General features: G+C 36.0%; 2 protein-coding genes, 1 long non-coding RNA gene and 1 pseudogene across 5 annotated transcripts, besides 9 other annotated features; 2 read left to right on the forward strand and 2 right to left on the reverse strand.

Annotated features, from left to right (window-relative positions):
• Positions 1 to 37,861: 37,861 nt before the first annotated feature.
• Positions 37,862 to 40,352, reverse strand: LOC124900844 (uncharacterized). The gene has a single exon (XM_047416545.1). It carries the CDS (start codon positions 39,136 to 39,138, stop codon positions 38,572 to 38,574), a length of 567 nt encoding a protein of 188 aa, XP_047272501.1. The 5' UTR covers positions 39,139 to 40,352; the 3' UTR covers positions 37,862 to 38,571.
• Positions 40,353 to 41,599: 1,247 nt separating this feature from the next.
• On the forward strand, positions 41,600 to 468,031 carry PCDH7 (protocadherin 7). 3 transcript variants are annotated; one of them, NM_001173523.2, is made up of 3 exons: positions 41,600 to 45,827; positions 241,384 to 241,600; positions 463,704 to 468,031. In NM_001173523.2, exons 1-3 carry the CDS (start codon positions 42,654 to 42,656, stop codon positions 464,078 to 464,080), a joined length of 3,768 nt encoding a protein of 1,255 aa, NP_001166994.1. In that variant the 5' UTR covers positions 41,600 to 42,653; the 3' UTR covers positions 464,081 to 468,031. The 3 variants fall into 3 exon arrangements, with proteins under 3 accessions (NP_001166994.1, NP_115833.2, NP_002580.2); NM_032457.4 differs by having other exon boundaries at positions 241,384 to 241,576; NM_002589.4 differs by lacking the exons at positions 241,384 to 241,600; positions 463,704 to 468,031 and adding an exon at positions 51,984 to 54,204.
• Positions 42,409 to 43,119: an enhancer, noted in NCBI's record as "H3K4me1 hESC enhancer chr4:30722800-30723510 (GRCh37/hg19 assembly coordinates)". NCBI's record gives its function as "activates a minimal SCP1, AML or CMV promoter by ChIP-STARR-seq in naive H9 embryonic stem cells {active_cell/tissue: H9 hESC(naive)}" and the evidence as "EXISTENCE:reporter gene assay evidence [ECO:0000049][PMID:30033119]".
• Positions 78,168 to 79,367: an enhancer, noted in NCBI's record as "P300/CBP strongly-dependent group 1 enhancer chr4:30758559-30759758 (GRCh37/hg19 assembly coordinates)". NCBI's record gives its function as "activates an origin of replication core promoter dependent on BRD2, BRD4, P300/CBP, MED14 and CDK7 cofactors, with strong dependence on P300/CBP, by STARR-seq in HCT116 cells {active_cell/tissue: HCT116}" and the evidence as "EXISTENCE:reporter gene assay evidence [ECO:0000049][PMID:35650434]".
• Positions 158,323 to 158,883: an enhancer, noted in NCBI's record as "NANOG hESC enhancer chr4:30838714-30839274 (GRCh37/hg19 assembly coordinates)". NCBI's record gives its function as "activates a minimal SCP1, AML or CMV promoter by ChIP-STARR-seq in primed H9 embryonic stem cells {active_cell/tissue: H9 hESC(primed)}" and the evidence as "EXISTENCE:reporter gene assay evidence [ECO:0000049][PMID:30033119]".
• MTCYBP43 (MT-CYB pseudogene 43) lies at positions 205,674 to 206,413 on the reverse strand (annotated as a pseudogene).
• Positions 346,933 to 347,102: an enhancer, noted in NCBI's record as "experimental_78350 CRE fragment used in MPRA reporter constructs". NCBI's record gives its function as "activates a minimal promoter by MPRAs in K562 erythroleukemia cells, with activity observed for the introgressed 4:31027409 variant allele {active_cell/tissue: K562}" and the evidence as "EXISTENCE:reporter gene assay evidence [ECO:0000049][PMID:34662402]".
• Positions 347,326 to 347,495: an enhancer, noted in NCBI's record as "experimental_78356 CRE fragment used in MPRA reporter constructs". NCBI's record gives its function as "activates a minimal promoter by MPRAs in K562 erythroleukemia cells, with activity observed for the non-introgressed 4:31027802 variant allele {active_cell/tissue: K562}" and the evidence as "EXISTENCE:reporter gene assay evidence [ECO:0000049][PMID:34662402]".
• Positions 364,860 to 365,429: an enhancer, noted in NCBI's record as "NANOG hESC enhancer chr4:31045251-31045820 (GRCh37/hg19 assembly coordinates)". NCBI's record gives its function as "activates a minimal SCP1, AML or CMV promoter by ChIP-STARR-seq in primed H9 embryonic stem cells {active_cell/tissue: H9 hESC(primed)}" and the evidence as "EXISTENCE:reporter gene assay evidence [ECO:0000049][PMID:30033119]".
• A 24,343-nt stretch (positions 468,032 to 492,374) lies between the features above and the next one.
• LINC02497 (long intergenic non-protein coding RNA 2497) lies at positions 492,375 to 532,906 on the forward strand. The gene is made up of 5 exons (NR_125935.1): positions 492,375 to 492,530; positions 497,852 to 497,937; positions 515,680 to 515,711; positions 517,585 to 517,692; positions 532,782 to 532,906. It is a non-coding gene; the product is annotated as a long intergenic non-protein coding RNA 2497 (long non-coding RNA).
• Positions 555,235 to 556,434: an enhancer, noted in NCBI's record as "MED14-independent group 3 enhancer chr4:31235626-31236825 (GRCh37/hg19 assembly coordinates)". NCBI's record gives its function as "activates an origin of replication core promoter dependent on BRD2, BRD4, P300/CBP and CDK7 cofactors, and independent of MED14, by STARR-seq in HCT116 cells {active_cell/tissue: HCT116}" and the evidence as "EXISTENCE:reporter gene assay evidence [ECO:0000049][PMID:35650434]".
• Positions 555,843 to 556,022: an enhancer, noted in NCBI's record as "active region_21405". NCBI's record gives its function as "activates an Ori minimal core promoter by ATAC-STARR-seq in GM12878 lymphoblastoid cells {active_cell/tissue: GM12878}" and the evidence as "EXISTENCE:reporter gene assay evidence [ECO:0000049][PMID:35858748]".
• Positions 557,791 to 558,990: an enhancer, noted in NCBI's record as "CDK7 strongly-dependent group 2 enhancer chr4:31238182-31239381 (GRCh37/hg19 assembly coordinates)". NCBI's record gives its function as "activates an origin of replication core promoter dependent on BRD2, BRD4, P300/CBP, MED14 and CDK7 cofactors, with strong dependence on CDK7, by STARR-seq in HCT116 cells {active_cell/tissue: HCT116}" and the evidence as "EXISTENCE:reporter gene assay evidence [ECO:0000049][PMID:35650434]".

The raw sequence follows: 576,716 nt of genomic DNA on the forward strand, positions 1-576,716 counted from the left end.
TCATTTTGGAGCTTTAAGATTTGACTGCCCCACTGGATTTCAGACTTGCATGAGGCCTGTGGCCCCTTTGTTTTGGCCAGTTTCTCTCATTTGGAACAGCAGTATTTACCCAATGCCTGTATCCTCATTGCATCTAGGAAGTAACTAACTTACTTTTGATTTTACAGACTCATAGGTGGAAGGGACTTGCTTTGTCTTGGATGAGACATAGGACTGTGGGCTTTTTAGTTAATGCTGAAATGAGTTAAGACTTTGGGAGACTGTTGGGAAGGAATGACTTGTTTTGAAATGTGAGGACATGAGATTTTGGAGGGGGCTGAGGTGGAATGATATGGCTTGGCTGCGTCTTCACCCAAATCTCATCTTTAATTCCCAAGTGTTCTGGGAGGGACTTGGTGGGAGGTAATCGAATCATGGGGACAGGTCTTTCCCATGCTGTTCTCATGATAGTGAATACATCTCACAAGATCTGATGGTTATTATAAATGGGAGTTTCCCTCCACAAGCTCTCTCTCTTTGTGTGCTGCCATCCATGCAAGACGTGACTTGCTTCTCCTTACCTTCCACCATTATGAGACCTCCCCAGCCATGTGAAATTGTAAGTCCATTAAATCTCTTTCATTCATAAATTGCTCAGTCTCAGGTATGTCATTGTCAGCAGTGTGAAAGTGGACTAATTCAGATAGGCCAGGAAATATAGGGAAGAAAGTATTTGTTATCAGTTTAGTTACCATGATGGGTAACTGCAGTTTAATCCCAATGAACAATTCTGAGAGTACATGAGGTTAATGTGTTGCAGAGTTATTCCACACAAGGAGCAAGAGAGCTAGAGTATTTATATACCAACCTAGCCAGCCATGGACTGGGGGCTCCTAGGGATGATGGCTGGCTTATCGATTTCTCAGCACTTCCAACTTGCCCTCCACAAGCAGAACAGTTTCAGATCAAAGAAAGCCCTCTGGAAGTTGGCCAGCACCATTATAATTATGGAGTTCTAGGAGATAGTGGCAGAGAAGGGAGAGTCTCCCAGGCAACCAACAGTACAGTAGATATGTATTCGTATATCTATTTCTAAGTCTCTATCTAGGTATCTGCCCTGTGCATAGGTAATTAGCAAAGAGGTTGAGCATCCGTGATGTCAGACAGACAGAGGTGCAACTCTTAACTCCAAAGCACTCTTCCTCATATACCTGGTGTATCTCAAGCACTCTCTAGGTAATCACTGTTAGGGAAGCAAATTCCCAAGCTAGAAAGAGTTAGCACAGATTATCTTGTGATTCTTCCACCTCATTCTCCGTTTACTCTGGCCAAATTAAGTTTCCCCTTGATTGAAATTGCTTCATGTTCTTTACCCCATTTCATTTTCTCAATTCCTAGGGTAGGAATTGTTAATGTACTAATTTTACAGATGGGGAAATTAAAGCCCAAAGTGACTTGTCAAAGACCACAAAGTGGGCGAGCCTAGGTATTCTGAACCCAGGAGACATGTGCTCTTTATGATTATGCTACTCTGCCTTCATATAAAATAAAGGATGGAAAATATAGTGAATTGTGCTATTTCTTATGAGTAAATGACATCTGAGGAAATTTTGTAGCACTATACATCAGGGGCAAGACAGAAAAGACCCACAGGGAACTTTTAGGTTCAACATAGAAAAGAAGGACTTAGTTTCTGTCTTTGGAGAGAGCTATATGTAGGATTAAGATAGTATAATGCTCTCAAAATCAAGAAAATGGAAATGACAAAACATAAGTCAGAGGCTTGAAGAGCAAAGCCAAAGGAGATTTAAAGGCAAAATAATTTTATAAATATTTTAAAGTATCTAACTAGTGTCAATCTTAAGGCTTTCTGTCCAGGAAGCTCCAGAACCCTCAAGATGTGAGAAAGAAAATGCCCTACATTCACAGATTTAAGGTATAGAGAGATTGAAGATTTCAAAGTGGAGGACAGATTATCAAGTTAAAATCAATGATCCAGGAAGGAAGGCAGAAAGTCAGACCAAGGGGAACCATCACATTAGGACTGGAGAAACACAGAAAAAATAAAGATGACTATGATTCACCAGCCCTCCTCAGGGGCTACTCCTCAACTCCTCCTTTTATGGAAAAGTGCAAACTTTCTTGTGTAGAGAACACAGCAACCCTAGGTTGGGCTGTATTCTTTCTCTTGTCCTCTAATGTATCTCAGGTACACATCAACCTCCAGTAACAGCTACAAAATCCATAATTGCCCAAATTAATGCTTATTAACAACCCTCTACAGAATATTTAAATGGCTTTCAAATATGTAAACCGTCAGCTAAGAAACAGCAAGGCAGGTCTTTAATTTCTCAAAAAATAATCAGGCTTCAAATGTCTGTTTGAGCCACAATACTTTGACAAAATGTCAAAAGGAGTCAAATTACACATAAGCATCCCCTGCCCCCTAACCCCCAGCCCCACAGGCGTCCACTTGACTGCCTTTGCTTTTCCCGCTGGCATTTTGCCAGGGTTTTTGATCCTAGTTTTGTGACACTCAGGAGTCTCCAAGTACCTTAAGGACCATCAGATTCCCATAATGAGATTAATTTTAGTTCACTTCAATTTAAAAAGCAACTATATGTCAGGCTGTACTTTTAGGGGGAGAAAATGACACCATGAAATTAAAGGTCTTTGCCTCCTGGCAGGCTGACAGGGTTGACCTTGAACAGAAGTCGACAGTATTTTCTCTGGGGCATTTTTTTCTCACCTCTCTCTACTCAGCATCTGTTCCTCAGGAGTCTACTGCTATCCACTATCTTGCTCTCAACTGCAGTGACTAGGACAGCCTGTATTTATGAAGCACCTACTACATGCTAGGCACTACCATAGGAAAGTGGGGCATCTGCAATCCTCTTGGCAACCCTGCAAGGCAGGAAATAAACTCCCATTTCACAGATCAGGAAAATCTTTCAGAGACGTTAACCATCTTGCCTAAAGACCCTTCAATAATCAATGAATTGGCTAAGAATCAAAGATTACTCTGGCTTCAAATCCCTTTGTACATGCCAAAGAGAGAGAAAAAAAATGTTTGTTGTTGTTCTTCTCTTTCTAATCTTTGCCCAACAAGACATTTGATTAAGCATTAGAATCTACCTCCAAAGTATTGCAAGACAGGCTAGTCTTTCAGGAAACACCAAACAGAAGAGATGAGAAATTAAAGGTTTGAAATCACAAAGTCAAGAAAAGTAAAGGCTGACTGGTCAGGGTTGTGGTGGGGTGGGGTGGGTCCTTTATGGCAACAGGCACACAGGACTGATGCAGAACCTGAAACTGAGTATTCAATAAGCTAAAGGGCTATTAACGTAATGTTCTTAACAAATAAATCTCAAAGTGGGGTAGAAGCAGCAGAATAAAGGAGCTCTATCTAACCAAATGAGGGGCAGGTGTAATCAGAAAAAGTAACATTAAGCAGGTTTACAACAAGAGAAAAGTCAGGGAAACAAAAGCAGACATAACAACACCAACTCTCATTTAGTGAGTACTTATAAGTACTTACAATGCATCAGAAACTGTGGACATTCATCATCTCATATAACCATCAGAAATATTATCAAATCAGGCTGGGCACTGTGGCTCACACCTGTAATCCCAGTACCTTTGGAGGCATGTGGATCACTTGAGCCTAGGAGTTTGAGATCCACCAGGGCAACAAAGTGAAATCCCATCTCTACCAAAATAATACAAAAATTTTGTCCAGCATGGTGGCGCTTGCCTGTAGTCCCAGTGATTGGGGGAACCCCCCCCCAATATTTCAATGTAGGTTCTTTCTATTTTCCATAAGTGTTGGCTGGCTGAGAAATACAGAGAAAGAGTACAAAGAGAGGAATTTTACAGCTGGGCCTCCCGGGGTGACATCACATATCGGCAGGACTGTGATGCCCACTTAAGCTGCAAAACCAGCAAGTTTTTATTAAGGATTTCAAAAGGGGAGGGGGTGTAAGAACAGGGAGTAGGTCACAAAGATCACACGCTTCAAAGGGCAAAAACGAGAACAAAGATCACAAGGCAAAGGGCAAAAGCAAAGATCACAAGGCAAAGGGCAAAAGCAGAATTACTGATAAGGGTCTATGTTCAGCAGTGCATATATTGTCTTGATAAACATCTTAACAGAAAACAGGGTTCAAGAGCAGAGAACCAGTCTGAACAAAAATTTACCAGTCTGGAATTTCCCAATCCTAGTAAGCCTGAGGGTACTGCAGGAGACCAGGGCATATCTCAGTCCTTATCTCAACCACATAGGACAGACATTCCCAGAGTGGCCATTTATAGACCTGCCCCCAGGAATGCAATTCTTTTCCCAGAGTATTAATATCAATATTCCTTGCTAGGGAAAGAATTCAGCAATATCTTCCCTACTTGCACATCTGTTTATAGGTTCTCTGCAAGAAGAAAAATATGGCTTTTTTTGCCCTACCCCGCAGGCAGTCAGACCTTATGGTTGTCTTCCCTTGTTCCCTAAAATCGCATTATTCTGTTCTTTTTCAAGGTGCACTGATTTCATATTGTTCAAACACACATGTTTTACAATCAGTTTGTACAGTTAACACATTTATCACAGGGTCCTGAGGTGACATACATCCTCAGCTTACAAAAATAACAGGATTAAGAGATTAAGACAGGTGTAAGAAATTATAAGAGTATTATTTGGTAAGTGATAAATGTCCATGAAATCACAATTTATGTTCCTGTGCCGCAGCTCCAGCCGGTCCCTCTGTTCGGGGTCCCTGATTTCCTGCAACAGTTTAGCTCTGTGTCCCCACCCACATTTCATGTTGAATCGTGATCCTGAGTGTTGGAGGTGTGGTCTGGTGGGAGGTGACTGGATCATGAGGGAGTTTTTAATGGCCAGGCACCATCCCCCTAGTGCTGTCTCATGATAAAATTCTCACAAGATCTGGTTATTTAAAAGCATGTAGTACTTCTCCTTTCACTCTCTCTATTTCTCTCTTTCCACCATATGAAGGTGCATGCTTCCCCTTCACCCTTCCACCATGAGTGTAAGTTTCCTGAGGCCTCCCTGCCATGCTTCCTGTACAGCCTCTGGAACTGTGAATCAATTAAAAGTCTTTTATTCATAAACTACCCAGTCTCAGGTAGCTCTTTATAGCAGTGTGAGAATGAACTAATACACCCAGCTACTCCAGAGACTGAGGTAGGAGGATCCTGTGAGAGACTGAGGTAGTAGGATCCTGTGAGCCCTAGAGATTGATTCTGCAGTGAGCCATGATTGCACCAATGCACTCCAGCCCTGTCTCAAAAAAGAAAGAAGAAAGAAAGATTACCAAATCCCCCAAGTTTCCTCTGCTAGGATTTAAACCTAGGTAAGACTGATTCCAGGATATATTGTAACTTATGTGATAATTGGAAATGGAAGAATGCCTATTAAATAAAATCAGTTTCATTAGTCGTAAGTTCTTTTATGACTGGTCACTTCAAGGATTCAGACAACAAGCAATCAGTTCCCTCATGCCATGTAACATGTTCATGGTATTGTATGTTTGTATTAAAAATCTATGTCATTGGCTAGGCATAGTGGCTCAGGCCTGTAATAACAGCACTTTGGGAGGCCAAGGTAGGCGGATGACCTGAGGTCAGGAGTTTGAGACCAGCCTGGCCAACATAGTGAAACTGTCTCTACTAAAAATACAAAAATTAGCCAGGCATGGTGCCAGGCACCTGTAATCCCAGCTACTTGGGAGGCTGAGACAGGAGAATCACTTGAACCCAGGAGGTGGAGGTTGTAGTGAGCCAAGATAGCGCCACTGAACTCCAGCCTGGGCAACAGAGCAAGACTCCATCTCGAAAAAAAAAAAAAAAAATCAATGTCCTCAAAAAAAGATTAAACTATTTATCCCATCTTCTTTTTAAAAGGCGAAGGTTTATATAATGTGTCTTTGAAAGATTTCCATTTATTACTGTATACTTAATAATGATGAAATGGCTTCATTGTCTGGGGTAAATACCCAGGATTTGTTTCTTGCATCAAGAAAATCTAGGACATGGACACACACACAAGGAGTTTAGAAGTAGAGGTTTAATAGGCACAAAAGGAAAAAGGAGAATAGCTCACCTTCTCTCTAGTTAGAGGAGAGGGGCTTCCAAGAGAAAAAGGCTGGCCAGCAGTGGAGTTTGCCAGATTTTATAGATAGGTTTGAGAGGTGATGTCTGATTTACATAGGGCCCACAGAATGGCTCAATCAGGTGTGATGTGATGTTTACACAGGTGTGGGGAAGGCTGGCCACCCCACCCCAATCCTTTTATGCAAATGGGCATTCCCCTTGGCCACGGCCATCTTGTCTGCTCCCTACTGTACATGGTAGCTGACAAAGAGAAGTGAGGATGAAGCCGCCATTTTGAACATGATTGGCACAATTGCTGGCATCTATGTCTACTGCTCGATTTTACAAGCTGATTTTGTTAGAAAGGAAAATGATTTGAGGTTGCTTTTCATTAAAAGGAAAACCTTATCGAGGACTTCTATACCCTCCCTATCTGCCTAAGTAATTTCTTTTTAACTCCTATATCAATGACACTTTATAAAAATAAACCTTAGTCTGGAAGATAAACTCAGGGGCATCATTTTATTTGCAGCCATAAAGGCCAGTCCTCAACTGTGGCTGAACAGCATCTCTTATAGCTTGCTCACTTTTAGCACATTTTATCTTCATATTAAGAATCTGTGACGTTGCAGGATAGAATTCAAAGAGCTCACATTTTCTGTCTCCTTTGCAGCTGGGTGCAGACAGGGGACCTAGCTTCTGACAGTAGAAGCACTCATGGAGACACGGATTTGGAAGTGAGCAACATGAGGAAAGTGCCACATAGCGAAGGCAGTGGCAGGGTGGAAGTGCCAGTGTCCCACCTGACCTCAAATTTTAAGTGCCCAGCAGCAACAGCTGGAGATATTTTTCCTAAAGAAGTCCTTGCCCCATCCCCCCAAGCCCCTCTTTATTCCTACCTACTTCCACCAAGCCTCTCTTCTGTGGTTTGCCACCAGGCATGGTGGAGTAACTTCCTGGTCTGGCTCTAGTCCTTCAGGAAATTCTAACCTGATATACTTGTCTGCTTGAATCTAATATACTTGTCTGCTTGATCTAGCCAGCATAGGTTTTGCCGTTTACAACAAAGGGCCCTGACTGACACCCAAACACATCCTCATAAAAGAAGTGCTGTTGAACTAGCTTTTGAAGTAGTGGTATATTGAAGAAGGATGCTGGTTTAGTGAAAATTTTACTTCTAAGGATATGTTGAGGGTGCATTTTATCTTAAGATTTTAAACTCATAGAAAGTTAGAGTTTTAAAGACTTAAATAATCATCCTGGTTCTTACATCCTTGTTTTATAGATTAAAAAAAAAAAAACTTGCAACTCAAAGAGGTGAAAAATGACTTAGCCAGAGGCAATACCACTGATAAAATACAAAGCACAGACTAAAATCCAGTTTCTCTGACTTGAGTTCAGTGTGTTGTTTTTTTTTTTTTTTTGTTCCCTGTAGGTTCTCTGCTCTCGGCTTTGCCCAGACACAAGGCAGGGCAAGAATCATGTCTCAGCTAGCTCAATTTGGAATGTCCCCTTCTGGGGTCCGGTTGCCCAGTGGCACGGAAATCAGAAAATGGATTCAAATGTCCCTGGATGCTGATTCTTGCTCCTTTGGTCAAGTTCCAATTAGGGCCTCATAAAGTTGCAACATTAGGAAACTTATCCCTTCTCCTCCAGCTGCCTTTATATTCACTGTAAAAATAATTTTTAAAAAGGGGGAATGTGAAGAGCATTTAGCTTAGATACAAGTTAGATTTGTAGTGAACTGCAGTGCACACTGTTTTCATATGTCAGTAGGTCTCCATAACCCCAGAAAGATGAAGGCACCACCTTTCATCTTGATTGATAGGGAGAATTCTATTCTGTATCAGAAAGGCCACATTGCATTGTGCTTAACAAATGGCTCAGGACCTCTACCAAATAGTGAATTATCTTCCGTTGAGCAAGCTATCACTTAGTCTTTTCCAAAACATTGGTTTCTTTATTTGTATATTGGGGTTAAAACATCATATATCTCATAAAGCTATATATAAGAAACAATTCATATAAAGTCCCACAATTATAGTAAGCACTTTAAAAATGCTACATAAGCTGCACAAATACATATTTGTTAACAGTCATTTACCTTCTTATGCAGTTCTAATCTTACGTTGTTTTTAGAAAACTGCTGATTCTAAGATCTGCTGCCACAGTATCCAGCTAAGTTCAGGCTAGATATGATAGACAGTCTCCATTTTAGAATGTATCTAGAATAGTATAAGTTCTTTACAGCTGCCCTATTTCCAAGTAGAGGTTGCACTGTCAGCTGTGTACCAGAGACTAGAGTTGGGGCAGCGGGGCAGGCTTAGATAGAAGGAAAAGAGCAGAAGCTATTTCAAACATTTCTCATAAAAAACAAATTCAAAGCTCTTAGATCCATTATATGGAAGATATACAGTTGGATATAAATCTTTAATGTGAGAGCAATAATAAATATTACTTTACACAACTGTTTGGCACTATGTTGAGTTAGGACAAGGCCAGAATTGCCTAACTTCAAGTAAAAATTTCCGCCCACATCTGACATAGCTCGAGCACAATGTTAAATGCACTCTAGTTTTTCCTTCCAGTCTACAGACTTCAATTTAGAGACCTGATGACTCTGCCTTCTTACTCCTTATGGCTTTATTTTTACCCTCCTCACTAAAGTAAACTTTCTTTTGGGCTGTAGAAAAGAGTAGGTCAGGAGGTTTATCAAAGGCAAGATGACCTTCTCTTCATCATGTTTTAAACCCCCTACTATTAGAGTGGAACTGCTCTGAATGTTTCAGAGGTTTGTACTAACAGATTCCAATCAGATGGACACACATCTCTTTTTTTATAAGATTCATAGAGAATAAGATGATGCAGCTTCTCTTATTAAGATACTGTCTATGTTTAACAATCTGCATCATTAGGACACAGCTAGTTTAAATCCCATAGGCAATTTATTATCAATGCTAATGAACCATACTGGATGTCAAAAAGTTAGTGTGAATATATTTCAGTATGGGCAAATTTCTTTGTGAATATATTGCTATTCACATTGAAATCTGCATGCAAATTACAATTCTACTTCCCTACCTTAACCTTTGATTGTTTCTGATTAATTCTTAGGTTCTTCTGGCATCACCAGTTACACTAATGAAGCAATAATTTGGTTTGTAAAAGTATTCCTTGCTGGCTGAACTTGAACTTCAATTTACCATCAACTTTTCCATTCCATATTGTTTTTCCTTGTTATACAAAGTCTATATCTGAACAATTCATTGTGGTAGGCACTAGCCATGTGTAACTATTTATATTTAAATTAATTAAAATGAAATGAAAAATTCAATGCCTCAGTGGCACTAGCCACTTCCTTGGTCCTCAATGGACACATGTGGCCAGTGACTACTTATTGGACAATGCAGGGAACATTCCTGTCTAGAGAACATTCAATGATCTAGATTATATGTCAACAAACGGTAAAAGCAAAGTGATAGTAATATCATTAATTAAAAATGTTTATTATTTGCTAGGCAGTGAAGAGATTTCTTACAGCAATTCTGTGGATTGGATGCCATTATTATTCTTGTTTTAGAATCTGCAGTGATACGTCTAGTGGGATATAATTATAAACAATCTAAATTTTTTCCCATTGTCTTTTAAATATACTTGGTGGGGTTAGTGGTGTTCCCTTACACTTATGTGAAAACTTAGGCAGTCTGATTTTGTGATCATTTTAATAAAGTCCTACAATAATTTTAAGTCATCAAACACAATATCAGTTCAATAATGAACATGTCTGGCCTCATGTAATATCAAAGCTCTGAAGCTGATTTAAAGTTGAGGCTTCTCCCTGCAGCTCTGCCTGTGGCTGGCAGGAAGACATCATGGAATAAAGGAGGTTTGGTTGCCTTCTTCCCTTTATCTCTGAGTAGTATTAATATTTCTTTCATCCTCCATCAGCTTGAATACAACAGCTAGTTTTAAACTAACAGTTTGATAGGCATTTCTGTAGGTTCTCCAATGATTTCCCGTCGCCGAGGATGTCCCTGCATTTCCTTTGCCAAGGTCCAATACATGTCTATTCTGTTGGATGAGGAGTTGAGATGTGACTACTTTCACTTTCAGTCCTAATAATTTGACTAGGGTTCTGTTTTCCCAGCTGAGGTCTGTTTGCCCCCTTGGACAAACAGACACTAGGACAGATCAGTGATTATTCTATATTGGATCTTCATGATTAACCTCTGATTCATGGGAAACACTCCTACATCCTTTGCCATGAACAAACTCTAAAAATTTAGATTCGTTTCCACCATTGGAGTGGATAGCCAGCTAGTCATTCATCCTTTAAATCAATCAGACTTGTTGCATGTACCAGCCCACTGTATCTCCCAAAATTCAGGAGATAAATATTAATAAGACCTCAGAATGGTCACCTTAAAGCTACTGTCTTGTAATTGAGCAGGCTGGTACTCATAGTCTAATTCTCTGCAAAGATAATTTCCCAACCTCCAACTCTGAAACTTTTTATACACGTGGATATGCCACGCAATAGAGTGTTTTTAGTACCTCCTCTTTTTTAAGTACATACTTCAATAGGTTTTAGTAGATACATAGAGTTGTGCAACCATCACTATACTCAATTTTAAAATAGGTCTTCACCCCAGAAGAAATCCTATAATATGTTAGCAACCTCTCCCCACTCCTCCTCATAGCCCCAGTCCTAGGCAACAACTAATCTATATCTGCCTCTGTCTATTTGCTTATTCTAAATGTTTCCCATAAATGGAATCACACAATATGTAGTCTTATGTAACTGGATTCTTTCATTTAGTGTAATATTTTCAAGGTTCATCCATTTTGTCATATTACATTATATTACATAATTGTATTTAGATTTTATTACTTCATTCCTTTTATTGTCAAATAATATTACATTGTTTGGATATGCCACAGTTATCTATCTATTCATCAGTTAATGGACATTGGGTTGTTTCTACTTTTTGTCTGTACTAATGCCACTAAGAACATTCATGTAGAAGTGTTTGTGTGAACTATTTATTTATTTATTTATTTGAGATGGAGTCTCGCTCTCTCACCAGGCTGGTGCAATGGCGCGATCTCGGCTCACCCTCTGCCTCCTGGGTTCAAGTGATTCTCCTGCCTCAGTCTTCTGAATAGCTGGGATTACAGGCATGCACCAGCACGTCCAGCTAATTTTTGTATTTTTAGTAGAGATGAGGTTTCACTGTGTTGGTCAGGCTGGTCTCGAACTCCTGACATCGTGATCCTCCCGCCTCGGCCTCCCAAAGTGCTGGGATTACAGGCGTGAGCCACCACGCCCGACCTGTGTGAACTATTTTACACTTCTCTGAGAAAATACATAGAAGTAGAATTGCTGGGTCTTATGGTAACTCTGTGTTTAATGTTTTGAAGAGCTGCCAAATTATTTTCTAAAAAAGAAGATATCATTTTCTATCCCAAACAGCCATGCATAAAGATTTCAATTTCTCTCTGTTCTTGTCAACACTTGTTACTATCCGCCTTTAATAAAAAGGGCTATAATAAAATATTTACCCTAGTCCTAGTAGGTATGTAGTGGTATCCCATGGTGGTTTTGATTTGAATTTCCCTATTGGCTAATGATATTGAGCACCTTTTCTTTTGCTTTTTGAACAACTGTGTATCTTCACTGAAGAATTATCTTGTCAGATCCTTTGCCTTCTTAAAAATTTGGTTATCTTCTTATCCTTTCCTTGTAGAGTTTCTTCAGTATTTTTTAAAAAAATCTATTATCAGGCCCCACATGTTCACTCACACCTGTAATCCCAGCATTTTTAGAAGGCTGAGGCAGGAGGATTGCTTGAGATCAGGAATTTGAGAACAGCCTGGGCAATATAGGGAGACCCTGTCTCTACAAAGAATTAGCTGGTGGCACATGCCTATAGTCCCAGCTACTCAGGAAGCTGAAGCAGGAGGATAGTTTGAGCCTGGGAGGTTGAGGCTGCAGCGAGCCATGATCACGCCACTGCACTCCAGCCTGGGTAGTAAAGTGAGACACTGTCTCAAAAAAAAAAAAAAGAAAGAAAGAAAGAAAAACCATTATCAGATACATAATTTGCAAGTATTTTATTCAAATATATGTTCCATTATATTTTTGATTGAATGTTTACAGCACTAAAGTTTTTAATTTTGTTAAAGCCCAATATACGTATTTTTTCTTCTGTCATTTGTGCTTTGGTATCATATATAAGGTTTTTTTTTACCCCAAGTTCGCCAACAATCCAAGTTTACTTATAATGAAACTTGTAAGAATTGTATACTTTTAGCTTATAGTTAGGTCTATGATTCACCTTGAGGTACTTTTGTGCATGATCTGAGGTAAAGGTCCAGCTTCATTCTTTTGCATATGGGTATCTAGTTGTTCTGCTACCATTTGTTGAAAAGATCACTCTTTACTATACTGAATTGTTGTGGTACCGATGTAGGACATTTGACTATAAATAAAAGAGACTATTTTGGGCCCCTCAGTTCTGTTTCATTGATCTATAAGTTTGTATTCATGCCAATATCACACTGTCTTGATTGCTATAACTCTGTAGTAAGTTTTCAAATCAGGAAGTATGAGTCTTCCAACTTTGTTCTTTTTAAAAGATTGTTTTGGCTATTCATTTCCACATGAATTTTAGGAATGGCTTGCCAATTTCTGCAAGAAGAAAAGGTGGAATTATGATAGGAATACATTGAATCTATATGTAGATCAATTTGGGGAATACTGCCATCTTAATAATGTTAATTCTTCTGATCCGGGAATATGGAATGTTTTTCCATTTATTTAGGTCTTCTCTTACTCCTGTCAGCAATATTTTGTAGTTTTCAGGGTACAAATTTTGTGCTTTTGGGATTAAATTTATTCCTTAGTATTTTAATTGTTCAATGCTATTGTGTAGGAAATTTTTGTGTGTGTGTTTTGTTTTGTTTTTTTGAGAGGAAGTCTCATTCTGTTGCCCAGGCTGGAGTGTAGTGGCATGATCTCAGCTCACTCTGCAACCTCCGCCTCCCTGGCATGAGCGATTCTCATGCCTCAGCCTACTGAAGTAGCTGGGATTACAGGCATGCGCCACCACAGCTAATTTTGTATTTTTAGTAGAGACTGAGTTTCACCATTTTGGCCAGGCTGATTTCAAACTCCTGACCTCATGTGATCTGCCTCCTCAGCTTCCCAAAGTGCTGGGTTACAGGCGTGAGCCACCATGCTTGGCCTGGGAATTGTTTTCTTAATTACATATTCTAGTTTTTCATTTCTAGTGTACAGAAATACAAATGATCTTTGTGTACTGATCTTACATTCTTCAAACTTTCATAACTCTTTCATGTTTCTAATAGGTTTGGGGCATTCTTAAGAATTTTCTATATTCAGGATCATGCCATTGGCAAATAGAGTTTTCCTTCCTTTTTTCCCATCTGAATGCATTTAATTTTAATTTTTATTTATTTATTTAGTTATTTATGTAGTTAGTTAATTAGTTAGTTAGTTTTTGCCTAATTGCCCTGACTAGAACTAGAACCTTCAGCGCAATATTGAATAGAAGTGATGAGAACATACATCCTTGCTTTGTTCCTGATCTTAGGGAGAAAGCGTACAAACTTTTATCAGTAATATGTTAGCTGTGGGTTTGTGATAGAAGCCTTTTCTTTGATTGAGAAAGTCCCCTTCTATTCCAAGTTTGTTGAGTGTTTTAATTATAAAAATATGTTGGGTTTTTTCAAACGCTTTTTCTGTTTCTATAATGATATATTTCTTTTTCTTTATTCTGTTAATATGGAATTACATTAATTGATTTTCAAATGTTAAGTAACCTTGCATTCCTGGGATAAGTCCAACTTCATTATGGGGTATAATTATTTTTATATGTTGCTGGATTCAGTTTGCTTGTATTTTGTTCAGGATTCTGGCATGTATATTCATAAGAATACTGCTTGGAGGTTTTCTTTTTTATTACCTTTTTGCTAGGTTTGGATCAGGGTAATACTGATCTCATAGAAAGTGTCCCCCCCTCCTCCTCCTCCTCCTCATCTTCCTCCTCCTCCTCCTCCTCCTCCTCCTTCTCCTCCTCCTCCTCCTTCTTCTTCTTTTTAAAAATTCATATTAATTGTTCTTTAAATGTTTGGTAGAATTCACTAGTAAAGCCATCTGGGCCTGGGATTTTTTTAATTAAAATTTTTGTTTAAATTACTAATTCAATCTTTTTTTCTTGGTATAGATCTATTCACATTTTCTATTTCCTCATGAGTTGGTTTTGGTAGCTAATGTCTTTACAGAAATTTGTCGATTAAATTACCTCATGGGTTGGCATGAAGTTTTTTTATGTGTTAATAATGCTTTTTATTTTTATAAACCTGGTGGTAATGTTCTTCTTTCATGTATGATTTTAGTATTTTGAGTCTTCTCTCTTTTCTTGATCAGTCTATCTAAAAGTTTGTCAATTGTGTTGATCTTTTCAAAGAAACAACTATTGCTCTTATTGATTTTCTCTGTTGTTTCTTTATTCTCTATTTTATTAATTTCTATTCTAATTTGTATTACTTCATTCTTCCCACTTTAGATTTATTTGTTCTCCTTTTTTCAGTGCCATATGGTGGAAGTATAGGTTATGATTTAAGATATTTCTCTTTTTAATATAGATATTTACAGCTATCAATTTTTCTCTGAGCAGTACTTTCACCACATTTCAAGTTTTGTTATATTGCATTTGTATTTTCATTCATCTCAGCATTTTCTGATTTCTCCAGTGATGTCTTATTTGCTGCATTGGTTATTTAGAACAATGTTATGCAATTTACACATATTTGTAATTCTCCCATCTTTTCTTCTCTTATCAGTTTGTAGCATACTTGATATAGTTTCGATCTTTTTACACTTATTAAGGCTTTTCTTAATGGCCTAACATATGGATCTACCCTGAAGAATGTTCCATGTGCCCTTAAGAAGTACATTTTGCTGTTTGTGGGTATAGTGTTCTGCAGATGTTTGTTTAGTATAGTTGGTTTATAGTCCTGTTCAAGTCTTCTATTTGCTTGTTGATCTTCTCCATAGTGAACTATTATGAGTTGTCTATTTCTTTCTTTAGTTCTGCCATTTTTGCTTCGAGTCCTTTGGGCCCTGTTAGTTGCATACCTGTTTTTAAGTGTTACATTGTCTTAATGGATTAATCCTTTTATCACTCTACAACCTTCTTCATTGAGTACCTCCTTTGAAAATGTGCACCCTGGTCTGAAACTTCATTTTGGCATATGATATTTTGATGGCTTTCATTTTAACATTCTGTTCTATAGAGGTTTAGTTACTTGTCCAGTGTTGGACACCCAGTAAGGGACAGGCCCTGGGAGGTAATTCTTTATCAGACTTTAAAGTTGGGCTGGGCATGGTGGCTCACGCCTGTAATCCCTGCACTTTGGGAGGCTGAGGCAGGTGGATGACCTGAGGTCAGGAGTTCGAGACCAGCCTGGCCAACATGGCGAAACCCCGTCTCTACTAAAAATACAAAACAAAATCAGCTGGGTGTGGTGGCAGGCACCTGTAATCCCAGCTACTGAGGAGGCTGAGGCAGAAGAATTGCTTGAGTGGGAGGGGGAGGTTGCAGTGAGTGGAGATCGCACCATTGTATTCCAGCCTGGGCAACAGAGGCACACCCCATCTCAAAAAAAAAAAAAAAAATTAAAAGAAAAAGAAAAAAAAAGTTGGTACGTACTCTTATGCTAATTTTTAAAGTAGTTCCTGCTTTTTCTCTTGCCCTAAATCATTAGGTGAGAACCTAAATATCTGATAATTCAATGCCCTTGGGAAAAACAGGAGCTGAAATGCATGAGCTTTAGAATCACATGGACTTGACTGACCATACCAGTCCCTCTAATTACTGACGATTTCATCCCTCTGAGCTGTAGCTCCCTCATCTTCCTTTTTAAAATTCTTATAAAAAGCACATGAAATATTCTATGTAAGATATATAAATTATCAAGGTAACTTGTATATCATAGCTTAATAACTATTAATGTCATTGAAATTGTCTCTTTTCCTGGTTAAGCAATTCTAATTTACTTAAATTCACTTCAAATTTAAAAAAAGATATAATCAAGATAAAAAATTCACAACCCATTGGCAAATACATCAAGATTTAATCAGATATATATTAATCTAGGATCATAAGTAATATAAATAAAATTAAAAGACAAGGAATTTCTGGGGAAAATATGGCTTTTAGCACATTTCCTCACTCTGTAAAAATTAGTAGTGTACACTTAATATAAAAGAAATCCTAAAATCAATAACAAAATACAAAAAATACAAAATGAAAATTGGAGAAAAATATAAGCAAGAAATTTATAGAAAGGAAAATTCAATAATGTTGTAAATGAGAAAATACACTGGTTTTAAAAATGAAAAATAATATTCATATATTTGACCATCAAACAATTGAAGATATCAATAATATCCAATAAATGTACGAAAATGGAGACTCAGACTCCTGTGGAGTGAAGTATACATTTTTAAATTCTTTTTGAAAACTAACCTGGGCCCAGTGCAGTGGGTCATGCCTGTAAACCCAGCACTTTGGGAGGCCGAAATGGGTGGATCACCTGAGGTCAGGAGTTCAAGACCAGCCTGGCCAACATGGTGAAACCCAGCCTCTACTAAAAATGCAAAAAAAATTAGCTGGGCATGGTGACAAGCACCTGTAGTCCCAGCTACTTGGGAGGCTGAGGCAGGAGAATCGCTTGAACCTGGGAGGTGGATGTTGCAGTGAGCCAAGATCATGCCATTGCACTCCAGCCTGGGCAACAAGAGCAAAATTTCGTCTAAAAAAAAAAAAAAGAAAAAAAGAAAACTAATCTGGCATATCTATTAAAATTTAAATTGAGAATATATTTTAGACAGTCCTACTTTAGGAATCTATCCTATAGAAGTCAAAACATCAACATGGTTTGTAGTGAAATCTTACCAAAAGTTGAATTCTGTTCATGTGGGAAATTAATTGAATAAAATATAATATTTTCAGACTCTATTACATTACACAGCTATGAAAAAGCATAAGTTATTCTACTCATGTTCACCTGGAGAAAGTTTATTAGTAAGTGAACAAGAAGGTTATAGAGCAAAGTATATGGTACTATACTAATACCTTTTTTTGTTAAGGGACAAAAATAAAACCATCCATTTATACAAGTGAAATAAGGAAAATTACATCATCAGTGTGTTAGCATTTGTAATTAATTCAAGAAATAACACTGGAAAGTGAAGGGAACACTATTTACTTTTTCACTTTATACATCTGTATTGTTTGACTTGGTATAAGAAGCAGACATTTTAAAATTCTGATTTTTTTATTAAAGGAGATAAAGAAGAGAAAAAAATTGGTAAGGACAAAGGACAAATAGAACAGTAATGGAAGAAGGTAGGAGAAATACCCCTGGGTATTTTCAAAAGAGAATAGAAATGAAGTCAGAAGAATTCAGCACTAGAGCATGTCTTCTCTGTGAGTCATTAGGTTTGTCAGATAAAGGAAAAGGAACACCCAGCAGTATTGCTTGTCTCCTTTGGGAAGGATGCTTCTGCAACTGTGGACACCTTACTATGTCTGTAATCTTTCATTTCTATTCTGCTTTTATGTGCCAAATAGTATTCACTTTTTCTATGGCAAGTATCACTCTGCATTTTCACTGCCCTGGAAGAAAGGCATTAACAGTGTCAGAGACATCAGATTCCAATCAAGCTTACTCTTGAAAATTAAATACCTGAGCATTTGGTTTAAAAATTGGTCAATTGGTTGCCACCAGAGTAAACCATCACAAAAGCTAATTTGGTAGATGGTCATAAATCTCCATCCCATTAGACATGTTCATTCCTAGATGATATTTAATAAACATGAAAGATCATTCTATCTTCTGGACTTAAAAATGACTGTAATCCCAGGTTTGCAGGAGGCAGAGGCAAGAGGGGCTTGAGCCCAGGAGTTGGAGACCATCCTGGGCAACACAGTGAAACGATGTCTCTACAGAAAAAAAAAAAAAAAAAAAAAAAAAAAAAAAAAAAAAAAGACAATGGAGGTAAAGAAAAACAAATGAGAAATAGGCCTACTATGTATTCATTGTGTGTGATGCATCCCTTCTCTACCAATTGGCATATGATTTATCAAAGGATAAACTGCACAGCAACACACACAAAGCATAGAAGAAACAAACTATAAAATATACTCTTGTAGATGTTGTGTATTGTATTAGTCTGTTCTCGACTGCTATAAAGAAATACCTGAGACTAAATAATTTATAAAGAAAAGAGGTTTAATTGGCTTATGGTTCCACAGGCTGTACAGAAAGCATGGCAGCATCTGCTTCTAGGGAGGCCTCAGGGAGCTTACAATCCTGGTGGAAGGTGAAAGAGAAGCATGCACATCTTACATGGCCAGAACGGGGGGAAGAGAGAGAGGGGCAGAGGTGCTGCACACTTTTAAACAACCACATCTTAAGAGAATTCACTCACCATCACAAAAACCCCACTGAGGGGACGGCACTAAACCGTTCACGAAGGATCCGCCCCAATGATCTAATTACCTCCCACCAGGCTCCACATCTAACATTAGGGGTACAATTTAACACGAGATTTGGATGGGGACACAGATCCAAGCCATCTCAGGTATTAACCATGCTGTGTTATTATAATGTTTAGATGTAAAAGAGTCTTATCGAGAAAGTGATTTTAGATAATATACACAGGAAAAAATACATTTTATTTACTATAAATACAAATACCATCCCTTACACATATTAACGTACCACATTAATTAATACATTTGATAGAAGTAATTTACGTATTTAGCTTTTCCAAAAAAGCTTCCTAGAAATTTGTCCCTTAATAATTTTTTCAAAATTCATGTTGTTCTTATTGAAGATCTTTAAATTTATCACATTGTGTTAGAATAAAAGATCTGATGCAGACTAGGAAAGACTGAAAAACAATTTCAGCAAATGCTATTTGTTTATTGTATGGTTCTTCGTTGTTTTACTTTACATATTTGTACAAAGTCTTTACTACTTCTATTCACCTTAAAAAATGCCCTGAAAAATAAAAACAGCAATGTTGCAGTTTAGTGTTCCACTACATTTTTTTAAATGTTATGTAGAGTCTAAATCCAATCATCCTTATATATTTTATGTCCTATCTTGTCTCTCAATCTTCTACTCCTATCATTCTCTATTTGTCCTTCTTGGCATTTTGGTGTTATAACTAAGGGTTATTTCTGCTCATGGTGGCATTTTTCAGATGATGTCCAGGTGCATATCGACTGTTGTCACTTTATTCCTTGTTTAGGAAAGAATAAATCACCACTACTTCTAAACATATTTTTCTCTAAATATATCATGTTTGATTTTTGGAAACTTTTTCATTTATACTTAAATATATTGATAAATAAATGTATATGAATATATAAGAATAACATTGAACAAAACCTTCACAAAAATGTTAACATTTATATAATTAGATGGCATCAAAGTACTGTAAACTGCCATGCAAAGAGGCTTCTAAATTTAGATAGCTGGCAAATAATACAATTAAATAGAAAAAATACCATTCTCTCAAAGAGAAAGCAACACACACTGAAATATGCCAGAATCTCCCTGCCTTGTAACTTCTCATTTATGATTGGCCATTTTGCTTGCCACATTATCTTGTACCATTATTCTCATATTTGTATATCTTGTTAATGTCAAAGATTCATATTTACAATCACAGTTTTGAATAGTTAAGTTTTTTATCTCCATTTATTTGTGATATCACTTGTGCTTCCTACCTCAAGGAAGAAATGATAATAATAACATGCACTGACCACTATATATGGGCCAGCACAATTCTAAGCACTTTCTATGGACTTTCCTTTTCTTTCTCCCCATAGTTTCTATTTCTTTTATTTCTGTGTCATATAAATAAATCTGAGTCACAGAGAGGTTGAGCAAATAGCCAAAAGTTGCAGAATTATTAAGGATCAGAAAACTCCAAACTGGAAGCTTCAACAATCAATTAATAAGTAAGCTATACTGTATAGAGTAGATGCTTCAACTGTAGAAAATTGGGCATCATGTGTATTAGTTATCTATTTTTGCATAATATGATACTCCAAAACGTCGTGGCTTAAAACAACAAAATTTATTACCTCTGAGTCAAGAATGTTGGAATGGTTTAGCTCTGCGGTCCCCAACCTTTTTGGCACAAGAAACCAGTTTCATGGAAGACAATTTTTCCATGATGGGGAGCGGGGATATGGTTTCTGAATGAAACCGTTCACCTCATTAGATTCTCATAAGGAGCGCACAACCTAGATCCCTCGCATGCACAGTTCACAATAGGGTTCACACTTCTGTGAGAATCTGATGCTAATGCTGATCTGGCAAGAGGTGGCGCTCAGGTGATAATGCTTGCTCACCCACTGCTCCCCTCCTGCTGTATGGCCCGGTTCCTAACAGGCCACAAACTGGTATTGGTCCATGGTGAGGGGGTTGGGGACCCCTGGTTTAGAGGGATGCTCTGACTCAGAATTTATCACAACCTTGAAATCCAGGTGTCTGCTTGGTCTGTTGTCTTTATTAAAGGTTCAGCTGGAAGAAAATCCTCTCATAAGCTCCCTCACATGGCTGTTGGCAGGCCTCAGAAGATTCAAGCTCATTCATGTTACTGTTGACAGGCTTGGGGTCTTTCTTGGATGCTGAGCAGAGATAATAGTTTGCCACTGGGGCACATACGGCTACTCCCAACATGGTAGCTGGTTTCTTTAGACAGAGGAAATGAGAGAGCAAGAAGGGAGACCAAGATGGAAGCCACAGTCTCTTTTAACCTAATGTTGGAAGTAACACTTATCACTTTTACCATAATCTGTTTATTAGAAGTGAGTCACCAGGTCCAGCCCACATAAGAGGAGGAGGTTACACAAGAGGTGAGAATCACTGAGGTCCATCGTTGAGTCTGACCAATAATGGAACCTCTATTTTGATTTACACTCTGGTACAAAATAGTTATATGATTGAGCAAGTCACAACCACTAATTTTCTCATTAAGTACATCATAATAACCTGCCTAACCAAATCTTGGGGCTACTGAAAGGATAAAAGAAAAATCATAGATATGAAAAGTTAAGATCTTGATATAAATATGACTTAACTCTATTAGTATTTTTCAAAGACTGGGGATTATGACTAACTCATTTTGATTAGATCAAATCTCTTCTCCATTTTCTTCTTCCTCATACTGCACATCAATGCTAAATTATTCATTCTCATCTTATATCCATACATATGCAAATAACACCAAGAGCATGAAATAGCCAGAGGGAAGAAGACTAAAATTTACGCAGCGTAAGTCATATGTTTGTTTCTGTGTTGGGCACTTCATATACTTGAGTTCATTAAATCCTCACAATCACTTCCTTGGCAGGTAGCCCCACTATTCTTTCTGTACCATACCGACTCCTAAGGAAAGAGTATAGCTAATGATCACAGAGAAATTCTGTTTTTCCCTTCACTTGCCCTCCAAGGCAAGCCCGTAATAGTGTTTTTCATTTTGCCCCATTCAGAAAACTTTAGAGATGCATAAAAGACCTCTTACTAATCTTGTCCATTTTTGTACCTCGTGGCAATACTATAGTAAAACAAACAAACAAACAAAACAAAAAACCTGTAAATATCCTTCTATCTTTTTTTTCTAATTTCCAGAGAAAGAAAACTTCTTGTTTAACATGTACATTAGTTCAGTGAATGCAGCTCAGTGTCTCAGGCTCACCTCTAGGTTGCTTTCTATATATTTATGTCTTGGCTCAAGTTAAATCAAAATGCTTCCAAAATGGAAATAACACCTTTTATAACTTTTCGCAAATTATAAAACAATGAATGAAGCTCTCTCATATACACACATATATGCACACAACATATATAATATATTCACTCATATGCCTACACACAATTAAATCAAACATTGGGTGAAGGGCCTCATTATACTATAGTCTGTTCTGGAGCTGTGAGCTAATTCCAATGATTCTGATATATTTTGAAATGGCTGTGGGCCACCGTTTTTATAACTGCAGTGGAAGTCACTTTTACCAACCACAAAAGCCTCAAAATAAAATTTATCAACTTACTATTTGAATAAATGCGATACTATCTATCTTTATCACATATTTAATTCTCATAAACAGTCTCTGAATACTAATTGGCCATTTCAAGTAATCAATAGTACATTCAAGAGATGAAAGGAATTGTCACAAAAATTCTGCAAGTACTCTGAAATGGAAATCCAAGAAAGTTCAGAGCAATAGCAGTGCCATAGAAATAATTACACAGCTTTTTAAAGATGACAAATTTGGAGGTAGTTGTACTCATTATATGGTGCACTCTGATTTTCTAGCTTTCAAAAATAAGTCTTTAATAATTTTGCACCACAGTAAGCCCTACCTTAGAGAAGCGTGTTTCTCCATGAGAAGACAAGGCATGAACACTTTTATATTAAATAAATGTGTGGTTTATATGTGATTATATCCCATGCTGGTTAAGATAAAATTAATGGAATTACTTAGGACACTTTATATACTTCTGTATTTCCCATAGTTCCTTGTTAATTTCTAGGTATTAAGTAGGTAAATAATATGAGTTTAAACTGAATTTTATGCATGAAACTGGCTGATGAGCTACTCTGATATTTTCAGATGACACACACTAAATATTGCCATAACAATAAATTTAGATAAAAATAAAACCACTTCCAAATTAGTTATATATTTTTAATGCTTCTTTTGAACAATTACTGAGTTTAGAAGAGCATGAACCAGTGCAATGAAACAGATTACAATGTAGATAGAAAACCACAATTCCAGTCCCATCATTTCATCTAATGGGCTGAGTGGCCTTGAGTACCATTGATTTGCTTTCATGTGAACTAGTTTCCCTATCTGAAACTGGGAAACCTAAAATTACTGAACGTGTGTTCTCTAAGGGACCTGAAAGACATCTCATTAAAATCCCACATTTTACAGGGCACATATATTAAATAATGTAATAGGGCTCCAACTAGTTTGGTACCACCAAATAGAGACTGGTGTATGTGTTTCTTCAGCCTTTTCACTCCTAATCCCCATGATCAATTATTGAATTCAACATTTACTACATGCCTCAAAGACATACAATGCAAGTGCTGTAACATGACATAAAATAGATCTTACCGAGGACCATCAGTGAACTTCCTGGTAGTCTATATCTAAGCTAAACACTCCAGGCTGTTTCCATTTTATGATACGTATGTTAATATGTCATAATGGTTAACTTTTTGTGTCAAAATGACTGAGCCACAAGATGCCTGATATTTGGTCCAACATTATTCTGAGTGTGTCCTGAGGGTGTTTGGGCATGAGATTAACATTTTAAATCAGTAAACTGAGTCAAGCAGATTGTCCTCCCTAATGTTGGTGGCCCTCAAACACTTAGTTGAAGGTCTGAAGAGAACAAAAGGGAATCTTTTTGTAAATGGGAATGGGAACTCCTCCAACCTAACTGCTTGAGCTGAAACATTGGTTTTGCCTGGCCTTCAGATTCAGACTAAAACCTCAACTTTTCTTGAGTCTCGAGCCCAAAAACTTTTGAACTGAAACTTATACTATCAGCTCCTGGTTCTCAAGCCTCAAGCCTTTAGAGTTGGGCTGGTACTATGCATTGGTCCTCCAAGGTATCCAGCTTGCCAACTGCAGACTTTGGGACTTCTTAACCTCCAAAAGCACGTGGGCCAATTCTTTATAAACTCTCTCCCTCTCTCTCTTTGTCTCTATATATGTGTTTTGTACATATATGTATATATACATAAATGTATATATACTTGTATATACTATAAATATATATTAAATGTATATTATATCTATTTATCTATGATAAATATAAATTACGTAGGTTCAGTTTCTCTGCAGAACCCTAACTAATACAGATATTAGGAAGAAAAGATGGCAAATTATGTGCTGGCCCTTAAATGCCTCCACTAGGAAGCGACTTGCATCATTTCTGCTCATATGTCTTTGGCCTGAGCAATTCATATGGCCACCCTGACTTCTACATTTCATGGAAGTACATTTCTTCCTATGCTTGACTATAGTCAGTGCACTTTAGTGAATAATGAATATTGAGTTACACAGAAATTCAGGCCCCTTATGAATAAGATACTCCTAGTTTCCAGCAGAGGGTAGTTCTTGTCATATTACTTGTTTATCTCTTAGGCATATAATATAGGTCAAAGCCATAGTGGATGATGTAGGATCAAAAGGATGCCAAAAAGTACAAAGGTATATACCAATCCGAGATCTTATGAATATTAATCCACAGGACTCTTTATTGAATAATTTAATATATGTGAAGAGCTTAGAATGTCTCCTGATGTTTATAAGTGCCTAATAAAAATATTTGCTATTGGAATTGCAATTTCTATTAACCTTATTATTTATTATTATCATTATTATTTTATGTGCAATTGCTATTATTACAAAATGGTGCTCTATAGACAAAAATTAGAATCAATGACCCTGTTAAAAAGAGCCTTTTTCTGAAAATACCGAGAGAACTCATTGTAACACTATAGCTATGGCATAGATCACAAAGATGAAACATAATGAAGCTAAAATGAAATATCAATGAATGGGATTTTTTCATAAATACTGACTGTGTGTCACCTTTGGAAATAAAGCTCCTTTAATTGAATGTGTCCTTCAAAACATTTTGAATTATATGTAGTGCCCTTAAAAGTTAGAAACAAATGGCATGCTTGCTTTTATCTGACATAAAGGAGATAGGTACATTTAAATATAGCTCTACTCTGTTTTAGTCTAGACAATTCTGAACACAGACTGTCAGTTAAAAAGAGCTGCACTGAAGACAGATTTTTTACAATGAAAAACCACATAAGATTAATTAAATAAAGTAGTATAAACAAGAAAGATGTTTAGTGTATCTACCTACTTATGGGTGAAGCTTTATACACTAATTAGATCAGTTTCCCATTATAATATGAGGCGGTATTTCTAATAGGTCAGAGCAAGGTATTCCAATATGAAAAAACTGAGTTATATCCCCTAGCCCTAGTCACTTAGTAGCTGTGACACCTCTTTATTCCTTAAGCTCCTTAAATCTCAGTGTCCTTATCTGTACTATGTAGAAAATAATCTTCATAACCTAGTAACTTCATGGGGTTATTATATTAAATGATAATCTTCCAAATGAATGGTGTAGAGAATGGTGTCTGGCACATAAATGAGCCACAATATGGCAACCATTATCATTATTAAATCTAGTACTGACATTCAGCATCCATTAAGTTACCAATCAGAATACCCATGTTCCAGCTATTTATTGCTGAGTAGCAAACCACTCTGAAATGTAGTACATAGTGTCTATAATAATGAATATATTCTCACCCATATTATGTGGGTCAAGAATTTGGGCAGGGATCAGGTGGTGATTCATTGGCTTCATATGGTGTCAACTGAGATAACTCAGTGATATTCAGTTATCAGATGGACTGATCTAGAGGGTCCAAAATGGCTTGATTCCTGCATCTGGTGCCTTGGAAGGAATGACTGAAAGGCAGGGTTCAGCTGAGACTGTCACTTGCAGTTCCTACATAACATGAGGTCTCTCCAGCATAGCAAGCACCAGGTAATTGTATTCCCTATGTGTCAGTTCAGGGCTTCCAGAAAGAGTGCTCTAAGGTACAGAAACTGGTACAGTGTTACATCCACTGTGTTCTACTGGTAAAACCAATCAATCACAGAGTCTTTCCTGTTTCAAGGGGAGGGGACAGAGAATCAGCCTCTCAATGGGAGAAATGATCATTTTTAATACATCACCGAAATACTATAGGTACTCTTTGTTACAATGAAAGCAACATATCACTATGTATAAGGATTATGTAATGTGACATGGGATATACTTGAGGCACAGCTTTATGGATATGGAGATTTACATATGGACCTAATCAATATATGTTCCATCTATATGTTTACTTGTTGCAGAAATTCCTGTATCACGTACCTTGAAATAGTATACTTTTCAGTATTATCACCATATTCACCAAGTCAATATTCTAACAAGATGTCAGAAAACTTCCTGTTAAGAGCCAGATAGTAAATATTTTAGGCTTTTTGGCCACATACCGTATCTGGACCATATTCTTTTTTGTTTGTTTTTTACAACCCTTTTAAAGTGTAGAAAAACATTTCTGGCTAAGGGGCCATACAAAGCAAGCCAAGAACCAGATCTGGCCTGAAGGCTGTAATTTGCCTACCTTTGAACAAATTAAGAGTAATACGCATGTAAATGACTCCAATTCTAAACTCCGAAAATAAATTAAAAAAGAAATGAAAATCCCTGCAAAGTCTATAACATTTAACCCCAAATCCTTAGAAGAGCATTAGAATGAGTAGGAGAAAAATAACTTTTAGAAAGAGCTTAACTTTTCAAGGCATCGTTAATTGTTTTTATAGAATTATCTTATTTACTGCTTGCAACAACCTAAAAGGCGGCTTATTATTTCCATGTTATTAGGTAGAATTAAAATATGAGCTTTATGACAGCAAGGATTTTAGTTTTATTCATACCCAAAATTTCACATACGACCTGATACAATATAGAATTTAAATACATGGTGGATGAATTGAATTAAATGGTAAAAACCAAGACTCAGGAAGATTAATCAACATCCCAGAGAAACACAGTGGAAGTCCTGGAATTCAAAGCCAGTGCCTTTTATTCCAAATTTTCCTCACCAAAGCAACAACTAACACCAACAATCTGGTCCAATAATTATTTGTTATATCAATATGATTATTGTTTTTAGGAAAATATCATTATGCCTTATTTACTTATAAATTAGGTTATGTAAAGCATAAACATTTTAGTTTTCAGAATTGAATTTGTGGTTTGAGGAAATGTTTATGTCCACACTTTGCTTATAATCATTGTCTATATTCTATACTATTTTAAATTAGTCAGTTAATTAAAGGACTGACACACTTCTATAATACTTCTTTTTTTGCATTTTAGTATGATCAACACTTCCAAAATAAGAAAATATAGAGAGAGAATTAATTTGAAATTAAGACACAAAGAGGAACAATTGAAAAAGATTTTTAAAATGTTATTGCACCATGTTGAGATTCATAATTGTACAGATAAAGCATACTTAACTTATTGATTAATAGTTGTAAAAGTTTTGTCGCTGAAACATTTGTTCCTTTGGGCTCTCTTTATTGCATTGTTGGATGTTGGGTGTGATAATAATTTGGACCTCTGTCCCTGCCAAATCTCATGTTAAAATCCCCAGTGTTAGAGATGGAGCCTGGTGGGAGGTCGTTGGATCATGCGGGCATATCCCTCATGAATGGCTTAGCCCTGTCCCCTTTGTGATGAGTGATATCTGGTTGTTTAAAAGCATGTAGCACCATAACATCTCCCACTCACATACTCTCTGTCTCTCTCTCTTTCTCCCTATCTCTCTCTCTCTCTTGCTCCTTCTCTCACTATGTGAGACATGTGCTCCTCCCTCACCTTCCATCATGATGGTAAACGTTTTGAGGTCTGGAAGCCAAACAGATACCATCACCATGCTTTCTGTATAACCTGCCAAACTATGAGCCAATTAAACATCTTTTATTTATAAATTACCCAGCCTCAGGTATTTTTTTATAGTAACACAAGAATAGCCTAACACAGGGTGTGTCATTTCATCCAAAGTACCAGACTTCTCAGGAAAAGTTGCATCATATTTGATAACAATTAGCTTGACTCCATATCTTGGATATCATAAATAGAGCAGTAATAAACATGAAGATGCTGTTATCTCTTCAATATACTGATTTACTTTCCTTTGAATAAATACCTACGAGTGGGATTGCTGAGACTGCATGGATTTTCTATTTTTAGTTTTTTGAGAAACCTCCATACTATTATCCATAATAGCTGTACTAGCTTACATTCCCACCGACAGTGTATAAGAGTTCCTTTGTCTCTGCATCCTAGCTGGTATTGCGGTTTTTTGTCTTTTTGATAATAGCCATTCTAATTGGGATAAGAAGATAGCTCATTGATTTTTTATTTGCATTTCCCTGGTGATTCATGATGTTAAGCATTCTTTCATATATTTCTTGGCCATTTGTATGTCATGTTTGCAGAAATGTCTATTCAGGTCCTTTGCCCACTTTTAAATGGATTATTTGCAGTTTTCTTTGTTTGTGTGTTTGTTTGTTTTGCTGTTGGCTTATTTGAATTCCTTTTATATTCTGGATACTAGTCCATTTTCAGATGAATAGTTTGCAAATATTTTCTCCTATTCCACATGTTGTCTCTCCCGTTTGTTGTTTCTTTTGCTGTGCAGAGCTTTTTAGTTTGATATAGTCCCATTTGTCTATTTTTGTTTCTTGTTGCTTGTGGTTTGAAGTTTTGCCTATAAAATCCTTGCCTAGACCAATGCCCTGATGTATTTTATCTATGTTTTCATCTAGTAATTATGTAGCTTTGGGGCTTGTGTTTAAATCTTTAATCCATTTTTTGTTTATTTTTGTATATTGTGAGAGGGATCTAGTTTCATTTCTCTGCATATGGATATATAGTTTTCCCAGCAGCATCTATTGAAGAGTTTTGTTCTTGGCAACTTTGTCCAAAGTCAACTGTTGTAAATGAATGGATTTATTTCTGGTTTCTTTATTCTGTTCCTATTCCTGTTCTCTATTCTCTATTGGTCTATGTGTCTATTTTTACATAAAGGTCAGGCTGTTTGGGTTACAATAGTTTTGTAGCATATTTTAAAGTCTGGTAACGTGATGTCTCCAGTTTGTTCTTTCTGCTCAGTATTGCTTTGGCTATTTGCAGTCTTTTGTGGTTCCATATGAATTTGGAATTGTTTCTATTTCTGTGAAGAATATCACTGATGCTTTGATAGGGATTGCTTTGAATCTGTAGATTGCTTTGGGTAGTGTGGTCACTTTAAACAATATTAACTTATTCAATCCATGAGCATGGGATATCTTTCCATTTTGGGGGAGTCTTCTTCAGTTTTTTTCATCAGTGGTTTGTAATTTTTATTGCAGAAATCCTTCATCTTATTGGTTTAATTTATTCTGAGGTATTTTTATAGCTATTTTAAGTAGGATTGTTTTCTTGATTTCTTTTTCAGCTAGTTTATTATTCATATACAGAAACCATAATTTTTTACTGCTGATTTTGTATCCTATGACTTCACTGAACCTATTTATCAGTTCTGAGAGTTTTTTGGTGGAGTTTTTAGGTTTTTCTATGAATATAATCATGTTCCCTGCAAAGAGCAATAATTTGACTTCCTTTTTTTTCAGTTTAGGTGTCCTTTATTTCTTTCTCTTGCTTAATTGCTCTGGCTAGGAATTCCAGTGCTATGTTGATTAAAAGTGGTAAAAGTGAGCATCCCTGTCTTCTTCCAGTTTTTAGAGGAAAGGCTTTCAACTTTTCCTCATTCAGTATGGTGTTAGCTATTGATTTGTCATATGTTGCCTTTATTGTGTTGAGGTACAAACCTTTTACACCTAACTTACTGAGAGTTTTTGTCATAAAAAGATAACGAATTTCATTGAATGCTTTTTCTACATCTATTAAGATGATTATATGGATTTTGCCCTTCATCTTGTTTAGGTAATGTGTCACATTTATTGATTTGCATATATTAAACAATCTTTAAATTCCTGGTACAAATTCCACTTGACCATAATGTGTTGTCTTTTTGATATGTTGTTGGATTTGGTTTGCTAATATTTTGTTGAGAATTTTTACATCTATGTTTACCAGGCCTATAGTTTTCTCTTCTTGTTGTATCCTTGTCTGCTTTTGATATCAGGGTAATGTGGGCCTTATAGAATGAGTACGGAAGAAATTCCTCCTCTCTAATTATTTGAAATCGTTTAAAAAAGTATGATGGCTTTTCCTTAAATTTTGGTAGAATTAGCAGTAAATACAACCTGTTCTGAGATTTCCTTTCTTGGAGGCTTTTTCTTACTGATTCAATCTCATTTGTTATTGGTCTATTCAGATTTTTAATTTTTTTTCTCATTCAATCTTGGTAGGTTATATGTGTACAGGAATTTATCATTTCCACTAAGTTTCCTAGTTTTTTGGCCTATAGTGTTAATAACAGTCTCTAATGATCCTTTGTATTTCTGTGATTTCATTTGTAACTATATAGTTGGGTCTTTTTTTAAATCCAATTAGCCAGTCTATTTTTTTTAATTATAGAATTTAAACTATTTACATTAAAGGTTGTTATTAATGGGTGAAAAATGACTCCCATCATTTTGTTCCTGATTAGTTGGTTCCTGATTACTTTATGTATCCTTTGTTTCTGTCTTCCTTTCTTATTATCTCTCTGTTTCAGTGGGGTTTTTTTGTTGTGTTTTATTTGCAGTGATAACATCTGATCCCTTTCTCATTTATGTATCTGTTCTATCAGTGAGTTTGATGCCTTCATGTATTTTCATGATGGTTCTTATTATCCTTTTACTTCCAGATGTACAACTTCCTTATGCATTTATTGTAGAACTGGTCTAGTGGTGATGAATTCTGTTTTTCCTTCTCTAGGAAATTCTTTCTCCATCATTTGTGAAGGATAGTATTAATGGGTATAGTATTCTTGGCTTGCAGTTTTCTTTTTCTTTCAGCGTTATGAATATATCTTTCAATTCTCTCCCAGCAAGTAAGGTTTCTGTTAAAAATCTCCACTGGGAGCGGTGGTTCATCCCTGTAATTCTAGCACTTTGGGAGGCCAAGGTGGATGGATTACCTGAGGTCAGGAGTTTAAGACGAGCCTGGCCAACAAGGTGAAACCCCATCTGTACTAAAAACACAAAAAAATTTGCCAGGTACAGTGGTGTGTGCCTGTGATCCCAGCTACTCAGGAGCCTGAGGCAGGAGAACTGCTTGAACCCAAGAGTTGAAGGTTGTGGTGAGCCAAGATCATGCCACTGCACTCCAGCCTGGGCTACAGAGAGAGACTTCATCTTAAAAAAAAAAAAAGTCTTCTATTAGTCTTCGCTTATATGTTAGATGCCCTTATATGTAACTAGATGCTCCTCTTTTGCTGTTTTAAAAATGCTCACTTTGTCTTTTACTTTTGACAGTTTGACTATAATGTGTCTAGGTGAGGACTTTTTAAGTTGAATCTATTTAGGAATGTTTGAGCTCCTTGTATCTGTTTGTCTACGTATCTCCCAATACATGGGAACTTTTCAGCTTTCCACATATTAGAAGGAAAATCTATTCAATGTATTTCATGGAATAGGTTTTCTATGCCTTTTTAAATCTCTTCTCCTTCTGGAATTCCCAAAATTTAAATATTTATTTGTTTTTAGTGTCCCATATGTCATGTAGACTTTCTTCATTCATCTTTATACTTTTTTTTTTTACTCTCTCTCTCTTTACATGACTGAGTTATTTGAAAAGACTTGTTTTCAAGTTCAGAAATTCTTTTTCCTGCCTGATATAGTCTGTTGTGGAAGCTCTTGATTGTATTTTTATTTCATTAATTACATTCTTCAGTTCTAGTATTTCTATTTGGCTCTTTTTTTTTTTTTTTTACAATATCTATCTTTCTTTGCTGAATTTCTCATTCAGATCACTGTTTTCTTGATTTCTTTGTATTGTCTATTTGTGTTATCTCTTATCACACTGAATTACCTTTAGATCATTATTTTGAATTCCTTGTCAAGACACTTCATAGATTTTTATGGGGTCTTTTGCTGTAGAATTAATGCATTCCTTCGGTGGTGTAGTGCTTCCTTGCTTTTTTAGTGTCTTGTGTCCTCATGCTGCTATCTGCGCATTTAGTGTAAAAATCATTTCTTTCAACTTTGTGGAGTAGCTTTTGAAGGGAAAGACATTTTTCTATAGATCTGTCTATAGTATTACTTTGGTAGGGTACTTTGGCTTTTGTTCTGGGTGGGTTCTCTGGTATACTCTTCGTTTGATTTCTTCAGCCTATGAGTTCTTCAGGCTTCAATAACAGAGTTGCCTGTGAATTCTTCAGTGGATTGGGCTGTGGTTATTTGTGGAGGCTGTGGTGAGGCTTCACTGGGGACTGGGGCTCTGCATGGGCTGGTTCTCAGGCTTTTTGTGGTATGTGCAGGTACTAGTAGCGATAACAGTGGGCTGGACAAGCCCATCTTCAAGCCCCTAGATGGTATGTGTGGGGTTGCTGTCAGTGGCAGTTGCCCTGGGCATGCAGTTCTCAGCCTTTGGGGAATGCATGTTTTGCCTCTCTGTGTCCTGGAGGCAGTCCCCCTGATGTGCTGGACCTTTTATTGCCCAGGGTGTAGGGTACTTCATGGGTTTGTGTGCCAGGGTTATGGCTGCACTGCTGGGTCCAGATGGTGTGACAACACTGCAGCATTCTGAGTGAATGTGAAGGGATGTTGGAAGTGCATCAGAAATGTAAAAATGCATCGCTTATTAAACAGGATGTAGCCTGAGATCAGCCCCATTCTCAAAATAGTGGCATGCTGCAACAGCTTGGGTCTCAGGGCATGGGTGGGACCTGGCATGATTTCCCTCTCTGAAGCAATGTAGTTGTGTTTATTCCAGGCAGTTCCCTATACTATGCTCAGGGACTCTGGGTCCCGAGAAGGTCTTCTGTAGCTAGGATTGCAGGTGTCTATAGAGGGAATGTGGATTGTTGGGGATCTTTCACTTACCTTTATCCTGCAATGGGAAGTCTTTCCTGGCTCTGAGCTGATTTCAGTCAGCTGCTTCGCTTCCCTGTTTGTGCTGCCATCTTGAATTTCCCTGCCTCAGAGGGTCCCTGTTACTTCCTTGTTAAAATCTAGTGTTCTCCCTTAGATGCTCTATTTTGACATGTGGTTATCTACTCACTGTTTTTGTTCTTTTTTGGTTTTTGTGTGTGTGTGTGTGGAGGGAACATGATGTGCTGAGTGCCTCTAGTAAGCCGTCTTGATGACCTATGCCCACTCATGCAAATGCTGTTTGCAATACTGCTACTACATAATTGTACCATCAAACATGGATTCCAATAAATTTTGTATTTGTGTTTAAAAGACATACACACTCAAAAGAATAGCATGTTTTTAGTATATCTGCTGTCTTATTGAGTAATTCCTGACAAAAGAGGATTTTTGCTTTGATTAGACATTGTCAGAGAGGAAAAGCTTTTTCTCTACCAGTTTAGGTTATGTTCTTGAGGGGTATGCACATTAAGCTTGCAAAAGTCAGATTATTAAAAGAGAAAAACAGATTTAATTATGTATGTGTACATGGGCGTTGACAAAGAAATGTGATTCAAGGAGGTAGTTAGAATTGGGCACTTATATATCATCTTAATAGAGTACAGGGGAGGGCAGAGGGCACTTCTGGAAACAAATGACTTTTAGGGAAGATCAATGGACCCTTAAGAGAATAAATGTTAGATATAATAGTTTTATGCCAGTATCTGTTTCTCTTTCCAGGTGCTACCTTGTGCTGACTTCTTCAGGTCGATGCTAAGATTTGCTCCTCTGTGGTTGTGAGACTCACAGGGAAGGGATTTATAACAATGGAATTATTTGCAGGAGGCATTGCTTTTAAAAAGACAGAGTTTAGAAAAAGCTTCTTTCTGCAGCTGTTGATTCTCAAATGTCTTCAACTCAAAATAGTCCTTTATGCCACTGTCGCATATTCTGAACCCTTCAACATCAATAAGAAAGCACCTTCTTAGCTTGGAATTTCATGTCTAATAATTGAAAGAGCTTTCTACAGACTAGTTTCTGGCTCCATACATTTAAGCCTTGATTGCACTCTATCACCCACATAGGCCTGGGAACCTATCACATCACAACCTGTGACGCTGCACCTTTGCACGACCATACTGATGAGCTGGCAAAGTGGATTTTGCGAAAATTCTTGGAAGCCATTCTACACTATGATGGCTAGCAACAACTGAACTGTGAGAGAACAGGAGTGTGAATTCATAAAAATACATTTTAACACATCCAAATTAAATGTATCCCCATCTCAACTTTCCCTTAGCTGGATCCTCAAAATGCCTGTGATCTCTCTAACACAATTTAAACAAGTAGTGTGGCAAAGAGGAAACTGGAATGAGATAAAGACGTGCTCTTAACCTATCGTAGTTAAAATTCTTACTCTTGCAAATATCAAACTCATAACTGTGCAAACACTCCCTCACTGCACCACAACTTCAAGGTCTTGGAAGAAGCTGGTACAAGTAAGAGACCCTGAAAGCTCGAGCCTCATTGGCATCACAATCAGTCTGGCCAGGAGGGTAATTCTGGAACTGGGAAACAATTGCCAGGATGCCTGCAGAGAAGAACTTTTGTTAGTTCAAAGCAATTTTCATTTATAGACCTTTAGAAAATACCGTTTCATAGGAGAAAATAAAATAGAAACAAGGGCATGGCTTTAGTTTCAGTGATACCTTTTTCAGTTCGGCATATTTTGCTCTTAACCTCTCTCTTATATTTTAAATATATTTTATTTAAAAAAATGTGGCCAGGTGCAGTGTTGGCTCACGCCCGTAATCCCAGCACTTTGGGAGGCCGATGCAGGTGGATCATGAGGTCAAGAGCTCAAGACCATCCTGTCCAACATGGTGAAACCCCATCTCTACTAAAAATACAAAAATTAGCTGGGTGTGGTGGTGCGCCCCTGTAGTCCCAGCTACTCAGAAGGCTGAGGCAGGAGAATCGCTTGAACCCAGGAGGCAGAAGTTGCAGTGAGCCACTGTATCCCAGCTAGGGTGACAGAAAAAGACTCCATCTAAAAAAAAAAAAAAAAGCACAATGCTGCCTAGGTATTAGATGAAAAAGAGAAGCTTTATATTAGATATCACTGAAAAGGCAGGGTTAAGGACTATTCCTTCCTTCCAAATTGGCAGACATGATCAGGCAGACATAATCTAACATCTGGAAAGAGAGGTAAAGAATCACTAAGGAACAGAAAGATCTGGATAACATATACTGTTAGTAATCAGTGCTGTTAGTTTAATAATGTGTCAAAACACTTACTATTTTATACCTATGTTACTCAAATTCCAAGCTTGTATTTATATTTTTGCAATTTTTTTATCCAATCATTTGCAGACAATATTGAGAATCAGTTACACAACCAAACCAAGAAATAAAAAGAACTGAAAGAAAAAAAAAAACATACATACAAAGAATCATGCTTATCTTTCCATCCCACTGTGAGTCAACAATACTTTATAAAGAGTCCTGTTCAGAGTGTCAAATTCTGTACCAGTTACTAGAAAAAATATTAACTAAACAGTTTGATAGTGTTAAAAATCACCAGATACAAATGTGTGTAGCTTTATGAAGAACTTGTCTTGTGAATGGAATTGTATTTCTCTCTGTGACTGGATAGCACACCACACCTGCTGATTTATAGGGATGTATTGTTGAACCCATATTATCTACTTTGATATGCTTCTTAATTCAGCTTTACATGGATGATTTATTTTAAAAGCACTGAAATGGGTATCGAAAAGGTACTACCACTTTCCCAAATCAATGTCAGCCTGAAGTTTACTGAATTCTTCAAGTATTGGTCCTAAGTCAAATTCACAACCAGTCTGACTTATACAGAGTTGAACAATGACTACATACCAGCACCCGTATTTCCCAGGGAAGTGAAATTCCTCTTCCACTTAGGGCTGCCCGGAACTGGTTAATGGCCTCATCTAGCCACAAGGGGGCCAAGAGGTACAATTCCATGTTAGGCCCAGAAGCCACAGTCAGAAATACTTGGGGAAAGTTCTCAATGACTGCCCTATAAGTATCAGCATCTGTCGTTAGAAAATTCATTGCTGCTGAAATAGTCAAATTTCTTATATTTCTCATTCTAGAAACATCCCACATTATGTATTTCCTAATTACAATCAATCAAATTTGTTTGAATAAAGTTTTCTACCGCCTGTTATTCAGAATGAACATAAGAAGTGGCCTAGCTAGGTCGACACAGCCAGGTGCTAAAACTTCTAAAGCTAATACATAATTTTCAACCATTCTTGTTATAAGCAAGGTCATTTGTTTGGGAATTAAATTTGTCCAAGCAATTATAATGAAATTTCTCCCCCAAATCCTTAACATGTTATCTAGCTTAGAGGTCATTATCCACAGCAGTATTTGATATATCCTGCCACGATAGTAAAAATATGCAAATCTCCCAAGTTCGTACTGCAAAGGGCATTGGTAGGTCTAATTTTACCATCAATAGTGAAAGGAGATAGCTTCAGATGACCCTAAATAATAGGATGTACTGCTTTTAACCTATCAAGGGTCTTTTTCCCAGAAGTAATCCAGATTTTATAAAATACTGTGTGCCCCCAACTTACATTTTTGTAAATGTATGAAAATTAATGTAAAGTTGAAAAAATTCATAAACTAATGATCTTGTAAGTAAAAGACAAATGCCAGTTATAGTCACTGACTGGATCTTTTTATGTGTGTCATGACTTGTAAATCTCTGCTATATTGCACATATTTTGGCATGTAAACCTTTAGAAAATGAATAAAAAATCAACTGTCAATATGTGCTAAACTTAAGGTAAAAATCATTTATTCTGTGTTATTTTAAAACCTAAAACACTCTATTGAAATCTGAAAACCAGACAGCGTGTGAGCTAATAAACACTTAAAATTTTATTTTTCAAAGCTTCTTCTTTTTTTTTTTTTTTTTGTAAATGAGATTTTCATATCGGCCTTGTGGAAATGTTTATAGTTATCCAGTAGATAGTATGAATCAACTTAGTTTAGTTTCTGTGTGCTTCTTTTATAGATACACTGTAAAATATAGCTTTGCATATGATTTCTTGATTTAAACAGCACAACTTATTCTATGTCTTGGCTAGAAACCAATTAAATAACCACTGATGCAAGCAGTTATTACCTGCTTAAAAGGAAATCTGTGGTTTCCTTATTTAAACTGATGAGTTTTAATGTCTATCAAAAAGGCTGTTATTGCAATGAATAATTTAGTCATTTCAGTCTACTAAACATGTTAATACTACAAGCATGGATTTAAGGCTGTAAAATATATCTAAAGTTTCTCAGAGTCTCAAGGATCAGAATCATACTTGGAATAGTTATGCACAGATATGTTTACTCTTTCAAGTAATATATGTTTAAAGGACAATCGTTTGTAGTAATTATTTAGAAAAGGAAGACTGAAGTATCAAATTTAGCGAAAGGGGTTAGAGAAATGGTTGATCATAAAGGCCTAGAAAACACGTCTACAGATAGAAGACCCTTTTTAAAAAGATGAAAGGTCAATGGATTTAGAGATATCCGAGTGTCATTTCCTCTGTTTGTCCCTTGGTGGAGTTCTTGAGTTACTTTCTCCTTTTCTGTCAAACTGTTTTTATCTTTCCAGAACTGGCTATCGTGTTTACTGTATTTAACCTTTTTCTCATATTATTGTGAATACAGCGTCTATTATAAATGAAAGGCCCCCTGAGATCACATCTCCAGCATCTACTTTGTATTCTTAACCATAAACTTTTGTTGTAGTTACTTCTCTTACTGTCTTTTCTTGAGGCTTGAACTACATCAGGGACCCTGAATGCTATTTTTCAGTTCAGCCACTGAAATTTCTTAACGGCAAAACAGGTTTAAGCAAGCGAGGTTAGTAGGTAAATTAAAAAAAAAAAATCTACTGAATATTTTAAGTTTAGGGTAAGATTTCTGGCACAGAAAATGAATCGTTTGTCAAGGTTTTATTAAATGCATATTAGCACGGGATGATATTTATATTTTAATCAATTTCATTTTTTACATCTTGATTTCAAAGGGGTATTTCCTTTTATTGTTCTTTTTTAAAAAGCCACTAAAGAAAAAACAGAAATCTCCATTTCAACATTCCCTCAAACATTTTGCTTCCTACATGCGATGACGTCTAATCACTCTGATCGATGCAAGCTTTAGGGCACTGATCTCATTTTCTCTCTCCAGTTCTGGCCGCCAAAGCAGCAGCAGCAGCAGCAGCAGCAGCAGCAGCAGCAGGCTCTTTAATTTATTGCAGGCGGTTACACTTTCGATCCCATTTCCTTCTGAACCCTTTCCTCTCAGGTTGAGTAGATAAATGCAGCCTCGGGTCTGAGAAGCCGGGGGGGGGGGGGGGGGGGGGTTGGTGGGTGGGAGCGAAGCCGGATATCACATTCCCTCGGTGAGGTCTGGTACCGGGGGGGATTAAGTCTCCCGGTTCCATTTAATGAAATTGCTGAGCACTTGTGACACTGGCTCTAAGACTGCGGAAATGGGGCGGGGGTGGGAGAAACTGCTTCTCTCTTCATTCATCCTCTGCGCCGGCGAGAGGAGAGAGTGTCAGCCCCTAGAGAGGGGGCGGAAGAGGACTGGGAGCTCCAGCCGCCGCAAGGGCGCCCCGAGGGCTCCTCTCACCTCCCCCGTACCCCTACCCCGCCCATTTCCTTTGCTTGCCCAGAACGGCGCTGCAGGGCAAAGCCGCCGCCACTTCTTTGCTGCTCTGGCAGAAAGGTCGGAGCCTGGGACTGATGGGGGTGGGAGCAAAGCCAGCAGGCTTCTTGGCCCCCGCAGTCTGTCCTCGCTGTTCTCCATGCAGCACACGTCGGACCCATTTCCCACGCTGGCTTGGCTCCGCCGCGAAGTTGGTAGGAATGAGAGTGAGGAGGGCGGGCTGGAGACTTCCTCCCGCTCGCAAAGAGGAAACCACTCCACTGTGAAGGACGCGCTGCAACTCCCTAGTCATCCGGGAAGAAATGTGCAGCGCGCTGAGGAAAAGCCGCCCACTCCTTCGCGCCCCGCTCAAGTGTGCGCCTGGAGAGTGCGCGCCAGAGCCGCGAGCAAATGCTTTGAAGATGCGGAGAGGCTTATTCAAGTTTATGGTCTGGAGAGGGAAGAGGGAGTGCACAACGTTTCTGCCCAAGCGGCTGCCTGAAGTTTGCAAAATCTTAGTAAGGCGATGAGGGGAGTGAGTGCACTGCACCATATTGCCGCGCATCGGAATGCACGGCGCAAGGCCGCGGAGTGGAGACGGCTTCTCCCATTTGCCTCCAACCTGGGAAAAAGGGGAACCAGGGTCGGAGGTTTGGAGAGAGGCAGGCGTTCCGATAAACCCGGGTTCTTGCCAAATGTAAGAGGGATTTGGCTTTACTGCCACTTAGCCGGCCGCGAAGGCGCTGCGGAGCCCACCCCCGCCCCCGGCTCGAGACTGCGGCGGTGCGCACTGAGCCTGCGCGCGGGGCTTTTCTCGCTGATGCTGCAGATACAGAGCTGAGAGGTTCGGGTGCCAGCAGCGGGAGGGTTAGCGGGAAGGCCGGGTTCCCTGCCCTGGCCTCGGAGGAGGAGCCACCACCCCTGGGGTGATGCTACTTTCACAGACTGGAAAATACTCGCCAGCTCCCTGACACACACTTAGACACACTTCCATCCAACGGGCATCTACGATCCCCTGTAGGGAGAGCTTGGAAATCTCTGCCGCCTCTCCCTCCTCATTCCTGTTCCTGCGCCCGCCCAAACAACCGCGCGCTACATCTGCTCGTTGACTTTATTGGTGTTTGTCTTGTTTAAATCATTCTGCCTCGTCACCCAGGTCTCGTAAAGAATACCCACACTGGACAGATTTTATTTTTTCGGCTTTAAATTTTTCTTTGAGGGGAGGCCCTTAAATGTGTATGGATACGTCAGGCGAGCTGAAGACTAAGCAAATCCCAGCAGCGGCCCTTTCTCTCTTTCGAGATGGTAAAAATTCTCCCCAAATACCTACAGTCCGTCTCAGTCGTCTTAATCCTAGCCGGGCCTCTTCGTTTACAGCCACTGAAATAAATGAGTAAATGGCTCAGTTCAAAAACACAACCAGACCTGAGATCTGATGAGGCCGGCTGCGGTGGTCGTGAATGAAAATTGGAGAAGCCTTGCTTCAGGAAATAGGGACAGTCAAGGGACACAAAGTCAAAAGGAGAGATGGGAAAGCTGGGGACACTTTGGTACACAAAGTTGCCATTAAAGTTTATTTCCCTTTTATCCAGATAGGTGACGCTACACTTTGCCAGTTACTAAAGGCTGCAGGTTTCTGCTCAGAAAATAATATCGAGGTTTCCAACATGTGTTTATTCCCCAGGCGCGCACACACGGTCTACCCCCGCAAGCAAGCACGACGACAGGAATGTCAAGCATTTAAACAAAGACAGACATCCTTCACCCTCCACCCACCGCCGCCCCTGCCCCCCGCAACCATCCAAAGTCTGAGCTCCCAAAAAAGGATCTTTCTCCAGCTCTCTGGAGTTTGATGTTCTCTCTTCACTACTGCAGCCCGTCATGGTTTTTCAGAACAGAGTGGCTTTCTGGGCGCTCGTAGGTTCCCCAGGACCCCGATAACCATGTCCTAACCAAGATCCTAAATCGCGAACCGGAGACACTTTCCGGGGGGAGGAGGACGTCGTCTGAGAGGGAGGGAGAAGGAGAAACCTATCCTGACACCAGCTCCGAAAGCTCTCACGCGTGAACTGGGCATTAGTCAAGGGAGGAGGAAATTTACCAGCCCGAGGGAGGGAAAACAAGTCCCCCAGAGAAGACGGCGGTACTCGCTAGGGAGGGGGACTGGGCTTTGGCTTAAAGAGGACTGGCTGGGATTGGGCACACTTTGAGCGGCCCCTGGAGCTGAGGCTGGGCTTTCCCGAGCGCGGCGGCTGGCTGACGCTCCCTCCCGCCTCCTTATCCCGGGCCCTCCTCCCTCGCTCTCTCCTAGTGTGTAGTTTCGGCGGCTCGGCTGCTACTGCCGCCGCCGCTGCAGCAGCAGCGTCAGGGACAAGCCTGATCCGTGAGCGAGCGAGCACCCAGCAGCAACCACCACTTTGGGCAACTTGCGGGTTTCCTGCTCGCGGGTAGCGAACGGGAGATTCCCACTAGCGGTTCAGTGTCTCCGAGCCGCTGCAGCCCGAGGGGCGGCGGGAGCGCCCGCACCAGACTCTCCCAGACGCGAAAAGGGACGAGACAACTGCGGAATTCACCAGCCGTGCCAGGGCACTTCCGAGGCCACAACCGACTGACACTTTTTCTCCCCTTGGCAAACTGGATTTTTTTTTTTAAGCTACTTGGCAGCTGTCTCTGACTCCACCTCCCCCTCCACCCCCGCCCGAAAGCCTTTGGCTTTTCTTCGGAAATCCAGACAGAATTGGGCATCTTTGTTAATTGCCGTTGGGGACGCCCGGCCGTGCGCTTTCGCCGGCTAACGTCGCCTGTGCTCCGAGCCTGGTTTGCTCACCTTTGAACTGCAAAGGGATCAAGTTCAGCTTGAGTTCCCTGCATTGGGAAGGAGAGAGAGCGTGCAAGAGAGCGAGTGGGAGAGGGGGAAAGGGGAAAGGAGAGGAGGGAGGAGAGAGAGGAGGGAGGAGAGAGAAAGGGAGGGAGGGAGGGGAGGGATCGAGAGAGAGCGGGGAGAGAGAGGCTGCAATCTCCTCCCTGAATCGCGCACAGCGCTGCAGATCCCACTGCTCCGACATGCGGGCCGAATGCAGGTGAGAAAAGGCACGGACTCTGCGGCTGCGAACCCAAACTTGGGCACCGCACGGTGCGCACTGCTCAGCCTTCGCCCCCGTGGGCGAAAGGCTGCTGCGGTTTCAGGCGGCTGCTTCGTGACTAATGACCTTGCGCAGAGTTGTTAAGAAAAAAGAGAAACCCGCGCTCTCCGGGGTGAGAAGGGACTGACTCTGGGCGTCTCTGAAGATGGCTCGGGCTTCTCTTTGGCGCGCCGGGGGGACCCTGACACTGACCGCTCTGTGACGCGAGTAGTCTCCCCTGCACCGTGCCCGAAGCGACGTGCCGGGGGATTTTTCATTCTCGATCTGTTGACTGGCTCCCCCGCTGCATGAGCAGAGTCGGAGTTGAGACTGGCTTGTTGCTGGCCCCAGCGCCTGGTGCAGGAAGCGACTCACGTTTGTCTGGGTGGCCGGAGCCGGAGCAGAGCCTGGGTTTGGAGTGAGTGCCTGGAACGTGAATTGGACTCAACTCGAGTAGCAGCAAAGACCAGCGGGCTGGCAGGCGGGGGAGGCTGCAGGCTCATTCCCCACCTCTTCCCAGCCCCACTGCCCGTCTGCCGGAGCGGTTCTGGCCCCTTCCGACAGAGCGGGGACTAGAGCCGGGGATTCTCCGCCCGCTGAGGGGATGACTCTGGGTTGGGGGAGCGCCGAACCCGCGGCGCGCAGTGTCCCGTGAACTGTGAGTACTGCGACTGAACGGCGGCAGGCGAGCGGGCGATTAGCACCCATTGCATGAATTATGAAACAATAACTTTCGGAAGAAGCAGGAGGAAAAAAAGAAGCATCTATCGCTGCCCTCCCACCCCCATTCCCGGCCAACTCTCCACGCCGCTTTTGCCCCCTCCCTCCCCTCCCTCTCGCTCCTTCCTTTCCGGGAGAGGGGAGAGGACTCGGGGGAGGGCAGGCGGCCGGCCCCGGAGGAGGGGGGCGCCGAGGGGGCTGTGGTTAGAAGGAGCAGTAGCAGCAGCAGCAGGAGAAGATGCTGAGGATGCGGACCGCGGGATGGGCGCGCGGCTGGTGCTTGGGCTGCTGCCTCCTCCTGCCGCTCTCGCTCAGCCTGGCGGCCGCCAAGCAGCTCCTCCGGTACCGGCTGGCCGAGGAGGGCCCCGCCGACGTCCGCATCGGCAACGTGGCTTCAGACCTGGGCATCGTGACCGGATCGGGTGAGGTGACTTTCAGCCTGGAGTCCGGTTCCGAGTACCTGAAGATCGACAACCTCACTGGCGAGCTGAGCACGAGCGAGCGGCGCATCGACCGCGAGAAGCTGCCCCAGTGTCAGATGATCTTCGACGAGAACGAGTGCTTCCTGGACTTCGAGGTGTCGGTGATCGGGCCCTCGCAGAGCTGGGTGGACCTGTTTGAGGGTCAGGTCATCGTGCTTGACATCAACGACAACACGCCCACCTTCCCGTCGCCCGTGCTCACGCTCACGGTGGAGGAGAATCGGCCGGTGGGCACACTTTACCTGCTGCCCACAGCCACCGACCGCGACTTCGGCCGCAACGGCATCGAGCGCTACGAGCTGCTCCAGGAGCCCGGAGGCGGCGGCAGCGGCGGCGAGAGCCGGCGCGCCGGGGCGGCCGACAGCGCCCCCTACCCCGGGGGCGGCGGGAACGGCGCGAGCGGCGGCGGCTCGGGAGGCTCCAAGCGGCGGCTGGACGCATCAGAGGGCGGCGGCGGCACCAACCCCGGCGGCCGCAGCAGCGTGTTCGAGCTGCAGGTGGCGGACACCCCGGACGGCGAGAAGCAGCCGCAGCTGATCGTGAAGGGGGCGCTGGACCGCGAGCAGCGCGACTCCTACGAGCTGACCCTGCGAGTGCGCGACGGCGGCGACCCGCCTCGCTCCTCGCAGGCCATCCTACGGGTCCTCATCACCGACGTGAACGACAACAGCCCCCGCTTCGAGAAGAGCGTGTACGAGGCCGACTTGGCTGAGAACAGCGCCCCGGGGACCCCCATCCTGCAACTGCGCGCAGCCGACTTGGACGTGGGGGTCAACGGGCAGATCGAATACGTGTTCGGGGCGGCCACCGAGTCGGTGAGGCGGCTGCTGCGCCTTGACGAGACGTCCGGCTGGCTCAGCGTCCTGCACCGGATCGACCGCGAGGAGGTGAACCAGCTGCGCTTCACGGTCATGGCCCGCGACCGCGGGCAGCCCCCCAAGACCGACAAGGCCACCGTGGTCCTTAACATCAAAGACGAGAACGACAACGTGCCGTCCATTGAAATCCGCAAGATTGGGCGCATCCCCCTCAAGGACGGGGTGGCCAACGTGGCCGAGGACGTTCTGGTCGACACCCCCATCGCTCTGGTGCAGGTGTCCGACCGAGACCAAGGCGAGAACGGGGTGGTCACCTGCACCGTGGTGGGCGACGTGCCCTTCCAGCTCAAGCCAGCCAGCGACACCGAGGGCGACCAGAACAAGAAAAAGTACTTCTTGCACACCTCGACCCCTCTGGACTATGAGGCCACCCGGGAGTTCAACGTGGTCATCGTGGCGGTGGACTCAGGCAGCCCCAGCCTCTCGAGCAACAACTCCCTGATTGTCAAGGTGGGAGACACCAACGACAACCCGCCCATGTTCGGCCAGTCGGTGGTGGAGGTTTACTTCCCTGAGAACAACATCCCGGGCGAGAGGGTGGCCACGGTGCTGGCGACAGACGCAGACAGCGGTAAGAACGCCGAGATCGCCTACTCGCTGGACTCCTCTGTGATGGGGATCTTTGCCATCGATCCCGATTCTGGGGACATCCTGGTCAATACCGTGCTGGACCGCGAGCAGACTGACAGGTATGAGTTTAAAGTTAACGCCAAAGACAAAGGCATCCCCGTGCTGCAGGGCAGCACTACGGTGATTGTGCAGGTGGCTGATAAAAATGACAATGACCCTAAGTTTATGCAGGACGTCTTCACCTTTTATGTGAAAGAAAACTTGCAGCCCAACAGCCCTGTGGGGATGGTCACCGTGATGGATGCTGACAAGGGGCGGAATGCAGAGATGAGCCTGTACATAGAGGAGAACAATAACATTTTTTCTATTGAAAATGACACGGGGACCATTTACTCCACAATGTCTTTTGACCGGGAACATCAGACCACATACACTTTCAGAGTCAAGGCTGTGGATGGGGGAGATCCTCCCAGATCTGCCACAGCTACAGTCTCGCTTTTTGTGATGGATGAAAATGACAATGCTCCCACAGTTACCCTTCCCAAAAACATTTCCTACACTTTACTGCCACCTTCGAGTAATGTCAGGACAGTAGTAGCTACAGTGTTGGCAACAGACAGTGATGATGGCATCAATGCAGACCTGAACTACAGCATTGTGGGAGGAAATCCCTTCAAGCTGTTTGAAATTGATCCCACTAGTGGTGTGGTTTCCTTAGTGGGAAAACTCACCCAAAAGCATTATGGCTTGCACAGGTTGGTGGTGCAAGTGAATGACAGTGGGCAGCCTTCCCAGTCCACCACGACTCTGGTGCACGTGTTTGTCAATGAAAGTGTTTCTAATGCAACTGCGATTGACTCCCAGATAGCTAGAAGTTTGCACATCCCACTCACCCAGGATATAGCTGGTGACCCAAGCTATGAAATTAGCAAACAGAGACTCAGTATTGTCATTGGCGTGGTTGCTGGCATTATGACGGTGATTCTAATCATCTTAATTGTAGTGATGGCAAGGTACTGCAGGTCCAAAAATAAAAATGGCTATGAAGCCGGCAAAAAAGATCACGAAGACTTTTTTACACCCCAACAGCATGACAAATCTAAAAAGCCTAAAAAGGACAAGAAAAACAAAAAATCTAAGCAGCCTCTCTACAGCAGCATTGTCACTGTGGAGGCTTCTAAGCCAAATGGACAGAGGTATGATAGTGTCAATGAGAAGCTGTCAGACAGCCCAAGCATGGGGCGATACAGGTCCGTTAATGGTGGGCCCGGCAGTCCTGACCTGGCAAGGCATTACAAATCTAGTTCCCCATTGCCTACTGTTCAGCTTCATCCCCAGTCACCAACTGCAGGAAAAAAACACCAGGCCGTACAAGATCTACCACCAGCCAACACATTTGTGGGAGCAGGAGACAACATTTCAATTGGATCAGATCACTGCTCTGAGTACAGCTGTCAAACCAATAACAAGTACAGCAAACAGGTAAGATGTATCCCAAATATATTTAAATATCCCAGGGAGGGCTAATAACTCTGAGACAGATTATCTTCTGTAAAGTTTTGTCTTCTCGTTTTTAAAGTTATTAAAATTTTAACAGTAGGAATTTAATGTTAATTTTTGCACCATTAATTTAGCAAAGGCCATCTACAAGAGGTATACCACTGTATTTTGCAAATTAGAATTAAGGTTCACTAAACTACTGAAAGAAGTATTCAGAGTAGGCAGTGTTTGGCAGTTCTCTTTGCACTTGACATCCCTAATTCATACTACATTTTTTTGTTTCCAGAATAAATATGTGTGTATTACTTAGATGGTTAGTTTTCACCTGAAATTATTTTCTTCTGTGGCAACTAAGTGGATAATTACATCCAGAGAAAAAGTTTCTAAAGTTACTACTGGTGTCTATGCAAATTGGATTCCATAGAAGTTTTAGCTATGTTATTTACAATGCAGGATTTTACAGATAAATAGATGCTGATTCATGCAGATGTAGTACTAAGTCTGAGATATTGAAATACTGACTACTTTGATGAAACTGCTGGTTTAAAAATATTTACTGATATGCAAATGTCATGCAAAACTCCACTTTCAATCTTTTATATCTATAATAATCGATACCTATAACAATTAGTGTTCTATAATGATATGCAATTACCATTTGCATTCTTTCTGTTTGGTATTAAAAGTTTGCAAACAAAAATACATTGCATGAGCCATTTATTATTTAAGCCAAGTAATGAAAATATTCATGATTGATGTACTGTGTGCAAGACTATTTTGGTATGCATTATGATATATTGAGAATGTAAAGATTATGTGGAATATTTGACATAATAGTTTCTCAGTGAAATGTGGAAACAGTAAAAAATACATATATTCTGAGGCGGAACTTAAGCAAATCTGAAATTTATTTTTGAAAGTTTTCCTCGTGTAATATAGCATCCTCAGAAAGTTTACTTTGTATATCTACCAAAGTTTGCCACACAGCAAACAAGACCTTTTGGAAAGGACTGTGTCTCATGGTACAGCAACCTCAGCTAATAAAACATTACGTATTTCTTACTGTCAGAACCCATCTCAAGAAACACAGTTATGATTGTCAATCTAATTTCTATTAAACATGCTTTGCATGTGGAATGTGGAATCCGAGAAGAATTGAGGCAAAGGAAAAAGTTATTTTATAGCCTCATTGAAGATTATAGTTATAGAAAGAGATATGAATTCTTAATTGCTTTCATGATTATTGAAATTAGTATTTTAAATAAATATTTTCTGTATATAGTACTTTACTGTAGCTATTCAGATAAGGAGAAACAGTCTGAATATACTTTTATATCTAATAACAAATGCAATCCAAGAAAACACCAGTTCAAACTACATTTGCATTAAATGGCTTTTGAAAATATGTCCTTTGGTGTATGTGAATTTGAATTATTTATTTATTTTAAACCAACATTTGACATAGTGGAGTGTTTATATCTGTTGTATTATTGTGTTACATGGAGTGAGAAGCTGATTTTTGTGTTGTTTTGGTGCTTTTATTGGTGTTGTAAACAAGGAAGATTCTAGCTAAAATGGTAGCACTTTTTACAGATTAAACACTCAAAAATAAATTGAGATTTGTAGACATTTCTCTAGAAAATAGTAACACCTAATGCAAAGGAGTGTGAAGAGATCTGTCTGCAGAATATTTACACCTCGGTTCTTATCCTAATGGTACTTCTGTCCTGTGTCTGGATAGCATTTGCGTTCTAAATTGTGTAATCTTATGCTTTTGAATGGACATATCAAGTGACACTTTTATGGATATTTTATGCAAACACTTCATATGTTCTGTGCTGTTACTTAAGCTTCATTTGGCTCATCAGATGAGGTTAGCTCTATATGCTTGAATATTTAAAACAGCTAATATCAAGACTGTTGGCATCCTGTTTAAAAGGCAAAGTGATATGCTTATAAATAAACTAATATATGGTGTTAGCCTTTTAACTGAGTAAAGAAGTCCACATTCCAAAAGAGAAAACCCTCAAAGCAATTGGAATGAATCACACAGTTTGCCAAAAGTGACTTTGGAAAACTTTTCTGTCATTACATATTCAAAAGAAGTATACACTTTTAACCCCAAGTAAATAGCTGACCTAAAATGAAATAAAGGCAGATGAAACACATTCCCCTTAATGTAATTAGTAATAGTAATTGATATGTTTCATCTCCTCAATATTGCTGTCAGGGGACAAGGGATCCATTTACAAAGTTACATTCCGTTTTGACATCTGACATAAATGGGATCCTTTTTGTTCTGCTTTTTGTTTGTGCCATAAGTAGACAATTTCCTATTTTTATTTTTAAAATATATGACCTTTAATTTTTACAGAACTGCCAAAATATATTTTCTTTGATTAAACCTGATGTTATAAAAGAAAAAAAGAGAATTCAGGGTTTCGCGGGAATTTCCTTCTTTTGATAAATGGATTTATCTAAGGTAAAACTAGACTGTTGTATTCTTTCAATTCCATACAGCAGGGTCTAATTTAAAAATTGAGATTTCATTTTACATTCATTTTATTTATAGTTTTCCTGAATTGCCTTATTGCAGTTATTTATTTGTGAAAAAATTAAAGTGATGTTTCTTAAGAGTGTTCTTATCTTCATGAAAATTAGACATTTTAAAGTGTTGAACCTAAGTCCTGTTGTTTTCATTATAATAGGTTAAACAGCTTTGTAGAAATGAAAGTTTGTAAATAATACTCTCCCTTAACTGCTTACTTTTTGTTTTGTTTACATAGACTTGAGAGCCATTCAAATCAAGCTTCTATGGCAGACTCTAGGAAATGTGTGTGGTAGAGTTGCTGGAATTATTTCCGAAATTCACACTTTAGAAAAACTCACTGATGATGTAGCCCAAATTTTCATAGTTCATACCTTTGCATTTCAAACAAAAGCCTTTGCTCTCAGCTAAATAATGTGTTTAGCTGAGCAAAATGTGGATCATTGACAGCATGATTGAGATTAAGTATCCACCTTTCTGTTTCATTCTTCCTTGGTAAACCTGGTCTTGGTAGTTGTTAAACTTTTGTGAACTAGAAGTACAACTGTGTTTTTCATTCATAACATAAAGGCATACGCATTCTATTTTTCTGTTTATTTTTAAGTCTCTGGTATTTTACTATGTGCTAAGCATTTTTCAATTTTCTTTTAAAATAATGTAATCCCCCCAAAGAGTGATAGTATGAAAAGTACAGTTACTATTTTGCTTATTATTCTTGAATTCTATTGAGCTTATCCTTGATAGGCTGTTATTTAGATAATGCACTTACAAGTAAAAATTTTATTGTATTTAGTAAATGGAAAGTAAGGTAATTTATTTTTGGCAAGAGCTTAGTTTGAATAAACATCCATTTTAAAATCCACTTGCAGCTGATCCTGAAATACAAAAAATTTACATTAACTTCAGTGACAGTTTCAGTTTGTCTTCATAATGTTCTCTTTAGTGATCGAATTATGTTCAATATATTCATTGTATACCTAGTGAAAAAATTTGGGAGAATTTTTTAATTGCTTCAATTTTGGAAGCAAATGGTTGACTTGCTGTCATCTATTAAGCAATAAGAAAACTAAATGTCAATTCATTTGTGTGTGTGTGTGTGTGTATACATACATATGTATATATATATATATATATAGAGAGAGAGAGAGAGAGAGAGAGAGCATATATATATATTCTTTAGTGGAAATGCATCTACATAGTGATGCCAACCATAGCTTCCAGTGCTCATTCTGTAAGCATAATTTTTACAATGTTTTTCTCCTGTCTATAACCAAGGATGTTTTCATAAGGCACAATGAATCTGCATATGTTGTAATTTCCGTTACATTTGGCCTGATACCATAGGCAAAACACTAATAGCTGATGGAAGTTAGGCTGTGTCTTTAGTCATCTAGTAAAGCAACACTATCTGGATCTCTGGATGTCTATGAAATAAGGAAAAGGTCATCCATTGATTTGATCCGCAATGAATTTGCAAATTTATATGGAAGTCCACATGATTATTTGAATCTTATCCAAAACTTATCCTAAACCAATTAATGACTTAGATGTAAGACCACAAAGTCAGTTTAAATATTTTAATGAGCCATCTAGTACAATAAATATGGCAAAATCATTTTTTCTTATCCTTCTATCTTTGAGTAATTACATATCTCGTATGTGAAAAAGTGTGAACATGGTTTATATCACAAACTCTGTACACACAGAGACATATACACACATATTAGTGTATACCATTTATAGCTGTATTAGTCTTTTATTTAGTCATGATGTTTATAGATTAATATGTGAAAAATATCTAAGCTTAAACATACACAATGTTGAAATAAAATATACTATAATCAACAGCTTAATGACTGTACATGAAATCACTAGCATCATCACATTTTAGAATTACAAGGTGTCAAACAGTCCCCTCATTTTAATAGAAGAGGAGACTGAGGCCCAGCATGAAACAGTGACTTGATTGGGATTACAAAATTGTCAGGGATATAATGTGGACTAGAGTCCAAGTTATGGAATGTAGTGTCCAGTATTCTTATTTATCTGATCATACTACCTTTGGGGGAAAAAAACTGAATTTCTGTAACTTTCTGTGTGTGTATTTCAATTGCAGTAGAAATCTGTTGAAATTTACTTACTTATTTATGACTATATATTTGGCTATGAAGATTGACATCTTTACAATAGACTATAATTCTGCTTTAGGCTCCAGTTCTTCTGTGTAAAATTATCTGGGAAAATATAATTCAAAATTTACAGAATTTTAAAGAAGTTAATAATTCTTTTCCCTCATGTAGGATTGTAATTGATAACATAGAGTAAAGCATCTTAACATGGTTAAGAACATATATTCTGTTGACAGAATTTTTAATATTAGCAGAACAATGATAACAGACATAAGTTCCTTCCTAGCAATTAGTATATTTCAATAAAAATTCATTTAAATAGAAAAGAATTAAAACATTCTACACATTATGTATGAAACTTTTTATGCATTCTAATTGTGATAATCTTTTACCTTTTTCATCAATATTGATAATTACTTTTGACTTCTGGGCTTGTGTGCATTTTATCAACTTTGCACATACATTTTATTTTAGTAGCATCCTTAACACACAGTCATGCACGAATGTTTTCTCTTAATTTGTTTTCTAGCAAGTTTTTAGAAGAATATGACATTTTGTTAACTTTCAATTGGATTGCTTCCTTGTTAGGCAGTTAACCAATCTAGTGTACTAGATTCTAAATTTGCACAGTGATAAAATATAAATTATTGAATCTATTAATTTTAAAAATAAAATCTGAACTATTTTAAAAACTAAATATAGTGTGACAAAGCCATTACTTCAACACAGCAATCTACTCTATTAAACATTTTAACATCTTTTCTTTCCTGGGAGGATGTGGTGGTGGAGATTATGTAGGAGATTTAGTATAATTATATACAGTATTTTAAATATATATATAACTTTAAATATATAACATGACTTTGTTTAGAATAGTCATGTATAAAGAGTGTATAATCGATTTCTAGACTATGGCAAGGTTTCCCATTCATTTATTTACTATGACTCTATAGAAATAGTAAGAGCTGTTCCCATATATCTAGAGTAAGCTTTGCTTTTCTTAGTTTTTTTAAAAAAACCCATAGAATCTTTTCTAAAGCAGTGACTCTTTTGCGGTACATTACACTGTGCTTTATTTAGCATTAGTGTTGTGGGAAAAATCACATTCTAAGAAGAATTGAGCTGAAACCACTAAAACTAATCTTAATTATCACTTCTGGTGAATTAATGTTTTAAAGGCGGAATCAAGGTTTATTTTCAGGAATGTAGTGATGTTTGTATTGAACTCTAATGCTGTGTACAAACAAAAAGCTATTAAAGCTCCCAGGTAGGATTCCTCTGACAAGTTAACTTCCCCCACCCCCCAAGTGTATTTATTATTTACAAACACAAAGTTGGCATTAAAATTTTTCTTAGCTCCGAAATCTCTACTAAAGCTTTCCAATTGGGCATAAGACACTGGGGAAAATTTCTTTATCGATTTTTTTTTACCTGCATAAATCTTTATTTTCCTTCTTTCAGATGCGTCTACATCCATACATTACTGTGTTTGGCTGAATTCCACTCTAATATGATGCTCCATTATGCACCATACTGTGATGACCTTTCTACTCCGAAACCTGCTGGAGCCTGCCCTTGGCCGTGGGGTGTCAGCCAATCACTGCTTGTTCCACTTGTTGTACATTTTATTTTTGAGTCTTTTTCTTTCTCATATACAGAAAAATAGTATGAAAATAAAATAAATGTATGAAACAGTATTAATGCAGAAATGTGCTACTAATGGATGTCTGAGTCACCAGAAATTCCATTCTTAAAGAGGCGGTTAGCACCTATTAGACGTAACAGTGATGTCTTTTAAAAAATCCAAAAGCATATTGCAACAATAAGTTTGAGACTTTGTGTGAACAAAGGGAAATTCAGCCTCTTATGTCTTTGTCTTTAATACATTAAATACTGATTTTGAATAAAAATCTAAATTGATCAATATTTTTAAGTGCCATGTAATCACAGGCCTGTCAGATAGTTTTGTTAGAGTGAAGGATAATATCTTTTGCTCATTCTGTGTGTGTATTTTTAAATGCTGTTTTGTGTGTTTGTGTGTGTTTCCATATATGTGTGTGTGTGTGTGTGTATATATATATATATGCTGGAACTTTGAGCAATATTTATAAAAATATTGTCTGTAAAACAAGTTTGAGAAATTAATTTTTTATATTTATAATGGGCACTGTAATGGATTGATTTTTTTCTTAATCTTGAAATAGTGACCAAGATATTTATATCATTTTTGAATTTATTTTTTAATTCTTTAAGAAAATTTAGAACTTTTCACTTTCATTTGCTAAAGTCACTGTAGTCACATTCGGAAGGAATATGTGGCTTTCTGTTCTTTATGGACTACGTTTATCAGAAGTCCATATTTATTAAACATCCTATTTGATGTCAGATAACGTAAACTCAAGCAGCTTCAAAGAGTTCAGCATGTTACATATTATTGAGAGAGCAAGTGACTGAATTTTAGTTGTATAAGCAATATTATAGGTAGGTCAGGGAGTCCTCTGGATGGCCCCTCTACCTCTTTATGTTTGTATGTTTATGTCTTTATTTGTTATGTCGTATGTGTTTATGAGCCTAGAAAATAGCCTAGAAAATAAGTGTTCCATATGTAAAGTTTAATAATTTTGTAATACATTTACCACGCTGTCTGCCCTATTAAAATTTTCCACAAATTTGGGAACTAAGAATGCCAAATTCTCAAGATTTTTTGGTGAATCACTCTCAATATAATAGCCACTTAAGAAAAATAAATAAATAAATATTGGAAGGCCATTGGAAGTGATAGGAAATGCACTGTAACCCCTGTGAATCTCTAATGTATACCTGAGGATTTTCATTTTATAAGCTGTGTATTTAATCTTGCAAAAGGGAAATTTTCAGAAACATCACTGCAAGTACAGTAAGATTTCTGTATAAAACTTAATTATCCTCAACCTCTCATTTTGTTTTGAACACAAGGACTAGTGTAAGAAACTGGTGAAAGGAACCTTACCAATCTCTGCTTCTTGAAAATGCTGTTTTCCTCATTCCAAATAGTAAACGTCACTAGATATTCTTCAAATGTAAATCCCGTAACAAGTCATATCAACTCAAAAACAAATTACAGAAAAATCAAAGTCTAGAATTTTGGGTTAATTTAATGTGCAATCACATAGAAGTGATATTTATGAATACCTTCACAAAGAAGAACATTGTAAGTTAGCATTTTCTAAACAGGTTGCAACACACTCTTGAGGTATGAATCAATTTATTGAGTCTCTACCACAATTAGAAAAGTACAAAATAAAATAGAAAAATTCAGAGTACATCACCCATAGTAAGAGTAAATATTGACTTGTGCAATTTTTGTTTCAGTTGTGTTTGTGTGGAGGTGTGTGTTTCTGTTCTCGGTTGCTATGTTAAAAATATATCTTATTGTGGAAGCAGTTGAAAAGGTTTGAGAACCAGCACTCTAGACTGGGGTAGGAAGTTATGGCTATTTACTATTATGACTGGAAAAACATAGTAAATCAAAGCAAGAAAAAAAAATGCTGACACTCTCAAGGATTTTAGTGTACTATTAAGCTGAATCAGAATGATCAACAGCATACTGATTACAGCAACATTTATCAACAGTAAAAAGCTTTTGAGAAGTCTATTACCATTCCTCTACTATTCTTGTGATTAAAAACAAAAAATCTTTGAACACGTGCCATTGGTTTATTGACCAGATACAGATTCCCAGTCCCCCTTCCCCAGTCCCTTACCATGCCCAGCGCCTCCCCAGCTATTCCTCACCCAGCTGTTGCTATCAAACTCAGGTCTCTAGGTCAGTGAGTCTCCTTTGTAATTACTGGAACTTACCATTTATGGAGGTGCCTGTGGACAACGGACAGGTTTAGACAGAGCAAACCACATATTACCCTGTATAGTTTAGCATGTGGATATTTTATTTTAAACTAGAAGACAATAATTAATTCTCCATTTCAAAATCTGAGAAGGAATATGAGATGCTAGAGACTGGTCTATTTTAGAGTAGTTCATCCTTTGGATAAAGTTTTTTCCTTTATCTATCAGTACCGGTCCTGGTACTAAAAGAATAATAAGATAGAGTCTTTGCCCTCATGGAATTAATATATTATAAAGATGATAACAGGGCAGAAAAATGTTACTTCGTTTCATTTAAAAATTTTATTTTATTTTTTTAAGAGACAAGTGTCTCATTATGTTGCCCAGGTTGGATTCGAACCCCTGACCTCAGGGGATCCTTCTCCCTCAGCCTCTGAGTAGCTGGGATTACAGGTGTCCACCACCACATTGGACAGAAAAATGATAGTTTATATTTGTATCATGCTTCTTAAACTTCAAAGCATTGAATACATGTTTGCTTATTTGTACCACAGAACAAACTGTGAGGAAAAGCACCAGTTTACCAAGGTGAGGATACTGAAATAATGAACAGGTTTTTCACGACTCTAATGTAACTAACTTAAAAACCTTATAACGTCTGTGAAAAAAAATATTCAGTCATAATTCAAGAGTACTGAAAACATTTGAGGGAAGTTTTGAAATGTATGTTTTGGAATATAGAAGAATTCCTTAAAACAGGTCCAGTTTTTCAAACATTTTGAGTCACAAACTGCACTTCATACTACTAAAAAATCATGCTTGTGGGATTAATTTGGAGATCCAATTATTCGACTGGACTTATGAACTACAGCCACATATGTGATTAAAAAACAAAACCCTCAAGAATTAGGCAAATCACTTTATAACCCTAACTTTATTTTTTAGGTTATCTTAAAAAAAAACACACAAAAAACCTACCAAAGTCTTTTGGGAGCAATTCCACAGTTGGAAATATCTCTCTGGGAATAATTTTCTATCTGCAACTTTGCAAAACACTTTCTTTGATGTGCGTGACTTTTTTAATCCATTCATTTTTTAGAAAATGTATTAATTTTCTATCTTTTTTTTTTTTTTGAGACATAGTCTGGCTCCATTGCCCAGGCTGGAGTGCAGCAGCACAGTCACGGCTCACTGCAACCTCTGCCTCCCACGTTCAAGCGATTCTTCTGCCTCAGCCTCCCAAGTAGCTGTGATTACAGGTGCCTGCCACCATGCCTGGCTAATTTTTTGTATTTTTAGTAGAAATGCAGTTTCACCATTTCGGTCAGGCTGGTCTTGAACTCCTGACCTCAAGTGATCCACTCACCTTGGCCTCCCAAAGTGCTGGGATTACAGGCTTGTGCCACTGCGCCTGGCCATAATTTTCTGTATCTTTAATACACACTGAAAGGCTTTGGAGTGAAGATACAACAACAACTAGAATAAGTTCCCTGTCTTCATACATAGGACAATGAAAAATAATATATATGAGGCAAGGGAGACATGAAGCTCAGAGGGACTGCTGTCAAGTTTTTTTTGCCATCACAGTATTTCCAGTGCCCAGTAGAGTGCTGGGCTTAGAGGAGGCACTCATAAATGCTTGTTGAACAAATAAACAAAGGGCCTAGGCTTTGTTGCTAGGTAGCCTGCAGATCCATCCACATTGGATTGTTGGAATATGGGGTGGCTATTTTATATTAGGCTCTGAGAATCTCATAGTTGCTATTTTCTGCCCCTGCTGGGTGGGTGTCTCCAAGATGAAAGTCTACCTGCTGTGTTGGCCGGAGTCCCTGCCTTCCTTGTGTGGTGTGTGACCCTTGTTTCGGTAGCACATGGGCAATTCTCTGATCTCCCCGCTTCCCTTCTTCTCCTTGGTGGTGTAAGCACGGAAGCCTTAGACAAGCTAAACTCAAGCAAATGTTTGAGGCAAGTAAGAGACGCACTGGTCGTACAGTACACTTTGACATTTTGAGGGGGTATGAAGAACAATCACAAAAACGTACAGGTTTTTAGCATTTTTCTGAATATCATTATCTGGAGAAGATGTAGATACATGTGCACACAAACACACCCACAAACCTCTGTTTTCGTCAACTGATATATTCCTGCAGATATTATTCCTTCGTTGTGCTAATCCATGCTCACCGATAAACTTTCCATCTTTGTTCAGTCAAATGTCAAGCAGCCATGTTTAAAGGTGAGGCGGGGCATATCTTGGTTTACTAAGCAAGGACGTATATGCCGTATCTTGAGAGCAACGGGCAGTGATTTGAGAGCAGAGCGATGCCTTGCAACTGAAAGTCACTTCTGAGCAGCCCAGAATTTTCGAAGGACTCCTCCTTTAAAGTGTAACTGACCGTAAGTGACCCCTGAAGCAGTTTGGTTCAGACTTTAGCTCGCCAGGGTGTAAACTGCTCTAAGTGGATAACTAGGTCAGCAACTCACAGAGATCAATAGTCCTTAAGAAACGGGAATTTTGATTAGGGCCTTGAGGAAAGATGGGGTAACCTTGGGTAGCTTAGAAGACTGAGACTTGTGTTAACGTATCTTGAATTCTAGCGAGGAGTTGGGGAGGTAGGGTGAGATTCTATCAGCGAAGGATGTTCAAGCCTGACAAAAGCAAATGTTTGTGGCCTGGAATTTTGGGCCAGGGCCTTGGTGACCATAAGGATGCCAGTAAACATCATGCTATATGATTGCAAGATTCGTGTGAAAAAGTAGGAAACCACTTCTTCCTATTTAGACCAAGTGGCTTGTTTGGGTTTGGTTTTTGTTTTCAGGCTAGAAAATTCAGTCTAACTGCTTCATCTCCATTCATTTTCTGCTCTCATACTTATGGGAGATAGAGGAGTACAAAGAAGAAAAAGGGGAAAAAGAAAGCAGAAAAACTGCGTGGCACCATACCCGACTCCTCTCTACTGCTGTTAGACAAGTATAGTAAAAATAGTTGCCACTTTTGACACATTATTGCCACACAGTGGTTTCTTACCCTAACTTAACTGGAGGAAGCTGAGACTTAAAGAGGATAACAAAGGCCTGTTTTTCACTGTTGGAAGAAACTTGAAAAAATACAAATAACAAAAATCTGTGGAATATTTAGAGCAGACCAAATGTAAAGAGCTCTCCTACCCCATACTGGTTGGATGGACTAAATATTTCAATAATTTGAGAGATAATATATTTCATTTATTTACCTGTAATCTTTTAGCAAAACAATAAAGATTAAATGGAATTAAAACTGTTTTTAATTTAAAAAATCGGGGTGATCTCATAATGTGGTGTGCGACTGTGTTAACCAAGTGTAATAGGCCTGTGATTTTTATCTGGCACAAATGTCATTTTAGTTTTTTTAATTTATTTTATTTATTTATTTTCATTTATTTTTTTTTTTTTTTTTTGAGACGGGGTCTCGCTCTGCCGCCGGGGCTGGAGTGTAGTTCCGCGATCTCGGCTCACTGCAAGCTCCGCCTCCCGGATTCGCGCCATTCTCCTGCCTCAGCCTCCCGAGTAGCTGGGACTACAGGGGCCCGCCATTGCTCCCGGCTAATTTTTTTGAGTTTTTAGTAGAGACGGGGTATCACCGTGTCAGCCAGGATGGTCTCGATATCTTGACCTCGTGATCCGCCCGCCTCGGCCTCCCAAAGTGCTGGGATTACAGGCGTGAGCCACCGCGCCCGGCCACAAATGTCATTTTAAATGCAGGTTTTGCATGCCGCATTCTCAGAAAATCAGTTCTAGGAAGTCTGTTCTATCGCCTAGAAACCTGAGTTTTTAACACTAACCCCTATTCTCCATTCTGATTGCAAAATGTAAGCTACGCTAGTGAAATTGGGAGTTACAGCTTTTGAAATTCTTACCACCTTCTTACTGGTTTACTCCTCAAAGGTCTCTGGAAAAATAGAAAACTAAAGCTGGATGAGGGAATCTAAATCTGCCTTCTAGCCCCAGCTCTGTCACTGATTGGCTGGTGTGACCTTGTGAAGTCCCGTTCAAGTCTTGAAGTCTCTGGAAACTCCTCTTCTGTCACTTTAGATTATAACTCCTGCTCTGATTACATGACAGGGTTTATGGGAGTCATATAAAACATTTGCAACTTTTTGAAGCACTAAAGCAACTGAAGAGAATATTTCTAATTATCTATGAATTTCTCTAACCTCTTTTTCAGTTGCATTTACACTTTTGGGGGCGTTTTCAATATATTATATTTAAAATATAGGCTGGGTGCAGTGGCTCACACCTGTAATGTCAACACTTTGAGAGGCAAATGTGGGAGGATCGCTTGAGCCCAGGAGGTTGAGGCTGCAGTCACCTGTGTTCACGCTGCACTCCAGCCTGGGTGACAGAGGGAGATCCTGTCTCAAAAAATACGTATGTATACATATGTGTGTGTGTGTGTGTGTATGTATTTGTTACACTTATCACTTGTTTGATCTTGTGATAGCTTCTTATCCTAGTCACTGTCTTCAAAGTTACAATAATTTCAGATCAAGGTGCATCAACCGAGTGTGGCCTTCCACATATACCAGTAGGCACTGGGTATTGTGAGAATGACTTTCAGTGCTGTTGACATGTCCCTGGTAAAGGTGGAGAGGTAAAGCTTGTTGTCATAAACTAGGTAGTATAGGAAAAACTCACAATAGTTTGATAACATTCTTTTTTACATTTGAAAAAATCCAGGTTAGTAGAGAGAATCTATGTGAGTCTACTCAGGATGTTATGACAAAATACCCCAGACCGGGTGTCTTAAACAACAGAAGTTAATTTTCTCTTGGTTTGGGAGGTTAGAAGTCTCATGTCAAGGTGCTGGCAAATTCAGTTTCTGATGAGGTCTCTCTTACTGGCTGTAGGTCTCTGCCTTCTCTTTGCATCCTCAGGTGACTCTTCCTCTGTGCCTGAGTGGAGAGAGAAAGCTCTGGTGTCTCTTCCTCTTTTTATAAGAACACTGGTCCTATCAGATTAGAGCCCTAACTTTAGTACCCCATTTAACCTTAATTTTCTCCATAAAGGCCCTATCTCCAAGTACAGTCACATTGGAGAATACAGGGCATGATTTAGTCCATGACAGAATCTATTATTTTCTGAGCAAAAACACATTGGACTGGACCATTGTTTCTTCATGAGCTTGTCTTTATTACACACAGCCCGTCCATTCCTGGGAAAGTACGCTTCCCATTTTAAAGGAAACTTTCCTTCCCTTGATGAGCTCCAAAAAACCAACCTTATGGATCTGTTCTTAAATTGAAAAAAAAAAAAGGTACAATTACTATCGTTTTTGTGAAAAATATATGAATCTATACTACGTTTGCATGGGCATCAAATTTAAAATACATTGTTTAGCTTACTATATCTAACTTATTAGGCACATCACTGACTGCTGTCTGCAATGTTAAGCTTTCATGGAGATTTCTGACATTAAATAACATCTTAGTTTTTTCTTAATTCTGCTAACCAATAAGTGCATGAGGGTATATTAATTAATGTAAAATCAACATTTACATGAAACAGTCTAAAAACTGTTTCACAAATTTAACAGTTCTTTTTAATGGCAATATTCATATTTAGTCTTAAAATTTTAGTGCATTTTCAGCATTAAAATGAAAAGCAATAGGAGTTAAGTGGAGAGGGAGTCAGTTGAAACAGAAATGTAGTCTTAATATTCTTCTTATGAAAGCACAGTCTCAGTGGATTTTCATGCACAGTGGCATAATTGGTCTGACATAGATCCAGTGGGTCTGATTTCTCATGGCATATGGAAACTGCCAGGCATGTAACCAAGGCTGGTACCACGCTCTGAGTGACTCTTCACGATTATTATGTACGCATGCAATACACGTTTTATCATGAGACCAATCCATGGACAAATTAAAAATTATGCTTTTGTTCCCTTTGTGCTTTTCAATGTTTAAAATAAAATAAAAATTTCCCATGATAAAATTAATAATGAGCAACCTGGAACTATATATATATATTTTATATATAAAAATATATATATTTTATATATATATTATATATATATATCTGTGTTCCAGTGTGCTGTAGGAGTGATGACTTTGTGAGGGTAATACAGGATAAACTCATCAAAGTCCAGAAGGGGAAATTCCTCCTTCTTTTCCTTTGGTCAGCATTTCTAGGCAACAAAATGTAACAGCGAATAGACTTTTTCTAAGAAGTACCTTTCTAAGCTTCTAGAGCTAATTTTACATTTGACCCTCTACAATTAATATTATAAACTTTAACAGTTCCCTTGTTGAGGGAAATGGCAATAATGATGGTATAAACAAATATATATTTTTTAAATTGCATCTAAATCTGTTTTTCAGTGTATTTAACTGTTGAACACAAGGATCAATTTCATATACAGAGATGGTATTTCTGTTGGATTTAGGAACAATAGATGGTAATGTCTGGATTTTTCCCAAACTAATGCTTATACTGTTAGGTCAAGGATATTAAAATTTACTCTGTTACTAAAACTTGATGTTTTCTTTAATGTTTTACCTTTAATAAGAAATGTATGTGTGTATGTATTTATGTGTAGTGGACGTATTCATATGCATATATACATATACATACATGAAACACACAGAAAGAGGTAATGCGGTTGACATTTCAGAAAGAAAATAGTGAATCACTACTATATGCCAATTATGCTTAAGGTCTATTCCAGGCACCAGAGAAAAAGTAGTAAATGAAACAGAAAAAAGTTTCTTCCTTCGTGGAGTTTCAGTTTTAGTGTTGTAATATGTAAATAGTATATCAATGATAATATGTAAATACATAAATAGCTAAACTTGCATTGCACACTATATTTTAGGCACTGGTCAACATATTTCACATATATTAACTCATTAAATAGTGATAATAATGATAAAGCAACACCTATAATTATCTTCATTTTTAGTTTTCGAAGCAATGTGCAGCAGCGTTAAGTAACTTGCTCATGGTCACACAATTTGTAAAGTGATAGAACTGAAGTTTAGGTAAGGACAGTTGGGCTGCAGAGGCCACTCTCTCTGCCACTGTGCATATATGAAGTAGAGGGAACACATCTATTTTACAGCCAACTAGTTCTGTGAGAATGGAATTGGATTCCCTTGCTTCTCTTCCCTTCAGTGATATTTCAACCTTGCTATTTTAGTATCTTGTACTATGTTCTTGAAATTAGGTCACTCTGTCCAATTTTTTAAAAAATAGTTTCACCTTAAATCTTACCTTATGCAAAACAAAAGATGGGAAGATGCATATTAGACCAGTTTTATCCTGTGCTTTTGGGAAACACTTCATAAAATATTTTTTCTTTTTCATTATTTTATTTCAATATTCTTCAATTCACTCATTATGTATATAGTTTGTTATTTATATCATTAGTACAGGTAGGAAAAAATAATTTCATTATTTTTGTTGATTGCCAATTGATTCAGGATAGGAAAATGCCTTTTCATAGAGAATAACATTTTGACTAGGATTTTTTTAAAAGTACATTTTGTTTACCTTTTACAAAAAAAAGATACATGTTTTTCTCTTGAGGTTTTTTTTTAATCTTTCACAATGTTTGAAAGAAAATAAAGTGAAAGTGAATTACTTATACAAGATTCTAGTTTTACCTAAATTAGTTGTTCGTTATTAAATAGTCAATTAAAATATGACCTATGTCATCTAACAGTTTTTTAAAAAATATCATTTTACTTCTTATTAAAAGCATTTATATAAATTTTTATGATACATGCTTTTTTTTCAAAGAATATGAAACATTTTTAATCAGCTAAAGTGTACATAAGCAATACCAAAGCCCATCTGAAGTTAATTCTTTATGAAAGCAATGGTGCAGTGATTTTTTTGCTGTGACATTGTGTTCTTCATGTGTGGATGATGCTTTTCATTGTAGGATTTTTTTTCAACTGAGATATCTCAAAATATGATCTTTGTAATATAACTTTGATATCGGTTATATAATGTTTTTAATACATATGATCTGAGTTGATATATCATTAGAATGATTTAAAATTTTAGACTTCAAAAACTAGTGAATTAACTATGCGAGGCTGTTTCCTTAGTCCACTTATGCATTTATAGAGTTTTGTTTACTCAACAGTAGATGGTTTTTTTTTTAGAGCCGAGTGTGTCACTCGGGCTCAGGTGATTCTCCCACCTCAGCCTCCCAAATAACTGGTGCTACAAGTGTGTGCCACCATATATGGCTAGTTAAAAAAAAAAAAATTATAGAGACAGGGTTTCGCCACGTTACCCAGGTTGGTCTGGAACTCCTGATGTTAAGCCATCTGCCCGCCTTGGCCTCCCATAGTGCTGGTGTTACAGGCGTGAGCCACTTCACCTGGCCAACAATAAATATTAAAACATTGCCACCATTGCATTTTTTCCTAGGAATGGAAATAAAGTATGCTAAAATTGTAAGGAACCCAGTCAATCCCCTGCAGGTCCCAATGCCCAACATATAACCTCCTTATCATTCTTTTGAAAGTTTAACTCCCAGTTGGAAACAACCAACTTAGAGGCAAGTAACTCTGGAAGTTGAATAGTGTTTGTTATTTGCTGACTGACTGTGGGCACCACAAATATAATCTGCAATTACTATATGAGTAGAGTATAAGCAAATTAGGGGATGGAACAATCTGGCTCGATTTGGAAAGCTGTTTCAAATTTAGTGTCTGAAAGTGGACAATTAATTTTGAATCTATAAACGTCAATGAAAATATTTGTATGCTTTCAAGGAGGGTTCAAGAGAAGAAGAAAAGATTGAGGATGCAGCGTGTTTTGCATGATCTCATTGTAAGAACTTCATGAAATTTATGATTTGCTCTGTGTCTATTATTATCATTCTTGCAAGATGTTTCCTGGATACACCAGGAATACGCTTGTGAGTCTTTGTATTCATTCAGACAAGTGGCAGTTGTTTTCAGTCCTCAGTAAAAAATAGTGTAAACACTCACCTCACACAGTTAATAATAAAATTGTATGTTTATCAGTTCTTGAGAATTCATGGCTATTAATTTTGATTTTTGATTTTTTTTTGTAAAATTAGAACAGTTATTGTCAGAGCACAAGTCAGGGCTTCCTAGTGGCAAATAATCATGTAACTGCACTGCTTAGCCAGACAAATAGTTTAATGAAGAATTTATGCTTACCATTTCAAATATTATCTAGAATATTGCTTGCTAATCATTAGATGAAGGCACACCCTGGAGGGATATGAAGTGTCTGATGTCTCCACTGTGTCGTATTGCTGTTAATAGGATAGCATATGCACATCGTGAAGGAAGAACAGACATGGCTTCGAAAAAACAAATTGATCCATATAATATAGTACTTTTACAACCTACATGTATATATGGCTATATGCATTTCTCTTTAGAAATGCTGGGTTCTACATTTTAAGCTACAGAGATGCTGTGCAAAGAAAATGAGAGTGATTTGTGTGAAGCCTAAACAAAGGAAATTCAGAAACATTTCTAGTCCTAATTATTATATCATGCATATTTGTGAAACTTGCCTGGAGTTCAGAGTTGACAGGTGTGATGCCCTTTTGATCTTTGTCATTAGTATACTAAAAGAGTGCTGCCACTTGAGCTGTGAATTTTGTTTTAATTCGGCTTCATATGAGAAAGAAAAAGAATATTCATCACATACTGCTTCATATCAAAAGAAATTGAAATGCAGAAAGATCCTCACATCTAAAAGCCACATAACTTACCATACAATATGCCATCATATTAGTGGTTACAATCCTGGCTAGGACGCAGATACAGATTTTACAAGATTTATTTTAGTCTTGATCTCTGATGTTGAGCAAATCACTCAACTTCTCTTTATCTCTGTTCTTTAATTAATTCATCTAATACTCTCTGGGAAATGTAAGACACTATAAAAATCCAAGTGACACTTTGGTTATTGATTAATATAATATCGATTACATGTTATTGTAAATAAACTAGCTTTGGGGAAGATGGTGGGAAATATAAACAAAAATAAAATAATGATGCCAAAAACTGAAGCTAAGTATTTTCCTAAGGAAAAAAATAGATTTTTCGAAAAGAATATCTTGTAACCAAAAATAGCAGAGTTACATTGTCACATTTTATTCCTAGCATTCATCTGTGGAGGAGAATTGAAGACATATTATTTTATCACTCTGCGCAAAAGCTGAAATGTCTTATTGAAGAAAGGAGAGAAAATATGCTTCAGAGCTAGAGAGGAAAGTCTTAATTTACAAAAGGAAAAAAATCAAGGATTTTGCTCAGGGGTTCAAAAAATGGCTTATTTCTTTTTTATCACTTAAGCTGGTTTCTTGCTGGGCCTTTTTACTGAATAATTGAAAAAAAAACTGGGTGGGGGAGGGACTTTTTCATCAAAGGAAAAAGATAGAAATAAAGGTACTAAGGGAATATAGATAGGAAGTTGTATCTTTCTGTACTTTTATGATTGACTACATTTTCTCCTAAACTTATAGTTGAAAAAACCTGAAAAAATATCGGCCTCTGAGGAAAATCCTACAGAATAAAACATAGCATTCTCTGCTCCTTCAATCCTTCTTCTCAATCTTTCTCTCTCATACATACACACACACACACACACACGTATACCTCAACAAGCTCAAACTACTTTATGTTTTAAATCAGTCATAATTTATCTTTGCAAACTAAAAAAAATCAGTTTGGTGAACATTGAAACTTTGGGGGAATATTGGCGTTTTTGAAAGCTGCTTTCAGAATAAGTATTATTAACTATCTCACTAGATTTCAAGTTGTGGAGGAAAATTACTAGAATAATGACGTGGGCAAAGTAGAAATTCTGTACTTGGCAATCTTCCTGAAAGACATGGGATTGTAGGCAATCTATCTCCGTTGATTCTTTAGAATGCTCTACAACAGTCAGTTTATGATAGTCTGAGGTGTTGCTCTTTTCTTTCCTCAGTGGCATCCTGTAAGCTTTTGCTATCTTCATTTTTCCCGCCAAGCTGTTTTCTCACTGTCTCAGAGGAAGTCAGAAGTCAGTATCTACCAAGCAGCCAAGTGGTAGGATTTTAAACACTGAATGTTTTTTCAACTTCAGTGTCCCAGCTGCATTGAAAAAACCATAAAGGACTAACAGACTAACAAATTTACATTTTTAAAAAAATCAGCAAGTTTCCAACATTCCTTGATTCATATAACTAAAGGTCAGTAAAAGCAAAAGAGTTTCCTTAGGCTGTGTCTCCATTAACCTATATGATTCGAAATAAGGTGGGACCATAAGTAAGACTGTAATAATAATGTAACCATGATTTACATGTCCAATGGGTGTTGTTCATTCATTTATTTAACTCCCAATTATTAATGTTCCATTACACTAGTAGTATGAAGCAGGAGCTGACAGTCTTGTAGGGGAGACAGACTTGTTCAGGAATAATTATAATGTAGTATGATAAGGGTTATAATGGGAACCATATGTACCCTGAGGAAGGACTGACTGATTCCTAGAAAGGATGACACTTGGCACTTGGCTCACAAGAGTTAGAATATGGCTTTGATTTCCTTCTCCTTTATCAGTCCTGCATCAGTCTTGCAACCTTGGCCATAGGGCATCAACTATTCTCACTGGAGCTGAGTTGGGATGTATTTTTCTTCACATTCCTCCTTTACATTTCAACAAGTTTTTGCTTTTAACAGATTGCTAATGGATTAATTCTTTAATTGTCAATCCTAGAACCAGTTAATGAGCAATTCCCATTAGCTTCACTGTATTTTAGTCATTCTATGATTTTGACCAAAACTGAACTTATTCACTGTAACTGTTCACCCTGAATTCTTCACTCTTGGCTCTAAATGACTTTTAGTTATTTTTAGATGTCAAATCACCTTCAGATGGAACTTTTGCCATCATCGAGGAGATTGAAAATAGAGGGACAGATGCTGTGAAGCGATTTCCAAAAAAACAAGGAGTTTATATAAAGAAGATATATAGACACTTTTAATCATGGAAACATTTCTGGAATGTTTACACCCTCCCATGGCAACTTCTTTGAAGAGTACAATTCATCTGAGTCATAAATTATATTTTCCTAAAAACAGTCACGTAATCTCATATTTTTACATCTTGTTTTTTTTTTTTATGAATTGGTTGTAGAGGGTGTTCTAGCCCTGGGATATCTGGAGAACAATTATAATGACTTTTTTTCTTTTACAATTTCTAATTATTTTTAGGTGGCTTTCATTTATCTAGTGCTCTCCTTTTCACTGGAGCACTTATCATGTGTCCTATTAACACTGGTACTTGTTATCAGCTGGCTTTCAGATAATCCTGCTTAAGTGACTGGTTGATGACAGCTTTTAAGATACTGCCTCTCCAAGTTATATTTCTATTCATGGAGGATTCTAGAAGAACAAAAAGCCTTGACATGAGGCTTTCTAATAAAGGCACTCATGTGGGGCATCATGCAGTATGGAAAACAGTGGAGGCAAAACAATCCTGGTCGACTTTTCTCCTGTCACTCTTGGTCCCTGCATGAAGTCTTTTAAAGCTGTAACTAACAACAGATCCCTGGTTTTGTGTCTTGGTGGAAATTAGGTACTTCTTATTTAGTGCTGATATCATCCAGGATCAAATTACTCAGTTTATTTGTGTGTGTGTATGTGTGTGTGTGTGCGTGCATGCACATATAATTTTTCTTCTAAAGAGATATTATTATTATTACTGTTAATTTTTTTTGATACAGATTCTCACTCTGTCACCTAGGCTGGAGTGCAGTGGCGTGATCTCAGCTCACTGCAACCTCTGCCTCCCAGGTTCAAGTGATTCTCCTGCCTCAGCCTCCCCAGTAGCTGGGATTACAGGCATGCACCACCACATCTGGCTAATTTTTGTAGACGGGGTTTCAGCATGTTGGCCAGGCTGGTCTTGAACTCCTGACCTCAAGTGATCCGCCTGCCTCAGCCTCCAAAAGTGCTGGGATTACAGGTGTGATCCACTGTGCCTGGCTAAAGAGATATTATTTTTACAAATCCTGAAGCAATTCAAGGTTTGAAAGACTCTCACCTCGAGGAAATAATAGTGGCTGAATACTTTAAAATTATATTTCTATCTTTTATGAAAATGATTAAAAAGAAGCCACAGGCAGAAAGACCACAACATTTAAAAAGTGTCCTGGCCCACCCTCAGTGTAAAAGATAGTAAACAAAAATCCTAATTCAATCTGGTTTTTGCAAGAACCAGATTGATTTTCTGGGAATTAGCTTTGGTTGTAAGGCCCTGCAGCGTGAAGGGAGAGCAGGGGGTAGATGTTCTGGAATGGGCACCACAGTGCAATTCGCCTTAGTTACAGTCCTTGCCTTAATATTTTGGCATCTAATCTTCCTAGTGTTTTATGCTGCCAACTTTTCCATTTTCTTGAGTCTTTATTTTTGGTGGCTATTCCTGAAATTTGCCCCATTTGCTTTCCACAAAGTCTTGCAGAATCTCTGTGTAATTCTCTCAGGGCCATAGTTTGAGCTAATGCATTGGTTGGCATAGCCTATTGAGAGGATATTTCCACTGGTAAATATTAGTGGTCTAATATGTTAACATTACTAATGACAAAATTGAAAATTGACTTGATGCCAAAAAAATTTCCTCTCACAATGGTTATTTTAACTAAGTCTGCTTGATGGAAAGAAGATTTTTTTCCTTTTCAATCATTTCACTTCTTTTATTCCTCTCCTTTCTTTCTGTTTGTGTAGAATCTAGAAAACCATAAATAGGTTTTCCTTGCACTGGCCTATCCCCATGTGAGGATTTCGAAATATAGGTCATTTGTGTCACTGGGTCATTTATACCACTGGTATAGTAGTGAATTCTTTAGTGAATCAGAATACAGCAGTATAATGAATCATTTGAACAAGATATATGAAGTCTCTTAATACTTTAAGTATTTCAATGCATTTTTTGAATTATTTTTTCCATCATGGCAATTTATATTATGATTTTCTAAAGGCATTAGCTGAAACAACCTGTATGTTGTTAAAATGTTTTAGTATGGTTTATATAGTTAATACTGAACTGGATCTAAGAAAATAGAAGCATGTTTGTACTAGACAACCAGGATCCTCTAATTCATGTCCTACATGATGTTGGCTAATGCGTCTAATTATAATTTTCCAAGTGCCTTCCAAATCTTAATTTTATTCATTTATTAGCTTCCCATTGCCCCTGTAACAAATTATAATGAATGCAGTGTCCGAAAACAACAAACTTTTTTATTTTAAATGGCTCTTACGGTCAAAAGTCAGAAATGGGTCTCACTAGGTTAAAATCAATGTGGAGGCAAGGTCATGTTTCTTTCTGTAGTGTCAAGAGGAGAATCTGTTTTCTTGTCTTCTCTAGCTTCTAGGGCTGCCTGCATTCTTTGACTCTTGATCCCCTTCCATCTTCAAAGCCAGGAATGGCTAGTAGAATTTTTCTCCTATCTCTTCATTCTGACTCTCTTCTGCCTCTCTCACATTTAAGGACACTGTGGTTACATTGGGTCCATCTGGATAATCCAAGACAATTTTATTTTCAGTTTATTTGTTTAGAAACTTTAATTCCATTTGCAATCTTAATTCTCCTTTGCCATGTAAGGTAACATATTCACAGGTTTCCTGGATTAGGATGTGGACATCTTAGGGATCGATTGTTTTGCATACTACAGGTCTGATTGGCAGACATTCCCAAAATTTGATAACCACCTGTTATAAGCCACAAAATATTATTTGGGTAGACTCCAGTCAGGCTTTCTTTTTTTCTGTGCAATCTCAACATTTTATTACTGAATAGATACTTTATTATTACTTGCACTGTATCTTGCTTTTCCCTCAGAATAATTTATTAGTGTTTTAAACAAATTCAGAGATAGCAAAAGTTTAAGCAATCAGTTATTTTTCTGTAAAATGAAAGGTTTATTCTCATATACAAGGCTGTCAAATATTTTGAAATGTGAAAAAATGTTTCACACTTTAATAGGAGCACAAGACTGGAGAAACTTTTACAAACTATTTATTCAACTTATCAAGTGCTTGTTACATACAAATACTCTGCTTGTTGGATGTGATCTAACTGACCTGCTACAATCAGAGGCCGAGAAGGGGTGGTGAGGCCAGGCTTGAGATACAGTAGGTCTCATCCTACTTCTTTGAGCTTCAGTATCCATCTGAGTTTGTTTTCTGTGCTGTAACAGAATGCCACAGACTGGGCAATTTATAAAGAAAAAAGATTTATTTGGCTCACAGTTCTGGTGGCCGAGAAGTCCAAGAGCATGATACAGGCATTTAGAGAGAGTCCTCTCATGTTGGAAGGCAACACATCGTGAGTGAGCACATTAGACAGAGAACAAATGGGGCCAGCCTCATTCTTTTTATCAGGGTCTCACTCCTGAGATAACTAATCCACTTGAAACACAGCATTAATCTCTTTGTGAGATGAATATCCTTATCACCTAATCACTTCTAAAAGGCCCTACTACCTAATACTATTACAATGGCAATTAAGTTTTTGATATACGAATTTTGGGGCGACACATTCAAACCATAGCAGTACCATCTGAACACTGGGAATAGCAATATCATTAATTGACATCCTATGTGATATTGGCCATTCAGGGGTGTTGTGAGGGTTAAATTTGATAATGATGCACCCGTCTTGGGATGTACAGGAACTCAACAGAAGATAATGTCTTTACTCTCTAAGGAGTGGCCTGACAATGATGCCACTGAATGGACAGCCTGATGGGTGTTCTCTGGGACAACTTAAAGGAAATAAGATGTAGTTATATCTGGCACTAGTCATAATTCTTTCCTCTCTTACAACTATGTCATATGACCTTTTTTCTTGCAAGAGTCCATATTAACCATTATTATACTAGTACTTATCAACAGGGGAAGGGATATGTTATGAATTGGAGAAGGGCATTTAGTCGTAGCTTCCTCAAATGCATTCGATTTATTCCTATATGCATTTTCTTTGGAGATAATGAATCCAAGATAATGTCTCCTTCTAAAACAAAAGAAAGAAAAAGTAAAAGAGAAATATTGACTATGAAGAAAAGGTGTGGTTTCACCACTCTCATCAATTAATGCCCCCTCAGATACTAATGGAAATATTACCTGTTACTGCTTTGAATTCATAACTTTTTTCATGGCACACATGGCTGACATCATTTCTTAAAGTCCGATAGCAGTCTGTGTCTTGTATGAATGAGAAAATTTCAATCGGTGCAAGTTTTTTTCTTCGTCATGGTAGTGGGAAGAGAGGAGGAAAGATAGAACAGTCTCTGGAACTCTGAAACGCATTAAGCATCCTTCTTGATTTAACATAAAATCATCAAATACATGAGTATGCCTGGAGTTATTCTATTTTTTTCTATTGCCTGGTGGTCTTTTTTCTGTAGAAGAGGTTCAGAATACATAATCTTTGAAAAGGATTCCAATTGTCAATACAATATGCCTGCAACACTGCTCTTCTAAGGGGAAGAAAAAGAGATAATAGATGATTGACTGTATCACTTACATTTCATGTTATGCCCAGAGAACTCCACTATGACTTTTGTATTTTATCCGAAACCAGTGAATCCTGATGATAAAACACGGGCATTTAGGAAAATAGTAATAAAAGGAAGTTTAGTTTAATAATGTTTATAAGGCCAGTGCAGTACAATGAAAATTAGATTATGATTTTGGTTTTAAAAATTCCATATGTACCATTTCTTTGTAGAATTTTTAGGTGCAGGATTATTAGGTGCTGTAACTGTTTCATTTTCTAATCTGTAAAAATGATTATAATAACATCTATTTACACAGTTCTGGAGCTTAAATGGGAGTAAATAACTGAAAGTAATCTGCAAGTTTCTATACAAAAGGTATTTATATCTAGTGGGTAGATGGCAGGGATGTTGCTAAACCTCCTATAAGGCACTGGGCAGCTCCTTGCAACATATACTTATTCTGCATAGAATGTAGATAATGCCATGTTAGGGAATTTCTGATCTATAATGAGTAGTACCCACTCTCTTCCACCTTTAGGCTAAAGCACTAGAGAGAGGGAGAAGTTAATAGATTATGAAAACAGAGAAATTTGGAGAAGGCTGTCCAAAGTGGCCCTGAAGGCTGGAAATCCTGTTTCTTTTCTCTCTTTTTAGTATGGGCTAGCAATTTCTCATTGGCTTAACCTTGCTATAAGTCAGAGGTCAAGGGACCTTGTGATTGCAGTTCATATTGGTCAACCTCCTGGGCATAGAACATGATCACAATAAATGAGAGTGAGAGTGGAAAGAATAGGTGTATATGAGTCTAGATACCTAGACTCAACCATTAATCCCTCTCTCAAACTAACATTCAACTCTGTGAATCTGTGAGGAAATGATGTCTGTGGCGAGGTTCATCTATACGCAGAGGGAAAAGTTAACCCTGGGTGCAAATTTGGAGAGGAGGAAAATTAGTTCCTAGAGATATTTTGTGTTTGCTCACCATAATAAAACAGTGCATTTGTTTTTGCCACTTTCTACTGTATGCCCTTATCCATTATGTGCATTCATTAACTTACCAAGTTACTGAGAACATGCTGCATTCTAGGTACTGGCCCATGTACCGAGAATACAAAAAATGGTTATGAATGGTGCCCACCCCGAAGCAGCTTTAAGTGTAACGCGAAAGACAGTCATATGAACAAACTATTATAACACTTGGAGCATTTATATATAAAGTACTATGATAGAGAATGGAAATACTATTTTTTTTTCCAGGATGTAGAAAGTTCTTGCAGAATAGGTGATATTTACAGAGTTGTTAAGGAAAGGCAGGTACTTTTTGGTGCAGGGAAGGAAAAAAACGCAAGACTAAAAATTGTCCTGTGTTATGGTGCAGAAGCAGTGGACAATGAGGCCATAAAATGAGTTAGGTTTTTATTTCAAAGACTTTTTGTGGCCATGTTAAGATATTGAAACTGTTACCTCAAAGTGCTGGAGAATCGTGCACAGGTGATTTTGTACCTGTGCAAACTCATTTAATTAAAAACTACTTCCAACTTCTATAACCTTGTATGATATGAGCTTTTTGGAATTTTGTCTTTAAATTAAAATCTTTCAAAGTAACGTGGTAAAATTAATGCTGTGCATATTTATTTGAGTGAGCTTAACTCAGTGAAAATTTTACTGAGGCATTTTGATGTTTAAAAGTGATTACACTTAATACATATCCTTTGCTAGGCTATTTTGATTGGAGTGATATAGGATCAAAGATCTCAGAAATATTTCGAGCAAAAGAGTTCTTCTGTTTCCCAAGTATAAGCATTCCTTAAATCCTAAAACACATTGGAAAATATTTCTTATATCATTATCTTTTAGAAAACTGTGAAATAGCCATAGTTGGGGAATAGATTTAAGGAAAGTTTATAGGTTATATAATTGGATCCAAATATTATATTATGTGGATGTTCCTAAATTTGACAGTATTAAAATATGAGTATATATATATATTTTGCATGGTCTCTGAAAAGTTTATTAATCTTTGTGACCTCCACAGAGCTAGGTACTGTGCTTTGTAGGTGCTTAATAATGCTTTGGAACTGATATTGTAGATTTCACCTTTGGCTAGACAATTTTATTTTGAAGGAATTTCAACTTAATAAATATATTTTAATAGGGCTATACATTTTTTCCAGTAATATTTACTTGTATATTTCCCCTTAGTCCTAACAAATATTTTGAGAATGAAAGTAAGGAAAATATTTTCACCATGGAATGTCCTTCCTATTCGCTGTCATTTTTAAAATGGAATTTTCTCCTGTTTCAAAATAGTAAACTTGTTGCCATGATGGTTTTTAGGGTAGAATAAGATTTTTTCTCTAAATAATCTTAGACATAAAAAACTAAAAGAGCATGATTGTCATTGAAAAAGAATATGTCTAGGTAGTTCCTATCTTTCCACTCTTCCACGCTTCTTTACTTTGCTTTTCTTTATTACTTTTTTTCTTTCTTTCCCTTTTTTTTTCCTTCAAGATGGAGTCTCACTCTGTCGCACCCAGGCTGGAGTGCAGTGGCGTGATCCCGGCTCACTGCAACTTCCGCCTGCGGGTTCAAGCGATTCTCCTGCCTCAGCCTCCGGAGTAGCTGAGATTACAGGTGCCTGCCACCATGCCCAGCTAATTTTTCGTATTTTTAGTAGAGACGGGGTTTCACCATGTTGGTCAGGCTGGTCCTTCTTGGCTTCTTTGGCATGATGGAGCAGGTTCATGGATGATTTTTCCAACACATCTCACACCCAAGTAGGTGATACCAGGAGTGAGGAAGTAGTGACAGCTACCTGGTGTCTCCTCTTTTTATCCCTGAACCTGAAACTTGAAAGAATTTCATTATAATTCAGTAGTTTAGCCTTAATATTTCTACTTCTCAAAATAATAAAATTTCAAAGCTATCTTTTGATCTAAATGTGAGGAATGTTAACAGTGCACGTATGTATTAGAAGATATGGACTCTTACTTTTTTTTTTTTTTGCAAACTTTATAAATTGTTTTCTTTCATTGCTGAAGGTCAGAATCTCAGTGATTAATGGTGACTAAAGAAGTTTGTGACAGAAATTTAACCCAGATACTCACACATCCAGTCCTATCTTCCTCTTACCTGTAGGGGCAAAAAAAAAAAAAAAAAAAGAAAGAAAAAGAAAAAAAAGAAAAAAAGAACTCTGGAAAATGGGACAGATTTTATAACTAAAGATCAGCCCCACATATACTGTAGATATTTAAATAAGTGGTAATTCATTCTGCAAGGAATAAGTAAATGGCATATTACTGTAACCCAGTTAAAAATATTAGACTTCAACACGGAAGCATTTGAACTTGGTGTCATGGATTTTGGGAAGACCTGAAAGGAATAAGAAGTGTTGAGATTCCAGGAATCTTTGATTAAAATATATTAATGAAAGTGAAAGAGTTCTCAGTGGCTGGTATGGGAGATAAAATACCATAAATGTCAGCATCATGCCTGGGAGACCCTTTAAGTCGTTATAAACAATAATGGGCCTATGAAAGACAAGGTCAGAGTATTTCTCTTAACTTCTCCATACAGAGTCTTTTTATTTCTGGTACATATCTCATTTCCCTTCAAGTATCTCTAACTGTAAAAAGAGAGATAACCTTTACTACTTTCTCTGTTCTTGATAAGGAACCAGAATGAAAATGCCTCAGTTTATATACATGGTCGTGGTAAGCTGGGAACAGCATATTTTCTTGAGTGACAATATGGTTAAATTAGCAAGAAACATAGAAGTGTATTTTCACATAACTTGCACATATTGCTTAGTTGATGTATGAAGGTGCATTATAGGCAAAAATGAGTCATTTCTTAGGCAGGCACTTAGTACGTGCAAAGGCTAGCAGTAGCACGCCATATAAGGTAGCATTTCAGGGGCTATACACCCTTTGGATTTTTGACACAGGGCTCAAGGTAGATTTGGGCTAAGCTTCCATGGCAAAGACATGTTTTTGGCTCTGGTTGTCATTCAGTAAATATTTATTAAACCCCTTGACTGTTTTTAGCTCTGTTCTTATTCTTGTGAAGCTTACCTTCTAATTTTGAATGAAGAAGACATAAACATTTATTACATATGCAGTGCATTTTAAGAATTGTGATAGAGCCTTTTTTTAAGAATTCCTCCCAAAAAAATAATTACCAGTACTTTCTGATTTCATTGCACATATAAATATGGAATGATATTGGAAGAGAAAAACATTACATTTGTAACTTCAAATAAAGCATGAATTAGATTTGAATATTATGAAATTTACCAACAAAACCTTGATTTTATAGATAAGTGTTACTGATCATAGAAACTACCAGACATAACAGCACTGTATACTTTTAAAATATATTTTTATAAGTTACATTGAAACCCTATACACACGCTTCTCCAATTGTAGTCAGGTTGGGCGGTATGTGATAACTAAATTTTTATGAAGCAGGTAGCTTCTTCTTATCTATTCAAAACTGTCAAGATTTGCTGCAAACACTAGGTGTGTGTGTGTGTGTGTGTGTGTGTGTTTTTTCTGGAGGGAGGAGGAAGTAGTAGAAGAGGTTACTATTAGCCTCCACCATGACTCATTAGAAAATGTCCTGAAAAAAGTTTAGCTCTGTATCAGACAATATACAGATAATTCCCAAGTCATTTGTCAAGTGAAAAAGAAAAGAGGTTGTTATAATCAAGCAGCTCCAGGGACATGAGCAGAAGTGTATCACTTTATTATTTTCCCTTCTACCGAAAGCATGATATATTAATTTATTTTAGATTGTTTAGGGTCCAAGGTTTTCTATGCTTACAAAAGTTATGAATTAAAGGTCCTAAATTGTAAGTCCTTAATGTGAATTAAATTCACACCCAATACAGGAAATATTAGTTGGAAACAATAAATCTTGTCAGGCTCAAGGTACTTTTATTGCTGTAAAAAAAATGAAGGTCACACAATAATACTATTCAGGGAAATAGGTAAGACATTCAAAGAGATTCATCATTTTCTATATGACACACAGATACCCTTCTAAAGGATTTCAATATTTTATCTTCAATTCAGTTTGGTATTTAAATATTTTAAGTCAATCCTTTAGAAACTTATATGTACTTTTTTTTTGACATTATCTAATTACATAGCTTAACAAGTAGATGGGCAGTGAAGATTTTTGATGGGTGTACCTAATTGTTTGGCAATATTCAGATGGCTTAAACAATTTTATTTATAATAGAGCTTAAGGAAGTCCACATTGATGGGGAATCTATTATACGCCAGACTCCAGGCAAGGTGTGTGTAGGCTGATTATGCCATTTCATCCTTATGCTGCTGATGGATAATATTTTTATGGTTGTATTCACAGATGGAGAAACTGAGGTTTGGGGTTTAACAACTTTTCAAAGATCATACAGTGGCTAAGATGTAGAGCTGGGTTGGAACCTAGGGCTAGCTGACTCCAGAGCTTCTTATGTCCGTTTAAGATTAGTCACAGACCTCACCGAGTATCTCATCATATGCGTGCCATCCTATAATATTAATAGGGGCATAAAACTTACATGTGCTTGATCTTAGAAATTTAAACAACTCAAGTGTTTGAAAAATTACAGATGTTTCTCTGTTTATGAATAAGTATGGTGCTCTCCCTTTCTTCCTCACAATTTTGACTTGCCTTATAATTGCTTTTATTGAGAGAAATTTACAGGGAAAACCCTGTTATAAACAAACTTCTTTTTGGATCCTGAAAGTTGCATAGATTTCAACTCCTTGTAGTCCTTCCTATCTGCTCTTGACAGAAAAAAAAGAGAGGCCTCTAGCCTTGAGGCCTGAGTCCACAAAACATTTTTGTCTTCCTGTTTTCTCAACAAATACTTCTATAGCCACAAAGTAGTCCCAGACACTGTCCTGAGAGCTTTACAAGGGGGAGATTGACTCCTGTAGTTATCATAACAAGCCTGTGCAGAAAAAATGGTTACCATCCCCCACTGTCTTAGTCTGTTTTTTGTTGCTCAGGAATACCTGAGGCTGGGTAATTGATGAAGAAAAGAGGTGTATTTGGCTCACAGTTCCACAGTCTGTACAGGAAGCATGGAACTGTTATCTCCTTGGCTTCTCATGAGGGCTTTTGTACTGCATTAAAACATGGTGGAGGCCAGGTGCGGTGGCTCACACCTGTAATCCCAGCACTTTGGGAGGCTGAGGAAGGAGGATCAGGAGGTCAAGAGATCAAGACCATCCTGAACAAGATGGTGAAACCCCGTTTCTACTACCAATACAAAAATTAGCTGGGTGTGGTGGCGTGCACCTGTAGTCCCATCTACTCAGGAGGCTGAGGCAGGAGAATCACTTGAACCCAGGAGGTGGAGGTTGCAGTGAGCCGATATCGCACCACTGCACTCCAGCCTGGTGACAGAGTGAGACTCAGTCTCAAAAACCAACCAACCAACCAACAAACAAAATATATGGCGGAGGTCAAAGTGGAAACATGCACCTGTGAGGAGGGACTAAACCTAAGAAAGCTTTATAACAACCCACTCTAGATGGAATTAATTCATTCCCTTGGGAACCAGTCTGGTTTTGGGAGTGTAAGAACTCACTACCTCAAGAATGGCACCCCGCTGTTCATGAGGGATCTTCCCTCATGACCCAGACACCTCCCACTAGTCCTTACCTCCCAACAGCACCACACGGGGGATCAAATTTCAACATGAGATTTGGTGGGGACAAACCAACTATGTCCAAATGATAGCACCCACCCGGAAGATGAGGAAACTGAGACAAATACAGATTCAGTAACTTCAGGTCATATACTTAGTAAACGGTAATAATGGAACTTGAATCCTTAATGTCTGATGCTAGAGACCTTGGTCTCAACCATTACATTGTGCTGACACCCCGAATACGGTACAACCTCTTCTTATCTTTCATGTTTCTGTGCATGTTAAGAAAATTTTGCTTGTGTCAACTTAAAAAATGCTCAGGCTGTTTGTTATCCCTGTATGTTACGCCACTACCTATATTTCTCCTAAAACATTGTTTCATTACTCATTCTCTTCCTGTCTTTTGTTCAGTCTCTCTCCCCATTAGTTCTTGCTTAGATGTCTAACATCTTAAACATGTACCAACTTCTTCACAGCTCTCTCCCACCATAAAATGGAGTCTTCCTTTGTACGTATTTATTTCTTCATCTCCCTTTTGGCTGTGAGCTCACTACTCTCTGGCCTACGCCTTAATCTCCTTTTCCAACTGTTTTTTGCTAAGTCTCCTCTGACTGAGAGGCTTGGATCTTTCAGCCTTACTGTGCCACTGTTTGTAGGAAGCTCTGCTCCCAGAGCTTACAGTAACAGCTGTCACTATATCCAGGGGGTACTTCTACCTCCAAACAGTTCTACATCTTTTTCATCCTTTCAATGTCACATTCCCAAAGCTTCCATTGAGTTACACTCCTTATTATAGCAGTCACCACCTATCAAAAGAGCTTCTATTTTCAAATGACAGTTGGTTTCTGTATTTGTGCACAAGACTCAATGTGTAATGTGTGCAAAGTCAAACTCACTATCTCCCTGTAGCTGCACACCCATTCTGCTCCTTTTTCTAGGCTTCATCCTCAAATGTTCTACCTTTCATGATGCCCTAAGAGTTATTCCAAAAAAATAGATCTTGCTTTCTGGATTGTCCAAGTTGCTCCTGTGTGTAAAAGCCTTCAGTAGCACCAATAGGATAAAGCGAACACCGTGAGCAGGGCAGAAAGGCCCTTAGCAAATGATTATCAATCTGCATTTTCTGACTTTCCTCGCAGGCACTCTGCCTAGCCCTGCTCAGGTATGCTAGCCATACCTAGCCTATTTACTATTTGCCCAACAGGATTTCCCCTGTATCAGCTGTGTGCCTTTGTACATTCCTTTTTGCCTGTATGAAACATCCTTTGATCCTTCTCCATTTCTCAGAAACACACTCATATTTCATGACTCAGCTCAAATGTCACTTCCTATGCAATGCTTTCCCTGCCTCCCACGCCAAATGAGTTGTTCTCCTTCCTTTAGTCTTCATTCGACATACACTAATCACTTTGCATTCCAATTAAATTTTTATATGCCTATTCCCGCAATTATGTGACCTTTTCAAGAAAAAGGACTGTCTAATTTATCACTGAATACCCAACGTTGCATACATAGTAGGCTCTCAATAAAAGCTTGTAGAATGATTGGAGTGATCAGATTAGTGACTGAAAGCAACAAACATTCATATAATGCATATGTACATGCTCTGTGCCAGGCAGTGCTCAAGGTGTTAGGACGGGAAAGAACAGCCTTGCTAAAAATCACTGCTATCACGGGGAGCTTACATTCTAGTAGAGAAATGTGCATGATTAATAAGACATTGATAAGCAAAGTGTACACTTAGATGGTGGCAAATGTTATGAAAAAAAATGCAGAGACAATGTAGGGAGTTCTGAGGACCGTGAGGGCTGCAATTAGCTATCAAGAAAGGCCTTGATAAGAAGGTGATGTTTGAGAAAGACCTAAACTGTAGGAGGGAGGAAACCATGTGAATATTGAGCATCTCACCACACAGAGAGAACAGGAAGATCCAGGTAGAAACCTGTATGGGATACTTGAAGCCTGGTCCTGGAGACCAGCATGGTGGGAGAGGGGTTGGGGAGTATGGGAGTATTAGAAAGGAAGTGTTAGGAAGAAAGTTCAGAGAAGAGGTTATGTTGTGCATGGTTTTACCCTAAGTGTCATGAGATGCCATTGGAAGACTGGCAGACAAATGGAATACTTCATAGAATTTAAAACATTTATCTTACAGTTCCAGTATGAGCAGTTACTGCCCGTAAGTTTGTAACAATAGCTTTGAAAAGAGCATCGAAGGCTCTTGATATTGTGGTTCATTTTGCCATACATATATATTTGAGGACAGCCAACATTCACAAAGATAAAAACCACATCTCCATCTGCAATAGCATGACAGTTGTGTGAGCACTAAAGGGCAGATAGGACAAATGACCCTGCCTGCATCGGTGGACAGGAAGGGAGAAAAGCATGGCTGGGAATGCAGGTATTGCACTAAGTATTGCACTAAATTAACTACATAACTGTGGATTGCTCATTGCTTTTTTATATACTGCTTAATTTGGAAGGAAGAGAGTATTTCATATAATAAATTATTGATGCAGTTATTCTAATTGAGTAGGGTATTTCTTAGAAACTCTAGCACATTAAGATAGATAATTTTTTTGTTGATATGTGGCTTACCTGTTTTAATTTTTTGTATTTATTTGAAGAAGTGTTTTTTTTTTTTTTTTTTTGTGATACAGTCTCACTCTGTCACCCAGGCTGGAGTGCAGTGACGTGATCGCGGCTCACTGCAACCTCCGCCTCCCAGGTTCAAGTGATTCTTCTGCCTCAGCCTCCCGAGTAGTTGGGATTACAGGTGCCCGCCATGACGCCCAGCTAATTTTTGTCCTTTTAGTAAAGATGGGGTTTCACCATGTTGGCCAGGCTGGTCTTGAACTCCTGACCTCAGGCCATCCGCCCGCCCTGGCCTCCCAAAGTGCTGGGATTACAGGTGTGAGCCACTGCGCCTGGCCTCTTTGGGGAAGCTTTTTAAGTGGTCATGTCAAAGATGTCAGCATTCTTCTTTATGGATAAGAACAGAAATCATTCTGTTCATCCTCTGTCCGAATTTCTTGTTGCAATTTCATAGTTACTTTGAGCTCTACACTTTTCTGGTGAAATAGAATGAGTTTCTTAGAATTCGGTGAATCGGCTTTCAGGAAATTCTGGGAGTAAAGGATCTTTGAAAGACGAAGAAACTCAATTAAGCAGTCAACTTTATTCCAATCTGTGCTCTCAAGAGAAAGATAAAGTTCATATTTTCTAGGAAGAGTGAAAAGATAGAAGTTGAATATTAAGTTATTGGATGTCAGGGGTTTATCTTTGTGTGAAAAGAAAAAAATCTGTTTAGAATTTTTCTTCATCTTAGCCACAATTTCATTACATTATAAATAAATATATTGAAATGTATAAAATACAGCATATATATACACATACATATATAACAAAATCTTTCATTAAATGAAAGATTCATATAAATGAAATCTTTATTAAATGAATTAACAGTGGTTAAGTGCTAGATTATTTAAGAAAGTGCCACCATTGTATTTGTAATACCGGAATCTGTTTTGTAAGATTAGATACATCTTACATATTACTTTTTGATCATAACTCATGTGGCTCAAAACCCTAGGGTGATGTTTCTCTTGGTTTGGGCTCTACTCCCCAATTCCCTCATAATGAAACCCAGGACAATCTTTTCATGAAACCCTCCTTTCAAAATAGTGGCACCTCCTCTCTACATTGGAAATAGGTGGGCATGAAACATAAACACATATGAAAGCTACTGATAAGAAAAAAAAAAACTTAAGAAGTACGGTAGTTAAGCTTCAAGTGCCATTGTTCCTCTGCTTCTCAAGGTTAGTATCCCCCAGTGTTTCTACATGTTTCTCAGCCTTCTATCACAAAAATTTCTCCTACAATGCCTTGTCACAGCTCTTGCTGAAGGAATGGAACATTAAGGAGGAAGAAGTAGAGAGGAGCAGGGGAAGGCAGTCTTGTGCTGCTCAAAACACTTATCAAGGTCCACTTCCTACCCACTATCCCTAGCCCTTCAAGAGGTCACTCTTCCGGCACAGGGCACTTAGGCAAGAGAAAGAAATAAAGGTATTCCAATAGGAAGAGAGGGAGCCAAATTGTCTTTGTTTACTGATGACATGATCCTATATCTAGAAAACCCCATGATTTCAGCTCCAAAGCTTCTTAAGCTGATAAGCAACTTTAGCAAAGTCTCAAGATACAAAATCAATGTGCAGAAATCACATGCATTCCTATACACCAACAACAGACAAGCAGAAACCCAAATCATGAGTGAACTCCCATTCACAATTGCCACAAAGAGAATAAAATACCTAGGAATACAGCTAACTAGGGAAGTGAAGGAACTCTTCAAGGGGAACTACAAACCACTGCTCAAGGAAACCAAATATTTCATTATGCCATGTCATTTCCTAAAGGGCACCAAGACACTGATAAGGTCTCCCAACCAAGGGCATCTGAGCATGGCTATACAGTGAGATTTCCTTGAGTTTTGACTTCTCTCCCCTCCTTTGACAGCTCAGCTGTGTGCCTTACACAGACACATCTCCAAGAGTGAATCAGAAAGGGTCTTACAGAGTGGGGTGCCTTCTTCCCAATCATTCTCTTTGGAGTTCTGTTTACACCCTGCATTAAGAAAGACCCACAAGCTTCCATTCAACTTGAAAAATGAGACGTCTGTAAATTCTCCTTAATCTTGATGTTCACCATTTGGTTGAGTGCTTGCCTAAAGGAACTGCTCTCTGTTTAATAGGCACCCCTTTCTTGTATTGTATTCTAGTCTCATTAGGCACTAAGTAGGAATAGCCAAATCTCTCAGGACTTTTAGCTGGAACATCCAGATGAGGATGGGTTCTTGGCAGTACCTAATGTATGCAGCCTTAGGGAAATAGTTTTTAAATTCTTACCTGCAAAAGATTCACTAACAGAGCTTTTAGGAAGCGCAGCTCTCCTCTGCTTATCTCAGTCATGGGCCAGGAGCTTTCACTTTTACAAAGTACACTGGGCTCTTCTTATGAAAATACTCTAGAGTAGCAGTGTCCAGTGAAAATATAATGCAAGTCACATATGTAATTTTTAATTTTCTAGTTGCCTTATTTATGATTATTTTTAAAAGATGAAATTAATTTTAATTATACATATCATTTAACCTCATATATCCAGTATACTATCATTCAATATTTAATCAATGTAAAATTATTAATGAGATATTTTATATCCTTTTAAAAATTTAATCTTCAAAATCTGATATATATTTTATAATTACAGCACCTCATATCAATTCTTACTAGCCTTGTTGTAAGTACTCAATAATCATATAAAGCTAGGGACTGCCATATGAGACAGCATAACTTGGGATAATTACATTCAAATCCAGTAAATAAACCTGCAAAGTGGAAAGGTCCAAATTCAATCACTTGACTGTCTAAATAAGAATATGCTTTATTTTGTGTTGTCATGTGCTAAGTTCTTAAAATGAATAATATAAAATCTTACAACAGTAATATGAATTAGATATGCTATTTAATCTATTTGGTAGAGAAAAAAATTCTCGCTTTAGATGTCGATTTGCTCAAACTCACAGAGAAGTGAGAGACAGAATTAGTTTGATGTGACCTCAGAGCATACCTGCCAACCACCCTTGAGTACCCTCTTCAACACTATGCTTGTTTCTTGTATAATTGAGTGAAATTCAGGCTTTTCTCCAATGTTAAAGTCTTATACATGATCAAGGCCATGTTTGATATAAATATATAATAAAATAGAATTCAGAGATAATGTGACTGCATTTATATATTAATCCTGTATGCCACTTGACTTCCTAGAATTGAAATAAGCACCCTTGGAATGGAATGCTTGGGAGAATCGGCTATAAAAGCTGTGTGTTATTAAAATGCTGAAACTTTACACCAGTAGTTTTTTTCTTAGCAATTTTGTATTTCTTAAAATTCGCATTTTTTCCCCTGAGGCAATAGGAAACATTATAACAAATAATATAAAAGATCATTTAAGGATGATTATTCATTGTTTTAAATATATGAATGATTAGATAAATAACTAAACTGATCCAATATGCAATAAAACTATAAGAGCTTCAGTTTTTCAAGAGCAAGACTCTTAACATATTATCATTCGTTCAAAGAAGGTTATTTGTCGGAAGTTATTTACTCTTCTTTTCCCTTGCTTCCTGAACTCATGATATGAAATCTTCATTTATTTTAGTTCTAACTTGGCTGATTAAAAAAAAGGATTCCCTTTGCTTTTAATATTGCTGAATATTTGAAGATCGATTGAAGCTATTAAATTAAAATAGTTTACCCCTTGAGGATTTTCAAAGACCAAAGAAAATATTAGTTTAAATGGAAAGCATTAGTCTTCTATTATTACTGTCTTGGACTGGATTGCATTAGATCTTCAGAGTAAGGCAGCAAGTGCTTTATAACTGTAAAGCCAGTTGTAAAATGTGGAATTAAAGCAAACACAAAATCAAACAAACATGGTATTTCTCCCAATAATTATAAGTTTACTGGATGCTTATTTATCTGTCATTAGAATGGACATACAATCAGAACATCCCAAACTTGTTTACTCACTCCAATGAGATGGGCAGAGGTAAATGGCAAACAGCAATTTAAATATAAATATATTTAGCCTAGGCCAGGCATGGTGGCTCATGCCTGCAATACCAGCACTTTGGGAGGCCTAGGCGGGCGGATCACCTGAGGCCAGGAGTTCAAGACCAGCCTGGCCAACATGGTGAAACCCCGTCTCTACTAAAAATACAAAATTAGCCTGTAATCCCAGCTACTCAGGAGGCTGAGGCAGGAGAATCGCTTGAACCTGGGAGGCAGAGGTTGCAGTGAGCTGCCATTGCACATTGCACTCCGGCCTGGGGACAAGAGTGAAACTCCGTCTCAAAAAAATAAAAGCATAAATAAATATATTTAGCCTAAAATGGCTGTATTATTTTTAAATCTTTATTTTCTAATTCTGACTGTATATTGATTAGTCAATGAGTAAGATTTCTCAGAAACATATTGCTATAAAGTCTAACTACAGTTACAATTTTTCATAGATGATTCACCACAGTGATCTTTATCTAAACAATGCAGGGGAAATTATTTCGAATGTCAACAGCTCTCTTAAATTGGCCATATAAAATCATCTACTTATATGTAAGATAAACACGGAGGCTTAGAAACTTCTCAACATTGAGGTACATTCATTACAAGTCAGTAAATCAGTGTTTCACTAGCTTCAGCTGTTACCTCATGGGTATAGCTGTCTAGTCAGAAGTAGGAAATATAATCCCACAGTGCTCTGTTAGCCTGGGATTTCAGGATCCGTTTTGTTTTTGATCTCAGTATTTCTCAAATCCCTTTTCATTAATGATGAAATAGGGTCTCAATATCTTAAGCTACCATTTGGAAAGAGAAAAAGGAAGATTACACTGTTCACATCCTAGTCGTTTGTGTATCGTCTTCCGTTTCTTCTTACTTTACTATAAATACTTACTTGCATTTTGATATATTTACACATTTTGAACATTAATTCACTGTGTAACCTTTACTATTTGGAATGAAAATGAAACTGAGAAACAAGCTAAAAAGAGCACTGAGCAACTGAAAGAGGTGCTACCAAATGTATGTAGGAAATCTCACATAATTCACTGATGTCTAAATCCTCACTCGGAGCTTGTTTCTTTTCATTTAATCTATGACTGTACTAAATATACTTACTTTCCTACTCTTAACTTTGTTAAAGCAGCCAATTAGGATTTGAAAGATCCTAATCTTTCAGGCATTAGTAAGACATACATATTTCAATTTCAGTAGTAAATGATACCCATATGTAAGGAAAATATGTGTCCAGGAGAGAATCCTTACCTGGATTCGTAAAGTTACACACACTTCATTGACATCAGATGGCCCTGACCCAGCATATGTAGTATTTGTAATGATAATGAGTCTTCATGTATTCTGCAAGAATTCAGATCAAGGTGCAATGCGTTTAACCACACAAATGGTTAAACGTATGCTTAATGGGTACTTTACCATATAGTTTTAATTTCCATTAGCATCAACGAGCCATCCTTGTATCTAACTTTAAGTAGTGGTTCAGGAATATAGTTTTATAAACTGTTTATCATTTATCATTTATCCCAAGATATTTATTTATGCAACAGTGCCTAGTCAATTCTTGACTGAAGATTACCCAAACATGTGAAAATAAATGTTACTGTTAAATCTTTATATGACATTGAAAGAAACGAAGTTTGTAAATGCACTGTGTTAACTTTGAAATACCAGCCTTAGGTTTCACTAGATCTTTATTGGTATATGAGATGAAGACCTAAGTCTAATTCTACCTAATGCACACAATTGACCTGATTATATGTTTGGTGTTTGTTTGTTTGTTTGTTTGTTTGTTTGTTTTGACAGAGACTTGCTCTGTCACCAGGCTGGAGCACAGTGGCGCGATCTCAGCTCACTACAACCTCCCCCTCCCTGGTTCAAGCTATTCTCCTACCTCAGCCTCCAGAGTAGCTTGGATTATAGGCACACACCACCACACCCAGCTAATTTTTGTGTTTTTACTAGAGACGAGGTTTCACCACGTTGGTCAGGATGGTCTCTATCTCCTGACGTCGTGATCTGCCCACCTTGGCCTCCCAAAGTGCTGGGATTACAGACGTGAGCCACCGCGCCCTGCCTGGTCTTTTTTGTTTTATCTGTATTCTTGCACATATGATCTGCTTGGGAAATGTCCTTTGCAATTAACAAGGTTACTTAAGGGAAAGAGAGATAGGACTTCAGATGCTTTTTTTTTTTTTTTTTTTTTTTTTTAAGAAGGAAAGGAAAGTAGCACTTATGAGTTAGGGTGTCTCATTTCCTGCACATTGTTCCTGAAAACGACCTCGAAAGATTAAGTTATGATATAAGATAACTAACTTAAAAATGCCCTCAAATTCCACTTTGCCACCTAAAATCCAAGGGCAAAAAAGACATCAATGGCATCTGGTGACTTTATGCATAATGTTCATGGCCTTGCCGCCTGGAATAGAGGCTGTTAATTGTCCTCACAAGGATTTTTCTTTAACATTCTGGAATGCGTGTTTTAGTATTTTGGTGTGTTGTTTGTTTGTTTAGTCCCTGGTACCTTTAGTAGCATTAGAACCTGCTGTGCAAAGGTCTGCTCTGACTGATTTTGCACTTTCATGGGGTTCTAACTGCACTTCTTTTAGCAGAGACATTGGAGTAGACAGATAATCTATGGGCCAAGGGAATAAGTTCTTTTTAAGATTTATTTTCAAAATGGTATTTTCTAGGCTTACATTTCAGTGTCTAATTGTAAATCCTATGGTGTAAAAAGAAATGCAAGTTTTAAGTATGCAATGTGCCTCTGTATTTACTGTGTTCTCTGATGAGAGTGTGAGCTGTGCAGGTGGGAAGAAGGGAGAGCTGTTTTAATAGCTGAGAGAATTGAAGAAGGCACCAAAGGATTTGAGGCAATAATGACTTTGGATATTCAGGTTGATTAACTGGTACTTCCTCCCCCACCTGTCATTAGAGGTTTACTAGAAGGCAGTCGGTTCTGTTTAGGCAATGCATCAGTCAAAGGGTGGGTCAATTATCTAACCTGCATATTTATAATTGGGAGGGAGCAGGGAAGAGCCAAATTCCCTTAAGACGGAGAAGGGAACCAAATGTGACGCCTGGTAAGAGACACTAGTGGGCTTAGATAAGACGTCACAGGAAAAGTGGCTGGGGACACTGTGCCAGACAGATCTCTCCCATTAAATGTAGGGAAAAAAAAAAGGAACTGATTCTGATGAAAAGCCCCCTCTAATTGCAAAATGTCACTGTGTTATAAGTGAGATCTAGTATTATGACGATTCTAAATTTAAGAGAATATTTGTATACAGTTTTAAGATATGCAACCCATCCAAGAAGGGTGGTGCATGCCAGAAATCCATCTATTTGGGAGGCTGAGGCAGGGGGATCCCTTGAGCCCAGGAGTTTGAGACCAACCTGGGCAACACAAGAAGGCTCCATCTAAAAAAATTTTCTTTGAATAAGACATACAACCAAAATTCAAATTTCTATTACTATTATTTTTTCTTTTGTAAGAATTCACTTGAAAAGTGATTTGATCTAACAAGACTTGTGGTGTGCTAAATGACAATGACACATAATCTGGAATTTAATCTTAAGACAACTGCATTAGGGGGTAGAAGGAAACACAGATTTTTAAATCCATTCAACTGAGATACTGGTGTATTTATAGGCATCATATAATAATGTGTTCTTTGTAGAAGTACTGTATTATATCAAATCTCAAACATATATATATATATATATGTTTATAGTGTGTATATGTGTCAGTAAGACAGTGTCCCATTTATATTTTTAAAAAGCAAGAACAAAGTATTTTCTATACTTTAGACATTATTTTGATAGAAAATTACCAAAAAGGATTTTCTTAAATGTTACATCTGATTTATTTGTATTATAGTTACTGTCATTTTTATCACAGTCTCTTCAAATTGCAATATTTTAGAATTAATCACTGTATTTTTTCAAGTTGCAAACAGATTCATAAAATGTACCATCCATCAAAAAATTTTAAAAGATGGGCTTACAGTTGTGAAAGATATGTATAATATCAAAATTATTACTCATCTCAAATATTTGTTGAAAGAGTTTGACCCGTTGGTATAAACCTATATCTGATACTTTTTTTTTTCTTAATGTCACATCAAGTTCTTAAATCACTAGTGGGCTGTAAATAACAGCCATTACAAATTCTCATAGTAATAACCTGTGGCCACTGAAGTCTTAGTATCTTTTCTCTGAATAGCTAAACTCAGCGTGGTTGCACATTTAATGATTCAATAGCAGGGTATGGATTTGTGAAAAGGAAATATAAAATGTATTTCCTGAATATGGAGTCTTTGTTCAGTATGTTGTCAGGTAAGAATTAGCGGTCTACAGTCATCCACTTTAATCTATGATCTAATCGGAACTCAAGAGCTAAATAAGAACACGGGTGATTAGACCTTAGTTAGTAGGGACCCCTAGGGAAAATTTCAGTGCCACAGGAAGTGATGCTAACGATTCATCAAGTGGTAAACTTGCCTCTGAGAAATTAATGAAGGGGCAACTTCACAGCCCGGGTATGTCTGTTGGATATTTCAACCAATCTGAGTTTTGCTAGCAGAAGTTCAAGGTACATTTTTAAGACAGGACAGAGATGGTAACAAGAACTGTGACGGTTTGTTCATAAAAACCTGGACTCTGATGAAAATCTTCCTTTCATTTGGGCTAGGAATCTTTAGTAGCTCTGCCAACAGTCAGGAAACTCTTAGTCTCCCAGAGGTACTGAGTGGAAAAGCGTTTTAGAATTTAAGTAAAATAGCAAAATCAGATCTTACTAGTAAGGCAGAATGTAGTGCCTACCTTGCAATTTAGAACACTGAATTAGAAATTTGAGAGAATTAAACTTTTCAGAATAATAAAAAATTCTTTGTACTGCTTATCTTCTGAAACAAACATCAATAGAAAGGAAAATTCAAGCCCTGTTCCATTAAAACCATTAAAGGAGCTGGCAAGATTGCAGTTTGCAATTTGTGTAACTTACCTCCTATCCTTCATTATTACAGTTTTATCAGTTGAACATGATATTTATGTCTCCTTTGTCTGAAAACATTGTTTAATAATTTTAATAGTCATTTTACCTTAAAAATGTGATACTCAGAATCAGAAAAATTCAACAGATTAATTTTAATAATTTACTTTTTTAGATAAAATGTTCTCACTCTATGTAAATGTATAGCTGCCATTACAATAAATTTAATGTCATGCATCAATCAATTGATGAGCCTTTAAAGATCTAGCAGTTGTATCTTATTTGATCTCTTAATTTATTGTTTAATTCAATAACTAAATGTACCTTTACTAAGCATATTGGCTAATCCAAGTAGTATGCATACATCTTCCAAGTAGTATGCATACATCTTCCAAGTAGTATGCTTTCACTTGCTTATTACTGGAAATGTCAGAACTTTTAAGAGCGGCTGAAATTATGTCACCAGTAGAAAGAAGGTCGAGTGGATAGCCTCAGCTGTGAAGCATTTGGTTCCTTTTCAGCTTCCCTAGTAAGCTCCATTTGCAAAGGAGATATGAACAGGAAGACCTCAGTTGGCCTGAATCTGAGATTAACCCCCTGTGATTCAGTCCTGCTAAAGCAGGAAATTGGACTTAATAAATATTGTAACTTAGTGAAAGTTTTAGAGCAGGAGATTTTCAAGTAAGAGAAGATACTTTTAAGACAATATCTTGCTGTTTTTATCACCAGTGAACTTATTTAGCCAGATGACAGTGTACATGTACATTTTCTGTCTTATCCATGACTCGGTTTTAAAATTTCAATTATTATCTTGCTATTTCCTACGTATCTTTAAAATCAGCTGGAAACCTTTCTTAGAATTGTGTTCAGCTACACAAAAAGTAAGGACCAACAGATGATGCTATTTGTAGTGAAAACAATTTGAAATAAAGCATAATTTTAAGCTAAATTTCTTCATGGAGTTATTGAGGATGAAATCAAGTCGAGGAGATGATACTTTCAGGTGGCTTTAAAACTGTATAATTTTTACAGCTGAATCAATCTAATATAGATTAGCAATGATTGTGTTTCCACTTCCATACACTATTTAAAATAATTGAATCTAGTGAGGAACATGGATCAGGGTCAAATAAATGTTTTCATAGCAATTATTGGCAGACATTTCCTTTCTGATAAGTTTCTCCAACATAGAAGTAGAGTTTGGATCTAGTTAAGTGTAGATGAGTTGAGTCGTGAGTTTTTCTGATTTTGAGAAACCACTTGCAGAGTTGCAGGACTGTAGGCACCAGGACTTCCTGCACGCAGCTAGTGTAGAGCCACATCTGCCTCCAGCTCCTGCTGACTTGGCTGCACCGCAGCCCCCTTAGGCCCTGCTGCCAGATCAGGTGTGGAGACACTGCAGAGCTGTCACTCCGCATGGTTTCCTGCAAGTCAGCTATCTCGTTCCCATCTGTGTTGGTATTCTTTCCTAGCTTTTTTCACTGCTTGCCTGGCATGCATATATTTATCCGATAAGCCTCAATTTGGCTTTAAGACTTGCCTTCCCAGGTAGAGACTAAAGATGAAATTTCTCCATGCATGTATCTTCCTTTTAATTGTGCTTGTAGTTAATACTTAATTCTTAAATTTGAGATGTTACTGTTTTAAGATACACTCTATCATGCATGTTAGCATCCGTTTACATGTTGTCTATACTATTTTGAGGATCTTAATGCATTAAGATCCACCCTGTTGTGAGTTTTGTTTGCTTTATGGTGTAAATAAGAGAAAATGAGATTACTTCAGTATATAAGGACTTTTTTCACTTTATGTTTATCTTACATAATTCTTTAAGCTAAGAGTTTACACTGTTCATCAGTTTTTACTTTTTAGAAGGAACTTATTCAGATAGCTTTATTATTAATATTCAGATGTGCCATCCTGCAAAGTCAGGGATGGATTACAAGGTGTGATACTTTTAGTCCATAAATGGTTTTTCTATAGCTAGAGCTTGATCCTTTGTGCTTTGCACCATTAATTGGCATTTTCAGCTATATTCTTGATTATGCAGCTAAAATTTAGCCTGAAGTGGCCAATCCCGCAGGCTTTGTACTTGAAAAACACCCATTGAATTTATTAAGAGTGGTGTACTCGTAATGGCCATTGGAACAGGCTTGGTGGGTATCCTGAGTTCAAAAATGAAAGGGCAGATGACTCAGGTACACCATGCTGTGATTAGAGAGCTATGAACAGCTTTCTCCACTTGCAGATTAACATCATTTCATGCTCTATTTTCAAACAAGTAATATCTGTTCTAAAAGTAGATTCCACCAGTGCTACTAACGTACCAAGTTCCAGTTGTCCTCACATGAAATAGTCCATCAGGTTTTCTTTTCCTTCAAGGAATAAATCATTATTGCTTTCATGTATTTTGGCAGATTTCCTTAGTTATGGGAATGTGGTTTGAAATGGTTTATGACTTCCTGCTTCTAAACAATAAGAAATAGCTTGAGTGTCTTGGCCCTATTACCCAATATGTTTGTTATGGAAACTGTTTGGGGTGAAGTAAATGGAAAGAGAAATATGAAACTCAGGTGGGAATTGAGTGCTAGCTGGATGATAGCTTGTACATTTCTGCCTTATAGATTCATTCACTGCAGTAACAGTAACTGAATGCCTACATCATGCTAACTACTCTTCTAGCTTAGAAGTTATAATTAAAGTTATAATATGTGCTTCCAGATGATTATAAGCTGGAAGCCTGCCAAAATTCCTATTAAGTACATAGGAATGAAATGCAACTTCCCCATTAAAAAACTGGAAAATTGAACAAAAAAGTCATTAAATAATTTTCACCGTGTTCCATTTGTTATAACTGAAGTTACACAAGAACCACATTTTGAAGGGGAAAACAAGATTGTCTTTCATTTGTCTTTTAAAAAAACAACCATATACACTATATGATTTATTATGAAAGAAATTTTGCAAAATATAAGCAACCTTACTTTCTGTAACTATTTTTTTCCCACCACAGAACACCACGAGTAAGCAGGCAGTTTATGTTTGAGCTGTGACAATTTCAAATGTGAACACTAGATTAGGTCTTCTTAGTTCTGGGAAGGTCACACCCTAAAACTTATTTCTATTGGGAGCTAACATTTCCTTGATAAAATAAGTTACCTAAGTGTTCTAAACAGGAAATAAGTGCTATTTGATCTATTTATTTTCACCAGATGGAAATATTCCTCCACATTTCTTGTTTTTAATTTGTGTTTCTTATTTTGAACGAATTCATAATTTTGCCCTAGCTACATAAAAATGACCATATTTGAACCAGTTCTAGATCTGACAAATGACTGTTGTTAAATTAGGATTATAGGGAAACTCAGAAGTTGTACTTCATTGTCAACAAAACAAAATAAGACTGTAAACATAAGCCCTTGCATTCTGGGACTCTATCCAAACGCATTCAGCAATTTGGCTGTGCCCACCTTCAGAAAAGCCATAATTTGATTCTAGGATCTGGGTACCATAATGCAGTCAGAGGATCTTAGCATTCAATAGGCACTCGTGGGGGCTGGGGGTTAGAAGTTGGTCAGTTCTGTTTCCTTGGCACCTAAAATCTATTCTCCTCCTGGAGCTCTTTGCTGCTCACAGAAAAGAAAAGTACACAATTTTATACATAAATGTGATTTTTAAATTTTGTTTTGCAAGAAGACTCTCAGATTAATCATTCCAGAAAATATTTTGTAACTTTAAGATTTTAACAAATCTGAAATTTTCTTTAATGATTGCAGACACCGGGAATCATAAATAAATAGGAAATTATCCTCGGTTATTAACTGTGAATGCCTTTTTATTTCATAAAATGCTTTATGAAATTTTATCATAAAATCATAAAGGTAACGTAAAGTGATAGAAGAAGAAGGGAATATAGGAATATAGATAGCCTTTTCTTTCTTTCTTTTTTTTCTTTGAGATGGAGTTTTGCTCTGTCGCCCAGGCTGGAGTGCATTGGTGTGATCTCGGCTCATTGGAACCTTCGCCTCCAGGGTTCAAGCGATTCTCGTGCCTCAGCCTCTTGAGTAGCTACAATCACAGATGCCTGCCACCACGCCGGGTAATTTTTGTATTTTTAGTAGAGATGGGGTCTCACCATGTTGGCCAGGGTGGTCTCAAACTCCTGACCTCAGGTGATCCGCCCGCCTAAGACTCCAAAAGTGCTGGGATTACAGGCGTGAGCCACCGCTCTCAGCTATGGGTCACCTTTTCTTGTACACTTCCATAGGTTCTGATTTTGTATAACCAACCTGAAACATGTTTCAATGCCAACACTAAAATGAATGTATTTAGTTAAAACTCTTTGGTTTCCAATATGAGAAATCAGCGGAAGACATTTTATGCTAAAGTTGGGAATACATGGGACCTAATCTTCAGAAATGGATTGGAAATTCAAGGCCATCATGTGTATTCTGTCTCCCTCCCTCTCTTTCTCTATCTCTTTCTTTGTTATCTTTTTCTTTTCTAGAGGTAAAGCATGGCTGACAACTTCATAGTTCCTGAATTAGCCTGTTATATGCCTGTTTACCTACAAAACTGCTACTGTGTTTGGGTGGCTATTTCAAATGCCAGGGAGAGAAACTCTGGCTCAGCTTGGTTAAGAGTTGACTCTTCATTCCATCTGCCATGCCTAGAAGAGAAGAGTCATGAGGCAGGAATATGCCTTCTGAAGGACTGTGACTCTAGCAAGGCAGGGATTTTCTCAAGGAGCTATGGATAGGTATCTTTGAATAATAACAGTGGTAATGATAAATAAACACTTACTGTGTGCCCAAAATTGTGCTCAGTATTTTACTTATGTCATCCCATATACACAGCTATTAGTAAAGTGCTGTAAGTTTTTAGAAAGTGTTTTTACATGTATTATCTTGTTAATCCTAACAATTCCTTTATCAAATAAATGCTATACTTTCTATTTTATTTATTTATCTAATCCCTTTTTTTTGTGAGATAAAGTCTCATTCTGTCACCCAGGCTGCAGTGCAGTAGCACAATCTCGGCTCACTGCAACCTCTGTCTCCCAGGTTCAAGTGATTCTCACACCTCAATCTTCCAAGTAGCTGGGACTACAGGCATGTGCCACCACACAACCAGCTAATTTTTGAATGTTTGTAGAGACGGGATTTTACTATCTTGGCCAGCCTGGTCTCAACCTCCTGACTTCAAGTAAGCCACCCACCTTGGCCTCCCAAAATGTTGGGATTACAGTCATGAGCTACCACACCCAGCCTACTTTCTATTTTATAGTGAAGAATTTCTTGCTAAAAGTTGAGTGTGTTTTTAAGTGAAAGAGCCAGAAGGGAAACCCATGATTTCTGATTCCTGGTTCAAAGATTTTACACTTGAAAGTGGTCTCCTTTCTGCAAGGTGTCAGCAATATAAAAGTATGTGAAACATGGTAGTTGATCAGACGAAAACACCTACAGCCCTGTATTTAGTGTCTGTTAGTAGCATCATGGACCTCTCATAATCATACATTGTGTTTTTCTTCTCTTTTTTTGGATAAACCTTCTATTTTTTTTTTCTTTTTCTTTTTTGGGAATGTATTGCTTAGGAATGCACTCAGCTGCAAGAAATAGATTCAACAGAGTGGAATGAGGGGTTTATGTTTTCCTTATACAAGACTCTAGAAGTCATCCGCAACTTCCACTGAAGAATCATGGTGCTGCTTTCCTCTTGCCCACCATCATAAATATTTTATTTTCATTACCATATTCCCCAGAGGGTTGCTGTCTCTCCAGCCACTAAGTTCCTATTTCAGGTGGGGAGAAAGTTGAGGGAAAACTTCACTTCATCCCATTTCCTTTCTATTCTGGGAGGGATTCCCTTCCCAAAGATTTTTCTGTATATCTTCTGACCACATAATTCTGTGGTCAGAATTATGTCACACAGCTTCCCCTAGGGACAAGCTAGATGGGAGTGTGAAGGTTTTTCTTTTTAATTTTTATGACATTGGAAGACAAAGGAATGGGCCATCCCATATTCCATTTAGTGGGACTGGAAGTAGCACCTGAGATCTTGGTACCACATGCTTCTAAGTTCTCCCATGTAGTTTTGCTTCAGTTACGCTTTTTCAGCATTTTCTTTGCTCAGTTGAGTGATTTCAATTTCTTTTATGTCTCTTAATAGGATTGCTTTCTGACTTTTCTCTGACCTCTAGAGTCCCTTTCATTGATTTCTTCTGAATCCCTGTCTCCACCCATACCCAGGAGGGTGTATATACCTACATATTCCCAAGAGGATACTTGAGAACTGTCTTGTTCTCTCTGTACCCTTCCTTTGCATCTCATAGATGAAACTGGAGAGACATGGAGAGGCAAAGTTACACAGCAAGTTAGTGAACCAAAACCACACTCCATGCCTCTTAACTCTTAGGCCTAGCTTTTTAAAGTATTACTAAATAATAAGTTTTTATGTTTATGTATGTCAAAATTTTGGAGCAAAATAAAACCACTGGTGTATAAAGTGTTTATTACAGAAAAAAATTCTTGAAGTCTGTCATTTAAATTCCGCAGAATCCTCTGTTTATTCAAATCAGCAGATGTTCATTGAGTGCCTGCTAATGTGCTAGGCACAACAGAAGCCGGGGTATTGCAGTGAACAAGAAAGAGTGACCCTTGGCCCTCATAGAGTTTATGTGCCAGATATATTTAAAGTATGCAATACTTTTCATAGAGTAATTAGATATTTATTAAGGGCTTACTCTGCATCAGGGACTGTTCTACGTACAATATACAGTTTATGACAAGAAATAGAAGATTTCTGCTCTTATGTTCTAGGGATATATAGTATAGAACTCAGAGGCCGTCATTCTCCTGTTGTTTATTACCAAATGTAATGAAGACATACCTAACTGATAGTATTTCTTAATCTATAGATTGGAGTAATTCATATGCTTTTTACAAGTTATAATACATACCTTATGACTGTGTGTGCAATTTAGTTGGCTTAAAAATTGATTTAGATTTAAGTGTAAATTTGTTGGACTGAATTCTAACAGCTTTGACTCCTTCTTTATTCTTTTGTTTTATAGAATTTAACTTGAATGGAATCTTTTATTTGTCTAAGTCTATTTCTGTCTAGTAAGGGAGTTGAAATTGATCATGTCTTGACTTTGTGGGCCATCAGAGAACCATGACATTCCAGGGTATTGATTTTGTGGTGTTAAAGGGTGACAGATCTACTGTTAAAGTGCCGAGAGAGAATTGGGTTTCAGATTGTACACCATAAGCAGTCTTGGCTTTTGCTGAGACATGACTAGCTTTTTAAAGTAATGGAAGGAATTGTAAGTCTTAGGTAATTTTTAGTGCATAATTTTGAAAAGATTAATTTCAGCAAGCATTATGTAATCATGCATAGAGGGGAATAAGTTCCATCTATGATAAATATTGTATATCTAAATATATACAACTTGGAGTGTGTGTGTGAGTGTGTGTGTGTATATTCAGAAAGTATACTCTATACTAAGGGTATTGAGTAATGTTTCAAGACAGCATCACTGAACCTTTCAAACATATTTATTCTTACATTTGGAAGTTGCTTAAGAATGACAAATTTTGTTTCCTTTCATACAATTGATTCTTGTAATCATTATTTCGAATTTTGCTTCTGTTGTGCTTTCTCTCATTCAGCTATTATAAGATATGAGTTATAGGACGGGCATGGTGGCTTACGCTTGTAATCCCAGCACTTTGGGAGGCCAAGGCGGGAGGATCACGAGGTCAGGAGTTTGAGGCCAACGTGGTGAAACCCCATCTCTACTAAAAATATAAAAATTAGCCAGGCATGGTGACGCGTATCTGTAATCCCAGCTACTCGGGAGGCTGAGGCAGGTGAATCGCTTGAACCCAGGAGACAGAGGTTGCAGTGAGCCAAGATTGCACCACTGCACTGCAGCCTGGGTGACAGAGTGAAACTCCATTGCAAAAAAAAAAGATATGAGTTATGATGCCCACATTTCAGAAAGGCCAGAGGTCTACAAGTGTAACGCTTGGCGATTTTTCATTTCCCTCTAAGACATAGAATGTTGGCAAGTACATTATAATAGCTGCTATAGACATGAACTAAGGAAGAGTAACCATGGTCGTCTTTCATTGTCCCATTTTCCTCTGGATTTGTTCTTTTAAATTTTATGACCTTTGGTGAATGCATTGAAGATAACATTTTGATTATATGATTATTGTATGGAAAACTATACTGAACTAAGTCCAAGTGTATCTTTGGAAACTAATCAGAGGTGTACCACATTCATTGACTTAAACCAATCCATCATAGTCATCTTCTAATTTATTTCCACATGTTCTTCCAAGTTCCCATTCTTGAATAAGACTCTGACCTGCAAAGAAGAATGGAATGTAGTCTATAAGTATGTTTGTTCTGTTTTCTAACAACATAAATATTTTGCTTAAGCAGATTTGCTAGGAAGTGACAACTTTGAAAAATTGGACATAGGATCTGCTGGAAGCATTTCAGTTCGAAGCAATCTAAATAGTGCAGAAGGGGAAAATGAAATATCACCATGTTTTAGAGATGACAGTTTTGTCAAAGATTCCCTTTCACTCTTTGGCTTGAAACAAATGAAGTAAATCAAGTATATCTGTTCAAAGTATGCATGTGCACTCACTGAGGAACATTCCTTCCTGAGACCGTTTCTTCAGAGACAACCAATGAGAGAATTATCATTGAAAAAAATGTATCACGAGTTGGGGAGACTATCATTTTCTTGGCTTAATTTTTAGTTTGGCTTTTGAGGTCATAAGATTTCACAAGAACAAAGTGGTGCCTTTAAGAAATGAGGAAAACCTACAGGCTTAACACCATTTGAGTATATCATTAGGTACACGTACTGGTTGTTCTTCAGAAATATGATTATAATTTTGATATGTGGTGTGTGTGTGTGTGTGTGTGTGTGTGTAAGTGGGAGAGAGAGTTTCAGTTAAGAACTTAAGGTTAGCTAGATACTAATTTTTATGGATATATTAAAAATCCCAGTAATATTCCCTACCTGAAAAGTGTTGTTGAGGTACATTTGAAAAGGTATAACAAGTTTGACAAAACTTGCTTTTAAGAACAATGTAATCACTCATTGGAAAGGCAGTGGAGTGTAGTCTACTTAAGAGAACAAAGACCAGGGTGAGACTTCCTGTGCTTAAAACTCCAATACTGCCGTTTTAGATCTGTGATTTGGGGAAAGTTAATTTCTCAGTTCCTGAGTTCCTTCTTTGTGAAATGTGGTCACTGGATAGTATCTACTTTCTAGTGACCTGGCATGTCAGCCTGAAACCTTACAAACTTTCAGTAGAATGTTAGTATCACTAATTGAAACTCTTAACATGTTTTGACGCCAAGAATAACAGCAGAAAATTTTTAAAAAGTAATTCAGAGGATGAATTAAAAGCTCAAACATTTCAGGAATCCTGTAATACATACATTATGCTTCTTTCAAGGTAGTAGTAAATGAGTGGTGATCACATAATTTTAACAAAAGAAGCATTGCTGATTATCATTTACGTCCTATGAATATTATGTAAAGTGCTTTAGAATCACACTGTATGGGAGTCACTGGTAGTTTCTGATTTTCAGATTCTATAATCAGTGGGTTGATTTCAAGTTCAGAGGTTATTCTCAGTTTTTATTATATTACTGTTAGAAATAGCAGTGCCATGTAAATGCTTGTATATTTTAATTATAATTTGTTCCCACTCACCTTTAGTAAGAGTGGTTATGTTAGTACTGTTACTTTGTGAAACAACTTTCATTTACTACGTTACATTTATTAATTCTATGTTCACTTGTGTGCTATATTTGCCTATTATTAAAGAGGTATCTGGTAGTATAACTCTATCTGAATAACAACCTAAATCTTTCACATAAAACGATTGATTCATTCTAGTATACATTTAAAAAATCTTATCTGCTTGTACATTTTACTAAATTTTAGAGCCTATCATCTTTTCATATTAATAGGATTGCCATTTTTATATATGGTAGGATTCTAGGTGTAGTTTGGCTTTGAGCCATAATATGATCTATCCTTTTAACCCTTTGGAAACATTGACTTTTTCATTGCATTAGTGCAGTCTTCATTTTATTTCCAGTCCAAGATGCCAAAGGTCACTTCATTAGACACCTCATTTGCCTTTCTTCCCTGTAGTGTTCTGTTGTCTTATATACTAAGTATCATTAAAAAAAATTCTGCTTCCATTAACAAAAAGTGAGCAGAGAACAAAAAGCCAATTATTTGTAGCACATAAAATCCTTATGATAATTTGGTAGACTTTAATTAAACTAATACATCACGCTGCACTTATAATACAAAAGAGCAAAAGAGAAGCAAATAATCTTTTTTTTGTTCTGTTGAGAAAACCATATTGCCTTGTAATCAAGCATTTTAAGACTTATGATCTATTTTGAAGTATAAGATTTTCAATGCTTTTCATACAATGTGCATGTTAAAATTATATGCTATATTGATTGGAAACATACCCCCAAAATTTAAAATGAAAATATGACAAAGCTTGACTTAAAGTAACTTTGATTATATTTTATGATTTTTTTCAAACTCTTCAAAAATAAAAGGAGATTCTCCAAATTCATCTCACATCACACAGAAACTTTACTACAAAGAATTTTTTTTTGTATTTAACACATTTTTGCTGGGATTTTTGCATTGCTGTTTATTCTTTTTGATGAACCAACTGATATTATTAATGCAAAATTTGCTATAAATTAAAAGGATACCGGTGTAACTTATTTATCTTTCCTGCATTTCACAACTGGGTTGTACTGGAATTAGAGATACTTAGTCTTTGTTTAAATAATCTCATCCCCAAATCTTCAACGTCTTTGTGATATAATTCTCATAATTTAAGTGGAAATAAAGAGCCGAATTGAGAGTGAATACATTTGCTTTCAATCTAAGGTCTGCAATGTTATATTGAACATGTCCTGTCACATCTCTGGGTTTCAGCATTATCACTAGTAAAGTAAATAATCTGGTAAAGAATGATTCCAAATGGCCTCCTTACTCCGTTTTTTTTTTTTTTTTTTTTTTTTTTTTAAATGGAGACGGAGTCTCACTCTGTGTCGTTCAGGCTGGAGTGCAGTGGTGCAATCTCAGCTCACTGCAACCTTTGCCTCCCGGGTTGAAGCGATTCTCCTGCCTCAGCCTCCTGAGTAGCTGGGATTATTACAGGTGCTCACCACCACACCCGGCTGTTTTTTTGTGTTTTTAGTAGAGACGGGGTTTTGCCATGTTGCCCAGGCTGGTCTCAAACTTCTACACTCAGGCAATCTGCCCGCCTCCGCCTCCTAAAGTGCTGGGATTACAGGCATGAGCCACTAGGCCCAGCCCCTGGTCTCATTTCTGAAATTATATTTCTACATTAGATAGTAATGTAATGTCTTTCTTGTACCAAAATCAATATTTAAATATGTTCATATCAATCTTTAAATCAATGTCTTAGTGTTTACAAAAAGTCTTTCTGAAAACATTTCTAGAACTTTCTAATGGTCAGAAAGCATAGGTTTTTGAAGCTGGTAAACCACAAATCATATTAAAAGATAGTTATATTCAACTTAGAAATTCACGTATTATCAACCAAAGGGATCATATAGAATCACTGTGCCAGTTCTTAGATTATTAACATATTTTTCATAAAGAGGAAACTGTTTGTAATTTCTAATTTTGTCCTATCTCACATTTACAAATTCAAGTCTCAATTAATTCCTTGGACATTTAATTAATTTGCTTTTTAGTAGATCAAACTGTTAGTGGGTTTATCAATCACCTGGAAATACTTTGTATTTTTCTACTCTTCTCTGTGGGTGTTCAAGGCTCCCCAAGTAGCTCTCAATTTTTTAGGCACATGATTGCAATTTTAGTGTCATTTAAGGACAGCCAAACTTGCTATTCACTTCATCTTCTCATTAGCATCTAGTCTCTGTTTCTCTCAGGCAGCCTTGGCACATGAATACCAGCCAATACTGCTTTTGTTTCCAAAGGTGGCCGGTATTATGGCCTGAAGAGGATAATAATGATAGTTTAAGTTTGTATCATTTTACGTTTTTATTATGAGCCTTCAGAATGGAAATGAATTAACTCTTAACTTTGGCCAAATGTAATTAGAACTCTAAAGCTGGGATCCATTCTAATGTTTTACTTATATAGTGCATAGTGGTATGGTCTATTTGTAGTAATCTGTATCCTTCCCTGATTCAGAAAGGGTGTTTCTTTAAAATAGTTGTTTTCTGGCCAGGCGGGGTGGCTGACGCCTGTAATCCTAGCACTTTGGGAGGTCGAGGCAGGTAGATCATCTGAGGTCAGGAGTTCAAGACCAGCCTGGTCAACATGGAGAAACCCCCATCTCTACTAAAAATACAAAAATTAGCTGGACGTGGTGGCACATGCCTGTAGTCCCAACTACTCAGGAGACTGAGGCAGGAGAATCGCTTGAACCCAGAAGACAGAAGTTGCAGTTAGCTGAGACTGTGCCACTGCACTCCAGCTTGGGTGACAGAGCAAGACTCCGTCGAAAAGAAAAAAAAAAAAAAGCAAGAAACAAATAAAATAGTTGTTTTTATAAAAACAATAAAATAAAAGTATGGACCAAGAGAAAGATGATTTAACATTGAAGAACAGGCTCTTCTAGAGCACCAATCTTTACATACTTAATTACATTAGCATTCTCTTGACAAATAGTTGTTTTATTTGAATACTCTGTCTTTTGATAGTTATTGAATTAATTTGTCTGTGTACGTCTAATTGAGGATGTTCAGAACAGCCTTGTTATGTTTGTTTGTTTTTTCTTAGTATACTCGATTCTATTTTATGTAGGCTTCAGCTAAGTAGAGACAATAGGAAAAACAGCTCATGACGGAGCTGAGTGGAATTAAGAAAATCTCTGGTTTAGGCAGGGAAACTAAATCCTCTCACTGTTTTCTGACCTCACCTTGTATCTTCCTGTCAACTTTGTACATATAAGCAGATTGTAACCTTGGAGAGAAAAATGTAAGAGCCAAGTAAGTAAAACTATAAGAAATAGTTTTACCATTTCAAAAGATAAATAAAAGTTTCCTCAGAACCAGGACTGTGTTTTATGGTGCTTTGTATTTCCTTCCATGCCTCTTACATGACTGGGCTGATACATACATATGGTATTCTTTCTAATGAATCCTGGGATTCCATGATTTTAACAGCCAGTGAGGAAACACTGATTGCTTGGCTATCCAACCCAAGGCGTTCTTCTTTTTTTTTTTTTTTGAGTTCAGGCCATTCTTCTGCCTCAGCCTTCCGAGTAGCTGGGACTACAGGTGCCCACCACCACGCCTGGCTAATTTTTTGTATTTTTAGCACAGACAGAATTTCACCGTGTTAGCCAGGATGTTCTCGATCTCCTGACCTCGTGAACCGCCGGCCTCGGCCTCCCAAAGTGCTGGGATTACAGGCATGAGCCACCGCACCCGGCCCCAAGGCATTCTTTTGTAAGTTCCCAAATCATTTATACTCTGAAGTCAGGGCCAAGTATCTATGATGAGGAATTCGTATAATATTTTCTATCTCTCTATTTTTTTTTTTTTTTTGAGACGAAGTTTCCCTCTTGTTGCCCAGGCTGGAGTGCAATGGTGTGATCTTGGCTGATTGCAACCTCCACCTCCTGGGTTCAAGCGATTCTCCTGCCTCAGCCTCCCAAGTAGCTGGGTTTACAGGCATGCGCCACCATGCCCGGCTAATTTTGTATTTTCAGTAGAAACGGTGTTTCTCCATGTTGGGCAGACTTGTCTTGAACTCCCGACCTCAGGTGATCCGCCCGCCTCATCCTCCCAAAGTGCTGGGATTACAAGCGTGAGCCACCACGCCTGGCCTCTATCTCCTTTTCTTATGTAGCTAATCAGTGGTTGACTCGCTGACTAAAATACTTATTTTTAAGAGTATAGTTCAAACGGCGCTAATGGCCTTTGTGTGTGTGTATACTCTAACTTATGTAAATGGGTATAGACTTCCCTTTCTTTGATTGGATAGAATGAGTCTTTTAATTAATTCTTTTTCATGTTGCAATTTAGACAACTTTCAGGTATGTAGAAGTTGCTTCATGTGTATGCATCTATTTAAATAATTATGATAGAATATATATTTGTGAATTTAAATAATCATGATAGAGTATGATATATATGGAAGTTTCTAGAACTGAGCTTCTTAACACTTTTTTTATATTAGTTTAGGAAACTTGTATAAGTTTGCTTATTTTTTCTTAAACATGCCAAAAATGGAGATATCTACAATGATAACTTTGCTGTCTATTTTAAAAAGATTTGAACTTGGATTTAAAAAAATAAATGTGAGGAAACATAATGTAAGGGGAACCTATTTGATTTGAGCCCTAATTCTACCACTTACCTGTGTGATTTTACATAAGCAGATTAAACACTCTGAGCTTCTGTTTCAAGTGTAAAATGAGAAAAATATTATTCCTACTTTACAAGGACTTTTTGAGGTTAAATTAGATAGTTAAATGCAATCTTGTAATAAACATTGTAGGAGAGAAAAGATTTCTTTTTCTTAACCATTGCTAGATTGATAGCTGAGGCACCCATAACAAAAGATAGAATAATAACAGCAAAGCATGCAAATTTATTTAATATAAGTTTTCCATGACATGGGAGCCCTCATTAAAAAATGAAGACCCAAAGAAATAAGTAAACATATGTTTTTATGCTTGGGTTTGATGAAGATGTGGGTAGTCATAGAAAAGTATGATTGGACAAAAGAGATGTGGTTTAATGTCTATAAACTGAGGGGAACTTAGCAAGGCCTACTTGTTCAGATTCTTCTGTGTGGCACTGTGTCTTCAAAGATAAGGATGTTCCTTTCCTTCGAGTATATGGAGGGCACCTCTCGAATGAGGGTCTTATGACCTGCTTCAAGGGAGAAGGGCAAGGGGAAGGTGAGAGTTGGCTTTCCTGCTCCTGCTGTTTTCTCAAATGCCAAGGTACCATATTTTGGGGTGGTGTTTCTTGAGCCCCATCAACATCTATACAACTGTCACAGTAATTAATAATTATTGTCATTTATGGTTTTTGATATATCATTTGTATAAATGAGAAGAAAGTGAAATACCAAAATACCAACCAAAATTGTCTTTCTCATAGTCCTCCACTTTCCTAAATCCCATGTTCACTCTATGTCCTGTCTTTCATTTCAAATGGTTTCCTAGTATTAAAAAAGAAAAAAAACCAATAAACTTTTCAATGTTAATAATAACACTGGTTATTCTTAACCAATGGTTCAACTCCTCTATTATGCATTTATGCTCTAAAAATTAACATCAACTTCCTGTTGTTAGACTATGGAAACTTAACATCAATTTGATTTTCTGGGTCATGGACCATACTCTGCGTTTTATGTCATACTTTTTATTTTTCCCTAGATTTGAACATTAGACAAGGAAAAAGATAATGAATATTCATGGAATCATTTTACGTATTGCCAATTATATGCAAACACATTCAACAGATACTTGTACTTAATCTACACCAATTACATAGTGCATGATTTAGTATTGAAGCATACCTAATAAAAATAAGAAGAAAAACAGACATCTGTTTCTTTTAAAATATATATATTTCCCTGTCTGTGGTTTTGAAGTTTTTCAGGGTCACAGATAAAGGACAGGTTTATTCCTATGTGTGGGTGTGCAGTGTGTTCTTGTACTGAGGTCTGAGTTCTTTTCCAATTCTCTGCATAATTCAGTTTTCTTCTCCTAGCACTAGTTACCTATTGTTGGCCAAGAAGGTCTAGAGAAGGTAAACAATATAGCTTTTATATAAGTGAACATTTTACTGATTTTTTTAAGTAAAGTTCTCAGCTTAATTTAGCCTCTGGGGTATGAAATGGAAGCTGAGTGAGACACAGAGATAACCTGGTAGAAGCTGCTCAAGGAATGATGTGGCTTCATCTGCATTTGTTTGTGTATGTGTGTGTGTGTGTGTATGTGTGAGAGACTTGTTGCCTGAGTGATAGAACAAATCCAGGAGAAAGGTTGAAAGGCAAAGACAAAGGCCATGTCTATACAACTTCAGCTGAATTGGACTTGACTGAAAGATTGGTTTGGTCTGATTTACTAGAGCATATCTCCTCAGTGTCTGTGATCTGAAAATTGCTTCCAGGGCCATTTTAATTAGCTGATTCAAATCAAAACCAACACATTCTGGTAACATCCAGTTCTACTCTGACCCTTACCAAAGACAATTTTCAGAATGGTGATTCCTAAGTAGTTGTGTATAAACTCAATAAGTGATTCAAGATAGGCACTTTTTGTTTCTAAACATTTAATCTTTAATGGTGAGAAAAGTACCTATTTCTTTTGGCTTTAGTGACAGGTGAGTATTAGTACACCATTGCATTTGTTGAGCACATCACAGCTTAAACCACAAAAATAGAAGCCTGTTCTTATGTAGTTAACATATGAAATGAGAGAGTTTCTGTTCCTCGATAACATTTTAATACGTGGACTTCATTATGCTGCATAGCAATATGATTAATGTAACATTTAAATGCATTATATTCCTGGGGATGCTTTTAAGTTAAAAGTGTAAATCAGGTCCTGAAAATAAAAATTAAAACATTTGACACCTATAATTTCCTATTTTTTTAAAAAAATGTTTTTCCTATCTATTCATTTATTAAAAACCTTGCAGAAAATTTTACATAGTATCTTTCGCTTAAGAAAAGAAGAGAAATACTATTATAGGAGAAGAATTAACAAGAGAAGCTTAATGAAATTTTAGGTTGTTAGACTAAATTTAAGAGAGAGATGGGGAAAAAAAGGGGCAAAATGGGGATGTTAGCAAAATAAAGAGCATTTACTATAGTTTGAAAGAGGTGTATTCCACAATCTAAAATATGATAAACAATAGAAAGTCAAAGATAACCTTGTGATTTCAAAATATTAAAATTACATATGTGATACTATGATATAACAAGTAATATGATTTCCCTAATTGGTTATTTCCAAATATGCATGTATTCATTAATCCAATTTTCAGGGCAACCAAACATGTACCAAAAACACTGAAAAGAAACAGAAAGTACATGATATTTGCCTTCATAGACCACATGGTAGCCTTGTATAGAATGTGATAATTAAATGAATAACTTCACAAAAATAGTTAAATAGTTGATAACTGCTATGGAATCATACCATATATAAGAAAAGTGCATAATAGGAAAATCTAATGTGGTCCTGGTATACATTACTTTAAGGTAGTTTTAGTTGGTTAGTAAATAACGCACGATATCAGAAACTTTGAAATATTTAGCTTTCATCTGTGTATAAGGAATTTTAGAATTAAATGTGCAGTGATATGGTTTGTGTAAATTAACATGAACTTTCTGAAACTTACAATTTAAATCATAAAGATTCACTTATAGATGCCTTGGTAAATGTGTTTTGCTTTATGTAAGTAGCCCAAATATTCCCATATATATTAATTTTTAAAGCTATTGCTAGAGAAACAAAAAGATATTGTTTTTATTTCTAGAAGAAGACACCATTTACATTTTAAAATTAAGACATATTTTAATGCTGCTTAACTTTATACAGCTAATATTGATAATATACTGTCAGAGCATTTTAATGCATTTTCTGTTCTCTAAACGATTAATTTTAAAGTTAGTCATTACTTGTTTTATTACACCATTTACTTTCACAAATAAGTTGGTCCAACATTCAGTGAAATAAGTCATTAATTTCTTTTCTAACTTTGACTCTAGTGTGCTGATGCATTGTTACATTGGAAATTAAGTGGAATATTTCTCTTCTCTGATCCTAATTCTTAAAAATAAGCACTTTGGGCAGTGAAATGTACCATGTTTACTCTATGAAAGTGATTTATTATTATTTTTTGGCAATATTCAGACTTACTAAGATTTTACTAACATCAATTGTACCACCATCGAATTGGAAAAAGACACTTTGTGTACTTTCTGGCACCGAAAGTAGAAATTGACCTGTTGGTCAGGCTCAAGTTCAGAGAAATATTTAACACTATTTAAAACTGACATTAGCACCAAAATATTTTGAAGGAGTTTTTATCATAACTTTTATTTTTCCAAACTAGAAACAAAGTTAGGAAACATTGTGCTTTTACAGTCATGACTTTGAAAAGGGGCGTAATTCATCCTTGACCAGAGATTAGCAGGCCATTTGTTGATAGCATATAACTTGCCCCAATTTCTATAGAGAAAGTGAGCTATCTAATGATTGCATTAAGAGACTAGAGCTACTTGGAAGGGTGTGAACATTCAGATCAAGCTCACATCTCTGAGATCTTAGGGATGTGCAAGTTGTAAAAGCACTGACAACAAAGTTACCATTTCATTCTTATTTGTATTTGTAATATAAAGAAAGCAAACAACACTCCCCCAGCCCTCTTTTGACATTTCATAGCCTTGAAAAGCTTAAACTCTGAAACACACTAAATGCAGTGTTTCTTATACCATGCAAACATCTCTTGTCAGAGATAGCATCCCTGAGATTAGCCAGCTGTATTGATTTAGATGCCTCAGGGTTGTTAATTGTAGTGAGGACTGTTATGTCTCTATGGCTTCTGAAAGAGGTTATGGCTACTGCAAATACATCTTAAAGAAGGAAAGAATACTATCAGCCAAGATGTGCAGTCCAAGCTTTGGAACTAGGCTGGCAAAACCCTACTCACATCCCTGTAAAGCAGACATATATTTTTGTATTTTTTATAGGTGGATACAGTGCAGACCATGAACCCCTCTGGCCACATTGAGGAATCGTGTAAAATGAATGTATGTGCTCGTAAGTGAAATATATGCAGTGTTCCAACTCAATATGTTGGATCCTAATAGACCTGGATTTGTCTTGTGTAAAAAGAAATCGATTCCCAAGGGGCAGGATCACTAACTGATTAAAATGAAGCTTTGAGTTTGAAGAAAACAAAAAAGGCTTTAAAATAAGATCTCTGCAAAAAGGAATCAAACTGTGCTTTTTAAACAAGTGAAAAAAATCAAGCTCTCAATATGGAATAAAGGAGGGATGTGAGAGAGGTTTTGCAATCTTATCAATTACTGTGGGGAAACAGAATCAGATATCGCCATACTCAGGAGTATGAAAAGAAGAACAGGAAATTCTTTTTCTTCAGTTTGCACTTGAATGGACTCAAGCAAAGAGTGTGGATATGTATCTTGTTACTGTTTATAGTTAATAATGTGGAGATTAGTATATATGGGATTTCATTTGCCTTGTTTGAACTAATTGGATGCATTATATAGAAATCACCTGAGCCTGTGCTAGATCAACAAAGAAAATGGAAATGTATACCTCAGGATTGAAATCCGAGAAAATTAGACAATTCAATGCTATTTAATAACGCATTAAGAAGAAATACTATTGCCAATCAGGGAAAGTGAGAATCTAGTGAACGTGAGAGGAAGTAAAATTTAGGCAATTATTACACTTGTTGAAACATAACTTATGACGGTGTAAAAGCAGAAGATAGATCACAGTATATGTCACAGACATTTTACACAGTTTCCAACTGAATTTGGGGTTAACTATGTAAGTGTTCTAGGAATGTATGGCCATTATATCAATAAGAAACTGTCCTTTTAAATTTGTGATCCTACACATTTATATATGCAGAAGAGGGCCTTTTTAAATTTATTGAGGATGAATTGCATGCTGGAAGTACCTCTTTGCATTACAGTTACTTGCTCAATTGAAGATACTGTATAAAGTCTAATTTTTGTATGGGTGTGAAGGTATGTGTATGCACTTATGTGTGCGTGTACAAGTGGAAGGAGGTAAAATTTAATGATTAGCATTTGCACTTTGGTTTGTTACCTAGAATGTAAAGAGGTAGAGTAAACTGTCTTAAGCCATTCTGTTATCATTATTAAAGATTATTATTCACAAAGGAAGCAATTTTAAAATAGAATGACTACTTCAACAATTTGCCAATTAAATATAATATTTAATGCAATTGAGCCGTTTAAATTAAGATGATACCAACGCCTGAAAATAATGAGAGTAGGCTCATGTGAAATTAGTCTGCAGACACTTGGAAACTCATAGTGTCCTCCTTCAGGCTGTCTCACATAGCGGCAGGATGTGAATCATGGGTGCTATTATAGAAAAAAATAGGGAAATATCTGTGTTCTAACTATAACTTTTTAATTCTACCAATAAGTTACATGTGCTTTCCCCCACTTTTCTTCAACCTAAATTATATAACCAGTAATGATATATCAACATGAACAAGATAGTGAATATTTAAAGCAGACTGACATGTTTTTGTGTAGTCACCATGTGCCATAATAATTTTGAAACTGTTCTTCTCCGCTATTTGTACTCGTTTCTTTTTATCTTGCCGATTGACTTTATAGTTAAAATTTTTACCTCTTCTTTCTATGTGACAATCAACTGCAGTTAGTACCCTATCTGTAATATTACAGGGATTTTTGTCCTTATTTATGATACTATAATAAATTATAAGCCAACAAACTGTATAATTCTGTTGTATTGAATATTTTTTGTGACCAAAATAATAAAAAAAACTACTTTATAAAATGCCTATATTTCCTATTTTAACAGTCTCTTAAAAGATAATGGGACATAAAATAGGTTCATATTGCTGGCTTTTAGAATACACTCTCTACAGCTTTACGAATGGAGAGAAAAGAGTTTATCTTAGACACTTAAGATAAACAGATTTGACTGAGTTAATTATGAGAGTGTGTGGAGAGAAACACTCTGAACAAGTTAGAAGTCTAGATGTCAAATTTTGCTGTGCCACTAAACAGCCAGACATGAGGGACACATTTTTTGAGTTCATGGGTATTCAGACTTTTCAACTGGGTTTTGGAATACACTATCATTTTTAAGACAATTTTAAGTCTTAACTTCAAAGGTTTTGGTAACTTAGAAATGTTTCAAACAGATACTTAATATTCATCATCTTAATAATCAATATTGATCATTCATATTAAGAGAATCACATGCTGGTTTCCACTTAAATTGACCTCAAGCGCAAGACCAAGGGACAGTATGAATTGACAGTTGTTGCTACCTCACCATTAGTTTAACCTAATGGAAATATGTACTGAGGTATAAGTTATCGTGTTCTGGGATCAATAGGTCCCCCCCTAAGTTAATTGAAGCAAGCAGTACCCAAGTACAAAATCACTCAATTTGTAACAGAGGAAACCTTTTTGTTCTGCATCGAGTTGAATGCATTGCCTGGCAGAATATTAAAGTGCAAGAACCAGTTTTTCTTGCTCTTTACCCCTGCAAGGATTGATCAGCACATGAAGGTCTCCTTGACTTCAAAGGCATTTCTGGACTTGGATCAGCCTGATTGAGTTCAGAAGAGAAGGAAACACTAGCCCCTGATGTTTATTGCTGTAGGCTCTTTCATCTAATAGTAACTCTCTGCTTTAGAAGAAGCAACAGGCAGAAAGTCTTGTGACTTTTAATTTCACGATTAATGTTTACTTGCAAAGTGCCTCACACAGAAAATAGTGCTTTTATTTTAGTTTCCTGCTACTACTCCAACTGTGAAAGGTCAGGGAACCAGTAGGAAGCAAAATGAAAGCATGTATAGAGGGTTTTTTTTTCCTTCTCTGAAGCATGCTGACTTGCAAAATAGTGTCACTTTCAGAATCCCAAAGGTGTGGTGGATAATCTTCAGAAAGCCTTATTTAGAGCACTGGTCACACTGAATTTTTTATTTAGGTGAATTTCTGGCCATTGATGAAACCGAGATAAGGAAATCTAATTTTGTCCCATTAATTCCTTATTTTCCTTAGAAGATTAGACGAGAGAGTTGCAGACTTCCACCTACCAAATCTCTCTTATGTCCCCCTGTTTCTAAATAAACCTTCTACCCTTTCCTCTTGCCTCTATTTTGGGGGAAAAGAAAAGGAAGACTAAACTTGGCTCAAGGAAAATGGCTATCTACAGCAGAAGAACAGCTGTGAATGAGAATCACCAACTGAAAACTTATGTGCAGAATCCATCATTAGATTTGGACTCGCATGAATAAAAATGTCACTAAAATATAAAACAAAATCCAAAATGTGCTATTAAGGATCAAAACCTTGCTTTTGGTTTTAGTTCTTGTTATTTTTTTGAATGCTATTATTTCACTTCCCTGTTTGGTAAATACACTTTAGTTGAACTGATTCTAATATTTCTCTGATGACTTTTGAAACTTAAGTTACTGAGTCAATTCTGTAGAGGCGATATATTCATTGCTCTCTTAATATTCTTGTTAACCTCCTGAAGAAGATACTATTATGTTCATGATACCCATCTTGCAGATGAGGAAAATGAGATACACAGAGTTTCAGTAACTAGTAAAGCTACAGAACTAGCAGGAAGTGGAACTGGACTTTGAGTCCAGAGGTCACACTCAACAGGAGGGCCTCAGAGCTTTGATGCCAAATAGTAATTAATAAATTGAGAACTATCTAGGGATGCAGAGAGGAATTTTATGGTTCCTTAAATCACATAACCAGTAGCTTGATGGATTCAACTTGCATTACTTAAGATGGGAAAGGTACTCATTAGTTCTAGCATACAGAAATATTGGATGAAGATGAAATCTGATATAGAAGATCTGCTTTAAATATTGTAGACAGGGCTGGCCATGGTGGCTTATGCATGTCATCTCAGACTTTGGGAGGCCAAGGTGAGAGGATCAATTCAGGTTAAGAGTTCAAGACCAGCCTGGGTAACATAGTGAGACCTCATCTCTACAAAAAGTAAAAAACAAAATTAGCCGGGTGTGGTGGCAGGTGCCTGTAGTCCCAGCTCTCAGGAGGCTGAGGTGGGAGGATTGCTTGAGCCTGGGAGGTCAAGGCTGCAGTGACCCGTGTTCACAGCACTGCACTCCAGCAAGAATGACAGAGAGAGACCTTGTCTCAAAAAAAACAAAACAAAACAAACAAACAAAAAACAATAAATAAATAAATACATGCTGTAGACAGAAAAAAAGGGAAATTCTTTTCCAATTTACCTGCTTTGTGGGCTTAACGTATGTTCCTGTATATATGTATAATTTGTGTCAAAAAACATTTTGAAAATGAGTATCTTGCCACTGGAACCTAGATGGAATGAGGAAAATGGCAACTGCATTCTTTGAACAGGGAGCGTTCACAGCCTAATGGGGTCACAGCCAACCATGCAGGCTAGTTGTTACAATGTCGTGTGCTAAATGGCAGAATATCATAGTGATTAAGAGTGCAGTGTCTGGAATTCAGCCTGCTTGGGTTTGAAACGTGGTTCATACATTTACAAGTTGAGTGAACTTTGGACAAATTACATCTTACTGCCTCCATTTCTTCATATTTTATATGTTATTAACAATATTTACTATTTACCTTATAAATTATTTATGACTGTTGATTAGATTAACCCAGCCTATGTGTGGCCGGTATAAGAAGAATTCAATAAATGCCAGCAATTATTAATTTTCTTATTGTTGTTTCTATACTTGACATATGACTAGAGTGTAGTAGTTGCAGACTTAGATGTTCATGGGCCAAAATAAACCCAATGTCATTGTCAAAAGGTGAAATGCCTTTGGAAAAGATAACCCTGATCCTTCAATATTCTCTATATGCTATTGTGTGAAACTCAGCAAAATTCAGCAGATACAAGTTCTCCAGTTTCTGGTCTGCTATAATTCAAATATAATTCAAATCTTATAGCTCTGTGAGCTGTAATTTTTTCAGGCATAGACAAGTGAAAGGAAACTGTGAAAGCCAAAATCAAATCTCTGTCACAAACCGATGATGAAAGTTTCCAAAAAGGTTGAAGAATAATTTTTGAAAATCACTTTATCCACAGTCATAAGGGTATATACAAGTTCCTCCGACTACTAGTAGCATAAGAATCATGAAACCTAAGAATTATAAATTGTCATATTATCATAAAAAGATAACACTGATTATGATAACCATTTCACAAATAGTTGTTACTTTGCAAATATTTAATGTGTCTATTATATTTGATGAGGATTTTATTTCAAAAGTTTTTCATTAAATAGCAAATGTGCTGTGTTTATTAAGTGATAAGATTTCAGTGTATGAACAGAAACAAAAATTCTTGCTTAATTGAACTGGACAACATTTAATATCTGAAAAGTCAGTGGCTTTCATTGGAAATAGTTAACTAAGAGTATTTTGGAGAAGATAAAATGAGCAACCATTGAGAATGTTCAGTTTTGCTTGTTTGAAACTACTTTTTGAAAGAAATATATTAATTAATAATCGTGACTGGAAAATGTTGCTCTCAGAAATGGCCCTCTGGTCTTGGAGTACATAGTATCATGTGTGAAAATATAAGAAAGTTATATTTTGACTTCATATCATAGTTTAGCAACTGAACATCAGAAAAAAACAAAGCCAATTTCAGATTTGCATTAGATGACAAATCTCAATAATTTTTACAGATTTTATGGAAGGGCTGGCTACTCTATTTTTATGGATGTTAATATCACCATAATAACCTATCTTAAGCTGCTTTTTTTGAAGTTCTAATGAAGAGTTAAAATTAGGGTGATTCAAAATGAACGTCTTAGCCTATATGGTTCGATGTTAGGGGAAAAATTAACATTTCCAATTTTAAGAGATTGGAGCTCTGAGATCAGGTACAGCTCAGTCTGTTTTCTAATTGCTACTGCTCAATTGTGTCAGTGAAAATTCTATCTCAGTAGGAGCTGAGGGGGATCCAGGTCTCTAATCTTTCTTTTCTGTGTGTCTAGCTGTTAAAGGCGGGTCAGCATGAGTTTTTTCTCCCCTATGTGTCAGACTTATGAAAGAAGCAGACATTTGGTATGTGCATTCCAAAAAGATCAGAAACTGGCTGCCTCCCGATAATACATTTCGAGTGGGTACAGTATTCTAACATTCTGCTGGTTAACTTTTAAAAAACCCTGCATACTTATTACATAAAAAAGTATGCCATTTTTTCAACCCCAAATTGAAACCTGATTGTTAAAGTTATGTAATTGATAAAAATTACATGTTAAGAAAGACACTGGTAATATTAAGGAAATAATCAAATTTATCATGTGGGCCTTTTAAATAAAAATCCTTTGATGAACAGTCACATAAACGCCTTGCTATTTTGATTGAGAAGTTTGTGAAAATGTTTATGAGGCTTACTTCCAATTAGTCCTACCTTAAGAGTGATTGTATTCAAATTAACACCAAGGAGAAGGCAAACACAGAATCTTTTTATCTTTCAATAGCCCACTTTAATACTAGGAAGAAATACAATATGTATCTTGCACTACTGCTTAGTAACTGTGCTCTTGTCATTTGAGATTAACATTTGGATTAAAGAGCATGATTAGAAGATTCTAAATTAGTAGTTACCAAGCTGAAATGACACAAAAGTTAAAACAAAGTAATACAACAGTCTATTTCATGCAATTTATTTCTTATACCAGTTAATTAGCACTTTAATTAGCATGATGTTTCATGTTGTGACCTAAGCCATTGTATTCCCAACGGGTTTAGTGAAGACAATTAAAAAAAGAAAAAGAAAGAAAAAGCTGCAGAATTGTTGATGGCTGTGTCACATACCAGCAGAATTAAATATAATTCTTGACTTTAAAACATGAGAATACACATATACTTTGTTCCTGAATTCAGAACAGATTTTTTTAAAAGGCATTTTGATGGTATGAAAGACTTCCACAAACTCGAAGCATATGTAACTATGTGTGCAATAGCGTTAAAGGAACTACATTTTTAATTCCAAATGACCACAAATCAATGCCCAAAGGATTCACTTGGATAAAGAAGTACCTTTCACTATTTTGGGAACAAACATAGAAGATAAGTATAAAGGTAATCATGGTTTTGAATAATAATGTGATTCATAGGAGTCTATTAAGGCCATTGAAATTACTTACAAAGGACAGCATTCTGGAGTGTCACAATGGAACTCTGCCTTTGGACAGACCTGAGGAAAAGAAATATGCACCTTAGAAGTCATTTGTTGCTTGCAGGACATAAAAGAATTCTCTCATCTCTCCTCTCCTCCCCTCCCCAGTGAGAACACATTCAGATTCTGTGTGCTTGTCTTTATCATGTGAGATAGAAGTTTCTGCAGAGCCAAAGACAGTCATCTGCCAGAAGATTGGTTCTGCCATTTTGCAACAGCATAAAAAATGGCCACAACGGTTGTGAATATTGGACTATAAAAAACAGCAAACCTCCTGAAGGTGTTTTTCTCTTCATTTTATGCTGCTTACTATTCAAAACATGCAAAAAATAAAACATTTTAAAGATCTAATATCCAAAGATTCTGTCAAGCTTGCTTTGTTAATTGCTGGAAGCTGTTGGCCTCCTGTTTTAGGACTGTATAATTAAACTATTAGTTTCCTTTGAATTTGTATAATACAGTAGGTCTGCAGAGGACTCTTATTTCCCCTCTTAAAAATTGTTCCATAGCCTCTTTTGGCAGTTAATCTATAGATATCATTTGGAATTTCTTTAGAATTGTTACATAATTCACAGATAATTCATTGCACACAGAACTGTGTATTTATGGAAATCTAATTTCATTGTTATGCAAAACCTTATAAGAAGGGAGACATTTAAGTTTAATTTTTTTTTCCTTGTCTCTTTTCTTTGTTGAACACATAAATTCAAAGGCTCACTTTTTTTTTAGTAGGGATTTTTGGCAAATGACATACAAAGTATCTAAAAATTATACATTTTAAATTTTTAATACAATCGATTGAAAGTTCTATTTTGTAAAATAAGAATAAATTTGTAATTTGTGATAAAAAAATCCAATAGACATTTTTGTTGAGACAAACACAAAGATGTGTTACCTACATTTCTCTGTAGTTTGATGGCATGAATATCATTAGACAATCAGAAAGTTCCAGTTTTATTTTTGGTATGATAGTTAAGTGATAATGATTTGATCTGAGAGTGATCTTTCAATTTAAATCCATTTATTGAGTATTTAAATTACTATTTTTCCTCCCTCTTGGATTTTCTATGAAAATATATAATTTAAACCTATATATAATTTATAAATTAAAAGGCGAATTATTTAGAGCACCGATATGGATCAGTCTTTGAGACTTTGGGGAAGTTACTTAATCTTTCCTGTGTTTGTTTATTTATTTGTATACATTTTGAGATGGAGGTCTCACTATGTTGCCCAGGCTGGACTCGAACTCCTGGGCTCAAGCAATATTCCTGCCTCAGCCTCCGGAGTAGCTGGAATTACAGTCAAATCCCACCTTACCCAGCTCTCTTATGTGTTTAAATGAAGATAATAGCACACTCTGATGGCATTATTTGGAAATGTGGGTAAGTGAACATTTTACGTATGACATACACAATATAATATATAACACTTACAGCACTTCCTGGCATAAAGTAAGAAACTGTAAGTAATAGCTGTTGTTAAAGAAGGCTTGGAAATGTGACACAAGTCACAAAGCTACTCACTTACTGGTTGAGCTAAGATTCTAGAATTGGTCTCAGTGCAAAGCGAACATTGCCTGGCATACAGTAAATGCATCTAGGTGCAATCTGCTATTAAAAGCAAACACATATTTTCCAAAGGTCTTACACCAGTCACTAACTAGGCTGGCATGAGAATTGCAAGGTTGTGTCTGATTTTAAACCCTAATTTCCCTAAATGTTTGCAGGCATCTAAACTTATTAGAGCTATTTATTGGTATAGATTTCACAGCCTTGATAAATACACTTGCTGTTTACCAAGACTTTGAAAAGTATGTTTTTGAATTGTTTAGAATATATAAACGTGCCCATAAAACATGGTAATATTTGTAAATGGGAATATAATAAAAATGATTAATGATCAATGCACACACTGAGTTGTAATTGTGAGAATAAGAGTTTCTATATTGTCTTTTAATATAGAAACTATTTATTAAAACAAACACCGAAAAAATATGTAACAAGTTTATTTATCTTCTAGTAGACTTCAGCAGAGTAATTAGGTAAGTTCATATTCTCATCTCCATTTTCATTTTTTTGAATATTTGGAATTATATTGATAAAAGGTGTCAGGCTGTTGTGTCTATGAGAAATCCCTTTAAAACCTTGACATTCTCTTCTCAGCTGCTGCTACATCATTTTTCTTGCCATTCAGTTTTGTTTAACTGTGAAGTTTAGGATTGCTTTATTTCAGTTTTCTTCAAATATTTTACTGCAGTTTTTCTTATTAACTGGTTTTTCAAAGATATATTACAGTTGGATCTTTAGATTGACTACTTCTCAATAGGGGGCCTAACGGACTTCCCCAGTAGTCACCGTTATTTACTGTTTAGTCTGAATTTGAAATTGATAAGCCCTGATGACTGTTATTAGCAGTCATTCCACTTATTGTGCCATCTAGTAATATTGTATCGTGGAAATAGGTGTTCTTTAAAAAAGCAAGAGTTCTCTCTTTCTATGTACTGCTGTGATAACTGATCAAAACTATGAAATACAACAGATCATGGTTAGGCCTGAAGAGCTTAGTTGATCTGATATTACAGTTTGTGGACAAATTATATATACTGGATTCAGATATTACATAGAAGGCTAAAATATTCCATACACTGCTGCCTCAGATTCTTGCAAGGACAGAACAATTTACTTCTTGTTTGAGTGTGCTCAGATATATCCAGTGCCAGTTTGCTTTTAATACGTAAATTTTAAATGTCTTGATTTAGAATCACATTCCTCTGGTTTTAAACTCCCTTTCCCACTTTACTTTCTGTTCTTCTTCTAGAGCTCTATTTTCCAACTAAATCTTATAACTTTCGAAGGCTTTTACGTGCTTTGCACTTCCCTGCTAGCTTATCCTAATCCTTACTGTTATCTCTTCTGCAATTCTCTTTCTAATTTTACATGAGTAAATCCTACCTGCCGTTTTCTTTTACTGAGCTTTTTCTAATTATTAAGTTGTTGGCGCTTTTTCTTTTTCTTTTTTTTTTAAATGGAGTCTGACTCAGTAGCCCAAGGTGGAGTGCAGTGGTGCGATCTCGGCTCACTGCAACCTCCGCCTCTCGGACTCAAGCAATTCTCGTGCTTCAGCCTCCCAAGTAGCTGGGACTACAGGCGCATGCCACCACGCCCGGCTAATTTTTATATTTTTAGTAGAGATGAGGTTTCATCATGTTGCTCAGGTGATCTGCCCGCCCCTGCCTCCCAAAGTGCTGGGATTACAGGCGTTAGCCACCAGGCCCGACCACTTCCTACTTTGTTTTGTTTTGTTTGGTTTTGTTTGGTTTGGTTTGGTTTTTTTGAGACGGAGTCTTGCTCTGTCACCCAGGCTGGAGTGCAGTGGCTCCATCTCAGCTCACTGCAAGTTCCGCCTCCCGGGTTCACACCTTTCTCCTGCCTCAGCCTCCTGAGTAGCTGGGACTACAGGCGCCCGCCACCACGCCCGGCTAATTTTTTTTGTAGTTTTAGTAGAGACAGGGTTTCACTGTGTTAGCCAGGATGGTCTCGATTTCCTGACCTCGTGATCTGCCCGCCTCGGTCTCCCAAAGTGCTGGGATGACAGGCTTGAGCCACCGTGCCCAGCCCACTTCCTACTTTTAATAATGAAATACTGTGTGCATGCTAGTGCATATGTATGTGTATTTCTTTATCACACCATAATGTCTTCACTGGGAAGATCCTGGTGTAGTTCATATTTACCTATCCTTCTTTCCCAGTTCTTCGCAAAGTGCCTTGCTTATAGTAGATTACTAGATTGCTTACTAAACAATGGTTGAATACATTTGATGCTGTAAATTGGAAAATTACGTGTTTTCTGGGGGCACGCAATAAATATTTACAGAGCTCCTACAATATACTAGATGTTGAGTTTATCACATTCTTAAGAAAATATTAAATTCTGGGTCTTACAGTTGAGGTAATATACACGTTTATATACATATATGTCACGAATCACGTGAATCTGTAACAAATCATGTGAACTTCGTTAGAGCTTCGCGTTCTTTTGTGTTACTCAGGATCTACTATATTGCTGGAATTCAGTTGTTACCAAGATAAATGTGTTACCCATATGCGATAAATACACAGTGCCAAGAGTCCAGGCTCTAGTGGAGGACAAGTTGGTGTCCAGGCAGCATCATATAAAATGAGGCTGGAAAATGAATCAACATACCTAAGACGTTGTATTTAAGTTGAAGGAGATTCAACTTGAACTTGGGAGGAATGGGAGTCAGACAGCAGAGGTCTTTACAGACAGGGGAGTGGATGCCTTGATTTGTTAGAACAATAACTTTCATGACGGCACAGAGGAAGCACTATAGAAAGAATCAAATAACCCTAAATATATCTGGGTTGTATGCTTACTTGAGACGTATCTCCATTAGACTTAAAACCCTTGTGACATTCATGGCCATAATTTATGTAAGATAGGATGTAGTAGAAACAATCGCATTTGGTCATTTCTAAGCACCAATATGATGTTTGGTACATGAGACTTACTTCTTTAAGTTGAGGAATAAGTATAATTAACAACAAAAGAGAAACATATTAATGCATGGTTTCAAAAATTCGTAGGCACAAAGACATTTTGTGAACAGAGTTCAGTTAAACTATTTATGTGTGATGATATGGAATAACTTTAATATAAATTTTTAAAAATTACTTTGTTGAATACTAACAGTAAAAAGAGACTTTCCTTGGTGTTAAGCTAGGTTCTTAATGAAGTCATGCCTAGGAGGCTATCTTGATGTTGAAGGCTAAAGAACCATCACTAACGAATCCATGGCCTCTCATTTCTACCTCTATCCTCTGAACTAACTGTTCAAGTTATAAACTGATTTTTATTTCAGGCTGCATTTGTTTTATACTTTGCAGCATATTACTAATTTTTAAAAATAATTTGTTTGCTTTTGTGCTTCCTGGTTTAAAAAAAGAATTTATGCTGCAAATAGTATGAATATGAGTTACACAGTTCTGTAGTTTATAGGACTCACTGTTTTCTTTTGAAAAAAATATAAAACAATTCATATGATTTCATTTGTAGTAAGACACTTCTGGCAGTTCTGTGACAGTGAAATTTTAAGGATCATCAATATCGGAGACATAGTCTGTAGAGTTACTTTTCTTTCTCCTTTCTTTTTTCACCTTTAATTCTAATTAAAAGATACTCTACTAGACTAGATGCTTCTGCCTGGATGTTTTCTGTCTGATCTTTGACTTGCAATCAAGAAAATTCAGCTTCAATCTGTTAGAGCTGAAAGGGCCTATGGCATGCTAGGGGCTGTCTAGCATTTCAAAAATTCAGAATTCCTGTCCTATGAATAATGATTAATGTACAGTACTTACAATGTTAAATTTTCCAAGAAAGACACCCTGTAAAGTTATTCTTTATTGTTGAAGCCATTCTTAATATTCTGTATAATGCAGAAGTTGCACATAACACATCTATGCAAAGTAGTTAACCCATGGTTCTCTAGATAAATATTCACATGCATATAATTTTCAAAATGCCTGGATTATGCTATATCATAAAATTTATACAAAATCCCATATCAATCACATTCAATGTACTTTATCATGTACTTTCTTACAAGTAATTGTATATTTATCTGAATTTTTTGTTAGTTTTCATAAGTTTCAGTGGGAATATGGTCTTTAACATTGCTGTTACTCATGATGTGACAAATTTCAATTAGAAAATATTTATTTTTCTAATTGAAAGAGTTAAAAGTTTTCTTTTTAAAATTCACTTAGAAATCAAGGTTTCCTTACCAGACTTATTATTATGAGAAAATATAATCTATATTTTTGGAATTATTGCATATAATTCAAGATTTTCTCAATTCTTAATTTGCTATTTATGAATATCACTTTTTTTTTTTTTGGACACGGAGTCTCACTCTGTCACCCAGGCTGGAGTGCAATGGCGCAATCTTGGCTCACTGCAACCTCCACCTGCCAGGTCCATGCGATTCTTCCGCCTCAGCCTCCTGAGTAGCTGGGACTACAGGCACACACCACCACACCCGGCTATTTTTTTTTTTTTAATTTTTAGTAGAGACGGGATTTCATTATGTTGGGCAGACCGGTCTCGAACTCCTGACCTCATGATCTGCCCACCTTGGCCTCCCAAAGTGCTGGGATTACAGGCGTGAGCCACCTTGCCCAGCGTATGAATATAACTTCTACTGATATCATAAGTAAAGTATATCAGGGATCCTAATGTCAGTGTGGGGTCATGAGCTGACTTGACTGAGGCATTAACCAATGGAGTGTAGGAGTATAAAAATACTAGATTATTTTGGATATACACATGCAAACACATATATATACACATACATTTGTATATATTTTTGCAATATGGATTTTTCTTCATGTATATGTTTCACATATATATATTTATTTGAAAATGTATTTTTTCAATTTGAAGTATCACCAGAGAGCTATAATTACTCAATAATAATTGCTGAGTAGCGACTTTAGCCCAGACACTGTGCTTGATGTTTTGAATTTGAATATAGGAAATAAAATATCTGTGTTTTCAAAGACCTCACTACCATGAGAGTTAGATGTGTTGGAAGTGCTATAGCAAGACAGAGATAGACAGGAAAAGTGAGGATATTTGGGAAAGGTTTAATGATACAAGAACCTTTTGAGTTGAACCTTGTAATAAATTAAGTTTCCTCAAACTAGGACAGAAGAAAAAAGCATTTCAACTGGATGAGAAATCATGAACAAAGTCAAGAGGTATCAAAGTGCATCATTTATTAGACAAAAGGCACATCATCCAGTGTGGTTAAGAGTACAGGGAGCATGGGATGAGTGACTAGATGGGAAGTGGAAAGAGAAACTGGACTTAGCCAGAGATGGGCTTTGACTTTTATGCCTAGGAGTTTGTATTTATCCTATAAACATTTGGAAGTCATTGGAAGTTTTCATACAAGAGATAACAAAATACCTGTTTTGGGAAGTTGGCTCTGCTGATAGAGTGGAGGGCAGTTTATGGTGAAAGCTCTGGAAGGAGGGATGCTTGTCAGGGGACTAGTACAGTCTGATGAAGTCTGCTTATGTGATTTTGATGCCATGCCCTTGGACACTGACCTTGGAGACAGATCAAGAAGCATATGGACAGAAGGATATAAACTATTTGGTAGGTGGTTAGATGTTGGGAAAAGATTAGATGTTGGGGAAAAGAGAAAATAGTAATGGATAAGATATTTGCTTCAGATTTTAGTTTTGAACATTTTAATAAGAAAGTGGAATTGGAAATGTGGGAGATAAACATTAGGAGGAAAGAATTAAACAATTTATTTACACTTAGTGATAGGTGACTCCATGCAAGTAAATGAAATACCCAGTGAATATATGCATATAGAGAGTAAAAACAGAAGGCAGAATGCTAATCTTGATAAGCCATGGAAGGAGAGCATAAAAGAAAAGCCAATGAAGTAAACTTAGAATCAGGGGAAAATTGTGATAGAAAGGAAAGAAGGAGTGTTTCAGTATACATGGAGTCAACATACTAATAATAATATCAAAAGCAACAATAATAATAAAAATCAATTCAATCCCTGCTAGGCCACTAGTCTTTAAACTAAAGATATTACACAAATTATCTTATTTAATCCTAATAGCATATTTTGTTTTAAAGAAATAGAACTCAAGTTTATCACTTAATATTTTAAACCAAAGAAAGCTTCATGAATCATGAAGTGGAACTCACAAGGTCATACTGGAGGATGAAGAAACATGTGCAGGAAAGAAAAAGGTGTATTCCAGCTCCAGAGGGTAGAAGTAAATTGAGAAGTTAATAGGAACAGGTAAACTGTCTCTTTCAAACACTACTGCTGGAATGACTTAAATCCAATTATGTTAATTTATTTAATTCCTATGCTCACTATTTAGATTCCAGAGAGAGAATGCTGCTGAAATGTCCTGTTGGAGAAACTAGCCAACCTTTTGGTTAGAGAAGGGTAACATTTTTTGACTAACAGTCCTACCAGGCTAAATTCCGTGGGTGAAAAGTAATTTGCTCAAGGGAAAGCAGGGTGTCCTTATCAAAAGAAAGTAGAATACAAGAGTATGTTAAAATTGTATTGTGTAAAAGTGACTCATGGATCTTCAACTTAAATGTGAGGGTGCCAAATCTTAGGGTAATTAAGTAACTTGCTCAAATTCACGCAGGTTAGTAAGTGAATGAATTCATATCAAAGCCAAACTCCATCATTCAGATCAAGAAAACTGAAGTGAGAAAAGGCTATTTTATATAGCATTTCTAATAGTTTCATCAGTATGGTAGCCAGGCAAGAAAATTATTAATAATACATCAAGTTTTATGGAGCCAATTTTAAGTAAATTCTTTGCCAAGAATTTATGCAGGAAAGAAAAGGAAAGAGCAGTTCGGCAGTGGAAGAGAGGAAGGATGATCTCTTTTACAAAATAGGAAAATTTGGTAGGTTTGTGGGTTGAAAAAAAGTTAGAGGTTGAACAGGAAGGAGAAAGTACATGGATGAAACAAGATCCTGTCAGAGGCAGGAAGGAGTGGAATCAAAAAGTCAGATGGACAAAAGAATAAGGATTCTTTTGAGATGCAAAATGAGATCCAGATGAATAAAGATGCAGATAAATTTGGAGATATAGAGGAGGGAAGCGGAAGGGGTTCACAACTGATAGGCTCAATATTTTCAGCAGTAAGAGGGGAAATCATGTGTTGAGGTTGAGGGGAATGAGGATAAGGGTGGGGATCTGAGGAGGGTGTGGTGGGAACAGCTGCTGTGTGGAATGGGAAGACCAGCCAAGTAGGAATGAGTAATAGGGCTGCTGAGCAGCTCTGAAGGTTCAGCTGACATCGGAAATCATAAATTTGTAGCAGAGTCAATCAGCATGGTTATTCAATTTTCTCAGGAACTCTTGGCAGCCCAGGAGGAGGAGGAGAGCAAACAGATGGTAGGACTGATTTGGTAATGGGATTGGCAAGGCAGCTGCGAGAGAAGGTTAAAGAAGGGAAGAAATCAATTGCACCCATGAAAGTGTGTTGAAAATGGTTTATCAGGGGGATCAAAATTAGGGAGAGAAGGAAGTGAAGCCAGGAAGGATTAGACACTGCCAATTCAGGGAAGAGTGAAGCCATGGAGGTCATTAGCCTTTGAAGCTTAAGAGGAGGTTTTGTGAGCATGAGTGAGTGGGATAGGTGATGAGAGAGGAAAATTTCACAATTTTAGATATTACAGTAGAGCATTTTTTTGTTTCAAAACAGCCCATTTTGTATCTGTGAGTGTGATTGCCAAAGCTGAGTAGAAGTGACTGTCACTGAAATATAAGGCAAAAGAATTTCAAACCTAAATAGGGGAATATGTCATCAAAGTCATTGAGAATGGTGATGATTTATAGAAGATAAAACAATAGAAACAACAAAAGCAACAATAAAACACCAGCTGCCAAGTTATTCAAGTGCATTTTTTTTTTCTTAGAGACAGGGTCTTGCTCTGTCACCTAAGCAGGGGTGCAGTGGCATCATTATGGCTCACTGCAACCTCAAACTCCGGCGCTCAAGAGATCCTCCTGCTTCAGCCTTCCTCACTGCTGGGACTACAGGTGCATATCCCTATGCCCAAGTAATTTATTTTTTACTTTTTGTAGAGACAGGGTCTTGCTGTTACCCAGGCTGGCCTTGAACTCTTGACTTAAAACCATCCTCCTGCCTTGGTGTCCCAAAGTGCTGGGATTACAGGCATAAGCCACTGTGCATAGCACATGCAAATACACTGATGTAGTACTGTGGATGACTAGATTTAGAAGACAGCTAGAAGGTTTGATTGTTTGGACCTTGTAAATGTAAGACTTACTGAAATAAAGCAGTGGAACAATGTCCTGGAATTGAAAGGGGAAATCCAAGAGAATGTCCCACTTCCAAGAGGGACAAAAAATTACTATTTTTAGCAGTATTCTAGCATATAGTGAAATCTATGTGAATAAAACTTAAACTAACCAGTTTTCTCAAGCCCTTTTATAAGGGTTCTGATCCTCTTCATCAGGACAGAACCCTCATGGCCTAATCGCCTCCTAAAGATCTCACCTTTTAATACTGTTACATTGGGTTTAAGTTTCAACATGAATTTTGGACATGACACAAACATTTAAGCCATAGCAGTGTTTAAAATAGGTTATATTATCATATGTTTAAATGTAAATTGGCATGACCTAGTAGTAGAGAGGAAGACATTTACCCACTTGAACATACTGTAGGCTAAATGCATATTAAGATTTCATGCAGGCCAGGCACGGTGGCTCATGCCTGTTATCCCAGCACTTTGGGAGGCCAAGGTGGGTGGATCATGAGGTCAGGAGATTGAGACCAGCCTGGTCAATATGGTGAAACCCAGTCTCTAGTAAAATACCAAAAATTAGTCAGGCATGATGGTGTGTATCTGTAGTCCTAGCTACTCAGGAGGCTGAGGCAGGGGAATCGCTTGGACCTGGGAGGCAGAGGTTGCAGTGAACAGAGATTGTGCCACTGCACTCCAACCTGGCAACAGAGCAAGACTATCTAAAAAAAAAAAAAAAAAGATGTCAGGCATAGGTATATTTTGAAATGAGTTTAAGTTTTATTCTGCCATGTGAGGATGCAGAAACAATGCACCATCTTGGAAGAAGAGAGCAGTCCTCACTAGACATTGAATCTGCTGGTGCCTTGCTCTTGGACTTCCCAGCCCCCAGAACTGTGAGGAATAAATTTCTGCTTTTTATAAACTACCCACTTAAAGATTATTATATCGCCAGAAACAGACTAAGACAAACATAAAATATCTAACTAAAATAAGGTCTCTGACTTAGCTACCACCTCCAGTGATACCCCCTTATTTCTGATCTCCTTCACCAAAACTTGTCTAAGTGTTGTCTATGTAGTCGTTCTCTATTAGTCACATCTTAAGGTCTCCTTAATTGAGTCCTGTGGGGCTCGTTTTGTCCTTTCTACTCCACTGACGTGGCCCTTATTAAGGGCACAAGGTCTCTTTTGCTGAATCTAGCTGTCAATTCTGTCTCTTTTTCTAAATCTTGTCATTTGAATAGTTGTTCACTCCCTTCCCTGGAGCACTTTGTATCACTCTATTTACTTGGTTTTCCTCCTTAATTGCTGACTACATCTTGTCAGTCTGCTACTCTGGTTCTAATAGATGTCTATGTCTTATAGTGCCCCCAGGATTTTGTTTTTATGTATCACCATCCCGGACTTCTCCCTTGGGCTCAGTACAAGTCCTCAGTACAAGTACTTACCTGTCTTTCCTAAAGGTGAAGGCATATGGTAGGGGGTCATATGGTAGGTTTTGGTGCCAGATTCTCTTTGGCTCTTGTAACCTATTAGCTGGCTGACTAAGGCAAGTTTCTTAATGTCTGTACTTTAGTTTTCTCATCTATAAAATGAGGATAATACTAAGAACTACTTCATGGGGTTTTGGGGAGGATTAAGAAAGTAAAAGATATAAATAAGTAAATACATATAAAAGTAGAAATGTTCTTGAAACATATTAAGTGCTCAATAACTGCTCATTATTAATTGTATTACAAACATAATAGAGCAAAAGTAAAATCATGGATTATTTCCCTCTCAAATATTCTAGTTTATTCTCTTCAGAAACGTTTCTCATGAGTGAAGACTACTGACATCCAACCAGTTGGTTTAGGGTAAAAATCCAGAGATCATTTTTTGTTCTTTTCCCTCTTTATGCTGTTCCAACCTATCAGTCATTACGTTATTTTTACTTCAAAATTTTATACCAAATCTGACCACTGTTCATCATCTCCTTCTCTAAACCACAGTACAGGCCACCAACATTTGCTCTGTTTCTCTGACACTTCTATGCTTCTTACAATACATTCTCCATGGAGTGACTTCTCTAAAGTGTAAATGCACATTCAGGTTGAATATCCCTTATCTGAAATGCTTGGGACCAGAAGTGTTTTGGATTTCCAATTTTTTCAGATTTTAGAATATTGCATTGTACTTACTAAGTGAGCATCCAAAATTTGAAATCCAAAATGCTCCAGCAAACATTTCCTTTGAGTGCCAAGTTGGTGCTCAAAGGTTTTAGAGCATTTCGGATTTCAGATTTTTGGATTTGGGATGCTCAACCTGTATGTCCTTTCATTATTTAAAATCCTTCAGTGGCTGTTGATCACATTGAGAATAAAATCCAGTCCCCCAAATTGGTACAAGCATGTCCTTATTGAGTACTAGCCTGACTCTGGAAAGTCAGCTCTTTTCTCAGAGCTATTCACTAAAATCCACTCTGACCCCTTTTCTATCACTCAAACATGCCTAAAGATTTCCTTTTTTTTTTCAGACAGTCTCGCTCTGTCACCCAGGCTGGAGTGCAGTTGCACAATCTTGGCTCACTGCAACCTCTGCCTCCTGGGTTCAAGCAGTTCTCCTGTCTCAGCCTCCCGAGCAGCTGGGACTAGGTGCATGCCACCATGCCTGGCTAAATTTTGTACTTTTTTTAGTAAAGAAGGGGTTTCACCATGTTGGTCAGGCTGGTCTCGAACTCCTGACCTCGTGATCCACCTGCCTCGGCTTCCCAAAGTGCTGGAATTACAGGCGTGAGCCACTGCGCCTGGCCACCATTTCCCATTCTGAAAGCCTTTGCACTCGTTATTCTTCTGCTTGGAACATTGTTTTTGCCCTCAGATCTTCATATCTGCCTCCTTTTCATTTAAATTTTATTTCAAATTCCATGTCTTGACAGAGGCTTCTCTGACTACTTTCTGTCAAAATACTCTATTTTCTATTTTCTGTAGCATTTACTAAGGTCTTCAATCTTCAGTCCCTGCCCCAACCTTAATTTGCCCATGTTGATCACACACCTAAATCTGAAAACAATAAAAGAATCTATTGTAGAGTGTCACTTGTTTTACCTGATTATCTACATTTTCATCATCCAATTTCTTAAATTTTATTTTTGTGTATACTTTGCCTTGTATTTCACTATTAGACAGTACACTGGTATCTGCTAATGCATTAGGAATTTTGGAATGGTAAGCATCTCCAGCCATCCTTTTCATATTTGCAAATGTTGACACGCATAAAATAGTAGTTGTTTTGGATCTGGATTTCTCATGAAGAACTACATGTTTTTGGAAAATTGAGCAGTTATCCTTTTCATATATTTAAGAGCTCTGAAAGAATTACCAAAATAACCTGAACATTGTGCTTAAGCCTGGAAATTCTTCCCTTGAATCACAAATTATTTTATTAATAAGGTTAATATATCAGAAGATTCTATTTGTTTTTATCATTAGTTTCCAAAAGCATAAACAATAAAATACAAAAAAAGACGTTGTCTTCCTTATATTCACTTTGCTTTAGAGCACAGCAATGCAAAACATATTTCTCATTATTTTCGAAGCAATGATACCTATTTTTCTGGGACTCTATTTGTTATGGACCAGGACATTGACCATGGAGGCATGTTCATGGATTACTGTTTTACGGTGACAGCAGTACGGATGAGGATATTGGGCTTTAAAGAACTGCAATCATGAGCTTTCCTCTGCAAAAATAGAAAGACTCTTACTCAGCAAATGTAAAAATAATGTTATGTTTGCAATCTCTACTCTTTATAATCACTTAAAATTTTAAGGTAAAATTAGGCTTTTAATGCGTAACATGAAACAACAAATATTCTATTTTTGAGTTCTGGTTGCGTTTTTAAAGATGTGATGGAGCAAAGGGCTAACCCAGCACATACTATCATAGTCAAATCTATTTGTGAAAAAAAAAAAGGAAATTTGGTGATATAGGCACACTTTCAAAATTCTCATTGATAGAGAGGGCCCAGAGAGAGGCTTTGATCTTAATTATTTCATAAATTCTAAACTGAGATGCTTAATTAGAGCTTAAATTTATGGAGACTCTGATACATGAGAGGTGTCCACCCAGGTTTCGTTTTTCATGAAGGAGCAAAAAGTATATGCAGTCACAGCGGGCTCTCTGGAGAGTCTACAGTGACATGGGCATCACCTTTTCTTAGCTGGTGTAGGAGGCAGGGGAGGGCTTGTAGGCACATCTCTGTGTTGGTGTGCAGAAGCTGACTGAGATCCAAACATGTACTAAGGTTGTCAGATGGATAGAAGAGATGAAGAGATGCTAGTATTGACTAAATGAACAAACAGACTGAAAACAGGTTAAATTCAAAGATTAATAATTGATTTTGGAGAGCACAGTCGATAAATTTCAAGTATGACCAAAGAGCTGCTATAAATTGACTTTCCTAGCCTAAAATATTCGGTAATTTTTCTTAATGGATTTGTTAAGAAGATGTTTGAATAACAACTATTTTTTAGCTTCTTTATTGGCAAATAAAACCAAAAAATAAATAAATAAAACTTTTTCAGGGCATTCTGCTTAAATCTCCCTCTCTTTCTCTGCTGTTTTTTTCTTCAAGATAACTTAGGCACAATTCTTAAAAGAACACCATTTGGCTAATTTCCATCTGGCATCCTTTCCCTCTTATTTTCACTACAAAGAGTGGAGTCTCCTTTTTAATGATATTTCTAAGTAAATTCAGCCTTCAGCTCAACATTCATCCTCCCTTCTGTTTTTCATATAAGCAATTACTTTTTTTTGTGGGGAAAAATACATATAACTGGGCTCTGAGTTGATTGAATCAGATAAAAACAAATTGTAGAAATATAGGCTCACTAATTTCTAGTAATATTTTGTATGCTCTAGAGTACAAATGTGTCGTGTGAAAAGTTCCATTTGTGCAGAATTGAGTATTTTACATACAGATAATTAGAAAATTGTCAAGACATATGTTGCTTTTACAAACGTTTTTGTATTTATTGTTTTGCAAATGATACCAAAAATTATCATGGTGCCAAATCCTGAAAAACCTCTCAACTTAGAGGTCTTCATCAGTGACTAATTGCTACTATTTGTAACCCACTTTAAAAGCAAATAAAGCACCCATCTGGTAATTCTATTAACAGTTTCTATGCTAAAATGGCAATTTGTCCTCAAAAAAGAAAATATGCAATTATGAAATATTTGTATTTGTGTCACTCTTGAAAAGATACAAATGTATCTGGCAAAATAGAGTTTATCATTCCTTTTCGCATTCTCTATTAAGTCTACAACCTTTTAAAAAATCAAATTGGATTAGCGACATAGCTATGTAGCTCATATATTTAACAAAATGGAAAATTAGAGCAATAATCTGAATAAATGAAGGCAAACAAAGAAAACTCATAATCAATCATCTGGATAGCATTATCAAATCGTCTTTCCCCTTCCCTCCCCAACTATCTGTGTTGCCCACTGTAGGATTAATAGGTCTTGAATACCTAAGTCTCTCCCCTGAAAAGAGGGAAAGGGAAGTGACATTCCTGACCTTGTTATTTTGAAACTCTGACCTTGAGAAAACTGTATCTCTCTGAGAGTCAGTTTCTACGGTGGTCAAATGCAAGAATTTTTTTCTGCTAGTCTATAATAAATGCTGTTATGAATAATTAAAGAAATGAAGAACTTGAAAATATTTTGTGGAAGTAAGCCCCTTCTAGAACTCAGAGGTAGCTGTGATCATGCAGGTTTCTGAAATAGGACAACAATGATTGTCCACCTAAATAATAAAATATTTAACTTCTGAGGAAAAACAATTTGTAGACTTGCTCCAGCCCTACGTCATTCTGAACCTAGGCCCTTTGGAGGCTTGTGAATATTCACTAACCTTCATCTACTGCTGCATGGGTATTCTTTACAAGGGACACAGATTTTTCCGTTTCCTTTTTACTTTCGACGCCCTAGTAAACATCTCGGGGTTGGCAGAATGGGTTGGTCTGGTGTTTATTATATGTAACACATATTGTGTCCCTGGCCCCAGTGCTATAGCACCTTTTCTGATTTTATGATGCCATGTCACTCTTACTTGCTTTTGGACATGCCTGGAGTGCAAAATCTCTTTTTTCTCTTGCTAAGTTTTTCTTGTTCTTCAATGTGCAGCTAACTCAGTGTGGCAGGATTACAGGTAGTTTTAAAGTTTTCTTTTTTATACTTCACTTTTGTAGTTCTTTCATGGCTTTTATAACTAAAAATGCCATTTGAAGATTTTATTAACAAAAACCTAAAATACCTAATTTGAAACCTGAATCAGGATTAGAATTCTCTCTCGTATGTTCCATTAGCACAGATGTTCACTTCTCATAATAATTATCAGAGTATAATATAATAGACTATCTGTCTCACTAGACTGAGACATCTTGTAACATATAGTTCCTTATGTCTGCTACAATATCCATAATAAACGTTTATTACATGTCAGTTGAATAAATGGATGGGCGAATATGTTACATCTGTAGTTCATTTTCATTTAATAAGTAGACATATAGCAATATGAAATAGCTAATAACTAATTGGATCTGCACTTAATATAATACATTTCATTTTTTAGCTTTTTTTTTTGCTTTTCTACTCATTGGAAATAAATGGTAAAATAAATTTCTTCATCATAATAAAGTAAATAAAATTATAATGAATAATTAAATGATGAAAACTCTTGTAAATTATGATTTTTTAAAAAACGTCTTCTCATTTTCTTGTAAATTATGATTTTTTAAAAAACGTCTTCTCATTTTCTTTTTTTTTTTTTGAGAGGGAGTCTCACTCTGTCACCCAGGCTGGAGTGCAGTGGTGCAATCTCTGCTCACTGCAACCTCTGCCTCCCGGTTCAAGCTATTCTCCCACCTCCGTCTCCCAAGTAGCTGGGATTACAGGAACCCACCACCACACCCGGCTAATTTTTGTATTTTAGTAGATATGGAGTTTCACCATGTTGGCCAGGGTGGTCTTGAACTCCTGACCTCAAGTGATCTGCCCACCTTGGCCTCCCAACGTGCTGAGATTACAGGTGTGAGCCACCACGTATGGCCAACTTCTCATTTTCTAATTCCTTTTCTGTACCATGTGAAGTATTTTTATCTTGTGGTTTATACTTAAACCTTAACAGTTACAGCGGAGGTGCTATGGCAACATAAGGCCACAACTCATAAAAGCTAATTGTGACTATGCATCATGGTTTACCATGACGGATTATTGCTATTTGTCCATTTCATGTCAAAACTGAGGCTCAGACAACTGGATAACCTGAATGACAGCCAGAAGCTTCAAACATTCCTTTCATGTAGAAGGATGGTGTACTTTCTACTGGAAGAATATTTCCTCTGGGATGGCAGTCAGTGGCACTTGATAGGAGTTGGCAAAGATAAGTTTAATTGTATTCAGTGTGATTCAACAGACATTTATTATATACCAATTAGTTTATAATTCTCTAGATATATAAAAGTAAATAAGGCCTTGACCCTTTTGTGGAGGAACTCACAGTAAGTTTAGGGACGCCAAACATAATCAATTACCTATAAAAAAAAGGATGACAGTTTAATTGGCAACATTCAACAAACAATTATTAAGGGCTGTTCTTTGCCTTCTTTGCCTAACGCTGTGCTGGATGCTAATGAAGTGCTATGGAAAAAAGTCATGTGGAATCTATTTGACTCTGATGTTGGAGGGAAGCAACTGGGCAGGACTCCCTTTTCAGGGTACAGTAGGTACAGAGCTTTGGTCACATGATACTTTTAGGGTCCTGTGACATTTTAATTTCTTTTAAAGTCAGAAGAGAAACAAGGACCTTTTAGGAAAAATGAAATGTTTTAGTATGTAATATCTTTATGCCAATATAGTCATAAAATATAATCTGTAGTGTTTTTAGTGATGAAAGTGTCCCATCAAGGCAAAAGAGCCTAGGGGCCATGAAAGTCCTAATGTGGTCCTGACTGGGAGAAGGAAGTCAGAGAGGAAGGAGAAGATTCAGATCACTGGAGCTGGGCCTTGAAGTGATAATAATATTTCACCAGGTGGAGAATAGGAGGGTTTTTTAGCCAGAAAGGTTAACCAAAGCCAAGATCCAGACTTGTGAAAGTATAGGATGAGTTAATTCAGACATGCACAAGACGCGGTCCTCAAATGAAAAGATTTATCAGGTCAGTGGATAGAAGCAAAAGTATGTGAATGAAAAGTTACATTATTGAAGAAATATTTCTATTCCAAGAACGGCAAATGAGGCAACTGCTCCTGAATCTTAAAGGTCTCTGAGAATTAAAGCTTTACAACTAGACTATTTAAATAAACAAAACTGTTTAAAAGTTTACCATTGTATAACTCTTGATGTTCTAGTCTGTGTAATGTATTTGAGAGTAGGGTAGGAGACAGCACAGTTTTGAGATCATCCTCAAGTCCTGAAATCTTCACTTACAAGTGATTATATGTTTACCAATATTTGTTTTATTGTTATCCTTAAGTATTTTGAAAGTAATACTTGGAAATATATCATTTCAAATTTACATGAAAAATAATGTAACATTTTGACCCCCAGAAATTAACTCAGGACTAGTTGAATACCCTAGTCAGGACATTAATTCTTAAGTATATTGTATGAAAGTGTTTAGTCATAAACAAATAAACTTTCTTTTTCTAGAATAAACTCCAAATCCAAATTCAACAGTGAATAGTAATACAATTCATATTGATGAATTCTGTTAAGCTATTTTCAAAATATGAGAGCATAAATCAAAACTTTAATCTAGTATATGCTATTGTGTTAATTCCATTTCAGCTTTAATCAAATTCTAAAAGGGTAGGTTCTCTTGGTATTTTCTAAACCCTGTTCTCAGTATTATCTTCTATTTTTCCCCTTTGTATAATGATGGGAAAACATTATTCATCTAATTTATTTTGAGTGAATAACATTAAGGCTACTTACATTTTTCTTGTTATTATAAAAGCTGTAGTGAATAGTAGGTGAGCTTATGAATTTAATTTTTCAGCTAAGTAAACATGCACATATTAAATTCTCTAACTGTCATAAATATAATCAGGCCTTTAATTAGAAAATGAAGGCAACATAATTCTAAGCATTATGAAGATATATTGGGCTTCTGGTTGTTAACACATCTAGGGAGATGAGGCAACTCAATCAGAATTCCAGTGTCTAGCTCTATCCTGACTAGAACTTTTGCAGATCAATCTTAGCCTATAGGAGAGCTGCTGGAAATAAAAGCCTGTGCCTGTGTATGGTGCGTCATATTGGGAATCTTCAGAACTAAAGAATACCAGCCTCTCATATAAGAAAGCAGTTGGATTCTTGGATATTGCAATCTATGTTTACTAAATACGGAGATAGATCTATTAGCTTTTAAAACACATTTTTCCCCATTTGTTTCATATTTGTTTGCAACTCTGAAATTCATTCAGGGGAGGCAGACAAAGGCATTAGTAAAAAGTGAACTGTTCCTTTTGGTATGTTACTCACTGAGTGATTTTGCAAGACTTTTATCAATCTCCGGATCCTCCAAAATAAATGTTATTTATTCACTCAAGAAAATGTTGGTTTGGCAAAACATTATGCTAAAGTCAGAGACTGTAGGACTGTATAAGGCACAATCTCTACCCTCAAGAAATGTACACTCTGGTAGAAAAATGGAAATACAGTATGATATGACTAATAGTAGTGCATCATATAGTGTAGAGGAAAGTACTAAACTCATGCTTAGGATGTCAGTGAAGGTTGCTTCAAGTCAATGTCACTGGGTCCACAGAAGCTTACTTTATTTTAATTTATCTTTTGAGATGGAGTTTTACTTTTTTTGTCCAGGCTAGAGTGCAGTGGCATGGTCTCTGCTCACTGCAACCTCCACCTTCTGGTTTCAAGCAATTTTCTTGCCTCAGCATCCTGAGTCACTGAGATTACAGGCGCCTGCCACCACACCCGGCAAATTTTTGCATTTTTAGTAGAGATGCGGTTTGACCATGTTGGCCAGGCTGGTCTCGAACTCCTGACCTCGTGATCTGCCAGCCTCGGCCTCCCAAAGTGCTGGGATTACAGGCGTGAGCTACCGCGCCCAATCGGCTTACTTTATTTTTTAAGGAATTGGGTTAATTATTTGAAATAATATGCCTAGTTTTATCTGTGACCGAAGCTATGAAATTTTTATCCCATCTTTGTACTATTATTTTTTATATTTTGATAAGCAAATGCATTATAATATCATAATTTATTACCTGTATTTATGTATATTTACAGATAGGTAACATTTATTTATTTTACATATAGGCAATTTTTACATAAATATGTAAATAGCTACATTTACATGTGAGCCAATAAAGGTGTGTTTGTGTGTGTGTGTATATATATGTGTATATACAAATATAAGTAATACGCCTATATTAAATATATATTGAAGAAAGCAAATAACATTAATCACATTTTGACAATTATTTTCATCATGCCTTGCAATTTTTTCTGCAGCTTTAATTTCATATCAGATTCACAGTAAAAATGTCAATTCGTCATATGAATTTCTATTATTAGCTCGTTTAGTTGTGAGCTCCTTTAGTTTATTTTACTCTTCAGTGAATTTTTAAAACCATATTAAATGCAGTATTGCCTCTTTTATTTACTTTTTCTTCTCTGAACGTTGTTGTTGGTAATATATTTTTACCTTTTTCTGGCCTAAGAAATTTTTTTTTTACCTACTTGAATTTTCTCTTTATATAAGGAAGCCCTTTTGTGTTGACAATCTCTGTTGACTTTTATTCACCATTCATTACTCTCTCACTTAATAATTGCTACAAAGATATGGAAACAAATCAAACTGTTTCTTTCCTCTTGGGAAAGATTTCTAAGGCTTAAAATATTGGTATAAACTTTATATGATGGATTAATTAAAGATATTCTTTAGGTTTTGGAAAAAGTTACTAGCTCCTCACATTTAATTTCTAAGGTAAGAATGTAAGAGTGAATTAGAGTCATTTTTTCCCCATAATTTTTATTAAAGCAAATGTGTTAATTAAGACTCATGAATTGAGCATCTGCCTTCCTATATTATGTTTGACGTGATGGGAATGTAAAAAACAGTGTAAGTCTCTTTCCCTGTACTAGATGGGCTCAAAGAGTACAGCTTTGAGACAGATTAACAAGCACAAAATAAACAGCAGTATATTAATAAAAAAGAGAATACAGCTCAATTGTAAGTTATACAACGGATATTATAAATATATAGGTCTTTTTAAATCTGTGAGGATTATATGTGTATATGTGCATGCATATATAAATTATAATGAAAAAAGAAGGATCTTTTTTCATTATAATTTATATATACATGCACATCTACACCCAGTACTGTTGCTAGTGGTGAATCCATCCATATGGGTCTGCAACAACTGGATTCTTGCCTCTTCAGAGGAAATAATTAGGCTGAGGGGCAGAAATAGATTTAAGGCAGAGGGGGAGAGACCGAAATGAGTTTTAGAGCAAGAATGAGCATTTATTAAAAAGTTTTAGAGCAGGAACAAAAGGAAGTAAACTACACTTGGAAGAGGACCAAGCAGGCATCTTTAGATCCAAGTGCTCCATCCGACCCAACCCTTGACTTGGGGTTTTATACAATGACATGTTTCCAGGGTTTTCATTTGTATTTCTTTTCTCCTGATTCTTCCCTTGGAGCGGGCTGTCCACATGCCTGTGGCCTGCCAGCTTTGGGGAGAGGACGCATGCGCGGTGTGTTTACTGACGTTGAGCACATGCTCATTTGAGGCGTTTATCCATTACCAGTTGAGCGTTCCTAAAGGAAGATCATACACCAGTAAAACTCTGCCATTTTGCCTCTTAGTGCACATGTGGGAGCCCACTTACTCAACTCATGAGATCTTATTGGGAAGCTGCTGATCACTAGCTTCAAGTTTTTCTATCTATTGGGAACCTGCGTTTCAGCTGGTGCCAGCTGTGACCAATTATTATTTTAGAGAGACAGTTTAACAACTGCCTGATCATCACCTGATGGTCGCCTGACATTCCTCAGGGGAGGGCCCTGTCCTGCCCTGCTAATGTCTGCCTAGCTACCAACTCTAAGAGTATCTCACTACTGCTAGAAGTTTGAGAAAAGGTGTTTGAAACAATACAAGTGAACTCATTCAATAAATTAATAAATGGACCTCTAAATTACAAAGGATCACTCTTCCAGTGAGACTGCTGATTAATTATTAATTTCCATTATTTTATAGATACATTATTGGTTTTGTTCATCCTTTTAAAATATCTTCTTGATTTTTTTAATAGTAAATGTAGGTAATATATCTAGTTAAATTAGGTGAAATGAGCTTCAAATGTGCTTTAAAATATATTGTACTGTACATATTTAAAGAAATTCAAATGATGTCATGTTCTCTCTTGAGTTTTTGTATAATGCTGCTAGTGGCATATTTTGCTTTAAAATAAATTTTCAGTTCTAAAATCTCTGAAGTACTTCTCTCCTGCAGTGATTGACTTTGTAGGGAAACGCTTAAGAAGGAATTTAAATTCAAAAGGTGCAATTTGAAACACATTTTCTTGTGACAACTTTTGACACTGACCTTTTAAAATATGTAAGCATGGACTTTCCCCTTTAATTATGTTGTATCTTTTAAATTAAATCTGTGCTGTAATTCTTATAAAATAAGGTGATATTTTGGAATGAGTTTTTTTTTTTAACTTCTCTTAAATTTGGGGAGTAGAGTTTCATATGTTTACAATGATAAATCAATAATTTTTTGAAACATTTTTTCCTCTCTTCATTTAGGCAATAGAAGTCACAACACTTTTTATCCAAACAGCGATTATATATGATACAAAAATGTATATTCATTTTTCAAGATGTTTTCTATAGTGAATTTGAGCCAGAATTGCACGATGAAGAGTTAGAAGGAAAATAATAATAGTAATAATAATAAGCTGATCCATGGGATATTTATCAGAAAGAATAGGGAAAAGGGGCATTTTTTGGATTTACTCTTTGGTCTTGATATTAAAGGCCTTTTGTTTGCATTCCAATGTAGAAGAAAGAACTTCATCAGCTGGCTTCATTATGAGTTAGCATAGTATCTATTCTTGCATCACTTTGCCAGAAATTCAGCGAGCACATAGAGAGTACAGACTGGTCATATCAAGAGAAGTCATTAACAATACCGAACATCCTTAGGTATTTGATTATTTGGCTATGCAATCTCTATTTTGAGGAATTTAAATAAAGAAATTCTCAAATAAAAGCATGACAGTTGTGATATAGGAGAAGAAAATGGCACCTGGACTTAGAAACCTGATTTAAATAGATGCAAGATATTTACTTGCTATGGGACCTTAAGCAGGTCATCTCACTTTTTGTAGCTTAGATTTTTCTTTTCCATCTATCTCATAGGATGTTGTGAGGGCTCAAGGATATACAGTTTCTGAGGCTTTTACTTATAGTGCTCAAGCATTTTAGATTCATTCTCTATGTTTCAGTATGCTGAGTTGTTATTTTAGTATTTTGAAATTTGGTTTTTAGATTTTAGTTTAATTATTAGTTGGTCCTAAGATAAGAGGCTGTGTTATGCATGAAACATTTGTTTCTTAATTTGTCCTTTTGTCTGCATATATCTGTTCTAAAAATGTCAATAAATAAGTAGGTGTGAAATATATACATAAGAATGAGATAAAGTAAATGGAACATTAGAGACTTATGTAATTTGTTGAAGAACATGCAGTTTTTAATACTCATCCTTCTGAGACGACTATTCAACCTCTGGGAAAATTGACCTGTCAGCATTTTTCAGGATATGGTGGATTTTTTTTTTTAGAGGGCTTTTGTTGTGGTTTCAGATCAGGTCATGCATGTTATTGTGTTGTTCTGTTTCATTTTCTACTATCTTTTCTGCCTGGCAAAGAGTATCTAAAAGACTCCAAATTGGTCTCCCTGCTTCCAACCCTGGCCCCTACAGCACTCTATTTTTAAAACCATAGCCAGAACACTTCTTTTAAAACACAATTCAAATTACTCCTCTGCTTAGATGCCTCCAGAGATTTTTTTCATCTCGTCCAAGTTAAAGCCAAAAGCTTCAAGGTCCTACAGGACCTGGTTTCTCAAGTCCACTCCTGCCACATTCTTCTCACTCAGCTTCAGCCACAGTGGCCTCCTCCTTGTTCTTGCAACAAGGCCAGGTCTAGTCCCTGTCTGGGATCTGTACCTGCTTAGCCTTTTGAGCCATTTCTTCCAAATTTCCTCAGAGCTCAATATGTTTCCTCCTTGAGGTCGTCTTAGCAGTGAGCTCCTTCAGATCACTCTATTTGAAATTGCACCTTCCTTCTATACCCCAAACCCGATTCTTCTTCCCTTCCCCTTAACCCAGCTTGGGATATATATGTATAGTGTATGTATGTGTGATATTTACCTATTTATTTAGCTTACTTCTTTCTCACCCATTAGAATCTAAGTTGCAAGAGGTTAGGAATGTCTATGGAGCGGAATAGGAAAATTATTTACTGTTTCTCAGCTTCCATATTTCTAGTTATCATATGCCAAAAGGAAGCCTTATGGTCAAGAAAATGAGTCTTCTCTCCATAATATGGGACTAGTTGTTTTTCACTTCTAAACACCAGATGATTTCTCCCTGTAATGAGAGAGCAGCTTTCCCCTTGAAGAGAATCTAACAATTCCAATGATCATAATTAATTCTCTATATATGTATATGTAACCATACAAACATAGTAACCCTCAGATTTGCTCCATAGAACTGGAAAATCAGGACTGACTAGGAGGATTTGCATTAGAATCTGGAACACCAATTTCCCAAGGCACTGTTTTTCCAATATATGCAGCTTAATGATCCCAGGAAACTAGCCCTGAAGGGATGATATGACCAATAATAAATAAGCATGACAATACCTGAAATCCAGTGGACTACTGGCAGGGAAGATTACAAAAATACTCATGACAATACCTGAAATCCAATGGACTACTGGCAGGGAAGATTACAAAACAGGGCTCAAAAGAGAGGTTTTCAATCTCTTTTATTTTCCCTACACTTATAGTTCTAAAATTTCATCTGATTGATTTTTGCTGTAATTGTTTCTATTCCTAACCATTTTGAGTTTCCATATTCTAACTGGAAAGGGAAAGACACCTTTCACAGTGCATCATTCCTGTTGTCACAGGATGAGACAGAGGTGGCTGACCTGTGATCCACAGAGCACAGAACATTGCTGAGTGCTTTTTTAAGGTGATGTGCTTCTTGTTTTCTGTGAGGGTACAGGAGCCACGACTCATAGTGGATAAAGTCTTCTAGAAATTTCCCATCATATGTATGAAGACCTTCAGTGTAAACAGTGTCTTTTAGGGAAGAAAAATAAGTGTCATGAGGATAAAAAGTTGTGGTGGGGAACCTAGGCCTGGCTCTCTGTGTTGCTGCATTGAAATTAGAGATTTCACTGGTTGGGTAGAGCGGTGCTGCTTTTTCTAGATCATTTAGATAGACTCTGATTTAAATATGTTACATGAAGGCTCTATTTAACTATATATACACTTTTTCATTCTCTTGGGATCTGATAATGTTTGGGTGGATTGTGTGATTAATTAAGTGCAGATGGTTTTGTGCTCATACAAGAGTTTAACATTGTTGGGGGAAATTGAATAGATAAAGTAAAAATAGACTTCGTTGCCGTTTTGCTAAGGACAAATTAAATGATTCATCTTCAGATTGTCTATCCCTGCCATTAATTTGATGGGGGTGTTATGATATGATAGTCTCTTGAATAACTAAGTTAAAGTTGGTTATGAAATTATTTGTTTAGTGGATTTTGCTCAGATCATTTTTCAATAGGTAGAAGTTTTCTGTAAGAAGGTGTGGTGAACAAATTTCTGTAATTGGGCCGGACAAAGAGCTCACTCTTTTTTTTAAAAGTAAATCCTATAGCAAATTATTCTAAAGATCTTTGGGAGAGGATGGGGGCAAATATGTGTAATGGTGCCTCTCCTATCTTCAAGAGCGGTAGTCTTGCCATAAACAAGTTCTGAATAAATCCTAGTTCAAAGCAGTAGAGCAGATAGGAAACATGTCCTGCCTTGTAAGGGTGCTCTAAATATGTTAATAGAGTCTTGAATTCTCATTAAGTCATTGACCAGAACAATTAAGAGAGTAAAAATGCTAATAGGTCAAGATTCAACATCCAAAATAATACTCTTGGACTTTCAATTAGCATTTTTAGGTAACTCAATGATAGGAAAATTCCTTTGCTATTAAAGAAAACAGCAACACAGAATACAGGAAAAGAGAGAGAAAATAATGGAAATGCTTTCAAAACAGGCCCAAAGTTGCAAAATAAATAGTAAAATAAAATAGATACTTTTTGTGTGTGAGAGAAAGTCCTTGTCTAAAAAGCCCCAGGAGGGGGCTAGTTTATCTTAGTTTTCTTAATTTTCATACTTTTGACTCAAGCATTTTTTTAAAAAATGAAAATAGTTCTTTTTGTAACTCTCTAGGAATATGTAGGAAGTGACACATTAAACTGAACGGTTCTTCATACTTAAGTTTGACCACTGTGAAGAGTCTGATTGGACAAGGAGTTGCGTATTTGACTACTTCTTGTGTATGAAGAACCACATTGGCAGCAAACAGTGAAAGATGATAAATCATATTCAAATGGATTTAAAAATAGTAATGTATTATTCTGATGAGAAACTGAGCATATTACTGTGACAAAGAGAAAACTGAAGTAAACAACACTAGTTTTTTTTTTAAGGAATGAAGAAGTTTTGAGAATATGTAGGTCACAACCATCACATCATATATAAATGATGATCAGACTATAAAAATACAGCTAATCTAGGAGAAAATGGGGAGGGGGACATGTTTTCATGTGAATATGAATATTTTAATGTGTAATTGATCTATTTAGTACATTTGCAAAAACACCACAAGCCACAGGACTTTATTAGCGATGACACATGAAGAAAATGCAATGTTCATAAATTACAGTAAAGAAAATTTGAGGGGTTGTTATTGCATTTTGCATGGTATTTTAAGTACAGGTTCTCACCTGCACTGTTCGTATAATGGAATTATTTTTCTGTGCCTCATTTAAAAAAAATGACACTAATGGCTTAAATATTGATACTGGAACATTATCACAATGTACAACACCTCTTGAGCACTTAATGTCAGTCGCTTGTGCTAAGGACTTATGAATTGTCACAATGACTGCGTGAGATAGGTACTGTTATTTGACCCATTTCGCAGATGAGGAACTGAGGCTTTGGGAGGTTAAGTCACTCTCTGCCTCCTTGTAACTGGTAAATGATCTCACTCTGTTCACTCTCAGGTATGTCTGATTCTGAAAATCAAGTCTTTACTATTCTACCTCCTCTTTGCAGATTCTGGAAAATCACCTAAAGTGTTGTTCTCCACATTGTCAGCCAAGCGATGGGTCAGATAAGTTTTATCCACTTTCTTGAACTTAGAGACTTCCAGAAGAACCAACATCATGCAGAGGAAAGGGGTCATCCCCATTTAGATGTGGGAGGAAAGATGTGCAATTGCACAGTTGACTCATGGTGTTTGGTGTGCCTGTAGCTTGGCACAATGTCCAGAAAATAAAAATGAGGCTAGACTGGTTCTGACATACAGCTAAGGATGGTGGCCTTCTCAAGGTCTCGTTCAGATGCTGGGCATAGCCCTGTGTGCTTAAGATTTCCCACCCCTTAGGCGGGCCTGAAATCGGTATAAGGCAGTGTTCCTCTTACTACAAATGCACTTGTCTTCTTAGTCTTAAATAAGAGATACCCTTGCTTCTTCACAGATTTCCTTAATAATCTTCAGTGATAAATGGTCTGTGTTCATGGGAACCCAGGGTTTTTAGGACACTGCTGCTGTATGCATGAAAGTTGAATTGCCGGAATTCAAAACTTTTTATTTAAACTCAAACCCATCCTTCTGCATACAATTTTATTGTTTCTAGGAATATTCAGTTGAAATGGCTTCTGCATACTGATGTAACAAGAATAGAAACAGTGGGAAGGATAAAATGTGTATCCCAGAGGCACTATTCAGAACCTTCTGAGCTATGTTCCTCGATGCTCAGTTTTTATTAACGGTTGAATTAAGAGTGAGATAAATTGAGTTAAGCCCTGTCTCGTAGCAGCATAGTAACTGGTGACCACAAACGATCGGTATCTCAGATATTGGGTGATGGCACAGACATAGTAAGTCCTTAAAGGGCAGGTCTGTAATCCGAGCATTTCCTCTCTCTTCCAGGCATGACTAATTAAACTCCTTGATAGTGAGGTCATGAGAGTGCCCTCCCATCCTAAGCAAATTCATTTTCAAAGAGCACCTACTTTCACATTTATTTGCAAGCAACTTCTATTATTTAATTTCATTTACTCAAAATAATGAGTAAAAATTTGAAGCTTTGCCTGATGGGGGACTGGATGCTATCAAAGTATTAGAGTGCAGGCCAGCGACCGCTTGGTTTGGAATGCCACACGCCACATCCAGAGACCTTTTCTCATTGTTGTGTTGCATTAAACAGCGACAGCCTGGCACAGAGTAACAGTGAGCTGCGTAAAAGGTCAGGTGCTGCATTTTCATCTTTGGTTTGTGTTATTATTTTTCTGCCTGTTAAATGGTGCTGTAAGCCTTAAATAGCTACTTTACATTCCTGTGGGGATATTGTGTGCATTTTGATGAATCCGTCATGGTTTACTTATTTTGTGCTTCCACCTCTTTATATTAAAAATTTATATTTTTTTTTAGTTAGACATTTCAAATACTGGGCTTTTAAACACTGGTGCTTCTTGTGGTCATTGCACAAGAAAGATTGCCTTTATTACAGAATGCAACTGTGGGGAGTGCGCAGAGGATAATCTACACAAGATCTTAAAACCTGGATATTATTCCTGGACTACCCCTCTGTTTTCTAAAGAACCCATTTGACTTTCAGTTTACTAGTGGTAACAGAAACCTTTAGAAATAGTGTGTAGAATTAATTCTCTTTTGAAAGCAACAGGATCCTTCTCATGCATTTTCCTTTTCTTCATTTGCAGCGTTTTGCGTTTTATATGTGAGTAAGAACGGGAAAAAAAGTAAGCATTAAATAGCAAAGATAAAAGCCTTAGAGCCCAGATGCAGAGGCAGTTGACAATACAGGCATCACCAGAAATGAGCTTTGCACGGATATTCATCTAGTGAACAGTTTGGTTACTGTATGTGATATTTATAACACATTAAAACATGGAGATTGTCCTGTGCAAGCTTTTTGGCACCCTTTTGCTTCGCAGGGTTGATAACATGGTTGGCTTAACAACTTTCAGCTGGTAAAAATATGGAGGCATGATTTGGGTCTTCTGATTTATCTCCTTTTGTTGTTGTTGCTTTCTTCTTATCTCTTTCACTCCGATGCCTATGTCCTTTGGTATTTCTCATAGCTTGACATGTAGCGGTAATGGTTCTATTAGCTGTGGAAAATCTGCTGAGCTTGCTCTTCAAGGCAAGCATGTCGTCACCGGTACTTTTTGCAGTTCCTTATTAGTACGTGCCCTTTACTGACTCTGCAAGAGCCATCACCTAGAATTAAACATTTTCTGCTAGACCTGTCCTTACTCTGTGCAAAATGATTATAGTCCATTATGCCACCTCCTTGCTGACAGCCAGATACTGCTGAGATTACAATAAAGTCCCTGCAAATTCAAATATGATGCTACCTCGGCGTACAGGGGTCTTTGATAGCGAGAACCATTTGAAGAAATGCCTTCCAGAGATCAGAATATGAGACGCTTCTTGAAATCATATTATGGAAACACCTGGTTACTATTAGATTGATAATATCAAGAGCTAGGATCTTGGGGGTTAGATTAGTAGAAAGGCTAATGCTCTTAAATTATCCTAGAATAGGATAGGGCTAACTCAGCATAGGTCCGAAAGTGCTGCCTCTGCAGAACAAATAGCACCCAACCAAAAATGAGAATTTCCAATTTCTCTAATTTTAGGGTTATCATTTACATTTCACTCCAAAAGTGCTTTTCTTGTTTAGCTCAGCAAAAGCAGTTTCCTTTTATTCCTCATCAAATTTGGAATAAAGAACCCAGAATCTGGAGAAGCCAGTAAGTTCCAAGGATTTCACAGAAATATCAGTCATAGCAAAGGCAGAGCCACTCTTGATGGTTGGCTGTCTGATAGTCTGTAATTAAAGCGGGGTTTCTTTTCTTTCTTTCTTTCTTTCTTTCTTTCTTTCTTTCTTTCTTTCTTTCTTTCTTTCTTTCTTTCTTTCTTTCTTTCTTTCTTTTTGCTTCCCTCATATATGTGATTCTCCTTCTATCTTCTGGGAAATCTTTCTCTTTTAGCTCTTCTTCATAAAGCTGACCTCATATTTTCTGTAGTCATTGCCCACCAAGTGTAGCCTGTGTGTGTTCTCCCTCCATTCAAAAATTTAAACACAAGCTCTGAAATCTGATTTAATGTTCTCCTGGGAAACTTCAGATTTGTAGTTGTAATATTTCACGGAGAGATATCACAGGCAACTCAAAGACATTATTTTCCTTTAAAAATGAATACACTCAAGTATTAAACATCCTTTTTGGATGGATGGTATACGTTAACTTTGCCATTCAAAAATGAAGCCCCCAAACCAATCACAACTAGTTGATAGAGATATATCCCAAGAATTACTGAAGGACAAAGGAGTGATATTGCCTTACCTTGGCGCAGTGGCTACTCTAGGGGAGAAGGTCTTTGACTATGATCAAGAGTACGGTTTTATCAGGCAGAGTAGGAGGAAACAATACAGGCCCGGTTTTAGCAACATGAAAGGGATTTTGGATTGTTCAGGATTCTGTTGTGGTTGAGGAAGCAGAGCACATTGCAGAATATTTGGGCTGACAGGTACTTGGGGTTTTCTGAATACTGTAGAAACGTGCTTCGACTTTGTAGGAAATAGAAGCTATCAACAGCTTATAAATAGTAATTATTTGAGATCTGTGTTGTAGGAAAATAATTCTTGCAGTAGATGGTTTGGGAAGACAAAATTCAGTGGCACAGAGGCTGGAGTGGGGCTTAGGAGACAGAGGATGAATACCCTGACAAATAAAATGGTGAAAGAGGGATGAGGTGAGATGTACAAGGCATATATAAAGTTGAATGGATAGCGCTTGGTGAATAGATGTGGATGTGTTGTATTCATGAGGACAACCCATACCATTTATTTTAAGGTTCCTGTTTTAGACAATGGAGTAGAAGATGTTTCCAATATCTGACACAAAGAGTACCACATTAGACACTAGGTAATATGACCATTGCTTTCCTTCCTCCCTCTAGTGCTTTGACATTGTTGAGTCATGCCTCAGCTATGGACAAGGCATATTATTTATGTGATCCACTTTTCAGTGTTAACTTTGAAAATCTGTGATATGAACCATAAGATTATCAATATTATGTTTTGGTGTAATGTAGTACCATTTCTAACTTACACTTTACAGAATGTTTTGATAGAACTAAACTTTCAGTATGTTTTATCTTTTTTTGTTGTTTTTTCTCCTCCCTTAGTGTATTGCCCATGAACCTTTAGGAATCCTAAGATAGATCAATGCCACATTAAAATTTAAGGAACTACTTCATCAAAACCACATGCTTCATTTCCTGAGGATTGTCAGCAAGCCAGATAAAAGAAAACATGTCAGAAATCTGTATTGCTGTTATTGATGCTTCTTGCTTAACTGCTGCATTACTGTGATGGTGGTCCTAAGTAGTTTCCTTTCCATAAAAGCTCAAAGAATGCATGCAGCAATGACAAGGAATGGGTCAAAATTTCATTGGGGACTTTTGAGAAGTGACCACAGTGGTTTAAGTGCTTAAGTTCTTGGATCATTTCTAACATATCAAAAGGTATTAATGTACTTTTGTATGGCTATTTTTTTTACTGTTTTAAAATTCTAAAATGGCAGGTCAGACTAGGCCAAGCATTGACAGGCTTTTAAAATTAATGTTTAATAAGATGGGGTGGCTGCCAGTACCTTAAAAGAATAGTGAATATGACTTGGATAAATGTAGCATATTCTTTAAATTTGGCTTCTGGCTTGTAGATGGATATAGAAGCTGTTCTCGCCTTCCCTCTCTGTCCTTTCTTCTTTCCTCCCTTTTTCTCTGCCATTTCTTCTTCCTTTCTTTCAAGCATCATTGCTGCCTCTTTCTCACTCTTTGTGCCCCAAAGAAGGCTTCACTCTTAAGGATGATCCTTCTTTAAAACACAATGGCAGATCATAAGTTCTATTCCATTCGATAACCTCATTAAAGCCATGGCAACACTACTGCTTATTTATTTCAAGGACCTATATTGAGTTTAGAATCATAAATATTCATTACAAATTTCGTGAAAGGGAAGCAGAACTGATAGAAAGTCAGTGTATTTTGTCATATTGTGGTTAGGATTCTCTGGGACATGGATTATATACATAAATAAAACAAATGCACTGAACATTCAGACAGCCTTGGAACAGTGCCTTATGGGAGTAAACATATGCTTTTAAAAAATGCATCACAGTAATACAGTTTATCAATAATCCACCCTCGGTCCAACTGAGTCTCCAGCATATCTAGTATATTAGAAGCCATTCTGGAACTTATTCCCAGCATGCTCCACTTCGGGCAATAATTGACCTATGCCATCACTGTGGAAATAAGAGGCAGGAGGTTTCTTCTTTGGGGGATTCACCCAGAAATGGATATGCCTCATCAAGAAAGTCTAGAGATTTTCAAACTACCCAATGTTGTAGACCATGACGCTTACAAGAGGGTGTCATCTGAGGAGTCCTAGGGGTCCTGTAATCTGACTATTGATTACCCTCAGGAAATTTTTATCTTACTTTATTTTTGAGACAGGGTCTCGTTTTGTCACCCAGGCTGGAGTATAGCAGCACCATCTCTGATCACTGCAGCCTAGACAACCGGGGATTAAGCAATCCTCCTGCCTCAGCCCCCCAAATAGTTGGGACTACTGGCGCACACCACCATGCCCAGCTAATTTCTGTATTTTTTTTGTAGAGACGGGGTTTTGCCATGCTGCCCAGGCTAGGAATTCTTATTTTTAACTTGAATCTTCCCAGTGCTACTCTAGATTTTTCTCTTATGTTTCCTGCCTTTTGCAGTCAATGTGTATATAAACAATGAGGATACATTTTCACCTTAGTATTAGAAAGATACAAATGCAAAGAAAGTCCACATATTTAACCCATATAAAGTTACAGTTAAGTTCATTTTTATGTTTGTGGGTTTTTAACTTATATGTCATTTCCTTGTAAAAAGCCTGCAAAGCAATTTACAAACTTACTATATAGTGCTTGCTTTGGGCCAGCTATTCTTTTGTTTTATTTAACTCTCCTCACAACTTTATTAAATAGATATTGCAATTTCCATTTGAAAGCTAAGGCAACTGAGGTTCATAAAGTTTAAGGAATTTTTTTTCCAGAATTTACAACTAGTACTATACATAGTGGAAGGGCTGGGACACAAACCCAAGTCTCTGTCTGTAAAGACTATTATTTGTTTTTCAAAAAATACCAAAATATTCACACATGACTTTCAGTGCATGTTTTTAGAAATCTTTTTGGTAAAGGTAGGTACAGAAAGAGTGGTCTTTGAACAGTTACCTAGGTATCATCTACTCAGAAATAAAAAATAAAAGGATAATTAAAGTGAATGTATATTTGTGTCATTAAGCATGAAATATTCAATGCATATCTTAAATTTTTAAAGTTAAAATGTTATCTCATATATTATGCCTACAAGGCCATCAATCTACATAGACAGTTGTGCATGCAGTACATATCTGCTGAGTACAGATCAGTGAAGAGAGTAGCCTGTAGGAGATTACTATGTGACAGAACATGATTCGTATTCTCAAGAAACATACAATCTAGTATGTGCATAGATGTCAATTCTGGAAAACTTATTGGAAGACATGTTTAGGATCAAGTTGTTGAAGGAGCAATCCATGCAATCCTTATAAGAGGCAGAGCCTAGCAGTTAAGAATAATTAAGAACTTAGGTTTTGTAGTTACACTGCTGATATGTATAAAGTCCAGCAGCATCATTTATTAGCTTGTGATCCCTGGGGAGGTCCTTAATCTACCTCTACTTCTGTTGCCTCATCTATAAAATGAGGATAGCACATATAACCTACTTCATATGGTTGTTGGACAAACACAAAGCACATTCTTTGTGCTGTGCATTATCATAAGCACTGTATAAATAAGCCATTGAATATGCAGAAGAAGTAGGTGGTACTATTATTGTTAGTTTTGAGAGGATAAAAGGAGTTGATGTATAAAAAGTATTTCAGGCAATGACTATCTCAACAAAAATTACCCTTAGTAAAGGAAAAAAAAATATGTTGAAAGCAGAGGAAACGTCATGTGCATAAGCTATAAAAACAAGAATAAATACATAATATATGCTTGCTGAAGTAACTACCACGAGTTTGGTTCTGGTGATTAATAAAGAAATTCTCAAGTGGAATGTGGCACAATGAGCTTCTCTACTTCCAGTGTCAACATATGAAATATACCCAGCTATTCACATTTTTGTGGCTTAAAACAATGTCAGTTACCTCATTAATAGTCTTCTCTTCAGTTAAGAGGCAGTTTCCCCCATGAGAATGCATGTGTTCATCATGAAATCTAATTAGAGTGATACCAAAAAAAAAAGGTAATGAAAAAATGTGGTTTGTAAACCTGCATGTTTTTCTGAATTGCCTCTTGTGTGCAAAAAAACATAAGGCTGGTTACTATGGTTCCGAGAGCATGGTTCTCTGGTTACGTTGACTCTTTTAAGAATTGCTCACTTTTCTCTACTCGCAATATACACATTGAATATCATGCCTGTGCAATTATGGCTGCTGAAGGTATTTTCTGGTTTGTCATTTATAAGACTCTCTACACAGTTTGCCTTTACCTTGGCCCTGAGGTTTTTTTTTTGTTGTTGTTGTTAAACCCATGATTTTAATAGTGACAGTTAATCAATATATTTCTTAACTCATTTGCAATTGTCATTTGACTGTGTTTTATAAAAGCTTTAATGGTCTGTAAGCCTTGTGAGTTCTTTTTGAATGTGGCTGTTAGGACATGTTTTCCTTAAAGTAAACTAACATGAAGGTTTATGCCTGAGTTTAATTCAGATCTAAGCCATATACATGTGCAGATACACATGTACCTGCACTTTATTTCATTGCTTCATCTTTTCAAACTGTAGCTGCCATTCTTTTGTGTTTGGTTTTGGAAGGGAAGAGCATTTGAGAAACTGATCCTGGGATTTGTGTGTGCTGAGAGAGAGAGAGGACTCTACCCAGGGAACCACATTATAGGCAGAAAGAATGAAATGGTTCTAGATGTATAATTGAATACTTCATTCCACAAGCATTAATTAAATACCTAATGTAAATTAAATACATATAAATATATGAATATAGAAAATTGTTTGTTTAATTTCCTAGTTATCAAACAGGTAGAATTCAGATTTACACAAATGTGATGTAAAATTAAATGATATCATTCAGCAGAGAAGAAGTTGAGGGGCAGTTTTAGAAATTTTACCCCCCAAGGCTGGAGGGAAAATCTCTGTTAATGAATCAGATTTTGCTCTTTAGAAGCAAAGTGTTGGTAGAGAAGGTATCAGTATATCAGTATTTAGAAGCAACAGCCTGAACCCACAGATGCAGCCCTATTTCATGAAGCAATTGTCAGTGGTAGCTAATTGATATCCACTATCAGGTATCTAAGTTGAAATCTTACCACATGTCATTATTTTAAACAGATAAGACTATGACAATGTCACCAATCCTAGTAAACTGGGAGGTGGGGAAGAACCAGACAATTTGCATTATCCACAGTATTTAGAAATATGGCTAATAAAATGTAGGAAGCTTTATCATCTTATTGCACACAGTTTGCTCTAAAATAGAAGGGGGATGGAGAGGAGTTGATGATATGTTGTTATATGGACCACTTTATAGCCCGCATTCATTATAATATGACAGTTGCCCCATTGACACCATGTTATTTATTGAAAAGCAGAGCAAATAGGCTAGTAAATCATGATTGCACATCTAGCTAATCAGAATCTGCTCTGGTTTCATGCACGTTAATTTTTAAAACTTATTTATTCTGCTTTTCATTTTATTTTTTATTGCTCTTTGTTTAATAGCAATCTTTTCTTTAATAGACTCTCATCTTGAGACATTTTAAAATGCACTACGTGTCAAATCTGATTCAACTATGATACCTAAATGCATATTATTTAAATTAAATATGAATGCTTTGAAAAGTGTATACTTATATCATAATTGCTTAAAACTGCATTTTCACATTATGTATGTTGTAGAGTTGAATCTTGTTAATGTATGCAAGAACCAAAGTTAGTTTAAAAAAAGTAAAATAAATTATTCACATCACATACATCTATACATCTGATAGTGTAATTAGCAATCAAAAGTACTACGTATGGTGATGTAATAAGGACATTATAATTTTTGTACATCCTGCTGATGATGGATTTAGATTTCACATTTTGCATATTTTCTATTTTATTATTTTAGACTAAAAAAAGATTTAAAAAATAACATGTTTTGTTATTTTAGTTCCTTTTTTAATCATCCTTCACGCTCCTTTTGCTTTCCTTCCGTGTCTGGCTCTCATTTCCTCAGTTTAGATAGGACTTGTTTTTCTTCATTTATCTTGACTCTCTTTCCTGCTCTGCAGTGCTAACACTAATAATAATAATAGAAATCTTGGGCCTAGATCTTGGGATTTGGGAGGTCATTGTGGTTACTTCTTTGCTTTTAGTTAGCTTGCTAGCCATTTCAGAAAGAAAATCATTTATGCTTTTCTCAACATGCCCACAGATTTCTTGCATGTTTCCAGTTGTATTTGATCTCATTATTCCAAAAGTTTTATGTATCATAATGTTAAACACTTTAGCTAAAAGATTACTACTCCAATTCTCATTTCCTCATAATGCTGCCAATGTTTTAACACTTTCTTCTACTTCAACTCATTCCACTCTCTCCATCTTTCTCTTCACTAAATGTTGGACTTCTCTCTATTTGATATAACTCTAGTCACTTTTAATAGAGTAAAAGCATTTCATCAAAAATAATTTTCTGAAAGTATGGGTGTGCCGACATCCCACTAGTTAACGGTTTCCCACAGGTGTATTTTAATTCATTCTTAGGCATTTCTTTACCCTCCCAGGCACTGCTATCTCTGCAGCATCTCCATCTTGTTTTCTGTGGGGGTTATGATGCTTCCACATCCTCTCCAACTGGACAGAATTTGTCCCTCATACGCTTCGTCTATTTATGCCTGGACAATTAAGAAGCATCATAACTAGAATTGGTTCAGATGAAATATATTTCTGTTTTGTGCCACCGTCTTGAGACCCACTCCAGAAAAGGAGCCTGGGATATGGACTTGATTAACTCAAAGAATTGGGTTCAATTCATAGTCTTGGCCTTTACTAGCTATGGGACAAAACTTCCATCAATAAAATGAGTATAACAACTATACATAGGGTAATATCAGTTTTAAACTGTATTAGATAACATTTGTAAAGTCTTAGGCACAAATTCTCAGATAAAGTCTTGAACATGGGTATTCAACAGATTTCACAAGCATTGCTTGTTTTCATTATGTAAATACACCACAAAACTATTCTTAGCGGATTAATACAAAATAAAACAAACAAAAAGGAAAGAAGGACCTCTACTCATTGTATACACCCTCTCTCATCAGGCTAACTCTGAACCAGGAAGAAATGCATTAGAGTCAAATTTAGCTATAGTTACCCAGCTAATGGTAGGATGATATAAGGCCTATTTTCATACCAGCTACTGAAACAGAATCTCATCTGTAAAATGGGCATAAACCCCCTTTTCATAGAGTTATTATTGATGAATATTCAATCATCAATAAACTTCTTTGTCATGCTCTGCTAGTCAAGTTTTTTTTCCTATGATGAGTTCTGTCTCTAATATTAAAGTAGCATGAATGATTTGTATTTAAGATATTTTGTAATTTTCATAATTTTGCATTTTTAATGTATGGCCACCACTCATTGAGATCTAGCCATATATGAATCAGTACTTAAACGATTCTCAAAAAGTAACACTTTAGAAAAGCACAGTAACTCATACATGACTCAATGAGATTTGTTCAATTTCTTTTGAAAGAAACACAGTTCACACCTAGAAGTGAGCTCAGCATCACAGGTTGAGGGAGACTTGTGAGCTTTCTCTTGCTATGGGGGAATGAAACCTGGTTTCGGCTAGAAAGGATGCAACCTATAATAACACAAAAACATCCCGTGACTCCACTGTTGAAGAATTTTGTCTCACTTATCCATTCACATGCAGCAGGAATGGTGCCTAATTTTTAGACTCCTGAAGAACTTCTTTATGTCTCTTTTTCTTTCTTGCTTACTTGCTTTCTTGCTTTCTCACTGTTGGATACATCTGGTATATTCTGAAACTAAATATCTTGTAAGCATCGACAGATTTTTGAATAATGTGATATTATATTAACTGTTAACAGTGAAGCCTGTTGTTCTTTCATTGATAAATATTCAGTGATCAGAGGCTCTAATGATTAGTGGTTATAAGCATGAACCAGAGCTTAAATCCATTTCTGTCATCACTAATATAGTGCCTACCTTGTAACAATGTTGTTAGGAAAAAAATAGAAGTAAAAATTTATCCCCTCTGTGTGTTTGTGCATGCACTTGTGCTCCTGCATGTGCATGTACTTAAAGATTTTTCTAGCCATTCATCCATTAATTTAAGTCAAGAAACTTTGATGGTCCTGTCATGAGCCATACACTGTCTAGATACCAGATATGCAGATATGAATGAGGACACAGTTCCTCTCCTCCAGGCAGTCCCTGTCTAGTGAGTAAGATGGATAAATATATTATCCATTAACTAATGTGATCAACGCAATAATGGAGTAGTAGATTCAGTGCAGCAGAACCAATGTGGCAGGTCGAAATACTCAGTGTAGGTCACAGAAGGCAGGCTAATTGCACTTTCTACTACAATATCTCTGTAGCAGAAAGGTGGAAGCCTGTTTGGAATCCAGTGTTAAAGTATAGACTCTGCTGGCTTCAAGCAATAAGAGCCTGCTTTGTGACAGTATTTACTGGACATTAAGGATGGGAATATTCAATGCTGGAGGGCTTATTTGGAATGTGTTTTTGTGTGTGTGCATGCATGTGGGTACACATGCTATGTCTGTAGACATTATAGTAGCATCCTATTGCTGTTCTAACAAATTGAGTGTCTTAAAACATCTCAAATTTATCTTACAATTTTGGAGGCCAGAAGCAGGAAATGGGTCTCAGTGGGCTAAAATCCAGATATCAGCAGGATTCCTGGAGGCTCTAGGGGAGGATATGTTTTCTTGCCTCTTTCAGCTTCTAGACATTGGCTGTATTCCTTGGCTTACAGTCCCCTTCCATCTTCAAAGTCAGCAGTGGCTGGTCATGGGAGTCTCAAATTCTTATCACTCTGACACTGACTCTTCCGCCTTCTGCTTCCACATATAAGAGCCCTTGTGATTACATTGGCCCACTTAGATAAACCAAGATAATCTTCTATTTTAAAATCATCTGGTTAGCATCCTTAATTCCAGCTGTCGTCTTAGTCCCATCCCCACCCCCTGCCACCACATAACATAGTATATTCATAGGGTACATGGGTAAGGATGTGGGCATCTTTGGGAGGAGAGTCTTTATTCTGCACAAAGGTGCAGCTAAGGATTGTATATCAGGGAGAAAATGTAGAAAATTAACAATACAAGGAAAGTACTTTACATCTGAACACGAGAGAGATCAGAACTTGAATCGCTTAAGAAACTGCGTTGTTACATGCACTATGTGCCATGATGAGACAGAAATTACGCAGATAATCAAATGGAAAATGTCATATAAATGTTGTATAAAGATGACGGAAAGAACATTCTGAACACTTTGTATGAAGGAAGGACAAGAGAGTTGTCTGTCAAATAAGTAAGAGGTGGTGCATTTTGCTGATAGGATCCCAAATCCAGTGTAGCTAAGAACATTGTTGCAAACTTTAGAGGTCATTAGAAATTTAGATCTACCCAGAATCTTTAAAAATGTGCCATTTTCCTTTATATTTCTTACGTGTTCAGTGAAGTCATAAGCTCTTTGATAACAAAAGCTAAAACATATAACACCATGTGCCAGGCACTTTTCCAACTGCTTCACAGGTAGTAATCATTTACTTATCACCAGGGCCCACTTCTAGGGCACTGGCCTAGAAAGTCACACAGGACCTTGCACTGAGAAAGATCCCCACTTGGTTTAATGGTTTGCTGTTACCATCTTGAAATTCTTAATAATTTTTGAACAAAGGGCCCTGCTTTTTCCTTTTGCACGAGGCCTCATAAATTGTATCATTGCTCCTGCTCATCACGATAAAGCAATATATCAGATACAATTATTATCAACATTTTGTAGAAGAGGAAATTGAGGCATAGAAGGGTTAACTTGCCAACGTCACACGGCTGTTGCATTAGAGAGCCAGGATTTTAAACTGAGGTGCTTTGAACCACTTCACTCTCCTGCTTATTTGAGATAATGTCTTCTTAAATGTGTCTGTTCCCCAACTATGACACACTGTCTGGTACATGGTTAGCTTTCAGTAAGTGCTTGTTGAACAGAATTATGTTTGATGGTCTTTGGTAAAAATGTTCATTTCAGTTTTCAACTAATAGAGATGAAAGTAAAAAAAAAAAAAACCTGAGTCTCTTCCAAGACATTTGTGTAAACAAGCAAAAATCAGCTTTTTCCCTTTGCATAGTCATATGTCTGAGGATGTTCCCTTGTTCAAGGTATGTTATTTATTATGTATTAGATTTATACAGCAAAATTTTCTGGAGAGATCTGATAAAATGACACAAAGCAATATTTTTCCACTGTCCTAATTTATCTTGAAGAAATTTGAACTTTATAAACATTGGTGTTATATATATATATATGTGTATATATATACACACACACACATATATATTCATCAATAAAATTGCTATAAATGTAAATACATGTGTATGCAATAAAGTGAGAATAGGAGAGCCATATATAATAATAAACCAGAAGGATGGGAGAGGTAGCTGAATTTGTCGGTTGTTACACCTTAAACAAATTTAATGCACATCTTCTGGGGTTTGCTGTGTGCCATATGCTAGGCAGTATGAGGGAAAATTCGTAATAATTGTATTAGTAAGAATAATAAAGTCATTCCCGGGAGCGCAGAGTCAGCAGATTGAGACAGGGATCCCAACCCCCGGGCCACGAACCGGTCCAGGTTCATGGCCTGTTAGTAACCGGGCCACACAGCAGGAGGTGAGCACAGGCAAGCGAGCATTACTGCCTGAGCTCTGTCTCCTGCCAGACGAGCGGTGGCATTAGATTTTCACAGGAGTGTGAAACCTATTGTGAACTGCTCATGTGAAGGATCTAGGTGGCATGGTCTTTCTGAGAATCTAACTAATGCCTGATGATCTGAGGTAAAAGAGCTTCATCCAAAAGCCATCTCCCACCCACCAGCCTTCGTTCGAGGAAAAATTGTCTTCCAGGAAACCGGGTCCCTGATGCCAAAAAGGCTGGGGACTGCTGAGCTGAGAGATCCAATCATATGGAGGTCTCATCAGAGAGACTGTATGGCAAAGACTGGAAGAGAGGGCATAGTAGGAGCACAAGCCCAGGGCTTGGACATTTTAATGATGATTCTATCAGTTGAAAACATGTAACTTTGGGCCGCTCACAGCCATTATGTATATTTCACCATCTGTAAAGTGGGGCTAATAATATCCCTTCTACCTACTTCCAGAGATGATGTAATTACTAAATGGATCCATAAATATGAATGCATGCTGAACATTTTTTAAAATGGGAGGAGGAGGAGGGAGGCATTAAATTAAGGTGTTTTTCTTGCACTAAGTATTGTTCCAAATAAGACATAGGCAATAAAATCACAACATATGAAAAAGAAGCCTTATTTAGCATGAAACACTGCTATATTATTTTAATCCCTACTTTACTACCTTACCTTAGATAATTCATATCTGGTGATTCAGATACTTGTTGGACCAAAACAAAGAGATTGAAGATGTTAGCAGTGCTAATTTATTTTCAGCTTTAATTCACCATGTTATGTAATCCATATTTGGTTGACTTGGATAGCTAATGGAGAGGGCAAAACATGAAGATGTTGTAAGTACTGACTTATTTGATTCATTTCATTATGTTATTGAGCATTTATTATTTATAAGGCATTATGAGTGGCACAGAAATAAACAAGATAAATAAGATGTAGTCTATACCCTTACAGAGTGCACAGTTTACTAGTGACAATGGGAATAAAATGTTTGCATACAAGACCAAATGTATTAAGTGCTGTGAGAGAATAGCTGCAAGGATCCACAGGAGGAAGTGACCATATGAAATAGAAAACCACGTAACTAACAATCTGAATGTTGTCTTTGGCAAGAAAAAACATAGTTTAAAATAAAGCAGTGTGGAATAAATAGAAAGTGTAGGAGAAGGTATTATCATTTTATGGAAATCCCCTAAGTTGCTTTATAAAGAATAACCAATGCTGCCCAGGAGATTGTATATGTTGGCAAATTTTTTCATAGCAACATTTACTGTGGCTTATGAAAATTTAAATTTCTCTCCTGAAAGTTTTATTGCAAAGAGGAATAGTTTTGAAAACATGACCAGGAGATCTAGGAGTAAAATAATGTTATGATAAAAACCTGTAGCCTGGAGGTTATCATAATGAAAAAAAAAATCTCACTCTAGCTGGTTCAGATCATTCCAAAATAGGATTATAATATCTGCAGATTTCCAACACAAGAGATGAAAATCCCACCACGAATACACCCATTTACATTCTTGTGACCTGGAATGACTGTCAGAGTAACTCATTGTTTTATTTCAACAGCCAAGCCGAGTGCCTTAGAGTTCATTATCACCGACTCACTTTAAACCGTACTGGCCAGCACAGTAGGACAGTTGAGGCTCCTCCTTGAGACACATATAAAACATGGAACATTGAGAAACCAGCTTTTGGTTGTCAGTATTTTTGAAAAGAGAGTACCACATGACAGATACACGAAGTCTAGAGTGGTTAAGAGTGTAAGAACTGCATCTTGTGTCTTTTTAATTTTTTTTTTACATTGAATCAATGATTGTATGATAAGTAGTGTAACAAAGATTTCAGGAGCAAATATGCACCAAAGCACTGGATTAGACCTGTGCAGAAATTATTAAAATTACTCCGGGCTAAGGGCTTTGTTCCTGCTGGCCACCTGCAGTGTGTGGTAATGCCCTTTTAACGTTCTATCCAGGGCCCTGCATGGACTGTCTGATTTGACATTGGACACTACTAAGAGGAGACAAGCATGCAGAGAGAGAATGATTAATGTAAGCCCTTCTGTAACTAGCCAGAGGCTTAAGGAATTCTTTTCTGCAGCATTCCAGAGATAATTGCCTACCACTTTATCTAGGAGAGTGTTGTGTCATTAAAAAAAAAAAATGGCATACTGTGACACCTAAGAGGTTGGTTATGTTACAAATAAGGAAGGAAATTAAAAACAAAATAGAAAATAGAGAAAAAAAAACGAGAATAGAGGGGAGTATGTAGAGTGTTTGAGGGAGGATGGGCATTGTCTGTTTCATTTGTTTTTGAGTTAATAAACGCAAAGGTTTGATAAATTTTTCCTTTACGTACCGACAAAGTTTCATGAATTCTCTGAAAAGTCAATGTTTTGTAAGTTGAAGGCAACAGACTTGCCAGCTGGAAACCTTTATTTTACAAATTAACTCTCGCTCTATTATTAATGTCTCTATAAATGAAACTCTAATATAAGACACTAAACAGAGTACATTTCTAAAAATAATTGATTTTATATATATAATCAATTATTTTAAAAATATATATTTATTATGTATATTTTATATATATATATATATAACATTATTGTGTTTGAATCCATTAATGTCTTATATGAGACCAATTCTGTTCCAATTTGGCATTAGCAATCCACAAGAGCATGTTAAGTTCCAAAATATTGTAGCGAAATATCTTCTTCATCATGCTGGGGCTGGGGGCTAGGAGAGATAATCGACTTCAGTTGTGTACAGAATGCCTGGGTGCTCCATATGGCCTATTTTCCATTGGCAAGTGAGTCCTTAAAATCTTAGGGAATTCTGCTACATATGCATAAATATTATAAATTAATGTTCTAATGTGCTTTGAGGCCCTTGCTGAATGAATGGCAGGCAAAATGAAATGAAAAATAAAACATTTTTTAAAGAAACCATAGGCATGTGGTTCTCCCCAGGCACTGGAATTAGGAATTTGATATACATTTTTTTTTTATTTTAACTCAATGACTAGATCCTTCCTTTTCTGGAATGAACTCTTGGGAGATGTACTTAAATTAGGCCTTTTCTTGACACCTTAGCATTCAGAAGGGGCTGTAATCATTCCAGTCAAATCCCTTGCCTCGTTCTTAACTTATCAATGTTTCTCAAACACATTTTAAAGGGTTTTTTTTCCCCCTTTTAAAATAAACATAGACAATGCATTAAGCCACGTGGAAGTGATCTATCAGAAAGCTTATCTAGAAAAACAGCACTCAATTAAGAAGCCAGTCCCTGGCTTTGCTAGAGCAGCTCAGGCAGCCCAAGAATTCTTTTTCTTTTTTTTCCGTCTTTGTATTTTTTTTCTTTAGTGAAGATTCAGATTGGTTCTCTCTATGCACATCCTGGAAGTGGAAAGAACTGTGGATCTTATTTTCTGTGGCAGAACAGTGATTTACAGGGAAAATAGTTCAACTGAGAACCACTAAATGCAGAAAGTCTAGCATCCAAGACTATACCCTCAGATCAGGGGCCAACGTTTCTTAGAAATCAACTCATCCACATGTTGAAAAATCTAACTAATTTATGGACTATAGGGAGAAAAGCATCTCCCTACTTTCTTCCTACCTTCCTTCCTTCCATCCTTCTTTTTTTAAGGTATTTACTTTGAAGTATTACATTAGTAGGCAGAGACTGAGTAAAATCAAGTAACAATAGAGCACTAGTATGAAAGGGCATCCTGAATTTATAATATTGTTTCTCCAATTAATAATTATTAAATATACAGTATATATCTATGTTATATGTAGTATATATAATAATCACAATTGCTATATATAATAATTGCTATGTATTATGTAGTATACTCTCTCTATATATATGTGTGTACATAACCAATTAATAATTACTAAGTATTTTGGACCTGAATTATCATTATTCATTAGTAGAGATAATATAGCCAAAAGGAATGAGAAGGGGACTTGTAGTCAAGCTGACTTAAGTTCAGTCCTCAAATTTCTTGGGCCTAATTTCTTCATATGTAAAACAGAAGTAACGATAGTTTTTATATAGCTATTGTGTGTAAGCTGCAAAATATGCTAAATACCTGGAATAGTGTCTGGCTCATGGAAATAATAAGTGGCAGCAAGTATGATTTCGTATTATGCAAGTTGAATAATAATTATTGGCATCCTAGGCCCATCCTTATGGGGGTCACGGTAATTTTTATTTTTTGCCATAGAACCTGTGATGAGAGAAATGTAACACTTACCCCAGGTCACCCAATAAGTCACTCTATGTCATTAGGACTTAAGGGTTTTCAGCTTCACTGTCTGATTTCAGTCCATTAGGCCACAAAGTCATCAAAACAAACCAGAAAAGAGCACCATCAAAAGCAAAAGTAATAAAATCAAAGGATCCTGGAGCAGTATTGTACTAAAAGCCATCTGCTATCTTAGTCTATATTCTCAACCCTCTTGAAATGTTATTTGTAAAGCTTTAAAAGGCTTGACTGGAAACCTTCATGTCTTTTTAAAGATACAGTATATCTATTGCTGACTCATGCATGCTAAATTAAGAATTGTAATATGGGTTTTTGAATATACATCAGAGAAATGCCAATACTTTTTCCATTGCCAAAGCCCTTAGGCTTTTGCTGTTGAGAAAGAGGCTTTATGATTAGCTAAGCAAATGATTAGTGCGACAGTAGCAATGATGATGAGTGTGTGTGTGTGTGTGTGTGTGTGGTTTTGTAACTGTTTGGAGGAGTAGGGGTAGTTGAACAAAATATTTGCACCACTGAAATGATAATAAATATTGGTATGCATTTCTTTTCAGTTATTTTTTTTTTAATCTAATGTCCTTATCTGCCTGCTAGGATTTCTGTGCCATAATCAGGTAGGAGAAAAAAAAGACACAAAACTGCTGTCTTAGCATTTCCACTTGACTTTGGTGCCTTGTCTCCCTGCCTTGCTCTGTCGGATGTCCTTATTCTTTCCACTTCTTTTCTCATTTGGACTTGGCAGGAATGCCTTAGCTCAGTGCCAGTGTGGTAACCTTAAACTCGCTTACTTAAGTGGCTGATCTCATCGCTTCCTTTATGTGGTTTGTGGGATTTTTCCCCTCTTTGCCTTATTACGTCCCTTGACCACCTTGCAGCTTCATCTATCTCATACTTCCGTTATTGTATTATCCTTTAAAAATAAAACAATAAATATTTAAAACATAAAGCATTTTTATGATAGTTGTGGGGGTAGATATTTTTATAGAAACAATAATGAGAAAAAAAATGGATTTCTCCAAGCTTTATAAAGCCCCAACTACGCAGAGGGCAAATTCTCAAGTTACAGGATTCTACTTGTCCTATTTCTGAGGAGCAGAACAAAATTTTTTTTGCAGATATTTTAAGAGATGGCAAAACAGGGAAGCAAACCAAAGTCATTACAAAAGCCTCCCAGTGTAGACCCAGCCATCTGCATATAGTTCACAGAACTCTTCTGTTTATTTATGAGTCGTGGAATGTGTAAAGCCAACTTCTAGCTGTAAAAGGACGTACAGTTGCTCTCATATAATTTCTTTGGCCCTTTTTTTTTTTCTGCAAAACCAAGAGTTTGCTTTCTCATATTCAAGGAAACACTGCCATGCATAAGGACCCAGTTTTTGGGAATTCCGATTCTTTTGCAAAAGCATTTTAAATGACAACTAAAAAATACACTTAAAACGTAAGACTATGGAATTTAAATAAATGCAACTGATCTTGATATATATATCTCGAAGCACTGCACCTGCCTAAAAATACTTTTTCATAGTTCTAATGTACTCTGTAAAAGAAACAGAATTAAATTGAAGAAAGAAACCTTCATTTTTCAGTATAATTTGGTTCTTTTCAAGATAATAACCTTAGATTAAGACAGTCACAAAGAAAGACAATGAAAAAAAGTCACTTATTTTACCTTAAGACTTCACAATTTGCTTCCTAGTAATATATTTTTCCGGAGGTTTTTATAGGGGAAATGATTTCTCAAATTTCATCTTGATATAATGAGTTCAAGGAACTAAATTGTTTAGACATTAAAAAATTAAATATCTCTGCCATTCTTGTTCTGTAGTTCTGTGCTCTATCTTTTCAGTTAAAAAGAACATTATGTTTTGCAGTCCAGCAACTTCTTTGATATGATGTTTTAGTTTAATCTATCTAAAGCATTACCCTCCAGACATTCTAAGAAACTTGTTTTTCTGACGTGATGTGATTTTGTGATCTCTTTGAAACATTTTCAGCCTTAAGCATTAAGCACAAATAGATGGAAATAGGTGGTAGCTTGAATGTTTGCCCTGTAAATGTGGGTTTGGAGTTACCCCCCTGTATATGTGAAAATGTAAAATAACACATATACCCTAGAATATAAGGATATAAACAAGTACTATGCTGGGCAAGGTCAGGGTTATCTAACCCTGACTTATCTTTGTCTCCTTATAATTTCCAGTGCATCTTGGCTAATATCTGGGGATAGTGTAGTTACAAAGGGGATGTTACCACCCTAAAAACTGAAAATCAAATTTAATATTCTCCTGAGTTGTCCATTGAGACAGATAATCCTCTGGTTTATACATTTAAGACCCTTACCACTAGAATAGGTGTCAGCAGGTTAATATTATATATTTTTTTAGGAATGTTGAGTCTGAGAACATAATTTCAGAGAAAGTGGAAGGAAGAAAGACAAAGACCGTTGGTCCCATGAGCTGGGTATGAGGATGAGAGGAGAATCTGATGTGGAAAACATATTTGACATTAATAAAATCTGGGCTCAAGTCTTCCACCTCTGCTCTTAGTATCAGTTCCAGCTATCTACAATATGATAGGCAGAGGTATAAATTTATTGGAAATAATTTCTTTATTACTTGTAATATTTTATATGGTGCTCTGTATATGGGGTTGGGCACCCAGAAATAACTTATTAAGGAGCACACAAATTAACCGAATGCATAGAAATACATAACTGGAACATAGTAAGATAAATTTGAATAAATGCCCAGTCATCATTTTCTCTGGGGTTCATATCTTTTTATGAATTTTATTGATATCATGTTCTCTTTTGAAGCACTTTTCACATTTGAAATTGGCAGTCTCATGGAACTGGATTAGTATCTGTCTTCTACACCACATTTTAAGTGCTTATAGTGGAAAGGACCAAAAATATTTATATGCATTATTATATCCCCAGAACATATAGGTATCTCAATAAATACTGTATTCAGTGAGTGGATGGATTGGATGGATGTGTGAATTAATGATGAAAGTTATACATGATGTGATATGATTACACTTAGTGTGGAAGGTGAGGTTGGAATGTGAACAGGTGGGGAAGGCAGGTTGTGAAGGATCTGGAACACCATAGGTATTAGCTTATATTCTGTAGGAGGCATTGAAAGAACTTTAGCAGGGAAGCTACAAGATAAGATTTACGGTTTAACAGACCACTGTGAAGGTTATATGGAGGAGGAACCACGAGAGGGACAGCAGCAGGGGGCACGTTGGATAGAGTACCTGCAGTAATTTTTATAGCACTCTTTTATTTTGCTCACAGTAGTGCTTACTACTCTCTGATATTTGTCTACTTATTCTATTGTTTTCCATCAAGTCCTGCTTATCATTCTATAAGAGAAGAAACAGCGTCTGTCTTATGCAATGCCGCAACCCTAGCAATTACTACCGGCATATGGTAGGGCCTCAATGTTATTGAATAAACAAATGACTTTTTTTTTTTTTTTTATAATTTGAGCATAGTTAGGGAACAGTTTATAAGTGTCAGTTGAGCTATATATTTTATCTTATTTCTACGAATCTTTTTTTTGGACACTTCTTCACATTCCATCTTTCGAATATAGAACTTTATTATTTATTTATTTATTTACAGGCAGAGTCTCACTCTGTTGCCCAGGGTGGAGTGCAGTGGTGCAATCTGGGCTCATTGTAATCTCCACCTCCCGGACTCAAGTGATTCTCCTGCCTCTGCCGCTGGAGTAGCTGGGACTACAGTTGTGCGCCCTGCTAATTTTTCAGTTATTAGTAGAGACAGGGTTTCGCCATGTTGGCCAGGCTGGTCTTGAACTCTCTACCTCAAGTAATCTGCCCACCTTGGCCTCCCAAAGTGCTGGGATTACAGGCGTGAGCCACTCCGCCTGGCCTGGAATATAGAACTTTAAAGAAAATAGACATAATGTTTCCAGTTGAGGATGTAGCGATTACTTGCAAAGTCTGTCACATTTTCTGATTTCTGTCTTTACTTTGTCAGTGTGTTTGCTATTAGACATAAAGCAAACAAAAAACCAAACATCTATCTGAACTAATTTTAACACTTTTAAATAACAAACTTGCTCTTGCACTACCTAGATTTTTTTTTGTGGTACATTTGGGCTGAGATTGCAATTTACCTTTTCATCAAGATTTGGATGGCCTCTTCTTATCAGTACGAAAATCTATTTAAGTTTACATGGACTGCACTTTCTCTTACAGACATAAATGACTTCACTGTGCCTAGGCATTTAAAATTCTTTCAAAACCTCAGGAGTACATCCACAGTGATGATTTCTCTGTGGGTTTCACTGGTAAAAAAATAAAATAAAAATAAAAAATAAAAGAAAAAAAAGTCATAGTAACAAGGAGCAAATGTCATGATCTTGACAATCAAATTCTGTTTCCTATTACAAATTACTTGCACTGTATGGTTCTCTTGCTTCCAGCGTCCAGGGAGTTTCTTAGCTGAAAAGTTGAGAATGTCAGATTATTTACATAAGTGGCTTATTCTGAGGTTATTGCTACCTGCTACCTGTGGATGCTTCACAAGCACTATGTTCTTGTATGTGGCATGCAGATGTTTCTGTTAACTCCTGTTAAATAAATATATAGGAAGTAAGCATCAACAATACGATCCCAAACTAAGAGTTTTCCTGTGTCATGTAATGTTACTAAACAAACAAATAAAAACTCATCTTATCATTGCAAAATTGCAAAATTGTCACTGTGGAAATAACAAATAGTATAATCAGCAATTTAAATTTTTTTCTTGTATACTTAGCTATAATTACCAGAAAAATTAGCTCTTCAGATATTTGCTTTTTAAGTCAATCCTCTGTGAACTCTGTGGATTCTAAGTTAGTATCGACTTCCACATACTTCTGTTGCCTGCTTTCTTTTTCATACTTGGAGCTTTTCTAGCTTTTTCAAGGAACAGCTTCTATAGTCATTTCTAAGGTAGGTACAGAGTTAAGGTGGTTAGAAAAAATTTATGGAAAGAAATAATCGTAAATCTCCTCCTCCAAATCAATTATTCACACAAACCACATTATTTACAAACATGTATATGTTTTGCTGTAGATATAGCCATCTTTGTTTCAAAAGGAATTTGAGCATACTGCAATCTGCATATTAATGAAATAAACTTGAGGGGCTGTGGTAGATATTGGAAAGAGAGCAGATTAATGTATGTGATCACTAAGGTTTAACCCTTCTAATTACATTCCACAGGGTTAAAATCAGGTGGGCTAGCCATGCCATCTCTTTTCTACATTTTGAGGGGGACGGAGGTGAGCAATACACCAGAAGTCTTTGAAAATCTGTGTATGATTTTGTCCATCAAAAGTGCATCTTTGAATAAGAAGGGAGTTTTGTTTTGGTTTTAGTTTTCTTTTCCTTCTTTCCCCTTCCACTGACACCAAAACCACTAATCTTCAGGGGAGTTTTGTCATTCCTTTATCAGTGAAGTTATTCTAAAGAGCTTAAATACTTAAGTGATTTCCTTTGGAGCAGTAATGGTGAATTATGCGGTGCTCTAATTGTGCTATTAGTTTATCTAAGCTAAAATTCAATCTACTTAATTTGAGGGTCTTATTACACAGTGGTTTGAAAAGGTGAAACACATTAAAAGGACATTGGTATTTTTAACAGGAGGTTTTAGCCTTTTCAGATGTTGTATTTGATGGAAATATTCTCTCTTACATTTATTTCTAATGTTAGTGTGAGATGTTTATTTTGATATGGAAGCATAACTTGGAAAATTTGTAGGAAATTTGCTTAGTATGCATTTATATGTTTTAACTTGTGGAGTTGAAGTTCCAGTTCTAGTAAAACCAACCCAACCTTATAATACATCTAAATATTATGTGAATTTGTTATGGAATTATACCACTTACATTGTGGTGTGCTTGAAACTTAAAAACACATGTTTTTAAGTTGGTGTAAATTTGGTGTAAAGTTACAACGCAATAGGAAATAGGATGGTTTACTGTGTATTCTCTCTTTGTCTTTTTGAAGACAAGGTCTACTTCTGTCATCCAGGCTGGAGTATGCAGTGGTGCAGTCACAGCTCACTACAAACTCAAACTCCTGGACTCAAGCCATCCTCACTCCTTAGCCTCCCAAGTAGCTGAGACTACAAGTGTGTGCCACCAGGTTAATTTTAAAAACTTTTAGAGACAGAGTAACATTACATTGCCCAGGCTGGTCTTGAACTCCTGACCTCAAGTGATCCTCCTGCAGCTGCCTCCCAAAGTGTTGGGATTACAGGTGTAAACCACCACACTTGGCCTCTCTATTCTTATTTGAATGCTGTGAAACTAGAAATTGATTAACTCAATACTATGTAAAAAGTGCTTAAGAAATTTTGAATTTTTGAAACTGAATTTTCATCTTGGAATTATTGGTAGTCTAATAATGGTAGTCTAATGGTAATAATGGTAGTCTAATGAGCAGCTACACTATTTATCCATACATTAAAATTTTACTTATAGTGATAGCTATAACTAAAACATGGTCTGAATATATCTATACCAGGGTTTCCCAATGTTGGCACTATTGATATTTTGGATCAGACAATTCTTGCTACGGTTTGAATGTGTCCCCAAAGTTCAATGCAACAGTGTTGATAGTTGAGGCCTTTAAGAGGTGATTAGGTCATGAGGGCATTGCCCTCATGAATGGATTCATGTTGCTATCACAGGAGGCAGTGGATTAGTTATTAGAATAGTGGATTTCTGATAAAAGGATGAATCTGGCCTCCTTGCTCCCCCTCTCTTGTACTCTCTTACCCTTCTTCTTCCTTTCATGGGAAGACACAGCAAGAAGGCCCGCACCAGATGCTGGCAACTTGATGTTATACTTTCCAGACTCCAGAACTGTGAGTTTTTTTTTTTTTTAAATAAACTGCCCGGTCTGTGGTATTATGTTATAGTAACACAAAATGGACTAAGACAATTATTACTTGTGGGTAGCTGTCCTGTGCAGGATAAAGTGTTTAACAGCATCCTTGGTGTCTACTTATTAGGTTCCAATAGTGCCACCCAAGTTGTGAGGATCAAAAGTATTTCCAGACATTGTCAAATATCAACTAAAAAGAATTGCCTGTTGAGAACTATTGTTTCTAAGGTAAATATGCAGTTACATTTTATTGTTGTTCAAAATATTTGCTATGCATATGTCCAGGTATGTTTAGCCTCCAGTTCTATGTGTAGAAATCAGGCTTTTAACAGACAGGATGCAGCCAGGGGCAGTGGCTCATGACTATAATCTCAGCATTTTGGAAGGCCGAGACAGAAGGATTGCTTGAGGCCAGAAGTTGGAGACCAGCCTGGGCAACATGACAAGACCTCATTTCTACAAGAAATTAAAAATTAGCTGGGCATGGTGGCATGTTCAAGAAGTTCCAGCTACCTGGGAGGCTGAGGTGGGAGGAGCACTTGAGCCCAGGAGGTCAAGGATGCAGTGAGCTATGATCATACCACTGTACTCCAGCCTAGGCAACAGAGTGAGATCTTGTCAATAAATAAATAAATAAGTAAAAAAAAAAGAATGCATTTTTTTAAAAAAGGTTTTAACTTTATTCATAATTTATAATGCTACTATCAGATTTTGTGCTTTTACCTCTTTTTTATGTGGTGGATTGACAGAAGACAGATGCAGATTTACACCCTGTAGCTCAAGGAATGTGTGAGTGAGAATCCACTATGAGTAGTGTTAGCTTTCTGCATTAGAGGGCTGATTCAAACTAGTTGTGTTGCAGGCCTCCCTTTGTGCTTCACACCAGAAGGCTTTAGAATAAACATTTGGCTGAAACGTCTTTGCAGGACTCACCCAGCTGTCCTGTGAAGGAACTGTTGCCCACATCCACATGCATTAATGTCTGACTTGCCAAAATGTTTGTTTGCCTTCACATAGACAAAGGCACAATGCAATGTGAATAGTATACAGTTAAATTATTACTTCTTCAGCCAACCAAGTGAACATGGAATTTTTTCATACATAAGATAGATAGTTTAGTGAAACTTTTTTTTAAAAAAGAATGATAGAAATTTTTAGTTGACTTTTGCTGAAATCATAATTTTAAGTTAATTTTATAGTGGATTTTAATAATGTAAAGTGTTATAAACAAATTGCAGTATGATTTTTATTTCATTTTAGAGAATTATATATTTTACCACAGCTTTTCAATCTTATCTTATTTCCTTGCTCTTTCCTCACTAGCACTCTTCCTTTATTACTTTGTTCATATTGGTACTACTGTTGAATCTCTAAACCTAGTAATATATCAGTGTGAACCTAGGGTTTAGAGTTGACACGAATAAAGGTAGACTATTAACTATAAAACGATTTTCAAGAGAAAAGTCTAAACTTTTTCATTTTGCAGCTATTAATATATATTTAATGAATTGCCTTGATATATGCCTTCTCTGTCTTTAATGTATATGAAGATGGATTGGATTATTTATGTAAATGGATTACCCATATAAATAGATTATTTGTATACACTATAAGCACAAGTTTATGCAGTTGTGCAATCACATTCCCTTCTCTGGACTAACTTCTTTCTGAAATAGTTTTAATGAAGATAGCATCGGCAATCTGAAATCTTTGCTAGAGCCTAAAACTTTGCATGTAGCTAAACTTTGACTAGGTAGCAAACAAAAATATATTTTAAAATTTAAGGTACTCTGTGTAAACAATTAGGTAATTCAGTAGGAAAACAAAAATAGTTGAGGTAATATGTCATCAGGTGATTCTCTGCAAAATTATAATTTTAATATGTATTTACCACAGTGCTGGCATACAGCATGGCATACTAAATGGTGATTTTGAGTATTTAAAAAATTTTCTATAGCAAAGAACATTCCTTCCTTTTTCATTTAGTTTTTATTTATCAGATGAGGACAGATGCAATGAGGGCTGTGTGCCTAAATGAATACTTTTACTCTTGACTAAATTAGTCTGGCATAAACACAAGACTGCTAGCTTTCAGTACAATTGAAAATAAGTGCTGTGGTTCAGAGGTCTTTCTTTTCATAGTCCTGCCAAATCATGCTTAAAGTTCAGTTTGTATTCCAACAGTAGCATTTAAGACAGCATAGTTAAGAATCTCTTAACATTTCCATTTACAACTCTCCTCTCCTTCTAACATTTTCTTTATTGATTTTAGGATGTTTCATGGTAACAGCTTATCAGTACTTACAGCCAATGACCTAAGTATGCAATTAAAATTGTACTATCCTAGCTAGGTGATCAACTGGCCCTGACGGTGGGGCTTTGGAAATACTATTTTCTTTCCTCAAGACCTATTCTTATTACTAATTATAAAATGGAAAAGCACACTATTGAGGTTGAACCCTTTAGAGAAATCATGCTTGTTTCTTTATAGATTTAAACATGAAGATGCTTCAATATTTTTTCCTTGTTAATAACACTTATGGCCTTTAACATTCCATTCTAACTAAACACATTCACTTATTTGTGGTTTGTCAGTGGAGAAAAATAGCATAGGGAAGTCTATTTTTATGATTTAAATGTCAGTATGGAAAACTGCCATCCAAGAGAGCATACTGTTGGATGAAACTTGGCCTTTTGGTAGTCATGGGCTTGTGTGTAAGAGAACACTGACCTCCCTCTCCCCTCCAAAAACCACTCTTGGGGAAATCATAGATTCATAGTGAGAAAACATGTTAGCTCAACTACCTTAAAGTTGAGACAACTTCCACAGACAAGAGCAAATTACCTGTAAGATCACAACATGTGTTTACTGATTCTCAGAATAGGCAGACTGACCTTTCAGGGCCTTTGCCCATTTCGTGTTACTTTCAGTCTTCTTCCCTCCGATTTACCACTGTATCACAGGACAGATCTTCAGCGATGTTAAATATAAAAAACATGGATGAACAATATGCATGTGTGCATGCCTGTGTGTGTCTATGAGTTAGGTTATTATGAATGTGTAGCTTCTGCTTACTCCAGAGTAATGAGCTATATAATTTTGTAAGTTTATTTTACCTTTTTGGGTCTCATTGTCTTTGTGTGTAAAATATAAACCTGCTGCTTGTTCTGAGAGATCTATTCACTAAATTTAAAGCATCGATCATTTTCTTCCACTAAGACCCTCGCATTGTCCTCTTCCTTCTCAAGCTTCAAATTCTGTGAGGTCTCCTTTCTTTTCTGGTATTTCTTTAATTTCTATTCCTGGAATCCAAGGCAGAATAGGTTCTCCCATTCTCTGTGAGTAGAGACATATCTGTGTTAGTCTGGGACTTAGGTCTATACTTTCTAGCTTCGGGTCAAAATTCTTCTCTTGAAAGATGAAATTCTGTCAGGACCCCAATCTTTGTTTATAACATTACTTTGCCTATAGCATAATTTTCTTTATTCTGCAAAAGAACCAGTCTGTTCTGTTTCCTTTGGCTAACCTTTTCTTCTAGATCCTTTATCTCTTTTCTTGCCTTTGTCTTCATGTAGCTCAAAACTGTCTCTCTCCACAGAGACCAGCTACTGTCTCTTATATATTCGTATTTTATTACAAGTACAACTGAATTACACTTTTTGTGAAGAGTTCAACTGAGACTGTATTCTTGATATATGTACATATTATTTGTGGTTGAGGGGCAAGGTTTTAGTGTATCTCAATGACTGTGCTCAGTCTTCATGGAATAAAGGAGAATGGGCTTTTAAGCTGCAACTTGATGGCTAAGCGCTGAGTTCGCTTTCATATTGATTTTCCCCTCCCTCTACCTTCAATTTTAATAACTGCTCTTCTCTTCATTCCTCTGACCAAGCCATAGACTATTTGTGCTAGAAATAGCTTTAGGGATAATTTGGTTTCATCTCATATTATACATGAAAAAAACTGACCTCCAGAGAACCTAAGTGACTTACCCTGAATCCATTTAAAGTCTATAAACCAGGGTTTTTCTTTTTTATTAGGTGGAGGGGGGAGGGGGTTGGTTTTGTTGCTGATATTTCTAGTTCTGCATCCATTCCAGGTATGTGCCCATGCTTCACAGAAGTTGTTTAACTAAGTTGATACATTTGGTGTCCATATTTGAGGCATGACCCTTTTCTTTGTAGTCTTCTGTGTCAGGGCCCTATTCCACGGCTGGACACTCACTACCAGACACCAGTCTAGCCTGTTGCCCACTGCCTGCTTATTCCTAGTCCCCAGACCTTGCGTTTTTGGTTAGCTATCCACCTGATAACACTATGTCGGCTCCATGAGGACTTCTTGATTTTCTCCCAACATCAACTGCCACTGTTCTTCGGATACCAGGCTGATCCTCCTTGGCTCCCTGCATTTTCCTCAGTGGTTTGCCTGAGAGAAACATTATGTATGCCTGGTCTCTATTTTTTTTCCTCCCTTATTCAGACTGCTGGAGATATTAAAGGAAGCCAAGCGATTGTTCTCTGGAAATTCTTTGTAAAATTTTATAGGACTACTTTTGGAAATGTGTCTTGTTTAAGGTGAGTGACATGTTCTTCATAACCTTGCAGCTTTCCTGTAGACCCTGAAGCTGAGAGGCTCAGAAAGTAAATGTGTGTGTCTGTGTGTGTGTGTGTGTATACACATGCATTTGTGTTGAGGTATCACACAAATGCTAAAAACACATGTCATTAGAGGGATACATTTCATTTTTGGTATAATGAGATACATTTGGGCCTGGAAATTAGACTTACCTACTTTTGAATCTAGTTTCTCCAGTTACTAAATATGTGATCTTGGGAAAAATTATAAGTTAAGTGCTAGAGTCAGAATTCCAACCAAAGTTTACCAGGCTCCCAAATCTATATTTTTCATAAAATGTGACATAAGACATTCTCTGGTCGAGTATATTCATTTAATATCACTGAAGAAAAGAGTGTTTATGGTTTTCTGACTTAGTGTCAAGCAGGAAAGGCAAATGGGCTTCATCTTACTTCAAGGTAAATGAATGAAGACTAAATGGTTGGACAAACTATTTAACATCTCTGAGCTTCAGTTGCTTCATTTGTAACTGTATGACCAAAATTAGATCATGTATGTGAAAGATGCCTTTTGGAAATGGCATTAATAGACCTCTTATTCTACCTTCTCTTCATCCTAAGAAACTGAGTGTAGTAACCACTACTGAGTGTAGTAAAGAAGAAGTAACCATTACTTCTTTAAGTAATGGTTATCATTAATTTTTCTTGAAAATATATTGTCAAGATGGTAAACTCGATGGAAAGTGATAATATGAGTCAGTATTGGGATATATTTACCTAGAAATTATAATTTACATTCATTTACTCCTAAAACCTAATGCACATATACACACAAAATCAACTCACATATCATGGCTACATAGAAGTAATGAAACTCAGTGGCTTTTTTCAAAGATAACGCTAGCTATAACTTAGGAAAATAGATTTTTCAATGGAAAGCAATAGATAAAATATGTAGAAGGTACCATTTAATGTTCTGTGCTATCTTATGTTATTAACCTCAACAAAGCACCTAAAAACAGTATTTTCTTATGTAAGAAGGATTGTAATATAAGCATTTCTATTTATGTCTAGCAATCTGAGTGTTTTTGTACCATTTTAATGTTTTATATTTAAGAGACTATGACAAAATATAGAATATCATGCTGAAGCACTAGTTACCAAGCTACAGAAACACATCGGATTCAATGAAGTCCCTTTGTTTATATGTAGATATATACAGATTCATGTAGTATAGGATTTAGCAATGTGCCTAAGTCAAGAAAGCAAAAGGCAGTGGGGGATTAGAGGATAGGGAAACAATTATTCTAGATCTGAGATAGTATCCCAGGCAATTAATGGCTTCAGATATGTCAGAGGATAATGTGTCCTTCAGCAATACTATTTCATCTAATCAGCCAGAATCCTAAACTATCTCTTGAGACTACTTGAAGTAGTCTTGAGTTATTAATATGTTAACCAAAATGGTGGCAGAGTAGAAAATCTCTTGGTGATGAAATCAAATGGCCCTACTTGACGTTCATTATTGAATCATAATGGTCCTTCTGAAAAATCCCTGAAGGAGGAAGGACTTTAAAACTTTGCACATGAGCCTCTTATTTAATAATATTGTGCCCTCCAAATTTCAATACTTTCCTGACAGAATTCCAGCATTATTGGCCTCGGATGAGATGGGGGTTAAGGTTAAGCAATTGGTAGAAATTGATGTGGAGCTGTCAGAACCAGAACTCAAACTCAGGTCTATCAAGCACAGGAAAAAAAAAAAAAAAAAAAAAAAAGAAGGCTCTGTTTGAGAATTTGATTCGGCTTCACTGAACAGCAGAGAATTCCTTGTCTGTGCTCCCAGTGTTTATCGGAGATGGTAAATGGGTTTCATTCTACCTGCTGCTTCATAAAGATTGATTGGTAATGGCTTTCTGGAGTGCTACCTTGAGAAGGGCTTTACGGTAGATCCATGTTATTGAGAAAGTGACATGATTGATTAGAGACACCTGCTTTGGAATGTGAGGGGGATGGGTGCTTGCCAGTATTTGCCATTTCTGGCTTAGAAAGTGAGAAATGGGGAAGAATTTCTAAAAGAAAAAACTAGGCCTTTGGAGTCAGAGAGACATAAATTTGAATCCTGATCCATCCCTCTTAACTGTGTGACCTTGTGGGAAACTAACTTTACCTAGTGTTAATTTATTCTCTAAAATGTGCTACCAATCTCCCAGTCTATTTCCAAGATATGAGGAATCAAATGTCTAGGAGAGTGTGCGGTGAGTATTAGATATTTAGGAAATGCTATTTCTCTTCCATTTACCATTTATCAAGTCTTCTAGGTGTAGCCACAAGACTCTTCCTACGATGGGCCTCTGGCCTATACTCAGCAATGCCCACCAGGATAATTTGGGAACACAGGGTTATAAGTTGAGCCAGAAGCTAGACATAGTCAGTGTTTTAACGTAGCAACCCTATTAGATCCTAGGAGGATTCATTCAAGTTTTATATATTTATTTTTATTTTTAATCAAACATGTTAGGGTATCACTAAGAGGTGGCATATTTTCTGGAATATGGGAAGTCATTTGAAGCTATTTGTTCTCTTGTATTTATTGCTCTGTCACAGCATGCCTAAGATTTTCAGGACAGAAGTCAAGTGTAAATGATGATATATTTTGCTCTTCTATTAGCATCCCTTTTTTTTCTGCTTAAAGTTAAAAGTCACTTTGGATGTAAAAATGTAACTACCACATCAGCCAGGATTTTTTTAAAGCCATTGTGTACTCCAAAGTCTATTTTCCCTCTGAGTAGATATGGAAGAATGAGCTCCTAAGAGACTAGCCTAATCAAATTTAAAAGCAAATGTAAATTTAAATCAACCATGCAGCCCTGCTGTGTGGCAATTAACATTTCAAGGTAAAATGAAATGTGATGATAGTAAATACCAGTTCTACGCAGAATCGGAAACATTCTGTTCCATGGTATATTTGGGCAGAGAATGGAAAGTTGAAAGGAAAACCATTATTAACACACCAACTTTGACATTTCAAGATATAATTCAAACTTGATTAGAACTTCCACTAAAAATAAAGTCTTCTATTAAAAAAATCACAGTTTCCCCCACCTCATAGGCTACATCACAGCCTCTCAACCTTGGCACTCTGGACATTTTGGACTATCTAATTCTTAGGGGCTTTCTTGTGCATTGTGGGACGTTTAACTGCATCCCTGGCCCTACATACTAGATGCCAGTAGTAACTCACCTTCTTCCATCATTGACAGCTATGAAAATCAAAAATGTCTCCATATAATACTGATTGAAGAATTTAGGGAACTGGGTTACTACTCACTAGGCTTACCAGTCCCTAACTGTGTGTTTTGTTTGTTTGTTTGTTTTGGGTTTTTTGTGGTTTCTTATTCCTCCCGTATCATATTTCAACTTAAATATATGAGGATTTATAGTAGTTTTATTAAGCTCTAAAATGATCTGGTTGAATCTTCCTATTACTTTTTTAAAGGGAAAAAACACTATTTCAGAGACAGAAAGTCCTCGAGGGATGGTCTTTGGGGGATAAGCAGAAGGAAGTATGATATGAAAAAAGGGTTTAAAATTGTTTGCAGCAAAAGCAAAACTACCAGAGCCATGCATATTTTTTATAAGTGTCATCCAAGAGTCGGAATTTTTACAGTTGTTGTTGGTTACCATGGATATTAGTTTGAAGGACTTGGAAAAGTGGAAGAGGAGGGTTGTGGGTAGTGGGATGATGGCCATAATACATTTCCTAGGAGTGTTCAAGAAGTAAAATTTACGTTCTATGTAATTTGTATAATTTTTCTGAAAAGAAAAACTTTTCAGGTAAAACAGGTATTATTATTTATACCTTACTGATCAGGAGCTGTATAGTTCTGAGTTAAGTGACTCACCTAAAATTATGATCTAGCAATTACGTTGGCTCAAGCTTCTTTTCTTCTACTTAGAAAGTGGAGGAAAGCATTTGCCTTCTGAAGGCGGAAGGCTCATTGCTAATTTTCAGTGTTCACAAAATCTGCTGCTGTGGTATTTCTGGGGCTTCTGACAAGGACAGGAAGCCACACATTGGTGAAGCATCCATGCATTGGCAGCACTATTGCTGGATAATGGAGATTCTAATTTAATCAGCCTGAGTTAGGGAAAGCACAATACAAATGAACACTTTGTAAAGATGCTTGATTTGTCATGATCAGAACAGAATATCCAGGTAGACCTGGTGCTTCTTCCTTTATTGTGTTTGTTCATCCTGGTCCTTTTCTAAGACATCAGTTGCTCATTGCCCCTTTCCCCAGATCATCTGATGTGATTGTGACATGTACACTTGGTGTGATTGTGATTAACAATAGCTGGCCAGTGGGCACTGCTGCTGTTTGCGGCAAACTCATCCTTTCTTCCTGATGAGAAATCACTTTTATTGGACGTTATCCTTAATCACCAGTCAAATGAGCCTCTCTTGAAATCTGGCTTCTCTGTAACCTGCTGCTACCACATTTACTCTATTGGCATCAAACAGGGTCGTATATCAATGCAAGTTAATTTCTTGAAATCTGTTAAAGAGGATGATCTTTTGCTCTGTAGCATGCAGATTATGTTGGTAAACTTAGTAATACATAGTAATACATTGGAGTTAGCACAGGAATAGGGCAATTCTGTTCTTTTTCTTGTTGCAAAGCTAGGGGACAGGTAATTTATTATACACGTATTCACCCTGAATAGGTCAGAACCATGAAATTTAAGAATCCTTCATTGGAGGCTATCAAGTCATTGGGGAGATTAAATCTACATTGTACTTTAATCTGCCGGATGGCCATTGCCATCAGTAAAATGTCGGATCTGTCGGCATTGTTAATGTAAGGGGCACCGTCTGGGTAATCATCAACTGAATGCAGTGACAAGTAATTTTATTGAAGTACCAAGTAAGAACTTAACCCTCTTGATTTTTTTCCCTTGAACCCATTTTCTTACTTTTGATGGAATGAGGACATTTTTAGAAAATACAGTGAGTTCTATGTCAGTTTTAAACAAAATGTTTCTCACCCTTACACCTAAATTTAGTTCATCTGAGAGGATATGCCAAGAAGAAAAGAAGAATTAACAGATTACCAAAAAAAAAAGTAATTTTACAAAATTTAAAGCACTCTCTTTTTCTATCTTTGCTAAGTCACTATTTTTATAGTAATCCTTTGGAGTATTTACATTTTGCTTCTGAACAGAGAGACAAATTCTTCTCCCACCACGTATGTACTGGAGTCGTATTAATCCTTGATATTGCTGGAACTAACTTTTCATAATAGAATATGTTCTCTTTCCCTTTTAGACTGAGAATTTAGTAGGTAAAAGAAGAAATACAGATTAAACTTTGAGCTTCTTAAATAATTCAAGATGATAGGATTTTACAAAAGCTTAGAAGTCAGATATTAAAAATGGAATCTGTATTCTGCAGTTGTTGTATACCAGTATAAGCTTGATCACAAATTTTTCTGTTTATAAAATATAAAATCACAATTTGATACATACGTGTATAGGCACTCTATTCATGCTTAGGAAAATATAACTGTGAAGTGAATTGTAAGTAATTTTGTAAGTACTTACTATACTGATATCAGAAAAAAAAAAAAAAATATATATATATATACATGCTTTAAACAAGTGTAAGCCAGAACTAAAAGTTATTCAAATAAGATTGCAAACAGAGGTGTACATATATGCAACCAACTAAAAATATGAATTTATTGACTTTCAAAATTCACATTTTTACTGTCAAAAAGAAATATAGATTTACTTTCTGAAACCTAATTGTGAAATTGTACACTGAACCCTTCAAATAATTTTGGAAGCTTTTTTCTTTTTTTTTTAATCTTCAAATGACTCTACTTTGTCAGGCATTTCGGTTATGAGAGAACAGTGGTAGTGGTGGTGACTCAACGTGGAGGTTGAAATAGAGATGTAATTAAATACATTCTGAAATTAGAAAACAAGGTTAACGATGATATTTGAATGAAATCTTTTCAAACCCACTGTCAAAACACAACTTCTTTTCCACTCTTGTTTGAATCTCATGGCAACCTTGCTACCTTTTACAGTGACTTCTCTTCTGGGGTGTGTTTTCTGAATGCCTTTCATTTAATAGGCATATTTTAGAAACCTAATTTCTCTGTCTGCGTCACATCAGCAATGCTGTAGAAACCTAACCATTTTAGACTGTCTGGATGCTGTTCTTATCAAGTCATTAACATTATTATTGAGGGTGACATAGAGAAGTTAACTCCCCTCACTCGGAGCATCTTATTTGTTAAAGACCACAGCCCTTTAACCTTTATAAAGGATGTGGTTTCAGCAAGTTAACTTTTAATGTGGAGCTGTTTTCCATTATAATTTCAATTTATGTCTGTCTGCAGAACTTCCTGCAAATCTTACAAGACTTTTTGTGTAAGTAAAGCTCGTCTGGGTTGTGCATAGGTGTGTTCTGAGGATCTTAGTTCTTGGAATGTTAGAATTGGAGCCCAGACTCCTCATTTTAGGGATGAGAGAATTGAAACTCAGGTTGTCCTGCCAAGGAGCATCAATACAACAAGGTCTATTATGAGTATCCTGACAGTTCATTAAGTGTGTTTTCCTCTACCTCATACTGACCTTTTGCACCAGTTCTATCTTGGTTAAAACTGTATTTTGAGACCCTGAAAACAGGTAATTTATATTAGCCTTTTTTGTTCTGGATCGTTTCTCCTTTGTTTATGTTGAATCAAAGTGCAGATCCCAGTCTTCTGCCTTGTGCTACAATTCATTTTAACAGAACTCTTCACATAAACAATGCAGTTCATTGGAAAAGTAGTAATATTGCTTTTGTAAAAATGATATATGCTTTGTGCACAAATTTAAGATAACACAGAATTAAGTAAAGAATAAAAATAAGCAGAAACTATACCAACCACTTAAACTCATAGTTAATATTTTGGCAAATTTATATCCAAGTATATCTCTGTGCAAAAATTGTTTCTTGATACACATATGAACTTTTGCCTACATTGATTCATATGGCCATACATCACCAGTAATGCTTCAAGTTGCCATTCCTTCTATCAAAGCTAATACAGACTTTTGCCAGTCTTTTTATACTCTTCCCATTCTGATATACGTTGAAAAAGTCTCTTTTTTTTCTTTATCACTAATTCAGCAGAAGCCTTTAAATTACCTTTTTGTGTCTTTTGTTCTCATTTGTGTTGAGACAACCATGTTGTTTCTTCTTTCCATCCTTACGGATTTGTGAAATCTCTTTATCTATTTGGGTATTCACTGTGACATTTTACAAATAATTTTCTGTTTTATTTCCAACTTGCTATGTCTTTTTTGTTGTTTTTGTTTATTTTGTTTTGCTAGCATAAGTTTTTCTTTGTAGTGAGGATAAACTTATTCTAACCGGTGCAAGTAATTAAGTAAATTTATCACTGAAGTTATATTCAGAGGTAGGCCTATAGCTAGGCACATTAATAGGATAAAATACCACAATTATTTTAGAAATACCTTTCTGCACATATAAGTTATATTGCTAATACATCTCTGTAGCAAAGAGAGAGTCTGTTGGTAGGCAAGAGTAGCAAAAGCCTGTGTATACATAAGCAGGTTAATGAGCTGTTTACTGATTTCCTACCATTGGGTTAGCATCCCTTGAGCATTTAGTTCTTCATCTTGTTATCATGCTGAGATTCCACATGAAGTCTTTTTTTTTTAAACTTAAGTGTGTCCTGTGTGAGAATAGTTTCTGAGATGAATATATTGAGTTTCTGTTTTGAATTATTCTAACATGCCACATGCTATTTTATCATTTGGTAGTGGAAATAACAATCAGTTACCTTCAGGAATTCTGCATTGTTTGACGGATTGTGGCCACACATATGTTTGGCCAATAGTGTTACTCTTCTCTAGCTTTCATCCTGAGCACTACAGCTTATAGCTACAGTATCCTGCAAACAGCCTTTCCTTTTTTCTCCCTTCTCTCTTTGTTCTTAACTATTGCTACTCTTATTGTTGTAGTGAAGTTGTTCATTTTGTTTTTGTTATATTGTAGTGCATACTCATTTTTAGGACAAAGTGCCTATCTAAAACTGTGGTTTTCATCCTGGGCTTTTTCCTAGGTGAAAAGGACATTAAGGGTCAATATATGATAACCACACAGCATTTTAAATCGTTTATCAATTTTTAGGTATAATTAGGAGAGCACACTGACATCAGATTAGGTCAATAATCTGTCCTAATACTTGTATACTGCCCTCTGAGTGTGTGATATTTTGAAAACAATAGCTATTAATTTCATTCCCCTGTATGTGCATCAGAGAAAGCTCTAATTCTTCTTTTTTTTTTTTCTTTTTTTTTGAGACACAGTTTTACTCTGTCTCCCAGGCTGGAGTGCAGTGGTGCAATCTCGACTCACTGCAACCTCCACCTCCAAGATTTAAGTGATTCTCATGCCTCAGCCTCCCGAGTAGCTGGGATTACAGGCGCCCACCACAACGCCCAGCTAATTTTTGTACTTTTAGTAGAGAAGGAGTTTCACCATGTTGGCCAGGCTGGTCTCGAACTCCTGACCTCAAGTGATCCACCAGCCTCGACCCCGCAAAGTGCTGGGATTACAGACGTGAGCCACCATGCCGGGCCAGCTCTGATTCTTTAGAAGGCAAAATTGTCTTAGTTGAGAAAGGTAAGAATTTAGCTGATTGGAAGGAAACTAAAAGCCAACAGGACTTTGCTTCTGGTAGATACAGGAAAGTGTAAAGACTGAGTGAAGCACATTAGGAAGTAAGAGAAAGAAGTCTCTCAACGAATTGGTACCTTGAACAGAAGTTCAGAAGAAAAATCAATAAAAGTAAACTTTTCATGAAAATGTGACTGAGGCTGGGAATCTTTCAGGTTTCATTGGTGGGGAAATTCCAAAAGTAGTGAAAAAATGAGAATCAGTCTTTGTTAGAGCACCTACCGTGTGTTCGATTCTTTTCAAACACAAACATCAGTAAGGCATTCAATTCTCAAACCTCTGAAGGGTGGCTCTCATTATTCCCATTCTACAGATGGGAAAATTTAAGGTACAAAGAAGTTAAATACTTTGCAGTGTGTTTGCTAAGTAATGGAGCACCAGGTCTCTCTCTGCCTTCAAAATCATGACCTCTCTCTCTCCAGGGAGGGTCTAAAAAGGAGAGTTTCCTAAGGGGATAAAAGAATTCAGTGAACTCTCTGATTGTCAAAAAAGACACCACTGAATTAGAAAAAGTCACTTTGTACTGCTCTGAGGAAGTAGAGCAGAGAGGACATTGGCAAGTGTAAATGAATAATTAAGTCTTTTTTTTTTTGGTTTCTTTGTTTTAGCATCAGCCATATTTTCAAATTGGAAAGCTTTAGGATTTCTTAATTATGGATTGTCTATTCATTTTACTTTTCAACTTGTGCATCATGTCTTACATATTTCGGCAGCCTATATGAACAAGGACATACCTTTCTGAGGTTCTGCTTATCTGCCCAGGATCTTCTCTTCCCACATGATTACCCTCTTGCCAATCTTGCCCCAAGACGAAAAACAGCGTCATCTGCCTTTTATAATGTTCAAATTTTGAGGTGATATAATCTGTATTAAAATTTTTATGTAAAAATTAATGTGAAGGTACTAGGATTGTATTTTTGTTAATCTTTCCAAATTTAACATGTGACTCTTCTAAAGAGTATGCAGGCTTATTTCAGTTTTGGTAATTGGGTTTAAGGCTCAAGGAGGAAGGAAAACATCTTATAGTTATCTTTGAATCTCTAGTACCCAGTATGCTGTCATCTGCTTTTGAATTGAATTTTTTAACTGCTGTTTACATAGGACACTTTTCCATATCAAAATCATTTTTAAAACTATTTTTGGATCTATATATTTTATAATACATTAAAAAGAGTTTGCATGGACATTTGCAGTTTATGCAGGAAGATCTTAGCTACTTGGCAATTAAGAAAAGATGATTGCAGAAGGGAGCATGTGCGCAAGAGAGAAATGTTCTTGGGTTGTTTGCTGAATCAGCTGTATTACATGACAGCCCCACCTTATACACTAGAAGTACTGTTCTTTGTATGTGAGGATGATGCCTCCAACGATTCAACATCAGCATTACAGGATCTTGAGTTGTTTTTCCGGTAGAGGTAATTACTTTCTCTGATTCACCCCCACTCTCTTGCTTCTGATTCCTAGTGACATACTGCATGCAGGTATAACATGATTAACCAGGGTGATATTTGTATTTTCTTAACAGTGGATCTGAGCAACTAAATGCATGTATGCTTGTCTGCATGTTATAGTAACCACATGAGTGAAATAGTTATATGCACAATGTAGTTGAAAAAGCAACACAATAACAAAGAAATGACCTCCTTAATTGTTATTCATTATTTTCTGCTGTGTATCCCTTATTTCAACACTTGTGAATTGAGGGATTTAGGATAGATAATTTTTAACTATTCTGAAGTTCTAAAATTTATGATTACTAAATTCAGTATAGTTAAAGTAATGGGATTAATTTCCACACACAAATTTCTAGTGTAGTACTATATTACTTAATGTTTTCTTAGGAAGCTTTGCTTTTGTTGTTGCTCTTTTTGAGACTATAAACCCAATGCTTTTACCTTCATATACAGGTACATATCAAAGTAACATTCAATGAATTATTTGTAGTTGGTATATGTTCAATGGTATAAAATCATATTTTGGTCAGACAGAGGTTGTATATAAGCTACTTAGAAGTAGAGCACCTTGTTAGCCTTTTATTTGACTTTGTTCCCCCCAGGTTAAATTTCTGGTTCATTTTGGCCCTCATTAGTTTCAAATTATAAGCTAGGTATAAATTCTATACATGGGAAAATATAATCCTACTTAGGGCATGTTAAGAAGTCTGGCTTATCTATTAGTAAAGCTGAAAGGGACTACAGAAATGATATACTTTAAGTCCTCACTTTATGGTTGAAGAAACTGAGGTCAAGATCAAGGTTGTATCACTAGCTTCCAAAATCCTCTGAATTCTGGTTCTTGGTCTTCCAGCTTACCCATGATATATTTCCTTAAACTGGAATATAAACGATAATAAGGTGTTGATAATGATTAGAATACAAACCAAGTGGAAAAATTCACAGTGGTGATGAAAACCAAAAATTGTTTGGTGCTCTCCAGGAATTTCAGAGAGGGATGCCAACAGTGTGAAATTCTCTGTAGCTAACATATTTCCTTTACAGGAAGCAGAATTGTCAGAATCACATTATTCTCTCCACAGAAAACTCTCTTGCCATTAGCTGTCTACATCCACAATGTAGAACATCATGCTGAGAACTTGGGGAATCCCTATTCATATATGCAGAGGTTTGTGTTCCAATGACTTGGCTATTGTGAAATGTAGAAATTTGTTTCTAAATTGGAAGTGTGTACATAGTGAGATATTACGGAATTACATTTAAGAAGTGATAACATATTCTATCCAGTGTTTTTACCAAGATAATATCTTATGCCAATTGCAAATATCCTTTTAGGGTTTGTCGCCTATGCTGTCTTCCATTGCTGCAGATTTTAAATAAATGCACAGAAGAATTTTGCTTTTTGCTTTCTTTTCTTAGTAGCTTCTCTCAGTTCAACAACAAAAGGGTCATAAGTGAGACCAAGTGGAGCATCACTTGATTTAGTCTTTCTTACTTGAAATGAAAATATTTTTTCTCTTGACATTCTGAAGTCTGCAGCACTACATTATTAAAGGGTTACTATAGTACCATGAGACTGATTTAGTGTCGCCCTGAACCACATGATTATGGAAACATAGTTCTGATTATGAGAATGTATTGCCAAAAGTGATTTAAAGGAATTAAAAAAAAAAGATTTTCCAACTGTATACAACAGATAAGTACTAAAGTAAATTCTCTCATTTTTATGAAAGGAGTTTTATGTCTGGACAGCTTTGGCATTACCAATAAATGTGTTCCCTTTGCAATTTCAAAGCACTCCAAATTCGTATGTGTTCCGGGATCAGAGTACCACTAAGGGAAATTGGATTTTTGCCTGGTGGTTATGGAATAACTTCCCTTTGCTTGAAAATATTATGGAATGAAGAAGATATTGTATTGGTTTCCTGCCCAGAAAATGATGCCTCATTTCCTGATTATGCAGTTAGCTATTCTTTCTTCTGTAATCTCAAACCACTGAATGTGGCTATAATATAGTTGTTCTCAACCAGTGGTGATTTTGCCTCCAGGGAAACATTTGGTGATGTCTGGAGATGTTTTTGGTTGTCACATGGAGGGTGGCATCTAGTGGGTGGAGGGTATGGATTCTGCTAAGCATTCTACAACACAGAAGCTAGGTCCCTACAACAAATGATCGTCACGCACAAATGTCAATAGTGTTGAGGCCGAGAAATCCTGATTTAATGTTTATTGCTTTACGTATGTCTAACCTCTGGCTTGTTAGGTTTTTCCAGGGCAAGAATTAGCCTTCTGCCTCCTGACGTATCTTACAGCATAAAAGCTGTTCCATAAATATGGAAAGAGGAAAGACTCTCAAATGTGTCTGACTAGGATTGTTAACTTCTTATACTTCTCCATATACTCATTGGTGAGGTTGGAAATCATTATTTAAACTTTTGTATTGAAGTTTGGCACACACAAAAATTTCATCCACACAAAAAATTCTGCATTTTATTTCAGAATGCTTGTGGGTTTTTTCCAACCCCCAAGAGAATAAATTTCATAATTGTGTATTCTGTGCAGAAATATCAACATAAATGTGCTTTCCTGAAGCATACATCTGCTGTCAGTGAGGCTGACTGTAACTCAGACATATGCTGGGTGGCAGCAGATAAGTTTGGAATTAGTTGTGATAGGTTATTCACAAAATAGCTAGAGCGCATGACAGTAATCAAGAATTCACTGTAATTACTTTAATCTGTGATTGGCTCAATACAGTGCACAAAAGACTGGCAGAGGAATTCTGCAACCAGAGAGGAAGTTGGTTAATTATTCCAAGACCATCTCTTTTTTTTTGTATTGATTTTTCAATTGTATGACCTTTTCATTCATTTATATGTTTATTCATTCAGTAGAATGTGTTAATTACACTAGGAGCAATTAATTACACTAGAAAGAAAAAACAGCACAATAACATGTCTCCTGACCTCTCAGTACATCCCGAATATGAGACAGACATGTAAACAAACCCATAATAGCAATATTAATTGTATTCCTTCCTTGAAAAAATAGGGAATTTATAGACTCAAATTTAATAAGCAGTTATTATGAGAAAGTCCTTAAGTCCTTCAATTTTTATCTTAGAAAGAAAAATTATTGGAGAACACACACACACACACACACACACACACACACACACATTTTTTGTTGCCAAGGGAGCCAGCTTAATCTACCAGTGAAAATAGTGAAGTTTAATTTTTTTGTTGTTCCTAAAATGGTAGGATATAGATGATATACTACATTTACATGGATGACAGACTTGTTTATTGCACAATAAAGTCAGTCCATACAAATTAGATGCTTTGGTATTCTCTTCAGTGGTCCTATACTGTGAATGAAAAAGTTTGCACTTTCAAAGTTCAGCTGAGGAAACCTCTGATTCTGTTAGATATTTCTGGTTACTAAGACACTATGGCTTGGTCCAATGTGTAAACATCTCAGAGTAATTCAGTGCAAAAGTTCTCACAGGCTGGATTAGGGGTGGAGTTTTACAAAGCACAGTTGAATAAGGATAATAGGAAAAAAAATTTAAGGCAAAATTCAAATAAAAAAATGAAGGAGATAAACTTCAAGAGCAACATCAATGACAACAACCTTCAGGAGTTTTATATAAGTTACAACATAAATTAGTACTGAGTGTGGCTTTCACAACAAAATGAGCTCATGTGATTTTAGAACACTTGATTAAGATGAAGCATATGAGAAGTAGGAGCTGATAAACGGTCTAACACTGATCATACCCTACTAGTTGCTTAGTGCTTATTTTTAGGCATCTCAGGTAACAAGTGACATAACACAGTCAAAAACTAAAATAATTTTGAAGAGGAAGGAAGTCAGGATGATGAAAAAGCCATATAAAAAAAGGCTGAAGATTTCAATAATGTTTGACTTGGAGAACATAGGACTTGGGATGTTCCTAAGGTTTTATGTTAAAAATTTGAAATGTTTGAACATTTGTCATGCTTAAGAGGAATTACATTGTAGTGTTCAGGAGAGTGATCGATATTTATAGGAAGGGGGGCTTTTAATAAGTATTAGAACATCTCAGTGGGGCAGATCCAAAAATGAAGTGGAAATCCTGGAAGTAGTGAGTTCCCATCCCTAAGGGTTCTTCAGGAGAAGCTAGACTATAGTCTGGAAGGCTGTTCACTGAATCTCATGTGGGGAATTTGGACATGTGAGCAACATTGTTCCAACCATATTAAATACCACCTCGTAAGCTTGTAGAGCTCTAGCAGTGCATGACACTTAGGCCCTGAGATGACAGTTGAAGGTCCATAATAGTTTGTAAATATTCTTAATAATTTACAGTGTTTTTTAAGGAAAATTAAGTACAACGTATTTTAAGGAAAATTACCTTGGAAAACCTCATAGGAAGGAACTGATAGAAATATACATACCTTCTATCTCTCTAACATAGCCAGTCTTTTCTCAGTTGATGAACAGTTGACTCTTAAGAACCAGTGGAAGTAGCTGGCATACTTATAGAGTATGTTGTATGAAAACCATGTGTTTTTTGACCCTTGAATCACATTTGGCACGGAAATCCTCAAATGCTGGAAGGAAGATGCCTGAGAGAATAGCAGATGCATTCTTATCCTCTTGTTCGAATTTAGGGGCATACTTCCGTGGAGTGGAAAACTGGATAAAATGGTGTACACAAGTTAAGCTCCTTCTGTGTTTTTGCCTGAACCTAGTTGAATTCCTGTATGTTAAATGAACATGAAATGACTCCACTCCTGTCTTTTTAAAGCTCTCTTATTACCTGATAGTCTTGAGTTATTTCTGCTCATTATCTCATGGCTCTTTCTACTTCCTTCCATTGCCCTCCTTTCTTTACTTGGCAAAATTTTAAAAAAGCTGGTTCTATATCAAGAAGCTTAACTTTATTTACATGTTGGTAATGAGGGGAGATTTGAGAAGTTTAACCTGGCTTGTTACTTAACAGGTTACTAATTACCTAACATATCTACATTATTTCATTAAATTATCTAAACTTCCTCCAGAAAGAAGTATTGCTATTAATATTGTAAATTTAAGGAAACAGATGCTTAGTCAGCTTGTGTAGCAAAGACTTAAACAGAGGCAAAATGAGATCTGTTTGACCTGAAGTTCATGCTCTTTCCATTATACACAACAGCTTTCCTTATTTGACTTAGATCTTTTTAATAGAGGCATTTTTGGGCTGATTGCTGTAACGTTAGAGCAAATATACTCCAGTTTCTAACTTTTCTGTTCAATTTTCCAGGTTACATTACTGTGAAATGAAGTGACTGGATATTTTGCTTACACAGCTTTGCTCAGCAATCAGTTGCTTTCTGGCCATGGCCATAAAAGGAAAATTCTTTCCACAAATAGAATCTCTGGCAAAAAAAAAAAAAAAGTATTGTCCTTTTGATGTGTTTTTACTCCTTTCTCTGCAATCCTTACATGGTAAACTGGAATAAGACAATCGTTTACAGAGAAACAGGACTTGCAAAGGAAAGATGAAACCCTTCTGCAGCCATTAAAGAAGTTTCTGTATGTAGCCCTCATTTTGATAAAGCAGTAAACCTGACGTTTTGTTTTCCTTTTTCTTTTCCTTTCTTTTTGGTTTCCCCCCAGAACACAGAGCTGGACTTTGGTTGGGGTAACAAAAAGGAAATGAAACCTTATTCTTAAATGTGAGGTAGATCTAAGGTTCATGGTGTAGAAATGGGAAAATTGTTTTCTACACCTTTGCTTGCTACCATCTAGATGGAATTAGAGATTGTTTGCCCAGGGTGATGAGATTCAATTGGTATGTCACCTCAGGCTGTCTGTACAGGTCCATGGATCAGAGCTCTCTGTGACTTCCCAGAAATGTAAACCACAGATGGAGAATTATTGCTGGTTTGAACTTTTAGTTCTGATTTGATTTGTTTATCCTGTGTAGAATTAGTCTCTGTATGCTAAGGGAGAAAAAGGTAAGAATGGAGGTGAGGGTCCGTCTTAGTATTTCCCACAGGCCCCCTCACAGAAATTGTTGGAATTTTAAAGAATATACTCAAATCAGTAAGAAAGTATATGTTTTGTGATGTGCTTTGTAATTATTTACAACATTTGTCCTATACTTCAGGGCACCTAATACTCAAATCATTGTTCAGCAAGGAAGAATGAAAGCCTCTTTTAAGATGGTACATGATGTACTCACTAACTTTTGCATTCCTAACCATCATTTTTTTCTCCTGGATCTCATCACCTAAGCTGTAGGCTCCTTGGGGGAAAGGAAGGACAAGGATTTAGACATCCGTGGATTCAACTGAGAGCCTGGCACACAGCCTTTCTCTGGGTAGGAGCCCACAGAAGGTTTGGTGATTCACTGGTGCCGCCACTTCCTTGCGAGAAAGGGGAAAACAGACATGCAGTGTGATGTGGAATATGTCTATTTGTCCCTGTCACTCATATGGATCACCTGAGGGGAAAATAGCATTCATTTTTCATTCTGATGGTAGGGCTATTCAAAAGAGATACTTGCATTTTATCAGAGGTGATATCCTCATTTTGAGAAACTAACATATAGTTCTGGATTAGGATGCAGTTTAAAAATTGCACGATATTTTTAATATACATTAAAATGTAGGTCTGTCAATCATGCTGGTTTTTCTATAAGAGGATGTCATAAAACCTTTCCCTAAAAGAGGCTCAAATTTGAAGCCACATTAGTTATTATTAATAGTTATTATCCATCATTACATGTCTTATAAAATCCGTCATTTTCACTACTTTTCAGTAGTCCTGTCAGAAATGTATTCTGACAGAAATAAAAATTCATGCACTACTAACTGGGACTTCAGTTAATGATACCAACTGTTATGAATATTCACTTTTTAAAGCTACCCTTTCTGGCGAAATTCCTATATGCCAGGCATGGTGCTAAGTGTTTTACATACATCACCTCGTTTAATCCCTATTATAGTGCTATTTTAAAGATGAAGAAATGGTGATTTAGGTTCATTTGCATGCTAGCATCATACAAAATGGTACAGCTGAAATTCAAGTGGTATGTCAGATTGCAAAACCCCAATTTTAAACATTACGCTGCTGACTTAAGTTCCTTGCTGAATTGTCTCTGCCTTTTCCTGAGCACTTACGAGCAGGCGTTGTGTATGTTCTGATTTAGCTTCTCTGACAAGGAATGTTCAGTGCCTTCCATTTTATGATGTTTATTCAAAGACTTCTGTTTGTAATGGCAATTCCTTGTGCTTAATTTTTTTCTTTTTTTTCTACTTTGTATGATTTAAACAATATAATTAAATGATAAACTCTCTGATGGAAAAAAAAATCTATGTTTATGTAAGTGTGACTGATGGAAGCCAGGACCTAATATCAAGAATTCTTGACCCCTGGAATAGGCCTGTTGTTTTAGAATCCAAGAAAACAAAAGCAATTTGTTCTTTTACTGAAGAGCCCATCCAAAGTAAAGCTGTCAGACCCTAAAGTGTTGTGATGCATCTGTATAGCCATATGCTGACAGATGTTTCTGTATGTAACTCTAGCTTTCTGATGTACAGGGTGACTTCCATGCAAATATTTTTGTCTTTACTTGTTGAAGTTTTATCTGCAAAATAGTTCAACCATATGAAAAAGAATTAGTAAAATGAAAAGGGGTGAACTAAAAATATACTATGTCAAAAGAAAACCAAAAATGTTATCAAGCATTCTTTTTTTCAGCTGGTGATGGAGAACAACGTGTTAATCTTGGATTCCTTCTGTCAGATAGCACAGAAATACCACAAGGTAGTGTGCCAGTTCCAGGGTGGCAGCTAATCCACTGATCACGCAGCAGCATGCCACCCCAGAAAGATAAATCTTCAGTCTCATTAGGACTTCATGTAAAAAAGAATTTTGTTAACAAGAACAAGGAAAACCTATCAAAAATTAATTAAGATATTGTAGTTTAGCCTGTGTAAACTCAGAAAATAATTATGTTGATTTACTTTTTTTTAAATTGTACTTTAAGTTCTGGGATACATGGGCAGCACGTGCAGGTTTGTTACATAGGTATACACGTGCCATGGTGGTTTGCTGCACCCATCAACCTGCCATCTACATTAGGTATTTCTCCTAATGCTATCCCTTCCCTAAACCCCACCCACTGAAAGGCCCCAGTGTGTGATGTTCACCTCCCTGTGTCCATGTGTTCTCATTGTTCAACTCCTACTTATGAATGAGAACATGTGGTGTTAGGTTTTCTGTTCTTGTGTTAGTTTGCTGAGAAGGATGGTTTCCAGCTTCATCCATGTCCCTGCAAAGGACATGAACCCATCCTTTTTTATGGCTGCATAGTATTCCATGGTGTATATATGCCACAGTTTCTTTATCCAGTCTATCATTGATGGGCATTTGGGTTGGTTTCAAGTCTTTGCTATTGGGAACAGTGCTGTAATAAACATATGTGTCCACGTGTCTTTATAGTAGAATGATTTATAATCCTTTGGGTGTATACCCAGTAATGGGATTGCTGGGTCAAACAGTAGTTCTGGTTCTAGATCCTTCAGGAATTGCTATACTGTCTTCCACAATGGTTGAACTAATTTACACTCCCACCAACGGTATAAAAGCGTTCCTATTTCTCCACATCCTCTCCAGCATATGTTGTTTTCTGATTTTTTAACGATCGCCATTCTAACTGGTGTGAGATGGTATTTCACTGTGGTTTTGATTTGCATTTCTCTAATGACCAGTTGTGATGAGCTTTTTTTCATATATCTGTGGCATGCATATATGTCTTATTTTGAGAAGTGTCTATTCATATCCTTCGCCCACTTTTTGAAGGGATTGTTTGTTTTTTTCTTGTAACTTTGTTTAAGTTTGTTTTAGGTTCTGTATATTAGCCCTCTGTCAAGTGGATAGAATGCAAAAATTTTCTCCCATTCTGTAGGTTGCCTGTTCACTCTGATGGTAGTTTATTTTGCTGTGCAGAAGCTCTTTAGTATAATTAGATCCCATTTGTCAATTTTGGGTTTTGTTGGCATTGCTTTTGGTGTTTTTGTCATGAAGTCTTTGCCCATGCCTATGTCCTGAATGGTATTGCCTAGGTTTTCTTCCAGGGATTTTATGCTTTTAGGTCTTATGTAAGTCTTTAGATTTACTTTAAAAATAAAAAAAGAAGAAAGGAATTTTTAAAAAGAAGTTTAAAACTAGAATGTCTCATTTGGAAATTTTTGTATTTGTTATCTCATCTTATTTTATTCAAGACAGGTAAATGTTCCTCCTAACCATAGAAGGCTTCTATGGAGCTGCAGCTTTAAAGACTATCTTTGACAAAGACTGCTCTCTAGATGTGTTATTGCCTCCAGGAAGTGCGAAAATAGCACCAATTGGTTTCCCTGTTGCACCCACAGAAAGATCACATTTTGGCATCACTTGGAAGCCATTGTTTGCAGAAGGCAAAGCTGTCAGTGACTCATTTATTCTCACCTCTTGTCTAATGCTTTGCTTCAAGCACAGTCTTGGCTATGCCTCAGATTGATCTTCAAGCTCCTTTTTGTTTTTCTTAGAGGTCCACATCTAGTTATTACCACTGGATTTTGCACATTGCGGCACCTGTAAACATCTTCTATGCCCCAAATTCTGAGGTTTACTCCCTTTTATGTGCAATACTTAGCAGTTGTTTGGATGTTCTCTTGTCATTTATTTTATTTGGCTCTTCTGTGAGGTTTGCGCTGATGGCAAATGTTGTTTGAGTTTGGATTAAGGTGCTTGTGAACTTTACATTGGTGATGCCCTTCTTCATTTGTTTTTAAAAATTTCATAGAGGAAACATAATATGACACCTACAGGGACTTCAAGTTCTAGAGATGATGAGAAATTTGATTTTATGCTTATTAGTTACTGTGGTTAATGTAATTGTAGCTGACATAATATAAAATCATTCCAAGGACTTACCCCCAGAGTTTACTTTTCTCTTGCATAGAGACCAGTTAGCAGAGGATGGGTAGGGAGCATAGGGTTTTGCTCCATGTATCTGTTCAGTGTTCAGACTTTTTTCATCTTGTGGCTCCATGACCTGTAGGACCTCTGAACCAACTGCTAGATCCTGTGCATCCAGCCTGAAGAAGGCACACTGCTTTCTTAGTCACTTTGCCCATTTTGCTTCCAATAATATTCTGTTGGTGAGCACAAGTCACTTGGGTCTGACTAAGCCAATGGGGGCAGGGAAAAGTAGCCTCTGACAGGGCAGCCACTTCCCGAATACAAGTCTACCAAAAACAAAACAAAAATAAAAACAAAGTGTCGATGATCAGCTGGTAACCTCTGCTAACTGTTCAAAATGAGTAACTTAGTGCTAATCTCTGCCTCTAAATACCCTGAATTCATTGTATTTCTTTCTTAGGCCTGTCATAAAAAAGTGATACAAAACGGGTGGCACAAAATAATAGAAATATAGGATTTCACAGTTCTGAAGTCAGAAGTCTGAAATCAAGGTGTCAGCAGAGCCATGGTCACTCTGAGACTCTGGTAGCAACCTTCGTCACCCCATCCTTGCTGATGGTGGTGACCCATCAATCCTTGGCACTCATTGGTTTGCAGCTGCATTGCTCCAAAGCCTGCCTCCATCATCTTATGGCATCATTCTCTCTTTGCATTTTTGTCCTTACATGGTGTTTTCATTTTCTTCGGACACTAGTCATATTGGATTAGGGTCTACATCAGTAAATCTCCTCTGGCCTTTATTACATCTGCATATTTTTTCAAATGAGGTCACATTTATAGTTATCAGGGGTTAAGACTTCAACATATCTTTTGGGAGAAGGAAACAATTTAGCCCATAACAGATAAATTGGGTTCCTCTGTTTTGTTTTTTAAGTTCCTTACCAATTACTGCTTATTAATAGATTAAATATAAAACGAAGCAACTATAATCATATCAGAATTCTTTTAATTTCTACCAAGATGTTATTTAGGGACAACTTAGACCAGGGATCAGAAAACTTTTTCTGTAAGGATCCAGAGAGATACTTTTGGCTTTGTGGGCCATACTATCTGTCACAGTTTCTCAACTGTGCCATTACAGCATGAAAGCAGTCATAGGCAATAGTCAATGAGTGAGCATGGCTCTGTTCCAATAAAAGTTTTATTTTATTGAATTTCATACATTTTATTGAATTTGACCTGTGGGCTGTGGTATTTTCAGCCCTGTGCTAGACTATGTTCCATTATAACCTGGATGTGAATATTGTGAAATGAACCTTGGGATTGGATTCAGGCATAAGTAAATTCAAATTTTGACCATCATTGGGTAGCTGTGATCTCGAATGGCTTAACCTCTGTAAGTTTCAATCCCTCATCAATAAAATGAGGACAATTCCTATAAATCATCCACACAACGCCTAGCTCATTGTAGGCATTCATATGTAGTTTTTTACATAGCACTTCCTTTGCAGAGGCAGTGTAACAAATTAGACGAGAACAGTATCTCCTTCTGATGTTTGATCTTGGGCATGTTCCTTAATATCACTGTGCTTCATTTTTTCTCATCATTTAAATAGACATTATAATAGTGACTACCTTTTAGCTTGCTTATGAGGATTCAGTAAGTTAATACATGTCAAGAATCAGACCAGTTCCTGGCACTGTGTAAGCACTCAGTAAATGATAGCTAGTCACATTGACCATTATTGTTATAATTGGCTTCCCTTATTACTCAGCAAAAGGAATTACTGAATTTTATTTTTGCTGAATTTATGTCAAAGAGTGAACTAAATGAATACACCATGATTATTCAGGCCTGAGTGTTCTTTTTGTGATTTATCAGTTTGATTAAGATGAAAGAACAGTTTCTCTTTTATTATGTATACTACTTCTGCTCAACTGGGGAGAACAATGGCATAAAACTGTGAAGGCAACCACTAAGTCCTCTAGCCACACTATACCTGAAGTCCCACCCATGTTACAATAAGAATTTTAAGGAAAATTGATTCAATGAATACAATTATGCTTTAGAGCTAACTTTGGTATAAAATATTTATGTATTATATCTGGGGATTCTGATGTCATTAGGCAAATATATAAAATTGGATACAATTTAATCATGTATAATTGAGAACTTTTTATGGAGATATGGCAGAGAAAAACCTCTTGGCTACCCAATGTTATGTTAAAATTTAATACAAATTTAATTTGAGATCTATATACAAATTTAATTTGAGATCTATATGTATTTCTAAATAATGAGAAATTTTGCAGAGAATTACAATGATCATCTAGCTAGTTTCTCACTTTTCTTAAATTAAGAGGGAGTGTAGGTCATTTTCCAGGAATATGATTTGATGGTTTTGCAGTCTGATATTCATGGGGTCATGAGATTCAGGTCAAAACTGAGTATTTTGCTGGGTATTTTTACTTCTATATGTTGAATATGGCATGCAATATGCCCCATGTTCGTAATGCAAATACCACCTGACACTAATTTGGATAAATTCAAATCCATAGAAATACAGTTTTGTGGGTTTGTTGCTTAATTATATTTGGAGGCTTTTATTTATTTTTATTTATTTATTTGTTTATTTATTTATAATTTAAGGACTAAAAGTCTGAATTTAATTTAAGGATCAAAAGTCTAAATAACCCTAACAGTATTTGAAAGCTCTTTACAATGTAATGGCTCAGAAAGTTCCTAGTTGTTTCAGTTGGGCTATGTTAATTTTTAAATAGTGAAATTGAATGGCAATCATTAAAAAGTCAGGAAACAACAGGTGCTGGAGAGGATGTGGAGAAATAGGAACACTTTTACACTGTTGGTGGGACTGTAAACTAGTTCGACCATTGTGGAAGTCAGTGTGGCAATTCCTCAGGGATCTAGAACTAGAAATACCATTTGACCCAGCCATCCCATTACTGGGTATATACCCAAAGGACTATAAATCATGCTGCTATAAAGACACATGCACACGTATGTTTATTGCGGCACTATTCACAATAGCAAAGACTTGGAACCAACCCAAACGTCCAACAATGATAGACTGGATTAAGAAAATGTGGCACATATACACCATGGAATACTATGCAGCCATAAAAAATGATGAGTTCATGTCCAATTTCATGGATGAAATTGGAAATCATCCTTCTCAGTAAACTATTGCAAGGACAAAAAAGCAAACACTGCATGTTCTCACTCATAGGTGGGAATTGAACAATGAGAACACATGGACACAGGAAGGGGAACAACACACTCTGGGGACTGTTGTGGGGTGGGGGGTGGAGGGAGGGATAGCCTTAGGAGATATACCTAATGCTAAATGACGAGTTAATGGCTGCAGCACACCAGCATGGCACATGTATACATATGTAACTAACCTGCACATTGTGCACATGTACCCTAAAACTTAAAGTATAATAATAATAAAATAAAAAAATAGTGAAATTGAAAAAAAAAAAGATAGCATTATTATTCATTTTATTTAGAGATGTTGTGAATTTTAAACTATCTTCTCCTCATTTTCTACCATACCAGAGACCATTACTTAACTACCTCTGTCTCATTAAAGTATTTAATATTTACTCTTCAGCAAGACTGTTGGAGCTTTTATTATTATTATTTATTATTCTTATTTTTACTGTGGCTCCTGAATATATACTGGCGCTTATGCTAACTCTCAGACTTGGTGTGTCTTACAAATTCTCCCACCTTCACCCATTTATTGTTACAGTCCTTATTTCCTCACATCATCGTATTTTCAAGTTGGCTAAGACCTTAGAGACTGTATTAGTTTGCTAGCACTGTTATAACAAAATACTACACACCTAAACAACATGAATTTATTTTCTCACAGTCTGGAGGCTAGAAATCCAAAATCAAGGTGGTTGCACCGTTGATTCCTTCAGGAAGGAGCTGTTCCGAACCTCTCTTCTTGGTTTGTTTGGCCATCGTCGTGTTCACATCTTGTTCTCCCTTGTATGCACATCTCTGTGTCCAAATTCCCCCCTTCTTAAGGACTCTAGTAATATTGAATTAGGGCGTGGCCTAATGAACCAGCTCACTTTACATTGATTACCTCTGAACAGACCCTATCTCCAAATAAGATCACATTCTGAGGTAGTAGGGGTTAAGACTTTCACGTATGGATTTTGGGGAGACACAATTCAATCCATAACAGAGACTGACTTGAAATCCATCTCTTTAATGTTAGAGCTTAGAAATGAGAGATTCTAAGAGAATAGTCCAAGTTTACGTAGTCCGTTTGTGTCAGAATCAGAACAAGAATCCTAAAATTTTCAAACACTTTCAAGAGTATTTAGTTACCTCCCTCTCTCTAGATTAATGCATCAGTGCATTCTACCTAAATAGACTGAAAGCTTCTCAGCCCTGGACTCACTTGGGTCATGTTAGAATTCATGTGGTAGTGATTTAAGGTCATCTGATTCCGTATTTGCTTTGTTGGGTCTTAGCTTAAGGTTCTTAGTTAAATAAGTGAACATTATTCATCCAATTTTCTATGAATCTTCTGCACATAGTTACCATTTATTCACTTAGCAAAGATTTATTAAGAAGTCCTGATGTTGGCTCGACATTAGGCTATTAATTTCAACAGGATCTGTGAACGTTTTCTTCTGTCATGTGAGATAGAGTGAAAATTAAATTCACTGGTTTTAAGTAGTATGCTGTTAAAAAGTTATGTAAGTAGTTTCTGAGGTCATGTTGGTCTCCAAGGAGTATTTGTTAACTGTAACCAAGTAGATCTGTAATATGTCTAAGTACTGATGGTGTTCTGTAATATCAGTAAAGCATTAGTCATATGAAATCTGAATCAGCATTTTTCCTCCACCTAATTCCTGGCCACTCACATGTTTGTCAGCTAGAGAAGGTAACAGGCTGCAATATGCATTAAGATCAACCTATAGTGTTAATATTCTTACCTGTTGTCATCTAGTGAATAGGAAAACATATCAGAATGGAAATTATGTACAGGCAAAGTTTTAGTAAACATATATGAAGTAAGTGATATTAAATGTGTATTTATTTGGGGCTTAACGTACATAAAATGTGAGAAGTTAAAATGACTGTTCTTGTGATATTACATTTTTATACTTAAGATCAAGAAAAGTTTTCAAGTAAAAACACTGTAAAAATTTTTAAATAAATTGATATTGGTAGTAAAAAACAATAAAAACATTTGTGTAGGTGGTAATAGTACAGATGCATTCATTATACGTGATTCATTTGGAAGGATACTTTGTTATAATACTGTACATTTGTATTATAATATCACATGCAAGTTTTATGGTGTGTTTATTAAGACTTTTAGTTTAAAAATACTTTAGACCTCAGGGAATGGGTATTTAATATGTGAAATATTATAAGATCATTAGGAAGTGAAGCAAAGGTACATAAGGTGGAGATGTGAGTCATTTACCTGTAACAAATAATTTGTTTTATTATTATTATCATTACTATTATTTTTTACTTTAAGTTCTGGAATACATATGCAGAATGTCCAGGTTTGCTACATAGGTATACATGTGCCATGGTGGTTTGCTGTACCTGTCAATCTGTCATCTAGGTTTTAAGCCCTGCATGCATTAGGTATTTGTCCTAATGCTCTCTGTCCCCTTTCTACCCACTCCCAGACAGGCCCCGGTGTGTGATGTTCCCCTCCCTGTGTCCATGTGTTCTCATCGTTATGATGAATAATTTATAATATCTCCCGCACAGTCCCTGATAGGGATTAATGCTTTCTTGTTTTCAATTTTTTTCCTGCAGACTAAAGTCATCTTAGTAGTGATTGAGAAGCATTATGAAAGTATTTTGTTAAAATATTAGTGAATATTAAAAGAAAAAATACTTCTTAGGATGTAAGGACAAAGTTAAACTAGGGTTGATGGTTTGGGGAGTGTGGAAAGAATAACAACAAAAAAAGAAAACAAAAGCTAGACAGGCCAGAGCTAAGCAAAAGTTGGACCAATGTGTGGAAGGTAAATGCCTATTAGGGAGGACAAGAACTCTCTATCTGGTATCAAAATCCGAAAATAATTAGGACAGAAATGTGAAAAGTGTCAGGAAGTGGTAAAAGTCTTATAAAAAGGAAATTACTCTGGCACCTCGTAGTGTATTGATTAGTGAGAGATGGGCAGTAAGAAGAGGAAGTTGTAGCTATCAAAGAAAGACATGCCTAAGGCAACCGTGCTTTTGTGTAATAAAAATAAAATAAAATACGGTTTGAACTGAAGGAAAGGAGGCAGCAGGCCCATGGTCTAGACAGATCACCTATCCCTCTGTCTCCTTCCGACTGGCTCTCTCTTCATCATGCAGGCAATTTCCATTTCTAATATCAGTGCTCAGGAATATGACTTTCAACTGTATCCTATTCTTTTTTCCATAATTTAGTTTTCCTAAAATTTCATTCTTATTTTTATGCTGGTAACTACATGGTATTCAGTGGAAAATTTCATACATATAGCTTTAGGCAGAATTTTCTGTTCTTAGGTAATTTACATTGGAATCAACAGATGGAGATGGAAATATGCCAGTGCCAATTCTTATCTGGATATGGAAATCTAGTTGGTTAGATAAGTAAAAGTTTTGAGGATAGTTATTTGTTATTTTTCTTAATGGGAACTCTGAATTGCCATGGTGCCTTATTTTATTTTGTTTATAGCAAAAATAACTCACTATGAGAAAAATGAGGTAGAAGAGTTTATTTATAGATAGGCTTATATCAGAAGAAAAGTGTGTGAGGAAGAGCAGCAAATACTGGATTGATATGGTAATTAAGATGTGGATTCAGTTGTGTGACTTAGACCCAACATAACACTGGCTTATACAAAGGAGGAATGTTATTTCTCTCACACATTAATAGGGCACCATGCTGGTGCAATGGGTTGACTCTATGATTTTAGGTGAGGCCTCCTTCTGTCTTAATGCTTCACCACCCTTAAAGAGTTGTGAGGTCTGGATTTCAGTCAGTGGAGAGTAAAGGGCAAGGGAGTCCACTTCTGGACTGTTGGAAGCATGATCCGATTTTCACACATTACTTCTGTGCACATGCTATTGCCCAGAAATTATAATCAAATGGGTTTACCTAGGTGGAAGGAAGGTTAGGAAGTGTCTTTCTGAGCTTCCATGGAGTTCTTGTACTAGGAGGGAGAATGGTAGAATGAAGATTGAGGACAGCCAATGGACCTTTCCGAAACTGAGGTTTTGAATAACGTGATGCAAAAGGAGAGGAAGCTGGGCATCCAGATGGTCATCTAAGGCAGAACTGTGCTGCTAGCTTGGATCACTCACCCCCAGTCTATGATATAAAAGAAATATTTGGGGGGCCAAGATAGGCAGATCACCTGAGGTCAGGAGTTCAAGACCAGCCTGGTCAACACGGCAAACCCCCCGTCTCTACTAAAAATACAAAAATTGTCTGGGTTTGATGGTGGGCGCCTGTAATCCCAGCTACTCTGGAGGCTGAGGCAGGAAAATCGCTTGAACCTGGGAGGTGGAGGTTGCAGTGAGCTGAGATTGTGCCATTGCACTCCAGCCTGGGAGACAAGTGTGAAACTCTGTCTCAAAACAAAGAGAAAAAAAACAGGAAATACCTTTCCATTATTTCAAGCCACTATTTTCATGTGTTTTCTTTTCGTTGTTGTTTGCAGTCTTCGTTGCAGCAACCTAGCTACCAGTCACCTAACTAATATAGCTAGAAGGGGAAAAAATATCCAAGTATATCCTCTAATAGTATTTATTAAAATATATATGTGAAATATTATAAGATCATTAAGAAGTGAAGCAAAGGTAAAGCCACTGAACTTAGAGGGAGATGGAGGTTTCTCTGGAAATAATCAGTTAATATAAAAAATCCAATTCTTTCCTCCTGTTTTCCTCCCTCCCTCCCTTTATTCCTCCTTCTCCTGCTTCCTCCATCTTCCCTCCCTCTCTCTTTTCTTCTTTCCTTCTCTCTTTCCTTTCTTCTCTACTTTCTTGGTTCTTTCCTTTTTTCCTCCAATAAACAAGTTGAAACAATTATCTGATTCTTATTTCTAGACAAAAAAAATCAAAAGTGATTATTTTCCAGGATTAACAAAACTGTGCATTAAGAGGAAATTCTTTAGATCAGATGATTTTAAATTTTAGAACCGTGATCACACAAGTCATATTAGAGTATTTTTTTTTGCAAAATTTCTCTCTTAAGCCCCAAATTCTTACCGTTTACGTGACAGTATCCTTGAAACTTTATAAATTGGCCTTTTACATTCAAGTCTGTCTGTACTGAACCTAATTGTCATATCATGGAGATATGTTTCTTGCATCTAATTCTCATTTGGATTATGCTTCCTCACAGGGACCCTGACCACTGAACAATAAAGCAATTATCGCCATGATGATATGCAATATTGAGCAGATTATATCATGCTTAATTTTACATATTCATAACCCTGCCACTTGCAGATACTGACATCATACTGAAGCTGGTTTTGATTAGATAAATAGAAAATGGAAATTCTGAAAAACACAGTAGCATCCCTTGTTTCTTGATTTTCTCTTTAAAGATTAAATTTCTTCTGGTTGCTACCAGTTAATAACATTTTTTGGATTATAGACCTCTTTGATAATTTGATAAAAGATAGAAGCCTTTTCTTGGGGAAAAATTACCCTGATACATGTTTCTAAAATATTTTGCATACTTCAGTTTTTAACAGATTCCCTAAACCCCACTCATAGTTTCCACTTCATAACCCAATGTTTGGAACCCCCACTCTTAGTCAGTATACCAGATTGACTCATGGAATATTTAATGGAATGTCCTCTAGGTATTTCATAGCTTAGGATGAATTTTAACTTCTTGGGAAAATGCAATACCTAGGAACAGTTGAAGAGAGCCAAGAGGTTTAACTAACTATGGTAAAATAGTCAATGGCAAAAGGCAATATATGTTGCTTCCTCTAAGGGTCTTTAAGGTGTAAGTGGTCATTATCCATAGTACTGAAAAGCAAAGCTACAAAAGAAAAAAAAAAAAACCCTCCTCAGCTTTACTATAGAAAGTCCATATTACAAAGGACTCCTTATATAAAGAGCTTAATTAAAATATTCTCCATAACCAAATCTGCATTGCATAGTTAAAGCAGTATGTAGAATATGTGTAACTGTTGTGGGACACAGAGGTATCATAGTTGTGATTCAGTGAAAAACAATGAAATCAGTATTAGCACAGCTCAATATAAACACCTCTGCACTGAATTTCTAATAAAGTTCTTTATGCACTGAGGTATCATCTACTTTCTGTCATACAACCTGAAGCAAACAAAACAAAACAAACATAAAAACAGGAGTTCTATCTTCTTGCCTATTTATTTCCATTTTTCTCTCTTACTGTCCTATTTATTTCTTTAAGCTCCATCAAAACTCAAAAAGGCCAACCTCTCCTTTTTGGCAAAAATGCAAGCAAATAGTTTCCTTTTTGAGAAACAAAAAATAATATAGAGTAACACAGATAAGAACAAGGAGAAGTGAATTATGGTAAACCAAACACAGAGAGTATAAAAATGAATTGATTGGCGTACTTAAATGAAAGCCAAGAGGCAGAGTCTTGTCAGGAGTATGGCTGGAGCTGGAGACTCAAACAATGACATCAAGACTGGGTAGCTTCTTTTGTTTTCCTTGCTTTACTCTGTGTTACATTCACTGTTTGTCTTCTCCAGTGGACTCCCCAAAGTCAGATTTTCACTTTCTCAACTCCAAGACCATCAGATTAGCTTTCATTAAATCAAACCAGTTCACATACATTTCCTGAATCAAATTTGTTGAACAGTATGAGATGGACTTATAGAACATCTCCTCAGTCTTGACCAATCACTCTGGCAAGGTAAATGGGGAAACAAAATTGATCCTGTTACCAACCCTGGAGCTTTTGGTGCCGTCAGCAGGTCACCACAGAGACAAGGAGTAGGACAGGAGTATTTTACTTAAAAACTGTAAGTTTCAAACTGCTTGAACCCAGGAGGCTGCAGTGAGCTGAGATTGCATCGCTGTACTCCAGCCTGGGTGATAGAGCAAGACTCCATCTCAAAACAAAACAAAACAAAACAAAACCCAGAACAAACTATAAGTTTCCTTACTACAAGAAGGGAGGATGCTGGTCAAAGTCAAGAACAACTGCTCACATCTAAAGACACATGCATAAAAACAAACATGCACATTTACAGCAACCAGAGATCATTGAGGAATTCATGTCATCTCTAGCACAAATTAGGAAGCAATTTTGCTGAGTTCTAGTTGTCTTTTACCACCGTTTCTAGCTTTTTGACTGCAGTTAGGTCTCTTAACAGCTTTGGAATGCAGTTTTTGGGTGCCTGAAGGAGCCTTTTCATTTAAGAAATTACTTTGCCCAGAAAATTGAAAAGTGCTTTCAATAAGACACCATCTGCTGCTCTCATATTAAGTTAAAACTGGCGAAAATGGAAATCTTCCTTTATGTGACTTGCAGGTTCCACCTTCACATTTTTAGCAGCGTTCTAAACGAACCCTTCAGAAATAGTCCTTGAATTGATGGGTTTGGAGTTCTGTGCCTATTCCTTAATCTGAAGTATTTTTTTCAATTTAATTATTTATTTTAGCAAAGCTGAGATATAAATGTGGATTATATATAAAGTAACAGATAACAACTGGCTAAAAAGCAGAGGGGCACCCTTAAAGGCTACCAAGTGTGAAACATGAGTCTTATTGTAGATGTCACAATTTGGAGCTAGTAATTCTGAGAAGTCCTTTCTCTTCCTCCTCCTCTTCCTACCTCTCATCCTCCTCCTCCCCTGCTTCCTCCCCCTCCTCCCCCTCCTCCTCCTCCCGTTTCTCTCCCTCTTCCTCCCCCTCCTTTTCCTCTCCTTCCTCCCTCTCTTCCCCTTCCTCTTTCCCCTCCCCTTCCTCCTCCTCTTCCTTTTAACTCCTCCTCCTCCTCCTCTTCTTCTTCATCTTTGTCTTCATCTTCATCTTTGTCTTCTTCTTGGAGAAAGGGTCTTGTTCTGTAGCTTAGGTTGGAGTGCAATGGGGCGGTCATAGGTCACTGCTGCCTCAAACTCCTGGGCTAAAGCAGTTCTACCCCAGCCTCCCAAGTAGTTGGGATGACAGACGCACAACCATGCCTGGCTAATATGTTTTGTTCTTTGTAGAGACAGGATCTCACTGTGCTGCCCAGGCAGGTCTCCAGCTCCTGGTTTCAAGCCTGTCTTATCCTCCCAAAGTGCTGGGATTACAAGTGTGAGCTACTGCACCTGGACTGAGCATGCTTTTCTAGTGTTTCAGAGGATGTTAAATACAAGGTTATTTTCTTCGTACCAGTTGGTAAAATAAATACAATATGCACTTGGTGTTTCTATCATCTCTATGTGTTAGTCATGTGGGGAAATAAATCTTTCATTGCATGCTTTACTCTTTGAAGAGTTGAAAGAAGATAAAAACAAAGTCATACTTTTGCTTAGGGAAGTCACTGCCTTAGCAATAGCTGCAATTACTTGAGAATGACCCCATGCCAAAAGTTAGTAGTATATGCTTCTTATACTTCCCAATATCTTCATATATCCAAATATCTTCATAGATCTGTGTTAACCTTACTCCATTTTCAAGCTCTTCATAATTTCCATTTTATCACTTGAGACTCTTATTGACCCAGCCACATAATAAAGGTTATCCCATGGTCTCAAAGAGCGGCAATTTCCCTTTCAGTGTGATACATATTTTGCCTTCTTCTCTGACACTGTGCCATATCTTTTGTTGGCATTGGATTCTGTCAAGTGTGTGCACATGTGCACACATGTGCACGGGCACACACACCCACTTATCCTTTCCCTGGACTATTTCTCTAAATCACTACACTGACTTTTGCCTAAATGGCTCAGAATCCCACGGAGGTAATTCGAGAGAAAGAAATGTTATCTTCTCTTTTATAGAGGAAAAAACCTAGGAACATAAAATTTAATTGATATGTCAACTCATTCAGCTTGTTAGTGATGGTATAACCATTACCAAGCCAAATTCTCCCAGTACTTACTGAGAATGTGATAAAGAATAGAAAGCTGCACACTGCCTCGCTTACATGTATAACTTTTTTTGTTTTCCTTGAAATATGTGTAGGTCCAAGAAATCATGACCTCAGTGGTTCAGTGAATCAGTATGTATTTGTTTGACTATCACACCAGCATGACGAATGTAACGTGGTACTTACTTTGTTTCTAACATTTTTGCTGCTACAGACATTAAGAAATACAATTTCCATGGCAACCCCAAAGACCCATGGATACCCACATGCACAATATGACTGTAACACTTTCATCCAATAGTATTTGCTTTTACTTCACGTGATGTACACTGATATTTTCTCCTCTCTTCTCCTTTTTTAATTTTTGCAAAGGCTAGGTTAAAATCCACTAAAATGATTTCATGACTTGCTAAATTTTGTAACCTATAATATGTTGAACACTGATGTAATGGAAAAGTAAGAGCTATTGTGTCAGGGAGGTATCATTTCAGGTCCTCTTGGTTTTGCCATTTCCTGACTGTGCAAATTTGAATGATCAACATGACTCAGTTTTTCTGACTGTGATGTGGGAAAACACTTCTTGTGGAGTTGAAGTGAACATTGAGGTAACTGTGGCAGCAGCCAGTATTCCTTCCTCTTTATTGACAAATTGGTTCCTTTAACATTTTCCTCTCCTTTTGTAACTTTTAATTCCTATGGGAGGCAAGAGGAAAAGTACTTTTTCCTGGTTGCCCTATTTTCTATTTATTTTAATATTACATATTAAATAAGGAGGCTTCCTTCATTCAGAACAAATTCTAAATACCATGACCAATAATTTGGGCACATAATGATAAAGTTAATAGCTGAAATTTTTGAGCACCTTATTACTCGCCAAACACTGTACACACCATTTTTGTGAATCCTAACAGCATCTATGTGTGGTAGGCATTTTTGGCACTGATATTTTATAAACAGAAAAAAGCAGGAAGTATTTTGCACAAGGTTATGGTCCCAGAATTCAAGCTGAGGCAATGTGATTTCCAGCTTTGCGTGTTGACGGTGAAGCTGGAGTGCTTTTTCCCTGAGTTATCCTGGGGAGGGGACTGGTTTACAAGACCAGATTATTGAATTATACTACAAGGGCATTTTCATTTAGGTAGTTTATTTTCAATTAGGGTAGTGCATAGTATGAGAGTGAGGATAGTAGAGAAGTACATAATGGATGCTGTCTGTCCGATGGTAATAAAAGAGCATTCGGCTGACTGCCCTCTGATTTATGTGAATGTAAACAGGGCAGCCACTAAGATTCAGAATAGGCATTGACTTAATGGCCCGAATATTACACTTTGTTGTTTAGACATGTGACGTATGGGAATAACTGCTAAAATGAGAATGGAGAATACAAGGGCCAGAACGCCTCCTAGTTTGTTAGGGATGGATCTTAAGATTGCATATGCAAACAAAAAGTCTCACCCTGGTTTAATGTGGGGTGGGGTATTGAGGGGGTTGGCTAAACTGTAATTATCTGGGTCACTCAGGAGGTCAGGCAAAAATAGTACTAGAGTTATTAAGGAGGAGGAGGAAAATGAAACCTAGAATATCTTTAGTTGTAGGGTAGGAGTGGAAAGTGATTTTTATGGGGGTCTGATGAAACCCTTAAAGGGTTATTAGATCCTGTTTCATGTAAGAATAAAACGTAAATAATTGCTAGAGCTGTAATGATGAAGGGTAAGATGAAATGGAAGGGGAATTATCTTGTAAGGGTGGCTTTGTCAACTGAGAATCTGCCTCACATTCATTGTACAAGGTCAGTTCCAATATATGGGATGGCTGATAGTAGATTTTTAATTACTCTAGTGCCTCAGAATGATATTTGGACTCATGGGAGCACCCTTGCTTTCCACACAATCAACTGTTTGTCCTTTGTTACATTTTGATTAAGAGACAGGGTACCATAGTGATTAAAACACAGACTCTGCAGCCACGTTGCCTCAGTTCCACTTCTGGCTCTGTCACTTGTTAGTGTGAAATATCAGAAGAGTCTCTGAAACTGTTTTATCCTATGTGGTAATTTCTGATATGATATATGTTGAGTGTTGGGTGAATCAAATGAATTAATAAGGGCAAAACACTAATATTGGCACATGGTTCCTAATGAGCACGATGTGAGTGTTAGTTATTTCTTCAGTCTCTTTCAAGATAACCTTTATTTCTTCTCACGATACTGTCTCTCTGTGTGTGTGTGTGCATGTGTGTGCAGTTTAAAAGCTCTGCAATGCCATCCCCATCAAGCTACCAATGACTTTCTTCAAAGAATTGGAAAAAACTACTTTAAAGTTCATATGGAACCAAAAAAGAGCCTGCATCGCCAAGTCAATCCTAAGCCAAAAGAACAAAGCTGGAGGCATCACTCTACCTGACTTCAAACTATACTACAAGGCTACAGTAACCAAAACAGCATGGTACTGGTACCAAAACAGAGATATAGATCAATGGAACAGAACAGAGCCCTCAGAAATAATGCCACATATCTACAACTATCTGATCTTTGACAAACCTGAGAAAAACAAGCAATGGGCAAAGGATTCCCTATTTAATAAGTGGTGCTGGGAAAACTGGCTGGCCATATGTAGAAAGCTGAAACTGGATCCCTTCCTTACACCTTATACAAAAATCAATTCAAGATGGATTAAAGACTTAAACGTTAGACCTAAAACCATAAAAACTCTAGAAGAAAACCTAGGCATTACCATTCAGGACATAGGCATGGGCAAGGACTTCATGTCTAAAACACCAAAAGCAATGTCAACAAAAGCCAAAATTGACAAATGGGATCTAATTAAACTAAAGAGCTTCTGCACAGCAAAAGAAACTACCATCAGAGTGAACAGGCAACCTACAAAATGGGAGAAAATTTTCACAACCTACTCATCTGACAAAGGGCTAATATCCAGAATCTACAATGAACTCCAACAAATTTACAAGAAAAAAACAAACAACCCCATCAAAAAGTGGGCGAAGGACATGAACAGACACTTCTCAAAAGAAGACATTTATGCAGCCAAAAAACACATGAAAAAATGTTCATCATCACTGGCCATCAGAGAAATGCAAATCAAAACCACAATGAGATACCATCTCACACCAGTTAGAATGGCAATCATTAAAAAGTCAGGAAACAACAGGTGCTGGAGAGGATGTGGAGAAATAGGAACCCTTTTACACTGTTGGTGGGACTGTAAACTAGTTCAACCATTGTGGAAGTCAGTGTGGCGATTCCTCAGGGATCTAGAAGTAGAAATACCATTTGACCCAGCCATCCCATTACTGGGTATATACCCAAAGGACTATAAATCATGCTGCTATAAAGACACATGCACACGTATGTTTATTGCGGCATTATTCACAATAGCAAAGACTTGGAACCAACTCAAACGTCCAACAATGATAGACTGGATTAAGAAAATGTGGCACATATACACCATGGAATACTATGCAGCCATAAAAAATGATGAGTTCATGTCCTTTGCAGGGACATGGATGAAATTGGAAATCATCATTCTCAGTAAACTATTGCAAGAACAAAAAACCAAACACTGCATATTCTCACTCATAGGTGGGAATTGAACAATGAGATCACATGGACACAGGAAGGGGAACATCACACTCTGGGGACTGTTGTGGAGTGGGGGGTGGGGGGAGGGGGGAGGGATAGCATTGGGAGATATACCTAATGCTAGATGACGAGTTAGTGGGTGCAGCGCACCAGCATGGCACATGTATACATATGTAACTAACCTGCACAATGTGCAGGTTATATACTAAAACTTAAAGTATAATAATAATAAAAAAAAGCTATGTATAGGGACAATCTTGTTCTTGGCAAACATAGCAGTAGTATGCTAAGGTAGCTATGACTAAATAATAATCCCCTGTTGATAGTAAGGATATTTGATTTTTTTGAAATAACCATTGTTTCTTTCAACTTGAATTCTTAAAGCTGGGATTGCTATAAGCACACTTATAGCACATTAAGACCAAAGCAGAAATCATCTGTGTGTATATGTATCTCTTCTGTATTATACTGCTTAGTTTTCACTTGAAACATCTTTATATCCTAAGAGTTCAGACTCAAACATAGTAGGCACTCAATAAATGGTTATTGAACTGTCTATAATACAATGGACCACATTATCAAGCCCTCCAAATGGAATGGAGGGCTACAGCAAAAGGTAGACACACATTCAGTACATAGAGAAGATAATACTTGATAAAATACATAAAAAATACATTTCTTCTAATTTTTAGAACTTTTTTTCTCTGTGAAACAGTAAACAAGTGTGATTACAATTAGGTCTAAAATAATTTTGTTGATTTATTAGTTTAGGTATGAAGTAAACTACAAAGGCATGCAAATTCAGTTTTACGTGTGAAGGTTCATACATCAGGACATGTAGAACAATTAACTTAGACTCAATGAAGTTTATGAGTTTTGCATTCACACGGCATTGATCAGATTTTCATAAGAGAAGAAACAATGAGCCAAGTATGGTCATAGCCCATTTCTTTTTTCTTTTTGGTTTTTTTTTTTTCTTTTTTTTGGAGATGGTGTCTTGCTATGTTGTCCAGGCTGGAGTGCAGTGGTGCTATCTCTGCTCACTGCAACCTCTGCCTCCCGGGTGCAAGCAATTCTTCTGCCTCAGCCTCCCGAGTAGCTGGGACTACAGGCATGAGCCACCAAGCCCGACTAATTTTTGTATTTTTAGTAGAGACGGGGTTTCACCATGTTGGTCAGTCTGGTCTCGAACCCCTGACCTCATTATCTGCCCACCTCTGCCTCCCAAAGTTCTAGGATTACAGGCGTGAGCCACTGTGCCCAGCCGGCCCATTTCTTTTTAAAATGGATTTGTGTAATGGATCGATCATAATTGTAAAATCCAAAGCATGACCATACTTTAGGCACTTTCTATGAAGTAGTCTTATGAAACACACACACACATACACACACACACAGAATCTGATAAGCCTATATATTCACATAATAGAAGGGCAGGTTGAACTTGACCACAAGAAAGTAATCAACAATATCCAAACTGTGAGATTATGCAAAACATTTGTTTTATTCCTCAACAAATAAGCTGCAAGGCAGAAATAGATTGAGAAAGAGAGGATATTTATAGACTAGAAGAGATATAGCAATCAAATATTTTATCATGTATGGAACTTATACAGACTCTAAAAACAGAACAAATTATTTTATGTATGAAACAATTACAAATGTGAACACTGGATATTTTATAGTATTAAGGGATTATTGTTAATATTTTACTTTGATAACAGGGCTGTGGTTTGGTTAATATAGTTCATTTTTTATAGATGTACATAGTAAAATATGGATTGAATGAAGTGATATCTGAGATTTGTTTCCCGGTAACTGGGAAGAGAAGAAATTGGACTGGAGAGTGGTTTGACAGACTTGTTCTTAGGATGATAGATGTAGGAACTGGCCAATGTATATGAGTACTTACACTATTTTATTGGATTTTGGATATGTTTAAAATTCTCCATAGTAAAACAAGTTTGTTAATAATATATATATTTACTTTTGACCAAGTGTGGTGGCTCATGCCTGTAATTCCAGCAATTTGGGAAGCCAAGGCAGGAAGATTGCTTGAGTCCAGGAGTTCAAGAGCAACCTGGGCAATACAGTGAGACCTCATCCCTACAACAAATTAAAAACTTATCCAGGCTTGGCGGTGCATGCCTTTAGTCCCAGCCACTCCAGAGGCTGAGGTGGGTGGATTGCTTCAGCCTGGGAGGCAGAGGTTGTGGTGAGCAGATATCTCAAAAAAAAAAAAAAAAAAAGCAAAAGAAAATACTGTATATTTACTTTAGAACTCTTCTTTAAGTTACCAAGAGTTAACAAATTAGAAAGCGGAAACACTTTAATTAAGCATTTATGACGTAGTTTGAAAGTAACTGCAGGCAGTTAACTATGGTTTGGAATATATAATGGCAATATATTCTCCTACTGGTTTTGTTACAAAAATAATAATAATAACTATTATTATCCTTATTATTATAAGCTATGGCAAATTGATCGTTGTCAACATTATAACATTTTCAGAATGTAAAACACCAAATGAACTTTCATAGTGATGCTCAGCAGCATGAGACAATAATATTGCAATAAATTTCACAATGTTATAGTAAAACAATATATATACAAAATCTTCTATGTGGTCAGCATCTGTCTTCAACTGTTTGAGCTACCATAACAAAATACTATAAACTGGTGGTTTATAAACCCATCAGAGTTCTAGAGGCTGGAAAATTCAAGATCAAGACACTGGCAGATTCCATGTCTGTTGAGGACCTGTTCTTCATAGATCTTGCTTTCTTACACTGTGGTCTCATATGGTGTAAGGAGCAAGGCGGCTCCCTTGTGCCTCTTTTATAAGGATGCTCAACCCATCCTCGTGACCTAATCATCTCCCAATGGTTCCATCTCTTAATACCATCACATTAGTGATTAGGTTCCAATATACAAATTTGGGAGGGACACAGACATAACATTCAGACCATAGCAGCATCATACTGGGCATTGCAGAGACAGAAATTGATCCTAATATGCTAGAATGAAAAGTCTTTGTAGGCAGACAAATACATAATTAAGGAATTGCCAGACAATTGGATAAGTGCAATATTAGAGCTGTGTAGTGAACACACAGGGATTATGGTCAGTTCGGCTTAGGTGTCAGTATAGACATCAAATAAAGTATTGCTAGAGGTTTCTACCATGTTCTATGTACAGCATTTATTTACAGTGACTTAAGGAGATATTATTAGTAGGCTTTCAGAAATATAAACTGTAGAGTAAACTTTGCCATTGACCAGTATTTATAGGTATCTCCTTTAAAACACAGAAAATGAAATCACTGTCAAAGCGAACTGTAATTTGCATGCCAAGTGTGTCTGACTTTCATTTAATGCAATTCATACTCACTTAATTTGAAGGATTCTGAAGTTGAGGTGATAGAAAAAATACCTTACACACTTAATATACTTTCATTTTTTCATTTTAATTGCATGCTTAACATAAATACCTTAGAGTAGTACATCATTTTTAATGCACTTTGTTTTATGTGTCTGCTAAAAGATGGAATTGCACTAGATTTCATCGTTTATTTTTCTTGATCTTTGTATAGTCATTCTCAACTGCTGAAAATCAAATGTTTTGAATATTTAAGCCCAAATATATGATCATCTTTGTTTATGTTCATATTTAAGAATATTTTCAAAGAGTTAATTCATTTTGATGCACATTAATACAGTTCAGATCACTAGTTTGTTTTTATAGTTTTCAGGGTTAGAGGGAAGACAGAATCAATAATCTGATAGATATCTTGGGAAATGGAATGCATAAGATATTTATGGAGAGGTGCTTCATATCAGCATTCTTTTGAAAATAAATCCTATTATTTCTAAGGGTATATTTAAAACCTTATATTTACCTAGCGTAGTAAATTATATCAGTAATGATTTCTTGATATCCAAGTGAAATAACTAATATTACTAAGATAGGGAATGTGTCCTTTTAAGTTATTGTAGCAATCCAGTTAAGTGGGGGCCTTTGTGTTATTAAACATGATCAAGTAACATGAACAGAAACTTTCTCAAGTTTAGGAATAGGCTCAAACTAGATGCTCCATAAATGCTTGAAAAATGAAACTCTCATGATGATACCAGTTTATGGTTTGTACATTCTCTATCTGAATTTTTATCACCTTCTCTTGCTCAGTTTAAATGAAGGAATGGTCTCTAATTGCCCCTCTCATTTTGGATCATCTAGCAAGCCCCACTTTAGTCATTAAAATAGTTAATTGGGTTTCTAAGTTAGTCTAATTTAATGGTATAGTGAACAATTAGGTATATTTTACCAGGAATAGGAGAATACATTGGTCACATTTTGGAATTGCATTGACTTGTCAATCACTAAGCAAATGAGAGTAAGAGCTTCATTAAATGGACTGAAAGTGTTGCTTTTCTTTGGAAGAATCTCGATAGAGATGCTGTAATTTCAGTGTTTTGTTTTTTTATACATTATGTAGAAATATTAAGCCTGAGTTTTACTGAAGCCAGAGTGTCATTTACTGTATATAAATATGTAGAATAATGTCTATAATTAGGATACCAGGTTACATTAGATCAAGTGAATAGTTGGTTAGGATCTTGTTATCCTTTAAGACTTTCTCTTCCCCTTAATGGGGAAATGATTGCTCCTGGTGAATGAACTTATCAGTGTGTCTGATCCAAATCCACTATTTTTCTCTTTTAGCTGAATTAAAGAATGGCAGCAACAACAAACTCCATCATGGGAAGGGCAGGGAAATGACCAAAGATCACTTATTGATTAATATAAAACTGCTAGTTAATTACATGTTGCAACTAACTGGTTGATTCTCTGAGGGTTGTTTTTTTGTTTTTTTTTTTTCTCTGTTAAGAGTTAAACTGTACTCTCCAGGGTGTCCATTGTATAAGTTACTCCAGAAAACATGGGGGTGATGCCTTTTTGTGCTCACATGATATGTCAGACTTTCAACTAATTTGGTAAGGGGATCGTGTTTGCAAGAATTTTTGTGAACGGACATGGATTTTACATAGTATAGATAGGAAAAAGAGAGATACTCTGTCAAAAAAGAATGAATGTTAAATATGTTAATCGCCTTGTATATAGATAAAAAGCCTATTTCTAACCTTGAGGAAATTTCTGTTTATGTTGCTTGATCATGTTTAATAACAGAAAGGCCCCCACTTAACTGGGTTGTTGCAGTAAATCAGAAGGATGCATTTCCTATTTCAGTAATGTAAGTTATTTCATTCGGATTTCACTGAGACATTACTGATATAATTTATTATACTAGGTAAATATAAGGTACCTGTAGAAATAATATGATTTATTTTCAAAAGAATGCTGGTATGAAGCACCTCTCTATAAATATATTCTTAGAAAAATAAAGAAGAAAGTTGTTAGAATTTATAATCTTTTGTTAGTAAAGTAGACCACGTGGAGAGATGGATTCTCTAAACTGAATATTGGTGTACTACATAGGAAAAAAAGGAAGAAAGTTCAGAAGAATTATTCTATATCCAGTGATTCTTAAATTAACTGAGAAGGCATTAAGACTTATTGGAATATTTCATGGTGAAATAGAAACTGAATCAAACAATGCTAAGAGAGAAAAAGTTACTCTTAAACAGAATTCTAAAGTGGAGCCTTTTTCATGCAATGAATTATACTGCATAGGTTTGTGAAAAATGATATATGCTTAGTACATCGGGTGCTTTTTCCTTGATGAATTTAAATAGTGAATCATTAGTAAATTAAGAATCTTTTTTGTGAGATGAATGATGGCATAATAATATGTTAATATGAATTGTCTTATTTTGGGGTATTGAATGTCATGCTTGTAGGAAGTGAAATAACAAAGAAGGAATCTAATAATTGTATTCTCTTTCCCAAAATAGGGGAAAAATAAATCTGATGAATGCTTTCATGGATTAGGGATACTCAACAGTTGTCAGTTAAATAGTATGTACTGGCCCCTCCCATCAGTTTATCACTTCCTGTTTACCTAGGCCACTTCCTGTTACCACTGTTAAATAGGCCACATTTCTTTCCACAACTGTTTACTCCAAACCATACAACAGCTGCCTCTGCATCAAGTCTGACTGTCATATTGGAGTGTGACTATCATTGTTTAAAATGTTATAGAAGTATTGTAGGGTCATTTTTCTGAATACATTTTATATGGTCTTTATAAGAAATTCTGTTACACTCTATTTGTTCTGTGTCACATACTATATTATCTCAAAATTGGAAGCATCAAAAACAAATTAGCTATTTTCCATGGCAAAATAAGCAGACAATATATTTCTTTAACCGTTAAAATAAGATACTATTTTCAGTAATCAACTTTTCCAAGCTACCATTGTTGTTGTTTTTCTGGGCTTGTGGTAACTTAATAAGTAGGTTTAGTTTTACTTTCCAACAAATTCACATTCCTCTCTCCTGAGAAGAGAAGTTACAGAACTATATATATGGTGAAATTCTTCTTGATTATGATTAAATTTCAAAGTATCACCAAATATCAGTATTCAATATACTGCTATAAAGATAACAATGTCTGTCTTCTTATTTCTGAAACTCACTTATGGCTATTACCACTTTGAATATGAAGTCAGAAGTTTAGCACATATTCAAGTTTGCAGGTATATGAGCTAATACTTCTGCAGAAATGTGAATTGCTACATGTGAGGTCTGAAAGATTTTATCTCCTAGTGTTATGGCTTATTTTGTTGAATATTAGTATGTGGCAAAGACACCTATAACTGTGTTTCTAGGTAAATCCCTTTGTGTGTAACACCAGGAGTGACTTTTACTTGCAACAAAATCTATTATTTACTTCACTAATTGTTCCTTATTATACTATTTTTCATTGAAGGACCACATGCCTTCCATATGAAAAATTGACTCTGCTGCTTACACAGGCCTGCATGTATCATCTTGGCTAAATTTGCTAGATTAAATGTCTAGGGAGCAGTGAATGTTAGATTATCCTCACAAAGGATTTGTCTGTCAAATATGGTACAGGGAGGCCACCAATGGCTAAAGCCATTCATACTTCTCTAGATGAACCTGCAGGGTACCAGACAGATACTGGAGAACTGAATGTAGAATCTTGCAAACTTCCCCAAATTTTCTGATAATAAATTATTATTGCCTGGGCTATTATATTTTGTTCTTAAGAAATTATTTCTGTAGGAATATGAACCTTGTATTCTGAAGGATTATCTCCAGTGAAACTGTGGGACCTCCAGTGCTTGAAGTTTGCTTTCCAGACAGCTTAGGCAGGCTTTGAATTCTATTAAACCAGACAATAGCACCCAGAAGAAAACACTTATCCCAAAGAACAGCTTTGCTACTTTTAAAGTCCTATTAAGTCGGGGAGTTGTTAGAAGAAAATAGTATCACTGTCTGTGGCAAAGGGTACACTAGTGAATGATATTAATCAGCCTCCCTGTAATTGTAGCTTTCCAGATAAGCTCAGTTGATTGGAAAGTGGTATTGATGAGGCCAAGGCCCTGGTCTGGAGACCAGTTTCATTCAGGAAAAAAAAAAAAAAAAAAAAAAAAAAAATATATATATATATATATATATATATACACACACACACACACACACACACACACACACACACACACACATATATACATATACACACACATATATACACACACACACATATATATATATATATATATGTTTTGAGTTTATAAATTCATAGTTTAATCCAGGTAAATGATCTTTTAAATGTAAGCATTGGTCATGAGTAATATTTGATGAGAAAATTCAGATGTTTTTATATGACCATGTGACTACCATGAGATGGATAAGGAACTCCAGGAGTAAAAAGATCAGGAACCTGATTTTACGTTGTGGCTTTGCCCCTTCTGCTTGATTGCTGGAAGTTTAGTCAACCTATCCGAAAATCAGATTCATTCTCTATAAAACTGAAATAATAATTCAGATGCCATATTGTTCTTGTGAGAAATAAGCAACATATGCAAAACCTCTAGCATGTTATTTAGCAAATTTGTAAGTGCTAAATCAATTATACTTATTATTATTATGTTATTTTTATCATAGTATTATGTCATGCATTAGTTTTATCTTCTTATACCAAGGGTGGCATCTATCCTTTCTTTACGAAATTTTAAATGAATATCTTTTTTTATTTATTTAAACAGTTCCATTTTCATTATGAACATGACAATTTCAGCAAAAAAAAAATAATAATAATAAATGAGTACCAGTTTTGTTCCCATAGCAGTGGAGAATGCAAAGGAGGACAAAATCTAGTGTGCTGGAAAATCTTCCAATTTAATCAGGAAAACAGGCAGCATGTAACCGCATGTATGTTTAAGTATTTTACTATAGGTCTATAGCATTCATGATGTGATCTCAGCTAAATAGGGAAATAGGAATAGTTTAAGTATCTTCAGGTAAAATAACCAGAAGATGTAAGTGATCTCCAAAATATCAACTTAATAGAAAGCTTCTGAGCAGTGTGGCTATAGGAACATATGATGTATTTCTAATGTAGGGTAGGACAAAACGGGATTTTATAATTGGGTTTGTCTCACCATTGCCCCTACCTGCACTCTCATCATGAATGTTATTTTCCCCTATTCATTTCTTGCTACCACCAGTGCATGCAGAGTAGCACTTCTTCTGTCAGCTGGCCAGTGGTAAAAGTTAGAGCAGGACATTATTTTTTTTCAGCTACCTTGCAGCTACCTTGCAAAGAATCCCAGGATATGAAAAAAATCTCCTTCTTACCCCTCCCCCAAATACAGGAACACTGATGCCAGTTGCTAGCAGGATGGACTTTGCTGTGGCCCAGTGCTTGTGGCAAATTTTCTTTACATTCTACCTTACTCAGATTGTGTTTATAAGACAAGTGAATCTAAACAACTGCAAACCAATTCAAAGTGAAGCTAAGCACAGGAGGGAATGTGAGAAATGAAGATATATGCTTTCTCCAATGAACATATCAATAATTCAGGACTCTATTGATGCTTTACTTCTTCCGCTTCATCTAATGCACCATACGTGGAACTCTGGTTCAATGTCAAAGGTATTTGGAGAGTTCCATCCAATCTTATAAGCAGGAATAATTTTGACTACATAAACCCTGAGGAGGTGGAGGGGTTATTGTTTCTTTCTGAACTCCATGACATAACTACATATTCTAATGGCATTTTTTATTTTCCTTTCACTTTCTAATGAACAACTTCTGGCTAAATCCAGTTATATTTCCATTTTGGACCGTAAATTTGGTGTGTCTAGAGAGCATATAATTTATAATTTAGTTACATAGATTTGAACAGGCACTAAATTCTTGCTGTGAAGTTGAAAACTAAGCAAAATATAAAATGTTGTTTGTTGAAATTTTATATTTCTCCTAAAACAGCTTAATTGCTTTTCTAGATTTGGGTAGCTATTTCAATGCTGAACTGGCTCTCAGTGGTCTGTTTCTGCAAATGTGTTTCTACCCCCACCTTGGGCTCTAATCCACCATGAATGATAACCATAAAAAATTGCATTTTTATAAAAGTTATAAAGTATCTTATACTTTGAATATACAGTACAAACCTCATCACTAGAACAAGAAATGATTTATAACCTTTTTTCTTTTTTAGTCTTACATCTGATGAGTGATTTAAACAGTAATTTAACTAATTAGGTAAAATAAAACCACACCAATTCAGACTAATTGTATGGAAAATTTTAAGGAGGAAGTGGAAAATCTGATAAAGAATTTTTAAATAAAATTTTATTCCTTCAAAATATTTACTATATCTTGTACTAATAATTGTGTCATTATACTTCTTTCGTATATTACTTTTTAAAGAAAAAACACACAAATTATTTGCAATTTGCACGTATCTTTGCACATACATGGACACCAGCCTGCTTTTGAATTGGTAGCTAAACCCTTTCCACTTGTCTTGTGCCCCTCCTAGTTCTTTGCTTTTTTTTTTTTTTTTTTTTTTTTTTTTTTTTTGAGGTGGAGTCTTGCTCTGTCACCCAGGCTGGAGTGCAGTGGCAGGATCTCGGCTCACTGCAAGCTCTGCCTCCCGAGTTCATGCCATTCTCCTGCCTCAGCCTCCCGCGTAGCTGGGACTACAGGCGCCCACCACCATGCTTGGCTAATTTTTTGTATTTTTAGTAGACACACGGTTTCACTGTGTTAGCCAGGTTGTTCTTGATCTCCTGACCTCGTCATCCTCCCGCCTCGGCCTCCCAAAGTGCTGGGATTACAGGCGTGAGCCACCGCGCCCGGCCTCCCAGTTCTTTGTTTACAACACTAAATTGCTTCACAAACTCCTTTGTCAGAGACTATACAAACATTGAAAGTGCTTCGAAGATACGAGGTTTAAACATCATTCTGTCATTTGTTACGTCACTCATTTAACCATATTTAGTAAATGCTATGGTTTACTAAATCATAAATAAGTGGCTCACTAACTTGAAATATTTTCCACATTCATGCCAAAGTGTTTGTGGAAGTTTTTTTTAAGGTTTTCCTAAAGAAATTCCCAGTATAAAATATTTCTTAAGCTACATGACAATTGCCTTTGTTAATATAAAATAAGGGATTAATATCTATGTTTTAATTAAAATAAGGTAAAGGTATTTGATTTAGATATTAGTTGCTTATATTTTATTGATTACAAGTTTTTCGAAGAGGAATAGAGTTCTATAATTCCTAAATTTCTTAACAGAAGTTATGTGAATGAATAATTCTATTATTGATGGTAGAGAGTAAATGTAATCAGGTTAGCCGAACTAATTAAAGCACACATAGCTGTTTATCTCTTTGAAATAAATTATACAGGTTAATATTGTAAACCAATGAAATAGGTTGTACTTTTTTGTAGTGATATCCTGGGAATGCAAGCAAAATTGCTTTTAGTTTTATTTGAGAAATCATTTCAAATTTTGGCCAACTAGTACAATATATATGATTCTTTGGCAATAATGGAAAATATCTGTACAGCTTGGTATAATCAGCTCTCTGCCTTGTAATGGTCTGCTTTACTGATCCAACTCCAGAGTTCACTGGAAATGTTTTTCTTTCCTCCCAAAGGTACATTTGTAGTTGAACCCCGATAAGAAAATTGAGAAGTTAAGTTTTCCAATTTGCAGTAAGATAAATTATACATTAAAAAGTAGAGTTCAGTCAAATTGGTTTAACATGTTTCTATTTTCTATCCATAAAAGTAGCCTCAGGGGGAAAAACTGCATGAACTAATAAAACCACAGATTGCATTTGAGGGGCCTTTATTTTTTTATTTGTGGTTGTTGTTGACTTGAACTCTGCCATCGGTATAAAACCTGAAGGAATTTTAAAACCCGAAGGAGTTTAAGTGTAGGGCTGGCACTCACCCTTTCAGAGCCTTAGTTTATTCTTCTGTTAAATTGCGGCAGGCATCAGATTGAATCTTATCTAAGGCTGGCTCCACTTCTGGTAGATAGTCGAGGAGGATACAAAAACAGGAATGTGAAAGACATCAAGAGAAGGTGAAAGCAGCTCCATCCGAATGTAATTTTTAACTCCGCAGATCACATTATTTCTAGAGATCAGAATAATCTAGATTGCTTGTAAAAGGCACATTCCTGATTCCTCCCCTAGAATTACTAAACGCACATCTTGAGGTGTAGATGGAGCTGAAATCCCAATTTTTTTGAAAGGAAATCTTGCTCTGTCGCCCAGGCTGGAGTGCAGTGGCGCGATCTAAGCTCACTGCAAGCTCCACCTCCCGGGTTCACACCAGTGTCCTGCGTGAGCCTCCCGAGTAGCTGGGACTACAGGCGCCCGCCACCACGCCCGGCTAATTTTTTTGTATTTTTAGTAGAGACGGGGTTTCACTGTGTTAGCCAGGATGGTCTTGATCTCCTAACCTCGTGATCCGCCCGCCTCGGCCTCCCAAAGTGCTGGGATTACAGGCGTGAGCCACGGCGCCTGGCCTGAAATCCCTATTTTTTAGCAAATGCCTTTTTTTTTTCATACTGTGATTGAGACCTAGTAATGGGTCATAAAGTCAATTTAGTGGATCTTAACCAGCATTTTAAAATTAAAGACAAGAATGGAATGGAATATGGAAAAAAAAAGTAACTGAACTTTATGAAGTAATGGACAATGTTGTTTCATGAAGTTTTCCTTTGGTGTGTGTGTTTATAGGATAGGAATGCAAAATTGATTTGTTACTGTTGGTTGTGATTAAAAAAAATTGAAAGTCACTGCCCCAGGGTTTTTTTACGCTACAGATTTTGAGAATGACTGTCCAGAACAATGCAAATTCTAAAATATTCCTATCCTGCTCACATTGAATATACCAAAGTTCACTTTATGAATGAGAGGCCCGTAAGGTATTGCTGTATTCCAGGTTTTGAAGGATAAAATTGCCCTTTTTTGACTTCCCTGACATGAATATTTTGTGTATCTGGAAATTTTTGTTATATTCTTGTTTAATAATCATCCCTTGTCTAATTTCCTATCTAGGTCCCAGCTCCTTAAAGCTGTGCTACTACCTGTAGCTCCCTCCTGTAAGGCTAATCTTATTTGAGCCTGCCCTATATGAGGTGGAATATACTATATCATCTGCTGCTGGTTTCATTTAAGCCTGTCAGCCAATAGGAAGCAGTAGCCTGTCTGCCAGAACTAGGCTAAGTCATCTGATAATCTCTAAGAGATCCTTTTGGGTTTCCGTTTACTGTTCACTCCATCTTTTGAAATCAGTCTTAATTTTCCTCACTATCCTTATAGAATAGGAACCACTTGACTATGACACTAATATTTTTTTTTTCATCTTTTATCAATTCTTCACCACATATGTGTGTTTGTGGGGTGGGGGTGAGGTGGGCTGGGAATGGCTGCAATCCTACGCATTGGGTCTTGCCATAACTAAACTTCCTGATAAGGGGTGGACCTGACTCCCACTTTATCACCTGCTATAAGCAACATCTCAATAGTAGTCATAAAAATGATGATGTTGATAATAACAATAATAATAATAAAACAAATAATGTGGTCCATATTTTACATAGTTTATATCAGTGATTCTCAAAACTTGGTGTGCATCATGATCATCTGTTTGTTTTCCTAAAACCATATCGTCTGATGTTTGGCTAAAGGACTTCTGAGTATTGAACAGTTTCCCAAGAGATCACCAGACACACAAAGATTGGGATTTACTGGGTTGTCTAACTTAAATCTTTTTGCTATACTGTGATGTAAGTATTCCCATTTTCCCCCCATATTAGAGATTAGGAAACTGAAGTTTAGAGGGGTTGTCTTATATCATAGAGCAAACGAATGGTAAAACTAGAACACAAAAACATATGGTGTGAGCAAAGAATAGAACCAATACATTTTTTTAAATTGCTGTTGAAATGGGAAAGTTCAATTATCAGCTCCAAGTCTGGTGCTATTTCCAGTTGAAGGAAGAATAGGTGGAGTGCTTGTGATTTAAGGAGTTGAATCTCCTCCCTCAGTCTTCCTCAAATATCTCTCAACTTTGAGATAAAATTTATATTCTTGAAATATATACTACTTATGAAAGATTTTCTTAAAGCACCAGGGATTTTAATTGGGCTAAGACACAGGAGCAACACATCATCTAAAAGGTAATACATCAATACTCTTCTTATCATCACCATGGGTATTTACAAATCAGTGCATGGAAGTCCCAGGACAGAGAAAGGGTAATTTGTCCTAGATGGTTCTGATGCAGTATGTCAGTAGAATGACTTGAGTAAAATATAGACATAAAAAATGCTAAAAGGCAGAAGAGATGGTAAAGACATAGATATAGAAATGCTTCATAGTGCTGTCTAGTGATGGCATTATATATGGGGAGTTCCTGGGCTTAAAGAAGGAACTTGCATTTGATCACATGGAAATAAAGTCAGGAATGGCACTCTATATTTGCAATATGATGATAAAAAATAGGGCTAGCACCAGTCTTACAAGACTAATTGCTAATTGAGGGGCAACATATGTCTTTCATGTCTTATGACAAGTGTTAGATAACTCTATGAAGATGAATTTTCTGGTTTTTGATGTCATCTTCATTGTTCATATAGTATCTAATAAATAAAACTCTATTACTCATCCTGTTTCTGAACAAACTCCCAAATATGATTGATTCCAATTACAAATTACTTTTACTAGAATGTACGATAGCTTTAAAAAACAACACCCAGCCATTTTCACAGAGTAAATAAAGTGAATGAGAAGAAATACTCATTTAAGTTTTTCTATAATCATTTTCAAAATGAAGGCTACCAGCTTCCAAAAAGATGTGAGGTATTTTATAATAAGTCACATTTACATTAAGACTATTAACATAGAAATAGTAAACAGAAAAACCAGATAGAGAGAGGAATAAGTATATATACCAATCCTACTTAGTTTATAAATCATATGGTGATGGAGTGCTGACATCCCTAGCAGCCAAGGCAGATTAAAATTAGGATGATTTCCCATTTTATTTTAGGGCCAGAGTAGATTTTTCAACCTTGCTGACATAGATACTGAGCTGTATGCAAAAATAATGTTAGGATGTGGTTCAGACATCAATATTTTTTTAAGTTTCCCAGGTAATTCAAATGTGCAGCCAGAGTGGAGAACAGCTGACTTGTGTAAAACACGGCAGGGAATTTACTGGGCTGTAAGAAAATGACTACAACCCACATGATGGAAGGTGAACTACATACCTTTTCCCTTACAATTGGCTTAAATGTAACCAACTGCAGATAATGTCTGGTGGAGTTCAAACTGGATGTCTAATTTTTCAGCCTAAGGAACTCATGAAAAACTCTTATCAGAAGTGGCTAGAATAATTGACTTCATTCTCCTGAGGACTGGTTTTCTTGTATAGTTCAAGTTCTACCGACCTTTACTTTTAAATAAACTGGGCTATGCTGAAATGTGGTTTAGTTATATCAGTGCTCTTATCAATATATTCAGAAGTCTCAGTGCCTGTTTATCAACTTCTTAAGGTTCAGTCAAGGCCATGACATTGCCTGATGAATAAGAACCAACCTGTGGATCAGTTAGCAACTATGCTATGTAACTGTGGGCAAGTTTCCTCCACGGGCATTGGTTTTCTTCTCTATAAAATGCAGAATAACACGAGTAATTACCCATAGTACTACTGTGACAAACGATAAGTATTAGGGAATGTCACTATGCATTTTAAGTACAAACACTTTATCAACTCAATTACTAAGAAGGCTTTGCCTTTCTTCTTTCGTTATGTTCTGGGAAATGTCTGCTACCCGTTAATCATTATCCACTGGAAAGGATGATCTTTCTATTGGTCAGTTGTTGCAGTATGTAAGTCTGTGGCCCAGCCCTGTATCTCTGTGTTTTTTTACTTCAGCGTTCTTTGTCAAACTGAGTGCAGGTAATAAATGTCATCCCTAGTTAATTCATGATCTGCCAATGTAAGCAGTTGTCATTTAAAAAAAACTGAAGCTAAACGTTTTTAAAAATGCCGACACTATCTTGTTCCTTCCCCCAGAATGAGTTAGCTTAATTACATGCTTTATTATTAATGCTATTTCTTAATACGTGCGATGCATATAATGAGATCCAGGGAGCAGAAACACTGGTGAATCAAACATTTTAATAGGCTATAATAAATTTAACAGATTATGGGTCCCAAAGTGTTATCATTTTAGTGCTTCTGAAGTGAAAATTAAGATATTAGTGAAGTAATGTGTAGAAAATGCCCATATCTATAAACTTTTGTGGAAAAAAAAGAGACTTGAAAAAGTCATAAGGAAAAAAGTTTAAAAAAATAAGGAATAAAACCCTTTTATTTTAGATATGGCTCACCAAGTCTTCAAATATGAAATGTAAACAGGCTTAGAAAGCCAAGTAGTAGTAGTAATAAAATATGATTGTTCTACTATTGCCTCATAGATTTGTTTTGCCCTCCTGTTTAAAAATATCCCTTTTCTACAAGCTTAAGAATTCAAACCATTTTTCTCAAGAAAAGGATAAATGAAATAAGTTGCTCTTGTGGCATTTACTATTGGATAATACATGGAGAACACTGGAAAATTTAGGTTATATTATCAAATTGTGCTTTAAAATTAAACTCCGGATGGCCAAAAGTACATCTGACAACTTTGCCCTTCTGAATAAGAATGACTTCTGTGACCCTGGGTTATGGCCAGGTTGTGAATATTCTCATTTTCCTAAAGAATCATGAAAATATCATAACTTAATATTATTTAGTGAATTTATTTTTCTCATTTCTTCTGAAAAGCTTAAGTTTTTATATAAATAACTCATCCTCTTAATATTTTTTTAACTCAAGTATAAAACAGAAACAAGAAAGAAGGAAGGAAGCAAAAGACAATAGCTACAGAGATGGTTAACTCCAATTAGGCTCCAATCAGGATTCAATAACTCTCTCCAGTGAAAATTAGGCCAATCCTGAAAATAAAGACGTTTATTATCAGTTATTTTTTATTCTTACAAGTGTGGAAAAAAACTCATTTCTTTCAAGTTCCTGGATTTTTTTTTTGTCTTAGTGTATATAACAGTTCCCTAAAATCTTCATCCTGTGGACACAATTCTGGGCTTAATTCAGTCATTTATAGAGCACTCTACAGTGTAAATCTGTTTCACTTATAAAGATCTCATCAGATCTTCATTGCATCTTTAAAATGGAAAGATTATCCTTTATATTTTCCAAAGATGAATCATGACTCAGAAATTGAGTGGCCAAAGATTGCTCAATTTATAGTTGATGTCACAGAAGAAGTTCTGGATTCCTGACTTGAAACTCCATGAATTTCCCTAAATACAATATTAGTTATCTGAAAAGAGAGAACCAAAATGTAAATTTGCAGTGTTTATGCCTTACAAGGGATTCCAGAGACCTAGCCTACTTCATTTTTTTTGTTTTTGGTGTTTTTTTGTATTAAAAGGATACTACATGTAAAAGTAAGACTATAAAGACTATTTTGATGATTTTACACTTATTAAGCTAACATTTTTAAACACAAAATATACAACACAATATATTGAGTGTTTTATAAAATAAGTGTAATTGTTAGAATGACATGTGATTTGCAGTGCCCTACAGGTGAACCCAACAGGGAACACCCATTTAAATTTCAATGATGACTATAGCCTCTTTCATAAGTATGAAACCCAAGCCCAACTCTGTCACTTCCATCTACTCCCCACCATAACCAGGATCTACAACCTACTATATAAGTTTTCTATTGCTTTGTAAGAAACTACCAGGAGCATATGGCTTAAAACAATGCACATTTGTTACCTTATATTTCTTGATGTCAGAAATGCAAAATCGGCCTCACTAGACTAAAATCAAGGGGGCTGGCAAATCAATGTTTGTTATGGAGGCTCTCTTGCCTTTCACAGCTCTTGGCATGCAGCCCACTCCCTCCCTCTTCAAAACTACCCATGGTGAATAGAATCCTCACAGTGCATCCCCTGACCTTCTTTTCTGTCTCCCCCATCTCCTTTTAAGAAACTTTGTGATTATAATGGGCCCACCCAGATGATTCAATAGACAATTTACCCATTTTAAAGTCAGTTGATTAACAAACTGCATTTCGTCTGCAACCTTAATTCCCCTTTGCATGTGAAACATGTCTCCGCTTCCATTCATTAAGACTTGGACCTTGTTGGGAGTCTATTTTTCTACTTAGCACACTCACCTTCAATTATTTCCCTGCAGTCATCTGACTTGTACTAAGTAATAAAAATTAACATATGCTCGGCGTTGAATATATTTTTCCTTATGGTCACTGGTAGCTTTCCTTTCTAACAAAGTGCAGATAAGGAAGTTAAAACAAATGAGTGATGGGAGTGGCAGAGGAAATAAGTTCACCTGTGTAGTAAAAGGTTTGGGTGCCAAAGTCAGGTTTCAGTTCAGCTTAATAATTTAATGCTTAACTAACACTTCAGAAACTGACTCTATTTGTCTGTCTTGATTCCTGTGAGACATTTTAATTCATCTTGACCAGGAAAAGGTATTTAAGGACACAAACCTTCATTCCACAGAATATGAAAACCCAAGGATTTTAAATGTATGTAGTTTCCTAAACAGATTTCACCAGGTGCAGTTTATGTGAAATGTCTAAGATAGAAAAAGAAAAAAAAGAAAAAGAAAATGGAGCATCTGTTTGAGTGGATCTTAACATGCACGTTTCATTTTCATTCATTTCATTATGGGACAATTGATTCCAATGCTCATGATGCAGGCCCCTATCTGTGCTTCTGTGTATTTTAGGAGGTAGCTTTTTAAAGTTGGTTTTTTGTCCTTGTTTATTTGTTCATTTTTAGTGTTTTACATACTACTGGAGTTCCACTTGGCTCTTCAGCATTGCTCCCTTGAACTGCTGCAGACTAACTCCAACTGTGTAATTTACCATGTAGGTTTATCGACCTCATTCAGCTGCGTCTGGAACTCCATGGTTCTATAGGGTAGTCATGCAAAGCAACAGAGCAGCATGTGAACTGAGCTTTTGATGATTATCACAATGAGAAAATGAAAAACAAAAAAAAACCACAAAAATAAAAGAAACCTTTGCTTGTATTCTGTGAATGCTTTTGTACGATTAATCCACACTTTGCCCAACTGGGTTTAATGCCTGACTTTGCAGCATGTAGATTTTTCAGCACAGTGGTAGGCACAAAGCAAGTGCTTAATAAGTCTCTGTTGGATTGCATGTCATTGTGAAGATAGTATTTTTCGCATTAGTTGCTTGTCAATATCTCTTTTCCTGACTAGGACTCCCTCTGTCTTCCTGTCTTTCTGTGGGTGTAATCATAGAGCCTTACAAGGGCTTGACTCAAATAAATTGGAAGGTGAAATCCAGCTGTAGTCCAGCATGCTTTCTCTGTTCTATTTTACACCAGCCTTGCTATCCTCTGCTATTAGAATTATACATTTTAGATAAATGAGATCTTGCAGCCTTTTACACACAGTAGGAATTCAATATTTTTATGAGGCTAAGAAGAAATCACAGAAGAGATGGTTTCAGAGGTAGGGAAGATTTAAACAAACATATTCCAAGGAACTTATCTTTGGGAATGTCTTTGCTTTTCCACAAAGATATTAAGCTTAAGGAAACCTTGCCATTTCTGTGCTTTCCGTTAAGTTAATTAACTAAGATGTTTGATTAGTATGCATATTTTGTGATATTCCAAGATACATTAACATTTTCAAAGCCAGGCAGTATGCTAAGGAATTTCTCAATAAGTGAACAAAGTCTACCCTGAAATCATTGATTTCAGTCATTTAGTCACTGATCCAACCCATATACTCTTACGGTTTCAAAGTCATATGGTTTAAGAGAATTAAACAACTGAAAAGAATAGTAAATATCACCTATTAAAATTCCCTCATTTTAAAGTTGAAGGTATTAATGCTGAAAGATTAGGTATTGTCCCATATTTCACACAACATCAAAACCACTATTTGAATCCAAGTCCCCCAAACCCCTAATTCAGTTATTTCCAAAAGAACAAGACATATTAAAACATGTTAATATGTAGCAATTGGTAAAAACAATTTTTAAGATACTGTCATTGAAACAGAGCTATAATGGATAAATGCTGCCTATAAAGGCTATACAGTATAGTTGAAAAGTCCAGAATAGTGTGTAAACATTTTAATACAATTGAAGAACTATAAATGTTGAAACAATGAGATATATTTGGTTCAATAGCAGCTACACTTTCCAGTAATTTGATATATTAGAAAAGTGCTGTTATATAGCATCTTGAATATTGCATTTCAAGGAATTAAAAATAAGTAGATTATGGACCAGGCACTGTGACTCACACCTGTAATCCCAGCAGTTAGGGAGGCCGAGGCAGGAGGATCACCTGAGGTCAGGAGTTTGACACCAGGTTGGCCAACATGGTGAAACCCTGTACCTACTAAAAATACAAAAATTAGCTGGGCGTGGTGGCGGGTGCCTGTAATCCCAGCTACTTGGGAGGCTGAGGCAGGAGAATCGTTTGAACCTAGGAGGTGGAGGTTGCAGTGACCCAAGATCATGCCACTGCACTCTAGCCTGGGTGACAGAGTGAGACTCAGTCTCAAAAATAAAATAAAATAAAGCAGATTATGGTCCCAGCAATAATTTTTAAAATGTGCATTGTTGAGGATCCAGATGCAAGGAAAAATATTATTAAACCAAGATTCAAGCTGATGACCTGTCTATGGACTTCTCAGCAACTGTGTATGAAGATGAAGAACACTGGGCTATGGAGACCTCCAGCAGGGGAGTTAAAGAAATGGGCTTCCTTGGCAACAAAAGCCAAAATAGACAAATGGGATCTGATTACCTAAAGAGCTTCTGCACAGCAAAAGAAACTATCATCAGAGTGAACAGGCAACCTACAGAATGCGAGAAAATTTTTGCAATCTACCCATCGACAAAGGGCTAATATCCAGAATCTACAAGGAACTTAAACAAATTTACAAGAAAAAACAACCCCATCAAAAAGTGGGCAAAGAATATGAACGGACACTTCTCAAAAGAAGACATTTACTCAGCCAATGTCATATGCAAAAATGCTTATCATCACTGGTCATCAGAGAAATGCAAATTAAAACCACAATGAGATACCATCTCACACCAGTTAGAATGGTGATCATTAAAAAGTCAGGAAACAACAGATGCTGGAGAGGATGTAGAGAAATAGGAATGCTTTTACACTGTTGGTGGGGGTGTAAATTAGTTCAACCACTGTGGAAGACAGTGTGGCGATTCCTCAAGGATCTGGAACTAGAATTACCATTTGACACAGCAATCCCATTATTGGGCATATACCCAAAGCATTATAAATCATGCTACTATAAAGACACATGCACACGTATGTTTATTGCGGCACTACTCACAATAGCAAAGACTTGAAACCAATCCAAATGTCCAGCAATGATAAACTAGATTAAGAAAATGTGGCACATATACACCATGGAATACTATGCAGCCATAAAAAGAATGAGTTCATGTCCTTTGTGGGGACATGGATGAAGCTGGAAACCATCATTCTAAGCAAACTATTACAAGGACAGAAAACCATTCACTGCATGTTCTCACTTGTAGGTGGGAGTTAAACAATTAGAACACATGGACACAGGGCAGGGAACACCACACACCAGGGCCGGTTCGGGGGTGAGGGGCTAGGGGAGGGATAGCATTAGGAGAAATACCTAAATTACGAGTTGATGGGTGCAGCAAACCAGCATGGCACATGTATGCCTATGTAACAAACCTGCACATTGTGCACATGTACCCTAGAACTTAAAGAATAATAAAAAAAAAAAAGAAGAAAAGAAAAGAGAAAAAAGAAATGGGCTTCCTAATTAAAGAGTCCCCTATGGAGTACATTGATTAAAAATTGCAATGAAGAAAAAAGTGAAAGCACAAATGCCCAATGCTAAGGTGATATAGATTAATTAGAGAATGTACAGAGATAAGAAATTAGGATAGCATCCTTTAGTATAATTGGCCATAAGGTGGAAAAATGTGGGAATGAGGAGTTTACAGTATTTTTGTCTCTCAGAATGTCACACAACAAAGATTAAATCAACTAGAAAATCTAGAAGAAACCGGTAAATTTCTGGACACATACACACTCCCAAGATTAAACCAGGAAGAAGTTGAATCCCTGAATAGACCAATAACAAGTTCTGAAATTGAGGCAGTAATTAATTGCCTACCAACCAAAAAAATCCCAGGACCAGAAGGATTCACAGCCAAATTCTACCAGAGGTACAAAGAGGAGCTGGTACCATTTCTTCTGAAACTATTCCAAACAATAGAAAAAGAGGATCTGGTACCATTTCTTCTGAAACTATTCCAAACAATAGAAAAAGAGGGCCTCCTCCCTAACTCATTTTGTGAGGCCAGCATCATCCTGATACCAAAAGCTGGCAGAGACACAGAAAAAAGAAAATTTCAGGCCAATATCCCTGATGAACATCCATGTGAAAATCCTCGATAAAATACTGGCAAAGCAAATGCAGTAGCATATCAAAAAGCTTATGTACCACGATCAAGTCAGCTTCATCCCTGGGATGCAAGGCTGGTTCAACATATGCAAATCAATAAACATAGTCCATCAGATAAACAGAACCAATGACGAAAATGACATGATTATCTCAATGGATGCAAAAAAGACCTTAGATAAAATTCAACACCCCTTCATGCTAAAAACACTCAATAAACTAGGTATTGATGGAACATATCTCAAAATAATAAGAACTATGTATGACAAACCTACAGTCAATATCATACTGAATGGGCCAAAGCTGGAAGCATTCTGTTTGAAAAACGGCACAAGACAAGGATGCCCTCTCTCACCATTCCTATTCAACATAGAATCTGAAGTTCTGGCCAGGGCAATCAGGCAAGAGAAAGAAATAAATGGTATTCAAATAGAAAGAGAGGAAGTCAAATTATCTCTGTTTGCAGATGACATGATTGTATATTTAGAAAACCCATCTTCTCAGCCCAAAAACTCTTTAAGCTGATAAGCAATTTCAGCAAAGTCTCAGGATACAAAATCAATGTGCAAAAATCACAAGCATTCCTATACACCAGTAATAGAAAAACAGCCAAATTATGAGCAAACTCCCATTTGCAATTGCTACAAAGAGAATAAAATACTTAGGAATACAACTTACAAAGGATGTGAAGGACCTCTTCAAGGAGAACTACAAACCACTGCTCAAGGAAATAAGAGAGGACACAAACAGATGGAAAACATTCCATGCTCATGGGTAGGATGAATCAATATCGTGAACATGGCCATACTGACCAAAGTAATTTATAGATTCAATGCTATTCCCATCAAGCTACCATTGACTTTCTTCACAGCATTAGAAAAAAATACTTTAAATTTCATTCGGAGCCAAAAAAGAGCCCATATAGCCAAGAAAATCTTAAGCCAAAAGAACAAAGATGGAGGCATCACGCTACTTGACTTCAAACTATACTACAAGGCTACAGTAACCAAAACCTAGTGGTACTAGTACCAAAACAAATATGTAGACCAATGGAACAGAATGGAGGCCTCAGAAATAACACCACACATCTACAACCATCTGATCTTTGGCAAGCCTGACAAAAACAAGCAATGGAGAAAGGATTCCCTGTTTAATAAATGGTGTTGGGAAAACTGGCTAGCCATATGCAGAAAACTGAAACTGGACCCCTTCCTTACACCTTATACAAAAATTAACTCAAGATGGATTAAAGATTTATATGAAAGACCTAAAACCATAAAAACCCTAGAAGAAAACCTAGGCAATACCATTCAGGACATAGGCATGGGCAAAGACTTCATGACTAAAACACCAAAAGCAATTGCAACAAAAGCCAAAATTGACATATGGAATCTAATTAAAGAGCTTCTGCACAGCAAAAGAATCTATCAGAGTGAACAGGCAAACTACAGAATGGGAGAAAATTTTTGCATTCTATCCATCTGACAAAGGGCTAATATCCAGAATCCACAAGAAACTTAACAAATTTACGAGAAAATGCAACCCCGTTAAAAAGTGGGCAAAGGATATGGACAGCCAAAAGAAGACATTTTTAAGCATCCAACAAACATATGAAAAAAAGCCCATCATCACCAGTCATCAGAGAAATTCAAATCAAAACCACAATGAGATACCCTCTCATACCAGTTAGAATGGTGATCATTAAAAAGTCAGGAAACAACAGATGCTGGAGAGGATGTGGAGAAATGGGAATGCTTTTACACTGTTCTTGGGAGCATAAATTAGTTCAACCATTCTGGAAGACAGGGTGGTGATTCCTCAAGGATCTAGAACTAGAAATACCATTTGACCCAGCAATCTCATGACTGGGTATATACCCAAAGGATTATAAATCATGCTACTATAAAGACACATGCACACGTATGTTTACTGTAACACTATTCACAAGAGTGAAGACTTGGAACCAACCCAAATGCCCATCAATATTAGACTGGATAAAGAAACTGTGGCACATACACACCATGGAATACTATGCAGCCATAAAAAAGAATGAGTTCATGTTGTTTGCATGGACATGGATGAAGTTGGAAACCATCCTTGTCAGCAAACTAACACAGGAACAGAAAGCCAAACACCACATGTTCTCACTCATAAGTGGGAGTTGAACAATGAAAACACATGGGCACAGGGAGAGGAACATCACCTACCAGGGCCTGTTGGAGGTTGTGGGGGCAAGGGGAGGGAGAGCATTAGGAGAAATACCTAATGTAGGTGATGGGTTGATGGGTGCAGCGAACCACCAGGGCATCTGTATACCTATGTAACAAACCTGCACATTCTACACATGTATCCAGAACTTAAGGTATATTAAAAAAAAAATCACCCCCCCCCCCAAAAAAAAGAACTACTAGAACATAGCCATGTCCATTTATTTACAGATGTTCTATGGCTGTTTTTACACTCCGTTGGCAAAGCCGAGTAGCTGTGGCAGAGACCTATGGCCCACAAAACCTAAAATATTTACTTTCTGGCATATTACAGAAAAAGTTTGCCAGACCCTTGACTAGGTTTAAAATAACGCAGCAATAAAGAGCAAAACCTAAATTGAATGATTGTGTTAACAATATAGAGGAACCACAATTTGTGTTTTAAAATATAATATCTTTTTTAGAAGTTTTTAGAAAAACAATTGCCTACATTAACTAAGAGTTTTAGGCTTTGGCTATTCTGTTTCCTGACATTTTTCATTAGTGGCGGAAAAAACCCGAGAAGCTGACTTGCACTTTTAGGCTAGAGTAGTTCTTGCATTAGTCTGAATATTGAAATTCATTATTTTCTTCTCATTTGCAAAATCAGAATATTAATCTGATCCACATAGGGATGGCACGAAAAGTGACAACATAAATGAAATGAATAGCATTTTCCTGGCACAGAGTAGCTGCTTTTTTTAAAAAAAAAATTAATATCATTGTTTTGTTGCAATAATTAAATAGTTTGTAATCACTGGACTAAGAATTATAATAAGCACCTACACTCATAATTTCTAAAGTACAGATATAAACAATAATGTCAAATATGTAATTGCATTCAAGTCAAAGGAAATATAGTTATTTAACTTCTGCCCCAAATGAGAGTTTTAATTAATGAATCCAAATGTCTCAACATGTTTCTTGTTAATATCCTTTCATCTGCTATTGACTTGAAAGAAAGAAAGGCAGTTTGAAGTATGGAGGCATCTTGAAATGTTAGCAAAAGAAAACACCCCTAAAAAGTTTAAAGGCCTAACTAAAGTTTGTTTCAGAGTTCTGCCAGATATAGTCCAACTAATGCACTATGGAATCCTAAATATGTTTGTTCAATAGCCACTGACACTGGTTGAGACTGTTTGCAGATTAATCAGTGCCTGTTCATTTGCAAGGAAAGATCTCACAGCCTTAGCCCCTCTTTAAAAATGAAATGCAGCACTCCTTATAATAATGCAATGTTCTGCTCCATGACTGTTTCAGTGCTTTTTGACTGACAAAAAGAGTCATTAGAATTCTGTTTGATGGACATAACTAAGTGAATTGGAAAAAATAAAAAAGCCTTTTCAGCCCATTCAGAAATAATTGATGTGACTGAGACAGCTGTATGTGAGTTCCAGATAAGGAGACGATTTATGGAGAAACTACTGAAGCTAAAAAGGAAGGTGCAGATTTAAAGTTCCCAATAAAGTTGTCTGTAAGACAAAGAGCAGTATTCAATAAGGAAAGAGATTTAACCTGAGGTTCTTTCCAATAGATGGCATCCTTAGGGTCCTATCCTTTTGCCAATAAAATCCCCATAAAGGTAGTGTCACTAGGTTATAAAAAATGGACTCCAAGGGGAAAGCATCTGCACTCTTAGCCTTGTGCTATATTTTCTGTTTTACTGTAACTATTGTGTACAGGTTGTAACTTAGAAAATTTTGCTTAGTAGATGAAAGGCACTTATTTTTAATACGTCCGATTGTGGGACATAATATTTGCTTTTATGATGTGATGGTTACTTTCTAATTAATCTAACCAGGATGGATAAAAATAAAGTTTTTAATATTATTATTATATATATATTTGTTAATATTCTTCTGGTCTCTATTGCTTTTCTTGGAAACTATACAGGAACTTTTGGACAAATATTTTTCCAAATAGGTAACACCTGTGAATGTTACACATATTTTGCAATCATTGTATTCTGAAAGCAGAATACATTAATAATATAATATTGATAACATTAATAGTCATGTGAATTTCAAAATTAACTTCCTCAAATGTGCAGATTATAAGTAGTAAATGTTACTACATCAGTACTGTCAAAAAGGTAGGGTGGTTATATAGTTCTCTAAAATTAAAAAAATAATAAAAATGAAGTCACAAAACAAAATAAAAAATAAAGAAGTTATTATAGTACAATTTTGACTTCTGCTTTCTAGAGATTTAAAAATATGGACTTTTTTGAAAATTGTTTCAGTCTTCTAGTGAATTTGAAATATGTGGACTTAACTTTCCTTGAACTCTCTGTGTGGAGAGCGGGATAGAATTTGGCTGCTAGTTTATTTTTTGAAAAAAAGGTACAGTTTTTGAGAGCTTTTCATGTCATCTCTAAATCTGTCAACTGCCTACATTTAGGGTGACTGTTAGGTGCTTTATGTTATCAATCATAGAGATGCAATTTTACGAAAGGGAATAATGAATCAAATGCTCACGTCATTTTCCCTTCATGAGTGCCTTATCCTTTGCAATAATATCATTAGAACAGAAGCCTTCTTTCTGCAATCCAGATGGATTCTAATTCTTCTCTTTACCTAAGAAGGCAGTCTTTCTCTTGATCCCAGTTTCACCAATATGCCCATTTTAGCATCTGTTTATATTTTTCAGAAAACAAAACTACCCAGTGCAAATGCATTTACTGGATATGTCACATAGTACACCCCACAGCAGTCAATTTAATAAATCCTAATTTGCTATGTTTGTCCTTTTAAGTCTCTGAGATTAGTTTCATTCAGAAATGATCACTGTAATCGCACACCCCTTCCTCTGATCTCACCCACATTTTAGGGCAGAGGGGAGGATATGAAAAGGCCACCATGTTCAGGCCTCCCAACAGCAGAAGAGCAAGCATGGCAGATAGAGGACCTCTCCCTTAACACTTTTGCCTACTCGTGTGGCCTCTAGATTTCCAGAAAATAAAGTGAATAAAATTAAATAAGGAGAGAACAATGTTCATTATAAGTATATGGTAGTTTAAAAAAGTGTCAGCTCTAATGCATTTCCATCAGCTGGAGGCTTAGAGGGAGAATGATGGTACGTACAATGCTGCAGGAATTGTACATTATCTGGGTTTTGCCTTTGAATATATTTGTAACAAACTCTAAAATGTCTGAGTAGTACCTATAGGAGGGTATGTCCTTAAGTGAAAGTCTCTAGTATGTCATAATGGAAACAAAAATAGTTGATAAATACCATTCCAAAATAACTGAATAGAGAAATATTCATGCTTAATGAATGATTAGATTCAAATAGCTTTTAAAAATGTTGAGTATTATTGTATGTACATATTTGCATTACAAATAATTTGCATTTAGGAAAATAAAATTTTAGCACTTTAATAGGATAATTAGGTTTGAAATTTTTTGTGGATTTTAGAAATTCTATTTAGAAGCTTTACTTGGCCAGCTCTATATTTTCTTAAAAAGCATCAAAACAATGGGCCATAACTCTAGTTATATAGCTGTGGCCTGAGGTATACTACCGTTTATAGTATATGTCTTTGAGGGAGCTTAAGGCTCTTTTTATAAACTATCTCATTAATTCTGAGAGAATGTAAGTTAGCAAGGGGCAGTTACTATTGTCTCCATTATACATACCCTGAGCCTAAGGCACAACAACCAAAAATCAGGTAACTTGTCCTCTAGGTCACGTAAGGTTTCTTGGAATAGAATTCTTTTCTTGTTCTGTTATTTTTTGTGTACTGTTTCTTTCCCATTAAACACACATACACACACATACCCCATTAATAAAATTCCTCAAAATATTTTACTGTTTTTATAATTATTCTGATTTTATTTCTCTCTTAATTCTAGCTAGCTTGTCTTCTTTGCTCTCTTTCATTCTGCTCCCACCTTATCTTGTTGAGCACCCCTTTTTGCTTACATCTCCAAATGTTTATTTTAAAGCAAAACTTCTTCAGTGCCAATGAAGAAAGACACAAATGTAGATCAATAAATCAAACACTTTACAGAAATCTTTGTTTTAACTTCTACCCTATTTCTCTCTTTTTTCATACTTTTAAGGGTAGTAGTACATTCCCACTTTCTCTATTTCTCCATTGATTGACAAGCCAATCTTCTACTTCTTTTGGTCCAACCTACAATTGTTCCCCAGAGTTTAGAGATACTGTAGCCACAGTGGCCTTCTAAAGGATAAATCCAATGGGCATGTGGTAGTCAGCATCCTTCTTAATGTCTCTGATGCTTTTGATCACATAGGATTGCCTTTCTGGAAATGTTACGCTTCCTTGACTTCTGAGTTTTGAAAGTGACCTGCTTTTCATTCTCACCTCTGTTGTTGTTGTTGTTGTTGTTTTTGAGATGGAGTCTCGCTCTGTCACCAGGCTAGAGTGCGGTGGCGCGATCTCGGCTCACTGCAACCTTTGCCTCCCGGGTTCAAGCGATTCTCCTGCCTCAACCTCCCAAGTAGCTGGGATTATAGACATGTACCACCACGTCCAGCTAATTTTTGTAGTTTTGGTAGAGACGGGGTTTCACCATGTTGGCCAGGATGGTCTCAATCTCTTGACCGCATGATCCGCCCACCTCAGCCTCCCAAAAGTGCTGGGATTACAGGTGTGAGCCACTGAGCCTGGCCCTCACCCTTTTTTTCAAATTGCTTGCTTCTAGCAATATGGAGTATGGAATCCATAATCAACTCCCAAATATGTATTATCTATCCAATTTCTTTTAGAGATCTCAACCAACAAACCACTGCCTTTGCACTGCCTGTCCTAAATTCCTGAGTGTTACAGCATGTTGTTTATGCCTCCATTTTGCTGGAAACTTGATCACATTATATTTTTGTGCTTTTATGTACTGATAAGGTTTTGAGTTTCTTAAATGTGTAGAATCATTGTTGGAGCACCCTCGAAACCCTGGAAAATAATGGGCATAAAAATAAATGGAGGTCTAGTGAATTAATGACTCAATCCAATCAGCTACATGGGCTTTCTTCATAATGGCCTTGCTGTCCGTTTTCACTGCCACTACCTTCTCTCAGCCTTACCTCTCGCTAGGTAAATATTTCATTATACTTTATCTTCTAGCATAATCTTCTGCCTTCAACATTTCTTCTTCCTCCTCTTTCATAAGGAACTGTCAGAAAATGTCTTCATTATTGGCCTTTTATTTAGATAATTCACTTACCTAAAGAAATTCTTTGATTTTCACTCTCTTGTTTTAATTCATTCACATACCTCATCCACAGGTTTTGGAATAATTTTCTTTAAGATCTCTGTCTTGCAGTACTTATTCAAGTCTGTAGCTTGTCTTCATAATTTCAAAGAGCTGGCAGACTGTCACTCTTCCTCAAGCTCTTTTGCTTTCTCTTCTATTAGATAGACCAATTTACATTTACAAGACACAAAATCGTTTATCACCCCAGACAGAAAAATGCAAAGTTCAGACACTGCAATTTACTAAATGTCTTTATGACCATACTTTTAAGTCTCAAGATGGAACCAGGAGTCTACTGACTCTCCCTGGAAACTATTTTATACCCTTAAAGAACCAGCTAATTGCCTGGAGCACATTGCTTTTTGAACCTCTACCTATGTTCTTCCTGACAATAAAGTTTCTCATTCCTTTCTGTGCCTCTTCATCAGCTGGGGATTTTTAAAAACTCCCGATCTCTGAGTCCCGCCCTGAATGCTGATTCACTGGGTTTAAGTTGGGACCAGATATTGGCATTTGTTTTTTTCACAAGTTCTCTGGGTGATACTAAGTCACATCTAGGTTGAAGAATTATCACGTAAGCTATTCTACTTCAGAGTATCAGTAATTAACAAAGTGACAGTTACATATATAATGCAAATTCATTCTCTGTCAGGAGTTGACACTCTGCTTTACATTTCTGCTTTAGTCAATCTTTCTGGAATATATAAATAATATGAATATTGTGTCATAACCTTTGCGGTAAAACTGAACTATCTTTTCAAGACTCAATTGTCTGCCTCTCTCTCTTGCTGTTTCTCTCTCTGTCTCTCTCTCATTTCATCTAACTCTGTATGTCTGATATACTACTTAAATTAAATCTTAACTCTTGCATCAATGGGAGCTCTTTCAGAATTTTCACTTCTGTATTAATTTGGTTCACACTGCCAACTTAAATACTTGGCCACAAAAAATTTATTATTCAAAACTGTCAAAATGAATCTGAAGAGCTAGTGATATAATGCTGATACCATACTATAGCATTCTAATTAAAATATTTTAAAATATGAATAAAAATGATAGGTGTGATATATTATAATCCATTGTATGATACATTTTATTTTGAATATTTATTGTGAGTTATGTTTTTATAAATTCAGATATTATTTTAAATGCAAAAAGCATTTTATACAAGAAAGAATTGATGGATCTAAGTATTTTCTAATATATAAATAGATAAAAATATTTTAAAATTATGCCATTTTTACTTCTAAAATAATTTATAGAGATTAAAATATGCACAGTCAAAATAGGGTAGGAAATCAAGAAAACAAAATGCATAGATTCATAGCAGTCATTACATAGTACATTACAGATAAATCATTATTTTATTGTTAACATTTTTCATTATAAACATAGCTATCACCGGTTTCTCTGCTAGCCTATCCACTTTTTGTGGAATAAACATTTAAGCACAGATTCCAAAATTTTTCCAAAATTATTCCAAACTTCACCCAAATGTCACTCTTTTTTTCTACTTTTATATCAAAATGAAACACCATTTCTAATCATTTCTTATTTTCTGTTTCTAAGTTTATTGGTATGTCTTATGTATTTCTGTATTCATTTTGAGTTTTCTTTTTGTGTTAATGAAGGTATTCTAAAAGATTTGAAAGTCATTAAAATAGAATTAAGAACAGCAGTTGACCCTCCTTTCTCTTTTTATGTAAGTGTTTGTTTTTAAACCCATTGCTATGTCTTTAAATGGTAATATGTCTGCATGACCCTTGGCATTCTTAGCTAAATTCAACATTGTCATTAAAATTTCATTGCCCAGAAGTGTTTACTGATTATTTTGTGTGTGTAGAACAATGTGGTTTTAGGAGACTGTCAGTGGTCTCATTTCCAAGGTGAGACCAAAAACATTAAACAGTCACAGGTGTGAGAAGTGGGGTGGATGGGGTGGGTGAGGGTTGGGAGAAAAGAAAATATGCACACACAGGTAAAAATGAGAGTACAAATTGATTTCTTTATTTTTTTAAATACAGGGTATTTACATTTCTTTATTTTTTTTAAAATACAGGGTAAAATATCACAACTATATTACCATCAAGAAATATGAGAATCATTAGTGAAATAAGAATAATGTTTCTAGAAAGTTTATTGTCAGTAAATTTAAATCCATAACATACATGCTATGTATACTGAAAATATTTGTAATTGTTTATAAATACTGCAGTTCCAATTCAGTGAAACATTATAAAGAAGAGAACATGAATTAAATGTTTTCCTTTTGTATTAAGATTCAACTATTCTGATTTTGACTTTGAATTAGAATAAAAAGGAAACTTTGTAAAGATTGTACACTTCAAATAAGTACATGAATTGTGAGCTACTGGGTTAAAAATACCAATAATTCACAATGTTTTCAGCTAGTCTTCCATCTATGACAAAATAAAGGGTAATTTTATGGAAGCATGTGTTTGTCTTTAGCAAAACTAATTTATAAATTAGGGGGAGATGTTATAACTCTTCTTAGCTTTCCCATTAATAACCTACCATGTGCATATAATCCTTAATATTTCTAAAATTCTACTGGTCCAGGTCGTAATTAGTAATTTGTATCATGAACATTCAAGTTATAAAGGTGCAAAAAAGATTTTGTAAACTTTCATTATTTTCTAGCAACATTAATTTTTTACTTTGTAGTAGAAAGAAACAGTCTGAGTTATAAGTTTAAAAATATGTACACTTCTGACATTTTCAAATTCATGCAGCAGCTTTATGGATACAACTATTGCCAAAAATAATCTCAGACTGACATTACAGAACATTTTTATATGTTTTTCCAAATTATTATTATGTAGCACTGTCAATACATGGCATTGGTTTGTTCCTTTAATGAGCCTAATTTATTTTAATTTATTTTATTTTGTGGTTAACCAAGATAATCTGCAAATACCTTCCATAGTAAATCTTCAGTCCAGCCATTGTCAGTAACATAGTAAATTGTGGAGTTCAACTGGATAGTTTCATAAAATTTTTTAAAAACAAATTAAAGGCTGTACATGATTTTACTTTATTGAACGAATCACAAACAGTAATATTAAGAACATACAATTAAACTTTATAGTTTATTTCCTACTCACTGTTTAGGGATACTTTTATCTATTATTGCAATATGACTCTTACAATTTCAAGGTCCATAGGCAATATTTTTATAGGAATGATGTAATAAACATATTTGTGTTTCCTAGCACTGCATCTAAATTCCTATTTGTCAGCTGTACTTTGAACAGTTTAAGTCAACTGCCAACCCATTTGATTTTATAGCTTTGTATGATATGGACAAAGTATTTAAAAATTGAGTCTTCTTACAATGGATTAGTTCAATATTTACTGCCTTCACAAATCACTGACCTTGTTTTTTTAGAGGCCATTTCTGGAAAGCATATCTGAAGTGAATACTATAGAATAGAAAAAGGTTGAATATGTGGAACTAACATATCAGATTTAAATGTATGTTTTAGTGAAATTACTGTTTTTTTATCTCTGTTTCTGAAAGGGAATTTCCAGTTTTTCCATAATAAAATCTAAGCTCTAGACATTGCCTTAGATAATACATAGTTAACTAATGCAGTTTCAACATATCTATTCATTTTGTATTGAATTAGTTGCCAGTAGACCTTAATGTATGTAATTTATGTATTTTTTAAAATAAGATCATTTACAATCTTACATCGTAGTGACATTCAGAATCTTTTCTTTTGCAGCCATTTCGTAGAGTGACGTTTTCTGTTGTGAGTCAGCCTCAGGACCCACATCAGGGGTCACTGCAGAGTTGCTATGACAGCGGGCTGGAGGAGTCAGAAACACCAAGCAGTAAGAGTTCATCAGGGCCAAGACTGGGTGCGCTTCCACTCCCAGAGGACAACTATGAAAGGACCACGCCGGATGGCAGTGTTGGTGAGGCAGAGCATATGGAAAATGGTAGGGGCAAACACAACATCCACACACATAATCACGCTAGTGAGCCGTAATAAGTAGACTCGCGAAGGTCAGTCTAAAACCAAAATAAAATAGCTGACATTAAAACCATTTTATTTTAAGTGATAAATATTTGCTAAAATACAGAAATGCCAAATAAAGGAACATAACTCTGTAGATAAAATTCACCCAAATTGCACCATCATTTTAAAACATCCTGTCAGAAATAAACGCACTTATAAATAAATCAGAACAGGGCCCACTATGAAGGAAGCTAAATAAGTGCAGAATTCCTAAACAATAGTCACCAAGAAAGGTCTTGTCTAATTGTTTTCTTCTATTCATTTTTGTCATGCAACTATTTCTTCAATTGCAGCTGTCCAGTCTTAGTGAAAGGAAATGAAAGAAACATACCTTGCTCTACCTTTTCTTGTCCTAGATGTTTAGAAAAGCATTTTCAAACCTCTCCTTTCCTATGATCACTGAATAGGGTCAAAAGAGAACAGTACTACTTTGTTCTCCATAGTATGCAATAAATGCTATTAGAATTTCCCTCCTATTCAAGTATAAGGTTTTTTTTTATTTTTATGTGAGAGAAAGGAAGGAAAATAAATCATAATACTCCATATTTTTATACTGTTTTGAGGTGATTCTCATAATTACCACAATTGGCCTTGTATACATTTTCTTTTAAGTTATACATTTAGATTGCAAATAGCACTTATAAAACTTTCCACATTTGTTTATATTCCCAGAGATAATTTGGTGATTTATTTTCTGGATTTTGAGTCATAAGTAAATGCCTGAGGAATAGGTTTGTGTCAAATAATGGAATGGTAAAATTCATCCTAACTTCATTATTCTTTCAAATATGAAGAGAGAGATGGTTAAACAGAGAGAAAGGAAAGGAATCACACACATTTTATCCCTAGTAAAACTTGCAGTGGATTTATGTCTTTTGCCATCTCAACCCCCGAGTGACATAAGACGCTCTAACTTTTTGTTATATATCCGTTTCTTTAGTGCTGATATATATGCAAGTAGAGCATATTAATGCAGGAGAAAGACTGATTTTCTTCTGTAAGTTTACCTATGAATATTAAAATCCAATATTAGAATATAATATATTATAAAGGACCCCAAATGAAAGTATTGCTAAATTATATTATGCTAAATAATTATTTATCCACATTGTTCTTGGTTAAGAAAATATGATATCAGGGTCTGATGATTGACGTCCCTCTTGATTAATTTTGCAGAGTTAAAATGGCATTTTGCCTTATGGCTATAAAAGCATGCTTATCTGTGTGTATGGTGGTGTGTGCTTATGTGGATGGGAGTCTGGTGTGGTTTCTAAGAGTTACATTTTTTTTAGTAATTTTTTTAATGGGCATATAATTTTGGTATGAATTGCAATGCTGATGAATATATATTTAAGGCAGATATGTTTAAAATTATTTGGAAAAAGAAATTAAACTAAAAATACTGTAATTACATACATACTATGTAATTACATATGTAATTTGGATGTCAGCTTTATTAAAAAAGGACTTTGTACCCCTGGCATTATAATCATTTTTCAATGTTAGTTTCTGTTTTATGAGTTTATGGGGATTCATCACCTTTAAAATAAGAAATAAGTGATGAATAATTAAAAGATAATTATGTAATTACATGTATGTAGCCACATGTAATTGCATGTATGTAGTCACATGTACTATAGTGTATTACGTTACATATGTGTAACGTGTAATTACGTATGTGTGATATATGTAATATATAATATGTATATAGTACATATAATTACTTATATGTACATATGTATGTAATTACAGTATTTTTAATATAGATAGATGATAAATAGAGCATACCTAGGAAGGCAGGATTAATTTAATTTAGGGGTATTACTACATCTGAGATTACCTGTTCATGAGAACATATAATTTTGTTTGTGTTTTTAAAAGTGCTTATTCTTACTGTAAAGCACAGAATGTACAATTAAATCTTTATTTTTTGGATGTCAGCTTTATTAAAAAAGGACTTTGCACCACTGGCATTATAATCATTTTTTAATGTTAGTTTCTGTTTTATGAGTTTATGGGGATTCATCACCTTTAAAATAAGAAAGAAATGATGAATAATTAAAAGATAATTATATATGACAAACACATATCGGTTACCTTTTAGGAAACACACATGTCATGGAAAACTTAACAGGTGAGCTTGTTAATAAAATATAAAGTATACTGAGAAAGAGTTCCAAAAAACGACTTTTAATTCTTTTTTAGAACCAAGTTTTTAAGGCCTGTCAAAAGCAAGGGTCATGATAATGTAACGGATCTTTCCTGATTTTGTATGTGACCAACACTTGAAAGTCAGAGTTTATATGACCATTTGTCATCTACTGGCTGTGATTCATGTTAGCCTTGATCTATAGGTAATGACAAAATGAGATGCGATGCACTGTGGCTGATCTAAATGTAGCAGTTGACCTTTGAGTAACAAATTTGTTGGGTCCGTGTTTTCAGACTACTCATCTAGCCATAAAGTGCAATTGTGTTGCTTAAATTCTGGTAATTTCATCTTCAGTATTAATGGATCATTCTGACATAAATAGAATTGGAATTGAAACCTGTCAAGTATTCATTTGTCACATTTAATTGGAATCCAGGTAATCTGTAGTTTTTTGCTTGGCTAGGTTTTAATCAGGATTTGTATTGGATTTTCATTTGGATTTTCCATTAAAATACCATTTTGGATGCTGTGCTAGTTCCTAATTATTATTACCTCAAACATTTTTCTTGAATTTTAACCTATGTGAAACAATGCAGTTATCAGCAAGTGTTTGGGATTAACTTTCATTGTAAAGTTTAGAAGATAATTTCTAGTGCAATAACAAGTAAAATTCCAATGTCATGCTAACAAACCAGGAATAAGTTAGGATAGCTAATGATAAAAATACATTTTCACAAATGCAGAGAAGGAACAGAAACAAGAAAATTTAAGTGAAATGTACTTACATTTTACAAAAGCGTTATCTTCCTTCTGTACTGTAGTATGATGAATACAATTTCATTCAAAGGGCCTGTGTATTAATTCCCTGTTTAACAAGCTTTACGCTATATTCTAAAACACATTACCGCCAAATGTAGAATGAGGTTTTATTCTCTTATTAGCTAAGGAAAAAGAATATACCATAAGAATAAATATAATTTCTTACCACCGGAATCTAATAATGTAGAATGAGATCCACCATTTTAAAGTTCCAAATCTGTAGAATGCCACAGGTCCCTGGAAAGTAACACTAGAAATTACCCCATTTAAAAAATATTTTAAGAAAACCTTATTAGTTATACATTTATTTGTGACAAAGATTACTAATATATATTTCTTTGCCTTTAATTATCATCATTATGATAATTTCATGCTAATCTTTTAATATCAATCTAATCAAAGATTGAGGAAATTGGTTATTTGTTTCATTAAAATACATTTAGCAATAAAGTAATAATTCATATAGAGTTTATGGGGGAAATAGGTAATACAAACATTTGACAATGAAAATGTTAGAATAATTGATGCATATTGCAATGGATTGGTAATTCAAGTTAAAAACCAAACATTAGGCTTAAAAGCACCATCTCATTCAAGGCAAGCATTGACTGTGCAAGAGTTTGCTCTTATTTTAATTACGCAGTAGTCTTCAGACTTTCTCTTGGAGTGGTATACAATGGTTTCTTTAGGTCTATTGTATTTATCCTGGTCCCTACCTTCATGCCATGACCTACTTGATCTTTCCAAAGCCCCCTCTAAATTATCTTTGCAAAGCCAGTTTGCCTTTGCTATGTAAGTCTTTATGATAATTAGTGTTTAATAAGCTCAGATATAGAAAACACCTTGCTTGGCTTCTCATCTCAATTTTGCCATCAGCATTGGGTAGGCTACTGTCTAAGGAAATTGATAAATCAACTCTGAAATCTTACTCGGTTCCAGGTCCAATAATCTGTGATTCTCTTACATTCAATTTTTCTTGTATCTTTTATGCTATAGAATGGAGACATTTGTCTCATAGTAAGATAGTGAGTGAATTTGACAATGTATGTTAATGTGGGCAGGCCAGTAGTGATTCTAGGGCCTTTCTCTGAACCCACACAGCAAGTGCATTTTAATAGTAGAAAATGCATTTATTACATAAATCAAAGGAGTGGACTGAATCAAATGGTGTGATTTCTGGCCAGGTGGGTGGAAATGTTGGCACCATAGTAGGCCAGTGTGGGAGACAGCTGTGGAGCCTCCTTCAGATCCCACTATGCAAGAACCATCTGTAGATCTGATCAAGCCCTGGGTGCAATGCCCTTGAAATACATGAATTATGATTAAGACATTTCACAATAGAATAAGCACATGTGTTTTCTTACTTAACAATGTGAACTTTGGTCAGAGTACAAATGAAAAAAAAAAGGTAGGAAATAATATATATTTTTCTGTAGGTAGACTTTCTTAAATATCACACCATAAAAATAAATTAAAAAAAAAACAGCAGATGATCCATAAACCAGGTTTATAACAAGTTAAATGAGGTTCGAAATTTGGCCACTCTAAATCCCTAATTCATTTTATGCCTCTTGATTTTCTCAGATCTTTAAATAATACTTTTGACTTTATACATGAATATTTTTGAACTTTCCCTTTCCAAACTTCCTTACTTTGTCACACTTATATAAGCTAAGCTCAACTGTTTGATTCATTCCATTTCCTTCATCTCTTCATTCTACATGCATTATACCTTGTCCTTGATTATTTAAACATGCTGCAGTAAAACATGGACTTTTCATATTGCTTTTAGACAGTGTATTTGAAATATCATTGAGAATAAGCCACTAATTTTAAATGGCCAAGTGTAATGAGCATAGAGACCAAAGGCATATCTTTGTATGAGATAAAGGACCTCCTCTTTCTCTCTCCTTTTCTCCTGTCTCCCAATTTTCAAGCAGGCATCTGTCAGGCAAAGTTGTCTAGTTATTGGTTTGTGCTGATTTCACGTAGATTGAGCAAACTTCTCTAGCAAGGCTGCCTCTTCCATCTTTCCAAAGATCCTCATATACTTTTTAATGGCATAAGCACAATACCTAAAATACCAAATACCTGTCATACCTTTTTTCGTCTTCTGCAGAAAGAGACTAACATGACTTGCTAAGGATTCATTTTCACAGTTTTGCATTTCTCTGTGCCACCCTAGTTGCCAGTGTCTGACTGAGGCTGCAATTGTTTTCACCTTTCCTGTCAATTGTGACATGGCTCTATACCTCCCAAGTATCCCCCAAAAGTCTGTATGCCACCACTTTGGGAGGGTGCTATTCACTTTGAATTTCTTCATAGTAATATATAGAGAGATGGATTATAGAGACTGTCTCTAAGCCAGAACTCAACTAATTAAAATGTGTGCTATAGTGGCTTCTCAGCTGTCTAGTAAAATGAGCAGTACAATCTAAAAGAGTCTAAAGAAGGTACTGTCCTAGAGAAGAATTGGCAGTGCTGTAAGTAGAATCTACTGGTTTACAAAACAAGCTTTGAAATCTGATGACCTCAGTTTGAATCCTGGCTTTACCTCCTACAAGGAGTATTATTTTCTAACCCCTCTTAGCTTCAGTTTGTTCAATTGCAAATCATAGGATTGCAGAAGGAACTAAATGAGACAATAATATGCAATAATTTATAAATAAGTAATAAGTTGTATTTTCACTATATTAATTGATAAAATGTTTTACCATTATTATTTAAATAACAATGATAAATAGTTGGGATTATTATTAACTTTAGGTCGTTTTTTTTTTTTGAGATGGAGTCTCACTCTGCCACCCAGGCTGGAGTGCAGTGGCACAATCTCGGCTCACCGCAAGTTCCGCCTCCTGCGTTCAAACCATTCTGCTGCCTCAGCCTCCAGAGTAGCTGGGACTATAGGCGCCCGCCACCACACTCGGCTAATTTTTTGTATTTTTAGTAGAGACAGGGTTTCACCATGTTAGCTAGGATGGTCTCCAACTCCTGACTTCGTGATCTGCCTGCCTCAGCCTCCCAAAGTGCTGGGATTACAGGCGTGAGCCACCACACCCAGCCAACTTTAGGTAAATTTGATATAATACAATGGCTTAGTCATGAGGACTTCATAAAATGCTCAGCCTCACAAATTTAGCATTTTTAAATTACCAGTATAAATTATATTCTCACCTTAAATATTTTCCAGTTAGTTTTTTTTCTTTTGTTTCGAGTACCATAGGGTAGTACTCATGACTAGTGACTTATAAATATAGCAAGGACCTAAAATGAGGGGAAGGAAGTCTTCTATCTCTTGGCATCAAACCAACCGACTCTTTGTGTTCTTTGTCATTCAAGGTAGGGAGATGTCATTATGGTCTTTCTACATTCTTTTCTCTTTTTTTAAGTGTTCTAGTTGAATGCATTATTTTTCAGGTGTACACCTCCCTTTAAAGTGCTGCAAATTATTCACATTAACAGGGAAAATTAGCTGAAAATAATGTCCAATTAGTATGCTTACCAGATTCTCAGTCCTTTCTTTTCTAATCTCAATATTAATAATTAACTCTGATAAAATGTGTGGCCGTATTACCCTTTTATTCTAATTTGGTCCTTTTAAACTAGATCACTTTGCTGAACCCTTATGACATTTGAGGAGGGAATGAGCGCTCATCAAATCTCAAAGTGACTTTGGAGGTCAGTTAGTGGTTTTGTTACCTCCAGACTCCCAAAGCTTTTGCTTGTGTGAATTTCAGCACTTGTTGATAATACATTTGATTGTTTTAGTTCCTTATTTAGTTAAGGTGTTATCTCAGTCTTTCCTGTGAATTCTTTTTGCTTATAGATTACATATAATTCTATTCTTCCTCTGATGTTATTGCCAGATTTATGTATAAAAAAACCTTGTGCTGTGAGGAGCCCGTCTGCCCGGCCACCACCCCGTCTGGGAGGTGTACCCAACAGCTCATTGAGAACGGGCCATGATGACAATGGCGGTTTTGTGGAATAGAAAAGGGGGAAAGGTGGGGAAAAGATTGAGAAATCGGATGGTTGCTGTGTCTGTGTAGAAAGAAGTAGACATGGGAGACTTTTCATTTTGTTCTGTACTAAGAAAAATTCTTCTGCCTTGGGATCCTGTTGATCTATGACCTTACCCCCAACCCTGTGCTCTCTGAAACATGTGCTGTGCCCACTCAGGGTTAAATGGATTAAGGGCGGTGCAAGATGTGCTTTGTTAAACAGATGCTTGAAGGCAGCATGCTCGTTAAGAGTCATCACCACTCTCTAATCTCAAGTACCCAGGGACACAAACACTGTGGAAGGCCGCAGGGTCCTCTGCCTAGGAAAACCAGAGACCTTTGTTCACTTGTTTATCTGCTGACCTTCCCTCCACTATTGTCCTATGACCCTGCCAAATCCCCCTCTGCGAGAAACACCCAAGAATGATCAATAAAAAAAACCAAAAAACAAAAAAACCTTGTGCTGCTAAAATATAACACTCTTAAGCATCTTCTATTTGGTAAAGGAACTGTGGATCTTGACTGTTTAAGTATATTTAAGTTTAGTAGTCTTTTTTTTATTTTTATTTTTTAATGTAAGGTCTTGCTCTGTAGCCCTGGCCAGAGTGCAGTGGCACATTCTTGGCTCACTACAGCCTCGACCTCCTGGGCTCAAGCGATTCTCTCACCTTATCCTACTAAGTAACTGGGATTACAGTCATGCACCTGTTCAAGGCTGTTCTCAAACTCCTGGAATCAGGGGATCCTTCCATCTTGGCCCTCCAAAGTGCTAGGATCATAGACATGAGCCACCCTGCCCAGCAAGTTAGTACTCTCAACCTCAGAGGTTAGACGACCTATTGAGAAACCATTTTATCTCAATATTCCTCTTCTAAGGTAAAATACTTTCCATTGTTACCTCTTCTCTTGCAGGTTTTTAATAAGTAAAGTATTTTTTGCTTTGCTAATAAAGCAAAGTAGAACAATAGGTGTCTCTTGTTTCATGGGGCAATTATATAGTGTCAAAGCTGTGTTTATTCATTTTGATTCAACAAACCAATACTGAAAATAAAATATGACCAAGGCTTTCTGAGGAAATTTAAGTAAAGGAGAAAGAATCTCGGCCTTTAAGATGGAAGTTTTTATGCTCAAGAGATACAACCTTGATCACAGTAACTTAATTATAATGAAAAAATAGTAAGCTCATTAGAGAAGTTCAGAGTGGTGTGAGGTACAGAGGAGGGAATGGAAAATTATACGGAAGAAACAATTATAGACGCAAGTTTTGAAAATTTTTATTTTATAAATCAAATGTTGGACAGGAAGAAGGCCATGAAATGTTCTTTGGCTGCACATCCTCTCTCTTTATCTACTCATCTTTGATATATTTAAAAACAATTATTATACTGGCCTGGAGGCTTCATTTGAAGCCAAATAAATTCAGATTATTTGTTTTATTTTTCTAATTGAGTTACTGTTACCTTTTTATGTCTTCTTTTTTCCTTTTTTCATTTTTTAATGCTAAACACAATTAGTTCAAAAACTCTAAAATTTATCCTTGATGAAATTGGCAGCAGAAACTAAATCCAGATCTAAACTATAAAATAGATTAATTTTGTGTCTTTCTTTTCTCTCTGCTTATAAACATGGATAATTACTAAAAATATGTGTGCTGTAAATAAGGCCTTTCAAACTCAATAATAACCCGTAAATAATCTTTTGAAGTCATTGTTATTTATTTTCAGAAGACCAGTTGTATTACTCAAATTAAATAGATGATTAAATTACATTAGAGTAGAGTAGATTGGATTACATTATATTTATTTTTAAGAAAACCCATTTCTTCTGTGGCAGTTGCAAATTGTTTTTGTAATTGTTATTTCAAGATTCAAGTTAAGCATACAGGTATTTATATTACAATCCCTTTATACTGAAATATAGACAATAGGTTGCTTTGTTTTTAAATCTTGTCTCTGATAAATTTTACTTAATATACGCAGGTAGATTTTTTGGCATTAAGTCTCATTATCATGTATGTCTTCTCATTATTGTCCAGAAAATATAATTGTAAGTTCGTTATAAGAATGAGAAAATATCTGAAATGCATGCAAATTTAAATGCCTCCTCTGGAACAGAGTTTCAACTACTAACATATGATAATGTTAAAGGAAATTAATTTTTGATACTATATGTATAAATAAAATCTGTGATTAGTGGTATGTTTTGGAAGTAAACAGACAATAGGATAGTATCCAGCTATTTAAAAATCTTCTTCATTTCTGCTTGAAAATATATCTCCCATGGTTTTATTTCTGATCCTCAATGCTTAGCGTCTACATTAATGAAGTTGTTAGGAAGCCCTATATGATCTGAGAGCGGTATGCATTTCTGAGGTTGCATTCCTCAGAACCCCAGTGCCCAATGCTGAATTGTGTCCATTGTTTCAGTTCCTTATGAGGCCACATTTCACCAAGGCAGCATTTGTAGCCAAAGGTCCTAGCAGCTATAGCTGAAATTTTATACAGTGAACAGAGAATGTAGAGTGTTATAAGAATCCATTGAGTAAAATTCAATGACCATTTGTTGAGTATTTATTTTATGCAAATTTTTATGGACTCAAAGGTGAATGACACAGGCTCTGTTTGCTAAGCATTTAAATATTGTCAGAGAGAAAGGCGTGTACAGATTTGATGTTTAAAAGTAAAGGCATGAGAGGCATTATATGGAGAGACTGATTATATGCTACAAGAAGTAGAGGAGGACTTGAGTGTGGGTTACAAAAAATCATAGCCGTGGTTTGAAGGGTGGAAAAGTAGGGATTTGCTAAGCAGAAATGTGGATAAGGCTATGGAGAACAGTGGGAGATACCAAAGATACCTACCCGAGAGGGTGAGGAAAAAGTGGTGCCATTTGCCAACCTTGGAAAAGTGGAAAGAGCAGCACATTTTCCTTGGAATGATTCTGGTTAAGATATCCTGTACTTAAGGTATCTTTGAAAAATGCAAGTGATATTTAACAGGATATAGATCTGAAATTTGTGAGTATAGATAAGCAGAAGAATGTAGCTTTAGGAGTCAGAACACTGGTAATGCTGAATTCCTGGGAATAGATCAGACTACGATTTAAGTATTTGGCACCAGATAAGTGACGTTATCCAAACAGAATGTTGAAAAGTACTGAAATATAAGAGAATAAGGGAGAAGTAAGTTTCAGCGAATGTGACTGTGAAATATATTAAAAACAAAATCAGGCTGGGCAAGGTGGCTAATGCCTGTAATTGCAGCACTTTGAGAGGCTGAGGTGGGTGGATTGCTTGTGCCCGGGAGTTCCAGACTCGCCTGGGCAACAGAGTGAGACCCTGTCTCTGCAAAAAAAAAAAAGTTTAAAAATTTGCCAGATGTGGTGGCACATGCCTGTAGTCCTAGCCACTTTGGAGGTTGATGCGTGAGGAGGGTTTGTGCCCAGAAGTCCCAGGCTGCAGTGAGCTTTTTGTGTGCCAGTGCACTCCAGCCTGAGTGACAGACTGAGACCCTGTCTCTAAAAAAAACAGAACACAAACAAACAAAAAAATAAAAACTGAAACAAACAAAATATGACAGGATAAATGAAGAAGTTAGCATTGGGAAAGTAGTAACTATCAAATATCTAGTCCTGCAGAGATGAAGATAAAGAAGTAGACCTGTGGGATCATGTAGATATTGATTAATGAAGAGAGTTAGGACATTTGCATGGGAGGTATTTTGTGTTTTTACCACCCCTTTTCCCCACTATACCATAAACTGCTTAAAGACAGGACCTGTGCCTTGGCTACCGTTGCATGATACTTCTGGAATTATCCTTCCATAGACATGTCCAAAAGAAAAAAAGAAGTTGAATTAAAGTTAATATGTACTGGTCGGGCATGGCGGCTCGCACCTGTAATCCCAGCACTTTGGGAGGCCCAGGCTGGTGGATCACCTGAGGTCAGGAGTTCAAGACCAGCCTGACCAACATGGAGAAACCCTGTTTGTATTAAAAATACAAAATTAGCTGGTCGTGGTGGCACATGCTTGTAATCCCAGCTACGCGGGAGGCTGAGACAGGAGAATCGCTTGAACCCGGGAGGTGGAGGTTGCAGTGAGTGAGATCATGCCATTGCACTCCAGCCTGGGCAACGAGAGCGAAACTCCATCTCAAAAAAATATATATATAAATATATATATGTAGTAAGTAAGGGCCCAATGTTGCTGATACAGATTTAACAGAATTGAGACAACTCAGAAAACTGGAGACCAGAAAATGGAATTAAGAACACACTTGAGAACTTCTTTCTCAGGTCACCAAGTCCATTGTAACATCATTATCAGAGGCCGGGGCATAGTGGCATCCCTTGATATCAGTCTTAAAGAATTTCTAATCACCTTATGCTTCTATTTTTCAGGACTTTTTTTTTTTTTTTTTTACAAAATTTTCAGAACGTACCATGAGTGTGACATTTCTGTGTAATAGCTTTTGCTGTCTTTTCTTGAGTGATATAATACTGATTCATTAAATTAGTTTTGTCCTCTAGTATGACTTTTATATTTTATTTTATACTATGCAATTATTTGACCATTTTACTTACTTAAAATTAAAAGAATATGTGACTAACTACATTTATGGTGAGATCTAATAATTTATAACATTTCCTGGTCATCATACAAAATTATTTTGTGATTTTAAGATTCTTGACATTGTAACAGTACTATCAGTTGTCAGTAATACTATGTAAGTAGGTGTGCTTCAAAACATAAATCACGGAAATAGAATCTGAATGAGAAATAAATTCAAATTGTATAGTAAAAGGACTAATTCCAGTCCATTTGATGTTTGCATAGCACCACAGAAATGTCACGTCACTGATGTCTACCACAGCTAGTGCACCATCCAAGGAAAGAAATGCTTCCAAATATGTTGTATGCAAAGTCATACTAATAATGATTTGTCAGGAAGATATCACTTTTAATGTTGTTTTTAACCTAAAGAAATGAAACCACCAATGTCACATAAATTTATTATTTCTTTGTGTTCATTTTTGCTTTATAGGAGTTATGTATAAGCACTATATCGATAAAAAGTCTTCCAGTTCAAGATAATCTAAACAATTGCTACAAAATAATTTCCAAGTAAAAAATGCAACTCCCATTTAATCACTCATATGTATATTTGTTTCATGGAAAATCTCTACTAATGTCCATTTTTTGACATGTGTATGCACTCCCCATTGTCCTGGAACATTAAATAGAATGTATGTAAATGTGGTATGTGACAAGAGCAGGCTACCTGGCTGATTACAGAGTGGCCTCTGGGTGGTATCTGTAAACTGCTTTCTAGATCCATAAAACACAATTTTATCACGGCCTCAGAATTGTACAGAGCCAAGCATGATAACCAAGTCTCGACAATATTACAAGATCCTAATGTCAAACTGTAACAACGGTTTATTGAACTTAGAACAGGAGAATATCCCATTCAGTAGATAAGAAAGTCTCTGCCTCCTCTTCAAAGCAATACCCTTTCTTTAAGGAGAGCCAAGGAAAATCAGAGTAGCTCTTAAAATGTTGCCTAAAGAGGAGGATGGAATCAGAGGAGGAGTTTCTTTCTTTCTTTCTTTCTTTTTTTTTTTTGAGACAGAGTCTTGCTCTGTCGCCAGGCTGGAGTGCAGTGGCCTGATCTCGGCTCACTGCAACCTCCGCTTCCTGGGTTCAGGCAATTCTCCTGCCTCAGGCTCCCAAGTAGCTGGGACTACAGGCGCATGCTACCACACCCAGCTAATTTTTGTATTTTTAGTAGAGACAGGGTTTCACCGTGTTAGCCAGGATGGTCTCGATCCCCTGACCTCGTGATCTGCCTGCCTTGGCCTCCCAAAGTGCTGGGAGTACAGGTGTGAGCCACTGCACCTGGCCAGGAGTTTCTTAATCCACACACTGAGGCCTGATGAGGCTTGCAGAAACAAAACTATCTTTGAGGTCATCTGAAAAACACATTGCTTTTGCTCCCTAGATTCAGTGCTTCTTTCAGTGTCCGCTACTAACCACAATCTTGTGTCTCTAACTTACGCTTGTTGTTATTGTTTGTTTGTTTTCTCTTGTCTTTAGGGTCATCTATTAAGGATTTTGCATATTCTTTCTTAAAATATATAAAGGATTTTTTTCAATAATAGCTTTAGGCCTGCTTATATAACCACACTTCATTTCTCTCCTTGCTTCTGGTCCATTCTATAAAGTGTCTTTCCACTCTCTAAACATTCACCAACTATCTATCAATTTTTTAGTTGTTTACTTGGTAGTTACCTGCTGTTACTCTTGTGTAGGTGGTATCTGACACTCACAACTGTGTGCATAAGAAACAATTCCAGATTTATGTGTAATTTCAAAAATCATTAATTAAATGCTCATAATTCTCAGGTAATTCTCACCTAAAACAAGCTCAATCTTTAATTATATGAATACTCGAGGAAATGGAGTTTTAGGGCCCAGTCCTTACGATTTCCCTTCACTGTGGGTGAAGCAATCTAACCATACATAATCTTTCAATAGGTAACTGCAAACAACGTGTTCACACGGAACCATATTTTATCAGTTTTTCCCCGTAAGCTTACTGCCCTTTATTCAGTGTGATCAATTGTATTCAGCCTTCACTAGCTCTTTGAGAATTCAATTTTGAGAGGCATTTCTAGTTTCCTGGACAACATTGGTCCATCTCTTTCTCCCAGAATAATGAAGATCTAAAATCTAATTCTTGCCTATTTCAGCCCCAAACTTTTCATCCTCTTTTGTGAAATCAAGCCAGTATGCTTTTTCTTTCGCTGCCTACGTCTGAGTATTATCTATGTCCCCGGGATCAAGTAGCTATCAAATTAGTTCTGTCAATTGCTCATGGGTTTAGAGATCCCTGTGTGTGTGTTTTTTAAGTAACCACATTTTATTTTAGAACACAAAGTACAGGACTTCTGACTTGATTATTTAGCTTCTTAAACTTTTTCTGAAGTTTTTTGAAAATAGCAGAGAAAATACATTATTACTCTTCTTTACCTTAATGAAAATTCTCAGTTCCTCTGTCATTTCATTTTTGAAGGAGAATTAGAGGACTCTTCCACAAATTGACTCTCGGGCTTCATATTTTCTTTATTTCTCCATTCTAATAATCTATTCCTTTGCCTTTCCTAAACTCACCATCTCATGCACAGTTTCTTCTTTATAATACCTTATCTATGACCTTTTGGAGATTAAATAATTCAGTTTCTCTACCAAAAGTCATTATATTTGAGTCATTTTTGACTATCAAGTTTCTCTTTTCCTTTGGGATACCTTCTGGAAGAGTCTATTTAATATTTTCAGTTTTAAAAAGTCCTTCTTAAATATAACAATTCTACTGTATTGTAATGTATCATATAACATGTACATTTGCAAAGAATTGGAGCCAGATATCTTGGGTTCTAGTTCAAGCTCCATCACATTTCCAGAAAGAGAACCTGGGTCAATTCATGTATTATCTCCTTCACTTACACAATGGGAACAATAATTATGATAATAACTGCCCTATCTTCCTCAAAGGTTTATGTGCAGTTGGACATATATTTTTTGGAAGTTAGCATTAATAAAAGATGCTAAAGTATTACTGAAGTATTACTTTACTATATTCAGTTATTTATAGATACATTATTACTGAAGTATTGCTGAAGTATTACTTTACTATATTTAGTGAAGTATTTAGTATATTTAGTTATTTATAGAAGTATTGAATTCTGAAGTATTACTTTACTATATTGAGTTATTTATAGATACCTTAAAATTGCTGATAACTAGTTCTACAACAATCTTTTTCCACATTAAATCAGACTTGCAATGTTCATAATATTTATTAAATGCATGATTATTTTCTTACCTCCAGAAATGTTTACTGGCCTCATATTTAGCTGTAAAGGTAAGTAGTTTCTTGGCACCTTTTGAATTCGCTATTGGTTTCCAATTCTCTAGACTAAGAGTACATGGGTCTCTAACTACCATGAACAAGTTCCAGTATTTATAACAAATATAATTCTATGAAACTATAGAAAAAGAAAACATGAATAGTATCACATCTGTTTTCTACAAGCTAAATGGCTCTGTCTTTAAGAAACCTGCATATATTTTCCTGGATTTATTGCTAAGGAATAATAAATGACAGAAACCAGTAACTCACAGAGATATTAATCAAGTAATTACTAAAGATCATTCAGTGAGCAGTGGCAGAATAGTTCCAAAAAGGCTGAGATTACAGACAACCGTCAAATATTCAGAGCAGTGAGCAAAACCTTGTAAAGATTATCACCGATCACAGAGTGTGGATAGAATCTGCCAATTAGGCACCAATTCCTAGCCCTTATTCACGTCTCCATTTAAACTGCTAATTATGCCAAATAAATTTATAAATGTAGAAATCAACTTTTATGGGCTATTTGAGATAATTTTCTGAGCACAGTGCAAAACACCCCAATTGCAATACAATTGGAGCACAAAAGGCTTCATGAAGTAATCTAAAGGCACCACGTCATCACAGTGTCAGAGATAAATAAATTATAATTATATTGGTATTCACTCCCTCTTATAAATACACATAAAATGAAAGAAGCACTAAAAAAGAACAACGTGAAGTGGATAACCTATCCATCAAAAATATTTACTAGAATGATAAAATAGTATCCTTATTAAACATACAAAAAGAAAAGATAAATAGAGCAAGGAATAATTGAATTAGTAAATTAATTATTTTATAGTATATTGGTGTCTACCTGAGGGTTCTACATAATCATTTGCTTTACAGTATCACTCAAAGCAAGGTAATATCGACATTTTACAGATGATGAAGGTGAGAAGAAGATATGGAAAGTTGTAGTTAATACCTGAAAACTCTTAGTGTTTAATACATGGTAGCTTTTATTATTTATTATTTGCCACTATTAACTCCAAAGGGCTATATTTGAGTTATTGCATTCAAAGCTTATGAAAACCTATTGTAGCCATTATAATTATTTATATTTTAAAAACTAATTTAAGTAGAAAAACATTTAGTTTTTGTTTGATATTTAATAGAAGCACTGATTTATTGCGTAGTTTTAAGCAAATCCCTTAGCCTTTTATTGTCTCATTGTTTAAGGCCGGCAATAAACTTTGCTCTGCCTATCTTTCAGGTAATTTCTCTTTCTATCTGTGTATTATAAACCACAATGCATTTTTTTTTTGTTTTTTGCATAAAGCAATATTTATGTTATCATCAAGAACCACTGTAAATTGTAGCTTTGATGTTGGTACCTGGTATTATAACTCAGACGGTCAAATATTTACTTCACAAAAATTGGGAAGAGACTAATAGATTTTGGTGGGAGGTGCTTTTATTTGCTTGTTTGTTTCAGAATAACAGAATAATAACTCAGTATCATGAGCCAATTAAAGAAATATACCCAAAATAAGGTAAGAAGAATCAATACCAGATGCTTTATTTATGGTTCAACTTGATAGTTATATCGCTTTTGACTGTAATTCATTGGCAGTTCATTCAGAACACACACACACACAGACATACACACACCTGCATTGTATCCTTCTACCAAGGTAGGGAGGATGCTTAACTCAATGGGAAGAGGCATAAGAAAATATTGCATTAAGAGCCTGATTCTGGAGTTGGTCCCATGACTCCCAAAGATTGTGGAAACAAAGCAATTAACTTTTTTAATTATGCAAACCATTCAGTAAAGTAAGCAGTAAAATATATTAAATAATTTATTTAATACTTCTAATATTCTCAGTAATGTTGGAAATTTCCAAATAAGCAAAAAAACTTTAGCTAAATGTGTAAACTCAGATTTTTCCTTCAAATTTTTCTCTCTGCTGAATATAGGAAAATATTTCCATATCCATATCACTGCTTTCAAAACTGCTAGATAATCCATTTTAAATAATAAGATTTTTATAATATGTGATTCAATTAGAAAATATCTTAGCTATTTTGAGTCTTGGTCACAAATATTTTTAACTGCAACACAAGTCACAACCTTTCCTCCTGCCTCCCTAGGGAATATTTATTTTAATTATGCCTGCCAATTGATCTAAATTATTGAACTTGCTCAAACTTGCTTAAGAATTAGAAGCTTCCTTGGATACAGTAACAAATTAAAATAAAATGGAAAATAATTTTGAAATTACCAGCATGACAGAAATAAAAGGGAATTTATATTATGCACACTAACACATTTTCAAGTTTCCTTGTTCTCAAGCATATCTCATTAAATCTTTTTATGTTCAGGAGAGGATATGCCTTACAAAAGTGGATCAATGACTCAGCTGGAGCTAGCATTTAAAATATTGTAAATTTCCTATTCTAATATAAGGGTATTATGGGATTTTTATTTGACATATGGAATCATGTCATCTATTTAGGAACACACATGCAGAAAAGATGCATATTTCAAAGTAGAATTAAGTAAAAATATCTGTTTCCACCGAGAAGATGGCGTGTGTAGTTTGCTAATAATTGACCTCGTCATTAAGCAACTTTCAGCCCTCATCTGCCAATTCTGCTCCTTTGTAATTATCATATATATTTTACAATCAGTGGTAAGGCTTTCATTTCCTTCCTAAGAATAAGGTAGGGCATTTCTGAAGTGGTTAGGACAATTCTCTTGTAGCAATAGGGGAAAAAAAGAACAAAAAATGTAATATAGCTACATGGAGAGATGTATGCCTCTGAGCTCTTTTCATTTTAGCAGCTTGAGAAATATTGCTCCACATTATTGCTCAGACACACATTCTTTCTAAACGAAGTTTACTGCCATTGATTCCCAAGAGCTAAAGGATTCATTTTAATATTTTTGTACTTCATTTAGCTAGTCTCCTTATTGATTGGACTTTATGAACTATCTACTTGTACGTGATATGCATTTCTAAACAAATTTTAGGACAAATATTTCCTGGATCAACATGTAGAGAATTTGACTTCCAAGTTAATGTATATTTGGGATACTCATTCTGAAATTTATGAGCAAACTTTAGGATGAACTGGCACTGCTCACTGGGGAAAAACATACACACACACACACACACACACACGCACACACTCACACACACCAGCCTTGATAGGCTAGGCCAAGCAGGTTTGAGACACCTCTTGGAAATATTTTGAGTAATAAATTATCCTTTCCAAAAGATTTTATTTTGGACATGTTCTATTAAATTAAAATCAATTGTTTCATACATTACAAACTTGACAGTCTCTTAATATATTGAGATATTTTTATATTGTAAAATCAAGTAATATTTTTATAATACAGTAAGCTTTAATAAATGGCCAGTATAAAATTTGTAACATATGTGCCTTAAAATTTGGGTTATTTTCTTTTATTACTCAACATGCCAACCTGAAATTTAATGTAATCTTTTAAGTAAAATACTGACAGAGAAACCCTGTAAGGTGAACTTAAGATTTTAGTTTCCTAATTGCCTTCTAATGCCTTTTTCCCCTCCAGAGCAAAGTGTGTCCTTATATTTTTGTAATACTGAGGTAAAAATATACAAATATATTTTAGAGTATTTCAAAATACTGCTTTAAGGCTATTTCAGTGGACTGCTCAAGTACTTCATCATTTCTAAATGTCCTTTACACCTAAAGCTCTAATTTTCCATACAAGGGATATTGTTTTTTAATGCAAGCCTGAAAATCCCTGGGAGCACTTAGGCCTGCCACTGCCAATGCACAACAACAGGTCTCAACAAGAAACCCCAAGCCCTGGGACTGGTGCTGACAGTTGGTATTTTAAGTTTCTGTTGAAAACTTATGATAATCCAATGTAAATGTGCCTGTTATTTATAATAACCATTTCAGTATTGTGGTATATTAGGCTTTTCATGCACTTTCTCTCAGCACTGGAATCCAGCCATAATTCTGTCCTTGGCTTCTGTATTGCTTGCTATAATAAAGTCCTTGTGATACTACTGGTAATAAACTTTCATGGATGCAATCCAAGATAGACCCTACTGATAACTGAATTCTCTTTCATAGTGAATTGTATTGTTGTGAGACTCCAGCATAGTTACTTTCTTTTAGAGCTAAGGGTTTTACGTTGAAATAGTATTTATTTATTTATTTATATCATTGAACAGTCTCACTGCCATGACTAAGAAAATTGCTCCATAAAATACTTGGTAATGTAAATGTGAGAATGAAAGTTATATATCTGATGATTTGTCAAATTTATGGCTTGTACCAACACAACTGTCTCTATAAAGGAATTTAATACGCACATTGGAGAATATTCCTGTAATGCCTAGTAAAATTGAATGCTGTTATGCTATGAGATCTCAAAAGCAGGAATCACTCTAGAATTATGCCTTTGACATTTCTAATCATGCATGGCCTGGCTTTACGAGTCTAAATTTGATGTAGGAAAACTTAAAATAAGCATTTATTACAGAAGTACCTGCCCTCCCACAGAGGATAGCATTCCATGTACAGGGCCTGCTTTTGATGTATTTCTTTACCTGTTTCTTTTATTGGCAAGAAATGGAAGAGTCGATTAAAGGTAGGAAGTTTAACTGGATTCACATTAGAGGAAAAACAGGTCAAAGTTGATGAGCACGTGCCTGAAATCTAAGATCAATGATTACCCCAGATTGAAGAGTAATGATGTGGTAGGCAAAAAAACAAACAAACAAAAAAAAAACCTCAGGGTTATACTAATAGCCTGAAAATGCATTAACATATTGAAATATGTTTAGCCTCTTTCTTTGTCTTCCAAGAATTAGGTTTTAAAAAGTATTGGTCCCCATTTTAAAGAGTAGATTGCTTTTTTTGTCTTGAATTTAAAAAAAATTATCACACTTTCTGAACTGATTTTGATTGAAATTCTATTGACAAATTCAGTGTATTTGGTCAGTGAAATTTAAATTTTATAAAATGGTAATTTTAGAATTCTTTTTATAATAAACTTCCATTGATTGATATATGTTCATTGATATTTGAAAAATCCCAACATTATAGCCACTTAATATTTTATATAATTATATTTTTGCAAACCAAAATAATACACTAGCATAGTACAAAAATATTTTTTGTGCATTATGTATAAATAGAGTACACTAAGACAAAGATTTAGTTTCTTCTTATACAGTATTCTTAAAATAAACTTAGCCATCATTTTTACAATGAAATTCTTGTGGCATATGGCTTATTCTCAAGTTTACCCTCCCTTCAACCAGGAAATGTATTACTTAACTGAGACATAAAAGAGCATAGATGGTAGGGGAGAGAAGGAACAGGTCCTTTACGTATAATAGCAGGCTCTTATGCTGTTTATTAAGTTTGATGATAGTTAACCAATTCAGGCAGCTGATTGAAATAAGAAGAAATCAGCAATTTTGTAGAAGTGTGAAAACATGTGCACATGTACCTCGCTCCTGCAGTTTTATCTTCTGTCAGATTTCTCAAGAGTATACCATATTTTTTTTCGGCTTGAAATAAAACATTGAGAATATATACATACATAATGAAATGAGATATATGCTTTGAGGGAATAGCACTGCCCAAAGTTAACAGATAGTTCGTGTGATTTAAATGATTGTATTTGGAAGGGTATTCTCATGTATAAACTGAATTCCAACTTAGAGCACTGCTTATCTTTTTAGTTGTACATGAATGTGGTGAGCAGAAAATAATTTTAAAAAAATTTTAGTAAGTGTCTGGGATGCTTTATTGTCAAAGAACAACTTGTATTTTAAAAATAAATTAAAATACATTAACTAAGAACAGTGTGCAAAGTATTTCAAGTAGATAGGGTGAACAGACTGTTTTACTTTTCTTCCATTCTACATGTCTGTGAATAACCATTCCTTGAAGTTTAAGATTATAAATAACAGTGCAAAATGGTGTTATTTCTACTTTACGAGGGAAATCATCCATTTTGTTTTCATTTTCATTTGGGTAAACTCAAAATGGTTTTGTATAGCTTCCGCTAATCTTATTCAAGACTGAAGCGTTTTTGACAAAAGAATGTTTCCCAATTTTGAGTAGATTATTACATTTATGTGGCTAAATTGACTCAGAATTGACAACTGTTGTTTGACTTGGCAAAGTTAGAATACAGTAGTTGATAGTAAGAGGAGGGAGGTAACAAGTTGTAAAAACAAGAAATTTCAAAGAAGAACCTATAAGCAAATTGTGCTTTAGTAGTGAATGGTTGAATAAGGGTATTTTATTTTATTCTACTGTTTAAAGTGGAAATATAGAAATTCTCACTCTGTGTTGATTACTCCACAACCTGCCCTCCCATACCTGGACATATACATGAGACCAAAAAATGAGGTAAAATTTACTATCTAATACTAAGTTTAGCTATTCAGACAGTCCTTTGTAAATCCTAGATATGTGTGCTAGGTGGAGTTAGAAACCTGTCTAGGTGGATATAACCTTTGCTCTCAGTATTTACAAGGTCAGGATGTGAGAAGTTATAAAATAAAGAGCTTGGTTTAAGTTTTAAGATATGTAATTTTTAAAACAAAATTCTTTTGAAAATAATTTATAGAATTATTTGTAACACATTGGGTGAGGTGGAGGCCTGTATTTATTTATTTATTTAATATCCTACCTTACTAGACTTTATGCTACTTGATGACATGAGTTTGGAGACCATGTTTTCTTGTTTACCATAATATATCCAGCGAAACTAGGACAGGGTCTTGCATATAGTAGAGTCTCAATAAATTTTTGAATTAATTAATGAATAAATGAATATTCGAATCAAGGATCTACTCACAATTTCCATTATTACACATGCTTTAATATTTTATTTATTTTTTGCTTGCTCTTCTTATAACTTAATCTACATTGAATTGTGTTAGTAAAGAAATTAGTCAAAATTATTGATTAGTATAAAACATACTGTATAAAAAAGAAATTCAATTTGCGAATCCTAAATTCTTTATAGAGCCTTGATGAAGTGTGCTTTATATTTCAAAATCATGCTTCTCTACAAGGTATAAATTTTTACCTTCAGTGTCCTAATTGGCAGAACTAAGGTACATCAGTGGAAAATCTTTATTTTGTAGTTGAGAAATTGTTTTTCTAAATGTTCTATCCCTCAAGGATCTGAGGACCTCAAAGACTTGAAGATCAAAGATGGCATGATGATGGTGCATTCCTAGCATGGAGAAAAGTCCTAACATTCTCTGTGTACTTTGCCCTTAAAAAAATTATTTTCTAGATAAGTTGGTATTGATTAGTAAACTTTATGAGTAACCCAGGTTAAGAACATCACAATTGCAAATTTGAATTCTTACTACATTGGTGATACACGTTGAAGTATGTATTTATTTACATATTCATTCATTAATTTACTTATTACTAAAATATTGTTGAAATCTAATTTCAAAGACAGCTGCAAGATTCAGGTATAGACAACCTACCTAAGCAATGGAAGAGGTAGGTTAAATTTCTGTCTTGAGTAAGTGTTTTTTTTTTTTTTCCTGACTATGCTACTCTTTACACATTTCATTCTATTTTTATGAATATCCTGGAATACTTTTTGAAAATTACAGTTTGTTTTTCCTTTTTCCCTGGGAGAACATAGGGTGACACTGGGTGGAAATCAAGATTTGCTATGGGTTTGCAAAAACCTGCATAAGAAATAATTCTCTGAGTTTCCAAGGTAGTTTATTGGATATTATCATATTTCTATTTTTAAATCACTTTCATTCATCTTGAACCTCCATATCAATTCTGCTTCATTGCTGCCCTTTTCACCCTTGTTTATAACTTCAGTTATAAACTTCAGTCCTCTCTTCACCACCTCACTGCACCCTAAGCTCTCAGCATGATAACCAATTCACTCTCTTTAAATATGCAACAAAATCAATATATTACTGGTGTGCTAATTAACTGTCACGTGAAAATACTTTGCATATTTCATCTCACTTAATTCTCACTGCATTTTTATTATGTAGGTTTTATTATTTCACCAGTGAGCAAACTAAGGATTACAGTATTTAAGTGACTTGCTTAAAGTCATGCAGCCAGTGAGTGGCTGAAATGCAGTTTGAACAAAATCTGTCAAAACAAAACAAAACCAAACCATGTTCTTCCCATTACATCATGCTATATCTAGCCATGCCTTTCTTTCATCAGAGTGGTCTTAACCTCTTTCGCCTGCATCTCTTCACTGCTGGCCAACTCTTCCTTTAAACCAAACTTGTCCAACTCGTGGCCCAGGATGACTTTGAGTGTGGTCCAAAACACATTTGTAAACTTTCTTAAAACATTATGAGATTTTTTTTTGCTGTTTTTTTTTTTTTAGCTCATCAGCTATCATTACTGTTAGTGTATTTTATGTGTGGCCCAAGACAATTTTTTTTCCAGTGTGGCCCAGGGAAGCCAAAAGATTGGACACCTCTGCTTTAAACTTTACTGCAAGTTTGGTCTCTTTTGTGGAACTGTTGCTCACCACCTCTTCCATAGCTCTTTGCATAACACATCTTGGTACTAGCATATGTCATATTAGGGTCTTAAAAATTTATGTATCACTCTTCTTGCTCCAGTGTGGCCTCCGTGAGGGCAGGATTATTATTTTTTTTATTCCACTCAATATTGAAGGAGCTTAAGCTGGCAGTTCTTAAAGCCAAGTGATCTCAAAACTCCAGGACTCAAAATCATTTCCTGACAATATTAGGATATCATTTGCTCTTTCAATTCTCATTCTCATAAGTGCACAAAAGAATTTTCCTGAGGCTACATGCTCTGTGTCAGTGCAACAGATTGAATTCAGAGCGGATAGGATAATCCAGATATCCTCTAGTAAGATAATCATTCAAGAGATGTGCAAAAGTGTCAAATAATGTCATTCTTCTCACTTTTTTTAAATATAGTAATTTTCTATTAAAATATATTATTTTTGTCAGCATATAATGAATTTATTGTGACTATTTTCAAACATATATATAACTAATTATTTTAAAAGTGTTTTTATTTTAATGTTGAATATGATGAATATCAGCAGATATACCCCACATAAGCAAAAGCTCTTTAGGGTCCTCTATAATTTTTAAAGTGTAAAGGAGGCTTGAAAACCAAACACATAGGACCACTGACTAAATTAACCTCTGGCACCCATTAAATATTTGATTGACAAAACTGAATAATCAAACTAATAAACCAATCCAGTGGGGGAGACTGTAAATGTTCTAGTGAGGACTTAGGTTTTCCGTTATTTTACAAACTTATTCTAACAAACAACTGTAAGTCAGGAAGATAATGAGCAAAACTCATTGCACATATATTAGTTAGAATAAAAGTAAACTTAGAATATTCATTATGTCCATTGTGTAAAATCATGTATTAATTAAAATTAAATTGTAAGCAAATATTACTCAATACAATAGTCAACAGTTAACTAGGTATCCAGGTAGGTTATTAGCTTTTATAAAGGACATAGTGGGTTATGCTATTGTGGTTATACATTGTGAGATTTTTAGGGAGCAGGCTTGTGAAATTTAGAAATTTGAAATCAATTAAGCAAAATATTATACATTTGCCGATAGTGTTTTACAATGTTTTTAATGCAACTAAATCTTGAAATTTTAATAAAGTTGTCACCTAAGAAAAATATATCTCAGCTCCAGTTATGGAAAGCAACATTCTAATTGTCATGAAAATTAAATTAACTTTTAAAAAGAAGCATGTCATATTAAATAAGATTAATGAGCATCTTCAGTTAGAAGGAAAAATAAAATAATATTTTATGTATTTACTCTAGATTTAAGAAATTTTAAACATATGCTACTATTAATACAGCATACTTCAACTTTTCATATATGTGTGTGCATGTATATTATCTCAAATCCAATTGTAATATAATTCAGTAGCTTAGATTTACACCTAATTTTTAAATATTACTCACAAATTTCTTCATTGTATAATTGCTTATTAAAGCTGGTAATTTTAAACACTTTTAAAATTTAAAATTTTACTCAGTTGATTTTTACTGCCATTAAGCTATGCAACTTATTCTTTTAAATCTCAGGAATACTAGAAACACTATTAATGCCTAATAAATGAGCTGTATATAGAATTCATAATTATTCTTTTAACTCATTTATAATTCTTACTAATTTTCAAAAAATGCTTCAGGTCATGCCTACACAACGCTTTTTTTTTAAACAAGTATTCTCTATTTATTTTTTTTAATGTGGTCTCATTTATGTCCTGACTGATAAGCTCACCCAGGGTTTACATGATTATGCACTTTGTAATTTGAAAATACTGTTTGTTCTTCACTTTAAAAGGAAATCAGGCACTAGCATATCTGCAGTTTCCTGATTCCTGTGAAAACATGTGACATTCCTCCTTTGCAAAGGTTTCCAGATTCCTTCTCTCCGTGTTGCCAATCCTGCCGCCACCCAAGGCTGATCTTAATTCCATCGGGCCACAGTTAGTGCCAACAATCAAGGTGACCTCTCCACACTCCAGCCCTGCCTATAACATTATGGACATTATGATTATTAAAATGCCCTTTTTGACGATTATTCAGCCACTACTAGCAAGAAAATCTGAAATGTCTCTGCCTAAAGCATGGCCTCCCCTGAGGAATATGCTAGACTATCTATGGTTGCAGAAGCCCTGAGTATAACCATGACAGACTGTGGGAAAGTTCGAGAGTCAGACCCAGAATGAAAATCTCTGATTTTTCCAATTGTAAGAGAAAATTTACTTTTAAGACAGACCTTACTGATAGGATAAGGAAAACAATACTGTCATCAGGAATATTTATGCAGCAGGGGAATAATCTCTTCTCCTGTATCCTTACACCAGACACACCAGGTTTTGACAAATGTTTAATAACGTAAGCAGAGAACAGGGGTCCCACTGCCTAACTAAACTCCCTGTAATATATTAACATATTGCATATTAATGTTTAATATGTCTCTCCTACCTATCAAGGATGTGTTCTGTTGTTTTTCTCAACATCTATTGTTTTTTCCACCACAAAATCCACCCTGTTTGAACAAACTTCGCTGACTCTCCAGCTCTCACCCACCTCCCTCCCACCACACTGCCTTAGGATGTTTTAACTTCCCTTTCCATAAACTTTTTTTTTTCTTTTCTGCAGCAACTCTTTTTTTGCTGCCATTCTTTTATACACATCCTATCCAGTCTGTGAAAAGCAGTCTCTCTCTTGTGAATAACATTTACTCCTCTTGTATCTTTGATTTTAATCCCCAATTACCTCAGTATTTAACGCCTTATCTCTTTTGTGTGTGTGTGTGTGTGTGTGTGTGTGTGTGTGTGTGACAGAGTCCTGCTCTGTCACCCAGGCTGGAGTGCAGTGGCACGATCTTGGCTCACTGCAACCTCCACCTCCTGTGTTCAAGCATTTCTCTCCTGCCTCAGCCTCCCAAGTAGCTGGGATTACAGGCGCCCACCACCATGCTTGGATAATTTTTTTGTGCTTTTAGTAGGGATGGGGTTTTCCCATGTTAGCCAGACTGTTCTCAAACTCCTGACCTCAGGTGATCTGCCCACCTCGGCCTCCCAAATTGCTGGGATTACAGGCGTGAGCCACTGCGCCCAGCCTTACCCCTTATTCTTTTATCCCAGCTAAAGAACTCATTCCTTGAGGACATGAACCAATGCCTTCTCTGCTTACAGTTGCACATGGTCTCTGGGCTTATTTTACTAAGTCCCACAGCCTTGTGTTATCAGCCTCTTAATATCTGTACTTCTACCATGATCATACATTTTTCCAAGAATGGAAACTAGAAGAAGCCGACTCTAGAGTGGTCAGACCAATAGTGTTTTCCATGCGATTCATATTGTTTCATTGCTGTGACAGATGATTCCTGTCGTTTTGGGAAAAAAAACTTATTACAAACTCTTTATCGTCAGTGCACTTAATAATAACCACAAACTGTCTCTCCATCTACTACTTATTTTTATAAATCATAGGGATCATTTTCCCTTTGTTATTGTTACCAGGTGAAAATCTAACTCATATCGTTGTCCATACCAAATGCCTCATGGGGATGAGGGATGCTTTTATTATCCTGGTCTCTACCTTTCAAATACATCAAATGTATATTTCCTTCACCCAGAAATTGCAGTTCTCTACTCTATCAATTCTTGTATTTTATTTCATTTCTTAATTGTCATATAATAATTTATAGTGTACCTAGCGATGATTCAATGCATATAGTATATAGTAATCACATCAGAGTAATTAGCATATGTCCATCATCTCAAACATTTATCATTTCTTTGTGTTGGGAACATTCAGTGTCCTTCTTCTAGCTATGTGAAACTATATAATATAATAGTGCTATCTGTAGTCATTCTGCAGTGGTAGAGAACACTAGAACCTATTTCTTTCCTCCTATCTAACTATAATTCTGCATCCTTTAACAAATTTTTTCCTATCCCCTCCTCTGCCTACCCTTCCCAACCTCTAGTATCCTCTGTTCTACTTTTTACTTCCATGATTTCAACTTTTTTTAGCTTCTACATGTGAGTGAGAACATGCGGTGTTTAACTTTCTATTCCTGGTTTATTAGACGCTTTAAGATTCCAGCTTCATTTTTTGGAGTTATCCTTCTATGTTGTTTTGGTTATTTATAAACTCTGCTATTTATGAAATCATTTTATATTGCTTATTACATCTTAATAAATTATCAGTGTTTTTCTGTGTTTTCTGTGTATATATTTACTTTTTATAGTTTCTCATAAGTATACTTTTCATTACTTTTAATCTCTCCCAGTGCACTGCTAATTCATTATCCCATAATAATCTACCCTTCTTAAAGCCAAAGGAAGAATTTTCTATACATAAAAGTCTTAGCATATTAGCAACTCATATGCAAAAAAAAAAAAAAGCTATATTTCATGCTAGATGCAAGATCTGGCCACAAATTAAGAGCATGTGGATTCTCCTCCTTTTTGGTTTTTGGCTTATGAGATTCCCACATTTGCTTCTTCCAAAGACAAAATTCTGATCCCAAAATAATCACTGAGGAATATTTAAATGTACAAAAAATTAGGTTTAATTTTTTCAACTTTATTTTACTGAAATGCAGAGGTTTTAACTTTGAAGGGGAATTCAAACTTTAAAATATTACATGCAATATCAATTAATGTTTTAAGTTAAATACAAAATTATAGAAATTTATAGAATCCCAAGCAATGGTGCAAAAAGTATATGCTCAATAATATCAGTTTAAAATTAAGTTTGCTACTTTGAGTTGTTTCTTTTACATCAGAGGGCCTAGATGCTACATATGCCTTCAGAATTCTTTGATGTTAATCTCTTATGACAACCAATTAGTTTCCAAATTTCTCAACTCAAGGGCTGACTAATACTATTGCCTAAGCCTTAGGTGGGTCATGTTATTTTAACTAGATACGATGGCTAATCATAAGGAGTGTGTCAAAGACCAGAGGAGTTGAAAACTGGGAAATTTGGAGACACCCTGTCTAAACAGGATTAAGGCTAAACGAAAAGAATTATTGTTTTCCAAACCCTAATGATCCTTGTGATAGCTGCTTTCCCAAACATTGGGATTAAAGGTTAGATTCACATTTAGAAACAAGAATGCAAACACGTATTCATGAATAGCCCTGTCTTTAGAGAAAAATTCATCAATGTCCTAGCCCTTGTGTATCTAATACACTAAGAAACATATTTGTGTATGAAGTCACACACAGGAAAATTAATTCTCTCCTATATTTCATTTTTTTACATTACTTTTCTTCATAAAATACACATCTATTTTTGCAAGTTTATCTTCACTGTGTATAAAAGCTTTTCTAAAGAAACAGTTTAAGAGAAACATTTTTTATATATGATTTGCATTTAAATATAAACATACAAAGTTAAATATTTCTTTTAAAATAAATTCTAAGAGAAAAAAATTGTACCAGTGTTTGTTTTGCAGTGGTAGTATTGCAGAGGTTATTAAAACAACTAATCTTTATTAAAATTCAAATAATTTACTGCCATCAACTGTTTGGTATACAATTTAATTTATTTTTATAAAATTCTGTGCATTTATACTTTTTGAAAGTATACATAGTCCAGATTAAACCATGTCCACAAAAATATAATTAAAACATGAACATTTTAAAAACTTTTATTAGTTTGACCTCCTCCAGTATATAGGGATTCTGTTAAATTAATTTTTTTTATTAAGTTAATAAGTTGAAGTTGTTTTCATGTCAAAATTACATGTCCTTAGGAGGACATGAAAAGGAAGGTGCATTGTGAGACAGTTATATAACAGCTAGGTAGAGACAGAATGAGATGATAATCCTACTGTATGTTAGAAAGAAAATACATATCTATTTGGTATTAGAGTCATCTTATAGTTTTTTTCTGTTGTAAAAAAAAGTTATGCCCATATGTGAAGGTCCTGCCTAGTTAAAAAATGAGGATAAAATGGTGGCTCATTTTGTAGCAGCCAACTGGGTCCCTGGATTTGGAGAATCATAGTTGAAAGACTGTTCAAATTAACACATTTCAAAATACTAATTTGTTTAGATTGTCTTTGAAATTTATATAGATTCTTTTTTTAAAGAAAGCAAACAAACTCAGGGTTTTTGGAAATTGTTTTATTGGCGAGGTCTATGGATGGACACCATTGTATAGGGGCTGCTGATTTTCCCTTTACATATTTCCCCATCTCCCTTCCCCAGGTGTTGCTGCCATCACTACCTTTCCCTTCCTCCCCTTTCCTCATGGCAAGACGCATGGAAGAAGAGTGCTGTTAAGGCCTCTCCATTAATCAACAGGTATGGTGGTTCTCATGAAACAGTGTAGCTGCCCCTCTTCTGCATTCTCCATTAATAGTCTGTCTCTTACATTTACAAGGTGCATTCATTCACTACACAGAGCCTTCTATATGGAAGAATTGTTCAACTTGAGTTTATATGTTTCACCGTGTTATGTATTACCTAAATCCCTATACAGTGGTAGATTTTTCTCAATGTATAGAGTTTAGAAGAATTAATGATATTATTCTCAGGGAAAGTTGCTATGCAGTTTCCTCAACAAAATATGTATAAAATAAATGGAACTTGTATGTATGAATATGCCACTTTCAACATTCTACAAACAATCGTTATATAACACATCTTTGAAAGTATAAAACAGGAATATTTCTGTGAATTTTATTTCAAAATTTAATAGCATTTGCATCTTCAAAAGCATTGCACAAAATTTTATGCACATAATTATAATACTCATCTGGTTATAGAAAATTAGGTATAAGCTAGTTTAATAAATCTAAATACCCTACAAAGCTATGCCATTCAGATGTGAAAGCTGAATGCATGCTAATTACTTTCTGCAACTTTCTTTCGTCAACTCAGCTGGTGGCATTTGAGGGAGACAGAGGGGACTAGGGACTGTTTGTTCAGTCCAAGATATCCTTCATTCAGGGTGCTATATTTTGAAAGGAGCTAGGCCCTCAGGGCTCAAACTCCAGCAGAGTCATAACCTATAAAACATGAACACTCAGTCATCACCAGGAAGCACCCGCCTTCTTGACTTCTTTTTTCACTAGTGAAACGAGTCCTCCCAGCTCCTGCAGGGGCTTGTTTTGATGTATCAGGCTTTGCTTATAGTCTTGTGACTCTCTCAGGTTCTTTGAGACACATGACTAAAATGCTACCTTTGGGCTAGGAAGATTCCTGGCAGATGACTTAGAAAAATAGTGTGTCTATGGGTGTGTATGTGTATAGCAGCATTATTTGTAGTATTCTTTAAAACGGTAGCAGAATTAAGACTTGTCTGTGTACATAAACAAAGCAAACCATTTCAATTTACATACATTTTCACCGAACATTAAAAGATCATATTCCATTTTTCTACTGTATTTGAATGCATTGGAATACGGGAGAAATTGAAAAGGGAATGGATGTTAGTCTGGACCATTAATCTTCATTTAGAAATGTATGGCTTTCTATTAGATAAAGCTCTGATCATTGAGTATCTTTCATGATCTCACTTCTACCCATATTCCTTGCCTTTATATTTTGTTTTAACCTTGAGCACACACTGCACTCTGTGCTCTGCATCTTTCCCAGAGGGTGCAATCTTTCATGTCCACAGGTCTTCGCACGGTTAGGTCCCTCCGTCTGGAAGGCACTTTACTCATGGCTGTTTGGAAAATTCACATACAAAAAATAATAACAGCAACCATGTACTGAGGATTTATTTTGTATGGGCACAATGTTAATGAGTTTCACTTCCATTTTCTTGATTCATCCACACAAAGAAACAATGAGTTAGAAATTATTATTCATTTTATGTAATAGGTAAGAAAACTGAGAGGTGGCGAAGTTGAGAGGGGACAAGATCACTCAGGATTGACTCAAGTGGGACATGCCTTATACAGCTTCTCCTCATTTCTCCCCAGGAAAGCAGTACTCTCGTTCATGCTCACCTCTTGAGTTACTAGAGGGCAATGATTCCACCTTATGTTTTATGAGCTCTTCAATGTCCACAGTATTTGTTACTCACTAAATGTTGATTAAATGAATGAATGTTCACAAAACAGCCTTTTGTCTTCTTCTCCTGAACATGGGCCCTTCCCTTCACCCATACTTCTCTCTATTCTGTTTTTATTCCCTACTTAGCTTGTTGCTCTTGGCCATTATTAGCTTCATAGACTACTCAATATATTTTCTATAAGAAATAATTTATTACTTTTCCTAAAATAATTTAGGACCTGTAACTACAAACTGAATCAATATAAAATAATTTCATCCCCAGAAAAGGAAATTGGTAATTCAAATCCTGTAACATTTATCAAATCTAATGGCAGGAAAGGAAGCACAGAAACACTTGTAACTCACACAGAAAGAAGAAAATTTAACCAAATTTTTTTAAAGATTTGAGGAAAGGAAATTATGAAAATTATACATGGGATTATAGGAAAATAAAGAGGCTATGCTTGAATAGGAAAACAGTTGTATCAATTTACCACTAAAGGAAAACAGTGGATAAGTAAAAAGACAGATAGGAAAAGAGGCCAAATTAAGGAGAAAAAAAAAATCTTTGAGAAAAAAGAAGCAAAATAATTTTGGAAAGGTGAATTAGGAGTAACAAAATGAAGGAAACATGTCATTAAAAACCACAGACACTGAAAGGATGTTAAAAGAATATGAATTAAATTGGGAGGGAAAAAATCAATGCAGGTAGAGAAAAAGAAGTTTATTTAAGAGTTTGTGTTTCCTTATTCTTAGAAAAGCCTTTGAGGTAAAATGACTGAGAAGAAAAAGGGTAATTTAAGATGCATTGATTTGTGTACACTGTATGTTTTTAGGACTTTTTCTGTGACAACAGTTTTTTTGAGAGCAAGATACGGGCTTATGCATTAATTTGGAGCTATGCATTTAGAACTAAAATAGTTGTGCCTAGAGAATACGGTTGAGACAGGGCTTGCTGGGAAATTAGGATTCAAGTCCAAATATCCCTCTCCACCACATTCTCTACCAAGATACTCATAACACTAATTAATCTGTTAGTTTTACACATAAAAGTATCACCTTATATCTGTTTTTCTTTATGTAGAGTGCCTGAAGCGTAGAATAAATATTTGCTGAATTAGTCATGAAATTTTAAGAGTGGATAGAGATTAATGGTTAACAAATCCCGTCTTAGATTGTGCATGCACCCCTTAACACCATTTATAAGACTTGCTTATCTCCACTTGAATAATTCCAGGGACACAAAGTCTAGAGGTTGCTCCTATTTTGGGACATCTTTAACTTTCCAGCTTTTTCTAGCTTCCTGTAACTTGAATCCAATTATCCCAGTTTTCCCTTTTGGAAGCACAAAATAATTTCTATTTTTTTTAAATGAAAGTATTTCTAGACTTAAATTCAGACAGACACTATGTCATAATGTCTAGATATCTAATGTCTATCTATTTTCTTTTTTGGTTTATAGCCCCAGTCTTTCTAATTTTTCTATATTACTTGATTGCAAATCTTTTTAGTATTCTGGTTATTTTCATTTTCTCATTTGGTGAAAAATGGTCTTGCCTAAAACAAGCAATTCAGCATGGGCTTCCACAGTTTATGTTCTTATATTTAGTCAGCTTGAAGAAACTAGCAATTTCATTTGAACACCTTCAAGGAAAAAAAAAAAGAGGTACAGATTAAAGCTGCATATGGCTTTGACATTAATTTGTTAAAGGTGTGGTTTGTATAGGATGCAGTATATAAATAAAATAAACATGAGTATGTGTTAAATAATTAATTTTAAAAATAGCATTTGAAGAAAGATTTTCAGTCTTTACTTTTTACTTTGTAATTTAATACATATTTTAGTTTGTGTTGGTTGCCTGAGGTGAATCTTTGCCTAAGAAGTCCATTCATCATTCTAACAAATTTCACACTACAAAATATAATGTCCTTAAGTGGATAATAACATTGGTGGAAGTAAAAGACAAGCACAACAAAACAAAAATTATTTTTTCATTGCAAGTAATTGACTTGATTGACTGATAATATGGTCTCATATATAACAATATATTATATTGTTACATGGAGGGCAAAACAAGATTAAAAGATGTGTAAAGCAAGAGCTGTCAGATCTGCGCTTTCCCTAACATAATTTATTGCAAAGTAAATTCTTCATTTATGGGAACTGTTACAAATGCCAAATTGCTGTCAATATCCCTTGGTGAAGCCTATTTATGGATAGATTATGGCACACTCTGCAAGGCCCTGCACATCTGACTTTCAGTGAGTGTCTATGCAGAATATATGGCCTTTTCCAGAACTAGGAAATTTAATTAATTTTTTGGCAGAGAACACTTTTTATGCCACATGCCTTTTTGCTGACCCTACCCAAGACTTCCATTTTCAAATGTGCTTCATATATTATGAACCTATATAATCTTAATGAAAGTCTTCCATATGGTAATTATATTGTGTGACTTTGTACAATATTCTCAAGAGTTCCAGTGCTGACATAAATTTTTTCTCTGTGGTACTGAACATTTCTTTGTACATTGTATGAATATATGCACCTCCCTCTGCTTTTTGACATTCAGTTACCAAAGCGATACCCTTTAGGTATTAGATTATCTATAAGATTCTTAGGCCATATTCTTAAAACAACAGGGAACATGTATCTGCTTTGCTATCACTGCTGTTGAAGGGGTATGCCATGTGCAACATGACAATTTGATACCTTTTACTCTGTCTTTTAGTGTCATAGAAAGACGAGTGAAAAGCAGGACACAGGGATTAATCACTTAACCTCTCAAGACCTCATCAATGCCATTAAAATGGGGGATTTGGACTAGTTCATTTTTAAAGTGAATTCCAACTTTCTACAGAATATGGAAGACTAGGAATTTTATAAATTGAGATTTTGTTCTAGGTTTGCCAGGAAACTATATTTAACCTCCCTGGAGCATGGTTTCCTCAGCTGCAAAATAAGGAGACTGAGCTAAATCACGGATGTAATCTTTAGTGATAACATGTGTTGACTTATTTTTCTTTCTGAAGCTATCTCTTGAGAAGGATTCTGAGAGCTTGCTTTGACTGAGTGGCATGGAGTGCTGTGATCATGTATTCCATTACCTCTATGTCACAAACTTGCATCATAAATTCTGAGAATGCTTCTCATTCAAAAAGAAAAATTTTGAATGATTATTATAATTTTTAAATTTCTATTTTTTTTCTTGTTTGAGGTATACACAGATGATTCTTGTGCTTAAAAATGTGTGAATCCAGGAAATTGTTTGGTGCTCTTAAGGAAGACAGGTTGAGGAGAGGACAGCCTCTTTAGATACTTAGAATACTTTAACTCAGAAGACAGATGAGGGATTCAACTCATTCTTTGTGCTTCTTAGCAGCAGATTGAAAGCCAATTGGATAACATGGGGAAAAAACTGACTCACATAAGCATAAAATGTATTACTATAGAAAATGCTCAATAAAGGTTGATACATAGAATAGTCTGTGTTGTGAAATCTGCATCAGTAAAGATGTTAAAATTTAGATTGCTTGACAATTTCTCGAGGCCACTATTTTTATTTATTTTATTTTATTATTGTATTTTATTTTATTTTATTTTATTTCATTTTATTTTATTTCATTTTATTTTATTTTTTGAGACAGAGTCTCAGTCTCTGTCGCCCAGGCTGGAGTGCAGTGAGCAGTGGCGCAATCTCAGCTCACTGCAACCTCCGCCTCATGGGTTCAAGGGATTCTCCTGCCTCAGCCTCTCCAGTAGCTGGGATTACAGGCATTTACCACCACACCTGGCTAATTTTTTTATTTTTAGTGGAGACAGGGTTTCACCATGTTGACCAGGCTGGTCTCAAACTCCTGATCTCAAGTGATCGTCCCGCCCCGGCCTCTCAAAGTCCTGGGATTACAGGCATAAGCCACCGTGCTCGGCCAAGGCCATTGTTAAAGGACCTCATAAGATAGCAAGTTAGATAAAATGAATTACAGGCTGGACGCAGTGGCTCACGCCTGTAATCCCAGCACTTTGGGAGGCCGAGGCGGGTGGATCAAGAGGTCAGGAGATCGAGACCATCCTGGCTAACACGGTGAAACCCTGTCTCTACTGAAAATACAAAAACAAACAAAAAAAAAAAGCAAAAAAAAAACAATTAGCCAGGCAAGGTGGTGCACGCCTGTAGTCCCAGCTATTAGGGAGGCTGAGGCAGGAGAATGGCATGAACCCAGGAGGCGGAGCTTGCAGTGAGCCGAGATCATGCCACTGCACTCCAGCCTGGGCACTCCAGCCTGGGCAACAGAGTGAGACTGCATCTCAAAAAAAAAAAAAAGTGAATTCCAATGCTAATGGTCTGTTGTTCTATAATAACTATCAGACATAATAATACCAATAACTTTGTACCTGGATTTGGTGATAAAATTATCAAATATTTTATCGGAATTGATGATTTAGAATTTTAACATAAGCCATCTACTTGTTAGCCAATGCTGTAGTGTTCTAGTAAAGTGCTTTATATTATCAAAGCTGCTTTTTTGAAGGAAAAGTTACTAATTCTCATTTGTGGAATTCACTTCTTCTGTTATCTGTAGACTACACTTTGTATCTTCATTTTGAATGCTACTTCTTTATTGAAGTATAACTGACTATAATAAAAGTTAAAATAAAGATCATTTGCAAAAGTAATTTAATTATTTTCAACTTAATAAGATATAGAACATAAAGCATTCACATAGAATCATAAAGTATTTTACCTGGAAGGGATTATGAAAATTTCCTTTTGAAATCTCGTTAACTTTTTCAAGGTCATTTAGTTAGTGAGACACTTGTGATCCAGATTTTCTGAATCTCAATTCAGAGTAACCAAATTTACTGTAGTAGTTTGCTGAAAAGTACAGATCTTGGTGAGTTGAGGCTTTCTTTTGCATCCTTGGATGCACTACTTGTCTTGAATCAGCCAGATGAAATAGGAAAGCAAACAAAAAATTTTGTATAGAAGAAACAGAAAAACACTAGGTAGCATAGGCTGCTGTGTTCCTGGAGGAACGTGGAGGTCGGCATCCCTTTGTAAAGCTTGACATTACAAATATTCTTTGTAATCTACTAACAACTCTTGCCAGAAGTAAAAACAGTAAAAAACAATATATATTCCAACTTAAAATCAGCAGCTGCGTAATATGAGCTTATCACCACCATCTCATGGCTCTGGTCACGAGAGTTTAACACCACTAGAGTTTATAACAAAAGAAACAGAGCAAATTACCGAAGATGTCCAATCACAAACGTTAACCAGACTTAACCATCATTATTTAAGCTTGCCTGTCCACTCTAATCAGGATAACAGACATCAATTAAATAAAAAGAATTATAAACACAAGCACATTAGCTGATTGTAATGGAATATTATTTATTTGACAGGGGAAAAATGTCTTCAGACACCAGTAGGACATATTGCTCAGGATTTTAATTCTTTGTGGTCTTAGCTGAGTATAATAGCAACATAAGCCAGTGTGTTCAAATAATGAAGAAGATGCAGGAAAATATTTTAAAAACAACCAGGAAATGTGGATCTAATTTTGAAATTGTGACACTTTGGTGAGGATAAGCTTGGCCGAAATGCAAGTTTTACTGATCTTTCTCTATATTTATAATAGGAGCAAAAATTGACATTGGGTGGGGTGATTGTTTTAAAAGGTGTTTTGGATCATTTATTTTAAAGATTTGTTCCCCAATAAGGCACTATACTATCAATGACTTTTCTTCTTATATCTGAACTAGTTCTCAAAAGGACACTGCATATCGAATGTCTTTAAATACATTAAATAGGCTTTACATTGTAAGAGTCTTTTAGTATATATCCATAAGAAATTTTCTTCCAGGGAACTGAAGTTCTGATTTTATCATGGAAATCAATGGAAAAAGTTACTTTCGGCTAACGCATTAATTTGCTTTACTGCTAACTCTGCTGGGTCATATTAAGTTAGTGGATAATTTCCAAGTATTTTTGGCCTCAGTATGAGGGAGACAAGAGGCACTATTCAAATCATTTGAATATGTTTTATGACACTTGAACTTAAGAAAATTGTCATTATGCTTTAGAGACCGAAAATATCTGCTAAACTGTGATAGACAGAGGGTATTTATAGAAGAGAGGAAAGAGTGGAAAAGATAGATCAAAACTAGGCAGAACAAACTATATATACATGGAAAGAATCAGTGAGGAAGGAGGTTACAGTTTTTTAAAAATACTCTTAACTTTTAGTTAATTAGTAAGATAGTTTGCTGGTGGAATGGAAACACAAGAAATTAAGTGTACTGAAGGAGGAAAGACACCAAGGGCCCATCTGTAATGTCTCATATAGTTAACTGGGCAGATAAGCTCTTCTTTACATTTCCGGAATATATTTCGTGGATATATGAGTGGCATGTAATCATAACATTATATCCAATACTTATCAAAGAAAACATAATCTATTCTCATCATTGATGTTGCCTCAATGGTGTTATAAGTATACTATAATAGCAAAAGAAATACACCCTTATATATTTAAATGATAATTAATAACTTAAGGTGATTCAAATAATAACATTAGAAAATAAAATATATTTCACCTAATAAAACTCTTAACAATCCACTTTTAGTTTTTAGAATAACAATATCATAAGAAAAAAATCTTCACGTATTTTTGGCAAAACATTTTAAAGTTTTAATAATATTTTAACAAAATTAATTTAATCTGGAAATTGAAGTAGTTTGCAACTGAAATAAATGATTATGGTACATAATGTAGCATTTTGTTTCTTTTTAAGAATTTTGATATTTATCTAAATTAACCAAGAAAAAGCAAACCAGTCATTTCATAAATAAACTATTGCTATTATTGAAATAGTGACCAGAAAAAACAAAATCAAATTATCTTATTATAAATTTAAGATTAAGTTTTTAAGAAAATAAAAAGTATTATGAACAAATAAAGCATAAAAGCATTTTACTTAGTAGATAATACCATACTTTTTAAGCATAGCTATATTTGCTAGCCCTTTGGTAGGGGTGGAGGAGCCAGCTTGTCTTTTCAATAGTGTGAGGCTCAAAGCACCAGATTAGCAAAATTAGATGGTTCTGAAAGTTTAAGAAAGTATGGAATCATCTACAACTTGGTATAGAAATCACTAGATTTTCCAAAGATGTTACAATTCAAGCGTTCCAGGGACGCTTTAATATATGTTTGCTTTTACCTGCAATTGTATTTATGAGATTCACTGATGAGAATGACTGTTTTTGAAATTTGCTTATAAATTGAGGGGTGCAAAAAGGAACATTTTAGCAATTGGAAAGTCTTTTTTTTTTTTTAAGCCAAACATTTATTGTAAATAAGTGCAAAATTTCAGAGTAGTTTGCTCTAAGGAAATATGTGATTTACACAGTACCATTAGCAATTAAAGTTATGAACTATTTTCTGGGCTCTCATAAAGTCCAAATATCAGAGATACATATTATCTTGTCTTGTTGGATGAATTATATCTTTTTAGAAAAAAAGTACAATTAAAAAGTATAACCTCTTATCACTGAGCATTTTGGCAAAAGTAAAACATGAACTATTATTATTACATATTATGGATTTTACTTTGACATGACTATAGTTTGCACAGAAGTATGTTTCCTGCAGTTGCATGAATATAATACTTATAAGTAAAATGTGTAGGCTACTTTTTCTTCCAGAAGCCTGATGGCATTAAATCAATTTTAAAGTGCCACGTTAGGCCCTGTGACCATGACATCTAAGGATTTAGTTTATAAAATAAAGTAATAAAACTTAGATACTTAAACTGCAAATGAAGTTGCCTTTTATCTTAGTTTACAGTACTATAAATGTGTGCCTTCATCTATTTTGGTAGGTAGTTGTTATTTATTTGTCTCTTCCACTTTGAATTAATAATTGAGAGCTTCCATTTTATTTAGCACAAGTCCTAAATGAAAGAGGATATATACTTAATCAATGAGTAAGCGTCTGGGAGAGCCAAGCACTTACACTGGATTGCCATTTGTTAAATTTTGATAGTCTAACCACTCTGTATTCTATTTTCTCACCTGTGAAATTATAATACAGTAACCTACATTAGGTTCCCAATGGTTCATGCAGAAATTATATAGATAGTTAGAAAAGGAGGGGAGGAAGGAAGGAAGGAAGGAAGAAAGGAAGGAGGGAAGGAAGGAAGGAAGGAAGGAAGGAAGGAAGGAAGGAAGGGAGGGAGGGAGGGAGGGAGGAAGAAAGATTTCCTACTGATTTATAAAAGGATCAGTCCCCCAGTGCAATTTGGAGATGCTACATCCAAGTAGGGAGCATGGATAATGGGTGCAATAGAATATTTTGCCATTAAAATAGGATTATCTCTTCGAGACATGCTTTTGGGAATGAATTCGAAAATGAGAATTGGCTGTGGCTAGGTCATGTAAGGAAACAGTGAATCAGACATCCCAGTAAACCAGGTAGTTTATGAATGAGCAAAATGCTACCCTGTTTTATCACTTCCTACTGCTTATTGAGGGTGGAATTCCTTTGGCATAGCCATGTTTTTAGAATAATCATCTAGAGAACTCTTACACAGTAGTCACAATAATCATGGAAAAGATCTGGGGAGGAAATTATAGGATATATTTTATGCTAACTGTTAGAGAAACAATCACAGTGTAAACATCAGATTAAAAATTAAGTGAGAGCTATTAATTCTAAAATATTAGTTAACCAAAATATTATTTACCTTCTTTTGAGTCTCATTTTTTGTTTCAGGCTTTTCCTGGGTATTACAGATGCAAATCAATTCTAGCTGTTAAGAAGGCCTTTTCCATTTCTCATGAGAACCTCAGTTTCATTCACCTGATGTTATGCAATATGAGATGAGAAAATAACACTAGGACTATAAAAGAGACCAAAAATAAATCTACTGAGTTGAGGAAATGTGAAATAAAATTTAGTTTTAAGATGTTTTATGTTTTAATCTGAGTAAACTTTGTTAGCTCTCTCTCTGAATATAGAATGTAAAACATTGGAGTTGATTTCATTAAAGAGTCTAGGTGACTAAAATATGTGAATTATGAAGAAAAGACGTTGTTGTTATTTGACCTCAAAATGAAGATATGTGGATTTATAGATCTTTAAAAGACTATTTTCTCTCTCAGCAGATCTTCTCTTGCCAAATGAATACAGTCACTTATTATTTCTTTTATGGGAATGTGTGTAAAGTGCTTATTATATTCTTAATAATACTTTTTAAAATTAATGAGTTTCATTAATATTATATCTTACAAAAATTTATTTAAAGTAGCTTATAAAAATATGTTATAAAACCTTGGCACGCCGGGCACGGTGGCTCATGCCTGTAATCCCAGCACTTTGGGAGGCCGAGGCGGGTGGATCATGAAGTCAGGACATCAACACCATCCTGGCTAACACAGTGAAATCCTGTCTCTACTAAAAATACAAAAAAAAAAAAAATTTGCCAGGTGTGGTAGCGGGTGCCTGTAGTCCCACCTACTGGGGAGGCTAAGGCAGGAGAGTGGCGTGAACCTGGGAGGTGGAGGTTGCAGTGAGCCGAGATCGTGCCACTGCACTCCAGCCTGGGCAACAGAGTGAGACTCCATCTCAAAAACAAAAAACAAAAAACAAAAAAAAACCTTGGCACCTAGTCATAGTTTGATTATAATCAAAACATATCTAAATATATCAAAAGTATAGCCCTCTTTTCCCTGACTTCTTGTTTTTATTATTTAAAAATGCAATATTGGTGTTTGCTTTCTACATATGATTATTGCCAATTAATACAGACTTCATTTGCATAAAACTTTTCTGTGGGTCTTCTGAACTGGTACCACCTCATTGTTTTTACTGCCATCTTTAAGCTGCAAACAGAGTCAATTCATCTCACCTGTTGTAGCAAATATGGATAAATTGTCTGCTTTTGTTTGGGTCAAACAGAATATGCCCATAGGGTGGTATTTGAAATTTTGTCTCAATAACTTCCAAGCTTTTAATTTTACTAATGCTAATCTCTCCCACTCATCTCTTAATTACAAAGTAATATTTTTTTCATTGTTGGTAATCTACTTCTCCCTTTCCTTAGTCAACACTTAAATTTATTTAATGCACCTCTTTGGAGCTTAATAACAAGAGCAACAGACTCCAGTTGAGCAAAAGTGCATTTATTTATGAATGACTTGAATTGCTCTTGGAGGAAACACACTGTTTGAATTGAATTCTTTCTTATCTATGAAAGACCATTAAGGTCCTAAAACACAGATTTCTGCAGTTAAATAAATGTTTAATAAGCAAATGACTCTCGAATTGATAGAAGTTCAGGAAATATGACAAAATGATGGCAAAACTCCTGCCATTGTAATTGGGGAGTTATTACAGAGCACATGCCAAGATGTATCAGCTAGACTTGTTCAAGTTGGACCGCCTATGTAATACTTTTCCTAAATTTCTAACCTTTAAGTTATTTAAAGCCTATGTGTACTGTGTATGCATGCAATAAAGTAAGTATGTATGTATGTTTCTAATTGAAGTGGAAAGATGGTTAGTTAAAAGTGTAATTCTAGGATGGGCATGGTGGCTTGTGTTTATAATCCCAGCATTTTGGAAAACCCAAGTGGGAGGATTACTTGAGCCCAGGAGTTTGAGACCATCCTGGGCAGCATAAGGAGACTCCATCTCTACAAAAAATTAAAAATAGCAAGGTATGGTGGTGCTCTGTAGTGGCAGCTATTCTGGAGGCTGAGGCAGGAAGATCACTTGAGCCTGGGAGGTTGAGGCTGCAGTGAGCCATGATCACGCCACTGCAGCCTGGGGGTCAGAATGAGACCCAGTCTTAAAAAAAAAAAAAAAAAAAAAAAAAAAAACAGTGGTAATTCTATATAAGTGAAGTGTTGATACACTTGAGACTACAGTAAGAGCCTTGACTTAATATTAGTACGTATCTTGATAACTGTCCCTGTTGTTCTTTATTTCTGCTGAAGTGGCAACATCTCAACTGGGCTTTCACCAGGAAGGTAACAAGCCTGAGGAATAAGTCACATTGTCATCAGTGTTATTTGCCAATCAGAGGAAGTGTGGGAGGTAAAGTTCATTACAGTTGCTGTTAGAGTGAGAAAGACAGAAGAGGTATGCCATTGGTAGACAACTGAAGCCATCATATGAAACTCAAACCTTGGCTAATAGTAACTGTAATCAGGAAGATGTGATAAGGGCTGACTCACAGATTCCTCTGGCTTTTGGCCTAAATCTAATCAATCAAAAAGAAGCCTTCTAAGTATAAAATAACATGCTGTATGTTGACTAAGCATATGTTTTGAGGCTTAAAAGTCATTGGAGATTTTATAGTTCTTCCTACCTTTGGTAAGTTGTCTTCCTGAATTATACTATCTTCTCAGTGTCTGTATACATGCTTCCTCTCACTGTTGGAGAGCCCTAAATTATGAAGTTTTCCAAGCTCTCCATGATTATTTAAGACCAAGTATATATTTGCATCATTATAATATGATATACTTTTATAAAAATAGTGGTAATTAATTTCACCTAACAATGAGTATTCAATACTACAGAATACCTCCTTTGTGCCTGACCCTGTGCTAAATGTTAGATTGAATTTATAGAACTTAACCTGCTAGTTATGTTTTTTCTCTTTTTTTCTTATTACAATGCAAATGGTGTGGCTACATATCCCTGCATTTTTCATAGCTCATAGAGAGTAAGATGGTATAGGCTGTGCATTTTAGAATGTATGATATCTGCCAAATCTGAGTGGAATGCCAGAAAGGAGAAAAAGAGGAAACAGCACAACCAAGTGAACTACCCCTTTTTCTCATTTCCAAAATAACTTTTCAAGCCGAGGGAAATTTTGACATGAGTTAAAGCCTTCCCCAACTCTAAGAACAAGACTGAATTCAGAAGATCACTCTGAGTCTGATGGCTATTGGCAGTCTCAGAGGGGCCATATTTTTACATGGATGAACCATTCCGGGACAATTTCTACAATATATTAAGCACAAACATATTATCTTTCTATTTCAAACACATATGTCTTATCTTGCTCCTTTGATGTATCTTCAGGAAATACATATAATTTGGCTTTGTAAAAAATATTGCATTGTCTATTGGCATTGAACTGTCTTTATATTATCTTATTCCAATAATGGCATACAGCGGAACCCACTGGGTGCTTCAGAGTTCATTTTCTTTGGGAAATGTCTTATTCATAGCTTTAGTTTGCTATAGGGGAAGTGATAGGGTATATTAAGCTTCCTCAGCAGTAGTAGTTTTATTTATTTATTTATTTATTTATTTATTTTTTTTTGAGATGAAATCTGGCTCTGTCTCCCAGGCTGGAGTGCAGTGGCCTGATCTCGGCTCACTGCAAGCTCTGCCTCTTGGGTTCACGACATTATCCTGCCTCAGCCTCCCGAGTAGCTGGGACTACAGGCGTCCGCCACCTCGCCCCACTAATTTTTTGTATTTTTAGTAGAGACGGGGTTTCACCGTGTTAGCCAGGATGGTGTCAATCTCCTGATCTCATGATCCGCCTGCCTCGGCCTCCCAAAGTGCTGGGATTACAGGCGTGAGCCACCGCACCCGGCCCAGTAGTTTTATTTATTTGGGGACTTACTGAATTTTATTTTTCATATCGTTGCATATGAGGAGCACAAATGGACTTTTTTTTTTTTTTTAACCTCCCTGAGGGCAGAAATAGTAGCAGCAGATGTACAGTTTCAGAGCTTTGGACAACAGAAGTAGAAGTACTAGAAGTACTGGCACGTAATAGATGGAAATGAAATTGTTCTACATCCATTTCCACTCATTCAGGCAATTCATGTACAAACTAAAAAGTCCTTTCCCTTTTCCACATTTTACAGGTGAACTACTTAGGTTTTGTTGGTTTGTTTTTTGTATGCTGTTCTTAATTTTGGTGAATAGAGAGGTGCTTTCTATTCCATTGACTAAGATTTTCTTTTAGAGAAAGTAAGCAATATTCAGAGTTATTGCTGTAAGTTTTGCTTGAGTGCTTACGCTTTAATTCATATTTTATGCCATGCTTTTTCACACAAAGCACTTATGGCATGCTCTAGAATCCATAAGAAATGAATATATGTTAATTAGCTTGCATTCAGTTATTTTACATTCAGCAGCTCTTTATTTCTGTTGGTTTATATTCTAATACGATTTGCAATTCTAGTGTAGTATATTTAGTACACGGTCTTTAAGGTATAGTAATTTACATTTTAATCATACATTAATTTATAAAGAATAATAAAATGTGATAAATGTTTTCTTCTATGTAAATTTATGTTTACATCCTGACTCACAACTGGGAGATAAAGCAATTTGGATCAAGCAAGGCATGCAGATATATGAATTGGTTAAAAAATCTGTAGTTTTATAATTCTAGTTACATAAGATGACAATTTAAAAATTGATGGCTAATTTTAGAGAACAAGAAATTTATTTTTTCCAGCCTTTTATAAAGTACAATGAATCACTGTTATCAAAACAATTTTATGTTAAATTTGTTTGACTAGAGTATTTATCAAGCCTCCACTTTTTCTTCAAGCTTTTCCCTCTATAGATCACATGATAAGATATCAAATCACCTTACACCAATCAAGCAAAGCAAAAGATTTTAACAATTCTAAGCATTTATCTTTCATGAGAGATGTTATCTCATGCTGTTGAATCTTCCAGTGCAAATTAGGTTTCTTTCTCATTCTATGCCATCATTTAAAGAAATAAAAAAGAGTACAAAACTTGTCAACTGGAAATGGTCATGTTAAATATTTTTTCCTTCTCTGTTCTTGCATCTGTATCTTTCCATCAAAAACAAAATAATACCTGAAGTTTTATAGTATTTCAAGCAGAAAAGGTTTAAAATATTATTTTTTTAAAAAAGTAGCATTTTCCTATGTGCAGAAGCAGATCCAGCCAAGTTATTATGGATAATCTTCAAGCAGTATCCGGACAGGATGGCCATTTTCATCTAAAAGTATTTCTGCAGAGTGAAAATGCATTTTTCTTTTGGAATTTTCAGGATAATTAATCTTCAGTGCACATAAGATGATTTAGGTAGATAACCTGGCCTTGTTAAACATGCTATGCTGTTTCTGACCATCAACATTATAACTCATCAGATTTCCAAAGCAAGGGCTGCTTAAATCAAAGGATTTTCATTGCGGATTCTTGACTGCTGCTGGTTAGATGTCAGAGCTTGGAAGTTACTCTCCAAGTAATTGTAAAGCACTGTTCTCCAATCAGCATATATTATTGCAAGCAAGAACGACACTGTCAGAATTTCTATTTAAGTTATAACTCAGTCATTTCAACTTTGAGTCACACATGCTTAAATGTCTCAACTGGATTAAAAGCATGTTACATTCTTTTCCTATCCATAATTGTGTTCTGGACAAAAATATATTCTTTTGATTTTTCTAATTATTCATTAGGGATGGGTGTCATTGTTTTGTGACAAGATTTACTATCCATAAAGTGTTTCATGTCAGTTTTAATGTGTTAGCCCCAAATTACAGAGTAATAGCTCTTAAATTGCAGGAAAAATGTGGGGTGCCTTTGGGTATGAAAGTAAAGGAAGAGAAACACATTTTTATTTTGGGGTTTTGACTGTCATTTTTTTGTTTGAGGGGAGTGGGATATGAATTGAGTAAGCAGGGATGTGTTTAGTTTCAAGAAAAACTGTAAGGAGGGAGTCACCAACTTTAGCCCAAAGGTTCCATATTGTCAGTTGTTGAAACAAAACAGGAGGCACTCTATGTTGAGACTTGGCCTTGTTGCAAATAGGGAACAAAACTCTCCTCAGACCATGCATCAAATTAGTGTTAAAGCTGAAATGAAAATGTAACTTATCAAAATTGGTTTAAAGGACAAAATCCTATTATTCTTGTGAGAGAACATAATTTAGTAAGAAGAGCATCAAAATGGAAACTGAGAGTCTCCATTTTAATTTCTTCTTAGGAAATAAATTAAGCAATGCATCAACTTCTCTATGCCTCAGTTTCCTTATTGCAAAATTGTGGAATTGTGCTAAAGACTTTTAACATCTTAGCTAGTTTTAAATTTGTTTTCTTTCTATGTGCTGGATATTTAAAATTAGTCAATATAAATAAAATGTGGATATTTAAAGTGAAAATAATTTACCACAAAAATTGTAACTTAAAAAGTTGTTTTAAATCCATATAAGAATTGTGGCTAAGAAGAATGATGAATTGCAAGAAGGAAAAGCAATGATTGACATTGCAAAAAGAAAAAAAAATCAGTCATAAACACAATTGATTTTTATCCGTTTGGTTATTTGGTTTGTATGAATTGTAATGCCAGACTGTATTTTCAAGACTAATTATAAAAGAGCCTAATAGCTAGCAATAGATAGCTTCTAAAATTGGGCCAAATAGAATTTTCTACATATTTAGAATCAAGCAATTCTCGTGGTTGATATTATTTTCTTCAATGGATAGTCTGCATACGATGTCTTTCTTACTCTGCTGTCTCTCTTTATTTAAAATTATAGTTTATACTTTTGCATGAAAACTACATAGACTCTGATTGGTGGCAAACATAGACAATTGTATAAACTGAAGTGCGCTCTCAACAGTAGAAATCACTGGATCTTATTAGGAAAAGCACTGGGTCCTATAGAAGCTCTTGGGATCCTAGAAGTATTCTTATTTTCTTCTCTCGCTCCCATGAAATTTATGTTACATTCAAACTAAGCATGTTGACCTACGTAAGCCTTCTGAGCCAAATGTTTTGAGTAGCATTTTCCAAACCTCATACAGGAATCAAAGAATTTAAGAAATGAGGTATCCATAGTCTCTGTGTCTGAACATTTAGTACCCAATCTATAGTACACCCCCAATTAAGACAAATCATTGCCAACTTTTGCCCTGGAATTGAGTAATGGGAACTGGCTGAGGTGTATTTCATGCATACTTCTAGCAGAGCTGATATCATAACTCAGACAAAAATTGATTTGTGTGCCTCACTCTTCCAAGAGACTAAGCCTTGTGAGTAGAGGAACCAGTATTCCCAACTCAGTGTCATCTACTGAAAAGTGTCTCAATATATTTTTAAAGAATAGATGTAGTTCCTTGATTTCATTAAAAATATATCCCTAAAAACTAGGTCATAAACACAAGGACACTATGTCGTCTCCACTGTTACTCCTTGACTTTATTTTGCAAATATTTGTTGAGCAGACACTGTTCCAAGTACTGTTTAGCTTCCAGTAATAAAAACAAAATTAACCATATGGAGTCCTCACCCTACACAAATTCAAGATGCAGTGAGAAGGACATAAAAATTGATCAAAGAAAAAAATTACTCTCTCTCTCTCTCTATATATATATATACACTATATATATATATACACACACTATATATATATACACACACTATATATATACACACACTATATATATATATATATATATATATATATATATATATATGGGATATTATGTCAGAATTAAAAAACAAAAGACAAGACAGCTCAGCCTTCAAACCAAGGTTGGAGACTTCTTGAGCAGAGCACATGATCAGAATCTTCTTTTTAATCTAAAATCATCCCTGAACTCCATGCTTCTCATCCCTTAACCTTCTAAAGACATTATTGTGCATACTTTTTTGCACAAATAACTTTCTAATATTTTAATCATTGAATTTTGAAAGATTAATTCAGTTCACTTGCCAGTTATTTTGAATCCAGCTTTAATAAAGAACTGCCTAACAATTTGTAGTTTTCATGTCTCTGTGTGAACAAGAATGTCACCTAAGTTAGCACAAGTCTCATTAAATATTGAAAAACAGAAACTGGCATAGGATGCTCTATAGTGGCATAGGATGCTCTATAGTGGCATAGGATAACTCCAGGTTCTGAACCATACATGTGCCTGTATACATCTTGTTTCTTTACCCTGTTACAATTTTTCTGTCTTCTCTTTCTGGACAACTCATTCATACATTAACCTCCACAAACATTATCACTTTCTATGAACTTATGTAACAGCTTCAGGATCCTGCATAAAATTGTAATCTTTTCTTCCCCTTATAACATTTTGTACGTACTCTCGGTCAGAGAATATTTACTGAGAGCCTGTTTTGTTTAAAGCACTGCACCAGGAACAAAGAGCCATTTCAGCTCCTGAGACAGGGCTGTTTTAGGCCGGAATGCAGAACCTAGACTTACTGGTTATTTGCAGCCAACGTCCATCCTGAATGTTCCATGCCCTTGCCGTACCAGCTAGTTAAAGATTTTGAATGTCACCCCTATACAATGCATAAAGAGTCCCTGGACATTTTCAGACATGCCATTCCTGTTTCTGTCCTTGAAGCTGCACTGCTGCACCTGTGTGGCAAATTTCTTGATAAGAAAGAAGCTTGATTTTGTCTCTTTTTTTTTTTCTCAAAGCTTTCCAGGGGAATGTCAGTTCCTGTTTTGTGAACCTTTTAGGAGCTAAAGGACACACTGGGAAAGCAATATAGGAAATTGCTAAACCAAATGAAGCAACGTTTGGTTCCTATAACTATTCAGAGAAGACTAGCAATATGAAACAAGGATTAATGAAAGAGGTTGTCCAAATATAGAAGCCATCTCTTTAGCCTCATCTCTAAATGTATATGTAACTTCTAAGTCCCAGAGATCTAAGAATGCTTGGAAGATAGTTGGGAAAAGAAAGAGAGAGTAAGAGAGGATGAGAGAGAGAGAGACAGAGAGAGAAAGAGAATGCACGCATTAAAATTTGATCTAAACATATGACTTTAAAGTATCTTGTATCTATGTAAATGGAACAAAATTCAAAGTTTTTATTTTCTGGTTTTAAATAATGATAGTAGTTAAAATTACAGATGCTGGAGTCAGATCTCATCTATAGCATCTAGAAGCTGAGACACTAGGCCCTTAAATTATCTTACTAAGCCTCTCTTTCCATAGATAGATTTCACCTAAATTAAAGAGGTAAGTATTATCTGTCTACCACTTCCTGTGTACCAGACATTGCTGCTTGAATTATGTGTTAATTAATGTAATCAAGACTTAACAATCTGATTGCACATGAGAAACTGAGGCTTAGAGTTACTCATTTTGCCTCACCCAATGTGTTATCCTGGTGGTCAGACCACAGAGCCTGAACCCCAAGTACTGTGCATACTGCTGCTTCATGTGAATTATAAATGGGTTTTTATTAATAACAGTTCTGAAATAGACCTATTGTGCTCTAGGAATTTTATTGTAAGTTACACAACAAAGTGTGACAAAGTACAACAAAGTGTGACAAAGTGATAGTTTTGCTTTCTTCCTGGCACAAATAGTACTTCATGTGTTGAATGATACCTTTTTTTTTTTTTCCTGAGACGGCGTCTAGCTCAGTCGCCCAGGCTGGAGTGCAGTGGCACGATCTCGGCTCACTGCAAGCTCCCCCTGCCGTGTTCACGCCATTCTCCTGCCTCAGCCTCCCCAGTAGCTGGGACCACAGGCACCCACCACCACGCCTGGCTAATTTTTTGTATTTTTAGTAGAGACAGGTTTCACCATGTTAAACAGGGTGGTCTCGATCTCCTGACCTAGTGATCCCCCCGCCTCGGCCTCCCAAAGTGCTGGGATTAAAGGCATAAGCCACCGCTCCCGGCCAAATGATACCTTTTAAATATCAGACACTTTTTTCTTTCCTCTTAACACTTTTTGGAACACCAAAAGGAAAAGGTTTTTTTTTGTTTGTTTTGTTTTTATTACTTCTAAGCAATCAACACTCTTTTACAGAATACATCACTAATTGTTAACTAGATTCATCAGGCAGATGAAGGATTTTGTATATTTTCTGTAGCTACAGAGCATATATAAAATGTATCATTGTAGTGCAAAGTATGAGTCCAGGTTTTCAGATGCAATTCTGTGAAGTAGTGAAAGTTGCTTCATCTGTCTAAGTTTTATGTTCCTCATGTGCAAAGTGTACAGTGAGTTCATACACAAATGACACTTTCAGCTCTCAGCTCAATGATTTTGCAGTTTAGCAAGTAAAGTCTTAGGAAGGAATATTACGTGCAGCTCAGTAGGATAATTCAGGTTAGCCAAATACAGAATCATCTACTTTTTTAAAGTTATTAGATCCACATCACTGGAAATATTCAAAAGAATTTCCTTGCCAGAGGTCACTTAGAAGTTACAACTGTGTTAAGTTGAAAGGTGAACAACACTAGCTCTTAAAGAAATTGTACTGCCCTGAGTTTCTTAACTAGCTTGTATGAACGAAATGCATATATAATAAGCAGTATCTTAAGAACTAGCACAGGTTATATTCACATTTCTTAATCTAGGGGGAAAATAAAACAAAACAATATCTCCATGTAGACTGAAACCAAGGCTCCAATTACTCTGCAAATTCTGGCAGCAAAGCAATAGGAAAATAAACCCAAACACCTGCTGTGTGTTTATGTAAATTAAGTTTAGGAAGGATTATTTCGCTAAAATGTCCCAGGTAATGCTGGCTCAATAATTCTGGCTTTATTGGTAACTAGCATAAATTTGATCTGTGTTTTTTAAAATGTAGTCCTCAAGCCATCTGCATCAGAGTCACTCTATTAAAATTGCAGATCCCTGGGCTGCAAAAACTTTTGAATCAGAATTAACCCCTCTCTCCCTGTTTAAACAAGTATTCTTGTCAGTTGTTTTAGAACACTTTGACAAGGATGCACAGTAAGTGATACATTGTAGGTAAATTGTCTACTTTTGAGGATGGACTAGAAGTAGCTACACCAACCATGAGCACACCATTAAAAAATCATTCTAGTCCAGGAGTTCAAGACCAGTCTGAGCAACATGGCAAAACCCAGTCTCAACAAAATATACAAAAATTAGCCGTGCATGGTGGCACATGCCTGTGGGGGCAACAACTCAGAAGGCTGAGATGTGAGGATCACCTGAGCCCAGGAGGTCGAGGCTGCATGAGCGGTGATTATACCACTGCACTCCAGCCTGGGCGACAGAATGAGACTGTCTCAAAAAAATAAAAATAAAATAATTATTAAAAAGACGAACTGCAAAGGTCATCTGAGCAGTAAAATATTGAGATGGCTTTATTTATAATTTACTTAACATTTAGGGAGCACCTAAGAAGCCTCAGGCTGTGTGATATTAAATGGCAGTCATATCACTTCTTCAAGATGAAAAGGAATTTTTTTATAACTAAAATAATTCCCTCTTTAATTGTCAGAATTATTATTATGGAAATGATGAGTGCTCCAATTTTTCTTAATCTGAACACCAGTATTTCATTTGCCATTGCTAAAATGTGTGGACTGTTATGAAAATTTAACATAGTGTTTTTTTTATATGAGTCATTCAGCTGGCTTCTAACATTTATTTTAAAACTTTGATTTTTGTGTTTTTGTGTGCAGGATTTTTTTATTTCTTCTAAAGGATTTTCCAATTCTAAGTCTGTCCTACAGTTAAGACAAAGGTTATAAATGGTGAACCACTGTTATCTAGAAGGGGCCACTCTGTCATCTACAAAAAATAGTCGAATGAAGTGAGCCAGCCCTAAAATTCAGAGTCAATTTCTGGTCCAGGTACACTAAACGGTCTTCCAGTGAGCATAAGCCTCTTACAAAGAGTGAGGTAATCAAGACTATTATAATGCCCAACCTATATTAATGTAATTATCCACTACAACACAAACAAATTATCTCTAAAACTCAGTTACACTTCAGAGATCTTATTTTGCTCATAAAATCACTGACCTCACCCACATCGCCCACACCCTAAGCTTCATATCATCTAACATGACATATAAAAATTTAGGCACAATCACGCCTAGTCCATCTCAACTGTACCCCACCCCACTCTACCACACGGAGTGTCAGACTCACTGGACAGCATAAACTCACATACATTTGCAAATAAACTATTTTAAAACTTTAGCCCTCACCACCTTTCTTGCCATTGTGTTTGGTTCTTTCTAGTTTAAACAGTTCCATTCTTATGACTGTTTCTTGAACACTTCCTAGATGAGGAATAAATATTCGATGTTACTAAGAGACGTGAAGAAATGATAAATACCTTTTCCAACCTTTCAAAAGGTAACATGATGAGGAAATAAGACATACAGTCACAAATTCCCAAAAAATGTGGAAATAGGATTAAATTCTTAATAAGTTTGCCTTTAAATGGCCAAGTGTGTAATAGAGACAAAAATCACATTTACAAAAGATTTCTGATATAGAGATAGATTATGAAAAGACCTCTAGATTGAACAGATTTTAGATAGGTGAAAGGGAGGATGAAAGGTACTACAAGACAGAGTGAAGACAGAATGAGCAGAGATTGAGAAATGCTGTTGCATGCTTAGGGAAGACAGGGGATATTGGTGTGAGAGTGGAGAGAGTATTACCTGGGGAGATGAGTTTACATAGATGTTTTAGAATCAAATCATAGCACCCTTTGATTGACATACAAAATGTTTAACTGAGTGTAATGAGTGATTGGTGCATTTTTGGAATAAAAGACTACCACATTAGAATTTTAGGCAGATTGTTTTATTTACATTCGAGGAAGAAGAAAAGTAATAATTGAGATGTGAGGAAGGGGACAAAAGCCAAGCATTAAGATTACTGAATCCATTAAAAGCAGGGAGGATAATGATGGTAATAGCAGCAGGGAAGTGGCTGGAATGAGGTAAATACAGAATAAAACTCCATTGGGGCAAAATATTCCTGGAGTGCTGAGCAATACATGTCACAGTCTCCAATTTTTTTTTTATTCTTACGTTAGTTCAGATTCCACTGTATCCAATATGTGCTTGAGAGTGAAAATTGTATTAGTTTCTATTGTAATCTATCTCCATTTCGCCTCGAGAAAAATTACCCAAATGGATTGAGTTACTTTCTTTCAAAAAAGAAAAAAAAAATACAACCTGAAATTTGGTGGAAGATGGTGCTGCTTGAATTTATGTGAATTTACTTTCTCTCTTTTAGAAAAACTAAACTTTAAAAAATCACTAGTAAAACAGCAATAGCAAGAAGGAGTATGCTTGAGGGTGGGAAGTGTAAATTCATGACAGATACCCTTGTCTTCTAGCTCAAATCTTCTCTAGGAAAAAAAAACACACACTCCTAGATGTTTTCTTATTTCTCATGCCAGTTATGAATTCAGTTGTCAGTAGTATCCATGAATACTACTGGTGTTGCAGTTCTTTCTTTCTTTCTTTCTTTCTTTTTCTCTTTCTTTCTTTCTCTTTCTCTTTCCCTCCCTTTCTTTCTTTCTCTTTCTTTCTTTCTTTTTCTTTCTTTCTTCCTTTCCTTTCCTTTCCTTTCCTTTCATAAATTTCTGTCTTTGATTACTAAATGTATTTCTTCTCATGACCTGGGGAGGAAAACAAAGCAGAACTTCCTCACAAAGACAATACTTCCCCACTAACCATGAAAGGTTTTTTTTTCTCTCTCTTTTTAAATTTAGGTGTGCTTTATTTCATAATCAAATGCCAGATATTTAATGAACTAAATTGGATAATAGAGACTTTCTTCCACCACACAAGCCTCTCATTTTTCTAGATAATGATAAGAAATAGTGGAAGCTGTCATGGGACTTGACTAACTAGAAACTACCAGTTGTGTGTTGGCTAAGTAAAAATATTAATCTTCCCCTCAAGCTAATTTCTGATAATTAACCAAAATATCCGGGAGTGCCAAGATGAATTAAGCACGTAAGGTAATATTTTATAACCTCCTTTGGAAAGGATATCCCTTCCCACTGTTCTCTATTCAGCCCAATTCAGCAGTTTTAAATAAGCATTCAAAAGTGCTGGAGTTTCACCCTTTCAATGAGGTTTTAAGAGGGCTGTCTTAAAGGACATAGGGTGGGCGATGGGGGCAGGGGAATGAGACTAAAGGCAAGCTAAGAGAAATTAATGACAACTACAAAAGAGAAAGGCCTTTTATTTAGTTGGCTTGTATTTCTCTAATAGACTTTCTCATTCTTTTTAGCCTAAGTTAGGCACGTAGGGTTACATCTTTCTGGAAAGAACCATTAGAGCAAGGAGATAACCGTATTGTAGTTCTCTGGCTTGTAACTGTTTCCAACTGTGGAGCTGCCAGCAGAGATTTCAGGAGGAGACAGTCCCCCTGAGGAGGAGAGAGACAAAGCAATATGTTACAAACCCATCAAATCCATCCAGTCCTTCCCTTTCATTGTGTGTGTGTGTGTGTGTGTGTGTGTGTGTGTGTGTGTGTGTGTATTTGTGGTGAATCTCCTACCAAAAACTTAAACCCAGGAAGGTTTAAATTTCAATGAACATTAATTGTCTGCAACCACCTATAGTTTGTTTTATGAAAAGCCATGAAAAATATTTTCAGAGAGGACACATCACTCTGGAAAGTTCTAAACATGAGTAATAGTGTATCTCAAAAATCATCAGAATCATGTTTCTCCTTCATGACTAATATAATACAGGCCCTTCCTTCACACGAGCAAAATCATTATTGTACAAGAATATTTTACTCATACATGCTCTGTGTTTTCTAAATCCTAGAAAGACTACCAAATTTTCAATTTTCAGCAGACACATTCCAGAGATAATATTATCTGGCCCATCTGTTTTATGTTTTTAAGTTACTTTTATTTTGTAAAGCAACATGTTAGTATTTCCAATTTTACTTGTTACATGTATTCACTCATCTATTCCTTCATTTTTAGCCCTTGACCATATTCTATACTCTGACAGCAGCTTCGAATTGGTTTACTTTGTGTATTACAAGCATAGTAAAAATAAATGCCCTTGGTCCTGAAAGTTCAATTATTTCAAAATGTATCAATACTTACTCTCTATGAATGTTTAAAGCTGGCCTGGTGTCACTCCCATATCCCTTTGAGTGTATTAAGCCAAATAAGAATGTCAGGCTTCCCCAAGCACACTTTGGTCTCTAACCACAACCCTTAACAGCATTTCCATTATGTCCTTCAATATCTTTCAGCTCTAGTAAATCCTTGCCTGCTCAGGTGAACATTTGTCTTACTTTGAAAGAATCTGCAGCCCTCATAATGTGGTTGTTCCTAAATGCCATCACTTCACAATTAGGATTTCCCTGGTTACAAAATGCAAATCAAAACATCAGTGGGCTTTAGTATCTGATACAGGCTTGGTTTGTAATAACTCCAGGAGGTTTTATATCTACTTTCAATATAAAATTCTTTTATTTTTATTTTTGTTTTTTTCTGAGACAGAGTTTCGCTCTTGTTGCCCAGGGGCTGCAGTGCAATGGCGTGATCTCGGCTCACCACTAACTCCACCCACCACACCTGGCTAATTTTGTATTTTTAGTAGAGATGGGGTTTCTCCATGTTGGTCAGGCTGGTCTTGGACTCCCAACCTCTGGTGATCCGCCCACCTCAGCCTCCCAAAGTGTGGGAATTACAGGCATGAGCCACCACGCCGGGCCATAAAATACTTTTTTTTTTTTTTTTTTTGAGACGGAGTCTCACCCTGTCGCCCAGGTTGGAGTGCAATGGCTTGATCTTGGCTCACTGAAACCCCTGCCTCTGGGGTTCAAATGATTCTCCTGCCTCAGCCTCCCAAGTAACTGGGATTACAGGCGCCTGCCACCACCCCCAGCTAATTTTTGTATTTTTAGTAGAGATGGGGTTTCACCATGTTGACCAGGCTGGTCTCAAATTCCTGACCTCGTGATCCGCCCACCTCGGCCTCCCAAAGTGCTAGGATTACAGGGGTGAGCCACTGCACCCGGCCCATAAAATTCTTAAAGAAAAGCGAGTAAACACAATAATATGGGAAACACGTTTGGTTGCCATTGACAAAGTCTTGTTGACTATTTTTATCTCATTCTTGACAGGATTTAGAACAAAATTCATGGTTAAACAAGAGTAAACAATTATGCCACCTGATTTTTCAGGTTAATAAGTAAAAATTGTTTTATTTCATTAAAAATAATCAGCATCTTATCAGGAAACTGGGTAATTATTAAACATTTACCCAGTTGTCTCATAAGTAATAGCAAGTCATTTAAATCTATGCTGTTTGTTTGTAAATAGTTGTTTTCATTGAAAATATATGGTTATTTTAATACATGGATGTATTTTAATATTGAAGACTTTAATCCACATTAAACATAAAAGATTGATAAATAAGTAGGCATTTGTCATATCGTTCTTTAAAAGCCTTCTATATACAACAGGTATGAGAAACAATACTTAGCTGAATTTTCTTATTTGCAAGAATTAGAACTACTATCTCTATAGGTAGCCCTAGGTTCTATTCTCTGGGCCACTTTTACAATAGAGTGGAGTCTTGCCACTCCATTACAATTATCATTTTAATAAAAATTATACTTAGAAGCCCTTATCCCTGGTTTCCTCTTTTTCCTGACCTATTCCCCCAGATAATTTGGCCCATTGCTATCTGTGGAGTGCTCCAGAAAACATCTTCTAAATGAATTGGTACTAATTAGCAGGATTTTTGATGTCAGAACGAGACCAACCTCAGTCATCAATGGAAGACTTTCTTCTGGAGGCAAAATAAGATTTTTCTTCTTCCTTCTTCCCCTTTTCTCCTTTTGCTTTTCTTCCTTGCCTCCCATCTCTAGGAGGAAATATGACTTGTATTTCAGCCAAATTTGGAATATGGTGGTACATTAAAAATTTTCACCAAGTGCACATTTTCATGCACTAGAGTGTTCTCAGAAATTGTGTACTTGAATTTCACTTTGGAGCTCCTATTATTCATTTTGTCCTTTCCTCTTCATAGTGTGAGTCATGGAGGTTTTGTGTAGGCCTGTGGCTCTTTATCACTCAGCCTAAGTCCCCAACTTTTCCCCTTCCCTAGTCCTCTGAGGATCTCTGGAGTGTCATCTGATCAAGTTATTTTAATGTTTTAAGAATTCTGAACAATTGTATTTTCCCATGTTGGCCATTTTGAAATGAAAATTATTTGGTATTAAAATAACGTGGTGGAGAGCGTTGCGTATATAGTGATGCAGAGATGCATGCTCCTTAGCTTCGTATAAATCTAAAACTTTTCAGCTGGTTTTTTTCTTCCATACTCTGAATTTTCTTTGATGTTTGGCCATATTTCATGAGTATCACTCAAAAGTTCATTTAAATGTTGCAGTGAACTAAATATTATATGTATGCCCCAATTAATAGAGGAACATTCTGTTAAAAATCTGAGTTCACAGAATCCTGACTCCCTTATCCTAAGATTACATAAGAAAACATCTTATAAACGAATCGGTACTGATTAATATCCAGGATAAATGATTTTTCAGTCCTGCCTCTGCCTCCAGAATGCTGGGCGTGACCTTGGAGAACAAATCTTCCCTTTCTGATCCTTAATTTCCTCATTTGAAAAATCATGATTATGTCAGTCACTAATTATTTTCTAAATACTATTTCCACACTGAAATTCCACTTTAAGAATTATTTAAACCCTCAAACAGGAGAATCTTAGCATCCTGTTTAATAGCCCATATAGCCTTGGTATCAGAAGAAAGTAAACATGCTTTTTTTAATAATATTTTTATATTGAGAAGTGCTGTGATTTGGTGAGAAAGTTTAGATTTGGTTCAAACGTGCATATGTTTAAATTTTCTTAGCTACGTGATCTCAGGCAAGTTTTAAACTTTCTGAGCTCTGATTTTATAATTTGCAAGAAAAAAATATTGGAATGATAGTATTTTAAAAGTTGTTGTGACTTTTAAAACACCTACACCATTATCGGGCAATATTTGGCATTCAATAAGTGTTTTTCTCTCCCTAATACAATATACTTCTTTTGTTTTAGTAATATCTGTAATAAAATACATCAACTATTAATTAATGTACTACATGTAAGTGACTGTTGAAAATTCAAGATATTTATTTTTCCTCTTTGCTAAATAACAAAGACACAATTTTCACTGATGTAAAATAAGGGGATTATAATGAAAAGTCCATCTTGAAGGGGGCGAGATAAATTAATTATTATTTCTGGATATTAATAAAAAGTTTTATTATTAAACAAAACCACAAAGAAACCATGTGTAATATTTAGAACTCTTCAAGTTAATAACAATTTTCATTGGTGAGAAAAGATTAGTGAGGCATCAGATGGCTGAATGAGTGATCCTTAAAAAAAAATTGGGGGGCCGAGGCAGGCAGATCACGAGGTCAGGAGATCGAGACCATCCTGGCTAACACAGTGAAACCCTGTCTCTACGAAAAATATAAAAAATCAGCTGGGCGTGGTGGTGGGTGCCCGTAGTCCCAGATGCTTGGGAGGCTGAAGCAGGAGAATGGCGTGAACCCAGGAGGAGGAGCTTGCAGTGAGCCGAGGTGGTGCCACTGCACTCCAGCCTGGGCCAGAGAGTGAAACTCTGTCTCAAAAAAAAAAAAAAGAAAAAAAAGAAAAAAAAATTTGGTACTACCTGAAATTGAAGCTGAAGCTTTGATTGATAATTTATTTAATCCTTTTGCCAAATAAGGAAATATTAAAGATGAGAATATACAATGAGATGATTGGTATTTACAAATATCAATTCTGATAGGCTCTCTCAGCAGTAGACCAAAAGTGGTTTGACTTTTGCAATATAATCTGATAATAGAGAACGTATTTTCTTCCATGTCATACCAGAAATTTTTGCACTCTCAAACATCACTCTACTGACATGCATAATATGACATGCACTATCATATGATCTTGAATGCCAGTCTTTATTTTATTCTGTCTAATAGTGTTACTTATCGTTTCACTTAGATGTTTTTTGATTTCCAATTAAAGTCAAAGGCCTTGAAGTCAGGGACTACATCATTACTGTTTTGTATCTCTCCCACCTGGTCACAAGCCTGCATAAAATGAATTGTATTCTTAATTTCCTATTGAGCCTGATTTTTCAATAGTAAATGCACACTCCACACACTGCTTAATATTACCAACTAGCAAATTTTTGTCCACAGCTATCTGATATTGTTTATTGTCCTAATCACTAATATGGCATCCCATTCCCCACCCTGACACTATGGTGGGACATAGCAATAAAAAGGAATTTTTGTCACAGTGATTTTAACAGTTTCAACAACTGTACCCTAGGTGCTTTCCCTTTGTTATACTGTTAGACTAGCAACGTTAACAGTTTTAGGGAATAAGGAGCCTTCTGATTTCTTTGTTGCTTTATATACAAGATTAAGATGCTTCTTGCTTTAAGATAGAGTGCCTATATTCACTTCACGTATTACAAATCTCATCATAAAACAATTAGGCATAAAAGTATTCAACAGGACTACAGTGGAGCTTTCTGGTAACAAAACACATTTTTCTAAATATAAGAGTAATAATTTAAAGTCACAATAATCTGAAACATGCTACATCATTATCAAAACTAAGATGGTACAACTAATATAAATTGTTTTTTTTGTGTGTGTGTCTGTTTCTTGGTTTTTATTTTTTTGTTTTTGGTTTTGTTTTTGTGAAGCACATATTTAGCTATTGGGGAAAAACATGGGATTTCCTTCCCTGATTAGCAAAATTTAGTCTAGGCAATGGATACTGGCAGACATAAAATGAAGCTGAACATGAGCATTAAGAATTGTTTCTAACTCCAGTGTTCATGTTGTATTTTCTCCAATTGATCCTCAAGAGAAGAAAACACAAGGCTCACAAAGAAACATCGAGTATCATACTCACTTAAATATGTATAATTCATTCATTGTTGAGTGAGAAAAAAAATCAAAGGCCTCTAATATCTACATTTGAAACAATTTCTGTCTTTTCAAAAATTATCCAATTTTTAAACAATTGTTAAATTTTTAAAAGTGAAATCAATTTTCGTTAATTTCTGTGGACTAAATAGAAATTTCTATCACAATTTGAATTTACCTATGAATCTCTTTAGTTATTTATTTAGTATTTTTTATTTTTTTGAGACAGAATCTCGCTCTGTCACCCAGGCTGAAATAGAGTGGTGCGATCTCAGCTACTGCAACCTCTGCCTCCTGGGTTCAAGTGATTCTTCTGCCTCAGCCTCCCCAGTAGCTGGGACTACAGACGTGTGCCACCACGCTCAGCTAATTTTTGTATTTTTAGTAGAGATGGAAGTTTCACCATGTTGGCCAGGCTGGTCTTGAACTCCTGACCTTGTGATCCACCCGCCTTGGCCTCCCAAAGTGCTGGGATTAAAGGCGTGAGGCACTGCGCCTGGCCTATTTATTTATTTTTAATCATGAACGTTTAAAAGAAAAGTAGAGCTCCAGTGGTTGGGACTAATTAACACTCCCCCCATTCCTCTGTTTCCTTGTTATTTGTAGATTATTATTGATGCCATCATGAACTACAAAGCTCAGTGATCTATGCGTGAGGCATTTTAAAGCCACCAGAAAGTGTTGTATCACTTGAAGGCTTTATTAAGTTTATTGACAGTAGATTATTGTTGGGAACCATATTTCATATTTGGATGCCGAGATTTATGACAGATTTAGTTGCAAAGGAAATGAATTTGATGGGTAGCACATGAAGCTTTGAGCTGCATGAAAAAATATCATGATTTTTCATAATATTACTCTCTCACATTGAACTATCTGGTGCCTTGCAGCCCAAGGTTGAAGCAAATATTTTATTAGAAATCAAATCAATTTTAGACAATAAAAAGCTCATATTCTATCAGCGAATAAAATACAAGCTCTTCAAAGAATCCTTTTTAAATTAATAGAATATATCAGTTTAGGTATTATAATACAGCTTCCAAGAATAATAAAGGATTCAGTTTTCACTCTCCTTAACCTTCCTCCTTAATGTGAAGTCTTCTCATGCCAGTGTCGATCTGATATGAAAATGCTTTGTGTTGTATATCACTGATTTTTTCTTTTTAAAAAAGTGCTACTCTCATTTGTTTTTGCCCTCTAAAATGATAGTCAGAGTTCATATATTTTACACTGTAGAATGCCATTCACCATTGTTGGCAGCCTATGTTCTATTTCTATTGGTACATGAACTCCACGTTAGAACAGAATTGCAAGTAAACAGACAGGAGGAATAAGTTCAAGAGTTCTGTTGTACCATAGATATGACTGTAGTTAATAACAATGTATCGTGTTCTTGAAAATCACCAAGAAAGTAGATTTAAAGTGTTCTTACCACACAAAAAACGATAATTATGTGGGATAATGTATATGTTAGTTAGCTCAATTGAGCCATTCTACTATGTGTACGTATTTCAAAGCATCATGCACATGAAAAATATATAATTTTTGTGGATTTAAAATTTCAATTAATTTTAAAAAGGAGAGAATCACACAGGAGCAGTGTGCCAAGGGGAGTGTGAAGGGAAAAAGAGAAATTAGGAGGAGGCATTCTCTAGCCCCGTTGTCTTTTTCATGTGAATTTCTCCTTGAGGAGTCTTCACAAGCATTTTCAGCCAGTTCTCTCACTTTCAACTTCTCTCCCAGTTTCTGCTTACTTCTCTTCCTCATCCCACTTTTCCTGGCTCGTATACTTATGCCCTATTTTTATTCTCTCAAGAAAACCTTCACCACCTTCTCTCTCATAGGAGGTAGAATTGTGGTACCATCCAAGCATGTTACCAAGGTTTGACTTGTTCTTCCGAACAGGGCTGGCATCTCCCCTCAGACTCCTAATTTGAGAATCCTTTTTTATATTTCCTCCTTTTCAAAATAATTAACAAAACAACTCTTAACCCATTGTGTAATACATATGACCTGGTGCATTATATATAAAATGCTATTATGAAGGATGTCAGACTTTTGTTGATTTTTTTTCCCAGTTACTTTACTGACCTCACCACATTTAACAGTAACTGCATCCACTCTTTCCGTTGTATGATCTCTTCTACTGTCCCTCACATATCCAGAACGGGAAGAACACTTGAATCTACTTCTGATAGTACCTAGAGAGAGTACTGCAGAGTTGGGGAGGAATGTAGACATTTTCTGTGACATTGATTTTAGAGAGAATTAAAAATTTAAAGAAAAATATTTCATTGTTTTAAGCATTAAACATTAACTGCAGTTGGGATCTGACAGACATAATCTTTCTGCAAAATCAAGTTTGTCATATAGGTAAGTAATTGATAACATGCCTCTACTCTTACCTGGACATCACCTGCCTCTTGTTAGGATCAAGGGAGTAGGTAGCTGCAGGGGGCATCTTTCACAGCTTAATTTTGGTCTCTGACTGCTTCCACCTAAGACCATGTTGGAGTTACATTGGCCAAATCATTTGAAAAGAATATTATCTAAGTAATCATACATACACATTTACAAGTAGATATAAATCTGTGTCTACATCTATAAGTGTATTTTTATCTTCATCTATCTAATCTAAAATTTAGTTTTCTTTTTAATGGGAAAAAAGTAGCAATTTTGTTTTAAACTATAATTACTATGAGCCAAGGGATTCCTGCTATTATTTGGACAAAGATGAAAATCAGTCTCTAAAAACTTGAGTGGAGGACTAGTTTGTTTTAAAGTCACTGCACGGGTCAGCATTTAACTTTCAAATCAACTATACCATTTGTTTAATAAAAAGCTAACTTTAACTTACGGAATTTCAAAGAAAAAGCTATTTCAAATTCAGAAAAAGAGCATACTTATACATTTGCATGATCATTCATAGCTTTATTTTTCATCACACTTTATTTCAAATAGTGTTGGAGGGATTACTTAACCCCTAAAATGTTAACATATTTTTGTTTCTAAAACTATGTGGCTTAGTACAAATCAAGTGGCCATAATCAGTATGCATTCCTTGTAGAATGGAAACATAAGTGACATTTTGAAATATTTTAATTGCATGTTCAGAAGTGCTAGTGGATATGCCAAAGTCAGAATAAGATCCTGAAACTAATTAATGTGGCTTCATTTATCAAGAGCACTAGAGCTGTTATAAATACTAATAATAGCATTGTAAGAGTATATTTCCATTTGTCTGTTGATACTTGCTGGGTACTGTCATAGTGCTCCACACCACTGAGTAGAAGAAAGGGCTTTGTGTGAATTTCACAAAAAGCATTCCACACTTCTCTGTAGTAAATTCTGAGACCTTTTTACTGACATTAGTATCCCTAGTACTAAGATTGATTGATTGCAAGAAACAACTGTGTTCATGTTCACAGAGTTGCAGGATTAAGGAAATTAGTAAAACACATTCCAAATTCAAACATACTAATTAATAAAAATATGTAAAACAGAAAAAATTCCCTTGCTATTCTTTGGGGGTGGTAAAAGTGGGCCCAGAGGAGGGGTTCATATGCAAGGGTTAGTTTTTATATAAAATCTTGCCTCGTAACTAGAGACTGCTGAAACAGAAAAGACTTCAAAGTGATATTCTTGGATAAAGGCCTGGCCTTCATTTCTCATCCTTAAATATTTGGGAATCTTTGTCAGCAGAGTGTTTGTTCGACGCTTATTGTGAGAACATATGGAAAGAGCAATGGATTAGGAAACCTATATTTGGTCTTGAATCTTCTGTTCCTTGGGAACGTTTTCTCCCAGCCAATTTTACTTCTCAGGTCTTTAGTTTCTTCACACATAAACATAAGGAAGTTGGACTCACTGACAGTATAGTTCTTTTCAATTAACTCTAAAGGCTGTGATTCTGTGATCGTTACTGTAAGATGACTGGTGCCCCAAAGAAAGGGTAAAACTTAAGGTTTAGAATTGTATGCAGGAGCAAATTGCCTGCCAATATGTAATTCCCAAAATTTGTGTGTTCTTGTGAGTCACCTCTAAAGGTGGCCAGTTTGCTGCTTCTATGACAATGAAATTTCCAGGTTAAATATAGAAGAGACCACCATGGGCAATAAAGGTAATTCCAGTAGAATGTGGCAAAGGAAGGTTAAATAAAATGTTTATCTTAGAGAAAGAAAGCCAGCAACAGATGAGCATAAATATGTGTAAAGAGAAATGTCCCTGAAATTTTAGTTACATTTGTTTTCTGGGGCAAAGGCTAGATTAGTAATACCATTAAAAAAAAAGAAGGGGACATTTGTGCACTGTTTTATATTTCATCTTTTTGTTGTTGTTGTTGTTTTGGACAGAGTCTTGCTCCGTCGCCCAGACTGGAGTGCAGTGACGTGACCTCCGCTCACTGCAACCTCCGCCTCGCGGGTTCAAATGATTCTCCTGCCCAGTAGCTGGGATTACAGGTGCCTGCCACCACACCCAGTTAATTTTTGTATTTTTAGTAAAGATGGAGTTTCACCATGTTGGCCAGGCTGGTCTCGAACTTGTGACCTCAAGTGATCTGCCCACCTTGGTCTCCCAAAGTGCTGGGATTACAGGCATGAGCCACCATGCTCGGCCCTTATATTTCATCATGCTTAGAAACTTCATTTGTCTTTGTTTTGAGTCAGAAGATCTACTAATTATTTATTAGATTTATATTTTGGTTCCTTTTCGGGAAACATTATAGACTATTACCTTCATTTTTTTTCAACAAATGTTATTCCAGGCTAGATTGGTTATAGAACAGGCCTTGAGTTGAGATACTTTAACATCTAGTAAAATGGAAAGAAGATGGCTTAAGAAAGAGAATGGCTTAGGTTTCAGTGGTGACTATGCAGTCAACTTACTAATTTTGTGACCTTGGACAATTTATTTAATCTTTTTGACATTAAGTATTCTAGTTTGAAAACTCAGCAAAATTTCTTACCTCCTGAACTGTGACAGAGTGAAATGAAAAAATTTGTATGAAGCATGTAGCATAGTACTTATCATAAAGTAGATGCCCATCAATACGTAGTTGATCTACCTTCAGCTAACTCATCGCACATTTTCCAATTTTTGAACGTTTAAACCTATGACTTAATCCTTGCTTTGCACAGGGATGTATGGCCCGGAGTAAACCATTGTTTCTGGGGCTGCAGTGTTAATTGGCAAAAAGAAGGGTTTGAGCTAGATAATTTTAAATATTCCATTGTCTTTTCATCAAATTTTATCTCTTTTGGTTTATTTAGATTTAAAATAACAACAATAACAACAACAAAATAGATGCACTACCATCCTCTGACCCTGTAACAACAATGGTGTGTTACACCCCAAGACTATCATAATTATTGTGACTTTTTAAATTCAAAGCTTAGTCTTTTGTAAGAATCACCTTGAAAAGCAGGATAATTTTTACCTGAAATAGTTAAAAGACTTGAGATATGCATTTTCAATTCTTTCTAAAACCAAGAAAAATTAATCTGCATATGGAATTCTTCTTTAAAAGTTGAAATTTTCCTTCTAGTATGGAGTCTGAGACATCTAACTTACAGTTTCTTTTGGCCTGCAATTGATTTCTCCTTGCCTACTAAATGATAACTGCTGATGACATTAATATTCAGGTCTGTCCTTTCTTCCCAAGAGGTCATTTTTAGTCTTTTAAAAAAAATTAGTCTATTTTCTCCTGAGAATAATTATTTCCCATGAAGATGGTTTGTAGCTATGAGTGCCTTTCTTAAAAGCACACAGAAAAGCAAAAAACAAACAAACAAGGAAAAAACCCACCTATTTCTACATAAGCATAAAATGATTCACTATTATATAGATATTGTAGCAAATCTGAAAAGCCAAACCAGTCAGAGACGTGTAGATAATCCTGGTTTCACCTCCTCCCACCAAGAAAAGTCTAATGACCTTATAATATCATTATGAAGAAATGGTTGAACAATGACAAAGGTGATCTTTGCACAATTTGATTTTTCTTATCTGAAATTTAAAACTGTTTTATTATAATCAGAATCCGTTTGAAAATGTCTTTATTGGCCGGTCGCGGTGGCTCATGCCTGTAATCCCAGCACTTTGGGAGGCCGAGGTGGGCGGATCACGAAGTCAAGAGATTGAGACGATCCTGGTCAACATGGTGACATCCCGTCTCTACTAAAAATACAAAAATTAGCTGAGTGTGGTGGTGGGCGCCTGTAGTCCCAGCTACTCAGGAGGCTGAGGCAGAAGAATCACTTGAACCTGGGAGGCGGAGGTTGCAGTGAGCCGAGATCACGCCACTGCACTCCAGCCTGACGACAGAGCGAGATTCCGTCTCAAAAAAAAATAAGAAAGATAGTATCTTTATCTTTGGGCATAACATTCTACAATACAGTGTGACATTTTACACCTACAGGGAAATCACAGTATTCATAGATCATAAATTAGAGAAATTGGTCCTTTTTCTAGTCCATTCCTTTATGATTTTATGATGAGAAAGCTAATACATATTATTCTTCTACACTACTCCAAAATCTTCTTAAAATTAAACAAACAACAACAAAAACAAAACTTAATCCAAGTATATCATGTAATTAATTTACAGATCACCTAAGTAAGAAGGTTAGGAAAAAGTAATAATCCATATCTATTTTATACCAGGTTTTTACTTGAAAATCTTTTTTTTTTCTTATTTACATATTACTGGTATGTCTTTTTTGTAAGGACACCCAGCGACTGCCTCAAAAGCTTCTAAGTACAGACGTCAAGTTGGCTCCATGAACCTCATTTAATAGCTATAAAATGAGGTGGATATTATTCATAGTATCTCTGGGAAGTTTTGCCATTAGTAATTCTTGAATTATTTTACATAATTTTAAATCATGAAAATGGCTTGTATAATAGTATTTTTCTCACCTGTATTCTCTGCTTCTCAGGTGGCTGAGGCAGGAGGAACGCTTGAATCCAGAAGTTCTAGTCCAGCCTGGGGAACATAGTGAGAACTTATCTCCAAAAAAAATCAGTTTTCTTTTTTCTAGGGGCCTATATAGAATTAAAATAAATGTGAATACATTTATTTCTGATATATTTTTGGAAATATTTTGAGACATAATAGTACCATAAGAATATTTTTATTTTTAAATATTAGTTGGAATATGAAACAACGAAATAAAATATTGGTGCATAGTCATACTAATGAAACCTAAGAAATACTTTTCTTATTAGGGCAATTTAGGAGTGTGTGCCAAGGAGGAAAGAACCCTAGAAGTATATTAGGGGACATTTAATTTCTAGGGAGGGTATTGTACTGCAAATGGTGGTCACTCACCAGGTCACTGTCAAGATGAGACTGAGCTAAGGCAAGAATATAAGTTATTTTAAAGGCCAGATTTGCATCTGTGAAAACATGCTGTTCCCTAGAAAGCACACAGACATGAGTTGCATAAAAATACTCATTTGTAAAAATTGTGTGTTTTATTCAGTTTGGCCATCTGAATCACCACGTGAGAAAGGAATATGAAAACGTTAGACATCATGGTAGGCAGAAACTGCACGATAGTACCATGTGATAGGAAATGAGGGATGCATACTGCAGAAAACACATTATTTTGGCATGTTTCTGCCCACAAGTGTATCAACTCCATTACATTTTTCTGTATGATGAATTACTGAGAATAATTAGACTCAGAATATTGTAATATATTAGTTAGATAGATGGGTAGACAGAATAGTCACCTACATACTCTTAGTTATAAACAGTTGTAAACACTATAGTCTGAATTAAACAGAATTCTCAGTTTATGAGAAGCCCAACATTTTCCATATGCACTGTCATATTCCATTTTTTCTAATATTCATATTTCATTAGCATTTAGTACACAGGCCTTGGATTGTTGAAACAAGAAATATAAATATATTCAATTTCTATATTTGTGAACTATTTATCATTTAAGTTATCATCAAGGCCGAGTTAGTTTTGTTTAAGACACTAAATCAATTTAAATCCCACCTCTTTTACTTTTGATATGCAAATATTTTTACTTTGATGTTGTAGCAATACAAATTGAAGTTTGCAACATGAACTGCTAATGCTAATTTGATTACTTTTGTATTAGTGTTTAGTGTTACAAAAATAACAAGAGATTATTTTTTAAATGAAACTGGGAATGGAAGAACTCTTTCTTTGCAGGCCCTGTGCAATGATGGTAGTATTAATGCATGTACATTAATGCCTGATGATTCTTATAGAACAATGAATGTGATTTTGAAGGCAAATCATTCAAGATTTTTAGAAAAACTGACAGCTTGATTTCTCTTTTTTAATTGAAAGTTCATCAAAAAGTCCTCACCTTCCTTTTTAACAGGTCAGAGACTTCAAATCTACTTAAAATATTTGTTGTAGATGATTTAGACCACAATTTATTTTTAGCATTAAAAATGTTTTATGTGAAGACAAGGTGCCTGAATTGTGAATGCAAAACTTTTTGGACAGAATCAAATCACAGTTTTTTTTTTCCAGAAACTTGTTTCTTAGATTATTTGATTTATTTGATAAAGTTGAAGAGATTTCTCATGATCTGTCACAAGAATGGTGTAAATATCTGACTGCAAAACAAGCTAAGATAGGTACTCCTAAAACCTGTTGAAAAACAATTTTTTCTCTTTCTCTTTTTAAATAGTACTTATGAATGGTATCTCTCCAAATATATACATCTCACTAGTACATATAGCTATATAATCTGTAAGATATCCCAGTGATGGAGCTGCAGTAATATCGGCCACCTGTAGTGTGCCTGCAGCGTGCATGTTGCTTGTCTGTTTCTTGATGAAATGTCTGTGTAGTGTCTGTAATTTGCATTATGCCTGAAAGTCTCTATGCTCATTAACCTTTTACAGGTGCCGCACCATTCCAAGGAACTGCAGGTACTAAAAGAATGGGCAGTACTTACAAAGTAGAGGCACAGAACCCTTGTGAGCTCTAACCTCTCCTTTTGCCTACTTTTAGGCAATGTTTTGGAGGTCACTGGTCTAACACTCAATGAGTTAGAGATTCATAACCAAGCTAAGGAAGTGAAACAGAGGAGTAGCTAATGATTGAATAGGGGTTATGTTGTATATTTCCAACATATCACTGATTATCTGACACCCTTCCCCACCAAAAAATGTATAAATTTCAGTGAAAAGAGAGAGGGAGAGAGATTGAGAAATATCAATTAATCATTACTTTATGTATCAAATTGTCAAAAGTTTTGCCTCAAACTATGTCTAGAAAAATGTATTAGAATTTATTCACATGCCATTGACTTTTCAAAGAGTTCCTGATAATATATGTGGTACCTGGAAATAGAATGCAGAAGTTAATCAGGTTAGAATGTTGACAAATACAGACTAATAGACTGAAGGACCATATACAAAATTTATTACACTAATAAATATTGAGTTCTATTTGGCAGATTCTCTTTATGATTATAGTATAATTTTTATATAATATAGTCAAATAAGAGCAAGCATTCAGCATTATTCTACATTTTTCTTTATAAAATTTAAAAATTTTGTGCCTAAAGAGGAAAAAAAAACATGCAATGATAGCCTCAAAGAAATTGAACAATGTGCATATATCTGTCTATGTATCTACCTATATATGTATGTACACAGACTATATAGACACACACTATATATACACAATATATATAGAATATATACACTATAGAAATGTTTTCAGCATGATAGCAACTTGAATGATAGAGAATTCTCTTCCAGAATGCTACTTACTATGATTTTGCATTAATACCTGTAAATTCCATGTGTGATAGAAAAAGAAAGAATTCTTACCCTTTCTATCCAGTGCTTTTGTTTTCTTTTTCAAAATAGTCACTTTGGTTTACAGATGTTTTCTTTTATATATGGTACAATGTTTAAGAAGAATATAAATCAATCTACCTTGGGTAAACACTTATTAAGTAGCTACTAAATCGGCTTTGGCAAACCACTCCTATAATCCCACAGACTTGCTAGAGTTAGGGAATACTTTTGTGATTATGAAAATCATTAATGCTATTAAAAATATTGATGTCAATGATATTAGCCTTCATCATTGAAACCATTTTCAAGAGCTAAAAGTGGGCACAGCATTATATGATCCCACTTCTGCTTAATGGCCTCACAATCCAAATTACCATCTTGCTCAACTTCCCATTTTTAAAATGCAAACTTTTTTATAAGTTATTTATGCATATTGTTAAGAATAATAATCCATCCTCTTTTTTATAGTAGGTATAAAATAATTATCTATAATTCTTTACATATATAATGAAAGAAAATTGAGGTCAGGTATAGCAAGGAAGAGAAGTATTCCATTTTCTTCACTTTAGAAAAGGGGATTCTATAGATGTAAATGCTCACTGCTTTGTCCACTTCTTCATCTGTTTTTCACGATACACCGGGTTCTTTCCATCTAGATGTTATGTTTTTCAAAAAGCCATCTATTTTTAAAACTTGTTCTCTTCCAATATAATCTGGAAGCAATCAAGACTCAAGTCACCATGGAAATGTTGTGAGTTTGAAAATGATGTCTGCTAAATTATGCCATTGGCTGAACCTCACTCCTCCCCCAAGTCAGAAGGTCAGTTTTCGTTTTGCCAGCCATCATTTTTACCTAAATGGACAACATTCCCACTGGATCCTATGAAAGATAATGTGAAAATGACAAACAGTTCATCTTCCTCCAAAGTACACTGTTGTGAGAGGGAGGAAAGAGGACAGAGGCTAGACAAGAAGAAAAGAGTTAAAGAGGGATATCCCTGATAAAATCAGCACTTAGCCCTTAGTTTCATTTAGATCAGCACTCTCGAGACTGAGGAACTGATTTTTTAATATTTTATTTAATCTTAATTTACATTTAAATAGCCACATTTGGCTAGTAGTTATCATATGGGACAGTGCAGATTTAGATCCTCGGGTTCTCATTTAACTTTAAAAGGCAAAGGTTAAATGTTTTTAATTTAGTATTTGAAATTGACACCAAAGAATAAAACTGGTCATCGTTCTTTTGGAGAATCAGTATTTCTTTTGGTAATTCTAGATTATTTTTCTTGGCTTCCTGTGGTTTTAGCCTCCTCCCTCACAGAAAATAATTAAAGTATTGCTTAAAATTAAGATTTACATAAAATGTATATATTTATGTATTAAATAGATATAAGACAGTATTTACATATATATAAGCACACATATACACACAAGTTTTCTTTATTAGAAGAATTTTACTAAATATTTGAAAAGACTTCATGCAATTATTTGGCATGGAACAGCACTTAAAACTTATTCTGTGTGGTGAGTAGAGCCATGTCTTTGAAATCAAACAGATGAATGATCAAGTCCTAATTCTGTGACTAGGTGAATGACTTTGGGCAAATAATGAAGCCTTCTGAGGCCTCAGTTTCCTTATCAAAAAACAGGGATCATAATGCTTTGTACATGGTAGAATTGTGTTGAAGATAAATGAACTAGTAATATAAAGCAGGGAGCATTGTGCTTGGCTTATAGTGTTTGTTAAGTAAATATCAGCATGTCAGGTAGTCTTATTTTTAATGTTGCATAACGGTCATATGATGCAACATGTCCTCTAAGGAAACTTTTATTCTTTATGGTGGCTCACAATGGATAATTCCCAATCCAGCTGAATATCAACAGTGCCACTGGGTTTCAGCACTTCTTCCTCCACTGGCCACACAAAGATATGAGATGATCTTACAGGGTGCCTCAGTATAACAACAACCTTATACCGTTAGGGGGAAATGGTAGTATTTTCAAGTGTTTGAAGAATTGTCCCAAGGAAGAAGAAATAAATGTAATGTAATGATGCTTCCTCTTGAGCTTCCAGTTTTTACTTTTGCTATTGTCAAGCCATGTCCCCTTTGCCTTTCAGATGGGGCTAATTTCTTTAATGTAGCCATGCTTAGGGAATAGACCTCGTAAATCATCTTATAAATCACAAGAGTTAGCCATAGGAGAAGGAGCTGATGTTACCAGAAGAGACAGAAAAAATAAAAAGATGAATGCTAAAATACATAAAATACATATAACAAGCTCTTCACTCCTTGCTCCCAACTACTGTTGCTAATGTCAATGGCCAAGGAGGACTACTGTCCCATTCTTTTTTTTTTTTTTTTTTTTTTTTTGACGGAGTCTTGCTCTGTCGCCAAGGCTGGAGTGCAATGGCATGATCTTGGCTCACTGCAACTTCCGCCTCCTGGGTTCAAGTGATTCTCCTGCCTCAGCCTCCTGAGTAGCTGGGATTACAGGTGCCCACCACCATGCCTGGCTAATTTTTGTATTTTCAGTAGAGATGGGGTTTCATCAGGTTGGCCAGGCTGGTCTCGAACTCCTCACCTCAGGTGATCTGCCCGTCTTGGCCTCCCAAAGTGCTAGGATTACAGGTGTGAGCCACCGTGCCCGGCCTGTCCCATTCGTTTTTGATAGACAACCCTCAGAGAGCAAACTGCCACTCAGAACTTCTATAGATGTTTCCTTCATCTCACATGTGCTGTGTGTAAAGTTGGGGGAGCTAAGGTATATGCCTACCTATGGCTCTTCCAATGCTAGTTTCTACATTTCCCATGTATGTGATCCCACATGGGTAGATACTGTGCTTGACAATTTTTTGAAGTAAATTGAAGAAATAAGGTGTTCAGATACATTCAAGTCTGGTCATGATGCTTTACCTTTCCAAGATGTCGCCATGCTCCATACGTCTAATGAAACCATAATCGAGACTGAGTTAAAACATAAACAGAAGGAGCTTTCAAAGCAGCAAGATGCTATGAAAATGATAATAATGATAAATAACATGGTTCATAAAGTGTGATACTTCGTTAATTGTAGGGAAAACCCATTCCTAATGTAAGTATTAGGTAACTGTCAAAAAACAGCATTGCCATATCAGGGCATTAGATACGCTGTCATTTTAGGTTTTGATACTGCTTTACAAGAAAAAGTGAACTAAAGCCAGTACACAAGAAAAAAAATGTAGAAGTTTTATTTTTTATTATTTTTATAGGAAAAAATACTTTAAGAGATTTGAAGACCATCTTCAATTTAGATTTTTTTTTTTGGCCAAATAGTGATAATCCTAAAAAAAACTCTGAGAGTTGGAACATTTATTCAACTGTAAATTATATGAAGATTGTAATGAATTTTATTTAAAACCTGCAATGCCCACTAAATGTTTAGAAGAGAGAGTGTGTCTGTGTGGGTATAAATTCACAGTTCATAACATCCCCAAAATGTGTAAGTCTGGAGACCAGAAAGGGAAAAAAATGCTAAGTTGGTAACTAGTTGAATAGAATATTAACATGGGCAGTGAAAAAGACTGTATTATCAGTAAACATTTCAAAATATCAATACAGTTATTTTATGTAGACAAATAAGTATAATAGTGGTGTGGGCATCCTACTAACTGCTTAGGTTGGAATAAAAACCTTCAGAAACATTATTGATTCTTATAATCTACAATTATGTGTTCTATCTTTGTTAAATGTCTTTATAAAATTACATTAAGAATAAATTATGCATTTTTGCCTTTATGTAAATTATCTCAAAGTATAAGAAATGGAAAGCTGTAGAATTTAGCCAGCCATTGGAAAGGATGCCCTGAAATACCTGTATTCTCACCCCAATACTCTGACTATTTCTGTTCAGTATCTCTGAACTGACACGATGACCCATGACAGCTTTGTTGTACCTGTGCTTTGATCAAAATAAGCAGCCATTCAGAAGTAGATGAAAAAAAGCAAATTCATTTTATCTTCGTTCTGTACCACAAAAATCAGAGTCCAAATAGAGTAAGCAGAAACTCAAATTTGAAAAGATAGGTGATAAAAACCAAGTTTGCATAGAATTTGAAAATCAGCTTTCTAATATGCCTTCCTGAAGGCATTGTTGATATGTAAATACTTCAAACTTCTACTTAGTCATTTGAAATTACTTCATATGTTGAGATGGTCCTATTAACATTTAGGTTTCTGTGTTCAGGTTTAGACTATTTATTCAATGTTTTGGTAAAAGTCAAAGCATATAAACTTTGAAAATGTATAAAAAATCACTATCCTTTATTAAAAAAGATACAATATTAAACTTATAGTTTTCTAATATAGGTATATTCAAAATTATCACCCAAATTGGCTTTTGGGTGTTAGCTAAAATATCTCTATATAAAATCTGGGCTGTTTAATGTAGCAATTGTTAGCCAATCATGACAATTAAGCAGTTGAAATGTGGCTAGTCAAAATTGAGATGTGTGGTCAGTATTACAAGCACACCAGATTTAGAAGATTTAGTAGAAATAAAAGGAATATTAAATATCTCATGTATAATTTTTTATTGATTACATATTGACACAATATTTGGATATATTAGGTTGAACAAAAGACATTCTTAGAATTAATATCATTTTAAATTTTTTAAACATGGCTTAAAGGGCATTTTAAATTATGTTTGTTGTTCTTATGTGGGATTTACATTATATTTCTTCTATTGGTCGACATTGGTGCTGACAGTTTATACAAATAAGAAAAACAGCAATTTAAAGATGAATGACGGCCCAGCACGGTGGCTCATGCCTGTAATCCCAGCACTTTGGGAGGCAGAGGCAGGAGGATCATGAGGTCAGGAGATCCATCCTGGCTAACACGGTGAAACCCTGTCTCTACTAAAAATACAAAAAATTAGCTGGGCGTGGTGGCGGGCGCCTGTAGTCCCAGCTACTCGGGAGGCTCACGCAGGAGACTGGTGTGAACCCGAGAGGTGGAGCTTGCAGTGAGTCGAGATCGTGCCACTGCACTCCAGCCTGGGCGACAGAGCGAGACTCCCTCCCAAAGGAAAAAAAAAAAAAGATGAACGAGGAAGGGTGTGTTTATTTCCTATTTCCACTGTACACATTACCACAAACTTAGTGGCTTAAAACAGCACATTTATTATCTTACAGTTCTGGAGTTCGGAAGTCCAAAGTGTATCTCACTGAACTAGAATCAAGGTGTCAGTAAGGCTGCGTTCCTTCTGGAGACTCTAATGGAGAGAATCCCTTTTCTTGCCTTTTTCAGCTTCTGAAGGCTGCCCTCCCACATTCCTTTGCTAGTGGCCCCATTTTTCTGTCTTCAAAGCCATATTGAGCCTTATACTTCTAACACTGAATCTCCCCAGGGCTCCCTCCCTGCCTCCATCTTCTCGTGCAAGGACCCTTTGATTACATTGAGTCCACCGGGATTATCCAGGATAATCTCCCCATTTGAAAGTCAGGTGATCAGCCACTTTGATCCTCCACCCCATGCCATGTAACCTAATGTATTCACAGGTTCCTGGGATCAGGACATGCACCTCTTTGGTGGCCATTATTGTGCCTCTTCAATGTTTATACATATATTTATATTCACATCGAATTAAATATATAAAAATCCATGTGTCTTCTTTCTATCTCTGTCTTGTCTTCGCCCTTTCACAAAACCTTAGTGCCTTTCTTTAGACTTTTTCCTTTGTTTCCCTTTTGATACTAATTTTCCTTATCGTCTAACACATGCTGACTATCTCACCCAAATAGTCATAGCCAAAGGCCAACACATGCTGAATGAACAAATGAAGTTATCCATTTTAATATGGTCATTCTAACTAGGGCAAAACCCCTCAGAGTTTGGAATTGTTTGCAATGTTCCTCAGGTAGACTAATAACTGTAACAGCAGCTATACCATAAAGAAAGGATAGTGATTCCAATGCGCGAGGACATTTTCCAGCATGGATAGAATCAGTAGGTCTTTCATGAAGAAAAAAGGGCTTTGAGACAAAGCCAAACAAAGGAAAGAGGAAAATGACTTTTCTTCCCCTCCGAGAGACTTTGTTGGTTTAGCACACCTGCTCAGACCTTTCGAGATCATCTTGGGACATGCTACTGATAGTTGAAAAGTGGGTTCCTTCAGAAACTGTAGAAATGTGGCAGACATTCACTAACATCTTTTTACCCTGTCAGACACTGGGGAAACTTGGTTTTATTTTTATAGTATAGTTGATTAGACATATTTCACCATTGTTTTTATAATACTGAGGAATAACTAGGTTTAATTATAAGACAATTGATGAGAACAGTGCTTAGGAGTCAGAATTTGGCCATTGAGTTTTTTCTTTTACACAAAAAAGACTCAAATACTTTTTCAAAGCTAATAATCCATGGTGTAAAACACGTCTTTTAACATATTATACTCTGCATTGCAATGATTAAATTGTTTTCTTGCTTTCAGTAATAACAATGATTTAACTAGACTTAGGAAAACTGCCTATTTACTCTGTTTATTGGACAACATTAAATTGGATACTAATTGCCAAGAGGTATAACTGTAAAATCAGTGAACCCTAAACATGGTGATTTAAACACAAGCTGAATGTTTTCCTTCTTTTCTTTTTTTTTTTTGTTTTACATCAGTGTACTATTTCTGAAAGCTTTGCATTATTTCCACATAGGTGATCTTTATGGGAAAATTTACCAGCTAAAGAGCGATATAATAAAGTGGTTGAGGAAAACAAAATAAATGTATTTATAATTCTGTAATCTATGACATTCTTTTAAATTCTATAAATGGTTATTTTAGAAAGTATAGAACTATTAATAATAACATGTGATATGGCAGGAAAGGAAAAGGCTATAAAAATTAGTCCATGGTAATTTCAACCTCCAGTTGGATGTTATTTTTGTTAGAATTTAAAATGCTTTTAGGATTGAAGATTGTGTTTTAATAGCTTTAGAATTTACCCTATGACTATATAATTTAGAAAATATAAATGTGGATGGTAGTAAATTTTGAATTTTCATGCAGCAAGTAAAATCGTTAAAACTGAGGATGAGGACAGACCATATCATGAGGTGTTGATCAAGGCAATTTCTGTATATATTTAAAGATGGTGATTTAAATTACACAGAAATAAATGTGTGTTGATTTAGACATTTGTGTCTCAGAGACACATGCCTACACAATTTTTTTTCCTAAAATCATGCAGACAATGTTGAACTCTTTCTTTAGTACAGTTTGGCATTAGCATAGCGTGTTGGAGGTGATAATATATGCTGAATGATATATTTGTAATCAAGACATTTTAAAAGAACGTTTAATAAAGGGAAGTCATCAGGCCAAACAAATTATCTTTTTTTCTCTTTATTTTTATTGAGGGATGGCAGAAGGAAATAATCATAAAGTACCCAATATATAAAGTTGTTGATTTTGTGTGTGTGTTTGTGTGTGTGGAGGCTTCAGCAAATAAAAATAAGCCTCTAAAGGAACCAAGTGTTAATTGAATTAAATATAATGAGCAGTTCAATTGAGCTATTTCTAAGCAAAAGAGGGAATCAAAGTAAGAAGTTACAAACTCTGCCAGGGGAAGCTTGAGCATATTTCACAAAGAATATGACTTTTGAAATAGAGTTTTAGTTTTATAAAACTTATATTACAAGAGTTCTATTGCCCATGTGCTCATTTATTAAATAAGACAGAAGAGTTGGCCAGACTAAGATGAAGGTGAAACTTTGTGCAAGAGAAACAGCCAGAACCAACAGTAGATCATGGTAGATGAAAACCAGAATGTTAAGGTGATCATCTTGATCTCTGGAGAGTGGAATGCCATTGAAGAGATTCATGAGTTATTCGATAACTTTCTCAGATTTCTGTTTGTACTTATTAAAATGGTACAAGATAAGTTGAGGAATGGAGGGAGGAAGGGTAGTGACTGAAATACCCAGCTGGTGTTTTTTTGTAGTTGTCTGACTGAGATATAGATGAGAATATAATGCAGTACATGTGGGCAAAAAGTGGTAGGATCTCCTGGAATGGTTTTTCTCAAAATCTGGTTCTCAGATCAGAAGAATTGACATCACCTGGCCAAAAATGCCAATTTTTATGGGGCGTATCCCAGAACAATTGAATCAGAAACTTTGAGGGTGTGGTCCAGCAACCATGTTTTCACAAGTCCTCACGTGAATCTGAGGCATACTAATATTTGAAGACAACAGTCTTAGAGATGTATTTTCAGAGCAGAACCCTCAGAATTGAAGAATTGATAGGATTTGGGGATAAGGAAGGTAGAATAATCAGGAACAGCTAGAATTTCTATCGTAGAAAGTGGAGAGGGACGTCATTACATGAGATAAGATATATGAAAGAAGAGTTAGGTTAGGCCAAAAGGGTCCTTTTGAAAATATGCAATTGGAAAGGAAGCTGTCATTGGAATGGAAACAAAATAATAAGTCTAGAATTAAATGTCAGGAATTGGTCTTGATTAAACCAATTTTTGGTCTTCATTGCACTGGAGAGTCTGTTATTAATGTTTGTAGCTTTCCTTTACAGTGAAGGTACCTGGATAGAGGGTGGGACGCCATTAGAATATGTGATGGAGCAGAAAGAGCCTTGGACTTAGGGGTCAGAGGACCTGAACTCTGGCTGTGACCTATAACATCTATAACCCTACCTGGCCGTGAATACTAATTGTGTTACCTTTGGAAAGTCACTTCTTGAGATCTAGTTAACTACTTAGAGACCCAGGTGTTTTGTTAGTCTTTTGTTTTTTGTTTCCCCTCCTTATCAGGACAATGAAAATGTTGCCTGTGAGCATAATTATTGTGAGAAAATAATAAGTGTGTGAAAACATAGCATAGTCAACAGGAAACACTTAATAGATGGTAGGCACATCCTTCTTGGCTATTTGTTGATTACACAAAATTTCCTTTGATTTATCCAAAAATTTGGTGGAGAAGAGGATGAAGGAGAGAGAAAACTATTTCTCAGGACATTCACAAATATGCAGGGGAAATAAAGACCAAATTGTCGCCTGAAAATTAATTTGAATAGAGCATCCTTAATACAGCCTCATATAGTTTCCTGGAGAAGATTATTCGGCAATATATCTAAAAATAGTTACTAAGGGAGTGCAGAAAAATGAGCAAGGGCCTTTTGTAAAGACACGGGACCAAACGATACATTACATTTTAAATTTAAAATAGCAATGCACTGTAATGTTTTGCTATCAGCTACACCAATTAATGCAGATGATGCTAATTAAAAGTAAATTTAGAGAGTGATTAGGTTCTCTCACCATTGTTAGGGAGAATTGATTCTTCTATAGATCTAATGTGTTAAAGTAAGAAGTTAATGATATATTGATGTATTTTAAAGCACCTAATTTAGATTATAATTCCGAGGAAAACATTTGTGTTAATACCGAATATTAAATGACAAACGTTTTCTCTTGGATAAGGAATGGCAACATTTGTATAACCCTAGAGCAACAAACATGTTGATGTTTCAAATAAATTATTGTTTATGGCTGTTTAATCTCAATTTTAGTTTTATAAAACTTATAATGCAAGAATTCTATTGCATATATGCTCATTTATGTGGCAGTATACAGCTGTGTGTGGCATAATAGCTATATTGAACAAAATTATGTGCTGTAGGACTTGCTGCAAAAATTTCATGGTCCCATCTGGAATAGCTTTGCAATTGAGAAGGCTGAAGAGGGCAAACATTTTACAGGATTATGGAAATCAGTAGTAGGGTTTTGCTGTCAATTTTAACGTTTAGAAAATAAGGTTAGTAGGTGTCAAAGCTAGAAGAACTTTTTTCATATTCAAAAACAGTTTATATATGGAACAAAGTTACTCTCGCTATAGGAAAGTCTGAAATATATACACAGACATCTAGTTTATATCTGAACGTATTGGCCTTCAATTACAAGGTATATCTTAAACACAACAAATAAGTTGAGTTTTGAATAGATTGCTATATTTCACCAAAATAGGCAGTTTAAAAGATCTGCTATCCTGGAAAATTATTTTCTATGTCCTTAGTATTTAGCTAGCATTATGTAAGAATTAGGAAATTTGTTGTTTATGGGGAAAAGAGAAAAAGGTTAAAATAAGTATGAGGTCAATTAAATGGTAGGACCCATTCATCGCTTTCTTTATTATCTTCTCTCTTATTTTTTCCCTCTATTCCTCAATTCTCCTTGCCTTTCTTCTTTCCTTCTCTCCTACAAAACATGTGACACAAAGAAAAGAGAAGAAAAGGACAGAAAAAGAAACAACACAAGTTCCATCTATGTAAAACATAGTAAAACAAAGTTTGAAACCAGAAAATAACCTAAATGGTGGCTCTTACAGCTAGTAAAATGGTGACAAAATGGAGGAGCTATTACTATTGTTTTTAGTGTAAACTATTCTTTATGCTGTGATGGCATATTTTATACAGTTTAGAGTCTATGTGTACACACCAATACACCCTGTTATATAGATGGTGAAGCATCAAAAGTATATTAATTAAACGGGGAAACTAGGAATGTAAGTGGCGGCAGTGTGGGCAAAAGAATGTTGATAATACAAATTTATGTCTAATATGTATTTAAATCCAATATAAGCTCTTCTTTTCAATGATTACAGTAAGGACATTTGGGCTACATATGCAATCATCTGTAACAAAAACCTGCGGACAAAAAAAAGTTCATAAAATAGTCCATGGCTTGACTCATGTACCCTAATTAAAAAATATTAGGTAAAGTCATGTAGTATAATTTGATTCCCAATACATAAAATAATAAGCAGATTTTGTGCATTTTGTAGGTATGAGTGCTGAAAGTTATCTTCAGAATATATTTTAAACCTGGTTAAATAAATATTAGTTAAAAATTTTCATAATAAAACATTAAACACATGCTTATATATACATAAATAAGATTAACAAGAGCACATAAAATCAACTTAAAATTGCACTCATGTATCTGAGGAGTGCTTTCACTAAATCAGAGTGAAAATTTTTTTAAAGTATATGTTTGTGTTTCTATATACAGCTACACATCTAATGTGTTTGATGACCATCATACCCACACACACACGTACATACATTCAAATACATAAGGAATCATTAACTTGTATTCACTAAAACACGGTTGACACACTCATTTATAAGCATTGATTTATATTTTAAAAAGAAGTTAAAAAAGCACATCTACTAACCTAGTCATTAAATCGTGTAGTGAAGAAAGAATGAACAAAACTCTGATTATGTAGAAGCTGTTTGGAACAGTTCCTTTTGATGTTATTTTTATTGTTGAGAATATTTACATAAATTAAAGGAAAAGTTCAATATGTTCATATTTGTTGTTGGGAACAAAATTATTTACCCCTACTTCTATGTTCAACACTGTAATTATTTTCTTAACAGGTATAATATTGAAGTCCTATTAACCAATTGCAAACAAGAACAAAACAACAAAAGCGTTTTTTGGACTGTACTATTTAAACTAATTATAAACTCCTAATAATAATGGATCAAATACGCTGAGCCAATGTTATAGAATGTAGCTTCTTTTAATATTTAAAGCAAGCTGCTTTGCTATTTTAAACAACCATAGATAACAATTGCTCCCCCATCCCTACAAACTCTGTCAACCTGAATTTTTTCACCTAATTGGGAATCCTCAACATGCTTATAAATGCACACACTTGGAAAATATTAGCCAAAAATGTCGAGTGATCCTTATATTGATTTGAGTAAAAATGTAATTCTGGGGGTATATTAGCCTTTCAAAGGGATAAAATGATAAGCACTCAGGCACCATGGTTTCACCAGCAGTGCGTGTTCACACAGCTTCACAGCAGACTCATTGTTCCTATTTGCAGCAACACGCACAATTTAATAGCATTTAATAGCCCAGCAGTTTCACTGCACCATTCACAAGCCTCCAGTATATTTAATGTAGACCAGTTTTTAAATTAAATTGGCATAAATAAGCTTGGTAGAGTTATAGACTCTACTTAGATTGCTCTTGAGTATGGAGGGAAAGATTTTTTGCAATGATGCTAACAAAATTAGTTTCTGGTGCATGACTTGAATAGGAATGGAGATGTAATCCCAGAAAACTAGAAAATGCATTACTCGAGCAAATAACAAAATTTCAGTAAAGTAGAATATTTCTTTAAATAAAACTATGCTTTAGCAATTAATGCAAATTTTACTGTAATTTTGGCATGAAATAATTATTGCTTGAGGTATTCTAAGTTCAACTTAATAGAAAAATTAAGGGGAAGAATGATGCATGTATCTGTTATATTGATTCTATCTATAGTTATAGCCCCAAATATTTTGACATGTGCATTCCTGTAATATCTGAAGCTCCATTCCATTTATAATCATAATTCCCCTGCTGAGATCATAGCTTGTGCTCATACCAGCCTGAGCGTCTCTCCTTTAGGTCAGAAGACAAGTAATTTATATGTTTTAATTAGCCTAAACTTTAGCTCTGAGTAGATGACTTTATCTTAACACTTTCATAGATAAATGCATCCTTTGAAACGTAATAACTATTTTCACATTATTCATTCATGAGTAGAATTCTGAAAAGGCACAGTTAGTCTAGAAGAAATAAAATCATGCTTATTTAAAATTTCTTTAAAAATACTTACCATGCTTATTTTTTTAAGCCTCTTGATCACCTCTGTAACTTCCCTCCCAGAAGCATACTTTCATTTAAATATGTAACTTTTGGATTCTTTCTTCTTTGCAGACATTCCATATTCATTGTCATTATCTTGACAATGAATATGTACAAAGTGAATCTTAAGTAGTAGCATCTTACCAAGAAATTTTATGTCTAGAGAGACATTGACTTCTGAAAGAAGCTTCCACATTGTAAACATTTCACCACAAAAATACTGTTTTTTTTTTTCTTCTTTACCAATTGCTACTGCCCTGTACTCCTTCTAGTCCTCGTTTTTTTCAATTCCTTATCCGAAGTTCTTGGAACCAGAAATGTTTCCGATTTGGGATTTTGTTTTGGATTTTGGAATATTTGCATTGTGATTACCGGCTCAGTATCCCTTATCTGAAAACCCCAAATCGGAACTGCTCCAAAGAGCATTTTCTTTGACCACTATGTCGGCGCTCAAAAAGGTTCCGATTTGGGGCCAGGCACGGTGGCTCACACCTGTAATCCCAGCAGTTTGGGAGGCAGAGGCGTGTGGATCACGAGGTCAGGATATCGAGACCATCTTGGCTAACAGGGTGAAACCACATCTCTACTAAAAATACAAAAAAATTAGCCAAGCGTGGTGGCGGGCACCTGTAGTCCCAGCTACTCAGGAGACTGAGGCAGGAGAACGGCATGAACCCGAAAAAAAAAGGTTCTGATTTTGGAGGATTTCGAATTTCAAATTTTCTGATTAGGGACTCAATCTGTACCAGTTTCTTCATTTTAACTAACACTAAATGAAGTAGGTTTTCTTTTCTTTTGTACAGACCTGACATCAGCATTTTAGGTTGTCTAGGAAAAAGAATGTCATTCTCCCCACAATCTTTTGAGGCCCAGATGAGTGAATGTCCTAAAGTCTCCAAGGAGAAGAGCTTCCTTGGGGTCCTTAGAGGTTTTACTTCACAGCTATTGTGACCACATTTCCTGTTATCCAGTGGCTAGGGAAAGTCCCATTGATAAAAAACTGTTACATTGGAGAGACACGTTTAACTTCGGTTTGTATGTAATCGATAGTTATATCCCACGTGCCGCTTTCTGCTAAGTTTTGTGCGTCAGACGAGAGACAGAGAGAGAAATACGAAACCGAGCCCCGGCCTGAAAAAAAGTCACAGGAAGAAGCCATACACACATGATAGCTCATTTACAATGCACAGCAAAATATGCTTTATTTACTAACCTAGGAAGTACAGGCAGTACTGAAATAAGGAGTGAGACTGATCAATAAGAATAACATAAGGCCGGGCGTGGTGGCTTACACCTGTAATCCCAGCACTTTGGGAGGCCTAAGCTGGCAGATCACTTAAGGTCAGGAGTTCAAGACCAGCCTGGCCGACATGGTGAAACCCCATCTCTACAAAAAATACAAAAATTAGCTGATCAGCTACTTAGGAGGCTGAGGCACAAGAATCGCTTGAACCCGGGAGGTGGAGGTTGCAGTGAGCCGAGATCCCGACACTGCACTCCAGCCTGGGCAACAGAGCGAAACTCTCATCTCAAAAAGAATGACGACAGTAATAACATCCAATATTTATTGAACATTTGCTACCATGCCAAATACTGTTTGAAGTAGTCTTTTTTTCAGCAATCCTAAAAGAAGGAACAATATTATTTCCTTTTTAAAGATGAGAAAACAGAAGCACAGAGTGATTAATTAATATGCCCTAGATCACACAGCTAAATAGTGACAACGACAATCAAACCCAAGCAGTCTGACCTCTGAGCACACAGGATGATTTAGTATAAGTAGCGGTCAAAATGAAACACACACGAAAAAAACAAAATAAAGCCAAAGTCCCTCAAATCTTTATTGGTGAATTTACTATGTGAAATAGTACTTCTGTAAAATTGAGCAAGTGAAATTTCCGAGTTTAACTTCCTTTTCATAAAGTGTAGTTAAGCGTATGTGGCCTCCAGATTGCAGGATTTCTTGAATTTCAAATGGTTTATCTTGTAAAAGTGCTGGACGAAAACAAACTGCTCGGCAGATGTTAGTTGTTTTATCTGTTGTTGAGGTTATGAGGAACTGAGTGTTGCTTGGGCTATTTATAATGGGAAGGTTGGGAAGCTGGAAGCGACACTCCTTTGCATTTATTTGCTGTGAGCCTTTCCCCAGTCACAGAGTTTAACACTGAAAGTGATGTGGAAGGAAGGAAATGGGCATGAGTGGAGGTGCCACAGGGGCAGTGGTAGCTGTCTGCTGGTGAACACATAAGGAATCTTGCTTCACTATTGTGTCATCAACCCTTCTTCAAAAAGGGATCAACAGATCAGCTGGAAAGGGAGAAACCAGGTTGGAAATAGGTTTCATGTGTGAAAAAAAAGATAAAATTGGGAAGTAATGATTTGCCAATGTGTTCCCTCTGTTCTGTTAGGTTTATCGGCATGATACGATTTCAAAACCATATAACACTTTTTCTCCCTGTGCTTGTTAACATTATTTTGTTGAGAATCGGATGAAAGATTTTAACCGTTTTGCAAGTAGAAGTGGAAACAGGTTGAGTTTATATGTTTTTGTAAAATACGTGAAACATAGCAACATGAGGCAGTATAGGTCCAGTGTGGTCACTATTAGCCATGTACAGCTATTTACATATGAACTAATTAAAGTCAATTTAAATTAAAAATTCAGTTCCGTTTTATAGCCCACTTCTATCACCGGAGAAAGCTCATTTGGATGGTGCTGATACAGAGTAGTGGTTAACAGGTCAAGTTAGATAAATTCCTGGGTTGCAGCCCAACTTCATCACTTACTAGCACTGTGACTTTGGACAAGTTCATCTCGAGCCTGACTACTTCATCTGCAAAATGGAGACGATAATAATATCTATTTCATATAGCTGTCAGGAGAATGAAAAAATATATGTAAAGTACTTAGGTCAATACAAATAAAGGGCTAAATAAATTTTGGCTACTGTTGTTAGGGACTAGTCATGTTTTTAGAGCCATTAAATCAAATGTCATTGATTGGTTATAAAAGGACCAGTTGTACATTTTGGGATTAAAATCAACATGATAGTAGGACCCTATAATGTTTAATTGTAACACATTTTCACTTCCATATATTCAGATATATGTTTTCCATTTTCAAAGGAGATTTGAGGCCACTAAACATTTTTTAAAGCACAAATGCACAAAATTGAAAATGATTAACCTAATTTTGAGCAGATAAGGCAAAAATGAAGGATGAGAATGAGATCATATGGAAGACCATAGTTAAAGGATGCTATTTCAATTGCACAATAACAAATCTTAGCTGAGAGGCCTAGTAGTTATGGCCAAAGGGAGACATATATTTAGGCATAATCTTAATTTTATTTTATTGTTTAATTTAGATGAGATCCAAATGGATGTAGGAAGTTTCACGGTTGCAGTCACGTATAATGTGAGTTTAACTCATGCTTCATAAGAAACAGGAACTAGGCCGGGTGTGGTGGCTCATGCCTGTAATCCCAGCAATTTTGGATGCTGAGGTGGGCGGATTACCTGAGGTCAGGAGTTCAAGACCAGCTTGACCAACATGGAAAAACCCTGTCTCTACTAAAAATACAAAATTAGCCAGGTGTAGTGGTGCATGCCTGTAATCTCAGCTACTTGGGAGGCTGAGGCAGGAGAATAGCTTGAACCTGGGAAGCAGAGATTGCAGTGAGCTGAGATCACGCTACTGCACTCCAGCCTGGGCAACAAGACTGAAACTTTGTCTCAAAAAAAAAAAAAAAGAAAAAGAAAAAGAAACAAGACCTTATAGAATGGCAGAAAATGATCTATTACATATAGCTATTTTAACAGCCTACTATTGTTTATATTTTAAAAAGCAGGCCCTGCTAACCATCTAGGGAAAAATTACCAGGAATAAGTTTAGGGAAGCCTGAAATACTTGCTTGGAAGTGAGGCACTGGTATAACTTGGTGGCTACAAGCACAGAAAATGGAGTCTGATGGTTTGGACAAAATGACTCTCCTACATTACAAGCTGTCTGGCTTGGAGAATTATTTAATCTCTCTCTGCCTCAATTTCTCATCTGTAACATGGAGATAATAATTGTAAATACTCACTTGCATTTGTTGAGAAGAACAACTTAGTTAGTGTTTTTAAAGTATAATGCCTGATTCTTAGGGTATGCAATACATACTGTAATCAATATTAGACAAGAGTATTGAAGTGGCTGACTGTGACTTTGGAGAATTCTTCTAGTTCCTTTCTTCCTCTATTTTCCTCCTGTGAATTTGGTGTCAAAGTACCTTGTCAATTGTTCGCATTGCAAAGACTGTCCTAGCATAAAAGAATACATTATACAATTTTAGTATAAAATAACTTATGTCCAGTTTTAATTGTTGAATTTTTCTGAAAGTGCTATGCAATATTTTCACACAGTTTCTAGAAGATATGGTTTTATGGTTTTTTTTTTTTTTAAATATGTGGATGCTCTCTAAGGCAATTGTCTAAATAGTTTTCCAAATTCTGGAAAAGAAGGAGCAAGAATATATGCTAATGGAAATTACTTGGAGAAACCTGAGTAAATCTAGTAATTGTGTGCCGTATGTGGTAAGAAAATTAGATAGTGCACTTAAAATGATTCAATAATTAAATATGTATTTATTAAATCATTTGTAGTAGCTTTAGTATATGACCTCAGGATTCAAAGACAACCATGTTGTGATTACCCTTGAAGCTTCATTGAAAAGTGAATTACAGAATCAGCTTTCTTTTCTTTTACTGCCTGAACATGCTTTACCCTGAAATCTCATTGTAAAATAAACCTTCCTGTTACAACTATTGCACACCACTTAATCGCTGCAGCATGACATGGGGTAGGAGTTGCAAGAAGGGAGGGGAGAATGTCATGAAAAGTCGACAATAAACAGAAACAGTCAGAAAATTACTTCTGGGAGATGGCAGATGATGAGATATTAAGACAGAAGGCAGACACTCTGCACAGCAGCTGGAGAGGAGAAAAGGTGCATTAGTCAAATGAATTATGAAAAAAAAATGAAATCAAGTTCCAGAGAGGTGCCAACATTTTCTTCATGCTATTGAGTATTTTCACTTTCTGAGATATATTCATTAGTTGCAATTTTGGTCAGTTTATTACTTGGACAAAAACAATTTGGATTATAGCTTTTGGGGAAAAATATACTATTTAAGTGATTAACTTAAGAATGATATGATGGTTCGTAAAAATAGACTTATTTTAACTTAGTTAACTTGAATAACTTACTTTTAAAAGTCATTCTCACAGATCATATCCAAAATGTTTGTTTTTCAATTCATGAATTAATCCTCAGGATGAATGTTATTACTTTGTTAAGTTAGATTTTCTGGGCAATATGGTGAAAATATAAGTAATACAAAAATTTTAAATGAATATTAGTGTTTCTTTCTCTTCCTGTATTTCTCTTGTTAATTTACAGGGTTTCCTCTTAAAAAAAATAGCAGCTGTAAACTATCCTTTGAAGATCTAATGCAACCTCTTTGTCCTATTTTCTAAAACCAAATGGACAGCATTGTATTATTCTAACTCCTATACCCACAGATTGCCTGCCATGTTTTTTTGTCCATTCTTCTCTTTATTTTCTGCAGTTTAGTAAAGTTTGTTTTAAAAGAAATCCCTTCAAAAAGTAATTTAAAGGAGAAAGTTCCCCTTAAGCTAACATAGTTCTTATTTCTTCTATTTTCAACTTCAGTTCTTTTTTTTCCACTGTGTTCTCAAATTTGCAGAGTTATGTAATTTTAGATAAGTCCCCTGGCTGTTACCTACTACTGCCACACTGTATGTCCCATCACATAATATACAAAGTCACTTCATTCCTGTGAAACCGTTCAGCCAATTCAGGGTGCTTTCATAATCAGGATAAAGAGAAATTTGGAAAATTATTGACACATAAGTGAAAGGCATTGAGAATGAATCCAATTTTCTATAACACTTGGTCTGCGTAATTAAAATGTAAAATAATATTAACATGGAAATATTGTGTAATGTTTTATTTATTGTAAATGTAAAATGGCAGATCAGCTTTACTCATGTGATAAATTGTCAAACATATGAGATTAGCAGGACAGTATTTCTTTTAGGTTGTTTCCACTTGCTTCCACTTTTTGGCATTGGAAAAATCTCACTCGTATTAGTGGAAATAGGGAAACAGCTGTTTAGAATGTCAGTAGAGAGTTTTATTTTTACTGAAAGCAAGTGCAGTAACATTTATATTAAGAATGAAGGTGTGCATACATTCACATACACACAGAGACGCATTATATATTTTTGTTAAAGAAAACACAAAATCTACACAGTACCGGCCAAGAGTCATAGCAGAGACTACCAACACTGTGGTAGCAAGTTCTGATGACTTCTAATGGGGCAAAATTCCAGTCACTAAAATTGAATATATTCTGTGACTTAGATATGTCATTAATTTTCAACTGTTTTTTTGTTATCAGATGTATTTTTTATATATCTATATATATTCATCATCTCTATCCTTGGTCTACACAGCAAGAATGTAGGGGATATTTTCAGGAAATTTATTTTGGGCTGACTTCTCCCAATAACTAGCCATAAGATATTCTCTGTACTAAAACAAACCCCACCTTTAGTTGGGCCCAAAGCATACTGTTGAGGGTGATAAAGATGGAGCTCAATAGTTGATATTCATTGACTGCTGAGGTAAAGATGAATTTTCTAGTAAAACTCCAGAAAGCAATTCTTAGGAGGTAAAACTTTTTATTGACATAGGGCCAAAGGTGAATATTTTGGGGAGCTTAGATAAAACTGGCTTTGCCATTTTTGAATTATATGCTAGAAAGGAAGAGGGAGGAAATGTGTTCCCTACTGAATCATAAGATTTCAACAGTTTTTTATGCCTGCAAAATTCAAAAATGCCTTGTGGGTATAAACCTCAAACTTGGAATACTGTCCTTCTTATTGTATTGAGAAAAATGTATTGAGAGCAAAAGCAATCCACATTCACATTTATAAAGCTGGGAGGGTTTTGCAATTCATGTCTGGATGAGCACCATATAAGCATTTTTTCCTGGCTTCTCAAACCAACCACTCTATTATGGAACTTTATTAAGAGCTAGAAACTTAATGAAAATCAAAGGTTTAAATATGAGTAACATATTTTAAATAAACCATCATTTATCTAGGCCTGAGGCAGTTATTAATTTACTTGCTTGTTTTTTGCTTTCTGTAAATCTTTGCCTTTCCCTCCTTAGCTTTAGAGAAAATAGGTAAATTAAGGCAATGTTTTACTTAAGGATTGTAACAGATCTAAAAAAATTGGAAAAGGTAAGATTATATGAGATATATCAATAAGAATCAACTTTAACTTCATTTGAATATCTCTACTGAGTTGATGCCATGAGTTAGAAGTCAAAATTACCTTTGTAGTACTCTACCTCAAAGCTCCTGCTTGTATATTAAAAATATATTTGCATTTCACCTAACACTAAAGCAATATTCTTAAGCACTTTGGAAGATAATTTGACCATCTAATAACTTGCCTAATTTTCAACTCTTGTCACATGCTTTAAATAGGTGTAATAGTTTCAAAAACAAGGCAGGTAGGAGCATGTTTAACCAGACCTCCACCTACAGCAAATAATAAGAATAAGAAGAAAAAAGGTCTCAAAAATAATACAATGATTTTAAGCCTCATTTTTTCTCAGTCATATTTTAAAAAATAAAAAGATGAGCATGATAATTGCAGCCTTTAGAGCAATTTTGTAAACAACACATTATAGGTACTGGATAGAAAATAAATGCCAGCCTCCTTCTTTCCCCCGATAAATCTGTTGAAATATTTTTTCCCCTATATCACAATAGCAGACTTCTTTCTTGGACCTGCATGAAAAATCAAGCCCATCATTTTTCTGTGGGTTTCTATAATATGTATAAGATCCCTCAATTAACCATTGTGATCAAAATAAGTCAAGGTAAATAGCAGACAGTAGGTTCTATAGACAAGGGCAACCACAAGGTTACAGTTTTGTAGCAGGTGTGGAATATATAGATAGATCATTCATAAAAGAAATTAAATTGGAAGATAACAGATACATTAAGCTATTTTATAAGAAGATATTAAAGTACTGTGCCGCTGTAAGAAAGTACATCAAATTGCTTTTTTATTCAGTATGTCAGTTGAAATACGGTCACTATTCTTGGAACTTGTTCTCTTTGTAAAATTCAACATGGATCTTTTATTCCTGATATTTGGCTCCTTTCCAGGCATGTGTCTAGTGAAGTATCTTGAATTACAAGCTAATAATGGATACTTGTAATAGATTTCTAGCTTTTAGAACCATTTCTTTCCGACCTTCTCTTTTCTATTCTTCTTTTCTCTCTTCTTTGCAGATAAGACATGTTCTAATGTTTGCATACATTTAAAATGAGGAACTTTACAACATGCTGATGTGGGACCCATAGAATGAAAATCACAGAAAAGGCTGGGGTATATATGAATTGTCTGAATTGTTTTTAATAAATAATAAAGTACAATTTCATCAACTCTCAACTTTAAGGTAATTACCTATCTAATCACTACCATAGTTCAAAACTGTAAACACATTTATTTATTTAAAATTAATGTTTGGGGCTATACTAAAGGAAATTGACAAATTACATATGGAAAAACTGTAATATATTTTCTTTTTTTAATACAGCATTCCTATACCATAATTATTTTTTAAGGTCTACTTTTCTAATAATACTGTCACTTAAATCAACAAAAACAAATGATTATTTTTAGTGTAGCATTCTTGCCTTTTAGTTAAATATTTTAATTATATAAGCATTTGCTAAAAAATTACATACCCTATATTTTATTCAGGCATCAAATGAATTAGGAAAATTTTAGTCAGCACCAAATCTTCTTAGAAACAGTATAGTTTGAAAAACCTCAATAATTTCTTTTGAAAGTTTTGACAATAAGTGGATTTAAAGCTGGCAAACATAGTTTCTTGCAAGAAAAAAGCTACATCCATCTCTCGGGTTTGATTTCCTTTTGGCCATGTGGAAAATACAAAAGAAATAAAAATCGGTCAGTACACCGAAACAAACCAACAAACAACAAAACAAAAAGACAAACTTCCTTTCAAGGTTATATAAATAATATTCGTTTTATTTTTCTAATTTATTTGTCATGTTGGTTTATTATTGCTGAATTTATCCTCTGACTACTAAATATAGAAGATGTCTCAATTTTCATTACAAACTGCCCCCTTCTAGAAAAGCAAAACAGCAACACTCACAGAATACTTGTCTAAACTTAAGGTTTGATGCTTTTAGAGAGTCTTGTTATTTACTAGGCATTGGGTACAAGGTACTCAATACATTTTGTACCAATGAGGCATAAAAATCTACATTTTATTTGGTAAATGTATTTGATATATAACTTCAGATAAGATCTCTCTATAGAAGAAAAAAATTAACACTTGCATTAATCTTGCCAGAAAAGTTATTTCTACTAAAATAGTAAAAATAAGAAATTATCTTACTAGAAAACAGAGATTTCTTTCCAACTTTTTTATTCAATTGAAAGCAGATGTCCAGGCTCACACCTGTAATCCCAGCACTTTAGGAAGCCTAGGCAGGAGAATTGCTTGAGGCCAGGAGTTCAAGACCAGCCTGGGCAACAAAGCGAGAGATGGTCTCCACAAAAAATAAAATGAAATCAATAAGCCAGGCATAGTGGCATGTGGCTGTGGTCCCAGATACTCTAGAGACTGAGGCAGGAGAATCCTTTGAGTTCAGGAGTTTGAGGCTGTAGTGAGCTATGAAATGATCTCACCACTGTGCCCAAGCCTGGGCAACAAAGTGAGAGATGGTCTCTACAAAATATAAAATGAAATAAATTAGCCAGGCATAGTGGCACATGGCTGTAGTCCCAAATACTCTAGAGGCTGAGGCAGGAGGATACTTTGAGTTCAGGAGTTTGAGGCTGCAGTGAGCTGTGATATGATCACACCACTGTGCTCCAGCCTGGGCAACAGAAGGAGACCCTGTTCTCTAAAGAAAAAGAGTGGAAACATTAAATTAAAGGAAATAACCAACTATGGATGCACACATGGAAGTATTTCTGTGTATTTAATGAAGACTATGTGTACATATATCTAAGACTATATATGTATACACACACACACATACACACATACTATATATCTGTGTATGTATGTATTATTTTCACAGAGAAAGAGTATGCCTATATATATAGACATACATATTATATACACGTATATATATACACACATATATCATATATCTTCATATATTATATATAATATGTGCATATATAATATATAATATGTGTGTGTATGCTTATGTATGTATATATACATATATATGTAGACATACTCTTTCATTATAGTCTCCTTTCCCAGAGAAAGAGTATGTCCATATATATATTTTATACACACACACACACACACACACACACATATATCTGCACATACTGTTTCTCTGGGAGAGGAGACTATAATGAATGTGCATAAAGAGCTATTTTGACTTATTTTTCACATAAATGTTATGTGTTTACTGTATATTTTACAATTGTCTGTAATATAAGACAAGGGAGGGACCCATCCTGGAGACAAGGATGGAATAACTCTAGCATTCTATAATTTACATATAGAAAAATGAGATTTAAAAAATGTTCCTGTCACATAGAATTCCATTCTGTTACATTGGCATTCATGTTATTTATAGCTTCCTGTAAGTGGAACATATTTTTTTCTTCCTGGGGATTTCCAGCTTAGGCTATGATTTGCAACTAATTATCTCAGGGATTTTAGCTAATATTTGCAAAGAAATCATACAGCAATAAAAACTTTATGAAGACTTTGGAATAAAATAGACAAATAATTATGATTTTGGGGATAGTAAATTTATTTTCAGTACTAAAGTACTAATGTAGGGTAAACTCATTTAAAATCCTGATTTACACAGAAGTTTGCATTGCTATAGAAAAAAAAGGAAGTGGCCTATTTAAATTATACAGCAAAAATCTACCCAGAGGGGTCAGGGAAACAGAAAAAAAATAGCGTAATTATAAAAATGCTTGGAATGCTGCCATTAAAGAATGAATTGTATATATTTAATGTGATAATCATAAAAAATGAGACATTTAATGATGAAATATACTTGACTTGTTGAAAAAGTTACCTGAAAAGTCTTATACCCATGTATTTTGAAATTGTTTCTATAGCTATTCTATTATAAGCAGTTTGCATGACACCAATTGAGATTTTAGATAGGAAAGAAAGACAGGAATGTACAAGATGACAAAAGAAGAGAAGTGGAGAGGAGGATGGGACAGGACTGGACTGAACTGAGCAGAAGGCAAGGGAAGGGAAAGCACAACTACACGTAAGCCAGTTAGATAATCACACCTATATTTTGCAATTCCACATCGATTTTTATCTTAACAAAAAATGTTATGTTTAAAATATTAAATGAGAATACATTTTTTTCTGTCACTTACCCACGATGTAGAGAAAGCTATAAAACTTGAGATATGTAATGTATTCTATAAAATTAATAATGTACTTTTCTTAAATGATATCACAGAAAAATGATCTCTTAGAATTGGAGTATCATTTAGTTTTCTGATAAATGTCCCTTTACAGAGGCCTCTCCAGCCACTCATTCACTTTCTCTCACTTGATTTTAAGTTCCTGCACAGGATTTACCCCTACCTGGCAAATACTTGTTTATTTATGTGTTTGTTTCTTATATGTGTCTCAGTTCTAGAATATAAGCTAATGTGAGAGGAGAGAAATTCTCTTGCATGCACAGCAAAGGCAATCAATATTTATTAGAAGAATGGATAAATAAATATAATTTAATGTGATGAAGTTCCTTTTCAATGAAACTGTGTTTTTCCATATCACCAATGATAATACCTTGTCACCATAAGTTGACCTGAATATATGTCAATGGCTGACCCTCCAGACTTGGCAATGAGAAAGTTCCTTTAAGTTTCATTCTTGTTCTTTCTCATAATGGAAACAGCGCTACTTCATGCCCTTGTCTTTTTCTGTCAGAAAATCAGAATGCATAAACTCAGCAAACTACCAGTTGCTTTATTGTGCAAATAAATCCAATCCACATCGCACTTTATGATGAAATGCCAAGTCCATGACAGTTGTAGAATACATCCTTACAGAGGTGTACTGTGAAATCCCACGTGATGATTCCCAGTGTGTTTTATAGGTTTTATTGACATAATAAGTAAGATATGTCTGTCAAATGGAAACATATAACACAAACCATGGAACACTTTGTCCCTATCAATCAAGAATTGCCATGAAAATACATATATAAAAATCATATTTTACAAGCGTGACACGTCAAATCCTTGCACCTCCATTAAGGCCCAGTACAAATTCCAACTCCTTTATTAATTCTTCTAAAATCTCACACTACCCAGAATCTGTCTCTGAACTCCCTCATAAGCCTTTACCCATGTCTGCATTATATCATTTAACACGTTCTTTTCTAGAAGAGTAAAACTATTAGTATATTGGTCTTTAATACATAACTTTATATCATAAAGTCTCTAAAGGTAGTGACAATGTTTGTTTTCTTTGCACTTTCCAAACTACCCAGCATAATGCCTTATTCATAGGAGAATCTTTAGAAATATTAATTATAGATCACTTTTGTAAGTACAGACTTTATTTAACACATAAAATGTCAATATCTAATTTAAATTTATTTTGAAATTGAATGTATTAGTTATGTTCATGTGTACACGCTTTCAGTTTCACAGATTAATTTTATGGTATGGTTACCAAGATACATAGCTTCTGGTGACAGAAAAGATGGGCCTGGAATGGCGGATGAGTTTAATATAATTCATTTTATTTTATGCAACTAAATCACTCCAGGCCAACATTCCACCTGCCAAATTCAACCAACTATTACAAAAATGTAATGAAGTGGTTTCTCAATGTCCAAGGACATTAAAGTAACAGCTATTAATGACCAATGTTCAGGTTCTTTCTACTTTTTCATTCACAATTATTAGATTATGAGGACCATATGGATCTTTATAACCACTTTCTGGGTGGACTGTTTTGACTAAGAAACAGGTTGTGAACATTCTTTTAGGTGTTTTTGAATAATTTCTTCAGAAAATTTGGCTCCTGTTAATTTTAGAAGCATATGACTTACTACATGAGCTTGCTAAGCAAGTAACTGAAAAAGACAGATCTTTTTTTTTTTTTTTTTGCAGAACATCACTATTGCTTTTATTAGACAGGAGAGGGGGAAAGGCCATCATCTAAACCAATGATTCAGCCACAGATTGTGCATTGAGCAACTCCAGGGGGCACCACTTACAAAGGCTACAGTGGGATTGGTGCTCTTGGACCCCTGGAATGCAGTGGTATCAGTAGGAAGTAGCAGGTTATCACAAGCAATGTTATAGTAAGATGGGTAGCATTTGTTAAGGAAATAATAATTTTGTGGTCTGTTTGTATAAAATTAAATGGACAAAATAACCCTGGAATCCATTTGTAGGATAATTTCATTGAAAAGACTCTTACATGAGCTGTCTCAATACAGTGTCTCAAAGCAAATAATTGAGTATAAGGGCTATTGTGTGTGTGTGTGTGCGTGTGTGCATGTGTGTGTGCTCGGTGTGTGTGTGTGCTGGGTGTGTGTGCTGGGTGTGTGTGTGTGCTGAGTGTGTGTGCATATGTGTGTGTGCTGGGTGTGTGTGTGTGCTGTGTGTGTGTACTGGGTGTGTGTGCATGTGCTGGGTGTGTGTATGTGTTTGTGTGTGTGTGTGAGAGAGAGAGAGTTGGGTATTCTTCTTGTTTACAACACTGAGCTCTTCTGGACTATGTGTGACAGGAAGATTTATTTAATTTGTGTGAAAACCCATTTAAGAGAAGCGTTAGCAATGTTGCCAGTGGTGTCAGAGAAGTACACCCAGTTAGCCAACTGTAAAAGCTGCCCAAGAAGCAGTTATTATGCACCTTTACCTTCTAGGCATAGTCTGAATCTTACTATCTTCCAAATGTCTGCTTTTAATTCTATCTTTTGGATTGGAGTTAACATAAGACATAATTTATGGGACTAATCCAAAATTGAATTAAGTAATAGTTATTCTTATTTTTTTAAAAAATAATTTACATCCATTTGATGCACAGCATTGTGATAAGGGCTATACTGTAAGCTCAATACAGCAAGGACTTTGTTAGCTGTTTTTGTTCATATATACACTGGTCCCATAGAGATGGGAGGATCTAAACAGTTCCCTGCACATAATGCCTAACAGACTTTCGGAATCACTTATTGACTGAATGAAGATATCCAGAGTAGAAGAAATTAAGTAGAATAATCTTTTATTTAATAAAGTTTCTGATATGAAGATTCATTTGACACACACACATATATATATGCATATGCACACATACCTACATACACACTATCACCACCACTACCACCAAAAAGCAACAATAATGATCGTATAATGAAAGCAGTGTCATCTATTTGATTGGCTGTTGTAGTGAAAACAATATAGAGAGAAAAAAATAAAATAAAATTAATACTTAGCTCAAGGCGGGGATAGATAAAGAACTCTTTTTAGAGTTGAGGGTACATTGATTTTATCTTTGAATATAGATACAATGATGATCAATAGATAAGAGGCTTGTAATCATGGCAGCATTCAAGTGGCATTACTAATACAGGACTTCTTTTTTTTCTGAAAACTAATATAATGATACCTATACCCAATAATGTTAAGCAATAAAACTTTCCACTTACCTGAGTAACTCAAAGACAATTTCAGTCTTGTTTTAATTATAAATTAGACAGTTTTAATAATCCCCAGATTTGTAACATCAAAGTGTGAAACTTTATTTTTCAAACCTTTGGCATTTTTCAATCTTATGAATATTTGGAAACCTTAATTAACTTGGTGAAAAGGCTGAAAAAGAAGATTATCAGCATGTGGTGATTGACAGGATAATGAAAATTTTCTTCTGCAAAATTCTGATATGTTTAGTCTGACTTGAGTTTCTCCCTATATCACTACTTATCTCATTTTTATTTTTAGTTCAGCTGAATCACTAAAAGGAAATATTCACCAATGTAACTTGGGGAGAAAGATTCTGATCAGAAAACCACGATGTTTGAACCTAGTCAAATTTTAAGTAGAAGTGAACTACATCTATCTAAGACAACATTCTTGATTCCTTTAAACCTTTTCCTCACTTACTACCAGTATCCTTAAACTTCAATTTACCTGGCATGTACCTGTCTCTATATCAACATCTTTCAATTCAGGACCTATATATGATATCTAGCTTTCTCTTTCCTTGGTTTGATCATTTTCAATCCCAAAATAAAAGCAAAGCCTTGAGGCTATTCCCATTTTATTCTGCATTCCTGTAAGATTTGACATAAAGTTTCTCTAAGTCGTGTATATTTCGATAGAATAAGGAAATTGAGCCAAAATCTGCAACTACCTGGCACTCTAAATCCACTGACAATTTGCAGCATCTCATTTGTAATACCTGACAGAAATTGAGGCAGCTGTTTGCTTATGTATTTGTTTTTACAAACTGCTTCTCCAACCATGATTTTCTATTTCCTAGCAACTTCATAAAAATACCAGAATATACTTTTGAAAATAAAATCCTTATGTATTAAAAAATCAGAAAATGGCCAAGAGATATAGGGAAATGAAATATCTCTAGCCTTGCTTTTTCACCACATAACTAGCAAAAGTGAAAATATAGGTATGGTATACAGTGTCATTAAAGCTTAAGATAAATAGGCACTTTGATTTATACTTGGTGAGAGTGTATATATCTGCACAACTTTTAATGGAGTAGTTCAGAAATATGTATCACAGGTAAACTGTATATGACTATTGACTCAACATTCCATTTTGAGGATTGATCCTAAGAAGGGAATTAGTACTCAAAATGTATTTACCTAAATGTCCATTACACCATTGTAGGTAACTGCAAAGAAAAAAAAAGATAAATGTCTATATATATGTGGGCATAGTTACACAAATTATGATATATTTATAAAATTAAATATATAGTCTTAAAATGATTTGCTAGAGTTATATTTATTAACATAAGAGCTTTTCAAAAATTAAAAAGCATGATCATATTTCATTTATTTAGTAAAAATGTTGATTAAATTTTACCTTGCATGAGGCCACATGTCTGGGCCAGGGGATAAAATGATTAGCCTACAGAAATAGGATTCCTGGCCAGGCATGGTGGCTCGTGCCTATAATCTCAGCACTTTGGGAGGCCAAGGCGGGTGGATCATCTGAGGTCAAGAGTTAGAGACCAACATGGTAAAACCCCGTCTCTACTAAAAATACCAAAAATTATCCGGGTGTGGTGGTGGATGCCTGTAATCCCAGCTACTTGGGAGGCTGAGGCAGGCTTTAACCCAGGAGGTGGAGGTTGCAGTGAGCCCAGATTGTGGCATTAAACTCCAGCCTGGGGACAGAGCGAGACTCTGTCAAAAAAAAAAAAAAGAAATAGGATTTCTGCCTTTGTGGAACCCACAGTTAACTACAGGAGAGGAACCATTCATTAAAGACACATATACACACATGTACAGACACGCACATGCACACACACCCACAGGTACGCATGTAATAACATAAGAGAAGAATTCTGTTAGCTGCCTGGAAGAATAGTACCTGGTATGCTAGGAGTGGGGAGCTGGGGATATTGTTTTGATGAGAGAAGCAAAGAAGGTAGAGGTCTTTACAAGCAGAAGTAAAATGTTTCATTTTGAAAGCAATTTTGCAAACAAAATGAAGTAAGTGGCTTGTTATTGAAACAGAAATAACCGTGGCCTGGTATTAAGGAAAAAATAGAAAAGTAAATGTATCCATGTGTAAAAACTATACAGACCCCTAGTCCCATTGATCCTGGACACCCCATAGAAACAAACAAAAACTAACCTAATTTTTCATCTGTGTTTCCATTTCAACGTTGTAAAAGCTGAGGATCAACATAAACAGTGGCATTCCTCAGAAAATCCCAACACAGGTCAGAATGAATGGAATCTCTTAGTGAGAATTCTATCATGCAGTGACTATAAATTCTTTAGAGATAAAAAGCATTTTCCCTTCATTATTTGGATTTTATTTCAAGGTACAGGTACGTGAGATTCTCTCCTCTCTCTCTCCCTCTCTCGCACGCGCGTGCACATGCACGTTCACCCTTGCTATGTGTGTGTATGTGTGTGTTTGTGTCTGATATGAGTACTTAAGAGACACTGGATATTAAAACAGCTTCTAAAGTGTAGGCGAATCAAGTTCTAATTCACAATTGCACTGTAAACTTCGGAGTCACTGCGGTTGTTAAGCCCTCTTAAGCTCTTCTCTGATATCCAGTGCTGGCTTCCAGAACAAAGAAAACAATTAAAAAGCAAGAAAAAAAAGTACTTCAGGACCTGTGTGCAGAAGGGTGTGGATTCAGAAACTAAACACTTTGTCTTCTATAAAGTGGCACAAGCCATAACACCCCAGCAATCTTAGTTTAGTAAATTAACAGTAGGATTCTCTCTACTTTAATTCAAATGCAATCCAGGCCTAATTACTACTGTTCACAGCACACTAGCCATTTCTTTGAGTAATGCAGGGCTGTATATATTCCCACTGTGAAATCCATGTTTGATTAGGATTCACATTGATTTCTACCCACTGATTGTGTGTAAAGATTCTCATCCAAATTGATTTATTTTTTTCTCCTCCTCCGTTTTCTTTATTTTGCCTTCTGAATGGTAGAACTCAAGAAGATATTTGTGTGTATTGGAAGAAAATATTTCCTATGTTTACATTTGAAAATAAAAATAACACATTATGAAAATATTCTGAGAAATATGTGGACCAACGAATGTTTCATACATGTTTAATCAGTTTATAAGATAAAACTGTGCATGGGAAAAGAAAACATAAGTCTTGATTACATTTGACAGTTTTGTTGATTAAGTCATGGGATAAGGGTCTCCAATGGCACTAGGCCCAGAGAATTAGATGCCATTACCTCTAATTCATTAAGACACTTTCAGTTGTTATCTCAAGTGGTCTTACATAGCCCCTAGGGAAATGCAGGTTATAACTACCAGAAACTAGATTCATCACCACACAAACAAAAATTCTTCATTTCCTGATTTCTCTTTCAGACCTTCTATGGAGGAATTGTCTCGACCAACATGGGCTAGAAAGAAACTAATCAAATGAAAGGACTATATTTCTTTGAAAAAGGCAGTTCTGACCTTTTGTATGGTCAGAAATATGCTAACTGTTGTAATCAACAGCCCCAGAATTTTAGTGCTTTAACCCAACATACATTGACTGTTTGCTTATATAATTCAGTGTGGGTGTCCTGGGGGTGGCTTTCTGCGGGACTCAAAGACCCAGATTCCTTACCTCTTGTAATTCCAGCCTCTCTCAAGACTTTGGAGTCTTTTCTGTTCCTCAAGGAGATAAGGAAAAGGAAGTGCAGCACCAATACTTTTTTTAATGGGTCAGTCTTGGGAGTGGCACACTTCTTCAGGTCCAGAGACACGAGTGTCTCTAATTTCAAGGAAGGTGAGTAAATATGGTCTAATCTAGAGATGTGGAAGGGGAAAAATATGGTTGGATGAGCATCTAGTGAGTTGCTATGACAGAAGAAAATTCACTGAGGAAGTTATTTTCTTTTGGAAATAAAAAGATACAAAATAAAAACAAAACAGCAACGTTCATCTTTGTAAAGTGTATCTTTAGTTTTGAAATTATAAGGTGAATGTACCTTTGGTTAGGTTAGGCAACTTAACACAGCTTATTTTGCTTAATGGATGTTCTAGGGATAATTATTGTCGTTTAAATATGTGAAATAAAGAACACTTCCTTTGAATTACCTTTTAAGGAAGTCAGTGTTTAAACTGCAAAGGCTTCTTAATAGTTAATAGTAGTGAGAGTTGATTTTCTGTAGCAGTAGACTCTGTTTGCAACAGATTGTATGAGAGTGCCCTTTGGGGATTAATAATAATTTTTAAAAATCTCATGTGTTTAATGTGGAAAACACCTCCTAGGTTTACTGATAAAGGTATTCTTAGCACCATGGAGATTTTGTGATTTTTCACAGTTGATGATGATTATTTCTAACGGTAGAGTAAGTAATGACTTTAAAAATTCACACTATAAGCTTGAAAATTCCTAGTGCTTAGTTTTATTGTACATAATTTTGCTTACTGTATCATTAAATCTATTTAGGTAATGAGGCAAAACATTTTCTGAAGCTTGGTGGGAAAGTAAAATACTTTAAGAATAATGCATGACTGAATATTTCGTACATTTCTTATATGTTTATTTAATTGAAACGTACTCTTGGATCAGAGATAGACCACATAAATGTCAAAAAGAGATTTTAACCCAGGTATTGCAAGTGTAAATCATATTTATCATCAGGAGAGGTGAGGAGAATGTTTAAACCTTCCTCCATTCCTACTTTCAGTTTTTCCATAGAAAAAAGTATGAATACCAAATTTGTCTGTATTTTGATAACTGTTGATTGAAAACTATTATGAGTAGGCTACCTGGTTAGAAAAATACAGAGTTGAGTCAAACTTGGCCCTTGTCTTTCAAAAAGCTTACACATAGGGGTAGAAATTATGACTAAGTGTCATAAGCTGCTGTGCAAGGTAGAATAATACGGTGAGTGTGATAAGGAAAATGAAAATAAAATAGACCAACAGTTAAGATGAAGGAAAAGCACGGGAAAGATAAAGGAGAAACAGGAAATGGAAGTAACATAATCAGGTAAATTATGCCAACTATCTTTGCTCAGAACAAGGGGATTGCGTTCATAGGTAAAGGAAATGAGAGCGAAACCGGCAAATGTTTGCAATGGACATTGAAACAAAACTTAAGACATGTTAGTATGGCACTTCTGAATTTAAGGAGATAGTGGGCTAGGCAGTGAGGTCAAGGTTTAAAAGCAGAGCATTTAATTGGCAAAGCATATGTGGAATGAAAAAGTACAGTCTTTGACTCTCCCATTCAGACCTGATTATTGGCAACACCAGAATCGCAGTTTGCATGGAAGCTGGTTATGGTTTAAAGAGGTCTGGAGGTTGTAAAAATAGACTATGACACTCAGATGAGGCTCCTGCGTGTATTTTATATTTCACTATCCCTATTCTTGTCCTGACATCTAAAGCTTCCCCTTCTAAAAGAATTGCTGGGAAGAACAACAATTTTATAGTCAGACAGACCTGAATCAAATTCCTGCTCTCTCTCTAATTTAGCAGTATAATTTCAACATTTCTTTTTTTAAACCTAAAATTACCTGAAGTAAAACTGAGGAGAATTCCTCATTTGCAGGACTATTGTTAGGAGTAAGCAAAATAATATGTGTGTGCAGGTAAGAAACTAAAACAACGTAAGTATGATAATGATCTGACATGACTATTCATTTCGCTGCTCTCCTACTTTCATGTAAGGGTCAATTTTTCCCTCCTTTTTTGTATTCCTCCTTCCTTCCTTCCTGTTTAAAAATTTTATTTTAGAATTACAGAAGAATGATTGTACATAAAAGCTAGGCTACAGGATTTCTCTACCTTACATTCTATTATAGCAAAGAAAGACTGAATACAAAACAAAGCTCCTAGAAATCATACTCAGGTTTTAGGAGGAGTTGAATACAGAAGGAATGTTCAGAGACATGTAAAAGAGAAAGCGTTCCAAACCCAGCAAGGACAAAGTAGTAGAACTCAAGGTCAGGGAATGTAATGAGACACAGCATAAAAGAAGCACTGTCAGACGCTTTGGAGACCTTGATGTCCATTTGGGTGGAATCAGGGATTGATGCTTTTCAGTAAGAAGAGCATTAAAACTTTGAAATGCTAGTTTCTGTGATGTGGAAGGGTAGTGATTTGTTTGAAGAGAGTTCTGTGTTTGAGGAAAGATATACTCCAGAAAAGTGGAGTGGAATAGAGAACTGTGGAGAATAATATTTGAAAAATATGCGCTTTTTTCAGAGCACTCAACTAATCATTGAATGAAACACAATTTCCTTTAATACGTGAAAAAACCTTCAGGGTAGATATTATTCATATTTTACTTTCCTTTTCTCAGTTCAGTTTTTATTCCTGTTAAAAACTGAGATACTAATATCTGCTTAATAGGAGAATTGAAAAAATTACAGGTTACTATTCAATGTTCCTGGTTCAGTGCCAGAAATATATTAGGCTCTCCTTAAAAATGGTAGCTATTATAATTATTCTTGTCATTTCTATTTACGAAATACAGAACTTGAAGCTCAAGAAAATTTTATGATTCTAGATTATGACATAAATAAATATTAGAATCAGTACCATAATTTAAACCTGTTTGTGTATAATACTGAAGATGGATATATTCTTTCCAATTTATCACATTTATTTTTCACTTCAAAGACTTTCTCAAAGCATTTTTTTCTTTGAATCTACATACTATAGAGATATTATTCAGAGAAACAATGTGTGATTTTACTTATAATTACTAAAGAAATTCTCATAGGAACCTGGGTTTTCTGTGACTTTTTATTTTTATTTTTTGAGACAGAGTCTCACTCTGTTGCCTAGGCTGGAGTATGGTGATGCGATCTCCACTCGCTGCAACCTCTGTCTCCTGAGTTCTAAGCGATTCTCCTGCCTCAGCCTCTGGAGTATCTGGGACTACAGGCACGCACCACCATGCCCAACTAATTTTTGTATTTTTAGTAGAGACAGGGTTTCACCATGTTGGTTAGGGTGGTCTCGAACTCCTGACCTCAGGTGACCCACCCGCCTCGGCCTCCCAGAGTGCTGGCGTTTCAGGCGTGAGCCACTGCGCCCGGCCTGTGTGACTTTTTAAATGTTTAAAAGTTATTCAGTGAATAACCTTATGGAGAAATCGTGATCCTGTTTATGGTGCTGGTAATATTTGTTATTTTTTTAGCTGGTGTAATGAAACTCACAATTCTGTGTCATTTTCTCTCAAGAGATATCCAAGAAAAGGAAAGGTTAACATACATTTTTTCAGTATTTTCAGAGAAATTGTCTCACGTATAGGACATGTTGAATTTAACATCTTGCATAGCATCTGCCCTTTCATTTTTAGCTACGAAAAGCTAAATGAAATGGCTGTTAGTATACAAACAGCATTAGGAGAGTGACTTGTTTCTTATGTAGTTCTTCTAATAATTGGAAGAAATCCCAACTCTGGCAGAGTGGAAGTATTTGGAGGATTCTCGTTTTTTCTTTTCTTGTTGTTCAGCTGAAATGTTTTGATCCCACTTAACAAGGATTCAGTCTTGCGTTGTTCTTTAAGTACCAAGGAGATATATGAGATTGTTTTGAAGTAGATGATTTATTTTCTAATTATCATAGGTAGTTAACAGATGCATGAAGAAAGAAATGTTTCCACTTGCCTATTATTTACTAGAAAATTAATCTAAAACCTATCTTTTCACACTATAATATTCATCCACAATCATGCATTTTAAGTGCTTCTTGTTCTTTCCCAAATATATCAAGAACCAGTTTCTCCATTATTTCAGAGATTCCAAGCCTAGTGATTTTTAATTAAGATTGCATTTTGCAAGTCCAGTCTTCGTAAATGTAAAACTTACAGAATATATTTTATGGCACCCACTGAAAGTATGAATATAACAAAAACCCTTTCTCTATTAAAATCTTTGTGGAAAATGCTGGAAGTTTCCAGGACATACAGACTAAAAAAGTAACAATGCTTAACATATAAGACTCAAACGTTTTTAGACAACCACTTGTGGGTATACATGTTTTTTGAATTTCACATAGCTATAATTACTAGTATGTGTCAAACAATTTACCACGCACTGTTATATGCCATGTCTTACACTGCCATTACTGAGAAATTCCAAATAACATTGAGGTCACATTGACTTTGGTACAACCAAAATATTTGCCAGCATTAGACTTTTATCAATAACTCATTAACCTTCTAACATTTTCTCCCTTTATACCCACTAATCTATGACATTTTTCTTGAGTTCCTTCCAATTTTAGACATTTTATTTGAATTATCTTTCTAAGTACAGTGTCATTTGCCTCTATTTTCTGTGCCACAAGTTGTACCTTTGATGTTTTTAAATTTAAACTTTGCATTTTGATGTGGAAGTAGCAAGGATTCCCGAGGCTATGATCTGATCGGCAACAGCCAGGCTAGCAGCAAGGGAAGTTGAGATAACAACAGTGGGCATACCGAAATGAGCATACTGTTACAACACGTGTTCGTAGTTTTATGAACATATTATGGAGCTGACAGATGCTATGATAAATTTGTATGCAGATATTGTCTGCAGCATAATTTTTATGTATTCCCTTTAAAGCTGAAAGTGTATATGTCTGTGAGCAAATATGTATTAGCATACATGCTTTCCTGCCTGCCTAGTTTTCTTTCTTTGGGACAAAACATTCTGCCACCTTGGCTTCCCACATAATTAAAAGTTTCTACACATTATTGATATTTGTAACACCTCTTATTTTTGCCATAGAAATATGTTGCACTATTTGGCTTTCCTTTGGGGGGAAAAAACCTGCACACACACATAGACACACATACACACCTGTGGACTCAAGTTTTAAGAGCATGGCCTAATGGTGCATGACTACCACATTAAAAGAAATGCATTCAGTGATGTCACAAAGCTGATTGCCTCAGTTGATCTATAATTTGGTTCATTAATAAAAGTCAGCTTATTGGTAGTATTCTCGCAAAGGCTTCAAATTATTGCATTTTAAGTAAAAATGGGAGTAAGATGCTAACATCTATTTCTAAACTTTTTAAAAAACTAATCTAATGCAATTATAACACTAGAATCCTCTGCTGAAGTCCCACAAACTTTCGTTCATGATTTGCCATAAGGAAACCCAGCCCCAGCTTTGCTGACTAGTAAGATAAATTTATCTTTACCAGACCCAACTCTTTCTGCCATTCTGCTAAGTCTTGGTGGAGTAGCTAAATTAATCCCCCCAAGGACTCTTTAAATTGCCAGCTAAGCTTTCTTGGAACCTCATCACAAATAGGCATTATGTTCTTTGTGAGAAAAATTTCGCTCTGCATTTGATCAGACACCTTAGTTGTTTGCTTGATACAGAACCCTTCACTATTCTTTATAATATTCTACATTATTCAGTTTAAAACTCCTATATTCACATTTATATGTTATGTATGTGTATGTATGTTATTATATTTTATTTTATTTTATTTTATTTGAGACGGAGTCTAGCTCTGTCACCAGCCTGGATTGCAGTGATGCAATCTCAGCTCACTGCAACCTCCGCCTCCCAGGTTCAAGGGATTCTCCTGCCTCAACCTCCTGAGTAGCTGGGATTATAGCCATGCACCACCACGCCCAACTAATTTTTGTGTTTTTAGTAGATATGGGGTTTCACCATGTTGGCCAGGATAGCTTCAATCTCCTGACCTCATGTACCGCCCACCTTGGCCTCCTAAAGTGCTGGGATTACAGGCGTGAGCTACTGCACCCAGCCTGTATTTCATTTATATATGCATAATATTTATATATGCTTTCCTATATACAAGTATATTTGACATTAAAATGGATTATTAAAAGTGATTATGTCTCTGACTGTTGGTTCCCTTGAAATTACTGTGTGTAACATTTCCATGTGAACTAACCTGCTTTGTATCAATCCTGCTTATCCTTTATTGGTATTTTATCAACTTGATTTAATTTAACTGTAGAAATGCTTCAGTTTCCTGTGGAAATTAAATTAGCCAATTGAATTTTAGCTGCTGCAACTTTTTGTATTTAGATGACTTATTAATGACCATGGTCATTTTGTACCTTTTATAACTTTTATTTTTAATTTTTTTTAATACAAGAGAAATACTCTAGAAAGTATTCTTAGGTAAGCCAAATTATTTATTTTGTATGGTACTGACTTTGAGTAGCCTTAAATAATGTCCGCTGACATAGCTATAGTGATATTAGGATATATAAAAAGTTATATGATATGCAGTGTTATACACAGGAATATTCCTAGAATAAGAGGATTTAAGAATGTTCTTTTATTTAAAATCCCTGGGTTTTTTTGTTTCAAAGTTCCTGCAGTACACCACACTCAAGCTTAATTATTTAAATGTGAAAATCTTCCTTAAAACAGAATAGAGGAAGTTAAGTGTTTCATTTCGAAATTACCCAAATTGTAGTACTTTGGGCCGCTGAGGTAGTAGGACCTCTTAAGGACAGAAGTTTGAGACCAGCCTGGGCAATATAGTGAGACCCTGCTCTAAAAATAAAATAAAATTTAAAAATTCACCAGTCATGGTGGTACACCTGTAATCCTAGCTACTCCAGAGGTTGAGGTGGGTTGAAGTAAGAGGATCACTTGAGACCAGGAGTTATGGCGAGGTCTTATCGCACTACTTCACTCCAGCCTAAGCACCAGAACAAGACCCTGCTTCAAAAAAAAAAAAAAATACCCAAACTTTAGGATTAATATTAAAGGTATTGAGGTAACATTTTAAATTTAACCTTACATGAGCTACAGTTCTTCATGATGGATAATGCATGAGATGAAAAACATCGAAAAACATGCTAATCTTCCAAAAAGAAGCTCATTCTAGAATAATTTGAGGCTTTGGGAGATAATATATTTATGAAAAAAATAGAAAAACAAATTATTGTGTCATAAAAGCGATTATCCCAGTAATGAGGAGCAACCCCAAACTGGTTGTGTGACATTGATATATTTTGATGATTGACTATGCCCAGAACAGCTGATTCAGCAGGGCAGAAGAAATGTAGTTTTGGCAAAGGTGGCAAGAAATTTCAGAAACAATTACAAAATTTTATCTCTACCACCTGAAGTGTAGCAAATTTTAAATATTTCTTTGATTTTGAAAGGCCTTGTTAATCATTTCTTTGATTTTGAAATGCCTTGTTAATTCTTTTTACTGCTAATCATTTGTGCTCTCTGACCAGCATAAAACAGCTATAGAACATTAATGCATCACAAGCAACTGTAACCAAATTAAAGGCCTATAAGTCCATTTTTTTGGTGTTGGAGATTCTGTGCCTATTTCACCTAATGTACTTTTAACTAACCATGAACTAAAAATAGTAGCTTGCTTCTGAAGATGGTGGGTCTCAAACATCAAAACAGAGTCAGAAATGTCCTAGGTGCCCAGACATCTAGAGGGGCGCTCAGCAGATGGGAGTCAATGGAGTCTAGAACAAAGTGTTGGATTAGAGTGGGTTCTGAGTGGAGCATGAAAACCAGATATTTGCAGGCACAGCTGAAGGCTTTGAGGGCACATTACTCCAGCATTTTCCTGGGAAATAGCGGTGCTATTATAACGGTTTAGCACTGACAAGTCTTGGCTCATAGCTCTAGCAAGGAAGTTTATAGAGGACTTTGAAGTCAGACATACTTGGGTTTGCACATTAAATCTGCCACACTCCATTCATATTATACCCTAGATGGAGTGGTCCAGAATTCTAATAAGTGAGTAGAATACCAGATGAAGAATCCGGGCAACATTTGGAAACTCCAGGCAGGCAGATAGGCCTGATACTGTAGATCTGGTATGAAGCCCTTAGCTCTGGGTTGGGGTTCAGGCATAATAAAGTTCCTAAGGATCATACACTAGTCTAGGCCTCAGTCTTAGAATGGACCTTGGCAACTCTGTGGGTTCTGAGCATAAAGACAGAGAAAGAAAGACTAATGCAGAAGTAGTTTAGAAAACAAAACAAACCCACTAGACTAGGCTGGGTTCTAACAAGTCTTGAAGAAAAGCTCAGTTTTCTAGTCATGAATGAATTAGCTACTCAAAAGACCCAATGCAGGGCTACAAATTGTGAATTTGTAGCTCTGCAGTCATTAGTACTTCTAACTATGACTGACAGGACAGCCTTTGTGTGGGTTGCGTGTGTATGTTTGTGTGTGTGCATGTGTGTGTGCATGTGTGTGTGCATGTGTGTATGGGAGTGGTGTTCAGCAGCAAGACTGCCAGTTATATTCATTTGTCCTATAAGACCTACCCTTGCTGCATCATCTCAGCAATCCTTCCTTGTATCCTCAAATTGCTTTGTCTTCTTTAGGGCCAGCTATTTAGTACTAGGATGTTATTCTTCCTCACAAATAATGGAGAAAGACATGTAGTTATTTGCTCAATTACCAATAATAACCCAAACTTTTGCATTTAGGAATGCTATCTGAAGACTAGCCAGGGTTAGCTATAGACAAAGAGGGAAAGAAAAAGAAAAAGAAGTTGAAGTTTGTTCTCCAAATTGTGTCTTCAGGATAAGAGCCAAGTTACACTTTTATTTACATATAATTTTAATCATGAACAGCATAATTTCATCTTATTTTAAATTATTGGTGCTAAGAAAAAAACAAGTAGAAAAAAAGACTGAAAGTTTTAGTGAATTTCAATTACTTATGGCTTAGCAGCAGTAACTGAAGAGCTAATTTGTTTAGTAATGAACTTTATCTGCAAAAGAAAAGACAAGACAGCTACTGAATTCAACAACAATGACTTACTCTCCAGTTTCAAGCAAAAAAAGACAATAGAACTTGTCTATACCATTCTTCAGATTGGTGAACATTAATCATGTTTTGCTTTTTTAAAAAACTACAAGACAGTTGTATAGGGGCAAAGAACATGTTGATGATCATAATTTTGTTTATTGCAGAATGAATATTTGATGGTTTCTGAGCAAATAAGAGGTGTAGGGCATTTTCCCAAGAAAGCTCTCTTGAAGATACTGAGGCAGAAAATGCATCATCCCAGATTTCAACCAGTTTCCTTTCTAGTGATGTAGGTAAGATCTGCACAAAAGTACGTGTAATATAAAGACAAATGGGGTTATTTGAAGAAGAGTTACAAGTGGTGGTAATATGAGGAGGATGGAAAGATCATATTTGATGTAGGCCTGGAAGAGGAAAGATGGTTAAGATTTTATCAAGCACATATAAAGTGATTAAACAGTGATTCTCAATGAGGAGAATTTTTGACACCTCCCCGACCCCCCAAGGGACATTGGCAATGTCTGGAGACATTTTTGTTTGTCACAACAACGGGGATGCAACTGGCATTTAGTAAGTAGAAGTCAAGAATGCCACTAGACATCCTGCCATCCACAGTACAGCAACAAAGAATGGTCCAACCAAAATTGTCAATACTGTCGATCTTGGAATAAAGAATCATTTCAAGTAGAAGGAAGAATATTCACAAAAGCAAGGCTTATGTCCTTTGGGAAATTCTGTGTGGTCTAGTTTGCCTGAGGTATAGATTATGTGAAAGAGCATAAGATAAGTGAAGGCTGGAAGGATAGTTTATGAATGGATGCGGACAGATGTTGATGTCAGATTAAAGAATTGTATTTTCTTATTTGTTGGCCTTCCCAATACCAACTAATAAAATATTTCACTGGATGTAATGCAAATTAAAAGAAAAAAACTTTTATTATTCAGTGTTATTTCAAATATTCAATAGATTTTGTTCTTTTTAAAAATTTCTTTCCATCTCAGTGTAAGGAATTAAAAGGGCCTTTGGAAACATATACAACTAACTCTTTAGAAGAATATTCCTATTATCTGCCAGTTTCCTTCAAACTTACTTACAAAGAATAAGAGATCACTTCCTTAGATAAGTGCTGGGATTCTTCTAACTTAAGCCTTTCATGACTTTCCTCCATTAAATGTTTAATTATTTTCAAGGCATTTCATGATTATTTTAATTACACATAAGTAGTACGTAATATCTATATGGGGCTAACTCATTTTATTGCTCAATCTCCGAAAGCAGCAAGATAAAGTATAGAGCTACTTATTTTATTTTCAATTAACTTGTTAAAAAGTTTTAGTATATCTGCCTTAGTAAAATTATTTGTTTATAATTATCTGCATGTGTCAGGCTATGACAAACAACTTCTTAAGATCAGAGAAACTTTTTATCAGATGATACGCCCTTCTTAAAAAGTTTGGCCTCTAATTATAGGATTATATTTGTATAAATTATACGCAAGATCATACATCTAGAGAATCCTCATGTGGCTCATATTCTTTTTCAACGCCAAAATAACTTTTAAAAATGTATAAGATTATTGCATTTAAGAAATAATACATGGCTGGACCTTGTGGCTCACGCCTGTAATCCCAGCACTTTGGGAGGCCAAGGCGGGTGGATCACTTGAAGCCAGATGTTGGATACCAAACTGGCCAACATGGCGAGACCTCGTCTCTACTAAAAATACAAAAATTAGCTTGTTGTGGTAGTGCATGACTGTAATCCCAGCTATCCAGGAGTCTGAGGCACAAGAATCGTTTGAATCCAGGAGGTGGAGGTTTCAGTGAGCCGAGAATGTGCCACTGCACTCCAGCCTGGGTGATAGAGTCAGATTCTGTCAAAAAAAAAAAAAAAGAAAGAAGAGAGAAAGAAAGCGACAGAGAGAGAGAGAGGAAGGAAGGAAGGGAGGGAGGGAGGGAGGGAGGGAGGGAGGGAGGGAGAGAGGGAGGGAGGGAAAGAGTACATGTCATTGCGAGCACTTGATTTTTACAAATAATCAAAATGAGTTATCTTAAAATCAAAATTCAAATCTTGAAACAATCCATTTTATATGAAATTAGAAGATAAGAATTTTGTCATGAAATGATGTTTTATCTTAGAATCTATTAATGGACAGTTAGGGAATAAGGAATAGATTTTGTGCAGTAACTTTTCCTTTGGTCAAGTCTCTGCCTTTTTTGGTAATTATTCACATAATAGTGTTTATGACTTTTTTTTTGTAATTCTTCTTGACTCTTCTTTATTTAAGTTTACTTTTGGACAGGAATCATAGTGTGTTGGTAAGCATTCAGAAAATACTTATGGAATGAGTAATTTTAAAGTAATATTATCTGATTTTTTTATAAGGCAGTTTCCCAAAAGTACAAAATATGAAATGCAAAATAAAAATAATGTTAAAGCTTCATGTAAAGCCAATAGAAATGTACGTTTGTTAGGTCCTTAAAAGTGGACCTCACGGATGGTATCTTACAGCAACATGCTAACAGCATGCTCCATCAATAGGTCTATCAAACTATGTGCAGCAGCCTAACAAATTGTAAAATATTGATTGAAATGATAGCATGTCTTTTTAAGCTTCACCAGGAAAAGATAGTAAAATTAGAGAATCTTTATTCAGATAACAGAAGATAGCATTTCAATGCATTGTATTAATAATAGAAATATAACAAAATGGAGTAAGAGGATGGGGAGAAATATCGAGAGGACTATTTTTGCTGCAGAATTTGCTTCAACATGCTAACTCCAATTGCGTCATGTTATACAACTGGAATCTACATCAGAGCTTCAAAACTTCAATTCAAAAACTCACTTCACGATATAAAAACAAGCTTTTGGCAATGCTTTTTATTCAACATGGCCCCTTACTTGCATAGACAGTTTAATCATTACAGGCATTACCCGACATCCCCCTTTTAAAATCATTTCTCCATCCAATCCTTTAACTCCCAGTGCTTCCTAAATTTCTCACCTCCACTTTCATACTCACTTTTATACTCAGTTGCTACTTTTCTGTAGCTCTTTGTCTTTTATATTAGAAACTATCTAGGCTGGGTGTGGTGGCTCAAGCCTGTAATCCTAGCACTTTGAGAGGCTGAGGTGGGCAGATCACCGGAGGTCAGGAGTTCGAGACCAGCCTAGCCAACATGGTGAAACCCCATCTCTACTAAAAATACAAAAATTACCCAGGTGTGGTGATGCGCCCCTGTAATCCCAGCTATTCAGGAGGCTGAGGCAGGAGAATTGCTTGAGTCCGGGAGGCAGAGGTTGCAGTGCGTGGAAATCACACCACTGCACTCCAGCCTGGGTGACAGAGTGAGACTCTGTCTCAAAACAAACAAACAAACAAACAAAAAACTATCCAGATTTATCCCATCCAGCAAAAACTCAATTTATCCTATCTTGCCACAATAGTCCTCCCTAATAGATTTCTCCTGCCTCCATCATCTTCCCTTTCATCTTCTATCCCTTACTTTAATTCTCTACATCGAGTTGGACCTTGGCTTCAGAGGCATATTAAATGCTTCTCTTTATAGAAAATTACCTTCCCTCATGCATCACCTCAAAAATCTAAGCCAAGTTACCTAATTTTAAAAGGAAATGATTGTTCATTATTAGTAATATACTTTAACAATAATTACGATATAAACAGAAATTGTGTGCATTAAATATTATGGTTTTTGATTTTCAAATTTCATTGTAAATATAGCAGGGGAGATGTTACCTATTCTGAAAACACATTTTTACAATGAAGACAACTAAAGCGTAGCCGCTCAGTACTTTTACAAAATTTCAGATAAACATCAGAATTTAGAAATTGCTACTTTAATATTATCTAAGTCTCATTTTACCTACTAGTAATGCTACTCCAGAATTTTTTTAGGATTGTAAAAATCTATCGTCATTTCATCATTTCCCTGCCCATTGCTTCCACATTTATCCTATAATCTCGCCGTCTGTTTCACTGACATGGCAGACCCAGAGGGCAGGGAGCATATCTTATCTGTGAAATGCTGTATGTAAGTGTGGATTCTCTGTCAGCATTTAAAAAAAATAATAGAACTTCAAATAGGATTGATTTAAGCCTCCCTAGTCAGCAGTTAGTCTTGGTGACATGAATCACTCTTTCAAATGGTAATTTACACCTGTTACCTGCATCCACAGGTTGGAAAATGCTTACACCTTAATTAATTGCACCCTTGTGATGTGGGAGATTGTATCCTCAACTCTGAGACAGGGAGATTAGGGAATAGAGAATCAACAGCTTTTCTAATATTTCAAAGAAGAGTTTTGCAGAAGAAAATTAGAATTCAGGTCACTTTTCATTGAATGATCGATGAGGTTCTTTAGGAATCTGTGCTCTCATGGGAGAAACATGGAGATGGCATCTCTTCCAGTAAGATATGTACTTGTCCTTAGCTTATGCGGTAGCATCAATTCAATATGACCTCAGCAAGCATCTATGTTTTTTTTCCTTTTTTCCCTTTTTTTTTTTTTTTTTTTTTTTTGAGACGGAGTCTCACTCTGTTGCCCAGGCTGGAGTGCAGTGGCACAACCTCGGCTCACTGCAACCTCTGCTTACCGGGTTCAAGCGATTCTCGTGCCTCAGCCTCCTGAGTAGCTAGGATTATGGGCGTGTGCCACCACGCCCGGCTAATTTTTGTATTTTTAGTAGAGACGAGGTTTCACCACGTTGGCCAGGCTGGCCTCAAATTCCTGACCTCAAGTGATTCACTCGCCTCAGCCTCCCAAAGTGCTGGGATCACAGGCTTGAGCCACAGCGTCGGCCACATCTATGTTTCTTAATAACACTTTTGCTCTCTGCTTCTGTAGTGGCTGATATCATCCTCAGAACCAAAGAGCAGGTTGCATGCAAATTACTTTTAGGCGAGCATGACATTAGAATATAATTCCCCAAATGGTAGTGCCACCATGTAATTAAGCTACAACTGATGACAAGTATCTGACATCAGATAATCATTTAATAGAGGAAAATGGGAGGCAGTTCATTATTTTAAAACATGTTTTCTTTAAAGTTCCTTGAGGATGTGGAAGGATTTTCTTGGCTTTCAAATGATTTCAAAATGTTTGTGTGTAATTATTTTTTGGCAGGTTTTAGAAATATATTTATGGTAGCGATAAGGGTTTCCTTGGCTGACATCACTAAATGTTCATAAGACCTGTAAGTGGACTTTCACCTTTGATTTTTTCCCTACCAGAGCACATGTTGTCTGGGTTAATATGCTTTTTGTTCCTTAAACTTGAACAAAATCTTAGGAAGTGCTAAGATAGAAACTTTATAAGGTATTATAAATGTGTTTTACACAAAATGTGAAGGGTTTATTGTTATAATAGCTTAATCTGTACTTTGCTAAGTCTCATTTGGTCTTTTTCACTGAACATAGAAACTGAGAAATTGTAGTTCTTTTTTTGTATTTTTGAGATGGAGTTTCACTCTGTCACCCAGGTTGGAGTGCAGTGGTGCAATCTCAGCTCACTGCAACCTCTGCTTCCTAGGTTCAAGCTATTTTCCTGCCTCAGCCTCCTCAGTAGCGGGGATTACAGGTGTGCACCACCACACCCGGCTAATTTCTGTATTTTTAGTAGAGACAGAGTTTCACCATGTTGGCCAGGCTGGTCTCAAACTCCTGACCTCAAGTTTTCTGCCCAAAACTCGGCCTCCCACAGTGCTGGGATTATAAGTGCAAGCCACTGTGTCCAGCCTGTAGTTCTTGAAGTATAAAGATAATGGAAGATCCTATCCCCAAAAGACTCTGAAACTAACATTTTTACATACATGTGAGGTCAACTTGGCAAATTACAAAGAGAAAATTGAATTAGAGAGTGAACTATATAATGTTCATTCTTTCATCGAAAATGTTTGATTATTTATTGTGTGCAAAACACTATACTGCACTAATAGCATACTCTGTTGTGCTTGTAACTCTAAAGTCAGTACGACTTTGAAAATTCCATACCTGTATTAGTTCATTTTCACGTAGCTAATAAAGACATACTGGAGACTGGGCAATTTACTAAAGAAAGAGTTTTAATGGATTCACAGTTCCACATGTCTGGGGAGGCCTCACAATTATGGTGAAAAGTGAAAGGCATGTCTCTCATGGTGGCAGACCAGAGAAGAGAACTTGTGCTGGGAAACTCCCCTTTATAAAACCATCACATCTCATGAGACTTATTCACTGTCACAAGAATAGTGTGGGAAAGATCCACCCCCCTGATTCAATTACCTCCCACCGCGTCCCTCCCATAGCACATGGGAATTGTGGGAGCTACAATTCAAGATGAGATTTGGGTGGGAACATAGCCAAACCATATCAATACCTTACTACCATCTTTACCTCTCCAACATCATCTCCTGCGTTTTGAGTTAATGTTATTTAATTGTCTCATGTTATTTTCTGCATTTCTCTAACCCCATCTCTGCCTTGTTCTCTATCCTTGAAAACTCTTGCCTGATCTCCCTGAAATTCAGTTTGTTCATCTGTATGTTGGGAATAACAATGTAACCTAAAAATTGTGAATTAAATTAAATAAATTCATGAAATATTTTGCTTAATTATTAGCATATACTAGTTAAGCAGCGATTACTTGCTAATATTGCCATTATTGATATTCAGAGTTCAGCTTAGATATCAGGAGCTCTCCTGGAAGGGGATCTCCCTGGTCCCACTACACTGTGTTCATACTTCTATTTGCAAGTCTAGCCATGTTCTATGTTACTGGGAACCTAATAATTGATGAGTGCCTTGAGAATATGGGCCATGTGTTATTTCTTCCTGTATCTTCAATGATTAAAATATTCAAAAGTCTCAAGTGTTGGAAGAAATGCTCTAGAATATAGACACATGGCTGATAGTAGTTGGGAATATTTTACCTTCTCCCACTGAAAGCAATCATTCTTTCATATCCATTGCTCTCTTTTCTAAAAGAAATGCTGGTGAGTGTACTCTAGAGACATTTAGCCAGTTCTCACTTCTCCCACCCCTTCTCTGCTGTGAGGCCAGCATTTGTGGTGTGGACTTTGCTTTAAATGCTGGAAACCTAGAGGAACTATAATATCATAATAGTATGGTGAAAGAAGGAGGCAGCAGTTCAAGTAGACAGGTCTATGTGACAAGTGACAGATAGATGATGGGTGTTTTCTGGCTGATGATCAGAGTTCATTGACACAGAAAGACAGCAACAAGCAATACTTGGAATTCAGGTAGTCAAGTAGATGGATTCAATAAGGTTTGGCAGCAGATGGTCAGGGCCCAGGCCAAGACTCTGGAGAGCAATCCTGACCTGCAATTCTAGAATTATGGCTAAGGCAGAGATCTTGTTGTCGAAAATAAATTGCACAATATGGAAAAGACAGGTATTCTCAAGGGTTTAGCCAAACTACTTGCTTCTGGGGAAGAGTTCCGAGGAGATTGTTTGATATCTAGTATTCTAGATCAGTGTTTAAGATTTATCAGTACCAAAGGAAGGTTGCACATGCTTTGTTTTTCTTAAATATTGTTCTGTATGTTTAGTTCCTGAAGTTCATGTTAAAATTGTATTATAATTATTATTTACATTACCCATGATAAATCAAAACATTTATTGAAATATACTATTAGAATCTCAAAGTGATGAAACCAAATATTTCTTCCTTAGAAGGGTAAACTTAAATATAAGCAAAATAAATACAAAGGTAGCCAGAGGACTATTTGAGATGGAATAAGAAATTATAAAGCAGAAAATAAATAGAGTTTACTGCTGTCTTATTTTTCATTATAATTTTAATGAATTGTATATCTTCAAAAGATATTATTTTATATTTTTCATTTGTGAATTGTATATACATGTAATTACACTGTATATATTCTGTGACTTGATTTCTTCATCAGAAATTCTGTTTGTGGGATTAGTCCATGCTGATGTGAGTAGCTATAGTTCCCTGATTTTCAATTTATGTTGTATGTTATTGGAAAACATTGTGATAATTTACTTATCAATTCTTCTATTGATGGACATTAGAATCCTTTCTGGTTCTTTGCTATATTTATCAATGCTCTTACCTACACTTTCTTGCAGCATTCTATGATCTTTGTATTTAAAAGTTCCAGTCCACATAAATCTGCTGTTAAACCTGAGATAAGTTACTTTAAGTCGAAGACTCCTTGTGTGTATCATAGGAATGACAGCAGTAACTTACCAGATAGTGTTTTCAAAGAGTAAATTAGCATATACCAAGTGCTTAATATAACACCTCCCCATAAGTGCAAAGCAAATATTAGCTATTATTAATAGTATTACTCAAAAGCAATGAAATAATTTCTGTAAGAATTATCAATTCTAAATATCAAAAAAAAAAGCTCACATTTCTGCTCAGTGTGGTTTAAAGCTCCAAAATCAAAGATTCAATTTGGCATTCTCCTTTAGCATTTTAAAGTTCACTGCACTTTTGTGACAGTGTTAGGATATTTGAATGTCCATCTCAACTCCTTCTACCATCAGAGGCAAATATTAGAGCTGCTCTAAAGGCTGAAAGCCAATTGAAGGGTCTTCCTCATTAAGAAGAAGGAACATGTCTTGAAGTAAAATAGTCTGTTGGGTACAGTTTATAGTGTTGTTGTTTTGTTTTGCTTTGTTTTAGAGATGGGGTCTTGCTATGTTGCCCAGGCTGGAGTGCAGTGGCTGTTCACAGGCATGACTGTGGTGCTCTACGGCCTTGAATTCCTGAGCTCACACGATCCTCCTTCCTCAGCCTCCCAAGTAGCTGGGACTACAGGCACACAATGGGACTTTGCCCAGCCATAGTTTATAGTCTTGCTGCCTCTTCTCTACAGTGCCCAGTCATAGCTCCCAATAGCCACTGCTGACTAACCCCTATTCTGATCTCTGGAACAATATAAGAGAATTCCTTGACTCTACACATTCTAACTTTTCTAGAAGAGCAACTGGAAGACTTATGTTTTTTCTAACTGTTTTGCTGGTGTATGTATGTATAGGCACAGTTCAAAACGGAATGAAAACTCAGCCAAATTTCCTCTTAAGATCACGGAGTAAATTATAAGCAATAATCTCGTGATTATATCTTCAAAACAAAATAGGTAAATTTAATTAATACCAAGCCAATAGACAGAACTTCTAGACATTCAAACTAAGATTGTTCTCCCCTCATGTAGAATCTGCACTCAGTTTAAAGGTTATGTGCGTAGATACAAACAGGGGGCTTCAGAAAGGGGTTCCAAGATGATATAGTGCTGCCTTCTTTATCAGTAGTGCAAATGCCCAGAGCTGAATATTTGTTTTACTTTAATTAAATCAACTTTATTGAAATAATGTGCATAATTTACATTCAGTTAAATGCACAGTATGTTTTTCGATGTATACTGCAGTGTGTCTTGACAACTCTGTATACCCACGTAACCACCACTCCAATCAGGATATAGAATATTTCTATCACTTCAGGAAATTTCTTTGTGCCTCCTTTGAATCCTCTCTTCCATTCTTCCCCACTCTTCCCTGACTCATCTGGGAATCACTGTTCTGATGTTTATTACCATCTTTTAGTGTTGACATTTCTTGAACTTCATATACATGGAAGCATGCTGATGTAAACTTTATCTGGCTCCTTTTGCTCAATTAAATGTGCATGGTGTTCATAAAGGGAAAGGATGTTCTTAAATTGATTTTTGCTGTAAAATTATATTCACTTAAAATTTGTACATGTACAATGATTTAAATAACCTTAGTTCAAACTAATATGTTGTATCAGTTGAAATAAACGAGAATTGATTTCATTTCGGTATATAGGGCATATTCACCATTAATCAGAAACTAAAAACATTTCTTGAGTTTAGGCCAGGTTGGCCAAGTAAAAATGAAGCAAAAATTTACTCATTCAGCAGTTCATTAGGTAAGCCTTTACTCATCACATGTTAAACCAACTTCAAAATTCAGTGATGTCCTAAAAATACGAACAATTTGAGTTAAAAAAAAGACTATTTTTTAAGACCCAATTTTCCCAGATAAATCCCCTCTGGCATATTTTGTTGGTTGAGAAACTAAAAATCAAATTAAGAAAAGCTAAATCATCTGCCAGTTAGTTACTAAAAGTGTTTTCCTGCTTGCCACCATTCAAATGATGTGTGTGCTGAGAAAAAAAAAAAATCCTGGACCAGAAAAGCACATGGGGTTACAGAGTTGTGGAAAAACATTGAAAAATATTTGTCCACTTTCTGAGAAAGGAAAAGTACAATTGCTTTTTGACAGTGCTGACTTCTGTTTACCGGGGCTTGCATTATAATCTCCATCCTTAAAATTCTGTAATACTTCACAAATTTGGAACATCAACTCTATAAGGGATTTAGTTTTATGCTTGCTTATCCATTTATGTGAGTCTCAGGATGAAATTCTACCAATACGTCTTCCTGAAAGAAGGTGCAATATCCATTTTCTTCTGAAGTGTCTCTTCTCATGGGAGTTACCTAGTGTATGGTACTGTCTAACTGCTTTTAGAATTGTTTGCTTGGTTATTATTCCGGGGATATTTTTTGAGTGATGAAAATATTTTAGTAATACATTGGCTTAATTTTCAAATACTGGCATTTTATTTTTATTCACCTTGCTTTCTTCTACTTGGTGTATTTTAAAGAGCATGCTCCTTGCTTAGCATGATGAAATGCAGTCACTGCTAATTATCATGGCTGCAATTTTCAACTTCACAAGTGAAAATCAAACCACAGACTCCTAAGTGCTGGAAGTCATGCAATTCTAAGCAAAATCCTGAAGGAGCACGACACAGAAGGCCAGTTAAAGTTACCCCCCACCCCCTTGCATTGAGCAGTCCTACAACGAAAAGAATTGTCCCCAACTAGACCATTGTTTCAGTTGGCATTGCTTTGCTAGTTATTTACATTTTCATTAGGGCAGGGCAATTTCCCCTCAAACAGGCTGTTGCAATTTGTTTATGTAGCGTTTTCATCCAATCAATATGCTTCTTTATGATGAAGATGCAGAAATGCCACCAACTGGCTTGGGCTATTTTTTAAAAAAATAATGCTGCTTTATAAAAGCAACTTTTACTATTTCTGAGGAATAAATGTCATCCAAGGGGCATAAAATAAACCAAGAATTTTAAAAAGTTTTCTGTTCATAGAAGTGAAATATTTTTTCCTTCAAGAGAGTTGTGTGCAACAGGGGACAAATTGTAGCAATGGGAGTAGGAAAGCTAATCAAAAAGGTAATCATGTGAATCCAGGCAGCATTCCCTCTGCAGCAAGATACTAGTGTTTCTGATCGACAAAGTATGCAGTGAGTTAGGGCACTGAGGTTTTCATCGGCTGAGTGTGCAGCCTCAGTAATGTAGAAATGCAGAGCACTCATTCATATCATTTGAATGAGCATGTTTCAAGGCTTGATTTTTATTCATATGTTTGATTGATTGTCATTTTCTCTCATCCCTGTTTTCTAGATAAGATAGGAGGATAGCAAAGTCAAGCAATGCTTTCCCTTCTAGTCATCAAATTAGAGTAACAGCAGTGAGTCAGATACTCTTGTTATAAAGAACAACCATATATTTTTTCCCAGTAGAATTCTCCAATCTCTTTTTGATCTTTGCATGCTGTATTAATGACTGTTAATTACATTGACATGGAGAATATTTGATTTTTTTGATGAACAGTGTTGCAATAATTTATGAAAACTATCATGCGTGTGTGTCTATATGGGTATGTGTGTGTGTATTTTATATTTATGAATCGTTTATGCAGATCGTTTCAAGAAAAGGGAGTCTTGTAAGTTAACTCCTAACTTAGTTTCTTTGGGGTCCTGTGGGAAGCATTGGGGAAGGATTAGATATCGAAGTCAAACTCAAAAATTTTACTCTTTAGGGAGAGACAATTGCACAAAAATAAATGTGATGTATAGTAAAGTGTAAAAACTACCATTTGAAAAATGCAGATGATCAGTGGTGGATAACATAAAAAAAGAGATTGTTTTCAGCAAAATAATGTGCATAAAGGAATTACTGTAAAGTTTGATGTCTTGTTCAATTTTTTGTTCCTTTAACAGAATACTTGAGACTGGGTAATTTATAAAGAAAAGAAACATATTTATTATCGTTCTAGGGGCTGGAAAGTCAGAGGTTCAGGGGCTACATCTGGTGAGGGGCCTTTTGCTGGTGCAGAGTCCCAAGGAAGCACAGGGTATCACATTCTGAGGGGCTCACAGGAGACAGCCAAACTAGCCTATATAATGGCCCATTCCTATGATAACCAACTCACTCTCATGATAATGCATTAATCCATTAATTCATGAATCCGTGAATGGATTTTTTTCATGGGGGCAGAGCTTCTATAACCCAATCACCTCTTAAAGACCTCATCTCGTAATACTGTTACCCTAGGGATTAAGTTTCAACATGAGTTCTGGAGGGGACAACTATTCAAACCATAGCATCTGGCATAAAATAATGTGCTTCAATGAACATATGCGTGCATGTATCTTTATAATGGAATGATTTATATTCCTTTGGGTATATACCCAGAAATGGGATTGCTGGGTCAAATGGTATTTCTGCCTCTAGGTCTCTGAGGAATTGCCACACTGTCTTCCACAATGTTTGAACTAATTTACACTCCCACCAACAGTGGAAAAGTGTTCCTTTTTCTCCACAACCTCCCCAGCATCTGTTGTTTTTTGACTTTTAGTAATAGCCTTTCTGACTGGTGTGAGATGCTATCTGATTGTGGTTTTGATTTGTATTCTCTAAAGATTAGTGATGTTGAGCTTTTTAAGATATGTTTGTTGGCTGCATGAATGTCTTCTTTTGAGAACTCTCAGTTCATGTTGCCCTTTGCTCACTTTTTAATGGGGTTTTTTGTTTGTTTGTTTCTTGTAAATTTGTTTAAGTACCTTGTAGATGCTGGACGTTAGACATTTGTCAGATGGATAGATTGCAAAAATTTCTCCCATTGTGTAGATTGTTTGTTCACTCTGATAATAGTTTCTTTACTCTGATAATAGTTTCTTTTGCTGTGTAGAAGTTCTTTAGTTAATATTTTCAAGAGGTTAAAGGAGGATGAGGCTGAGCAGTTACTGAGTTTACAAAGGAGATCACTGTAAGCCTTCAAGGCAATTGCTTTGTCATGGTAAAGGCATAGGCTAAAGTGTAAGGGACTTAAAATTAAATGGGAGCTGAGAAAATGGAGCTGGCTGGAAGTAGTTTACCTTTCTCTAAGGATATCTAATGATGAGAGAAAGGAGAGAAGATGGCAGCTTCTGGTGTAACTTATGCCTAAAAGTGGCAATCTCTTAGGGACAACTTCTGTTTATTTAAATACATAAATAGGTCAGTAAGTAAGTAAATAATAGTGGTGCCTACCATTAAGAAACAATGAGGAGAGGGTTCATTCAGTATAACAGATGCCACATTTTAGGGGGCTGGAAAGAAATTAGCAGGTTATGCAGAAAGCCAGACATTCTCAAGATTAACAAAGTGGACTCTGGGATTTTTATACAAACTGTGCAGAGAAAAGTCAAAAGGTATACACATGTCTGTGGGCACACATTTTAATACTATAACTGTGGCTTTTTTTCATTTATATAGTGTAAATTTTATATCCCATATTTCTTTAAGCATAAATATCCTATGACAACAAGGTATTATGGCTTTCTCCCTTTTCATTTTTTTAAGTGTAATTATCAGCAAGAAGAATGCATTCAACAGACACAGAATATTGATTTCATTTTTCATTGATTGACATTTCTGTGTTTTCTTATGCTAGGAGGCTAACAACTTTCAATTTTATGTATTTTATCTAGATTTTTAAAATATAATAATGATTTAATATATGTGGGATAATACATTACTACCACATTTGTGCACTAGAGTTATTCTAAAGTACTAAGCAGTGAAACAGACAAAAATGTGAGTGTTGTTAGTAATATAATTTGGTGTTTTAACAAACAATAACAAGAATCTCTAAATTAATTAATTGGTTATTTTAATAAGCTTGGAGTCCTTTCTTAGGAAAATAAAAATAAGATTCACTATAGCTGTCTTTCCTTTTCAGGAGGAGGGAGATAAAGTTAGTTACTTTTATGTATTTATCAATTTTCCCAAGTTGAAACACAAGTAACATAGGACCTGCAGTGACTTTTGGACCCTGACTTCTCTGCCTCAGGTTTAATCTCAAGCTATCAAGTTTTGGAGAGTCCCCTAAGTATTTTATTTTTATTCATTTTATTTATATTTCTTTTGTGGCCTAGCAGATATACGAATAACCAGTTAGATTTTTTAGGAAGTAAGCCAGCATATTAATGAATGATTTGTAATTTCAAGGTAGTTTATTAATTTATTCTAGCATGGTGGTGACACAGAAATTACTGTGACTTTAGAAAATAAAATTAATTTGAGCTTTAGAGTCTGTTTTCTTGCTTTCTTAACTTCTGGTACTTTATCTGAAGTGGAATCTCTGATGCTCTGGTCTTTCTGATGTGTCTTCTCTCTCTTTTTTCTTTTTGCACTTTTTTTCCCTAGGGATTTGTATTTCGATTGCAAACCTTCTTTGATATCAGGTTTCAGGAAGTAATTGTACACAGTATCTCTCTCTGTGTCTGTGTATGTGTGTCAAAGGGACAATATGAAGAGCCAGAGAGCCATTTCCGTAGTGAACATAAAGGTTCTAGACCAAATACTAAATTAAGAGATTCACACTTACACTGGGCATTCCGTTCCTGCTGTCAGAAGTCATAACATGATAAGCAGAACGGTAGCTGATACAAATGATGGTAGCATATTTAAAATCTTTGGTCAAATGCAGTTCCTGATTTGCTACAGTTTGGGATGGCTACTTGTTAATAAAATATTTTTGGTTGAAATTCTTAGTAACCAATTGATAACACTTTTCATAAATTCGATTATTGCAACCTATCTCTCCTGTAATTATAAAAACCAATACTACCCCATCTACATCCTTGCATTAAGCTGGTAGTACTACAAAGGCTGCCTTTTGAGGACAAGTTTGAAGAACCAGTGTGAACAGTTCTTTCATTGCACTTGTATTTTTCGAAGCACACTGATTCTGATACATGAAAGAATGTCAATTTTACCTGCAGCATTCTTGAATAGGTAGCTGGTGCCAAATTTCAGTAGCATCCTCCAGAGGGCACTGTCACCTGTTTTATATACTGTATAATTTGTATCCTTTTATTAAGATGCTGTGCAATACTTGAAGAGTTATTTTAATCTATTTTTATGTGAAATGCAATCACGCATTCTTTGCATCATCCACAACCCTGCTATCTACAGCAGCTTCCCCTGTCCATTGTTGTAGACCATGGGTTGACTTGTATATCTGTATACAAGTTTTATATCAGTAACATTTTGTAGATTGATCCACCTAGGCTAAATAGTCCAGTCTAGGCCTGTTTAATAAGGATCTTTCACAACACCCCCACTTAACCATAATTTTTCCCTTTTCTTATTAAAATATACTTTATGTAAGTTATCTTACTTTTCACCATATTTATACATATGCCATGCTTGGCTCTGGAGTCAGATTTCTTGGGCTTAAAATACCAGCTCCATCAGTTAGACTATGTGATATGGACCAATGACTTCTCTTCTTGGGTTATTAAGAAGATTATATGAGTTATATATGTAAAATACTAAGCTAATCTCCCTAATATAATATACTTTGAAAGTTCTCTATTGCATTTGCCATGACTCAAATAATCAGGGTTACAGTTTGTGAAATTTAGTTGAACTCTGATGATTGAAAATGTTTAATTTTTTTTCAAAATGTAAAGGATGCTTTTTATTTCTCAGACATAGAGTTTAAAAATCTCAGTTTTTTAAAGCATTTCCAAAAGTATACACACACATGCAAGTTATAGTTTTACAGAAATTCTCTTCTAAGTGACTTAGATTTAATTATTCAAAGAGGCCGAATCTATTGAGTTAAATATTCCAAAGCATAACAAAGTAAACAGTTTAAAATAAATTCTTTTTGTGGAAATGTTACTTACATCCATCATATTAAAGGTTTGGAGATTTTTTGCAAATACCACTTAAAAGGAAAAATCAATTAGTTATAATTTTCAGTTTGCACAGAAATAGCTGTATATACATTATAAATCCAACATAAGCATTTATAAGTGCAAAGAGGGATTGTTTATTTAATAATTGTTATAAAGGGATAAATGAGAATGAAAGGACACAGTTGCTGCTATACCATTCTGTACATAATAGTGCTTAATTGTATATAATTTTGATAGATTTGAGTAGTTAAGTTTTAATATTCTCAAGTTCACTAAAACACAAATTTTTTGTTTGTTTTTTTTAAATAGGCTCAATTTCCAAGTAGTTGAAACTTTCCTTTTTCTCTGATTACACAAATATCACATAACAGCAGTTTTAAAATCAGATTACATGGACTCAAAATCTTCTCTAAGATTAAATTCATGAATAACTTCATGTGGATTTCTCCTCAGCTGCTGTTGTGGGCAAATGTTCAAATACAAATTTCCCACGCATGTGTACACTACCCTATAGCATGATTGACAATTTGTAAGCTCCTAAGTGCAAATCGGTGGTCTCAAAACTTGGTCATCATTTCATCTTTTTTGTTTTTAAATTCAGGAATCATAAACATTGGGTCATGTACAGCTGTATCTTTTGGACAAATGCTCACTGTCATAGGAGCCGCCATCCCTGCCTTTCCCTGATTATCTAGCTTCTATTCACTCCATAGGAGTCACACAATTGTCATTTCTCCCTTCTCAAAATTTACTTCTCAAAATGCACTCATTTGTATCTTAAGAGAAATACAGTAGAGGCAAAGAGAGAAATTATTCAGTTTTTTGATTGATTGGTTGACTGACTGATTTCAGAGCTTTCTTTATGAGTTTCTTATATTTACATTTAGAAATTGATGTTGCTTTGTCAAGTTTGTCATATTTAATTAGCTCGCTCTCATAATTGTGAAGATAAGTATAGCTGATGCCTTAACCTATATTTTATTCTTGTTGATCATTTTCTTCCTTGAGGCTCCTATTTATTTCTGCAGTCATAAATGACTTGAGAGACAAGATTTAAAAAGTGATAAGTTCCCACTTGATAGGAGGTCTGTTTGGTTTAGACTGTAGTGACTTCTTAAATTAACATTTTTAAATGTCCACATGCATAGATGACTTGTGGTTTATTTATACATTTTTAACCATAATAAATTTTACCTTATGGTTGCATAGTAGTTATACTCCTCAAAACTTTAATTAAGCAGTTATCTATATGAGTATTTGTTAGAATATTAGTTCCATGAAGAAAGGGACTTTTTCTTCTTTCATATAATTGTATCTCTACTATCTAGTTAAAGATTGGTACAGTAAATATTTTTCAGAAAATATGTAAAATAAATTTATTATTAACTACTAAATGCTGTTAAATGACAAGAAAAAGAATATCTCAGGAGTCTTGAAAGGTAGAATATTAATGAGAGATGTTTCTGGATTTCTTTATGGCTCTACTCAGTCCTCAGACAAGAAGGTATACATCTATCAAGTCCAAAAACATGTTAACAATCAGAGTATCACAATTTTGGGTAAAATTTAGTCATTCTGTTTTCAATAAAGATTACATCCCACTAAGGCATGTAAATATTGACACTTTCTAATCCATGGCAATATAATTATTTTTAGTCTTCAGGCTTGATGCCAGTTAGAATCTTTCCATGTCAGTAGAATTCAGGACTAATTTGCTGTGATTAGCAAAGAATTACTTTGCAGGCTTTCTATTCATTTATGCAAGGACAGACCTGTTAATTCCAACTCACTGAATTTATATGGGATGCCCACAAAAGTCCTTGGAAGCCTCAAGCTTTTACTACAAATAGTTGATTTTTCCATATGCCAGATACTCAGCTTTTCAGGAGAAAGCATCCCACTAGTACTGTTGAAAAGAGAGAGAGAGAAAAAAAAAAGGCAAAGCTTAATTCTGTAAGTAAGGTTGCTATTGCCACTCAGCAAAGGAAATCGCACTTAACCCACTGCAGTGTAAGCTCTTCTTCCAAACAATCTGGAAAGAACATTATATGAAAATGTTGTCATAGCAGAGCTCCACAATGTAAAAGGACAAATTGCCCTTTGAGAATAAAAGTATAGTCAGGACAAAGACAAATATGATGATATGTATAATTCAACTGTAAACCAGAAACAGAAAAACAAGCTGTGGATATCATTTAAAAGTAATTTTTTTAATTATACTTTAAGTTTTAGGGTACATGTGCACAACGTGCAGGTTTGTTACATATGTATACATGTGCCATGTTGATATGCTGCACCCATTAACTCATCATTTAACGTTAGGTATATCTCCTAATGCTATCCCTCCCCACTCCTCCCACCCCACAACAGGCCCCGGTGTGTGATGTTCCCCTTCCTGTGTCCATGTGCTCTCATTGTTCAATTCCCACCTACGAGTGAGAACATGCGGTGTTTGGTTATATTGCTACTTGAAAGGGGCTTCAAGGCAGGCAAGCAAAAGTGAGAATAGAGTAATTGTGAGTGTTATAGGTAAGTATAACCCATTTCTTCCAAGTCATTATTAGGGTGTGATTTACAAGTTCAGTGATAGGAGGTATAGGCCCTAGTTAGGAGAAACCAGGCATGGATATGCAAGAGTGACACAGACAATGTGGGGCAGCCTGGGAAGCAACAGGCAAGAAATAAGCTACATTTCTTTCTCTTGCTAGTAACAGGGATAGGGCTTAAATCGTTGATATTGATTGTATCTGTTCATTGCACTGTAAGTGACAGAACACTTGACCCAAATTAGGTTTAGGTAAAGAGAAGTTCATCAGATTAGGTGTCCAAAAAGTTTGGAATTTGATCTGGCATGGCTGGTTACAGGGTCAGACGCCTTCATCAGGGCCCTGTTTGACTCTCTTCATCTCTTGATCTCTCTTTCCATCCTCAGACACGATATCTTTCTGTGATTAAAATATAGTACCTGATAGCCATTCCAGCATAGTCACATGGTCTCCAGTGAGGTCACGTGGACATATTTGAACCAATCATTTTCATGAAAGATAATATATTCTGATTGGCTTAGGCCCAAATCAAATGTCTACCCCAAGCTTAGGGATGGGATTATCTCTGCAGACACATCATAGCCTAAAAGCTGAAAGGGGTAGTTTTCTGAAGTAAAATAGTATATTTACACTAAAAATAGGGGAAGTGGATTCTGAGTGGCAAAAATACAAATGTCTACTTTATTGGTCAATAAATCAATAATTACAGAGAGATATGGGCATATCTCTCTGGCTGTGACAGGAGGTGCAGGACTCAGCAGTTCCTTTTGAAGTTCCCTGTGTTCAGTCTATACTTTGGCTTCAAGAATATGCTTCAGCAAGAAGCAGACAGAGAAGAGTACCCTCAGGCAGGCTTTTGCCAAACACTGGATTTGTGTCAGATTCATTGCACATCAATTTCGAGAAAAAACTTATAAAAATATCCTGATTTTGGAATTGGATGTTGATTCTATTACCATTGTACTCTGCTATGTAGACTACAATATTATTATTTGTTATACTGACAATATGTAGGTGGGGGCAAGTCTGGAAAATAAATTTTACATGACACAATAATTGTACTGACAGTTACATTGGCTCAGAAATAAAATAGAATAATGAGGAAAAATAAAACTATATATACTCAGAGTGCAAGGACTGTCCTCTGTTCAGAGACTTTTCGGTTGTAAAAGATGTCTTCTAAATATGATCCATGCTTCATTGTGATTGCCCTTGTTCAAGTATTGATTAGGCCTGTGGACATTAATGACAATAATGTGATGTAAAAAGATTTTATGGTAAGCATCTCATAATTTACTGAAATGATATTTATACTAAAGAGGGATGTGAAAATTTGTCTTGCCATTTCTAAGAAGCACATCTTTATAATTAAGTTACCTCTACTTCTACACTCACTGGACAAAAATTGGTGTAATTAAGTAGATAACATTTGTAGGATACTTTAGAATTCACAGAACAGGTTCAAATACTTTCCTCAAAAATCCTGTGAATTCATATATTGATTCTGTATTTTAGAGATTGATAATAGGACTGAATATATTTCCAGGGGTCACTTCCCTGCTTCACATTTATAGCTAGGTTCTCTGCTTCACATTGTCTATCCTCTGCTATGCTCGTGTGTTTCAAAAAGGGTGTTACTTGTGAATAGCACCTGAATCTTAATCGCTTAGTTCACATAATTATTTATCTATTTAACTGACTAATTTAACTATTTCACTATTTGTGTGATTTTTATTGGACCTGCCTTGGTAATTCCAATTCTTTCTTCAAAATATTGCCTATAAGCCACTCTTTGTTTAAGGTCTTCCTTGAATCCCCAAGCAAACATGCCTTGTCTATCATCACAGCCCCACCTTACAAGCATCTGTTAGCATGTCTCACTCCATTATAATGATGTGTTTACATGACTGTTTCTCCAACTGAACTGTGAGTTTCTTGAAGACAGAGACCATATCCCCTGCATCTGTTTATCTTTTGTTACTAGAGCTCCAGGAGTGTGGCACCTGAAGGTTAACCAGTGTTTGATGAACTAATGAATGAATCATACACACCAAAAATAGAGCAGCAGAACTATAGGATACAGTGACTTACTGAGGCATAGTGAAGCTACAGATAAGTAATCTAGCTTCCAGCCATAGAATAATAATCCCTGGATTTTATATGTAGGTTTTTAAAAATTGTTTCCTCATAGTTAGAAGTTGCCATTCTACAATTATATTACAGCTTGATTCTATTTCTTTATTCGGATATTAAAACCCTTAAATAATGCCCTTTGTTTTAAATTTAATTCTTAACAAGTAAAATAAAACAGCAGTAAATCACATGTTTATAATGGGTAGCAGCAGACCTTAAACCTTTACAGCATAAAAATAGCAGTCTCGAGTTGCTAACACATCAGGTATGCAATCTTCTGTAGAAAAATATTACACATTGTCTTAAGTAGGAGCAGACTTGATCTTCTCAAAACCAAAGCATTGTTGGGTGTGTGTGGGGGGCGGGTAGGGGAATTGTTCATGATATTTCATTTATTTAATATAGCTTCAGCAAATAATAGATGTCCTCTAATTTTGTGATATTTATCCTTGAATATTATGACATTCATTTGCTTATCAGTGGTATTCTGACGGACTATTTTTCTGTGGTTTCATTGAAAGAGTTGATTGGTAATTTTGCAAATATCTGAATTAAGTGTTAAGGTTATAGCTGTATATAATAATAGAAGGCTAATATTGCTCTGTGGTTTGTTACTATATATAATGTCCCTTTTTTTGTTGTCTGTTTTATTTTGTTTAAGGCATTAGAGAAGTGTTGACTTGAAGTGATGTTGGAGGAAATGATTTATCATGCCTGTTCCTTATCGACTTTAGTTTAAACAAAAGTGTCTTCTATACACAATAATCCTAGTGCCAGTGTTTTGAGTCTTTGCAAAACTGATACAGAATTCTGTCCAGTCTGAGTAACATCAAACTTTAAGTAGTAATATCATCCACACCACTGAACATTTTGAAACTACACAAAGGAATGTATCACCATACTATTGAACAAGAACTTACAGATTCTTGGAGTTTACAATTCAGTTGGGGCATTTTTAAAGTTTTATTGAGAGGTGGTAGATTAAATAATGCAATGAATTCAATCCAAAGATCATTCTGTAGTGAAAAGATTTAAAATATGTCCTTTTCTTTAAGGACATAGAGTCCCATTTACCTAGTCTTCACCCTCAAGACACTGTCCCAAATAAAAATGGCTCTTTAAGAAATAAAAATATAGTAAGTGACTGGAAGTCAGAAAAATCATACCAAGCACAAGTGATCCTGAAAATCTATCTGCATATGCAATTATAAAAGGAGCTTTGTTTCTGACACACAGCAAGCTTTGTTTAATATGATGAGCTGCTGCTGATGCCAGCATCTGACTATTTGGTTTATCTGTTCGTAGGAATCACTTGTGTGAGATTGAATTTCAAACTATTCTAAGGAGAAGAGTAAATGAAAATAATATAATCAAACCTTGTCCCTTCAGAATAGAGATTTTCATAAATTATTTTTATTTATGTAACAATTTTTTCTCCTTTTTCTCTTCAACTTTTCTTTACCCCCTTTTAAGTATTTTAATGCTATGGTGTGACTGCTATCTATTCGTCACGAGTCAAATTACTTTTTTTTTACCAGCGCTTTCTTTAATGGCTTTTTTTGAGAAATCAGATGCCAGATTCCTCTCTTTGCACCAGTTAGGATACCTTTTTGTTGGCAATTTGTGATTTTCCTTTGCAAATGCTAAAAATTAAATATGATGTATAAAAGCAAAAGCTTGTCTTCTTGCCTCTACCTCGCCTCACTTCCAGAGTTTTGCATACCCATCACCAGGCTAATACTGTGAAAACATCATTTTCAAAACACTACCCCCTACCCAAAGTCCTTCTTCACCCCTAGTCATTTAGACTATCCCAACCTATCTTTCTGAACTTTACATCCTGTCCCCCAAACATAACTTAGTTATTTTTCTTGCTTCCATGCATTTGTTTCTGCTGTTTCTTCAACTTATGATACATCATCCTTCCATCGAGGCCACTAACTTTGATTCTTTACGTCCATCAAAACTCAGTTTCAATAAGATGTCCTGGCTCACACCTGTAATCCCACTACTTTGGGAAGCCAAGGTGGGAGGATCACTTAAGGCTAGGAGTTGGAAATCAGCCTGGCCAACACAGTGAGATCCTGTCCCTACAAAAAATGAAAATAAAAAATAAAAAATCAGTTTGATTTCTTTATCTTCTGCTGAGTCATCTCTGCTCCTCTGAGGTCACTGTACTCTCTTTTTACTGTGACTTCATGACCCTCTGCATGGTACACTCACTCACTGTTCGTCACGTATATTATTGTCCCACATCCTTTTATGTATTTATGCTCTGTCCCTAAGCTAAGTTTTACTTTATTGGAGTTGGTAGTTACATATTATGATTCTTTTGATTTTCCCATACCATTTAACAAAGTATATAAAATAATATATAAAAATATGTTATATATAAAAACTAGGTTACTAAACTAAAATTTTCTGGTTATTTGAAATTATTTTCAGCAGCAATGATAATACATACACCTGGACCCTGGAACAACTTTTTTTGTTGTTTTTTGAGACATGGTCTTGTTCTGTCATCCAGACTGGAGTACTGTGCCATAGTCACAATCAGAGCTCACTGCAACCTCTACCTCCCAGGCTCAAGCAATCCTCCCACCTCAGCCTCTCCAGTAGCTGGGACTACAGGCACATACCACCATGCCCAGCCAATTTTTGTGTTTTTGTAGAGATGGGGGTTTCACCATGTTGCCCAGGCTGGTCTCAAACTCCTGAGCTCAAGCAATCCACCTGCCTCAGCATCCCAGAGTGCTGGGCTTACTGGCTTAAGCCACCACGTCCGGCCCTTGGAACAACTTTTGATCCCACAATCCAATCAGCTTCTTGGGAACAACATGTGAAATCAAAGCAGCCACAACAAATTTAACATATACCACGAGGGCTGAAAATTATTAACATGTCCAAGTTAGTACGTCCCAAAAGGGTTGATGATTATTAATTCTGCAGCTGGAGTTGCACAACAAGCAAAAAATACAAACTAACCTCTTACAGTGAGCAAGAACATCAAAGTGTGAAAGATACCACTAGTTTCAGCCACATCAACTTTCACAGAAGAGATACTGCTTTTTGAACATCTAGATCTGGTGCTTCTAACACATTGGAAAATTCTTTTAGTACCTCCATCCTGTGTAAGAAGATGAGAAAGTAACTGAAACATTTATCTTCATCAAATTCAAGGAAGTAATCTGAATACCATGAAATCAACTAAAGATTTCTATTCTTGGTGCCATTATATGATAAAGGCAGAGTGATGAAAGATGCCAAACAGGTGTGCTAATATCTGGTCTAGTATGACCTCAGTTCTTTTTTGTTGGTATCGTTCAGGTTAAGTTGTCTGCAGGTTTATTTTTAGAACTTAATTCATTGAATATTTTCTTCACATAGCATCTTTTATTTAAGAACATTTCTTAATGTTGAGTTTATGAAATCTATCAACCTGCCATAATTTTAGTTTCATCCCATTTCATGTTATTTACTAACTGCTGTAATGATCTTATATTGGCTTGCTTTCTTCTTCTTTTTTATAGCATTACCTCTAAGGGTTTTGCTCCTAGGAGGTTTTAGCAACTTATGAATAACAAAGCATTTATATTTCATCGTAGCAAATAAGGATTTGACATTGAAGCTCACTAGTTTTAGCTTCACAAATGCCTTTGCTCCTTTTCTCCTTAACTGATATTTTTTTATTTATGTCATCCATCTTCAAGTGAAATGTTGTATTTATATAACCTCCTCCTGCACAGAAAAACATGTTAGATTTGTTTAAAAATAAACTATATTTTCAGTTTTTTAGAGCATTTTCTGTTAAAAATATTGATTTTCAGAAAATGTTAGTGTATTTTAATTGCCATGATGAGTTAAAATTTTTGAAAAACGAATTTCTACTCCCTTAGGCAGTAGTATAGTAGCTGTGCATTTTGGCATCTACAAAAGCTTTGGTAGTAATAGGTTTTTAAAAAATCTAGTTGTGTACCATAATGGTTTTGAGCAGTAGTAGATTTTTTAAAACTCCAAATGGCATTCACCTTAGTAAACATCTAGCAACATACTAGGTCCTAGAGTTGAGCCTTATAATATAAAGGCTTTGTTTTTTTATTTTTTTGTTTTTTTGTTTTTGACAGAATCTCATTCTGTTGCCCAGGCTGGAGTGCAGTGGCATGATCTCGGCTCGCTGCAACCTCCACCTCACGGGTTCAAGTGATTCTCCTGCCTCAGCCTCCCAAGTATCTGGGACTACAGGTGCCCACCACCATGCCCGGCTAATTTTTGTATTTTTAGTAGAGGCGGGGTTTCGCCATGTTAGCCAGGCTGGCCTTGAACTCCTGACCTCAAATGATCCACCCACCTCGGCCTCCCAAAGTGCTAGGATTACAGGCCATATAAAGGCACCTGCACCCAGCCATATAAAGGCTTTATAATCTTCTTTAAGTATTCTCACAGAAGACTCTTCCTCATCTTTGTCAAAGAGGAAATACTAAATAAATTATTGCCCAGGCATTGTAATGTAGGTCTCAAATTCTAGAACTGAGTAAATCAGTTGTAGTTAGTAATGTTTTCCCTTTAAGACTAAGAATGTATCCCAGAAGTGGACTTAGAAAATAATGAGAGCCGGGCGTGGTGGCTCATGCATGTAATCTCAATACTTCGGGAGTCTGAGGCAGAAGGATCATTTGAGCCCAGGAGTTCTAGACCAGCCTGGGCAATGTGGGGAAACCCCATCTTTAAAAAAATACAAAAATTAGCCTGGTGTGGTGGCATACGCCTGTGGCCCCAGCTACTTGGGATGCTGAGGATGTAGGATCATTTGAGCCGAGGAGGTCGAAGCTGTAGTAAGCCGTAATAGTGTCACTGCACTCCAGCATACGTGACAGAGAGAGACCCTGACAGGAAAGGAAGAAAGAAAGAAGGAAAGAAGGAAAGGAAGAAAGAAAGAAGGAAAGAAGGAAAGAAAAAGAAAGAAGGAAAGAAAGAAAGAAAGAAGAAAGAAAGAAAGAAAGAAAGAAAGAAAGAAAGAAAGAAAGAAAGAAAGAAAGAAAGGGGAAGGGAAGGGAAGGAAGGAGAGAGGGAGAGAGAGAGAGGAAGGGAAGGGAAGAGAGGAAGGGAAGGGAGGAAGGAAGGAAAGGAGAGAGAGAGAGTGAAAGACAGAGAGAGAGAGGAGAGAGAGAGAGAAAGAGAGAGAGGAGAGAGAGAAAGAGAAAGAGAGAGGAGAGAGACAGCAAGAGAGAAAGAGAAAAAGGAAGGGAAAGAAAGAGAAACGAAAGCAAAGAAAAGAAAGAGAGCCCAATGATGGGATTTCACCATGTTGGCCAGGCTGGTCTTGAACTCCTGACTTCAGGTGATCCTCCCTCTTTGGTCTCCCAAAGTGCTGGGATTACAGGCATGAGCCACCACACCCAGCCAACATTTTCTTAAATAGTCATCCATTAGTCAAATATCCAAATGGGACAAACTTTAAATATGTATGTTTGTCAATGAATATCTTAATTCATTTGTGTTACGTATTAAGGATTTGTTTATTTTTAGAAAATTTCAGTGTTTAGGAAAAAATGCGTTATTAAATAAGTTTGGCCTTTGTTTAAGTCTATTCATTTATAAATAGTATATTCATAAATGTACTTTATTAGAAATATTTGTAAACCTGTGAGATCTTTTTTCTTATTCTTTTGCCAACTTTCAAAAATAGTTTTACTTTCATAAGTAGAAAAGCTTAGTCATATTATATTTTCCTCTCTTCTTCTACACCTAGCAGAAATTGACTTTATTTTTCTGACTCCATTTAAATAATAATCTCTCCTCCATTTTTCTTCAAAATAAAGTCATCATAGAAAATGGGAAGATGAAGCCATGGTCCTAAAGCACAGTCTCTGAAATAGAACAAGCATTGTCACTTTCAACAGTAGTGATGCAGAGGTGGGTCATTGCATGAGTCTCCTGGTATAAACATATATGAACTTTTCTGTACTGGGGATTAGAGAAGAGATTAAAACTTTCCTATATGTCCGTGAGAACTGGGCTGTATGTGATAATACACCTGATGATTAAGGTCACATGCCAGTTAGCTATGGGAATCCAATTCTGTCAGTGAATTCAACTACCAAAGTAACACCATGTATTCCCTAAGAATGAACAAGAAAATCAAGCTTAGGTATATCCCTTTAGGAATCAACAGTAGTGTGATCATTTAAATACATTGTTTAAAAATCTTACTTAGTTTAGAAAAATTTATTGCTCATTACTATACATCTCCATCACTACAACCAGCTATTTCCTCATCTAACCATTTCTTTAGAAGAGGCTTACTTAGCACCTACTAAATACATATAGCACAATCAGAATGCAAAACCGATGAAATATCCTTGTAAGATACTTACTCTCTTAAAGAGGAGACAAAACATGTACCTGGAATATGTACATATTCTTTCTAACTGCCTTTAGAATCATAGAAAGCATGATTAGGGGTTCAAAGAAAAGATAAATCTTCTAGTGGATGCTCACAGGAGAGTCTTAGGATTTAAATATCCAATTAAGTTGAAATGACCTTTGACAACTGAAAGCAATAAGATTCCAATGAAGTATCTGCTATAAAATAAGAGTTTGCAGCTTTGAAATAGTTTTATTTAGAAGCAGTAGAGAAAAATTTGGCTTCTCTGACACAACCAAAAAAATTAAAATTAAAGTAAAATAAAATAAATCCCTCAACAAACAACACACACACGCAACAAAAATACCAATGAACAACTTTCATCAATTAATTCTGTGCAAGGAATTGGGTGATACCCATTTTCACTTAAAGAGTTTTTACTGTATTCTTTGTTTTAATCCATTCTGTTTAATAGAGTATGCACAATGGTGAGGTTCTGTGAAATTCATCTTAAATAATGTTGATGCCTGGGTAAGCAATATTAATTTATTTGTTAAAGGCTTGTTGATATATGCCAGTCTACTGAAGCAAAATTTACCCCAAAATTTATAAATTTAACAGACAAAGAGTATGATCCTTAAGATCATTTTAGTTAGGCAGAGTGCATTTACCTGAGAAGTAAATGATATATATGACATTTTGTTCCAAAGATGGTTTTCTAATTTTTATTACTTTATTTAATGAGCTTCCTGAGGACAATAAATATAATTTGACCATTGATTTAATTAAGGAGGTAAAAGACCTTCTTATAATGTAGGTAATATTTTTGGAAATTAATGAATGAAAGTTAATTGCCTGGCAGTCTTTCACACCAACTGTGTTGGCAATCTAGTGGCAAACCTAATAAACACTCTCTCATGTAGACAAATGTGCTTTAGATAATGATGGAGTTTTTGAGTGGGTGATTCCAGAGACAGTCATTCGAAAGGAGGACAATAGAATGAATAGAGCCAAATAGAAGAATTAACAAAAGCAGTGATACACAGAATTGTGAAGCTATTTACAGGCTGACACTCACTGCCACATGTAACTGACTGCCGATCTAAAACCTATTGTTCCATTTTTATTGGGTAAAAGTCATAGGCTCTAATTCAATACTTAAGAGAAATTGAAGCAATCTTTCCCTTATATGGAGAAACCTGATGCTTAAAAAACATTTCAAGTTTTTTTCCTTTAGAATTTACTTCTTAAAATTGTGATATTTGTCTTGACTTCATACCATTATGTCTTAAGATCATTTTTGTATTTGCTGACTTTCATATGGTTTTTGAAGTGTATATTTATATTTGAATTAACTTGAAATGACAACCAATTTTGAAGCAAATCTTTATTCTGAGGAGAAATGTTCTATGAATGCTTGATGACAGCATCTGTATGACTTGCATAACTTCTTAAAAATTGTGTTCTTAAAATAATAGAAATCAAAACTCTTTTGTTCCTAATAACACTTCTGGCAACAATGTATGATTACTATTTTTTAAAATCAATTTAGGTATAGTTATCCAGGCCTCTTCAACACTCATTGAAAGCATGACAGTAGAATTGTATCAATTCAGATTACTCAGTCATATTTATTCATAATCTCCAGAGTATATGTAAATATTTTCTTCTAAAGATTAAGCTCCATGTCACTTCAGTGTTGTTTTATTTGCCCTCAAAATGATAACAAGTTAAACTGTTTGAACACATAGTAAAAGAATATGATTTTCAACTTGAGCTAGACAGATGTACATTTCCATTTGTTCAATAATCTGGGAAAACGAAAATTTATATTTAGTGAAGGACAGTTGAGTCAGATATCTCTGAATTCTATTCTGTGTTTCTAATAACCCAAATAAATTACAATCAAGAGAATATTTTTCAACAATTATATGTAATCTTATCTCCATTGATTTATATGTATGTATAATTGAAGCATTATACATATTTACTATATAAAGTATTCTTTTATTACCTGTATAAAATATTAGGCTGAAAGTAACCTTAGAGATCATCTAATCTATGTTCATTCTACAAGTTGAAGAGATTGAGCAACATCAAGGCAAAATAACTCATAAAATTACACAATTATTGAAGCATAATGATGGCTAGAATCATTATGATGCCAGCTTTTCTTTGTTTAGTCAGAGATACCAGACCAAAGAAATGTAGAGTGTGCTGATTTCCATTAAGAGGGCCTTTATCTTTAAGTAGAAATTTATACAAATGTGGCTAAATCCCATAAAGTATAAATCAGTGGCATCTGGTTGCAAGCTCATTTTTCCTTTGCTCTTGTAAGCTGGGAAGAGATGGATATTTTCTGGACACATTGTCCCCAATCTTGGTTATGAAAGTAGATATCTTTGTATGATAATAAATTACTTCCCTTAGCATTTAAATGACTAAGACCGTACTCACTGACTGTTTATTTATTTGGGGTCACTTAATTATACTTTTGCTAGCATTCATGTATAAAGAAACCTTTATTTCTTACATTTCTGAAGAGCTCCCTGTATCCAGCTAGGTTCTTAAATGCTTTTGTCTTCCTCATTGCCGTATTGTTTGATGCCCCTTGGTGGCCAAATATTTAATTAAAGTCCCTTGAGGGGACAGTTTTCATGATTTGTTATTGGACATCTGCCAAAGCTTAATTCACCAAATTTTTGCCATCAACTTAGGTTACTTCTATGTATATTTTTAATACTGTCCATATGCCTTAAGTTTTAAATATTCCCCAACAGCAATCATTTCTTACCATCTCCAAAACCTAAACATATTCAATTTCAACATATATGAAGGTTAGTGTGTAATTTCTTCTTCTAATCTGCTTATAATTCTTTTAAGTTAGTGATTTTTCATTGTGTTTTTCTTTGAAGCACAAAGACTGTCAGCCATGAGGATGAAAATGTTGATTTAGTTAACTTAGATAATACATCAGTAATGATAAATATTATTTATTGAATGTCAGTTTTTCAACATTCTCTGTAGTGAGCACATAACATGCATCTATTTTTGCATTAAATTTCACTACAAATTTAGGGAAAGTTTTCATTATTCTCAGTAAAACAAGATGGGTTGTTAAGTAACTTGCTCAAATTTATGCCATTTATAAGGAGAGACTCTTCGTTTCTGTCAAGATCTCTTGGAATCCAGGTTTTAATAATTTCAAAATACAAACTTCTCTTAGAAAGTGCATGCCTGTCCCCTGTTTACTGACTTCATTTATTGTCATGTTGATTTCTATGGGATATGAAATTCTAGAACATGTGTAGTTTACAAGGAAGTTTTAAATTACACTGTCAGTGTTTTACTTACAAGTCTGTGGTTTGTATCATTTGCACTGTTCCCTGGATTGAATATTTGTGATTTTATTTTAAAATCTCTTTTAGCAGAAGCTATCTAGTGATAATTGCTGTATTAGGTTTGTCTCCCAACAGTGTTTGGCTCATGAAGTCTTTTTCATCTTTTAAATTGTATAATGCATAGGGTGTTTAGATAATAATATGATGATGCAAAATCTAAAGATTATAGTTTTAATTTTCTTCTAGAGAGTTAATCTTTGTTTCTTAACAGATCCTACCTTGTTTTGTCCCTAAGACTATTACTATCAGAAAATATAAAATTATACTTATTTTCTGTCATTATAAAACTTTTCTGGACTTGGAGAAAAAAAAAGAGTCTCCATGCACTTAAATTGATTTCTGTCTTTTGCAGTAACAAAGCAAAATATATATTCTGAGTCAAGAAAGAGTTAAAAGAATGTTTTAACAAAAGAGGCTTAAAAGTCAGTAATCTTAAATTCAGTGTAACAGAATTAGAGATTTTATTTTCTCCTTTTCTGGAATAACTGCAACTCCTGTAATATTCAAAGTATGGAGATTGAAAGTGAAATTTTTACTGATTTTCATTGAAATGATTGCTGGTTTGACTGAGCTGACCTTTGCTTTAAATCAGAATTGATTGACCAATTGAGTCAACATGGTTAAATTGGTTGTGCATATACACAGAGACTTTGTTTATTGAATTTAGGGTATTCTGAGTAACATAATTTTCCTCTGCTTCTCTTCTGCTCCAGGAAACACTCTACTTTATGATGCATTTAATAATGTGTCGGAAAGCAAATGGAAGTAGAACCATACACAAGGGAGAGTAACAGTGGATTCTGCAACTGTTTAACATCCAAGAATCCTTTCAGATACTCATGTAGTTTGTATGTTATATTGGTTTTTCATATTAAAGATGGTATCTAAAATGTGGCTTTTGTGAAGTTATCAGAAAACCAAAAGCCATTGGCAGTATGATAACCATCTATTACAACTGTATAATTTCCAACCTCTAAGAATATTCTAGGAGTACATCCTAGAACATTTGGATAAATTGGAATGCACTAAGGATATTGCATTCTATCTCTATTTCCAAGTCTAATTTTTATTGTTGCAACTGGATAACGCATAGAAAAGAAATCAAGTAATACATAAAGGAACCAATATAGATGCTAAGATTTGGGTGCAGGATATTTCTGAAAATAATAGTTTTCTTGTTCATTTAAAATATCTAATTTCCTTTATTTTGGCATACTTCTTATCATTTAGACATCAAAAACAGGCCTGAAATGCAAAAATTAATAATCAGAAGGATACGAGAGCCAAACCCTTCTGAGTTGTAGAGGTGCCTGCCTCTCAGTGCCAAATCAACAACTGATTTCATAAACTTAGTCTTCATGTTATGAACTCTACTGCCAATGAAAATCAATAAAAACAATTTCCTTCTGCATTCATGATCCTCTCCTCACACTCTTTCTTCATATTCTTTTCAGGGTCATTTTGTCAAAATGCCACAGGGCCATACAAAATGTAATTTTGTGTTTCTGTGTGTGTGTCCCATGAAACCTGATTTTTCTTGTACACTTTTGATTGATATAAAGCGTAACTTTGAGGTTTTAAGTAAAATCAAAAACTTCGTGTTTTTAATTTTGAAAATAGTGAAGGAACCACCAAGTTTTGTTGCTGTTGCTGCTGTTTTAGCATAAATTTTGAGGCTGTGTATAATGTATATAATATATTACATGCAGTATAGCTAGTATAACTACAGAAAGAGAGAATATGTGTGTTTATTACATATGTGTATAATATAGTATATGTGCTAAATTAATCTTTATTGGGTATCTGAGAAGACTTTGAGAGAATGAAGTGTAAAATGATGTTTTAACAAGAAAGTCTTTGTCAAGCCTCTGAACCTCAAGCATAACTGAAAGTTGAGATACCTCCAGATAGATCTATTATTATTTAATCAGTTAACTCACTCATTCATGTGTATGTACCATGTGGATTACTGTAATGGCAGAGAAAATATATGAATGCCCTTTCCATCAAAAAGCTTATTCAGATAGTCAGAAGATAACATAACTTTAATACATGCAGGTATATAATACATCTTCTTTCTAATGCCGACAAATTTTTCTATGACATTTATGTGGTTCTCCTATATTTAATTCTTAGGGACTGAATCCACAAAATATTTTACAAAAAGATTTGCAAGGGTTGAGCATGCTATCATACATGCTTTTTTAATCTGGGGCCTGACAGATTGTTAGGATTTAATAAATAATGGTAATTATTATTATTATTATCATTCTAAAACAATCCAAATGGGAAATGTATTATTTTCCTCCATTTCACATTTGAGAAAACTCATCCCCCAAGTTAAGTAACTTGTAAAAGAGATAGCAGTTATTAAGTAGCAATGCTGTCAGTCAAAGCAAGGGATAATTGATTTTAAATAATGGTCTTGTCTTCTTTATAATAAGGGAATGCATATTCAAATTAATGTATTCAGTATTTAAATTTTCTGCCTCATTCTATAGAGTATAATGGTCTCTAAGATTGAATGAACAGGTGTTAGATATTGACATGAGCATTTCTAGATGTTATCTCTTGTATGTATTACAGCATCTCAATGAGGGTCAGTTTTTATAAATGTCCCCATTTTATAGATGGAGAAACTGAGACAGGCTTAGAAACTTGCTCAAAATAAGTAGCTGGTAGTAACTGGAGAAGACAGTCAACCCAATTCGATCTGAAAACTATATGACTTTTAAGCTTGATAGTGGACTGGCACAAAGTTGTATAAAGTGTTGAAAGGCAAGAAGATTTAAATGTTTACAGTATATCAAAAATGAAAAAGCAGGTAAAAAGACCAAACATTATATTTTGAGCCACATAATAAGTATCAGCACTGTTTTCAAAACAGAAAGCTAGAATGCTGTTTTTAAAAATTTAGATTGCCAACAGAAGAAAATCAGATGAAGTTTTACTTATTGTTTTCTATTATTTCATTGCAACAGAATTGTATGTTTAATATAAAAAATTTGGAAACAACACGCAGGAGAAAAAAGTCACCTTTACTCCTATCATCCAGATATAGGAACCTTTAAAATGTTGGCCCATGTCCATGCGTTGTCATTGTGTTCTATGTGTATACATGGAGTAAGTTCTCTCTGTGTTTGTAGGGCGTGTGTGTCTTTGTATGTGGCAACAAAATGTCCTAAGGCTTTTGTAATCAAGTACCATGAATAGGGTGGCTTAAAACAACAGAAGTTTATTCTTTCACAGTTTTGGATGTTAGAAGTCCAAAACCAAGATGTTGGCAAGGCCACGATCCCTTCAGAGCCTCTAAAGTAGAACCTTTCTTGCCTCTTCCCAGCTTCTGTGGGTGGCAGCAACCCTTGGTCTTCCTGGCTTGAAGCTATATCGCTCCAATCTCTGTTTCTGTCCTCACGTGATGTTCACCCTGTGTTTCTGTCTTCTGTTTTGTAAGTGCAATAGTCATATTGGACCCACCATCCTCCAGTATGACCTCATCTTAATTTAGCTAATTACCTCAGCAAAGTCCCTATTTCTGAATAACAGCAAATTATGAGATACTTGGAATTGGAACTTTATCTTATCTTTTTGGGGACACAAGTCAATTCAGTTCATAACACACACACACACTATACTTGTGCAAAACTAGAATTTTAGTTCATATATTATTTCATAGCTTATTTCATCTAACATATTGTAAATAACTTCCATGGTCACTAATTAAGATTAATCATGATTAAAGTTCTCAAGTTTACTTGCTTAGATTTTCAGTAAAAAAGTTAAAGAGTTTTAATTTAGAATTTTGCTTTTCAAAAATGTGAATATATTTTATCACCCCAATGGTGCTTTTGTGAGGAACTAAGACACCTCTCTGAGGGATGCTGTGTAAACCTGGCATGTTATTATTTTCCTCTGGCAATGCAAGAACACCAGAAATTTGACTTATTCCCATCCTTTCACCTGCATATTGGCAATAAATATAAGATCTGTGTGGCAGCTTCAGTCTAGTGTACTTAGCTCTGAGTCGTCGTAACATCCAGGAGAGCAATTCTTCGGTGAGGTGGAATGAGCAGCACTTTAATAGCAGTGCTTAGTGGTAAGGCTGTCTGAGAGGCAGAAAAGAGATTTTAAATTAAATGGACTTTACTGAAAATTGTCTTCACTTTGTAGTTTGAAGTCAGGGATGCAATTTTCAACTTTCTTTTCCCTCCACTTACCTGTTGCTAAGAGATCACATTCAGGGTAAAATTAATGCTTCTCCAATTACAAAGCATGTAGTCAGCAAAGGAAAGAAAATGTAACATGCAGTCTGTTGGTTAGAACTTTAAAAAAATAAGTGGCATTAGAGAGAAAATCATGCATATAATAGACATCTAACAAATGAGCATTAAGTCAATCAGCACGTACCGAGTAGTAAGTCTTAAACGTCTTGTCTCTGAGACTGTAAGAAATTCACTTTATGTTTTTGTGCTTTAGTTTATTCTGCTTTTTAACTCTTAGGAAATTAAAATGTACTCTTAAGGTAGAATTGACAGGGATATTACCCACTAGCTTCATCATAATATTAACAGAAATCTCTTGTGTCTCTGGAATCTTTTGGAACCAGGAAAAAAAAATTACTTTATGTCAGGATTCTTTTAATTGTGCAATATAATTTCACTGCGAAAAATTGAGTTATTTTGGTAATGGAGGTGACATCAGGAGATACATAATATTGGGTAATTGAGTGTTAGACCTAGTCAATAGTGCCACAGTTTTCCTTACATGTTCCCTGAAAGCTAGCATCTCATATATAAGTGTTCCTTCTATCACACTAACCAATGATCACCATCCTGTTTCATATCAGCCTCCTCATTTACTTAGTAAACATTCACTGGACATCTAGTTCAACTAAGGCTCCACTTGACACTCTGTGGCATTGGTAATGCAACGTGAGACAAAGCTATTTTACTCTTAAGATTCACTCTCTAATTTAAGAGATAATATATGCATATATTATGAGGAAAGGAGGCTCTGTTTCTTTCATGTTAAATGAAGAACATAGAGCTAATCCAGCTTGATATTGTGTAATATGAGGAGTCTTATAATGTAATAATAATGACATAATAAGGATAAATATATTAAGTCACCCCTCCTTCAAAAAAAGACTTAGATCTATCTTTTTTCTGCCCAAACACTAAGAAGCATTCAGAAAATTCATAGAATTCTAATTTTTCTCTTCACACTTAATGCAAACAAAATGAGAATTCAGATGGGAATTTAGTTTGGGTGTTATAATTAGCCAACCTCACTGACCAAAGCCACATTCGCAAACTTACCCGTCTCTCAGATGCCTTCTAATGAGCTCTATTAATCTGTTCTCTTCACCTCCCCCTTTGGAATTTCACTCTGGTATTACTCTTTTCAGATGCTTTGCTATAATGCTTGATTTTAAATAGGGTTTAATATATTTTGGTCATGCCATTGACACAATACTTAACATCCCAAATATGCTTTCACATATGGAGAGTACCATCTGTGGTATTAAATATTATTTCATAAAGGTTCAATTACTCCATTTCCTTTAACTCTCCACCTCCAAATAGTAGACAAAAAAGGGGTGCATGAACATTTTTAAACATCTCTCCCATAAATCCATTAATTTAATTCACAATTTCTTAAAGAAAATTGCCTAAAGACAATGCAAGATAAAGGAAATAATAATTAAGCCATCCCCAGGGATAGTGGATGTACCTGAGAACCAGTTACTGATCATGATAGAGTAGAACAAGGACTGGCATGAGGAATAGGAGGCCTGGGCTTTATTCCTTTCATGGTCACAAGCCCAAGTTTTAGTTGTTTCATCTAGAAAATAAAAGGCTTGGGGGAGATCCATGCTTTCCAAGTGTACTATGCATGGGATTCAGCTGTGAAGCGTGTTAAAAATACAGATACCTTAGGTCCATCTAAGTTTGGAAGAATTTGAACTTAGGGCCAGTGCCCATGAATCTGTGTTTTTTACTAACTCCATAGTGATTGGGACCTACAACAAGGTTTGGGAACCACTGTTCCAGGGATGTCTAGGATTTTTATTTCAGTTCGGAATGGATATGACACTCAATGTCTACATCAGGGGAATTTCATCACTGAGACAAAAAAAAAAAAAAAAAAAGCCTAATTGGAATTAGAAGAACCAGTATTTTAGTCTGGGATCTGCAAGACTTTACACTTTTGAGATTCAGTTTCTTTCTCTGAAAAATGAGGATCGTGCCAGTGGTATTTCCGTGGGCTGTTGAATAGGTGATCGTACTTAGCATAGTGTCAGTAGGTATTAGCAGGAGGAACACAAGGAGAAATAGAGAAAGAGCAGCCAGTTCACAAAATGAAGTGTTATCAAGGGACCAGGAAGAATATAAATATATGAAATGAGTAAGAAGTAAAATAGTGTTTGCTAGGCTTCCATTATATTACCAGCTTAGTTCATTCATTTATGAGCGCATAGCCCCTTTTCTAAAAAATTCAGCAGAACAAACAAGCTTCTTCCTTTTAGATCTGTGGGGAATTTTGAGACGTTCATTCTAAGATATCATAGAAAATTGTCAATGGCAGGTGCTGTGAAGTTGCTGGAGATAAATGATATATACAGTGAAACAATGAGAGCGGCGCAATACCTTACATTCTGAAAGAATATTTTAAGCTTCAGATTTCATTCATACCAAAAGATACTTTTTAATACTTGCTATCTCCTGTTTAAGGATCTAATTGTGCACAACAGTTATGCATAGTTCCATCTCTCCATGAGCTTATAGTTTAATGCAGTCCATACATAATTATAGAAAGAGACATGATGCAGACACGAAATTCCAAACATATTTCTGGCGTTTTCTTACGGGCAAATTGGACCTTAAATTTTTTTGCAACATTTAAAGCAATAATTTTCACCATCTTGATCTTTATTTCTTTTGATCTGCTAACTAAAGAGAAAGTAGATAATACAGGAGTAGATAATGTATGAAGGCATGGAGTAGATGGGAAATCTCTGTATCTTCCTCTCAATTTTGCGGTGAACCTAAAACTGCTCTAAAAAAAAAAAAAGTCTTTAATAAAAAAGAGAGAAAATAGAAAAAAAATCCATCGCATTCAGCTAACACATTGTTGCTGTACAAAAATTCCCGCACAGCAAGATGACTCGTAAACTGAAGGCAGGCAGAATGTGTAGGAACTGTATTAGGCTTGTAGACTCCAATATATACACCCTTGTACAAACCACATTTCAGCACAAAGAATTCAATAATCTGACACTTCTCTGGTGAAGTGCGTTATTCTGCTGCAGAGTAAATTGCTGTGGCCAAATTTTTCAGTAGGATCCAATTCTCTATAATAACCCAGCAAGGTCACACCTCAAATGAAGCAGTGACCTACCCGAATGTCCCCTCATAACTGTCGAGGGATTCCAAGGAAGCAGGACGTCTCCCTAACCTGTCTGCTGGGATCCTTGAGATTGAGTTATAAGAAAGGAGGCTGTGTCTGTTGAACTCCACCTGACATTGTTCTTTATCATTGTTTCCTTAGCTTCTGAATTTTTGTTCCAGGGATAGATTATAAATAGGATGAACAGTGCCTAGAGTAGGCCCCGTGACTCATATAAGCCATAATTACACTGGCCATGAGACTATTTCCGGAACAGACTTCAGGCCTATAATTCAGAGAATAACATTTGTTTTAAAATATGGCTCCAGATACTTTTTTGGCTTTGTCCTAGAAATGTTGAGGGTAACAGAAAAGATGACTTTGTTAAGTACCTATAACTTCTTAATATCTGTGTGTGTGCGTGTGTGTGTGTATTTACACATTGAAATAGCTGTTATGTTCGAGCTAAATGCCAAACTGATAGACTAAGAATACCTTTAAAACGCATTATAGTTTCCTTTTCTGTGCCTTTATTTTTAGGGATAAATGAAGGTTTTTAAAAAGGGAGTTTACTGCAACCATAAAGCAGCCCTATGCCAACTGTTGCAGAAAAGGCCCTTCTGACTCAGAAACACTAATGCATGGAGAAACTTGCTTTATTCTGGTGAAAGCAGGGTTCAAAAACCTCATCCACTTCATTTGCTTTGCTGAAATAAGCCAAGTCTCCCTGGTGCCTCATGCCTCAAATTCCTTCTTGAAAACACCTGTTCTTCTCACGGAATTTGGGGCTTTCTCAGTGACAATTTGAAGGATTTTTTTAAACCAAAAAATTAGCAGAGAAAACCCAGAGAGAAGTAATGGGCATCACTTTACACATCATGAAAAATGCTTAAAGAAAGTAAAAATAATATTGCAATACATTTCCTCCAAAATGATACTTTAATGCCTAGAATTGTTTTAGAAAAATATTTAGTTTTTGCATAATGTTTATGGATTAAATGATGATAAAAGTTTGATGGAATTATACCAAATTTTCTTTAAAAGTTGAAGCCTATCTATGAATGAAATATGAAATTTTTCTTATTAGACCACCTGTTCATGTGGCATATTTTTTCCTTAACACTTTTGTCATGGTTGTACTTATGTTAATTTTAAGTATTAATCCATAAGATAGTATGAGCTACTTCTTGGCTATTTTCTAATATATATTTTATATATAAATTAATCTCAAATTTTCTCCACTTGATTCATTTGATGGTTCTCTCAACAGATCAGCTCTAAGTTGAATTCCTGAAGTTTGACCCTTTTAAAAGCTGACATATTGTGCAACAATCTTTCACAGCCCAAATACTTTGAGTGCATTATTGAGATCTTTAGATTAACTGAGAAGGTAACTTGTCTTGTATTCAATCTGTGAATGATTGATCTACTCACACTTAATTTTAAACAGTAAATGTATTCCGTGCCTAAAGTGAATTTTCCTTTCCATTGAATGCTGAATTGATACAAAGTAAATTCTAGAAAAATATGAAATATGCATGTGTGTACGAGAATAAATTCTTCATATTTCCACCTTAGATATTCTCAAATGTTCACTTTACCTATAGTAGGATTTATCGATTGACAAATACACAGGCTCATTCAACAGTGTAATTTTTGAGATATTTCACTGAAACAAAATGGGCATAATTATTTAGACGGACATCTGACAATGAATACTTTTCAGACTTGGCTGGGTAATGTTTTTAGCATCACTGATCCAGCAAGATCCAATAATACGACTGACTTTTTGTTTAATAGAATTCCCTCTAGAATGTTCTACTCCATTAGTAAAAGGGAGTTGCTCAAGTTACATAGATATGTTCTCAAGGACATTGGCTAATAAAACACAGACATTTGTGTCTAGATGCTGAATGTTTATATGCAGACATTTGCTCAAGCAAACCATTCTCTAAATATATAAGTTGTGTTAACAAAATGATTACTGTATTAGACTTACTCAGACCTAATCATATTTTTTAAATTACTGTAGCCTATGGAAATATTTCTTCCCAAATATAGAATTGTTTTATATATTTAGGTTACTTTGCAAAGACTATAACAACATTCATAAAAACAATCAAAAGAATACATTATCAGAAGTCACTTTGTAGAAAATAGAGGAAGTTTTATTAATTTTTGTCCCAGACTTTTATATTCTACAACTTAGTATGTTAGATTCATGAAGATGAACAAATATAGGTATTTGTTAATGCAGTGCTGCAAAGTAGTGGCATTCAGAATTATATCAAACACAATTTATACAGGGCCATCCAAAAAAGACATTATGCAGTGTTTAGCTGAGTTTGTATAAAATACTACAGCTGTCTCTAGGATGCCTTTCCCTTGTGGAAAAAAGCTTAATTCTGCCAAGGCAAGAGTGCAGGGCCCCTTCTTGCCCTTATTTGCTTTTAGAGACTGACACTGTCAAGTTGATAAATGGTCTTTGACAGAAGCAAAGGTAATTCAAAGCTCATTCACAGGTAGAATAGTCTTTAATAGATTCTTTTTTAAAACTCTCTGGTGGAGAAAAAATATATAGAGGGAATGCCTAGTATTAACTCACCGTGAGGCTGTTATTCTCCCAAAACCCAAAAACCCATAGTCTCTGTACAGCTATATTTTTGTCATTCTATCATGTTTACTGTGTACATGTGTGTCTGTTGTTTACAAACAAGCTTATTTATTTTGTATCCATATGAAAGAAAATCAGTGTTTAATTAAGAAAAAAATCTTTGGTTGAAATGTTGTGTGCTTTTTTTGCAGGAGAGGGGGCAGCCTTTCATAAACTGAATAACGTTGAACATATATTTGACAAGCTCACCCTATCATAATGATGCTTTGGAATTACAGAAAAGAGTTGAAGGTTTTAGTAAATGCAGGCAAATTTTAGTTCTATTCTGTTTGCTTTTGATGTTTGGCAAATCAATTCATTAGTGATAAAATAATGGGGTAAGTCAGCAGAGAAAGCTCAATTCATTGCATTTATCCCACCCACCATAGTTCATCTGCAGAGTGGTTGCTCTGATTGTGTTAGATCATATTCCCATCATCCTCCCAGGCAGAGATCCCTCGCATTTCATTTAGGTTTATTCCTTTTGTTCTTTTCAAAAAAGACTCAGGAATACAGCATTGAGAAAGCTTTTCCTGCAGTGTTAAGGAAATTCTCTAATTAATGGTAGATACAAATGACAGGATACATGCTTTTCTGGTTATTCTGAAGGTGGTGAGAACACTATTTAGTTGCTATTACTTTTATATTAGCTCGTATAAATAACTACTCTTATACTAAACCAGTATCAGAGCTATGAGTCATGTTTACTGTCTTCGCTTTTCTAAGCTTGGACATGTAATGAAGTTAATTTTCTTTGGAAGACAGTGTTGGAGTGATCTACAACACTCACATGGCTGCACACTAGCACACCTCTAAGAAAAAAAATAGAACTGATTGAAACCCTAAGGCAATCATTTTGGCAAATAAAAATGACCAATTCAATGAAGGGCTTTTCTGGGTTTCATCATATTTGGTAGAAATAATATGTTAAATCTTTTTTAAATGCATACAGGAAAAGAATTATAATTACATCAGTCATTCTGTTGAGCACTGCAGTTGCATCACCCTGAGATATGTAGTCATGCATATATCTAGAGGAGAGTGGTATAAATAAGATCATATATGTCTCACTTAAAGAGCCTGTAAATGTATAGATGTGTAAAGACTCATGCATGAATAATTATGCTTTAATATAAGCAAACATAATGTGGAAAGAGATAATTTTTTTTAAAAAAGGAGGCATTGACAATGTGAGCATAAATACAGAGGAAAGAAGCAGGCTTTTGAACTAGGTGCCAATAAAAGCTTCTTGGAGGAGTCACCATTTTAGAAATTGGAAGATGTGTAAGATCATGTAGAGTTGCTGGTGGAAGGGGGCAACTTTAAGAGTGAGGAACACCATGTATGAAGATATGAAGGCCAGAAGTCCGAGAACGTTTCACAGAGTTGTGTTATCTCAATCACATTACTCACATCACATTATTGGAATGTGTCAAATATAAGAATGGAATGATGGCTGACATATTCACCCATTAATTCACTCATTCATTGAGTTCATGGAGTTCCTGCAATGGGTTGTAAGAACTCAATGAAATCAATGGGTGAGTGTAACACTAGAAAAACGTTCAGAAATGAATAAAATATAGCAGCTGTGTAGGGGTCATTCTTTAGTGCGGAGTATGGAAGGAAAAACAGATAATCAAAAGGCAGTATAATAAATTCTCAAGTTGGAGCTTTCACAGAATATCATGGAAGTAAAACACATGTCCCAGCTAAATCTACTTGAGAGAATCAGGAAAAAATTAACAGAGAAGCTGAATGTGGCCTAGATCCTGAAGAGTATGTAAATATTATAGTAGATGGAGAGTGTGAGATGAACAGTCAAAGCAAGTGAAATAAGTATTTGTAAATGCAAACAGGTATAAAAGGGCATAGTTTTTTGGGGTAGAAGGCCTTGATTACTGTGCTTAGGGGATTAGATTTGCTACATAGCATTACATCATTGAAAGCATCTGAGCAGAGAAGCAAAAAGATCTTATTTGAATGTTAGAACCATTGATTTATAGCACACATAAATAAACAAAATAGATTGCTGTATACTCAACCCACTGATATTTAATATCTTCTAAGTTATGATGATATCTTAGACCAAGTAGAGATTATAATGTGTCAATCATTACAAAGAACTGAAGAATCCATCTGCTATACTATTAGCTCAACTGACTCATCATTACTTAGTCTAATATAAACCTCTTAATTTCAAGGAAAACAGAATAATTAAAGGGATAATAACTCATAGCAGGTCATGTGCAGTTTAGTGACTACATGAAAGACTTCTGAACAAGACTATGGCATCTACCTAAGTCCACTGAATATGATAATATCAAAAGAAGCATATATGTCATATATAATAGTAGTTCCTCTGGCCTCTGCCCAACCACGGATCAAGACTGAATACTAATCAATGATGTATAATCATTACATGGTGGGATTATTTCACTGTTTGCATACACAATTTTATAACACAAACCTTAGTATTTATTTTAGTTAAATATGTAAATCATAATCCTTTTCAAGATATGCAGTAAATCCTTCACTTAAAATCCTCCAATCCATCTCTCTGAGGATGAAACCTAAATTTCTTGCCATGCCTTACAAATATTTCCAGTATCTCAACAGTGCATACTCCTAACTTTGTCTCCTATTATTCTCTCCTGGGCTTTGTATATTCCGGCCAAACTGCTTTTCTAGCTATTTTTTCAAACACAGCAAGATCAACACCCCAGGACTTTTGCACTTCCTCTTCCTACTATCCATGCTCGTCTTCCCCAAGATTCACATGGTTGTTTTGCCTTTCAGATCCTCGCCCAGTGTCACCACACTATCTGTTCTAAATTAGCTGTACTCTGCAACCCCAAAACCCCCGTCACATTCAACCATATCACTCCTCTTATCTGAAATCATCCCATTTATCTTCTTACTTATATGTTTATTCTATCTCCTTCTATCTCACATCCCCACCACATAAACATACTAGATTGCAAAATAGGAGAACAATTTGTTCATTTAGCACATTACTGTTTTCTGAAGATCTAGGGCAATAGGTGTTTAGTTGAATGGATGAAGATATAGCATTATTATATACTTATATCATGGCTTTCAAAAACGATGTTAATGACAGCGAGTACAAACTATATTTGGGTGTGACTGGAAAGATAAATGTGTCTTAGTCCCCTCTACATTATGCAAAGACATTTGTTTGGTTAAAAGTTTCATTTATTGGCCAGACGACACAGTGGCTCACTCCCAGCACTCTCAGAGGCCAAGGAGGGTGGATAACCTGAGATCAGGAGTTCCAGACCAACTTGGCTAACATGGTGAAACCCTGTCTCTACTAAAAATACAAAAAAATAGCCAGGCATGGTGGCACATGCTTGTATTCCCAGCCACTCAGGAGGCTAAGGCAGTAGAATTGCTTGAACCTGGGGAGGTGGAGGTTGCAGTGAGCCGAGATCACACCACTGCACTCCAGCCTGGGCTACAGAGGGAGATTCCGTCTCAAAAAAAAAAAAAAAAAAAAAAAGCTGTATTTATTTGACAGACCTAGCCCTACCATCCTGCATATGAGATTCATGCCCACTGATACATTGCTCATCATTTGTACCAGGAAAATTAATAGGAATTAGGAGGAAATGTTAGTGTCCTTTCTTCTTCTCCTCCTACTCTAGTATATAATCAACCATGTCCTTCTAATCTACAAAGTACTTATTAAGGCTCTGCTGAAAAAGACTTTGAAAGGGAGCCTGCAAAAAAGAAATTACACGATTGTCTGGACCTCACCCTTTTTTTACAAACAGAGACAAATGTAGATAAAAGTGATGGAATTATATTTATTATGTGCACCCCTTTGTAACATGTTGCCTTCAGAAAGCCTCTTTTTTTGTTCTTGTTGCCTTATTTTGATTTACTTATCTCTGTTCTATAATCATGAATATGACCTTTGCATTTGCCTGAAAGTGGTTCTTTTGCATGGTACGATACTAATTTTGGGGATGACATAGTGCTGTTTAGAGATTAGCAATGTACCATGGGAGAAACAACCAGAGATTAAGAGTAAATAAAAAGAAAAAATAACTGAGATCATGGAGCTGGTTTTGCTACCTGATCAGCTTAGACCTTGGCCAGTGGATATGTCTCTTAGTCTCCTAGAGCCTTAATTTCTACCTCTGTAGTATCTTCTCTCACAAATTAAAGAAATAATGTATAATGTACATGAAGAATCTGATTCTCTATGTCTGAGATATGTATACTTGTTAAAAGATGCACAAGTAATTTAGATATGCACTAGGAGTGAGAAACAAAGGTGTGGATTATGACTTGGGACCCTCAAGACATGGGCCTAGCTTCATTACTCCTCTGATAATGCTAACTGTGTCATCATAGCATGCAAAGGTCAGTGTCTGACTATCTGATATGGGCCCTGTTGTATCTCATGGGGGATAACATCTATAACCACCTTAAATTCAACTAGGAATGTGATTTATCAATAACTTTTTCAATCCAGAAGTTAATCCTTCCTTCCTTTTATTATTTTTTGAATCAACTTCACTGGGTCACTTTTTCTATGGAAAATTTCTTCAGTGTATCTCCATATATCCCAGAAGCAAAATTCAAACGACTTTAAACCAGAAAGGATGTAAAGTACTCCAGCAAGCCCTGGCAGTGTTCGTGTAGGTATAAGACCAGTTTTAAATTTCCCAATGTAGGTTATGACCTCATGGAAATATTTGTATCTCTAAAATATCCTTGGGGTTAAGTGACATGCAAATATTATGTGGCATATATATTTCATTCTAGTGAGACAGTTATTTTCCTTGTCCCTATGTAGTCTGAAGTTTGAAAGCCAGGCTGTTTTTGAAGCTCTTAGAGTGCAGAGGAATGAATTATGTCTGTTCTGACACAGTAATGTCTGAAGGATCAGCTCTGGCGTACTCATCAAGTTTATGTTGCCAATGCTCTTAATATGTATTAGATTCTGCATCCAGGATATAATGTGTTAACCTTTTGTGATACCATCCTTTATCAAAAGAGATTATTTTAATTCATGCTTTATTTAAATTCCTTTTGTGGCCTGTCAGTATAAAAAAAGAAACACATTTAAAAATGCATTTGTTTCATACAGAAATATTCTAAGAGAAAATCTAGAAGGAAACTTCCTTTTTCTACTTTCCTAAAACATAAATAAGACATTAGTGTAAAGCAGTGGTACTATTTAAAATATACCACTGGTGTTGAAGCTTTCTCATCTAATTTGGTGTATATATCTTTATACTTATAAAGTTTCCATACAGTTTATTCAAACAAACCAATTCTAAGAAAGCTACATTTTATTCTTATTTCTCAAAATCCCCATATGCCAAAAGAAACAGCCAAATTGCACTTTTTCAGCATCTCAACATAGTTAGTAATATTATAGCAATTATTTTATGAAGATCTAAAACATACAGGGAGATCTGGCATGCAACATTATTACACAGGTTATCTATTGGTGTAATACACCACATTAACAGATTAAGGAAGGGAAAAATAATGATCACATCAACAGATGATGAAACAATTCTTATTCATGTCAAACAAAATCTTTGCACACTTAGGATAAAAGGGGATTTTGTAATCCTCATGCAATCTTATATTTAGTGATAAAACACTGGAAGACTTCAAAATTTGAGACTGGGCAGGAATGCTCATTATCACTGCTTCGGTACATCCTATGAGATCTTCAATACAAAAAGGCAAAAAGAAAAAAAAAGAAAAATTGTAATGATTGGAAATGTTATCATATATGCATATATGTATATACATACACACATAAATCTGATGGTATTATGCATATTTAAAAAATCAGGCTGGGTGCAGTGGCTCACGCCTGTAATCCCAGCACTTTGGGAGGCCGAGGCGAGCAGATCACCTGAGGTCAGGAGTTTGAGACCAGCCTGACCAACATGGAGAAACCCCATTTCTACTAAAAATACAAAATTAGCCGGGCGTGTGGTGCATGCCTGTAATCCCAACTACTCAGGAGGCTGAGGCAAGAGAATCACTTGAGCCCAGGAGGCAGAGGTTGCAGTGAGCTGAGATCATGCCATTGCACTCCAGCCTGGGCAACAAGAGCGAAACTCCATCTCAAAAAAAAAAAAAAAGAAAAAGAAAAAAAGAAAAAAAATATGCAAGTCTTTTCCAAAAGGACATTAAATTAGAAACAGAATGAGTTAACGGAGATGATGCATTTCGGATACTGAAGAGAGTAGTAGACAAATCAATTGAAAATTTTCAAAGGAAATGTTTTAAATGTTTAGCTCCCATTTCTTAGTATGTCTCCCCACTTCATGTTTATGAGATAGGATGGAAAGGGAGGTATGGGAGGTGGATACTTGTTAAGAGCTTGCTTTGGTGAGAGCTGATAGGATAGGTGCATTTCACCCACCTTCTACAATGGAATTGATAAGGAAAGCACATTTTATATGACAAGATGACTTAAAAGAAGGCCTTCAGCAATACTTTCAAATATTGCTACTTGGAGAATTTGATATATGACTCTGAAATTTAGAAGGCACGAGGTCCACTGACTGACTCCTAAACAGAAATCTAGAGAATCAAAGAGGAGATATTAACAAGCTGTTTTGAAGGAAGAATTAAAATGAGGTGGCTGATTTAGGATCAGAATTCTGATCCCAGAATTTACTGGGTTAAAGGAAACAGGAATATTTTCTCAGGATTCGATGTGAGCCATGTGGAGAAAAAAGCTGGCTTATAGCTGTTTTTACTTCTATCTAACAAGGGTCAATTGGTGTGATCTAACAGTGAGAATCTATGCCTCCCTGAACAAATTAGGGACTAAGCGCATCTTCAGAAAGTGGAAGGAATTAATGTAACATCCATATCATGGTGGTTGCATTGGGAGGGACGCAGCAAGGAAGCTTATGTGAACCTTTCAAAAGATCCCAGAATCAAGTCAGCTTTAAACATCTACCAGACTCAAAGTACATAAAACCAATTCTCTCTCTCTCTCTCTTTTTAGAGACAGGGTGTCGCTCTGCAGCCAGGCTAGAGTGCAGTGGTTCAATAATAGCTCATTGTAACCTCAAACTTCTGGGCTCCAGTGATCTTCCCACTTCAGCCTCCCAAGTAGCCAGGGCTACAGGCACATGTCAATATGCTTGGCTAACTTTTTTTTTCTTCCTTTCTTTCTTTTCTTTTTTCTTTTTTTTTTTTTTGGTTTCCAGAGACTAGGTCTTGATATGCTGCCCAGGCTGGTCTTGAACTCTGAGCCTCAAGCTATCAAGCAATGCTCCTGCTTTGGCTCCCAAAGGGCTGGGATCATAGGCAAGAACCACAGAACCATGAACCATGCCCCATTTTTTTTTTTTTTTTTTTTTTTTTGCAATCAAACATCCTAAATGTAATTTTCAAGTAATTTAGTAAGTCAATCCCAAAATTTGTTTGGAATATTACAAGTCCAAAAGTTGGCAATATAAATTTTAAGAACAAATTTGGTGATAGGAAGAGCTTTCCATACATGATGTCAAAATTTATTTTAAAGACACAGTGGTTAAGAGGATGGTATTGCAGATTGCACAATGTTAGACAAAACAAACAAATGCAACAGAATAAGAAGTTACAAAATAGGTCCACATATATGTGGATAATTAATTTATAGATGCTGTATCTGTGGAAAACAGTGGTCTGTTGACTCCAGTCGATAAATGAATCTGTGATAATTGGGTGTAGGAAGAGTGGACATTTACTTCACAAAATGCACAAAATAAATTCCAGGGGTATTAAACATTTAACATTTAAAGATAGAAATGTAAAACATTTAGAAGATCACATAGGAAAACAGTATCACCTCAAGAATGAGGATGTTTTCTTTTGCCAAACAAGACACTAAAAGTGAAAATTACAAAGAATATATATTTATTAAATTTGACCTCGTTAACATTAGAAATATCAATGCAACAGAAGACTCCATAAACCAAGTGAAAAAAAAATGCCACAGTGTGTAAAAGATATTTACAATACTGGAAGATATATATATATATATATATATATATATATATATATATATATATATATATATATACACCACATTTTCAAAATAGACAGAATAGCAGTGGATGTGAAAAGTTATCCAAGTGGCTGGTAAACACATGAAAAGTTGCTCGATATCTCTAGTAACCAAGAAAGGTTGATTGGAGCTGCATTTAAATACTATTTGACAACCATCAGATTCCAAAGAAGTCCAACAGCACGTAATACCAAGTATATGTTTAAGATGTGGAGAGATAGAAATTTTCATATACTGTTTTTTTTTTGAGAGTACAGGTTTATAGAATTGCATTAGGAAGAAATTTTGCAATAGCTGGTAAAGTTCTAGATAATCACATCCCATAACACATTAATTCTTCTCTTACATAGACCTTAGGAAAGCTCTCATGCATGAGCACATTGAAACATGTTCAACGGTGTTAACTGCAGCTTTAGAAACAGCCCAAATGTCCATTACCAGAAGTCTAGATCAACACATTTGGGTGGATTCATACAATGTAGAATTCTGCAGATAAATCAAAATGAGCAAACTAGAAATAGAGGATCATATGGAACCCAGTGGAAGGAAAAGGAATAAAAAAGGAACACAAAATGATGAGGGAAAGAATATAATACAAATAAAATAGCAGGGATAAGAGTAAACACTCAGTAAGAAGTGCCGCAACCTCTCTTCTACTTACATAATTAACCTTCTGACTGCCTGTTACCACCTAATACCTTCCTGCAATAAGATAAAAGCAGGGTCCTTCAACATATTTAACTTAGCTATTAAATCCTTTCTAGTGCCTTCTTTAAATCTTAGAATTAGTTGGAAATATTTAAATATAACTAGATAAGTCTCTTCTACCACTTTTTAAAATGCTAATAAAATGTTTGAGTTGTAAAATGTCACCTGATTTTGCTTCTTTCCCCCTACAAATCTGTAGATATTCTTTATCTTGTTTAGAAAGTTTTTTTTTTAACTAGCATATCTATTCCTTGGATCAACCTTGATTAATCAAATTGATTTTTAAAAATAATAGTATGTATAATTCATATGATAAAAATATCAGAATTTCTTGATTACCTAAAAAATGGTAACAGCCATTGTATTTGTACCTGTGATTACAGAACAAAAAATAAATCAGTGTAAAAAGTCATTAGTGAGTTGACAAGGTATTATTAAAACCTCTAACATTTAATCATTTGATGTATTAGGAACTACTGAGACTTACTATAAAATAAATGATTACCTATTGATAATTAGAGTAAGATCGTTCTTTAGAAAAAAAAGTGTAATTCTTTTCATATTGCATTTATTCATGCCTTATGGAAACATCTATAGCACAGTTTGTTTGTAGAGTTGAAGCCAGAGAAAGCTATAAAATGAAGAGTAAACTTGCCACAAGTCTTAGCACTAGTACCAAGCTAAATATTATAATGTGATATGGTTTGGCTGTGTCCCAACCCAAATCTCATCTTGAATTGTAGCTCCCATAATTCCCATGTGTTGTGGGAGGGGCCAATGGGAGATAATGGAATCATGGGGGCAGTTTTCTCCATACTGTTCTTGTGGTAGTGAATAAGTCCCATGAGATGTGATGATTTTATAAGGGGTTTCCCCTTTCGCTTGGCTTTCATTCTCTCTTGTCTGTCGCCATGTAAGACATGCCTTTCACTTTCTGCCATGGATCGTGAGTCCTCCCCAACCTGTGGAAATGTGAGTCCTTTAAACCTCTTTTTCTTTATAACCTACCCAGTCCTGGGTGTGTCTTTATTAGCAGTGTGAGAACAGACTAATACATAATGTATGAAAAACATGCAGTATTTTGGAATAAAGAAGAAAAACTCTAAATGGAATTTCTGGTATTTAAAATATGCATTCATAGTTTATAGTTTTTTAGAGAAAAGAGTTGCTTTCAAATTTTATTTGGTTATGTTTTCTAAATAGTAAGCAGACTTTCTAACATTTAGCCTTTTGAATAAGGAAATAACATGCCAGTGAAACTGTTAAGCATTTATTTCTAAAGTGGACCACATTTTATACTACTTAGTTTTTCTATTCAATTAATTATGAATAACCATATATTATATGCACATTTTGATCATTCTTATATAACATTTTATAAATGGAAATGTGATAGATTTAGAAACATTACATAACATCTTCTTAATATGGCCCTTAAATTTATTTGCTTACAACTTTGCCAAAAGTCCCAATGAGATGCCTCTACAATGATTCACATTTCTGTGTCTTTCAATATTGCAACATTATTAGTTTTGGTTCCTTTACATGAGTTTTGGCCAAGATAGCTGAGATTATGTGAGCTGATCTCAAGAAAGTTACCAAGGTCCATTTTTTCCATTCCCCAGCTTATTTTTTAAGAAAGTCAAAAGTCAGATAGCCTAATAAGAAAACTCTTAGATATAATACAAACTTCTTTAAAGGGACTTTTTTTAATTTCTTTTTTTTTTTTTTCTGAGATACAGTCTCACTCTGTCACCCATGCTGGAGTGCAGTGGCACTATCTTGGCTCACTGCAACCTCTGCCTCCTGGGTTCAAGCAATTCTGCTGCCTCAGCCTACTGAATAGCTGGGATTACAGGCCCACGCCACCAAGGCCAGCTAATTTTTGTAATTTTAGTAGAGACAGGGTTTCACCATGTTGGCCAGGCTGGTCTTGAACTGGCTGGTCTCGAACTCCTGACCTCGCGATCTGCCCACCTTGGCCTCCCAAAGTGCTGGGATTACAGGCGTGAGTCACCATGCCTGGCCTTTTTAAAAAATTTCTAACTGAAAGTACACTTATGGAAGCTCAGAAAACAGGCACCAAATATTAGGTAAAATGTACTGGACTGCCTTTGTAAAGCCTAGACTATAGATACAAGTGCTAAGTGAATCCACATGCTTTCTAGACAGTGTCCAGTCTTACAGCTTATTTCCTGTTCTAACAAATCAATATAGTCAAAATTCATTGGGATACAACAACCTTAAGACTAGTGTAAGGTGAGAACCATATACTAAACATGCATATAAAAGGTCTGTAGATTACATTGTTTTTTTCCCCAACATAAAATGTGAATTTTATTCTGAAATATATAGTGAAATATGGTAAAATAAAGTTTTGGCCAACTATATTTAATATAATTCAGATACTTATCAAATTTTAGATGCAATTAAAATCAGCCAAAAGTTTGGATGTCAGGACAGTTGGAAATACTGGTGAGAAAGAGCCTTTAAAAAGCAAGAAAGTCACAACAAATCATGACATTATCAGAAGTTGATTTTACAGGAATGAAATAATGTCTTCTGCAGCAACTTGGATGGAGCTGGAGGCCATTATTCTAAGTGAAGTAACACAAAAGTGAAAAACCAAAACCTGTATGTTCTCACTTAAAAGTAGGAACTAAGCTATGAGTTCACAAAGGCATACAGAGTGATATAATGGACTTCAGAAACTCAGAAGAGGGAGGGTGGGAGGGGCTAAGGATAAAAAACTACACATTAAGGGCCGGGCACGGTGGCTCAGGCCTGTAATCCCAGCACTTTGGGAGGCCAAGGGCCAAGGTGGGCGGATCACGAGGTCAGGAGATCGAGACCATCCTGGCTAACATGGTGAAACCCCGTCTCTACTAAAAATACAAAAAATTAGCTGGGTGTGGTGGTGGGCACCTGTAGTCCCAGCTACTCGGGAGGCTGAGGCAGGAGAATGGCGTGAACCTGGGAGGTGGAGCTTGCAATGAGCGGAGATTGCGCCACTGCACTCCAGCCTGGGCGACAGAGCAAGACTCCATCTCAAAAACAAAAACAAAAACAAAAACAAAAAAACTACACATTAAGTACAATGTACACTACTCAGGGGGCAGGTGTACTAAAATCTGAAAATTCACCACTATTTAATTCATCCACATCACAAAACCCCTTGTACCCCAAAAGCTATTGAAATAAAATTTTTTTAAAGAAAAAAATTGATTTTACTTTAGTTTTCAATAAAACATCATAATAAGAATAAATTATAGATATTGAGAAATCATTACTCTTGTGATATCTTTTTCAAAATATAGGTATGAACTATAATTATTACCAATTTTAAGAAAGAGATTTTTATTTAACATGCTCTTTCTGTCTTTATCACAGACCACTTAAATTATTTTGCTTTCAAAATCATGTCTTCCTTGAGATTTACAGGTAATAGAAAGCATCTTTTTTGCCATACTCTTAAAAAGTAAAAAAAACTAAGCTCATTTTTCTTTGCGTCTGAGCCAAATTTTAAAGGATTACGTTCTTAATCTTGACATTCAAAGGAGACATCCCAGGATGTTGTAAATGTTCCAGCAGGATTAAGAAGAGAGACTGCAGTGTCTCTAAGAGCTCTCTAGCCTGTCTTCAATATGCTCGTTTCTCAAAAATGATGGGGTGGAGTGGGACAGAATATCTGAGCCCTTGACCTTGTCAAAGCAGTCAGATGTGTCAAAGTGTAACTACCCTCAATGTATTAAGTAATGTAGAGGGAATTACTGCAGCATATTTTACTTGTACCACATTCCTCCCCAGTCCATTCAATGATGCTGGAATAATAAATAGGAAATGCTTAATATCATAAGTAAATTTTCTTTAAAACTTTTAAGTAGAAATTAAGTGATAGTAAATGTGAGAAATCCATAATCATTTATTAAATATCATGTGTTCTGGGTCAATACTTTTGCCATTTAGCCTATTTGTTATGTTTATTATATTCAAAGAATACCTATTATTCAGTAATTAAACTTATAAATTTGATGTATAGTTTTGATGCAGATTATTAAAAAATACCACTACTATTTCAGATGTAACTATATTTAGAATAAATCTGAGCTGACTATATTTAGAATAAATCTGAGCTGACTATTTTATGGACATATAAAATACTAACTGAAAAGGAAGGCTGCATTTGATTGCCAATAATGAATATACGGACAGATTGCAGAGAAATATGTAAAGGTTGGAAAATAGATTATAGGTTCATTTGTAGGGACAGGAATTTAATTTTTCTGCATTATAGACGAAGATGTGAAATTTGAAATTAGTTAAAAGTATGGCTATTGAGCTTTATTATAGAAAAGTTAAAATTGTAGTTGAATACGAGTGTAGTGTGTTAGTCTGTTCTTACATTCCTGTAAAGGAATATCTGGACTGGGCAATTTGTATTCAAAAGAGGTTTAATTGGCTCATGGTTCTGCAGGCTATACAGGAAGCATGGTGCCTGCATCTGCTTCTAGTGAGGGGCTCAGGGGGCTTATAGGGAACTATAGTTCATGGTGGCAGGCAAAGGGAGGCAGTGTCACATAAGGAAAGCAGGAGCAAGAAAGAGAGAGAGAGAGAGAGAGATAAAGGGGGAGGGGAGGGAAGGGGAAAAGGGAGGAGGGGAGGGGAGAAGAGGGGAGGGGAGGGGATGAGGGAGGGGAGGGGAGGAGATGGGGAGGAGGGGGAGGGGACGGGGGGAGGGGAGGAGACTAGAGGAGAGGCACCACATACTTTTAAACAACCAGATCTTGCATGAACTCAAAGCAAGAACTCACTCATCACCAAGGGGATGGCACTAAGCCGTTCATGAAGGATCTGCCCCCGTGGTCCAAACACCTTACACCAGGCCCTACCTCTGTAGCCGCCCAAGGGGTTCACCTTGCCCGCTGCCTAGACAGAGCTGATTCATCAAGACAGGAGAATTCCAATAGAGAGAGTAATTCACGCAGAGCCAGCTGTGCAGGAGACTGGAGTTTTATTATTACTCAAATCAGTCTTCCTGAGCATTTGGGGAGCAGAATTTTTAAGGATAACTTGATGGGTAGGGGAAAGCCAGTGAGCCAGGAGTGCCGATTGGTCAGAGATGAAATCATAGGGAGTCGGAGCTGTCTTTTTGTGCTCAGTTTCTGGGTGGGGCCGCAAGATCAGATGGCCAGTTTATTGATTTGGGTGGGGCCAGCTGGTCCATCAAGTTGCAGGGTCTGCAAAATATCTCAAGCACTGATCCTAGGAGGAGTTTAGGGAGAGTCGGAATCTTGTAGCCTACAGCTGTATGACTCCTAAGCCATAATATCTCATCTTGTGGCTAATGTTAGTCTTACAAAGGCAATCTAGTCCCCAGGCAAGAAGGAGGTCTGCTTTGGGAAAGGGCTGTTACTGTCTTTGTTTAAACTATAAATTATAAACTAAGTTTCTCCCAAAGTTACTTTAGCCTACTCCCAGGAATGAACGAGGACAGCTTGGAGGTTAGAAGCAAGATAGAGTCAGTTAAGTTAGATCTCTTTCACTGTCTCAGGCATAATTTTCCAAAGGCAGTTTCACTTCCAACACTAGATATTACATTTCAACATGAGATTTGGAGGGGACAAATATCTAAACCATCTCATGTAGGGTGTTTTCATCAACTTTCCTAATATGGCAATTGATTAACAAGTGTTAAACTAGCATCTTGACTTAGCAACTGCTAAAATTCATTATAAAGTCAAAAATATATTGTGACATCCTACATACACATCAGACTCTTTTCTCTCTCTCTCTCTCTTTTTTTTTTTTTTTCATCTCTTCCTCTTCACCAGGAAATCTCAGGCTTTCATTTACAAATGACCATGTCAAATCTGTTGATGACAGATTTAGTGCCTAACAGGAAGATACTCTTTAAAGAATGCCAGGAAGTAACAAAGTAAGTTGAAAAAGCAAAATTCTGTATTTTGTCAGCTAGGAAAGGATCAGGAAACTGAGGGCTTTGAATCAGTTAATCCATTTTATTCCTGGTTTTGCTTTGTTTGGAAAAATAGAATCTTTTCATTAAACCTTTGTAGAGGCTTATTAGGTGAGGAAGAAAAATAAGATTTGAGTTCCTCCTTTATGTGAAGCCTATACTGTCTCACCACTTTCTCCTGTTTTTTAACATCCAGACCTGTCTAGAAAAAGAGCAGAGTTCCTTTTATTTGTTTTAAATAAAGAAATTAAAATAGCTGCAAAAATCCTAATTCTTGACCTACAGCATTTCAGAAAACTTTTCAGTCGATGATGTCCCGCAGTTATTTTAAGTCTGTTTTTGCATGCTGTGTGTCTGTGTGTGCACATCTGCACACATGCACACCATAACCTCATCTCATTATATATACAGATGTATTATCTATACACCCAGAGATTTGTAGGCTAAAAAATGCTTGACCCTAAATGTATTATCATACTTAATAAGTATTTTGTTTTGCCTTATATAAGATTTGAGGACAGAGGTATATTATATGGTATGTACAGAGAAAAGTAGTATAGAGAAAATTCCACTTTCAGAAAGAATCAACTTCTGTGGGGATATTTATATGTTTATGTTTCTGTCTCTGTAGGTATAGATACATTTCTTATTTATCTGTGAATATAAATATGTATTCATGGCATCTATCTTAAAACAGGACCACACAATAACATACCTGGCATATTAACAGCTTATGCCAGATAAAGATCAGAATTCCAAAGGGTCAGAGCAAAAGCACAAGGAATAATACATATTTGATCAAAATTCACTTGTAGACTAAGAGTTGATTGGCAGAGAACAAGCAATATTAAGCACTCAGCTCTGCTCAGAGAAACCACAGTGAATACATAGCCAAGAATACCATCTGTTGAATATGAAATTCTTGGATCAAGACATTATAGATACATTTCCCCAAACAGCAGGGACAGAAGCCTTTCTGGAAACAAAATCACAATAGAGTTGCAGAAAGGTGAAGTGAGAGAGAGGCAAATAACTGTTCTCTGCATTGTGGGGAGCAAGTTCTCTTACTGCTAGTGTGGAGTGTGATTAATTACATGGCATGGTTCACGATGGTGGTAGTAAATAAACATACAGCAGGTAGTCACCCTGTTCGAATAATTTCTACATCAGTACGTCAACTGCTAGCTATGGGTAGATCAAAATCTTTTTACTCATTGTGGTGTCTGCACCTTTTTTTCACACTTGGAATTCATTGTGTTCCCTGTCATTCATTATGTTTTATAAAGATAATAGAATGATGGCTGTGTGATATTCAGTAGGAAGATTTATATGAAAAGGTTGATGAATGATACTATTCTTAAGGAAAAACTCAAATACAATGCTATGCGTTTATATTTGGATCTGATATTCTCAGAAAAACCATGTTTTTCTGTACATTAAAATAATACCTTTACTAGAATGGACCTGCATCTTTTTTAGGGAACCAGTCTGGTATCTAGAGATAGATAGTTGTTGACATGGAAAGGATCTGTGTTAATGAGAAGAGACATAGAATGGTGGGCAGGAACAATGACACAGTAGGAGAAATAATAGTGGATACACAGCTGTTAGTGAAAGGACCTCCATTCCTTTAATTGCACACATTGAGAAAACATGGAAACCAATATGAAGGGAACTAAAATGTCGATTAATTCAGAATTTCATCTTGTCGCCGTTTTTGCATTCAGACGAATTACATTAAAACATTTTATTTTTACTTTGGAAAGTTCTATACTTTAGTTTTCTGGAGCATCACATATTAATAGTGGGATATAATCATTATTAACATGTAGTAGGTGCTCAATAAGTAGTTAAGGGAAGAAATATAATGATCATACAATAAAAGCACTCCTTTAAATGCTTTTATTTATTAACTCATTTAATTCTTATAACAATTCTAAGGAGTAGATGCAGTTAGGATCTCTAATTGTTTTTGTAAGGAAACTAAGGCAGGTATTTTAGGTGTAATGCCAAAAATCACTCAGTTAGTAAATTGATTCGAAATTGGAACCCTTTCTCCAGATTCTGTTTCTATCTACTTTGCTATATTGTTTATTCAAAAAGCCATGGTACCTTTTGAATGTGTGTTTTTAGGCCCATAGTAGACATTCATAATGAGATTATTTGTCTCACATGTTTACACAGAGCATCCATTGGGGACATTGTTATTATCTATTTAGAGGATAATAGAATTGCTTCTGTTTGCTTCTGTTAATTTTCTGTTAATTTTGGGAGATGTATATGACTTTAGGTGTCCTGTTATCCTGTTAATACTTCTATCAACAGATTACAAGCTACGTGAAGAGCAGCATAGTTATTTGGGTGAACTTGAATTTATAAAACAACTACTTAGAGAAAGTTTAGTCACTTTTCCCTTGGCTTTCCCTGGGCCTTTCTTTATATCTCATACGTCATAAATTTTGCTTTGTGTTGTATTTGTATACACCTTCTCTCTCCTAGGCCTCGTGAAGGCAAGAGTTATTATTTAATGGCCTTTATAATTTCAACTACCACTGGTAAAACATACATAAGTCAAACATATCAGTAATAATTACCAAAACTAGCAATGAAGAGAACATCTTATATTGTGATTTTGCCTAAAAACATTATTGCTGAGTCTTTTAAAAGAGTGTATTTGTTTTTTTAAAAATGTCAAACAAGTGCATCTGCTCTCTTAGAATTTCTGTATCTATTTCTGCCGTTTTTTAATGTAATCAAATTATGAGTCATCTTTTAAAAATAAGTAACCGTAATTCTTTTCACCTACGTAGTAGAGTGTAATAAAAGCTCCAAGAATCTTAAATGTTTTCAATAATAATGTTAAAATATGTTTTTATGCTTTAATTATTTTAATTACATGTTACAGTATATCATGTGTAACACCTAAAAATATCTTACACTTTAGGTATTCTATCTTTACTTCCTAATATGGTGTGTTTGCACTACATTTTTTGACTGTTTCAGGCATGCTATCTTCTAATTCTGACTCAGTCAGAAAATAGCTAAGAGCACCACTTGTTTGCTTTAGATAAGTGAGTTTCTGGCCATTCATCACCTCTCATACTGAAAATGACCACACTGCAGGGACATTGTGTTATTGGCAAAAGTTGGCCAAATTACATACCAGTAGGTATAATTGGACTATGTCTTCAAAACATTATGTTTATATTATAAACCATAAAAATGTTACAGTTTACAATGAACATAATATAATATATTTTAGGAATAGAAAAAGAATTTGTAATAAATACAGAAAAAACACATATGCCTTTTAAAGGCCACCCTGCTATTTTAACAGTTTAAGGATTTTTGGATACTTTACCAAAATATAAAATGCCAAGAAAATTTTTTTCTTATTTTTTTAATTTTTCTTGGCATTACTTTTGTGTGAAGCTGGGTAAGATTGTAAATTAATCTCTGTACTGAAAAGTGCTATATTAGATGCTGTATATAAAATGCTGTATATTAGATGCTGTTTATATAGATATAAAATATCAAAAAGAGTTTAAATCATAACCATGTTTTAATATTAAATTCCCAGTGTAGAAATATTAAGGCTAAATTCAGAATAGTGACATATTTACGTATGTTTTCTTACTTGAGAATTTCTAAAGCCATTTATAAAAGCTCCCTGTAACAATTTTCATTTTTTCCCCACAATTTTACTTAGTGATGCTCTTTGAATAGTAACTTTAGGTAATGGAGAAGTAACATTATATTCAGAGAACCATCAACTAACTCTCGAAGTATTACGACAAGGAAAAATCCGCAAAATCAGCTCTGTTAATGAGCTCAGCATTTTAGCTTTCAAACATTTCCGTCGAGTACATTTGCTAATTTTCTTTTACAGGCCCCAGATAACTTAGTAAGATTTTTAGAGTGGCTTGTCAGATGTAATTTGACCTAATAATTACCCTTAAAGATGTGATTAAGAAACACCTGACTCAGATGTCGTGTACATAGGCAAACCACAAGTCATCACCCCTTTCTCTCCTTTGATTTCGGTGGCCAAATGCCAAGTCAGCAGGCTATGAGAACTGGCCTTCAGGAATAACCTGCCAGTTTATAGCTTATTCAGGTCATTGTACCTATGCCAAGTAGGCCTAATGAGAGAGGATCCTTGGAAGTGTGCAAGCATTAAATGTATACATGGTTCTGAAAGACTTTATGAAAAAAAAGGAATTCTTTTTTTAGAAAATGTTTATTTTTAATTTTTGTGGGTACATAGTAGATGTATACATTTATGAGGTACATGAGATATTTTGATACAGGCATGCAGTGCATAATACTCACATCTGGGTAAATGGATTATCCGTCACCTACGGCATTTATCCTTTGTGTTACAAACAATCCAATTATGCTCTTAGTTATTTTAAAATGTTCAAATAAATTATTTGACTATAGTCACCCTGTTGTGCTAGCAAATACTAGGCCTTACTCATTCTTTCTAACCATTGAAAAAGGAATTCTTTCCCCACAAAAACCTTGTAAACTGTCTTTAATATACATGCAAACAAATATTTGTAAAAAGGTAATTCAATCACAAAGAATATTTGCAGTTTCACTAATTCGGATATATAATCTAAGGATGCCAAAAATATTTTTCTTCCTCTATAACTCAACATCAACTTTCATATATTTTGATCATTGTTTTTTAATCTTTGAAGTTCACAAATTGATGAGAAGCATAGTATTTTTTAAAGATATTTCTTGACTATTTTTTTCTGTTCTAAAATGTATTGACTAATGCTTAAGTCAATAGTTTAACTCCATGTCTCCATTACAGAATACCTATGAAAAGTGTTATTTAGATGCATTTTTATGCCTCCTCAAAGCTCATGATGTATCTACATTTTTTAAAGATACAAAACTGTTGTAGTTAAAAGCAACTTTATGAAAAACACTTGATGAAGTACATTAATAATTTGTCTCAATATAATGAGTATTTTGAGTGAGATAATGATTAGTCATTTTCAACATTCATTTCTAGCCCAGTTCATTTTTTAGACTTTCCTTCTCCAAAAACTTTTCTGGACATGTCTTTATTATATCCTGTCACCAAAACCTAAAGGTAAGTTTCAGAGCTTGCTGAGGAGTTATGACCCACCATGGGAAATAATGAAATGCCTTCACTGACTGATAGATGCATCCAAACCTATTAAGAATATCAATGGAAAATATCAGATGCATAACTTAAATTAGCTTTAAAGTGTGCATTTTTAGCATTCATATACTTCTTACCTGTAAAAGATATTAAAATAGCTACATGACATATATATGTATATATGCTTATTGATTTGATTTGTGAACTTTTATAGAAATATATTAAAATATAAAAAATGAGAAAATATACTTTTTAATTTGAAAAGGAACTTGAATTCCTTCCTGTGATATTAATAAAATGAAAACAGATTAATGTGGAAAATTGAATTACTTAAGTTATCCTAAATATCACCTGGATTTACAGTGATTTTTCAAACTTTTATTAATCAATAATTGGTTTAAGGTCTGTATTTTGAATGAACCATACTATTATGTATTGCAAGATGAAAAGGATAGCATAAAAATGAATTTGATGAAAAAGAATTTTATATCCTAGTTTAATTCCCACTAATCTTCTATCAGTTATTGTGAGGAACATTTACTGAACCAAAGCATAATATGTAATTATACATAAAAATATATAATTCTCACTCCACTTTGACATTTGTGAATAAAGTTTCCACTTAACTCAAGAATTTTACAACTTAGAAACATAGGGAGTGAGATTGTGGATTTATATAATTAAAGAGTAGAGCTAAATGCTTGCATGATTAAAGGAAATGAAAAATTAGGAGTATTTTTAATAGTTGAATTGTGAAATCATAATCAAGCTCAATCTGAAGTACGATGATTTCCATTCTGGTGGTCGTCTGAGTAATTTCTTGTCTGATGGAGTAGCTATTCTTCCCCCACGCACGTGTTTAGATTTTCCATATATTTTACATTTTGAGAAATTGCCTAATTCCCTGTTTGAAGAAGTGCCTGGTACAATGTTGATGTGCAATAGGATTTTCTTATGAATAAGAAAAGTAATCAACAAATATTTTCTATATATACATAGTCTAAAATGTACGTATTTCTATCTCTAAGAAATGAGATTATTCTCTTCCGTATAAATATAAAAGGTAAATGTCAAAATCTTTATCTTTGTTAGCTATGAAGTTGAAATAATAAATGAAATTCAAAGAACCTGCTAGGGATAGACGTTGGGGAAGGAAAAACTGAGGAATTAGAAAAAGCTACAAACATAAGATCAGATTCTAACCTATCAGCAGCGATAACATTTTTATTCTCCAGAGAGAATGGGTTACATTTCTCTGAAACTATTTGTTGTATTAAAATCTCAGAATATTACCATTGAAAGGGCTCCTAGAGATCATCTAGACCAATGGTTCTTAACTGATGTGAGGTTATGAGATGCTTTGTGAATATGGTGGGGGTTAAAGACCTTTTTGCTGGAAAATTACACATTTGCCCAGAATCACGATTTTGCACACAATTCTGCATACATTTCCAGGAATTCCAGTTTAATACAGGCAACCTATAGATGCAATTTAAGAGCCTCTAATTATTCAAAGTTCATTTTATAAATCGGTTGAATAAACTAGAGACCTAGAGAGGGACCAGCCTCTCTAAATCTAATTACATTGACCTTTCCTATCTCTCCAAGTTGTTTGGCCATTTGCACTGATAATGTTTCAAAGCAATCACCACTTTATGCTTAGTTTGTTCTCATTTCTATGACTGGATGGAAATGTGTGGGAGCAATTTCCACTTTCTACCAGAGACTGGTCCAGTTCTAGTACACAATTTTGTCTTTATATAGACGAAAATATTGCATTCTGTCATTTATCTTGTATCTGTGAATGACCATTTTAAAGCTTTGTCTGAACCAGGCTGTCCCACTTCTGTATTAAGAGTGTGCGTCTGCATCTATCCACCAATGAATAATGTGCACAGATAATGTGCAGTAGGGAATCTGTGGTCCAGTGATGGGCACATGGATGATGTATCCTTATTTCCCTCAGATATTGCCTGGTTTTTAAACAGGATAGAATGGTGTTTATTGTAAACCACAAGGAATTATTTTGAATTTCCTAAAATAAGAGCTGTATGACAACTAAAAAATAGCAAGAACATCCATTTTCATTACATTTATTTCATTATAGTTTAAGGGGTATCAATAACAGCACTGTTTGCTTCCCTCTTGCTGTAAGCAGTAGTCAAAAGGTAAATTCTGTTGTTTGCATTACTCCTGTTTAAGAAGAAGCATAATGAAATTTGGTAGGGAGAAAATGACTTACAGCCTTCTTTCTACTTTTTTGTGTTCTTTAAAAATATACATCTCTGAGTCCATTTCTTGAGGCAGTAGAATACCATACAGAGCTAGGATTTTCTTGAACAACATAAGGCCCATATTTGTTTTCTACAGCCTTATTTTGAATTTATAGAAATAAAGTGCAAGGTGCAGTGAATTTTCCACACACACACACACATTACTTGAAAAAGACATTTGTTAACTTAAAACTTAAACGTAAGCTTTTCTTAAAAGCATCAGTGCAAGTATATCCACTACATTGCAAGTCATCTTTGGTTTCTCCTATAATCAATTTAATAATTCTTGGATCTTGGAGAAGTTATACGTTGAAAGGCAACCACATGAGCCAAAGCGTCACTTCTTTCCTCTATCTTTTTTTGAGGATTAAGTGAAATTAAATATGGGAAAGCCTACTGTAAATAAAATAAAAGATCACAATATAATATAGAAGTTGATTATAAATTTTTATCAGTGTAGTGTGAGTGTTTCATCACTTAATAACTGGAATTTGTAAGCGATCTTTACCTTCCATTTTACTCAACTTTATGGTGGACATGTTTTTGGAAGACATGCATTCAAGGCTCTATCACTGTCTTTGGGAACCTGCTGTAACTTCCATCTGTACAATTTCCACATCCTCAAAATACTGATCATAACACTTGCCTCTTTGATATCCTAAGAAAAATTGAGTGAAATAAAATACGTGAAAACCATTTGTAAATTACCATTACTCAAGAGAAAACATGGTGATGATTCCACCCTCTTGAAATCTCTCAGTAAATGAAGTTGTGAAAACCAATAGCATCTTCAGGACCAAATATTTGTATTTGTGCAGATCTCTGCAACAATCTCTAGAACAGAAACATTCCAGACGTCCTAGTAGAAAGCTGAACCCCCATCCATTTAGATTTTTGCATTAAAATGACAGATTGCTCTATGACTATTACTTACTGGCTATTACATAAGGACATCTTATAACAAATCCGTGAAAGGCTGCAAATGGACAAAGCATATCTTAAAGACTAAAAAAAAAATTCACAATGGATTGTAAGGAGAAATGTTTTATTTTCATAGTAAGGAATGTTTTAGTTTATACTGCAGAATCACAGACAGGTCACACTGAGATAACAGAAAGCATTTGTGATCAACAGAAGCAAATCAGCAAGGCACATCCAGCAGTGGGACTGGGAGCAGTTTCATAGCATCTGTTAGAGGCAAATGGAACTGGGGAGAGCATTAGCAAAAACCTGCCCTTCGTCCAGATACCACTGATAGGAAACACATAAACAAACAAAAAAAAATTGTACAGTTTAGCTGAAGTCTGCTCTTCTGATACATTTCCTGCAGCCCATACACATTTCCTTTTAAATCCTTAAAAACATTCCAGTTAAGTTTTATGATTCGTATTACCAACAACATGATGCCTTAGGGATATGTTACCTAGAGTTTGGAAGCTAGCATCAAATACCAATTTACCGTATAATTCTTCTGCTATTTAAAAAGACAAGGTTCTTCGGTTTAAATATTGATGGCCCAACTGGTAATCTTTTTAGTAAAGGTGTAGCTATAAGGTGAAAAAATCAAACAGAGTAGTCAGGTTTATATTTTCAGAAACAAAAAGACCTTTACCTGTATAAAAGCCAAAGATACAACAGAGAACTGAATTATAGATCTACCAGACAGGGTATTTTTTTTTTTATGGCTAAAACCTTAGCTTTAAATATCTCTGGCACCATTTTGTTTCCTTTTATTTTAGGTTGTTAATGGTGGTTATAGGAATTGGTTCTATGGTAGATTTTGTAACTAGCTTAAATTATATTTCTTTGATCTAGTGAGTCCCTCCCTGCCACCCTCACTTTTAACCCTGCAGTATTGAATCTGAGTCTGATTAAGGGTAGGAACCAAAAGGAATGGGAATAGCTCAATGGGGGTACCTGCAAGCGTTTTTATAGCTTTTCTATTCCTACTGAGAATCGACTTACTGACCCCAGAACTGCTCTCTGCAGGCCCTTGGAGGAAATCTAGTTTCTTATCAGACATCTGTACTTGTTCTATCTTTCAAAATAACTTCTGTTAGGGTTGTTTGTCTGGGTCTCTTTTTTGTGACAGAGCAGTATAAAAAATTCATTTTTATTCAAAAAAATAATTTCAGTATAGATATTTATTCAAAAATTTAAAAGAAGACTCCTCTCCTGGTGAATAAGAGCTAGGTCCTGTCAGAGAGCCAAGGACTGGATGGATGAGGCTTGGGAGTGGAGTATTTAATTGAGATTATCAGCAAGGGAAATAACATCCCTTTAAAACAGTGAAAAAATTAAGAAGTTCTATTCACTACTATGGTGATTAGGACACTTTCTGTTAATTTATGGGCTTTCTCTCTATAGTGTTTCTTCTCATAATTATTACAGAATTGTTGTTTCATACTTGACTGTTTCATTTATATTGTTGCTTTGTTATACAAATAAGGTCTTACAAAAAGTTTAAGCAGGATATTATAAATTGTTACCTATGTAAACCTGAAACATTCTTGCCATGATACTCACAATCATCAGACACTGCATCTCCCTTGGTGTTGGTAATCTAGGCAAATAGCTGCTGTATTAACATTTCAGACCCCTAATAAGTGCTTAAGTGTTACAATAACCTAATTTCACTGATAAGATATAGCTCATCATGCAACACAGGCATATCATATGTGCAAAAGATGCCCCCTAGGCCCCAAGTTATTGCCAATGATTTGCATTATATGAAGTTGTTCTCCTGTTACGAGAAATTTGGGGGAAGTTAGACGGAACTGTTTCTGGTCTTTAGAATAGATTCAGCTTAGATATTCAATAAAACCTATTTATGTTTACCTTTTACCAAGTTTTGAGTCACCTCTTTAATATAGAAAAGGATGTGGTCAAACATGCATGAAAATAGAAAGTTGGGTCACTGGATCTGGAGGGGAAAAAAATTAGGAAGCAATTGAGGGATATAAAAAGGATCTAAAGAAGAACCTTCTTTTCACCTTGTCCCAAAATTCAGGGTAAAAGTAGAGTAGACATTCTCAATTAAATTAAAGGGTAGCAAATTTAGAGTTTCTTTTTGTAGCATGTAATCAACCTGTGGGAGCCACAGCCTCAGAAGGTTGAGTTAAATCTATGTCTAGAGTTTAAAAACAAATAAATAATTTTATGCCTATAAGAGTTTTGATGATGTTATAGAAATAATCACATCTCATGCTTTCAAGAATAAATTGATATATCGACAAGGGAAATCTGTTCCCAAAATACAACGTAACTGGGAACACCTTGTTTGCTTCCAACCTTAGACAATCCAGATGGGCAGATTCTGGGATCCTTGCTTTCAGTTGGTTAATAACGTTTATTATTGAGTTTATTGTGCTCTTGGACAGACAAACAAGCCAAAAAAAGAAAGAGTATACTTTCTGTAAAAGTTCATAATTGATTACTGTGAAAATACTAATAAATTCCTTGTTTGTGTGTGTGTGTGTGTTGTGAATAAGATTTTCTGTCAGTGTGTGCATTTGTGTATGTGCTTTTCATGAGGTTGTTCATGTAGGTGTATGTCTATACACAGAGAGAAAAAGAGAGACTTTTATATCACTATTATGTAATTTTGTTTTAGATAAAGCCAATTTGCGCCTAGTTGTGCCATTGTGACATCCATTAAACAATGACAAATAGAAAGTATGTGCCTGCTTGCCATTTTTTAGACCATGACATACTTCTATCTTTAAGTGTCTGGGCGCGGTGGCTCACACCTGCAATCCCAGCACTTTGGGAGGCCGAGGTGGGTGAATCACCTGAGGTCAGGAGTTCGAGACCAGGCTGGCCAACATGGTGAAACCCTGTCTCTAGTAAAAATACAAAAATTAGCCAGGCGTGGCACACACCTGTAATCCCAGCTACTTGGGAGGCTGAGGCAGGAGAATCTCTTGAACCTGGAAGGTGGAGGTTGCAGTGAGCTGAGATCACGCCACTCCACTCCAGCCTGCGTTGTAGAGTAAGACTTCGTCTAAAAAAGGAAAGAAAGGAAGAAAGAAAGGAAGAAAGAAAAAAAGAAAGAAAGAAAGAGAGAAAGAAAGAAGAAAGAAAGAAAGAAAGAAAGATGCACTTACTATGTGAATGTGGCTGTTTTTCCTCCAAATATACATATATATATATATATATATATATATATATATATATATATATATATATATAAATCTTTTTTCTGTAATTTCTGTAATTTCCTTTGTGAGGCTTATCAATTTTATGTTGTTGTTGTCTACCTAATAAGCAAGTATGGATAAAGTATAATTTAAAAACCAGCTAGCTTATTTGAAAGTCAGGCTAGCTCTGCCTTTTTATATGTGTGCTTTTCTTTTTTCAGACATTAACTCTAATTAGGATCTACTTGTATCTTAATTATGAGACTCTTTTAAAATAAGGCAGTTAAATGAGACCTTACATACTAAAGATGTAGGCCACTGTTATTTTATCCTTTCTAAGGAAATATTTACATGCATCAAGATAAGGTGATTCTTAATCTAAATGAATGATTTTTTAGGAAAGATTCTTTCAGGTCACGGATTATCCTAAGGGAAAGTATTTGGGTGCAGCACTGTAACCCAAAGTCCTTCGTATACTTCTGTTTAGGAAACACGTTGCTTGTTTATTCACTCAGAGAAAAGACAAATTGAATCAGAACATAAGTTTCAGTAGCTACTGCTTCCCCCACGCAGGGATGTCACTGCCCACATGGGCAGGCCAGGGTCACTAGTTAAAATGTTCCCATTGTGAAAGCATATTATCATCTTCGGGGGTATTTTTGCTTCTGGTCTCGTGACTGACCAGTGGAAAAAGTCATAAGCTATTTTTGTGAAATGTATTTCTAGTACAATTTGAGTCAGTGTTTAGAAAACATCACATATTAATAAAAAGGATTATATAGTGAGCACCTATTTTATATCAATTAGTTTATACACATTATTTCTAATATTCCTAGTCACCCTGCCATGTAATGTTCTTATGTTCTATTTGCAAGGATTTCAAGATGTGGACCACTTTTTGCAAAGCCAAAAGTTGATCGTTGCTACAAATGGTGGGGAGAACAATGTTATGATTATAGCATGGACTCTGGTACCAAACTACTTGGGCTCACATCCGTCTGGTCACTACAACTTTATGATTATTGCAAAGTTTTGTAACTGTCAGATTGTATTATAAACACACAATATAAATGGTAGTTTTCAAGAAAGTGAGCCTTGTTTCCAACAATCTCTTCTGCCTCTGACATGGAATAGATTAACTAGATATGTACAGTACATGGCCAGCATTTTAATATGGAGTATATCAATTTACTAGGGCTGCCATAACACAATACCACAGACTGGGAGACTTAAACAGAAATCTGTTGTCTGGAAGTTCTGGAGGCTGAAAGTCAAAGACTAAGGTTGAGCAGGTTTGGTTTCGCCCAAGGCCTCTCTTCTTGGCTAGCAGATGGTCACCTTTTTGCTGTTTCCTCACGTGGTCTTTATTCTGTGCACACTCCTCTCTCATAAAGGCACCAGTCTTATTGGATTAGAGCCCCACCCTTAAGATCTCATTTTACCTTAATCACCTCCTTAAAGGCCTTATCTCCAATACAGTCATGTTGATGGTGAAGGCTTCAACATAGGAATTTTGAGGTGACACAATTCAGCTTATAACACAGAGGGAGAGAACATTTCATTTGCCATGAATACAATCTGGCTAACACTGGTGCACACAGCTAAAAGGTGCAACTGGTGCCTTAGTTACACAGCCAGAAAGGGGGCAAAGGAAAGTCACTGTGCCCTGTGTTGTAGGTCTTGAGTTTTACTCAATCTGCTCTCTGAGTGAAGTGGGTTACCTTTATACAAGCAGCATATACAGGCTGCAGGGGGATCTGCCTAAAGGTGTTTGCTCTGGCTATAGGCAGATCATATATTCAGGAAAATCCCAGGAAAACCTGGACAGATACATTTATCAGAAGTGGTAAATTTAGAAATACTTATTAAATACTGCATGCAAGATTCATGTTAGGGAAAGTGATGTGGAATAACAGGCTTTGCCTTCAACACACACAAATGTATACATATGCTTGCAGATATCCACAAAAATATGGCATATGTAGTTTATTTATTGCTAACTGTGTCAGGCACTGCGATGCATTATCTGTTTGATTCTTATTAAAAGTTGAGAAGGAGAATACTATTTTCCCTATTTCACATACGGTGAAATTGAGCCCCTGAGAACCTAAGGAACTTTTTCAAGACAAACCAGTTTAGTAAGTGGAGTGGATAGGCTTCTTTCATTCCTAAACCTGAGCTCTTTCCTCAAACCAGATGACAACCCGAAATATACATACATATATATATAAAAGATTTGACGCGTGTCTTCATTAGCCTTCGTAGGAATGTATTGTGGTTATATTTGCATATACCTGCCCCTTCTGGTAGGAGGGTAATGTGATCTTTACATTAAAAGCATTTAACTTTGTGCCTATAACATTATGAGGCTCAGATAAATGCTGAACAGAAGGAAAGAAGGAGGAAGGGAGGGAGGGAGGGAAAAAGAGAGGGAGGGAGGAAACTTGGCTGAGTATGGCTCTCACTCTTTCACTTTGCCATGGATGTGTTACATAAAAACCTCCACAGCTAAATACATGCAAAATGTAGCTCTAACCTAAAGAAAGTGATAGCTCCAATTTCTTTAGCTCAAGAAAGGTCTCAAAAAGCAAATAAAAAGCTGTAGTTGAAGGATAAAAAAGAAGTAAAGCTCGATAGGTAGATTTGTTAAAGAAGAGCAGTTTAATGGAGATATCGGGGGGATCAGCATGGCTGAACCAGGTTTGGAGAAAACCAGTGAGAGATTATTTAAGTCAGCATCAAACAAAAATGTAAAAGAATGACCACATATTTCTGTTTGCAAAGAACTTTTAGTAAGATACAGATGAGATAATCAATCCTAGTGGAAATACAGATTCATATTACTTGGGATATGATAAGTCCCATCGTTTCTAAAGTTTAAGGATGAGGAAAATCCTGATAAAACACAGGAAGTTATTAGGTGAGGCACTCAGCTTTTCTTGCGTGGTAAGCATCAGAAGCCAGAAGCAGAATTTTAGAGTTCCCAGTATCTTAGGAACAATCTGGTTTTACCTCTCAATTCTAGAGAAAACTAACTTGTACGGAAATTAACAGAAGTAATCCAAATTTATGGATTGGCAACAACACTGGATCCCAGATCTCCTGGCTCCCTCTTTAGGATTTTTTCCATTCAAGTTCAACTTTCTGGAGAAGTCATAAGTGGATGAGTCAGGGAAAGAGAACTGTGGCCTGATATAAACTGTTTGTACTTGAAGTTATAGAAAAATACTGTTTTATCTAGATCATTCTGCACATGCATTTATCTTTGGCATGTGGAAAATTGGTTTCATAATCTCTGGAGAAAAATTGTTAATTTCTGCCTAGATCATTCTCTCTGCTGATTCCTATCAGAATATTTGCAACTCTAAAATTAATTTTACCCTATTTGCTGTGTTGGTTGTAATGAATCATATTCAAAATCACCAAAAACTTACACAAAAGACTGCACAGGAGAGGAAAAAAAATGTATTTGATTTTCCCAAGCTGCTTCTCTGTTGATTATTACCAGGTAGCATTTTTTTTTCATTTCTTATTCTCATTTGTATAAAAATCCAGATAGAAATGAAAGTAATGTATTAGCCGTTTGGTTGAAAAAATGTTAAGTCAATTATACTCTTGCAAGATTTATAAGAACTAAAGTGAGTTTAAATTTGAATTGTCAAAGGAAATTTTACATGCATTAAGCCCTCAGTAAAATCCATCATAAGTATTTAATTATGTGCTGGGTTTTGAACTTCTGTATCTAAAGTGGTATTTTTATAAAAAAAGATTTTTTTCAGTGAACTTGTAGGCATCACTTTAAATTATACCTGTAAGTATAATTCAGGTAGTAATATATTTTAGTGAGACAATTTGGAGGACGTGTGTATGCATGTGACACAATGAAATAGTTTTCTTTCCTCTTTGCAATAAGCATACTTAGGGAAAAAGCAATGAACAATTGCCATATCTGTCTGTGTGCAAGTGCCTTAAACCTTATATATTCAGGTGTTCTGGAAAACCTACTACTCTCTGTTGTCACTTAGATTCTTAACAATACGTGACTATTGAATTCCTGCATATTAGGCTGTTATTTCTAAATATGAAAAGTCTTATCTTAACAGAGTAAGCATTGACCTTTAGATTTTCCTTTCAACTGAAATGTTTCAAAACCAAGCATATTATATAAATGCATTGAGTATAGTTTTTATAAATGCAAGGCACTGCGAAGCATATTGAGTGATTTACAGATATATGAGATGTTCCCCTTGTGTGCTTGTTGCATCTGTACACTCTCGTGGTAAAATATGGATGAACCAAGCATAATTCCATATTACAAATGAAAGGACATGGTAGGAATATTTTGCCTTAACAAACTCATCTTTTTATGTATGAAAAATTTCACTTGGCTCTGACCCTAATGACTTAAATATTACCCATGTGGAGCATTTCTCAAGCCTTATTAATGTTTTCATATCTTCCAGTAACAGAGAGTGATTTAAAATGGAATAAGATATGCAGAATTCTAGCAATAGGTATCATTCTTAGAATTGTTACTGTAAATGAAAACTAGTATATCTGGTAGTTCCCCCAAATGTAGCCACTTTCAAAACAATATTATGATCCTTTTTTTTTTTTACTGTTGTGTACTCCAAATGATAGCCTAAATCCAAAGTAATAATGTCACCTGGTATCTATCTAAACCAAGTCAAGTACAAAAATTGGAAACTGAAATACTTTATTTTGCTAGCCACTCTGGGGCTGGTGATATGAACAGGAAGAGGCAGTAGTCATAAAAGCACGGGTGTTTATAATATTGTAGATTTAACGTGAAAATGAAATGAGGAAAAGCATTTGTAAATAAAAAGTCTTATGGGCTGGGCACGGTGCCTCATGCCTGTAATTCCAGCACTTTGGGAGGCTGAGGTGGGCAGATCACTTGGGGTCAGGAGTTCGAGACCAGCCTGGCCAACATGGCGAAACTCTGTCTCTACTAAAAATACAAAAATTAGCCAGTGTGGTGGTGGAACCGGGGAGGTGAAGGCTGAAGTGAGCCAAGATCATGCCACTGCATTCCAGCCTGGGTGACAAGAGCAAAACTCCATCTCAAAAAAAAAAAAAAAATCTTATGAAAGGTGTAGAAAGGTGTATCAGGATTATAGTCAAGTATCATGTACAAAATACATGTATCTGTATCTGTACACATAATTTGTACATGTAACTTTTATTTCCTGTGCCTTCTTTGGACTTTCTATGAGACATAGTAATAACAACCTACCTTTTAGAGATGTAATTTAGATTCATTGTGAGATCTAAATGAATCACATTCAGTAATACATAACTTTTGTTCATTATGTGTCATAGAACTCTACGACAAATATATAATTTAGTTTGAACAATGTGTAATCACTGAATAATTTTTCATGTTTGCAGGTAAGTTTTGTTTTTTAACTGATGTTTACATTAGTATTTACATGTGGCATATAGAAAAAATATAATATTTGTTATAACCATTTTCTGGTCAAATATTTAATATTAGCTATAATACAGGTCTCCTTACAAGACGTATGACTAACTGCCAGATCAGTGTCTTTCACATTTTGGTAACCATATTGCTTGAGAGACATCAAATAATTTTATACATTTGTTTTCTTATGCTTCCTTGCAGTGTTTCTATAATTAGAAAGCTTAGAGTTGTAGGGATATTTTATTTATTTATTTATTTACAAGGCATATAATTTTTTGGAAAATTTTCCCAATTTCTTTTCTTTTCTTTTTTTGTTTTTGTTTTTGAGACAGCGTCTTGCTCTGTCACCTAGGCTGCTGTGCAGAGGCGTGATCTCGGCTCACTGCAACCTCCACCTCCCAGTTCAATTCTCGTGCCTCAGCCTCCCAAGTAGCTGGGATTACAGGTGCATGCCACCAAGGCTAGCCAATTTTTTGTATTTTTATTAGAGAGACAGGGTTTCACCATGTTGGCCAGGCTGATCTCAACCTCCTGACCTCAAGTGATTCACCTGCCTCAGCTCCCAAAGTGCTGGGATTACAAGCATGAGCCTCCCAATTTCTGTCTTTAAAAATGTTGCTCTGATCTTCCTGATTCTCTCTAGCTGACTGTCACCACTGTCTTCCCTGGATTACTAGAGTATCCTTTTATCTATTCCATTCCCCTCTATGAATATGACTGTTCCTCCAATAATGGATCTCATATACCCACGTACCTATTTAGAAACATTAATTGTTTACCATTTTTCACTTAAAGGGTGTGAGATTTCTAAGCATAGCACTGAACACCACCAACTGCTTTCTTTTCTTTTCAAACCTTATTTCCCCCATTTAATCTGGTCTATTCATTCTGGATCAGTTTAAGACCCCAAATACGTGATACGGTTTCATGCCTCCATGCAATTACTTATGCTGTTCCCTTGACTGTAATGCTCGCTGTACCCCCACTCCATTCCTTGGTGGTCAAAAGCCAACCATTTCAATATCCAGATTAAATGCATTCCCAAGGGAGAATTCTTCACCTAAACAAGGGCTCCTATAGCATAATGCTACAGAAAGTGCATTGCAGTTAAAGTTTCTCAATATTTGTCTTTTTCAGTATACTGTGAGCTCTTGCAGTGCAAGCACTTAGTTCTGTTTATTTTTCTACCACCATAGCACCCAGAATGGTGACTAACATTGAATCTGCTCAGAGTGTTCAGTGAAATGAACTGTGTGAGGTTTTGAGTAAATGCATTCATCCCTAATTGTACTAAATTATATTTCCTGCCAAATATACTTAAAGCAAGTGGAAGAAAAAAACATCTAGTTTTCTCATACGCACCCCTTCTCTCCACAATCTCTATGATTTACACTGGGAAGAAATCAGTTTGTTCTTTTAGGTAAATGATATAGCACTTAATTGAATCAATGCTTAGTGCTTCTTGCCAGAATGTTATCATTTTCTATAGCAGTACACTTGTCCAAGAAAATGTTAGTTTTTGTGTATAAAAATACATTACCATGCACTCTGTCTTCCCAAACTATTTTGAGCAACTACTTAAAATGATTTAATTTGCAGGACTGTGTGCCTAATAAGCTTTCTGTTTAAAATCCTAACACTGAGCTTTCTAAGAGCGACGTGGTCTACATGTAAACTCTTTACAAACAGCATCTGAATTACAGGCAGAGACACACATTAGGAGCTGCCAGAATTGTGTTTGTTGTGGCTGCCTGGTTAGCTGCTGCTTGAACAGCTGAAGTATGAGCGTATTGATCAATTAGTGCCAGCTCAAACAAGAAGTATGCCAACTGAAAGGGAAGTCAGATTTGTATGCAAAGCTGCATTGGTAAAATTTGGCTGGTATAGGTGGTAAAAGGGTTGGACAAGCTATTTAATATGAAAGCACCAGTGTACCTTAAGGAACACATGACAATTGGTATGTGATATTTCAAAGACTTCATTTGAACTTAATAAAATGGAAAACGGCTTCATTTTGACCCAAAGGATGGCGCCTACCTTCATATGTAAAGTAGAATGGGGAATAAAGTTCCTCGTTGAAAATATTAAATCCTAAACCTAGCTTTGAACTGATGTGTTCATTCTCACTGAATAATTGTCATACTTCATTTACTTCTTTGTGTATAAGTAAAGGACACTTTAAATATATAAAGCTATTAAGTCAATTATATAAAATAACATTATGAGTTTTGTGACAGTAAATTTATATCCTAAACCTAACTTATATGAATGATGAGAATAGCAATATTCTATTTAACATAATGCATGTGAATGAATCACAAAAATCAAGGTTTTTTGATGCTAAATTCTGCCAGGGTATCAGTCAGGGAAATATCAGGAGTACCTTCTAGAAACCACATACATATGTATAAGAACGGTTGGGTGGAAGATTGAGAAACTCCCTGAATGGGATACCATTATTAGGGCTCTATACCCTGGAGGTGCTTGCTCTAAAGAGTCACTTTGCTCACTCTGGGGATCAGCAATATCACTGAAATGAAGAAGCAATGTTCTCAAGTCCAGAATTCTTTTGATGACACTAGTGTAGGTGTGTGTGCTTGTGTGTGTGTTAAACTTGGAGCTATAATAAGTATTGTTAGAAAATAATGGAGCTCATTCTATGAATGTAAGCACAGCATAGAATAAGTATTTTTGGCCAGGCGCAGTGGCTCACGCCTGTAATCCCAGCACTTTAGGAGGCCGAGGTGGGCGGATCACGAGGTCAGGAGATCGAGACCATCCTGGCTAACATGGTGAAACCCCGTCTTTACTAAAAATACAAAAAATTAGCTGGGCATGGTGGCGGGCGCCTGTAGTCCCAGCTGCTCGGGACGCTGAGGCAGGAGAATGGCGTGAACCCGGGAGGCAGAGCTTGCAGTGAGCCGTAATCGCGCCACTGCACTCCAGCCTAGGTGACAGAGCAAGATTATGTCTCAAAAAAAGAAAAAAAAAATATATATATATATGTATATATACTTTTAAAACTTCACAGTATTGTATGTAACAGGAGTATTGTATTAACTTTATGGTTTTTGAAACAGAAATAAAATAAGACAAAACAAAAATTCAAAGTATGTTTAAGGCAGTCCTCCCTCTTCCAGGCCAGTTCTGATTCCTTTTCAAAGCTCTGCCATTGACTTTCTTGTCCCACTTTCTTATTGATCTTGTGTCTGTGCTAGGAAGAGGCTTTCTTGAGGTGAAACCTTAATATTAATTGCAGAAATGGTCAGCCTTTATATAAGCGATTGTGCAAAAATTTCCTGACAATACAAAATTTTTAGATGTGCTGCTAGGGAGGATCTACTTTTCTTCCTTTAGTTTCTGTGGTACGCTAGTCACCAGGTAAGTGCTAACTATAGAATGTAGCTGTTCTTGCTATTTGCATGGCTCTTTCTGAGTGCGATGAAGTGAGGTTTCCCTGTGTCCTTTGTTGATGAAAAGGAGGTTTTATACTCTGCTCCTTTGGATGGAAGAGCCACTTCCTGATTGGGTTCTGGGCTAAAAGTGGATCTGCCTTTAGGCAGAAGTATGAATGTCATGTTACTTCCTATTTAACATTATTAACCATACTTCCTGGCCCCAGAAGGCCAGAGTTTGACTGTTTATTTCACATCAGTTATCATGAAATTATTCATAACAGGAAAACAATACTGGGTGAATTGGCCACACTCATGTTGAAGGAATCTTATTTAGACATATCATACTGGTTCTGAAGTATGGTCCATTTAGGATAGTATTCTATTTCTGGAAGTAGCATGTGGTGTGATTGATGAAAACACACACATTTTATCTTTGACATTAGTCTGTAGATTTTGATGTTTAATAAAAGATGAGCATCTCATCCTTTCCTAATAATCCATTATGGTTTTCTAAGCATTACGCTCTTAACTTCTCTATCCTACTCATACTAATAACTTTTACTTCTTGAATGATTATTTGCTTAAGGTAACTACTCACAGTAGAGGAATCTAATACCATTATTTATTTTCTACATTTCCCTTTTTTTAGTTTTCCAACTGTTTTTTAATAATAGTTCTTGTTCAAAAGTTTAACCTTTCTACAATCTTCATGGGCACTCAAAGCAGGGTATATATCTGATAAAATTACCCACGAAATTTTTTTATAACTAAGTACTATGATATACAAGTAATGACATGAATACGTGGGTGAAATAATGCAAATTGAAGGCTAAATGGTGATAGAAATGCATTTTGCATTTCGATTCTTTTTTCTTTCTATCTCACAATAAAGCAAAGAAGGATGATACAAATATATGTGCTAGAAGGCCCATTAACTGGCATACAAAATCGCTGAAGCAATGTAGTTCAGCAGAGAGACCAAAGACATATAATGAGAGTGAGAAAGCAGTTTTGATAATTATAATGAGTCAAAAGCAATCTCCTGCTTGCTTAGCTCGCACAGATGACAGAGGAAGGAAAATGTTCTTTTCTTCTGAGACAGAAACAGGACATCAGTCAAAATGATAAGAGATGTCAGTATAATATTCCTCTGAGTCAGGTACCACTGAGTTAGTCATCTGGGATGAGAGTTTCTAATCTTTTTCTTTGCTTCAGTTTCACTTTGGGCTTTGGGGTAATAGATTCCATATCAATATATATCTAAAAAATGTTCACAGTTCTTAGTTGGGAGAAATAAAAGTAGTTTATAATCTAGTGGGAAAAATATAGTCTTTGAAGTCAGTCAAACTAGACTTTCATTTTTTCTATGTTAACGTGAATAAGTAATTTATCTTCCTTAAAATGGGTATGAAATTACCTTTCTCACCGGAATTTTGTGGATATTTATGATTAGATATATGTAAAATACTTTTGCAAATATTTTTATTAGTAGTTGTTATTAAATTCACTTAAGGGGCAGCCAAAAATATCAACCTTTTTTATAGTAACAAAATGAACCAACACTTAAGGTAATGCCTTAACATACAAAGTATAGTACTTCTGCATTTTTTAGTTTGTTGCATTTCCAAAGAAAACTACAGAAAAGGACATTTCTATGTCACTGATGCTAGCCAAAGGCAAAACTTAATTAAAATTATCTTAATTTCCAAGGCCAAAATAGACCAGATCATGTTTATGGTATGAAATCTGTAAATATTCAACCTATTCCTCTGTCCTACCCTAGTAAAAGGTGAGTTTTTCTTTTCAAAAATAAAATGTAGTGTAATAAAGACCACTGAAAAAGTTACTAATGAGAAAATGTGGAATTCAGCCAGTGTGTACTGACATATTCTAAAAATAGAGCAATGACTATAGTAGACTGTAACATACAGCATACAGTAAAAAAAAAAAAAAAAAAAAAAAAAAAAAAAAAAAAAAAATCACTTTCTAATTATACAGGAAAAAGAGACGGGGGAAACGAGTGCCAAAAGATTGAATAATCTTTTTAACTAAGTTAACTGCTAATTCGATGAATCAGTGTTTGTGCCACATGGTTTTCTACTATCAGCAAAAATTTCAGAAGAGACAAATCTTGTTTTTGTGATTGCATAGGCACCTATCTCACAGCTGGAAAAGTAAGGCTCACAGCTGCTATTTTTATGGGGGAGAAAATTAATTGTAAGTGCAAAATGTTTAGAAGATGGCTGGTGTAAAGCAACTGTGCAATACATTGTAGATACATAACATATTAGCAAGGATCAATTCATTTTTTTTTTCACAACTACACATTGAGCATTATATGCATTAGTCATATAAGAAGAAAGGATAAACTGTGCAGAGAATACTATCAGCCATTGCTGTGCAACAAACTACCTGAAGACCTGAAGACTCACTGGCTTAAGGCAATAAACATTTCTTACCAGCTGGGTATTTCTTCTCACCTGAGCCATAGTGAGCTGTTCTTGGTGGGACACATTCTGCTTCTGCGGTCCACTAGGGGTTGTGTTGGGTTGCTTTGCTAATGTTGGCTGAACTCTTCCATTTGTCCTTTCCTGGGACAACAGCCCACCTTTGCCCCATCAGGCTGGCTCAGGCTTGTTCCCATGCCATGACAGAAATGACACAAGTGTAGGAACATGCAAAGGCTGGGAGTGTAACAATGTTGCTTCCACCCCATTCCATTAATCAAAGCAAGTCTCAAGGCTAAGCCTAGTTTAAAAGGTAGGAAAACAGACTCTACCATGTGAGGGGAAAAACTGCAAAGTCACTTTGCAAAATATGCATTGATATGGGAAAGGATGGAGAATTATGACCATTTTAGCAATCTACCATGATGACTATGCTAAAAGAATAATTGACAAGGCTGCTTTTGAAATATCTTTAAGCATATTTATTAAAGTAAGGTTGTTAGCTTCAACCTTTTCCCATGTAAAACAAAACAGTGCAAAAAAATCAAGCCATGAAATAGTCAAATTATAAGATTGTAAGAGGATAAAGTCAAGTTTGTTGTTAGAATGTTACATGATAGAGATTTATTTATTCAAAGGTAAAATTACTGTAATGAATAGTGTTTAGCTAGGTGTTCATGACTGCTACCTCTAGGTTTGAATGTGTTTATTTATTTTATAATATACAGAGAATGGGACTAATATATGCTCATTGTCGTGTACTTCTCACAAGTATAACCATTTCATGGGTTTATCTCTGGCAGCCTTCACCAAATTAATATTCCTTTAGTTGAAACTATTGAAGAAGACAAGGTTTGCTTTCCAAAATACGTATTCCTAAATTCCAAATATAAGTACTCTGCCATGTCCCACAGACAATGCCATTGGTACATTTCAGTACTTCACCTGATGCTGATAATCTAAGCAATGGATTTATAAATTGGCTTCCATATCTCTATACATAGGCAGACGCTGTTACAATCTAACCTTGACTTCATTGGAGGCCCTCCTAAATTTTTTAATTACAGCATAAACTGGTGTGAAAGAAGGTTTGTTGTTCATGAATGCTCAATATTATTAATCAGAAATGGAAAGTATACCTAGAACACCATAAGAATAGCATTTACTAAAAATTCAAAGCATTTATGGCTACCTAGGCTTGTTCTGAGTACTTTCTCTGAATTGTTTATTTCACTTAATTCTTACACCAACCATGAATGGTAAATACTATTTTTAGCCCAGTTTTCCGCTGAGGAAATTGAAGAGTATTCTTGGGGCATATTTAAGGCCATGTGTCTTATTAGTGAATCTATCATTCAAACACGGACACTCTAGTTCCAAAGTGACAACCTTAACACCCACAGTTTTTATTTTCAGCAAAGCTGCTTAGTGGAAAGAGAAGAAACAGCTAATAAAATATCTCATAACCTCGTACAAGTTTTAAATTGTGTTCATGATTTGCTACCAACATTCATTTTTAGTAATCTTTTCCTAAAAACAATGCAAAGATTTTATTTGTTCACTTATGGAAACTAGGGGTTGTGAAGTTCCATTAGATATAAAATAAGGAATTTTGCTAATAAAACTGAAAACTTTAAAACTAGTTGTTTATCTCTCTATATACAAAAACGTATTTTGTTTAAGGAAACTCATTATTTTGACCAAGTAGTTCATGGCTTTGGATATCAGAGAACAAATCTTAAAACATTGAATACCAGGCCGGGCGCGGTGGCTCACGCCTGTAATCCCAGCGCTTTAGGAGGCCGAGTCGGGTGGATCACGAGGTCAGGAAATCGAGACCATCCTGGCTAACACGGTGAAACTCTATCTATACTAAAAATACAAAAAATTAGCCGGGCATGGTGGCAGGCACCTGTAGTCCCAGCTACTCGGGAGGCTGAGGCAGGAGAATGGTGTGAACCTGGGAGGCGGAGCTTGTAGTGAGCCAAGATTATGTCACTGCACTTCCGCCTGGATGACAGAGCGAGACTATGTCTAAAAAAAAAAAAAAAAATTGAACACCAAACACTAACTTAGATCATGTAAAAGTCAAGTTTAAAGTAATGTAGGACATTTTGCTACAACATGTTTCAAGTTATTAAATTTAACAGAATTCCATATTGACTGACAGGAATTACAGCTATCATAGTGTCACCGTGAAGAATACTGTGATTGAGGGTATTAGTATATTTGTGAATTCATAATGTACAATATATGGTTCATATTTATTCTAGGTAATTATTATTACAAACTGCAAACAAATATCCTTGATGTACCTTATATGTAGCCCAAAGTGTATTTTGTAATTGGCAGTTAAAAATAAGATTAAAAAGAAACTCAACCTTTTCAGTAATTTACTATCTTGAAAACTATAGATATTTGTTACAATTTTTTTTTTTTTTTTTTCCTGAGGCGGAGTCTCGCTCTGTCGCTCGGGCTAGAGTGCAATGGTGCCACCTCGGCTCACTGCAACCTCAGCCTCCCAGGTTCAAGCGATTCTCCCTGCTTCAGCCTCCCAAGTAGCAGGGATTACAAGCGCCCGCAACCACACCCAGATGATTTTTTGTATTTTTAGTAGAGACGGGGTTTTTCTGTGTTGGCCAGGCTGGTCTCAAATTCCTGACTTCAGGTGATCGGCCCATCTCGGCCTCCCACAAATTTTCATGTGTGGATATAATCTCCATCATGATAAAACAAACAAATATAACAACAACACTCAGAGGTACGGAAGTGTGAAACAGGGTATGTTCTAAGAACAATAAGCAATACTATATTGTAGACACTCTAAGAACAAGTAGTTAGAAGAAAAGGCACTTCTCAACCCTAACATGTAACTAACTCGAAACCTCTGCAGTGCCAAATCATTCCTGCAAAGAATTATAGTTTTTACATTCTTTTCTCTTATGCTCTGTTAGTATCAACTTTACTTTTCTATTAGTATGTCATAGTCTCTGAAGATAGACAAGAGTTCAAATCCAGCCTGGAGCATTTAAAAGCATAATGATTTGAGCAAGCTACTTAATGATTTTGTGATCCATCTCTAAAATGGGAATCAAAAAATTGAATAAATTAATGAGTCAGCATTTAAAACCATGATTGGCAAATAATAAGCATTCTATAAATGTGTTATTGTAAAATCTAAAAGTTAAGTATGGGAACAGATGCTTGTTAACTGAGATATTTATTTTTCTTGAAATTTCTTTCAATCCCATTTGACTACCTTTTTATATACTAACTTGCCACTTAGTTTCTAGTGATAGAAACCTTCTTTCAGTTGATAACTGATTAGTTTTGCTAACTTTCTGTCTTTCCTTAAGCAAACAAGATTCAGGTATTAATATGTGGCACAGAAATTTTGCAGACATTTTATTCTTATGGTTATCCATAGTTTTGAATGAATATGTCCAGAGCTGTGTCTTAAAATGTTTTCCTTGGAATTCATTCAGTGGAGGTAGGACTGGCATATTTAATTTATGTAATGATTTACATTTTCATAAAATCTACTATTAGGACAGCAAATTTATAATATTTAATAATTACTACTAAAAACCAAAGCTATTTTAATCTCTACTTAACATCTTTCATGAGGCAAAACATTTTGAAATAAGAACCTATCAATACTGTATGTTCAGTTGGCGTAACATGCTGTGAGCTCTCAGGATGAACAGGAATCTCAAATCCAAGAAGCAAAGCCTCTCTGTTGTTTACAGTATTTAAAATAAATTGTTTCAGTTCTCTGTGGGATTGTTTCCTATTGAGAAGAAGCTCATAATTAAAAATAGCAACTGGAATAGAATTACAATGCAGGTATTTTTACAATGTGGGCACCTGGTATATTATCTTGAAATAAACTGACCTATAGTCATTACTGATAGTGTTCTTTCTAGGCAGGATTTGCATAACCACAGAGAATTATTCCCTCTGCCCATCCTTTTGAAAAGAGCATAGAGTATTTAGTAGAGAGGAGGTAATTATGCTATTTGGGATAATAGTCAGATTTACTGTCTGGGACTGCTATTCTGAACACTACATGAATTTCAGTATAATTGCTCAGATCCTGTTTAGATGAAAGCTGATTCATTTTTTTCAGGTCTTCTTTGTGCTCCCTTTTTATTCTTATTGGTATTTTTTTTAAGCAAGCAGGTCTAACCATTGCAAGCAAAAATACTATTTAATACTAAAATTGACCTTCTTTTGTCTGTATTTAGAGATTGTTTATTGGAAAATTTTTGAGTTGTCATAGATCAAAATTTTGTTCAAATGATAACTGCCTTTTATTCCAATGTTTCATTAGCATACCTGTCATTGCCCATAATAATTACAAATAAATGAACTTCCATTTCTTAGACTGTTTAGCACCCACCAACATCAACAAGGTCAAGTGGTAAGCTGAAAGAATTTTGCATTTGACTTTGCTTATCAAAAGAAAACCATAATTGCATTATTAAAGTTAAGCATATTTTGCTGTATTTTAATTGTGGTGATACTTAAGTATTACATCTTAAAAGCTATACTTAACCAGAATATAAAAGATCCTCATGTAGGACATGTTGGTAATATTTCCTCCTTTTCCATATAAATATATTATCATTTTTAATTTCTGTGACATAGAGAAGCTAAAACTGAGGTATTTTATATGGCTTGTCCTATAAATTACCCATGTATAGTCTCACGCTGCATAAACAAATCCAAAGCTTACTTAAATAAAATAGTTTATTTTAATTTGTGTAGTTTCAAGAATTATCTTTATACATTTTCAGAAATAGAACAAAGCATTTTACCTATTGAGTTTTGAGCAGATAGGTACAAAAAATTTTTGCAGTAACACAAAATAACTCTTAGGGACCATCTGCCATACTTTTAATGTTAACATTTAATTTAGTTATAGTTTTTGAAATTTAAAAGTTAACCTTTCTTTTTTTTTTTTTTTTTTTTGAGATGGAGAGTCACTCTGTCGCCTGGCTGGAGTACAGTGGCACAATCTCAGCTCACTGCAACCTCCACCTCCCAGGTTCAAGCCATTCTCTTGCCGCAGCCTCCCTGGTAGCTGGGATTATAGGCACCCGACACCGGGCTTGGCTAATTTTTAATATTTTTAGTAGAGACTGGGTTTCACCATGTTGGCCAGGCTGGTCTTGAAATCCTGACCTCAGGTGATCCACCCGCCTTGGCCTCTCAAATTGCTGGAATTACACGCGTGAGCCACTGCAGCCGGCCTAAAATTTAAGCATTTTTAATCTATCACCAAAATGTTTTGTATTATTCTATCCTCATTTTTCAGTTAAAAACTTTTCTAATCAGTAGAAATTGCCTAATGTAATTACACATATACTACTTTAGACAATTAGTTGATGAGTAATTAAATATCTGCATGGCATCTTTGGGTAAATAATAAATCAGCATATTGGTATTATTTAAAATATCCAGAATCCATTATAATGCAAGTATTTTGACACTATGGTAACCTAGTATATTACCTTGAAATAAACTGACATATGGTTATCAGGTATACTGTTTCCTATGTAAAATGATCACAATTCAGATATTGACCTATAAATTACCCCAAATCTGCATTCAAAATACTTTTGGTAATACAAAATTGGGCTTGTTTTTAGGCCCTCCATGAAATTGCATCATTAAAGTATGAAGTTTATTGGATCTATTTTATCAATGTTTATTCCAAAGTCACTCACCATGCACACACTCACACATACAAACACACACACACACACACACACACACACACACACACGAAGAGATGGGGAGGGAGGAGGAAGAGAGAGGAAGCAAAGGAAAGTGGCAGGGATAGAGGAGAGAGAAAGGGAGAGAGAGGTGAACATATACAGCTAATACAACAAGCAAAATTCCTGTTATTTAATCAGACTCCTTAAATAAAAACATGTGAGAGCTATCTTTCAAAGACTTCTCTTAAAGCATGAAATTGTTATATGGCATTCTAATTTACAGTCCACAAAGCTATCTGTGATAGCAGAAAAGGGTTCTTTCTTGAAATGGATGCTTCATTCTTTTTCTCCCATTAGCTATTCAACGCCCTTTGTCTATTTATATTCATTATTGCCGCTGTAAGAACAGTGCGGGTTTTCATTACTTCATTGGCATGGGACGCAATGATTCAGTTTTGCTGTCACTTCTGACCCGTTTCCCTCCCTCCTCCACTTTCGCTTACTGAAAATCTACAAATAGAAGGAAAAACATAGACAGTATAATACAGTACAAAATAAACAGCACATACAAATTAAGTTGTCATGTTTAGCTTGAATTTAATAGAAATGCATGTATTGAATGATAATTGCAAAGAGGCTTATGAACAAGCAGTATATTTGGAAGATTTTTCTGTATAAAATGATTTTTAAAAGTATGTTAACTGGTATTATCAATCCTCTGACTTTTTATTATATTATTATATTATGGATAATTTTTATTCCCTCTAAGATATTCAACTGAGGAAGAAAAAGTAGTTTTCTTAAATAATTGACATGATGTGTTTACATATTTGTTTTGAAATATGTGTAGCTATTTAATAAGAATTCTTTATTTTCCGCTCATTCTTTATTTTTCTGTGGATTGTATGATCATGTAACTTATTTTTCAAGTTTCTCACGTATGTATATTGTATAAGCTGTATTCACCAGTATGGAAAACAGTAGGATTCTTGTTTTCTCTTAAATTTTACTATCAGTAATAATTATCAATGTAATGTGATGAATTCTTTATTATGATTCACATAACTAGGAAAAGAATTCTTAGAAAATACGTATTCTGTGCTTTCCCTCTTTCTAATAGTCATGGATAGGAGGAAGCTATATTGAATTTTAAAACATTTTAACAGAAGTAATTGGATCTCACACAACAGAAAATCAGTTTAAAATATACATTTTGCCAGCTCAGAAAATTCAGTCCATTATCACTACTGAATTCACATTTATTCTTTTTCTTCCAAAACAGATAAGAAAAACCTCCATTGTATCCAGAGGCCTTAAGTTTGGCTTAATTCTTCTTCCTCCAGCCCACCAAAATATTATTTGCAAAGAATTTAGAAAAATGTAATGATGTAATAACTCTTCATTGTCTTATTCCTGGGAGCTATAGAATATATTAAAATCCCTGTCTATATGCAGGTTAATTAGATTTCTACAAGACTCCACCTGGTCAAGGGAGGGGAGAGAAATGATCCTAAAAAATCTAAGCCCTCTAAAATAAGTGCCTCTGACACTACAAGAGTCTGTTTTATGCTCAAAATACATTGAAGCATCTCTCAGTCTTTGTTGAGTTCCTGCACACATCATGGTACCTGAGCACCCTTACAGCTGTAATTCTCTGGAAAAGCATGAGGCATCTTTAGTTTACCAAAAGTGGATTTGGTTATAAAAAGGGTCCATAAATGCTGTTTGCATACTTTTCTGGTTGTTATAGGCAGTAACCAAAATGAGCATGTGTTTCATAGAAATGTGTAACATAACACTATGAAAGCCTACCAACACATCAAAGCTTTAGTGGTACTCTATTGATATCACTTTTCCTGTGAGGGAACCGAAGTAGACAAACTTTGTCTTGATCACTGTGGTGGCATTTTCGGTGGCACTGGCACCATTGTTTGCGCAAGTAGTTGATGGGGCTGCTTGAGAAACCCTATGCAGATCATAGCGACTTTGTTATCCTTGGAAAAAAATCTTACCTCAGGCTTTTCTCTCAATATGGTCTCAAATGCAAGTTGAATACAGGAAGTTGAGTAGGATAAAATAAAAAGGGAAAAGAAAGAATTAATACAACTGTAAAATATACAAACCAAGGTGAGTGTGAGTGTCAATAGTAAGTGTGTATGTAGCACTATACCATAAATAACATATTGTATATTATCTAACATTCAAACTGAATATTTGTGGGGTTTTTTTGTTGTTGTTGTTTGGTTTTTTTTGAGACGGAGTTTCGCTCTTCTTGCCCAGGCTGGAGTGCAATGGCGCGATCTCGGCTCACTGCAACCTCTGCCTCCTGGGTTCAAGTGATTCTCCCGCCTCAGACTCCTGAGTAGCTGGGATTACAGGCATGTGCCACCACATCTGGCTAATTTTGAATTTTTAGAATTTTGTATTTTTAGTATTTTGTATTTTATCCAGCTAATTTTGTATTTTTAGTAGAGACAGGCTTTTACCATGTTGGTCAGGCTGAACTCCTGACCTCAAGTGATCCACCTGCCCCGACCTTCCAAAGTGCTGGCATTACAGGCATGAGCCACCGCTCCCGGCCTAGGTTTTATGTAATATATGCCAGATTGTGTTTTAAAATTTTTAGCAACTAGGGAAGTTAAAGATGCTCTGGAATCTGTCTTAAGCAAAATGTCAGTAAACCTAATTACCTGGGCTAAACTCTCACATGATTCCAAGTCAATTCAGCAAATGGGTGCTGTACCCTAGAGCTTTTTTATTTTCTCTAGTTCCATTAAGGGCACTGAGCTTTACATTGAGTAACACGTTCAAGACTCCCATATATATTTGAAGCATTTGACAGAATAAGAAATATTAGAATTCAGAGACATAGTTAATATTTTAGAATTCATTAATTCATTTATCCCCCAATTTTTTATCATGTATTACAAAATGTGCCAAGCAGTTTTCTAGGCAAAATATTTTATCAATCCAGTATGTTTTTTTCCTCCTGGGATGTTAGCATAATTATAATATTGCTATTGCTAAAACCATGAATTTTCCAGTTTGAATAAGACTACATTTGTTCCTTGATAGAATATAATGATGGAGATAATTGAAATTTACAAGGAAAAAACCATTTGCCATATTTAGGGATGAAAAATATTTTTATCTGTCATCCAATACTGAGTAATGACACATGGTAGGACTGTGATGTAGAGGTCAGTCTGTAGTAGAAAGGATGGGTAGAGGGGTTGTTAAGGAATTCTGTCATGAAGGTAGGTCAGAAGTGTTAGGGACCAACATTTCATTTCTATTGACAGGCTCAATCAGAAAAGCTACGTTTTATTTGTTTTTATCACTCCTGGAACATTTCACTTAATTTATTGCAATTATCTTATGAAAGTCAGTGCTTTCTAACATGGATTAAAGTTACTTCTATACGTATTCCCTTTCCTAGATTCTCCCACCTTGAAGATAGGATTCACATTTAAATTGTGTTTCCTCCACAATCCCTGGGAAGGAGATACATAGTAACTATTTGTTGAATAAATATCTGAGTGCAAAATTCTGCATTTAAGTAAGATGTTCCCTCAGTGACTTATAAAAACCCATGGTTCTTTTAAAAATCCATGTCCAGCATTGTAAGAAAGTAGCTAAGCTTGGGTAAATTATGATGAAAGCTCTGCTGTCCTTATAGCACTCAGATTTACTTTGAAAGGGAATTGATATCAGCGACTGGGAACTGTAAATTATCTACTAATTTTAGGTCATTAGTTGTTCTTCTTGTGGAATATTAAACAATTCCCAACTAACATTTTTTTTAATGTTGTTCTAAAATATATGCCTCTGCCTAGCCAAGTCATTTGGCGGTCTTTCCGTCCTGCAAAGCTGATCCATCATCTTTCCAGTTTAAGAAAGATTTTAGCTGAAAACATGTTTAGTGTCAGTAACTCCTAAAAAAGAAAAAAAAGAAGAACAAAAAGAAAAACAGGATGTCAACCTGAGTAGTATCTAATTTCAAATCTGTTTGGGGATAGTCTGACCTCAATTTAAAGCCATAATTTTGGTACTGATGGTACAAATGAACAAGAGCTAAGGATAAAGTAAGAAGGAACAGATGAAGACCTTCTAACCAATAGTGATACTTATGTAAGATACCTAAAACACTAACATAGAAAGAGCTTAAAGTATATGTTCTTTAACACAATGAAAAGACTAGTTAAAACATTCAGAAAACTTGATGGTTAGATTTGGATCCCCAAGGATCAAAATTTTAAAAAGGAAAAGAAAGGAAAAAAGAGAAAATCGTAAACCTCAATATATATGTAACAGCTCCTGTTGGCTTACTCCTCTTTTTTAACCTCTAGGGCGCTACTAAAAACTTTTTGAGATTAAAGGTAGATAATGTAAAATGTGCAAGTCTTTGGTGTCATCAAACTACATTTTTTTTTTCCTAATGCAGTTTTTCTTTCTTGCTAAGACCATAGTTTTTCATTAACTTGCCTACCATGTCCTAGTTTTAGATTCATTTCATAAGGCTTTTATATGTTTTCTTTCTTCATGATGGGAAATGATTGATCAACTCACACATTCTCTGTTATGTTTCATGCCAATGAAGTAATATCCTGTAGAGTCATTTTTTAAATTATGTTTTGGTCTTACATTACAACCTGCCCATACCTGTAAAAAAGAAGACTCCTAGCTCTAACACAGCATCTAATTAATTGAGCGCAGATCAATCTGTCATAGGTCTGTAACCATTGAGAGTCAAGGGTTATAATTAATCCACACCCTTTACCTTAAGGCAGAGCTGAAAATCTATATAAAGTTTTTACCAACTGCAAATCCATATGGGTCTGCAGCAACCTCAATTCTTGCTTCCTCAGAAGAAAGAATTTGACTCAGGGGCATAAGGCAGAAGAAGTGACTGAGACAAGTTTTAGAGCAGGAGTGAAAGTTTATTAAAAAGCTTTAGAGCAGGAACGAAAGGAAGAAAAGTATACTTGAAAGAGACCCAAGCAGGCGACTTGAAGGACAAATGCTGGAGTTCGACCTTTTGACATGAGGTTTTATATGTCGGCATTCTTATGGGGTCTTGTGTCCTTTACCCCTGGATTCTTTCAGTGTGGGTTATCCACATGTGCAATGGTTTGCTAGTGCTTGGGAGGCGAGCACATGCAGTGTGTGTACTGGAGTTATACACATGCTCCAGAAGAACCTGAGGCATTCTTCCCTTTTCCAGTGGACTGTGCCAGAAGGTCTTACGCCAGTTAAATTCTGCCATTTTCCCTCTTAGTGCGTGTGTGTGGGCCCACTCGCCTAAGTCCACAGATCTTATCAGAAAGCTACTGGTCACCAGTTTCAGGTTTTTTTTTTTTCCATCTATAGGTAAATGCCTTTTCCTGGTGCTGGCTGCGACCAATTATTATTTTAGAGAGGCAGTGTGACAACTACCTGACCATCACCTGATGGTCACCTGACTTTCCTGGTGGGGTGTGAGGGCTGTCTCCTGCCCTGTTCGTGTCTGACTAGCTACCCGCTGTAACAAAGTCAATGGCAAATATAAATTATTCTACAAGTCACATATCGAATTAAGAAACTCATTACCTTTCTCTATTTTATTTTTTCCTTCCTGTTTTTTCTCCCATTTCCCTCTTCTTACTTCCCTTATACATCTTTCCATTCTTTCTTCCTTTCCTGTTCATCCCTATTTCTTTTATTTTTTCCTCCCTTCCTTCTTGGTTTTTTAAATTCTTCTTTTTTCCATTCCTTTCCTCTTTTTATTTTCTTCCTCAAGCTTCCTCCATTTTTTTTTTCCTTTCAGTCTTGTCTTTCGTTGTTTTTCTTTCTATTTTTTTCTTTTTTTTTTTTTTTTGGTCAATCTGTATGTTACATCTCCTGTATGTTCACTGAAAATTAGGTATAATGGAAAGAGGAGATGATAAAATCAGGATCCAGCTTTCCTTATTTTATTTCCTCCTTCTTCCCTTTCTTAAATTCATATTTATTGAAAACCACTTAAGTAAGTATATCTAGAAATTTGAGGTGCAGAATCTCATTTGTTCGCTGCAATGTCCAACCAAGCAAATAAAGATGCAGTGGCTAAGCAAGGGTAATTAACTTGCATAAACCCATAGGTGAATGTCAGGATTAGAAAGCAGGTATGGTTACTCCGGGGGCCCTAGTTTAGCCAAATCCTTTTACCTCTTTCACTGTCTAGATTAGCTAGTTGAACAAATCATTTGGTATCTGTTTCTTATTTTTAACCCTCTGGGAAATGAATACAACACTTGCCTGTTTCTCTTCTTCATTCAATAAAGAAGATGCCTTCAATTGTGCCAGGCATGGAATAATCAATTCCCATGATGATGATTATGGTAATGATGATAGCTTACACTTACATAGCTTTTTGTGTGCCCAAAGCTATCCTTACCTTTAGGTGGATAAATGCATGCCACTCATAATGATAACTTAGCCATTTATCTTAATTAACGCTGGTGTGCTGGATGTAATCAGTACATGTTCATTATTCACAGGTCGCTGTAAAGATAAAGAGATGTTTTGGGGCTGATACATCCTTTGCACATTGTCTTCATTTTTACATCCAGGTGCTGCAAGAGAAAAAAAGACATGTTTAACCAAACTTGATTTAGGTTGAATACAATATTCACTTAAGACCAATTTTGAGGAGAGGAGGTAGCATATATAAATTATCTATCTTTTTAATAACAGAAAATCATTAGGAAGGAAGGAAGTGTAAGAAAAATATCAGTGGCTATAATTTGCTTCCTTAACTGTAGAGATACAAATTAGAAGAGTTTCATCTGTAAATGTTTGCTTATAAATTTAAGAATAATTAATTTAAGAATAACTTATTTATTTAAGTCCGATATCCTGTGCCTTGCTGCAAGCAGCAGTATAATAATCTGTGGATACTTGGACATCAGAGACATTTTATCTTTGTGGACTTTTTATGTTCCTGTATCTTTTTATATACAATCAGGAAAATATGATTACTAGTTGAGAATTTGTAGTTCTTGTTAGCTTTCTGTATGTATAGATAAGCACTCCCAATGTCCAAATAAGAACAAGTTTGAACATTTAAAAACAGCTCAGTGGTAGAAGAAAACGCGTCTCTCATAAAAATTTATTTGTTTTAAGTTACTCCAACTTAGTTTAAAATAACCTAATTTAGCATAATGATAGTAACTTGGTGATTCATCTGTAAGGAGTTCCATTTTGTAGGAAGAAAAAAAATATGTGGGTCTCTTTAGTTATCTACAAGGTAGCAGATTTTATTATATCTTGCTCAGGAGGAAAAACTTCATGGTGCTTCTCCTTGTTGGTTAGTAGCGCTGGAGTTAAGTATTCAACAGAATCATTATTACATCTGAATCACAATGTAGCCAGAAGTTTTCGGAGATTTTATTTTTTTTTTCCCCAAAAGAAGCAAAAGCAAGTCTGATGATGACTATTTTGGAATATTTAGCCATAACTATCTGGACACACCGTGAGCAGCATATTGTACTGTTTTCCAAATTTCATGAATAATATATAACTCATCAGATACTTCTTAGATCATCTTATTCTGAATCCTGAATCTGACTGCAATTCTAAATATATTTAATCACACCAAATCCCCACGTGCTCTTTGGAAGCCATGTAGGTATATCATGGGCTGATAATTAGTCCTCACTTTGACTGGACATTTTTAATAGTTAAATGACACTACTTAATCCAGCCTAAAGGATAAATAAATCTCATAAGTCATTGCTAGCTTTTTTTTCAGAGAAGCAAGTTTTCACTGACAGTTACTTTAAAAGACAAGTCTTCTCAAGATATTTGTTTTCCCTTTTAATTCTCTTGCTTTTGCACTTAAGCTGTGCATTGTTTAGCCTACTTAACATGCAGAGCAGGAAGCTGTTTTCTAACTTTTCCCCCTCTTTTTGAAGGTTATTTAATGCACATTTACTGAAATACTGTACCTTTTATACTTTCTAATCTGTTTAAAGATTCTTCAAATTATTTTTTTTTTCAAATGCTGATATACTTGTAAAGTCCATCTAAGTGTAGGGTAGAGATGATAGCGTGTTGAAGACAAACATTCTCTTTAATTTTCTCAATTTTACCTTCTTTTAATGTCCCTTTTTTTTAAGTAAATTGGGATTTAAGCAGTAAAAAAAATATGATTCGAAAATATATAAAATAGCAATTATATAAAAATTGTTTCTTTGGGGGAAATGAGAGATTATACCTAGTTAAGTAGATGACAGAGTACTAATTATTATTTATAACCTTTATTATTATATATCTGCAAGTCACAAAAGATTAAGTTTCAGTTAACTTTGAATAGCTAGTAATTATAAAATACAATGCCAACTGTCAGAAAATCATTAACTTTTGTACACCTAATCTTTGAAATTAAATTATTTTATAATTATTTTTCTAAGCTTCTTACAATGTGCATTTTAATATTTGTTAATTTTAATACTTTTAAGATAAGCAACACTAAAATGTACCTTTTTAAGCCACTTTTCTGGGGGTTTATTTAAAAGAAATGTATTTGGTACTATAAATTTATAACAAAAAAACATGAATCTCTAATCTTTCATTTTCTTATTGGTAAACATAACAAATTTAAGGTTTTGACACCTTTAATTTTTGCCAGGAAAGAGGGTATTAAGTAAAAATATATAATTAAGAATCAATATTCGATACTTAAGAATCAATATTCTATCTATCAAATATGTGTGGGAGAAAGAATACGTAGAATAGTAGTTAAAGCAATAGTAGTGAGATGGGAGAGATCACTTGACCCCCTTGGACTTCTGAAAGGGGTGGCTTGTTTACTCAGCTGCCACTGTGCTCAAACCCCTTGCGGGAGGAAAAGCATGCAGGTAACCGGGTGCAAGAGCCAGGGCAAGTGCCTTTGGGCGCCAACAGGAATGAAACCCATACTGGCCCATGGCAGCATCTAAAGGTTGCCCATGACCTCTGGAGCCCCAGAGGGTGTGTGTTACAAACAGTGCTCTTTTAGCTTTGCTGTTCACGGATGGCTTAAGTGTTAAACAGCTCAGTGAAGAATCAGTGTCACAGCCTTTTTGGATTCCCACACCCAGTGCACCCATAATTCTTGTCCAGCGTCCAGGAAGAACCAGGTCCCACGAACAGATTGAAGGGTGGTGTATGCAGAGGATTTTATGGAGCAATGGAAGTGGCTCTCAGTGTGATGGGGGTCTGGAAAGAGGATGGAGGGAGAAGAGTTCGGAGAGGAGGACAAACTCCTCTCCAACCGTCCCCAGCCAAACTCCTCTTCATCCATCCCCAGCCGAACTTCTCTCCAACCTTAGTCTCCAATGTCCAGCTGCCTCTTCTCCTCTCAACGTCCAGATGCTTCTTCTCTTCTTTCCTTCTCTGCCATGCCACTCTGCTTTTCTGCCAGTGGAGCTTGGGGTTTTTATGGGTACAGGGTGAGGCGGTGTGACGGGCCAGGGTGGTTTTGGAAAAGGCAACATTCGAGCAGGAGAAAAGGAATACAGGTTCTCATTAGGGCCGTGAGTCCAGCCTCGAGGGTGGAGCCCTCACCAGGGACCTTGCACTCTTCTACGCAGTATTTGCCTGCCTCCTGTCTATATCAGTAGTGATAACAGCAGAGAATATATTAGGTGCTTCTATGTGTATACCATAATGCTAAGCACTCAATGTGCATTTTCTCATTTACTTCTCAGAACAACCCAATGAGATAGACTCAGATTTAAATCACTTGCTAAAGAACATAGTTGATAAGTGGCAGAATGTGGACTCAAAGCAGACTTCCTTTGTTCAGATACCTGAGTGTTAACCACCCCGATTCATTGATTTCTCTAAATCACAAGTGAAAGTGAAAGATTACACCATGCATGGTTCCTTGGCCTTTGTGCTCCAAGATACAATTATTAAAATTACTAGGTATAGGAATGTACTTGAGTGCTCTACTACCTTCTTACCTCACTGTCTTTTCATATACATAGCTTTTCCCCATTCCTACAGATTATTTATTAGATTTATGGATTGTGACCGTACAACCAAAATAAACTAAAATTTCAGATATTATCCAATTACTTGATTAATGTAGTAAGTCAAGTTGGTGAAGCACAGCTGAAATAGTGCTTTGTGTTCATTTTCTCTTAAGAAATCTGTACATTCTTTTCCAATAGAAGAAACCCAATTGTGATTAATATATCCTACATAATCTCTTTGATGCTTTGTTTGCCAGAAATAACTGTCCAAATCATACTCCTTTTTTCTGTTGTTAAGCATTTATTTCTGCTTCTCACATCTAATTCGCCAAGGAGTGGTTCAGCATCTCCCATTCTTAGTTTGGCCCAGCATGCTGTGGTTTCCAAACATGGCTTTTCTTTCTGTGAAATGACAATAATCCAAAACCTCATAAATGAGTGGTCTTCTTGCCATGTAGGATCTAAAATAGACCTATCCCGTGAAGATAAACCTGTTTTTTTTAGCTGAATATGGCTTTAATGATAGTGGAAATTTGAGGCTTTTTACCAACACAGTAATTTTGTCTATTTTGACTTGGATACAAAATTTTCCATCTCATTCAAGGACCAACTGAGGGACAGCTGTGGGAGAAAACCTCCAGGAAAAACAGGTTGGACACCAACAGTCACATCCGAGTGTGGTTTGGCCCTGGAATCTTCCCAACACACACTCTCAAGTTGTCACCTTTCTATCTGTCCAAGCTAAAAATGTCCCTCTTATTTAAAGCTAAGACTTTTGTAGTTACCACTATATCTGACATCCAGAGATGCTACTTTTCACAGCTTTCTTCTTCCACATATAGAGGAGTATTTTTCTGCTTTGATTCAGCTTAGACAAAGAAGATTTTTTTCTTTCTGAGTTTATAGTACAGACTGCCCCTGGCATATGATGGTTTGGCATATGATTTTTGGACTTTATGATAGTGTGCAAGTGATATGCATTCTGTAGAAAACGCAGTTCAATTTTTGAATTTTTATCTTTTATCTTTTCCCAGGCTAATGACATTCAGTACAATAATCTCTCGTGATGCTAGGAAGTGGCAGTGAGCCATACTTCCTGGTCATCCAGAGGATCTCAAGGGTGAACAACTGATACTCACAGTGCACTGTGTTGTCAGATGAGTTTGCTCAACTGCAGGCTAATGTTCTGAGCACCTTCAGCCTAGGCTTGGCTAAGCTATGATATTCAGTAGGTTAGTAGTATTACATACATTTTTAACTTAATGATATTTTCAATTTGCAGTGGATTTATTGAGCCATAACCTCATTGTAAGTCAAGAATTATCTGTACATTTATGTCTTGTGGATCAAGATGTTGTATAATATTGTGATTAAGGGCACAGGTCTGGCATCAGACTACTTGGGTGTGTAACCTAATTCTGCCACTCAGCAGATGCAAGCTCTTGGGTAACTCACTTAACTTCTTTGTGCCATAGCTTCCTCATCTGTAAAGTGGAGTAATATACAACTAGTCTATTTCTTAGAACAGTGCTTGACATATCCTTTCTTTTTTTTTTTTTTTTTTTGATACAGAATCTCTGTCATCCAGGCTGGAGTGCAGTGGCGTAATCTTGGCTCACTGCAACCTCTGCCTCCTGGGTTCAAGAGATTCTCATGCCCCTGCTGCCTGGGTTCAAGAGATTCTCACGCCTCAGCCTCCTGTGTAGCTAGGATTACAGGTGCACACCATTATACCCAGCTATTTTTTTATTTTCTTTTTAGTAGATAGGGGGTTTTGCCATGTTGGCCAGGCTGGTCTCGAACTCCTGGCCTTAAGCGATCTGCTCACCTCAGCCTCTCAAGGTGCTGGGATTACAGGCCTGAGCCACCTCACGCAGGCAATTTATTGAATGTATGAATAAATATAGTTTTGGAGGTTATAGTACTACAATAGTGGGACTCATCTTCCTTAATCCTGGAAACTTCTTGCCAGTTTTGTGCAGTTAAGTCCATTTCTTCTTATTTCTTCTTCATCTTGGAATTTTCCCCGAGATTTTATGTCCTGCCTTAGCAAATCTCAATTCCACTAGTCCTTGGCTTATTTGCGGAACAGGGAAAGATGACAAATTAGAAAGCAGAGATTGCCAGTTTTGTCCATCTGATGATTCACTTTAGTATTCACAAAGTACCACCAAATGGTTAATATAGTTCACATAAATTTTAAGTGTGCCATTTAAAGGAAAACTCTCTTTAGTGATGATTTCTATTGCTAACAATGCCTGTAATTTTATCTATTTGTTTCTGATAGGATTGATTTATTTGAATTGTACAAGACACTGGCCAATACACAAAGACTTGCAGAAATTAATTCCCTGCAGCCAGTCTTCTTTGCCTAAGAACTGCAGAATAGCCAGTGAAGTGAATTCATTGCTCACATGGGAAAATCTGTTTACACCATGAAATCTGCTCTCCTATGTGATACCCACTTCTGGCAAAGTCAAACCTGAAAATATTGGCAAAAACAAAAACAAAAAAGAGAGACTTAAATAAAGAGCATGTGTGGCAGATGGTGGAGACGAATAGTTGATCATCACTGTCTGCTAGTCTCACTCACTGTACTCCCTTCAAATTGTTGCAGTACCGTAATTTTGCCATGATTATCTATGAAATTATATTGACTGTTAAGCTCTGACTCACGCTTTTCTTAAGTCATCTATGGGAAAGATGACATTCTAATTACACTCCTGATTTTTTTACACTATGAGTTTGTTAAGCGCAGACACGTTTAACTAAAGAAGAAGCCTAAATGTATGTAATTTGACATTGTGACAGATTAATACTTAGGCATTAGACCAGCAGTACAATTAGATAGCTTGAATGTGTCCTACATCTTAATGTCTATATGACTTTAAGAAGTCACATTAAATCCTCCTTTTTTAAAGGGTCTGTTGCCATTTTGTTGATTGAAATAAATGAAAGTCTACCAGAAGATTTAAGTGAATTATGAGTAGGTTCATCACAATTACACCTAATTCTAGAAAATTGAAATCTAGGGAATTAAGTGTAAATTCAGAATATCTCAAGGTAAGAAACTATATTTACATTAGATTTCCTGAAGTGGTTGTTGAGGATGTAACTAACTCTTATTCTTTGAGTTATCTGAATTATTTTTAATAAGAATAAAACTTTAGTCTCTGAAGTAATTTGAAATGACAGCTAAAAGTAAAATTTAAAATTCAGATGACATTGTGTGCATATTAAAATTATATTATGCTATAGCAAATGTCATAGGATAACATACAGTTTACACAGAAATAGCCAAAATACACCAATTTCCATATAATATGATTAAATTATAGAGGCTTTCAAGCTTTTTCAGTGTGACTCAAAATAAGAAATTCATTTTTCACAGTGATCAAGTACCTATATGTGTGTGCATATATATGTGTGTCCATGTGTATATATATACATATATATATGTATGCACATATGCATACATATGTATATATGTGTGTGTATATATATGCATATATATGTATATATGTGTATATATATACACATATATATGTATGCACATATACATATATACACACACACACACACACGGACACACATATAAAAGTCTGAAACAAAATCTTCTTTAAGTAACCTGAACTTCATGTAAAGCTGGTTAGAGCTCCTTAAATGGATTCAGTCACCATCTCATGGGTCATGGCGCTCAGTTGAAAAGCACTGATCTAAACTGTCCATGATTATACCCATTTTAAATGTATTCATCAGGTTACTACCATGAGGCAGATAAAATTTGTCAAACTGTATTAGGTTGGCACATTGCCTACAGTAGTTCTTATCACAATGCCCTCAGTTACAAGGATGGGAGAAGAGAGCCTTCTGCTATTCATCTCTTCTATCAGAAACATTTCATCTGTGTTTTGAAAATTTTCATCTATGGAATGAGCTGTGCATGAGACAATAATAAATATTATCTCCCAAGTTTATTCTTAAAAGACATGTATAACTGCCAACTAGAAGTCGTGACAACGCTAAAATAACTATAAAATAGCTATTATCCATAAGCAAAGAAGCTTAACAGGTTAGTTCATGTGTATTTCCTTGTGACCACTAAATATAGAATTTTCCCATTGGACTTCTTCTTAGCAGCCTCTACTGACTCTACTGACAGCACCCTGCTCCCTAGGCTGGGTTTGAAGACTGCATTTTGTGTTATAAAACACTTCCATGGGTTATTCCCATTGACTACATTGTTCTGTTAGAAAGAAAATCTCAACTAAAAAGGTTATAGGACAGGTCCTAAAAGGGGATGAGGAGAGTGAGTGGTGAAGTTCATTCAGATCAGCAAATACCAAACAAAAAAGCAAAAGCCACATTGCTTTCTCAGCTTGGCCAGTGACATTGCATTTAGGATTAACAGATATCTTGCTAATAATTCTACCTGTGGCCATTGTGAAGGTAGATATAATCATCAGGGATGACAGGTAATCTGTCTCCCTGCTATATCCTTCATTCAACCATTCAACAGGCCCTTAATGAGCATGGGACTGGAATGGTCCTAGGATTCAAAGTATGTACTTGAACAGCTTACCCTGCCCATAGAGAGTGATATTTACAGAAAAGGTCATATGAATAGGTAGCAGACTTCAGTGCCAGACATTAAGTGCTAAGAAGAGGTAGGCATAGGATGAAGACCAAACTGGCAATGAGGAATCAAAATTCCACAGGCTATCCAGAAGAAATCTTGAACGAGATGCCTTGGAACACTGTTTTGAAGGACTCATGAGAGACAGATAACAAGTCAAGGAATAGCAGAAGAAACACATTAATATCATGAATACATTGAACAACATGAGGCTTTCCAGAAATGATACCTACCTTAGGTCTGTGGAAGTGGCAAATGGCAACATGTGAGATCCGAAAGGCTCTTTTGTGCTAAAATAAGGGGTTTGTGATTTATACTGAAGTTTATGGAGGAGAGTTTTAAACTAGGAACAGACTTGTTATTCTACTTACAATTCCTAAAATAATCATGAAATTATTTTCTTTAAATTTTGTTATTATTATTATTATTGAGAAGGAGTCTGGCTCTGTCTCCCAGGCTGGATTGGAATGTAATGGTGCAATCTCGGCTCACTGCAACCTCCACATCCCAGGTTCAAGTGATTCTCCGGCCTCGGCCTCCTGAGTAGCTGGGATTACAGGTGCCACCACACCCAGATAAATTTTGTATTTTAGTAGAGACAGGGTTTCATTATGTTGGCCAGGCTGGTCTCAAACTCCTGACCTCAGGTGATCCACCCACCTCGGCCTCCCAAAGTGTTGGGATTACAGTCACGAGCCACCATAACAGGCCACAATTTTTTTTTTATTAGGTACAGTTTTCTGCTAATCACTAGGAGGGAAACAGGTTAAAGAAAACAACAACAAAAAATAAGTGATGAACAAATAATAAACATCAGAAATCACAAAAATGCCATAAATCCTATAAAGTATTTATTAGAGTTGTGCCCTGGTACCTGACACTGCTTCTTAGATGTTACGTCAAATTCTCTTCTCTTCTTGGGAATTACATTACCCAAATTTAGAATGACTTAAAATGATTCCTTTGATTATAGTGCCAGAGGCAGCTATCACTAAGGGGTAGAGAAAGGAAAATATGATCACCCAGAAAGGTGAGCTGTTTGTACTTTACTGAACAAAAATAATTTAAGGTGTGTTGATTGATCATATACAAATAATACGGACAGTTGGATACTAGAGTGAAGTAGAATTTTCAAAACTGCAAAATGAAAATTCTTTAGTGTATTCTAAAAAATTAGGTACGCATGACTCAATGGGAAATAAAAATCAGTTTTTCCACTCCATATCTTTTAATGGATGAAATATAGGTACAAAGCACAAATGCAGCAAGTCTATACTAACCCTACTGCAACCAGAGAATTGGGAATGTGTTTAAGGTTCCCATTGTAGCTATAAACAATAACTACAAACTTAGAGTCTTAAGGCAATGAAAATTTATTTAAATCCTATAGACCAGAAGTCTGACATAAATCTGCCAGAGCTAAAATCAAAATCTCAGCAAAGCTGTATTCCCTTTCTAGAGGCTCAAGGGGAGAATCCGCTTCCTTGCCTCTTCCTGTTTCTGGAGCATGCCTACATTCCTTTTCCATCTTCAAAGCTGGCAATGACAAGTGCAGTCTTTCTCACATCACTTTATTCTTACATGGGCTTTTCTTCTGTCTCCCACTTCCACTTCTAAGAAGCCCTGTGATTAAAAAATGGCTGAGTCAGGTCATCCAGTATAATCTCCCTATGTTAAGGTTAGTTTATTAGCAACCATGGCAAAGGGGAATGAAGGTTTCAGATAGCAATGTCACCTGAAACCTTCATTCCCCTTTACCATGTTACCTAACATATGCACAGTTCCACAGATTAGGATGCATACATTTTTGGAGGGGACCATTATTCTGCCTACCAAGAGAGGTTGTAAGAGTGAATGCGCAGAGCAGCTCCTGCCCCAACACAGGGAGCACTGAGACTGCCTCTAAATCCATGCAGCCTGAGAAGGCATAATGTTGGCATGAGGGGATCTCCAGAGCTTGCTTCTCCGTGCATCACAGGCTCCCCGGGAGGTTTAACAGTGAGATTTTGCCACTCTCCAAAGTAATAGGCAGTAAATAAAGGAAAACATGTCAATGAGCAGGGAAAATCAATGAAGTAAACTGATCCAGTGTTGCTTCATTGATTTCTCCCCTTTTTATCTGATCATTGAGTTTTGTTTGCTGGTCACCAGAGATCATTTTCTTCCTTTTCCTTTTATTTACCTGCTCTGCACTCCTGAGCTCTTCAACACTCTTTTGCTCCTAATTGTGATTGCCAATTTTACTTTCAACTGATCAGCTTATTGATCAGAGTAAGGAGCCAGCATTTCAAATGTTTAAAACTCTTCCCATGAATGGTTTTTCAGCTCCTAACAAAAGCTCCCAGATCTTCATCCCTTAACAGTATTTCAGAACTCAATGTTTGCTTGAAACCTTCCTCAGAGGTTGAAATTTTGTCTTTCTCTCAAATCACAATCACTAATGAAATTCTATTACAACACAGCTTGTTATTAAAAGAGTAGTTCCAATCCAATAAGCTTTTCTGTGTGATTTCTGAAATGTTTCAATAGGCAATCCCAAGCAAAGAGTTTGAGAATATGATTTGAATATATTATCTTTGAATATGATTTGAAAATAGCCATGTTATTAGAATAACTGTATAGTTTCTCATGATGACTACAGGAAAGAAAAATGCATGGGTGTCATATTTATTACATTAAAAAAATTAGGATTACTTCAATAAATCTAAATTGCTGTGATTTGTCCCTGTGCAAAAAGTAATCACCTTTCAATTCTACTTCAAATATGATTTGAACTTCAATGTGATTCATTTTAGATTTTCACATAAAATAATAAATAGAAAATAACACATGGAAATACCTCATATCACATGATGTCTACTGTAGTGATACTTTCTTTCTTAAGACATCCCCTACAACTGAATTAATTCGATTTAACATATTTGTACTCATTAAGTATTTTAATAAGAACTGCTTATTGCAGAGGCTATTTCTTCTCATTTACTTTTAGAAATGCTTTATCATGGTTTATATGGAAGAAAAGAGAGTTTAAGAAAATATCTATTACATTTTTTCAATTCTCATTTTTCCCCCATCTTTTTATTTGTGTAAAAGTATATGTCATGGGGGATAGCAAAGATAAAATGAGCGCTTCCTTCAAGATTACAACCCAAAGGTGATATTCTTACAGTTAAAGGAGACTTTATGTACTATTTTTAAAGTAAACATCCATTCCTGAAGGCAATATTAATATTTATCATAGAATATACATTCTACAACTTTATCATCAATAATAAACATTTAGTTAATAATCCAGTTACAGAACTAATGAGTAAAAAGATCATACTGCCATATGATAATTACCTAGTTATGATGTAAAATTTGATAATTTGAGACCATTAAAATGAAGTGGCTCTAAATTGATACTTACAACTGTTTTAGTACCACACCAATACACTTTCTAGTAAAATCATTATCATTGTAAAGTAGCTAACAAATTCTATTAACTTATAAACAGTGCCCCATTTGCATCATTATTGTTCTTATTTGGACTTCTGTGATAACAAGAACTGATTTTACTTCTTATGACAAATAAACAAAGATTCAGTTGCTGGCAATTCAAGACACTGGTTTGAAGCAAATGTTGAACATGGATTGTAGGAAAGAAGACAAGTTTTTTCAGGTTGGTGATCAGCAATCAGTTAAATCCATTCCCAAGAATCAATTTTCTATTTAAACAGAATCTTGCAGATTATTAGGATTTTTGGATTTGGGCCTCCAAAGAACTTACCTAAAATATTGACATAATCATACCTGTTTTCTTTTCTTCTAAATATGAGTTTTATAATTTGTTTGTTTTAAATCTTTGTGTCACTGAATGGCAGTTTATTTACCACATGTAATTTCTGCTTGTTGAGGACAGGTGCTGAATTTTTAAACATTTTTGACTTTGATTCTAACTCAATGGGGAAAAAAGGTCTAGGTGTGAAAACACACTGTCTTTTTCTCATTCACCTGGATGTTGGAACTATTCTGAGACTCTAATTCAGGTATCTTGAACCCCACAGAAACCATGCAAAATTTTGTGGGTACATATTTGCATTTATGTGAGGAGACAGTACTTTTAGTTTTCAACAAATTATTAAAGTATATAATTCCCGAGCAAGTAATTTTGAATATAGGAAAATCCAAGGGACAAGAAGGAAAATTATGAAAGCTATGATTATTTCAGTGAAAAAGTAAACATGAATGACCAAGAATTGGGTCTATTCTTAGTGGGATAATCAATTGGTTATTGTGGAATATATGCCCCTGTCTGTTCCTGGGTTTTATAAATTCTCTTTATCTATATCAGTGAATCATCTCATTTGCAGCAGTTATTTCCTCTCCACGCTGCTCCTTCACATGAGTACCGCTGCTGTCTCTAACTCCGCATGGGTAAAGAGGAGAACCAAAGTGAAGCCACATCTCTGATGTGCATAAATTGATCGCTCCTAAGCAGTCCTCGCACATTTTTCTGCTGTAGTGCAGTTTTCATGTGCCAGCCAGCAGATTCATGTTTGAGTTGATTCAGCAAGACTGCTTGAGATGTGGCGTACAGAATCTCCACTCTATATAATAATGCCACATTCAGAATGACAGTGGTCTAAGCCTAAGGGCAGTAAATGCTTCTTGAGATACATTCAATTGCTGTTTGAGTTTAGCCTAAGGTACAAAGAAAAGTTGCTGATGCTTTCAGACATGTTTAAACATTTTAATATTGTCTTGGCATGTCAGCTTGAACTAGAGCACTCCTAGGTATAACACAGTGAAATCCTGTAATTAAAGGACCAGAATTTCTAAAGGTTTAGATAGTAGCTCTCTACTTGAACTTCTTAATTAAATGTGCTTATATCTCTGAAAATGTTCTGTTATAAGCATTGTACTTGCAGTGATATTGGTCAGTCTATTATCCATGATGAGGAGATATAAAAGAAGTAGAATGGGCCAGGCACGGTGGCTCATGCCTGTAATCCCAGCACTTTGGAAGGCCGAGGTTGGGGGATCATGAGGTCAGGAGATCGAGACCATCCTGGCCAACATGATGAAACCCCGTCTCTACTAAAAACACACAAATTAGCTGGGCATGGGGGTACATCCCTGTAATCCCAGCTACTCAGGAGGCTGAGGCAGGAGAACTGCTAGAACCCGGGAGGTGGAGGTTGCAGTGAGCCAAGATTGTGCCACTGCACTCCAACCTGGTGACAGAGCTAGACTCCATCTCAAAAAACAAAAAACAAACAAACAAAAAAGAAGTAGAATGTATTGTTGTTAGATCCTGGGTTATTGCTTGGAACAGTTAATTTATTGCACATAGCATAATATATCTATGATCATTATTTCAGGGGCCTATTGCTTTGTCAATGAACTATTTCCTCAAAACAAACAAACACACAAACATAACTTAGTGGCTTCAAACAACAAAGATCAATTACTTCTCACATTTCTGTGGATTGACTACATGGTTTTTCATGTTCTGCCTGGCTCACTCATATGACTGCATTCACCTGGAGAACTGACTAGGATAGACTTTGCTGGGTCAGCTGGGTCTCTGTCTCAAGTGGGGTTCCATCTGCAAAGAGGCTAGACCATGCTTTCTCTCAGGATGGTGATCCCAAAGTTCTAAAGGTGAATGCAAAGTTGTGACCTCTTAATAGCTGGGCTGAAAATAGCACAGTATCACTTCTGCCACATTCTGGTTGTCAACACTAGTCCAGCTTCAAGGGATGCAAAATCGACAGTAAGAGTAGTAATGTCACATTCCAAAGTGGGTATGTGTAGGGAGACTGGAAGAATTTCATGTCCATGCATCATGAAATCTTCATAGCTCATGCTGAATGGCTGTTTTGTTTTATGATTTTTGATGTATGGTGCATTTTAGGTATTTACCCTGTGTTTAGGTTGTCTTGTCCTGATTTTCAATTTCTCATTCTTAAAATAATGTATTGCTAATTTTGACCCATCTTTTAATGGAGCTGCTCCTCGTGCTGCCCATGCAAGCAAAGCAAGATAGCACGCTGGCAACCTAGTATCTTAGGGGCAAGTTTCAAGTGAAATCATTAATCGTGAGGTTGATCTGTGAGGTTGTAAAGATAACTCCAAATAATACATCATTTGCCCTTGAATTTTGAGCAACCATGACACGTGATGAATAAATCTTTGGCAAACTCCTAATAGAAAAGTAGTAGGAGGATGCCTAATGTGGAGTAACCAGGATCCAGTGGCCAGCGTATGTCTCTAGATAGATAGTAGCTCTGTGTATCACAGACTCTATCAGCATAAATCCATTAGCACTACTAGAAAACTAACTGAAAATAGGTACCCATTTGCTTGACAATTGGTATTTATTCCATAATAAATTATCTGAAACCCTTGGAGCCAGATACATTTCAAAATTTGGAATCCTTCATATGTTATAAGACGTTATATGTTATGCATGTGTCATATATTATTTTAAAAATCTAAAAGTCTAAGGCCATGCTTTTAATTAAACACATTATTTCTATAGTAAAACATATGAATATTCACACTAAGTGAGACAAAAAAGATGCAAATAGCCTTGCATTAATTCATATCAGGTTCGTTGTAAACTTATGAAGGGGGAACAAGATCCTTTTGTTTTCCTAAGATATTTTGAAGACTGAATTTGGATTAGGGATTGTGCACCTGAAGCAAGTAATATTTATTGAGGGCTTACTGCATGTCAAAAATTATTATAGGTACTTTATATATATTAACACATTCAATTCTCACAGTAATTCTAAGAAATTAATACATTCTTAAACATTTATTACACAGATGAGGAAACTAAAATCAAGGAACTTGTCCACATTTATACAGCTGTGAAGTGACAAAGTTAGAATGTGAATCTAGATCACCTGGCTACTGAGCCTGTTCTCTTAAACAATATCCTTTTTATTCCTGGAAGACTTCAGAGAGGAAAAAATCTCTACCTCCTTAAATCTCTCCAGGGGCTATGACCTACTATTTACTGAACACCTACACGGCAGCCAGGACCATATTACGAGCTGTATAGACATTAACTCTTTTATCCCACAATAAATGGGGGAGTAGGTATTATTATCTCACATATAAGGAACTTGAAGCTCAGAAAAATTATGTCAGAAGTCACACAGCTTCTACGTGGTTGAGCCTGGAATCACACTGAGCAATACTGGGACTCTAAATCTCCTGCTCTTTTTAAAAGTTCATTGCTCTTTGCAGGAAGGGCCCAGGAATGGTACAGATGATGCCACAGCAAGGATTGATTGATTAGCCAGTGTTCCTATACTCTTCTATTTTGGTTAAATCAAGTGATCCTGTAATAAATTAAAAAACTCTTTGGAAATCTTAATGGCCTTTTTGTGGCCAGAGTGACACTTACTTAGATAACTATAAATTTCTCCTCTTCCAGAAAGTGTTCCTACATTTAGAGGATCACAAACTGCTGGTCTGAGTCAGTGATTCCCGCCCTGACCGTGAACTGTGATGTGTTTGCCTGTCCAGTCTTCCTAAATTCCCCAAACCGGCAAAAGGCAGGGATATTTTAGTTATTTACGTGAAAAAGCCAAGTCCAACTCACTTGTGCATCTTTTGGATCTTGTCTCCTCACCTCCAATCTTTATTAACTATGATAATAATCATCCAAAAAAAAGTTTTGGTTAACCAGCATTTAATTATTTTTTTCTCAGCCCTATCATATAAAATAAAAGTAAACAATTTTCTAACAGGTATTTTAAAATAAAGCATTTATTTAATCATTTGAGTAAAAGATATTTTCATTTAGACTAATGACAGTGAAGGGAATGTTAAAACATTTGTTGTAAAACATTTTTCACTGATCTTTTGTTTTTCTTGTTTACCCTTTTGTAAAACCTTTTGTAAGTCCACCAAATTTCACTAGCATTTAAGTGTGCTTCTAGAAAAAATAAGTCTTTGTGTAGAGGGAAGTCAAGAAACATAGAAAGAAAACCAAACACTTTAAAAAGGAAAAAAGGAAAAAGTTCCTGCATGTGGTTTTGTTTTGTGTTGTTTTGTTATTTTGTCTCTAAAGGAAAGAAATACCAGGCCGGGAGCAGAGGCTCACGCCTGTAATCCCAGCACTTTGGCAGGCTGAGGAGGGCAGATCCCTTGAGATCAGGAGTTCGAGACCAGCCTGGCCAACATGGCCAAACCTCATCTCTACTAAAAATACAAAAAATTAGCCTGGTTTGGTGGTGCATGCCTGTAGTGCCAGCTACTCAGGAGGCTGAGACATGAGAATCGCTTGAACCCAGGAGGCAGAGGTTGCAATGAGCCGAGATCGTGCCACTGCACTCCAGCCTGGATGACAGAGCGAGACCCTTCTCGAAAAATAAAATAAAATAAAACAAAATAAATAAAAAGAAGAAAATACTTCTTATTTTTTTGCAGATTTTGTCAAGTAATGTTAATCATATGCCAGAGCTTGATGTTAATGAACAAATTGGAGGAATGGTGTGGGCATCTGGGAAGTCCATACGTTGACTTAACAATCCGTTTATCTCACATGGCCAGCAAATTAAATAATATGTGAGTTAAACAAATAAATGATACATACAGTTTTACATATCTGATCTTTAAGAAAACTCATTGGAAATATTTTAATACTAAATATAACATGTTCATACCTTCTCTCAGCAAATGCAAAGATCCATGTATCTCTAGCCTCAAGCCAAGGACCTGGAGTAGAGTGAGTGTCTGGGATTCTGACAGGATGCAAAACTCAGCATACTTAAAATCCTTCCTGGTGCAGAACTGTCTTCAAGTCTTAATGAGTCTACTGTGCTCTCCTATAATAATTTTGTCTCTAATGGGTTCTGAATTATGTAAGGCATCTTCTGGAAACATGAAATTCCTCTCTAAACCTGGGCTTTCCTTGTTATTTCTAAAGATTCTATTATCTATCTGTCACTTCTTGTTGAGGTCATTGTAACAGCATCTAGCAGCATCTGCCCACCACCCATCCATCTACCCTGCCTAGTAAAAACAAAAATACTATGTTTTTGAGAGATAATCTGACTTCTTAAGAAAACATATAATTTTCTCCACTTTCCAAAATGTATAGTTTTAGGGAGGTTGTTTCATTCTTTTCACTAAGTAGTAAAATTTGTGACTCTGTGACATCTATTTCCTGTGCTACTCAGATTTTTTTTTCTCTTTCTCTGCAGACTGTAGCTTGTTCAGATGGTTATGAGTAGCAGTCATTGACCTCTAAATAACTCAGCTGTTATATTTTAAGAAGAAGCAATGGGTTGTAGTGGGAAAACAGTAAATTGAAAGTCAAAACACTTATTCTTCGGCTTCAGCTCTCCCGTAGCTTGGACCCGTTCGCTGTTCCATCCTCCTTGCTATATGATTGAGGTGCTAAATTAAAGAGATGAACTTCATGTGGGAAGTACTTCATGTGTTATGAATTGTTCTAAGATTGTTTGCTAGTTTGATGGCTTAAAAACTGTTACTTTCTCCCAGCACTTTGGGAGGCCAAGGCAGGTGGATCATTTGAGGTCAGAAGTTCAAGACCAGCCTGGTCAACATGGTGAAACCCCATTGTATTTTGAAACAATACAAAAATTAGCCAGGTGGTAGTGGTGCGCGCCTATAACTGTAGCTACTCAGGAGGCTGAGGCAGGAGAATCGCTTGAGCCTGAGAGGCAGAGGTTGCGGTGAGGCAAGATTGCACCACTGCACTCCAGTCTGGGCAACAGAGTGAGATCCTGTCTCAAAAAAAAAAAAAAGAAAAGAAAAAAAACTCTACTTTCAAGAGAGATATTAACCTTATGTCTAGGAAAGGATCTTAACTTTCTAATAAGATGCAATGATTCTAGTAAATAGCATAACTTGGTTAAAATGGAAACCTCTACAAGTAATGCTAAGCAAGAACAGGATTTGATGGATACCATTTTTTTACTTCCAGTCTTCTCAAGGTTTGATATGATTGATGGGGTATGCGGGCGTTGAGAAATACAGAAACAACAACAAAAAATTCTCTAAGGAACTGGCTTTATTGTGGAAAATGCTTACAGAGAATACTATTTTATTTTCCTGTTGTTCATTTGTATTGATTTACTCAATGCCAGCTAAGATTTGTGATCAAGTGTCTTCCATCTTCACTGAGATCAAAATTTAAAACAACAGTACTAAAGCATAAAATAATGTTCTTAGATGTTAGAAAAGACATCCTTCAGTGAAAGACTAAGAAGAGTTACTAATTGTGAAAGGCTTTCCTCTATAATGCCACAAAAAAATAGGACAGTTTAAAAGTATGTCTTTTATGGAAAGAAGAAATAATTGCATGTGATGTTTATCTAAGATCCTGCATAAATTTTGTGTTGAAAAAATTCATAATATATGCATGCATAATTAAAATAAGAAAATATGTAAACAAAGAAAAATACTTTTCCACTCATGCCCTTCTTTAATAAGTTGCATCGTAATACAGATTGCATTTGTTAATCATTGGTATTTCTTTGGAAGATTCACTTTAGTCAACCAAATTGGAAGTTTTGATTGCTTGTGATGAATCTCTTATAGCCCTTCTTGATTATTTTTCTAAATTTGATGACAAACATTGCAACATGTCTCAGCCAATTAGGCTTGTCAACTTCCTCTGTGGTCCCCAATCAAGTGTTTTACTTTGGAAATGACAGGAGATCCTTATTAAAAGTCATGCTTCTTGGATAGAGATGTGGCAGCTTGCATGTATATGATGGCACAGAAGACAAGCTGCCTTTCGTTAAAAGCAATAGAGGAAATCAATTTTGGCAGAAAATACTCCAGACTGTGAAGTAAAGACTGAAGGAAAGAACTGAAGAGCATCTCACTTATAGCTGATTGGAGATTCAGTCAATCTATTTAATAAATGATTATAATCTCTTATGAGCTGTAGGTAGTTTAGGTACACAAGTTAAAAAGTAAGAAGACTTGTTTGAGCATGAATATAGAATTACAAGCTGTTTATAATGCATCTCAAACAACAGGAAAACAAGTGCAATGAATTTCAAACTAAAAACACAAATTAATCCCTGAAAAGCAGCCACCTGTATAAGTCACTGTGTAAGTGAAATGACATATTGTGTGAGACATAAATGTGGAGAGATGATTGGAGACAATTCAGGGTCATTTCTGCAGGGAATAACAACCACATTCATAAAGATTTTTTTATATTTTAGAAGCTAAATTCCTGATTATTTTCCCATGTCCTTGCTATTCACTATCATAAGAAAAGAGGAGCAATTTGAATTTGTTGAAGCAGTGAAAAAAAAAAAAGGAAATATTTTGAGTAAAATGCAGACCTGATCTTACACTTTGCATTTCTATCCTTTTTTCCCCCTGTTCAAAGCATTTAGGTCAGGTTAAAAAAAAAAAAAAAAGAAAAGAAAAAAGGATCCCAAAATAGGAAATATTCTCAAAGAACTTGCAGTTTGTTCATTTAAACCAACTAGATTACAAAAACCACTAATAAAATTTGTCAATAATTTGATTATTATAATGCATCTAAGATACGTATTTGAGAAACAGACAATTTAGGGTAAAAAAATGAGTGGGAAAGTACTTTTTTCTTTTGATGAAAAAATTAAGAGAATCTGCTCACTTGTAAGTCAAATGGCAGCATCGGCAACTGGAATAAATAATTAACCTTACATTTTACCTACAGGAAAGGGTCAGCTAATTCTAGATTTCCGGTGTAGAACACTAGAATTTCCTTGTTAACGCTTAGTCAAGGGCATAAAAATCCCAGGACGCTGTTTCAATAATCGATGGGCCGACAAATGTCAATACTTCAGTTACCCATCATTGAAGGAAAAAATGACAAACATTAGTGGCGAGCCTTCATTTAGGAGATTTAGCCAAGTAAAACGTCTAAAATATCCTATACAAATGTTAAACTACAGGGGATGGGGTGTGGAAGCAAAAGCAGAAAGTGTACATATCTTGGGAATAATTTAAATAACTTCCTCTTCTATTTTAAACGAATCTACTAGGATTGTGCATATGCACATCTCACTGATTCCACTGGTTGCAAATATATTTTCAGAGGTCAAATTCGTCAGTCTTTAAGTCCCAAGCCTTGTAATAAAATGATACCATGTGATAACAACTGGAATGCAGTCATATTATGTTCTTTTGTTTGGCAATAAAAAACAATAAAACATTTTAAATAAAACCCTTCAGGTTATTGCCTCAGAATCTGTTGAAGTAGAACAGGCTTTTCTCTCTCCCATTCTCTCTTTCTCAAACAAAGTCTGTAAAAACATGTTTAATATTTAGAAAATACATAACCATTCTCCAAAGACAGACACATGCTTTCAATTATACATACAGGTAATTATTAACTGTCATCTTTAATCTTGTTTCCTAAGAATTCTTTGTACATGATTTAGCCTTTTAGAAGTAAAAGTCATTTCCCATTCCATTGGACAGCACCATTAATTAGAGTACAGGCTAGTTCATCCAAAGTTTAGTAACTTACCCGTATTCACCCAGTACATTACATTTCAGATAAGATGGCCTGTGTATTTTGATGTGAACACATCAGCACATATTAGGTCATTTGGCATGGTAGGAGGGGGGTGAGGGGATGTGGGCTAGGGTGGGCAGGTGCGTGATATTGCTAGTATGCTTATACCTGTAACTACTGGTTCCTTGCTTTTTAGTTTTTACCACATAATGTGCTGTCAATTTAGGTTCTACTTATGAGTCACCCCATGTCTTAGAATGTATTTTAAATATAAGGTTTTGCATATTTGCATTCTATGAATAATGTATAAGCAGGAAGAAATCCAATTGGCAAAAGCACACCACTTCTGGGATAATTTATAAATCCAGAAAATTGTCTATTTGGATTTAATAATTTTTCTTATGGATGTGGAAAATATTAGCACCCATACAAATTTACCTATGTATTTAGAGCTTCTAACTGAGACCATCCTCATGTCCCTGTCCTGTAACAAACACACATATATCTGTTTCATCTACACACTTAAATGTATCATTTTGTCTACTTTCCTGTTCTATAATATTGGATGTCCTTGCAAAACCTTATCTTTGATGCACATGGGATTAAAAACTGTCCTATGGAATGATGAGCTAGAGGGTGTTGGGAAATGAGAAATAAGATGGTAAGGAATATATTTATATATTTCCTCTAATTTCATATAGATCAGGGGAGCCTGTTGAGGAGTGTCAAATACTAATGGCTTATTCTCCTTGGATTTCAGATTCAAGGCCTCTTCCAGATGTAGCCCTGACTGGGAAGTGCACTCGTGAGTGTGATGAGTATGGCCACTCAGACTCCTGCTGGATGCCGGTCCGCACTTCTCCGGAGAGGAAGAAGAGCCAGCCTAAACTGTCCACTTTCATGCCTGTTGATGAACGAGGAAGCCAGGAAAAGCTGGCCAATGGGGAGGCCGCCATCATGGGTGACCGCAACAGAAACCTCCTGAACAAAAAGTTGACCTCATCCTATGAGACCTTCAGTGCAGCTAGTTTCAGCAAAAATGAGGAAGCCAACCCTGAGGATATTCCCCTTACAAAAACAGGGGAATATAAGCCATCTCCTGTCAATACTCTCACTAGAAGAGAAGTTTACCTGTAGGCTATAAAGGAGCAACAGCAAAGTTCTTTACATGTATGAAAAGGAGAATAAGGGGCAAAAACCTTACAAAGCAAAACGTTTAATCACAAAGAGGGGGCTACCAAAGAGACAAAGCTTTGCCTGCCACTTCTGCCTCCAGATCAGGCCTTTAGTGATACTGTTAGCCTGATTCTACTGTACAATGTAGAAACCATCCTTGTTACTTGCATGTCTAACCCCTTCACTGATTCCCAACACTCACTTTCTCTTCCCCACCCCTCTCCAAAAAAAAAAAAACAAAAAGAAAAGAAAAAAAAAGGGGGATAGTTGCAAGTTTCTTTCACAGTAACTGTACGAAGCCTGATTAGCAGAACACAACACACCCTCATTATCCCTAAGCTGAAGCATGATTTTAGTCACTTTGATTTTGTTCGAGTGTCATCTGGCTGGTCAAAAATAAGCAGGACAGATAAAATGTATTTCAGACATACCATCAGAAAATGGTTTATCACCATCAAAGGCAATCCTTTGAAAGTGATAGAGTCCCTCTAAAGGTACAGTCCTTAGAAAGAGGGACTGTATTAAAAAGTATTTTGGGAATATCAAAGCTTTAATATTCCAACAAAGACTAAGAGAAAAACAATACTCAGTGGGTGATTGCAGTCCTAAATTGTCATATGTTGTTATTTTCAGGTCAAGAGCATCAACTTCAATTCCATACATTCACCAAATATTCTCAGTATACACACAGTCTTGATTACATGTATCAATTTCACCAGTTATGACTTCTAAAAATTATATATATTTTTTCAGAACAAGACCACTATTATTAACTAACTTGAACAATTGTATCATCCAAAGGCCAAAGATCATATGGCAGATCAGGGAAGTCATGAAGTTGATTTGGTCTTGACGTGGAAAACCATTAAACAACAAAAGCAACTGAACCCATGTATGCACAGAAACAATCAAACACTAGTTCATTTTATAGTGCCCAGGAAAATGTTCCTTCTTTTAAAATGGATTTTATTTGAAAGCGCAGAAAATGAAAACTAGTGAGATATATTTTTGGTATTATAATAGGCAATTGGTTGAGGTTCAAGTTTAGTTTCAGGTAATATTATCAGGGAAGATTCCATGTTTTAAAATAGTATTTATGGATCATGGGTAGGTTAAGAAAGATGCATTGGCATATAGTCTTGATAGTTAAGTCCACGATTATCATTTTAGAATCCAGGCTATGCTTGCTGCTCTTTTTATCCACATTTTAAATTACAATTGCATTTTTTACTTGTTCAGTGCACACTTTGATGCACCACAAGTGCATTAATTTTGAATCGTGTGCAATATAGAAATATTTTGAGACTCACAACATTGAAACAAGGTGACACCCTAGTTGACTTTATCACTAATGTGATTTGAACATTATTTAAACAAATCTAGACTGAACATGAAAGAAAGGAGTTTTGGGCAGTGACATTTTTCACAGAATGTATATCTCAAAGGTGAAAGCAGAGTTTTTCCAGTGCAATAAAAAGAAACAGAATATGCAGATTTTGAGCTACTCACTCTATAGAGGATAACCTAACACGGCTGAAAATTGAGCTGGGACATTCAGACGAAAGTGACAATCCATGGACAGAATAGGGAATAACAGGTGTGAAGAGAACAAACTTATCACTGAATGTTTGCAAGCTGGTTAAGGCATAGCCTTGATGGCTCTCTAGCAAACTGTAGAAACAATGTAGCTTTGGGTAGTTTCATGCTTTGCAGAATTTCTTAGACTATAAAGTGACACAGCCTGGAATATAGGTTGATAATTCACTATAGGTCTTCAAAATACTTATCTTTGAAAACCGCTTCTCTGTTTGGTGGGGTACAATTTGGGGGTCATTTCCTTATGCTCTTTCTTAAATGGAGTTTTCATTTTGATGTTAGTTTATGTATAATAGGTAGGATGCAAAAAGATATGTAATTGAAACAAAAAACATTGGACTAAAATATCAGTAATTGAACATGTTTATGTTTGATTATTATTTACACTATGGAAAGATGCAATTCTAGTACTTTGTTAGGAAACTGCATTAAAGCAGTTCTGCCTTGTATAATCTGTAAGTACCTATTAAGACAAAATACTTCTAAAGATACTTATGAAATGTATACACATTTTTTCTTGCACGTTACAAAGAAAATACTCAATTGCATAACACGGATGTTTGACAAACTTTTTTTTTTTTAATGCATTTCTTTCTTTCATGAGACATTGAAACCACTGATAGCTCATTTCACCCTATCTTAAACCCTTCTCTTGTCTATAAAACTAATACGGGTCACACCGGACCTTCGGATTAATTGGATCCACATTCCCCAATGATGTTTGCACCCCATTCAAGATAGCCATGCCATTGTCATTTAACTCGTGAACCTCTCTTTAAAACTAAAATGGATGTGAAAGAATAAAATTCAGTGTACTGTAAGTATTCACAGTAATTCTAGTAGAATTAGCTGTCATAACATGTTTATTATATAATGAGCTGGCATGACACAGAAATATATTTTGTGTTTGTATGACTTTTATTTTAAATAGGTTAAATCTGGTGCCACTCCATATATAGAGTGCTTTTGAAAAAAAATCAATAAAAAGAAACAAAAAAAATAAATGAGTGAATGCAAAATAAGCAACTGTGCCTTTTATACCTGTTGTTACGGTAAAAAAACGGTTGTTGGGTTTGGACAATGAGGGGAAATGGGCTATTCCCAACTTTTTTGATCCTGTATATTTGTCCATGTTTATTTTCTGAACATAATAAATAATATATTAAAAATTTGCCTTCTGACAAACTCAGATAATGGACCAGTCTTAAATATTGTTATGTCATAAAGCAAAGTTAAGGCATTAATATGGGCTGCTTAAATCTGACTAGAAGATGAAAGCGTTTATTGTAAGTGTAACACAGAGATACTATCAGGAGTGAAATCAGTCCATTTGGCAAGGTAAAATACTGATTTAGAGTTTTATTCTTTATTTCTTTTTTGTTGTGTTTCTTTCAGCTATGGTTTCATTTTGGTTGTACAGTATATAAACCATATTTGTTTTCTGTACACAAGACTCTCAAGTGAATTTTGCATGCATTATACATTAGGACACATTTATAAATTAATGAGTAACTATATAAATTTATGTGTATTAAAACGTCTGTAGCTTCAATCTAAAATCTACTGCTCTTTCTGAATCTCCAGATATCATTTCTGTATGGTTTCTGACTGGCCTGCTGCCTGAGTTTCAGAAAACAAGGGAGGCATTATTTTTATGGGAGGAGGAACTAAGATGGTACTGAGGATGTCTGACTGAAACACTACCCTAGGAAGCTGTCTTGTAGGAAAATAGAATAAAACACACAGACCAGAAGAAATTGTCAAGAAGCAAACAGCCATCCAAAAACAGTCATGAGAAATCTAAAGACCTAAATAATCTTAGGTATATGCTCTCAGTGAGAAATAAGAAAATGTGTCCTTAAGCAAAAATAAATAAATAAATAAATAAATAAATAAATAATAAAAAGTGAGCATGATCATGAATATAGTAAATCTTGTGAGTTGTGACCTAGGTGAAGGTGTAATGATAACATCTGGAGGAAGCATCATTTGTTCAGCTACCTAGGGTTTACTTTCAGACTTTTCCTACAGTTTAAAGCACTTGCGTTCAGTGTGGTACGATCTGTTTGTAATGTTAATCATTGACTATTGTTCTGCTACTTGGATGTTGATAGTGAAGCAGAGAACAATTTATCATCGTTTATTATGAGTCACTATGCACGCAACTATGCTTAACATGGCGAAATGTATTAAACACTCGTCCAACTATTTATGAAATACTTTGCATAATTTAATTTGCTTTTGTACAGTTTTATGTAAATAAATTGCTTGTCATTTTTGTCTCTGCAAATTAAAATATAACATGGTCAAATGGTTTCACACTTGTAAGTGTACTTCTCTGTTGACAGGTAATTCAGTTTTGATTGGACGAAAAGTGAATGGATGCATGTACCAGTTTGATTTAAGATGGTTTGATTCCTTGTAAATTAAGACACAACAAGGAGGCTAATGTGGCAGCAATTGTTGATTTAGGGGGGGCCATTCATAACTGTCACATTACTTTGCCTCGTAATGGAATAGAACTCGGATCCTTCAGTTTCATCAAAATAATTCCTGAGACATTTACCTAGCTAGCTTATTACCTTAAAGTGTATGGCAGAAAAAGGAACTTAACATCATTAACATGAAGACTGATTTATTTTCAGAGGCATCTACAGGAATTTCACATTTAAGATAAAAGTAATCCTAAGTCAAAATGTATCTTTGTTTTGGAAATATTTGTTTTTAATCTAACTTAACAACAAATACAAAAAAGTTATAGGCTTTAAAAAATCATGCAAAATGTAGAGAAAATAAAGGAAAAATATAATTTTTACTTCGATAACTTACTTTTTCTTTAATGGACTTTCTCTACTTTTCACATTTTTTCTATATTTTATTATCTATTTTTAATCATTCCACTTACAATTTGTTATAAAATTCTGTCCCTAACTATTATAGTTATCTTCTTTATTTACTAAATTGGTATCTATTCGAGTAAGCACCTTTTCTTCTCCAATCTCTCAAGTACGGCCTTTTTTCCAACTCAGAGACTTAAAAGAGAAGGAAAGTACTTTCTATATATACTAACAGATTGCTTGGAATTTCTGTCCCATCTCACAATAGCAATGCTAAAATCTACCAATGTGAAAAAATATTCTAAAGATCTTTACCTGAGGCTTCTCTACTAGATTTTTCCCCTCTCTTATGTGAAAATGTAATATATTTTATTTATATTAGATGACGTATATTTTCTTGAATCAAAGATATCTCTGAAAATTGAGTTTGACAGGCAGCCTTTCTTCTCTAAAGAAGGAATTAGGGTGAAGTATGGTGAGAAGGTCTACTTCAAATTGGAATGGGGTGAAGAAGTGATATGTCCATTCATTTTGGCTTTCTGCTTTTCTAGTGGTGAGAGCTAAACATGAGTACATATTTTAATGGAACAGTACATAAAATAAGATCACTATGAAGTAGACTTTAAATTTTCACATAAGAGAGGGGAAAAAACATGGCTAAAAAAACCTGCATGGAACTGCTTCCAAGGCATAGATTTGATTATTCTACCATCTCTGATTCAATGGAAGAATTTCATCTCATAACTTAGAAGCTTGACTTTACCTGTTTACAGCAATACTTCACATTTACTATAAGATTTATCTCAAAAGTCTCATATCTGCAATGTAAGCTATAGTTAGATAAGCCATTTATCAAGGATGATTTTACTTTTATTTACTTTTACTTATTTTTAATTTATTTTAATTAATTAATTTTTAGAGATAGGGCTTTATTCCATCTCCAGGCTGGGGTGCAGTTGTTGGATCGTAGTTCACCATCACGTGGAACTCCTGGGCTCAAAGGATCCTCCCACCTCAGCCTCTCTCCCAAGTAGCTAGGACTACAGATGCATGCCACCACCCTGCCCAGGTAATTTTTTTTTTTTTTTTTTGGAGAGGCAGGGTCTTGCTATGTTGCTCAGGCTGGTCTTGAACTCCTTGCCTCGAGTGATCCTCCTGCCTCAGCCTTCTCTGTTGCTGGGATTACAGCCACTGTGTCTGGCAGATTTTACTTTTAATAATTTTCAGGTTAATAAAAATTTGAACACAAAGTTCTACCAATATTAACATGTTTCCCTCTTCTGGCTTATGTACCAATCCAAACATTTTACATGATTTACCATGGTGACAAGAAAAAAAAAAACTTTCCACATTTACCTGAATAAAATAATTATTTGTTAAAGTGGGAATTTCAGGAGGAGGACACTAATTATGCAGATAGACATCTAATTATCTTCACTTGACATTGCACAGCATACTCTGGCAGTAATTGTAACTTGTATAGTATTTCAGACATCAAATTGTAAATCTTGAAAACCTCATAGCCACATTTCATCCTACTTAATACCCCTGACCTAGTCTATCAGGCAATGAGATTTTGGTGGACCTTGGCTTGATAAAAAGTCAGTCTAGCTTTAGGAACTCAAATGATCATGACCAACAGTCAGCATTATCAAAATTGATCAGATAATTGTAGAGTTCCCAAATTGACTTTAGTTTTCATTCAGCTGATTTCACAGAGAAATTGTCTATTGAGCTTTTGTCTTTTTTATTTTCTTTTTGTATTTTTAACCTTTTCGTGTCCTCATTCCAAAGCCTTTGCCACACTTTGAGAAGTTATTCACTCTGTGCCTTTACCCTTTCAAAAGCAAACCTCACTTTCCCAGCAGAAAAGGGGATGTTAAATAGCTAACCAAGGTCCAGAGGATTTGCAACCCAAGCAGCTTTATTTTAATGGAAATTTACAATATCAGCTAAATTGAGCTCTTAGGAAACAGAGTGAATAGGGACTGAACTTATGTTTGTTTATTTTCTCTTATCTTTATCCTTTACTCTAATACTTGTTTATAAACTGCATGAAGGAAGGTGATTAGCCAAGATAATATAAATTTTCTAAGCTGCAGGGAGTGAGGAATGGCTATGAATGTAAAATGTGGAAAGCTATTTATGCTTTCCTTTAACCCTTATTTTATTTTTTCCTGTTGTGTTTGGGTTAAATGTAAATTGTATTCATTTGTTGATTTTAATATGTGTGACCCACACAGAAATAATTTTATTTATTGAACCTCCTGTGGGAAGATGCTTAATAGTTTATAAATATAAAATTGTCCCCAACACTACCAGATGATGCTAAAAGATTTATAGTTTATCCATGATGTTCAGTTTTGTTTTTTCCATTAAGTTATCATGGTTCAAATTATCCATTACCAAAAACGTCATGAGAAAGATGCATGAGATCAACAAAGTAATTTCAGATATAATTGTAAAGAGTAGAATGAGTTTTGAAAGACAAAAGTGTTCATGAGTGCGCCTATTTTTTTTTTAAAAAGTGCATTGTTAAAGAAACACTTGATAAGAAAACTAAAAAAAAAAAATAAAAACAAGATTTTAAAATTTTGTCAATTTAACTAAAAGTGCATGACCATATCCCAGACTTAGTAAAATTGTTGTAACTTGATAGGATCATGTCATTTTTTTGTGTGCTTTATATAATATTACACAAAATATATTTATTGCAATTTTATGGATAGTTATCAAAACTTGACTGCATATTTAAACCATTTTATAATACATTTATGTAGAGGAAGTGAGAGCAAAATAGTAGAAAGAAATAAAGTAAGTAGTTGCATAGATCATTTATTTATAGTTCTATCATCTGGCTGTAGAAGGAAAATAATTATTTGAATGCTTCTCCAGACCCTACAATACAGCTGGAATATGCTCAAATAGCTATTTCTTAAACTGGAGTTTGAGGTCCACTGAGAGAAGACAGACTTTTAGGGTTCTAGGTATTCTATAAGAATTTTTTTAGTTTTATTAATATAATAAAGTAATATTTCAGCATATTTTTTTTTTTTTTTTTTTGAGACAGAGTCTCACTCTGTCACCAGGCTGGAGTGCGGTGGTGCGATCTTGGCTCACTGCAACCTCCACCTCCCAGGTTCAAGTGATTCTTCTGCCTCAGCCTCCCGAGTAGCCAGGACTACAGGTGCAAGCCACCACGCCCAGCTAATTTTTGTATTTTTAGTAGAGATGGGGTTTCTCCATATTGGCCAGGATGATCTCGATCTCCTGACCTCGTGATCCACCCACCTTGACCTCCCAAAGTGCTGAGATTACAGGCATGAGCCACCGTGCCCAGCTGAAACTGAGTTTCATAGAATGAAAGTTTGCTTTGTAAGTCAATGTTTACTCATCTATTGTGTGAAAAACTGTATTCTCTGCAGTTTGAAAACATTTTTTTTTCTTTACAAGAGCCCATATTTTACTCGGTTGTGAGAACCACCAAATCAGAGAAATGGATAAGTAGCAAAGTATTAAACAATATGAATGATTAAAGTAGAATATATTAGCATATACAGAGAGTGACAAACTTTTTCTATAAAGGGCCTGATTATAAATATTTTAGGCTTTGTAATTCAAGATTCAAAATGAAGGATATTGTGTAGGTATTATATGACAGGAAAGAATCACATCTTAAGATTTTTTTTTCAATCACTTAGATGCATAAATACCATTCTTCATTGAGAAGACATACAAAATAGGCAGTGGGGCTGGATTTGGCCAATAGATTTTAGTTTACTGACCATGGTGTACCCAAAATGATTTCAACTGATACGAATTTTAGAATTTATTACTAAAATTTCCTTTCTTATGCCTTCCTTAAATATGTTCCTGTTTGCCTAGAACAGTGCTGGTTTATGGCTTTTCCAACACATTCATTATTATTCATGCTTAAAAGTTAAATTATGAGGTCACCCTAGTTATCAGAGTCTTTCCTTCTCGTTGACCAGCTTCCCATTGACTAGTTATGTAAAAAATCTCACCCCTAGATCACAAAAGTTTGACTCTGTAAGAGAAGCAGGTCATTGTGCACAATGTCCTCAGGCCACTGGAAAAAAAGCTCATATCCTGATGCGGTAATCTTCCTCCACTTAAAAAGTTAAAAAAATAAAAAAGAGTGTCTTATTCTAGAAGTGCCCACTTGGGATTAGAGGTGGGAGATTTGCTATTTTCTATTGGATCAAAAACTTTAACATACTTGTATTTAAATGTTATGGATAAGTTCTCATTATATTGTGTTAAATAAAAAAATGGTACGAAGTTTCATATCTAGAGCATGATATGCACAAAATAAAAAGAAGAAATACTGTGATGAACATAACAGCATTCTTGGAGCTTATTTATAATTATTGTTTGTGTTTTCCAAATTGTACACAATGAATATATTTTATAATAACAATATGAAAAAGTGGACATTTTGATAATATTTTAAAATTATGGGTAGTTCAGTGAATAAACTTAAAAATAGTAAAAGACACCACTTAATGTTAAAGCATTGGACATTCTTTATCTGATCATGCCCCCAAAGAAAACTGTATTTCAAAAATGTTAAATTATCATTCTCTTATGACATTTCACATTAGCTATTTTCTATCCCAGCAAAGTGAATGATATGCTAAATAACTTCAGAGATTGTTTTTAAACTAATGCAAAGGAAATAATATTCATGTGAAGGTTAAATGTGAACACTTTTAACTTGGTAAATTAAATGTGAGGCTTATGTTTTGAGGGAAGTATTATATAGCACACAATCATACCAAAAAATATCAACTACTATAACAAACCTATTATTTAGGTGATCAACATAGAAACTATGAATAGGTGCTTCGGCATCTTCACTGGATATTTCTATTTGGATTCACCAGTATGACTATCTCTAAAGCCTCAATCTGGGAATTATTATAGATTTCAGCTTTGTTGTAGATGGGACGAGTTGATTTTGTTGAACCTCCAAAAGTGAAGCTATTGAAAAAACTACTATATAAATCTATATCTAGTCTGAGAAACAATATTCTCATTGACTAAAATAATCTGGAAATATAGTTGAAAGCAAAAAGGATAAATTATCAGTTGAATGGAACAGGTACTGAGATACTGTCAGTCCATAGATGATTAAGAAATGAAAAATGGCAATTGAGAATAATGCTACCATGTTGGAAAATTTGCTTCAAGGCTACAGATGTTATTGGCAAAAAGAGGATGAAATGGATGAGCAATCTAGCTTTTATCTAGAGAAAGTCAGCCTCCAGTGAACCATCTTTTTTTGTATGCCCCTGCTATGTCAATTACTGGGGTTCAGAGAGAGATGTTTAGTATACTGCCTATTGACTTCTTTCCTTAAATTGCCTAGAATACTCCAAACTCATTATTTCTATTTTTCTCTATATTTTATTAGATGAAAACAAATACTGTAACAGGTGGTTTGATTTTTCTCTCTGCTTGGGATTTATATGTGCTTCTCAGCCAGCATTTTGTTATCCTCAGCTTTAAAGGCTCTAAGTCATCAGAGAATCACTCCCACTTGACTATAAATATAAGTCAGATGATTATAATGACAGTGTCACAGGTGGAAAAATAATCTTCATTCTATTGTAGTCAAGCCCAACACTGACAAAGAATCATACATTGCGTCGGTGTTTCAATTAAGATGAAGGTACCAATTTATACTTTAACTCTTCAAGAAGGGCAAGAAGAAATGTATACAGAAGAATATCTTCAGGGTTAATTTCAACCTGAGTTGCAAATATAAAATCCTGATTATTCAGGATAGTGAATCAAAGCTGAATTACCGGAAGTTAATTTGGATTCAGCATTTGCATTGCTTGTTTTCACTGGACTCACTACAAAAAAAAAAAAAAGGACTTGTTCTCTGGCATACTTGTTCATGCACACCATGATGGGAAAGAATTCCTGGAGGTATCACTCTTCTCACACAGATTTACAATCTCCAGCATGGAGGAATTAGGTGGAACAGATATATTTCACTCATACCTTGGTCAACGTCTATCTAGGAAAGTCTAGATGTTCCTATTAACTCAACATGTATTTGTATCTGTAATTTGATTCTGTTTTAACCAATATGAAGTCCTGCTTATAACTGTGTGAGGCAGAGGAAAATTTCTAGGCTAAGATTCAAATCAGAAAGCATACTGCAATAAGCAACTTCTTCTCAAGGATGTGATACCAACTCTTAGTCTTCTCCAGGTGTGATACTATCTCTCAGTCTTCTCTGATGACCAATTGGAAAAGTCATCTAGGAAAATGGTCACCATCATTCTAGCTTTTAAAGATGTTTATCCTCATTATCAAATACATAAGAATAATGTAACTAAGGAAACACTTTCTAAAAATGTATCATAACCTTGCAGAAAAGTTGCTCATATCTTTTTCCTGAATTTTTTTTGACTTTGTGCATTTCTTCCATGAAATGTGGATGCAATTTATTAGCTTAACAAAAATAAATGAGACATATACAATGCTGGATGTTTGGGTACAGTGGTGGGCAAGATATGGCTTGCTCCTTCTCTTATAGAGTTATAATCCAGGTGGGAGGTAATCTAGAGGAAAAATTATCAAAATTAACAAGAACCACATAACACTTGGTACTTGGTATGTTCAAAGAAAATAACGGTTCTTTGGACTAATGTGTGGGACATCTATCTTGAATTTCTGCAGCAAGAATAGCCACTGAGAGCAAGAGGCATCCACGATCAGGAATGATAATGCACAGTTGGGAGTAGAAGGATGAAGAGATTTTCAGGCAAAGATAGCAGCATATGTAGGCTGGATGATCTGAGAGAATATGAAGAAGCGAAGAATTGAAAGTGGTTTTTGATGGGGAAATGATAGAGAAGGAATGAACATGAAGGAGGAGTTTGGGGAATGAAGGATGAGGGTGTAGGAGTTAAATGTATCAGGGATAGTGGTAAGAAGATGAACCCCCAAGTGGTTGCTCTCTGTCTCCCTTCCTGGAAAAATATCTGAATATTTTATGATTAAAGAATTGCATTATTTGGTGCCCTCTCAAAGAATTGAGACAGTCTAAGGTAGTCTCTATAGTTGTGAGAAGTACGAAAGTTCAGGGTCTATCTCAGCAGCTGAAAAGCCTCCCCTCATGGAACTGAGTGGTTATTCATTATGCCATCCAGGTTTAACACTTCTATTCATTCATAGCTGTGATGGTTAATACTGAGCGTCAACTTGATTTGATTGAAGGATGCAAAGTATTGATCTTGGGTGTGTCTGTAAGGGTGTTGCCAAAGGAGATTAACATTTGAATCAGTGGCCTGGGAAATGCAGACTCACCCTAATCTGGGTGGGCACCATCTAATCAGCTGTCAGCATGGCCAGAATATAAAACAGGCAGAAAAACGTGAAAAGGCTAGATGGTCTTAACCTCCCAGCCTACATCTTTCTCCCATGCTGGATGCTTCCTGCCCTTGAACATCAGACTCTACATTCTTCAGCTTTGGGACTCAGACTGACTTCCCTGTTTCTTAGCTTGCAGATGGCCTATTGTGGGACCCTTGTGATTTCATGAGTTAATATTACTTAATAAACTCATATATATATATATACACACACACACACATATATACGTATACATACATACACACACATATATACGTATATATATGTGTATATATATACATATATATACACACACATATATATACGTATATATACACACACATATATATGTATATCTACACACACGTATATATACATATATACACATATATCTATGTGTATACACACACACATACACACACACACACACACACACACATATATGGTCTATTAGTTCTCGCCCTCTAGAGAATCCTGACTAATAAACTAGCTTAGTCTGTTCAGGCTACTATCACAAAGTGTCATAGACTGAGAGGCTTATAGACAACAGAAATGTATTCCTCACAGTTCTAAAAGTTGGAAGTCTGAGACCAGGGTACCAGCATGGTCAGGTTCTGGTGAGAGCTTTCTTCTAGGTTGCATTTCTTTTGTTTTACTGTATTCTCAGATAACTGAAAGAAGATGAGAGAACTCTCTAGGGTTTCTTTTACAAGGGCATTAATACCATTTATGATGGCTCTACTTTCATGACCTAATTACCTCCCAATCCTTAATACCTTCATATTGGAGATTAGGATTTTAACATATGAATTTGGAGGGAGGCACACAGACATTTAGTCCTTAATAATCCCCTTATATCATAGATTCCTTGATGTCTTCTTGGCCACAGCTATGACTTGGCTCATCTTTGTCTCTGCTTCCATAATTCCTATTGTGGCCTTAGTTGTTCTTTTTAGACATGCTTCCTCCAACAGGGTACCCACTAGCCACAAGTAGCTATTTAAATCTGAATTTAATTCAATTAACCTTCTCCAGCATGTGTTCCATTGGACAGGCTTGTTACATTCTGACAGTAGACAGAATGATTGAGTGCATAGACTGCTGGTCATCCTACTGGCTGCTTTCAGGTCATCCTGCTGCCATCAGTTGAGTGCAGGATAAGGTGAAACAAAGTATGATGATACAACCACAGGAAATTCTTAAATCTGCTGCTTTGGGCCATAGAAAGAGATGACAGGCATTATATCTAGTAAAAGTGACATAGATAGATATGGTTATAAATAAAATCATAGTGACTGGTCTGTCTGAAGCAGCTGGGGAAGCTGATAAAGAAGGTTCTTTAAAAGTCAGCATGGAAAGATTAAGTGGAGGTAAGAAAACCAATAAGGGGGAAGATAAGTATCTCAAGCACAGGGAACAGTAATGCTAAAGGTGAAATATATGTAAACAGAAAAATCAGAGGTAGTGCCTGCAAGTATTCAGAATTCCTAGAGCACAATGAGAAGAGGGGCAGGGTCCCTGTCATCCTATAATACAGCAGTTTTGTAAGTGCTCTGCTTCTTAGCCCCATTTTTCACATCCACGTTGTGTATGATTAAAACTCCCTTACCTACTGTTAGACACATCACTAATGGTGGACATCTGTTCATTTCATCAACCAAGCCTTTCTTCTGCCATCTCTTGGCAAAATCACCTCAGTTTTCCTTTGCCAGCTGTCTGTGGTTAAGTGTCTCTATTTTCCCCTGGCCACATACTGGGTAGGGAATTCAAGTTGGGCCAATTTGATCCTCTCTCCAATTTGGAGGAGAACCCAGAGGCAGAAAATGGTTCAAGCTGATTGATTCTAATTGTGAAGCTCTAACCATTTTCCTTATCTCAGCAGCCTTGAGTCCCAGAGCTGTTTCCAAGGGGCCCTGAAAGAGTTTACCTAGCATCTGCCTTTTAGTGAGCATTTTAATCCTAAACCTGGAATACCTGCTTAATGGTATTGACTATAGGATCAAAAGCATGAAAATGCAGAAAACAAATGCATATTCCCAGCATTCTTTTCATATTGTTGTATCATCTGACCTCTCCAGTTGTATCTGCCCCAATGTTTCCCATGGCTACTCTGCTCTAGTTACTCATGTTTATTGTTTCTGAACTTGCCTTTTATATTTAAATCACTAAGCCATTTTTACACGTTATTCCCTCATCACAAAACATGTGCTTCCTGAAAACCTACTCAAATCCTGCCCATGGTACAAGGCTTACATCAATCTTAGATTCCCTAGTACCAACTTTGATTGTTTCAACTCAAAAATCATCTCTCTATTCCTCGAAACTCTGATTGAGGAGAGGAATATCATTTTTTCATTTATCCTTTCCTATATGAGACAGAGTTTTATAAAACACTCTTAGTTTCCTGCCTCATATTCCACTCCTCCTCACAGCAGAATGACTTAATTTGTGGATGAGAAACAGACATTAGCCCATTTTATTTCTTGAATCCACACCTTTTAAAATAAAAAGTATTAAATAAAAAAATAAAACAAAAAAATACAACAAAAACAATGACAAAAATCAAAAGTATTGACCACAGTGGAATAATTCAATCTTTCACCTTCCTTATTGAAATATTTGCTTCTTGTATTTATATCCCATCTTACAGAACTTGTAGACAGAAAATTAAAATGTTTCTCAGTATCTTTTCCATATCTCTTATTATGCAAATGCTAATGAGAAAATATTGGCACCCAAGACTCTGATGGATAAAATCCTTACCATGATATCTTGTCTTTGTTTTTGAGGTCTCCATCTTAAGAGAAACTATGTTCCAGAACTAAATGATTTCTAGAGTGACACTACATGTAGTTATAGAATAATTCTTGGAAGTAATTGAACACACTTTCTGCTAAATCATTCAGTATTTCAACAATTTCAGTGTTCACTAATGCACTAATGTTGAGTGACTGGTTGCAGATTAATAGGTGTTTTTATTTACTACTCACAAAAAGGTACTATGATTTATAGTAATGCCAAGAGTCAAAAAAAATAGATCATAATACTCTTTTTTGAGACTGTTTCACTATTTATGATATAATTTGACATAGCTTTGAATATGTGTTTCAGAATCTGTAATACTTAAGAATTAATACCCATAGTGTTTCTTTGAGAATAATATAAATTAATATATGCCAAAATTTTATTTGTTGTAAACATTTTTAGAATCATTACTTATCTTATCTTACATCTTTTACTGAATTTATGTAAAGAAGTAATTCCACTTACATCTCTAAGCTGGGAGAGAAGAGGTGGCTGTTTTATTCTGCCAAAGGAAAAACAAAAAAAGACTGTTGGGCTCCTTCTTGAAATTTTGTGTGAATTTTGCTTAGCCACTCCTGTGTTGTAAAATTAGTCAGTAAGGGTATCATATATGTCAAAACTTCTTCCATCTAAACTTAAGTAGGCTAACTAAGAGAATAAGGTCTCTGATTTGCATTTTGCAAAAACGGAACTCTACTAATGCAAGAGAAGCAATCATGACTTTGAGGATACTCTTTCAAGGAATGATGTACAGTCAGCACTGTCTTTTACAGCCAGCACAATAAATGATCTACAAGAGAAAATTTTAAATGACATTTCTACTGTAATTCCCATATGCCTTCTCTGTTGTTCTGGATATTTAATTTTAACACTAGACTTTCTTCTTCAGATCCTTTTTTCTTCTCTTCATGTTTTAATTCAACATGTATGTATGTCTACAGTAAAAGAAAGGTAAAATTTAAACATGTGATTATGTGATCACTCTTGGGTCACTCTGTGCAATTCAATTACAGCTAATTTTCAAATTAAAATAAATTAATTTACTATATTTATTAAACACACACGTATACATATGTATATGATTTTCTATATGTATGGAACTATTCCAAGAGTTTTATGTTTATTAACTTATTTAACCTTCAAAACAATCTTATGAGAATGAATCTTACCATCTTACTTTTCAAGTGAGTAAACTGAGACACAAAAAAGTTCAGCAAATTGCTCAAGGTTACCAACAGTGGATTACAAATTCAAACCCAAGACTTTGGCCTCCAGAGTCTGTGCCCCTCGCCACATGATTTACCCTTCATTTATTAATAAAAGTGAAGTCTCATTTGCTCCTGCTCTTCAGACGTATAAGGGTAGGTGACTCTTTACACACAACCTGTCAGAAGCTAAAGATAGACTTTCTAAATCTCTGAATGAATGTATCTTTCAAAAAATATTTTCCATAAAACAAACACATTTCATTATCTTGCATAATCTACTGCTGCTTCAGAGGCTGGGAGAAGCTGACTTCAGGAGTGGTCCCAGGTGAATAGGGTACAGAGCTTTGTGGAACTGCGCCTTTGCCAGGAGTCTTAAATAATTCTGGAGATTCTGTGAGCACAGTTTTGTGGCCTATTTAATACTACTGGGTTTCTGTAAATTACAGCTTCTATGTCTGTTTGTTTATAATCGATATGTTGCAAATTTTAAAGCTGTGATTGATAAAAATTCAAGATATCAGGTTTGCAAAAAAAATAAACTCAGGTCAGTCAATATGAGTATTCAAGTCCTAGAAATGTGTGTCATATGGTCAAGTTGAAGTTGAACTTGATTGTGGATAATATTAATTTACTAACTGAATACTCACTAATTTGAAGAGGGAAGGTATAATTTTTATTTTTGTAATCCTAAGTATGAATTCTGATGGCCTTTATATTATAGGATCAACAAATAGACAGGCTTTCCAGCTAGATTCTAAGTTCCGAGAGGACTTAGGACAACCTGTCTACATTATTCAATATTATATCACAATAAACTAACCCAGTTTATGACACATAGTTGAAGCCCAGTAAGATGTGAAACATGAAAGAAAGAAGAGAAGAAGGCAGGAAGGAAGATAGCCCTTTAACTAATTTACAGAAAGCATCATTGAAAATGTGTTCTTAACTGCCGGTTCTATAATGTAATTATCCTCTAAATGAATGGCACCCCAATTTTTATTGTGAGTATGTTCAGAAACTTCAGCCTGTTTTAGAAAGGATTTATTCACAAAATTACTTCTTCATTCTAAACTTTCCCCTGTTATATTGTATAAAAAAGCACTTTGCCACAAGCATCTGTATGCATCTAGAATTTCCATAGGGACAATGTATAAAACTATTTTAGTTAAACACAAGCTTTCTCTCCTTTTTGATTGTGAAGATTCAACTTCTACTATTATAAAACGGAGATAAATATGAATCATATTTAAAGGTTCTAAGACAATGAATACAATAGATTCCACCTAATTAAATTTAGATCTAGGCTCTAAGAAAATTCTGGTTAAGAGTCTCAAACGCAAGTTTGAGTTATTCCATATTCCAGTCAACATTCTCTTTCCTATCCCATTCATTCAACTCTTTAAAAATGTTACCACATGTCCCAGATCCTCATCCAAGGTTTGTTTGGGGTTTTTACACAAATAGTTTTTGTCTTCTAAGATAGAGGCTCTTTTCTATGATTGAAGACATGTCAGCAACTAGAGACTAAGCGGGCTCTTTGGGTCCATTTTGCATTCATGAACCCCTTCAAGCCCGTGGAGAAAAAGTCATCTTGTGATCCTAGCATGACTAATTTATTCTGGGTTGTGGTTACAACACTAGGGGAAAAAAAAAAATCAAATTCTTAGCTTTAGATGTTTTTGCTTTATGCTGTGCCACCATTGGAGATTTTTCTAAAGGCTAATGAGGACAGGACTTGTTTTACACAAGGTTTTCTTGTGAATATGCAGTGGGTGGAGGGATTTGAAGGTTAATGCATGAACGGAGTTCAGTTACCATGCTTTTCCTTGTTTCCAGGCATTTTAGCTGAGTTATTTATACATAGATGCATTAGATGTCCTGTTATTTTGAATAAGTGTCTATTTTTAATTAGGCAAGGTACATAAGCATTTTAATTAGATATCTAAATACATCATCTAAAAATTTTCCCCTCAGAAAATAAAAGAATTTCATTCCTTCTTTATTAAATATAGGGGCAGTAAAATCTTATGAATAGATTTTCAGCTCAAGAGATTGGAATCTTTTTGATATAATACATGCACAGATTATTTCCTCTTAAATTTATCTAAGCTAATGAAGTGTATGAAAGTAATAAAATTAAACCACAACTTGTTAAGTGTGCTGCAGTACTCCAACATGACCAAGGAAAAAAACTTCTACGTTACTGCTGGTGCTCTGAATTAGAGCCTAGTTCGTTCATTTGCTTTATTAATTCAGTGTAAAGAATATAAGTGTGTGTGTGTGTGTGTGTGTGTACTTCTGTTTATATGAAATGAAATGAGCAACAGTATCCTGCTCTACCACCGGATTACTTTAAATGGAGAAAACTGCAATTGCTTTTGCACGAACCTAATAGCTGCAAAAGTTATTGCGGTTTTTTCTATTACTTTTAATGGCAAAAACCGCAATGACTTTTGCACCAATCTAATATTAAACTAGGGCATAAAAGTAAGAGAAAAGATCTTTAACCATCAAATTGGATACTAGATCCTGCGCTTTTCAAAATATCGTTAGCATATCTAAATCTCTAGGTTTTCTACGTATTTTAATTGCAATCAACCAACTAAAATGTATTGTGGTATTGCTCATAATGCTTAGTTTTCTTAAATAGAAGTTAAACTCTGAATGAAATTATGGCCATGGCCTTCTAAATGGGACTGGTGACGGGTGTTGAGGAAGCATGGCTGTGAAGCCCAGCTCTTCCACTCATTAGCTGTGGGGCCCAAGACAAGTTACTTAACCTGTTGAAAACTCATTTTTCTTATCCATGAAATGGATATTGGTTTCCACTTTGTGTGTGTTTTGAGGGTTGTAAAGAATATAAAGGGGGATTTGCTATCAAGTGAATACTCATTAAGGGTTAGTTGTTATCAATTTATCATCTTTGCTTTTCAACCATTATTCCCTTTGTCTTTTTTGTTTTTTCTTATTTCTATTAGCTCAGCCTTTAACCTAGACTGGCTTTATTATTGTATCTTACTCATACTTAGTTTACAAAAGCCCCATTTTACTCTTTTAATACTAGTCAATGGGAATCAACTTGAGTCATCTACCTACTAAAATCCTTTGTTATGTATGGAGTACAGCACATCTTCAATAATTTTTTATCATAAATTAAAAAAGTATAAACTCCAGATTTATTGGTTAATGCAAACAATTTTAGATACAGGTTTTTGGAGGAATCTACAGGGAAGACAAAATTTCATGCCTACCTTCTTAGGGTTTTCAACTGTGCCTGAGAAGTAAATTGACATAAACTGATTAACAGAAGTAAAGCATATAAAATTACTTAATGTAAGTTTTACATGACATGAGAATCTTCAGAAGGAAATGAAGACTCAAAGAAGTCCCAAACCTAAATGCTTTTATACTAGTTTCAACAAAGAGAGGCAATTGTGAAATAGTGACTAACCTATGTAGAGAGGCTAAAGAAAGATAAGAATTATTTTCACAATCTGTTAGTATAGAATTCTCTCAGTTTCAACTTCACTTTCTTGATGATAAAAATATTACACTCCTTCTGGTATGCAGAAGACATCTTTTATATGGGGTATTTATCACCTGCTTTCAGGAAGAAAAAGAGGAGGGTCAAGAGCTCTCTTCTTGAAACTCGTGATTTTTTAAAGTGCTCAAAATAATCCTTATGCCAAAATGGCATATTTTGTGGTAGTGTATTCTACCACCTTTCAGATCTAATCAAACTATCTATCTATCAATCTATCTATTATCTATCTATCTGTCTGTCTGTCTGTCTGTCTATCTATCTATCTATCTATCTATCTATCTACCTATTTATTATACTTTAAGTTCTGGGGTACATGTGCAGAACGTGCAGGTTTGTTACATAGGTATACACGTGCCATGGTGGTTTGCTGCACCCATCAACCCATCATCTACATAAGGTATTTCCCCTAATGCTATCCCTCCCCTAGTCCCCCACTCCCTGACAGGCCCCATTGTGTGATGTTCCAAACCATCTATATTTTTATTCACTCTTTCAGAAATTTTACTGAATGGGTCTTGAAAATCAAATGTGTTTTCATGAGAGAATATTTTTCACATTGTCTTTGTGTAATTGTGTCTTTTGTATGATCTTATTGAGATAACTTTCAAATAACTGTGTACTTTCTGATAAGAAGCAAAATTGACCATACAAACTAACTGAAACCTAAGTAAATTATGACATATGTCAGAATCTCGGCCAGACGCGGTGGCTTACACCTGTAATCCCAGCACTTTGGGAGGCTGGGGTGGGTGGATCACGAGGTCAGGAGTTCAAGACCAGCCTGGACAGTATGGAGAAACCCCATCTCTACTAAAAAACAAACAAAAAAAAACCAATAAAATTATCCGGACGTGGTGGTGGGCTCCTGTAATTCCAGCTACTCGGGAGGCTGAGGCAGAGAATTGCTTGAACCTGGAGACGGAGGTTGCAATGAGCCGAGATGGTGCCACTGCACTCCATCCTGGGTGACATAGCGAGACTCTGTCTCAAAAAAAAAAAAAAAAATTCAGGCTCTTGAAGTATCTTCTCTCTGATTCATGGCTAAAGTTTCCCTGTATATCAGAAATGGAGAAGGATGTGATTTGGAGAAGCCTAATACTCTCTGGACAGTCTCTGGGAACAAACATCATTTATTTTGTGACACTATTTTTAGAAGACATCCTTTCTCTCCTCATGGTCTAGTTCAAAGAACATCTCCTCTCTGAAACTATTCTGGATGGTGCAGAATTATTTGTTTCTTCATCTAAATCCTTACAGTATCGTCTCTCTCTATTAAAAAAATACTTACCACATTGCATCTTAGTGATTGCTTCAATCCATGTATTTACCTTACTAGATTGTTTCCAACAGGTAAGAAATTATATATTTTTCTCCTTTCCTATGAGGGCACCCAGCCTAGAAACCCTCTGTGAATATTTATTTAATTGACCTGTTACTGTCATTAAGTTAGATGCCAGGTTACTCTTAAAAATTAATATGAAACCTACAGTCAGAGGGAAATTTTTTATGTGCCCATTGTGGAAAATTTTGCCAAGAGTAAGAATTCATCCGGGACTACATAGATTGGCATGAGTTAGGGATTTAAGAAATATTCATCTAGGATGAAATTGTAAGCATATTGTATTTATATATCTTCATTCTCCCTAATCTTTGCCTCCTTAAATAGTCTAATATATTATGCATGTAATCAGAGGTATTTAGTTCAAATTCCTAAGTTAAATTGAGTTGTTTTCATTTTTTCTTGTGGCTGCAGAATGTGTATTTATTAATAACACAAGAGAAGAGTTCCCAAAATGTACTCTGGTCACTTACCTGAGCTGCTTGCTCAGGTAAAACCATAGGTTGCTGCAAGTTTTTGGAGACCCTTGGGTTGCAAATAAACCAAACTTATCTGATTTTAAAAACTTTAAAAAATCTTCTATGGGATTATTCCTAAGAGTGAACAAGGCCTCCTTAATAACAGAGGCAATTAGATTCAATCAGAGGGGTCTTTTACTACATGGAATCAAGATAATATCAAATTAAACCATTTCATATCCTCTCTTGATGCCTCTAAAAATTTAGTTCCCCAAATCTTATTTTCTCAAGGAACTAATGACATTCTGCAAAGTGAAATGTCTGATTTTTCTATTGGAAAAAAAAGATAAAATATACAATTAGCCTAACCTAAATAATTGATGATGACAATTTTTTTTCTTTTTAGATTTTGCAAGGATATATCAACTTACCAGGCACTAACTAGATTTCTATAAGATCCTGTGACTAGGTCTTACTGCTCTGTAGATAGACAGCAGAATATTTATGAAGAGAAATATCACTTTTATGCTCCATGTTAGAAAAGCATCCATTTGTGTCTGCTCCTCTCCCTTTATTCCCCCATGTATATGTATATATGGATATGCATGTCTCATATAAAATACTAAAACATCCTACCTCTATCGGTTCAGCTAATTTTGTAAGATATAGCAGCAGCCACAAATATCATAAGGAGATACTTTTAGATTCAGATGCTGAATCAAGCCAGATATTTCATGTTCTGCGTGCAGTATGTCCACGTGGAACTGAAAAGCATAGTTTTGGTGTTTCCTGGAGTCCCTTAAAATGAAATAAATTTAAAGTAGGCTTCAAGATCAGTAGAGACATCTTTTTATTTATTTCTGTGTATATGTGAACTCCCAGTTTGCATAAAGAAGTATCATGCATGTCCTGTAATGGCTCTCTTATATTAAGGAATTTAAGGACTGATTGTATATTGCAGAGAGAGAGCCAATACTAAGAGGACATAGCAAAGCTTGTCCACTTTATTTTGGAGTAACCTGGGTGATAGGAATAAAGATCTGAAGCTATGTTAAATAGCTAGAGGAAGGAATAAGGAAACCATTATTCATGGGAAAAAAATAATACTTTTGTAGTATAGAAAAGTTGATAATTCATTTGCTTGTTATTTCCCATGACTATTTGAAGCTTTCTATTTCTATTTAGTGTATTTTCTTATTCATTAACTATATAGAGTGTTTTACTGTGTCCTAGATATCATGCTAGATGCAGACAATACAAAAGTGTAATTCCTGCTCTTGTAGAGTTTGCAGTCATTAAAATGTGTGTGTCTACGTTTGCGTGTGTGTGTGTGTTTATGTACTTGTAGTAGTGATTAGAGATTTGAGAAGAAAAATAAAAATACGAGATGCTTTCAAATAGCTAAAACAACAACAGCAAAAATAAAAACATCTAGTCTGGTCCAAGGAGAAAGAGCTCCTTGAGGAAGTGACAGTTAGTGTGAGATTAGAGGACTGCTACGGTTTGAAGTTGTCTCCAAAAAAAGCATATGTTGGAAACTTAATCCCCAATGCACCCGTTTTGGGAGATGGGGCCTAATGGGAGGTGTTCAGGTCATGAGGGCTTCACCCTTTTGAATGGATTAATGTCAGCTATGAAAGTACTTGAAGCTGTGAATTTGATCTCTTGCTCTCTTATGCTTCTACCAGGGGATGGATGAGGCAACAAGAAGGCCCTTGCCAGATGCTGGCATCTTGATATTGGATTTCCTATACTCTGGAACCATGAGAAATAAATTTCTTTTCTTTCTAAATTATCCAGTCTGTGGTATTCTGTTATAGTAATACAAAATGGTCTAAGACAAAGACTGAATGAGAATTGATCAGGTAACAGTGGGAGGGAGAAAAGCAGTGTAGGGGTAGAGATAATATACTAGACTGGAATCTTGAAGCAAGAAGGAAATTGGCCTATTTAAAAATCAAGTTGAGGGCATTCTATCTGGACAATAGTAGCAGCAGGTGGCAAATTTGAGACAAGCTGAGAGCGTTAACTATTCATGTACTGCGATGCCATCTTAATATGAAAAAGAGACAAAAGAAACAACACATGTACATGGTTTTAGTATGTACTCTGCTTTTTCTGGAGTCGACCTCACACACACAAATTACCATAATAAATTACTGGGTATTTTATAAAACCTTTGCTGAAACTCCCCAGAATAATTGATCACTTCAAATCCAGTGTTGCCTTGATAATTTGTATATATTTTCCTGCATTTGTTCATTTGTTCAACCTATTTGTCTAAACACCAGTACATTCTGGAGACTATGCTAGATATTGCTATAAAGGGATAGAAAGGTACATACAACAGCCTTCTTGCTTTCAGGAAGGTTATCTCTCACTGTTTTGTAGTTTTTTAAATACACTTTTGTTTGTTTGTTTGTTTTTGAGATGGAGTCTCTGTCACCGAGGCTAGAGTGCAGTGGTGCGTGATCTCAGCTCACTGCAACCTCTGCCTCTCAGGTTCAAACAATTCTCCTGCCTCATCCTCCCACATAGCTGGAATTACAGGCTCCTGCCATCACCCCTGGCTAACTTTTTTATCTTTAGTAGAGACAGGGTTTCCCCATGTTGGCCAGGTTGGTCTCGAACTTCTGACCTCAGGTGATCCCCCCACCTCGGCCTCCCAAAGTGCTGGGATTACAGGCATGAGTCACCGCACCCGGCCTTAAATAAATTTTTTTATTTTAGAATATTTCTAGGTTTACAGACAAATTGCGAAGATGGTACAGAGAGTTCCTTTGTATCCCATACCCATTTCCCCCATTATTACCATCTTTTATTAATTAGTATGATGTATTTGTCATTGTTAATTAAATAATATAGATACACTGCGAAATCGGCTACATAGATACATTACTAAATTTATTTATTTAGAACGTAGGGTCCTGATGTCTAAGGGCAGGAGAAGAAGTTCATCCAGTTCCAGAAGAGAGAAAGAGAGAGTGAATTCACCTTTTGTATTAGTCAGTTCTCTAGAGGGACAGAACTAATAGGACAGATGCATATGTGAAAAGAAGTTTATTAAGGAGAATTGACTCGAACTATCACAAGGTGAAGTCCTACAATAGGCCATCTGCAAGTTGAGCAAGGAAGCCAGTGTTGGTTCAGTTAAAGTTCCAAAACCTCGAAAGTAGGGAAGTAGACAGTGCAGCCTTCAGTCTGTTGCCGAAGGTCTGAGAGCCCCTGGCAAACAACTGGTGTAAGTCCAAGCATCCAAAAGCTGAAGAATTTGGAGTCTGATATTCCAGGGCAGGAAGCATCCAGCACAGGAGAAAGGTGAAGGCTGGAAGACTCAGCAAGTCTGCACTCCCATCTTCTCCTGCCTGCTTTAGTCTAGCCATGCTGGCAGCTGATTAGATGGTGCCCACCCAGACTGAGGGTGGGTCTGCCTCTCCCAGTCCACTGACTCAAATGTTAATCTCCTCTGCAACACAGACACACCCAGGAACAGTACTTTGCATCCTTTAATCCAATCAAGTTGACACTCAATATTAACCATCACACCTTTCCTCTGCCTTTTTGTTCTACCTGGGCCCCCAGTTGATTGGATGATGCCTGTCCGCACTGAGGGTAGATCTTCCTCACCTAGTCCACCAAATCACTTGCTAATATTCTCTGGAAACACACCCAAAAATAAGTCTTTGCCAGCTATCTAAGTATCCTTTAATCCAGCCATGTGGACACCTAAAATTAACCCTCACAATTGCTATTAATTAAAATCCATACTTTATTCAGATTTTCTAAATGTTTACCCTAATGTCCTTTTTCTATTCCAAATTACCAGGTTTCGTTTAGTCCTAGTGTCTTCTTAGGGTCTTTTGGCAGTGAAAATATGTTGGACATGCCTTGTTTTTAATTATCCAGAAATTGTGAGGTCCTCTGGTCAGGTCTTTTGTAGAATGCCCATCGATTGTTATTTGCCTGATGTTTTTCTCATGATTGGACTGGAGTTATGTGTTTTCAAAGGAATATCACAGAGGGGAAGTTCCATTTTCATCCTGTCCTCTCAGGAATGCATACCAACAGCAGGCTTCGCTGTGGACATTGACCCAACTCACCTGGCTAATGCAATGTTTGTCAGGTTTCTCTATTGCAAAGTTACTCTTTTTCTTCCTTTCCATATTGCACTTTTTGGAAGCTAGTATTGAGCACAGTTGGTTTTTTTTGAGATGGAGTCTCACTCTGTTGCCCAGGCTGGAGTGCAGTGGCACAATCTCGGCTCACTGCAAACTCCACCTCCCGGGTTCAAGTGATTCTTCTGCCTCAGCCTCCCGAGTAGCTGGGACTACACGCGTGCACCACCATGCCCAGCTGATTTTTGTATTTTTAGTACAGACGAGGTTTCCCCATGTTGGCAAGGCTGGTCTTGAACTCATGACCTCGTGATCTACCCGCCTTGGCCTCCCAAAGTGTTGGGATTACAGGTGTGAGCCACTGCGCCTGGCCCGAGCACAGTTTACAATTAAGGAAAGAGTGATTGTGCCCTACCATTTTGAGTAGAGTATGTAAATTATTTGGGATTCGTCTGCATGGGAGATTGTTCTTTTCTTTCTTGTTTATTTATTCAATTATTTATTCATATCAGTATGGGTTCATGGATGTTTATTTTATACTTTGGGTTATAATTCAATATTATTTTAATTATTTCATTGCTCAAATTATTATAGCTTTGTCCATTGGTAGCTCTTTTACTGGGTCTTTGCTTCACTTTAACTTACTCCTACACTCTCATTTGAAATTCAATTTTTTTCTTCCATGATCACTTTGGCCAAGTCTCATTGCTCTTTACCTCCTTAATTATACCACTTCTGAGATAAAGACACCATTAAGACCAAGCAACTGATTCCTTTCTTCTTCTTTTTTTTTTTTTTTTTCTGAGACAGAGTTTCACTCTGTTACCCAGGCTGGAAGGCAGTGGCAGGATCTCAACTCACTGCAACCTCTACCTCCCAGGTTCAAGCGATTCTCATGCCTTAACCTCCTGAGTAGCTGGGACTACAGGCACCACCACCTTGCCTGGCTAATTTTTTGTATTTTTAGTAGAGATGGAGTTTCACCATGTTGGCCAGGCTGGCCTCAAACTCCTGACCTCGTGTGATCCACCTGCCCTCAGCCTCCCAAAGTGCTGGGATTACAGGTATGAGCCACTGCAGCCAGCCTGATTACTTTTTTCTAACAAGCAGCTAGAACACCTGAAGCCTCCAGGTGAGCCAGCACTCAATTCACTAGGCTTCTGACCTGATTAGAAACGATTTCCTTATAAATTTCTCCATTCTTTGTCCTTTTGAGAAACACTTATGAGTTCTTACATTTCTAATCAACCTCTATATTAAAAACTCCATGTCTTTCCTCTGGATTTTTGAAGTATTCTACTTTTAACTGTGTGGCATTTCCCAGAGAGAATTTATATTCCCCTCTAGATTTAGCTACTTAGGTTAGGAACCAAACATCATTTTAACATTGCCTTTTTCAAAATAGCATTCTTGAAAATATCATAACTCTTCTGTCAATCTCTCTGATTATTAAAGGCTAAATGCTCATGGGGTATGTCAGGAATGAAGCTTTGTTTTTAGTTTTCTAATTGATAAAATACCTAATTACAAATATTTTTATTGTATATATTTTCTCTTATGAAATCTATTCAGCTTTTAATTTTGATGTGAATTTTTTTCTTAGCTCACCCGGGATTGGAATTTAATAAAATACGTTCTTTCAACTCTGCTTATGGAGCAAGAGATTGTTTTGATTTTTTATAGTAGACATTCCCTGAAGAGCCAAAAACGTTCAGGAAATGTATATAAACAGGCTCATCATCTTTAGTCTTGTAAAAATCACCCAGCATATCTACCGCCCCAAGAAACTTCATGTTCTTGATATTTGCAACCTGGGGTTGGTTGGAGAATGTGCTTTGTTCCCCGGGGCTGTTTTGGACTGGAATGTGCCTCTTAATCCCAGAAATATTTGGATATCAATGAGAGCCGATGTATGAGCAGTCACAGGTTTTTAAACCATTTGCTTAAGTGTCTTCTCTGCTTTGGACACATCCATTCACTTGATGAGAGCTGTCAGTCCGAAGGTAGCTGTTTGCATAAATGAGAACATTTTTGTTGCAAATAGTAAACACCAGCATGTGCTAGATTAAGCTACAAAAGAATTTGTCCCAAGGACACAGATGTGTTTTTTTGGAAATCAAGGGAAGGCAGGTATTGCAACAGGAAATTGGGAGCCTTACAGAATTTGGAAATCTCTTTCTCTCTCTTTCTCTCTCTCTCTCTCTCTCTCTCTCTCTCTCTCTCTGTTCTTTCCCCTTCCCCATTTGTGCCTCATCCCCGCCCTTCTCTTTTCTTTGTGTCTTCCTGGGCATCTGCTTCCTTGTCTCCCTGCAAACCAGCTTTCCCTGCTCTCCAGTTCATACGGAGCCACGGGGCTCATCATGTGCTTTTTACATGCCTCCAGCTCAAGAAACTAACCCCAGCTGAGACTGGAACCTCTTATTTTTAATTCTAAATTCCAAAGAAAGGAACTTTAAGTAGTTCAGCCTGAACCATCTGCCAGGGCCTTAGGTACCCATTTGATTACTGGGGACAAGTTCAAGAGGTCAGAGCTTGATCAGAACAGAGGAGCCATTCTAGGTATTTGGAGTTGCAAGTAAAGACTCTTATGCCATTAGAAGATGAATAAGTGAAGGTTAGAAAGGGCCTCTTTCATAACAGATGTAATAAAAGCAACTGAAGGTAGACGTCCTGTCATCAATATCTTCCTTTTCTCCCACGCAGCTAAGTAGAGCCCATTGATTAATACGCTGGCAATGATTCCGAACCTTGAGTAATTATGATACTTTCTTTATTGTTACATATAAGTGATGCTGCCACAATTGCTTAAGAAGTCAGATCTGGAACTTTTAGAAGGTACAGGTCTGCTTACCATTGAAAGAATCACTGTTTACTAATACGTCATTGATTTCGGTTCTGGATTCAGTTTAAAAAAATATTACACACGCAGATATATGTGTGGAAAGAAAGAATGGGAGAAAAAGTGAATAAAAACACCATGGAAAAATTAATTTGGTAATACGAAGCATGGGCTACATTTCCTGATTTCATTTTGTGATTTGATGTTAGTCAGTAAACCTGTGATTATATGCTACCCACAGTGAAGGTGAATTCCATATATCCAATGAAGTTTTTCAGGTAAAAATTTTATATATATATATATATATGTGTGTGTGTGTGTGTGTGTGCCTTTATTATGCTACAGTGAATTACTTGTAGATCACTTTCAAACATTGTGTAATATATATATTTATAAATTCAAATTAGTGTACTGAATTCATATTTATTTTAAACAAAAATAGCAATTGTAATACTTTAAAAATACACATACAAACAGCGAGCCACACACACCCCTACACACACACCCATCCACCCACACACACACATCCCCAACACCCACACATCCACCCCCACACACACACACACCCACCCCCTCCACCCACCCACACACGGATCCGATATTGATATGAATGGGACTAGCGTATTTCTGATTTTGGATTTTCTTGGATTGTGGGATATTTGCATTATGTATTTACTAATTAAGCACCCCAAATCCAAAACCTGAAATCTGAAATACTCCAATGAGCATTTCCCCTGAGTGTCCTGTTAGTGCTCAAACAGTTTCAGATTTTAGAACATTTCAGATTTCGTATTTTGGGATTTGGAATGCTAAACCTCTCTCTCTCTTTTTGTGTGTATACGTGTGTACAGTTTCACTTAATTCTTACTGTTTTACCTTTATTTTTCAGATGAGTAAGCAAAACTTTATAATGTTATATAATTACTGAGTCACTCCAGTAAAGAGCTGTAGACCAAGGGTTTTAATTCAGGTTTTCTAATACATGCGACAAATTCTAGCTTAAACCTTATTTTTCTTCTTTTAGCACCGCACATAGAACACCTAGTTAACACACAGAGAGATGAACATTTTGCTTCATATCAAAGGAATAAATTCTCATGTAATTATCAAATAAGACATCACTCTTCAATTAATTATAGTGAAGTTGCATTGTAGTTGCATTATAGTTGCCTTTTACTTATAATAATTAAATTACGAAATAACGCTCCTCTCACACACATGCATATACAGGAGGGGCAGAAAATACCTTTTAAATGGTGCAGCTTACTTTATTCAATATTTCACTCAAAAAAAAAAAGTTCCAGAATTAGCATGAAACTAGCATATAAAGTTACTTTTCCATTACTTGGCTTTAGTTCCTACGTATGTCCCACAGTGTGAACTGATCACTATATTCAGTGGTTTCTAGTACAGTCATACATCACATAACTACATTTTGTATATGACAGTAGTCCCATAAGATTATATCGGAGCTGAAAAATTTCTGTCACCTGGTGATGTCACAGCTGTTCTAAGATCATAGCAGAACACATTACAGACATGTATATGGTGATACTGGTATAAATAAACCCACTATGCTGCCAGTCTTTTTTTTTTTAATGAGACAGAGTCTCGCTCTGTTGCCCAGGCTGGAGTGCAATGGCACCATCTTGGCTTACTGCAATCTGTGCCTACCGGGTTTGAGCAATTCTTCTGCCTCAGCCTCCCGAGTAGCTGGGATTACAGGCAGCTGCCACCATGCCTGGTTAATTTTTGTATTTTTGTAGAGATGGGGTTTCATCTCCTTGCCAGGCTGGTCTTGAACTCCTGACCTCAGGTGATCTGCCCGCCTCGGCCTCAAAAATGCTGGGATTACAGGCATGAGCCACCATGCCAGGTCAATCCTGCCAGTCTTTTAAAAATATCGTGCATACAGTTATAGGTAGTACATACACTTAATAATGGTAATGAACAACTATCTAACATTATTGGTTTATGTATTTACTATACTATACTTTTTTAGAGTGTACTCCTTTTACTTATAAAAAAAAAAAGTTAACTGTAAAACAGCCTCAGGCAGGTCCTTCAGAAAGTATTTCAGAAGTAAGCATTGTTATCTTAGGAGATGACAGCTCCATGAGTGTTACTGCCCATGAAGACCTCTCAGTGGGACAAGATGTGGAGGTGGAAGACAGTGATACTTATGATCCTGACCCTGTGTGGGCCTAGGTTTTAGCAAAAACCTAGGTGTTTTTGTTTGTGTTTGTGTCCTAGCTTTTAGCAAAAAAGTTTACTAAGTAAAAAATAAATTTAAAAATTTAAATATAGAAAAAGCTTATAGAATAAGGATATGAAGAAGGAAAATAGTTTTTGTACAAATGTACAATGTGTTTGTGTTTTAAGCTAAGTGTTATTTTTTGTTTGTTTCTGTTCCCAGAGCTGGCTTTCACTTTCTTTTTCTTTTCTTTTCTACTTCCAACTTTTATTTTAAGTTCAGGAACACATGTGCAGGATGTGCAGGTTTGTACATAGGTAAATGTTTGCCATGATGGTTTGCTGCACAGATCACCTCATCAGCCAGGTATTAAGCCCAGCATCCACTAGCTATTCTTTCTAATCCTCCCCCTCCTCTCACTCTCCACTCTGTGAAAGGCCCCACTGTGTGTTGCTCCCCCACCATATGTGCATATGTTCTCACCATTTTGCTCCCACTTATAAGTGAGAACATGTGGTATTTGGTTTTCTGTTCCTGTGTTAGTTTGATATGGAAAATGGCCTCCAGCTCCATCCATGTCCCTGCAAAGGGCATGCTCTTGTTCCTTTCTATGGCTGCATAGTATTCTATTGTGTGTATGTACTATATTTTCTTTATCCAGTCAATCATTGGTGGGCATTTGGGTTGAGTCCATGTCTTTGCTACTGTGGATAGTCCTGAAATGAATATACACATGCCTGTGTCTTTATAATAAAAAGATTTCCATTTCTTTGGATATATACCCAGCAATGGGATTGCTGGGTCAAATGGTGTTTCTGCCTCTAGATCTTTGAGGAATTGCCACACTGTTTTCCACAATGGTTGAACTAATTTACACTTTATGAACAGTGTAAGAGCATATTTTTTTCTTTACAACTTCACCAGAATCTGTTGTTTTCTGATTTTTTTAATAACACCCATTCTAACTGGGGTGAGATGATATTTCATTGTGGTTTTGATTTGCATTTCTCAAATGCTCAGTGATGTTTATTGGCCACATGTATGTCTTCTTTTGAGAAGTGTCTGTTCATGTCCTTTGCCCAGTTTTAATGGGGTTGTTTTGCTTTTGTAAATCTTATTAAGCTCCTTATAGATGCTGGATATTAGACCTTTGTCAGATGCATAGATGGCAAAAATGTTCTCTTATTCTGTAGGTGGTCTGTTTACTCTGTTAGTAGTTTCTTTTGCTGTGCAGAAGCTCTTTAGTTTAATTAGATCCCATCTGTCAATTTTTGCTTTTGTTGCGATGGCTTTTGGCATCTTCATCATGAAATCTTTGCCTATGCCTATGTCCTGAATGGTATTGCCTAGATTTTCTTCTAGGGTTTTCATAGTTTTGGGTTTTACATTTAAGTCCTTGATCCATCTTGAGTTTTGTATATGGTGTATGGAAGGGGTCCAGTTTGAATTTTCTGCATATGGCTGGCCAGTTCTCCCAGCACCATTTGCTAAATAGAGAATTTGTTCCCTATTGCTGGTTTTTGTCAGGTTTGTCAAAGATCAGTTGGTTGTAGGTGTGTGGTCTTATTTCTGAGATCTCCATTCTGTTCCATTGGTCTATGTGTCTGTTCTTGTACCAGTACCATGCCGTTTTGGTTACTGTAGCCCTGCAGTATAAAGTCAAGTAGCATGATGTCTCTAGCTTTGTTCTTTTTTAAGCTGTGTTATTACAACAGATTCAAAAAGTTTTAAAGTAAAAAGTTTAGGAAGTAAAAAAGTTACAATAAGCAGATTATTATCGAATAAAGAAAAAACATATATATATATATATTTTGAGATGGAGCCTTTCTCTGTCCCCCAGGCTGGAGTGGGGACATTTAAGTCCTTGATCCATTTAAGTGGTGTGACTTTGGCTCACTGCCACCTCCACCTCCAGGGTTCAAACAATTCTCCGGCCTCAGCCTCCTGAGTAGCTGGGACTACAGATGCACACCACCACACCCAGCTAATTTTTTGTACTCTTGGTACAGATGGGGTTTCACCATGTTGGCCAGGCCGGCCTTGAACTCCTGACCTCAAGTGATCTGCCTGCCTCGGCCTCCCAAAGTGCTGAAATTACAGGTGTAATCTTACCACACTCAGCCAAGAAAAATATTTTAAAATAAATTTAGTGTAGCCTAAGAGTGCAGTGTTTATAAAGTCCACAGTAATGTACAGTAATGGCCTAGGCCTTCACACTCAACCGCCACTCACCTACTGACTCACCCAGAGCAACTTCCTGTCCTGCAAGCCCCATTCATGGTAAGTGCCCTATGCAGGGGTACTTTTTTAAATCTTTTCCATCATGTTTTTATTGTACCTTTTCTATGTCTAGAAATGTTTAGATACACAAATTCTGTCACATTGACTACAGTGTTCAGCATAGTAACTTGCTATACTGATTTGTAGCCCAGGAGCAATAGTCTTTATCATATAGCCTAGGTGTGTAGTAGGCTATACCATCAAGGTTTATGTAGTACACGTTATCATGTTTGCACAATGACAAAATTGCCTAAGAACACATTTCTCAGAATGTACGTACATGATTGTATTTAGGAATATGTATTTTTGACAATGTGGCCCCAGGTACAATCCAACTACTCTGCCTGGTGCTCAACTTAATGAAACCATAGTATGTTCTAATGATGGAAGATACACCTTTTACCTGCATGCTGATTTGAACTTACTGAGAAGAAATGTTTGAGAATTATTATTGACCAGATGTGACTACATATATATATATTTATGTTTTTGTTTTTTTATTGGTTTACTTTATAATCTTTCTATAGAAAACCAGCATAATTACCAATCTGTAGCTCGTAGGAGGGCATTAACTGCAGATCACTTATGAGGTATAAAGATAAAATAATTCAACTTAGTTTTTGTCAAACTTGTTAGTGCATTTATAGACAAATGTGAACTAGTTTCTGAAAATTTGGCTTCTATTCATTTATTTCAAAAATCATATATTCAGTTTTTCTCTAATTTCTACTTTTGCAATATCTTTGAAGCTTGCCCAAATTGTTGAAATTCAATTAATTTTGGCATATGGCCATCCTTAGCAAGTAGACTTGGTTTCTAGCAATAGGCCAAATTAATTTCATGTAAGTGATAGGCACTTAAATTGGCAAAAGTATTTCAGACAAAATATGCTCTGTCTCTAACGTAAGAAGACTGCTTCCCTCCTAGGGCTCATCATCTAGCTCTGAGAGTGAGTCAAAGGAATTAATTCCAAAATATTTATCAGAACTTCATTGGAATTAGTAAATAAATATGATGACCACTTTGGAAAAGAAAACACATATTTGGATATGATCATTTTCATACAATTTTTTAATCTTTACTCTCTAGTAGTCAAATCTTCTTTACTTTTACTTTTACTTTTAGAAAACATCTTAGCTTCTTACAGAAGAAGAAGCATGAAATGGCTTTTCACCTCCACCTGTATGCTGTTTCTAAGCTCATGAAGCTAGGTAAGGCAATTATCTTCTCTCTCCCCATATTATTCTATTTCCTTTCTTTCTTTTTTTTTTTTTTTTTTTTTGAGACAGGGTCTCAATCTGTCACCGAGGCTGGAGTGCAGTGGCACGATCTTGGCTCACTGCAACCTCGGCTTCCCAGGTCAAGCGATTCTCCTGCCTCAGCCTCCCAAGTAGCTGGGACTAGAGGCACCCACCACCAAGCCCAGCTAACTTTTTTTGTACTTTTAGTAGAGACAGGGTTTCACTGTGTTAGGCAGGATGGTCTCGATCTCCTGACCTCATGATCCGCCCGCCTCAGCCTTCCAAAGTGCTGGGATTACAGGTGTGAGCCACCACGCCTGGCCTTATTATTCCATTTTCTAAGAAAACCCTTGGTTTAGGAAATTGCTTGATATGACTCCTTTTTATTTATTTATTTTTATTGATTTTTTTTTTTTCTTCACCTCTCCAAAAGACATACCACAATGTGTCCTCAAGGGTCTTTATTACAGAGAATGTTCTTTGGTCATGCCTGACTGTACTATGACTGTTGGCATATAAAATTAAAATAGATCATAGAGATTAGGACTGGGATTTTGTTGGTGAAAGTGGGGTGCTTACCTCAGGTGCAAAGTTTAAGGGGCCAAAACATTCAGTAATTAAGATAAATAATATTTTAAAGCAATATATTAAGCAAATCAAAATCAGTGCAAAATATGAAGTGCAAAACACCAAATTTTACAAGACAAGCTGTTGTCTTTTTTGTTTGCTTTGCCAACCCGTGCTATTGTGCAAGGAAACAGTCCTTTATAATCAGCCTGAAGTCCTGGGCTGCATATATGTTGTATCCTTGCCGGGTGGGTTCATAAGGGTTGAAAATGATGTGGGAACAAATTGAACAATGTGAGCTTTAATATATAGTCACATTTTTTGAATGTAGAGTTGTTTATTTTTATTTTTATTTATTTATTTATTTTGAGAAGGAGTCTTGCTCTGTCGCCCAGGCTTGAGTGCAGTGGTGCGATCTTGGCTCACTCACTGCAAGCTCCGCCTTCTGGATTCACGCCATTCTCCTGCCTCAGCCTCCCGAGTAGCTGGGACAACAGGTGCCTGCCACCGCGCCTGGCTAATTTTTTGTATTTTTAGTAGAGACGGGGTTTCACCGTGTTAGCCAGGATGGTCTCGATCTACTGACCTCGTGATCTGCCCACCTTGGCCTCCCAAAGTGCTGGGATTACAGGCTTGAGCCACTGCCCCTGGCCTAGAAATTTTATTAATTTCTTCCACTTGACTCTAAACATGGAAGGACATTTTGATAAGTGTATGTAGGGGCATATGTTTCCCTTAGGCTCTAAAATTTTTCTCAGTTGCCTTTTGCCTTTTGCTACCAAACACTGGTAGAGAGTCACCCCTTTGGCCGCTGAAGGTTAGACGTGTGGTGTTCATTATCCTGCATTACATCCCAGAACAGACAGACAGTATTGCTGGTAGAAATCAACCTGAATATCTGTTAGACAAAAATCATATCATTTTCTTAGATTGGTACATTCTTTCAGAATAATGCAAAGATACATTAAGGGAAGAAATAACATCAAAGCGTAAATATCAAGAGATAAATACCATACTACACCATTTTAACTGAAAATTCTGCTAGTTCTTGGATATCTAAATAAGTTTTCTCTTTATTCAGTGTATGATCTGATTCAAATTATTTACAATTCAGGTATTTGTATCTAATGTGAGTCTTGTTTTGGCTGTTTCAATCTCAACTGGTTCTTCTTGTTATTTCTTGTATACTGTAAACAACATAACCAGTGTGATTAACACTAATTGAGAAATAGAAATGAAAATGGTTACTTGCTGAAAACAGTTTGGCTAATATGTATAATGACAACATTTTGCATTACAAGAATACTCAAATTGTAACCTTTGACTTTAGTTCTAAAATCTCTGAAGCATTTCAAAGAATAGAGTTTTGGACATAGATGAATATATAAATGTATGCTAGATAAAATGCGGTTGCGATCTGTATAGGAATATATGCTGTTTTATTAATATATTTACTAAAAGACATTATCATATAGTTGTTGAAGTATAGGCTTTAAAATTATACTTAAGATGTGAATCAATTCTGGCTTCAATTGTTAGCTGTGTAACCGTAAATAACTAATCTCCCCAGGGCTCAGTTTTCTCACTTGTAAAATGGAGAGAATATAATCCAGTTGGTAGGCTGGTTGGAAGACTTACATAAAACCCTATATGAAAGGTTTTTGACATCATATCAGGCAAACTGTAGATGTTTTCTAAATATTATCTATACACTATTACTTCTCTGATATTTTTCTGTTTCTTTAATGTCATATTATTGTTCATAGTTCTGCATTTTTAATACTCTTTTTACAAATAGCTTTCGCTATTTGTTATATTACTGGCATTCATAAATGTACATTAATTTTGATTTCTGAGAGGTTCTGAAATTCTCTGTGGGTTTTTTTCTTATTTCTGTACATATTGTCCCATTGGAATCCAAAATTACTGAAGTAAGCACCAGGTTTTTCTTTTGACACATTAAAGTATACTATGTGTTAAAGGCAAAATGGTCCCTCATTGTATTTTTTTAAAATGTAATTTGAATAAGCCTGCCTCAAAAATACAAGAGATATCTGCATCCAAAATATCAGTTTTGGAAAGGTAGCCAATATATTATTAACTGCTGAAAATAATTTTTTAAAATTATGTCTTATTCGTAAGATTAAAAATTAAAAAATTAGAAAAGTAAAAATACTCATGGGTAAGATTTTTCTGGTAATACTATTTTGACAGCTATCAATACAGGCAGAGAAAGGAAGTTGTCAGACTACTTATTATACAGGAAAAGATAATAAACTTTAGTATTGTGACTATAGAAGAGCTCATCCTTTGTTCTTTGATAAATCACTAAGAAAAAATGGCTAGGCTTGCAAATATTCCTAATCCTTGTCTTTTAAGATTATATCATTGATCACATTCAATTGTAAGTAACATTAAAAAATATTAGATTGGTGCACATGTAATTGTGGCTTTTGCCATTAAAAGTACCATGAAAAATATTTTTTCTTCCATGCAACAATTAGTTTGGAGGTGAAATATTGAAAATAATGGTTCAGCTATTCAGCAGCAGCATAAAGATCCCAGGATGGTTCCATCTTTCTACTCCACAATCCTCTGATCCCATTTTGGCCTTTTAGGTTAGGTTTGCTGCCTCTTGCTTACAAGAAGGCTGCCACAGCTCCAGATAACAAGACCTCCTTCTAAGACAGGGATATAAGCTACAAGCAGTAAGAGAGCTTCTCATGCAGGTTTCCTCTTTGTAAAATTATCTTTCCACAAAAACTCTAAGCAGATTTCTTCTTTATCACTTTCAGGAGAAATAGATAATGACCACTTCCTAAATGAAGAGGTTTAGGCCCACTTTCTGTAAGATAAAATAACTACTGCTTGATGGCTTAAGAAAATTAAGATCCTGTTAGCAGGAGAGTGGTATTTTAGTAACCATTGTGACTGCCACATAAGTTTACATACACACACACACACACACACACACACACACATATTTTATTCTCCAGGAAAAAGCAGGAGATTCACAAGAAAACAGTCATCTTTCTTCATACCAGCTTCTTATTTGTTTATTTGTTTCTAAAATGTTAGAATACTAATAAATCACAGTTAATGCTTCTTTGATCAGCTTTCAGTACATATCTGATTTTTTGAGGTAATTGTTATATCATTCCACATCCCACAAATAAATAAGGAAAATGAAGAGCAAAGAGAAAATGTAAGCAGGGGAATAAAATGAAGAATACATAAAATGCATGTCAGTATGCTAATCTCTTCTTGATGGTTGATCATGATGTTGCTTTAAGCTTCTTGTCAACTGACAGGAAGAAGAAAATAGATCAAGTCTAGATGTTCATAATATCTCTAATACAAAAATGAACTACCGGCTCAAAGGAAACATAACTACTCTGCAAAAGTCCAGAAGCACATTCCTTGTGGGTGCTGATAAAAAGAATAAGGTCTAACCCAGTGAAACACGGTTTCACTAAATAATTGCCCCATCTTTCATCAGCAATTTCTTATGAGGTCCTTTAATTTGGGCAACAGCATATTACCTAAGTGTAATTCAGCAACACAATTCTTGGTCAGGGGTCATAGACCTGGCAAATCCAGAAACAGGATAGAACCACTTGTAATAATCTTCCCTCTCCCCTTTGCACACTCAACATTATGAATGAGAATAATAGACACAGGAAATGTACAAGCAAATCTGTGTGGACTCCCAGTTGGCAACACATTTGGTCAGTTTTGGTGGCTTTATTGCTTCTAAAGTTTTCAAGGTCTCAACAAGCTAATATTTTTCTTAGTTCTGTGCTGGTGGGATTTCAGTATGCATGAAAGAACACTTAAAAAACATATTTGAGACAGAACACAGACCATAGATTCAAATATTATCAGAACAAACTAGGGTTGTCATTTAACTTACAATTTTTTAAAATTTACTTTCCTATTAATATCTCCTAAAAATCAAAGATTTCGGCCAGGTGTGGTGGCTCATGCCTGTAGTCCTAGCCCTTTGGGAGGCCGAGGCAGGTGGATCACAAGGTCGGGAGTTTGAGTCCAGCCTGGCCAACATGGTGAAACCCCGTCTCTACTAAAAATATGAAAAAATTAGCTGGGTGTGGTGGCGGGCTTCTGTAATCCCAGCTACTCAGGAGGCTGAGGCAGACAGTTGCTTGAACCCGGGAGGCGGAGGTTGCAGTGAGCCGAGATCGCGCCACTGCACTCCAGACTAGGCGACAGAGAGACACTTCGTCTCAAAAAAAAAAAAAATCAAATATTTCAGTCAGAAATATCCTGCTGAGCAGTAATGTGTCAAAAGATTACCTTTGGTCCTTGCCACTGACTTTTATGTCTATAAGTAATTAAATATTTAGGGAGTTAATTTATTTCCAACCATTAATTTTCATCTCAGGTTAAGTGGTTTGTCTGTTTGACTTCATTTCAAATTACCGGGACCTGAACTTAGACATCACTTAACAAAAGATAAAAATCTTAAGGGTCCAGGAGCCCCAATTATTCTTCTCTTCTACAGAGGTGACGTTTCAGGCTGTATAAAGAACAGCTTTTAAATATAACCTTTGAATCTTCCATGAGACACGTCAAGACAAAAGCAGACATCATTTATAAGATTAGAGAGATATCCTATTGTTTTTTGAAATAGCATTCATTTTCATATAATATGTGTATTATGTCTAACACTTTAAAATGATCTTTAAGTTTCATTTTTGTTTATTTGTATGGATTGTTCCTTTGAAAAATGTCATCAGTTGTTCACTTTACCATACAATGAACTCGACTTTTTAAAATTAAAACATTGTCAACTCTTTTGCTTATTTCCAAATTCACCTCGAAAACACTAACAAAAAAATTGAACATTTTAGATGAGATCTATGATTTGGTTAGCTTAGCAATTTAGATATGTGAATAGAAGCATGCATATTACTTTCAAAAGGTCACCAAAATTACAGGTGCAAAAATGCAGGTGCAAGTAATTAACCTCTTGAGCAAGCTATTGGCTGATTGCAGGTGCAATTAGTGAAACAGGAAAAAAGAAGGGATGGTCTTGTTGAAATTTAACCTCAAATTGTATGAGTTGTCAAACTACATTGTAAACACTTAAACTTGCTAAAATTTGGCTTTTGTAGCATTTGTCTTTTTTTTAATGGTAAAGAAATATTGTTTAAAAAATATCATGGCTATTTTTTAATAGTCTTCCTTTCAAATAAAATTTTAAATCCTTGAGAACAATGTCTCTCTATACCTGATCATAAGGCAAGTTGAAAAAAGAGTATAATTTGATACCTGGATCATTGCTTAATACCATGTTGAGAAAATCAGACTCAATAGACAAAACTCGTTTCTCACTTTTCCCAATCTCCTATAGTCAACTATTTGTTTTTCAAATGAAAATAACAATACAGGGACTTCCTAAAAGAGCAAAGCTGTGTAAATGGTTATCTATCCCCTTTCCTTCTAGGAATTAAAAAAAAAAAAAATCATTTGGTTGGGCGCGGTGGCTCACACCTGTAATCCTAGCACTTTGGGAGGCTGAGGTGGCTGAGGTAGGCGGATCACCTGAGATCTGGAGTTCCAGACCAACCTGACCAACATGGATAAACCCTGTCTCTACTAAAAACACAAAATTAGCTGGACATGCATTCCCAGCTACTTGGGAGGCTGAGGCAGCAGAATCGCTTGCCCCGGGGAGGGGGATGCTGCGGTGAGCCGAGATTGCGCCATTGCACTCCAGCCTGGGAAACAAGAATGAAACTCCATCTTTAAAAAAAAAAAAAAAAAAAATTAAACAAAACTAGAAAAAGATATATAATTCACAGACTTCAAAATAAAGCCTACTGCTAAGTAGGGCAAAAATGTGGAGCAAGATTTAATAAAAGTGAATTAAAAACATGAAGAGTGGGGAAAGCATGAAGATCTCAGAATATGCCAGCAAAACACACTTCCTGAATTTGAGGGCATGATCATGAAGTGAAAACACTAAATGTCGTGTAGACAATAATAGCGGAGGAAACTGAGGTAAAGAGGATCAGAAGGAAAAGGCTTCCTGGGCACAAAGTAATAGGAAAGGAGGAGGCAGAGCTCTGTGCAGTACAACTAAGTAACATTTGCAAGATGTTTCTTTGGCAAACCAAAAGCAGCTTTGTTTCAGGAAGTCTGGAAGGTGACCCTGCTGTTCAGCTTTTCCATATACTGTATGGGATTCTTCTGAAAAGGGCTAGTCAAGGAAAAGACAACTCATTTAATGAAGAGTACTAAGAAAAGTAAGTGTTGCAGGACTTTTACTTATTCAGCTAAAGACTGGGTTCTTTGTTCCACAGCCACGAAAATTCAGGCTCGCAGACAATTTAAATGGTGAGTGAGACATGGTTTTATTGGGTGAAAAGGAAGAAAAGGGGGAAACAGGGACTCTTGCGAGACCAGGGTCTCTCCGCTAGAGCACTTCCTGCCAGCAGCTTGAATCCCAGTTTCCACACATAAGAAAAAGAGGTGCCAGGCTCCTCCCTACTGCAAGCGACGTGAACTTCCTAAGGCTCCACCTCAGTGGGCAGGCTGGTTGGAGTTTCTCCAGGGACCACCTCCCACCTGGCTGTCTCAGTAGCAAGCACAGCATCAACACAAAGGTATAGTAAGTGAAAAAAGGATGTAGAATTATCAAAAAGGCAACACCATCTCACTCAAAATTTGTTTTAAGAGAGTAAATGAAAATTACAAACTAATATTTCACGAAGAATTAAAAAAATAATAATTAGCTCTTTGAAGAAAAACCAAGCAGCAAAGATGCAAAATCTCAAGAATGTGATGCTAGATAACAGTGTGTCCAGAATTGGTGGGTTCTTGGTCTCACTGACTTCAATAATGAAGCCGCAGACCCTCATGTGAGTGTTACAATTCTTGAAGGTGGTGCGTCAGGAGTTTGTTCCTTCTGATGTTTGGATATGTTCGTAGTTTTTTCCTTCTGGTGGGTTCGTGGTCTCACTGGCCTCCGGAGTGAAGTTGCAGATCTTCGCACTGAGTGTTACAGCTCATAAAGGCAGTGCAGACCCAATGAGTGAGCAGCAGCAAGATTTATTGCAAAGCCTGAAAAAACAAAGGTGCCACATGGTGGAAGAGAACTTCAGCAGGTTGCCACTGTTGGCTCTGGCAGCCTGCTTTTATTCCCTTATCTGGCCCCACCCACATCCTGCCGATTGGTTCATTCTACAGAGAGCTGATTGGTCCGTTTTGACAGGATGCTGATTGGTGTGTTTACAATCTCTGAGCTAGACACAAAAGTTCTCCAAGTCCCCACTAGATTAGCTAGACACAGAGCACTGATTGGTGCATTTACAAACCTTGAGCTAGACACAGAGTGCTGATTGGTGTATTTACGATCCCTTAGCTAGACATAAAGGTTCTCCAAGTCCCCACTAGATTAGCTAGACACAGAGCACTGATTGGTGCATTTACAAACCTTGAGCTAGACACAGGGTGCTGATTGATTTGTTTACAAACCTTGAGATAGACACAGAGTGCTGACTGGTGTATTTACAATCCCTTAGCTAGACATAAAGGTTCTCCAAGTCCCCACTAGACTCAGGAGCTCAGCTGGCTTCACCTAGTGGATCCCGCTCCGGGGCTGCAGGTGGAGCTGCCCACCAGTCCCGCGCCGTGAGCCTGCACTCCTCAGCCCTTGGGTGGTCGACAGGCCTGGGCACCATGAAGCAGGGGGCGGCACTCGTTGGGGAGCCTCCGGCTGTTCAGGAGCCCACGGCGGGGCGGAGGCTGGGGCATGGTGGGCTGCAGGTCCCGAGCCCTGCCCCATGGTGGGGCAGCTGTGGCCCAGCGAGAATTCAAGTGCAGCGCCAGCGGGCTGGCACTGCTGGGGGACCGGGGCACCCTCTGCCGCTGCTGGCCCAGGTGCTAAGCCCCTCACTGCCTGGGGCCGGCGGCACCAGCTGGCTGGCCACTCTGAGTGTGTGGCCCGCTGAGCCCACACCCACCTGGAATTCATGCTGGCCCGTGAGCGCCATGCGCAGCCTGGGTTCCCACCTGCGCCTCTCCCTCCACACCTCCCTGCAAGCAGAGGGAGCCGGCTCCAGTCTCGGCCAGCCCAGAGAGGGGCTCCCACAGGGCAGCAGCAGGCTGAAGGGCTCCTCAAGCGTGGCCAGAGTGGACGCCAAGGCCAAGGAGGCACCGAGAGTGAGCAAGGGCTGCGAGGGCTGCCAGCACGCTGTCACCTCTCAATAGGATGAGATGAAACAAAAGTGGTAACGTTGCGATGAAAGGTAAGAAACAAACTCATTACAAAAATAAAGTGAAGGATTGAGGAGCATGAAGAAAAATTGTAATACAGGTTGAAAAGAAATAAAAAGTGCTGTAACAAAGGGAGCGAGAAGAAAAAACATAGTGACAGGAGATAAAGGAGGTTCAACATAAGCACAACTGTAGTACCCAGATTAAAAAACAAAAATATGATTTAATTATAGTTTGCTTAGAGTGTAAAAATATGTGAGGATAAAACTGATGATGTATTTCAAGAAAAACAAAACAAAACTTTAAAAGCATATTGTGAGGATAGACCACGTGTGAGGAATAATTGACACAGAATGGTCAACATCAAGATACATCTTAAACAAAAACAACAACAATAGTGACTTAACAAAACAAGAATTTTAAGGGAGAAGGTTAAAGCTAGCCTATTTCCCTACATCAAAATCCAACCAAAAATAAGAGAGAAGCAATTTCTATGTGACACTTAAGGAGAAAGAGTATGAACTGAGAACTTTATATTCAGCCAAAGTCTTTCCAGGACTAGTGAACATAGTTTTATGTCTATAAGTAATATAGAAGAATCCAAGGAAGAGTTTACCCTTGAGCCACACTTCAGTAAAATAGTAGAGAAATTAATTTTAGATAGCCAGGAAAGAACTGGAGAAACAATAGTAAAAGTTCTGACAGCAGATATTAAATATTTTTAACAGTATACCTAAGACTAAAATAAATGTGATGGAACAAAATGTAAACAGTGTATGCCTTATTAATGAGCATTAATGAACACCTCCATCCACGGCATTATTCTCATCCATGGACTTCTTACTTCCCAGTACTGGTAGCTGCTGTATTCAGCAGTAATCTTATTGAAAATCACCTTTCCTTTATCTATGTCAACAAGGCGTTCTGATAATCTAGCACATACTAATATGATAACAGGGTAGGCCTAGAAGGGCACAACTGGGTTATATGTACAATACTCATTTAAAGCTTCTAGGAAAAAACATTCCTTTTCTTTTTTTCTCTTTAGTTTTGTTTTTGTTTTCCCTACGAGATTACTAAAGAGGAGGATTTCAGGCCAATTGGGAAAAAACATAATTAATAACAGGTGTAATTTTGGTGTGTATATTAGTCTGTTTCATGCTGCTGATAAAGACATACCTGAAACTGGGTAATTTATAAAGAAAAAGAGGTTTAATGGACTCACAGTTCCACATGGCTGGGGAGACCTAATGATCATGGTGGAAGGCGAAAGGCACCTCTTACACAGCAGCAGACAAGAGAGAATTTGTGCAGGGAAACTACCCCTTATAAAACCATCAGATCTCATGAGACTTATTCTCTATCCTGAGAACAGAACCGGAAAGACCCAACCCCGTGATTTAATTATCTCCTGCTGGGTCTCTCACACAACACATGGGAATTCTGGGAGCTATAATTCAAGATGTAATTTGGGTGGGGACACAGCCAAACTGTATTAGTGTAAACATCAAATTAAACCAATTGGTCTCGTTCAGTCCAATACTCAATGCATTGGTACATCTCAGGACACTGGCATTAATAGGATCCTTACAACCTTATAAGGTAGTGGATTACCTGCTCAATGACTCATATTAATAGAAAGCCTTCATAATAAAATGTGATCAGTTTCACAGTGATTTTAATCTATGATCCCTAGGTCTATTCTTTGGCCCTTCAAAACAAAAGACCCTCCACAGAATAACTCTTCAAATATTCAAAGGAAGGTCTCATGGTTTTTTTCTTTTCCCAACTGGTATCCTGTGCCTTTTCTTTCTTTGCTCTCCTTTTTTTGGTTTTAATTTCTGAAAAATTAGTTTCACTAATTTTGCAAACTTGAGAATGCATATATCCTTACATTTAATGAAATTTGATTTGTTCTATTTTTGCTAATTTGGCTTCAGAGGAATTTTATACTGCAATTTCATAGAACCATGAAAAATTGGTTTATGTGAAAAAATGCTAATGTATTTATGCATGCCTTTCTAATAAAACTAATTTCCATTTGTATGCTTTAAACATATGTCAATGACCAGATCAATAGAAATGTTATCACTCTAGTTTATTCTCCACTAAAATCCTTGAAATTTGCAGCCAATTAACAAAATAGAAAGCAAAACATCTCTATAGGTCTAAATTTGCTTTAGGATATAAAATCAAGAAACAAAGAAGTACTGATGTCACCAGCTTACAGCTAGTAGAAATAAACATTAATGAAGAGGAACTTTATTCTAACCAGATCTTGGAAATGCTCTTAAAATTGCATTTATAAAAGACAGGAAGGAATTATGTTATTAGATTTAGAAGTTTTACAATAAAATAATCTATTATACATTTTAATGTATCCTTAGTTCTTCCGCCAGATTACATGGTATATGTTTTCAAAAATCACTTCTGTACTTTGAAATGTCTACATTTAATGTCTTAAGGTTGTCAACAGTTTTACATTAGATGCAGTTCTTCTAAAAGTAAATTGTATTTATGGGAAACGGGAAAGCTATCATGTGATATGAAATGCCTGGGCAGTGAGAGTTAAGCCCTACAAAGGGAAGATTTCCTCGTTTCTAAGGGTGTGGTACCAGCTACTTGGTTGGTCAGAGGCCTGGCTGGAGGCCACAGATTTTCAAAGAGAAAGGGAAACAAAGAGATACTACTAGACATTATAGTCAGACAAACAATACAGTACATCCCACCGTCTCTAGTAGTGCTTTTTTCTTTTTCTTTTTTTAACTCGTACCCAAAAACTAGGAAAGAAAACGGAAAACTTCTTTAAAAAGCTGCTACAGCTTATCATTGGGAAATCTTTGGGATATCGTTTTAGAAGGCTAAGGAGACCGATGACAGGAACTCAAGAAAAAGGAAAAACAAGGGGGAAAAGAAATGGCTTTGGCTTTGGGAGACTTGGAAAAATACAACAATACAGTATCACTGATACTCCTGAGTATGGAGACAGCAAAAGTCACGGGGGATTTCACTGATATGTGCTAGAAGGACACTTATATTACTAACTCTTAAATATTCTGGTATAAAAATGGATGGCATTTATCTAGCCGGACAAAAAAGACTAAGCCAATCTTTGGACCTTATGCAGATTCACACTTACTCTCATTACTGAACCCTCAATGCAAAGTCAAAGAAGAAACAAAATTATTTTTAATGATCTAGGAGACAAAAGGCAATCAGTAACCATCTCTCAAGGAATTTATAAATTTAATTTAACAAGGAGTTTACAAATATTTAATCTATACAGACTTTTTTTTTTTTTTTAGGTGGAGTCTGGCTCTGTTGACAAGGCTGTGGTGCGATCTCGGCTCACTGCAATCGCCTCCCGAGTTCAAGTGATTCTCCTGCCTCAGCTTCCTGAGTAGCTGGGACTATAGGTGGGCACCACCTCGCCCAGCTATTTTATTTTGGTATTTTTCATAGAGACAGGGTTTCACCATGTTGGCCAGGCTAGTCTTTAACTCCTGACCTCAAGTGATCTGCCCAACTCTGCCTTCCAAAGTGCTGGGATTACAGGTGTGAGCCACTGCCCACAGCCCTAATCTATATAGATTAATCCGTTATGAAAATATCAAAATTGTTCTTGGGAAATGTTGATTCACTCATTCGTGTATTCATCCATTTATCCAAATATTTATTTGAGCAATTAAATTGTTTCAAATATTCCAAGCACTAGAACTTGTTTTGTAAGTCATGTGTTCTTTTGAATACCATTTAGTGGCATATGTTAATTTTGAAATAAATATAGAAATTCCTTCACCTGGGTTCAAATGTCATAATACTGTAATTTGATCCAATAAAGGATTAAACTCAAGTCAATGAGTCTGTACCTCTATTTAATTTTCCTAGTTAGGTAAAAGCATTGGACTCTTAAATATCGACTATGGCATTAAATAATTGTTTTTACATTAAATTTTCCACTTTTTCTCACATAAACAGAAGTATAGTGTAAAGAGATCACAGAAGATATGAGGTAAGGTCATCTAAGGCAACCACAAAGATGGTGTTCTGATATGAGAAATTAATAATATAATAATTTTGAAGAAAAGAATAAGTTAATCAACTGTAAAGTTATTTTGCTATAAAGACCCCTAGCATTGTAGTCAAGATATTAGAATTCTACTAGAGCAATCCTACTTATCTAACCATATCTATTGTGTTCTTAGTCATTTTACAGAGTCCTATTTAATAAAATAGTCCTTTTAATAATAATAAAAGAACTAACATTCTTTCTTAGCCCTTTAGTAATGTATGTTTAATAATAATAAAGATATCCCTGAAGTGTGAGCTGGGCAAAAAATGTGCCCAATTAGCGAATACATTTCTCAGAATCTTTTGCACAGAGCTACATATACCATGTGACTACCTTCTGGCCAAAGAAATGTGAGAAGTGACAGATAACAATTGGTATACACTTTCCAATTCTTTATTTTCCTGTCCCACTGGCTGGGAGTTGGTGACAACTGGAGAATCTACTTTTCACTCAGAAATGAATGCTGTAAGTTAAAGATGACAGAACCTATAAAACAACCCTGGACCACACCTCTGTTTTGTTATCTCAAAGAGAAATTTATTCAAATCATTTTGTTTTGGTTTCCTTATTACCGCAGCTCAGTGTATCCCTTAACTAATGTAAAACTCAACTCTGCATTATCTGGCTTTTGGAATGTTGAAAAAAATATTTAATTTCTTTGGGTTTCAGTGGGCTAGATGTACTGTGAGGACTTTTCCAGCTTTGAATGTTCATGAGACTAAAACTGCAGTTGGTTATGCTGCAATAGAAAACCACTGGTATTTCGTACCACAACAGCCCTATCCTCACATTACCTGGAGGGTCAAATTAATTTAGCAAGATAATTGTATTAATATTTTTTGGAAAGCAAAAGTTCTCCTTCAAAGTCTACTCTTTTCAGCCCTCACTGCCTAAGGCTCATTCTTTGAAGCTGTATGACATTAACATACCTCAGGTTATAACCACTAATTGCCCCTTCACCTACATAAAATGGGTGATAAGAATAGGAAAAGATCCAGAAAAAAAAAAAAAAGCAACCTGAAGAAGAAAAAACATTAGTGGAGAAATGTGGAGAAAAAGGTAGGCAGTAAGCCCTTTTTTCCTTGGAAATGAGAGAGAACAAAAGAGCAAATTTAAAATTTGTAGAGAATCTCTGGTCTGACACACTTAAGAAAGAGCAAATTCACAGTGGATGGCTGAGCATATTGTTCATTTTCAATAGAGCTGTTAGAGACTATTGAGACCAATTGATTACAGTATATTACTAATGAGGCCAAAGTTCAGTCCCCATGTGGGGCCAGTTTACTGTGCCCTATTCCACACCCACACAGCATGCCCCTAACTTTGGCCAGCTGTCTCTAAAATGCATGCTCTTTGTCACAAATGGGACCAGGTGTATATGAATCCATGAAAATTTATTGTCACCACCAGGAAAAATTCTCAAGGCAGATGGTGGGTCAGTAATGTCACTTGAGTGTATGAAGGACGACATGTGTTCTCGTACTGAAAAGTAAAGTGGAGATTTGTCAGTTATACAATTGTACTGTAATTGAATATTTGAGCCAGAAACCCAAGTGGGTTTAGTTTAGACAGTCAACATGAGGGTTTATGTCATTTACTAGAGAAACTACCACTTCAGGGTCTCAAAGATTTTGGTGATCCAAGAGAGACTCTGGTCTTTTGTGTAACAGTTGGGAGTGGTAGAAATGGTGATAAATCAGACAGTTCATGCTCCATCCAATGTGACCAAAAAATACAGTACTGAGTACATTTACCAACCTCCTGAAATATATGGGCCTGTTATCCAGAGGAATCAAAAAACACATTGTGGATGGGTCTTAAATGCCTGATGATACAACAAAATATATTGATTTTATGAAAAACAATTATAATACTTTATACTTTTTATTATAATTATGTGTTTTAATATATATCCTATCACTAGATGTTGAGTTCCACAAAGAGAGCACAATGCCTTTTTCATCCTTCCAATACCAGAGTGTAATATGGCATATAGCACCTCATATACAAATGGTGAAAGCTTTTCTAATGCATGTCTATAGTGTAAACACTAAATGTGTAACAGTCTCAATTGTCCATATCAATTTCACTTGCATAAACATATTTAAGTTCTAGTGTGTTAAAAATTTATTAGTATAAATAGATATAATCCGATATGCAAAAGCATATTCTCAATAGTAGAGGACACAAAAGTTCACTTAATCTATATAAATTACAACAATGGAAAAATAAATCTTCAGTCTTACTTTAACTAGACTTTACTGTGGTAGTTAAATGGACTTCAGTTTTTGGTGTACATATAAACAGAATCGTTAGGGGAAGTATTTGCTTAGTTGCTGGATTTTATGCAAACGAAAGCAGATGAGGGTAAAACAGAAATAAACAGTAATTAAATTACACAGAAATTTCGGGATGAAATAAAACAATTCTTTACAGTTTCTAGGTAATGGCAAAAGTGTTTCTGGCAAGAAAAGCATAATTAACAGCAGTGTTAAAGCTTTGCTTTAGATTCATTTGGCAATTGAGTCTACTAAGTTGAAAGCTGTTAAGTAGAGTATTTGAGTTTCATATTAATTTGCATTTCACTTGACTGCTTCTTAGTGTTTTGTAAGCATGAAACAGAGAGGTCTGGGTTCAACACAACAAATTACCGTTCAAAATAAAAAATTACTACCCAAGCAGCTTTGTGTTTCTGCTAGGTTTGTCATGCTGTGACTAAAAATAGTAAAAAAAAAAAAAAGAAAAAAAGAAAGGAAAAAGAAGCGTTGATTCTTTAGAGGCATTTCAGCACCAGATTTGCGCTATCAAAAATAGTCCTCAAACATAGTTAGAGTTATCTAGAAATTCAGCAGTTTGCAAACAAGTGCACTAGGGAGTAGTTTTTTCACACTAAAATATTTTTGCTACACATCAGCAAGTCCTTGAGGAGAGCCTGCTGGCTCCAAAGGCCTGAAGTTTGCTGTTGAAATAGCAGAGCAATAATATTTAGCCAGTGCTAACAGGGAAGCAGTGATATGACTGCTCTTTATAGTGATAACTACATTTGACAAAGAATGGTACAGCACTGGGATTACAGAACATGACTTTGTTTTAATACTTCTTAATATTATTTTTGGAAGTGTTAAGTATACATGTCACCTATTCTTTTCATAGGCATTGATCACAAATATAGAAAGAAGACTACTCATTTCCAAAACCAATTAATCCTATTGTGTGAGTAGATGTGTATTTGTGCTTGTGTATTTGTGATGTGGTTTGGCTGTGTCCCCACCCAAATCTCATCTTGAATTGTAGCTCCCATTATTACTATGTGTCGGGGGAGGGACCCAGTGGGAGTTAATTGAATCATGAGGGCATGTCTTTCCTGTGCTGACCTCATGATAGTGAGTGAGTCTCATGAGATCTGATGGTTTTATAAAGGGGAGTTCCCCTGAACACGCTCTCTTGCCTGCTGCCATGCAAGACGTGACTTTGCTCCTCCTTTGCCTTCTGCCATAATTGTGAGGTCTCCCCAGCTATGTGGAACTGTGAGTCCATTAACCCTCTTCCTTTATAAATTCCCCAGTCTCTGGTGTGTCTTTATTATCAGCATGAGAACAGACTAATATGATTCGTGTGTATGGAGATGTATGTATTTACCATCAATTCTGTTATGGTTAACAATTGGCAATAGTTATATCAGAAGCATAGAGAATCTTGCTATAGGTAAGCATGTGATTGCTTGGCTCTATTAGTTTTCGGCACTGTGGAAAACTGTGTTATTTCAAGTAGCTTACAAGGACACACAAAAAAACCAAAAATGTGTTATTTCATAATGTTCTTTAAGTTATTAAAATATTTCAGCTTGCTTCTTTCTGTATCAGCTTCCTTCTATATGTTAACATAGACTTCCGTAATTATATGCTAATCTAATTAGTTCATATGCCTATGATGTAAGCTAAAATATTTTAATGTTGCTTGACTCCTGACCCTTTCATTTTAATATTCTTATATTTTTCACTAAAAACCTGAAAGAGGACAGATATGTAAAAAACACAGCTTTAATAAGCAAGAGGATAGCAACTCTTTATTGAAGGAGCTTTCCTATTGGCAGCCATCCAGATGGCAAATAAAGCTGTTTAAATATTTGCTCATTAGTGAAATGAAATGATATCAGTTTAATTCATTCCCATTTCATGTTTTCAATGCTTCAAAGCAACTTTATAATACACACTCTAAAGGTTTCTCTGGAGCTCTTGTGCAGTGATTCATTTTCTTTTTCTCTCTAAGTAGATATAAATTAACGAAGTTATACAGAATAAGGTGTTGGGCTTCTCCTAAAATCTTCCTAGTCATTTCTTTGAGAGTTTTGCTGTAAATTTTAGGACTGCAAAAATCACACAACATGGGCCCTTAGCAGGACTCAGGGGCTGAGATATGTTAATGAAAGATACTGAAGATGTCAGGTAGCTGGTGTATTCCAACACTATTTAGGGAGGCTCAGGGCCTATCGCACTAGAAGAAGCTGCTGTGTAACACTAGGTTATCTTGAGACATTCAGACAGGGAGATAAAATGCATATTAATCCCTAAGGATAAACGGTCTTTCCTGTTGTATTGGATAAGCATTTGTTTTGTCACATTTAGCCTAATTGTGGGCAAATCGAGAGAAATTAGTGTTGAATTATTGTGGGGAGGGAAGAAAAACGGGAGGCTGTAAGAGTGGTAGATCGTGTCCATTGCATTTTGATTATACATACAGTTCTGTCCTCTAATCCACCTTTACTGAGGTATCTGCATTTAGGTGGCCATTAATAAAGTTGACATTTTCATTCTCTTCTCTTTTTTGCCTAGGATTTGCCATGGGGAACCTAGAGAGCAAGAGGGTGAGTAATTGACATCTCCAAATCCCAACAAGAATCAGAATCTTTCATGTTAAGTTCCTTCAGGTTAAAGACTTTCTATTATTTTTGTATTATTTCCTGTATAATGTCCAGCGCTATATTAGGTAAAATAAATATTATGTACCTATTTCTTGAATGAATGTCCCAGTGACTGTGAGGTTTTTACTTTCTGACTATTGCCCCAAATTGTCCTTTATTGTTTTTATTATTTTCTAAAAAGAAGCATAGCTAAAATAAGATCATAAGCCTTTAGAGGAAACAGAGTAAAAGAGTTTTTATTTAATCAACCAGATTCTGGGCCCCAACCCCATGCGTGTATCACCTGCTTTTACTTAATGTTTCCACAAAAAAATAAACAAACAAATCAATATGCTTATTACAATACAGGAACAATATTAGCCTTAGGGTATCACCACGGGTCATTGTTACTTCTAGCAAAAGGCAAGATTTGGAACAGAAATCCAAACAATTATCCATTCATTTTGAATGTGACCCTAACAAGTCTGCTTAGAGAAAGGTTAGATGAACTCTTATTTTCCTTTCAATTATGATTGCACAATGATAAATTTAGAGCCAAGGGGATTTTTGAAACATTGGCTAAATTCCCGTGCAAACAATACACTAAAAAAACGTGTTGAGATGACTCTAGAATCTGTGCCCACTTTTGTAAGATTAATTTTGTAAACACACAGTTGATAAATGCTCTTTCAGGGTCTCAAGTACTACGTATGGCAAACATGTTTTCAGTGGTTTAGATCTATATTAACTTATATGTCAATAATATTCTGTTTTTCATGAAGTCTGCCGCCTAATTATTGTCAGTCTTTTTTCTCAGTGAAAATTTAAGGATATTTTTAAGAGAGAGATTTGGAGTTTTTTTTTATTTGTTGTTTTTTTTTTTTTGTTGTTGTTGTTGTTTTGAAACAGTGTCTCTGTTGCCCAGGCTGGAGTGCAGCAGCATGATCTCAGCTCACTGCAACCTCCACCTCTCAGGTTCAAGCCTGCCTGTTAGAACGATTCTCCTGCCTCAGCCTCCTGAGCAGCTGGGATTACAGGTGCACGCCACCACGCCCGGCTAATTTTTATATTTTTAATAGAGATGGGGTTCCATCATGTTGGCCAGGGTGGTCTTGAACTCCTGACCTCATGTGATCTGCCCAGCTCAGCCTCCCAAAGTGCTGCGATTACAGGCTTGAGCCACCACACCCGTCCTAAAATACTTTTTTAAAATACTGAATTCACATCCTTCATAGATAGTGGAGGTTCCCCCTCATCTCCTGTGAGAATTTGTTTCACAACTGAGTTTTCATCTGGTACATTTTTCTGTAAGGTCTATATTGCTCACTGTGGTAGCCATCTCAAAAATGGCCCCCAGTGATAATGACCTCCTGATATTTACCCCCTTGTGTAGTCCCCTGAAAAACTATCAAGATTGGGCTATGTGGCCTGGCACAGTGGCTCACGCCTGTAATCCCAGCACTTTGGGAGGCCCAGATGGTCGGATCATTTGAGGTCAGGAGTTCGAGACCAGTCTGGACAACATGGTGAAACACCATCTCTACTAAAAAAAATACAAAAATTAGCTGAGTATGGTGGCACATGCCTGTAATCCCAGCTTCTTGGGAGACTGAGGAAGGAGAATCGCTTGAACCTGGGAAATGAAGGTTGCAATGAGCGGAGATTGCGTCACTGCACTCCAGCCTGGGTGACAGAGTGAGACTCCATCTCAAAACAAACAACAACAACAACAAACCCAAAACGAACAAACAAACAAATAAACCAAAAGATTGGGCTACATGACTAATAGGATATGGACAAGAGTAAATAAATTGCTGCTTCTGCTCTCTTTGCTTAGATTGCTCACTTAAGGGGAAACTAACTACCACGTTATGCAGCTCTACTGTAAAAATGCACAGGGTGAGAAACCAAGGCCTCCTTCTGACAGGAGCCACTTGCCGGTCATGTGAGTAAGCCATCATGGAGATAGGTCCGTGTTTATAACTGGTGTCATATGCCTGTCCCACTGCTGTATTTTGAAAGCAGGAAACTCATTTCTTGAGTGTTGCAGGTTCGCAGAGGAAGAATTGTGCCCCTGGATGAATTATACCTACAGCCTCACTCATATCCAATTTAGATAATGTAGGTAAGAGTTGGAAATTTTGAACTGATGAGATCTTGGACTTTGAGTTGAAGCTGTAATGGATTGAGACTTTTGGGAACCCTGAAGTGCGGTGAATGTATTTTGTGTGTAGGACATATATGAATCATTGGGGGGTTAGAAGTGTGCTATGATAGATACCCCCACATACACACACAAGAGGTCCACTTTTTACTCCCTGAAGCTTGTGAATATGTTAACTTACTTGGCAAAAAAAAAAAAAAGGGAAAAAAGAAACTTGGCAGATGTAATTAGGTTAAGGGTCTTGAGATTGGTAGATTCTTTGGGTAGACCAACTGTAATCACATGGCTCCTTGTAAGAGCAGAGAGGCAGTACATTGGAGGCCAGAGAAAGATATCAAGATCCTATGCTACTGGCTTTGCTGATGGAGGAAGAAGCCATTAAGCCAAGGAATGCAGGTGGCATCTAGAAGCTAGAAAAAGCAAGGAAACAGATTTTGTCCAACAGCCTCCAGAAAGAGAAGAATGAAATACAATTTACCATAGAATGCATTGTGCCATTACTTAAATTGTTATTTTAAATTATTTTTTAACCTTTTTTGCTTATTAGTTGTTTGAGATTATGAATCTTATGCTGCTAGAATTAATTACACCTCCATTACCATTGGATCCAGCTGATGTCCAATCAATAAATACCTGTTGATTGAATTGGTTATAAATTTCACTTTTTTTCTTTTTTTTTTCATGGAGGTGTAATTTACATGAAAGAAAATGGACAGGTTTTGATTTTTTTTTCCATTGAGGTGTAATTTACGTAAAATAACATGCATAGGTTTTAAGTGTTCATTTGAATGAATTTGTCAAATATATATAGCAAAGTAACCACTGTGCAAAACAAGATACAAAATATTTCTATATTCCCAAAAGGTTCCTTGTGTACTGTACAGTCATCCCATTTTCCAAGAAACAATTATTTTCAGATTTATTTTACACAACAAAATGTTTATTACTAGTTGTATCTCGTGGTAAGATTACATAATAACACAAATTATTTATTCTCTCGTATTGTTAGACATTTATTTAACAGTATCAGGAATTGATTACATTATCAGGAGCAATGCTCCAAAGTATTTGTGGCATTTTATATCCCTGCCAGCAACATACAAGGATTCCAATATGATCTGTGTCTTTGCCAGTATTTGGTATTGTCAGACATTTTAATTTTAGCTATTCAAATGCAAATGAAATGATATCTCATTGTTGTTTTAGTTTTCATTTTACTGGTTGCTATAGTTAAGATGTTTACCCCCTCCAAATCTCATGTTAAAATTTAATCCCCAGTATTGGAGGTGGGCCTAATGGGAGTTATTTGGGTTATGGGAGTTGATACCTCATTAATAGATTAATGCTCTTCTGGGGGGTGGTGAGTGTGTTTTCCCTCTTTTAGTTTTTGTGAAAGCTGGTTGTTAAAAAGAACCTGGTACCTTCTCCTTCTCCTCTTGTTTCCACTCTGGTCATGTGATCTCTATACACCAGCTCCCCTTCACCTTCTGCCATGAGTGAAAGCAGACTGAGGCCCTCACCAGAAGCAGATGCTGGCCTCATGCTTCTTGTACAGCCTGTAGAACTGTGAGCCAAATAAACCTCTTTTCTTTATAAATTACCCAACCTCAGGGATTCCTTTATAACAACACAAAATAGGCTGTGATACTGATGACTATTGATATTGAAGACTGTATTAGTCCATTTTCATGCTGCTAATAAAGACATACCTGAAACTGGGAAGAAAAAGAGGTTTAGGAAGGCTGAAGTGGGTGGATCATGAAGTCAGGAGTTTGAGACCAGCCTGGCCAACATGGTGAAACTCCATCTCTACTAAAAATACAAAAATTAGCCAGGCATGGTGGTGGGCACCTGTAATCCCAGCTACTCAGGAGGCTGAGGCAGGAGAATCACTTGAACCCGGGAGGTGGAGGTTGCAGTGAGCCGAGATCATGCCATTGCACTCCAGTCTGGGCGACAAGGGCAAGACTCCATCTCAAAATAAAAATAAAAAAAAAAAAAAGGAAAAAGAGGTTTAATTGGACTTATAGTTCCACATGGCTGCAGAGGCCTCAGTATCATGGCAGGAAGCGGTGGCAGGAGAAAAATTAGGAAGAAGCAGAAGCAGAAACCCCTGATAAACCCATCAGATCTCATGAGACTTATTCACTATCAGGATAATAGCATTAGAAAAACCAGCCCCCATGATTCAATTACCTCCCCTGGGGCCGCTCCCACAATGTGTGGGAATTCTGGGAGCTACAATTCAAGTTGAGATTTGGGTGGGGACACAGCCAAACCGTATCATTCCACTCCTGGCCCCTCCAGATCTCATGTCCTCACATTTCAAAACCAATCATGCCTTCCCAACAGTCCCCAAAGTCTTAACTCATTTCAGCATTAACCCAAAAGTCCACAGTCCAAAGTCTCATCTGAGACAAGGCAAGTCCCTCCTGCCCATAAGCCTGTAAAATCAAAAGCAAGTGAGTTACTTCCTAGAAACAATGGGGGTACAGGTACTGGGTAAATACAGCTGAGCCAAATGCAGGGAGTTGGTCAAAACAAAGGGATTACAGAGCCCATGCAAGTCTGAAATCCAGCAGGGCAGTCATATTTTAAAGCTCTAAAGTCATCTCCTTTGGCTCCAGGTCACGCTGATGCAAAAGGTGAGTGCCCATAGTATGCCCTGTGGCTTTGCAGGGTACAGCCTCCTTCCTGGCTGCTTTCATGGACTGGCATTGAGTATCTGCAGCATTTCCAGGTGCACAGTGCGAGCTGTCAGTGGATCTACCATTCTGGGGTCCGGAGGACAGTGGCCCTCTTCTCACAGCTCCACTAGGCAGTGCCCCAGTATGGCCTCTGTGTGGGGCCTCTGACCCCACATTCTTCTTCCACACTGCCCTAGCAGACGTTCTCCATGAGGGACCTCCCCCTGTAGCAAACTTTTGCCTGGGCATCCAGGCATTTTCATACATCTTCTGAAATCTAGGCGGAAGTTCCCAAACCTCGATTCTCAACTTCTGTGGACCCGCAGGCTCAACACCACGTGTAAGCTGCCAAAGCTTGGGGCTTCCACCCTCTGAAGCCACAGCCCAAGTTCTACATTGGCCCCTTTCAACCATGGCTGCAGCAGCTGGCACACATGGCACCAAGTCCCTAGGCTGCAAATAGCACAGGTACCCTGACCCCAGCCCACATTACCACTTTTTCCTCCTGGGCCTCCAGGCCTGTGATGGGAGAGGCTGCCTGGAGCCTGGAGACATTTTCCTCATGGATTAACATTACGCTCCTTGCTACTTATGAAAGTTTCTGCAGCTGCTTGAATTTCTCCTCAAAAAATGGGTTTTTAGTTTATACTGCATCATCAGGCTATAAATTTTCTGAACTTTTATGCTCTGTTTCCCTTTTGAAGCAAAATGCTTTTAACAGCACCCAAGTCACATTTGAATGCTTTGCTACTTAGAAATTTCTTCCACCAGATACACTAAATCATCTCTCTCAAGTTCAAAGTTCCACAGATCTCTAGGGCAGGGAACAAATTCTGCCAGTCTCTTTGCTAAAACATAACAAGAGTCACCTTTGCTCCAGTTCCCAACAAGTTCCTCATCTCTATCTGAGACTGCCTCGGCCTGGACCTTATTGTTCATATCTCTATCAGCATTTTTGTCAAAGCTATTCAACAAGTCTCTAGGAGGTTCCAAACCTCTCTTCTTTTCCTGTCTTCTTCTGGGCCCTCCAAACTCTTCCAACCTCTGCCTGTTACCCAGTTCCAAAGTTGCTTTCACGTTTTCAGGTATCTTTTCAGGACGAACCCACTCTGCTGGTATCCATTTACTGTATTAGTCTGCTTTCACACTGCTGATAAAAACATACCAGAGACTGGGAAGAAAAAGATGTTTAATTGGATTTACATTTCCACATGGCTGTGGAGGCCTCAGAATCATGGTGGGAGGGAAAAGGCACTTATTACATGGCAGAGGCAAGAGAAAAAAGAGGAAGAAGCAAAAGTGGAAACCACTGATAAACCCATCTGATCTCCTGAGACTTATTCACTATTACGAGAACAACACATGAAAGACTGGGCCCCATGATTCAAGACTGGGTCCCTCTCACAATGCGTGGGAATTCTGGGAAATACACTTCAAGTTGAGATTTGGGTGGGGGACACCGTCAAACCATATCAAAAATTTTTTCAAGATATCTGTGTATCTTCTGTTTCAAATGTCTATGCAAGTCTTCTGTTAATTTTTATTGAATTATTTAAAATTTTGTTATTAATGCATGCATTATTTTTAAATGCTGAATACAATTCTTTTTGTATTTTATTTTCTATCAGTCTGTGGCTGAAAATATTCTTAATATTGGGTTTTGAGGAGCAGAAATTTTAGGTTTTGATGAAGTTCAACTTATTTATTTTCCTTTTTTATTTCATGATATTTTTGTCTTGGCTAAGACATATTTCACTATTTTAAGGTTCCAGAGATATTCCCTTATACTTTTTTCCTGAAAATTTATAAATTAAGCTTTCATATTTCAATTTTTGATTAATCTCAGGTCAATTTTGGATAGGAGGTAAAATATGAAACAATCCTCTTTTAAATTAACACATATGCTGTATATGGACATCCACTTGATCCAGCATTATTTAAGTAAAACATTTTTTTCTTCAATGGATTGCCTAAGTGTCTGTTGAAAATCAGTTGATCATATATGTGCAGGCCCATGTTTTGGCTCTATGTCCTGTTCCATGGACTTGTAAGTTTATGTTTAAACTAATACTACACTGTTTAATTGTAGCATTATAATTAGTCTCGAGATCAGGTTGTATAAATATTTGTAATTGGTTCTTTGTTTTCAAGATTGTTTTAACTGTTCTGGATACTTTGAATTTTTAAACAAATTTTAGAATTTGCTTATCATTTAAAAATCCTTATGGAGATTCTGATTGCGATTGGATTGGCTTATAGATTATTTTGGAGATATCTATGAACATGATAGAGTTTTCTATTTTCTTAGGTTTTAATTCATTATTTTAGTGAGAGGTGAAGCCAGCTGGGCTTCTGGGTTGGGTGGGGACTTGGACAACTTTTCTGTCTAGCTAAAGGATTGTAAACGCACCAATCAGTGCTCTGTGTCTAGCTAATCAGGTGGGGACTTGGAGAACTTTTGTGTCTAGCTAAAGGATTGTAAACACACCAATCAGCACTCTGTAAAATGGACCAATCAGCACTCTGTAAAATGGAACAATCAGCGCTCTGTAAAATGGACCAGTCAGCAGGATGTGGGTGGGGCCAAATATGGGAATAAAAGCAGGCCACCCGAGCCAGCAGCAGCAACCCGCTCCCGCTTGGGTCCCCTTCCACGCTGTGGAAGCTTTGTTCTTTCGCTCTTCACAGTAAATCTTGCTGCTGCTCACTCTTTGGGTCTGCACTACCTTTATGAGCTGTAACACTCACCGAGAAGGTCTGCAGCTTCACTCCTGTAGCCAGTGAGACCACGAACCCACCAGGAGGAGCAAACAGCTCCAGATGTGCCACCTTTAAGAGCTGTAACACTCACTATGTAGGTCTGCGGCTTCACTCCTGAAGTCAGCGAGACCAGGAACCCACCCGGAGGAGTGAACAACTCCGGACGTGCCACCTTTGAGAGCTGTAACACTCACTGCGAAGGTCTGCAGTTTCACTCCTGAAGTCAGCAAGACCACAAACCCACCAGAAGGAACCAATTCCGGACACATTAGTAATGATTTGTAGTTTTTAGAGTAGAGCTTCTTTTGCACCATTGCATTTTTAGCCCTAAATGCTTCATAATTTTCTGTAATTTTAAACATTTTTAAATTCAATTTTTAGTACTGTTATGTAGAAATACAAAATAAATTTTGGTATATTGATCATCTATCTTGCAACTTTGGTAACTTCCCTTATTATTATGTGGGTTTTACTTTGTTGTCATCGTTTCCTTAGGGTTTCTTAGAAACACAGTTTTGTCACATGTTAAAAAAAACGGATTCTTTCACTTCTCTCTTTCAAACTTGGATGCCTTTTAATGCTTTTTCTTGTCTTAATGCACTGGTTCAGACTTCCATTAAAATAATGAATGGAATTGTTAAATCTGTATATCATTGTCATCTTCTCACTTTTAGGGGAAAATGTGTTATATTTCCCTTTTAAATATGATGTTTGCAGTGCAATAAAACACTACAGTTTATTCCTCCAGTCTAAAGGATTGAAACTTCATAACATTTGATAGACATCTCCTCTTTTCCCATCTCACCCTCCCTCCTTGCCCCCTAGCCTTATTTCTTGCAATCAAGAATCCTAAATAATGCAATTATTCATAGCAAGTGGGACCTATTATGTATCCTGTTGTAATTGATTTCCCCAGTAACATACATCCATCAGTTTGCCCCCTGCTATAACTCTCAGGAACTCCATATACAGAATATCTGGTGTTCTCATATTACCTACTTGAATGTATTTTATGCATTTTCTTTTTTTTCATTGCAAATAAATGTAAAAATATAGAAAAACACAAATAATAATATAATAATATTTATAATCTTATCTTCCTTCCAATAATCCCTATCCATATGTCCAGAGACAAAGACCATCAAAAGGTCAGTGCATGCACTTCTAGTCTGTTTTTATTCTTTTACCTACATGTATATTGGTTTGTCAACAAATTTACTTTGAAGAGTGGCATTTTAAAAATACATATTATAGGCTGGGCATGGTGGCTCACGCCTGTAATCCCAGCACTTTGGGAGGCTGAGGGGGGCGGATCACCTGAGGTTGGGAGTTCGAGACCAGCCTGACCAACATGGAAAAACCCCGTCTCTACTAAAAATACAAAACTAGCCTGGCATGGTGGGGCATGCCTGTAATCCCAGCTACTCGAGAGGCTGAGGCAGGATAATTGCTTGAACCTGGGAGGCAGAGGTTGCGGTGAGCCCAGATCATGCCATTGCACTCCAGCCTGGGCAACAAGAGAGAAACTCTGTCTCAAAAAAAAAAAATTGTGTGTATATATATACATATATGTACATGTATATGTATATATGTATGTACATATATACACATATATATACATATATGTACATATATATGTGTGTGTGTGTATATATATATATAGACTTCTTTCGCTTTTTATTTAGTCCTTAAAACCAATTTCTCTCTACTTGCATGTCTCTCTCTCCCTGTATATACTATTTTTGATCATTGTTCCATTAATAGTCCATGTTCTCATTATCTATTTCTCTAATGGTGGGCATTTAGTTATTTCCAAATTTTAGTTACTACAAACAATGCTGTGATTGATCATTCTTCCTACATTCAGCCATCTGCTGTGATTTCTACCACCAGACGATTATCATCACAGTTCTGGTTGCCTGTCTCTAATTGCCTAGCTGGCCATCCTCCCATTATCTGTTACCTAGACCTCTCATCATGGATCTGTCTCTCCATGGTATATGCTGTCAGCACTCAATTCTTGAAGAAGTTACACTGAGAAATTATCTAATTCAGTAACCTGAAATTGAAGGCTTCTTTTTTTTTTTTTTTTTTGAGACGGAGTCTCGCTCTGTCGCCCAGGCGGGACTGCGGACTGCAGTGGCGCAATCTCGGCTCACTGCAAGCTCCGCTTCCCGGGTTCACGCCATTCTCCTGCCTCAGCCTCCCGAGTAGCTGGGACTACAGGCGCCCGCCACCGCGCCCGGCTAATTTTTTTTTGTATTTTTAGTAGAGACGGGGTTTCACCCTGTTAGCCAGGATGGTCTCGATCTCCTGACCTCGTGATCCACCCGCCTCGGCCTCCCAAAGTGCTGGGATTACAGGCGTGAGCCACCGCGCCCGGCCTGAAGGCTTCTTGTATCTTTTTCAGACCAGGGAGTGTGTGTACAAGATCATGAATAAATAAAATCATTATGACTTCTTATGGTTTCTAGTGTTTCCCCCCCTACCCCTGGCCCGCCCCGCTCAACCAATGGTTATCAAGTAAAATTTGCAGCTGGTGTGCTTCATTTTAAAATGACTTGGCTATTTAATATCTTTCATGAATCCAGTTTAGAAATAAATTATACTATTGTTTTTCATAGTATTTGTTTTTGACATTGTAAGGGAATCTAATTCAAGAGGAGGAAGGCAGTCAGGCATTGTTTAAACAATACCAGTTTCTTTAGTTCTATAATAAAATAGGTGTGCATTTGTTAGTGATTATCTATGACTAATTCACTCTGGAAAAAAAAGCGATGGGGATCAGAATTTACTTATAATTGTTGTTGTTGGCAATATTATAGTCTTGTTATGTTTCACCATTGAGTTTATGCCTGTGGCTTCTCTGTTGGACTCCCACCCCAAGGTAGTTTAAGATTGCTTATCTAAAAAACACATGCCCAGGCCCTGAAACATTCAAATGTGATAAAAATCAATTTTACCTATGTTATTCCCAGCTGAATGCCACTTCTGATGTACATCAGCTTCAAAAGAAATTAAGAGATAAGTAACATGATTACAATCAGATTAGCTTGTCTAGGCAGACAAATGAGATTGCAGAGTTGTCTGAGTGAAGATGCTTCCTAGTGTATTCCTAGAGACCAGTTTGCATCACATTAAACAAAAATGAGTTTCCAATATGTGTACTATATAACAAAGTGGATAAATGAAAACTCCACCCTGTGAGTGACTATGAGTCGGGGAAACTTATTTTGTGACTATTTGATAATTACTTCACGTCATTCTAATACTATGTGGTATCTAAGAAAAAACAGGATCATTTTCTGAGAGTGCTTTTTTTTGCTCAAACTAAAAGAAGTATTTTTATTAATTATTATTAATAGAACCCATGAAGGTCAAGGAGGGAAATCAGGGAGAAAATATCTTGAGTCACAAGTTATTCTCCATTGCAGAATAGGATAATGAAAAGTATTTAGAGGGCAGTTTAAAGCGGGGCGGGGTCACACCAACCAGAAGAAAAGAGGGAACTACATTAATAAATACTAAAAAGACAATATGCAAGAAGTAGGGGTAGGTTCAGTTTCAATGAATGTGAGATCCATAGTGAAGGAAAAAGCTCCCGGCTCTATTTATCTTACTTATAAAATGACCTTTATTTTCCAGCCCAGAAAAAAAAAAAAGAACAAGTAAAGTTATACAGGGCAGGTAAAAAATAATCGGGCAATGTTTATTCAAGCTAGTGTGATAATGTCACCCTAAACCATTTTCTTTTCAGTCTGTAATTATTTGGGGCATTAAGAAAAAATAAACAGGAAATTAAAATAATCAAATGCCTTGATTATTGGATAATTGCAGGATTAAGAATACTCTAGGAGCAAGTTTAAAAAAAAAAAAAAGCGCATGACAGAGCTATTGAAGTTAAGAGTAAAGGATATTGTAATCACAGCACTTTGGGAGGCCGAGGTGTGTGGTTCACGAGGTCAGGAGATCAAGACCATCCTGGCTAACATGGTGAAACCCCAGCTCTACTAAAAATACAAAAAATAAGCCAGGAGTGGTGGCACACACCTGTAGTCTCAGCTACTCAGGAGGCTGAGGCAGGAGAATTGCTTGAACCTGGGAGGCAGAGGTTTCAGTGAGCTGAGATCATGCCAATGCACTCCAGGCTGGGTAACAGAGTGAGACTCCACCTCAAAAAAAAAAAAAAGTAAAGGATATAACAGAGTAGAACGGAGTAATGTGAATGCAAGCCCTAAACATGAGACCTGTTTTTATACCACAAAGAAATAACGAATTGTCCAAATGGTTCAACCATAAATGCCCATTTTCCCAGTCACAAGGTTTTTATTTTTATGTTTTTTAACGTCTTCTGATTGCAGAGCTGCTATACTTTAAGATTTCTTCAAATTGCATAAAGACATGGAAAAATATATCTCTGAATTAATAGAATATTTAGAATTATTTGATGAAAAAATATTACTGAACATCCGTTTAGAATTTGTGATACTTATTAACATTTTCATTATGCACAAAAGGGAAGAAAAACTATATGTACGTAAGGCATACAGTACTGCTTAATTTGACCTTTTTATAGGAAATGTGACTATATCCTTCACAAAAACTGCAAAAGAAAAAGGAGAGGCAGGGAATTAATTATGAGTGGAGGAATCTTGGGAAATATTTCAAATAAACTTTTTCTTCATTCTAAACATAAAACAGTACCTTCACCTTAGCTTCAGCAAAGTCAGTTCTACATATAACTAAATATCAAATTACAACATGCAATAATTTAATAAAGCTTTTTGATCTCTAATTTAGATCTTTCTTTTTAAAAAAATTGAGCTTAAATATTAACAGGGATAAATGAAGAGCTTAGTTAAGTGTTTATCATCAAAAAGTTGCATGGCGTTTTCATGACCATGCACAGTAATCCTCGTGAATATATTTTGGCAAATGTTGATATCAATCGGTTATTTCTTTTGTGATCTAGATATTTAATTTCAAATAGTTATTTCCAGAAATCAATATTTGGCTCACTTTTCAGTAAATGCCTTTAAGTGAGGGTTTTCTACAGCTAAATTAATTCAATGTATATTTAGAGTTATATTTTATGGGCAATTTGGAAGTGGGACAGCTATCTTGGAATGTATCAGCTCTGAAGCATTAAAAAAAATTTCAGCTGTCTTGGATCTTTCAACATTTTTTCTGGTTCTCTAGTTTTATTTTTTTTCTCTCCTGTGCCTTCTCTCCTGTTTCTCCCCCTCTTACTATACAATCTTCCCATTTAAAAAAAATCAGGTAAAAACCTCCTCATATGGTGGTTGTAATGCTTAAATGAGGAAGTCTGTGTACGATGCATAGTGTATTGCCTAGTGAGTATTCAATCAATGTCCATTTCTAGTTTTCTTTTTATTCAGCACAACCCAGGGTTGTTATTTAAAAAAAAAATCAATGATATTACGCTATATCAGATGGGTATGTTGTGGCACTGTCACAAGACTGCCTGACATAGCTAATGATTACTTTTTTCCTCAAAGGATTTCTTTTGTGCATCAAATAATGTTGTTCATTTAGCACAATTTATACACTGAGAACACCACATGTGAAATGCTCATGTTATTCAAAAAGTCTTCTAATATTTTAGGTTGTCCATCATACTTTGGGAGCAAAAACAGGCTATTTGGTCTATAACTTCTCCAGGGTTTTGGTTTTTCCTCCAAAATATTTTTGACCACTATTTAAAATTGCATTTAATTATTTATATTTCATTATATTTGATTGGCTGAAGGATCCTGTTACTGAACTGCTATCTGGAGCCACAATTTCCACTAGAAATGAGCAATTATTAAGATTACCCTGCTAAATTTTGATCTATCTAAATCCTTCCAGCATTCTAGGCTTCTAAGAGAACTTTTGTCACTCTGGTTTCAACTGTCTTTGGAAATACCAAGCTAAGTGAATACTTTATCAGTTGTTTTTTTCTTTATGTAGTGCTTTATGCATGATGCTTTCTAGCTCAGGACTATGATTGCAGCAGGAGATAACAACAGTCCAAGATTTCTCTCTGACTCAATATTCTAAGTTGTAAGACATTATCTCACAAAACAGATTCAGAGCTATTTCTTGATACCCTTTCTGTAATGGACCTTGGGACCTTATTAAACTTAGTTTTTCTTCTTGGATATGTACCTTCTGCATCCACACATAAAACCATTTTTTTTTTTTTTGCTTGCCTAGGTACCTGAGTTTCCAGTCAGTTCCCATGTACTGAGTTACTTAAGTGAAAATGATAATCTTCAATAAAAGGCAACTTCTTATCTGTGGTTCACTCATCATCAGAAAGCATGATTGTATGGTTGCTAATTTTTTTCTCACTGCTTTGAATGTATTTGTATATTAAATTACCACTTTCACTCTTGTATGTGCTATCAGAAATTGTCTTTTTCTTGGTAAAAAAAAAAAAACTTGGTTAAAGTTATATAATTTATTTCCATTCTGTAAGAAAAACCTTGATTTAACAATTGGTTTGCCTTAAATGTATAAAGTAATATAAAGTTCCTGTGCCTTAAAGAATTTTTGAAATAAGCATGAAACTGGTTTCCCTTTGTCTGCCAGATTATTAAGCCCTTGAGACATAATTAGGAAGACTAAGGATCCAAGTAGTAAAGGAACTGTTAATGCTTAGCTAACTAATAAGGGCTTTTTTTTTTTTTTCCAGAGAGTTTCAAGGAAGAAAATTCTGGTGATTACTATAAAAAAAAAGTCATCAAAAAATTTAAATTTCTTCTTTAGGAGAATGACTCAATATGCTCACCATAGCGTTCCCTACTGTGGAATACTGTGCAGTATTTAAATTTGTGTAAAGGCACTATAATTTTAAATTTCTTCCCCCACAGCCCTGTATCTCCAAAGGAACATTCGTAAGCATTTGGTTGGAAATAGGCACTGGAATAAAATTATAAGATTCTGGAAGGTGAAGAGTCCATATGAACCATAAGTTTTGTATAATCAGCCATTTTGACTTAAGTCATCTCTTTTTTCATCATCATCAACACCATCCATTATTATAAGCGATTATCATAGAATTTATTATATATACATGCATGTGTGTTTGTATGTATATGTATATATGTTTATGTGTGTGTGTGTAAAATAAAGGGGCTGGAAATACAAAGAGTCCATAAAAGTTTATCATTTGTTTTGTTTAGGGATGCTAAGACAGATATTATTGACAGTTTAAACATAACGGACAATAAAAAGAGCATATTTTAGCTGCAAAATGAGAAATCAACCCAAGCATTGATGGTGTTCTGACCTATATGAGACTGATATGAAGGAGTCAGGGAGTGATTGGCATAGTGGTTCATAAATGATACCTCAAACAATAAAAAAAAACTTTCAGAGGTGGTGAGAATGAAAATGTATTTTAGGGGCCGGGTGCGGTGGCTCACGCCTGTAATCCCAGCACTTTGGGAGGCCAAGGCGGGTGGATCACCAGAGGTTGGGCTTCGAGACCAGCCTGACCAAGATGGAGAAACCCTGTCTCTACTAAAAATACAAAATTAGCCGGACGCAGTGGTGCATGCCTGTAGTCCCAGCTACTCGGGAGGCTAAGGCAGGAGAAACGCTTGAACCCAGGAGGCAGAGTTTGCAGTGAGCGGTGATTGTGCCATTGCTCTCCAGCCTGGGCAACAAGAGCAAAATTCCGTCTCAAAAAATAAAAAAAATAAAAAGAAAATGTATTTTAAGTAGATGATATGAAAGGAATAAAGGATTGGTGGGAGGATGGCATATCCTCTGTTCAGAGGAGGTCTGATATGTCCTGAATTTTTGGACTCAAATAATTTTAAAGTCTCACATCAATCAACTATTGAATGACAGTTAATACTTTTCATCTAAGGATAATGAATATGCCATTCCTTAGGAGAAAAACAATTTTTAAATTCAAGTGTCTTACAAGCTTTGTAAATATGTATCTCTTGACCTTGGTTTCTTTTTTGCCAAAATGTGAAGATTTCAACAGATGGTCACTCTGGTTGCTTCTCGGCAGGCACTTTTAAAGAGAGATATTGTTCCGGGTTTTGTTTCTGCATTCTCACATTTGGGGTTGAATTTGTCCTTTGAAAAACATGTATTTTAGAAAATGAAAATTTTAGAAAAGTTTAGAGAAGGGCCAGTCTCCTCTAACTGTGATGCAAAATATAAAATAATAATAAGAATCGGAAGAAGAAAATAATAATAACAATAGGAAGAAAAATGTTCCAGGACTCAGGAAACTTAGGTTGCAGTTTTAGCATGTCTATTCACCAGCTATGAGGTTTGAGACAAGGCCCTTTAAAATCTTTGAACTTCAATTTCTTCCCAAATAATGGCAGGATAATAATTCCCAATGATATCTCAGGCATGTAGTAGGAATCAACACAATAATATATTCAAATGTTTGGTAAATCTTAAAATATTCTTAAATTAAAAGTATTATCAATAAATTCAAACATTGGCAATTGGAACAAAACAACCCTTGGCACACTGTCCCCTTATTACCCCTTGACAGTGACAAGCAAGATCCTATTTCTTGCCTTTTGCGTTACTGTACCACCTCTGCTTGGAATACCCTTTGACAGGATTATCTGCAGGGTTCATTCTCTTACTTCCTTCAGATCTCTACTGAAATGTCACCTTATCAGAGAGGACCTTAATTCCCTGACATCCTATATCAATTAGCAACACTCACTCAGGTACCTCTATCTCCCTTACCATGCCCTATTTTATATTCACATGTCTAGTTTTTCTACCAAATATTTCCCTCTTACAACACCCATGTGTATAAAATCCATTACAACAGGGATCTGGGTTTGTCTTACTGTGTATCTCTTATCCCTAGAAAAGTGCTTGATATGTGGTAGGCACAAAATAAATATGTGTTGAGTGAATGAACAAACTTAAAAACTGTCTGAGGGAGCTTTGAATTAAGCTTGTATAGGCAAAATGAACCTTGTGATTCTTTTGTCTTACAGAAGCTCATTTAATAAGCCTTTACATTTATCAAGGACATATTGAAAGCTCATAAAACATATATGTCATGTCAAAGCTCCAAAGTTCCTTTGAGTGTTACTAATATGATTTATTTTTAGAAAACTATGTATTGCAAGGAAATTGGTGCTTGTGTCACATCAAAACACGAAATAAAAACAACAAATATATGGCATTTTAGATATTTATAAAAATTAAGGGATCTTTCATTGTATGAAGGTCAATTATCTAAAAGAAGATAAAACCTAATTACTTGAATAATTAGTTCAGAACCCATGGAAAAAATAATAAACAAGTATTCACATTTATTTTATCCACAGATTTAAAATGCCATGCATATCATAGATGTGCATGTACGCATATGGCAAGACCTCATTAGACAACTATGATTTTTATATTTTTTACTGACAGGCTCTTCGAAAGACTGAAAAAATTGACAGGACCAGAGAGAGTCCATCTAGAAGAATGTCAAACAAACCACTGAAGTAACGTGTTGACAAAATAACAGCTCTAATAAATTGCAATTTGACTATAAATAACAGTTTCTCTGTTCTTTTTGGTGTACTTGTAGAAGACAGCAGCTGGGATCTGCACCTCTTTGATTAGGTAGTATTCTTAAGAATAATGTGGTTTTTGGCAAGTCACATAATCTTAACCTATTATTTGTAGAATTAATAAACTTTTTGGAAGTTTTTAGCAATGCCAACAGGAATTGATTATCACTTCAATAAAAATAGTTTTGACATTTCTAACTGAGTCTTGCTTCTTTATGTTAATAAAATTTCAACATTTCTGGAAATACTTAATGGAAAATGCAAAAGAATAAACTGATATAAGGTGCATACAGTTGTCTTATTTATCCAAAATGCAGCAGATACAATCCTTCCAACCTACCTATGGAGAATTTAATAGTAATTGAAGGACAGAGTTAGCCTTTATCTTAGCATAAGCCTTTTGAAGGCATGCACAACTAACAATACTTATAATCTAGGTAAAGTCATAAACTGCATAAAGAATATGAAAGTGTCCTTCTAGAAGTTAATGAAAGTTTAATGAGGCCATTAAGTCAACTGATAAAAGCTAAGCTTCAACTCCAAGGAGTTTTAAAGAAAGCAAAAATATCTGAGCAGTAATTGGAAAAGTTGAGTTGTATTTCTTACATGAAATCTGACGAAAGATTGGATTTCATAATAACAACAGTGAGCTTCCCATAACACCATTATTATGGTTTGAATGTCCCCTTCAAAACTCGTGTTGAAAGTTAATTGCCAAATCGCTATTACATTGCAATGAGGCCCTTAATATATGATTAGATGTAGAGGTTCTGCCCTCATGAATGGAGTAGTGCCATTATCACAGGAATGGGTTAGCTATCATGGGAGTGGGATCCTGATAAAAGGGACGGGGGAGTTTGGCCTTCTTTTCTTCTCTTTCTCACCTTCACTAACTATGTGATGCCTTCTGCCATGTTATGACACAGCAACAAGGCCCTCACCAGTCACCAGATACAGCACCTCTATCTTGCACTTCTCAGCATCCAGAACCATGAACCAATAAATCTCTTTTCTTTACAAATTACCTAGGCTGTGATATTCTGTTATAGCAACAGAAAATGAACTAAGACAGTCATCAATTTTACCTGCAAATTTTGATCTGCAGCTATTACCAACAAGTTGAGTATGTATGTGGTAGGGGAGGAAGGGTTGGAGAAATAAGCGGCTATTAAAAATTGTGAATATGTCAGCCTTTGATTTGTTTCAAGGGGTGTTTTTAACCCTATTTCATATATATACGGCATTAAGTCACCAAGACAAACTTTGAAAGTTAGAGAAAAATGAAAGACAAACTTTGAAAGTGAAAGTTAAAAAAAGAGATCTGTTATTTTCAGAAATGATGTACTTTCTCCTGGAATCATGACCACTAACCACCCCTTCCCCCAATTTACGGGGCTAATGTAAACAGAATGTCCTAAACAATCTCAGAGTAGATTGTTAGTTGTTCACAGGACATATGAGGCCAGAAATTTGCCCCCAAACAGTGACAAAAACATTATATAGCTGTGTTGACAAACACATCTCAGAATAGTTTGTCTCCAACTTCTGAAACCTAAGTAGCCTAGAGGTAAATGAACTCAAACATTAAACCTCTGGGACATAATATGCATGCGTATTATAAAAGCTGGATGGTTCTGTTTGAAATTTTTCATGAAAAACAGATGAAGCCTGTTTCAATATACAGTGCAATGTTTTAAGTTATCAACAAATGATAGAGTGTTTTCTACTTTACTTGATAGTAAATTAAAGATGGGCTGTTACACTTAATGTCTCAACTGAAAAAAGGGCTATGATTATAATAGGTAACATCATTCTAGCAAGTTCTTTTCATTGTTATGTTTTCATCATATTTTGAAAACTTAGCCTTCCATTAATACATAATTACAAGTAACAGCATTTTTATCCATTCACTATGATCAGGTAGTTGCTAAGGTGTGTTGCCTAAAAAACTGACCAATAAATAAAACAATAAAATATTAGTAGAAATTTTCTTTGGGGGAGAGTAGGGGTGGGAAGAAGAAATGCAGAATTTTCACTATATGGTAGACTGAGGGGGTCTTTAATCCACTGGTTAGCCTTTTTGATTGCCTCAAGGCAATAATCACCAAAATGTTTTTTTTCATTGAAGAAAAATAATCAGTAGTGTTATTCTTTACCTTCCTTTTGAATCTGTAACTTAAACCACAAATAAACGAATTAAAAGTCACATTCAAATCACAGTTCCTATAATCATTTCTCTTCATCCAGTTTTTACACTTTGCTGTTTTGTAGTTTTGTTGCCATATGTCATGAAAGCATTTATGGTTGTGCCTTGAAGTAGTTTAGGAGTGCTAAGCCTTGGAGCCACATCCACAAAGCTACCCAACTTGGAGGGCATTGCTCATTAAGGCAAATTAATCAAGCCTTAAAGTCTTTTGCAGTCTCTTTATTTTTTTTATTCCTTTATAGGAAAAAAGCAAAGAAAAATACGTAACAAGAATTTAGTTCTGTGTTCAAAAATTGTAAGCACCTTCTGTGTGTTGACAGGGCATGATGACGTACATTCACTCTGCTTTATTATAAATATGTTTTAAACATGAATATTAAAATCAACTGGATTTTCTTTGCACAAAATTTTGAATTTTACCATTTCATTGACCACCCTGAGACAATTAAGAAACAATATCTTGGATACTTCATTGGTGATTAATGATGGTAATAATATGGGCTTACAATGAGCCTGTTTTGAGATGCCACTCACATTCTTTGGTTCCCCATTGATTTGGTTTCATCTGTGCATGGTTCCAGCACTTATTACTACTTTAATGGCTAATTTTCCTTGCTAAAAAAAAAAAATCACACAACTTGTTAAAATACCTGCAACATCAATTTTTCCATACATGATTTGTAAATTAACTGTTCTATAGGGACTATCATTATAAATATAAACAAAAATATAAATAGCTACTTTGAGGTAAAAAACTGTCTTTCAATCAATAAGTCAAGCATATCTTTTGAAGTCATTTAAATGCATCATCAATTTTTAAAATTAAGGTCATCTTTCTCAGCCATGCTGCTTTTTTATGTAAAACAGTTTAATCTATAAAAACAAAATGTTACCAAATTTTTTCCTATTAATACGCTTTTTTTAGAAAGGCATGAAACTGATAAATAAGAGAATTTGAGCATTAAAAAATTGCATGTTGAAGTTGTAAATATATTGTTTCTATGCAAGACATCTCTTGTTTTAATTGAATACAATTTTCATTCTCATTCAAGTTTCCATTTTTAACGAAAATGACTCAGAAATGTTACTGCAAGAGCTGGGGCTTCATACATACGGTCGATTGTTTTCAAATATATCTGCAATATTTCCTCTCGCTCCTTATGTCTACTCCTTTGCAAGGTGACTTTGTTACTTACTTACACCTCCCATAAGAAGGTGGAGGCCATATTTGGTGGCCACAGTAACAAGTTATCATAAATTTGGTGACTTAAAACAACAAAAAATTTATTCTCTCACAGTTATGGAGACCAAAAGTCTGAAATCAAGGTGTCACCAGGGCTGTACTTCCTCTGAAGTCTCCAGAAGGAAATCTTTCTTTGCCTCTTTCAGTTTCTGGTGGCTGTCAGCATTCCTTGTGCTGGCATCACTCATCTCTTCCTTTGTCTTGAAATGGGGTTTTCCTCTTCTCTGTGTCTCCTCCTCTGCCTTTTATTATATAAGAACACTGGCTATTGGATTCAGGGCCTGCCTGGGGATATCCAGGATGGTATCATCACAAAAATTAATTACATGTGCAAAGATCTTTTTTCCAAATAAGGTAATATTCAGTGTCTGGCTTTTAAGACATAGATGTATATCTTGAGAAGCCATTATTCAAACCATTATACCACCCTTTAAATATAGGCTGGTCTTATGATGAGCTTCGATCAGTAGATTTTGGCAGAATAAGCATGGGCTTACGTTGCACTCAGCTTCTGCTTTTATTCTTCTTGAATGCAGTCTTGAGAGTGTTATGAAAAAAAATTGGTCTACTCTATTGAAGCATGAAAGCCTTATGGAACACGATCAGACTTTTTCAGCAGAAGGCAACTGACCTATACCCAGCACTAACTGCCAGTTATATGAGTGAAGATATTATAGCCCATTGATATGGTTTGGCTGTGTCCTCACCAAATCTCATCTTGAATTATAGCTCCCATAATTCCCACATGTTGTGGGAGGGACCCAGTGGAGAATCATGGGGGCAGCTTCCCCCATACTGTTCTTGTGGTAGCGAATAAGTCTCACGAGATCCGTTGGTTTTATAAGGAGTTTCCTCTTTCACTTGGCTCTCATATTCTCCCTTGCCTGCCACCATGTGAAATGTGCCTTTCGCTTTCTGCCATGATTGTGAGGCCTCCACAACCACGTGGAACTGTGAGTCCGTTAAACCTCTTTTTCTTTGTAAATTACACAGTCTTAGGTAGGTCTTTATCAGCAGCATGAGAACAGCCTTGTACACCCATCCAGCCCCAGTCCAGTGTGTGATGACAGCCACTGCATGTGGGAACACAAGCGAGACTAGCAGAAGAGCTGTCCAGCTAAGTGTGGCTAAAATTACTGACAGCATAGTGAGCAAATTAAATAGTTTGTTTTAACTTACTAAGTTTGCATCACTAAGTTAAGTATCAGTAGATAATGGATACAGAAATTAATATTTAGATATAGGATATTGCCATAACAAAATTTCCAAACAAGGGGCATGGCTTCAAGGGAAATAATGGCAATAGGCTGGAAAAATGGCAAGGTTGTAGACAGGGAAAACAAATTGTCAGTGGGCACTTGAAAACTAGTGAGAAAACTTCTAATAGAAGCTGGAAAACTGGGGACTTACGTTATGGAGGCATGAAAAAAACTGGCAAAACTATTCGTAGTAAATTGAAAAATGCACATTTTTTCTTCTAATGAACATGTAGATCTCACTAAGGATATTTTAAAGCCAAATGTTAAAGATGTCAGTTGATTTATTTTAGTGTGTTCTAATAATATTTTTGATGTCTTATAAAAGGATATCTGGGTTTTGAATGTACACCAGGTAATGAACATATTGTATCAGTTACCTATTGCTGTTTATAAAAAGAAAACCTAAGACATGTAATCTTAAAACTGTAACTTTTTCTGGGGGAAAACCCTGTCTTTACTAAAGAAATACACAAAATTAGCCAGGCGTGGCAGTGTGCACCTGTGGTCCCAGCTACTCAGGAGGCTGAGACAGAAGAATCACTTGGGCCTGGGAGGCGGAGGTTGCAGTGAGCCGAGATTGCACCACTACACTGCAGCCTGGGCAACAGAGAGAGACTCTGTCTCCAAAAAAAGCACAAAAAAACAAAAAAAACTGTAACTGTTTTTGGTCAGGGTTCTACGGGTCAGCTTGGATTTGGCTCACCTAGGCAATGCTTCTCTCTTTCTTTTTTTCCTTTCTTTTTTTTTGCCAAGGGTAATTTATGCAACTGTAAATTTGACAGCTTTACAAGGATTCAGTAATCTAAGATGGCCTCACTCATATGTCTTGAAGCTGGTGCTGGCTGGCAGCCCATTGCTCTGGAAGGCCCTACCTGGGTCAACTTTCTTCTCCTTCATGTACTTTCTTATCCTCCATTAAGCATGTTAGGTCTTCTTCTTTTTCTTTTTTTTTTTTTATTATACTTTAAGTTCTAGGGTACATGTGCACAATGTGCAGGTTTGTTGCATATGTATACATGTGCCATATTGGTGTGCTGCACCCATTAACTGGTCATTTACATTAGGTATTCCTCCTAATGCTATCCCTCTCCCCTCCCCCAACCCCAGGACAGGCCCCAGTGTGTGATGTTCCCCACCCTGTGTCCAAGTGTTCTCATTGTTCAATTCCCGCCTATGAGAGGGCTTCTATCTATGGTGATCTCAGGACAAGTTTCCAAAAAAGTAGAATAAAAGCTGTGTATTAGTCTGTTCTCATTCTAAAGATACTACCTGAGACTGGGTAATTTATAAACAAAAGAGATTTAATTGACTCACAGTTCCACACAGCTGGGGAGACCTCAGGAAACTTACAATCATGGTGGAGGACAAAAGGGAAGCAGGCACCTTCTTCACAAGGTGGCAGGAAAGACAGAAAGAAAGAGGGAAGCACCCGACACTTATCAAACAACTAAATCTCGCAGGAACTCCCTCACTATCATGAGAACAGCATTGGGGAAACTGCTCCCATTATCCAATCAGTTTCTACCAGGTCCCTCCCTCAACATATGGGGATTACAATTTGGATTACAATTGGGATTACAATTTGAGAAGAGATTTGGGTGGGGACACAGCCAAACCATATAAAGCTGTAAGATCTCTTGGCAACTAGGCTCAGAAGTTGCAAAATATCACTTCTGTTGGTTTAAACTGACTTGCATTTCCTTGGTAATAAAGTACATATGATTAATAAAAACCTAAATTATTCTCTTTACAAAAACTACTGCTTCAACAAACTTACTAACTATATTTGGGGTAGAACACAGAGATACACTGTAAAGTTCATTTCCTTCATCTGAATGACAACATGCCTATTAGAATCCTCAATGACTTAAAGTGGCATTGAATTTCCTTAATTTATCTGAATAAGTTTATTTTACACTCCCATTTTCTCAAAGTTCCTCTTTTTAATTTTTCACCTATGATCTCAGTTGAAAACATAATTTTAAGAATACCCTGCTTTTAAAAAGACCAAAAAATTACACAACACATATATTTTCAAATATTTATGTGAAATATTGAATATTCAATTGTTAACAGGAAGTTTGATGAAGTTAATTGTCAAAGTGTTTTGAATTGATTTGTGGATGTGTGCGTATGCATGTATGTATGTGTGCGTGAATGTGGGTGTGCATGTGTGTTGTTATGAAAAAAAGCAACAACACTAGTTCACAAATGATGAAGTAAAAAATTCCAGTTGTGTTGGGCTCCTGTTTTCAAGATCATTTTATTGGGGCTAAGTGTAGGAACTAGAATTACCTATGACAACCAGGGAAATAGCAGAATTCAATCTGGCTGAATCAAGACTGCGGTACTAATAACAGTGTTATGCGATTCTTTGACAGCATAAAAGTACCCAATCTTTCAGTACCTGACTGCATGTAAGTATCAGTATATGTGTGAGGAAAAGAAGGATAAAATTATCTAAACTAGGAAAGAAGGTTTCTGCAGTTTTGTTCACCTATTTGTAATATAAAAATAAACAAACACATAAAATAAAACTGTTTCCCCTTAGATCTGTGAGTAAAACTGATGTTGCCTGAAGATTATTTGTGAAGATGATATGACTTTTTTTTACTCCCAGGACAGCCTCTGAATATCTGTTTTTAACACACCACAGTTTGAGGACTGCAGCTTTAGAAGATGCTTCTGGGCTGTGGTCTCCTTGGAATACATGGCCACAGAGAAATTACAACGTGGAGATTCATTTTAGAGGGTAACATAAATACAGGATCATGAACCCAAACCCAGAATTGAGTAAAATGCAAATATGAGTGTCGAAAGTCAAGCACGGCATCAACTGTAACAACAGCAATAGATACGATAGCAGTGGAAGCAGTCTTCTTTTGTAGCTAAATATAGATGTTAAGATTAAGTTATGGTTAACCCATCTTTTGAGATTTATATTACATTGGCTTAATTACCCCACTTTTATTCTCTGGACAATCTCTTTCTCTTCCTGGATTTCTGTGCATTCTTAAGGGCTTGCATTCTCGTGAAACCAAACCCAATTGCATCTAGCCTTCTGTATTAATTTCCTATTGAAACTGTAATAAATCGCCACAAACATAGTGACTTAAGGAAACACATATTTATTATTTTACAGTTCTGGGGGTCAAATGTCTCACAGGGCTGAAATAAAGGTGTAGGCAGGGCTGCATTCTTTTCTGGAGGCTCCAGAGAAGAGACAGTTTCTTGCAGTTTTCAGCTTCTAGAGACAACCCACCTTCCTTGGCTCTTTGTTCCCTTTCTCCATCTTCAAAGCCGGATAAAGAGGGTTGAGATCTTTTCATATTGTATCACTATGATGTCCTACTCAGCCTCCTTTTTCCACTTTAAATGAGCATTGTCATCGCATCAAGTCTGCCCAGACAATCAATTTTAAGGGCAGCTAATTTAGCAACATTTATTCTATCTGCTACGTTAATCATTCTTTGCCATGGAAAGTAAAGAGTGATTAAGGTAGCAGACAGAATAAATGTTATTATGTTTTGTAACATCGTAAACATTTGTTAATTATATAACATATAAATATCATATAAATATAATCTTTTATATCAGGCTCAGCATATAAGAATGTGGATGTATTTGAAGGACCATTATTCTTCCTAACTCATCTTCCATGGCTGTTTTCGTATGCTAGATATTGCCATATTTAGACCTTAGCCATCTGTCTCTGATTTCCATGAAGCATTTATAGATATAAAAGACATGATTGTTGGGGTGACAGTTTACATAATAAAACCAAACTACCTAAGATATTAACTATTTTTTTTTTGACAGAATCTCGCTTTGTTGTCAGGCTGGAGTACAGTGGCACGATCTCGGCTCACTGCAACCTCCGCCTCCCAGGTTCAAGAGATTCTCCTGCCTCAGCCTCCTGAGTAGCTAGCACCACAGGTGAACACCACCATGCCACACTAATTTTTGTATTTTTAGTAGAGACAGGGTTTCACCATGCTGGCCAGGATGGAACATTAACTATTTTTGTTTTAGAAAAGTTACCTCTTGCCAACAGAAAAATATTTATTTGTTTTACTCTGATATGGTAGCAAGAACAGGACCTTAATTTTTTAATAATTCAGAAATGAGGAAATTTACAGAGAAACTATGAGAAGAAATATGGTGCCATATAATTACCATTTTGAACAAACATTCCTGGCAGCTGGGGAATGTGCCTCAATCCTAAAGGGGAGGATCTGGATTACAGCCACTGCAGGATGCCTGTTCCCCAGTCAGATTGGTGGGAACAGAAACTAGATGTTTGGAGCATTCTCACAAAATTTCCATTATTCAACCATATGAAAAACCTCCCTTGGCTTTAACTCCCATCTGAGTCTAAGTCATATTTGTTGAAGTGCTGATATTATTGAGTTGGCAACCATCTTGACAGTGAAGGAGATTTGATAATGTGACATCATATTAGATTACACTTCAAATAATGATATAGGCTGATCCTCGATTTTGTTCTTAATCAATAGAACACTATTTTTGGCAGTGGACCAAGACCTAGGGTATACATAATTATTAGTTAAACAATCATGGTAATTCCATTCCCATTCATCAATAATTGTCTTATTTAGGTGGGGATGTGACTCAATTTATAACCAGTGTCCAAAAAAAAGAACTTCAGAAAAATTAAATTTTACAGAGTTTATTTGAGTGAAAAATAATAATTCATGAATTGGGCAGCACTCAGAGCCAGAAGAAGTTCAGAGAGCTCACCTAGCAGTGAGAGCAGCAAGCTTTTATAGGCTGAACATGGAAGCAAAATAGGAAAGTTTCCTGATTAGCAGGAAAGCTAAGCATCTGTCTTATTTGGGTATGCTATGATGAGGTATTTTCCTTATTTCAACATGGTTTGATTAGTTGGCTGCCTGTGACTGGCTGAAACTGTGCTATTTGTGACTGGATGAAACCTGATTATTGGTTACCAAAAAAATGTACTTCTAAGTTCAGTTTTGGTTTACATACTATGTTAGGTTGTGGTTTGTTATGTGTGAACTCAAAGTATGGAGACAGAGTCGGACTAATGGTCTCTTGGTTATTTAATTTACCACCACCAAAGACAATTTTTCCTTCTGATCTTATCCTTTCTGCTTTCAGTGATATCTGATAAGAACTTTTGATCATAGAAAGTGCAATGGCCGTCTTTCAATTATGAGGTTCTACAATCTTCTGAGGACAGTGGACAGGGAAAAATGAGAAGAGACAGTCCTTGATTATGTCGCTGAGCCACTGGATGAAGATTGGAACTGACACTGCTGAACTTGTCACTTTTTTTACTGAGAAAATAAATGTCTTTATTGTTCAACCTGCTTTTATTTGGTATTCTGAAAATGCCACCAAAGATAAGAAATACTGCAAAGTTGTACTTAAAACAACCAAAACACATTATAAAAATTTAAAATGTAGAATTTTGAACAAGTGGAAGAAGCTGCTTTAGTCTGCTTGTAACCTGGATGACTTAAAGAATACAAACTTATTACTCTCACTTCTTGAAGCTGGGAAGTCCAAAATCAGGGTGCTGGCCTATTTGGTTGCTTGTGAGCGCTTTCTTTTTGGCTTGCAAAAGGTGGTCATCTTCCTGTGTGCTCACATGGTCGTTCTCTGGTGTGTGTACTCAGAGAGATGAGAGAGAAAGAGAGAGAGAGTAAGCTCTCTGGTGTCTCTTCTTAGGAACATGATTTAACTTTAATTACTTCTGTAAAGGTGCCATCTCCAAATACAGTCACAGTGGAGGTTAGGGCTTCAACATATGACTTTTTGGGGCAAACATAAATAATAAGTCCATAGCAGAAGCTAAATATAATAAATGCTATACAATTAAATATAGTAAATTTATGATATAATCAAATATGTAAATTATGCATATATATAATGTATCTCATTTATTATAGTAGATGATATAGTAAGGTCTCATTCTGTCACCCAGGCTGTTGCATAATCTAGCTCACTGCAACCTCAAGCTCAAACCATTCTCTCACCTCAGTCTGCCAAGTAGCCAAGATTATTACAGGTGCATGCTACCAAACTCAGATATGGAAAAAGTACATTTTGGTAGAGACAAAGTTCTGCTATGTTGTTCAAAGTGATCTCAACTCTTGGTGTCAAGCAATCTTTCCTCCTTCCAAAGCACTAGGATCACAGGCATGAACCACCGTGCCTGGAGAATATATAATATACCTTATAAGATATATAACATGTTAGGGGTAACAGATAAGATATTATATAGAAGAGGTTATAGGTTATATAATCTACTACCTATTATATAAATATATATAGTAAATAAAATATAGAATCATATTCATATGTTTTAACCTCCTTTTAAACTTAAAAGTGTGTTGAAAATTTTCCAATTTAATAAACATTCTATTTTTTATCATAAAGTTTATGTATTTCGTTATTAAAAATAATGATAGAATGAAAATTACTGTACATACACGTGATTCATATCTCTGAATATTATTTCCTTGCTGTGAGTTCCTAGAAATAAAATGATATTTTTTAAGAATTTTGAAACATTATCTAATTTCTTTCAGGAAGAAAAAATAAATATACAAAAGCATTAATGACATTGGAAATTAGCAACTTGCTGCCCACATGAAAATACTAATATTTTCATTATCTTTGACTTTTCATTTTCACAGCAATAAGATTGTAACCACATTTTTGATTGCATTACTTTAGTAACTGTGACTTTTAATTGAATTTCATTATATAGGTTGCTATTTTTCTTTCAATTTTAAAAATGTTTGTTCTTTTTATTTAGCATGGGAAATGGCAGCAGGCTTTCTGAAATGTTTAAAGGCCGGGTTGTTGCCTTATTGTTGCTGGGGAGCTTGACTCAGGGACAAGTACAACCTGTTATTTCTAAACATTCCCTTGAATAGAAGAACATGATATTATTTGTATAACTTTAACTGGCAAGTGATGTAAACCTGAGTATAAAAATGCAGTACCTAATAAGAATTGGCTGTTTTTTTTTTTTTTTTTACTCTGGCAGGAACAACAATCATTCCCATCACCGCCCCCTTCCACATAGCACATTGTACGAATCAGAAAAAGCAGTCCCTTCTTCCGGACACCTCACTGCCTGCAATCTGCCAGCAAACTGACAAATTTGCAAATCCATAATAAACAAATGTCCAAGCATGGTAAAAGTGAATTTTGTCCCTTAGAATTGTGTCATACACAATTTACACATATAAGGACTAATTAAGCATATCAACACTTTGGTAAAACATAGGTTTCAAAGTATTCTCAGAGTTTTTCTGTCTTTTATTTTCAATTGTGTATATATATATATTTATATGCACACACACATATATCAATATGTATATATACACAGACACATGTGCATGAATATATATGTACCTACTTTTTTATGTACCATATCTATGAGTCTTTTTTTGGCGTTTCCTATTTTTGTGCTACACACACACACACACACACACACAAAACTTTCCTCAGCCCATGAATAAATGTATGTAATTTACTTCTAGGACCTTTATAGTTTCTTACTGAAAATTGAATTTGTCTTAAAAGGAAGTAAAACTAAAAAACATCTATCTACCTTTTTTTTCCTTTTATTTTCAGTTGCTGTCTGAAAGGAATGAGTTACATTAAAATTCATTCTTTTTCATATGGACATGAAAGTCCTAGTCTCTCTTTCTCTTTATCTCTCTCTCTGTCTCTGTCTCTTTCTGTCTCTCTCTGTCGCGCTCTCTCTCCACACACACACACACACACACACACACACACACACACATCCCTAAACACAATATTAATTACAAATATCCTCTGTCCTCCCAGGGATGGTATACATGTCCCTGCCTCATTGACATCAGGCTAAAGTGGTGATGCTTTGCCCAGTGAATTGTGAATAGGACGGATGTTTGCTACTTCTGAGCCAATACTGTGAGAGGGTCATGTAATTCATCATTTCTTTTCTCCCTTTGCCATAGGACTCACTATAACCAGATAAGATGTACACTGGTGACAATATTAACAATAGATACATAGGGTTAGTTAGAAATAAATCTTTGTTGTAAGAGGCCAAAATTTGGGAATTATTTGGTGCTGCAACATTACCTATGGTCAAAGTGATTAATATATCTCTGAAATCTCTATGCATATTGAGGTAATTTTATAATCTAGGGAGAATACAAATACCAATAAAAACATTTCTTTCTTCTATGGAGGCATTATATTTCATTTATTTAAATAATCTTTTATGAATCTTTTTTTGTAGTTGTATCTATATTAAATATATATAGTATAATATATATTTAAAATATATATTATATATACATATACATTAAACTAGAGCATTATTAAATGTTTATTAATTTAATTTAATGTTAGATCACTTTTATGTGTGTACAGAAATCATTATAAAAATAATAAAAATATTCCCTATTTTTTGTTAATATTTTTCCCTGTTATTGTGATTGATTTGAAATGTAGTTAGTAAATGAGCTCTATTGATTTTATCCTTCAAATCCCCTATAATTTCATTTTCTTTTCTCTTACTTGATATTTGTAGGACAGCTGGCCTTGAATTCCGGGCTTCAGGTGATCTGCCCTCAGGTGATCGTGAGGTCAAGAGATCAAGACCATCCTGGTCAACGTGGTGAAACCCTGCCTCTACTAAAAATATAAAAATTAGCTGGGCGTGGTGGTGCACGCCTGTAGTCCCAGCTACTCAGGAGGCTGAGGCAGGAGAATCGCTTGAACCGGGAGGCAGAGTTTGCAGTCATGCCATTGCACTCCAGTCTGGTGACAGAGCAAGACTCCATCTCAAAAAAAAAAAAGTATGGTGTAATAAATACCTAAACCAGTAACATAGTCATTTATGATAACTATCAGGTGATGTGTACTGTATATAACTGTATGTGCCATACTTTGATAAGACTGGCAGCACAGTAGGTTTATGGCAGCATCACCACAAACACGTGAATCAGTGTTGCACTCTGATGTTATAAGAGCTATGATATCGCTGGACAATAAGAATTTTTCATCTCTATTATCATCCTATGGGATCACCATTGGATATGAGGTCCGTCACTGATTGAAATTGTGTGGTGTATAATTGTAATTACCACTGTATTTGTTTTAAAGAGGTAGGATCTCATTATATTTCCCCGATGGGCCTTGAGCTCCTAGGCTCAAGCTATCCTCCCACCTCAGCCTTCTGAGTAGCTGAGACTATAGGCATGAGCCGCTGTGCCTAGCTTACTACTGTATTTTATATTATATATTTGTTGTTAGTTTTCTATATTTTACTTCTTTGGATTATTTACAATTCTTAGTATTTTTGTTGTTGCTGTGTATTATGGAAGTGCTACATAGTAGTTTTGTAATAGATCCAATACAATTTTTTTGCAATGTAGTTATTATTAGAGATTCATTTGCCTTTTTTTTGTAGAGGATGTTTCTGAATGGTATGCAGATTTCTTGAATCTTGATCATAATCAAATGAAAATTCTATGACCCCAACACTCAGAATCAGTTAGTTTCTCAGTCTTTTTAGTTCCTTTTAATGCAATGGCAAATTAATAACTAAAGTAGTTTAAGACGTCTTTACTCAGTGACATACTATAAGATATTTTATATCATATATGCATATACACAGACATACATAATTAGACAGATATTCATTTAAGTAAATGAAAAAATATAAATTGTGCTTAAAAGTTGCAAAGTGGTCAGGTATTTCTGTTCCATTTAATTTTTATTAATGCTATCATGACTCAATTTACTTCAAGATCCAGTGTTCCACGTATCTTGAAACTTAAGCAGTACTGAATGAGATGACTTGCACTGTCTGCAGCGCTCTAAGACATTTTAATTGTTAAAATGTCTGGAGACCTGAGCTGGCATTGTTCTGTCTTGGTACAGGCAAATGGAGACGGGGGCTGCTTCTAGCCTTCAGCTCAATCACAGTAGAAATTTCAAAAATTTGGTCTTCCACCTTTTCTAGTCTTTTCAGCTTATTGAGTTCCCTGGAGTCTAGTGCGCATACAGACGGCGCTGATAAGAAATTTACTCACAGCCTCCCTTTTCTTTAATAACATTTTCTAGGTAAATCCCTATTAAGCTTTGCCTAAGGGAATCCTCTAAGAGCTTAAAGAAAAGAATGGGCCCTTTAATAATTTAAGTGCATGGGATAGGATCGCCAGAAAACTTGAACAAAAAGAAACTTAAAGCATGGAATCAGCATTCTTTCTTTTTCACTGAAAATTCATGGACATCTTTATCAGTATATTTCAGACTGTTAGTCAAATCCATTAGGTGGTCAGACAATCAGATTAATGCAACTAAATGAACATTATTTTAAATAAATTAGAAGAGAATAGAAAATTCTAGAGAGCATTATATAATACACAGTGTTGTTTCCGAAGATTTTTCTTTGTACGTGATATGTATGTATACTAGATTATGATGTAAACCAATGTTTTTATTGTAGGTAGTGGTAATGAAAGTTTGAAAGCTCTTACCCTGTAGGATATGTTAAAGCAATTTTATGCACAGGTTGCTAAAGAAAAATATTTATGATATTATTTTTCTCTTTCCCACAACTGTGCAAAATCCTTACATGGCTAGACCCACAGGAATTTATATCTACATTTTTTTTAGAATTTTCCACAAATTCTGCTGTTTATGCCATTTACATTTTGCTAAAGCATTCTTTGTTTCCTTAACTTTCTTCTCCAAATCTGACAGCTAACTTTCCATTTTTGTCTGTATATTGTCAGCCAGCCTTTTATCTCCAGCTTCATAAAGTGCACGTTTTGTTTAACTTCATGGAAATCTCTAAGGAGACGCTACAGAAAATTTCTATCTCCCAAGTGCTGTTTTTCTCCCCTTCTATTATGTTACATCAGCTTTTTCTATATTGATTTTTTTCCTATTTTCTTTTTTCCCCTGGTAACCCCTCCTTGAACATAATGAAGTCTATCCTATTACTGTATTAGCTACCAAATGCTACAAATGAATTTCCCTTGATTCCTTTAAATATTTACCTGGATAGTATTGGAGGTTTCATATCAGTTCAAAAACTGGAGAGCTAACGGATGTAGTTGAGTGTTAGCACCTTACAGATCTGCATCCTGAGGGAGTAGGAATAGAATTGTAGAAAGGTCATTTCTCAGGAAAAGATGTGTGTTGATGTGAGGTCTTTGTGAGGCTGTTTTTCACCTCTAAGTTATTAAGCAAAAATTCATAAGAGCTTTGGAAAGTAGATAGTGTAATTTTCCTATCATTTATTTTCTCATGAAAGCTTTTTTTTTTTCTTGTTTTCAAATCTTAATGTCTGTTTTTGCTATTTCTTGGAGAGGGAGTTACATAATGTTAAAACTTTACTATATTTCTGGAAATAATTATTTTCTTACTGTCAATGTGTGTGTATTTATGCTTGAGAAAAACTTATTGTAATGCTCAAAGTATCCTGTTTACAAGAAATTTGGTTATCTACAGTTTAATTAAAATAATTTTCCATTTCTACTTCTTAGAATTTTAAGCCCATTAGGGCTTTGAGAGACAGCAGCAGCTAAATTGAATGCAATTTGTGCCAGGCATTTTAGGTACATGTGACAAGAATTGCCAGCTATCCACAGCATTCTTTGTCCATTCTTTGGACACACAGATTACATTTCCCAGAATTTCCTACAGGTGAGTACAGTCGTGTGACTGGAGTTTCTTTACAGAAATATAAGTAGAAATAATTCACCATCATTGGCCTTGCCCACAAAATCCCTCCAGATGCATTTACTTTCTCTCTTTTTCCCTCTCTCTCTCTCTCTCTCTCTCATTCTCGCTCTAGCACATGCTCTCTATCTGTTACAGTCTCAGCTGTGGTCAGCCTAGCTCCCCGATGACCACACGATGAAGAGCCACCCAGCTGACCTGAATTCCTATCCAATAATTTTATATGAATAGCACATAACATTTCAGCCTGTTAAGCCACTGTTAAGCAAAATGTGGGTCTTGTTATTTGAGTAGCACAGTCTTCCCTAATATATACATCCATCTCATCTAGGTTTTATGACAATATTGAGAAATAGGTATTATTATTCTCGTTTTACCATTGAGAAATCTGAATTATCCAAGGCCAAAGTGCAAGAAAGTAGAAATGCCAAACTGGATTTCTAACTCACTTTGCCAACACCAAAGTCTGTGTCCCAAAATGCCCCATTTAAAAGGTGAGACAGCGGTTTGGAACCAGTTTCTTGTTGAGGAGCACCAACTTAGGAGAGTATAAACATGAAGTGGCTTCATTTTTTCCAGTAAGCACCAATATTCACAAGTATCTGTTGAAACTTCACTTTGCAAAGGTATAATAGTAGGAAGGCATAACAGCATAACAATTCTCATCCCAGCTCTACATCTTTTCAGCTACTGACAATTGTGAAAACAGAGACTTTTCATTTTTAAGTATTTATTCTATTCATTTAAAAAATTCAGTATTAACTCAAAATTTTTTTTTGCTTTGTCTCCTCCACCACCATTTGGTCGTGTGGCTGGTTTTAAGTGGAGAGTGACATTAGCTTTGCCTGGCATGGTTTGACCATATCTCAGGAGAGACTGCCTGGCGTAAACAATACCTCTGTCATTTACTAGCAATGTGGCCATGGGCAAGTTATATCACTTCTCTGTGACATGGTTATTTCACCTGTAAAATGTTGGTGATGATTCTCCTTGTTTCAATACTTATTTTGGGGAAGGAGGTAATGATTAAATGAAGTACTAATGGCAGAATTTCGCATATAATAAAATCTCAATAAATGTTCAGGTTTTAAAAATTCATTATTTTTGCGTGGCTGGTGGCACCACGCCATATTCCTCTGGTTCACAATCATATTGCTCCCCTGCTATTCATCCAAGACAAGGCTGTAGCTTCCAATCCTGTTACTCACCAATGTCAAACCTATGGCCTCATGAAGTATTCAACTTCTACATCACTTAGGAACTGCTGATTTATAGTGAAGGGAGGTGGTCCTATTCCACTCTCACTGTCCCTAGCATATTTTCCAAGATGTTTTCTCCATTTCTCATCAATGTCAGATGGGATATGATCACTTCTCCCTCACTGATAGAGGAAGAGGAAATGTGCAGCCAATCCTCCAAACTTCATTATTTTCTTCAGTCCTTGATCCTGGACTTTGCAGCCAGAAACAACCTCATCTCCTTTATGGGGAAGGAAGGAAAGAGAATGGACGTTCTGTGCCTGCTCTTCTCCAAAATACAAACTTGTGTCTCCAAGCATGCCTCTTGATTATATTAAGAAGAGTGATACAGCTGTGGGGAATGTATAAATTCCAATAACTATTCTCTTTGCAGCTGATGTGTGAGAAACTGAACATCTTTCATTCTTAGCTGTGGAGGCTCAATAGTCAATTTCAGGGAAATGGGACCCAACTCAGCACTAATATCATCTAGCTACATTTTTAATTAAATGATTAGATCAAGTCAAAATAATGAAATTAGCTTGTGGTATAGCTAGGCTTAAAACCCAGTCTTGGCTGGGCGAGGTGGCTCATGCCTGTAATCCCAGCACTTTGGGAGGCCGAGGTGGGCGGATCACGAGGTCAGGAAAACGAGACCATCCTGGCTAACAAGGTGAAACCGTGTCGCTACTAAAAATTACAAAAAAATTAGCTGGGCGTGGTGGCGGGCACCTGTAGTCCCAGCTACTCGGGAGGCTGAGGCAGGAGAATGGCGTGAACCTGGCAGGCGGAGGTTGCAGTGAGCTGAGATCTCACCACTACACTCCAGCCTGGGCAACAGAGTGAGACTCTGTCTCAAAAAAAAAAAAAAAAAATCTTTGGTTTCTCGGTACAATATTTCTAAAACATTTTGAGTGCCTCTATCAAGTTCTGAATATAAACAAATATCAAAGCATATATGAATTATTGAATATGCACATATATTTTCTATTTTATACATACATATATATTTATATATGTACAAAATATGTGCATATTCAAAAATAGGAAATATTTATATATGGGTATATTCTTTCAAAGAAAGGAAAAAAACCTCTACCTGTAGACCACTTGATGAGGAGAAGAAAAAATTCCTCCCTGTAGGTGATGGCCGTAAAGAAGCAAGTCTTTTTAGAATCCGCTGAAAGGAGAAGGAGAGAAGGAAAGAGAAGGTAAATGTTGCTGTGGCTAATAAGATGCTTTTCATTAGCTCTGGAGCTCATTTTTAATCTGACAAGTTTTATGATCAGGCCATCTTTTTATAATAGGGTTTAATACGGATTTCAGCATCACAATATTCATATACTTAACCTTTATTTATGAGGACAATTTCAGAGTATGGTCTTTTCTAGCCTCTCAGTGGCCTCTGCTAAATGTCAATTTTGGTTTAAAGCTGTCATCATGGAGGAGCCCTGGAGGAGCCAAATTTCCCTTCTCTAGACATCACAATGCTGCAGCTTTCACTGCTGCTCACAAATGCAGCTCTTGCATATCTGAAATTTAGACCCACAAAGGGCAATCTAAGCTTAGCCTTTTACAAATGTCTTTTTAATTCATATACCTTTACAACACAGCTAAGCATTGTAAGTGTTGTAAAGGTATATGAAGTGGTGATTTAGTGGAAGGATTGGGATCCATTCCTCTTATACATGAGAAATTAAAACCAAAGATGGCATTTTATTTTTTAAAATTTGTATGAATATGTCACATATAAGAAAAGGTCACAAAATATGGTCCCTCAAGCACAATCATTACTGTTTATCCACAAAATTTTCTTTTTACTCTAATCTCAAAACCATAGTCTCTGAAAGCCATTAGGCTAACCTATGTTGAAGCAAATACATTTGATTATATAACCATGCAGTTTATTGTCTTTGCTCTCAGATTGTGAGTGGTTGAAACATTGTTTCACAAAACAGTTGCTCATCTAGAATTTGGGACTCATTCAAGCTTCCAATCATTCTCTTTTGCCTGCTATTTTTTTCTCTAACTATCTTGCAGAGCTAAACATGCTTGATAGGTTTTGATTTTGTTATAAGACTATTTGTTTTTTGTGAATTTTTATTTTCCATTAATTTTGATAAAACTAATGTTTGTTTAGCTTAGCTGTGAAGAAATCACAAGAGACTTGAAAAAATGAAAACTTATGTAGTGGAGATTTTAGGGAAATTGCTTTTAAGCAAACCAGAAAAAAGTACATGTGAATTGGCAATGAAGAAAAGTTGTTTTCTTTGGTTATGGCACTCTGGTATTTAAAAATCACCTTGAGTAGGAAAAAACCAACAGGAAAATGATAAGACACCTTCAATATATAATCTAGTGGAAATAATCAGTGAGCCAATGAGTACAGAAAACAAACAAATACAGTATTCTCAATTGAAGATCATTTACTTAACTATAAATGGTGTTATTACTATTTATGGGACATGTAAAATAACTTCTTGAAGTGATATCTTAATATATTTCATATACACATGAAGTCTCATTCATTTTTAACTAAAAGAATATATAAAAATGACTAAACATAATTACCATAAACCAAACAATGTCTGTGCAGTTAGTTACTGCAAAGAAAAGATATTAGACACATGTCATATTTTGTAATTGTTTCCACAATTTGTGTGTTTAAAGTCTTTAAATGACTTCACATTGCTCTTCGAATAAAAATTCCAAATTTTGAAACATACACAAAACGCCCAGTACATCCCGTCTCTTTTCAGTCGTATTTTGTGTTGTGATTCTCCTCAGTCTTCTCACTCCTCCCATCATGACCAGTTTTTCAGTTCTCCCAACACACTGGTTTCTACTTCAGGGCCTTTACGTATATTTCACAGATATCCATTCCTCTCGCAGTGATGCCATTCCCTTCCTCACTTCCTCATCCATCACCCCCACGTTTGCTCCTTATATCCACTTTCAGCCAAAGATGACAGTTTCAGTGAGAACTTCTGTGAATTTCACCTCAAATTTAATTTGGTTTTCTAGAAATATTCTGTCTTTGCTTTATATGTTTCATTTTATAGCATATAATTATGTTTATGCATAATATTATGTGCTTAATGAGCATGTTAGCTAAACTTTTTGAGAAACAAGAACCCCATTTTGCAATTTAGTTTTTCATTTGGTGCTTAACCTAGTTTCTAGTACAGAAAAAGAAGTCTTTGCTGGCGTTAGTTAAGTATAATTGAACAACACTTAAATTATTTAAATGATAATTTAGAGACAACTTGAAACTCTGAAATTCCTGGAGGTTGACACAACATAGAGAGTAAAAGGGTCTCTAGACATGGTAACACCAGTTGTTCAACCAGGAAGCATTATCAGCCTGGAAGGGGAGGCTCTTAAGGTATGTACAGAGTTCAGGCCTTCTGAAATTTCATCTGTCTGCTTACATTGCTGGACAAGACAACTCTATCCAAATGTTGTCTTTAAGGAAGTTCAGGCTGACATATGTAAGAACGGCCCCACAGAAGGAAATGGAGATGATAGTCTCTTCTATTAAAGGTTAGAGCATAATAGACTTTCAGAGTCACAAGATTAAGAATATTAGTTTTAGTAACTTCTGTGGCTTTTTCTAAGATTAAAAAAAAAAGTAAGAAAAAAACACAAAAAAGGTCAGATCCTTTCCCTGCTCAAAGAGATTCAGCCATTGTCTATGCCTCCTCTCCTCTTTGTGCCTACTTCCACTGCTTCACTCATCTCTCTATGTCATAATTTATCTGTTTACTTGCTTTTTTTTTTTTGAGATGGAGTCTCGCTCTTGTTGCCCAGGCTGGAGTGCAGTGGCACGATCTCGGCTCACTGCAACCTCCGCCTCAGTGAGAAGACTGAGGGTTCAAGCGATTCTCCTACCTCAGCCTGCAGAGTAGCTGGGACTACAGGCGCCCACCACCACACCTGGGTAATTTTTGTACTTTTAGTAGTGACGCGGTTTTGCTATGTTGGCCAGGCTGGTCTTGAACTCCTGACCTTACGGGATCTGCTTGCCTTGGCCTCCCAAAATGCTGGGATTATAGGCATGAGCCATCGTGCCCAGCCCTACTAACTTTAAGCTCTTTTGAGGAGACAATTACATAATTTATGACTCATTAAAATAGTTAAGAGCTTTACAGATGTTTTAAAATTTGAATGCTCAAGAAAAAATACACAGTTGTCCATTGAACAACACAGGGGTAAGGAGCACTGATCCCCTGCACAGTCGAAAATCCACATATAACTTTTGACTCCCCCAAATCTTAACCACTAATAGTCTACTGCTGACTGAAAGCCTTACTGATAATAGAAACAGTTGATTGACACATATTTTGCATGTTATATATATTGTGTACTGTATTCATACAGTAAAGCTACAGAAAAGAAAATGATTAAAAATCATAAGGGGAGAAAATATATTTACTATTCATTAAATGGAAATGGATTATCTTAAATGTATTCATCCTCATCATTTTCATGTTGAGTAGGCTGAGTAGGAAGAGGAAGAGGAAGGATTTGGTTTTGCTGTCTCAGGGTGGCAGAGATGGAAGAAAATTCACATATTAAGTGGACTCACACCAGTGAAACCTGTGTTGTTCAAGGGTAAAGTGTATTTTACTGTTCAACTCAGTGTATTTCTCCTCCCCCTTATATAACTAAAACAATATTACCAAAAAATAATACTATCCTTACTTTGTGTAGCATCCTTACTCTCATATTTTCACTCTATTTTACTATATTTTCATTTTTGAAATATGTTCTTCATATGAACAACTTGGTCAGTTTCATTACCCAGCAATGGTCTGTGAACAGCATTTTTGAAAAGAGGGCAATAGATTGTGAGCCAAATGCAGGGGCTATGTCTACCTACGTTTAACAACTCAACACTGACTGGCACGCACTAAGTTTGATGAGTAAATTAATGACTGTATCTTTCACAATTAAAACAATCCCTATATAGGATTTTATACCCATGTTGCAGAATTTAGTTTAGCTAAGATCTGGCTTTTTGTCATAGGACCAAGAAAATTTAGGCATCTGGACGCATTGGAGGGTGAGTAGAGCAAGATGTTATTGGGCGAAAAGGCAAAAAAAAAAAAAAAAAACCTCAGCAAAGCAAGATGGAGTTCTGCTAAGAAGCCCCCCATCTCACAGATTGATTCACAGATCACCACAGGAGCTGAAGAGAGCAGGCCCCTCCCCTGCATAAGCCGCAAATTCCCCATGGCTCCACCCACTTTCCCCAGTGAGCATTTCAGGCTCCAGTCCTCTGTGGGCATGCCCAGACAAGCCCTGGGCAGGTTCCCTCATCTGCACAAAAATATGTGATGTAAACACTTGTTGGGTGCGTGCAAGATTCTCTGGGGATCCCCTTTTACCTGTTTCAGTATTTGGCTGTTGAATAAATAGATAGGCAAGACCTTTCAGACTTTGAAGGAGGCCTGGGATACTTCTGTATTTGCCATTTGCTAATATAATATAAATAAATACATGTGTAACAAAGTTATAATATTTTAGCTTATTGAAATGTTCATATTAACCATTAAATTAGAAATGAAATTATGCAATTGACAGAGAATCTGCAAGATCATTGATTCAAGTACAAGCAATATAGTCCATTATTGAGAAACAATATGAGTTTAATGAATACCTTCTCTTATCTTGGCAAGGTATGCCTGTATCAACACATCACATGTACCCCACAGATATATACAACTATTATGTACCATAATAATCTAAAGTTAAAGTTTAAACAAAGGCCAGGCACAGTGACTCATGCCTGTAATTCCAGCACTTTGGGAGGTCGAGGTGGGCAGATCACCTGAGGTCAGGAGTACCAGACTAGCCTGGTCACCATGGTGAAACCCCATCTCTACTAAAAATATACAAAAATTAGCTGGACATGGTGGCATGCACCTGTAATCCCAGCTACTCAGAAGGCTGAGGCAGGAGAATTGCTTGAACCTGGGAAGCGGAGGTTATAGTGAGCCGAGACTGTGCTATTGCTCTCCAGCCTGGGCGACAGAGTGAGATTCCATCTAAAAAAAAAAAAAAAAAAATCTTGACAATGTTTCTCTGCTCCTATGTAACTTTTTGATGAAAATTTCTAAGTTCAAGTATGAGATCTTTCAAGCACATTAGAAACCTTTCTTAAGGTTTTTTTCTTCCTGGGCATAATTTGATGCTTTTACTTCTACGTTTAAAAAGAAAATCTTCTGATTAAGGAAGAGTTCTCAAAAATGCGTCTGTTTAAATGTAAACACCTAAACAAATTGAAAGTATTATTTTAATAAATAGTGAAAAGTAACACAAGCAAATTGAGCTAATTAAAGAAAGTGGAAAGGAAAATAAATTATCTTTTGTTCAGAAAGACAGTTCTAGCTAGGACACAATGGCCCATGAGGTATTATGAGAAAGCCAGAGAATATAAAGGACATGAGGGAGTCACTTACCTTTGGAAAAATAAAATAATCTTTAGAACTAAATATTTCTCCTTTTTTGCTATAGAAATATATTTATTTTATATTTTAAAATTGTACAACTATTATGTATCCATAAAAATTAAAAATAAAAAAGGCCTGAATATTTCTGCAACCTCACCCTTTCCTTTAATTTTCCTTCCCAATGGCTTCAATTCATTAAATTGCTTTCCAACCAATCTCCCTGTCTACAGTCTAGCCCTTTCTACACCACTGCCAGAATGAGCTCTTACAAATTCAAATCTGATTATGCCATTCTCCAGCTCAGAAAGCTTTAATGACTCCCCAGAGCTCTGAGTGAAAAAAAATCAAAGCCATAGAATGGCACATAAGCTTTGCCACCTGTTTACCTCTCTACGCCTTCTCCCTCCACCTCATCACCAGCATTACGAGCATCAGCAACAAAACAAGGCTCTCTGTTCCCTGAATGTACTTTTTCTTTTGGATCTCTTTGCACATGATTTCTCCTCCCCCTGGCAAACTCTCCCTGCCTTTGAATACATTTTCAGTTCTTATTCACCCTTTAAAAGAATTTTCTTGCATCTCTATGACGACTTCTCTACCCTCTGCCCCAGGCCCCTGAAGCCACGAGGACTGTCTCAAACAGACCCAGGCTGATAGAATGGCAGCAAAAGCTGCACAGATACCACATGAAGGCAGCCCTTTATTTGACTTCCAATTTTGTTATGGTTATAACTGTTGAAACCTGATAACGCTACTTGGCTTCTCTCAATTTCAAATTCCTTGGCAAAATGGAGATATGCTGATGCAAAAATTTGAAGTTTGTGGGGATGACACACAATACAGACTAAAGTAGGGTCATTGTCATTTACAGAAATTTACATTTCCAATTGGGAGGGTATATTTCACCTTCAAGTCTTATTTTCCTTTGGAGAGGTAGTTTGTGTCATCTTTCATATCCGTAGTACCTCATACAACCCCAGGGAGTAGGGTCTATCATTATTTCCACTTATAGAAGAGGAAAGTGAGTCACAGAGATTATTAAATCGTTGCTCAAAATGACAAACCTTGCATGTGTGGGTGCTGGGCTTTGGCCCTAAGCAGTCTGGCTCCAGAGTTCGTATTCCTAATCAGTAGTCTACGCTGCTTATGCTGTTAGTCTATTATAAGACTCTGACAGTCCTAGACGGTATTTCCACTTTGTAAGATTCAGCTTCTTGACTGGTCAAACAGGAGAAATAAAAATTTGTGAGGTAGTGGAGAACATCAAAGCAGACAATGAATGGTGAGCACATTAGTGCTTAGCACGTGGTAGTGAGTTGATGCTAAACTTATGTTGGTTCCCTGATATTTAAATGCCTCTTTCTAATCAACAATAGATAATGTGAAATACATGTACACATTGTTTCAAACTAATTCAGATTCTTCAAAACACATGTGGATAGCATAAAGGGAGGGACCTTTCACATTTCCAGATTTACTTATAATCATGATCCCTTGCCCCACTTGCCAGACACTGTAACCACTTCTAACAATGGTGACTCATGATTTTCCAGAATATTCCATGTAACATCATGCCAATATCTTCATTCTGTGTATTATCTCTGTTTTGAATTCTCTTTGATCTCTTCAATGACTTACAAATTACTCATCCTCTAAGGTGTGGAATTCTTCCAACCTTCCTGGGTAGAATCAAATGTTCTCTGTTCTACTCCCAATAATTTTTACTCTCTCAGAGCACACATTACCTTTGCTTACAGTGCCTTATTTGTATTTTTGTTTTTCTTACTGGATAAGTGATCTTTGAGCATTGGCTATGTTTTGTAATTTTATGAATCCCATAGATGATCTAACACAGTACCTGGCACATGACAATTACTTAGTGAGTGACAATTTGGGGTTTGCACCTGGTTTGTTCACAGCCACTATGGGTATAGACTAAGGGGAATAATTTCATAAACAGACTTATCTTCTGTATAGTTTAATTTTGTTGTATAACTAAAATGTCTAGATTTATTATGATTATGTCCTTTTAAAAAATGTGTAACAACTCTGGACAGGGTGACTCTTACCTGTAATCCCAACACTTTGGGAGGCTGAAAAGAGAATGTTGCTTGATGCCAAGAGTTCAAGACCAGCTTGGGCAACATAGCAAGACTTCCTTCTCTAACAAGAACAACAGAACAACAACAAAAATAGTGACGTGTGGGTACATGGCTGTAGTAGTCCCAGCTGCTTGGGATCACTTGAGCCCAAGAGTTTGAGGTTACAGCAAGCTGAGATAATGTCACTGTACTCCATTTTGAATGACATAATGAGGACTTGTCTCTTTAAAAAAAAATGTGTAACAGTTCTTCTCAGAAATGCGAATGATTGCATATAAAGAACAGTAATTAAAATGGTACTATTTTATAAATTTACTCTTTGTATTATTTCTAGAGCACTCTAACATTAAGACATATTTGTAGATTCTGGATAATTCCAGAGTGGACTTAGTTGAGTAAGAATGAATGACAAATGCTGGCTTTGACAAATATTGGTTCTCAGAATGAGAACTCATCTCCGAACATGTGTTTTACTTATAATCTTATATTGTTTCTAGGACATCATTTGTTTCTTGAAATTATCAAATATTTCTTTAAAACCAAACATAAACCTCAAAGGGACTCTCTTTCATCTCAATCGGCATTCAGAAAACTTTTATATTTGGTAAAAACATCGTATTAAAATGGGAGAGTTCCCTGACCTTTTGCAGGATGTGCAACAGGGATAAGCTCATCTGTTGGGCTGCCACATGCTCAAATCCCTTACAGGAGGGGCAACACACAGATGGGCAGGTGCAGGAGCCAGAGGAACCAGGGAGAGTGCTTTGGGGCTCCACCTCCATGCTAGCATTTAGGGGTGGGTGCTTGCAACTCCCAAAGCCCTAGAGGGTGTGTCACAGTGCTCTTTTAGCTCTGATGTTCACAGACAGCTTAAGTGTTAACCAGCTCAGTGCCCTCTTGGGACCTGCGTTCTCATCTGGCATCCAGGAAGGATTGTAAATTAGGGGGATTTTACTGCCAGATGGAGGTGGCTCTCAACAGGATGGATGGGAAGCTGGAAAGGGGATGGAGTGGGAAGGTGATCTTTCCTTGGAGTTTGGCTGTCCTGCGGCTGATCCCCTCTCCTATGATCCCCAGACGAACTCCACCTGATGTTCAGATGTTCTTTCTCTTCTCACCTCTCTGCCGTGCCACTCCTCTGTTCCTCTGCCTTTCCATTCTTCTGTTCATCTGTTTGTAGATCCTGGGGTTTGGGGTTTATATGAGTACAGGATGGAGGGGTGTAGTGGGCCAAAAGGCAAATTTGGGTGCAAAAACAGGAATGCTTGTTCCCATTTAAGGCTGTGAATTTCCAGGCTTGAGGGTGAGGCCTTTGCTGGGGAGCCACCCTCTTCTACCCGGTATTTCCCTGCCTCCATTAATATTATTTGTTTGTCAAAATAGAGTGATTTCTCAATAAACTATTATATCACACACCGATAAATGAATTAGAAAGAAAAGTTGCTTAAAAGGATAGACATTATCTGACTTGATTTTTATAAAATAATAAAAGGAAATTCACATTAAAAATGACATTTAAGAGTCATGTCTAAAAGTTTTTTTAAAGCATTTTTATTTGAGAATGAGAAGTTGTGACATTAAGAGAATGTATTACAATATTGTTTACCATGGTACAGCAATTCTGCAGTCTGTTTAAAGCTTCAGCTTTTTGAAAGGAGGTCCAGTTGCTGCACTGTAATAATGGTTTGCCTTTATTTATGCACCTACCCATTGTTTTTGAAGTCAGGTAATAGCAGCAAATCAAATGGCATATTCTCATTCCGTGTCACACATCTTACCCCTTAAGCATTAGGATAAACAGATGTGGCTTCGCCAAAGCTGTTGTCAGCAATACACTACTTCCAGTGACAATAAATTTTTCCACTAATGATATTAGGTAGTAGAATTGGTGTTTTGCACTGTCTTTTCCCACTACTCTATTTTAAGGCAATGCCTTTGTAAACAAACACTTATATAATGCAAGGTATTACATGGTGTGAAATAGGCTTGATCCATTAGTATGTTGTGAAGTTGGGGCTTAGGAAAATAAAAGAATATAATGTGATCAGTACAGCAAGGGAAAGGAACATTCTGTGCAACATAAACAACCTGACAAAAGGCAGGATGGCTTAGTTTTATTTATAAAAGCCTTTACATGCTCCCACATTTATTAAAACATGACCCTCTTGAACTCAGTCTGAGCAATATTAAAATGCTGACACAGAAACAATAAGGAAGAGTCTGCCAAAACATTTTGCTATCTGTGGTGATGTTTTTCATTTATTTTACCCTAGATAAAAAAGAATAAGGGAATTAGGGAACTCACTGCTTGTAATTTTAATAGCAAATAAACACCTACCTAATAATACCTCTGAGAAACTTGTTGGAAATTTATTTTTTATAAGCTCTCATGCCATGAGGGAGAAAGAGTTGGTTTTTTTTGAGAAACAGAATTTAAACCACTTTATATCTATTCTATGTAATAAAACAAGTGGAAAATGCTGTTTCTTGAGATTTGTTCTCATATAAAAATAGGAAAAACATGTACAGGAATTTTGACTTACTACAAGCCACTTCTATAGGCTTTTTAGAGGAAGCATTTAAGATTGTTTTTATAATGTTTCCTCCTCTTCCTCTTTCTTATTTTCCTTTCTCTTCTTTTTTCAAAAGAAGTTTATATTTTCAAAAGATTCGAGAAAGTATATTTGAGGACTTTAAAAAAGTCCAAATTAAATGTAAAATATCCGGTGTGTACTTTTATAAATGTTTAATGCAAATATAAATGTAAAGTTTTTAAAAGGCATTGACAGTGCTCTGATATGGAACTGTCTTTCATTTCTGTTCCTTAGGTTAACAGCCTTCCCTGCTTTTGACTTTCAGCTAGATTATTCAAAGGCTTGGGGACATGATCCTGTACTCACAGGACACCATACTTATTCCTATCAGAGCACCCAACAAATTGGAACTGTTGTTTTTCTATTGGTGTTTTCCTCTCAGTGACAATAAACTTGTCTGGCTTATTGATATATTTCTAACATACAGTATAGCGTCTGCTATGGACTAAGTGCATACATGATGTTGAGTTGAATTGAATCTCATTGAGTAAAAATGTCATTTGGGCTGAAAATGTCTTTGTTTCTATGTGCTTTTCAGCGTATGTATATCTGGGATATTTGTAAATAATTGTGCAAAACTAATATAAATGAAATTACAGACAATTCTTTTTTTTCTTTCTATGCAAGCACATAAGATTTTATTCTAAGTTTGCAGGTCATAAAGAGATGATCAAAGCATGTTTTCTGCCCTTAAAGGAGCTATAATCTGAAGGTATAGGCAGACAAATAGCTAAAATACATGACTTATAAAATAATTATCCAGAGAAGCTGTAATGACATGATAATTAATGCAGGTGGCAGCGGGATTCGAAATAAAAGGATTTGTGTAACAGATACTATGGAAGTGGAATATATTGTATTTGCCACTTAGATCATTAACAAAAAGAGATATCAGAAGGATTAATTGGTCTTGGTAGAAATATGCCTTTGCTCTTAGAGCTGTTGATTTCAAAGTGCCAAGAAAGCATTTGAATAAAAATGAATGTCAAGCTGTTGGAACTGTGCTTAGGAACTGGAATATTAAGGTTTAGATATTGTAGTAGGCTGTATCATGGCCACCCAAGGATGTCCACATCCTAATCCTCAAATCTGTGAATATGATTCTTTATTTGATGGAAAAAGGGACTTTGCAGAGGTGATTAAATTAAGGATCGTGAGATGGGCAGATTACCCTGCATTATCTGAGTGGGCATAATTTAATCACAAAAATTCATATGTGATAGGGGCAGGAAGTAAAAAGTCATTGAGAAAATGCACTGGGGACAGAGGTCAAATGGGAGAGAAAATGCTACTTTGCTGACTTTGAAATTGGAGGAGGGGTCATGGGCCAAGTTCTCCTCTAGAAGCTGAAAAATGCAAGAAAATTGCATCACCCTCCAGTCTCTGGAGGGAACAGGCCACTGCTGACACCTTGATTTTGGCCCAGTGAAACCTATTTCAGATTTCTGACCTCCAGACCTATATGACAATAAATCTTTGTTTCTTTAAGCTACTACATTTCTGGTAATTTGTCACAGCAGCAATAGAAAACAAATGCAGATTTTGGTACCTGAAAGTGGGGTGCTGCTGTAATAAACACCTAAATATGTGAAAATGACTTTGGAACTGGGCCATAAACAGTGGCTGCAGTAATTTCAAGGAGTGTAATAGAAAAACCTGGATTTCCTCTGACAGACTGTTACTCAAAATGTCAATGTTGAAGACTCTGCCTGTGAGGGGTCAGAAAGAGATGAGGATGCTAGAGAAAATCTGTATCATCTTACATGATACATCATAAGCAGACTACTGGTAGAAATATGGAAGTTAGAAAGCACTGCTTATGGCCAGGCGTGGTGGCTCGTGCCTGTAATCCCAGCACTTTGGGAGGCCAAGGCAGGCGGATCACTTGAGGTCGGGAGTTCGAGACCAGCCTGATCAACATGTAGAAACCCCGTCTCTACTAAAAATACAAAATTAGCCAGACATGGTGGTGCATGCCTGTAATCCCAGCTACTCGGGAGACCGAGGCAGGAGAACCACTTGAACCCGGGAGGCGGAGTTTGTGGTGAATGCCATTGTACTCCAGCCTGGGCAACAAGAGCGAAACTCCATCTAAAACAAAACAAAAAAAAAAGCACTGCTGATTAGGGCTAAGAAGGAAATTAGAAACTAGCTATAGAAAATTAATACAGTTATACAGGTAGTTTTAATTATGCCCAGAGTCGATAGTCTTGGCATAAACTAAATCGCCATGGAAAGCAATGCAGATGGACAACTTCTGAGAGCTGAGGACCAAACTATTAGGAATATTTTCATTTGGGATGATGAGGAACTTAGCAGAGGTGGAGAAGAAATAGAGAGGGAGTTGTCACGTTATGTGGGATCAAAGGATTAAGCAGTTTAAAGGGGAAAAGGATTTCAGCAGCATCAAATACTACAAAGAGTTTGAAGAATGAAAAATGATATTGAATTCCATAATCAGGAGGCCATTATCTTTCTCAGAGAGCAATCTCTCTCTGATAATGTGTGCTGAAAACATTGCAAAGTTTTAGAAATGAAAAAAAAGTGAGGCAATGAGGGCAGGTTATTCAAATAAAATATTTGGTGATAGAAGGAAAATAGTATCATAGCTTAAGGAAGAGATATTTGTAAGGAATGCCAAAAAATAACATTTCCTTTAGGGTATGGGAACTCAACATGCCATGGAAGATGGGGAACTGGTCAATAAAAGGAACTGAGGCATCTATTATAAGAGAAAAATGTTGTGATCAAAGAAAATGTTTGACAAGAAATAAAATTTGATATTCAGATATGTTAGCAGATTAAACACAAAGAGGAGACACAGCAAGAAGACTTGGAGTTGGAGAGAAAGGCCAACACTTTCATATAGTTCTGTTAGGAACTGATATTGTATAATAAAATAATAACTTTAGGAATAGGCATCAAGGCTTGAGGTGAGGATGGAGAAAGTTTGGGAAAGGCTTTTTTGGGAGGATCATGAGAGACAGATAGTAGGAAGTTGAAAGGCAACACAAAGGAAACAACCAAGGTTAGATAGCAAGCAACTACTTGCAATTAATGAAAGTAGAATTTCTGCAAACTTCTAGCAATACTATGTAGCTTGGGAGAGACCAACGAAGACAGAAAATGCAGTTTTCTCAGAACTGTCGAATAGCAAAAAGTTTGAGATTCTAAGTTGTAGTGAATGCATTTTTAAAAGACTACTCAATTTAGTCCAAAATTGTGGTATGGAAGCATGCTGACTTCACCACTTTCCTCAAAAACAAACAAACAAACAAACAAAAACAGGCCCAGTACTGTGGCTCACGCCTGTAATCTCAGCACTTTGGGAGGCCAAGGTTAGTGGATCACCTGAGGTCAGGAGTTTGAGACCAGCCTGGGCAACGTGGTGAAGCCCTGTCTCTACTAAAAATACAAAAATTTGCTGGGTGTGGTGGTACGTGCCTGTATTCCCAGCTACTTGGGAGGCTGAGGCAAAATCACTTGAATCCTGGAAGTGGAGGTTGCAGTGAGCCAAGATTGGGCCATTGCACTCCAGCCTGGGTGACAAGAGTGAAACTCTGTCTCAAAACAAGCAAACAAAAAACTAAAAAACAAAAACAAACATACAGTGCTAAGATCATCAACAGAAATATCCTAGAGCTCCAGGAGGCTGAGGCAGGAAAGTTGCTTGAGCCCACGAGGTGGAGGTTCAGTGAGCCGGGATCGTGCCACTGCACTCCACAGTCCAGCCTGGGCGACAGCGTGAGACTTCATCTCAAAAAAGAAAAAGAAAATAAATACCCTAGAAGTTAAATATGAAGATGAGACATTTTCCGGAACTTCAGAGAAGTGAAAAAAGCCCTGAGCCAATGGTAAATTAATTGGACTTCCGCATCCATAAACCCCCTCCTCTCATTCTGCCCAGCATCAAACACAGAGAAGGTTTTTTCCAACTCATTTTGTCTACAATGGAAAAAGTGAAATTGTGGTGGACAACAAGCTTCTTCATTATCCTGGGTTCCTTGGCAGGAGGTTTGTCCCTACCTTAACTTACAGGAAGATTGTGAGTGCCTGAAGGAACAAATGTAGACAAAGGGGGAGGTGGGATTACCATCCTCACTCCTGGCAACTCTGCTCTGTAACACTGCCAGAGGATCCGCCAAATCAAAGTTGTTATTCAGCAGCACCACACTGTAGGAGGCATAATCCACTGCATGAACCTAGGCATGAACCACTGTCCTGTCTTCCCACATTGCCAGGGTCTTACCTTTGGGATCTTCCTGATTCAGGAAGGGTGATACTCCAATTGTTTATGAGAGCTGAGGTGAACCTGGGCTTAAGGAGCCATCAAGACCCAAAAAGTAGGCAGCAACCTTGTGGTAAAGAACCTCTAAGTAAACATACTGAGAGAAAATCAAAACAAATCAGAGAAGACTGAAATAAATAACTAATCCCTCAATGCAAAGACATAGACATAGATCCATAAGAAACAACAGCAAACAGGGAACCGTGATCTCTCTAAACAGACAAAGCAAGGAATCAGTAACTGACCCTCATGAGAGAGTGATAGGTGAGCTCTCTGACCAAGAATTCTAAATAGCAATTTTAAGAAAACTCAGTGATCTCCAAGATAACATAGAAAATCAATTTAGAAATTTATCAGATAAATTTAACAAAGACATTTAAATAATAAAAAAAAACAGAAATTGCTGAACTGAAAAATTCGTTACAGACCATCAACAGCAGAATATATCAACAAGAGGAAGGAATCAGTGTGCTTGAATATAGGATATTTAAAAATACATAGTCAAAGGAGAAAAAAGAAGAAAGAATGAAAAACAGAAAAACAACAAAGATCAGCTACCAGATATAGAAAATTAGCTCAAGAGACAAAATTTATTGATAATCAAGTGGGAATTGAGGAAGAGCAAGAAACATAAACCATATATAAAGAAATGATAACAGAAAAGTCTCCAAAACATGATACAGATATAGCTATCCAGGTACAGGAGGGTCAGAGAATACCAGATTGAGCCCAAGTAAGACCTCCTGAAGGCATATAATAATCAGACTCTCAAAGGTCAAGCACAGAGAGCAAATCCTAAAAGCAGCAAGGAAAATGAAGCAAATAACATAAAAAGGAGCTCCAATTTGTCTAGCAACAGATTTCTCAATATAAACCATACAGGCCAGGAGGGAGAGGAAAAATATTTTCAAAGTGTTCAAAGAAAAAGAAAACTGCCACCACGAATATCGTATCCAGCAAAATTATCCTTCAAGGATGAAGGAAAGATGACCTTTCCCAGACAAACAACACCTGAGAGAATTCACTACCATCAGACCTGTCTTGCAAGAAATGCTAAAGAGAGTTCTTCAATCTCAATGAAAGAAAAAAAAAAAAACTAATGTGAAAATAAAGAGCTTTTGAAGGTGCAAAACCTGCTGATAATATTAAGTACATAAATCGACTCATAATAATACTATAATAATAGTTTGCAATCCACTTATAAGTCTAGTATAAAGCTCAAAAGACAAATCTATCAAAAACAATAATAGCTACAGAAAATCTTAAGAGATAGGTAATATAAAATATGTAAATTGAGACAACACAAAGTCAAAATGTGGGGGAATGCAGTTAAAGTGTATAATTTTTTATTTTTTTCATTCTTTTATTTGTGATAAAGATAAGTTGTCGTTTCTATAAAAAATAATTTGTTATGTTTGTTAGCCTCATGGTAACCACAACACAAAACCTATGCAATTCACCAAAATAAAAGGCAAGAAATTAAAACATGCTGCCAAAGAAAAATAACCACAAAGAAAGACAGTAAGAAAGAACAAATGGAAGAGGGGAGTTAAAACAACTGGAAATGCCAACCTAAATGGCAGTAGTGAGATCTTACATATTAATAATAACAGTGAATGTAAATGGACTCAGTCCTCCAATTAAAAGGTAAAATGTGACTAATTGGATAAAGAAACAAGACCTAACTATATTCTTTCTATAAGAAACAGATGTCATATATAAAGATACACATAGACTGAAGGTAAAGGGATGAATAAAGATATTCTACGACACTGGAAACTGAAAAAAAAAAGCAGGAGTAGCTGCACTCATATCAGATAAAAGAGACTACAAATTAGAGACTGGGAAAGGATACAAAGAAGGTCACTATATAATGATGAAAATATGTAACAATTATAAATATCTGTGCACCCAACACCAGAGCCCTCAAGTATGTAAAGAAACTATTAATAGATCTATAGGGAGAGATAGACTGCAACACAATAATACTAAGGGACTGTAATATCTCACTTTCAGTAATGAACATATCATCCAGACAAAAGGAGCAACAGAGAAACATCAGAGTTAAACTACAAACTGGACTTAATTGGCCTCATGGACATTTATAGAATTCCTGCAGAATACACATTCTTTTTATCAGCACATGGAACATTCTCCAGAATAGACCATATCCTAGGCCACAAGACAAGTCTCAGCAAATTCCAAAAAGCAGAAATCATATCAAGCATCTTTTCTGACCACAATAGATTAAAACTAGAAAGCAATCACAGGAACCTTGGAAACTTCACAAACACATGGATTGTAAGCAACATGCTCCTGAATGACTGATGAGTCAATGAAGAAATTATAAAGGAGATTAAAAAATTTTGTGCTACAAATGAAAACGGAAATACAACATACCAAAATCTATGGGATACAGCAAAAGCTATAGTAGGAGGGAAAGTTCTCAAAATAAACACTTGTATCAGAAAAGTAAAAAGACTTTAAATAAACAGCATGAAAATGCACCACAAGGAATTAGAATAGCAAGAACAAATCAAACTCAAAATTAGTAGAAGAAAAGAAATAATAAAAATCAGAGCAGAAATAAGTGAAATTGATACTAAAAACAATATAGAAGATCAACAAAATGAAAAGATGTCTTTTTTTGAAAAGGAAAATAAAATCAACAAACTTTTGGCTAGACTGATTAAAAATAAAAGGAGAGAAGACCCAAATAAATAATCTCAGAAGTGACAAAGGAGACATAACAACTGAGCCAACAGAGATACAAAGAATAATTTAAAACTATTATCAATAACTATACTCCACCAAAACGGAAAATCTAGAGGAAATGGATGAATTCCTGGACACATGCACATAATAAGATTTAACTATGAAGAAATAGAATGCATCAATGAGCCAACAATGAGTATGAAAGCTGTAATAAAAAGACTTCCATCAAAGAAGAGCCCAGGATCTGATGTCTTCACTGCTGAATCTACCAAACATTAAAAAAACTAATACCAATTCTACTTAATGTCTTAAAAAAACTTGAAGAGATAATTATTCCAAACTCATTTTATGAGGCCAGCCTTATCATGATATCAAAACTAGACGAGGATAAAAATAGATGCAAAATTAATCAACAAAATACTAGAAAAACAAATTCAACATTACATTAAAAAAATTATGCCCTATGATCAATTGGAATTTACCCCAGGGATGCAAGGATGGTTCAGTATATGCAAATCAATAAACATGATACATCACATCAACAGTAACAAGAACAAAAAACATATGATTATTTCAATAGCTGCTGAAAAAGCATTTGATAAATTCAACATCCCTTTATGATTTAAAAAAAACCCCTCATCAAACTGAGTGTAGAAGGAACATACATCAAGATAATAAAAGCCACATATAACAAACCCACAGCTAACATTGTACTGAATGAGGAAAAACTGAAAGCCTTTCTTGTAGGATCTGGAGCAAGGCAAAGATGCCCACTTTTATCATTTTTATGCACCATAATGCTGAAAGTCTTGGCTGGAGCAATTAGGCAAGGGAAAGACAAGAAGGACATCCAAATTGAAAAGGAAGAAACCAATTAGGCTTGTATGCAGAAGACATAATCTTATGCTTAGAAAAACCTAAAGACTCTATCAACAAACTGTTATAACTGGATAAAGGATTTCATCAAAGTTGCAGGATACAAAATCATCATACAAAAATCAGTAGCATTTATATATGCCAATAGTGAACAATCCGAAAGAGAAATCAAGAAAGCAATCACATTTACAACACCTACAAAGAATATAAAATACCTTGGAATCAATTTAACCAAAGAGGTAAAATATTTATCCAAGGAAAACTACAAAACATTGATGAAAGAAATTAAAGAAGACACAAAAAAATGAAAAGACATTCCATGCTCATAAATTGGAAGAATTAATATTGTTAAAATGACAATACTACCCAAAGCAATTTACAGATTCAATGCAATTCCCTTAAAAATATCAGTGACATTCTTCACAGAAATAGAAAAAAAAAAAAGTCCTAAAACGCATAGGGAACCAAAAAAGACTGAATAACCAAAGCAATCCTCAGCAACAATAACAAAGCTGGAGGCGTCACACTACTTGACTTCAAAATTCACTACGAAGCTACAGTAACCAAGCTAGCATAGCACTAGCATAAAAACAGACGCATAAACCAATGGAACAGAATAGAGGAACCAGTTGAAAATCTATGCATTTACAGTGAACTCATCTTTGATATAGCAAGTATATTTTCTGACCAGAATAGAGCAGAACCTCCTCTTTATCATGAGAGGCAAATAAATGATGGTGGGAAAACTGGACAACTATATGCAAAAAAATGACACTAGAACCCTATCTCTCACCATATATAAAAATAAAATGAAAACGGATCAAATACTCAAATGTAATACCTGAGACTATAAAACTACTAGAAAAAAATTGGGAAAAGGCTCCAGGACATTCATATGGCTAAATAATTATTTTGTGTAAGACCTCAAAAGCACAGGCAACCAAAGCAAAAATATGCAAATGGCATCACATCAATCTACAAAGTTCCTTCACAGTAAAGGAAAAAAATCAACATAGGGAAGAGAAAGCTTACCATCCGTGAGCACCTAGGTTGATTCCATTTGCTATTGTGAATAGTGCTGCAAAAGACCTTAAACAATTCAACAAGCAAGAAACAAATAACCCCATTAAAAAGTGGGCAAAAGACCTCAACAGACACTTCTCAAAATTAGGTATACAAGCAGCCAACAAACATAGGAAAATATTTTCAACGTCACTAATCACTAGAGAAATGCCAATCAAAATCGTAATAAGATCCCATCTCACAATAGTCAGAATGGCTACTATTAAAAAGTCAAGAAACAACAGATGCTGGCAAGGCTGTGGAGAAAAGGGAACACCTATACACTCTTAGTAGGAGTGCAAGTTATTTCAGCCACTGTGGAAAGCAGTTTGGAGATTTCTCAAACAACTTAAAACAGAACATTAGCCTGTAATCCTAGCACTCTGGGAGGCCGAGGTGGGCGGATCACGAGGTCAGGAGATCGAGACCATCCTGGCCAACATGGTGAAACCCAGTCTCTACTAAAAGTACAAAAATTAGCTGGGTGTGGTGGCATGGGCCTGTAATCCCAGCTACTCAGGAGGCTGAGGCAGGAGAATCGCTTGAACCTGGGCGGTGGAGATTGCAGTGAGCCGAGGTCACACCACTGCACTCCAGCCTGGCAACAGCATGAGATTCTGTCTCAAATAAATAAATAAATAAAACAAAAACAAAAACAAACAAACAAACAAAAAACCCAGAACATTAGACCCAGCAATCCCATTACTATTTATATATCCAAAAGTTTGAATATACACTTGTCAAAAGAAGACATAGAAACTGCTAAGAAGTATACAGAAAATGTTAAACATCATTAATTATCAGAGAAATGCAAATTGAAACTACAATAAGATATCATCCCACCCCAGTTAAAATGGCTTTTATAAAAAAGACAGGCAATATCAGATGCTGACAAGGATGTGGAAAAAGGGGAACCCTCATACACTATTGATGGGATTGGAGATTAGTTGAGCCTCCACTATAGAGAACAGTATGGAGATTCCTCAAAAAACAAAAAAAATAGAACTACCATTTGTTCCAGAAGTCCCACTGCTTGGTATATATCCAAAAGAAAGAAAGTCATTATATTGAAGAGATATCTACACTCCCATGTTTATTGCAGCACTATTCACGATAGCCAAAACGAATCCACCAAAGTGCCCATCGACAGATGAATGGATAAAGAAAACGTGGTACACATACACAATGGAATACTATTCAGCTATAAAAAGGAATAAGATCCTGTTCGGGTGCAGTGGCTCAAGCCTGTAATCCCAGCACTTTGGGAGGCCGAGGCGGGCAGATCACCTGAAGTTGGGAGTTTGAGACCAGCCTGACAAACATGGAGAAACCCCGTCTCAACTAAAAAAAATATAAAATTAGCCAGGCATGGTGGTGCATGCCTGTAGTCCCAGCTACGCAGGAGACTGAGACAGCAGAATTGCTTGAACCAGGAAGGCGGAGGTTGCGGTGAGCAAAGATCTTGCCATTGCACTCCAGCCTGGGCAACAAGAGTGAAACTCCATCTCAAAAAATAAAAAATAATCCTGTCACTTGCAACAGTATGGGGGAAACTGGAGGTCATTATGTTCAGTGAAACAAGCTCAACACAGAAAAATAAATACTGCATGTTTTCACTTGCACATGGAAGCTAAAAAGTGAATCTCATGAAGATGGAGAGTAAGGTTAATTAATGGGTACAAATGTATGATTTAATAGAAGAAATAAGACCTTCTTATTTGTTTGATAGCACAGTAGGGTGACTATAGTTAACAATAATCTATTGTATATTTTTAAATAGCTGGAGAATAATTTAAATTGTTCTAGCATGAAGAGAAGACAATTATGTAAGGTGATGGATATATCAAGTACACTGATTTGATCATTCCCAATTATATGATTGTATTAAGCTATCACATGTACCCAAAATAATGTGCATTTATTATGCATCAATAAAAAATAAAAAGAATAATACACAAGAAAAATAAACTTGATTTTAAAACATATAGGAAATGATATTATTCCAAAACAAACCTACTCCATATCTTCATGTGACTAATATCCAACAAATTGTAGAGCTCTTTAAAAATAAGATTTTTACTTTACTTTACTGTGGTTTTTTTAGAGACAGAGTATCTTTCTCTCTTCCAGTCTGGAGTGTGGAGTTCAGTGGCTCAATGGTAGCTCACTGCAGTCTTGAACTCCTGGGCTCAAGTGGTCCTTCTGCCTCAGCCTTCCAAGCACTGGGACCACAGGCGCAGGTTACCACACCCAGATAATTAAATTTTTTGTTGTTGTTATTTAGGAGCTGGGGGGCCTCCCTTTGTTGCCCAGGCTTGTCTCCAACTCCTGGCTTTAAGCAATCCTCCTGCCTCAGCCTCCCAAAGTGTTGATTGAGATTACAAGCATGAGCCACCATGCCTTGCCAAAAGTGTTTTTAAATAACTAAAATGTTTTCTAGAGAAATGTACACTTCAGCCTTTACTGATATATACATCAGTAAGAAATGTTTACATAGAGCAGTAAATTCATTACATAGCCTTACATGCAAAAGTTGAAAATAATTAGAATATTCTATATGTACTGCTCACATGGAAAGATCTTTAAACATAATGTTATTAGAAAACAACAAATTATAGAACCATAAGTGGGTTTTTCTCTCATTCTTTAACCAAGGTAAATAAATATGTATTCAGATGAAAAAAAGGCATTTGGATCTTAAATATTAAAATAAAAGCTTCAGTGACAGAAGCTCTGTCATTCCCAAATGTGTGGCTTCTTTCCTTTCGCCTCAACTTCTTTGCATCTCTTCACCTCTTTCCCTAGAAAGTTACGGTTTTGCTAGGCAAAACCGTAACTTGATCAAACCTAACTTTCTGCTGACATTATACTTGGACTCAAATAGCTGTGGTTGGTATAAAAGTAATTGCAGGCTCTTCCATTGAAAGTAATGGCAAAACCGCTATTACTTTTGCACCAACCTTATAAATATTACTGGAGAAAGTTTCACAATGATGCAAATATTTTCATGTAATTTAAATGTGCCAAAGAACTTCAACATTGTCAGACAATTTGCTACATTTTCTGACAATTTTTTTTGCTTATTCTCCAAGTTAACCATTTTATGATATTTTCTTTTCAAACTACAAAATACCTGTCTCATCTTCTTAAATTCAGGTATCATATTCTGTATCAATTTAAGAGAGAAGATATATACAATTAGGAGATAATTACTTTATCATCCCCTGTTGAACCCCTATCATCTTCCTAACTTCATCGTACTACAGCTAATACAGATAATAGATAATGCAAAGTTGTTTTTCACTGAAAGAAACAAAATCTCTGCATTAAACTGGCTTAAACAGTAAGAAAGTTAAGTAAGAAGTAAGAAGTAAAGAAATTATTTATTCTCATAATTGGAGTCATGTAGTTGGAGAACACATTATTCAGTACTCAGCTGCAGATTAAATTAAAGAAACAACAATAATGCTCAGGCTAGTGTAAAAATAAAGGGATTTAATACAAGAAATTGAATTCTCAGAAAATATTAAAAGGCCTGGTGACAGAAACTGTAGGTTGAGTTTCCAACAATATCTCCCTGACCACATAACTAGTCTTCCAGGGATGCTGCTACCTCTGCTGCCGTCTGAAAGTGGAGACTCAGAATACTTGTCTATCCAATAGCGTTCCAGAACAATATCATTTCTATTGTTCCCCACTGTTCCCTAGGGCTGCCTTAACAAATTATCACAAACTGGGTGGCTTAAAACAATAGGAATTTATTCTTTCATAATTTAGCAAATGAAAATCTGGAGTCAAGGTGTCAGCAGGGTTGGTTCCTTCTGGAGGCTCTGAGGAGGCTCTGAGGGGCCCAGAGAAGGCTGGTCCATGCCTCTCTCCTACTTTCTAGTGGTATCCAGCAAGCCTTTCTGTTCCTTGGCTTGCAGACATATCACTCCAGTCTCTGCCTCCATCTTCACATTGCCTTCTCCACTGTGTTTCTCTCTGTCCTTTTTTGTTTCTTTGTAAGGATACTCTTACATATTATGAGGGTTTGTGTGGATGTGAATTTTGGGAGGACACTGTAAGACTATTTTATGTCTTATTTCTTTCCTCTGAACATCCATGTAGTTAGAAACCCAGTATTAGGCTTTCAGTTAGTGCTGCCACAGAATCTAAAAGCTCACTGAAGTTATTAGTTTACATAATAATGCTGTGTTACAAACTACCCCAAAATTCAGTGGATTAAAACAACCATTTATTATTGCTCAAGGGTCTATGGGTGGGCTGGGCAGAACTACTGATCTGGATTGATCTTGGTTGGACACTGATGTCTGGGTCTGTTGGGAGCTGTTTCATCTGGGATGGCCCTCTGGGATGACTAACTCTCACCATCAGTCTTATGTCCAGCAGGCTAGTCCAGATGTATTATCATGGTGATCACAAAGATTCAAAAGACAGCGCAAAAGCAAGTAATGCCTCTGAAGCATAGCTTTAGAATGGGCACTCATCCTTTCTGCAGCATTTTATTGACCAAAGAAAGCCACAAGACAAGTACAGATTCAAGGGATGGATAAACAAACTCCAAACTTGATGCGGGGGGGAATTCATTAGAGACACTGGAGGGGTTATAGGGAAAGGTGAAGAATGGGGACCATTTTGCAATCAGCCTGTATTAGTCCATTTTCACACTGCTATAAAGATACTACCCAATAAACATACGTGTGCATGTGTCTTTATAGAAGAATAATTTATAATTCTCTGGGTATACACCAGTAATGGGATTGCTGGGTCAAATGGTATTTCTGGTTCTAGATCTTTGAGGAATCGCCACACTGTCTTCAGCGGTTTAACTAATTTACACTCCCACCAACAGTGTAAAAATGTTCCTATTTCTCCACAGCCTCATCAGCATTTGTTGTTTCCTGACTTTTTAGTAATCACCATCATGACTGGCATGAGATGGTATCTCATTGTGGATTTGCATTTCTCTAATGACCAGTGATGATGATCTTTTTTGCATGTGTTTCTTGGCCAGGTAAATGTCTTCTTTTGAGTGGCAGCCATAAGAAGCTATCATTCTCAGCAAACTAACACAGGAACAGAAAACCAAACACCACATGTTCTCACTCATAAGTGGGAGTTGAACGATGAAAACACATGGACACAGAGAGGAGAACATCACACATTGTGGCCTGCTAAGGGTAGGGGGCAAGGGGAGGGAGATCCTTAGGATAAATACCTAATGCATGCGGGGCTTAAAACTTAGATGGGTTGATAGGTGTAGCAAACCACCATGGCACATTTATACCTATGTAACAAACCTGAACGTTCTGCACATGTATCCTAGAGCTTAAAGTAAAATTTTAAAAAAAGAAGAAGAAGAAGATATTACCCAAGACTGGGTAATTTATAAAGGAAAGAGGTTTGATTGACTTACAGTTCCACATGGCTGGAGAGGCCTCAGGAAACTTACAATCATGGTGGAACGTGAACGGGAAGCACAGATCACACGATGGCAGGAGAGAGAAGAATGAAAGAGGAACGTCCAAACACTTATAAAGCCATCAGATCTCATGAGAACTCACTCACTATCATGAGAACAGCAAAGGGGAAACTGCCCACATGATCCAATCACCTCATTGTCTCGAGTTGTGGGATTACAGTTTCCTCCCTAGACCCACGGGGATTACAATTCAAGATGAGATTTGGGTGGGGTCACAGAGCCAAACTATATCACAACATCCAGCTTTTTAGAGAAAAACAGCAGAAATTATTGAAAATCCAGATTCCACCTAATTTATAAATTTTTAATTTGTAAATAAATGTATTAACTTCATAAATTCAATCCCATATGGAATCCATGTTTAAAGAAAATATGAAAACCACACACAGAGATCTATCTATCTACCTATCATCTATCTATCATCTGTCTTCGTCTCTCTATCCATCTACTATCTATCTATCTTTCATCTATCTATCTCCACCTACTTTAGAACCTGGAGAATTGGAGTTGAATAAGTCAAA

This window comes from Homo sapiens, chromosome 4, assembly GCF_000001405.40.
Source record: "Homo sapiens chromosome 4, GRCh38.p14 Primary Assembly".
NCBI classification, from domain to species: Eukaryota; Metazoa; Chordata; class Mammalia; order Primates; family Hominidae; genus Homo; species Homo sapiens.

Excerpts from the sequence above, each read along its gene's own strand:
- LOC124900844 (XM_047416545.1), bottom strand. The coding sequence starts at position 39,138 with ATGCGCGGCAATATGGTGCAGTGCACTCACTCCCCTCATCGCCTTACT.
- PCDH7 (NM_001173523.2), top strand. The coding sequence starts at position 42,654 with ATGCTGAGGATGCGGACCGCGGGATGGGCGCGCGGCTGGTGCTTGGGC. Across the intron at positions 45,828-241,383 it reads ATAACAAGTACAGCAAACAG|CCATTTCGTAGAGTGACGTT; the intron begins GTAAGATGTATC and ends TTTCTTTTGCAG. Across the intron at positions 241,601-463,703 it reads GGCAGAGCATATGGAAAATG|ATTCAAGGCCTCTTCCAGAT; the intron begins GTAGGGGCAAAC and ends CTTGGATTTCAG.